Below are 537,886 nucleotides of genomic sequence, written 5' to 3'. Positions count from 1 at the left end.
ACAAAGTCGCTCTGGGCTGACTCATCCTCGTGTCAGTTTTTTTTTTTTTCACCGAGCTATTCATCTTTGCCAGAGGAGCTGTAGCAGCGGGTAAAAGCTCATATCCCACAGACCATCCTGCCATCACCTGGGGAAAGATCAACAAGCAGCACAACTCCTCTGTTGGTTATTTTCTTTACTGATAATGAAGAGAGTGTTTGTGAGCAGCTCTTTCACAGCTGTCAACACTCCCCTCATGCAGTCAAGTCATTCAGCATCAGAAATACACTATTTGGTTTGCCTCTGCTCTTCAGGCCACAGCTTCTATGAAACCAGCAAATCTCTATCACAGTGCTCTATGAGCTCTGGAATATGAAGGCAGGGATTTATCTGCATCGTAAAAGGAATACAAATGACATGTGGTGACTTCTCCTGAGTTGTCACAGGGACTAAAGTCTTGGGCAAAGATGCTTTTATAAAAAAACAAAAAACAACTCTTATACAGGATCAAGAACAAAAGTATCTAGACACTTCAGAATTACCTGACCTTACCCTTACCTTACCCTTTCTGCATTAATTCATAAAATGTGATGTGATCTTCATTTAATGTAAGCACAATGGTCCCAGACAAATTCTTATCGAATCATGTCTCTATAATTAAATACATCTTGTCACACTGTTACAGTGTTACTGTTAAAATATGGTGGTAAACATAGAGAAGTGTAGAAGAAGTGCAGGAATGGCTGTGTTTGTATCTTGTCACCTGTACAAATCGAATGCGTGTATGATCATATTATGGACATTTATTGACTAAATATATATCCTTCCCAAAGCATGTCAATACATATTTAAAATGAAAAAGAAATTGAAGAGAAAAACATATGAAGACAGAATTTTCCTGTAGCAGGCAACATTTTAAAAATCATCATATATTGAAAAAAAAGACACCTTTTGACAAAGTAGTTTAATATTATGTTTTATAATTTACGTTATACCTTCATACACCCGAGGCTGTGTACATATACAGTATCTCAACATCACAGTATAGGGGCACAAATATACTATTTTTACGGGCATGACTGTTACAATAGAAACCTGTTGCCCCTCAGAGATCTAAGAATGTAAAACTAAACCATAAACAAGATTTGGCCAAATTAATGCCGTGAATCGACAAACTGTTTATGCCTTCCTCCTCAGAAAATGACACACACACAGACCAACATCAGCTCAGGATCATGCTCCTTTCCTCCAGAGGAGGGAGCCAAAGTCCTCTGCGATCAGGAGAGGCATACTGAATATAAGTGTGTAGGAATATTACACCAACACCAAACATTTCCTGGGGTTTGCATTGGTCAGTCACCAGTTTTAAACATAAACACTACTGCTGTTGTAGATGAATGCTTCATGTTTTCTCTTCTCCCTTTAAGAATTCTTTATCAGTAACCCCCATTCAGCCCATTTCCACAAATTATCAGAAACACATATTCCCTTCCTGTTTGGCTGCTTGGGCCTGCTGGTCTATGCATGTGGCTGCAGGATGTTGGCTATAATGGAGGTTATTTAGGGGAGGGGTCTGAAGGACAACTGAGTCTGCAGAGGTTCCCCTGTCTTCCCTGCTTGTTTCCGTTTCTGCTGTAGCCAAACCAAACTAAGTGTGAGGCCGGTCCTGTGTAACACTGCAAACATTCGCTGTGAAAGCTCTGTAGATGAAGAGTCAGCCCGGGGAGTCAGAGACCACCTATTTAGAAGTGTGAGGTGATTTATCTTGTCTAGTCTCACCCATCGTGTCTCTCTGCCTTGTGTGTCAGTGCAACCTCACTCACTCACTCACTCACTCACATACACACACTCCTACTCACTCTCACTCTTCACAGTTGGGTGACAGTGAAGCAACAAACACAAATGTGTTTTTTCCTTTATTACGTACCACTGGAAACACTCGCTAATGGCAGTAATAACGATAATAAGCGTCATTTATAAAGCACTAATCACCTTGTCTTCTAAAGCTTTTAGTAAAGAGTTCCTATTGTTTAATGAACCATGTTACACACAGACGACTCAATGCCCTGTTTCTTTCTCTAAATTAGTTGAGTTTCCGTGCCATTTAGAGGCTAATTTATTTCCACATGGTATCTGTGAAATGTTTGTTTATGAGCACACACTGATGTTTGACATCAGGTCGACTGGGGGACAAATGTCAACTCTCTAGACAACAGAACCTGTTTATGTGTCAATTTCAAACCTGTCAAACTGGATCACAACTGGCTTTTATTTATTTGTAAAGTAAACAAAAAAAGATGTACATGCTGTAGATTTCAGGATAATCAGAATATGTAAACAGCTTCAGCAGAGGTATATGACAGGGAGGTTATTTTTGCTCCACCAGTACTGTGGCCTTGAGATAACATAAGGAAAATCGTGTGGTCAATAAAGCAGCAGGAGAAGCAGCCTCATCTGCAGTTGTGTGGCGCGTTGCTGGCGAGTCCATTAGACGGCTTTTCTACATTTCCACACCACAAACCACTTGAGTGACTAGGCCTCCTTCCTCTTGGCCCCAGGCACGACAACAAAGTCCCTCCCAGATCTTTCATCCCTATATGAAAACTCAAGAAGAAAATGCTTGACTGGAAAGCAGCTAATGGCAATATTTGCATGCTTGCCAGCTGTGAGTGGGTCCTGGTTCTTGCATCACAGGAAAACCAGGGAACACACACACACACACACACACACATGGCGCAGCAGCTACATACAGACAAAGCTAAGCAGCATTACAAATACACAGCAACGTGAAAGCAAATTCTTGCTCCAGCAGGTGAAGCAGTTAAAGGAGGAGATGAAGTTTTTACTGCCCACATGCATGCCTGATGAGAGTCCGGCACTCTGTGGTCATTATCCGGTAGATAGTTCTTTCTGAAAAAGAAAAAATGTTGGCAGTTCAATTCAATTTTATTGCATTGACTTTTTTTTATCACATTAAATTTGCACCTTCCTATTGTCAAATCTGAAAGTCTGACTTTTGACCTGGCCTTGTAGGTATTGAATATATTACAGTAATGTTGGCGGTAAGTTTTTCAGGTTTCTTGGATCTCAGAAGTCAAATGAACATTTAGATCCTCTGCAGGGATTGTACAGAATGATGGTTGTAAACAATGGAAATTGAGTGTTATAAAAGTACTCTGCACCACACACAGTGTCTATGAGAGAGAGAGTTCGTGTTGGTCACACTGTGGATTGAAGACTCAACCACCACAGATTTCTCAGGCAGGCAGAGCACAATTTTACTGTTATAATTAGTGATGTTCACCTCACACAGCTGAGTCAAGCCAGAGACAGATGTGAGAAAGCACAGGGCTTCAATATAAATGTGCATAATCTTCTATGTCTACAAAAAGCAAGGCTTCACTTTATGAACTGGATCTTTAAACTAGTTGCTGTACTGGTTACACTGCAGTCACTGATGTAACAGCGGTATTTTTCCATCAGTTGGCAAGGCAAAGCAGGTGGTGACTTCAATTATTTGTTTGTGGCCTGAAGATAAACCCTGCCAAGGTGTTGGCTCACAGAAAGCAGACCTGCAGCATTTCTGTGTCACTGCATGGTCTGATTGGTAAGTTGACGAAGTTTTATGACTTGATTATATCTAGGTGTCTATAAAACTTAAACTTAGTGATTAAGGGTTAGGGCTATCTATCTATCTATCTATCTATCTATCTATCTATCTATCTATCTATCTATCTATCTATCTATCTATCTATCTATCTATCTATCTATCTATCTATCTATCTATTATATTATTGTATGATTTTGAATTATCGCTACTTTTTGTGATTCATTAATGAAATACCAGTTTGAAGAAAACGCCAAAATCGGAGTTTTATTTTGAAAGTCTGGAGTAGAGGCAGCGCCGATACGCGTAAAAGTTGTCCCCTCCTCCTCCCCGTCCATGAGGCTGATTTGGCTCCAGATATAAACACAGAGTTGCTCTGTCTCCTCGCTGCTCCTCGATCACCTCACTACCAGCAGACACTTTGCTCCAGGAGTCGAAACACTGAGAAGAAAACGACTCTGAGAGAAACAAAGCAGGAGGAGACGAATCTGTGGCTCGATCCCCAGGATGGAGGTAAATACCAGACGATCCTGAACGTCGCTTTCTGTCATAGCCTCTTGTGCAAATTTTTTATTTTTTTTTCCTTTTAAAACATTTGATGTGGTTTTTGTGGGGCCGTAGTGTGGTTGAAATTAATACATTACATCATAGCTGCTTAGTGATTTTATGGTTTATTTAACGTTCCGTGTTATTACTGTGACATTTCTGGGAGGTATTTCTAAGGCCTGTGTGCAGCAGCAATTTAACACAAGAAGTTGCTTTGGAATATTATATGTGTAAATGTCATACATAATATAGATTCATACATAATATAGATGATGCTATGTTGACAAGGATAAAAAAAAAAGTTCTTCCGTGTCTCATTAGGCAGCATCTCTACTGCTGCACTGAGAAAATATTATGACATAATCATCTGTTGTATCTAATAGAGCAGCTGCATGTGATAGTTGTTAAATGTCATATTAAACTCTGTTAAATGATGATTGTACTCTTCTTTCCTGAGGGTGCAGTTGTTCTGTCACACACACACACACACACACACACACACACACACACACACACACACACACGTACACACACACAGGTCTTTGGCTCAGTGTGTTTGAGCTTTAGGCTGATATGGTTTCACGGTTTGTGGTAAGGAGCTGACAGATCATCTGTTGCGAGGGTTAGTTGTTGATGTTTGAGTAAATATACCATTGGTTGATTTCTGTCTTCACTATAGATTTTGCTTTCTAGTCTGTATTTTTTGGTTATAAGCAGTTTTTCAGCCACCGTGCCCTCAGCTGACAAGTTCTCCTTTCTCCTCTCAGAGAGAAGCCAAATGTATTTTACCCAGTTGCAGTGAAGCTATAAAATAGATGGTGTGCGTCTTTATGGTATAGGAAGCGTGTCCCAAACCTTCCACACATGTGTTTTTCCCGCTGGGTTTGCTCGCAGGTCTTTTGGCCTCCTCCCTGCAAAACAAGCTGTTCCCCCAGACTTTTAACGTCATTCTGGAGTATTTAATGTCATGTAGCGAGTAGGAAGAGAAACGCCCATTTTTTTCCGCCACAGCATGTGAGAGAGTACATTAGTAATCGACCACAGGACTACTCTCACACTGACTGCACCATCCAGCTTCAGGATTCAGACATGCTTTTGGCCAGATCAGCTCATTCTTACTTCCCTGAAAGAATGATGTAGACTTCCCCCTCAAAATGTGGAAAACATGAAAGAATGCGAAGGGGGCTTTCTTCTTTCTTAGACAAACAACTTTTACACTGTGAGATAAAACTGTTTTGAGAGAAAACCGTGGACATGCACGCAGAGGCTGAACACTGGGAGGGTGAAAGCAGGTTCGACTATTATAGTTGAGTCCAGTTTTTTTCTGGATGAAGCCTCACAAACCCAAATCAAAACTCATAAGCTCAGTTTTCACTACAAACTGTTCATCTGTCGGGTAGTTTAGAAGCTGATGACACTGAGCAGATGCTGCAATTAAAGCTTACACTTAATGCTTACTTGCCACTTCTTGTCTACCATTTCTGTCTTAATAAAGCTGCTGTTATCACTGATAACTGTGTACAGAGATGTTCTAGTCAATTTCCCACCTTAGATTAATACAGAAATTAGTATTTTCTGATGGTTTAGGTAAAATGTTACATTTGAAGACTCCAGTCTTCAAAACTTGAAGTAAAACCTGTGTGTTTCAGTCAACCAACCAAAGTCATAGTGGTTTGCATCCACTGATTGCATCCAAGTTGTGTTTATAGATTCTTTGCTACATTGATACAGTTTGTCAGGTGGCTGTACATGGGTACCTTGCTGCTGCTTTATGCAAATCAATTTGCATAAAACAGACCAGTTTAGTCAGTCATGAGATGTTTTTGTGTTCTGCGCCCTCAGTTTGTGTTGCATTTGATTGTATTTTTACATGCTGCATTTTGCCTGTAGTATTTACAAACAAGAGTTAAACGGTATGTAGAATCAAATGTAAAGTCAGTCCCTCGCTCTCGACGTCCTTTAAATGGCTACAGCTTTACGATTTGATGACATCACATGTTTGCGATGCTTCGCATCTCTAACTTTAGGAATGAAGCTGTTTATGTTCGCAAACAGCTGCCTTAGGCAAAACTTTAAGACATGATTAATGAATTGGAAAGCTCTTAAATTTGGGGTTGGAATGACAAGAAGACAAACTGGAAAGTGTGTTTGCAGCCACCTGAGGATTTGCACTATGTGTTTGTGCGTGTGTGTTTGGTTGGGGGGTGCAGGGTGGTGGTTTTCCTTTGATGGAAAAACAACACCACCACAGAGGAGTGAGTATTTGGGATTGGCTCGCCAACCATATGGTGAATACATTTATTATGTAATCCATAGTAAAGTTAAGAGAGCAGTCTGTACCAGCCAGACATCTGCTAATGAGCAAGGTTTCCCCCATTTGGCTTTACAATAATATGGTATTTAAATTGTGTCATACTGTTGTTATTGTTGTTACTATTATGGTTTTTATTACCCGGTATGTCTACCCCCACTATATAAAACTACTGCTCTGCTCACACTTCAGGCACAGACACCTGAAAGCAGCATATTACCCAATATGTAAGTACTGTAGCATCCTCTGAAAGTTTCTGTGGCCCTGACCCAGAGTAGAAGTGTCTCTGGCATTATGTCCAGAGCTTGTCAGAGCTGGACATTAGCAGTGACAGATGCAGTCTGAAGTGTCTGCGGAGGCTGTATATTAAGCTTTATGTGTTTCAGTCCAGGATGAATGGTTCGCTCTGTGCTGAACATAAAGCAGACACTGAACTGACCATGAAGTTCAGAGGAATGTAAAGCATCAGCATCAAGGAGACTTTGGCTCATTCTTCACGTCACAGTGTGGTTATGGTCGATCTCTGTTGAGATCACATGTATAAAATGGAGAAGTGCATCTTGATTTTACAGCTTATACAATTCATCAAAGTCCTGTGACCAAATGGTTTCTGTGTGGTGATCATGTGACTTAAAAACCTTAGATTCCACTTATACTTCCTTTCGTGGTTTCATTTTTTGTATGCAACATCCTGCAAACCACATCAGTTTTTCTCTTGATATTGTCTCTTTAGCATGTTTTCTACCTCCGGTCCACACTTTTAATCTTTTGAAACCAGCATTGCACACGTTGCACACTTTCAGAAATGTTGTACTTGCAAAAAACACATGGAAACCAGAAGCGAACAGCAGGAAGTATATTGTTGCTTTTTGCAGAAAACTCATACTTTTTTACAGTCTTCTCTGTTTCACAACACCTTCAGTTGCCCTGGTGATAGCTCTAACTATATGAACTCACACGAACACATTATTGAGGCTACATTCATCATAAAAGCAGCTTCAACTCCTTGTGGAGTATTGAACTTGTTCATAAATGCTTTGATTAGCCGGATGAATACAGTTTGTACCTCCATGTTCTAACACCACCCTGATTAGGACGCAAATGCTCTAAAGAAGAGAGAGCTGATATAACCTTCTGCTGCAGAGGGAGTGAACACACATCAACCACTGGCAGCGATAAAGTGTTGTAAAATGTGCAGTGCACTGATAAAAGACCAGCAGAAAAATGATGTAAACAACGCGGGTTTCAAAATACTCAAAACAAAGATTTCTAACTGTCGGCAGGGAATGGGATACTTTCAGGGTGTGTGTATGAATGTAAAGAAAATAGTTCTCAGGTCAAACTGAAAAATCGGACTGCTAAAATCTAGTTCTAGTTAATCCATATTATCCTAAAAAAAAACTAAGCAGCTCACTGTCTTTGAAGACATGCAGTGTGTGCAGACTTGCTGACTGAGGCATTTGAATGTTTTGCAGTAGCTGTGTTATTGCCCTGCACTAAACTCTACGCGGTCCTAAACTGCTTAAGGTTGTTCTGTGGGAGTTTGGCTTGTTGGTGAATATTTGCACCTTTACGACCAATCAAATGGTTCGTAAAGCCTCACAATCCCTTAACTGCTCTTGCTTTGGCTCGTTTCCTAAATGGTGTTCGTATTTGCTGCTACACAAACTATACAATTGTGTGTGTGTATGTGCTTTTCCTGCTTTCATGGATGAGGTTGTATCAGATCCTGTCCCCTGTGAGTTTTAGCTCAAAGCATTGTTTGGGGCAGAGAGATAGCCCGGGTGGAAGCTGCAGAGGAGATAGTGAGGACGACGCTGTGATCTGTACAAAGAAAACACACATGCTGTCGGCTTTCAAGGAAGTTTGATCATGAATGGATTCATACTGAGGGGAATTCCTTCAGCTGAGGAAGATCATTTTTGGTCATCTATACCAATGGTTCTCAAAGTGGGGTCCGGGGACCCCCAGGGGTCCTTGAGAGGGTTGAAGGGGCCCCCAAATATTATATATAATATAAAATATTACATTTACATATTGACTTAAAAAAAGTAACGTTATTCAGTCTCTAAACAAATGTTTGTGTATTTCTGGTGTTTGCTTCAAAATGCTGTCCAATGGAGGTCCGTGGTCTAATTTGTATCACCTTAGAGGTCCTTGATGTAAAAAAGTTTGAGAACCACTGATCTATACTACACATCCCAACTTAAGTTAGTCTTGAGGCAGCACATGTTATTGCCATCAGAGCTGGTTATGTTAAGAGCAGGTCAGAGAGGCAGGCTGTGTCAGGCTCTGAGCTCTCACAGACATCTGCAGATTGTCAAACATGTTGAGTTTTGTGAACATAAAGTGTACAAATGTGAGATACACAGAGAAAGAGAGAGGAAGTGAAAAAACGAACATAATCATGACTTAACTTTCTTCCAAATCTCTCTGCTCTACAGTTAACCCATGCTGCCTTGTACCTCGTCAACCACCCTCTTCTAAATTTGGCATCCTGCCATGCACTTTATGTCCTTTTTTGGCAGAAAAGAGCGCAAACACAATAAGTTATGCAATCTGCTCTTACTTTACAAGTGCCATTTCATTTTTTCAAAGTCAGGTTTTGCATTTTGTGTCAGGGTTTGTCACCACCTAATCTAGATTACAAATGTTTCTGATCTCTTCATCTGTGCTACATTGTTTGATGTATACAGCATTTGACCGATGACACAGAGAAAAACTGGGGGAAAATGTTGAGAGTTTGAGGAATTTGTAATGTAGACGGCAGGATGCCTGCTGCAGGTTTGAGCATGTTAGAAGTCCATTAACTGTTTGGGGCGTAGCAGGTATATGACAGCTGAGGAAAATTTTAATTAAAAGACTGCTGGCTCAGAGTCAGAGTAAAGACAAGTGCCCAAAAAAAATAGAAAGGCTTTGAAACTGAACTATGACCTGTCACCTTTTCACTTCAAGAAAGACCTGCACCAGGTTCCTTAAACTTTTTGTCTTTTAGCCACAAAAACAGTATGGCTTCAAAAAAACATTCCAATGGAGATGGCTGCTGTTACAGTAACAACAGTATGCCTGGACCATAAAGAGACCAGATTCCTCTTTCATAATTACCCCAAAACACGAAGTGAAGTGCATCTTTTTAATGAACTTTTATATTCTGTTCCTTCTAACTTTCCCACTGAGTGATCATCAAGTACAGTACATCCAAAATCAGAGTGCTGTCTTTGTTTTTAATGATGTTATGAAATTAGGGTTAGGGTTATTTTGGCAGCAAAGAAGTAGCTAGGAGAATGTTTGGACGTTAATATGTGCAGCAACGAGTCAGTTCACCACACCACCCCACACGACACACTCCACGTGTGTCACATGTGCATGTGTCCGTAATGCAGTAGAGTAGGAACATAATCCTAAATTGATGAATTGATGCAGAACCTTGTGGCTGTCGGGCTCGGTGGTAAACTGCACAACGTTGTAGTAAGAGAAGTTGCACGCGCGGCTTTGTTTAGTGATGTCACCACATGTCTGTGCTGCTTATCCCCCCACCCATGTCCGTCACTTGATCCACTGTCCAGATGGTTTGTGTCTGTGATTTCTGGATCAGCGTGGATGAGAACACCAGAACACCATGTAGAATTCCCCACAGATGCCTCAACGAGACTTGTCCTGCTTATAGGTTCAAACATTTGGAGGGAGTACTGTCTGCTGCTGCTGCTGTTTTTTTTTGTTGATAACTTTTACTTACTCCTCCCCTCTCCACCACACCGCCCTCTCATTGCACAATAGACTATCTCAAAAAGGCTGCTGTAGTTATCACATTGAAGTATAAACAGGGCCGAGCTCTGTCACCTGTTCTCATATCTGCATAATTTGTCAGTCAAATTTCAATTCGACACATTTCAAAAGCCCTTAAGGGTCTTGACTCTTTAGCTGTATTTGATAAAAATAGAGTTTTGATTTACATTTAATCAGTAGGTTTCTGTTCTCAGGTCTTCTGGATTTTTTTTTCTCTCTCTCTCTGGTTGTTTATTTTATTTTATACTCGTTTCTCCACCCGCAGCACTAGTACTTTATGTCTGCAGCACCTCCCATTTCCAGCAAGGCAGCGGCAGCAGTTCAAAGATGTGTGTGTCCATTTACCTCATCCCTCTGATTGAGGCCCTTTTCTCATCCACTTGTACACACACAGACACACACAAAGCACAGTGCCAGTGAGGGTAGTGGAAAAGTGAGATATTCGGATGAGGTCTGGTCCAAAAACACATCATGTTTTCCTGGAAAGGCGGCGAGCGAGAAGGTGCCTGTCTGCTCACTTACCACTTAACAAGTGTACGTAGGCAAAAGGGAGCTGCTCACTGTGGTGGTTTTCACCCTGGCAGAACACGCTGAGTAGTGAAAACAAAGTCTACAGACTCAAAACTGAAGCCATTACGCTTGCTGAGCTTATTGAACAAAGTCTTGCTGAACAGCTGTGCTTTGGTGTACGCTGTATTTATCTTCCCCTTTCCACCGTGTGGGGCTCACCAGTCAGAGCTTATGGGGATTGAGAGTAAAGCAGAGTCATTTCCAGAGAAGGGTTAAAGATCCTGAGCGAGACATCATCTTTATCAGCTCCTTGGTGGATTACATGGCCAGTTGCTCTCTGACCACCACTGTTGCATCAAGTAGATATGTTAGGATTTACTGAGACTAATATCATGTGCTTCTTCTCCCCTGCCTCTGGAAATAGGAATCACAGGAACAGACAATAGCAGGCTTTGTCGGATCTGTTTGACTCTGTGTTCTCTTTCCGCATCTGCCGGTCATACAGTAAACCTCGTGTCTCCATCCGCAGACTGGATATTAAGATGTTGTTGGGATTAACCTTCACTTATCCAAACACCGCTCAGAGAGGATGTGCACGCACATTTTTTTTCCTGCAGTACTCCATTATGCATTCACCCTGACAAACACACTTTTTATAAAGAGAGTGTGTGTTCAGGTGTGGTCATGCTGAATAAAGTCAGACTCTCCTGGCGCCTCCAGATGGCTCCATGAATTCATGAGGAGGAAAAACAACCTAACAGATTTGGATATCCACACAACAGTGTCAATGTGCTAGGTATTCTTTGTGTGTTTAAACCCACCACATTTTCACCAGTAAAGTTTATGTTTATTCATGTAATAATGCTCAATCATAAAAAAGGTTGTCACAAGGCAATTTCCCCTTCATGACATTTCCCCGTTGGCCTGTGGATTACGTAGCTGAAACATAGGCCTACAGGGCTGAAAAATTAACCCAATACAGAGGTGCTACTTCAGTTCCTTGAGTGGCCACTTGAAGCCGGCTCCAATATTGACAGAAGAAACATGATCACAGAAGTCCCAAAAGCAAATGTTCCTTTGTGACAGATGTACATGGATGAATTTTTTACATAACCCAACCACTCCAACAGGTTGTATTCTTGCCATCAACTGAGCACTGAAATCTGGGCTCCACACATGCCCCTCCTCTTTGCCCTTTTTGGATTATCTTGGAGTTTGATAGAGTCGAGCTCTGACACGATAGTGATGGCAGAGCAGCTCACATTCAAACTCGCTATGCTTAAGCCTTCTCCTATTCCACTGTATGCCTGTTTTATTACACGCATATTTACTTCTTTTTTATTATTTGTTCATTTTAGATCTCCAGCGACTATTCTTCCTGGGCTCAAAATCTTAATTTTTTCTTTTTACATAAAAAAGCTTTTTATAGTAGTACTTTACATTAGTACTGTACATGGAAACTAAAAGAAGCAACATCTAGAGCAGAGAAGTCCGAGCTGTGAAGTGTCGACCCAGGCCCGCTTTTGGAAAACCTCAATCACATGGATAAGACTTTGCTTTTAGAAGTTTTTTTTCCATCGTTTCCTTGTTTAGACATGCTCAATTGCTCTGTATGCAAGATTACACTACGTTTCAGATGTGGTCGAGTATATCCAGGGACACTCTCTCTGAGGAGCTGAGGGGTTATAGAGCAGAGCTGTGATCCAGGCTGCCTACACAGCTGGGGCTTTTTCCCAGGCCTAGAGCCCCAGAAATAGAGTTTGCTCTGCTCATTCCTGCAGTGAATCAAAGTTTCCCACTCTTGGGGTCCCAGCTGAGCTAAACATGTATATGTGTCCTGATAACCAACCATATACCATGTATGGCCGAAATAATCTGCCTCTTTTGTCATCTCAGTGATACGGTATAATCAGTTCCATTAAAGTATATTTCATACATTTTGGAGGCCATTGATGATGCCTAAACATTCTTGTTTAAATTATTGCAGATAGAAAAAAAATACAACACAATAACCTCAGCTCTAGTTCCAAACTAACAGTGAGAGTTTGTAAAAACATCTTCAAACATGACTAAAACTGCATACTGTAGCTATGCATGTCCAAGGTACATTATAAGGAGGTATTTGCATTGAGTGTGACGTTATTTTCATTCTGCATGAAGACGCTCAAGATAAGACCTCACTATGAGAAGACAGATAGAGGGATATTGATCTGAAATGACTTCATCTAAAACTAGAACACTGTTGAACAGTTAACACTAAAACCTTTTTTATGTCACTTTAACAATTGATAATAAATAAATTGATAAAAAATATAATTCTTGTTTCACATAACCATTCCTGACAATTTCTTAACTGAAAAAAGAAAGAAATGATTGATTGTATGTTTAAGAGGTTGAGTAGTCATTATGCCATTGCTGTCATGCTATTCAAATAAAGTTCAACAATAGAGAAACTGAAAACCTTGATTTTCTTTCACACAAAACATCTGAACAACGACTTAACCGAACAAAGCCCCACTTCCTTTGCCTCCACTGTTGTGACTTGAGATTGTGCTTTTAAGGCCTTTGTTTTTGAAGGACAGGAAAGAGTTAAACAATCAGAGGTTACAAAAAATGGTGTGGAGTGTGGGTGGTCCTTGGTGATTACTGTTTATCACAGATGAGAAACGAGAGCTCAGGAAAAGGGTTGGGATGTGGATTAGGACACTAGACTGAGGCACTGCAGGGCTATAGCTGATGCTGTAATAGATTTGGGTGGAGGGTGTAAGGTGGTGAGGTCATGTTGAGAACAAGAGGGAGAAAAAAATAAAGAGTGTGATTAAAGTGTGGAATGTGTGTATCTGAAGCTTGCGAGATTCATGTTTCCATGGGCTACGGCTCAAACCGCACTCGGAGGGAGGGAACTGGGAGTGCACACCCAGGAAATGGGACAGAGTTGGCAGCTGTGAGGAGAAGCGTGAGCTTTTTAGTGGTCAATAAAAGAAGGATGGAAATGAGATGTGGCATGAAATCCTGAAAGAAAAAAAAAAAAGGGAGGAGCAGTGACTGTTCAACGCAAATTATTAAGTTGCGACATGCTGCATGAGACTCTGCGCAGTTCTGGCCCAGCTCAGACTGTAAACAAACATGTCGGCCCATTCACAGTCTAGAAGAAGACTAGACGCTGGTAAACAGAGTAACGCTGGAGTGTTGTTTTCAAGGCTGACGTTAGTGCACATTCTTGCCTGCAGCCCATCAGCCAACTTATCACTTCGGCCACAGATATGTTGGAGTGAGTTAATGGTCATCAAAGGGCAGCATGGAGGAGGGAAGTTTAGCAATCAGCTTGGGAATAGTGGGAGAGACAGAAAAAAAAGCAAAGGAGCCAAGAAGTGATAACAGTGTGAGGCTGCGAGGACAGGTCCCTCCTGTCACAGGCTGCAGCATGATGTTGAACAGCTGTGGAGAGACGGGGCTCACTTCCTGTGTCCAAACCCATAAAATACGCTTTGTAGCACAAGATGAGACGAGTTCCTCCAAGGACAACACTCAACACACTGGTTGACTTTTTTTTCTACATTCACCCTCCCTGCTCTGTTTTTCAGCCTGTATGTATTTTGCTGTTGTCAGTAAGGAAGTGAAACCTTTTTTTATCTTACAAGATCTTTTTATTTTACTGCTCTCTGCACAACGTACTGTAATGCTTGTGCAAATGTATGCACAAATGTACGTTTTTATACCTGTCCTAACTGTCTTCCCCATGGAGATTTTTCAAGTTTGGGCACTTTTTTACGATTTTGTCAGTTCCTCGGGAAATAATGTTTGGATCGTTAAAAAAAACAAAAAACATAGTGGGTGTGTTGGGTGTTGAGATACATGACTTTGTACAGATCCAGATGTCTGGAACTTGCACATACTGTATGTGTAGGATTGTTCGACCTTGGCAGATATATGTGCTCCACTGAGCAGAAAGTAACTCCCTAACATTTACATTTTGTGCCTCATCTAACAGTCCTCTGTTTAAAGGTTTACAGGTTGAGCATTAAAAACTAAGAAATTAAGAAGTGGTTGTTAGTTGCATAGTGATCAGGGTCAGTTCAATGTGCAAGGATAGGAGAAATGACTTCAAGGAGCACAACTATTTCTCATCTTATGATACATTTACACTACTAACTCATGTTTATTTTTTATATCTTTTATGTGATAATTGCAGATTCATCGCTAATCTTGTGATCGGAAATACTTCAAATAAAACCACTGGCCTCATGTGGTGCATTAACACTTTCTAATATATCTGTCCCAGTGCTCAGACCTCAAGCTGTTCTGTCACCATGAACTAATGCATGTGGACAGTTTGTATCATGAAAGCAACGAAAACAAGGTCATGCAAGGTCAAGGAATCCTTCAACTAAACAGTTTGCACCTGCTCCAGTCCCATATTTCACATATTATATAGCATGCAGCCTTTAGAGCCTTGGCCAGGGCCTGGCTGGTCATTTCAAAGTCAAGGTGTAATTCTAAAGGTGACATATTCACCATCAGGGCCTGAGCTGCCGAAGGAGATCAGACAGAATCAGTAACTTCTTATGAGTTATGTCTTAAAAATCGTGCTCCTCGTCTTTTTATCATACTCGTGTCCTTTTTCTTTGCTTTTTCTGTGTTCTTTTGTGTGTCAATGTGTTATTATCTTATATATTGAATCATATTGTTTTTTGTGACTTTAAAGTATTTTTCGCGTGTTTTATCTTTTTTTTTTTCCTTCCCCAGAAGGATTCTCCATCCAAGCCATCCGTGGCGGAGCTGGCTGGAAGGTTCAAAGGTCATATTCTACCAATGCCCACCGCAAACGATGAAGTGGTACTTTTTTTTTTAGTATCATACATTTAAAGTATTCATACAAAAACAATATGTATACAGGTCTTATTCTCTCCACTGCTTTTGTTTTGTAGTTTCGAAGACGACCTCCATGTTCCCTGAAACTGCAGCATCAAAAAGACGATAATGAGGAATCAGATGTGAGTCATTTTGTTGCTTTACTGACCCAAGTGCTACAGATGTGACTTCTTTGTGTACATAGGAAATCTCCAGAAAACAGACTGGATTTGTTTTCTGTACATTTTCATTGCAGCCTCACTATTTATTAAACAAACCACACAAACCTGTGTTTGAATCATGGTCAGTTATAAAGAACACTACACAATTAGAGAGCAAAGATGTTCAGAAATAAAAACATTATTTTGTAAGGTTTATTGTTTATTTCCTATGTCGTCTTTATACAAGTCTGTGTCACTATCTCCCAGTGTGCTGAACTATACACAATATGCAAATGTTAGCTTGTTTGTCTCTTCATGAACTCTAGATTGTTTTCCCCTGCAGAAAACCGCTGTCTCCTCAAATCCCTTCAAGATCAAGATGAAGAACTCCCCCATCATTGAAAAGCTACAGGTTGGTACATCTGGCAACATTTGAATATTTTGCAAGGGGAAACAGGGAACAAACCAACTGCTTGTTCAGCCAATGATATATTATTATAGGATACAGCATAGTCAGGAGTCTTCTTGTATCCGTGGATTGGGATATTCAAAGCATCACCGCCACCCACTGTTCAGTTTACATTGGTGCGTGAGCTGCTCACATGCTAAAGAAAAGAGGAAGGTCTTGTCCCTGACGCCACAATCAGCTCAGATTAATGAGCTAATGGGATCAGGGGCCACCCTGCCTCCGGTGAGGCTCTAACTCGCCACCATTACTGCTTTAGTTAGCAGTTCACACGGTGGGCAGCCATGGGACAAAAGGGCTGCCGCTTTTCCCTGTTCCTCTTCTCTCCAGTGCAGGTAGGATGCTCTACTATAAACCTGAACATTGGTTGAGGCCAGGGCTGACTCAGGATTTTATCAAGTTATTCTATGTAGTGCACTTCTCAGACTGAAGACAACAGATGTTGTTTGCAGTACTTAAAGGGGAATTTTCGGACAGACTCCTGGCAATGGGACAAAATCAAAGCAAGAAGGTAAAGGTTACTAACAGAGCAATGTCAGACATGCCAACCTGCATAATACCTTAATTATCTCCTTGTTTTTCAAGAAAAGCTATACATTTTAAGGAAGAATAAAGCCTACTTTGTGACTAGAATACTATTGATTGTAAACTTTTTAAATTAACTTTCAAAAATATATCTTTACATACCTAAATGATCTTTCTTTCTCCTAATGATACCTGATGTTGAAATGATTTAATATCTAATGCAACATTGGGTTTTACTCTCTCATTTGCTGTACAGATTTGCTGTACTGTATATTAGTTTTGAAAAGTGCTGTTTAAAATGTTTGTTCTGGTAATTAAAGTTGTTGTCTTATTTAAGTTTTATTAGAACACAATGTACTAAAGAGATTATAGTGTTTGGGCTTCTCAGGATGTTCCCTTCCCCCTGCAGGCCAACCTTGCCCTGTCACCCACTGCTCTGCTGCCTTCACCCAAGAGCCCTGAGGTGAAGCTGCAGCCGGCACCGTTGTCCCCGACAACACCCTGCAGCCCTCTGAGCCCCCTGAGCCCCACCCTGAGGACCTCACAGCTGTCCAGTGAGGAAGAAGACCCCGTCAGCTTTGACAGCCCTCCTGAGGGCACCACACTTCCCAGCTTCAACAAGGTAAATATAAAGACTCATGCAACGCTGCATGTTATGTTGTGGATAGGAAGGAGAAATAGATGTTGGTTATTTGTTACAGCACTGTTTTATGCAATTGGACTGTTTTTATTGTGTCACTGCAATTATCAGGCAGAAGGCCAAAATGCACAATGAGACCATTCTATTCAATTCATACATACTGTGTAAATTTCCTTTGGTTGCAGATTATTTTGAAGTATTTTTGAATAGATAAGTGGGCCCCTCCTACAGTACGTGTCCTGTGTTTGTTTTGGTTATTACACGAGTTCTGAGTCACATGAATGACAGTGCTGAGCTGCTGTCACATTGAGGCCCCTGATGGGTTTCTCACGCTATTCGCCAAGTGAGCTGTGACATCACAGCCGGCCACATGGTCCTTGTAGCCATTGACATTGTTGCTCAGTGGGTGTTCTGCACCTCCTGTTTAAGCAGGGCTTGGATAAGCAGAAGCAACATGCTACTGTAGTACGAGTGCTGCTGTAAGGGGGATTGAAGATGTAATCCCCTTAGCCTAGTTAAGAGTTCCTATGTACCTTTTTTGTGCAGCACTCTCACGCACTTGCTGATTAGAATTAGACAGTTGCCAAAAATGTTTTGATTATGCTAAATTAATTGATAATAATTATAGATTCCTCCCATTTCTTAATACTAGACATGTGCACGGTCTTATAGATATGAATTTCTGAATTGTTTACAAACTTAATCTAAGTAACCTGCTGGGTCTTACTTGTGTTGTTTTGTTTTTTCTTCCATACAGACTCGCGTGCGGCTATCATTCAAGAGGCGTCCGCCCACGAGGCAACACAGGAGGTCAGCTGGAGAGTGTCAATCCACATGTGAACTGTACAGCCCACAAGAAAATGGGAACAAGGACCAGGTCTTTGACAGCCCAACAGAGGAAGCTGAATGTGGGCAATTGGGCAGTCTGAAAGATGCTGAAGACAGGGACAAGGACTGTCGAAAGACAGAGGACAAGATAGCAAATGGAGACCCAGCCAATATGGAAGATCCGGAGGAGGAGCAGGAAGCAGAACAAGCCGAGAGCTCAAAGGGCTTGGAGGGTGAACCTTCAGAGCTTTGCCTTGCTGAGCAGATAGAGGTCAATGTTAGGATGGAGGAGGGGCAGGAGCCAATGTCTCAGGAGGGACACCATGGAGGACGTGATAGGGTGTGAACTGTGAATGTTTATGTTGAGAAAAAATATATAAATGTATAAGTTATTCAGTGCTTTGACTAAGAACTCTGAAAAATACTCGTCAGAAAGAGTTCATCTATTTTAAATGTGGTGGTACCTGCTCTGTTTTAAGTCTCTTCGTCGCCCTCTCCAGGCCGTGTATAGAACAGGTCTATAAACACTGGAGAGTTCTGAGAAGCAGCTGTTTTCCTGCACATGGAGATGAGCATCACTGCCTATGTTATCTCCATGAACAGAGGACATTTTCTACATGTTGTACCAAGTCTGCATGACCAGACAAGTCAAAGACAATGTTAACAGTGCACTTCCAAGTCTCTGTCTCACACACAGATCTATAAAAATACTGAATGCTGGGTTGGCAAAAGACAAAAATAATTTTAGATTTCCTATATATGTTAGCAGATATATATAAATATCCTGGCATTGTACTACATCACTGTCACTTTAGGTTGATATTAAATATTTTTGCTTTATTTTCTTTTGATGTATGTTGGCCAACCTCTCCGCTTGTCTTCTATTTTGTATACTACAAAATATCCAAATCACAGTGCTACTGTGGAGTGGCTCAGGTCCTCAGAGATTATGCATAGAAATGTTAAGAAAATAAACAGCTATGTAAAGAAAACCTTATGTTACATTTGTTTGATCTCATGTTTGCCGTTAAGTCATTATGGGTCAAGCTATGGCGGTGTGCGGTGCGGTTCTTTGTCATCTTAATTTTAATAGAGCTGTTTGTCATTTTGAATGTTACCTTCAAAGTCAACTGTTTGTAAAGGACAAGGCAGAATGTGCTGGAAAGTCTTCAGTTAGATTAGGCCTAAAAAAGGTTATGTAGAAAGATTATAGTCAGAGGTTTGCTGATGAAGAAGAGACAGCTCTTTCTGAATGCAGCTTTAGAAAGCCCTGGACACCTGAGAAACACCCACAAACACAATGCCAAATGTTTTGTGTCTGTGTGCACAAATTACAGTTGATTACCACCGTCTTTGCAGCTATTTCTCGTGATACCTATAATCAACATAACGGAAATCCCCTGTGTGTGCATGCAGGGCCATTAAAATCGACACATGGTATTCTATTAAGCATATTAAGCCATTTATTAATAAAAGTAGAGCAGTTTCAACTGATACTGTAACATGACAGAACATGGTGTGAAAACCAAGTCGAGAATAATACGCTTTTTTTTTTTTCATATGAACTTTGTCGGCCTCTACTGGTGACCTTCGGGAATTACAACTACAGAATTGCAACAACAGTGAACTTTTTCAGTTCCCTGTTATTGGATCCTCAGAATACAACATGACTCAAAATGCATCATGTAAGTGGCGTTTGATACCAGATACCAGTCAGCCATGTGGAAACACTGGTAAGACTGTCTCCTTTAAGTATTCTTGTCTGTTTCTCTCTCTCTCTCTTTTTAAAATAGACCTGAGTCTAATAATAAAGTCTATCTATCTATCTATTGATTGTAAAATTCACAAAGATGTGCTTTTACAGCCCATATGTTCATTAACTGTTTTAATCACAATAAGGTTAAAAGTGCAGCAGCAGGTGATAAATACACACATGCTCTTATAGTTTTTAGGCATTGGTCAAAACTGAAGGCAGATTTTCACAACTCTTACCACAGTCTTCAAAACGGAAATCCATGTGAAGCAAACTGTGAATCACGTGTCATTGCTTTTACACAAAATGCATTCAATGACCACAGTCACCAAAATTCATGAACTCCCAGATAGCAGTCCACCACCTGCAAAACACTCAACTGCACATTTGTTCAAAACAGTTACAGTAAAAAAAAAGAAAAAACAGAATGATGGAGAAAAAAAACTTTAAAAAAAAAGAAGAAGAAAGAAAACAGCTTAGGAAGAAACATCACTGGGCAGCAGGCAACTGTGGATTTCCCAGGCCAGAGAGGAGCAAACATCACAAAGTGAGCCGCTCTCTGCCATGATGGTTTGCCATCATCAGTCTTATTGGACCCTACTGTACAGAGAGGTCAAAGGGAAAAAAAAAACCATAACATTTGTTGTTGTGTGTGATATGTGGCTCCACCTCTCTGTCTGACTGGTTTGACGATGTTGATGAAAACATGTGGCCAATAATTCAGTGCACTCAATGAAGTGCTAACGTCTTTTTCTATCATAAAATACTGATTTACCTGAAACAAATATTCAAACCTAAAACATAAAATATATTTTCTGTAATGCTCTCTGTTGTTAATATTTTGTAGTTCAGTGTGCTCAGAGTGACAGTGTTTGTTTCCAGGGAGACTTGTTGCCAATGTTGTGGATACATCAGCTTATTTTAAGACATGTGTGAAGAGTTTTGTGAGAAACAGTTTTGAGGGTGAGATCAACAGTTTAGATGCATGTTGGTAATGACAAGAGCTTCAGCATTAACCAATGCTTGTTAGCAATTGAAAAAGAAAAAACTAATGTAAGAAGGTAAACTTTAGGCTATTTATAGAGAATATCCATAGAAAGCAGCAGCCTGCTTTCATTTTGACGCACCATGTGTTGACATAGGCTGAGTAAATACTATTTAATAACCAAGTCCTCAGGACCTTTCAGCTACCTGAGGGGGAAACGCAGAGTCACGTGGATTGCATACCTCAAATACCTGCACACAGCAACACACTTTAAGTTTCCCACGCCAATTCCCCTATGTAGCCTATTTATCGTCACCTCGTGGTTTGACAGAAAAAGGTTGGTTGTGAATTGCAGCACAGTCAGAGACACAATAAAATCCGCGGTTGTGTCATGCAGCCGTGGCGACGTGTTTCCTCCCCCGGTTCCTTAACCAGGCGACGCCTCCCGCGTCAGTGCAACCGAAACTTGTAAGGAGACTCACCTGTCTGACAGGAAGGGACGTGCCTCAGACAGAAGACAGTAATGGCTGCTTCTGAAGAGACGGACAGAGAAACTTTCCCAACAGCGGCCAGGTGTGTAAGGAGCCGAGTAACCTCTGTCTTCTAGGGAGTTCGTTTCGTTGCCTTTTTGAACTGTAGGCTATACATGTCCGCTTTGACTGTGTAGTTTCAATTTTAAAAGTTATAACCTACCGCCACTTCCGCGTTGGTAACTTCAGACAGGGTATACTACTGTAAGTCCAAGTTACCCGAGGCATAGAAAAACAATCGAGCATGGACACCGAGCTGCCCCTCTACCCCAGGAATGGGAGCGATGGGGCGTCAAGTTTATCTCCTGAACGGGTGAGTTGATGCCATCAATAAATGGGAGTTTGTAACAATTTAAAAAGCAGTTCTAGATGTAGGCTTCACTATTTATTTATTTTTTAAATTGGAATAACATTAGAGCTGAAACCATCAGACAGCTGTTTTGAAGTCCTATTTATGAACTATGAAACAAGCATCAGGATATGGGTCGATATGTCTCACTGTTTCTCATGTTTTGGAGACAAAGCAACTAACCAATGAATTAAGAAAATGATCCAGTTGATCATGATTCGAAATAACATGTGGTAGGCATCCTGAGTGTCACACATCATCATCATCATCATCATCATCATCATCATCATCATCATCATCATCATCATCATTTTGCATCAAAATTGCCATTTTGTGTGTTTAAATTTTACAATGATGTTCCCAATATTTGATTGCTCTCAGGAGACATTGGCTAATGGAGGCAGTGTGGCAAAAAACAACTCTGAAGCAACAGAAAGAGACATTTTCCTTGATGCACAGCAGGTGAGCTTTTATTAAGTTTGTGTCGGTGTTTGGATTTGTGAAGTTGCTCAAGAGAATACTGGAGAAAGACTTGCACCATTTCCATTTTTGTGTAAAGTGACTAAGAAAGAGCTCTCCAGGGCATGCACGGATGATAATTACTGTCAATTTATAGGAGGAAAGTGATATGTGTCGTTTTGCTTTGTCAGGTTCCTGCTAGTAACGGGGAGAGAACACTCCACACAGCAGAAGCTCAAAGCAGCCTGGGAAATGAGCGCACTTCTCAAGAGGTACAAGGTCTTTAAGTGAAAGATGCAGTTCTTGTTTCTTAAGCTTTGCCTCCTACACTTGGGGTAAAGGAAGTGTAACTTTTCTCTTGTCTTGTGACAACAGACTTAGCTATTTATAGCCTACATCAATCCCCTGAATAGTGGGGAGGATTTAATTCTGTTTTTATATAATGCTGATGCTAAAAATAATCCTCATCTCAAGGGACTAGAGTACAGTCAAGATCTTAATAGTAATATAGAGAGGAACCTCAACATCCCACTATGACCAATCACCTGGCAGAGAGGGAAAAGCTCACTGTTAACAGGAAGAAGTCTCTGACAAAACCGGACACAGGGTGGGCAGTCATCTGCCTCAACTGGTGGGTTTAGAGTAAAGAAACGATAAGAGAGAAATGAAAAGAGAAAGCAAAAAAGGCTGTTATACGCAAGCATTGTTGTTAGACATATTGTTATAAATTAGATTGATGCTTATGAACTAATGATGTTAGAAATAACAACAGCAACTATAGCAGCACCATGTAATATTATCTGACTTAAACCAGCCAGCCCAGTTTGGTCTATTATCTAAAATGAAAGTGTGAATCTAATTGAATCTGAATTTAATGTACTACATCTTTAAACAGCTGAGCTGGAGTAGGATCTAAAGGAAAAGCTGGTTTAGAGGGTTGCGACTATAACAGTAAATTCACAGTCTCCAGTCTGCCTTCACAACTTTAGCTTCCTAATGTGGGAATCTGTAGACAAAACAGCCACACCACAACCAGTGGGATGAATGCTATCTCTCCTAATCTGGCCAGGTTTTCCCCAGAAGGTTTTCCAGTCATCTACCTAATAGAAAAAACAAGAGTACTCGCAACTCTGCAGGACTCAGTGTCAATTTATTGTAGTGACGTACGTTTCGAGCAGTGTAGCTCTTCGTCACTACAATAAATTGACACTGAGTCCTGCAGAGTTGCGAGTACTCTTGTTTTTTCTATTTTGTTCATTGTTTGTACACTGCACCTGCCCTCACTGGTGTGATGTGCGTGTCCACTCTGTTTTTTCAGTCATCTACCTAACCCACATTGTTACAGCTGCAGCTGTACATGTTGTCAGATTTGACAATAATTGACAATGCAGCAGTGGATAACCTCAGTAGAAACTACAGAACACAGTTACACAGTCTTGTAACTTGGGATGGTACACTAGGTGCTGAATTGTGTCTTATTACTGTAATACTCCACAAAAGATTTAGGTTGACATCACATAGATTGTGGCCATATCTTGACAAATCAGTTTAATTCTGCCTCCAGAATACCACCATATCCAGGATAAAGAGGGAGCTGAATGAGGTCGCCTTCTGGAGAGTCAAAGTGTGGATGATCGTTGTCATCCTTGTTTGCCTCATCATTGCTGTGATAATTATTTCACTGTCCGTGTGCTCAGGTAAACTTTTCATGAGTGGTTTGTAGATTGGGGAGCGATATGCTGTATATATTTTTAAAAATCTATATCTAGAGAAGAATGATGTGATAGGTCAAATGTTACAGGGCCATGGCCAGAACGTCAACACTTTGTGCAGTTGTAAACTGTAACAGCTGTAATCAAGACCTAATGACACATTGTACGTTCAAATAATACTGTTTAAATACAGCTATCACTTATACAGTTTTTTAACCCATTTTCTCTGGATGCAGCAATTCAAGATGATCCGGATGAGAAGTTTGACTCTTCGCTGTTTAGATTTCCTCTTTATTTCAATGGGAGCTTCCAACTGCACAACACAGCCTTGAAGGAGGAACATATCATCAGTGAAACACTAGTAACTGTTCATCTTAAAGACAAGGTATGACCCATTATTATGACCTGCTTTTCAAACACTGTACTTAATATATATTCATATTTATTGGTTGTATGTATTTTTTATTTTTATTTTGCTATTTTATCACTTATAACTTAGAAATAACACATTAACACAATGAATAGTACATTTACTTGATTCATATGGTTAAATGGCTTAAAGGGACAACGAGCATTTTTCAAATGCTAACACACTTAGTTCAAAACAGTTAAAAACATGCTAACATGCTACATGCTGCAGCCCCATTGAAATTTATAGAAAAGCATCCTAGTTACAATATACAATACAACATGCAATTATTGAATGCACTCAATAAAGTGCAAAAATCTTTTTCTGTGTTAAGATACTGATTTATCTGGAGAAAAAAAGTGTGCTCTCTCTGCTTTTCCAGAATGGGACTTGTTGCCATTGTTGTGCATAAATTAGCTTATGAGCTTTTGAGATATGTGTGAAGTGTTATGTTGCTGAGAAGCAGTTTTGGGGGTGAGATCGACAGTTTAGCTGAGATGCATGTTGGTAAAGCAAACCTTTTTAAGAGTTTTGAAAAAGTAGCTTCAGTAATCCTCTTCCGTAGGACCAATGCATGTTAGCAATTGAATGTTAAAAGTAAGATGGATTTACTGCCATTTCCATTTTACAAAAATGTCTTCTACCTGGATCTTTTGTTATGTTAAATGAGAAAGCTGCGTAACTGATTTCACCCACAACTGAAAGTGAAAACTGCATGTTATGTGTTTTTAAAAGACGCCACTTTCAAGTGGAAAAACACCAGAGAAATGGAGACACTAATGCCACGAGCTTCACAGACGTAAAACCTGTTTATTGTTTTTGCCAAGAGCTGAAACCCCTTTATAGTTGGCTTTGTTTCTGAGAATTTATATTCACAGCAGTCTGCAGCAGAGCAGAGCAGAGCGTGAGTTTGTATCAGCCACATTGTTTCATGTCATTGTTTTGCCTCTGCATGCACCAACTTGCCGCACCCCAGGTGACTGACATCTACAGATCCTCCCCTGCCCTGGGACGCTACTTCTCCAAAGCAGAGATATCTGTTTTAAGGTGAATGCATGTCACCACCTCTGCATGGCACAACTGGATTAGGCATTTTATCGTTTGTGCATTGTGCCTGTGTAGTGAACTTCAGGACCTTTGTTTTTTTGCTTTCCCCACAGGAACAGCACAGTCATCGCTGACTACCATCTGACATTTCTCATGCCTGAAGAGCAGCAGGATCAGCTGAGAAAATTTATTTTGAGCAAGCAGATGGTGTACAACGTTTTCAGACAGTTTCTATATGACCAGGAGCCGCCCACTTCTGGGTCGCTGTACATTGATCCGCTTTCCTTAAACATGGTCTAAAGACAGGAGAAGCCTGTTTTTCTTGTCATTCAAATGAGACCACTCTCAACACTAAAACTCACACATGTGATTTATCAGATGTGTGATCTTTCTACAACATTGCAGAAAATGTGCACATCATGCATTTTTACCACAAGATGTACAAAACCACTCGGACACACCACTACATTTCTGGGTTTGTACAGGCAAGTCGATAGAGGACCTAATTTTATGTTCTCTTTAACAGGCTTTGAAACCGCCCTTCATCACATTAATTACCATTCAAACTGAGTAGTTTAACTGCTGCAGTAAAAAAACAGCTTTGAGCTTTGTTTCATATATGAAACACAAGTTTTCCTAATGTGAATTTTGTTTTGAACTACTGTGCCTTATTAATGATAAGACTATGAATTGTAAGTGTATTCATAAAAAATATTATGCCACTTTGTTTGTGAATGTATTTTAAATGGAAATGCAAGTGTTTATATTTACATTTATGTGCCCTTGTTTTTGCATCATCAGGCATGATTTGCAAACCAAAACTGTCGACCGCTGTAAAAACATTTGCCTAGAAGGTAACAAATTCTGTAGGAAAATAAGCTGTAGAGAACTGTACTGGGAAATGAACTAAACCATTCTGTAGGTAAAAGCTTGTCCACTTAAAACCATATATTCTGTATTCTTCTACACAGAAATTGTGCTTTGTGCATTATATTACTACATGCATCATGTTATGCTTTGTGGTGAACAGTAGAGGGAGTTCATGTCCCACACACAATAACAACAACAGTGACTGTTGCATGTGGGACATGTAGACATGCTGCTGTCCTGCTAACTACTTGGGTGCATGCTACCTCTCCAGTCTTGTTCTTTGACTCTCCACCAGCAGAACCAAAATTTCCACGACACTGTTGCTCAACCTCACTTTTCTCTCTTGATCTTCTGGTTTTTTCATGTTTTGTTTTGTTTTCATGTTTTTGTTTTTTGCTCAGACATCTTCCTACTGAGTTGAATAAGTACCAGGTTGTTCCAGTTAATAGCACCAATGATATGCCACAGACATAAATCATTTCTGGGTCAGTATGAAAGATCACAGTCTGTTTCATGCTGTGTCATGTCATGTCAAGATTACAGTACATGATTTTTATGGTAAGAACAGGGAAATGGTTTGATTAAAATAATCAGAGAAGATAAAATGTAAAGTCCGTAATTTCTCATATGTAGAATATTTTTTCAGATGTACCTGCCTGTCATTTCTGAAGCAGTGACTCTACTGTACAACTGAAATATACTTACTATCAATCATGATCATGAAAATCACTTGTAGTGGAAATGCTATTACAACATGAACTCTTTATGGATATTATGGAGAGAAATATTGGACCCGCTATCAGGACCCGGAGTCCGAAATAAAGATATATATATATATATATATATATATATATATATATATATATATATATATATATATATATATATATATATATATATATATATATATATATATATATATATATATATATTGAGCATTTGTTTTCTTCTCTGTCTACCTTTCCTCTTTTTCTTGAAGAGGGAAATACATTTTCACGTGCAGCTCTCAGATGTCCATGCAGCATGATCGTCACATGCTGGTCAAAAGGTCAAGTTTAAACAGCAGCACATCAGTGTGATCCAGGTTTCAACATTTTATTACTGTACATAAAACCACATCACTCCACCCAGGTGCTCTTTGAAATCCTCAAACATTGCAAATGTTGAGAAAACAAGAATAAACGTTGCATGTTTCTGTTGCGACTGAATTTATTGATTCAGACCGAATAACCCTTGCTGACATAAGCTGCTCTTTATTGTATTCAGGGTTAGAGAAGGTATTTCTGCAGGTGTCTATCTCTGTTCTGTTAAAAGTAAACAGTTTTCTTAATCTGTTGGCAGCAGTGAGCCACCGTGTGCCATGGCACCCGGCAGCAGGTTGGACCCAGGTTGTGTTTACCTAGACTAGTGGATACTAGCGGCCTTTGCTGTCTGTAGTCCCTGGTGGTCCATCTCCTCAATCCTATTTTGAGAACTGCTAATCGTCTAAAGCCAGATTTACTAAAACAAGCACCCAGAGCTTTGATAGACTGGTGGGTTTGTACAGTAGTCACTATTCTAAAGCTTCTGCCACACCCATGATCCTGTGACATGGGTCAAATTGAGCAACACAGGTCACATAATGGGTCAACAGTGCTGGTTAAACATGGGTTAATTCACTGTCTGATTTAGTGCAAGATTTTCCATTGATTCAACTGTCTTGCAATTAAAATCCACTCACAAATGTGAGAATATAAAAATGATCTATATCCTAAAGCTTAAATTGATGTCTTTAGATTGATGATTATATATGGTAACTAAAACAATTCTGTAATATCCTAAACATTGTTGCTAATCAGTGTCAACTCAGCCATTTCGATGTCTTAGCATTAGTGGAACACTAGATGTGAAAGCTCTTTAAATATGTTATACCTTCTTTGCAGGTCATTAAAGAAGGAGCAGACCATGAACCTCCTTACCTGACTGCACATCCTGCACAAGTTCTTTTAGAAGTGGAGGTGAATGTGAAGTTAGTTCTTTACATGTAAACAAAGTGTGCAAATTAACCAAAAATAAATGACATAAAAGAATAGACAATCAGTCACCCTTCAAAACACAATGACAACCTACACATGTGACTGAGCAGGTGGATGGAAGGTATATTTTTGATTCCTCTATGAATCTATTGTGTCCTGTTACAAAACCATAAAAACAAAAGACCAAGCAAAAAATCTCTGAGGGCCCAAATAACTCATAACTTACAGCACTTAATGTGCGTTATGTAGCTCAAAAATATCCTAATGTTTCTAAAGAGGATTAGCTGAACCAACTGAGGAATTCCCTTTCTTAATTCCTGGAGAATCCCAGAGGTGTGTTGTAACCTCTGTGCATGTCCTTTATGGGTGAGTGAGTGCACCTCCGTTACATAAACACTCACAACTATGTGATTTTTTTTAGCATGCAGCAAATTAATGCCATGATGAAGGGGAAATGGAGAGGAATTACATTTTAAAACTTAAACTGATAAATAAATGAATAAATAAATACTAATAAAAAAATACAACTTTGTTCAACATTTATATGAGACCAAAGGGCAAAGATCATCAATTAAACTCATTTCTCTCTATGACATGAATTTAGACTTGAAGGAACTTCCTGTGTTCCATATTACAGTCCCAACCCCTCTTCAGTCAAAGAGCATGCAATGCTCTCAGTTTCTAGGAAGACTTCTGCAGTTATCCCATTAAAGGGTTAGGTCTCCTTTTGGCCATCCCACGACTTAAAGATTAGGGCAGTTATTGTATGAGGCTTCACCTGCGCCTCAGTGTTGCCAGAGCTCAGCACTAACACTGACCTCTCTCACCATCAGCTCTCTGCAGGATTCTGGATACAAATCAAACCTCTGGAGGAGTAATGGGTTCCCACTGCTCAAGCCTGGATGATATACTGGAAGAAGATATGCACCACTGGTATACCAAATTCATGAAGGAGTCTCCCTCGGGGCTCATCACGCTCTTTGAGCTCAAGACAATGCTTGAAATGAATGGTATGACAGAGGAGGCCAGCAGCTATGTGGACCAGGTCTTTCTCACCTTTGACATGGACGGGGTAAGAAAATATCTGAAATACATTTCTTCTTCTCTTCCCAGCAAAAAAAATAATGTGATCCCTTCAAAAATTTTTAATGTTAATGAAGAATTTTTCCAACAACTGGGGCACCGTTGCTTAGTGAACTCCTGTTGCATCTACTTTGTTGAAGAAAACAGATCAATGCTGCTTTGATAAAATAGGTTTGCACAACATTATAAAATGAGTGTTTAGAGTTTAGAGAGATTTCTGGTTATAGAGATTTAAGTAGTTTAAAATGAGGTTACACCGTACTCTTTACAGGGCTCAGGGCAAAAGGTCACACATAAACATGTACAATAGAGCTACAATACCAATAATTGTCTGCAATCCTCAGAGTTACATTTTCCATATAGTGCTTGCATAGATGATAATATGCTAAATTGTGATTTAAAGAATCGTAATTGAAGTAAATTTTGAAATTGCAACAGAACAGAGGATAAACACCAATGGTCTGTCACTTACTGTTTATGTTGTATTTTCTCTTGCAGGATGGCTACATAGACTTTGTTGAATATATTGCAGCAATAAGTTTATTGCTGAAAGGAGAAATAAACCAGAAACTGAAGTGGTACTTCAAGCTTTTTGATCAAGATGGGAATGGGAAAATTGACAAGGAGGAAATGGAGACTATATTTAAGGTAGTGTATATTTTCTCTTTGAATTTTTCATATGCAGGGCTCACAGTTCCCAGAATCATAAAGCTTCCCTGTTCGACTGCGAAACAGCAGAAATTGGTTTAACTGCCCATGAACTAACAGTAGACATGCTAGGTAATCCAGGGGGCGTCTTATCCAACCCCACGTCTATTTATGTCCATGTCTATAACCTAATTCACTGTCTGAAGACAACATACAGTAATCACCCTGCCGATTACATGACACCTTTTCACCCTGTTAGAATTATCTGCAACATTTCACCAACCTCACCCATCATGACCCAATTTCTTATTATGTTCTTTTCAGTGGACCAGTATACAATCTATTGGTTATTTCCACAATTAACTGGCTAAATGGAAACAGACACAACATTACTAAACCTTTGTATGCATCTGTGCAACAACCAATGTGTAAACTCTTTCATCAGGCAATTCAAGATATCACCAGGATTTACGATGTCCCCCCAGAGGAGATCGTGACTCTTGTATATGAGAAAATTGACGTCAATGGAGAAGGTAACAGATACTGTGTCATCTGTCCATGATATGATGATTTATTAGCCCTCAACATGCAAACTATCATATTTGTAAAAATCCTCAGAGTTTGTTTTTTGTCAAGAGACTGGTCCTCAGAGAGAAACATTACATGATTAAATGAATTAGAAAGAAAGTTCAGATAAACACTACAACTTCATTGTACTATATATAGGCTGCCCCATAATATTCTGAAGAAATGTCAACACTTTGCTGTATTTGTGTCTTCAGGTGAGCTAACTCTGGAAGAGTTCATCAGTGGAGCGAAGGATCATCCTGACATCATGGATATGCTCAGCAAGATGATGGATCTTACCCATGTCCTGGAAATCATTATCCAAGGTCAACAGAAGAACGCTGTGAACTGAACTGATAATCAACGAGCTGGACTTTGTGAGGAATCAGGATTGTTTTTGTTGCGGATTTTCAGATGGCAGCAGTGTAAAGAAAAGAGTGCATGTGCTTGAAGAAGAGCCAGGTCCCATCATGGACAGCACAGTGAAATGAATGAACCGTACCACGCAGATTTTTCTGGACGTTACCCACAGGGGAAAGGAAACATGCCCCCTTATTTCTGCTTGTGCTCTCACAGTTCTTAAATGATGGTCCTTGTGATGTTGAAGGTTTAAAATACTGTATGGTTAATGCGTTTGGACAGCCTCTGTGAGGACAGGCCATCTGCTTTGAAGTTCTCATCATGCTCCAAGTAAATGATGCAAAGTGGATAAATCTTTGATTTAAACCATGAAGAGTTTACTGAGTGGGAAACGCTATATGGGCTTCTTGGTTTGCTGTACTGTCAGGCACAAAGTGAAAAACTGAGTGGGCTGTTTCAGTCCCAAATGTGTTGGACGGATTTGAAATGATTTGTTATTCACATGTGAAAAGATTTATAATTGAACACTGAACATTTGAATTAATATTATAATTCAGTTTAGCCCTGTCTAAGACAAGCTGCCAAACTCACCCTGAATAATTGATCAAGCTTCTCCTAGCAAGCATTTTGGTCACTCCCTTACCAACAAATGACATAATCACTGTATACTGTAAGGGTGTTAAAATATTAACTCTATGTTAATCTATAACACTCACTGAGATTGTTCCAGGTTTTGTGTTGTTGCTCTGCTTGAAAGCTACACTGTTGGATGTATAAAAATGTGATGGTACTGTATGTGAGGACAAACAACTAAATGTAAAACTATCTGTCATCATTGCTGCAATAAGGTTACATTGTTGCCTTAAAAAAAATAATACAATGGTTTTGTTAAAAACAATTGTCACAATTTACTATGATTCTTCTATTTTTGCCTGATTATGATACAAGAGAAGATTTTTGATGTTTGTATCCACTTTGCACAAACTATTTTTCCTCAGTGTATGTCTTAAGATTTTCTATGGTAACACCACAATTTACAATTTAGTTGTTTTTTTAATGTACATTTACTCAATTTGAATTGAAACAATACTATAGCTGCACTACATCCACATTCAATAAGTGGAAGGCGGTCAGATAAAGAAGTACACTGAAAGTGCATAAGTGCTGGTTAGGCATGTTAGGGTGATCCGAAAGACTAAGTGGTGTCCCTGCTAGCATACAGTTTCTTATTCCACCATCAGAAAGCCTCACTGAGTAGATTAGTAGGTGCAGACCTAGAAGTCACTCAGGGCAGGCATTCATGATGTGAATTCGATTTGGGTGAGAATTGATAGCCAGTGCAGGTCAGTTTGAAGTGGAGTGACACATTCTGGACAATCTGTTAGGGTTTCACAAAGTGTGAAGGGAGGCCTGCCAATCTAGAAATACATTTGTTGAGGTAGGACATAACCATGGCCTGGACCAAGAGTTTTGTGGTGGACTGAGTCAGGTAAGTGGGACAACTGAAAAAAGACCTTCGTAGCCCAACTTTGGTTGATGGCACAGAGTTCAGTCTTGGAAAGTGTTTAGTATGAAGGTGAAATTTCTTCATTCAAGAAGATATGTCAAAGAGACAGACAAGAGATCCATGCAGGGACAGTGGGATCCTCTGGCAGGAATGACAAGTATGATGGTGTGTCACCTGCACTGCGAGCAGGTACATAATTGCAAAGAGAAGGTGTCCCATAGGATAAGGACATTTGCTGTTGCCATGACAAACTGAAGGAGTTCCCATTGAGATGAGATTCAAACCATTAACTAATGATGGCTCCAGCAACTGGAGTCAAGAGCAGCCTGTGGCATAATTTCATGTGAGAAAGAGATGTATGTATGGTATGGTAGCAAATAGTGCCATACCAAACCATAAAATAAAAAATATATATTAAATAGCCTACATAAAACTATATTGTCACTTATGTTGTGTGAGTGGCACCATTATTTGTTGGTCTGTCAGTAACTGATGAATGCACTGATTGACCATTTCCTGGCCATTCAGAGAGCTCAAGGATGCCATCTTGTGGACGCAGCTGGAGGAAGTTCAACTCATCAACTCCAGTCCATTCTTTATTGTGGATTAGCCGCCTATGGACTGGTGTTGAAAATTAGCACTTGTGCTAAACACACTCAAGCGAAGCATCTGGTCTGTCCACTGGAACAGTCTTAATGTATTTGTGATGTCCATATCAAATAAATAAACATAACATAACATAACATAGCTCCTTTGCTTAGTTGGAAAGTTTTATTACATCCTCAATTTATGAGGGGAAAAATAGCATTCTTAAGCGCATATTAACTGGACTTTCAACAGGATGCAGGGTCTGTAACTAATGGGGTTTAGAAAACCTGGTCAAATTCATCACTCATTCACTTTAGCGGCAGGTTAATTCCAGCATGATTGTTTCAAACTACCAACATACTGTACATTGCTGCATGCAAATATATTCTAAATCCCTCCTAATCCGAGGAACAGCTATCATATTCTAAATGATAATCTTTACCTTTCCTGACACATACTTGTATTTTGTGTCTGAGGCTGTGTTCGACAGACTGTCTGCAGATCTTTTTTTTTCATTTGTGCAAAATCACTTCTGCACACACATGAAAGAAATGTAGCACCAGCTATTCTTTGGTTTAGAGAGGAATCAGACCCCAAAATAAATGTTTGCACCCAGGCATATTTGGACCCTTTTCATCCAGTGTTTGTGTCCCTCAATTTTACAATGGGATAAGAGTAGATTTCCCTATTTTATTTTATTTTTGCCTTGCCTTTGCAGCATTACTGCACAAACAATCAGACATCATAAGAACCTGAAGTTCAAGCCTAGTATAAAGTTATTTCCAAATCTAAACACAGGTGACCTTGGTTTAACACTAAGGTTCTTTACCCCTGGCCAAAATCCATACCTCTCAGCTCTTCTTTTAAATCATTCGATATCAAATCATGCTATCCTTTCTTACCAAGGCCATTCAAACAGCTATGTGCATGGTTAATGATTTGACATTGGCTCATTTTGGGCACACTGGTCAGACATCATAATGAACTCAAGAGAACCTGAAGGTTGTGTAAATAAAACAGAGATAAGGAGTTTGACTCCACATAGCACCCAAAGTGTTCCTAAATGTATCGGATGATGCAATTGCGTAACTGCACTGATCAACCCACTCATGCTGCTCATCATATAAATTCCCCAACTGCTCACATGCCTTTGCACTGCACTCTGCTTCCTACTGTCCACCACCACAGCACAGGAACAGCTGACCACATCCAACTGGAACCATGCAGTCTGCCGAGGCCAGATTCAACAGGAACAGCCTTCTCTTGGCTCTGAAACGATACAGCACAGCTGTCCGTGACATGGAACAGACCATCCTTCTGCCGAGCCTGCTGCGAGACGTGCCCACTGATGAGGTGTGGGACACTGAGGCAGCAGAGGAGTCATGTGAAGACCTGTATGGAACCTACCTGATGCTCAAAGCCATAAAACACACAGTGGAGAGTGGCCTGACTCCCTTGGATGACCACAAGACCAAGAACTCCACAGTGCTGGCCAAGACCCTGGAGCCTCTCCTCAACACCGATCCTGAAGCCCTCTTCTGCTTCCACCTGAAAGGACTGTTCTCTGTGATGAGCGACCTCACCAAGAAGAGTCGCAGTCTCACTGAGAAATACAAGGACATCATTGGAGTTGCAAATTAACATGTCAACATGTGTCGACGCCAAGAAAACATCAGGTGTTTGTAAAAGTGTGGTATATGTAGCAAAGTCATCTGAACATCTCAAAGGTCTGAATTGTTTACATTAAATGACCCAATGTTTCTAACATTGCAAATATAGACAAATATGCACAACCAAAACTGGTTATTTTTGTCTCCATTTGCTCACTGTAATAGCCCATTGGAAACCATTGTTTGAAGATACAACAACAATACTGTACTACAAAAATACTGACTGAATAAATTATGATGAAAAAATAATTGTGTTCTACGATTTATGGCCACTGTTTTACACTACTTTCACACTACAAATACTATTTTGACAAAATCAGAGACATTCAGGCAGAAATTGTCGGCTTTGGGTATTTTCTTTTTATTTACATAGCTCTATTTCACATAATATATGACAGAAAGATTTCACAAAAGGACCACTGAAGACAGATGGCAGTCTGCAAATGTTTTCTCTCCACCTCCCTCTTCCATCTCGCAAGGTACGAACACTTAGCGCACAGCATGGAAAGGCTCCACAATGTCTGCAAAGGTCTTTTTTTCTGGTGACAAAGAACCAAGAAAAAACAAGTCAATTACACACTTACGTAGGCCACTTTTTTTTATTTTCTTTTACCTCTAGCTGTTCTGTGAAATTTACAAATGTCCTACTGCATGCCAAATACCAGCATGGTGTTTTGCATCCTGATACCTGATCATGTTTAAAGATGCTGGTTTGTTGGGAATGCAAAATATATTAACAGAACACAACTGACTCTTCACAATACAATAGAAGCACATACACTTCATAGGAATAAAAAATATGCAAATTTAACAAATTAAAACATTAATGCGCTGATACAAAGTGGTCATATGCTAGTAAATGTGGTTGTTTTTGATTTAAAAAGAAAAAAAAAGAGCACTCTGCTACGACCTTTGAGCATCCACTCCTGTGTGTTGAATGAAAGATCAACCTGCCACCTATGTATTATGTGTTAGTTGTTCAAAGTACAATCACTGATGTCCAGTATGATTTGCTTGGCTGCACAGACAGTTGGATTTAGTGGATTAATCACTATGATGAAAGATATGAGGTTGCACAAAAGTACAATGAACATTATAAACAAAGCATTGGAGTCTTGTACCCTCCATATGTACGATGAAAAATCTGAACCATTTCCTTACCCTTTGCTGCAAACTCCTCAGGGTGGAGTCTTATATACTCGCTCATATCCCGATCAAGTTTGGCGTAAGTGTAATTTTCATATTTGGTCAGGTGGTAGCCAATGAACCATCCAATGGTTGAGAGCAAGACTTGTCGATGGACACCTGAAGACGTCAAATAGGACAGATGGTAAGACTGTGGCAACACAACATGAATGACAATGTTTTTCAATGAATTAATGATTTTGTTATTAAATGTGTAACAAAAAGTTTTCATGCCGCACTTCACCTAACCCTGACTCCCTACGAATAAACAACACCGTTCACTACAACAATTAAATAAAGAATAAGAACTGCTATTTAGTCTGCACATGTAAACATGTATGTTATTTAACTTGAGACAGGCGAGACACAAATAAATGAAAAACCGCATGCAACTATCATAACATGACAAGCTAGCGTAACAACGTAAGTCTGCTGGTCTGCTGCAACATAGTCTCGCTCGCCAGACCCTCTTCCAGAGAAGAGGCTGCAACACAACGTGCTGATTCTTTACAAAATACATGTCAAGTCATTATTTTTCATTTCCCCCACCATTTTTTGCTTTCTTGCAAACCCCCTCCCCTTTCTTGCTAAGTGGACAAGTAGAGTCTGACAGCGAGCTAACAAACATGCTAACCTGATTTCAGCGGCGGCCTGTGGTTAATGGCATTATGAAGCAGCGCGGAGCACCAGCCGACCCCGGCCAGCCACAGAGAGTTCCTGTTGACGATCCCCGGAGGAGGGAGAGCCTTCCCCTCGGCTGGTATCATGCCCATGGCGAGAAAATTTCACCTCAATTCAGATTATTTTTGTGACCTCCCGGCTGTCTGCTCCTGCTTTCACAGAAATCACCTCCGGTAGGAAATCAAGGACACGCTGTGCAGCAGTGATGAGCCGTCCGGGTGGAACATTAAAAAGAAACGCTTTCGTTCCTAGTACTGCGTTTCCTAGCAACCCGGGACAAAACTTTGCAGGCGATAACCATAACCCTTTGCTTTATTACGCTGTTGTTTTGATTATTCCTTCTACAGAAAATGCTTATCAATAAACGTTAAACGGAGTGTTAAACGAGTCTCTCGGTTTAAGTGGCAGTAGAAGGTTTCGGTCATACAAATCCATTATCAGTAACTTAGTAGTGATACTGTTACAAAATAGCCTACTAGCTAAACTAACGGTTATGGCATAATATCCGAACGGTATGTTCTTCAGTTAAACTTGATTGAATCTGATTGGAGGAATATCACTTTTCTTTTTTCTTTTTTACTTTTTTATTTATTTAAACCTTTATTTCGAACATGTAAGGTAGTATAAAAAACTGACAGAAGAAAACAAATAAAATGCTCGAAAGGGAGTAGGCTAGCTGGGCTAGGAAGAAGTAAAACAAAACAAAACAAAAAACCTTATTATGATCATACAAAAGTAAATTCTGCCTTTTGCTCTATTTTTATGGCTTGTCTGATACAGATTATTTATGTTTTTGTCAGCACCCTGCAAAATTAATCGTAGGCATACCGGATGAAAATCACAAAATCAAATCAAAGTAGGCTACTTACGTTTTAAGGGAAGTGTTAATGTGTTAGGAGCAATATAATACATCAATGGTTAGGAGTAGATGCACCAAAGATATTCAATAAATGGTTTATAAACCGTCTTTGGATGCACTGAGTTAGTTTGCATGTGAACTGATGACATCATCGAGTGCAGTCCTCCTCCTCCTTCTCCTCCTCCTCCTCCAACAGACAGGCTGCTGCTGAGGATACACAGCCAGAGGAATAATGCCCTTCCCAGCGCAGGCTTTCCCCGTTTGATGAGGTGACCTATGCATACCAAGTAGTTTAAAGTCCGGGGACATCCCCGTGTTTTTGGTAAGTGCAAACTATTTCCAGGCTCGACATACAGGCCTGACTCTGATTTTTCCTCTTGCATCTTCGGATAGATAGCTGAAAATGGCTGGAGTCGCACGGTAGCTGCTAGTTGCTACTGTTGCTAGCTTCGCCCTAATGGCTTTCAACTCAGGAGGAGGATCGTGGAGCATTATTGGGAAGAAGCGTACCGTTAACTCAGATTAATCCTGGGCAGACTGTGGTGATTTATTTTTGATTTATTTATTTATTTTACCTTGCTTTACTAAACCAGACAAAATAATGAGGAATGAAATGAAAAAAGAAATGCGACACATGAAAATTTTGCATTTATATGCAAGCGTTTCCAGCTGAATTAACCCCTAAAATACGATATGCTCCACCACATCAGGGTGGGAGATCCACACCGCCTCCCAAGCAACAGTTTGATTTCCTCTAAACGCTTCATTACGGGGAGATAGCCTACTTGTTTGTAACACAGCTACAGGCCTCATTCAGATAACAGATGTAACGGTGCTGCAGAGACTGCAAATGTCCATGTTACTGTCCCTGTTTACATGCGTTCAACATGCTGCTGTGTGATGTATGGATAATGACCAAAAAGACAGACACACATTAAAATAAATAAATAAAATCTCTCTTACTAACTCCTCCTCCTCCTGATGCACAGCTCCTTAAAACAGCAGCTGGGTCATTATCAAAATACGGTGATTTTCCGAGTCAAAAAAGTAAAAAATTTTAATTCAATTTTCACAAATTTAATTTAGTGGGAACTATTTATTAGCATGTTGACCATGTTACCAACTATAATGGACAACTATAATATTTTTCTTTTTTTTTCATCTATCAAACGTATTGAGTTTTCTGTCATTGGTGTTACCACATGGTAACACCAATGACAGTAACACCAATGACAAATATCTATAAAAGGCTAATTACACAAAATAGTGTCCAAGCTAGCTCAAAGCCAGCATGAGTTAGCACCTTAAAATCTATAAATTATACTTATTAAACTGTTTTTTTTCCATAAAAATATTTCATTATAGCGCAAATCAAAGTAACACCAATGACACAAAAAAAGAACCGCACTGAAAAATGACATTTTAATTGGAAATATCTTACCTTTTACTCATGAAAGAGACACTCACAATGTATTGTCTTAAATGACTCTTTTTCTTCTTCTTCTTTCTGACCTTGCAAGTTCTCTTACATATTCTTAACCTTTCAAAATAATGGTCTGTGATACCAGTAACACCAATGACACCAAATCGAAGGACAGAATTCTTTTAAAAATATTTTTATTATTAAACAGCCAATTTAGATTTAATTTTATTCATATATTAAGCCCAGTGTTTGCTCATTATTGACCACTTTTTTTTTTTTAAACAAAAAAGAGGAAATATTTTTACACTGTCCAATAGCGTTGAACCATGGCAGTGGGACAAGTGTTTTTTTAGGTACAAAGGAAATTAAAACTGAAAAAAATAAAACAAAACAGTAAATATATAAACTGAAATTATCATCATCATTTAAAATGGTTTTAAATTACATAATTTTGGTTTAATGTGGATGATCTTTTTAAATTTTCAAGCATTTGTGTGTCTGGAAAGTGCAGGGACATGTTTTTCACCGTATTTTGATAATGACCCAGCTAAGCAAACACATTCATATCACCTCTTCCTATGAAGAATATAGCCTAGGAAGAGGTGACATAAATATCCACCGTGTAACTGCTGTTGTTCTCATAGCCTACAAATGTGCCCAGTGTAAAGTGTAAATGATGTAGGCTACAGTACACACCCAAAGTAATGCATTTTATCACATCATCAGCGTCACAGACAGGTTAGTGTTGTCACATCAAATATTCATTTATTAACAGAGACTTTTGTGTTTAGTGAGCAGTTGGCTAAACTTACCAGTCAGCTTGTGTTAATGAGCCAAATGTGAGCTCTGACAGACATTTAAGAGCAGAGCCAGGACTTACTGACGTGTGTCAGTGAAAATTTTCTAGGTCAGATGTCAGTTATGATCTGATGCTGGCCTGCGCACCAGATCCACAACAGTTTAGTTTCACCACTGTCCAGAAGTACAGTTTTTGTCCAGATTGGATTACAGTGCATTTGCTCATCTCCCTTTTTGTTTTTCCTGTTTTTATTTTACAGTTTAGCATGAGCATGGAAGATTATGACTACCTGTTCAAAATAGTTCTGATAGGAAATGCTGGAGTTGGGAAGACATGTCTTGTCCGGCGCTTTACTCAGGTTTGTATTTGTCTGTGTTTCAGACTTTGGAGTTATTACACAATATTAAACTGTATTCCAGTATAATACAATATAATATATAATTATTTCAGGGCCTTTTCCCACCTGGACAAGGGGCTACTATTGGAGTAGATTTCATGATTAAAACTGTGGAGATCAAAGGGGAGAAGGTCAAGGTAAACAAAGATTTCATTTTTTTTTGTCCATAGAAAACCATGTTCTGTGATAATCTGGATGGACTCTTGCTCACTTTGAATATCTGTTTTCCAGCTGCAGATATGGGACACAGCTGGACAGGAGAGATTTCGCTCCATTACTCAGAGTTATTACCGTAGTGCCAATGCCCTCATTCTTACGTATGACATTACCTGTGAGGACTCCTTCAGGTGCCTTCCAGAGTGGCTGAGGGAGATTGAGCAGTATGCCAACAACCAAGTGGTGACTATATTAGTCGGTAAGAAACTTTTACTTGACGTTTGCTTCAAAGACTGGTGAATCTCTTTCATCATCACACTCTTTGGTCTTTGTGAGGAAGCAGAATAATGTGCACTATATTTTACTCGATCTGACCTGGTTTTCTGAGCTCCCATGGACGTAAGCATGACTTACTGAGCACTTATCAGCGGTTTCTTAAAAGATTTGCAAAAAGCAAGTTCTACCTTTGTTAACGTACTTTTTATTGTGCGAATTCTCTGAAATGTCTGAAATCATTTTTGTCTGGGATAAAGGCTCTCACATCTTTTGCTTTCATCCATCCATCCATCCATCCATCCATCCATCCATCCATCCATCCATCCATCCATCCCACACACGCACATACACCCACTCCACTTCCAGCAGGCTCATCCACATCTACCTGCTGTTCAGAAACACAATCTGTGTTGTGATTCAAGAGGCCACATTCTAACTTGTTGATGAGACAAATGTGTGTATGTCTTCCAGGTAACAAAATAGATCTGGCAGAGAAGAGAGAGGTTCTCAGACAGAGGGCTGAAGACTTTGCTGAAGCCCAGAGCATGCTGTATCTGGAAACCTCAGCCAAAGAGTCTGACAACGTTGAGAAACTTTTCCTCGACCTGGCCTGCGAACTCATTCGAGAGGCCAAGCAGAACAAGCTGGATAACAATGACACTGCCCCAATGCCCGGCGAGGGTAAAACCATCAGTTACTTGAGCTGCTGCAGCATCAATTAGAGAGAGCTCAGCCTTCTGGCCATGGTAAATGAGTAGCCATTGACTGTAGAGGGCAGATGGCCGAGCCCCAATGCCTCCGTCCCTCTAAGATGGCATAAAGCCACTTAGTTCTGTCATTTCTAGTCCCATGCCTTTTTTAAGCTATACAGGGGAGATAGTCAACTTTAGTTTGGCCTTCCAGGAACAAGCATTTTAAGATGCTGCCATTATGGAGAATATTATCCTCAGTGCAACAGGATGTAAAGTTTGTCTGCCTGATGCATCCAGGAATATCGAGTAGGGCTCCATTTCATCCTTTCATGGTGAAATGGCAGAATTTTTCCTGTTTGGGTTTTAGGCTCCATCATTGTCATTAAACATCAGTGTTCACCAGCAGTATTATGTGAGTGAAAAGCTCTACCAGGTATTTTGTTACAGATATAAGCAAAGCTGACAAAAAGCTCCACAATCATAGGAGGTTATCAATCAATGGTAACAATATGTTTACACACGGTATGTATTTGAGATTACCAAGATGGTTCAAGTTGCAAAAAACAAAACAAAACAAAAAAACAACTTTGCAAACTTTCCCTGAAATCCGTTGCACAATCATTTCTTTCCCACCAGTTTCCTCTGCTCTGTGAACTGCATACAACACTATTAACTTAAATAATTTCTGAGTAGTTATTTGCACCTGTCATTTACAGACTGTGAAATATTTGTTCCCAGTAGAAGGTTTTTACTTGCTGCTAAAATATGTTTTTATGTCAGATAACATCAAATTAATCATTCATATAAATACTACATTGAAATTGTATTCTGTGACGCCATTGTTTTTTTTCCGTACTTGCAGTGCTTGCGATTAGTCAGTTGATTTAGTATGAAGCAAGTGGAAAGGCTTCTTTCAGTCATCAATAGAAATTATGAACGGCTTAATCACCATTTCTTTGTGAGTTGTTACTTTTACCCATCAACGTGAATATTTCTACCTTTGTTGGTGCTGTCTAGCCATGAAATTGTATGACTTATTTGTTTGAAGCAGTTTGTTCATGTAGTTTTGTATATGACTTGTTGTATTTCATATGCTTTTATCGTGAAATTTGATTGTCCAGCATGTTTTGCCATAATTTGTAGTGTCTAACTTTATCTTTCATATATTTGCCATAACTGTAATGTACTGTATTGCACAATGCCATATACTGCACACTTATTTTTATTGTAACATTTTGTTTTTTTGTTTTGTTGTACAGACTCGTAGTACATCTTGGCACTTTGCTTTTATACTTTTAATTTTCAGTAAACCCTTTGTACATGGCGAGCATTTTGTTTGGACTTTTACCTTAGACTTAACAGCAGTTACTTACTGGTAATTCCTTGCATCCTCTTGTCAACACAATATGGGAAATACAAAGGAAAACACTATTGGGATGTTGTGCTTCTTTTCCTTTATGTGTACAAAATAAACCCTAAAATTACTCTGTACATTAACATTAAAAAATTACACTAAATATATGTGTTATATGTTATTCCTTATGGACAACAACTGTACAGTAAATCATGCATTTAAGTTATAGTACTATCAGTTGTTTTTTATGTATCTTAAGTGTAAATTAAGGTACGCTATAAAATCTGCTTTGGTGCAGGTGAAGTTTCATGAAAATTGTGTTTTTAATGTTTCATCAGATTGCATAATGTTTGCTTTTATGCAGGTGGAGAGGGGTCTCAGTGGACCAGTTTGGTGCAAAGAAAACACCTCAGGTTTACACTCTGGTCTTGCCAACCACAAATCAGTAAATTTTTCATCCTCTTTATTCCACTATTAGTATTAGAGTTAACAAGCTTTATCATTTCCCATTTAAGTTTGACAGTGAATGGTTTGGCAGCACCTAGTGGTGCTGATGGTAATAAACCAAGACCTACATCTCTGGAACCTCTTAATTAACACAGGTGCTTAATTACAATCTGTGGAAGAAGTGTATGTTTCAGGTATTTTTGACTGGTCGTGGTTTTGTTTGCCAATTGGGTTTTATTGATTTAAAAGCATTCTGTCTTTTGGGGGGCGTTTGAGGTTTTGATTATACTGCCAACAACACAGTCTGCCAAAGGAGTTTAGTCCCTCAGCACCAATTCAAACCTCTGCACCACCTGAACAACTGTAAGCATCAGAGCAGAACACAGGGTGTTTATCATATCACTATGTCTGTGAGCAGGTAATCCCAGTGAGTTCATATCTTGTGTCGATGCCACAATAATAATACATTTATAATAAATTTGATTTGCTCAAAGATGCTTACATAAAAATATCGACATATCAAAATATCAACACAATTAAAATCCAGTTTAAAAAGGTGTGTTTTTAGGAGTGATTTGAAGGTGTGGGGGTCTTTACAGTCTCTGATAGGTTTGGGGAGTGAATTCCAGAGGGTGGGGGCAGCAACGGAGAAGGCTCTGTCCCCCCAAGTTCGGTGCTTGGTCCGAGGGGGTAGGGCAGGCAAGGAGGTTTCCTTTTGAGGATCGGAGGGCACGGGAGGGGGTGTAGTGGGGGGTGTTTGAGCAGCTTCACATAGCAATTATGACAAAATTTCACATCAATGATTATCTTAGTTGATAATAGACAACAAGGCAATCTGAAACTTTTCTAAATGATGGAGGTATACAGACATTCAAAGTGTTTCTGTAATAAGAGGCAAGAGAAAACAAGTGAAAAAAGATGCATCTCCAATAAATACATACTGTCGGGGCATACTGATTAACAAGCGTCATGTGTGGTGCATTTTTAACCAAAGCACTTCGCATTCGTTATCCCCCCTAAAGGAAATGCAATCTATTAGAGTTTCTCCCTCTGGCAGCTCATTTTTTAAAATATGAAGACTGTTTGTTTGTTTCTTTGTTGATTTCCTGTGATAGATGGGCGGGGCCCTTACTACAGTCACATCCAAAATACTCTGATTTCTTTTGCATCATCCAGTCTAATAGTAATAATTTTATCCCCAGCAGCTGGCCATTTAATTGCTGATTACACTCAGCGTGTTTGTGTGAACTGAATATTTAACCATCCATGGAGGAGCAGTGTGTCTCAGTTAGCGTGTCCTGCAGAAACAGAGTTGCAGGACATTTTGCTGAGGTTAGTTCCCTACAAGAGCTGCGAGCTTTGTGTGTCAACGAGGTGGATTCAGTCAGTAAAACCCAGTAAGGTTTATATGAGCTAAGTAGATGTTGTTATTGGCATAGGGCAAACTAAGACTTGTCAATCACCAACATGTCTGGCATTATTTAGGCTACTACTCTTTGTCATAGACACGCAATACCTTGATGAAGCTCACATCTATACAGGTCTATGGTGTCAGCAGCACACAATATGCCTCCTCTGCATCAATGCCCCCAAACCAATTGCTGACCCCTTTTCAAAATCAATATCAGCTACTGGACAGATGGAAGCTCAGTTTCATAAGCAAAGAATAGTGGACCAACAACAAAAATCACACAATGAAACCACACCTTATTAATGATGATGCATTAATTAATACGTAAGTTTTATTCAACACAAACTATAGGCCTGCAAATTAGTAATAATCAAAAGACACATATTTCACTGTAACAATTAGGCTATAAATGAAATATTAAAATATTATTCCAAATTAAAGTGTGGCCTGCAAAACATGCAGATAGAAATTATTCATTTGTGATAATAATTCATTTATTGAGCTGCTTCGAACATCAGCCTTGATCAATGAAACCTCTTCCTTTGGACAATTTTCAAAGGCTCTTCTAATGTTAAACCAAAGGCCACTTCATCAGTCTAAGTTCTTATTGTCTTTTGAACCAGATACCCTGACGTTTTCCATTAAAGGCACTTGAGGCAATGTGACAATCTTTCTAATCAGTACAATGAAAAAGTTTTAACAATCAAAAAATGTTTCAAATTAGCCTATTGGGCACAAATAATGCTTGTAGCCTACAGCTTTTCCATTGCACGAGGTAGACAGTGCAAGACATTTCCATTTCCAGATCCAGAACACGGAGACAGTTTAGTTGTTGTTGTTTTTTGTTTTAACATGTACGGAAGCCCTAGTAGCCTAATATAAAACTTGGTTAGTGCATCTTTAGTGACCCAGCCAGTCTGGCAATTAGCTTAAGACTGGAGACAGCTTTGCACGGCGCTGGGAGATCAGACACTGTCGTGAGCTTGTGGAGGGTGTCGGACCTGACAGCAGAGCTTTTATCTCCCACCCCTGAAGTCACCGGCTGTTCCCGACCAGGCCGCAGTCTAAAACGAGCGCAGCTTAAATCTTTACTCGTTGAGAGTTGTGTTTCTCACGTCAACGTGCACATGTAGAACTCGGTCTCCCAGCATCCCTTGCGAGCATATTTATAGCAGGAACTGTCTGCACTGTCTGCTGCTGGCTGTGTTGTCCGGCTGCAGTGAAATTAAAGTTGTGAAAAATGTTGAGGGGACGTTGACCCCTCGATGTTTCCTGTCCAACATCTGGACGCTTCCGCTCTGTTCCTGTGGCTGCTGCTGCTGCTGCTGCCGCCGCTTCTGGATGTAGGTCACATGTCAAACTACACCTCTCTCGGTTTGCTGACAGGCGAGTCTCGCTTCCTCTGTTTGACGGGACAGGTCTCCTCTTCCCTTGGCGAGCAAACAGAGGGAGAGAGAGAGGGGGGAGATCCTGCGAGCTGCTGATCATGTGCTGAAGATCACTTTGTTGTGAGCTTAGTTTGACAGAGGCAGCGATGGGGGCTGGAGGCAGGAGGACAGGGACAGTGGACAGCTCTGCAGCTGTCTGCATCCTAACGCTGTGTTTTGGCTCTTTACACGTGATCGCACTCAAATCACAACTTTTCACCAGGCTCGGTGGGTCATCTTACTCTACCCAGACACCCATCAACTATCAGACGTTTTACTTTGACCAGAAGGTGAGTTTTTAAGTTTTCTCTTCAGCCTACTTATAAATAAAGTTTAGCTTATGAAGTAGCCTATAAAGTTTAGCTACTCTATGAACTGTTTTCCCCCAACCGGTTTCTTCCTCTTTTGCTTCTTTCTCTTTCACTTCACTTTTAAAATTGCAAACTATTTGCACTGTGTAGGCTACATAGTGTTGTAAAGGTGTGATAATCCAAATCAAAGTGATTTTGAAACATTTTGTGACACGTCTAGTATCATAATGACAAACGGATACTGACAGGACAACATGAGTGTTTTCTGAAGTAAGACTGATATTATATAATGATATGGTTCAATGTTTTGCTAACTTTTTTTATTACCTCCACAGTACCATTACCTGGCTTCATTGTTTGCTATTTACTTACAGTATATCTGCACCACTTGCTCTTTCTAATATGCTCAATGTACTTAACGCTGTAGAAGTTGCCCATGTGTTTTGTCTACAAACAATAGGTGCTTCCCTCAGGCTTCCTGTAGTGAAGGGAAAACTATCACAATTGGCTCTGCTCTTGCCAGCAGAACTGTAACTATCCCTCCTGGCTCGTAGCCTAAAAAGGTCTCCAGGGCCCAGTGAGTCTGAAACACTTTACCTCAGGGGGGTTTGAGAGATCTTCTTTCAAGCCTTTACATTTTCCATTTACTCTTTCTTCATGGGGGGTCAGGTTGCACAGTGAGCGTGTGTAGCTGTATGTAACAGCATCACGTCTAGTGACTTGAACCTGACTCACACAATCACAAGACTGAACTTTTGTGGTAATGACTCTTTTCTTCCTGCAATCAGGGATGTTGTGATAGGTTAACCAACCAGGTCCACCGCACCGGAAGGATGTCATGTCCTATTATCTTGGTGTAAATCCGAACTGTGATGATTAGACACTAAATAGACATTTTACAGAATGAGTGGTGGTCCCTCTTCAACTTCACTGTACTGATTCGCTGTTTTAAACTACCATGACAGAACACGGATCAAGATGGTGCATTACTGTAGGTGCAAGAGTGCGTGCTCCATAAAACTGCAGCCTAAAACTAGAGCCTAACTGAGTGAATCTTAACTTAGTAAGGTTCTGTCATTACTGCTGTTTAGTAGAAAAACATTAAAGTAACCCAAGACAATTATTAGTGTTATAAATTAGGATAGAATCAGAAATATTATTTGGAATATCTCATTACCAATTAAGATTAGTTACAAACTCAGGGCCACTCCCTGACTTAATGGGGAGAAGTGGGCTGAATTTTCCTTGTTATATTGTTCGGTGGGTTTTCCCCAGTTGTGCTTCATAACCTCTATAGCCGAAGATTTTGAACAGAGACTGAACATCTAAGCCTGTTCCCATGTAAACTTAGTCAAAAGAGAGATTTTGTGACCACTTTCAAAGATCCATATTTGTGGACATCACAAAAAGACAATCCAGCACACAAAAAAGTGAACAGATAAAAAATCCCAATGCTTTTTTATGAATCAGTGAGGGGATTATAGAGATGGTTTTATGGAATAATATCCAGATTAATATGAAGTATATATTGGCAAAGCACTGGCAATCAGCTGTAATGATTAGGTGATTATTGAGTCGGTATTCAAGTCATTTGGCCTTTTTTTTTACTTGGAAAAATATGTAATGGTTCCAGGTTCAGTATGAGGCTTTGCTGCCCTTTGTTTTACATTTTGATAAAATCTTTGTGTTTTTGACTGTTGGCCAGGCAAAACAGGACAGTTGTCTCACTGGGGTCTCAGAATATGTGATGGGCATTTTGACCACTTTATGATGTTCTATAGGACAAACATTTAATCAATAAATGAAGAAAATAATCAACAGATAAAATTGAAGCCCTCAGTTTTATATCTGCACACTGTTAATGGTGTTTGTGCACTGAACAGTGTTTGGATTTGGGGACAATACCCTACACCTGGTCCAGCCCACGGCATCCTGCCTAATCAGCCAAGCTGACAAGAAGATAAAGACCATTTCCTCCCTTCTCACACGCATTGTCTTGTCTGATGTGTATTTTTTTGTCAGACAAACTAAGGAAAGGAAACTCTGTGCTTCTTTTTGAGAAGTGCAAAAAAAATCCCTGTAATCCACTTTTCAGCACTAGTAGCACGTCTGCTGTTGTCATAAAATAATCATCAGTCATGCAGTCTTTTTCTACACTCGGTGGTGTGTGGTTCATGAGACGAGCTGCTGCAAAAAGAGAGCACCAAGTGATCCAGCAGTTGTCCAGAGGAAATCCTCTGGACTGCATTTTGCCTCCAGACAATGAATGGAAGTGTCCTCGAGCATCCTCTAAATTAAGTGCTGTCGTTTACTGGAGCTTGCGCTGCTCTTGTTTCCATCATCTGTCCAATTTCTGGGCAACAGATGCAGCTTTCTTTCTTGTGCCATAGTTCACACACTGGTCCAGTAGATGTACCAAGTGTGCACTGAATTTTAATAAGAAAGAATGGTGCTCCAAATCCTGCCCACAGTAACCACATGGGGGCACTCTCTTATCAGGGTGTGGATCTTACAAAACCAGCCTCATGGGTTTTGTGATGTGGATACTGAGTGGGCGCAAGTGATAGAGAACTCACCAGGGGTCCTTTTGCTGAAGCACTTCATACATTCAACCACTTTTGCTTTGGCATTTTCTCTCATATATGTAAATTTGAATATTTTTCTTTGAGAGTCAAATGAACTTTAAGACTTGAAGAGCTATTGAAGAGCTTCACTTCCAAAATCAGAGAACAACCATTTGAAAACCTTAGTGTGAAAAAAAAGTCAAACTCAAAATGAGTGAAAAGTCCAAATCTAAATAAACTACGCAACTTCTTAGATGACACACAGCCACTAAAACGGTTTGTTGAGAAGATTCTCACCCTCCACTTTGGACAGCTGATGCATCTGAAACTTCTTTTGCTACCGAATGTTTCCTTTAAACTGTCTCATGGTCCCCTCACACTTAAAAGCACTGCCAAGCACTAAGGAGTCGTGGGTTGAATGAACACATTGAGGCCCCGGCATCTTTTTGCTGTCATTGGCTCATAAAATCGCTGCCTCCTTTGTATCCACTGAGGAGGGAAGAGAGCGAAGGGGGGGGGGGGGGGGGGGGGGGGGGGGGAGACAAAACAAAAACATTTTGTATTAAGTGCAGGGGCTGTTTCAGGGGTTGGACAACTCAGTAGCCTCATGGGGTTGTCGGCTCTGTGAAGTTGTTGGTTTCTTTCTGCCTTTGTTTAATAAAGAATACAGGAAATATAGTTGAAAGGGGAAGATACCCCAGAATCCCTGAGGTTTGATGAAAGGATATCTCAGAGCTCATCTAAAGTGGAACTAATGTGGCATCCCTTAAACTGGCTCCAACATGTTTTAATACAAATTGGGGCTAATTACCCTTGAATCCAACCTCAGGACAGTCATTTCAAAACACCATAGTTGGCACCGGGCCAGGTATCCGCTGATCACACCCACCTCAGAGCTGTTTGTGTGGAGTTGTCTGCATTTTCTAAAAGGTTTTGTTGAATTTATCGTCAGTAATATAATTGCTGTGATGAGTTTTCTGTCAACCAAATTGGGACCAATTCACAAGAGATCATCCTCATCATCCTTTCGAATCATATTTAACATTTTCTGCTTCTGCCTCTGATTTTCTGCAGCTGCCTCATGTTTCAAAGGGAGAAATGTTCCTAATTTAACTGCACTTTGAATGTTAGTTTCAGCGGGGGTGCTCGCTCTTCAGTATCACTGCTTATTATTCACTTAACTGCTGCCTCAAAAGCTTCTAAATCAACGCTGAGTCAAGAGGAACTAAATGTTAAAAATGTCACAAACGATGTGTGCATCTGTCACATTGCGGTTACCTCACAAACGTGTTACTCATTGCTAATGTCTGGCTGTAAAGGTCACAAGTTGCAACATAATCATTAACACATGAGGCAACAGAGTTGACAAAAGTGAGGTGTTTATTTTGTGTACTGACAACACAATTTTACACACTGTTCATCCAAGTAAACATCGTGATATATTAGGTACATATACATCAATACGTTGAGGCATTCCAATTCCTTTAAAATTAAATTGTTAAAAAGTTTTCATATACATATATGTTTATATCTTATATGTACTTTTCTTTTCAGCTTTCATACGTGACCACATTTAAGATTATATTGTCATTTTATTTAGCAGCATGTTTTCATTTGTTTCAGATTGATCATTTTGGATTCCTGGAGGATGCCACCTTCAAGCAGAGATACCTTGTGGCTGACGAGCACTGGAAGCAGCCTGCAGGACCGATTTTGTTCTACACTGGCAATGAAGGCGACATCACCTGGTTCTGCAACAATACTGTAAATACATTCTCTAGAGCCCTGTATTTACACAGCACACAGTCCTCCATCTAATTGGACACCTATCTTTGTCTCTCTTCAGGGTTTCATGTGGGAGATTGCGGAGGAGTTGGGCGCCATGCTGGTTTTTGCAGAGCATCGTTACTATGGAGAGTCTCTGCCATTTGGACAAGACTCTTACAGTGTAAGTGAAGATACTGTGCTACTCAAGGAGATCATATCTAATTCTGTCTAAAATCTGATTAAATATGTTTGATAAGTATAATTTTCCTATTTTGGTTTCAAGCCATTAAGTAAATAACATAACAAAAAAAAAGTAAATGGTGTACTTTTTTTCTGAAAATAACTTCCAACCAAAATTTCACTTTAAGTGCCAGAAGATTATTTGAAGTGCATGTGTGTTTTATCTTCTACATGATGCCTGTTTAACTTTGGAACAATCTTGTCTTTTGCTTTTGCAGGACAACAAACACCTGAACTACCTGACCTCAGAGCAGGCTTTGGCAGATTTTGCAGTCCTTATTCAGGACCTGAAGAGCACTTTACCCGGAGCCCAGCAGAGCCCCGTCATCGCTGTCGGAGGTTCCTATGGAGGGATGCTCTCTGCCTGGTTCAGGATGAAATACCCCAATATAGTTGTTGGGTAATGTATCAGGACCTGTAGATTAAATTTAACCAGAAGTGCATCAGTCATCTTTGCATTTTGCCCCTCTAATCAGTAGAACATTTTTATAAAAAAAAAAAAAAAAGATCTTCCACACCCTGAAGTTACGTAATGGTGCATGTACACATCAGCCTCATGTTTACCTAAGCAGTCATTTCACAGCAGAGGACACTGAAGGGAGTGCTTGTTCAGTATTTTGCCCTCATCAACTCATGTTGGTAAATAAATATCTATATCAAACACCAGATGTTCAGTTGAGCCAAGAGGGTGAATCTGTTTACAGGAGGCACTGCACAAGTATGAGACATTAGGAAACAGAGTTTGCATCTGTGCTCTATTGACTTTGTTCGCCCCTGTCCTGCCTTCCACCTTACACAACTGTGATTCACAGATTGCAAAGGATAAGGGAATGAGAGCAAAATCTAAAATGGTTTTGCTTCTTCTTGCATTTCAGAGCTCTGGCAGCCTCCGCACCAATATGGCAGTTCCCTGGTATGGTGCCATGTGGAGACTTCTACAAAATAGTAACACAGGACTTTGCCAAAAGCGGCTATAACTGTGATGCAAACATTAGAAAGTCGTGGAAAGCTATTAATAACATCTCCTCCACTGGTAAGTTGAACACTCAGGGGCTGATTTATCTTATCTGTCATATTACAGGAAGTGGGACTTATTTGAATTATTCAGAGTAATCAATAAATCATGTTAAATATTATCTGTGAGGAAGGCTCATGGTTTGTGCCACTTTCTGTCCATATGGTCCACAATTTTAAGTGGTGCAGTCGTCTATTAAAGCCTGAAACCAGACAGCTGTTACTTAAACCTGTAGTGCCACTGGGTATAAACTCTAGAGCCTCTCCACAGAGGACAGATTGTGAGAGAGAATATGTGGATCCATTAAATTTATAACCTGCATAACTTAGACTGTCTGAGTTTTTCAGTCTTCCGCTCACACCAGATAAGAAAAATATGCCTTCTCACATTCCCCTGGTTCCTTTCCCACTGTCACAAAACTACAGGAAATCCTTTATTGAATTAAGTAGTAATTGTTATTCTTGTCACACCACTGGAGATAAATGCACACAACAAAAAATCTGAAACCACGTTCTCATAAGGCTGTTACAAAGGATTTATAAGCTGTAATTAATGATTTCATTAATTATGAACCAATCATTTACAAATATTCTGTGTAACACAAGTTGTTCCACATGTTACAGGTTGTTATGTTATAGAAAAGTGCCCCTTAAATTATCGTATTTACTGATAATATAATGAATAATGAAATAAACAACCAGTTGAACAGACAGAGGCAGTGTTATACTGGAAGAGGATTGTCCCAATCTGGCAACCCAAATTGTCTAATTAATTATGAATGGCTTTTAACTCAAATATTTGGTCAATAATTTGTAAAAAAAAAAAAAAAAAAAAATGATGAAGCTAATGGTTACAACCTATGAATCATTTTTAAGCATTTTATCAACGCACATCCAGTATTTTCCAAATGCAGTTAGATAATATCCTGAATCCTGAACAGAGTTGTCCAAACCAAAAGAGAAATACTCCACATGCTGTAAGGATTATTAGTTCACAGAGCATGTCACTATACACCCACAGACAAAGCATTCACCGGAGCCAGGGCACAAAGAAGCTACACTGAGAGTTTGCAGCCATATTGATCAATATCACATGGCAAACTAAGAAGTGAGACAACATGGTCTTTATCATAATGTCAGCTAACATATAGTTTAACAGGGAAGAGATTATGTAAATTATCTTTTTCCAATCTCAGTAACCTAAAAACCTCAAATAAGTGGATGATGGTTGTTACTTTGTCGGTTTTGTGTGTCCCAAAGACCTGGGACTGTGAGAACAGGCATTAGAACAAGGTATGAAAAAGTGATGGTTGCTGCTGATCCTGCAACTGATGCTGAATGAAATTCGATGGTTACTGTGACATAGAAAGTATTTTTGACAGGAAGACGTTCGGCTTCACTTAAGGTTTTTCTCTGTTCCATTCCTTTTTTGTCACTGCATCTTTAAGGATGAAACACGATACTGAGGTTTTCTGTGAATAATGAGTATTATCTTCAGAACTGGACATTTCAGTTTTAAAGTTTTTTTTATTATTATTTTTTTTAATCCCACCACCACCACCCCTAATGGGGACCTTTTTTTTTTGTCTTTCTTTCTTTCTCATTTTTTTCTTTTTTTTCATTCTAAGAAAAGAAAAAATACACAATAATCAGGTGGCAGTAACATAAAAACCCATCAGCACCATAAAACATAAAGGAGGACAAAATACAAAAAAAAAAAAAAAAAAAAAGAGGAACCTACATTTAACAGCATAAAATAATCAAAACATATAATCAGTAAGTGCATACTACATATTTTACACGCACCATTAATTCATATCATAACTCAATAAATAAAAGATTAAATAATTCACTCTACAGCCACCATAAAAGAAACAACAACAATCCCAAAAACAAAAACATACAAAACAATAAACTATATTGAATCTTCATCCCAAGTTTTTGTTATTGCAAGGATTTCCCATCTTTTTCTCTCTGCATTATCTTTCTTGTTTTTTGGCAATATCTTTGTTAGTAAATAATGATGTTTAATAAATGATATAAAATATCTCAAATTAAGCTCTCCTTGATTTTAAAAAATAAAAGCTTTCCCAAGCAGAACAACAGTATTTAACAGCATATGCTGTTCTTCATGAAAACCCCAAATAATATTAATGGGAGATAATAACAAAACAAGTCCTTGGTCACATAACCAAATTGCCACATAATGCCAAAAAAGAGCAACTTCTGGACAATACCAAAACAAATGCATAATGTCTTCTTCCTCATCCCCACAAAATCTACATTTATCATTGTCTGTTATTCTCCATATTTTAAGCATCTTCCTTGTTGGTAATATCTTATAGAATATGTTTAACTGAAACATCCATAAATATGTGGAACAAGAAGATTTATACATATTTAAAAAAAAAAAATCCAACCAAGGAAGTGGGGTATCAAAAATACTTTCCCAATATGCTTGAAAATAATATGGTTGGGCGGCTATATTTTTAGAATACATAAAAAACCTATACATGTCAAAATTAATCTTCTTTTGCCCCAACCATTTAGAATTCTTAATATGAGGGCGGCATACTCTTAAATCTTCCGGATGTTTTTCTATCTTTGATCTCCAGGATGAAGGAGTTGCAGAAAGTAACTGCATATCGTTCAATTCTGAACACACATCTCCATATTTAAAAATTAAAGATTCAAAAGTAAGGAATTTTCCTTCATTATTCAATAAATCATTTACAAAATAAATATGATTATTTAACAATCTTTGCCAGCACACAGGTTTTTTGTCTATACAGATATTTTCATTTAGCCATAATATCTGTTGTCTAATCTCCAAGGAATTATTTGGTAAAGAAAACTGATACTGAAGCCATAAAGAAAGTGAATTTCTAAAAAAGGGGGAGAGGTCGGGCAAAAAAGCAGATAAACGTACCACCGAGGCCGGACACAACTGAAAAAAAGGGTACACTTTTCCAATTAAAGGACCACATTGAGCAGAAAATAATTTGGATGAAAACCATTCTTGGTTATTATATAAAGCTTTTAAGTTTAAATCTAATATTGAAAGGCTTTTCAATCCCAAGCCTCCGTTCTCCTGTACATTATACAAATAACTACGTTTAATTTTATCAGGTTTACCATTCCAAATAAAATTAAAAATTATTTTATTTTAATAAAGTTGTATCAGGAGAAGGCAGAGCCTGTAAAAGATAAGTAAATTGTGAAAGTATTAGTGAATTAATTACAGTAACCTTTCCATAAATAGTAAGATGTTTCCCTCTCCAAGCCTGGAGAATTTTATCCATTTTCTTCAATTTTAAATCAAAATTAGTTTTCACCAAAAGACTTTTGTCCGCTGGTATATGTATTCCTAATAGATTCACAGGGCCATCAGAACATTTTATCGGCACCGTACATGGGACTTGGAAGTCAGTTTTCTTTAATGATCCAATTCTAAGGATAGAGCATTTCTCATAATTTGGTTTCAATCCTGATAACAAGGCAAAGAGCTCTAATTCGGATATAAGGGAGCCTAAAGAGAGGCTATCCGCTTTAACATGAAAAGAAGCATCATCTGCATAAAAAGAACATTTGGATTCTAAACCATTAATCTCTAAACCTTTAATATTAACATTATTTCTTATTCTTATGGCCAACATTTCGATTGAAAGAATGAATAAATATGCCGAAAGGGGGCATCCTTGTCTGACACCTTTAGACAATGTGATTGGATCTGAGATATGACCATTCTTTATAATTCTACTACAAGGATTTTTATATAATACATGAACCCATTTTATAAAGGTCTCACCAAAATTAAAAATTTGTAAACATTGATATATGTACTTCCATTTAATCATATCAAAAGCTTTTTCAAAGTCTGCTATGAATACTAGACCAGGCAAATTTTTCTCTTCATAATATTCGATTATTTCCAGGAGACGTCTAATATTATCACCTATAAAGCGACCTTTTAGAAAACCTGTTTGATCGAAATGTATTAATTCTTTTATAACCTTTCTTACTCTAAGTGCTAAACATTTTGCCAATATGCGTGCATCACAGCACAGGAGTGTAAGGGGTCTCCAATTCTTCAATTTTACCGGATCCTTAGCCTGTCCTTCTGCATCATGCTTTAATAACAATGAAATTAAACCTTCCTTTTGAGTATCAGACTGGTGACCAACATCAAAAGAGAAGTTATAAGAGGCAAGTAAGGGATCTTTTATTTAATCAAAAAAGGTTCTGTAAAATTCTATTGGCAGTCCATCTAATCCAGGGGTTTTTCCATTTTGAAATGAACATATAGCTTCATATACATTTTCTTCATTGATAGGGCCTTCACACAATATCTGTTGTGGGTTTGTAAGTTTTGGATAGGAGCATGGCTTTATGTACTCAAACAAGGAAGGATTTGTTGAATGAAAAGTATCATTAAAAATCTCATTATAATACTTCATTAACGCGTTAAGTATATCATTTGCAGATGTAATATTCGTTCCATCATCATTTATCAGTTTTGAGATGTTCTTCCTAGATATATTTAGGGCCCGAGCCAGTGACAACGTCACAGGGAGGACCCTATTGTAATTCGACATGCACATAAATCAACGTGCCAGCCGACGAGTAACAACAAGTAAGCAAGCAAGTAACCAAGTACTGCATAGACCTGGCGCAAAATACCCCAGATATTGCAATGTTTATTATTATTATTATTATTATTATTACGCGCGTTTGAACGCGATTTCGACCCCTTTGCCGAAGCGAGAAACGGATGAAATTTGGCATACACGTGTAGTCTGGTGAAAATAGACGTACCATGACATCCGTTCGTGTGCGCAGAATGTAATGGCGCAACAGCGCCCCCTTGAAATTTTGAATTGATCAGCCCCGCCACACCGTTGCACTTACATGCATGAAATTTGGTGGGGTTATAGAACATGGGAAGACACACAAAAAATCCTCTTAAAGCCACGCCCTATACCCAACCGGAAGTCGGCCATTTTGGATTGAAATTTTGACCTATTTGACCGAACCCCTCCTACAGATTTCGTCCGATTGACTTCAAATTGGCTATGGACCATCGAGACGCCATGCTGATCTTATCTTGTGAACTACATGTCTGTAGGTCAAAGGGCGTGGCTGCTATGATGCGACACATTTTGGCGACTGTTCGTGTTCGGCGCCGTTTCACTTCGAACGGCTCTCACGCCGACATACTTGATCGTAGCCGCTTCAAACTTGGTGGACATGATGATGGGTCCTTCCTGGACAATCTGACATATTAACTTCCCACGTTACTCATAGCGCCCCCCGGTGGTAACAGGAAGTCGACACAGATTACGCTAACATGAATTAATCGTACATAGTTCACCCCAGCAACTTCGTTCCACTTCTGATACATGTGAAACAAATCGGTGAAGCTACATTACGTACGCTTTGAGGCTACGGCTAATTGCCCCCGTGTGGCGGCGCCACGTATTGCGGTCCATCAGAAACGAACTCCTCCTAGGGGTTTCGCCCGATCGGCTTCATATTCGCTACACATCATCCTCAGACCGCCCTGATTACAGCTTGTGCTCTGCAGGTCGGTTGGTCAAAGGGCGTGGCCACTGTGGCCGCCGCCATTTCTGATGCCTCGCCATGCATACACGGGCTGCTATATCTCCCATGTACTTCGTCCGAACTGCTTCAAAATTTATGTACGTGATCAGACACCCGCCCTCTACACCTCCATTTGATCGTACGCAACCTCGCTCAAGTCGCCCCCTTGTGGACACAGGAAATGCCATATTTTACATCGACATTGTCCGATTTGCTCGAAACTTCACATGTGTGATGAGGTCACGACCCTGAACGCAACGACCCACATCCCTTTACTGCCCCCTGGTGGACGAACTGTAAACTTGCCGCAACTCCATCGTACATTGTCCGATTTTCTCGAAATTTCACGTGTTTGATGAGGGAACAACCCTCTACTAGCTGCCAACGTCCGGTGGCGCGCGGGGGTTTCGAAGAGCGCCCCGGGGGTGGCGGGGACCGGGGGGTCGTGTGAGCGAGACGCCGAGTGGCGTGTAACGAGGGCCCGTCATAGCCGCTTGCGGCTTTAATTCTATTTTGAAGCTGTAAGAAACATGCATTACATTTTTCTCCATGCTCCATCCATGTTGCTTTATTTCTATATATGATGCCCTTTATTTTATTCTGATACAGCCTCTCCAATTCTTTTTCTTTATCATCTAGTAACTGTAGGTCTTGGTCGATACAGCCTGATTTATTTGCATCTATACGATCCCTAGTATTTTGCACCTCTTAACAACATTTTTTCTTTGTTACAATTTTGTTCAGTTTTAAAGTTTTACCTTCACCTATGATAATATAGTAGTCACTGTACTAGTATTTTACAAGAGCTAAAGCAACAAAGAGGTTTTATATGGCATCTAAGAGAACCTAGAGGAGCTGTAGCCATAATGGTAAATGCCAACAAAATAACCACTATTATATCTTGGTTACTGTCAAACCTTAGTACCAAGTAGTGCCATAGATACAGAGGTGACACATGATGACATGGCTTATATTAAAAATGAGTTACTGATGACATGACATGACATTAATATTTTTTTGTTCTCCTGTGAAAAGCATCTGGTCTTCAGTGGCTGTCAGAGGAATTCAGCTTGTGCAGGCCACTTAAAAACAGCATTGATGTTCTCAGCTTCAAGAGCTGGCTTCAGGAAACCTGGGTGAATCTGGCAATGGTGGACTACCCCTACGAAGCCAACTTCCTTCAGCCGCTGCCTCGCTGGCCCATCCAGGTACAGTATGAACAGACACTGTAGTTAAATTCTCTATTCAAGCTTAGACCAGTATTTCTAGACTTAACTCTAGCAGTTGTTGCTTGTAGGGCCCTAAAACTATTACTAAATACTAGTTTCTCATTTAAGTTTTTAACTTAACTGCAGCTTTGGATTTTGTTTGTCTTTGGTTAAGCACCATATTTGGCCTGACAGCCTGTCCTTAATTGAAATCAATGTGTGTTTCAGCCGATTGTGTTACAAGTGTTTGTTGTGGTCTTCAAGCTTTTGTTTACAACAGCTGTCAATTAACTTCATTAATATTCATAAGGATCTGGCTTCTTTTAGTTTTTAAGTATTCTTTAGATGAGCAGCTACAAGTAAGCCACCATTCTTTTCTTCCCTCGAACCAATAGTCTTTTCATTTGCACACTCCGTCAGATCTCTGAGGTGTTCCTCTTAGGACGCTCACACGGCACCACAGAAAGAGGACATTTGCCCAGTGCAGCTCATGAGGCCGTTAAACAAAGGTTCACCACTCTCATTTGAATGGGACTGTAACAAATACTTCACTAGACACTTGATGTGAAAAAGTAACCGCAGTAACTTGCCAAAATTAAAATGAATTAAAAAAAATGCATGTAATGTGGCTGATGCAAAAAAAAAGAAAAAGGTTTTAAGGTATAACTCTCTTTCCTGTCAGAGTTACAAAATACCTTTTGTTTTCATGTAAAATAGCTTTGTGACAGTACAACGGCTGTTTTCCGGAGGCTGATTGACTTGGGTGCAGTGTATTCTACCAGTCACCTTGGCATGTCACGTGCATAAACCAAGCCCTGCTTTTGACCCCCACTTCTCCGTTTGGTACTTCAAGCCGCCTCCGTTTGGCCCATACAGCTCTCTGAAACTAAAACTTTGACTACATTGATACATTTTTTTGTTGTTTATTTATCATTTACTGTAGCCACCATCTAGATCTGAAAACACGGTCTTCGATGAAACAAACTAAATGGTCATTTTGAGTTTTTTTGGCTCTTTGCCTTTAATGTATGCGACCCCTATGGGTGGTTTAAGCGGTTTAGGCAGTGGGTGCAAAGAGGAGCTTTTTTAATGACAAAGCTAATGTGATTATCTGAGTGAGTGTGAGAACGGGGTATTGAGGGCTTAGAGGAGGGAAATCTGTTGGCAGAGATGAATGTATAAGCCTAATCCTATCTGAAAAGTAAGGAGAAGATGCTTTGCAGCAATTGCAGTGTTTTTTTTTCACGGTATAAATCTTGGGTTGGACATGTCTGTGGCCCTCCTCATCCATCGACCACCAACTCCTCCCCAGCCCGCAGACAAAAGCCTTAGTAACAGACTCCACACTAGTGCAGCTCCCCTCCAACATCCAAACAAGAAAGCCCAGTTCCCCTGCCCCACAAAGAGTGCAGAACAACAGCCACGGCCAACTCCGCTGCTGCAACCATAACAACATGCAGCGAAATCAAACAAAAGCTCAAACTCAAATATTTATCATCCATGCTATTAATTCTGAGAAATCAACCATGGTCAGACAAAACAGTGGTAATGAGAGCAAAACCTTTACATTTTCACTCATTTAGATCACTAGCTTTAGGTAAATGGACGTTTCTTTTTTTCCCCTCTTGTGCCAAGATTAGAGCAATAAATTCTAGTTCATTCCAGGGAATTTCATATGCAAATCAGGCGCCACCACTTTTTATGTGGAAAACACTTAATGGCCTACAAGAAAGCAATCTTCAGTCTTGTAAACAACTTGGATATACAGTTGCTTTAGAAAGCATTCAGACCCCCTTCACTTTTTACGCACTTGTGTTGTGTTGTACATTTTATTTATAATGGATACAATTTGCCAAAAAACATTCACTTACCCACTATTAAAAAGTGAAAAGATGTTTTAGAAATGAGTTGACATGTATTAAGAATCAAAAGGTGAAACATTAATTTACAAATGTGCATACATTGTTTCTCTTTTTTATTTTCCTGTGTTTATTTTCCTGGAGCTACTTGACTGGACTCCACCTGTGGTAAACTGAATGGATGAGTGAACGTTTACATACACCTATGCATATAAAGTGCCAGAGTTCACAATGCATGTCAGAACAAAAACTCATTGATCAGGGAAAAGGGGTATAAAACCATTTCCAAAGCTTTAATGTTGGCAGAACAGTGGCCTCAACAACAATCTAGAGTTGGTCGACTGGCCAAGCTGAGTAACCAGGCAAGAAGGGCTTTGATTAGGGAAGTGACCAAGAACCCAACCGAGCTTCAAAAATCCCACTGAACCCCAGCAGCACTCCACCGCCCTCACAGCAGCCTTTATAGTAGAGTGGCTAAACAGGCGTCACTTTAATAATAATAGCAACTTTATTTATACAGCACCTTTTAAAACTGAGTTCAAACAGTGCTTTGAGTCATGATTCAAAAGTGATAACAGTCAAAAGCACGACAGACATAAGGTCGAGAGGGAGGGCTAACAATATGCTTCAGTATAGATAACAACAATCAGAGAGAGCAGATGCCATATAGAAAGACACACACAGGCAATAAAAGCGATAAAAGGTTGATATGGAGATGATAAAGAGACGATTAAAAGACATCACATAAAAGTCTGTCAAGTCTATAAAAAAATGTTTTTAGAAGTGATTTAAAAGAAGTTACTGATTCTGCCTGATCTCCTCAGGCCGGTTGTTCAAAAGTTGAACAGCCCTGATGGAAAAAGTACTGTCACCTTTTAAGCTTCAGTTTTACTTGAACATGGATCTAAGACTGCACACTGGCTCGTCTAACTCTGCACTGGAGCTCGGGGCCAGGCCCTGGCATGCTTTTAAAGTGATCAGTGAAATCTTTAAAATCAGCTCTTAAACAGACAATAAAAAGTCTGGCTGGGGTATTCTGAACTAGTTTGAGGAGAGTGATGGCTATGGATAATTATAGAGTTGAAGTAGTCTACACTTTGAGTGAGAGGCATAGGACTGGGCCACTTGGACTTTCCCAGGCAGCAGTTAAATGACTCCCAGGGCATGAGGAAAAATATTCATTGGTCTGATGAGGAAAAAACGGAACCATTTTGTGAAAAACCTCAAACACCAGGCACCGCTCATCACCTAGCTAACAGCACCCTGGTGGAGCATGGTGGCACCAGCATCATGCTATGGGGCGGGGCTTCTCGGTGTTGAGGACAGGGAGATTAATCAGAACCGGGGGATGGTTGAATGCGGCCAAATACAGAGAGGTCCTTGACGAAAACCTGCTCCTGAGTGCACGCGACCTGAGACTGGGGCATCAGTTCAGCTTCCAACACGACAATGACCCAAAGCACAGAGCCAAGAAAATGCTGGGATGGCTTTGGGACAAGTCTGAGACTGTCCTTGAGTGGCCCAGCCAAAGCCCAGACTTAAACCTCATAGAACATGAGGAGAGGCTTGAAGATGGCAGTTCACAGAAACTTCCCATCCAATCGTGTTGAGCTTGAGAGGATCTGGCAGGAAGAATTAGACAAACTGTCCAAATGCAGGCATGAAAAGTTTTGAAGCAGTAATTGCTGCCAGTGAGGCTTCTACAAAGTACTGCATAAAATGAGATATTTCACTCTTTGAGACATTTTTTGCCAATGTACCGAAAGTCAAAGCATATTCTTACTGTCATTGAGGGTTGATTGATGTTCCAAAAACTGACAGGCAGTTGGATCCAAACTGCAAAATGTGAAGGGGTCTGATACTTGTTTATGGCACTGTGAGGTAATGAGATATTTGATTTTTCCCTTAAATCTTTGAATCTATAGTTTTCACAGCTTGTCTAAACTGTCATATAATTACAAACATGTTGTTAATTGTCTTGTGTTTTGTGTGTTATGCGTCGTGTGTTTAAGGTGGTGTGCAAATATCTTGGTTTCGATTCCACTGTGTCCGACGACCAGCTACTGCACGGTGTCTCCCAAGCAGCGAAGGTCTACTACAACTACACAGGAAGCTCCTCATGTCTAAACACATCCCAGACAGCGACCGGCAGCCTGGGTTATCTCGGCTGGTGGTACCAGGTGTGGTGGCGCACGGTGAAGCGATAAGTCTTGTCATGCTGATGAAATTGGCACACAGATGTGTCAGTGGGCACCTGTATGAATGAATATGCGTTTAATTCATCATCACAGGCCTGCACAGAGATGGTGATGCCCATGTGCACAGATGGCGTACAGGATATGTTTGAACCCGCGGAGTGGAACTACCAGGCCTTCTCTGACGAGTGTAATGCAATGTTTGGTGTCAGGCCACGAGCCAACTGGGCAGACACGGTCTACGGGGGGAAGGACATCGCCTCTCATAGCAACATCATCTTCAGGTAAACAGACTCGGGCAGAAGGTTCCCTGTGATTTTTTGGTTCATCTAGTACGGTGAGCTCAATTAAAGTGCAGATTCTGGCCGGCTTTTATTTCAGGCAAATTAAGAGCAGCCTTCTGTGTAGCCACAGGAGGTAGACAGACGCCTGTAAAATGTAAATGAAAAAGCACTGACTCTGGTGTAGCTTAATCACGAACACTAAGGTCGGTCGTATTAGGCTAAATGCCAGTAAGCGGCTCCTGTCATGGCAGAAAAAACGTCTGGTAATAAGCAATTTGATGCGAGATTTCAAAGCTGCATTTCATAATACTTGGAAATCGCACATTCAAAAAAACGCATGCAGTGAATTCTTCTTTTCTTTTTTTTCTTGGGTCTTTTTGCCTTTATTGGATAGTATAGTTGAGAGAGACAGGAAATGGTGCAGTAAAGGGCTGCCCGATGCGGGATGAACCTGGGCCGACTGCAGCGCTCAACCTACTGCTCCACATGCAGTGAATTCTGACTTTACTTTACCTGGTTTATTAGTTGATTGACACACTGTGGTCTGAAGGTACATGTATGTCATGCACAAGTGTCTGAGGGGTTATTCTCAGCGCACATGTCTCTGCTCTTGTATTTCAGTAACGGAGGTCTCGATCCGTGGTCGGCCGGTGGAGTGACCTCCAACATAACAGATTCTCTGGTCTCCATCATGATTCCTGACGGAGCCCATCACTTGGACCTACGCTACAGCAACAACCATGACCCTCCTTCAGTTCGTGAAGCCCGAGCGTTGGAGGTGAAATATTTCCGTGAGTGGATCAGACAAGCTAAAAGAGCCCCTCACACTGGATCAAGCTCCTAGTCTCTGAAAGCAGCAAAGTGTTACCAGGCAAAGATAAAACAACTCTGAGGGTTTAGCTTTAATTTGCATGACATGGTGTTTCACAGGGTGCTCTCTCCATCATTACACCAAAGTTTGCCTTGTTTTAATCAATGTTGGAGATGTTTTTTTCTTTTTAATTAATACATTTTAACTGCAATTTTCAACATCCCTCTGATTTTAACCATTTTTTTTTCTTTTTAATCTTTTAATTGTTTTTCTTAATCACACATCCATATCCATCCATTATTTTCTTTGGCTTGATTTCACACACTCCATTTTTTAAATGCCAAATACATTTTCAAGGACTGGGAGACAGAAAGGTACTGTATCTGTTTTTGAAGTAAAAACATTTAATCACAATGAAAATCTCAAAATGTGTTCATTCATATTACAACATCATCATCATCATGAAAAGACTCAAATCATCTTCACTTTGTTTTTCCTCACATGGTAAATCTTGCCAGAACCCATTTAAGGCCTCTCTGCCTCCAAGCTGCTGTTTCCTTCTTTTCAGTCAGTGTTACAATCACTGTATTCACACTCACATCTGTTCTTTTTGTCATTTGGTGACAGTGTTAGCATTTTTTTATTGGTTTTTTTTGCCACTCTTGCTGAATAGTCATTGTTGTTTTTCATTCAGGTAAAATTGTTCTTTCAAAACAAGTTTATGTTGTAATATTCTTCTTAACACCAAAACAAGTCTCAGGAGTAAAACTGACACCAAATACTGTTTTTTAAGCGATTTTCAGTGTGATATTAAACTTGATTTGTTGCTCTCTGCCTTGACAGTTTTCTATTTATGTGTTATACTAAAACTCTTTATGAGCTGTCAATCTCAACAAACACATCCAACAGAAACTGATTGAAAAGCTACAGATGATATTGATGTATTATCTTTCAAGCTGTCTTTTAATCTGTGGGTGTAATGTTCTTTCGAACAGACTCTTCATCATGTTTCAGGAAGACTGAGGCTTTTAAGTTGCCTCCACCTAGCAGGAACAATTGCATGTGCTTGAGATTTAATAAAAACCCAATCGGAGGAGGCCAATAAAGTGAGTGGTGGGAGGTTATTGCAGCTACGCCTGCTGACCTCACCCCTGTGGACCAACCTGTGGGATTCCCCCTGGCACACATCCATTCACAGGTTGCCATTAAAGCTCTAAATTGCAGCACCAAGGCAGCCCACAGACCCTGGTTTGTTCCCCCCTGCTAGTAATATTATTAATACAACTCCTGGGGTGCCGAAGAAGTTGAGAAGGGGTTGATGGAAGGTTAAAAGTGAGGCGGTGAGTGGATGCAAGAATCGGCAGGGACCAGGAGGCCTTTTGTAGTTCACCATGAATTCTTAAAAAAAAAAAAAATTCAAATGTCAAGATAAAAGAACGAAATGTCATGAAAATACTGAGACCAAAACACTGTTACAAGCAATGAAAATGCATCTTCTTGTTTTGTAATTGTCTTTGAACAGTTCCTGGCCATTCATCTTTTCCCCCTCCTCTTTCCATACAAAAGTTCCTGACATGACATGACTTTGTGAGGCAGATGGGGAACATGTTTTGCACTGGTATGTGGGCTGATTTTCCACCAGAAGACTCAAAGCCTGACTTCTCAACATTTTGTCACAGGCTCAAGTGAATTTCAGAAACCCTTGTCGAGAGAAACTTTGCTAAACATGGGGGAGGATGGGGTCTCTGCCACTAAATACCCTCCTTAAACTTTTCTCAGGACTTTGAGAGGTCATTAATTTTGTCTGCCTTTTCTAAGTCTCTGACACCGGCCATCAATCAAAGGTGTTATTAGTATTCGCTCGACCCCAAACTCTGAGTATGTCCCTGCTCAGACAGGGACCACACACTAGTAGGAAGAGATTAAGCCTGTGGGTGTCACATCACGTTGCACTGAGCGCCCTGCACCCTTGGGTTTGGGTGCTGCTGAATATGTAAATGCTTGGAGACAGAGGGCGTGGTGGTAATGTTTAACAAAATCTCAACAATATGGATCTGTGTACTTAATGACTGGCTGATTGTGGGAAAAGCCACAGCAGATTACTAATCATTTTGTCCAAATTAAACTTCCGCCAAGGTCCAGACATCGTTGTTTAAAAAAAACAACAACAACAACAACAACCCATAGTTATAATGAAAACTGGTGTATTGTAGGAGTTAACAAATACCACTTAAAGTCTTGAGAAGAAGAAGTCAAAACCTTCTCAGTTGTGCTCTCACTTTATTTCTTTTTCTCTGAGCTACTCCTCCGCAGCCCATCCCCTCCCACCTTCTCTGCCTTTATGCAACAATAGAAACTTGTTTCCGGGATCCGTGCGTCAGGCTCTGTGATGTGAATGACCCACCAGTACAAAAGCCAAAGCCCCTTGACTAGGGAAAAAAGAGGGGGGGGGGGGGGGGGGTATGGCCGCCACAACTGTGATGATGTCACTTTGCCAAAATTGTGCCACTTGCAAAGCGAAGGAGTCAGAATCAGTTTGGGCAGGCGTTAAAAGCTCGTCTACTGAATCCACGAGATGTTGTGATGCCAGAGGCCTCCCAATTTCCTCCACCTTACTGTACTTAACACAAAGTTATATGTTTAACTGCTGACACTTAAATTGTTTAACTCGCTTCACTGCTGGCTGTAGAAATAGCAAGATATTCGTCGTTTTGTAACCATCTGTTGCTCTTAGATTTGAGTATGGCTGCATTTCTTTTCAGTCATGCACTTGTGTTGGGCCACAGATAATTAGATCAGTGGTATCAGTTTCACTGTCCCTTTTCTGTTCAGGAATTAACATTAAAAAAGATTTTTAATGGCCTCACTCCCTTGCTGCTGCCTCTCCTTAAATGATTCACTGCTTCACCTCAACTTGCACTCTCCTAAGATGAGTATTTTCCTTTCAGTTATTCAGCTGTGCAAACTTAAACTAAATGTGGTCGTAGGATGGGACAGATAGAAACTGGTGCACACAAAATAATGTAACAGTTGGTTATGCATTGATTTTTTTGTATAGTTAACCTGTGGAACAACCCACTCTCTCAAAATTCACTTGAAATGCACTTGAAATTCCTCTTAAATTGGGATAAGTGTTGGCAACATAACAATCTGGCTCTCGGACACATGTCTTATTGTATTCACTACTGGCCAAGAAACTTGCTGTAAATACGTTATTGTTTACAACAGAAGTTTCATACCGAGGATTTCTTAAGGTCAACATTTCTTCTGGCACACTGAGCCTGAACTGCACTTTATTCCCCTTTAATTTAACAGCTCCGGCAGCTTTTCTAGTTAAATCGACTGTTCATTATTGAGACCCATTTTACGAAGGGGCTGTGAGGTGCAATTTAATGAATCTCTGGCACAAAGCTCCCTTTCACTGCCGGGCAAAGAATAGAGGCTATTTAGACCCTGTAGGGCTTTATGTCAAAGGCAGCCCATAATAGTTGTCAGGCCAGGGCAGAAATTCCCACTGGCCTGGGAATGCACTAGAAATCAACTTTTGCCATGAGCAGATTAAGACACAAGCAAGCAGTTGGGAAGATTCTCCCAGATAGTGGCATCTGTTCGGCCGCAAATATTTTCCCACAGAAAGGAAGCCGTTCTTAATACTGTATAGCCTTCTCTTTTTTCTCTTTTTTCACATAGTTGGCTTTGTTTAGTGTCTACATGAACAATAATCACATTACAAGTTAACTTCTGGAAATCCAGAAAGGAAATAACTATGCATGGTGACTGAATAGTGGTGTAGATTGTTTAGAAAAATAATTAGGAATCACATTTTTTTTTTAACTGATACTGGTTAGTCCAACTCCAAAGTTTACTCTTTTTTTTTTGGTTTATATATTTTTTAATGTTATCATGCATTTGCGTAGCAGCATAAACACTCTGTACATGGTCTTAACGGCTTTTCCTGCTCACAGTTACAGTAATATCCTCCAGTTTCAAGAAAGCGTTTTTGGTTCAGAGCACACACAAACAGTTAAAGTAGAGGGGGAGAGTTCTGACAGAGCTTATTGTCTTCAGCCCAGCAGGGAATTTCAGACAAATCCCTCTTAGATGCAGGTGGTCGGGCACAAGCAAAGAGTTAAGTCCTGCGGTCCCTTTGCCCCTCCTTTTTGATGTTCTGACATCATTAGTCCAGCCCCCTGTAAGATCTCCCTGCTTCCCTCAGCACCCGTCACTTCTACTCTGGAATGTTTACAGGAACTTCAGGAGCAGCATCAGGACCAAGTGTTTGTCAGGGGGGAAAAGACATGCTCTGAAGAAACTTTTGGTTCAGGGATCACAGCGGATGCCACAGGTGTAGCCGCCGGGTTCAACAGAGTAATGGCTGTTCAGACTGCAATCATGAACCCTCAGTTCATGAATTTCTGCTTCCCTGGTTCTGTGATGGAGTATGATGTGGAGAAAAGTCTGGATGGGAGTCTCCTGGGTGAGGCAGAAAATGACGAGGACTACAAAGAGACCACTCGGGACTTGCTGAGCTTCATAGACTCAGCCTCCAGCAATATCAAGCTGGCTCTGGACAAGCCAGTCAAATCCAAGAGGAAAGTCAACCATCGGAAGTATCTGCAGAAGCAGATCAAAAGATGCACTGGCATTATAACACCAGGAAATGTAGCTGAGGCCCCAGTCAAAAGACAAGGGTCCCCGCTGGCTCAGCCCAGCCCTTTGCAGAGCAAAACTCTACCTAAGCGTGATGGGGTCCAGGCCAATTTACAGAGCAAGAGCTTGGCAGCCCTCTTCAGCCCAGTGAAGGATATAAGGGGTGAAAAAGCCAAAAAGCCACCCCTGAGGCATCGCAATCTGCCCCCCTCTTTCTTCACGGAGCCTGCCAACTGCTCCAAAGTCAGCTCCACATCTGGGATGACGCTGAAGGACTTGGAACGGGGAAATCCTGAGGCTGCAGAGTTCTTCGAGCTCTTGGGGCCTGATTACAGCAATATGGTCAGTGACCAGGACCTTTATCAAAGCATGCCTCTCCGGCTGCAGCCAGAGATGGGAAGCCCAGATCCCGCTTCCTACGATAGTCATCATTTAGTTGGTGGCCTCCTGTACTCGGAGCCCTGGACTAGCTGCTCTGGACCCTCTAAGAAAGGCGAGAGTCTGCGAACAGGCCCAGCCCAGCCTCCTGTCTACTGTCACTCTGAGGCCACCACTGGGCCCATAGAGGACAACGCACTGTGCACTTTGGCCTTCCCGAACTTCTTCACAGACTGCTCCATACCTCAGGTCACTTATGATTTAAGTGGTGGTTATAACAGAGCTAATTATTCATCTCTATGAGAGACTGATGATTCTGTTGTTAGGAGTGCCAGTAAAAAAAAAAAAAAAAACGGATAAAATTGCAGTGACAAGTTTAACAGTAGTCCAAGAGAGTTTGATATGACTGTGTCTTATTTGTTTATCCATTGTGGAAATAATATTTCAACTGGATTTAAATATTTTTTATCGTCCTTGCTTAATAGAATTGTGTCATGGGGTTCCCTGCCCCCATAAAATACTGTTTTCTTTCATAGAAAAAGAAATGTCAAAAGCGCTTTCAAATTGCTTGATGCCATGTACATTTCCAATAAGCAAAGTTTCATTCACACAGAAATCTGTTTAATCTTTCACAAGTTGATATGATTTTCTTTAACTCAGGCAATGTCAATTAGCATTTTGAATGAAAATACATCTGATGTCGGGTATGTTTCACCATAGCATGTGACTATGTTCATCAGAATGAAAATTATTCATTTGGAAATTTAATGAGACATTTCATTACAATTTCATGTCTTACCACAAGGAAGCACATCAGCACAGTAGTTGTTGGTTTAGTCCACTAAACATTAGTTACTGCTTGGAAATTGTATTATAGAACTGTTTGTCACATTTGACAAAACATGCTGCAACAATCTCAGCGAGGCACTTTTTTTTTCCAGTCCCATTAGTAATGATTCTGTGCAGAGACATAGATTGGGAGACCCATTTTGCTGATGTGATGATTACATCAATGTTGACTGCCATATTTGTTTTACTGCATTTACAGCTCAGAAATGATCTCCAGCCGGCACATTTACCACTTGTATCCATTTTTTCTGGGAAAAGCCTTTAATGTTTCTAGCTACTGCGAGAACAAGACAAAATAAAGCTGGTCTTTATTACTGTGACAACAAGAGTCTGTTTTTGTTTCGATTGTTGAAGTGAGATGATCAGGATGCAAACAGGTACAAAGCAAAAACACTGCATAGAGGCAGGAGTGTCTCTGAAATACATTTACAAAGTCAGAAGTAATTTGCATGAAATCACACAAAAACAGTCAGAATATAAATTAACATAAACAGAGACTGTGGCATTTTAAATTACAATCCAATGCAACTGTGATAGCGTGAAGTCCATACACAAACAAACAAAAAATTGTGCTTTCAACATCAGAGAGCAGTTTACTGCAGGGCTGACATGTTGTATTGTGTTACACTATGGATGTTTGTATATGTTCAGGTTACAGACAGTATTCATGTAATGAAATAAGAAAAAAAAAGTTCACATGTTCTAATATTGGCTGGTGACAGTGCTGGCTGCATACTACACTAACAAATCATGTTTTAGTTTCTAACAAAAAATCGAAATTCCAGTCTCATTCATTACAAAAAAGAAGAAAAAAATACAGTAGCCTGCTGAAAAAACTATTTCAAAAATGAATGTGCAAACACCAGAAGGCAGACATTGTTGAGCAAGCTAAGGAGTAAAAGAAAAAACAACAACAACCTTTTGTCGATTGAGCACACTGAACAAAGTTTTCAATGCTGCATGATTAATTAAGCATTTCTTCTGGGACCAAGAGCAGGTTAATAAACACTGCAAAACACCTCAGTGTGCTAGGGCAGGAAGTTCAAAAAAAGATGATAAAGTTCATTTAAATGTTAAACCTTTTAACATTATTAAACTTAATTAACTTATTAAATTTTCCACAAACACTGAAAAAACCCATTAAAAGTGCTACATCAGTTTCAAATACTTTTACTACCACACCAGTGCACTGGCCCATTTGGTGGCTAAATGTAAATGTATTGGCATTGTGCCAATTGTTGAGGATTAATTTACTTCCTGCAGTATTAAGTTAAGCTGACCAAGCTTTTAAACTTGAAACCTCCTACATATAGGGCTAACCTTCTCACAGCAGATCACTCCCTGGTGATTTGAATTCATGGCGCTGCTAACAATATACATTATTACCTCCCTCTGCTGGTTGTTGGGTTTATTCATTTACCTTCTCACATGGAAGAAAAGCCCATTGTCCTGGTCAAGGTATCAATCTAAAGCCTGCATGGCGGACTGATCGTAAAAGACTGTGGTGTTAATGTTATTGATGAGGGTTCAGTCAAACCACGACTACATTTAAGAGGCTTCGAATCAGAGAGCATTTTGTGTAAAAGCAGTGAGAACACACTGGTTGTTGTCACGTACGAAGCTGTGCTCTAACAAGAAAATTATTTTCGGTGAGAGAAACAGGCTCCTTCTGTGATATCATGCTGCGTCAGTGTCGGAGAGAAACTCTTGGAGAGGATTTTCAAATCAAGGGAGAGATCCTTTAAACTGACTTCCCTATGTGAATTTCAAATTATCTATTTTTTCAAATTTTGAAGAATAAAACAATTTTATCCTTTTAGTTGTGAACATGCGCAATTCCTGTGTCACAGTAATACATGTAAACACATTTATTCTTAGACCTATTAAGCAGCTGTTCATGTATACAGGAGTATAGCTACTTGGCAGCTCAGATGCAGTTTGCTGGGGGTGATGGTGGCAAGTTGTTGAAAAGGACGGGAGCAGTTTTTATTTTTGTTTGCACAGTTTATTGAATCACAGCCAATATTCCCTTCAATCAGTTTTCAATCAAGAAAATATAAAAGAAAATGGCAGAGGACCATGCATACAGTATTTGTGTCAGCACAGCATCTGCAGTCTCACGAGCAGGTGCTCAACAAAGACACTAGATGGCAGTAATGTTCCACTGAAAACCCACTGTCCACCACTCCCATCTAGACAGAAGGACACTTGTATCTGATGTATGAGATTATGCATGAAATTGTAGCCTTATGTGGTCAGAAATGAGTGGTTCTTTAATTCTGTGTTTTAAAAAAAAATTGTCACGAAGTGAGTGAGTTGGAAGGGAATGAATGGTTGTAAACTATGATTTTCAATCTATTAGTATTTTTCAACACTGATTTAAATGGATTCCCACTAAGAACGGTTAAGATGCCTACTCGTTTAAAGGATAATTTTCGTTTTTTACAACCTGGACCTTATTTCTAGCATAAAATATGATCATTCTACTCACCCAGACAACTTTGGTGTCATTTGGAGTTGTTTTGAAGAAATTAGCCCCAGTGGAGCGGCGCGTATATCCGTATAATGCGAGAACACGGGGCACGCAATGCAGCCTCTAAATAACACATTATCCGCCGCAAAACTCGCTCATTTCGCCAATATTTTGTTATGATACACTAGTGCTATTCCCCTCCGAGCCCGTGGTGGCATGTCATCAACATGCTGCGCCTGTAGGTTGACTTCTAACCTCTTATCTGGATGATGTCATCTCCGACCGCTGCCCGGCGCGGCTAACTTGCTACGGCTGATGCTACGGTTCGTTTCTGCGTGTTTCTGACTTGTCAGAACAAAATGAGCAGCTGGATGAAGTTAAGCTTCCACAGGCTTCCTCTCCTCAGCCTGGACTCACTAAAGCTCCAGCTAGTTGCGCTAAAAATGGACCTGAATGCCGAAGCAGAATGATTATTATCAGAATGAGCCGGGCAGCGGTCGGAGATGACATCATCCAGATCAGAGGTTAGTAGGTCAACCTAGAGACCCCAGATTTTGATAACATGCCACCACGGGCTCGGAGGGGAATAACACTAGTGTATCATAACAAAATATTGGCGAAATGAACGAGTTTTGCTGCGGATAATGTGTTATTTAGAGGCTGCATTGCGTGCCCCGTGCTCTCGCATTATACGGACGTACGCGCCGCTCCACTGGGGCTAATTTCTTCAAAACAACTCCAAATGACACCAAAGTTGTCTGGGTGAGTAGAATGATCATATTTTATGCTAGAAATAAGGTCCAGGTTGTAAAAAACGAAAATTATCCTTTAAGCCTATTAGATGAAGGAGTACATATCCATTGTATTATGTGCTCTGTTTCAGAGCTAATGTTGTCTGCCAGGGTTTTTTGTTTTTTTGTTTTTCATCATTCATGCTGGCCTCTGTTTGCAGGTTGGTCAACACTACCCCATGTCATTTGCAGAAGAAAACAATATCAGGCAACCGACAATACAGCAAACTATAGACACAGAACATATGGATTTTCTGTCCGTGAGCTGACACCAGCTGATACATTCAGATTAGTCTCTACTGATGGAGCCACAACTGTATCCTGCTTTGATTTATGGCACCAGGGAGTCTCAATGTTTGTCAAAGCGATTAAAAAGACCTGTGCTGGCACAGACTGGAATAACAAGAGCCAGATATCCAGGTAAACTAGATGCTCAGGGGTGTAGTGCTATTTGTACATAAATACATAACATTTATTGAAAAAATGACAAACACTGCAAAGAATTGACCTACTTGAAATAGTAGGCCCAAAACACTGCCATTGTAGACTTAAAGGTACAGTATGTAAGAAATCTAAAGCAACTGGCCGTAAAATCCTCCTAATATGTCACAGAGACTTAGGAATAATGTTCATATAACATGATGAACTCACCAACAACAATAGTACAGCCAGAGTATTCGCATTAAAAATCCTTTTTTGCAGACTGCAAATCATGTTTATGTTTTGAATTTACGTGTTTACATGTTGCACCACCTAGCCCTCTCTCCCAGTCACGGTGGCGTTAGTGGCATTTCAGCCTCCGGTCTGGTCCACTGAGCTGCCGCTACGACTGGGAGAAAAATGAGATCGCTGTGTTTTGAATTTGACTGCAGTAACCGTTTTTGGCCACATTCTTACATATTGCACCTTTAAACAAAAATAAAGCAACAATCAACACATTTCTATGTAAAGATATAGTGGAGCAATGGCATCCTGAACAACAATGTCACACCCATGCTGAGTGTTATAACGAGTTTCTCTGTTTTTTGTTTTGGCAGCTGGTCAGGTAGTGTGTGCATGTCATACACTGTAAATAGAGATGGACATAGCCTCTGTAGCATCACCCATAGTTTCTCCTGAAGAGCAGTTTTAAAGCTGTGAGTGGGCTGTTCCAGTGTTGCCATCTTGCCAGTGACTGATGCCGTCAAACTCAAGGCTGACGCATACATGTTGAGCTGGGACCTCAGCGTGTGCTGGTTCGTGGCAACCTGTCACTCAAACTGGCCACACCCTCAATTAAGCAGGCTTGATAAAATTAAAATGCGATGATGTCTCCACTCAAAGGCCACCAGCAGCTGCCAGTAGCTTTTAAGGTGAAATGTTTTCTTTCATGTTACTCAGTGCATGAGTTGCTGTTGTGAATTAATCAACTATCCTTAAATATCATATGACAACTGTGGTCATTCAGTTTTTTTTTGTTGGCTAGCTTCCATGACATAAGCTTTAGTTTAGATTTTCTCCGACATGGTAGGCTAAACGTGTACACAGATGACATAAGGTGATATCAATGCACAAACTAAATGCAAAGTCTGGACCATGATAAAATAAAAGAATAGTGAAGTTATAAACTTTACAGATGTTTCCTTCATTGTGCTGTGCTGGGACTCGAGTATCCATCCACACCAGCCCTCTCTCTGACCTTTCACAGCGAGACCTCATATCTTGTTAACACCATCGAGATGGAAGCACAGCACCGGATGATATTCACAAACCTTTCTAACCTTCTTCAGTGACACACAACTTTTTTCTATGAGCTCAAGTCAAAGAATACATTTTACGTGTTTGTTTTATGGAGGACAAATACTGTGATAGAAAGAATTCATATACAGCAATTGAAGCATGACATTACCATTATCTACCTAATTACTTTGTAGGAAAAATGAAACTGGCTCATGCTCAGTTTCATAAAATGTGCTGTGAATTGCTCATGGTATTAGCTGATTATAGTTTATCTCCTTGTAAAGATTATACATTAAGCAATGAAAGCTGACTTTGATTTTTGCAAATGTGCCAACATGTATTCGAAAAAAATCATTCTTTCAGCAACCGTTGTGTCCAAATTGTGGCAGCTCACACTGGCAATCGATGTATTTTTATGTCCTTCTGAAGATTTTATGTGCAAGTATTCAGATAGGTCCTTTGTCAACACCAAACTCCAACTTTGAATCCTAAACTTCAGAAATGTTGTTCCATCATAAAAGGTGTTGTGCTACCCACCTTTCAAGGACTACCAACTGCAAGTTTTCTAAGGACAGTAAACAAGGTCAGTGCAGAAAGATATATACTGTAGTATGGCTTCACATGACACACAGTGTTCCTCACAAGGTATCAACAGCAAAAGCAGTTACTTTAGTTTTAAATTAATAATATATCCATGTATTTCTAGAACATGCAGCAAGTCTGGTAGCTCTGAGTTTTTACTCAATCTTTGCTTTATTTTTGTTATGCTTTGCTTTTGTATGGTTTTGTTGTATTTTGTCAAGTACTGATGGATACTTCTGTGGGGAGAGGAGTTTGTTCAGGAGGCAAGCTTTTTCCATAGGAAACCACAGCAAGTCTGGAGAATGCCACCCTGTTGCTGTTGAGATGAAGAGGTGTTTGCATAATTGCCGTGCTGGTGGAAAGGTGAAGGCAAGTGGAGCTATAGGCCGTTTCTGTTGTCAGTCATCGTGGCAAATGTCAACTCACTGCCCAACAAGAGTGATGAGCCGGAGATATTGGTGAGGACTCAGAAAGTAGACATTTTTTCACATCATAACAATACTTGTGTACATCCCACCCAAGGCCACGGCTGAAGTTTCATGTGAAGATCACCATGAAGTTGTTGATAGGATACAGACTAAACATCCTGAGGCACTTTTAATATTATCAGGAGACTTCAATCATGTTTCCCTGATGGATTCACTGGCGGATGTGGTGGAGAAATGTGCACTGAAGATGGTAGAAGATGATCATCCACTTCATAACACCTTGATGGACCGAGAAATGGCAGTGGTGGGCCGCTCCTCTCCCTTTGATGCACAGAGCGATATAGAAGATCCTTTGTAGGCTACCTACAGCCATCACGTTTTTTAATTATCTGCAAATGGTTGATGAGCTGCCATACAAATTAATTTCCATTTGGGGATTAATAAAGTAATTTGTATCGTAACAAATGGTAAAGTATGTGTGATCCTTTTCTTGTCCATGGAAGTGAGATTACAAAAAAAAAGGCAACTTGCTTACAGCGCAGGATGTTTTCCCATATGCATTTCATGTATCACCGGTTCCTATTCAAGTTTGCATTCAGATTTTCAGAAGCTATGATGCACTGCTATCCTCCTCGGGGCGTTGTGGGTATGCTTGCCTACATCTGTGTGCTTTTGTCAGTGTGATAACAATTGCAAGCTGTGCAGCTGACAAAAGTCTTGGCTAGACTATACACACTGCTGCCTCATATTTCCATCTCTAGCAGATGCCGTGTTGATAGACTTAGCTGTGTCATGCAAATGGCATTAATAAATATAACTCTAAAAGACATTCCTTCACTCAGATGACAGATTTTAAAAGGTGCACTCGCTCCTGTTACGACCTAAAGAAAGAAAAACTCCTTTTACTTCATCATGGTTGAATTGACAAACCTGAGCTACCAGAAGGGTGCAGGACAGGCAAATGAAAATGTCACTATATTAAATTTAATGTGGTATCTTAAATCTGTTGGATGGGCCTAATGACAGATTCCATCATGGAGGAGGAGTTGGAGGAGTATTTTTTTTCTTTCTTTAGTACTTGGAGTAATACTAGAAACAGACCATGATATCATTAATTGGATTGTAAGTGCTTCATTAATATAATTTCTGACAGGATTATGGAGGCTTGAATGCTCAGGAAAGTGAAAATTAAAACATAAACATATACCTTGTCATCCATATTTTGCTGCATATCCAAATCAGGGTCATGCTTGTGGGGGCTGAGTGTCTGTGGCAGGTTTTATCCAAGGAGCTTCCTTTGGTTTCTCTCTTCTGTTGTGCTCTGTCAATGCCACAGTTAGAAATGTTGTGCATCTTGACGACAGCTAAACAGAAAATTCAACACACTGATTACCTGTTAACCCTGAAATGTTCCAGGGCCCATGTGCAGTGCTGAGCCCCCTGAAATATTCAGGGTTTCCACAAACAAATAGCACATCTGTGTTCTGTAAACTTCCAAAGAGAAGTGACTTTGGCTTCCTACTGAGGTCAGCTCTTATTGATGAACCCCTCATCCTGTCAATTTCTGCCATTTGTCATTGTCTTTCGCTCACTATCCAGATCACCTTACCACAGGTGAAGGTCAGGAAGTTGTGCAGCAGGTAAGACTTTGGTGTTTTACACTGTGCCTCTTCATTATTTTTCCAGTACAGTCTACATATTACTGTAGTGAATGTTTCTTACTGACAGGCAAATTTCAAAATCCTCAGTCTTGTTTTGACCATACTCTCGCTCTCTTGGTTGGACCAGCTGACCTTTGTCTGGGACAGAACCACTGCCCAGGATTTGACAGTTATGATCATCAGTTTGACTTCTTTCTGCTGCAAAACTTTTATAATACCAGCGATGGTTGACATTAGATGACACTGACAACTGTCTGACCAATATGAACATGTACTGTAGGAATGCTGATATTGACCTATGTACAGGTACACCCATCCCAAAGCCATGTTGATATCATATATGTGTAAATATAAAAGATAGATGTATGATATTGATGAAATTAATCAGTAGACTATATGTAGGTAATATAGATATAGAAGTATAAGTAATATAGAATGTTTTAGTTTTACATAAGGCCTAACCTTCACTAGCATAGAGACAAACAACCTTTCACATCCGCATTCACACCTGTGGACAATTTAGAGTTTTCAGTTAACCTGCATAGACATTCAAGCCAGAGTACCTTGAAGAGAACATGTAACTCTAAGTCCTTAGCAAGCCTGCATGTTCAAATCCAGTACCATCTTGCAGTGAGGTAACAGCGCTAACTAACAGGTGGCACTACCATCCATGCCACCTGTTAAACAATGTATATGTGATAATATTATGTCCTCTTGCAGATAAGACATAACATTATTCTTGATATACAGTCTATAACATTTCCATAGGACTTCTTTCATACTGTAAGCATGACATAAAAAAATTAAGTTTGATCAGTGATGTAATTACTGTATTTTACTGTCTGATTCTAATTAACTTGGAAGACATAGGCCCACACTTTGTTGTCACAGTGATCTGCTACGCAACTTTTTGTTGTGCTTCCGGTTTTATTTTACCTGTTGGGCTGTTTTACTTCCTGCACTGTACCCTAGTTAGTTTCACCTGTGCCTCATGGTCTACACCTCACTAACACATTTAGTGTCTCTGCCCAGCTCCTCCACGCATCAGCAGCACTGCAACTGATTTGTCTGTTCCTGAGCCTGTTTTACGTGTGTGGTCCTGGCCAACCCTTTAGTGTCACTCCTGTTCCTGGTCAGCGTCTCAAATGTTCCTTCAATGGGGTTTCAGCCAATGTCTTAGCTCTAAAGACTGTTCCTCAGTTGGCACACATCAAGTGTCTCCTGATTCCCAGTCGAATGCAGAAACCGACTCCTCGTTACCAGTCTGCCGTTCACACCGACACCCGACCTGCAGCCTAACCCTCGTGCTCTGTGCTGCAGTGGTCCGCCTGCCCGTCCTGCAGTTGAATCTGATGGAGCCAGCTGCCTTTCCTGACCTCTAGTCTCATCAGCCTCTTGCCCAAACTCCAGAGGGGACCCACCCCCACTGCCCTCACCCATGCCCTTAAGCTCTGCCTTCTTAGTGAAACCATCCTCACCATCGGCCTGCTGCTCATCCCTCAGAGCAGCCCTGCCTTTGCCAGCACCCTCTGGATGAGCTCATCTTGTCTGTCCAGCCTCTGGGCTGCCCCCACCTCTTAAGCAGCTCCACCAGTTTATTTTATTTAGTTTCTGTATTCCCTTCACTCCTTGTCAGTTTGTCTGTTTTCATTCCCAGTTGTGTTCCTTGAGTGAAGTATTCTGTTTATGTTCCTGTTCATGTTCTTGTGTTTTTTCATGTGTTTTTGCTACCTCAGTGTGGATCAGCTGAGTTTGGATTTCCTGAGTTCTGCTTCTTGCTTGTCTGCATATACTTGAACTTCAGTTGTTTACCTGTAAGCCAGCTTTAATTCTATGATTCAAGTACTTCACTACATCTGCCTTTGTGTCTGCATCTGGGTCCATCCTTTCAGTGCTTGTGTTGCCACCAGCAACTGTGACATTTTGTAATTTGATGCATGAGAAATGTTCATTTGTTTTCATCTTTACAATTCCTTGGAATGACTTGACATGCAAAAAGCAGGACAATAGGTATCAGCAATGAGCACAACAATGGTTTCAAATATATTAGCAGTTACCGATGTCTCTTTCAATATGATACAGCCCAAAGCTACTGTGCACTGTCTGATGCCTTGCCCAACTGCTCCTAGATAAAACAAATCATGACCGGTTATATATTTACTTGTCTGGTTTGTCTCTATGCTGTATTGTGTATTCCAACACTGTGTGGGAGTAGCTGGTTTTAACTGCTGAAAAATGCTTTTGGTTTCCAGTTGATGTCCAGTGGCTCCGTTAGCCAAATCCTCTGTTGATATCCAACAACAACATGAGTTGTGGAACAGACCACATTGACATTGTTTATGTGACATTGTTCGCATGCCCTGTTGCACACTGCATGCAACCCAGTAATGTTCTCATAATGCATGCAGGATGATAAATAGTATCTGTTAAGGAGATATTCCGGCGTTAGTTTAAACAACGTTAGTCTAACACACCATGACACCGAGTAATCCCTTTAATCAGATCCTGATATCATTTTCCAATAACAGTAGGTAAGTAGACATTGTACTTTTCCTTCCTAACCTCTCTGCACAATGAAAAAAAAATGCAGTTATTGTAGTTGTTAATGCCAAAAATAACAAAATTAGCAGAGACACCTATTCAGCAAGCTCTGACACATCCCTGGAGCCATTTTTAGTTTTTAGTCTATAGAGTCCATTTATGATTGTGTCCACTGCCTTAGAGGAAACATCTACACTAAAAAGAGCATTTTATTGCCATTATTATTACTTACTGCCTTTAGGTTTGCAACAGACATGAGAAACAAGCATAACACCTCTGATGAGGGCTGGATATGTATAGTCTGTGGTAAATTAAATGCAGCCAAGTCTGCCACTGTACACGGTATGATAACACTTCTTTTTTGTGAATTTTGTCTTCATGCAAAGTGGGAACGCGAGTAACATTCTCACCTCAAAATAGATGTTACTTTGTGAAGATCATCGAAATCGGCTGTCAACAAGGCCCACGTAGTTGTTCGGTTGGGGCTTTAGTCTTACTGGTGTGGGACAATTATATCTTTATTGAATGTCTTGACTTATGACTCACAGCATCCTGTAAAAAGGTTGTTAGCTGGCTATTGTCAGGTGCAAATGTTCAAGGATGTTAGCATGGAACTATATTGTGAAACCTCTCTTTCTTTGTATCACAGAGAGGGCAGGACTGATCTAAAGATATAAATGAGGTGCCTATCATTTGAAGGAGAAGAAGTTGTATAATGCCACCTGCACATCCCTTGAGAAGCATAATAATCTGTAAAAGCAGAGAAAATCCCATTACCTGTCACAGATTTCTTCGCTTGTAATTGCCGGAGCCTCCCCTTTGGGAGGGATGAGGGGTGAAGGACGCCAAGACACACTGATATCAGACTTATCTTCAGAAAAATCTAGGGGACATCTATTTTCATTTTGTCACTCCCATAGCAAGGTTTGGCCTCTCTCAATCCTTGAAAGGGGGTTTTGATGAAAAACATCACTGCAATGACACCACTGCGACATTATTAATGGCAAAGATATGAGGTTTAGAGTTTCATTTTCTTGAGCCACAAAGCACATAACAGGCATAACAGGTATAGTGAAACAACATTAGTTCTCTATTGCTAAGTTGTTTTGTTTGAGCATGACCAGTGGCAGGGGTTCAGAGGTTTGGACCCGAAGCACAGGAAGTAAAGCTGAGGTCAGTTGTAGCCTATACTGTATACACCAAGGGGGTGGATCGGACTACACGCAGGCGTAGCTCACAGTCGGCCATATTGTAACGGGCAACTTGCTCTGACTCTGGCTGCAGTTACAGTGCAGTAGATAGGTGATCCAGTCATCTTCACTAAAAAAACGATTCATAACTCTGTGAAAAATAAATCAGTATGTAGCTATTACTTTAACTATTTGCATAATGTCACTATAATGTTACTTTTACAAAAAAAAATACATTATTAAAATTATCCGTGATTCTAAATATGCTGCATCATAACTGCATAAACGTTCATAAAAATCAAACCGTTTTGAAATCGGACAAAAACTGAGCAAGTTATGGTCACTATAGCAGAACATGCACCATAGGCTTAGTGCTCTGAGGGAGAGAGTTGCCCGTCCCAAGATGGCCGCCGTACTGGCTACGCTTTGTCATTGGGAAACAGCTGCGGGTGAGTCATCTAGTTCTTATATATATCTATGGTATACACTACTCATTGTGGCTCAATGGTCTGGCAGAGACTGGGGACATGAGCTGGATTTAAATGCTGCTGGAGAATGTGGGGTTAATTGGCAGCTGAAGAACAGGGGAGCATGGGAACTGTCAGGAGCTGGGAGCAGGAGGCCACGCCCAGATAAACAGACAGACACGCTAATATGCAGACAGACAGACACACGGATGACTGGAGACTAACAAACCACATTCGGGAGGCAGAAACAGCAGGGAAAGCAACAGGAGAAAAGGGCGACAGAAGCCTACTCCTAAAAAAAGATCCGTACCTTGAGGCTATGTACAAGCTGTGTTGACAGATAAGTGTAATTTGGTAGAAAAGTTAGGTATTTGTGCCAATACCTTGTTTCATATTTCCATTTATAAGATTTCTCAGTATCAAAAGACATAACATTTTTTCCCTGTTTAGAAAAACAAAATGTTGCTTGTATCTTCAGTCAAGCAATCCAGTGACATTGACATGATTTATACATGTGACATGTTGGAGAGTTTTAGCAGTGTGAGATTTCTTTTAGATTTCTTTGAGGGTCATTTCTAAATTTTGTAATTGCTACATAGCCAGAATTATGAGAATTATAACGAGTTTTCTCCAGCAGTAGAAAACAAAGTCAACATTAACTTTTCTCTCCTGTCTTTTACTGACGTTGGTACACTAACATGCCAATGATGCCGCAATGATGGCTGAAGCCCGGCAGGAAACCACTTTATGTGGCAAAAAAAAAGTATACAAATAGCCCCTTTTAGCTTATTATGGTGAGATCAGTGCTTTTCTCAGACTTTATGAAAATTGTTGTGGCTCAGAAAACACTGCAGTCAAATGCACAGCTCAGAGACGCCATATTAAACTTTGAAAAGCTAACCTTTATTCAAAAAGCAATGCAGGCAAAGCAGGTATGGGGGGATGGCCAGGGGCAAAGTCAGCAGGTAGACAGAGGTCGGCAGCACTCAGACAAAAATGCCAGGTGATCAAGGTAAAATGCAAAATCCAAAAAACAACAGGCAGGAAAAACAGAGCATGTGCAACCTTGGGAACAGACGCTGGAAAGCTACAGCTATTGGCATTGGTCCTCTATCCATCATCTATTGATCTATCCATCCATTGATTCATTCATTCATCCATCCATCCATCTACTTTCTTATGTAGGTCCAGGTCTTGTTGGGAGCATGCTCAGCAAATTAAACCTCTTCTGGGAGGCTCATGGCCGTTTCCAGATCAGGTGGGATCATTTCCTCCTATCTGTAATTGCCCAGGGTATTCAGCCTTTCGTCCGACACGGTACCTGCACAGAGAGGCTGCAAGAACCACCTGAACCACCTCATCTGGCTCCATGTGAAGGAGCAGGACTTCCTTCTGGGTGCCTGCCATCCTAACCACACTTGGCTCTTTGTCTCCACAGTCGTATCCTTTTCTTTTTCACCTGCAGGTGACCTGTGGAGATTACAGCATTTTAACCCAATATTCCCACAGCACCACAACGTAAGACGCCAAAGAGACATGACCAGGTCCGCTCCAAGTCCACAAAGTAAATGTAGACCAGATGGACCAACTCCCAGCGCTGGACCACGCCTCACACCTACACTCAGAATACATAAAGAGACTGAAAGAGCACATCACAGAATATAACATTAACCACACTAAGCTATAAAGGGTGAAGTTAATGACCCAGCATCACATACACATCCCCCCTCAGGAACAGCACAAGCCCTGAGCCTCTCTGTTAGCTGAGGGACGCTGAAACCTAAGATCACATGGACCTCACTGTTGTTGGTTTTGTTGCCCATGCTCCATTTGTTCATCTTTACATCTAAGCCAAACCAATTACAGAGGATCAAAACATCTAGGGCCTTGTCCACTCAATGACTCTGAGCTTTCCCTTTCTTCCCCTGACAAAACAAAAAACAAGATCTGGTTGTAATTCATCTGAAACAGAAACATATAGTAGGTCTGTGAACACTTGTAAGAATACAACATATTGAGCCTTTGCTTTGTCTCACTGGAAAATGTACACATTTCTGTTCATGTTGAAAAGAGTGATTAAAGATAAAGGGAGGGAATGGTGTCAAATAATTTATAGGCCTCTGACTAGTGAAGAAATCGTAATGTGGTTGTGGTATAAATTAGTAAATCAGCAGCATAAATCATATTTCTCAATCATCTCATCTGTTAAGATGATTTGATTAATGTCCAAGAAATTGTTTTGCCCAGGTGAATCTTTAGATGAGATTTGCAGGTTGAGTCGTGTGATTCTGTGAACGATGGCGTACCTCCATTTTTAATGAGCTGTTTATCTTGTGCCTGCTTGCTGGAAACGTTTGATGTTTGCTGAAGGGGGAAAAAAACAACCAAGACAGCAAGACAGAGAGAGAAAAGGAGAGAGAGAACTTCTACTTGTGACATTTTGTTTTGTCTCATTTGAAATGTACAGATTTCTGTACACTTTAAAAGACAAATAAAAGATAAAAGGAGGAATGATCTCAAATAATTTATAGGATTTTGACTACTGAAGACGTCGACTCTCGGGGTGTCAAAGTCTGTTTTTGTTTCTTTCGTGATTTTGCCCGTAAGTGAAGTGAGGTGATTTTCCTGTGTCATGCTGTGCAGATGCTTTAAGAGAAGGTAATACGTTGGACAAAGGTCACTGCAGTAGTGGCAGTCTGTTGAATACCTTCAAAAAATCCAGGCAATTTAGTAAAAAATGTAGTGAGAAGTATCCACCTTTTTCCGAACGTCAAAAACGTAGCCTGTTTTGCCGGTTTTGGAATGTTATGTTTACGTTTCCATGGTTTCAGTAGCCGCGGTAAATGCATGAATTTTTTTTTTTTTTTTTTTCCCAATGAAAATCTGTAAAACGCATGGATCATCACAGCAGCTTTTAACAGTGGATATCACACAAATTGACATCCGTGTTAAAAGCCAGCGTTAATAGATCCATGCGTTTACCGCAACTATGACAACGCCTGAAAACCATGGAAACGTAAACGTAAAATTCCACCAAACCGGCAAACCGGAAGCCAGTTTTGCCCATAGATGACGTTCGGAAACTTGTGGTATCCACAGAACAGACTGTATATAGAATAAAGTCTTTTGGCACATGTGCGAATTTCTTAATGCACTTTTCAAGTAAAACTTTATATATATAGGGAGATGTTTGAGGGTTTAAACTGAACATCCTTGTTATATCAACAGTGGCTGTTCGGTGTCTGGCATGTTAGTCAAAATAGTTCTTTGAATGAAAGTGCAATGTCAAAGATTTTATTTTTCATTCATTCATTCATTCATCCATAACTATCTCTTGCCCTCTTCTTCTTCCACCCAACTTCTTATCATTAAATTTCAGGTGTGTTACAGTAACCAATCAGATTCCATCATGGTCTGAACCAGCCAATCATTTGTCACTGGTAGAGTTAAGAATCTGTTTTCCGCTGATCTGCTGTCAGCAGTGATGTGTACTGCCATCCTTCTCCACACCATCCACCTTGTCTCCATGTCCAGTGCCTAGGTGGAGCTCATCACAGTCCTCATCAAATCTGGATCCTTCTCCTCTCCCCACCACCACCAGTGTTCAGACCTTGATATGGGTTCCCTCGACATGCCTCATCCCTTTAATGACATCACAATTTCATTCATCACCAAGGACCCTTACATCTATCACTTTTCTCCTCATGTTTTTACACATGGCCATGAAATGAAATGAAATGTTGTTGAAACAGTGTAAGAGACGTCAGTAAAATGCAAGCCTGGAACTTTATTATAGACTATAATTGAACCCCCCCCCACATATTTAATATTAGACAATGCAATTACATATATGTTTGCATAGTATTTTACTACGATAAGTGTCAAATAAAGGGGACAATGAGAGGCTCAGTCACATTTCCTCAATCACTTTTTCCATCCAGTCAGACTCTGAAGCAATGAAGCTGTAAAGACATGGTGCCTCTTTATGTCCTTGTTCGTTTTTGTGATATGCTAATGTATGCAGATTAAGGAGCCATTAGCATCTTTGTCCCAGGAGATATGTCTGCATGGACTGATTGTATTTCTGGGGCCAAAAATTCATATAGATTCGCTAAGTTTTCTTCCCCCCCTTTTTTCCTTGTCTGGTAAATTGTTCCATTAGCCTTCTTCGGAAAAATAATTCTAGGCTTTCCAAATATCCAGACAACCTATTCTCCCGCGATATCAATAATTATTACTAGTTTCCGACAACACAATTACATGTTGAAAAGATATGATTCATAAGTGTTCACTGCTGTGGATACAGTTAGCAAGAGAATCTATTTTGTGTGAGGTGTGTGTGTAAAATATAAAATGTGTAAAATTGTGTCTTACAGGAGCCTTTTTACAACTAACTAGAATAGAATACTGTGCATCATGGCATCATCTCAAAAGTTGGTAGTTATCAAACTTTGCCACAGATGTTTTGCTGGCTTACATAGTGCAAGAGCAACTCCAAAGCAGATGTGTGTAATAGGTGAAATCCTCTGAAGCAGCTGCATTCAATACTGGTCCATTGACCATACAAAGACAAATGACTAACAGCTGTTTTAGCAGCAGCCGTCACATTCTCACAAGGTGCATTTTCTTTTACTGTACCCGCCCTGTGTATCTATCTCACACTCTCACAACCAGCTCATTCTCAACACGCCAGCTGACAAACTGCACTGCACATCGTTATCACGGAGCTCACGCAGAACACACTTAAATGACCTGACTGAATAATTTACTTACATGTTTTTTTATGTCTGATTGCTAATATTAAATGGAACAAGATCAAGAACAGGGCTCATCTTTACCAAGCCTCTGTTGCATTCAGAGAGAGTGGAATAATGAGTGTCACAAAATGTTAATGTCCTAATATTTTGAAACCAGTTCCACAGTTGTTTACAACAACGAGGCTTATGGTTTATCTGTTAGGGCAGTTTCCTGATACTGGGTTGCTCCTAACACAATTTTATATTTCTGTCTGTCTGTATTATTGATGGGGCAATTTTGTGCTGAATCATCATGGCCATTTCAGTCAGAACTGGTGCTGGAAATCAAGGCAGAAGACACATGAAGGCCTGCGTATCTGACAGAAGTCTGAATTTTATGAAAAGACGCAGGAAAACACATACGCACACACACATGTGCACGTATACACTTGAAATGAAAATTGCTTCATAAAGGACTCTGGGACGAACTCTGATGCGAGAACTTTTCACACATGGCTTTTAAAATTTGAATTTATTTTCATAATTAAAATGTTTAATTATCAATTTATCTTATCTATTTACAATCAATTACCACAAATGCATATTGTGTGAGTGACTCAGGCATAGATTTATATATACTATATCATACTATATGAATACAAGACCTAATGTCATCAGCCTACAAAGTCAGTCTCATGTGTCTACCTTCATAGCAACAAGAGAACAGATGTCTTAACAGTTTTCGGGGAAAACAAATGTAATGACTTCTGTTTTGAACTCAGATGTATTAGTAAGATCTGATCCCAGTTTATTGCGGTTGTGACATGTTTCAGGTCCCATATTCCAGCCTTACCTGTACTAGCTCTAACAGCTGTTGCAGTAGTTAAACTGGAAATGAAACTAGTATCTCATTCCAAAGCCAATGCTTTTTACTTATTTCCTATAATCTCACAGTTATGATATAAACACATCTGACAACACTCTGGATGAAGAATTGAGTCACATAAAAAGATGCACTGTTTTGCAGCCCAGCCAAATGCCTCATACACGCCCGTTCACAGGGTTCAATTTGTGATGAATATGAAAAATTAGATGCAAGAAGTAAGGCCAGACATTTATTTACATGCACAGCAACAAGATTATTGACTCGTCAGTAAACCTTCATCCCAAACCAGTAAATCTGTCAAACGCTCAATCAAACCAATAGCATCTGATCCTAAACATGAGGGCGCATTAATGTGTTCTATTGACATTAACACAGACATCTGCATACAAATGATGCCAAATTAAATCTGGTTGAGGCAACGCCCTCATGCAGGATTCAGGCAAAATATTCACACACAGAGCACCACCATCCAACATGAAAAAGGGATTACTGCCATAACAGCTCCTCATGGAGAACAGTTGAATTGACAGCCTATACCTAAGATTCTCGTGTTCATAATAGTAGCCTCCTCTTTGTAATAAAGATAATCTTTTCTCATTAAATATTCACTGGATAGCATTTTAGCTTCATGTGTAACTACAGGTCCGATCCTATCAATCAGGACAAATACCATTACTATGAGTGTAGTCCCCTGTGACCTTTTCAGATTGCATTATGATAGTGAAAACAGTGAGAAGGTCAGTGAATGTCCTCTTTGTTGCAAGGAGGAGGCACGGCACAATGTGAGCTGCTCTGGTTTAGACGTTACAGGAAAGACTGAGGAACACGCTGATGGGGAAATTCCCATAAACAAAGAACTGAAGTTTGTTATCTGAAACTGCACTTTTGACCTTTTGAATGCCAATCACATCTTAGAGCTACAAAATAAGCATGATTTATTAATGTTGAGGCAGATTGTACCGTGCTGCATTTGGTCTTGTTTTGACAGACTCAGAGTAAAAAAAACATCTGTATGATCATTTCTCTAATCTCATACTCTCAACTGTCAGGGCTCCTATTAATGACTATTTTGAAGGCTAATGAAATTCAAAGTCAAAAATGTTTTATTGCAATTATTCTTGCATTGAAGTTGTGCATTTTAATTAATATATCATAAATAAGCACTCTTGTTTGGAAAAAAAAACAAAACAAAACAAGACAAGATTTAATAGACTAAGAATTTATCAAAATGGAGATTTTTGCTGTGACTCACCACCTAAGCTCCAGCGCTTCAGATTGTCAGCTTTTTATTCCTCTGCCTCGCAAATACCTTTATGTTTGCCTGCAGCATCTCCATCTATAGAACAGACTCGGAGCTCTGACTCACCTTAGCCACTTAATTCTGGTCAGGTAAGGCTGAACTCAAAACAACCCCGGCTCTGACCTTATTAATTAATTTCTCTGGGACTTTCTATTGATTGTAAAAACAGTGGCTGAATAGGCTGCTGGTGCGTGTTTGTGCAAATATAATATAAAAGATGGAAAGGAGAGTTGTGGGTTGCTGAAATAAATTCAGTTTGCCTGTCTGTCAGCGAAAAGAAACAAACTGATGTTTCTATGAGTTTGATGTTAAAAAGGTACACAGAGGTAAAGGGCGAGATGAGGCTCATTCATATACATTACAAATTATGAATCTATCCCAATGTGTACAGAGTGAAGGCCAGGACAGTTGATCATGAAGCTATAGAGACAAACATATCCACCGTGTCTGTGGACCATGGGTTTCCAATTCAGCAGGGACCAGCACATCTTTAGATAATGAGACGAAACCCACTCACACATGTAAGGATCATTCTGACTCAAGGCTGCACCTGGCTCCAGTTACAGTAATAGAAAAGTACAAGTGGTGCTATGTCCTAATTCAGTGTTTTCAGTTTAGGTGTATGTTTATATCTAATAACAGAGTCTAATAGGACTCTTGTTTCTTAAATGCAATCGACTCTATGGGATTAATATTAATCTAACGTGAACAAAGTTTTAGTGCCTCATGTTTTGCAATATACAGTATGATAAAAGACAAACTCTTGTTTTCACACAGAGGTTACACACACTACTTTTTTATGAAACCTACATAAAATTGTGCAAATAATCTGTACCATAACTGGAAATAGGTTAACTCCAAAATGAGAGTGAATATCACACTAGAGTCAGGTGTGATATCACTATACATGAAGTTCTGCTCTATGGCGAGTCGACTCCTGTTCATCCATCCAAGAGCAAACAAAGTTAACATTACTGTAAAATGCAGGCAAACATCAGCTATATCATTATACCATGGCCAGTAGATAGTTAACAATATCTATGCCACATGAGCTCAACTTTCCTAACAGCATGAGTCACTTTTCATTTCACTGTTCACTGGATATATGCATACAACTCACATTATTTAGAATTATTCACACATAAGATACAAAATGTGACTGCTATGTTGCAGTGACTTTGCGAACTTGCAAGAAAGCACACTAAGTAGCTGACAGTCATTCAAAAAAAAAAAAAAGGATTAATTGTAGTGAGATAGCTGTATCCTGACAGCCACAGTCAGAGGTGTTATGGATGCATATTTTACTGCTGTTCATTTTATTTTGAGCACCTTTACCTGAGCCTGATGTTGCTTTTTAAACTAAACCAAGTCATGTAATTGCAAAATTGTATAGAACGATTTGGAGATACATTTTAATTATATTGGTGAAATGTCAGCCTCATAGGGATACTGCTTTCCTAATAATAATAAAAAGAAAGGGGGGATAATCATTTGCTGTTGCTGATGGTGAGCTTAAGAATGTAATGATGTGCACATCGACTATTCTTGTATTGTGTAGGTGTTATCATGACATTTAATGATGCCAACAACAATCAAAGTACAGACAGTGATAACAGAGTAGCACTTGAGGCATTTTAGATTTTTTTTTGCTCTTTTGCTTACTATGCTTACCGACCGTTTAATTTTGTAATTAACATACATGAATCTTAAGCTCATCTTAATTGATTAATTTTAATGAAGGGCTAGTATAGTTCAAAACTGGAATGCCTCCACAATCACTGGTTGTCCGATAAATGCAGGGGGTAGGGCAAACGAACACACCACTCCTCTAATGAAAATCAAGATATTGTACATTAATAATAATGTTTGAAGTACAAGTGAGAAGACAAACTGCATTTCTGTAATGTATATTAGTGTATGTGATGTTTGACATGGGTTTAAACATGACAATGTCCTCCCAGGGTTTTGCCTGATCCTTTTCTCTCATTGTCATGTCTCTCTCGTGTTACACTCAACACTCCCTCTGTCATGTTTGATGCTTCTTGTCAACAGAGGACAATTCCACTGCTTATAGGTAATAACAGGAAAGGTGCTTTTGTCTCACAGATTTAAATCAAAGTAACAGCCCATTGGTGCTCTGTCACAAACCTCCACTCCAGGACGTGAAGACATTATCAAAGGTGGACAGTTTCACCTCAAAGGATTCAAAGTATACATACGACATTACACGTTAATGAGCTTCATGTCTCTGAATGTAACCCCTCAGTGATATCCCATGCTGTGCAGCCTATATTAGATGCACAGTAATGCATTGGTACTGCTTTGCCAATAGAGGCTTTGGCAATGTGCAGGCGTGGAACACACTGTGTAATATCATCCCAGAGTGTCATCCCAGAGATTATCATGAAATAGCTTTGGAGTTAGAGATGAAACTGAAAGCGTGAACTAATAATAGCATGAACAAATAATACTTCATCAACTGGGAGGATGAAAATGAATGATCAAGGGAGTAAGCTATGAATGCTGGCTTAAATGGTGGAGAAAAATACGCTCTCAGATCCTCTTACATTGTTAGATATCATCAGTTGTGTGTATTAGTTTATTATTTCGTGATGAAGTGGTGATGGTGTTTATCATTTTTAATGTTTTCACTGAAGCCTCTTTCCCTCAACGTGTGTCATCCACCACTAGCCTACTGTACTGTACATTTATTATGGTTATTGCATAACTTCACACATAACCTCTTAGTGAACTTGTTACCTTAGGTCTCAGAGTATAAACCCAGTAAGCTGCTTGTGTAGGAGCAGCCACACCCACACAAAAACCACAGGGTCTTGTGGCTGCATTGCATTCTGGTCTACTGAAGCTATACTTTCAGGCGAAATATTGGTTATGTCTGTCTCGTCTAGCATGGATTTTTTGCATCCTTGACTGCTGTTAAAACTAAAGAAAAGTTCATGTTCTTCCAGGCGGTGGCATCAAAGCCTGACCTCTGCACTCTTTTGTAATAAAATCAACCACAGTCAAATATCTCTATGTAACATGTACTAAACAATTGTTGTATATTTAACAGTGTTAAAGTATGCTCTGGTGGGCTTTTCCTTTCCACCGTCTGGCTGTCCTCTGGTCAGAGGTGCCCTTGTATTCTGAGCAGCGGAGAGACAGTGGGAGGACTCATGGTCTGCTGGTCTTCCCATGCCCTGCTGCTTCCTGCTGCAGGGAATAAGAGACGCTTTGGCATCATGATGATGATGTCTGCTTCACCATGGTTACCGTCTGTTTGGAAAACAAATCTGTTTATTCCCGCAAGACCAACACTAAGCCATCCCTATACTTGCCAAAGAAAAGGGTTCTTTTGTGTGTGTGTGTGCGCGTGTGTGTGTGTGTGTGTGTGTGTGTCCAAAACAACATTAGTCTATAAGCAAAACAAGCTTATTATGCCTTTCAAGAGGTCGTCATGTCTTTGTAGCATACATATTTATTTCATCTAACAGATTTTATTGCAGTGAATTAACCCAGGGGGATACTCTAAGCAAAGGCTAATTTAATGTTCATAAATCCAGTTGAATGATTATTGCACAGTGTGCAAATGCTGATGTATTATTTGTTGACTGACTACTCTGGAGCAGTCCAAGGATTTACAGTGAAACCTCCTAGAGTGAGAGAACAGACTGGAACATGAACCCTTAAAAGCAGCCAGTGACATGATTGATCACTTGTAGATGTGAGCGTAGTATTGCATTTCATTACATCATATACTGTAGGTGTTTCTGCAATTCTAGTACGTACATGCGACCAACAGACTGGTCCTGCAAAATAAGCAGAGAACAGGCCTTTAGGGATATCAGCGATTTTAAATATTAAAAAATATTATTATATTTAGTATTCTTAAATGTTATTTTTTTATTTATTTAGTTAGTTAGTTTGTAGTTTGTTTCTATAATCATGTTCATGCTTCGTGACATTTAAATCAGTTTGTGTCTAATGCTTTATCTTTTCTGTCGCTATGACACTGCAGAAACACAACTTGAATTTAATTCAACATATTGCTCTCATATGCTCATCATTTCCAAAAAGATAACAGCAAACAAAACTTGGCTGTCACAAGGATGTTTGCACAGTCTGGGTGAGATATAATGCGCATGTGTGAGTCCATCTGTCAAAACCTGTTCAAAGCCGTTCTTATGCTTATTGATTTTCCCAATACATCTCATCAGTTTCATGTTCGGTGTCTTCTCTGCTCCCACGCCACTGATCAAGCTGATGTCCCTCCTGACTCGCTCTTTTTAGACCTCGGTGGACAGCTGGTCCTCTGTTTGTTTCTTAGTGGCCTAATGATCTCAGATGTGTAATATTAGAAAATAGCCTACCACTTGTCCACATTCCAGTGTTTTCTGTGGGCCAACTGCATTTTATGTTGAAGCATCTACTACAGCTTTATCATTTCAGTGTAAATCATCTGTGATCACACAAGTTTGTTCCCAGGCTCAACATGCTTTAGTAAACATCCCTACTTTGGGAGCTGACTCTGGTTTACGTAACAGATTAATAGTCTTCCTCTTGGATATTTCGCTAAATGACTCAGTCGCACATTGTCTTGATGCTCCTTGAACAATGTGATGTGTCTAATTACAACCTGATTATCTGACTTATCAATGTAGAAAATATGACAATCTAATGTGAGTTTTAAACACCCCTCTCAGAGCTTGGCATTTCTGTCACGATCACAGGCTTTGTAATTAAAAGGGGGTTTGTCTGCACATGGATCATTGCGTTCAACTGATTAAGGAGTGATAAGGAAAAAAACTATATAAATCAAAGACAACCAACCCAACTAATTAGCTGTCCTAACCATTACATCCACTAACAACCGCTGGAGGTGGTTTCTCTTACATAATCAACTTCTTTATTAGATTATGCCACTGCAGCTTGTAATGGATCACATCTGATCTGCAGCTAAGTAGAGTGGAGGAGAAAGAAAGGCATACTGTATCAGTAAACTCACTGTAAAGTCAAATCTCAGTGGGATACAGATACAGGAAGCCTTTCAGTCCTGCCGTAGGTGAAAACAAACGTACAGCTTTGTTTTTTTAAGGCTGTGGTTCCCAAGGGCAAACTGGAGACCAGGTCGTTTCAATCACTGAGTTTGCTGAAACACTTTGGCTCGATTCTAATATGTCTTTATATCAATTAATAAACATTGACAGCAGCATTACAGGGAGGTGCAAGCTTTAAGTATGAAGGACATGCAGTTACTTAACAATTTAATTACTGAATCGTACCTTGACATCACGTGAATGCAAAAACAACTTCATCCCTCTCGTGTGGACAAAGCAAAGCTGCATAGATAATCCTCTAAGTGTGAAAAAAAAATCTCTGGCAATTGTCTGTGTTGAGTAAAGATTGTGCCCTCAAAAGGTTCACCTTCAGAGCGGGGCTATTATGTTTCTCCCGATATGGGGCTGATGCTAATCAGTGTGGATTGTATTTTATGCCTTAAGGCAGGAAAATGTGCTGATGAGAGCCCACACAATAAATGAACCTTATCACCTAATGGCATCTCGGTCCACCCTGTGACTTAGTGAAAAAGCCCTTGCTAAATGTCACAGGCAGGCAGAATGCACATGTGAGATAATTACAGAGCACTGAATGATCCACATATGGACTGGTCAATCATCCAATATAATGATTGAAAAAAAGAAAAGAAAACTATACTAACTAATTTATCCTGCATATACAGAGAGCCCTGAACACATCGAACACCTGCAGTGCAAGGTTGTTGTAAATTTCTCTAATTTCTCTATCATTTGATTTAAACAATACAATTTTGCCATTTTTTGGGGGGGTTGTTGTTAATGTATAAATAATGTGGCACAGAGTAGCTAAGTGCAAATTCTAAAACCTTAAAACCAAGAGTAATGGCTGAAACTAACATGTGAATTGCCAACACTATGCTTTTAATTAAATTATATTTAATTTTAATATAAATGTATTCATATGTTTGAGGAGATAATCCAAACTGTATAATTAAAATTAAACAACAGTAAGTGAGGTCATTAAAACAGAGCACCGCGTCTATTCAAAAAATAAACTAAATGTGATTTCAGGCTCATGGCATGTATTTTAGGTGCCTATATTTCAATTTTAAATGTAGGATACAGTAAGTTTATAGTGAGACATCAAATTACTATCTCCCTGCCCCACAGCACTTCAGCCACTCATGGCTTGACTACACTTAATAGTGTGTCAAAAGTTTTTGTTCAGAATCACAGATCATAAAGGTGATAGGTGGGTAATTGTCAGTACACTGCAAAGAGGTTTTACCAGTAATTGCCCACTAATTAACCCTCCAAGGTGGACACAAATCTTCACATGAAAATAAAGTCATTTTCGGCTCTATATGCAGCCTTTAATAGAGTTAATCTCTACCCTATGATACTGAAATTATCACTCCAATGTTCAGTGTGTGTGTGTGTGTGTGTGTGTGTGTGTGTGTGTGTGTGTGGGTGCATGTGTGTCTTTAGGATGGAAACGCCCTGTAGAGCAGAGCTAAGTAGGCAATCACTCATTCTGAGTAACAGCAGAGGTGAAATGTAAGTAAACTCTGTGAATGTGCACGACCACCCAAGTGCCAGATGCTGGGAGCTGGTGCCAGCTTGGCATGTGAGTGACTCATTAAATCAGAAGAGTGGCATCCATTGGCCTTTCTCTGACGGCTCTGTCGCTCATTCAAACCAGCAGCAATCCTGCACGAGACTTTCTTCGATCAGGGAAAGCAGCCAGCTGGGACAGTTCCGGATTCATTATTGGTATGGCGAAATAAATAAAGAAATAATGCATGCTTAAAAAATAGCGTTGAGAATAGGACCGTGGGGAAGTAGCTGTGGTATTAGAGAAAGGAAAACAGTTTCCTGTAAGCAGCAGATTATGAAAACATTAAGCAACAATTACCGTAATGAGAGTTATTGAAGCGGCAAGGTAGCAGACAAGCTGTGTGCATCTGGTTGCCGCATCTGGCTGCAGTGGCAGAGCATCCGAAGGGGCAGGAAGGAAGGCGTTCATTTGTTATCGCCATTCCTTCCCTGTGGATGGAGAAATGACATGTCAGTAATTCCTAAGCATTGAAAATGATCTCACAGGCTGCATGTTGATGCTGGCAGTGCTACAGATACTAAGTGCACTGTCAGAAATTTTCAAGATGTCATTTAGGGTAAATTGTGGGAGAGGCTTTCAGTGGGCAATTTATATCCCTCCCTCTGTGTTAAGAGATGAGCACAAGATAGGTATTATCAATTGCTGATAGGACTTATATCGTCATCTTTTATTTTGGCAAAAACAGCAACAGAGAGGAGCTAAACTTGGCTCTGCATTAAACCAATGCAGAAATCATTTTTATATAAACTAATGCAGCATCTTACTTCATGTGGAGTATAATGTCTGCCGCTTCAAAACCATTTCCACCAGGATTAGGTTATCTAATACAGAACAAAGTGGATTTTCTACAGCTTATGCTTAACACCATAACCCTTGATTTGATACAGTAAACTGGCTTATCATTGCTGCTGTCATTAGCATCTCACTGTCTTCGGAACATCCAACCACAGATGTAGTGTACGCTGCTTATAAAAAAAATGTTTATGCAATATCTTTATACGGTTACTGTGAGTAATCATCAACAATATCTGGTTTCAAACCAGGCCATCTTACCTCAGCATGTGCAGAAGAAAACAATCTGATAATGATGATGACTCTTAATTAAGATATGCCAAGCCAGTATACAGTTAGATACAATATACAGATAAAATACCTAATAATCCCCTGCTATACTTCACTACATTGAGAACAAAAAACATCATCATGCAGGCTCTTCTTCCCCGTGTTTTTGATGCCGTTTTAAAGACCCGAAATGATCATTTTAATCATTTGAGAGTGTGACTCTAAACTGACATTTTGTGTGTTTTATCCATGGTGTGCTGTATTCATTCCCACTTCCTGTTTTGTCACCGGAAATTTAGCATACAATATTGAATCCTGCCCTTTCTGCAAGCAGCGGCCCATCTAATCAGGGAGTGGGATTAAGGCTGGGCAGCTCAGCTCCAGACGGGACGTAAAGTAACGTGACTCTCTACTAGGGACTCAAGATGGATTGGCTGGGCTATAGTCTGGATGGAACGCCTCCATTGGGCCGTTTGGCCTGGTGGAGCCCATCAATCAGGGCAGCACCAGAGGTCTAGGCTGAGGCTGTGTAATGATGCGAACAGCATGTGGCCAAGCCATCCCTGGCTGCTCAGGTGTAAGGGTCTGCCCTGTCCACCGGTCCTCTCAGCTCCTTCACCACTATCATCCATCATGTACCGGCCACATTCATGTCATGCAACAGATTTCAGTAGGTTTGATGTGATAACCTCAGATCAAATTCAGCACAAACTGTGAATGGGGTTCAAAATTAAATATGTGGTGCTGCTACTTTTTTTAGAACCATCATCTACTTAAAATTATCAGGAATTACATTGTCTCAGTTTTTAAAGCCTTAAGTGTAGACCTGTGAAGTCAAAAACTGCAACAATAAACCTCTGGTACCTTTAATAGTAGCTTGCTCTGGGAAAATAATTAATGGGAGCTTAGCTCCTTGACAAGCTTTGTGTTTGGATTTAAAATCTATTTAATGGAAAACCTCACAGAGGTGAAGACCAGACAGAATACTTTGCCTATTAGCAGTTGTTCAGGAAGTTGCCATTAGCCACTTTTTTATATGCTCCATACTTATGACTGTGTGGATGCTTCATTCTTTCTATAAAGTTCATTAAAGGACATATTTTACTGCACATTATGTGCTTTATACCCCTCACACAAACATATTATGCTCCTGGATGAAGGTGGCCTTATGAGTCTCATAAAGCAGGCCTCATGAATATGATTGTAAAAAGCTGCTGCTCAGTATGGACTCAGTGTGAGAGGAAGGTCATTTGGTAGAAAGCATGCACTGCAAAAACCCATGCTTATAAAGATGTCTTTGGTGGAGTTTCCAAGCTACTGAAATACATTCTGCTGCAGCATAATGGACTTCTCTCCCTCACTGGGAGCGACGTCTGGGTTGGATTTCAGTGCGTTATGGAACTGAATTAAAGCAAACCCTTCCCTTGGTCAATGATTTGTTTTATGCTGTCACGAGGTGGGAAACACAGAAATTCCATTATAAGAACAATACTCCAATTATTTTTTTGGTTTCATTGCCAACATAAATTGAGTGTACTGTACATGCAGGGTCAGCGAGGAAAATGAGCACTGACAAGTGGCATGTGCACTCTTGTCTTCCGCTTGTTCATTTAACTGCGTGCAAGATCTTTTTGGTATTTGTGTTTCCATGAATATGATAATGAAGGATATTGAATCAACTAAGCATTTTCCATTTTTCTTATGTAATCAATGTCAAATGATTTTTTAAAAAGGCAGCGTGTATGAATGGCTGATAATTGCTTTTTGTTCTTCACTGATGATTACTTGGTTATGGAGGCATAGCAATTTCTGATTAAAACCTCAAATTGGATTTTAAAACTGGGATTTGAGGTGTGAGGAGGGGCTTTATACAATGCATTTAACATGGATTTCAAATTCTGTTCTTTCCCCTGAATTTTCAGGGTATCATTAAGAAATATGCCTTTAAAAGGTTTATTAATTTGATATTGATTGTTTCATTTACATGAAGAGGGATTTCACACTCTTCTAAAATTGAATGCTTAATATCCTCTCAAATCCTTGTAAGCCTATAAATCCCAGAGAAAGAATATTTCCTGATAAAGTTGCAACACCTCTAGTGCCTATTTTTTCTTTGTCTCATCTTGTTAATCTCATCCATATTTGGGCATCTAATCAGTGAGACCTTACTGACTGAACTTCATAATTAAAGAATGTATTATTATTCTGACTTTAATTACATTACTTTATTTTAATTAGAAAATTACCTTGCCCCATTGGGAGCATAGTTTGACTGCCTTTTGTATGCAGACGTGTGAAAGCAATTTCTTACCCTGCACAAGCACGGTTGCTCGAAAGTTCACTAAACCAGATTTCAGGACGTACTCAGTGACCTTGAAAGTAAGTGAACGAGGATGATGGTCTTGTCTCACTACCTATCACAGCATGCAAATTGCAAAATTGTATGCTCCATTACTACTTTTAGTTGCCTCCAATCTCGTCGGAGCATTTCACATTTCCTTGACTATGTCCAGGTATGAAAAGAGCTCCTGGTCACTGGAATGTGGGGGTTAATAGCAGCCTTTTATAAGGGGGTGGTGAGGGTGAACGTCCTTTTTGCAAAGAGAGGGCCAACGTCCACCGATTATTAAGATGTGTTGCCAAGACATAATGGGGTTCCAGCACATTACATACACCTCTCTATGTCATTAGGTTTTGTCAGGCATAAAAACACTCATTTTACTAATATGGACAAACCATTCTTCATTGGCATGGTAATGATTGGGGAACTGAGTGCAGTCCAATCAAGTCATCACTCTGTCATGGATGACCAGGCTCATTTGCTGCACCACCACAGATGGCAGTGTTGCACTGCTGACAGGCTGACTGACAGCACGGTGACGTGCCAGTCACAGAGCACAGATTGTGGTGTCACTCCAAATCTGTGCATTTGCTGAAAAGAGGTGGTGCTAGATTAGCAGTTACAGTAAACAACCAATATTGGCGGAAAAAAATCCTTGTTTATATGTTAATTTTTGATTATTATGTAAAGGATCAAAATCATTTGATTTTGCAACATTTACTTCAACATAAGTGTATGAGAAACTGTAAAATGTAAAAAATAAAATAAGGCCCAGTTTGTCTACTTTGAAAGAAGACAAAAAATGTAAAATTGAAATGAGAGGGACTGAGACACTCTATCTACATATCCAATACTTACACACAGAAATATGAGGTGTCATTTACTTTGACAAGTCTATTTTCTGCCCTGTCATTCCAAGTAGTTATATGTGTATCTTTATTACAGTATGCAGCCCGGTTGTCTTTTCAGTCCTTTTTTTCCCTGAAATTTAAACTGCCAAGTGTATGCCAATTACTGCATTGCTTTGAACAAAAAAGAAAATTAAGAAATGTAATGAAAAGTATATCTGTTCTATCATTGCAGTTATATTATATTAAGCATACCAATAATGTGTTACAATTGATATCCATATTTTCCATGGTGTTCTAGAAAAGATAATAAGTGGAAAGTTGCTTAGACTTGTACATCGTCTCGAGACATTCATTCCTTGTTTTAAAACCACAAGTTAAGACCTGATTTGTGCAATACACATTTGTCCAAAACGGGTTTTGAGCCTTTATAAGTAAACACTCAGTATCCTTCTGTGGGCGTTCAGCTGCATCACTGTGTGGTGGAGATGAGAATTAGAGCTGAATTTCAAAAGGATATAAGGTACTTCAATAAGCTCTTTATTGAGGCGAACAGCCTACTCATGGCAGGCCATACAAGCCTTCACCAGGTTGTGTGGCTGTCTGGTGGCTCTCCAATTTAACAACGTGAGGTTTTAATGAGGCTGGATCCAAGGGACACTATTGTCATCTGAGTTTCCGTCCTGGAAAGAAACAAAATCCAGAACACCTGGTACTGAATAAATGCATGGCACTGACATAACAATATAGTATAGCTGCCTGACAGAGAAAATCTTCTTGTTGTCCCCATTTGTTTGTCGTGACAAAGTCAAGCATTAATTGCAATATTGAACCAGCCTATTAAATGCGCTGAAGGTAACATAGTTCAATTTGGAAACAAAATAAGAATTGTAAATTGAATATTGATAAACTGGCATTCTGAATTATGCAATGAAAACATTGACCACCATCTCTTGCAGTCTGGTTGATACAGATTACCTCTTCACCCCAGCCATAACAAGCATATCAAGCAGGAGACTTGGCTCCAGTGCCTCGGCTCCTTTTAGAGTATCTCTCCACTCTGATGTGCACGATCACAGAAGTGTGATGTGTTCAGAGATCAAGGATGCTCATGCTCATAAAGTGTGAGACCGGCCTCATTAGGGCCAGAAAGTTCTAGTTTGGAGACTTTATCCATTCCACAAAGGGCCTATGAGTCATTCTCTGAAACACGTTTGCTGGGGCAAATCGCCACACTGTAAACATCAAAGTTACTTTGGAAGGATGTTATCTGCTATGATTAAGAAACCGACCCAAGGTGTCACCATAAAGTTCAGGAAGGATCAAATCATTTGCTGTTAAAAAGACAAGGCAAGGCAAATTTCTTTTGCCAAAAGTAGCCTATTCATTTTCAAATTTTGGTTTATCCTTAATATCTTCGATGGTTGAAATTAAAATGGAGAATAATATATTTTGTGATGCAAACTGAAATACATTACAAGGCTCCCATACCAGGCCATATAGCCAGGTTATTATTAAAATGGAAATTTATCAGTGCACTATACTGCACATTGTCATGTAGAAAACAGCATAAAGTGCTGTCTTGAATTGCCTTTTCCTGATTATTATCATTAAAAACACATCACTGAACTGAATTGCCTCTGAGGGCCAGACTACACATTGTTTATGTTCTCTTAATGCTTTCAACTTTCCAAATATGCATGCTTGTTAATGATAAATCTGTATTTCTTGAGGATATTTCTTATGACCTTGTTCAGCAACAGCAAATCTAGAAAAAACAAACAAACAAAAACAAAAAAACAGGCTGCTTACAGTCAACTGATAGTCCAAGCTAAAAGTGAAGTTTAAATTTTACAAATTCAAAGAGGCATTTTGTTGTTGTTGTCAAAAATATGATTTTAACAACAGTGAAATGTCAATGGCCCTGCTGCCCCTGCCACAAATTAATTTAATTACAAATCTACCTGTTCATTTTGTACAATTATGCCATGTGTCATAGTAAATAAAAAAATAAAAAAAACACAAACAAACAAAAACTGTAAATAAATGTTTGAGCTATTGACAAATTTTAACTGGCCTATATCAGGAGGTCATGACCTAGGATCTGTGTCACTCCCATGCCACCATCTTTGATTTGCAGTAGGGGAAATATTTTAAAAAGGAGAGAAAAAAAAGAAGAAATCTTTTCTGTGTTTCAGTTCACGGAGTATTTTCTGTTCCACGTCGTTGTAGGAGTCTTTGAGGATTGTGGATTACCTTCTAAAAGCAGCAGAAAACGGTGTCAATCGACCTCCTGTGGTGTTTAAAGATTCCGTGGAGCCATGAGGGAAACAGGTGCGCCACTTTTTTATTGATACGTAAGACACACAAGGGTCGCCTTGTTTAACGAGCTAACCTTGCTAACCCGCTAACTTACTAGCGACCATACAGTCTATGCTAGCAACACAATATTTTGTTTCATGATGGACTGGTAATTTTATAAAAGTTTATCATGTAGGCCTACTCAGCAGCGCGGCTTACATTATTACTTCCTGCTGTATGAGCTTCTGTCTCATATTTTCCTTCTGACTAGACAAAACGTTGAGGAAAAACAACACATAGGCTATATTTTATTTAGCTTGCTGACCCTTTATCCTCATGTGATTGTGTGTTAACGGTAGCTGGTTGAGTCTCTGGCATGCAAATATACAACAACGGTGCTAAATTAAAGTAGTGAATCTGGTTCAAATGGTTTCTAGATTTATTTGCTAATCTCTCAAAATGACACAGTAGCCTACTATAAACGGGCCCTGTAATATTTGTCATGGATGTACTCACAGTATAGGCTAACCTAAGATGTGGCCTTATTTGTGAGTTTATGGTGTATTAGTGCCCTGGCCTAACCAGACCATTTCCCAAACTTGTGCTCATCTTTTCGGTTACATGCTGCTGTGACACAGAACAATCAATTTTCATTTTGAACATCTGACTCTAATTGTCTTTGGAGGGATTTAATTGGCATATTTGAAATGCAGTGTAAGATTTTGCTCAGCTGTGTAGGTTACAGTTCTTCGCAGTTCTTGTTCTTGTTATTCACAGAAACACTATACCTCATTAACCATACCATACATAGCTATAATCCATGATGCAGTGAAAGGCCAGATCTAGATACCAACTGAAATAGTTCCTTGTGATATTGATTTTGATCCCAGTAACTTTACTTTATTAGCTATGAGATAGCTGCAAAACATGGATGATAGAGACAAGGTATAAATAGGCCAATATTAACTTACCTCTTATTCTGAGAAAGAAAAAAAAGTCCACTTGTGTTGTCATTGTGTGATTTAAGTGTGGGAAACTTACTTTTAAATTTACTTTTTAAATGCACAACTACTTTTTAAGAAATTCTCATTCCCTCACTTTGCTCTAGATCCACTAATTTAAAACCCATTAATACAGGGACTCTTTTCTAAATCCTTAAATATGACAAGCTGATGAAATGGAGTAAGCTTGACGTCTTATCTTCCAGTTTGATTTTGGTTATTCTGGAAAAGTCTTACCTTATCACATCAATGTCAAATGTTGGATCATGCAGCTGTCTGTGGCCATCTCAGTGCACCACACATTTAATCAAATGTATTTCTGTTCATAACTTTGGGGAGATCTCAAATGTCTCTCCCTAAACAAGGAACACAAATTAATCAAATAAAGGGGGATTGAGCATATCAATCATTGCTCTCTTCAAGGGTCCATGTTGACTGCCAGAGCACATGTCATCATTCATTTTCAGCCAATCCACTTGATAAATAATCAGCCGAGCAGAGTGTTTGGCACCTGTTTCACATTTACATAAATTTAATTTCAGGTGAAATATTCAAAGTTCACCTTTACCCTATGACAGCCTTCTGTTCTTACGCTGGGAGTGGAACAGCCATCTCCACTTGTGCTTGACAGAGGGGACTGAAGGGGGATTGCAGGCCTTGTTTGACTGACTACACATAGTGTAACATTAATTGTTTATCACAAAGAAATCCAAGCAGCTGTGATGAATAAAGTGAATGCATGATTTGCCAAGATGACAGGATCTGAGACATTGTTCTGATTGTAGTTGCAGTGACATGCACAATTTTGTGAGACTTTTATGTCATGTTTGTAAAATTGTTGCAATACAAACTGAACATTATAACCTTAACCCAAGTTTTATTTTTATGTAGAATAGAAAGCCTTTATTGTCATTTTATTACCCAATACAACAAAATTAAGAATTTTAAGAAATAACTTATAATATGTCCAGACATAGGCTATATTGTACAAACTATAGGCTATTGTAAGCTGTCAGTTATATGTAAAGTTGCTGACATAATATCAGTATGACTAAACAAATAGGCTATTTACTGTATTTTTCCTGGGAACTACTCGTCACAAGTGAAAAACAGGCAAGATGCCGAGTCTCTAGTTCAGACAAAGCAGCAGGGAAGCATACATACTGTACAAGTGTGTCTTTTTATGCATTAAAGGTTTACATCATAGGAGATTTCAAAATATTGCAATGTAGGTAATAGGGCTGTCAGTTTTTAGAAAAATGAGGTTCGAACGAATATTGAATGACCCGTAATTCGTTTCGAATATTACAAAGACGGTAAATAGAGTATCTTTGCTGCAGCCTGCATATCGAGCAGGTCATTACTGCTCGAATACGAACTTCTCCCCCCACATTCGAACGAATATTCGAATGTCGAATAAAAAGTGACAGCCCTAGTAGGTAAACTAAGATATAGCCTAGTCTAAAAAGATTGCTATATAGTCCTGTCCTCCTTTTTCTGCACTAAATGATTACACCACTTAAACCTCTGACACTGATAGACTTCTGCACTGATTTGTAATCAGCTTTAATCTGAAAGTAACATTTTTTGTAACTTTCAGTGAAGAGGATAAAATGTAAAACAATAGAGAGTGGTCAAGAGAGAGTCAGACCTGATGTTGAGTGGGAGCTAAAGTGAGTTCTGTTAATAAAAAGGGGGTCACTCGTAAAAGCATGCGTAGGGCTGTAGTAGGTGGTAAAAATGACACCCACTGTATTTTCACTGTGTGCAATATGGACACCAGCTGCCTCAGAAATATTATACGAAGCACATGTAGGTGGGGGGCAGAGGATGGAGAGGCTGGGTTGGGGGTAAAGCTATAGATCAGGATTTCAGACACAGACAATCAAAGGAAGGCTGTAGAGGAGCCTGCAATCAGATAGATCCTTTAATACATTGCTGACAAATAAAAAAAAGACAGTGAGCTTAGCAGTTTGTTTCCAAATGGTTTTCGCAACAGCGGCTCATTATTAACACCTACTTGATATAAAAGAAGCAGTGAAATTCTTCTGTGCAACATGCAGTACAGCCAGGGGCTTTTTAATGAGTTAGCTGTCAACCAATCAAAAGCATCCATGTTTGACTCTTTTCTCTTCCCCGAGGAGCCGTCCTTTTATTTAGACTTACCTGAATGTGCTTGTATCACTGGGTGTGTTATGGGTCATGATCACAGGAACAGGGAATATAAACTAGAAGAGACCAAATGTTGTTAGTGGGGTGACTGGTGTGTTAATCACAGAATGGTTTCACCCTTACTGTACCTGGTGCAGTGAGATCTGCTTTGCATCAAGGGCTGCATCATGTTAGTGTTTTCTTCAATTTGTGCATTAACAATGCCGGGGCACTGTATTCATCATAAATTGCTTATATTACATGGCTGATTGACCATGACATATCCTTCAGTTTTCAGATTATTTTGCCATGAGATGGGACTGACATTTTGTCATTCTGTCCAATAAGCCTCCATTCAGGTTTCCAGTCGTCTGATTTGACTTTGCATTAACGCCTCTGATAAAAGAAAAGTCCTTAATCTCAAAGTCACCTCAGAGCTCTAATATGGTCAGTTTTGTAGATTGGAAGCAAGCGTGTGTTTTCAGATTGGCTGTCTTTATTTTTAGCGTTTGTTTTGAGGTAGTGAGTGGCTGTAAGGCACAAACTGGTCGCAGACTTGACTGAGACTCAGATTGTCATTTCGAAAGTGACAAGGTGCTGATTTGCCCGCCTGGCACTGAGCGATTGGACATCACTGTTGACAAATGGGCAGTGGAACAAAACTGGCAGGATGCTAGGGAAGACAAAATGCCTTCAGCCAGATTTTCCTTTTTTTCCTATCTGTTATCACAGCTGGACAACAGCTAGTTAAAATTCCTGAATTTACTGATACTGTAGTATAATCGTTTTGCTGGCAGTTGTGTCAAGCACACCTCTAGCAAATATTTATCTACTGTACTATTATTTCATTTTTAGGTTATATTTATTGTCATTTATTTTAATGATGTATAGAAAATGTGGAAAAACTATTCTGATTCCACAGGCTCCATTAATGAGATTCTCTTTACAAACCTACATGAATGTACATAACCTACCGTACATTCATTATTTTATCCTACCTAGTGTATGTTGTAAGTTTTCTGTTACTTGAAATAGACTTAAAAAATATTTTTAGGGGAATGTTAGAGATAAAAATGTTGAGATCACAAATCAAAACCATGACGCCTTACCCTTGCTTGAACCAAAACAACCCAGCATCAAACAAACCCTTTAGTTTCCAGCAGAAAACCCAAATATTAATACTAAAGGTTACATACAATTCATGTACTGTAGTAGTTTCTCAGCCAAGCAAGATGAAATGCTTTCCATGTGAATGTGTGTGCACTGTGGTGGGTAGTGAATGTAGATGTCTGCCTGTATGACAACAGGAGGCTGGAGTGGGTCAGTGGATGTCATTACAAGACAACATTTGTAAAGGGATTAGAGAGGGAGGAATGAGACACAGATTGCTGTTGTTTCTGCATTAGTTTTACATAGCCAGACCTAGCTCCACAATGCTGGGCAACGGTTTGGCTGCACACATTACCATTCTGCTAGAGGAGAAAAACAACAACAATCTGGCTCGTTTTGCTTTTCTTCAAACCAATCATGATCATCTTGGGCGATGTTGAGCCCAAATTGGCCCAGTAAAATAGTGTAAACAGTGTTGGTGGAGGACGTGTGACTTTGTGAAACACTTGCAGGATTCAAGTATTATCTTTGAAATGGCTATTTCACTGCAAAAAAAAAAAAATGCCACAAACACCAAAGATACATGTTGACTGTGTGATCCAATAACTTGCCATTTTCAGCATGCAGGTTGTTAGCTCTAAGGTTGTTGCTGTTTCCTAGGGTTAGGGTTAGGGGGACTTTTAAAATGGTAGCAGGCAGGTGTGTCCTTGTGGCAGGTTTATACCTTCTGTCTTTGGGGAGTCATGTATAGAGCATTCACACCCAGTTTGTTTATCATACCCTCATGTTAAATCCCCTCATAAACAAAAGTACAAACTGAGGTAGGCTTTGAAAAAAAGTCTAAATCAAAGATTTAAAAAAGTTTTTGGGGCTTTTTTTTTCAGTACTCCAGCTTCCTTTCACAGTCTTAAGACATTCACACTTGGTTGAACGTGTGAGGTTATGTGTCTCTATAAGTTGCTGTGATAGACTGGTGACCTGTCCAGGGGGTACCTCGCTCTCGCCCCATGTCAGCTAGGATTGGCTCCAACAGCCCCCCCTCTGAACCTGCATAGCTGATGGATGGATACCAGGCATGGACTGGCCATCTGGCGTACTGGGCAATGCCCGGTGGGCCGAAGCACATCTTTAGACGGCCCAGGTCTGTCATAATTGACGGTATCTGAGACACGAAACATGGCCCATTGGTTGATGTTCTTGAATGACATTGGATTAGTCCAATAAAATCTCTCAACTCTCGTTGGCCCGCCCCTCCCCTTGTGGAAATGGACCAAAAACCACAAAAGCGCAAGAGGGGTGCAGAGACGCTAAGGGGGATAAACAGCTCAAAAGTCCGCAAGTGGATGCAGCAAAATGTGCAAAAATCACAGATATGTTTGCCACCACAAGCTCGGGGCCGTCGACATTAACTGCAGCAATCCCGGCGAGTGCACAGGTTGTTGGAGGAGAAGTAGGGGGGGTTGACGCAGCAGGGACAGATTGAGGAGGAGGTCAGAATAGCTACTGTCAGTCCGGTAAGAAGTAGCGCTGAAATGTTAGCAGAATGAAGAGGTATATTTCATGTAGGGAGGGCAGAGGGCAGTCATGTTTGTGAGTGTGTGTGTGTGTGTGGGGGGGGGGGGGGGGGTGCAAATGTGCAAATGCTCGACCCAGGAAATTATTACAGTACTAATTTTATTTAGTCAGACTTAAAACATGCGTAATAATAGCAGCCTACAGAGTTTTGTGCACAACCTCGTTCTTGCTGGTTTGGAGGTGGTCACCCTAGTGTGCGACGTGCGTGTGAATTGCCTTATAGCGTGAAAGAGTGTATCAATGTTTTAACATGGTTACTCTCTTCCATGTAGGCTAAGGCTACTGTGCTTTATTTTAATTTTTGAAACTTCACAATGTGCATATGGCGTTTGCTTCTGCTATGGTATAAACAACCATGGTGGGCCACTGGGGATCAAAAATGCCAGGTCCATCTTTTGGTCCCAGTCCAGCCCTGATGGATAGCCTACATATTAGAATGAAAACTCAATATACAAGTAGCTCCTAATTTCAGGGAGAAAAAATAACACTGAGTATGTGTCAAATAAAATCAGCAAAAACTGTGGAGATGCTTATTCTGAAACTGAAACTCACTCCTAATCTACACCTTCCTATGTATAAAAAAAAAACCCCAATACATTAAAAATGCAGGCAACACTTGTTTGCAACAAGTGACATTCACTAAGGTTGAATAAGGCTGGTAGCCTATCAGACATTACTTTGGCTGAGAGTGGTTTCTATCACATCATCTTGTTGACAGCTAATGCATTATTCAACCAAAGCATTGCTTGAGAATCAGAATAAGAGAAGACCACCGTTCACACCCATTTGCCAAAGGTCTGATCAGATCCTGGTTCCTGCCCTGAATTTTCAGAACAAATCCTGCAGACAGAATATGACAAAGTCCCCTCCCAGGAAACCTTCACTGGATAGATTTTGAAGACTTCTCTTGCAGTGGTAATGTCTCAGTGCCCGTCTCTACCCCGGCAAAAAAAAGCAATCTAATGAAAAAGGAAAGTGGAAAACATGTTGAATTTGAATCAAAACCAATCCCAGCTATTGCTCCCAATAAGATTGCACTTCATTTGAGTTAAGGTTGAAACTGCAGTTTGAACATGTAGGCTATTAATTATAACTTAACAGCTAGAGGGTGTGTATTTTTGGTAACACACTATCTATTAATACAATGTTAAGATTATCACCTGAAAAAGCCATTTACATTAATTTGTTTTCACTATATTCAGAATTTTTATTTATTTATTAATAGCTTATTCAAATATTTTCACAATAAAACATTACCACAGATTTAGCCTATGTTCCCCAGGGGAAAATAGAAGATGATCTTACAATGAAATACATTTCAGCCCCATGCAGTGTTTCCGCTAAAAAAAATGGCACCGGCCAACGTGACTGGCAGGTTTTCAATTTATCGGACAATTGTTTGAAATTCTGGTCAAGTAGCTTATTATCTAAATGTATTGACCTTAAAATGATAAATGATATGCAGGCTATATAAGAATGATATCAAGGCATGTCAATTTATAATCTTTTTATTGAAAATAGGGATGCAAATTCTGAATATTTTATAATTGATAACTGACGCTTGTTAACCGATAAATAACAGTAACTGATGTGCGTCTGTGACTATTGTGCCTTTTTTCTTGCCGATGTTATAAATCAACACACACTGCTGCAGCTGTGCAGCCACATCCACTGAACTCCAGCTCAGCTGATCAGCACTTCTTCACATGTTGAACTCTTGTTATACAAAGTGCTGCCAAACACCAGGCTAAAGAGAGAGGGACGGCAGAGCTCCTCTGACAGCTCGGTCAGCTGCAGGTGAGTTACAGGTGAACCAGCTGGAGAGTGCAGCGCTGTTTTTAAAAAATTTTTTAGGGGCACCATCCTTACAGGTGACACACATGCAGACGTCCATTTATCGCCTCACCTTCCTTCACAGGGACTGCCCTGCATAACTGGCACATATAGCTGAAGGCCTACCTATTCTCAGATAAAACAGTTTGCAACAAAAAACACACCTGGATGCGGTGCATGCTTTGTCAGAGTAAATGAAACAAATTCGAGTTTAGTACTGCGTGAAAAAAGAAAAAGTTTCGTCACACATAGGCCTACACATTCATAAAAAATAAGATTCAGTTATTTTCATCAATAAAATTACATGTGGAAATGGCCTGTTTTAATAAAATTCAAATTGTGCATAGAGGGAATATTTTCACTGGACATTTTGACCAGAGGGGTTAAAAAATACTTTGGCAGATTTTCCCAGTCAAATACGGTAACTACCGGATAATGAAAACCCAGGCCCCACTACTGGATGTTATATGCATTGTTGTCTTTTTGACAGATAATAAGCAGCTGGACCACCCCTGCTTTAAACTTTAGGACATTAGGTGGTCCTGACCTGCAGCAGCAGCAACTCACCTTAAACCTGTGAGCATGTGGTGGCAGGACAGCTCACACCTCCCATTAGGTGAGAGGTGAGGTACCAATTACCTGGAGATATGTCTCGGGGCCAAAAATATTATTGTCAACTTGTCACAATGGGAGAAATGGTGGGAAGAAAGAGAATGGTGACAGATCACAAGGTAACATGTCAGATTGTGTTATCTTTTAATTTCCTCCCCAGATCTGATAGAACTGACAATAGGGTCCTTAAGGACACTATGGGCTACTATACTGCAACATCACTTGATGCGATGAACCTGCTGATCAATGATTGTTTGTTTGTCATTTCCTGTTCAGGACAATCACTTTTCTGGGATGGGATGCAACTTCGTGCTCAAGAGAACTACAGCATGGTGAATGCTTGGAACCAATGTGGAAATGAACCAAGGTATTTCACTTTCCTTACACCACATTATCATAGTTCTTCACAACACATAATGGTAACTATAAAGTAATTTGCATTTTTATCGTTAAACCTATATTACATTTTTTGGGGCTTTTTTTTGGCTTTTTTAAAGACTACGGAAACAAGCTGTAAGCAAAACACTAGCATATTATTGCCTTTTCAGTTGCTACGATGAACAAGTTTGTGAAAAAGTTGCTTATTTACTTAGGCAGCAAATACAGAGCTATAAATCGTATTGTTGTGGAATATCTCCTGCCACCTGGTGAATACAAGTCCAAGATTAACGCTCCTTTCAAAAACCCCTCATCACCAACTCATTGGGAGAGAGATTTGACTAGCTTCTAAGTGCCACATTACGTTCATCAGCCATTCACTGATCATTATGCTTGTTTGCTGTTTAGTCCGTCATATCCCAGACCACATCATGACTTAAGAACAGCTGCTACCAGAAAGCCATACGAGAACTGAACATGTACACAGGCACGTGCACACATAGGGCCCAAAGGGTGCTTGAGCCCCTGCCCTTTTTGCCTCTTATTAAAAAGTGCCCTTTTTTATGTTTTTTTTTTTTTTTTTTTCAATAAATGCATTCCTGTTGTGCATGAGGATGTAAACAACCGCGCTGTAAAAATGCCACGGTTATCTACCGTACGCTTTTCCTTGTAATACACACGGTATTGTGTATGTACGTTGGTGTGTGTGTTGTCCGCTGCTGCTCCGCTCCGTCCCTCACTGAGGGGCGGGGCCGCCCCGCGGTGCGCGCTCCCTCACATGCACGTCCAGCACGTCCAGAGAGAGAGAGAGAGAGAAGCTGCTGCCTAATCGATAACCCGCACATATATGAGACGTGACAGAGCGACTTGTGTCGAATCTCGTGAGTTATAAATCCACCAACATAACTTCCTTGTCGGTTCTGACAAGTCGCCGTCCACTTATTCAATGAGCTTAATATGAGTCATATATGAGTCAGAAAAGCCCCATTTGTGTTTGTTTAGCTCACTGCTTGTTAAGAGTTAAGCCCCACCCCGTCCTCTGTCTAACATCACCTGAATGTAGTGAACAACAACAGCAACAGGAGGAATCACTCACTCAGCTTGATTTCACTGACTATTTGAATTTGTTTCCAGATATTGAGTTACTGGTAATTGTGACTTTGCTGTGGTAAATATTGCTGCTGTTGGTAAATATGCACAGTAGCAGTCACAGTAGTCATTTCTTGGTTTTGTGTGTGTAGCCTGTAGGCTTAGCCTACTTTTTTTTTTCTTTCTGCAAGCCATGTTAATGTGCACCCAATACCATATTAGCCTTAGCCACCAGTTCAGAAGTCATGACTCTGTTTCGGGAAGTTGGGAAATTGGTCCAGCATGTTGACTGCAGTCCTGAAGGCGTGCAGGCTTTCTCTACTGACTAAATAGTAACTGTAATTTATTTTAATTTATTTATTTTGATATTAAGGCCTGAAAAAATTGTACACTGCCCTTTTCTGATGTTGAGCCCCTGCCCCTCTATAGCCATGTGCACGTCCCTGCATGTACAGACTATCTGTGTTACAATGTCATATTCCAGCTTCACCATTGTGTGTTTGTTAGGGGTGTAACAGTTCACAAAATCCACGGTTCAGTTCGCATCACGGTTTTGTGGTCACAGTCTTCGATTCTGTTCGGTATAAGTTGATTGTTGGGAAAATCAAATATGTCTTGTATATTCAGGTTAAAACTGAAAGAATGAGGCAGTCTGACATTTGATACATCATTGTGACAGTCTGAGGTTTAAAGTAGGTGAGATTCTGGCACTGCAAGAGAGGAGACATTGATAGTTCCAACCAGGGATGTGCAGTAAGGGGAGGCAGTGCCTCACCTAGGCTGTCGGGAATAAAAAAAAAAAAAAGAATTTTGTTAATCTAACGTTTAATTATTTTTTTTATTTCAGATAACTGAAACAAAATAACTAAACAGAGTTTACCTCCAGCCAGGCAGCGGCTGTAGAAGCCACTCGCCATCTCGTTGTATTTCCGAGGTGAGGCACAGAGCTCCTCTGCTTCTTCTGTCCATACGCTGTGTATGTGGCTGTTTGCGCATGCGCAGTTTGTTCCCCCATAGACTTAAGGGAGGCAGAGGCTACGCTGCCTCATTGCGTAACTCTACTAAGTGTGAATGGCACATACGTTCACATTGCATTCGTGAATTGTAAACAAACAGACGCCCCCTCGGTTTTAGCTTCCAGCAGTTTAGCGGCTAATTCAACAGCAGTGATGGATAACTCTCTACCGGAGAGGCTCCACAACTTCATGAGCTTCATTTGAGGAATAAACGGCAGCTTTTACCTGACGGGAGACCAACGCCTGAGCTACGGTAGCTAACAGTTAGCAGGTTTTACAGTACAGTACGTACTTTCTCTCTCTCTCTTTCTCTCTCTCTTCCTCTCTTCTTTACACCTAACACGCACGCGCGCGCACACACAGCCCAGGTTGTCTGTCATCTGTTGTAAACCTTGTAATAATAGCTTGTTGAGTACAGTTAACTTTATTATTGCTTCAGTCTGAGTGTGGATTAATTGTAAACGGTTTGTTGTGTAATGTGAGTGGTGGTTCAATATCGCCATCCTGTTATTGATGAGTTGGGTTTTAATAACAGCTGATAACTGTGTAGATGGCGTGGATTGTGATGAGAAGGTGTTGCACACATAAGACTTATCTGTGCAAACCATTGTTTGTGGAGCTGTGAATGTGAATTTGCTTTTGCAGCAAGCAAAATACTTCAACACCATGGTGTCTGATACCTCAAAGAAAATTGATGAACATTTGACTGTGAAATATCTCATCATACATAGGGGCCCTTGATGTTGGGAATCAACAATCTGAGGTATTGAAACAAGACTGAATGAAGTTCGATAAATACTAAGGAGTTATTTTAGCGGCTCTCCACCAACAGTACGATGAGGAGATGAGAGATTCAGCAGGCTGATGATGCTTAACAGATGGCTCCAACAGGTGGAGTCTTCTCCAGCCCCAACAGCCCAACAAAGGAAGTCTCCCCAGTAGGGGTGGGAGAAAAAATCGATTCACATAGATATCGCGATATCTTTTTTGACGATTATTAAATCGATTTTTTTTTTCAAAAATCGATTTTTTTTTTTTGAAAAAAAAAAAAATTTGAATTTTTTTTTTTTTTTTGTTGAAATGTTTTAAATATTGTACAATGTGAATTTGTTAGCCTCTTTTACATACAGAGAGTACAGGCTTTGAAAAGGGTTTAAGTTCACTTTATAATGGAGTATGTTAATTTATAGGCTCCTACAGTATTTGTGTGCAGATAAATGTTAAAAATGCGACTAAAAATCGACAGAATCGGCAATATCGTAGAATCGCAATTTAAATCGAATCGCCATCCAAAAAATCGTAGAAGAATCGAATCGGGAGAAAAGCATATCGTCCCAGCCCTACTCCCCAGCCAGGAGACTGAAAATTTTCATGCGCCCATACCCGGGGTCATTCCTATGTTCCCACAGCCCTATGTTCCCTCAGCCCTATGTTCCCACATTTGTAACTTTTGTTGTCACTGAAAATTAGGCCCTATGTTCCCACAGCCCTTTGGTCCCACCATTGGTTGGGTTTAGGCAATGAAGAAAGGAGTTGGTTAAGTTTAGTAAAAAGACCAGGTACAGGCTAGACAGGCCAGATAGAGTCCAGATAGGTAGAGAGAGTCCAGTGGGAACATAGGGCTGAGGGAACATAGGGCTGTGGGAACATAGGCACGCTCCCGACAGACCCCACCCAACACCCTATTCTCTCCAATCAATCCAGTCTCCCCACTCCTTGATTTCACTTTCAAAAGATGAAGAACCTTGTTAATATTGGAATCCAACTCACACCACGTCCAAACCCCATAGTTTCTCCCTTCAACTTCCCTCATTGTCCAGCCCCTCCTGATTCATCAGGATTTGACACGTTTAGCCTCCTCCAACATGTGAAAGTGCCCACGCACACTCGAGGCCACATTCTAGATCTGGCTATCTCTAAAGGTGTTGACATCTCCTCCTTTGATGTTTAGGACTTGGCTTTCCGATATAAAGAATATTCAGAATATTGCAAATGTTTAGTTTACCCCTTTGTCTGCTAAAGGTGTACAGAAAAGAAAAATTAATTTGATTCCACTATGGGTCATAAAATTAGTGTAATAACTCATCTATCAGACCATGTAGGCCAAACTTTGTGCAAAATTCTATTTTCAAGTAAATAATTCCAGGATGAAAGTGGGGTAGTTTTTTTTCCGCATTGGATAATGCAGGCACACGATTTATGCGTCATGTTGCTCGCAATTCATCAGCCACTGATATTGGATCCATCATCCGTCAATAGGGTTGGGCATCGTTTGGATTTTAATGATTCCGATTCCGATTCTCTATTTCGATTCCTGTTCTAAACGATTCTCGGTTCCGATTCTTTGAGGTGCAGGTCAACAGGTCACAACTTATTTCACAGGATATTTTTTTTATTTGACAAACTCTTCACACAGGCAATTTTTGCATGCATGCTTGGACTTCAAACATACATCTTACACAGCTTGTAAGACCTCCAAAAGGCCTCCAAAAATAGATTTTGTCAACTATGGTATTCAATTAAAAGGGAGGGTCCCTAACTGTAACTATAAAACTGAAACTTGGCAAGCAGTCTAACATACAAAGAGCTGCAGAACAGGTGAATGTATATGCAACAAAATAAAACAAACACTGGAGCAGTCATGATGACAAATCAAAAACAGTTTTTGTTTAAGAAGATAATCATGTCTGCCTTCTCAGGCTGAGGAGGTCGGTACACTAGTGACGCGCGGAGCGGGTCAACAAATGTTTACTTTATTTGCGGTGCGGGCGGGGCGCGTCATTAAAAAAACTGATGATGAAGTCCAGAGTGTGTTATCAGGGGCGCGCTGATGTTGACGGGAAAGCCGGCGGAGGTGTGAAGGAACCGGGTGAGACGGCGGCTGGGCGCATCAGCAGAGCGGGGTTGGTTTCACTGAGAGCAGAGAGCTGACCGGGGAGAGAGGCGGCGGCCACCGCGGCTGCTGCACACGCTGCACTGTGACTCTCCCACTCCTCACGAGCTCCACACTGACAAGCTACCGGCAACACAGCGCCTCTGTCTGCCCTTTCAAAGTAAAAAGCCGCTGTCTGACGTTTAATAGCAGCGGGGATGGTTGTGAAAATAGATGCGGTGGTGCGGGGCGGGTCAAATTACTTCAAACTTGTGCGAGCGGAGTAAAACAAACAAACTAGTGCGGACATTTAGGAACCGAAAAAAAGGATCGAAATTCAAACGGCTTCTTAACGATTCCGGAACCGGACGTTAGGAACCGGTTCCTATTTGGAACCGTTTTTCGGTGCCCAACCCTATCCGTCAATCAAACGTCTGTGACAACACACACACAACGAGCTTGGTCTCGTCCCAAACATTGAATGTCCCGCCCTCTTGATAACGACCAATCAAATTCGTTTTCCTTACTCGGGTAAACTTGTGCGGCAACTTGAGGAAACGCGTAGAAGGAGACAAACAGGGCAAACTGCCATTTCTGAACACCTTTAAGAGAAGGTATAAACGAGAAGAATACCAGTGCTCTGTTTATTGAGGCCATAGCTATGCCACCCACTCATATGCCAGTCAATTTACAAACTCCTGGATAATTTTAACTGGAAAATCTCAAATGTAATGAATGCTGTCGCACCTCTGTTCTGTTGCAACAGAAGGAAAACATAACGTAAGAAAAACTAAACTTCAAATTCATTATGATCTTACAAACAAAGCTTTTGTAATTTTAATCATGAGTTATCCAAAGCTAGACAGCAATATTTTTTCTGAAATTATTAATAAGAACATCAACAATACTCACACTTTGTTTGCTATGGTTGATAAGCTTACAAACTCTCCTTGACAGAGATTTTGTGAACTCTGTCCAAACTGATTTGCAGAAAATAATTAAGAGCTCACTTCAATCAGGCACTTTTCCTAAAACCTTAAAAGTAGCTGCCATTAGGCCACTCTTAAAAAAGAAAACGCTTGATGCTTCCATCTCAACAAACAACAGACCTATCTCAAATCTTCCTTTTATAGCAGAGAAAGTGGTATCAACTTTTTTTTCTTCAACAATGCACTTTTTGACAAATTTCAATGGGAACAGCTCTTGTTAGAGTGATTGGACACTGACTCAGGCAAGGTGTCAGTTTTCGTCCTATTAGATCTCACTGCTGCGTACTGTGGATCACAGTATTGTTTAACAGGCTGAAAATTTAGGCAGGTTTCAGTGGAACAGTCCTGGAATAGTTAAGGTGCAACTTGCGGAAATATTTTGTGACCGGCATTGGAGATTATGGATCACATCGAGTGGCTATGACAGGGTTACCTGTTACCACCATATAACATATTTACTGTCCTTTCTTCTTAGAAATGGAATGTAGTAATGGTTTTTCAGGGACATTTTAACTGACTTCATTTGTATTTTTTTTTTTATCAAAGTACATTTTTACACAGGTAATTTTACTGCTACTTGAGTAAAATGTCTTTTGAATAATAGTAATGCCTCTCGGCATGCTGCTGTGTTACTTTGTTTTCATGTCATTCGTGTCATTTTTGGTCACTGAGCATTTATTACTGCACTACATAATCACAGTGGCACAGCTCTCTGCCACTTATAGTGTCTTTCTAGCAAATTTCTCAGGTAGTTTCATGTCTATTCAGATTGACTAATTACTTCATCTTACCATTTGGTGATATTCTATCTCCTCTCTCTCCTGTTATCCTAGCGTGTCTCAAATTAACAAATTAACTTGTTCATAAAACGGTAGTGTTTTTGTAACTTCGCCAAAAATAGAATTTAAAATAATCTAATTTATTTTATTGTCAGTCTAAAAGACATCCTTAATGTCTTAAAAATACAGTAATAAAAATGCTGAATATTGGATCTGATGATTGGCCAGGCTGGCTCAGGAGGTAGAGCGAGTCGTCCACCAACTGAAAGGTCAGAGGTTCGATTCCCGGCTCCCCCAGTCCGCAAGGCAAGACACTTGCCCTCTGATGTATCATCGGATGTATGAATGTGTGAATAATTAGCCTCCAAGCCTGTCTGCGCACAGAGCTGTTGTGAATGTGTGTGTGAAAGGGTGAATGTGACAGTACAGTGTAAAGCGCTTTGAGTGGTCCAAGTGACAAGAAAGGGGCTAGAAAAGTGCAAGTCAATTTACCAAGTCCATGATAATTGATTGACACCATATAATCCTAATTTCACTATTTGTACATACGACGGTGAATTAGTAAAAGAGCAATATCCTAAAAGAGCAATATCCTCTTTTACCACATCATATTGTTTTATATATCATTGTTTTATGGGCCACAGCAAATTGTTACAAAACATTTATTTATATTTATATTTATATACCAATTTGAGTTGGTTAAATTTGAACTTTTTTTTTTTACCCTTAATTGCTATTTATGAGTGGGTGCACCATCTGGATTGCTTCCCAGTGTTGTTGAACATTGGGCAATGACAAAGGAATCTTAAATAAGTTTATGACAAAAACATGGCTAGCTGAAAAGACCTGATGAGAGCAGTGAGACTGAATCAAAACAGTAAAGTGGACAGCCAGGAATTCATGGTTCATGACTGTGACTGACACCTTTCAGTTACAAGTAGTTGTGTGATCCATTCTTAATAACTGACCAAACATTAACAATGGAATTTGATGGCTTGAAAGGTCAAATTTCAGGCAGGTTGAATCAAACAACCATGGGATCCATCAGGGAGAAGAACCTGAGACTTTCTCTGCTGAGAGTCGCTTCAATAGACAATTCTGCAGTACAGACAGACGGCTTGATATAGTTTGAGTACGGGATATGAAAAATTTGATCTCTTGCTCTAACGATCACTGTCGTTGTCGATATCAACTATCCCTCTCGCCACCTACATAGAACACCCACAGCTGGAAGCAACAAGATCACAGGAGATCTTCAATAGACAAATGTAAAAGATCATACACTGAAGTAGATGAGACAGGTAGAGGAAAAGTGTCATAGCTAGTAAAGGGTAAATTACAACCGTTCATCACAGAGTTAAATGCTGACACGCTCTGATCATCACAGATTGGTAAGATATAAAAGTGTAAGAATATCTGCACATTAAATTCTTTTTATTCAGGGACAACAAACGGCGAGAGATGATGGTCCATTTGATAAATTGGTTCCCATGCAGTCAGTGTCTGACTTAGATCCAGTTATTTATTTTGTTCTCGATATAAAATAGACCTAAATATCTGCAAAAATGTGATTGTGAGAGCTGTTGCTGTCAGAAACCAGAAAACATCAGATGTCAGGAACAGTCTTATGTTGTGCAGCAAGTAAAAGCATGAAGTCAAGTCTGTGGGGCCCTGGTAAATACCAACAATGCTTGCTGTTCCCACAGGCCGCCTGTTATTACTGTCAGTGTATATGAAATGTGCCTTGCAGTTGGGGAAGGGATGACTTCACAGCTGTGTAACAGTGTGTACAATAAGTGTAAGTAGTGATGATCTGCTCAGGTAACCATTTCATTTTCACAGGACATAAACTGATAGCAACAGCTGAGACTGACAGCAGGATTTATATCCTGACACTGATATGTACATCATTCTGTATCGGCTTTCCTTGAAATGGAACAGACGGATATGTGTCTGCAGCTGTGTAAAAATCCACAGGAGGTACACTTGTGTTCCTGAAGAGTGGATAGTGCTCCCTTTCAAAGGTGGTGTATTGTATAGTTCACATCTTTATGACACGCGAGATGAGGCATTTGTCATTTCTCCATTGAGATGTAGAAATGAAAATGCAGGGACCATTTGTCATGTCACCAACGGACAGGACAGCCAATCAGTCAGTAATGACCCTCTGCCTTGTCTAAATAATTGTGTCATTACAATGACGAAACTAATGTAATGTCAGAAAGTATTTAGTCTCTTGTCTGGTTTGGTTACAGTGTGTCTGTTAATAATAATGGACTGTGCCTGACTGTGTTTCCTTGACGTGTAGGGTCAGATGTTGCAGTGTGTGGAGGACAGTTCTTTTGTGCCTGCTTCATTCTTGTGCTTTTTCTAAGTAACTTAGAGTTTGCTTTCTCCTTGGTATTAAATGAACACATTTCAAATGCAGAGAATGGATTTATCTTGTTGAGGAAAATGTATTCAGGTCATTTGGGTACTGTATGCTGTTTACTATATATCTTTTTTTTTTTTCTTTTTGGAAAGTCAGTGCTGTAAAAACTCTATTGGACAGAGCCCTTAAGCCATCAACTAAGGCACAGGAAAAATTCCACCAACAACATGTTATAATAAGCAGCAGCAGAGATTATGGGATATACTGTCTTAATTGTTAGCAATAGCACTGATTAGCAGTGAATACAACTGTCATGAGATAAGGATTATCAGTTGTTTTCCTCTTGCCAATGATACCAAGGTAACACAGTTGATTTCACAATAATGTTTCTGCCTTGTTGTAGTCGAGAATATTTTAGAGCAGATATGGGTCTCATCTTTCCAGTCATGTGCAATTCTAGAGCCAATATATGTAACCAGTGTCACTTGGTTAATGTTAATGTATTGGTTTCTCCCTTTTTCTTTTTTGTTTTACCACTCTCATATTGATGAACCATTAGTCTTTCTTAAATCAATGCAAGAGCTCAAAAAAGTGAGGAAGGGAATATGCTGAATTTTGAGTTGGAGGAAGTAAGCCAGTCCAATGTTCCATATTTTTCTTCTGTTTGCTTGTACCAAGCCACTCACCATGATTAATATTAACCATAGAGATGGAGAAACTGCACTTATTCAAGTAGTCATCTGCATTTGCTAAAAGTGCTGCACTGCATTAAGCAGGATCTCCTGCTTTTAAAATGGGTTAGGGAGAGCACTTCTCTCCACAGGCTGTATTAAACAAACAGATATCTTGGTGGATATGCTAAATAACGACTGCTTTGAGGCAGTTTTTTTTATTATCATACAATGGAAGACATCTAGATCTTAGAGCAGCTGTCTCTCTATCAGCCTTAGACAGTGTCCTGTCACAGTGCATTTTTAGTTTTACCAAACTGTCTGCTGGGGTTCGTCTGAGTGTGCTGACATGGTCTTTGTTCTGCGGACTGCTATATCAAAAAGAGCAGGGGGTAGAGTAATACAGCTCCCCGAGAGGTGAGCCTTTTAACCTCAGCACAATAAAGTCAGGCATCACAATTCAAAGGGCCGCTCTACAGTCTGTACACAGTAATCTGTTCAGTCATGCGTCACTGTCACCCGCATTCTCTGTGCCATCACATTTCTGTCTTGTCGTAAATACTTCAATCACAGCATGTCTCCCCTGGAGGAATAGCACTTTCTTGAACCAAAGTGGAGGCCGGGGCAGTTTCACATTCCAGCCAACAGCTCATCCATCAGATTGAGCAATAATGGCACCTTCTGTGTCCTTATTAAGAACAGTTTTCATAAGACACAGAGGACTTGACTTTGTGAACAACAACAGTGTATCACAGGACTCAGGGCAACATGACATGTTGAATGTGTGTTTACAACATCTATATGTCAAATAAAGGGCAATTTGAAAACATGTTTTATGTGCAGCTAATATCTTATACTTGTACATTGTACAGTAGCAAACAGGGGCATAGTTGAATACAAGCTAAACGCAACTAAAGTAACGTGGGCCCCTGAATCATCACCACACTGTGGTTCGGCATTATTTTAAGTGGTTCTGCTTGACAGCATCATTATCATTCAGCTCTCGTGTCAGTGTTGTGCGCTACAGATGAATGGCTTTACATACGGCAAAAGGTCATCTCCTCTGAGAAGGAATAGAACAGCACAAGCCAAAACTGCACTTTCCAAAAAGGACAAATACAATTATTTGCATAGTCAAACTTACAAATATAGGAAGACATCTTTGTCGACCCTCAGTTGTCAAGATGAGAAATACATACAGTGATAATGGAGAGAAGAGTTCTTATTGTATCAGCAGCACAATCGGCCGTCCTATCCTCATTATTTGGAGTACAAAACGAGGATGCTGCTCCCCCTTCACAGCTCCATTCATGAAACACACAACAGAAACCATGTCTTTAAAGAAGTGGTGGAGAGACTAACTAGTGACAATGATTACTGTGTCAGAAGAAGAGGAGAAGCATTTATTTCTTCGTCACAACTCATTCTTTTCCCCAGACTGCATGAGCAGATTAACCTCCAAATAAAAGAGAGTGATAAATCTCCCTGTGAACATGTGACTCATTGGCGCAGTGGCTCTGCCATTAGATTACAGCATGAGATATGTCTGGCTGCACTCTCGTTAGATATGAGTTCACCCAAAGGTGTTGCTGCCCTGCATTATACTAAATAGTCAAACCAGTTGCTGCACGTGTATTGTCATTATGGCTACAGTCGTTTCAGAGCGAATGTCATTGAAAAATTATGTATAGTCATAGGTAGGTAGATCAAAAGCTACTATAGCTTTAAAAAAGCTGCAGGTGTTATTTTACTAAATGCTGATTCATTCTTGATACAGTTTTGAGCCTGTCCATATCCTTTTAGCCTTTCATTTGGAAGAGTGTTCAGATTAAAGGCTAGAGGTCACCTCCAGGAAGAGACTAATAGAAAATGGGACACATTTCTTCACTTAAAATGCCATTTTCAAAAGACTTTGAGCTGTAAAGAGTATTTTTGTCGGTGCTATGCCTGTAACATTGTTAAAGTCTACCTGTACAGCAGCTCTTTTGTGGAGATATTATTGTCGTCATTTTATTTTCTCTACAAAGAACTAGTTTATTCACGATCTTTGTCTTTAAAGTAATTGTTTCCATTACACAGCTGATAATGAATCCACATAAATAATAGAGGCTATCCTCAGGATATTTTCTCATCCACACTGGATAATCATGGTCACTACTTGAGAACCCATTTTCCCTCCTCTACAGCAGTTAAGTCACTTTTCATTTTCCTCCAGGATTAAGTGGTTGGCAGCTTTATTTACATTAAATATTCTGGACCACTGCACCACATCCCCCGGAACACACGTTTTTCTTTTTTTACATGCTTTTGGTATTTTTTGCTGGGTAAACAATACGAGTTTGACTTCCATTATGGCCTTTATGAGTAGATGAAAAAATGAAGTTAATTAAAGTAAGTAATCGGTACTTTCTGTTTAGAAAATGAGTTATTGTTTGCTTGTTTACATGCTTCAGGGAGTCCTTTCTACAAAAGGATGGAGGAGGAGGGGGGGGGGGGGGGGGTCAGCACTTGTCTTTAAGGCGAGACACCCCAGGTGAATAGGGTAAAAAATTTAACTAACAGCTATTGCCATGAAACTTTCTATGTTTATTACTTAGATTGAGACAATTATTTTTTGTATTACATGTTTTCTTAAATATTATGCTTACATATGGAAATTAGACATTATATAATTAAATATGCGTGAATTTGTGTACATTTCCAGACCCGAAATCTGAAGATTGGATAAAGCCACTTTTAAAATTCTTGTTTTATTTTGTTGACATATTAAAGTCAAAAGTTTTTACAGAGGGGATTTTGGATATCTCTTTTTATCACTCTGTAAATGAGAAAATACTGTCACCAGCCCTAAAAAAATCAAATTTCGCCCTGTTTTTAGGTATAAATTGTTGTATAAATGAGGCTGTGAATGATATATCAACAATCCCCTCTGTAAAAACCTTCAGAATATAGGCAGGAATACAACTGGAAGGTTTGGTGTCTGTAAGTGCTGCTGAACTGGAGATTTCGGGTCCAGAGTATAAGAAAAAGCTCATTTTGAGAAAACGGCCTTTAAAGATTCTCTTGCAAAAATTCCACAAATTGGCTCTATGCACAGCTCTACTTCCTGAACTTAAGGCAGCTCCTTTAGTTCCTGTCTTACATTATTGGACAAACTGATTAATCCAGGTGTGTCTGACCATTGTGACTACTCAGACACACCTGGATTAATCAGTTTGTCAGTAAATAAAAGCTTGAATTTAGAAAGTAGTGGAGCTGTGCATAGAGCCCATTGAGGTGGAAACAAGAGTGTCTGGCCACTGTGAATTTTAAGGTGTGTGGGCCAGTAGGTCAGAGAAAATAAAATTAAAAAAAACAAACAAATAAGAAAAACACTTTAGGTGTAGCCTAGTTGGGCTCATCTGTAATATGACAACCAATGTTTTCAGTTTCTCTCTGTCTGGCTAAAAATCATCTCTGGCCCATGTCAGTGTCTCACATCCGTTTCACCTCTGTCACTGAGAACTACTGCACAACACGTGATTCTGAGGATCGATGTTCATTTTAAGCCCTGTACCAGCGCAATTGGGACACATTAAATCTCCGATCAGTTCATTCAGACGTCTGATGTGTAAAAAAAAAAAAAAAAAAAAAAGCCACCGCCCTATCGCGCTGGTCTCCGGCGGCAAACACTCGTTTTTTACGGGTGACAGCTTCCGCGATGACGCACTTTGTAACGGGATCTTATCGCTCGGTGAGTTTCTGTGCTGTGTCTTTTGTTGTCTAGCAAGTGAGAGTTGCTGTTTTATTTTATGTGAGGATTCAAATCGATTTCCTTTCCCCGTTTTTAAAAGTCCCTCCGCTGTTCAGAGTGCGTCACGTGATGCTTCTAAACGAATCACGCTGTCGGAAAACGACACCAGCCAATGAGAACCTCGCTCGTACTTTTACGATTCGTCGCTGGTACAAAGGAAATGACCATTTTTGGAACTGACAACTTAGTGCAGGAGAGAGAGAGGGAGAGAGAGACAGAGAGAGAGAGAGAGCTTCACAGCGATACCTGATATGACAGGAGTCTGAACAGATGCCGCTCAGTAGCCGCGGTAGAACGCTCAGTTCTGGTGAATTTAGGAGAAATCTACAGGCGACACCAGTCAAAGTGAAGTAAAATAAACACCCATAATGTGTATTTTAGACTATTTTTTTGTATTAGTCTGAAAGAAGACATGTTATGGAAGCAAAATAGCCCAAAATCTCAAAATTGATAAGTGCATGAAAAAACGATGATTTTGCCTGCCGTGTCTCGCCTTAATACATGTTTGTCTTCATTATGTCAGTAATAGTGTCATTTATTCTTGTTTGTTTGATTCTTTTTAAAAGAACAAACATATATATATATATATATATATATATATATATATAGAACAACATAATATATACTCCTTATTGTCAGTCAGCTTTTGTCCATTTCCAGTCCAGTTTATATTAAGATGTATTCTCACCTCAGCGGTGAAGACAATCCATTAATTGATTTATATACGCTGTCAGAGCCCCATCCATAACACCCAAAACCACTGTCTGGTTCAAGGATAGTCTGGAAGTTTGAAAGAATGACAGCAGATGATTGTAGTTGTTTCTTTGGACAAAATTTGATTAAAGAGGTTCCCTGTGCTCTGTTAATATCCTCTTTGACTGATAGCTTGCACAGCAGACAGAAGCTTAGTAAAGCAAAGCCTCTTATTTTCTTGTGAATTGCTTGCTCTAGAACTGATAACCTGCATTAAAATTCATTAGACTGCTAACAACGTTGAAATTTGCATAAATTAGTTGTTTTCTTTTCATTTATGTTTGACCAGCACTGCCTGTTGGAATGCAAAAGCAAATTGCTGAAAACAGATACATTTGCATTTAAGCGTGCATCACACAAAACATATACAGTACCATAAGCTAACGGCTCTTAGGTATACAGACAGAAAAGCTCCACAAAAGAGCATTTACATTATGCAAGGTGTATTTCACCCACATTAAAGGTGTATGTGTACTGCATTGTGTGTTTGCTGCTGGTGACACGTAGTTCCCAGTCTGTTGCAGGCTCGCTAACAGTTTTGTTAGTTAAACACTGAAGCAGACAAGCGGTTCAAAGGAACTGAAAGCGGAAAAATTCTTAATTCCAGTGAATCTACTCTTACGTAAAGCTCTGTCCCATACTGCTCTGCTTTATAATACTTTGTGCGTGTGGGTGTGGTGCGGATGGACAGTGTTGTGCCACAACCGAAAGCACAACAGAAATGAAGGAACCACTCACGGCAGGAGAGAAGTAGCTTGATAATGAGTTGTGCAGCAGTTTGGAAAAACAGTGCGTAAAGTAATAACTCCTCGTAAATAGTGTTTTCGCTTATCATGTATGGGTTTGGAATTGTAACAAATCAAGTAAAAAATTGATAGCACACGTTTCCTGTAGTACAATGCCATGACTTTTACCAGGGGAGCTTTCTCCTGACACAGCTGGTTAAAATTTCACTCTGATCTTTTACTCAGCGAAGCACCCTTGGATACAAAAACCTCGATATGCACGGATTCAGCGGAAAAGGTTGCAGTGACCTTGCCAGCCATCAGCTCTAGTTCATCCTATTATTACTGATGTTCATATTAATTTTGTTCTGATATTAAGATTAGATAAGATATTTATCCGGAAACCATTACAATACATCCTCCATATGTTATGTTTAAACACTTATTCTAATCAGTGCAGCACACACTGTTGTGAGCGAGGCACTCATAAACAAAATATGCAAAGGAGCTGTTAAACTCTTATTCTACTTATCATTATAATAACCTGAGTGGTCAATCTGCCATTTTTTATTATCCCATGAAGGGCTTGTTGTTGCCATAAAATGTATTTTTATTTTCATCAGGCATAAGTGAAGGGAAAGGTGAAAGAGACAGCTCTGTTGTGCTTTTATGGAATGACTAATCCTACACTTAATAATAGAGGAGTCTGCTGGTCTGTACTTAATGTTCAGTTCTGATCACCACAGGGGCCAATAATGATTCTTCCACTTTACAAAGTTCTCATTTCGTGTTGCATTTTTCATCACCGCACTGTGAAAAATGCTCCGTCTGACAAACAAAGTCCAAGACATTTGCAGGGCTCCAGACTGCGACTAAATGGTCGCATTTTGCGACTAAAATTTGATACAATGCGAGTAAATTTTTCATCTACTCGCGCATGTGCGACCAGTAAATTTGCCGATTTATTTTTATTTTTTTTTTTTAATGACCACTGTGATTGGCTGTGTGGAAAGAAACGTGTTTCTCTTCTCTACACCTCGGAGGAGACGTCTTTCCACAGCGCAGCTCCGTGTGAAACAGCAGGAGACACACAGACCGGTGACCTGCGTGTGTGTGTGTGTGTGCGCGCTGTGTCACCTGCATTATTTTTTTTTTTCGACGGCTCGCTACAAACCTTTAAACATCCCGTAATATGCTCGCGCTCTCAGCAGCGGTACTCAAATCGTCACGGCAACCAAGCAGGTTGACTCGCGCTGCAGAACGCGCTGCACAGACTAGGCTCGGATATGATTGATTGATTGTTGATCGATAGATTTTTTTTTTATGGCCGTGCGGGGGGAGGGGGGGCATGCCACGGAGTGCGACGAGTTTGATGCCAAGGAGGAGTCCGTGCACATGTGGCTCAGTCAGGGTCAACAGACAAGGAGGCCAACAAGGGCTGGCCTACACAGGCACCTTATCCCCTCCCCCAGGAGGGGGGGGGGGGGGGTCTGTTCTAGGATGAGTTTACCACAAGTGGTGTGTCTACTTGTTCTGTTATTGGTCAGTGTAGCCTAAACATTAACTTTATATTTTCAATATTTAAACTGTTGCACAATAAAATGTGAATTTAAAACATTATAGTTTCTGCATTTATGCAGTATTTATCAGTAATACAGTGAAAATTAGAGGAAATGTGCAAATTTACTTTGCAAGTCGATTTCGGTGTGCGCCCCTAAATTTTCTGCTTGCGCTCCTAAAATTTTAAGTTAGGGGCCACTGTGCTCCTAGTCAAAAAAGTTAGTCTGGAGCCCTGATTTGGTGTAATCTATTCACTTAAAAGACCATGGCTAAAAAGAAATCCTCTACAGGGAGGCTTCTTGTAAACTGCACACATCCCCAAAGCCAGTTTAGTGATCAGTGGTCAAATTAATCTTAGTAACTGTATGGCTCCTGTTGCCCTCAGAAATGTAGGTGATGTGAACTTTTTGTGGAGATTGTACTGTAAGAAGAGTTGTGTAGAGATGAAAGAGGACGAAAGGCAATAAGGGTCCCACATTTATATGTGATGTGTAACTGGACATACGGAGGCAGTAACACAATGTCCTTTGATTCACACCGCAGAGGACACTTAGGCTAACTGCTGTCCATTGGACAGAGGCCAAAATAAAAAAGAACTTGTGATGCATGAGGATCTGTGATGCTGAATCCCGTTTACTCCGCCATTTAATTTTATTATTATCTCTTAATGAAACACTAGTCATTTTCAATCAATTTCCTTAATTTTCCCTTCTATTATATAGAATAACCTGCAGCATAAAGATAGCCTTACACAACACTGATGTTATTATGGCGTCACAGCTTGTTTACTTAAACTGCATCATGTGATTGACACAGTTTAATCCATGCATGCTTAACCACCTCAAACACGCCCACTTCTACTGGCAGGAGCTTCTAAGCAAAGCTAAAAAAAAATGCATTTGTAATGAAAATAGTTATGGACATCATTATTTCTGTGAACGAAGAGCATGAACATCTTGTCTTCCTCTGTGCTTTTTGTTTATGTATCTATTCCCCTAGAGATAACTCATGGAATAAATTCATTTTCATTATCTTATTAATAAAGTCATGTTTTCATTCTTGCCCTACAGTACATGTGGACCATCATTGAAGAGAGTGCTTCTCATTACTTTTGTTAATAGCTCTGCAGCACTAATTGAAACAAGTAGAACTGCTGTTTACTCTGGGAGGGGCTGTTAATGTTATTCGAGGGGAGCGGAGTGAAGGACACACAATCTTTGTGATTAGCTTTCATTATTTTAAAAGCCGAACTAGTGTGTTCCAACGCTTACGTAAATGCTGTTTTGAACTACTTACTCAAAGTGATTTTTTTTTTAATGTTGGAAAACAACATTGTAATTTTGTATTCTGTTAATTCTCCGTTCTTTATTTATGAAACACTCTAGCTGCGGCTAATATGTATTTGCATTTATCATTTATATTTTACTGATTCAGCTGATAGAAGTGTTCATCAAAGTCACAGCATAAGAAATATGACTTTTCTTTTCTTTACATGACTTTTAATTAAACCAACAAACAAAAAACATTTCCGCAGTATATTAAGGTTTTTTTTTATTTGTTTCCCTCGTTGGTGACTCTTATGCTTAAATGTCCTGCGATGCTGAGGCCTGCTTGGAAATACTTTACTGTAACTATTTGTGCATGTTTCACAAACTCTATCTGTTCTATTTGCAGATACAGCATTTTTAAAAGAGGCCGCACTGTCAACCACTTCTTGCCACATGTCGTACGGCCAGGACTTCCTGTGAGCTTTCTCATTGGCTACCATTAGACGCAGTATGCAATGTAAATTCATTGCAACAACATCTTGAAGTCGTTTGAGCAGCTGCTTATGTAAAGTGCAGAGGACCCTGCTGATGCAATAAGTATTTACTGAAGCACAGAACCACTAACCAAATTCCCTCTCTGCTGGAAATGCAATATGTAACAGTTGTCATTTCCAATTACTCAGACTGAGTAGGTGGCAGGTGATTGACCCTGTAAACATATTTTGAGCCTGCAGACGTGTGAAACCAGCCAAAAACAATGATAATGGACAGCCTGTAGTGGTCTGCCCATGTCTACGAGGCTTCTGCTTCATTGTAATGATCTACGCTTGTGTCACATAGTTGTTGTTTGCTCTCAGCCGATCCCACAGGAATAGGAGAGATTTTTCTTACCCAGTGTTACATGTGTAAGATCAGAGCCAATCTTACGTCTGAGATACAGAGAACCCCTGCGAACCCACAGTAATTTCAGCACCGAGAGTAATAATATCAGTAAGTGTGAAAATGTTTGTGGTAGCAGACCTTATTAACATATGAGAAAGATGAGTCAGGGCACTAAAAACAGTTAATTTCTTGGCAATAATAAACAGAGTACATCTGTTCTGGCAGTGAATCACTAGGTTTTGTTTTGTTTTACAAATTAGAAAATAATGTTTGTTTTTGTCATTTTGCAGCCTGAAGAACACATTACTGCAGATCTAACCTTCTTAAAGGCTTCAAGGAGTTAAATTAGATTCTAATAAAAAAGGATGATTTAATATCAAATAATGGTGGCTAATTGGACATGCGATATTCCAATAGTGTTGTACACACAATTAAGCACTCCATATCCCCCCAAGAACAGCTTTACGTATAGATTAAAGACACAATGGATGCCATTTGTTGTAATAATTTGATGTCTGTTGTTTTTTTTCATTCTACTGAAAAAATCTGATATCTGGTTTGTAAAACTTTCAAGCATCAGCAGTGCACTTGTTTTCCAACTCAGAAAATAGAAGGGCATTAATGCTCTGTACAGTTACTTTGGATTATATTTAGAACAATATTTAGTGGACTTTGTCCTTAAGGCAACTTCACTGCAGGCACCGTCCAATTACATTTATCACTTCAGTTTCTTATTTTGTTATTGTAAGCATATAGCTACTATTTGCGGATGTATACAAGAATGCCCTGTATTCATGAACCACTAATAAGAATGTGAAACAGAAATCTCCTGATGCTAAAATACATTTACAGGAGCTGCTGTAATCTGCTATAAATCCAACTTGATGCATCAAATAATGTGCAATAATCATTTGTCCTGTGTGCTCAGACCTGAGCCCTCCACATAGTATATATTATATATATATATTTATCAGTTCAAGTGCGCTGGCAGCTGCTCAAGAGTCGTGTCTGTGTGCACACAAGTAAACGAGTACCTCTCAGATACTATTGGCTCTCACACTGTGAAGTTTCCTGATGGCTATCAGGAAACTTGGTGCCCTAATTGATTTGGATCAATGCAGCTGACTCCTGGTTGTCATCAAGACGAAAAGATCGATTAACTCATGCCAGGAGAGGTTAACAGGATGCATCTTGCAATCTAAAAAGCTATAATTTAGGTTATTTACATGGATAAGACAAAAAAAGTACCTTTTGTGATGTTTTAAATAATAAATCGGTTTCAATTTTTCTTGTTAGGTCACTTATTAATTTTAAGCTGTACCTAGTGTTATTCAGAAAGAGACAGTGCTGGCAGATATTTGTAGCTTGATTAGCAACGCTTGTTAGAGTGACAGCTTAAGATGTCACAAATCTCCCAAAACCGCTTGAGGTCCAACAACAAATGGAAATCAGCTGTTGTCAGACTGGAACCTTGGATGTTATGGCCTCAGGTTTAAACTAGATGAAGATAATGCAATACAAAACAGCGAATAGCATCCGTTATAGGCCATGCAGATGGATATCAGAACAGTGAAGCCAAGCGTGCTGAAAACAACCTTGAACAGAGGATGCTGTAATGGATCATTCTCTGTATAAGCAGTCATCTGTGTTCTGTGGATGAACATTAAAAGGACAAAACTGTGTCATTTAGTACTGTACATGCCAGAGATGAGTAACTGATGACACATTACTGATCCTTACTGCTGGGATCATAGCAGAGACAGGGTCAAATTGTTGGCATTTAATATTTTGCGATGTGATAGCATTTAGATGGGAACAAAGTGTCACATTAGCTCAAGCCTAGTTCAGAAGTCATGTGCCATGTCATGTGGCCACCATCAGATCAAAACAAACACTCATCACATTCACAAAAGTCAAACTGTACACCTATTAAGCCCTGACTAGCCTCACACTCATGGTGCCAGGCTACCACAGCCACAATAATGTATTTTCCCCAGATTTCACTTTAGTCTCACAGAATCTTTATAACTATGGCCCAGTCTTTTTTAAACCGTTAGTGATCAAAAGTTGTTGTTCGAGAAACACTTAACCGAGCAGTGGAGGCCTGAAGAAGGCTTCAAGGCTCAAGCCTCTGAATTCAATTTTTTTCAATTCTCTGTAACTCGTGTACAAAATAGGTTATCATAAATTATGCCCCACCATGTTAACTTTTCGCATGTTTCAATCTCTAACCAGAATTCAGTGAATATTGTGGCTAGCTTTCTATATAACAAGATACAATGTGTAAATAAATTCCTCTCACATTCAATAGAAGCTGTACTAACCCAATGCAAGGTAGGCTGCTTCACTTACTTCCACATTTTGTGCTAAGATAGGCCAAGCACTCCCAGGACCTACTATGTAAGATGTCAGACGAAAACATTTCCCAAAGTGTTTATATGTTCTTTTAATAATGTAATTGAGCAGTTGTCTTTAGACAGTCTAATTAGACGCATAGATCTGAAGGCAATAAACAATAAGGATGAGTATCACAAGGGAAAGTAACCAACAGTGAATTGTCGGCATGTGAGTGATAATTATAGTTGTAATGTTTCCCCATTGGACTCTTTACTGTGTGGCGCATGCAACAGATGGGAAAGAAAAAAGACAACAGGGGAGTAATTAAACTTAATCATATACCGAAAATTATGCATGTAACGTATGCATAAGAATATGATATGCTATTGTCCTCATTACCTTACTATGCATATAGAATATATCACTTGTAAGGAGAGATGGAGGCTGGTGATGATAATAATTTGTCAGTGATGTCCATGCCCACATTCACAAAGTTTTTTTTTTTTTTTTTTGTATTTCCTGCAGATCAAGTACAGTAATGTGTCAGAGCCTTGTGAACCTTCTATTTGCATTAATTAGAGAGCACCAGTGTTGTCTGTAGATTACATAGGAAATAAAGAAACTTCTCCCTGAGAGGTTTTATGATTTGCCATTGCGAAAATGTCTGTCAAAAATGAATTTAAAAGTTCAACCTTGTGGCTTAGTTCCTGTTTTGATTGTCAATAAATTTAGTCAATATTCTTGAAGTGCGGGTCCTTTAACAGTCTGTCACATCAGCATTTATATAATTTCCAGGTGACACTGATACAACTACAATATAGTTGTGTGAAAACGAACATTTAAATCATATGATACCGGCTAAATCACAGCCTGTCGCACTGTCTCTGGATGTTAGGTTTGAAGTTAAACAGTGAGAAGCCTAACTAGACAACATGACCTCTCACTCACATGAACACCTACACAAAGGCATTAACACTACTCTGATATAAACCTCCTACCCCTCCTCACAGACAAGCACGCAGTTTCACACAGAAAAAACAGCTAGAGTCTGTCTTCTATTAGAATTGGTGATACACTGTAATATGCTTCATATATCCAGCAAACAAATGTTGCAAAGTGAAAGGGTGGAAACTGGGCCACTGTACCTGAAAGAGAAATGAGGCTGTAAATCTTCCGTTTGATACCGGTTGATATGAGGAGGATGTTGTAGGTCTCTGTTGTGTGTGTACAAGTCAGGAGCAGAACTGATATGTTTCATCCATTTTGGATTTGGTCTTTGTTTTCTAGCACTCACATTTATAGATATAGATGTCAGGGAGCTAAACTGTGGTCAAGAATTGCAGCTGTGGATTTCAATCTTTGTGCATGAGATTGTTGCTGTAGCTACTCAGAGTATCACTGGGTTTCTGTATTGAACTGAACCCCTGTGCAACTTATGTTGTTCAGTGCTGCTCTACCCTGTCCATGTGTGTCTAGTAGTTAATTAGGCAAAGGGCACATTTTTTAGTTACATCATTGTTATGAGCTGACATTGCAAAGCAAGCAAGGAGCCTATTAAATAACACTAACACTTTGCCTTCTCATATAGCCAACACACAAAACATGTTTGTGTCAAGGAGCATGCTGCTGCTGCCACTGACCATGTGGTAGAACAATACAGGCACTATTAGGTGCCGTTCTCACTTTAGTCATTCTTTCTCTTTTTCTTTTCCCTTATATGAATATATTGGTGCTCTGATACCTTGCAGTTTATAAGTGGAATGTATATGTGCTTGCAAACCAGCAGCTTTTTTGCAACAGTAGGCCTACTTCTTTGTGATCGTATTATGTTTTCTAATGTTTCTGTTCTGCTTTTTTGCGCTTAACCCCAGGGCGATTAGTTGTCGCCAAGGTGTCAACAAATGGGGACCCATATTAAACAAGAGACGATAAACACTGAGTTCAGAACTGTGTGAAGAGTTCTCATCAGAAATAAGGCACACTGTTCACAGCACATTCTGATTACATAGAGTGAAAATGCACATTGCTATTTTTTCTCAAAAATGCATGGGTTTTAAAATCAATTTTTATGTAGGCTACATTGTCAGATGTCAAAATCTTTGGTGTGTGTGTGTGAATGGAGAAAACTCGTGTCACAATGATTCTTCCAATTTTCAGAATTGCACATGTGTTACGTGTAATATTCTGTTCATAGTGGCTGTAGAAAAATAACAGGAGATTGGAAGACCTGATCAGGAATAACCTTTAAAATCAAATAATAGAGCTTTGGATCTTTGAGTGGTCATCAACCTGCCTTCCATTTTGTATTTGACTATGAAGACTATTTTTCTAAGAAAAGAAAAACAAAACAAAACAAGAAAACACATAATTCTAGCTTACTGGCTTTTTGACAGGAAAATGTTCAGTTGTGACAAGCTTGTCTTTAAAGCTCCAGTATGGGGACTGTACAGTATGAATCCGTATTGATTATGCTGCTTGCAATGTGAATGTGTTCTCAGATCAAACTTAAAAGGGGAATCTTTTTTTTCTTCTTCTAAAACTACACATTTCCATGCTAATGATAAATTCATGGTGATGACTGCACAGGCAAGTAGCCTGTTTATTACAAATTCCATATGTAAATTGTATACCTCAGCTTCAAGACTCATGTTTTAAAAAATGCCCTTTAAAATTGATGTATTCCCTGGTGAAAAGATTTAACAATGTATCGAGCATGTGCCAAAATTGCACAACATATTTAGACCACCTGTTAACATTTTAAATATGCCACAGTAAGAGTATTGGTTGATTGATGTTAATTTGTACTATTCACATTTGAAGCCATCATTGCTCCACCATGTCAAACACATTCATCCTTCCCTGTGTTGTTTAGTGGTGTTAATTAATAATTAACGTGCCAGTAGGTCAGTAACACTGATTTAAATCCCTACTGTTATTACACATACATTTTGAAGTGCAACCTTGCATTTAATGACAAATTATGCATTAGTGCAAAGTACTGTCTGCACTAAACAGCCAGGACTCAGTTGCTTAGTCCGGCCAGTGATACTAATACTTAAATTGAATGTGGTGCCACGCTTACATACAGTAATACCATTGCAGTTGAAGATAGTTATCACCTTAAGACAGGGGTCTTCATTTTAGGGACACACAATGGAGAGGACGATGAAACCATGTAGACAGTGGAGCCAAAAACAGCCAAGAGTTTTTGTAAACCAGGCCAAAATCTGAAAAAAAATCTGAAGCTCAAATTGTCCAACATGTAAATCTTAAACTGGCCTTTACAATGAGATGAGTTCTTCTCATGGTGGCCACATAATTGACATTAAGAACTGTTGAGCCCAGAGAAGCAACTTGGAGTTTCAGATTGACCTTTTCTGACAAAGATAGAACTCAGCTGACCAGCGTCTTTCAGCACATTGTGACAGTTTTGTTCAAGCCTGCGAGTTTGCTTATGTTTTTATTCACTTCAAGTTAACTCTCAGTGCTGATTTTATTGAGAAAAGCTCTGCCATATACTATACAGATCCAAACAACAGACAGACAACAGGTGACCAGCTTGTGGACTGGCATTTTCCTCAATAGTTGGTGGAGACCAAAATTAGTTTGAAAAGAGAGGGAATATTGGTCTGGCAATGTTATATCATTATCTTTTACCTATATTTCAATAATCGTGCAGCCCTAAACAGCTAAATTGTGAAAAACATGGCTCAAAATGGGTGACCATGGTGTGCTTTATCTGTTGGATCCATAAACAAGCAACTGTTAAAGTTAGTGAAATGTCAAATGTCTGCAGAGTCATCCATTGTGCCCATAACGTTTATGGACTGCTGAAGAGAGAATTGCCTCCAACTCTATAGTTACCGCAAACACGACAGACTCTTTGAAGACAAGCATGCAAGTGCCAGATTGCACATGCAGGTGTAAGAACAGTATGTTACAAAGTTGCAATTATAAGGTGTTGAAACATTTCACTTGCTTCACACTGATTCACAAGTGCACAGGGCAGTGATAAACACTATACTGTAGCAAAGTTTTCAGTAAGTAAAACATATCACATCAAGTAAGTGCAGAAAATAAGCACATATTCGGGAGTCAAGCCATAAGATCAGCATGAAAGTCTTGTATTGCTTTGAAATAAAGCTGCAGACTAAATCTTAAGTTGGAATAATGGTTGTGAACTGGTTAAGCACACCTCTCAGTGCACACACTGCAGAGCAGACCATTTTAGCCGCAGTGTCCCTTTAAGGGCTCTAACTTCTTACCAGGCACAAGCAAGCCACAGGGTGGCGAACCCCCGCTCAGTGCTAATTTCGTCCTGACCGAGTTGCGCCGAGATGGGTGTGGTGGTGCAGTAGAGGGAGGTGTCGACAGATTCAGCTTGGCGCAGTGACAATTTCATGCCAAAAGGCTGCGCCGAAAGTGTGCTGGAAGCTTGCTAACTCCAACTTGGTCCGTTTTCGGTGCAGGACGGAGCGCAACTGGTCGAGGGGTAATTTGGTGCCAGCAAAACCTTACAGGCAGGTTTCCAGAATGTCAGGCACATTACAATTCAGTAAACAATCACAACAAGCACTATTTAATGTAACACATACAGCATCAGATAGTGAGTATTCGAAAAGAAAGAGAAAAAAAGGGAGACACTCGCTGACAAGGGCCAAGCCACAGAGCTTGGCGACGTGTCCTTTACGCACAGGTGCTTCTGATTTCATCTCCATTACGCATGGTATGTTGTGATCTGTGCACACTACTCATCTATGTTATACAGGGTTTAAATATACGTAGGTTACTAAATGGGAGTGGCATTATTAGTCGAAAAAGGGTGTTGTTTTTGCACTTGGCAATGGTTTTCAGTAGGCATGGGCATTTCGAGTAATTTTCTCAAATAACCGATTAAAATAGAATGACTCATAAATCCCCTCTGCTTCGCATCGTCTCAGGAAATAAATCAAGGTTTCAGAATGTTTGTAGGCTGCGCACAATACTTGTAAAGTGCGCCTGGACACACCCTGTTGGGTCGCTTACACCTGAGTCTGTGAAATTAGAGATCTAAGTCTTTAATGCAGAGGATGATGAAAATGTTTACCCAAAAAGTAGTATCAAAAAAATGCAGTAGTTTTAAATAACATTACACTCTTGGTATGTCGGTTGGTAGGTGGGTATATGTGAATATAGAGACATTTGAATGGTGTTAATGGAGTGAATAACTACAATCTTCAACAGTGTGTATGGGCAATAGAAAAGGTTTGAGAAGAAGAGAGAGAGGTTTTTGGTGTAAACTGAGAGATGAGGACTGCTGAAGATGAACACTCAGAAGATTGAAATGTCATAAGAAAATTGAAAGTTGTAAGAAGAGTCTTTGCCACATACAGTAATGACAGGTTACTGCATGCAGAGACATATTAAATGTTCTGTTGCTGTCAACTGCAGGTCATGATAGTGAGTGTATGTTAGGGTGACGAAACATCCTCCTTTGCCCGGACATGTCCACTTTTCATGTCCTGCCTGGGCGTCTGGAAGAAGGATAATGTATGTGTGAATATGGGATAGTTAAGCGTACTTGAACTGATGATGCTTTGCACAGCAGCTTACTATGATATTTTACTGTGTGTGACCATCGTCAGGGCAGCGTTACCTCTCGTTCAGCTGCACAGGTTTGAGATCGGCTATAGAGTTCGTATGGGTTGATTTTCTAATACAATGGTGTTTCTATCATTATTTCATTCCAGAGGGCTTATTTTATTTTATTTTTGTACCAGTAACACCTACGAAGACTATCTGAATTTGTGTCTCTCTCTGGTTTTAGAGAGATGGTATTTTGTTATGTAGCTGAATTTTCTATCCATACAGACGAGACATACTTATTATATTTATATACACACACACCAGAGGAGGCTGGTCCATTGAGGCAGAGGAGGTTGGTCCTCCTCTATTTTTGAGAGGCAAAAGGAAAATTTATTTTTTATTTAAGAAAGAGTAACTGGTTGAAATAAATCATTACCAAATCTCAGTATAATTTATAAAATATTATATATGTATTTTATCATAAAAAAAGTTTGTTTTTTGGAAGAAAATCCACTTAAAACGGCTCAACTGCGCCGCCAGCAGGCTCAGGAGACAGAGCAGGCTGTGTGAGGAGCAGGGAGCAGGAAGGTGGGGGCTCTACGGAGGTGGCAAGATTTTTACTTCCCTAACTGGCCTCGGGGCGGGATCTTCTTCCATTGACTCAATGCATTTAGGATGTCTTCATCCTGACCTGTGATTGGCTAAGACACGTAAAATGACGTCATGACGGAGGAGGCTCTTCTGTACCAATCAGCAATCAGAACACAAGATTGACAGCAGGTTGGTCCAATAACAGTTCCCAAATTTCATTCTCACATTTATACAGCTGTAAACAGGAAATACCGCTATGTATTTTACAGCTTTCACTACCAGCTATGCTCGGACAAGAAATATGGAGTTTTCAGCGATATTGGAATCGGTTGGAGGACATAATGTTAGCGGCACGACCGGGACACAATACGGAGCAGCAACGAAGTTGTTTTGTTGTGATATGCTGCTGTCGTGTAGTTACTCTGACAGCTGCATTCGCGTTGACTGTCACAACGGTAACCTGGGGTCGAGGCGCGGAAGGAGAAGATATTTAGTCTAAAGAAAAGGTGAGTACTTAATAGTTCAATTATTTTTTTCCTCAGTGTTTTTTCCAATTACTATGAAACTGACAAAGTTTGATTTCTGCTCACTCTGCACCTCTGATGTTGTCAACAGGATCTCTGCTCCTCTCATGGTCCTGATGTCAAAGTCACTGCTCCTCTCATGGTCCTGATGTCAAAGTCACTCTGCCTTGTGGCTTTACAAATTCTAAAGAAAAGGTGAGTACTTAATAGTTCAATTATTTTTTTCCTCAGTGTTTTTTTCCAATTACTATGAAACTGACAAAGTTTGATTTCTGCTCACTCTGCACCTCTGATGTTGTCAACAGGATCTCTGCTCCTCTCATGGTCCTGATGTCAAAGTCACTCACCTCCACTCATGGTCCTGATGTCAACAGACTTTTATCATTTAATAAAATGTTTTTTTAAAGAAGTCTTGTACGTCATTGTTTTATTACTCAAATTAAATCGAATATAAGAAAGTAGAGATAGGTAGTTGACTAAAATAACATGACACCGTGGACTGGTTTTCCTCCTGTCCTCCCCAATTTTTTCAGTCACCAGCCGCCACTGACACACACATACATAATGAGCTATCTTTATGTATCTCTAGGTGGAGCCAAGGGTCCTTTTTTTTGGAAATCAAAATATGGTCACCTATGTGTGATTAAGAGTTTAAAAGGGGAACTATGCAAGTCTGGTCACTTTTCTGCTGTTTTGCTAACCCTCCTCCTGCCCATGGGCATTTGTTTTTAACGCAGCTGGCGAGAAAGTAACCAATGGAGTGGTGGATCACGTTATATATCATATCCAGTACAATGTTATGTGTATATTTATGTAGTCTTATCTGTCATAAACAAGAGATGACGGGTTACGGAGTGCGTTTGTGTCGCGGTGCCGCCATGACGAGAGCTGGGACAACGGTTCAGTCATTTATTAAGCTATCACAATTACTCAGAAGCTGTTTAATTTAATTAAGGTAAAAATGTAGCATAGCTGAGGTAGAAATCCTGCATAGTTCCTCTTGGGGTCATCCCTATGTTCCCCGGGTCCTATGTTCCCCACTTTGTATGGGACCGGGGAACATAGAACCCTTTTTCTAAAAAAGGGCCCTATGTTCCCCGCTTTTCCCCAAAAGGGTCCTATGTTCCCCTCTGTGTCCAGACCGGGGAACATAGAACCTTATTTTAGAAAAAGGGTCCTATGTTCCCCGCTTTTCCCTTAATACCTGGAAGTGGAGTTGTGACTTTGAGTGAGAAGTGTAATTGTCCCATTGGTTGGGTTTAGGCAATGAAGAAAGGAGTTGGTTGAGGCTAGACAGGCCAGATAGACGGAGTCCGGATACGTAGAGAGAGTCCATCGACCAGCAACAGTGGGGAACATAGGACTCTTTTTGGGAAAAACGGGGAACATAGGACCCTTTTTCAAAAAGAGGGTTCTATGTTCCTCTATAGGGGAACATAGAACCTGGGGAACATAGGACCCAGGGAACATAGGTACGCTCCCGTTCCTCTTTAACGGTAGAAATTAAGAAACATTTGCATAGCAAAGCTTTTAACTTCTTTTGGTATCCCCACAACTGATACTTTCCACAGCCTGCCGATATAAGAGAGTTGAATCGATTTGTTTTTATGGTGCTCAACGTGTCACAGAATGACTTTTGAAGAATCGTCTTCAAGGCCATATTGTGGAAAGTTGACCTTACTCTTCACACTAGGTCACTCACTGTTAACTTGTCATTTGATTGCAGATTGTTGGACTACACATTTCAAGAGTCTGGCCACACAGTTACATACAACCATCTTTTGTTACTTGTATCAAGTGGCAGGAAAGACACTTTGACAAAAAGCACATTTCCTTCAGTTGAATTTGGAGAGTATTTCAGTTTCTCTTTGTTTGATAATGACTCCAGTGGCCCTGCTGGTTTAGCCAAACTCCCTGCTCACCAACTGTACTATAATGTCCCAGGTTGTGAATGAGATTCAATTTTTGGAAAAGGTGGGCCAATTTCCATTTCCAGCTCAAATGGAAGTTCTTATATGCATGTGATATCGGAGTAAGTAGCAGGGCCTCTGAGATGAGGGTAGTAAATTGTGGGCAGCACATGTGGTGACTTTGTTATTTGACAGTGGTATCTATACAGCTGGCTTGTAAACGACCAAAAATGCTTGACTAATTAAAAGTAATGAGATTTAATTGACTGGGAAATGGACAGCCCACCAAATTGTAAGTTCAGACATTTACTAGATGCTTGGGCAACCAATCTGGCAACCAAAGACAGCATAATTATTGCCACCTACTGTTAACAGGGTAGTGCGCCCCTGTCTATCTGCTGTCCCGAGTGCCTGACATCGTTACCAGCTACAACAGCATTGCTTTCTCCTTGAATGTCTGTCTTCAACACGGCAAAACATGGTTTTGACTGACAGCTATTATAGTGTGTTAATACATCTGTGGACAGATTTTGTCCTCATGACAGCAGCACAGCTATGTAAGATACAACCACAAAAGTGAGGGCATAGTTTGAAAATGCTTGTGGTCACATCAATCAGAACGTCAGCATGTTGATTGGAGTTGCAGTCAGCGCGATCCCATCGTGAGAAAGTCTCAAGTTGGGGACATTGTGATTATCATCAGAAATGTTCCTGCAATATGGAATTTTTTGCTGGCAGCTGTTGTAGTGTGAAAAAGACAATTTGTCACTTTGGGCAAGTCAAGATGGTGATTAGTTTGGGTAATACAAGCTGTCTGTGACAAATTGCTGTCAAGTATGTGTCTACCCTAAGCTGCAACTATTAGATGTAATAAGAAACAGCAGAATGACTTTACCTGTCAGTGAAAATTCCTGTTCACACTTTGGTTGTAATGATTCTCTTGTTTTTTGAAAAAAACATGATCATTCAGCCCCGTCTCATTTTAAATAAGGCTGATTGCCAAAAATATTCAACAGAGTATTAATAGGAATAGTTTTTTTTTTTCCTTTTGTAAAAACAAAAAAACATCTAGTAAATTGCTCTCAAGGTAGCTCGTACATTCACTTACTAGTCTTTGTATAGCTGTGATCATATGTTATTAGTAAAAAAAACAAATATGAGGTTGTTAACATAATTTCAGGGTTAGACTTTGAAATACACTTGTCTCATCACTACTCACATCATTCATATCATTTAAATTGTAAGCCTGTGGGACTTCAGTCCTGCCACACATGCCACTTTTCAGCCTTAAGAGTTACACCCTTGCTTTACAATTCTCACAATTTTATAAATGTGTCTCCCTCTATTTAGTAGAACTATCACATTATACATGAATTCAGTGTGTGGATGGACAGTCACTATAGCATAATGTCAGTGCACTTAGTGTTGAATGTATAGTAGTAGAACAGTCTGAATATGTGTCCTTACCATAAACCTGTAAGACACTTGTGTGTTATAAGCTTTGCTAGTTTTTTTCCCTTTCATTCTAACATTGAATATTTTTTATACTGTAGAAAAAAGTACAGAATACTATATCATATTTATTCTATGTTAAAGTGCTGATCTTACGTATATCTGTGAACTGTTCTTAAAGGTTTGGTTACTTGTACTTTTAGCTGCATTATTAAAGTAGGTCATTTGATTCATTCAGCAAAGTTTTGTTGGGCTCACGCACTATAAAATTAACATCAGCAGGTGGTCCACTGCATGAGATGTGCAAAATGAATAAATAAAATAATAATGATGTGATATGTTAGTATTTGAGCATATAATATTTATTAATTGGAGAACTTTGATCCGTGTGCTGCAGTGTTTTAAACTGAATATTAGGCTACAGTACCTGTGTACTGTATGGACCCAGCAGGTGAAATAGTTGCACACCTTTTTTTTTTTATCTTTTTTTTCCTATGGCGACTTTTAGTAATACTTTAAAGTCTATGACAGTCACCATAATGGTGTGCATAATTGGAGTTATTACTCTGCTGACATTATAGGATATCAAAAAATTATTTTTTTGTCAGGGTCACATGGCTACTCTCCCTTGACACCTGCATGGATAACCTTTGCATTTGGCAGCTCATGAATAAATATAAGTTCATTTTAACAGTTCAGTGACTGTTTCAGGGAACTTTTGGATTATGAAGTGAATGAACTGATGAAGTAGATTGTCCAGTTTGAAGTCATTATTCCATTATTATAAACCTAACTAAATGCCGTCCTACTCCTCTATATGGAATATTGTGCTTCATACACTTTTGGACACCTCTTTTTTTTTATCGTTGGGGCCTTGAATGTCCTTCAACATGCTGGGTCCTCTGTTGGTGCTGTTCTGGTGAATGGGGCTGACTGATGGAGAGGATATGTTTGTGAGATCGGCCTCTTTATCTGTAACGGGTCAGGATAAACCTACGTGCCCCATTAGCACCAACAAGGTCATAGCCACAAATATTGAGGGGAACTTTCTTGTCATCCATCATATGTACACGTTAGTGCTGCTGAACCATTTTCTGCCATGCTGTCACATTCATTCCTAACAGCTGTAAGAGCCATATGCAGGGAGAAGAGAAAAGAAACAAAGATCTTGCCCTTGTCTCTTTAAGATACATATTTTCCCTTTTTTCCCCCATTTCTCTGGTGTACTTATTCTAGATGTTCTGCGCCACAGACATGTTTTGATCTGCCATAATAGCTGGAAGGTGAACTGAATTGTGTCTGCATCAGTATCAAATATAAACCTAAATTCAATAGCAGCATTTGACTCACACAACTGAAATTATTATTTGTTCTTTGGTATCTTGCTTCACACTAAACACACGAAGATGTTAAGTATTCATTAGTCACTAATTGCTCAAGTGATCCTGCTTTACACTCATTGTCAGTGTCTATATAGGTTAGATAGACACTGTTGTCAGTATTGGTAGTAATAAAAAGCCTGGGTATCAATGGCAACAAGGGTTACAGAGCAACAGGTTCCAGTTTGGTTGTTCATCATCCTCATCACCAGAAGTCGACAAAGTACAAGTATAGTGGGGAGAGTGATAATGACAAACATAACAGAAAATTATTAAAAGAAAAAAATAATCACATCTCTAGAGGAGGAAATTAAGTTATACAATACATGTGTGCCTGTGTGTGTGTGTGTGTGTGCGTGCGTGTGTGTGTGAAAGCAAATTAGGACACATCTACATAAATGTTGTATTTCCCTCTGGTTGTCCGGTGGGGAAAACGGCACAGAGTTAAATTAGCTGGGCACGGTAAAGCTCAGATACACATTAGAGTTGTTCTTTTCATCTGGATTTGTGTTTGGATAACAAAAGACACAAAAACTCTGCTTTGTTGTTCAGCCCCACACATGACATCATAGGCTGTGATCACGTAGACACATGGTTGTTCTAATCTTTACAGTAAACCTGTGAAATAAGATATTTAGCTGGTGGCGGACTTCTCAAACATGTCTGGTGTGAACACAGCTCGAGAGTGAAAACTGCTCCTTTTGTGTTTAGTCACTGAAGCAAAACATCAGGCACTCTGGTCCATCTAATGCCGTACATTACATCTGCATCTGAAGGTGCCAGAAACACAGCAACAATCATTTTTGAACTGACTTGTCTGTTGTCATAGCATAAAGTTTACTTCAGTGTACCACTGTGAAATAATACACTACATATGGTTTTCTGTCAGTGGATATGTTCATGGAAGTAATTACATGGGTAATCATCACTCAGAGGCAGACCATAGGCAGAGACATGAAAACAATTCCTCTGGTTTTATGTTACACTCTGCCCGGTAAAACCCTCTTGGAGGTCATATGATTGGACTACTAATAGCCACATACGCTGTTGCAGAGTAATTCATCTTGAAGTTATCAGCGATCTGAGTTAGGTAGGAGAGGAATATGAGAATCTATGAATAAACATTTCCAGACATTCTCATGATTGGCTGGGAGAATTATGGATTAGCAGTTCAAAACAATATACCCTGCAAGAGAGAGTATTGTTAGAGCTATTATAATCTTCCATGTTGCGGCTACATATAATGACTGAGGCAGAATTTGCAGCAAATGTGAAGCTATAAAAGCAGTAACCAGTCAGCTACAATAAAGTCCTCGATTGTTCTTTATTCTGCAGCACTAGGTAAGTGGTATCCAAATGCGAGAGCCTGTGCTGCTGAAAGCCACATTTCTGTGGTGACATATCTACTCTGTAGCACTTGCATTGACAACATTTAACATAGAGTTGTAGCTTCAGAGGGCCTTGTGATAGCAAGGGTAAACACTGTATTTTCTATTTTAATAATTCATGAGCCTAACTGTAAACAAATTGCTTGAGGCAAAGTGGTGATGCAGCTATAAAATCTCCTATGAGACAAATTTTTTTTTTCATTTCTTTTAACTTTGCATCGTACATGGATGAACGAGAAAACCACTAGCCAGTACATGTTTTTTTTTTATTACTGGGGAGAGATGGAATATTTATTGACCCATCAGTGAATTCAATTGTCTTTTAGGTGAGAAGTCGAAGAGATATTGTTTTGTATCTCCATTCCCTGTCTGACACTGCGTAAACAACAAAGGCGCAGGAAAATTAAATGCCTCACAAGCCAAGACCAAACAGGTCCATTCTCATCTTTGGGAAAAGAACCAGCTCATAATGAGATTAGATATCTCTGCTTGGGAAGAAATCTTGAGTTTCATTTTTATTTATCAATCATGCATGAGGTCGCAGTGATAAGACCAAGGTCAGCAAGGCTCCCTGGCAGAGGGACTCCCATTAATACTACCGCACTGATCTGTCTTTCACACTCAGGCCAGCCGTGCACCATGTCGTTGCAGTGACTGCACAGTGTGAAGCTGATAGTGTCAACAGAGTAACCATGCTGTTACATATGTGCAGAAGCAGCTATTAAAGACCCCCCTCTGATGAAAATCAAGTTTTTAACCTTGCCCGTATGATGTTTTTTTTAATATAACAGACAGCACCATAACTATTTACTGTATTTGTACCTTGGAATTTAATCAAACTGTCTCATAAAAACAGATTCAAACAGCAAGGGTTTTAGTAACATACAACTGAACTCCAGAGGTTGTTAATGAGGATGTAAGTATTGTATGTGGTTTCTTTCACTTTTTATGTGGAAATTTTTTTTTTAATGCTAAATATCAAAGAATAAAAAAGGGGGAAAAAATCACAGCCATTTCTGTCCTTGTTGTTGAATCAAATGTGTTTCTGGTTTGTCAGCACTGTACAAGCAGGCAATATCCAGAGCAGATCAACTGTTTTTCCTATTGTCCTAACTTATGGGTGTGTGACAGGATTTTACTCCCCTGAAAGTTAATGTTAATGGCGCAAACATTGCAAGGACAGCTTATTGGCCAGCTCAGTGTACAGAATGGGGGACAGTTGGCCTGGCCCACATCTTGACAGGTTTTAACCTTCTAAACCCACTTTCCATGTGACAGACAGCCAGCCTGTCCCAACAGACGGTAATGTGTGCATGCATTTAAAATATGCAGTTACTTGCAGATTAATCTCCAGAGAGTAGCGGCAAAGATTGCGAATGTAAAATGAACTGTGATGCTTTTCTCAGAATTTTAGCCTCAGCACAAAGCGCTGAGATCACCTGCCTGTGGTCTTGAAATATGCCACATGCACAGACACTAAATAACTAAGACTAGTCATGCAAAACAAGATACGCTCAAGGCAACGTTCTCTGAATTAAGAAGTAGGACAAGCTGTACTACATTACAGTTGAGCATATATGGAATATATTTCTTTGATTGAGCTGTTGATAAAGTGGCTTTGAGCTTAGTGTTAGCACAAACATTGGAAATTATCTGATGAATATCAACACCCTTTGCTTTAGATTCATGTAGTTACATAAAAAGTACAGAGTACAGCGCACACATCTTCCTGAGTGACAAGGAAATAATTGCCACGGGAATCCAACAGTAAAATCTATTTACACTGATGCCCATAGATGTAGTAACTTAATCTTTGGCCAAGTATAAGGAAAAAAACTATTGAGGTATTTTTTAAATGTATAATATTGAGCTTTTGCATTGGCCTTGAGCCTCACACAATGTCAGTGACTCAAAAAATAGATGAATGAAGTTTCCAAGCTGAGGGGCCTCATTTGTGAACAAGGCCTGTCTGTACCTTTACGCAAGCAATTTCACCATCCAGCTGAAGATACGTCTTCTGTTTTCCTGAAGGCTGGAAGCCTTTACCCGCCTTCCATTTCCAGGCCTATGACACTGTCAAGTATCTCTACGATTCCTACCCCCTCCCCTCCTCATGCTCTCTGTCTTTCTATTATATCATCCTCTGCCTCCATATCTTGCCATCCCCCTTTCCTTCCCCTTGTATTTGTGCTCTGGAAACCACTGATGTGTCTACAGTCAAACAAAAATTGCGGGTGATTATCCTAAACCACTGGAAGCAAAAGATGGATTTTTGTTTCACATAAGATTAAGCTACAGTCGAGTCCAAGCCTAAGAAAATCTTCCCCGGTTGCCAGTAGTGACGTCACAGCAAGATGTCCCTCAGATGCAGCCCATTATAAGAACATCATAATAATATGCAAATGCCCTCTGTCGTACTGTTGAAATGAAGGCTGAGCAGAGGAGCAGGGAGACAGGACAGTGAAGCGAGGGAGAAGTGTGCATACATCAGTTTGTAATGTAATTTTACTCAAGTAGTTAACTACAGCTTTGACACATCTGAACCTGTAACAACCAATTATCTCTGAACACTCTCCATCCTCCAGAATAGCCTTTCCGTGTGATAGAACACCATTTCAAGAAGCTCCTGTCTTACGACCACATTTGACAGAACGATCCTTATTTGACATTCAGTCATGTTCTTTCATGGATGTCCTTTTTTCTGCTGTTCGCTTAACATGCTGTATAAATAGAAATCCTTAAATATGGACAAACAGTAGATCATCAGGACAAAGGTTGAACAATCCATTTTCCATTCCTTAATTACATTTGGGCTTTGCTATATTTATTTCTCCTTCTTTACTCTCTGCATGTCTGTTTGGTCACTTTAATAAGCCATGGACTTTCCATGACCTACAAGAAGATGAAGCGCTGAATATCATTCCAATGATCTATTTTGCATAAAAAATGATTAAAAACTACTGCTCTCTTTTTACACATTTAATTTGCCTTTTAACTCTGTGAAGAGTTCTGTAATGCACTTAACCAAAACGAGCACTTAATTCCGCGATTTTCATAGACAAGTACACACTGTAGTATTTTGTCATCTCCTCTGATCAGAGGAGAGTTAAAAGTTTTGTAGCACTCGCTGTGAACATCTTAATGAAGATGAACTCGATGTGCGAGTCATTTTCTGTATCAAGGGACCCAGTGACAGTTTTCCCTTCAGTTTCCCTCTGGCCCATCAGTCTGCTTACCATGTCCATTTTCCAGCTGGCTAATGCACTCTTTTAATTTGTGGATACAGAAATAGTCCACTGACAATGGGCTAGATTGAAGAGCTTGCTCTGTTTAAAGGAAATATAGCTGCTGGATCATATAGAGAAAGAGGCAATTGTGCCTGATGCCTCTCAGGAGAAAGTGAACAAGTGTTATTTTGTGACCTAATATCACCCTCAAAGTCTGCAAAAACAGCCCATTTAGATCTATGAATAGCTATATCTATCTATAAAGAAAACATTAATATAATATTATTAATAATAATGATAATAATAATAATAATAATAATAATAGTAGTAATACCTTTAATTTGTAGAGAAATTAATTACTAGAGTTGAAAGTATGTGTACACATACATGCAGTTAACTTGAGACTAGATTTTCAGACAAATACATAAGATTTTCAGACAAATACATAATTTGCAAAAATTTGCTGCCAATTTTAGAAAGGCAGCACTTAAGAAATAAACACCCTGGAAAAGATTCTGTAACACAGCCTTAAGCTGGCCTTTGTGACAGCTGCTTGCTTTTCTTCTTCTGAATAAACACAGGCATGAGTTAAGAACAGAAGCGAGGTTACCATGAGACGTGATAGCAGCCGCTGCTGAATAGAAAGCAGACACAGCCCCACCCACAAAAGCTCAAATTTCAGAATAAAAGACAAGATGTCAGTGGCAATTTATCACCAAAATTATTACAAATTACAAAAGCAGACTTTGACATATTTCTACCATAGGCTATAGGGTTTTTTTTTTCTTTTGTTATGTCTTACATAAAACTGCCTATGATATAGCATGATTTAAACAGCTAATACATAACACAGGCTTTTACTTCAGTGATACGTTCCACATAGTTTCAGATTATTTGTGTTACACAGAGGTAGCGTTAAAACCACCTTAAATCAGAACATTTATTATTCCAGCTGTTGGGAAAGGGCAGGTTGGGACTGTCTGTCTCCGCTGAAATGTTTTCTCAGCTGCTCTTTGTGCATTACACACGCCTCCCCAGGCAGAGGACAAGAAACAGGACCTACCCCCTCCGTCAGGACAAGCCCCCAGCTTCCACCCGCGGGAACCACTGAGATTCAGGCGGCTTATTATATTAAACTGGTTTAGAGGATGTTGTATTTTCTGTCTGAGTCTAAAATTGTCCTGCACTCTCTTTGTGAGTTTGGTGACCTCATGACTGACACAGTCTGTTGGGCACAGCCACCCTCCTCACGAGTTTGACCCCATTATGCCCTTTTCCCCCATCTCCTGTCTGCGGGAGGAAATGTATTTGTAACACTTAGAGAAGGGGTAACTTCTCCAGTGACCGTGTTTGGGTATTGGATATAGTTATGTTTTCCTCAATGTGTGTCTCTTCCATATTCTGTAAACTGTAGGTTTAACATATCCTGTTATCAGTAGCAGTGGCCCACCTGTGCTTGTAGTGTTGTTGTGCCGGAATTACACTTTCATTGGTTTTTACATTTTGCATCACTATCAAAGGAAATAACATCCATGTATGATAATACTCATATTCATGAAGTCAGACGTCGTCACTCAACTTATCAGCTTGTAAACACCAGCTCTTATCATACGAAGACAATTTCAGCGCTCTTATTGGTTACCGCTTGCACTCAATTTTGAAAGTCTAATTTGCAGCTGTTTTCATAGTGAAGTAATTTACACCCTAAAGAAATGTGTGACCCTGTTTCCAAATGATGTTGTAATGCTTTTATCAATTTCACACAGCATGTATGTTTTCAGAAACTGGCAGAAAAAAGCTTAAAAACAATTTCCTGGAGACCAATGGATGTTGTTGACAAAAGGACACCCAGGGAATAGGTGTAATAACTCTACAACACAGGATAGGACCCTGCTTGTGAGAAGAAGACATTGCCGTCCTGAACATTGTAGGATGCTGTCAGAGGAGAAGCATCATTGTAGTGTTTACCAAGGTCACCCACCAGTGAGGATACAGAAAGACTCTATACAGTCCAGCTTGATGAAAATCTAATTATAAACAGAATAATGCATTTCTATACACCGTTTACACCTTTTAATAACTTGCCATGGCACAAAATTGTTATTGTAGGTACACGTACAAAGTGTTGTGTTGATACCATAACAATTAAGGGTCTAAACCTACCTCTGACAGTTCACGGCTAAAACTTCTCACCCGATGACAGCGACATATACGTACTTAAAGTTCATTCTAGTTTCACAGGCATACTGGTAAATCTACTGTACTGGTTTCCACACTCTGTCATCACCCTGCAATCATCCAACATTTGTATAAATTTAACAGCATACATAAGACACATTTTCACCTGATAACTACAATTCAAAGTTCAACAGTTCATGTCCATTTTGATAGCTGCGAAAAAGAAAGAAATGGTTCATCTGCCAAATTGTCTTGACTAAAAAATATGTTGTTCAGTGCTTCTGAATTGATGCACAAAGGGAATTTAAGAGGGAGAGCATTTCAAAGATTAGTGATTATCAATAGAACAGCAGGAGTCGACTTCCATAGCCAAGCATAATATGTAGTACTGTAACCACCATGTGATTGTCAGTGCCAAACTATTTTATATGACTTTCTACACAGTAGGAGAAGCCCTGTTGATTAGGCTGGTTGGGTGTTATGTGTGTCCATTGTTTCTGAGTGTCAGACCTTTTGTGGCTCCCATCTCTGATCCTGTAACTGGGTGTTTGAGGAAAAACGTGAGAAGTGCAGTCATTCGGCCTAGCTTTTGAAATTGAGATTTGCTACCATTAAATAACAGAACCGGCTCTCCAATACATACAATCACTCTACTTATCTGAATATCCATCACACTGGAGTGGCTGTTGATGCCAGAAGTCATACCAAACCTCTTGGCTGACGGCATGACCGTTCTACACCTTTCTCTTTCAGACTTTTATAGCAAGCATCTTCAATAGAGGCTGCCTTGTCTGGAGCTGTGAGATCAATCCAAATATACAAGCACAGCGTGAACTAAGGGACAGAACAGAAAGCCTGACTATAGAAAAGGGAGATTAACCCTTGGTAATTAATGTGTTTCAAGGTTACTATACTTAAACTGCCATGCAGATGAATGTATTTATCATGTTGCATTTACTGCATATTTTGAGCACAGATTTTACACCAAAATACAAATTTTAGTTCCCAGATCACCATCATTACAAGCAGCGTGTCATAATGAGAGCAGAGGTCAGAGACTTTTTTTTATTAGCAGCAGCTGTGTAATGTATTGAGGAGGTGGAGGGCAGGATGTAATTTCAGTGCAGTTAAGAGAGCAGCCTAACCTATAATCCAGTGCTCAAGTTTATTACCATGGTGGTCACAAGACCCTATACTAAGTGATCATTATCTTGCGTTATTCTGGTAGCACTGAAAATGATTTTTGTTTGGATATAGAAGCCTGAGTCACTAAAGATAGAATAACTATTGGAAAGCACTTCATTATGCCATTAGTTGGCCTTTGCGTTTATATTTCCACAGTCTAGACGGCAAACACAATGTTATCAGGTCTTTTTTCCATGAGATCCCTGTGGCTTTGTAACAGTCTGCTGGAGGAGATCTCAGTGGGCAAATTAATATCTTTCTTAAAGTTACTTTTGTATATGAAGAATAACTTATTCTTATTCTACTTCATAAGTCTGGGAAGCTTTTGTGGAACTTGCACTACAATTGTATTCCAGTCTGTTATTTTACTCATTATATTACTATTTTATTTCACTCACTTTTAGTTTGTCAGCAGTACATTTTCATCTTCCAGTTCCAGTTCCTTATTTTGCTGTGAAACATTTTCTGAGCCAGGGGAGGAGACTGCTGCCCTTCTAATGAAAGCTACTGTCAGCATTATTAGTGATGGTTTTGATAACTGAAGTGGTAGCAACAGTGGGTGTCACATTGAAGTATACATAGCAGAGGTATGTTGCCTTCACATGTACATGTCTTTGGCAGGTACTTTTGTCCAAAAATATGTAAAAGTACAATTAAAACCACAACAAATGAGAAAGTCTGTTGAGTCAACAGTTATACACCTATAGACTTCATTTATTCTCTTCTTTTCTTGTAGTATTCCATGTTTTGATAGGTGTTATTTTTTATTTTTTTAATAATTTCTCGATGAGCATTATCACTTTTGGAGAGGTCTTGAGTTTAAAATTGTATTGCATGGAGCTCTCAGGGCCAGAGTGGGGGATGTCATCAGCTAGAGTGGGAGAGAGGGTCTGGCTGGTACTGTATTCAAAGATGGCGATACAGCATGACAGCCTCCGATGGGTGCACCTACCACCTATGTATTTGTAAACAACTTATTCTGAGCTACGAGACAGCTTTCAATTGTATGCGGTTGTGATTAGACTTCGGTAAATACATATTCATGAAAGCAATATTTGATTTTTGCTAATATAAAGCCAAATAAGCTACATACTGTCCCTTTAAGTAGTCGTTAAAAACAACTAACAGACATTCTCTAGCATTCATCTCAATTAGCGAACATTACATTGCTGTATACGTCGCCTTACATTGGGTTGGATCTGCTCAGTGGATTTGAGAAGCCTGGGTGCTTTCAGTTTGACTGCTGTATCATTGATGACGAACTGTTATGGTATGAAACTTCAATATTACAGTGGACGCAACTTGAAATGGTCCTACACCTTTGATATTGTCTTTCTTTACTTATTTTCTGTCTTTTCTACATCAGGCCAATGAAATCTGAGAACGCTGTGTGTCAGTAATAAAAGTACATGTGAAACACAAGCAGCCTTATTGGGAGTGTAATTATACAGTATGTAACAGTATGTAACTTATTTGGCTTTTTATCAGCAAAAATCAAATATTGCTTTCATAAATACGTATTTCACTGAAGTCGAACCAGACCCGCATACAAGCTGTCTCGTACCTTAGAATGAGTTGTTACAAGTCGTTACGTAAGGGATAATGTATAGTTCGGAGGTTGTTATGGAGAAATAAACCCCGACAGGTTGTATGGAACCCCGACGCGAAGCGGAGGGGTTTCATTCAACATGAAGGGGTTTATTTCTCCATAACAACCGACCAACTGTACATTATCCCGCTTATTACACGGTTTACGAGTGAAATAATTAATTTGAAACATAATGTTGATCAAAATACGACTTTCATCGATTTAAAATTGCATTTAGCGAATCTGCAAGACCGGTCACTTCCGCTGTTATGCCGAGCCTCCTCCCGTTCGTGCATTTGAAGCCTTTGATAATCAATCAGTGGATCGATAGATGACCATACACGTGTTAAAGCAGATATCAGTGGAATGTTTTTGTTAATATAAGTCCTAAATAGTCCTATTTTCCGTCAGCAATCACTTACATGAAGTATTTCAGCCTAAACACGAGTCTCTCCGTCACTCTGCTCTGCTGTAACCCGAGGAGAAAATTTTCCTTGTGGGATACAAGTGTTATCCAATGAGGAGAGAGAACGGCATGAAGGGCTGTGTGTGCAGCCAAGGGATGCGCGTGAATGTGGTGACGTAGCACGAGGACCAATTGATGCCTGACAAGGGCGGGGGCTGCTAACTCATGGTGCGTTCAAAGAAACTCGTACTTTGTGTTTTTCCTTCCTGTGAAGTCATACCAGTTCGATCTGGTACGAGTTCACGGGTCGGAAGTTACGAGTGGCCGTTATAGGGAACTTTCACAGACAACAGGATGGTAAAAACACGAGCTACGGGTTACCTGGAACGCTACCAAGTCGTAGTTGTGACTTGAAGCTGTAACTTACGGTTTCAAAAGCCTGCCTTGAACGCAGCATTAGCCGAAACGGCCGTGAAGCTGATATCTGCTTTAAGATGTGTGTATTGTGTGTAGTCGTATCTGTCATGAACAAGAGATTAACTTTACCGTTTACGGGGTGCGTTTGTGTCGCGGAGTCGCAGTGCCACCTAGACGAGAGGAGAGCTGACACCGGGTCAGAGGCTCTGATGCAGGTCTGGTTTCCAGCAGCGATGTGGAAGGAGCCTCCACTCTACTTGTAGCAAGTTACCAGTCATTTATCTAACATCGCTATTAGTCCGAAGCTGTTTAATGACGGTAAAAATGAAACATAAGGTAAATATCCTGCATAGTTTCTCTTTTCTGTGCTGCGCTGATCAGAGCGGCTTCCCTAGCAACGGTCTGTTATACATGACGACGGTCCGTTATACAGAAATAACAGACCGCAGAACGCAGCGCTGGACCAATCAGAGAGCAGCATTCAATAGAGCCGTGTAATAAAAATACATAAGTGGGTGACGCACTGAACCTTGGCTGCCATGTTGCATCGCCATTTTTTACGTTCAGTGGCAGCGTGACCGTAGGTAACCACGGAAACTCAGCGGAGCTGTCGGCTCGGGGAGAAAGTTTTCCAGGTAGCGCCTGTTAAAACTGTCACCACTGTGTAGTGTGAGGAAGGACGGAGGCACTGATGTTGCATTCAGGTGCAGTCAGGCACCTGAATGACGCCGTCAGCAAACCAACTGGATGTCACTTTACTCGACGAGAGAAAGACGGTTAAACATGGGTCAGGTAAACAATACGACATCACCATGACAACATATAGACGGGGGGGGGGGGGGGGATTCCTACATATTATACCTTTAAACAAAACTTTGATTCAGGATAAATTGCCTCGGATCATTTTTTTGTAAAATTATTCAAATTACTTGAGTAATCGTTTCAGCTCTTCTTCTGAGCAGCAGACTGGATGCCACAGTGACTTGGTATCTGCAAGTGAGGAGACTGGGCTGGGACTACGTGGCGCAGGCATGCTCTCTTTAGTTGAAGAAAATAAGTGATATGAAAAAGACGTTTGCTTACCATTGTTGGAACATGCAGTGTTTCTTCTAGTCTGATACATTTGTCTGGTTAACCTAATGCTAAAACTGGCAAAACCTATAGCAAAACCTACAAAAAGTTATTTTAAGGAATGCTGTTTGGGAATGAAAATGAAGACAAAATGGTCAGAGAAACACAGTTAACAATCAAGACAAATTAAGTTTTTTTTTTATCAGTGTGATTTGCATGCAAGAGGTCAGGGACGAACTAGCCATAGGGAAAATATTGGTAAATGCCACAACGGCCGTGGCAAGGCGGCTGCGTGAAGAAGCGACCTAGGAAGCAAGGGCCTCTTTTTGGTGCCAATCCGTCACTGCATGAGGTAAAACAAGATCATTGTGATCAGACAAAGTGAAGGACGTGGGTTAAATCTCCCTGATAGATTCTACAGTTTTTCAACAACACATTCCTTATATGCCATCTTCCAAAAGGTTTCTGTCTGCATTAATTGCTTTCTAGTCCGTTCAGTTCAGTTCAGAAAAGTTTATTATCTCCCGAGGGGGCAAATCCATAGTCCCAAATACAGAATTACTTGAGGCATTTTTGGAAGAGAGTGCAGTACACATTACACATACAGTGGTCATGCTGTATTACCAGCTGTGACAACTCCTGGTGTGATTGATCAGATGTGTGGTTCCATTGCTGGGACAGCCTCTGTAACAAGGTGGTGTGCATGGTGTGTCATGTAAGCTCCCAGCCATTATCTCCCTGCTAGTGCAGAGGACCTCGCTGTAACCCGAGTGGCTTTTTTGACCCGAGGCACTCAGCTTGCCAGTGCCCAGCTCCCTCTTGGAAATTAGTCACTGTCTGACAGGTGGGGATGGATGTCTGTGATCCGGGCCAGATTCATATGCTTTTTCACCCCCATCTATCATCACCTACGGCTCCTTTTGTCTCAGACTCCCTCTTGCACCATTCCATTTCTGTTACGGACTATTTACTCTCTGGACTTTTGATCACCACTGGTTTTGGCAGATAAGAAATGTTCATGTCCGTAGATACTGTCTGTCCTCGTTTATTTGCTGTGTATTGGTCCAGTTCACTTATTTACCTGTGTCTGGCCCCATCCACATTACTTGTAATATTTACAGGAGATTAAAGTATCAAACTTTTAGCTTCCAAAATATTTAACTGTATTCACTCGTTGCCTTCACTCATTTCACATTGGGTCTGTGTGGGAGATTCTGAGAAAAATGCCGCACTTTATAAGCCAAGTATGTTCTAAACTCCCCGGTATGATACAGTTTGTTTTGCTTTGTGGTCATCACTGAAAGCACACTTGGTGTGTGTGTGTGTGTGTGTGTGTGTGTGTGTGTGTGTGTGTGTGTGTGTGTGTGGGTGCAATTGTGTTCATGAAACTGTGAACGTGGGTGGGTGTAAAATGAATCAAGTGCAATGTGAGTAATCAGTCATTTTTTGCTTTTATTAATGAGATGTGTTTTTAAGTAGCTGAGATGGATCTGTCATTTTCTGGCTCAGCACTGCGCAGTGTTCAGGGTGCATTTTCACTCCCACCTATGGCAATATTGCTCTTTTGAGACTCAGTGTGTGTGGGTTGATTGTAAAGGATTGAGGTTTTCACACAGTGTGAAGGGACTTTTTCCTCTAAACGTAGTTGTAAATAAACTGCATCAAGTAATAATACAAAATGCTGCTAAGAAGAGGAGGGATCTGATAAGAATTAAGCTGTACTATTGTAATGAGACAAGTCATGTCTATCATGTCAACATGTAACAATAACTTCTTCCACAGGTGTTTTAATCATACCCAAGAGTTTTGTATACAGGTATGTGGTGTACATTATAAAAAGTTTAAATCTTGGATGAAGTGTCCCTTTAAGGCGTTAGGGATAAATATATCACAAATGAGGCAATGAAGTCATGCATTTGTATAATGCTGCAAAAGCTCGGCTGAGAATCACATGCTAATGAACTGTGGCACCATTAAACATAGAACAGAGCACTTCTTTATCACCGAGGGGCATATAGGAAAAGCACTTTTTGGTTAATTCACTTGCATGAGAAATCTTGCTTTGGAGCACAAAGAAAACCACAGGAGATGTTTGGTTTTTAATCACCTGGTCCAGTTAGGCAGATGTGGTGAAAAGAGAGTGGAGGAACCTAACCTTTTGACTTAAAGAAGTCACATATTCATGATCATCCCCTCCCCTCTGTCCTTTTGGTGCAAGGCTCCCTACATCTTCGACCAATATTAACTTGATCAAAAGACAGTGACTGGCCTCGGAGCAAACTAATATGCTCATTAGCATTGACGAGGGTGCCTGGGAGCAGTTCATGTGCATTAATGAAGTAAAGAACTGAGCCAAACAATTGTACCCAGCTAGCTTTGGAATGCGTAGCCAGCCACACGCAGGGCTCCCTAATGACCTGAGGATCTGAACTTGGGCAGAATTCAATAGGCCATTGTAAAATGGCTTTGTTCAACAGCTCTGTACTGTTATCATGTATAGCTTATGGTGCTTTTGTAAATCCTGTGAATAATGTTCAACTGCCCCCAGTCGGATTTTATTTTTAAATGCAAACAAATGAAAATAGAACAGCCTCCCCTAACTACATGTTGTTCCACTTGCAACGCTAGAAAACACTGAAAGAAAAGGGAAAAAAAACAAACAATTTTCCCTGCATATTTAGATATGTTACCCCAGGGATATGTTTAATTTCCATGGATGAATTGCCCCTCACATTTTCCCTTCCTAAAACTGACTCACTGAAGCAAATGAGTTTTCACTCTTTTTCTTGGGGACAAGAGGTCATTTCATTACATTTTCTATCAACGCCATGGATATGCTGTGCTTTATATTCTGCCGCCAAGATTATTCGAACTGATTGACCAGTGACATTTTGCAGTTGTTCTCTGTGATGCAAATTTTAACTGCAGGAGCTGGCAAAAGGCATTATTTTCAAAGTGTTCACACCTGCCTCTTCCAATCTGGGGGGGCAGACTTGCTATGAGGCTGTAGCTTGCCACATGACCATTTGAAGGATGACATTTTATCAAGACCATCTTCAGTTGTGAGCATGGGTGACTGCAGACAACGTTCAGGTCAATTGTTCCCTGTGTCCATACATGCTGGAAGGTGTCTGCACAGCCATACAAATTCCTTTTCACCCCATCACTTCCTGTATCTCTCTCTATCTTTCTCTGTGTGGTTCTCTCATGCACATGCTCACAAACACAAAATATAGAGTAAACAAGGAAGCTTATTGCTATGAAGAGGTGTGCAGCTATCACCACAGCGCAAGTGACAAAACTCACAAAATATCTTTAAGCAGTCTTTATTCTCTCCTTAGGTGCTGCCAAAATTAGACACTTTATGATACTGGGAGCAATTTTAAACAATGCTGAATGACTGTGGGTGATATGGTCATAAAACTCAACGGGTGCATGAAAGTGAAAAAGTAATATACATTGAGAAACAAAGAACAAATACTCTGCATGCTTCCAGCATTTAACTACTAAGTCCCCTGTGGGGCCTTGTTAGTCAGTAGCTACACCTAAATGCAAGCAGCATGCAATCTAATTTAGCAGACAGTGTACTAAATTAGATACCTTCGTTTTTTGTAACGAATATTGCTTCAACCAACAAGTTGCATTTGAACTCGAGCTGATGGAAAAAGAGTAGAGTCTGAATCAAATGATGGATTTTGGTTCCACCAGGCTGACCTTTGGCCGAGGTTATCAAGCATTTGCAAAAGGCGGCGTTGGTCCAAATTGAAATGAGAGAGCCAAGTGGGGCTTCCTGAAACCACCATGACCTTTGTTAGCTACTCCATCACCTGTTCGTCACCACAGACTCATTTATCAGCCACTGCGCTCTCTCAGGAAACTCACAGGTGCTGCCCTGAATGGGGGTCACATGACATGTCGGGTCATCTCACACAATCTTTGCTGGAGACAGCGAGCAAGTGGGCGGAAACACAGTCTTCACCAGTCAATACTGAATAGAATGTAGCTCTTCTGCATCGGTGCTAATTTGGTAGAGAAGTGATATGGTGGTATATTCTGTTCTGTGTGGATGAAAATAGTAGTGTTTGCCAGTCTCTGCCTAGTTGTCAACATGAGAACCTTTCAGTTGTTGAAGGATATAACGTGATGATTGAAATGATTGAAGACTGAAAAATCATACTGACAGCCCTTCTGCAAGTACATATAAGGACAGTGTTTTTACAGTGCTCTGTGCTTTGGAAGTCAAAACCATAGAAGAACATATTACACATTTAGTATAATGAAAGAATTACCTGTTTGTTGCAGAAAGAATTGTGTTTCAGTTTCTGTGTGGTCTTATCTATAAACTGCTTGGCATACAGTTGAAAATTACTATATCCTAATCCTGTCTGCTGATTGAGCATTTTCTTTTAATCTACCGAATTATATTACAGAATATTTATAAGGCTGGGTTGAGAATGGCTGAGCACTGGATATGTGTACACACTGTCCATAATATTGATCACGTATTGTATATGCCCACTGTATGCTGGAACAAGGGAAAGTCAACCTTCCCCGAGCAATTAAAGGTTAAGCCATACTATTTATGAGGTTTTTTGTCAATAAAGTATTGATAATTTTTCTAAAGTTACAAATGCAATATTTAGTTTCATATTAATACACAAGTATGACTGAAAATCACTTCAGAATTATTGAAAGTAGTATCACAACACACAAAAGCTAGATCCTTAAATAGTTACATAATAGCCAATGATTTAAAGCAATCCACATTATAAATGCACCACGTTTAAATAACCTATGCTAATAATTTGGTTCCCATTTACAATGCTGTGTATAAATGATGAAACTGTATCTATATTTAACATTAGACTAAAGACATGACCATGAGTAAAATTTCTTCCTTTTCAATTTAAATAATACCATACTAAATAGCAGAACACCTCTTACCCTTTAAAACTGTTTCATCCACCTGCAAAATATTTCAAAGATTTCCCATTCATTGTGTGATCTTAAACTAAGACATCCATTGATTTTTTTTTAGAATTCATACGTCATCCACCAATGTCAGACTCCTTGTTAAACTTGTTAAGCTCAGACAATAATTAAACAATCAGAAACAAAGAGGACAGAGCTCATTAATGGATATTTTTGGCTGTTATTCAAGAAATTACCGACAGGAATGATAATTAGTAGTGACCCCTCACAGCTTGAAAGTGGTGAGATATAAAAAGTAAAAAGAGCTGTTAATCAGAGTAAAGAAAACAAATAGATACAAATGCATTTAGGTCTGCTAGTGGCTGGTATTCTAATTTTGAAAGCTTGCACATATGCAGACCTGCAAGGTTGAGGTTTGTCTTGATGACTCTATATATTAAATGGTTCACACACATGGAAAACCACTGTCAAACACCTTGCAAGGCAATTTGTCTCTAGAGCAGCAAACAGTCTCTTAGCCAAACTATTTAAGAAATAGCCTGATTTCTGCACTTAATTCTAACAGTGAACATGAGAAGGAAAGCTCTAATTTCACTAAACACCATTCCTCGTGTTGCCTGCTGTGATATCAATATTGATGTTCAAACCTGGGTTAGTGCTAAATTAATGATCCAAAATATGAAAAAGCTAGCTCATTAAAGTATGGCAAAGACAACAGACAGGCTTGGGTTGAGGGCTTCCTCAAAGGCTGTATATTAAAATTACTTTGCAGGTGACTGTTTCTAACCATCAAAGGATGATTTAGAAGTGCCCACCTTTGATGAACATTAACATAAATGCTTCCAGCGCCAGACCTGCACTTCGCAGGGCTGAGTTTGAGTTGTAATTCAGGGTTTTAAACTGGAAAGTATATGGTAGCTACTACGAAATATGATGAAATATGAAGAAGGAATTGGCCTATGAAATCGCATAAGGTGAGGAATATCTATGATAGATCTTGGATCCTCATTAGAAGTAAATACTCATATGTTCCCTTTCAGTTGATTCACTCATAGTATGGAATATCACGCCCTCGCGTGGCCTAACTGAAGACACCTCTGTCCACGCCTTGAAGGGAGATGATCATTGGTGATGTATGTGAGTATAGGCGGGGCCTATACCTGCGTCAACCCATTCGTCACTTCGCTATGAACACCCCACCTTTGTTGTCATTGATGGTTGTTGATTGGTATGAGTACAGAGCCTAAACAGGTGAAGAGAAAGTCTTCTGTCCCCAGGGGTACATCTTCTCCTAGCCAGAAAAACATCTTCACCAAGCGTGTCCCATCAGCCTGGGGATTGTTCACGCCAGGAGGGCCTTGACTGAGCCTGATTCTTTTGTGCTCTGAACTCAACCCTAGAGAGGCGAGTCAAGTTTGTGGAGAGAGTGCTGGGAAAGACAACTGTGGCACAACAGGACCCTTTGCCTCTTCGAGACGAAGGTTCCAGCTTTGTCTGAATCCGACGACGACGAGCCTTTGGTCGAAGACACCATTGGGCTGGCCTCCTGCCGTGAGGACGATGACTTGCTGGACTTTGGCTTGGACATGCATGGCATATCACTGGATGAATAGTTGGTTGACCAGGTTGACACATCCTTCCCTTTGCAGTGCCGTCATGCAGCTGAGAAGCTGGAAGTGGAGTGTCCCCCTCCTCCCCTGGCTCAGAAACCATTGCAGTTTGCTGGATTTTTCCTCCCTGCTGAACCAATGACGGTCAAGAACAGCCTGCCTCTGTTCTCAGATTTTGTCATTGAGCCAACATCTACATGGAACAAACTGCTGCCTGCCCATGCGGCCATGCCACTATGCCCAGGTATGGGCAGTATTTGCATGGAGCAGTTTGGTCAACCCTCCACCCATGGGAGGCGTCCATGGCAGCTTAACTGATCCTGTCCCATAACCACTACGCTCCCTTCCAAACACTGCAGGTTCTCCATGTTGCAGCTGGAGAAGTTTTATGGTGCACAAGCAAGCACAGCCAGTGCACTGAGCTCTGTCACCATGTTTCAGACATATCAAGCCATGTGTCTGGCAGACCTTGGGACACGTATGCCTCAGACAGTCCACTGGCCCCTCTCCTAAACAAAGTTAGAGACTCCAGCAGGACACAAAGAAGATGTCCACAGCGGTGGCACAGAGGCACCTGTGGCTGACTCTCTCTGACATTGTTGATTGGGACAGGGCTGTCTATTTGGAAGAGTCAGTGTCAACTGAGGGTTTATTTGGATAGTCATTCGAGCCGGTACTGACGCCTCCTCCCAAGAGCACAGCGCCACCTGTGGGTTTGGGCCCCCAGCTGGTGAAGCAACAAACATCCGGTCAGAATCCATGCCATTCGGCTTGGAGCAATTGTCTACCACCAGGCCTCCAATGGAGCTCAGTGCCCAGGAGGAAGAAGACACAATCATCCTAGCTTCTGGATTGAGTTGAGAAGGGCTCCAGCAGCAGGGAGACACTTCCGCCTTTGTTGTCTGTTTATGTTTTTCTTCAGGGATCCAGTCCCAAGCGGCACTGCACTCCCTAAACACAGTCTCCCAAGCACAACCCACACAGTCTCCCAAGCACAATGCACAAGTGCCCCAAAAATGGGAAGCAAACAACATTTCTGGACTTTTTTTTTTTTTTAATACAGCTGACAGGCATGATGGCATATGATTGCTGTAGTATTGCTGTGCGCCAGCGGGGCCTCTCCCTGACCCTGGTGGCCCCTCACTGGCCAGCGGAGTCATGGCATGGCATGCCCAGATAATAAGTCTGTTGGTTGCATGACCCTGGCAGCTATTACTCCGCTGGGACCTGCAGGCCAGAGGGCGGAGGGAGGAGAGGAGAGGTGATTCACCCTTGCCCAGAACTGTAGTAGCTCCATGCCTACTTGTTGAGAGGTCCAGTTTAACAGCACGTAAACCCTTAAAAGAGTCTGCCCTCAAATGTGGTGGTAACAATCCAAAGTGTGAGGGCATCAACCGCTAGGGGCCTGTATGCCTTAAAGAGCTGCTGGACAAGCATTTCCTTTTCTCTACAGTTAAAGTCTATTTGGCAGCTATATCTGCTTGCCATATTGGTTTCGATGGAGTGACGCTCACTGGTGCTCACTGTCTTGCCATGCCCGTCCTGAAAGGAGTCCACAGGCTGAGGCCTGAAATTTCCTTCATGCAAGACTGCACTGCTTCTCGCTTTGACTTCTGCAATGCGGGTGGGCGATCCTTCATGAATTATCTTTGCATCCCTCTTGTACCCAGTTCACTCCAGATGGATCTAAGGTTAGACTGCATCTGAATGCGGCGTATTTGGCTAACATTATCCCCACAACCTATAGCTCTATGACTTTGGAACTTTTGAGCTTCTGTCCCCCTTCGTTTGCATCTGGAGCAGAGGAGGTTACAGTCCTTGTGCCCTGTGCCTGCACTACGCACTTACATAGACCGCACCCAGGGTGTGCATTTATGTGACCAATTGTTTGTCAGTGCAGGGCCTGCATATGTCCTTAAGGGCATGAATAGAGGTGTCTGTAGTTAGGCCAAGTGAGGGCTTAATATCCTGTACTATGTGTTGTACCTCGTTCCTCTCCTTCAGAGAACAGATGTTATACAGTAGTCATAATATTTCGTTAGGATGACTTGGAACTTTTAATTCAAAAAGCATTGCAAACGACAGTCGTTGGCACATGGAGCACAAAGGATTCCAGTGACATCATCGGTCTTGTGAACGATAGTTGGACCAGTCCTAGCCTGGTCAGATGCGTACATGAACTGATGAAGCCTCTTGGATGAGAGGTGAAACGTCTTCCTAGACAAATAACCAAGTCCAGTTGCATTCGATTTAAATTTCCTAGAGATAACTATGACCTGGACAAATGAGAATATTCACAGGCCTAGTACGGTAATTGTTATCACAAGCGCGACTAAAGCCAAAGTTTGCTGAGGACTTTGTTAAGCTGTCAATTTGGCTATCTCAGCTTGTTTTTGAGGCTAATACCTTGTGAGAATAACAGAGCCTGCAAGACTTAGGCCCCGTCCACACGAATCCGTTTTTTTCGAATCCGGATAAATACTTTATCGGATTGGCCTCGCGTCCACACGGATCCGGCGTTTTCGGGGGGTGAAAATGGTATTTTTTGAAAACGGGTCCCAGAGTGGGAAAATTTGAAAACGCCGCCCCAGCGTTTTCGTCTGGACGGCCAATACGGATTTTTTCTGAAACGATGATGTCATGCCCCCTGCCGCTCTACCTGTAACCTGTGACACACACACACACCGCTGCAGCAGCTACACAGTCTATGGACGTAACAACAACAACGGCCGACTGTCAGGTCGCTCAGACGCTGCGGCTGAATCGCGCCTGTTTAATCATCACTGATCATCATATTTACTCTGACACGACTCCCTGTCAACATTTAATCCCATGTTTGAGTTTGAATACAGCGGGGGGGACTTCTTCTTCTATTGAATTACAGCGGGGACTTCCCGTCCTCTTCTCTGTCTTAAGTGTTTATGTGTGGCAGCGCTACAGCGCAACACACGCTCCACCCGCTCCACCCGCTCCACACACACCTGGAGTATGTACTACAGCGTTTTGGGTCGTTTTCACTGGATCTGTGTGGACGCAGGTATTACTGAAAACGATGCCGTGTTTACGGAGATTTTTTTCAAAACGATTAAGAAAAAGATCGGATTCGGTGAAGCCGCGTATTCGTCTGGACGGGGCCTTAGGTTGGCTCTGTCAGGCTATGTTCAAGCTTTATGCAAGAATTAAATGTAAACGTATCCTTGTCCTACCTGCTTAAGCCAGCAAAGTAGAATTGAATTAGAGCTAGGCATCCCACCTCTACTTACTGAGACAGATCTAAGCTACTTTGGATGTAGTGCAAATAGGCCAGTTTGGTGTGATGGAAATTATCTTTTCCTGCTGTGTGTTGCTTTAAAGAAATGGTCATTTAAGTGCAGACTAAAAAGGCTTATAGGACCTGAGTAGTGTGTGTGTGTGTGTGTGTGTGTGTGTGTGTGTGTGTGTGTGTGTGTGTGTGTGTGTGTGTGTGTGTCTGTTTGTGTGTGGAGAGAGAATTAAAATGGGAGAGTTTTGAGTGTTGACTTTACATCAATTTTACATCCACTGATAATGTTTGTAGATATACTATTAACTCACAGTATATTTTCTGTCTAAATACCAACTGATGTGACACATCCTGTAAGGCTTCAGTGTATGAATCATGCAATCATTGTAATTAAAGCCCGAAGCAAATAATTGTGCAGTAATTTGCACTACTGTAGCATGTGACTTCATTTGTGATGTGGAATAATCAAATTGACATTGACTCATTCCAGCCATTAATAATTTTATTTTTATTTGTATATATAAGATTGAAGAACTTCTGTTAAGTTGTATTGTACTGCTTTTCTTGAATACAACTTTATAAAAATGTTGCATAAACCACATCCTCTCTGTACTTTACATATAGGCTACATGCATCTTATATTTTTGGACATCTGGTCTTATAATACATATTGTGTAGACAGTCCAAGGCATCGTTGGCCATATGTTAGACTGTGACTCAAATCAACCCCTGTAAAAGTAATGATGGGTGGTTCGTGACATGCATGAAGACTGTTATGCATCACACTCATTTACAAGCAGGCAGCTCAGCTCCCCTCTTTGCCAGTTATGACTCAGCCATTTTTTCCCATTGGCTGATAATAGCTGATGGCTTTGAGTGGTCTTCAGAGTGGGATCTTAGCAAAAAATCCTGATTACATTCATAGTCAAATGTGAACTGTACTGATCAAGGGCCTTTCCTCTACTTCTGAATGAGGTAGCACTCTGCTTGTATATTGTCTCTTTCAGTTGTCTCAATCAACTGTAGATGCCTCAACAAGGATCTAATCTTTCCTCTACAGTTGAAGGAAATTGGATGATTAAAAAAAGTATTATTGTCGCACTGCTTACAGTTTATGATGACATACATGCAGTATGTGTGAGTCTCCACTCCTGTATGAGTGTTTTGTAATTTACTGTTCATTTCATCTGTATGGCATTCAATATATTTGCATGCATCAGTGCATAAGCTGCTCTACTTTTCAAATACCCTGCCTCTGAGCGCGTCGTTGGTGACATGTTACAGCTATTTTCTGCTTAGGGACACATATTAATAAATGTCAGTGGTGGTGAGCTGGCTTAGGCACTGACTTAATGCACTGCTGAATCGGTGAATTGACCCCAGACCCTGACACCACACTTCAGATCATATTAAGACAACACAGTCAGGGCGCAGAGCCGCAACTTGATTTTGATGGACATGCAGTCGTTATTTCTGTTGGTTGCCACTAATCATATGCCTCCACAGAGTAATGGCTCAGGTCACGGGGATGACAGATTCTCAAGGGTAAAACTCAGCCAGCGTTTCTGTTTCAGACAAATAAGTCAGCTGGTGTGTTAGCCATTACACAAAGCACACTGTGAGCACAATGACAGAACATGCTCTATGCTGCAGCTTTATAAAGTCAATAAAAACATTAATGAAGTGCTTTGATCAATCAAATCTGTCCAACAGTAATAACTGGATGACACCTCAAGGTGTCAAAGGTACAGTATGTCACGCCCCATATAACTGCATAATACAACAGAGAACACCCTACTCTATGCAAATAATAAGTTACCACCTCCTTTCATTCAAATGCCAATTCTTTATGTTGCTGTATGGCCTCTAATTACAGGGCTCCTATGTGACATGGATACCATGTGGGAGAGCGTTGACACTATTGGCCTTGTTCCACTACACAGTTACAGCTCTACTCAGCTTGATACGACTCGGTTTAGGTCATTTTCCATTACAAATGAGTACTTCTCAGTACCTTCTCAACGTGGACGGGGTCAGCATAGCAGGGCTGCTACAACCGCTCCATCTAGCTCTCTTTTTTCGATCCTGTTTAGCTCCAAACACACTCATCGACGGACCATGGTGTGGTTTTTCGCACAGCAGCCATTTAACCTGAATGAAAGAATAACGACAATTTCAGTCCAGATCAGTGGTCGCTGTTGCCGATGTGTTTAAAAAAAAAATAGAAGGTTGTTGGACATCGAGCTCATTAGCCTACTCTTCCAGTGACGATGCTCTGGCCAATCAGGGGAAAAAAATGCACCTAAGAAAGAATGTATATGCCCAGATAAATACATAAGCCTAAATATGCATTACACTCGATTTGGATCAGAAGGCAAGGTGTTCTTGATTCTATTTTTAACAGTGCAGTGGTTGTGAGATCCGTGTTTGCTGTATGATCTAAATCAACCATAACTGTGCTTATGCATGAAGGACAAAGCTAAGTTAACAAAGTTGATAATTGGATTTGTGTGAAGCCATTTGTCTTCAGTCAAGAAACTGTCATATGTTTCCAGGTCATGATCACTAACAGCAGAAATCAACACTACGGTCATGTAATAACATGAATTCACAGCCATTTTTATGTGTGCTGTTTGCGATTTTTTTCCCTCACACTTTTCTTTTCCCTTTCAAAGTCTTTTCATTTTTTCTTTCACCTCCATGACCATTACTGACACTAGTGTTCCAGAGGAAAGAGAATGGTCCGATTAAAAATTGCTTGCTTGTCCCTGTCGCCATGTCTCCAAGACTTACTCACAACCGTTTCACATTATCGACATTCACTGCAGTGATCTTCTCATCTGCATGGTGGCAGCCCTACTGCCAGCACAAGGACAAGAAATTGGACCTCAGCAGGGAGCTAAATGTGCCTTCAGTCTCAACAATCCTTTTAATCTTTCATCAATCATGTGGAAGCAGCTCGTAGCCCTGATCCTATTACAGTTTGAGGGCAACAGCTTCAAATTGACAAGCATGAGAACTGCAGTGAAAGTTTGCCATGCAACAAAGTTGTGATGGAAGCAGGGTTTGACTTGGCAATTTGACGAGAAAATCCTCAAACTGGTTCGCTAAAATTGAAAGCAAACAAACAATTGGAAGTGGTATTTCACTTGCTGTCAGCACAAGGATCTTGAGAGAACATCAAAAGACAGAGAAGTTTCTAAAAATAGTTTTCTTCTGCAGCACTGAAAGAGGCAATCACCAAGGCAGCAGGGCAAAACGAAATGCAAACATAAACTGGATCTTAATGTACGAAGTCTGCTCAGGCCCAGTTGCTATTAAGTGGGCAATTTAGAAATAAAGCCAAGGAATAATGGGTGGTTCATCACAGCTGATGTTTCTCTGATAGTAATTTACCAAACATTTTGGGTCCAAATGTGCGCCCAAATCAAGACCAGCGAGCTGGAAAGGTGCTTTAGAGTAAATTAGGGTGTTCTTCTCTCAGATGATGCGGCACTGCAATAAACACTCCATCACACACTTGTTGCCTCAGGTTTGTGTAGCATAATGTAATTGAAATAATGATAGTTCTTAGAAATGTTTCAGTGTTTCCCAAAGGACTTTAGTGACACTGCTCTTGTGTGTGAATATGAGTGAACACCAGACTTGTATTAACACGCATCAGTGGAGGAGTAGCTTCAAATGACCATATATATATAATCTTTTTTTTTAATATATAGTTATAGATAGGTTTATTCATGTTCACGTTGTTGTGTGTTAATTTACTAAGAGCTTTTGAACACTTGCAAGGGATGCTCAGTAATAAATGCCAAAGAAAGAAATGCATCAACACAGAAAATTACTTATATACAGTTTATAAATATACACTTTAAAAAAAAAAACGTATATAGATATACATAATATAAAACCTAATGATCCGCTCTTTAAGATCTGAAAATGCTAATGCATCTTGACAAACAGGATATATTCACAGGACAAAGTTTGAAATCTCTCTGAAGTTTGCAGCCCATCTGATCAGGTTATTAATGAAACCATTTTGATTTGTTTGTGCCAGACAAACAAACATGTTTGCTTCATTAATGTTCAAGCTATGAGCATTACTCATAACTTGACTATGATTTCGAAGTGATTTGGACTTTTGTTCATCAAGCTGAAGAAGCCACACTGACTAATTTGAATAACTAACATTCAAGTTTACATGAAGCCTTTTATCTGCCACACTTTGCGCTCGATTGCTACTTAATCAAGAGAGACGAGAGATCCACATCAGCCAGGTAGAGAGCTGCGGTTTTTAGCATATAGTTTATATTTTGCTGCAGGCGTGTTAAATAATGAAATGAGTGAATCAACACTCTCGGTTGGGGGAGATGAGAAAGTCTTCTCTACGCACTACAGTTTGATTTTGCCTGATGGTGCTTTTGATTGCTATTTTATACAAAAATACCTTTCGTGCAACTTTAACCTGTTGCCAGATCCCTCCATTTGTATACACCAGCCTGAAAATAATGTAGCCAAAATATAAAGGTGAGTGCTATTCAACCTTTTTTTGATTAGTCATAGTCTAGTTTGCAAAGTGGCACTTTGTATTTTAAAACCTAAAAGTCAGACTAAGTGTAAGAGTTACTGAACCAAAGTTACAGACACAGATTTTCCCCTGAATGTTTTGAGCATTAAACAGGGGATGAGAGACCTTCAGCCATACCTTTACCGTCTCAACTACTTATATACCACTTATGCATGTATGACCTTACATTTCAAAAAGTTTAATCCAGTGAATTGTATAAATTAAAAGTTATCATGTCCCCAAAATATTTCTGCTATGAGATAAAATGCTATACAACAAATTGCCACCATTACTTTACAGCATTATATCAAGAAGAGGGAACCTCATACCACATACATTATGCCTGTGTTTTCTAATGATTTCCTTTGTTCATTAAAAAAGAAATAAAAAAGTGAAGAGAAAAAAAGACAGAGTAGGAATACAGCATAACCAAGCATACCCTAATTAGGAGTTTTATGGGGCATATAATTTGAGTCACAGCACTAAGCCTTGATTCAAAAGCAAACACATTTATTTTTCTTTGGATATTACAAGAACACAATGCTGCAGTCAGAAATCTCACATAGCAACTGAGTGTAATATTCAGTTGTTCACAGCAGACAGAAATCTACATGCACCTATATAATATTGATTAATTAATTTGTTAACACAGATCACATAATCCAATCAGGAGTTTGAACATCATGATACTTGCTAGGTTCACTACCTCTGACAAAGTCAGTAGGTATGAATCTATGATTACACAGTAGGCTACAATGTTTTTGTGCACACTGTCTCCATATAAACAGCACATTCTAATTATAGCAGTGATTATGAGAGCAGACAACCATGTGCATTCATTCAACTGTCACTTATCTGGGCAGGTACTGTATCTCCATCTGGAGTTTTGATGAAGAGAACAGCTGTACAGCTGTGATCTGAGTACATGTGTTGATGTATAGCTCCTTGGCTTCTTTTCTGTATAATTTTGAAACTTATTTCACAGAGCGCTGATTTCATATATATATATAGCCTATATATATATATATATATATATATATATATATATATATTTTTTAGCATATTACACATATTTGTCATTTCAGTCTTACGTTTCCATGGCCTGAGGTGTTTTCACCTGTTTGTTAGTGCTTTATTCTGAATGCCAGCAGGACATCCTCTCATCTTTAGATGCAGGTGCAGGACTTCCAATAGACAAGAGTGTTTTGTAGCCGTAACTAATGAAGCACTGAAACTAATGGAGATGCTGACTTAATCCAAGATACGAGGGGGATGGTAAGGTTATCAATTAAAAATTAGTGACAGGGATAATGTTGAGTGTTGGCAGAGGTTTGCACCCTCCAAGTGTCTTCGACTGCACTTATTTTACGCTCCTTATGGTGCTGTTTTTGCAATTTGTGTATGTTCATACGATCATTTTACTCTACAGTATATTCTTATTTATATTCCATTTCCTTATCTTTTTCTTATTTTCCCCAAGCCCAGTTTCACCACATAGATGATTCCATTTACATCTTACTTTTTTTTTTCTTTTTTTTTTTACTGTAAACCTACAATAACTGATACATATCATCAGCCTTTTAAGCTGATATGGCACAAAGACTTGCTTATTTACGCATCCAGCAGTTACAGAGTCACATTATCATTCATTTGGAGTTGCGTTTCTGGAAACACATTCACTCACTTTTAGCTCCATTTCCTGGTCTCTGCAGACTCCTGAGGGAAATATCTGGCAGCTAAATACTCCACTGTGTTCACTGGCTAACTGTGTCTGTCTGCTGGTTGGTGCTGTGCAGGCAGTGTGGAGTGGGTTTCTTTGAGCTTTTAACGCTGAAAAAACAACTGCCACAACAATGCTGTGAGAGTGAACCAAAACGGTGCACTTGTGGTTCGGACAGTTAAACAATGGACTGAAAGTTAAAGCTCCATGAGACAGAAGGGAGCTGCAGTTTCAGATAATGATTTTCTGTAGGTTCTTCACTACTAGCTGCCCCTCTCACATTGTCTTGGACACACGATACCAAAGATAGTTTATGAGTGTGCGCAGATAGCTAAGTTCCATAAAACACAAGAGGTTTTGATCAGACAGTGGCATGTAATTGAAGTTGCTGTCTGGATCGTACAGGTCACGTTATAGACGTCGACTTTAAAATGTGGGTTTGGTGAGCGGCATGCAATATGCCATCAATTCTGGTCGACAGTTCAGTATGACAACAACTGTGAGCTACAAGGTGCAACCTGCACCATTTATTTTTCACACATGAGGCCACATGAAAATTGGTGCATAAGCAGTGAATTACAGCCCACCACCTGCAAACATAGACTGAATGCAGCTTCTCTAACTGAAACTGGCCCCTTACCTCCTGTTGCCTGGGTCAACGGCAAATCTCACATTCCCCAAAAGACATGACCACAATACCAGGCCAGTCCTCAGTTTTACATTTGAAAGCATATTTAACTTTTCACTCATCCATTCACAGCGAGTGAGCAGTAAGACTCTGAGCCTGGCCAAGATTAGCTTTTGGCAGACAATGCAGTGAATTAAAGGCCACACATGGCCCCTCTCTTGTTCTCTGGGTGACCAAACACACTTCCAGGGCCAGGAACTCTTGACCAGTCTTTTTAACCCACAAGGAGAAACTAGGAGTTGGAGATAAGTATAGGGCAATGGATTTAGGATCAGAACCTGGCCAGACAAAAGTATTGTCAGATGGAACAAGACAGATGGTCTCTTTCCTCGCTGGTCTACCAAACTGTTGTGTCGGAGGTCTCAGCATAGGTTAAAGAAAACACTTAGGTGCGATGACAAATGTTGGAATATTTAGATGTATATTTGTACATTAAAGTAATTTATTTAGACATATGTGAGACTCTTCATATCCAAATGCCAAAACGTGTTCCTTTAGATTTAAATGAAAAATCTCAAGGTTGAAATTGAAAATTGTTTAAATACTACAGTTAATACTGAGATGTTGCTGCTTCTCCTTAAATATTTATCAAGGCTTCACAAACAAGTCAAACATTTACAGCTGATTATACATTGGCCTCTAATCTTCAGTGTAATTATTGAAGAAGGGAAATCCCAATTCAAACAAAAAAATAAATAAGCACATCCCTGCCAGGTGAACAAATAGATAAACTGGTGGAAATTTAGGAATGCGTTAAACAATTCTGCAGAGAAGCTCATACAATTATATTGTCTTGAAAGTAAAAAAGAAAAAGAAAAAAGAGTGTATGTGGGATAGTAATCTCATAATTATCACCTGCTTTATTGGAGGACATTTCACATCAGTTGGAAATGGTTTATATTAATATAATGGATTACAGAGTTGTCTTACAAGACCTGATAAAACTTGATTATTATTAACCTTATATTATGTGTATATTCATCCAGTTAGTTCATCTATTTTTGATATATATATATATATATATATATATATATATATATATATATATATATATATATATATATATATATATATATATATATATATATATATATATATAGCCTGTACTTTAATTTCTTCTTGGATTATTCAATGTAGTATAGATGTAGTATAGATCATTCAGTGTAGTATAGCAGAAACACCAAAGCACATATTTGCAGGGACTGTAGCCCAGGACCGAAGGGGGCGACCACGCACAGCTCCACGTCCCTGCTCCAAACTCGTAAGTGTAAATCGTGAGGGACCACGCAGCCTGTCACTCCCCGGCAGAGCGCCTGGCGTGTCACCTTATCTCTCGCTGTGTGTCCTGGGACTATTTCACATAGTTCTCCCGGAGGGTTTTCTTCTTCTTCTCCTTCTTCACGGCGTTCAATTAGGTGTGTGCGTGTTAATGGGCATCTTGGACTGCTGCCTCTCTCCTCCATGTGTGCCTCTCTGACAGCGCTGTGAGCAGCAGCAGCAGCAGCAGCAGCAGCAGCACCTTGGAAGAGCAGAAGGAGGAGGAGGAGGATTTTTTTCTCTCCACCGTACCGTGTCGTGCTCACTGGAAATACACTCGGCTCTGGCTACTATCAAAACGAAACGGAGGGAAGAAGAGGAGACGAAGTAGAAGCAAAAGGGCTGTTTTAGGGGGGCATCCCAAGACTATATTGGTGAATTGTCAACGGCACCGGCCTGCTACATTGGATGTCTCTTCAGAATGGTAAGGTTAATTTTAGTGAGATGGGATTTCTTTTTTTGCCAGTGTTGCAGAAAAGGCAAGGCAGCTGCACACAAGCATCATGCAGTAAGCGGAGCATACACGGAGAACTAATGTAGAGAGCCGCGACCAGTTTCACCTCAGCCTGATATTTTCTCTTTGAATGTTTTATTTTTACGCTATTTGCATCGTTTGTTCATGCTGTATCTTGATGAATCTGCCCGTACTCCGCATGTTATTCATCGGACGGGGAGGGGGGGGTGGCAGATTTACGGTGCTTCGTGAACGGCGCAGCACGGTAGGCTACCTGCTCCTCGGTTTTAGCAGCTTAACGGGTTCGTGGTCCGCCTTAACATCGCACCGTGTGAATTTGATAGCTAGGAAGGTATGAAAAAGTCCATTGTTGCCGCTCTCCTGGCTGCCTCGGGAGCAGGGACGGCTGCAGCTCGCCCTAAATGATGTGAGATAGGTACATAAATAACGGATGAAGACGGAGGCAGACTTGCTTTCTGAATTTAGAGGTAGGTTAAAGTGCTCTGCTGTACAAGGACCGACATATGGCCGGTAACCTTGTGTTCTGCGACTGTCTCTGAATATGCTGCCAGTTACATGACTACACACAGTGTTATTTTGATTTAAAGGCCTATAAGGGAAATGTAGATTTGTTCTGGTCAGGGTTAAAACACCCCACCCCACCCCTTTCTCTTCTTTTCTCCTTCTCTTTATACAGGTGAGTCCATATTCAACTTTGTAGTAGCCCCTCTACACTGGTGCTGTCTCAGTACCAGCCCAGTGGATTGTGGCTTTGTCTGTTGGTCCTGTTTTAAATTGACCAATTTAACCACATGGTAAGGATAAGGGAAACTATGTGACTTGTAGTTTAGCCTACTAGAAAAAAGTGAAGTAGCCTAATTCCCAAACAGATCTCCACAAAGTTAAATACTATGATTTTAACAACGCCAAAATAAATCAAATCAAAGTCAATAATGTCAAATTAAATATAAAATTAACCACAGTTTGATCTGGCAGTTGGCCTTTTTAAAATGTTTACTGTTTTATTTAACATAGAGAAAGCATCATCACATGAGAACACAATAGAACCAGTTGAATCAAGTGAAATAATTGAAGGGAGCTCTCTAGACCGGAGGAGTAAAAGCGTGAGTAGGACCCCTGGGAGTCATTGTTGGGGCCCTACGCACGGCTTAGACCAGCCCTGCACTCTGATTGGGCAAGTTGTAAGACTTAACACATACACACACACAGAGAGAGCCACACACTAACTAGAGATGTGGTATTACTTATACTAGAAGTAGCCTACATTTTTAGCTCATGCCACATATTAGAATTATTTGTATATAATTTATCCAGTCAAATGAAAACCAAGAGATGTATTAAGTGTGAAATGTTACAAAGTTAGGTGTGTTGTACTCTTTCATGTCAAACTAAATTTCACAGCATTCACTCTAATGAATCAAAAAGTCTAATGTTCTCAGAATTCACGGTAACCCATAATTACCTTAAAGCTTGAGATTGGTATTTGACATTGAAAAGGGAACTTTCTCTATTGTGATTCAAGTTAATGTTTTGACAATAATTTGATTAAAAATTGTGGCGAATAAAAATACCGAAGTTTTGTGAAATTTTCACTCTCAGTCTTTTCCCAGACCTTTGAGAAACTACTTTGTGTGGGTGTGTAGTGGTGGTGGTGGAGGGGTTACAAGTGCCACTATTGGCCACCCGTGACCTCAGATATTAGAGGTTAAATCGGGGGGAATCTGGGGGCCCTTCGTCCTCCATGGCAAGTGTTTGGTGGAGGCATCAAATGAGAAGTCTGAAGTTGTTAGGTCCCATCGAGGTTAACCTTTGTAGAACAACGCAGCATTCTACCAGTTGTCTTTGTCGTGCTGATGAGCTCTGAGAAGCAGCCTCAGCACTAGTTCTCTGCATGATAAGAGGGGCAACAAGCCTCCCTCTGTGGTCACAAATGAAAAATCTGTTGCATGTCGTTTTGCCTTTGTTGTTGTTTCCTTGTGAACTGAGCGCAGAGCTATTCTCTAAAGGACAGATTGCTGAAAGAAGGATGACATGTAAGTTGCGGTTGGACCTTGTTATGTTCCATAAACGATTGTTGTGTTTGAACTAACGTTGGCAGTGAACGGGGGCAGAACGATAAGAGGGAGAGAGGAAACAATGAAATGCCTCTGTCCCTCTGGAGTTTTCTGGGGGGATATTGTGTATTTCAAGTAATAATTGTTGTGAGAACTGTACGATCATCTAGGGAGGGGAATGGCTGAATTTGAGAGAAATGTACTGCGGATGTTGAATAGTGCGTTCTCCGTGATCTTGTGTGGCTCAGAAGACAGAGCATAGCAATACTGTAATAAAAAAAATCATGTTCATTGAAAATAGAAGATAATCAGCAAAATAGCTTTAACCTGCTATACACAGCAGAAAACCTTGAAATTAAATTGATCTCGTTCTCAGTTTAATATTGACAGATAAATTATGCATCACCTTCTCCTGTTAATCTGTACAGTCTGTGATCCATACGTACCTGCTTGTTCAACTTAACAACACAGAGTGCAACAATACAAGAGGTGAATTTTGTAGCCTGGAGCATTATGTTTAGTTGAAGCTGCAGTCTGTCATCTTGTGATTTATCACGCATAGAACTAATGGGTAGCTGTCACAATTACACCACTTTATTGGACATGAAAGCTGGGCACTGCATTCCTTCTCCCTCCCCCTTCCTCTCTCTCTCTATCTCTCTCTCTATCTCTCCCCCACACACAACCCTCTCATCTTTTTCAATTGTTGAATAGACAGCTACAGACTTTGTGTGATATGTTAAGGACAGTGGAGAAATCAAAAGCATGTGGTGTAACCAAGTGACCAATTGACTGTTGCAAAACAGTTTTTCTTCGTGGTAGTCACCATTATTATTCTCAGTACATTTGATCTGGACGGCTGTTACATCCAAATGGAAACAGAAACCTCTCATGTTTGTTTACAACTTTACATTCAGTTTCACTGCAGTTCAGTTCAATTATATATGTACTGTATAACTATATACTGTATAGAACTGGGAGATATTACTTAAAAACAGCATCCAAATTATTTAAAAACTTTTACCCTCAATTGCGAGGATGACTTTGGCGTTTGTGTTTCAAGTGATTACACAAATTGGTGGCGTGACCTTTGGTCACTGAAATGTGTTCAAATCCATGCTTTGGGGAAAGTATGAACCAAATTAATCAACATGAACAAGATTGAGTGCCAAGCTACAAATGTTGTTTTAAATACCTTTTTCCATTATTTGTCCAGACCTAATATATATCACCATATCTCATGACATACATTGTCTCAAGGCACTTCACAGAGTAGGGTCAAGTATTATAAAGAGAAACCCAGCAGTTCCCACCAAAAGTAAGCACTTGGCCTGGGTAAAGACGAGAAACTCTCCCTTAATCTCTGACAGAACTGGACTCAGTGTGGGCAGCTGTCTGCCTGAACAGGAGGATTGAGAGGCGAGAAGTGGGGTAGAGAGGCGAAAGAGGAGGAAGAGTTTGATATGAAATCTCTATTTTGTGCCTTATGTCCTGGACAAGCAGAGAATTGCAGTGAAAGTTATTCTTCTTGCTATTGTCAACTTGACCTCAGTTCAAGAAGAGAATTACTTTGTTAGGTTGAGACAGTATGTGTGTTTTTGTGCTTTTGGAAAGCTTCGTGAGTTTGTGGTGAGATGGTAAATCCCCCCCCCCAAAAAAATGTTGAAAAGGCAAAGGACTTCTTAAATAACTAAAGAGCCTGAACATTACAATGCAGAGCACTCCCCAGCTGATTTCGCCTTGGTGTAGTTAGCTCCAAAATAAACATAAAGGAGAAAGGAGATATGAAGAGAACAAAGAAACATTTGATCTCCCATCTTGGTATTCTGAGACCCCAAACAAAGCCATTTTTCCTCATTTTTTGCATCTTGATGAGGGATAAGCCACCTTATTAACAGCATTAAACATTAATTCCATTCGGGTGGATGTGTTATATGTGTCTGCACATTCTATGTTATCCTCGGGCATTGCTGTTTAAGCTGTTTCCTCTAAAACTATCAGATCCATTTTTCAAAGAACTGGAATCTTACACCTGCTTGCTGCTCTGAAAGTCAGAATCACTCAAACAAAGTACTTGAGGACTGAGGTAGGGGTTGAAATTATGCACTTGAGCCCCCAGACACAGGGTAGTATTTCTCCTCCTGGGCACACAGCAACAGACTCCCCTTTGTGTCCGACATTTCATAGTACGCATGTAGCAGTTTTTTAAGATGACTCTCATTTCTACAGGAAGCTAATGACAATCTGCAGGTGTGGTACTCATTATCCTTACACAGTCGGCTTTGATATATTCTTGTCTGCTCCGTTGTACAGCAGAGCTTTAGCCTGTTTTTTTCTGTAAATCGACCATCCTCCCCCTATCATTTCAGATCGCTTTAGAATACTTCACAGAGCAGAAACATTGTCCTCAGAGCAGGCTGGGGTGTAGTTGAGGTGAGAGCACATCTGTGTTGATGGCCACTGTTCAAAGTCCCACTTCATGCATTAATCCTGCATCTCTTACATTAATAATGCAAACAGCCCTTCGTGTCTGTTACATAGAGATTCCAATTTTGCATACTTTTTTTTTTAAAGTGAAATTTCTCACCAGTTGCCAAACCTCGGTTTTATTTTGTCCAAGGGGCAAAATGATGTGTCTTTTATTGAAACACTTAATTTCATTTTAAAAGGAGGAAGTAAAAATTCAGAGGTTGTTGAAGAAATATAGCTTCTTCATTGCCTTTGACCGTTTCTGTCTTGCCACTGGCTAATTGTGGGTTTGTTCCCTGCTGCCTCTGTAGGTGGCATGTCAAGATCACCATTTCTAGGAATGCACATAATTACGACAACAGGGTGTGTAAATGACATTCCCTCAGGTTTTTGAGCATGACATTTTAGATGAACCCAAGAACCCAAAAAGCAGCATTGATTTTTAGGTGGATATGTAGATGTTTTAACATGTGATTTCTCACTGGCAAGCACAAATAACGAGCATAGTTCCAAGGAAGGCAAATTAATTTTAAACACGAAGCTGAATCTTAGATACGAGTGGCAAGAGGGTCAGTGGTTGAAATGAAAACTGAACAGTGGTTAAAGAAGCTGTAGATGCTCTACAGCCTTATAATTACCCCAGAATTCCCCACTGTCTTAAAAAAAAGCTTAATGTTTGAAATTCACAAAGCTGGTATTTTAACAAAAAATACAAAAGATATACTGGCTGGTGTTAGGCAGGTAAGACCTTTTGCACTTGAGCAGCCAAAACAAATTTGTGTAATCATCTCTCATTCTTTTTCATACACAAAAGTAGGGTAACGTCACGTGCATAGAAAGCCTGAGAATACACCTTTGACTGACACAGTCTCTCTCCCACTTTTAAACATGGTTGTGGACTAGTAATGGGATGGGATGGGCAGCCATCTCGGGAGGGTCATTACATCTGATGGTTGCCTTCCATGGTTTTAAGAATATGAGGCGATTTTATGGGACCAGGTGCACTTAGTGGTGCAAACACTGTTCTCTTAGCATATCCGCATATTCTCTGATGGTAATTCTCCCAGCCAAGCACATTCAAGAGTGTTTCCTGCCAAAGAAATGATGGCAATGTATCTTTGTCTGTTACTGCCTGTAATACAGCATTAGAAAATGTGATTTTTCCCTCAAGTTAGTTGCCCTTCTGCACAGATACTATTGTGTTTTTTTTAACTATTGATACTTGCAATTTGCAAATGCACAGAAGTGTAACTGTTAACTGTAATTTCCCAGCTTGGGATCAATAAAGTATCTAGCTATCTATCTAAACATGTAGAGATTGAAATGAGCATTCTTGTTGTGTTAAAACCAAGTTGTACGTACTTAAAATGCAACCCAAAGGGGAATGAACTTGAATCTTAGTTTCAGACAGTGTGATTTACTCAACAAAAAAAGAACAACATTCTTTTGTGTTGGTCTAATCCATTTGTATTTGGGCATCTCTATAGAGAGCTGCTTGTTATTAACTACAGAAGTAAATCAAATATGGATCAGGCTGCTAAATTATAATGAATAAAACATTTTTTTTTGGTTGGTGCAAATAAATGAGAGACCTGTACTTGCAAGTTAAAGCAGATATCAGTGGAATGTTTTTGTTAATATAAGTCCTAAATAGTCCTATTTTCCGTCAGCAATCACTTACATGAAGTATTTCAGCCTAAACACGAGTCTCTCCGTCACTCTGCTCTGCTGTAACCCGAGGAGAAAATTTTCCTTGTGGGATACAAGTGTTATCCAATGAGGAGAGAGAACGGCATGAAGGGCTGTGTGTGCAGCCAAGGGATGCGCGTGAATGTGGTGACGTAGCACGAGGACCAATTGATGCCTGACAAGGGCGGGGGCTGCTAACTCATGGTGCGTTCAAAGAAACTCGTACTTTGTGTTTTTCCTTCCTGTGAAGTCATACCAGTTCGATCTGGTACGAGTTCACGGGTCGGAAGTTACGAGTGGCCGTTATAGGGAACTTTCACAGACAACAGGATGGTAAAAACACGAGCTACGGGTTACCTGGAACGCTACCAAGTCGTAGTTGTGACTTGAAGCTGTAACTTACGGTTTCAAAAGCCTGCCTTGAACGCAGCATTAGCCGAAACGGCCGTGAAGCTGATATCTGCTTTAACAAAGAAATACAAAGCAAATAAATAATGCTTAAAAAGCTCAGACTAAGTGTCATCAAACAATTTACTCTAATGGAGCAGATATCTGACATTACTGACCTAACAGATCTGTGTTCTTGCCCAGCACACACTAAAAACTCTCCACCACTGATGGATCAGAAGTGAGGCTGACCATTTGAAACTGCTCCCAACTCCTGGTTGTAGACTCACTCTGTCCAACTGTCAGGTCAGTGTATTTTACACCACCAGTTAAATGCATTGCAGCAAAGTGGCCCACTCATGCTGTTGCGTGTATACTGTGGCCAGCTCCAGCTGGGGACAGCAGAATAAGCCAGTGAACTGAGGACTGGACTTGATGTTGAATGGGAAAAAAGTGACAGAAATAAGAAGATGTCCAGACAGCGTTTGAAGGTCACATTATGAGGGTGCTTTAGTTGACAGGCATCACATTTCTTGCAGCTATCAGACTAACAAAGTGGTATTTTATATTTTCTGCATCTTCGAACCTCCCCATCAGAACAACCTCCCTAGTGGCATTTCATCATGACCAGGATAATCTTATGCAAGATAGTGAAACGGCAGTTAATTTGCAGGTAATTAAACCCCAGTGATTTACAGTTGGAAAAGCAACTTACTGTACACTGTAAGGCTGCAGTCAATATGGCTGTGTAATATTTTGAATGATGATATGACTACAGCATTATGAAGGGTTTATTTAAATCTGAAACAGTGTAAGAATTTTTTTAGGGTAGTTGTGGCAGCTCAGGAAAATGAATATCCTCTGATCAAAAGATGTGAATGTGGCACGTCTTTGTTTTCAGCAGCACTGTGCTTGCTTTCAGACCGACAGGGCTCTGCTTCTGGCCCTGGCTCTGTTGGAGTCTCAGAACCATGGTTCTTTCTGGTGAACCAGCCCGAGTTCACACCAGTTTAAGTAGAACCAAAGTGGGAGTACCTTACTCAGGTGAAAGTAAACACAACAGTGGCAAAATGGCTTTTTTATGTCTCTAATACTTAACTAATAATAATAATACTGTAAGTTTATTGATTATTTGGTCTGTTGTTGGAGTGAACCCAGCCTCTTCCGCAGGTTTGGCATACAACTTGCTCTTTCTGGTACTGCTTTTAGGCTTTTCTTGAAATTCTGTATTTGCCCCAATAGCCACCAAACATTTAGTTTCTTCAGCAGATAACTGCAAATTCTTTTTCTCCATGTTGTTAGTCGCTGCCTTCTCCATGCTCACTGATGTCACGGTTCGCAAGGAAAAAAACAACTATTTTTTTGGTTCTGTTGAGAACAGACTTCAGGTTCAGAACCTATTATTTTTTCTGTCTGAAACCCCTATTCATTTTTATTATTTTTATATGTGCATGTGTGTTTTTGACGGAGTATAGTTGCTCTTGTAGTTTTAGATAAAGTTCAAAGATTTGTTCAAGTTAGGCAGCTTGCAGTTCTAAAAAACAATATGATGTGTTAAAGCAGATATCAGTGGAATGTTTTTGTTAATATAAGTCCTAAATAGTCCTATTTTCCGTCAGCAATCACTTACATGAAGTATTTCAGCCTAAACACGAGTCTCTCCGTCACTCTGCTCTGCTGTAACCCGAGGAGAAAATTTTCCTTGTGGGATACAAGTGTTATCCAATGAGGAGAGAGAACGGCATGAAGGGCTGTGTGTGCAGCCAAGGGATGCGCGTGAATGTGGTGACGTAGCACGAGGACCAATTGATGCCTGACAAGGGCGGGGGCTGCTAACTCATGGTGCGTTCAAAGAAACTCGTACTTTGTGTTTTTCCTTCCTGTGAAGTCATACCAGTTCGATCTGGTACGAGTTCACGGGTCGGAAGTTACGAGTGGCCGTTATAGGGAACTTTCACAGACAACAGGATGGTAAAAACACGAGCTACGGGTTACCTGGAACGCTACCAAGTCGTAGTTGTGACTTGAAGCTGTAACTTACGGTTTCAAAAGCCTGCCTTGAACGCAGCATTAGCCGAAACGGCCGTGAAGCTGATATCTGCTTTAAGAACATAAACTCCTTGTTGTATCCATTTTTTAAATATTCAAAACACTTTTATTGGCAGGTCTTAGACTAATACCCTGATGTTGGAAGCCCAGCAGCATTGTCTCAGCCAGGTCAAACACGGCCTGATATCTAAAATGTGCTGCTGAACAAGATTCAGCAGTGTGGTGCATAAAATCTGATGTGTTTTTGTTATTTTAGCAAGGAATCCCCCCACACCCTCACCCCCGCCCCTTTAATTGAAGTTGTTTGATTATTTGAATTTCATGTTACTCTCAGCTCAGTTCTGCTTGATGCAACAGAATAAGCACAAGCATGTTCAGGTTATTTAAAATTGGGTTGTACTTTGTTGTAATTTAATTAATGTGGTAGTCATTTTTGGTTCGACTGGATCATGGAAATATTTGATTCTTTACAAATGAATCTGTTGGATACTTGTAAACAAGGCGTTGCCCTGTGACTGACGAGGCCTACTAAAATCTGACTTTCTTGTCAGAACTCATGCTAATTTGTCAGTGTGACTTTAAGCTGTGATTGCTATGACAGAGGTGGTTTTAAAAGATACAAATTAGGGCTACATTAAAGGGAAGGTTCAGGACATGTAGAGGCTTATCATACCCCTCACTGATTAAGTCCCACTTAAGACATTAAAACATTTTCACATCAGAGTTGTTGTTTTTTTCTTTCTAAGGTGGCACCAGCTTCTTGTCAGCACCATGTTATTACCTTGTCTTACAAATTGCATGCAAGTAATTTTATATGCTTCAGAAACTGTAGAGAAAGTTAATGAGTTAGAGAACAATTTCAAAGGATATATGCATTTAGTCCTGATAAAAAGGGATTAATTTTGAAGGGGGGGGTGAGGGTCTTTTTTCCCCTTTACCCAGTGAGACAATTACACAGGTATTTTTTCTGCTGTTTGGATGTGCAGCTTGAAGGTATGTTAATTTAGCTCATGGATGTCAGTGAGATAAAACCGCGTCAGGAAATACTGCTTTTTAACAGCAGGGGTTTACTGTCTACCTGAGCCCTTTGACATAAGAAAGAGCATTTACAAGATTAGACAGAAAACTACCGTAGTAAGAATTCTCAAACTGCGTGAAACTTTCAAAACCATCAGAGCTAAAAAGTTGGTTTGACAACCAGAGAATGCTTTGGTGGACATGCTACAGTAACCATGACATTATGGGATAGTATACAGTAGTCTGCCTATAGCACATCAGGATGGCTCTGGAAACATTTATTTGGCCAAAAGAGTGATGAAATAATTTTGCGGTCTTAAGTCTGTGTGTCTCAGTAATCCAAGCAATCAGATACCGTCTCAGGAAGGAAACTATCCCCCTCTGATTACGTCCATGTGCATGTCACTTCACGTCAAGGGTCGGCTTTTCAACCGTTTATGTTTGACAAGGGACGAGTGACACGAGAAGTTTCTTTCTGTACGGTAGAGGTCCTGGCCCAAACTTTTGACTGAAAACTGGATCAAACTGGCTGGCTGTACTCTGAGACATTAGAGTGCTGCCAACAGGGCCTGCTTTTTTTCATCCAGCCAGACACCAGGGTGACATTCATGACATGACATCATGATTGTACCTCTTTTTTTATTTATTTTTTTATTCAATAACAGAATTTTTCAGTCCCAGATCTTTTAAAATGTCCCTTTCAAGTAATGACATCAGCTCCCCCAGTTGTGCAAGTTATTAAATCAAATGGGAGTAAAAGTCTTTTCTTTGTTCCTGCAGAGAATTGGCATATGTTTGAAACCTGCTGCACACCTGCATAGGGAGGTTTTCAGGGGCAGGGGAGTGCTGAAAAGCAGTTGTCAATATATTTTGCAAGTGTTAGGCAGCAAAGTAGAGTGATAGCTCTCAAGGGGGCTGGCCTTAAGCTGTTATTCTATAAATATTAATAAAGCCCAGTAGCCTGCCTGGGAGGAAGCTAACAGTTTGCTCATGTCACAGACTGGGCATCAATGTGACAAGTTGTGAAAAGAGTGATGAGATGACAAAGAGGTGGGAAGATGACATTTAGTGACAGGTCTCATTTTTCAAATATGAAATGCCATCACTGAAAACGGAAGCTGAGTCTGCTGACCTCTCCTTTACAAAACCTTGACACTACAAACAATACCCCTCAGTGGGTTTTATGTTAGGCATATCTATTTATTTTTAAATCACCACAACATAAATACATTTGCATAAATTATCTGCTGATAAAGCATAAGGTGGTCAGTTTTGGACACAAAGAAATGTGATTTTTTTACACATGCAAATGGTTATTTGGTTCATTCAAGAGAGTGTAGTTGAGTATCCTTGGCAGCAAGGCTAAAAATATTTTCTACATTTCATTCACTGTCATTTAAGTTGTACTGCTATGATCGTGATACAATCATGATGATTGATATAATTTCACTCTGCAACTGCTGTCTTCATTTTTAGATGTGTGTTTTAATAATATGACAAGTCCCTTGATATCTGACCTGCTTATATGCTTTAAATCTGATTATTATAATTTAAGATGGAATATTCGAAACTCACAGTGACCAATTTCCAGTCCACGTGTCTGCTTAGCTTGAGGACTAATGGAACCAACATTGCTGAGAGGCGTTGAAGGTTTTGGCTGCTGCCGTTGTTGCTCTGCAGGCCTAAGCAGCAGCACAGTGTTTTGGCACGCTTATAGACGTAGAGTGTTTTGTTTGTATTTCTTTCAGCACAGTACATGCAGATATTGTTTCTGTGAGAGCTGTGAACAACAATTTCAAAACCATCTATAAAAGCTGTATTGAAAGGCTGAAAAATAGACTTAATGGGTTTTCATGAAAACGTTGCATCTGGCTTGACAAGATGGACAAGATACTGGACCCAACAGTGGAGGCCTGTAATATACAATATTGGTTGCTGTGTCTCTCACAAAATGTTCCTAGCAATCAAACAGCATTTGCATTTTCTTTCTGCACAATCTAGATAATTGTGAGAGTTTGCCATACCCCCCATGGTTGTAGAGGACTTGCTTCTGATTCAGGAAGCAATCTGAGTAGCATGAATTATCAATAATTAGAAGTAGTTGTCCACTCTGAAGATCCTGATTTAGTGGTATTTCCTTTAATTTGTCTGGTAGGATACATTAAATGGTACATGCCAGATGATGGAGTTTTAGAGGACCATAACTATTCAAAAGTTAAAGCAGAAGTAAGCGATCCGGTCGTTTTGGCTAACTTTCTACTCTAATTTCTACTTTGTATGTCAGCAGCAGCACTAATATTGGCATTGTTGTGTGTGTGCATTTGTGCTTTAGTGCTAGATTTTGCTCCAACATAAACAGAGAAATCTGCTGGGAGTTTCTCAATTCATTACTCAAATGATTTTGATTAATATCATTATTATCAATTGATAAGCTGTTTTTGATTTAGCCATCAGTTTTTGTCAGGTCATTAGGTTTCAGCAAAGATGCAACCTCAATATTTACAATCTAATTTACAGTACACTTTGAGCTGATCTCTTTAGGTGCTTCCAGCAACAGCAACGGTTTGTTGCTACTAAAAGAAATATCTTTCAACCCTAACACCCACGTAACTCCAAACAATTTCATGCAAATTTAACATAGCCAAACCAAACTGCAGGACACTGTAAAAGAGTATCTTTCTGCAGTCATATTCTTCTACATTTCTTTTCCCATTCCCATCTCACATTAAGATTACTGAACCAAATGAAATAGTCTTTAATGGTCTAAGACAGCCTGGTTGGTTATTCCCCCAGTGTAACCATCATAAATTGCATGTGGACACAATTTAGTCTTATCTAAAGATTAAACGGTTACATTTACAGACATGACTTCAATATGGCAACCATTATGCAAAAGCCTTGTTCTCTGAGCTTATGGTATCCAAAGCATTTGTATTAATGGCATTTCACACCAGCGAGGAGATAATTCCTGTGTGGTAAGGTGTAAAATTGAGCAGCTTTGATGTTAAGCGGTTTATTTAAGATTCAAGATGAGGGTGTTAATTAGTTGACAAAAATCTTTTTGGTTCTAGGAGTTTTTTCCTTAATCCCTCTGGCCTGAGATTAGATTTCTACATTTCAGTTCAAAGAAAACAGATAAGAACAACGATCAACACATGTAAGGCAGTGTACCTGTATACATTTTTATTAATATTAAAATCACAGGAAGGATTTTGAGGCTCCCCTCTTTTACTCCACTCATGTTCAGAGACTTATTTGCAAATATGGTTTGGGTGCAGCCAGTAGAAAATTGCCTCTATGACTCTCTGTCAGTGGGTTGGCTTTGTTGGGTATGAGTCATTTCTTTAAGTAAGCAGTTTTTCATATAGGCATCTCTGTTAAAAATGTGTCTATTTCAAATACTATAATAAGGTTTATATAAGCAGTATTCATGGTATCTCATGAGCAACTAAACTTGATCTTACCAAATATTTGTGATCGTTTCATGAATGGGGGAAAATCCTCAGTGAATTATGACAGCACACAGCAGATCAAGCTGTAATATTTAAGAGCTCAGGGAATATTTACCTTGACAAGTTGTCAAGGCAAGCAAATGTGCTATACACTAGTCCATACAGAAATGTAGGGGGAGAATAAATCCAAATGTTCCATGGCTTTCATATTGACCAGAAAGGGATGTACATACTGTATGTCCCATATAACAACCTATAATGCAATGTTTGGCAATGTTTGGCCCCCAAATGTATCGCATGGATAAATATCAATAGTGAATATGCTAACCTACTGTGCCCAGTCTCCCCTCTAATGTATGAATTGAGTTGGCCTACTACACCGTGAGCAACCATGATTTCAGCAATGTCTTTGCTTCCAAATATAATTATTACATGATATGATGATTAAGTTCCTGTAACAGCTGCAGTTGTTGCTACATTGTGTTTATCATTCCTTCTTTGCAATATTTCGATGAATTCAACAGTCAGTCATCTTCCAAGATGAATGTTCATTCAATCAAATTCACAATAAAAGCTTTCTGTTGGAAGCATTTGTATTTACATCTCAAATGGAAGCCATGCTACTATACCAGAAATAAAACAAACATTGTAAATCACATCCTTATTAGCAAAAGAAAAGAACAAAATACAACAAAAATCAAACTATACAAAGTCATTTGACCCCATATCTTGTGGCTAAAGATGTTGTGCCAACCAATCGCTATGACGTCCTTAGATTCCAGCAGGAGGCAGGAACCCGTCACGGCTCGGCCCTTCTCCCAGGCAGGACCGTTCTGTTGCGCGTCAGTGTGGTCACCTCCTGCTGGGGGATGCAGTGCAAATTGAGGTCGGTACAGTGTTAGAAGTGTGCAATATCCCGCCAGTGGAAAAACAACATTACGGTTGTATATCATCTGTCACTCTTCTTCAGCTGCCAAGTTCTGATGCGGGTTGTACATGTAGTGAGAAATACTGTAGTGGGAAGCAACAGCAGAGCCGGGCAGTGAAAAGTGAGTGACTCGCCTCTTAGGCAGAACATACTGGGTCAGTGTTGCTGCCCTGCATTCTGCTCTGTTTAAAACCCTGAAATATACTATTTCTAATGAGGAAACTGTACTGGGGGAAAAAAATGTGATATCACATTTTGTAGCTGCAGAAATAAGAAAAACAACAACATAAAAAAATGCGTGTTTTATATGTTAATTAGTTTTTGGATGTTTCTCTTGTCAAACACTAAGAAACAACTATTAGCAACTAACACTGTAGCTGCTGCTGCGCTAGATTACCCAGATACAATTGTTCCTTATCTAAAAACAAAGTCAATCTCATGTGCTGAATGACATTCAAATCCCTGGTTAAAGATACACCAGGTCTCTTCAGTTCGGTTCAAACAGAACAGATGCATATTCTGAAATACAACCAGCTGTTCACAACCACGGTCTTGGTGCAAGGCTTGCTTTGTGTGTGTCTGTGTTGGTCTGGGTGAGTGTGTGTGTGCGTGAGTGTTTGTACAACTGAGTAAAAATAAGCGATGAGGAGCGAGACTGGGAGACACAGAGAAAGGGCAGCTTATAAACTGCTTGTGTCTAATTTGTACCTCCATGCCTTAACTAAGACATGACAGAGCTGGAGCAGGAGGCAATTCAAACAGGCCTACGGGTCCTAACCAGCATTTTTCTGTGTGTGTACATACAGTATGTGTGTGTGCGTGAGAGAGAACTTAAGTGAAAACAGTGTTATTCAGTTAATCAGTGTATTTTCCCTCATTTTTTTTCCAGTGAATGTGTCAAAATAGGTAAGTTGGGGAAAGCTCTTGGGTCTAGCATATTATTTATTACAACTTGAGCTCTTTCATAGAGGACATGTAATTCTTCTGGTACACTCATTTTCAACAGCCTTAATGTTAGTATTAGAGGAAAAATATTATACACATTATAATTCCATGTGGTGACAATTTAGTTAGACTGTAAACATGTGAACAACCTGATTCTGGGAGATGCAAACATTTCCCAAGGTTAGGCCAACTCCTTCCATGCTATTACGTTTCTTATTGGTTAGTTGACCCAAAAGCACGGAATAGATCTGAATTTATTCATCGTTTATTTATACTTTAGCACAACATCATAAACAGTTACCAGTTTGTGCTGTTGCAATCTGTACAAGTACACCAGTAAAACTGTGCTGTGAAATTCTTTCTAGATTTCTCCTGCTTGACTCAGAGCAGCTGTGGTAAACTTAAGCCTAGTGGTGGTAAATGTTTTGACTACCCTTAGGCTTGCGATCCGAATAATCTTGGACACACCCTAACATTACAACTTCGAGCTGAGTTTTGTTTGTCTTGTTACAGATGATCTTAGAATCTAAAATGTTCATAAATCCTTAAACATTTCTCATTCATCAGCCGTTTGAGTATCTCACATCTACTCTGGCATTGTTTCTATGCCTCCGTGCCAGTTCCAGCTGTCTGTCCGCTGTCCATCCATCCCTTTGTAGTGAATGTGATAGCTCAGAAACACCTTATGGAAATGTCTTCAGATTTGACACAAACATTCATTCGGAATGGAAGATGAATTAATTAAGAATTTGGTGGATGAAGGGTAAAGGTCAAGGTTGCTGTTATCACATAAAACATTTTTTCCCCTCAAACTCAAGAAATTGTAAGGCAGCTCATATGTATATACGTATGTATATATAAACAGTATGAATGCTTTGATTAATTGAATGACCTTTGGACAGAAAACACTAATAAGCTAAGCGTTGCTGCTGAAGGAAGCTACTGAGCACAGACGCCGTTTGAGAGTCTTCTGCATACAGTAGGCGTGTGACCTTTTGCACAATAATGCGATGTATTCTTGGATCAGAGAGCATATTCTTAATTTCACAGCCAGCGTGTATTTTTAAAAATCCCACATGCAGGTTCAAGTATTTTGTTGCTGTCTGATATGTAGTACATGTGCACTGTTGAATAAGTAATGGCTTAGCCACTGTACGCATGCATTAACAGTGCAGATCAACAGAGATGCTCAATGCACTTCAAACCCACTGAGTTTCCCAAGTGCCTTTATAGCCTTTTTCCAGTTGGAAGCCTCAACTTTAAAGTTGTAAAAAGTATCCTATCAGCCCAAATAATAGTGGCACTGTCAAATAAAAGACCCCCTAGTCCCCTTTTAGTGTAGTAAAGAGAGATGGCAGACCACGAGAGGTAGATACGAGTGAGTGTGGTTTATTGATGTCATTTTTCATTTACATCATGTTGCATTTCAGTTCAGCCAACATACAAAATCAATTAGTTCAGCTTATCTGTGTTTTGTTACACTGTCTTAGTTGCTGGTTGTGCCTCACCGGTGAATCACGTATTCATATACTGTAATATAACAGAATGGATACTGTGTGATGAAGGCTCTTGATCTCAGTTGACTCCTACGTTTGCATCATTTTCATACTGAATGTATAGTTCAAGTCATGTCACATTCCGCTGCTGCTGGTTTCCCAGCAGAACAACAGACTTCAGAGGCTGTTTGCTCCCAAAACATGTCCAATAGAAGCTGCTCTGAGAGGTACGTTGTCAAAATGTCACATTTTGAGTAAAAGGGTAAACATTAGCCCGCAGTTCCTGCAGCTCGCTGAAAATGACTTTTAGAATAAGAATAAGGTTCGGAAAGTAAATCAACTGACTGTTTCCTCGATTTTTGCTCCTTAATTTCTGAGTAGATGGAAAAATGAACTGTTTTGATCAAGAGGAAAGAGCTCTGGCGCATCTCTGTCTTTCCCTCTTGCCCACTGTGCCACCCACACACTGCCTCATGTCTCTATTGCTCGGCTTCTCATTGTTCAATGCAGTGTTGTGTAAAATGAACAACTTGGTGGAAATGGTTTCTTGCTTTTTGGGCTCATTTTCTAACCGGGATTTTGCATTCCTCCCCGCCTTTCCAAGGTTATGTTTTTCCTCTGTTTGGATTGCACAGTATTTAGAAGCAAACATGGAAGTTATTAGTTTTTGTGCATGGTCCAACTGGGCCAGTGGCATGGCAAATTTGCTATCCCCATGAAAAAACGCCCTTTCTGTTTTCATCAGAATAATGGCTGTGATGCATGCACAGGATCATCAATGCAAACCAGTAGACATTTCACTTTAAATGTAAAACAGGAATCAAACGGATCAACCAATCATGCATTTGATGCATGTTATCTCCATACAGTGGTATTTAGATGTCTTACTGTGCCATGATTCTGGCGGATGTGAGTGCTCTTGACCAGGGACTAAAGATAAGTGCAAATGCTGTGTCCCATTTTATTCTTTATTTCATCTAACCTAGATATTATTCTACCAGGATGTCCAGGTTAGATTCATTTTAATGAACAATTTCTCTGTAAATCAATATATCAATTGTCGAGTTTTTAATTTGATTGCATAACTCACTAATTTACAATAACCTGATATCAGTATATTCCAGAAGATTTAAAAACATGGCATAGACTATTTTCAGAAAGAATAAAAAAAAAGACCAGAGAAGACACAAAACTGAAAAGTCTGTTGCGGAAATCTGTGCTAATAAACAAAGGAAAAGCAAAATAGATCAGCATGGTCATGGAGGAGGAAAAGGTTAAAAAAAAAAAAAAAAAAAAACGATCAGGTTCTGTGCAGACTGTAATAGTGCTGGTATGACTCAAAGCCATTAGTTACCTGTACTTTCTCTTTAGGCTCTCAGTATTCCATGCCAGTACCTTCATAGCTGTAAGTGGAGCCCTGGATGTGCCTGAAATGTGTTTTGTATGCGCCTGAACACGAGCTGAAACAATGAAGGCGCTTATGTGATTTAGATCATGAAGGCTGCTGTTGTGCTGAGTTAGAAGAATATCATAGTAAAGGAAACTGCAGCGTTGTAGTACACAGCTTGACCCATAGCAGGGATTATTTATTGCTGGCAGCTGAAAAGCCCGTAACTCCTGTTTAAGTGATTTATTTTTATTTGTTAATGTCATTTCAAGGGCTGCTGTTGCTCTGTGCTGGCTGAGAACAGTCTATGAAAGTTTGCAGCACCGTCAACTAACCCAAAAACAAGGTACCATACAGAACTGTTTTCTCAGCTCTAAGAAAAAACAAACAAATAAAAAACAAGAAAACATGCATGTACTGTACAGTACGTAGGTTTTACCTAAGCTCTCAGCTCGAATGGACCCTCAACATCAATTATGATTAGGTCTGATGTCAACCAACTTTATTTACAGTATAAGGATTGTAGGATATCTTACAGTAGATGTTTGGCTTACAGTAGCTGGTTCTCTGTGCTCACCAAGTGGCTCAGGCATGAAAAGAGGCATGTGATGACACTGACACTGTTTTTACAGTCCAGGACTGTAGGGCAATTAGCAATAAAAAACATAACTGAAAAAAACTTAACAAAATTTAATCCGGTAAAAGGAACTGAAGGAACAGGAACTAAAGGAACAAAAAATGACCTGTTAAGTTTTAGGTAGTGAACTGGCCTGCTTCTGCCAGCAAAGTCTGCTCTGATCTGCTCCTCATAGAAGCTCCTGCTTATAAAAGAAGGAGCTTTAATGAGAAAGAGCCTATAAAAATCTCTTGCATATAAAATCAAATAAGTCATCTCACAGAGACTGCTCATCTGTTCCTTAATAGTAAAATGTTATACAGTATAAATCAACAGAAGTGCTTACAGCATGTTTCAAATGGTGCTCTCTCAAAAAACAAGAAAAAAAAACAACAACAACAAAACTGTGAAATTAGTTTCTCATTTCTCTACATTGCCCCGGAAATGTCTTAGTAAAAGAAATCTAGATCAGCTGAAGCTGCTTTTGCAGTGTTTAAAGAAGAGGTATACAGATTTTTATTAGGTGAAGAAAAGAGACAACAAACCAAAGATGTTCAGGAAAATGTAAAAAAAAAACTCTGTGCTGACTATAATGTAATAAACTGTATACATGAATATTTGAAGATGTGTACACCCACAAGCGCACATCAGTATTGTCTGGAAAGTACTTCAGAATTAGAGCAGTGCACCAAGCTTCATAGTGAAGATATAATCTTACAAGAAGGCAGCTACAGTATGGAGAATATAAAGCCTCTCACACATGCATTTTTAGTAAGTATTCTATGAATGCAGAGTTGGAAAATCTTAGCAAGCACCAATCTTATTTCTTAAGTGTGGTGTGTATAGTGTGTGTTCTTAATGTGGGTATAGTCCCATTCAAACAGGCTATTGATCTGCAAGAAAATCAAATCCAATTAATGATCTGCCAATCCATACAATCTGGATTGGTTAACATAATGTTTGTTCACAGTTTTCTTGTGTTGAAGGTCAAAGAGCAAATGACACAGCAAGATAAAGGATAATTAGTAATATTCAGCTTAATTAAGTTGGCAGCGATTACTGGTACAACAGCCTGAGTAAGATTATTTAGAAAAGGCTAAACTCTGCTGTGTCATTGAAATACTGCCTTTCTTCTGCTGCCCTGAAAGCACTCGTTTCTTTCCTCTCTATTATATGTAAAACTTGTCAGAGGATTTCATTGCAGCTCATGTTTTTGTTCATAGTTTTGATCCAAACGCTTTTCATTCTTGTCGCCTTTAAAATTGGCAATGTTGAATATTGAACTTATTATAGACGCTTGGTGGCTGATTCAGACTTTTGAACAATAATAGGCCACTGGTCTGCTGTGAAAATGGTTATAGACCTATTTCCTACAAATACATGAATTTATCAAAAGGTGTTTTCAATTGAGGCGCTGCTTTACTGCTTTACTTTTTTATTACTTCAGACCAAAGGGGGGCTGCGTGTTTTCATAGGAAGTAAGGGAGAAAGGTTTACATTTTAAATGCAAATTGGAGTCTTATTCAATTGTTTGACTAATTTTTAAGAAAACAACACAGTCAGTCCAACCAGATCAGTGATCTGTAAAAGATATCTTCCAATACTTGGACCAGACCCAGAACTAACCTTACTCAAGTTCCCAGCAATAGCCTCAGCTCTCAAATGTGGCTGAAATCTTATGAAAGCTTGTGTGACTGGAGTGGTGTTAACCTTATCAAAGGCACGTCATGGATCTGTGTGTTACCTACTTGTTTGGGGAATTAGCAATAAGAGGTATTGACCTGTACCATATCTTTCAGATGACAGAATGAGAGGGTTTCAGTCAGTTTACCGTGAGACAGCGCTGGAGCAGAGAGATGATTGTTGAATGCTGGGATTTTCTCCTGCTGTCAGGGAGTGGTGAAACACCCTCCAATGAGGATTTGAAGGAAACCCCTGCTTGTTTCCAAACTTGTTAAACACAGAGATGGTGTTAACATGCTTTGTTCCAGCACTGCTGCACAACCCCCAACTCCATACACACACAAACACACCCCTCCTCCACTACCATATCCAACCCCCCCCCCCTCAAAGTTGAGTAAACCTGCAGAGTAGCAGCGGAGGGAGCTTGGCCCTGATTTCAGTACAGCGGAGGAGCCAGGGGGGCCCAAGGGACACTCAGGTTACCGGCATCGAATCCTGCAGTATTAGCAGGGCACAGTGAAATAACAGTCTGCCATCTGGAACCTATGCTAAAGCCATCCTAGCCTCTCAGCGTTCAATCACATTGACCTCAATTAAGTGTTATTTGTGCAGTATTTTTATTCACTTCTTCCTTTGGCACCAGATCTTTCTGTCTCATGTAGTAGTACGCCCTATAGCACACCGTGTCAGATCTAGAGTGATTGTCAGAGTGTAGGTTTTGTGTAGGTTTTCCTACCAGGTCTTGTGCCGTGTATGAGCTTTCCCATTAAACTTTTAGCGAGTCCACCTCAGAAGAGGGTTTCAGGAGAGAGCATCTTAAGTGCAGGGGGATAAAGCTTGTCTTTGTGCTGGAGAGACGCTGCATGGTATGCCGGGTTAAGAGTAGCTGTTTTTTGGTGAGGCTTCATACTTGGTATGGTCTTTCTTGACCCCACTTAAACAGGAGTCAATGAACGCACTTGAGTAGGTCTTCCCTCTTTTGAACCTTGGCGCTCCTGGTTTTCTACACTATATGCAAAGTTTTTTTTCTGCACTTTCCATCGTCAGTGTGCCACAAGATTGTTAGAACTCGGTACACTCAAGGTAAAGGGTTAGGGTTAGGGTTTGCAAATCTCATTTTCAACAGATAACATGAGACCTGATTTTTAGACTGACCAAATGCAATATATTTAATGGGAGAAATTATTGGAACATTTTATGTTTCAGTTGGTACAAGATTGTTTTTCTTTTTAATTCTGGCTTCATTTTTTTGTGTTTGTTTTCTTCATTTATTTAATTTGGGACTTGAATCAGTCCACATACTGTAATATTGTGGATGGACTAGGACGTGGACTGAAGCAGACCAGATGTGAACCCGCTATCTGTATTTTGTGGCAAAGCTTAGCTGACCACTGCTGAGATATAAATTTAAAATGATGTTACCCTTGTTGCTCAAAGTTTGAATTGACCTCCCCAGGCTACATTAAATCTGCAGTTATTACTCTCAAAAAAAGTCAATTTTAATGTCCGTTCCCTGCCACTTAACTCCTCACAAATTGTATGTGGTCTGAGTGGTAGATGTTTTTTTTTTTTTTTTTTCTTCAGAAATGGTTGGACTCCTTGCAATCTTGGCTGATGTCTGCAGCGTTTTAAGAGACCTACGTCTATCCAGCAAATTTCCTCTCTTGCTAATGTGTATGTGATTGGGATCATTATTTCTTAATTGCCATCTGTTGTTGTGACCTTTAGGCATGTGGAGGATTTAGTTTTGAGAAATGACTGAAGAAAAGTGCATCTCTGTTAGAACTGTGTTAGAAAAATGTCATGTAATGTCAGACAGCCCAAAACACAAGAGACATTTCAAAAGCAGTTAATGAAAAAGGAACAAGGTAAGAAAACACAAAGGCAGCGCTGTGTGTAGACACTGCTCGTACATCTTAATTGTAATTACCCATTCACTTCCCTTGTTCTGATTTCATCATTCCTTTTTCTCAAGTTTTGTGACCTGACGGATCTGGCTCCTTTTTTAGCTTTAACTTCATCAGAGGTTGAGTCAGAACAGGTCAGAAGAAAGAAAAGCAAGCAGTAGGCAATTAATTTAGTTCGATATATAAAAAGTACTGCAGGAAATCTTTACGAGGGATTTATGTGGTGGATTTAAAAAATTCTGAATTCGGAGAGACTCGACTAGCAGAAGACACTAAACTGCACAGAATGTTACAGCAGCCTTGGCTGACAGGTGATTGATCTCTTCCACTTTGTGCACGAAGCAGTGTCAGAAATCTGAATTTTTACATTGCAGAAACTACCAATATTATGCATAACTTTTCAGTAAAAGGTTTTATCATTCAGATTTCATAGTTTTATGCTTTTCAGGTTTCGTGCTTTCTCACTTATAAAAATTTCATTGTGGCTTCAGAGGTTTAGTTTCTTCTTGATGCAGGGAAAATATGCAAAAAGTAAGAAAGGGAAAGATGAAGCTCAGGGGGGAGAAACAATACTGGTATCCCTAACAGCAGAGATAGAGCAGAAGGGGAATATTTGTACTGTAGTCCATACCAGGGATGAGCATTTGTAGACTGATATATAACCACACATGGTATATAGCTATTATTTTTTCACTTTTGCAAAGGATGATGTTAATTTTAATAAAAGTGTCTATCATCTGAGATGCAGTCAAAACGTGTCAGGTCAGTCCAAAAGAAATGTGACTCTCTCTTATCCGTATTTACCTTTTTGTGATGAGTGAGCACTGGTCAAAAAATTGCCTGGTGCTGGGTGCCACCCTGTCAGCGCGTCAGAGTGCGTGCCAGAGATGCCACGGATATACAGGCTGCACGGCTGGCATGTTGAATCCTCGACTAAACATCCCCCGCTATCAGTGACAGGCATCAACAGGAGAGTACACTTTTAATGACCGTGGAGACATGTCTCAGAGGAATTCCCAAACAGGTGACACGTTGAGCTTTGCAGGTGGCTCCTGAGCACGCTGTCATTTCACGGCACTCTCTGCTTGCACGGATTTTCCGTCTGAAGCCCAGAACATCAAAACCTCCTACAAGACACTGGACACAAAAGCTCTGATGTGGAATAAATACTGTTTGATTTCATAATGTGTAATATATCTTCAAGTCTGCATGAGTCCAGTGTGTAAACCTACCAACCTAAAGCTTTTTCTAATTTTACGATAACTTCATATCAAATAGCTGAACACATTTCTCTCAGCCTATGCTGTTACCATATACCAAACAAGAAGGAAAAAAAAAAGCAATTTACCCCGGTATCCATTTGGTTAATAGCTCCATTAAGCAGCATGGCGTGAGTGGAGTGCGGCTGCTGTGTGGAGCGCAGGATGACGTGTTAATTCTGGGTAATTTATTACCCTGGGTGTTGCTGGGAGAGGAGCTCCTGACAGATCCTGTCTCACTGGGATCATCCTCAGCCAGGCTTCCATGGGCATCGCCTTCTTAGCAGTGGCTCCAGCGTGCGGTGCTCGCATCCGCTGATGCAAGTATGATGTAAAACCCTTAGTGCAGGAAAACAACGGCGAGGCCGCGCATAGTGTGGCATTTTAGCAGACTGGCAGCCTTTGAAGGTAGGTGGCTAAAAGCACACCTGTGGAGAGGGAGAGGGTAATCAAATTCCCCCCCCAGTGTTATGAGCACTTGCTGGCTCTCATATGGCTTTTATTTATGGAAGTATCCTTTTCTGTCTAGGGCTGGGCCCTGATTGGATCATGGATGCTGATTGTGGCCTAGAGCTGTGGTGATCAATCCTAATTTACTTGCAGAATTAAATTTATATATAGGAGGATGTAGTGCCCTGCCCTGATAGATGAAAGGGCATTTCCCTCATATGCATCAACAATCAAGATAAAGACAAAAAAAGAAGAGAGACCATACTTCTGTTTTGTTGTTCTAATAACATGTAACACAGGCTTCCATTGGGGAATTACAGCTGCATTAAAGACTGATAGTAGATGAGCCAAAAAAAGAAATTGCACAGGCGTTTGTGCATAAGGGATTTTTTTGCGAGCCTCAGCACAGAGAGTGGATCAGAGAGTGCAGACCTCTAGTACCTTGGAGGCAGAGGGAGGAGGTTGTGCAGGTCAACACAGCACTGCCAAGCTACCCATCGGCCATTTCATGTCATCATCACTTAGGGGCAAATCAGAAAACACCAACTCTCAGAGCCCCGGCTAAAAACCCTCCCAGGATTCTTGTCTGAACTGTAAGAAATGATGGAAAAACACATGCAGCTCCTTTTGCTTTATTACAAATGTTACAGAGCATGTTTTTTTTTTTCATTTTCTTTTTGTTCTTTTGATGCTCTGTTTCTGCTTCAGAAGATGAGCACTGTGTGTGCCGGTGCCTGTGTGTGTGTGTGCCGGTGTGTGTGTGTGTGTGTGTGAGTACAGTTGGCCACTGCAGCAGCCACGCCCTCTAGACATTGCATCTTTACAGCCGGAGCTGTCATCCAGCCGATGATGAAACTACAGAGTGATTAGCCCCACCCAGAGGCTGCTGAGATGGGAGATGTGGGAGGTGTGTGGTTGTCAAAGCGGAGCTCGCAGAGATGACTCAGTTAGGCACTTAGAGTAAGATCATTACCATGCAGGATCCCTCTGTCTAGTTTTGCTGTGTGTGCTGTTTTTTTATTGTTTATATTGAACAGCAGCTGGTTTTATTGTCTCTAAGAAAACAGTTGTGCTTGTTGTGTGTCAGGCTTTCACATGGTTCCCATGTTCATATCTTCTCAGGGCTGCCATGTTAGCGGATTAGTTTTTAAGCAAAAGCCCGGCTGAGATCCACATTATTGCTGTTGTGAGGAAACCTAATTACTCCGGTTTATTTGATTGATTGATGCTTTTACTTGAAACGAGCACTTCCCACTCTTGGGTCGTTTACTTTGATCAGGGGGAGAGTGTGCCGGGTTGATCATGATGTATTCATTTGTTTGTGTTTACCAGATACAAATCATTGTAGCGTGTTTCCTGCATCTCAAATCAGTTCACATAGTGTGACATGGATCAAGCACTTCATATGATGTGATATTTTACACAGAACCGCCAGCAAAATCTACAAAGGAGGTTCAAAGGAAATGACTGGGTCCTCTCCTGAGGCAGGAACTCCAGCGGACGTCAGTGATGATCAGAGATAGGAGGACCTCACCAAATCTGTGATCTCTGCAGGGCACTTCCTTGCTCTGGGCCTGCGAGAGTTATGTGGAAATCTCAGGACCCCAATTGTGAGTGGATTATAAATGGTAACCAGCATAGTCTCATAGTCATTTTGAGGACAGTTCTTCCACTCTGAACTGCTCCTGAAGAGCAGCACAGTTGCCATGTACTGGCCCTGTCCTCCTAACCTGTCACCCAGAGTGAGTCGGCAGCTTGATCGTAGGATCCAGGGAATCACGCATTAGCTGATCTGACATAGGGAAACAGACATAGGGACATTCACATCCAGTACAGTTATATCGGATGTATGAATGCATTTGAGGACAGACTTCTTCTCTACTCGATTATTTCTAGCCTACACAAATGGGAGTGATTTACATTGTTATTTGCATATTAGGCAGGGAAGTGAAATCTAAACACAAGTGGTGGCTTTACTCAAAGTCTGACGCTATGAGTCAACTGAAATCTGCCTTGGCTGAGTGTATACCCAATCTGGAAATTCTGTATGTTTGATTTAGTGAAGCTGTTAATTCCTTTTCTCTTTCTTCCTCCTCTCATTGGATGTGTGTGTGTGTGTGTGTGTGTGTGTGTGTGTGTGTGTGTGTGTGTGTGTGTGTGTGTGTGTGTGTGATATCTTGTGTGGGGGACAGTGAATGACACCATATCTGTACGGATTAGTCTGTGATTTATTACTATCTGTCTTTGAACACATCCCCCCCATATTTATTGAATATTTAATCAGTAAATGAAGTACTTTTTAACAGTATCAGTGTAATTTACACTTGCATCCTTCTGTTACACTGCTACATAATATTCAGGCAGTATGTGTGGATCCCAGAGCTGCAGGATCATTAGTGGTATTAAGGTGTGATAACATCACTGACTCATTTAGTAAATATAGGGATTTTCAGACAACTCAGACATTCAATTTAACCATTTCAGCACAAATGTAATATCATGGGAGTCACATGCGTCAATATCTGTACATTCCATACCCTTATCTTTTGTGCTCTTTTAAATGGCCGAGGCAGCCTGATCTCCCTAGGTTTAGTGGAAAACTAATAAAAGCACAGTAAACATTTGTTTTCACCTCATTTTCCATCCAGTGTTGAGTGGATACTTAAGGGATTAATGCAAAACAGATATGCGCAGTATAGCTATATAGTGTATACAGTATATAAATGCTACAGCCAGGGAACATTTGCAAAAGCTGTTGGTAGCCTATATCATGTTAAGCGAAATGTAAAGGAAGTGGAATATCTATCAAACGTAATGTTTCTTTGAAATACAATTTCAGGTTGTCATGTAGTATGAATAATTATTCTTACAAAATTAGAAAAATGCAAGTTTCAGTAAGAAGAAAGATACTTTACAACAAATGTTTTTTACACGAAGGAAAGCACAACAATGTCAGCAAGGGTCAGCATAAGAAAGAGTCCCATGTGCTTTCACAGCACGAGTTCATGATTATGTTTGACTTGTACTTCAGCAGTAACTAACAAAACATGTAGTTTTGTCTTATCCTGCTGCAGACTCTGAGATATGTGTGATTTCTGCCTGCACGCCAAATGTAATAGAGGTAAATGGAGTTTTGCTGCTGGATCTGTGGACCTTGGCGGGTCTGACAATTATTCAGATTAACTGAGACATTGCCCCTGGAAAGATGTTTCTTCGGTTTTTCAATTGTTATTTTTCAGTGGTGTGTGCACTAGAAACAAAATTCACTTCACCACCATTGTACTGAAGGGCAATAGCAGAAATCTCAAAGGCAGATATTGCAAAACCTTGCATATGAGAAATCACAATTTCCATGCAGTTTTTTTTTTCCCCCTGCTGAACGAACCCTTGAGGCATTTGAACAGCACTTAAAATATTCTTGTTCACAGCATCAATAATTTGCAGCATTTTGGTCTCAAAGACCTTACTGTTGCTACAGCTGCAAACTGCACATATTTGTAACAGTCGGTTTGACAGTAGCATGTTTAGTTGATTATTGCTAACCAGGTATTGGGTCTGGTTTGACTGCAGGCCAAACTATAAATCAAATTCAGCTCCAGCCTTTGCAGTATAATGAGTATTAATCGTAGCCTAATGAGAGGCAGGTCACCACCACACTGACCTCTGCATTCACAGCTATGTGTGGAAACAGAAGCACTACAGCCTTCTGTAGTGGAGAGGTACCGTTTTAAACCTGCACAAACTTCACATTTATGTTGTTGCCTCAGTTGTTCTTCAGGAACTTCACTATAGTTAACCTTAAGAGTCCAGATTAGTTATTTCCATTAAACATAGAAGACGCTATTATGGATCATTCATCACTTGTGATCCCATAAATATACTATACACCTAACAAATAATACTATACTTATACAAATATATAGTTTTTCACGGTTTAGCAGCAAAATTGATAATGGAGAGGTGTAAATTTCATCTTGGCCATAGTAGTACTTGCACTTCGGTGTATTTAACCAGGGTCAGGGACATATATCAAGGCACAGAGTGAATAAATAGACTGCTTTCCCCCGTTATTTAGCAGACCGGTTTAAACAAATTATTCCATCGCCTGCTCCCTCCGTCAGGGCTAAACCTTGAATTGCTTAGAGTGATTAGTAGTAGGGAGCGTGCTGCAGCAGTGGTCTCAGGCTACTTTTGTTTATGGTAAGGCTTATACGCATTCTGTTTTATGCGCTACCGGGGCTTGCTTTTGATCCCAGAAGGAGGCGGCTGCTGAGATGCCCCACCGACGTGCCCCCTCCCCTCCTCAGCCTGCATTAGTGCTACTGAATTCAGTCCTGTTTGGCAAACCATTCAGACCCCCCACCCCATCTCCCCAAGTCCTTTTTTTCCTCTATTGAAAACACACCTTTCTGTTGACCAAGGAGGCTTTTCTATGGAGCCAAAGCATGTGAAAGATTTCCAGAGAAGAAGTAAGTGGTGCCTGTATGGAGCTCCCCTTGCTCTCAATGGAACTTGTAGACAATGTTCTTGATATCTGCCCAAACTTCTTCCATGCTGCTCCACAGGCTGCTAGATGTTTGTCTGCAGTGTTGTGAGCTATTTGTCACTAATCCCTTGACTACGTGACTAGGGTAGATAATGGTTAAAACAAAATTGGAAATAATGTAAAACAACATCTTAAGATATTTGGCATTTAACAATACATTGTTAATCATAAATTGAAAATGATGATATGGTGTAAGTTATGTACTGTACATCAGCACCCATTTGTCTTAAAATGTCATCGCTGATCGATAGCACATATGTCTCAATGTTAGTGGTCAATAATAGTAATTAATGATTTCACAGGCAAGTAATCTGTGATTATCTTAGGGATTTTCTGAACATTGCATGTGTGTTACACTGTTTCCTGTGTTGCCTAAAAATGATGGTTAACATTTCGCCCTGGATTGTGGCTGGAAAAAGATCTACGACATGTAAAGAGCAGCAAGCGGTTAATTATCATGGAAAACAGGGCTTTGCACGCAGAGAAGGTTAGATTTATATGCAGCACTACTGAATAGCAATTCTCAGCACACTGCTAATTGTTTGATGGATAGTACAGAGTCATTTGCATTTATATTGTACCCCCAACACCTCCCACCTATTTAGATCCCATATTTAACTAACTCCTGACACTGGAGCAATGGTCACAACGGCCTGCCCAACGAAAACTGCAACGAGTGTTTCAACAGGGGCTTCTGTAACCTGCCATTCACACTGTGGGGGGTTTGTTTTATGGATTGGTTTGACAGAGGTGTAAGAGGCTCAAATTGCATTGAGGAACTCCTCTACAACTCCACAGCCGTAGAAATGTGAATAGGCTAAAAACTCTGGAGTTTTTAGCCTATTCACATTTCTACGGCTGTGGAGTTGTCTTTTTTAGTGCTCATGGTTTTTGGGCTTATAAGATGGGCTGATTATTCAGAATTCATTGCACACATTCAGAAAGGAACTCAACAAAATGTAACATTGTCCCCAATTTTTGGCAGACACATGCATTGGTGGACGTATTACTGAGAAACACACATATTTGTGCAGAAGGTGTAAGTAACAGAACTAAAGACTCAAGTAAATTGAATTTCTCTTGGATTTAGATTGTAGGTCAAACTAACAAAAAAAATGCTGCCTGTGTTTTTACTATTCTCTGACCAATGGTAATGAATGCTGAATGTTGTTAATAGTTCGGCCCTCTTCTAACTGTAGCCAAAGACTGTTTATTGTCATGACAATAACAACTGTGGAAATAATGGGTGGGTTTGAAATAAACAAAAACCCTTTAACAGAGTGGCATGGCCATCCGCTGTTAAAAACTCTAGATTGTATTTCAATGGTAAGTGTGTATTTGGTTGATAGTTGAGGTCATGACTTTTCTTTCTGCCACTGGCAGCACCTGTAAGTTTCTCCGTGAAACAGCATAAGCTCTACTTCTGCCATGCATAAACTTCCTTTAGTCTTTTATCACGGATAGAAGAATCATGCACAAAGCATGAAAAATGAACTGCCAATAGCAGACATGATCTGCCTATACTAGTGATTTCACTCAAGGCTTCTATGGTATTGTGTAAATATGCCGATCAGTTTCTCCATTGAGAATGTTTTTCATTGAACTTTTGCAGCTCAAATGGTCGTGAATCTTTCAGTGATCACCCATTCACAACATCCTGTGTGTTGGCTTGTAGCGACTAGTTGTTGGTTGGTGGATACCCCATAGAAATATTGAAGTGCAGGTAACTACTGGGACTACAGGTGACAATCACTGTTCAGACTTTCCACAGCATCTGCGTTTACAGGGTTGCCGAGCTCTTCAGGAAAATCAAGTCTTTTGTTGATCACATAATTTATTATGGTATGTTTGACTCTGTGGCCACAACATCCACTCACACATTTCAACTCACACCAAGGCAACATCACCGTATCTGATGACTTCAATTGACATGGTTCATTGCTCCCTGCAACACTTTATCTGCACAACCACATTATTGCTCTGCTTACAGTTGCTATGCATTCGCTTTACACACCCGGAGACAAACCTGACTCTACCCTGGCCAGTTGTAGACAATGCAATTCAAAAACGTAGACTCTGCAATTGTTTTAACGGGGAAAACAGACCATCCATCATTTCTTTTGTCTATCTAGAGAGACCTCAATTGATTTTGGATCATTGCATAGATACACAGTTAGCTGCTTTTTGGCACCGCTCGGGCTCTGCAGCTCAGGCTTCAGAGGAACATTGTCTTTGAAATAAAAGCATGTGATTGTTATCTTCATTTCAGAGATTTCGGTCCATGGCAGTCATTTTTCACTGGTCTTTGTAAATAACTTTTCTAACTGAGTCTTTGAACATACCCTCATTAACCTTCTCTTTTTTTTCCCCCTGTCCCTGGTGTCTTACCATGAGACGAGAATAACACTTTAAAAATAGTCCTCTCATTGTTCCTTACCTAGCTGTGTTGAGACATCTTAGTTAAATAAACCCCTCTGTTTATTATCTTCACGTACCAATACATTAAAATAATACAACGGTGGCATTTTCTTTGTTTTGGCTCCTTGTCCCAGGATTTAGACTTAGACAGATGAACAAGAACAACTGTTTTGCTCTCTGGCGCTGAAACACCACGATAATGCCAGATATAGCCTGTTTATGCAGAACAGTGCTTTTTATTTTACAGTATGTTTTGTGTGAAAATTCAGACTGAATGACTCTAGGTGGATACGTTTCCAGGACCTACATTTGCATCCCATATCATCTGTCATTGTGTAGGGCCTGTTGCTTTTTTGAAAAAACCCCTCTGGGTTTCCCATGGCCTCTGAGGTACATCTCATTGCATACTAGCCGATTAATAGAGAGGAGGAAGGGCGGTGCAGAAGAGAGATGGCCAAAGCACTGAGCCCAGCTCTTTGGAAACAAAAACAATGCACTTTACAGAACATTCTTGAAACTTTAGAAAGCCGCTTGTTCTCTGCACTCTCACATTTGCATAGCATGAAGGATCTTGAGCAAAAGGTAAAAATTAGCAACCCATACAAGCTGCATCTGAAATCTTGGGAGCAGCTGAAGTGCTCTTGCGGCTGCAGAGTGGGAGCATTTCCCCCCACCCATGTGGCGGAGGTCCTGGTATTGAGGCCCCAAGTCATTAATCACCAGGATCTTTTCAGCTGTCAATACAAACAAAAAGAAACCCCCAACCCAACAATGGTGTGCTAAAAAAAAAAAAAAAAAAAAAGTTTTTTTTATTTTTTTTATTTTGATGCAGGGGCAAATATAGTTCATTGGGGAGTATTGTTTACCATTGTGTCCAGCACAAATCTCATACAGTATTCATAAAGAGCTTATCTTGTTCAAAAATCCCTGTCTGAACAACACAGGCATAGTGTCAGTAAAACCCCTCAGATTCGCCAGGAGTAGTTTTTTACTTCTTTTTCAAAGAGCCGTGTTCTCTTATCCACTGACTTGAAGTGTGGGAGCAAGCAGTGACCTGCAGCATGTATGATAAGGTTTTCAGCTCATGAAAGATCGTTGTGTCATTGCCTTTTGAAGACTCAGGAAAATATACAGTATTGCAGCAATAATTGGCTCACTAATACCATATTACCCTAACCCTATTGAGCTTCAAAGTAAACAGTGACCAAGCCTTTTAATCAAGTTCATATCCACATTGACATTTGTTAATCCAACTCAATACCTTTAAACCACGTGGTCATTTAGAATGAGCTATTTGCAAGGCAAATCAGGCAATTCCACTAATTTATTTAATATATATCATATTGCAGACACAGGCAGTTGAGTCATGCTTTTTTGTTTTTTAAGAAAACATTTTAGGCTAAAGAAAAACAGTTGTTTGAATATATAAAAAAATATTTTTGCTGTGATTCAATATTGTGTCCTCCAAGGCAAGAAACACATGCTAAAATCCCCTCCCTTTACTGATCGTACACTTTGTGTGATATTGGACAGTTGTAGTTTTATGTTTCAGATTTTAATATCTTTGCTGGTTCAGTGTAGTCCTCGATTTGTTTGCCTCTTCGGTTTTCAACCAGTGATGATTTGCAACTTATAAACAACACAATTCATGGAAGGACACCTGCCACTTTTACAGATGCCGGAGTCCCAGCATTATTTCTATATGATACATAAAATGGAATATTTGTGGGAGACTTGCACCATAAACTTTATAGGTGCAAGATTTGTCGTGCAATATTGTATTAAATCTAATCCTGGTGGTTCTTCTCCCCGTGTGTGCTGTGCCATGCATACATTGATGCCTGGGAACATGCATTTATTTACAGTTTCTTGGTTAAGTGTTTGGGTGTGCGTGAGCGAGAAAGAGAGAGAGAAAGAGTGTTCCGTCCCCGTGAGGTCTAGGGACACGGCACAGCAACACTACGGCCATAACAAAGAGATTTCTACATTTAACATGTTAACACAAACTTGCATTAAAGCTCTTGAAAGGACAGTCGCTCAGTCATATTTTCAAGATTTGATTTTGGTAATAAATAATACATGAATTCATACATTTAGTATCTGTATTTTTTGTCTGTTTCTCTCCTCTACAGAATTACTCAAACTAAACCGGCATAGTAATTCGCATTTGATGTTGAAATTAGTGTGGAGGAAGCCATGGAAGTGAAGGAACGTAGACCCTACCGCTCACTCACCGCCCGGCAGGACACAGAGCGCCGTTACACCAGCTCCTCAGCCGACAGCGAGGATGGCAAACCCAACCCCAAGTCCTACAGCTCCAGTGAAACACTCAAGGCCTTCGACCATGACTCCAGGATGGCCTATGGGAGCCGCGTTAAAGAGATGGTTCATCACGAAGTGGACGAGTTCAGCCGGCAAGGTTTGGCTTAGCTGCACCAATATCAGAAATGCTCTGCTGGAGATTTCCATTGACATCAGTATTGTTCTTCTATAAGTATATTAGAAGTGCACAATGACATGAAAAGGCCAGTTATTAGTTTAAGGGCACATTACAGCCCGGTCTAAATATATGCATCAGTGCTTTATAATGAGGAGTCTCTTGGTAATTCACATTCAGTTGCTGTAGAGGTCACTGCATAGTTTAACTATTAACAGAGGTGCCCAGGGATTGAATTTGCCACGCCAGTGTTAAAAACTGCATTGGAGACATGAATACCATCACCTGCTCTTTCAAATATATTATTGATCATTGGAATTCAAATTAGATGTGACGGCATATTTATATATACAGTATACTGTATATATATATATGTGTGTGTGTGTGTGTGTGTGTGCGCAGTGAACTCACTTTCTAATTCAATGGTTTTTCATTATTTTTTATTTTCTACAGTATAGAACAATGAAGGCATCAAACTGTGAAATAACAAATGTGGAATTATGTAGGAAATACAGTGTAAACAAATCAAAATGCTTTTGATCGTAGAGTCTTCAATGGTGCCAGATTTTGCTTCGACGACAACTTTGCACTTTCTTGCTGTTCTCCCAGCCAGCTTCACCTGGGATGGTTTTCAAACAGTTCCCATTTATGTTTAGCACTTGTTTTTAGCTTTAATTTAACTCTGCAGTGGAACTCTTCTCAAACCATCTCAGTGGGCTTTAGGTCAGGTGACTGAGGAGGTCAGGTCAACTGATGCAGCACTCCTTGACACCCCCCTTGGTTAAATAGGCGTTACATAGCCTCAGGGTGTTTTGGGTCACTCTCCTGTTAAAATGCAAATGAGGGTCCCTCTGAGTGCAAACCAGGCCCCGTCCAGACGAATACGCGGCTTCACCGAATCCGATCGTTTTCTTAATCGTTTTGAAAAAAATCTCCGTAAACACGGCATCGTTTTCAGAAATATCTGCGTCCACACGCATCACCTGAAAACGACCCAAAACGCTGTAGTACCTACATACTGCAGGCGTGTGTGTGGAGCGTGTGTGGCGCTGCAGCGCTGCCTGCCACACATAAACACTTAAGACACATAAACACTTGGCCGTCCAGACGAAAACGCTGGGGCGGCGTTTTCAAATTTTCCCACTCTGGGACCCGTTTTCAAAAAAGGGGCCAATCCGATAAAGTATTTATCCGGATTCGAAAAAAACTGATTCGTCTGGACGGGGCCCCAGATGTGATGGCATGTCACTGCAGAATGCTGTGGTTAATTGTTCCGTCAATTTATTAGAAATCACCAGCAGCACAGCTTCTTGTTTGTTTGCTACATAATTCTACATGTTATTTCATAGTTCTGGTGTCTCTGGTGTTGTTCTCCAGTATCTCCTAAAATGTTTAAAAATCGTCAAAACAAAGAAGAATCTGTATGCACATATATATATACACATAATTTTACATATATACTGTATATACAGTGTATATTATTTAGTATATGGTAGACAATTGAGGAGAGAGAAAAAAGAAACTTTAACTTTTAATTGATTACTGCAGCACTCAGGGCCAGGATGAACCTGTCATCTTTTTCTGTAATGAGTCCAGTTCATTTTGTTAAGTGATGTACGGTAGTTAGTGGTGCATTTAATTACCAAAGCTTTGTATTTATTGGCTTGCTGTAGGGGCAGAGTTTTCCCTCCGAGACCTGGGCTTTGGAGAGGCCCTCCCATCTCACGTAGCCACGTACAGGACAGACCTGGGGATGCCGCACCGCGACTACTCGGTCAGCGTCGGCTCAGATGCAGACACAGAGACGGACGGCATCATGTCGCCGGAGCATGCGGTCAGATTATGGGGCCGCAGCAACACCAAGTCGGGCCGCAGCTCGTGCCTCTCCAGCAGGGCCAACTCCAATCTAACTCTGACTGACACCGAACACGAGAACACAGAGAACGGTAGGGCGCTTTTCTGTTACTGTACTCAGACTAGCTGTGTGTCTTTTCCCACGTTGATTTGATTTTGGTGTCTCTATACACTGGTGCAGAACAACGTGCTATGTCTCAACAAAAAGAGTGTAGCATGCAGAACAGTCGAGTCTAAGACTGCTTATTTGGATTGATTTAGTTTTTGACAATGCTCAACTGGCATCTATACAACCACAAGATGAGTCACATCTTCTCTGTCTTGGATACATTTTGACCCACTGGAGCTATTTCAGAGTGACTAGATTGAAGTTGACATTTTTATCAAGCTTTCTTAATCTCCATTTGCATTATTTTGGATTTGGCAGGAGACCAACATATTTAGAATTGACCTCTTGAAAAAATAAATTTTGTGTGCTGCAGTACAACAATAATTTTAGCATATCATCACCGCTGCTGTTAATCACTGCCGGATCCTGTTGTTCTTTCTGTCCCAGTGTGTGAATTATTATTATGTGGACTAAGATAGGAAAGAGTTTGGCAGGTCCGTCTTGGTGACATCAGTGCCAGGAAGTGGGGAGCCATATGTATTGAATTTATCTCTCTGTGGCTTGGTGTTTCTAATTTGCCCCCAAGGGCCTCCTGAGCCTGTGTGCTTGCTCAGAAGGTCACTGGAGCTCAGGAAATATGTAACTATGAGCCATTTCAAGTGCCAGAAAATGCCAGAAGATAATAGCAGCTCTGCTGAAGATACCCTCATTCAAATTGTAGATTAGTGTACTATAAGGTCATGTTATTACAGAATTCTGTTTGGAGGCAGAAATGCCATGTGGATGCCCTGCTCTGTCCCAGTAGTGCCTATCGGCCCGGTAAACTTCATATCATCGTATTAATTGCTTAATTGCACCTGCATGGCAGACATGTTTTCCTAACTCCATTTTGTGTCCATATTGCATATTCTTCTCTGCATTTGTTTACCTGAAACTGGATCATTTTTCTTTTTTTCCGACACAGAGGTGTTCTGTAGTAAAATTTAAGTTCTGTTTCATATTATGCATACATTATACTTCAGAGATAGAGGAACTCATCTAGGGCCTAGCGGCAAAATTCTAATTGCCCCTGCACAGCCTTGCAGAGAACCTTGTGAATAGTTTTGCATTTCAGAGTGTGTCACATTATGTATTAGCTTCTTATTATAACTGACAGAAATGACTCTTGGAAGTGGAATCCATTTGCCCGAATGACTCAGGGAGAGAACGTGGCATCCCTCTGCTTGATCATCTGAGATGCCAGGGGACTTGAATTTGGCTGTATTGTACATAATTAAAGAGAATCTCCTTGGATGGCTGTTCAGGGGTTGGTACACTGGAATGTGTTCAGTTCGCCTGTAGCTGCGGCATCATGCTGCATCTGTGAGACCCAATCGAGATTCTAAGTAGCTTTTTATTCCACTCACCGAAGCAGAAAGAGCACTTGTATTCAGCATTTAATTCAGTAATGCCTGATAACATACAATTTATATATGGCAAGTTAATTAAAATCCATCGAGCAGACCTGCTTGTGTGTGCTTTAATCTCTTTAAATCAACAAACCATTTACTCTGCTTTAATGTATTCAAGCCGCCGGGCAGTTCTCCCCCTCTTCACATGTGACATACTTGACCCTGGTTTTAATGCATGCAAATAAGCGATAGCGATTTTGGAACAATTTTTCTGATGCTCAAGTGATTCTGAGGCATCACTGTGTGCTGTGAATGAAAAAAAAAGAAAAACTCTTGTTGGGAATGATGTATCTGCTAAGATTTACTTCATTTGTCATGTGATGATAATATTAAGTTTCACCTTGACTGATGTTCCAATCTAATAAGTAACGAGTGTCGCGTTAGACTGATCACTTCCAGTCATTGGCCTTTTGTACTTGAGCGCTGGCAAAGCAATTATGTCCAGCAGCGACTCTCAGTGTGTGCATGTGTATGTTGTGTCGACGTGGTGCTTATGTGTATGGATTGGTTAGTGCATTCATGCAGTGTGTACAGGTATGTGTGTGCATCCTACCCATGCTGCCTTTGGCCCATAGGGAGCCCCTTGAGGACACTTCCAGCAGCTGACTGCTGAGTCACCGCACATCCTCCAGGGGCTGAGCAGCAAGGAGGCCAGCCTGACCTGCTTTGTTTGGAAGGGGGCTCCAGTTCTTGAGTTTTGGCCCATTACAGCTTATCCAGATGTGTGCTCTAATCCCAGCTTTCCCCCACTGTTAAGGCTAGACTATTACATTTCTGTAACCATGAGAACCGGCAGTGGAGATAGCCACAAAATCCCACAGAGGGACTGTTGTTATTCATATGTACCATAACCTGCGGAGAAAAATAATGCGGCTAAGGCCTACACAGTTCCTGCTGGCAGAAAAAAAAGCCTGTGTGACTGACACTGGTATATTTCTATGGACATAATGTAATTAGTTCCAGCGGGCTGTTAGTTGTGTACTGATTTTGCTTTTCTCTATTAGCTTATTTCCATTCCGGAGATCTGTTTTTGTATTGATCAAGGATGGATTTATGAACACACACATGCACACACACATATAGATATTTATATGATCAGTGTGTGTGTTTGTGAGTTTTACAAAGCGCTATATTAAAATCACATTTTGTACATACAAGATTAGTCTATAGTGCAGTTTAGTGATGCAGTTTGTTTTTTACACTAAAAGTACTCTATTAATTATACCAATTAATTACAGTTTTATTTAAATATTGTTGTTTTTACTGTGAATTATATTTTGCTACAGAATAAATCATAGTGTGGGACTCATTTGTGTAATATTTAGTTTTTGGAATTAGATTATTTTTTATCATTGCTCATTACTCAAATCGTGGTAGCTGTAGGCATCGCTTCAGGGCGGCGCCTCTAGGAACTCCAGTGAAATCTTTTTTGTGAAAGTCCCTCCGCAACCTTTCAGCTACAATTTGATTTTCTGCCACACACCAGCAACTACTGGAGATTTCTGTTGAGATCTCCCCACACTTCTGAAGCCATTAAATCAGCTCTGATTAATTTAAGTTTCATTACAGTGCAGCCTTGACTGTTGGCTGTGCTTTAGCACCTACAAAATCATCATACACACTTTAGTTGAGACATAACTGTTTCTACTAATAATCATGTAAGTACTACAATTGTAATAATAATTTCATTTTTTGTTAATGTTAAAAATACCATGGTGTATTGCTTTTGAAACTGAATGTGGTAAAAAAAATAAAATAAACTGTAACAAAATTAGCAGAGCTGATGGCAGATGTCACCTTTGCAACCATCAGAACAGAAGTGAATCCATGTGCACAGCAAGCAGGGGGGCAAGTATTGACTGATGGACCCAGATTCATCTGGGCTTTGAAAGTGCTCAATAGATTCCTGCAGGTATCCAGAGGAGTCGTACAAGGAGTGGTGTGATGTCTTCTCATCTATTCAGTGCCAGCTGAATCTCTGGCTGCTGCACTTTGCATGAGCTGAATTGAAGGGTGTGTGATTATGTAAAGGGAACTGCATTAAAATAAACCACCAGATATACAAATTACAATTTTATGAGGAGAGGGTAAATTTGATCAATGTTTGTAGAAGATGTGAAAGTATGATCCTCATAAAAAAATATATACAAATTTGCAACACTTTTCCTGAAAGAAAAAAATATATATATATACTATGTGTCCATAGTTTTTCTTATTTCACATAGCCATGTCTCTATCACTTCAAGCAAACCATGGGGACAACACACTTCTCAGGCTACTCCAGTGAGTAATGATTTGAAGTAGAAAGCAAAAGGGGGGAAAAAGAGCAGGGCTTGGAAGATGAATGATGGTCGGGTTTCTTAATTCAATTCTGTTTTTTGTTCTGCATGATTAAACACCAGTCATCATTCAGCATTTTTACCTTCAAAGCACATAGTGGCTAATGTGCTGATGTGATCGTGCTTTTAGCTGCGGTAAGAGCAATATTTATTGATGTTGAGTTGTCGAATGAAAAGTGGCCAGTCTTTTCATGTGGATTTACCATGCACAGCCCATTTTCTGCATTTTTATACAGATTTGTTTACGGCTGTCAAGATAAGACTTTTTTTCTGCCTTCGTTGCTGCTGATTTTAATGCACAGATATAAAATGCCTTATTATTAGTTAGATTGTTGTTAATGGAGCTGATCTACTTTGGGCACAAATTACTAATAGCTATGAATTATAGCAATACTCCCCCTACACATAAAAGAAGTTCTTGAATAACCTAATCATTGTTACTGTACCTTGTTATAGCCTCTATAGCACTTCTAATACTGCAGGAACTAAAAACATGTAATATGACAATAACGACTATTACTCTTCGTAACGGAGTTCTAAAACAAACTAAGAAGCATCAACTCATGCAGTTAAGTGCCTACACCACATTGATGATGATTTATTCCCTTGCTACCTTTATCAGATGCTTGTTGGAGGGTTCAAGACTCAGAAAAAAAAACTTTGAACTGTTGAAAGATTGAGGTTAAGAGCTCCAGGGCAGTGCTCAGTTACTAAATCTTTGAAGATACCATGACTGTCTATGAGGGACAGGTGTTCCTCGTAGAAACATGTCACAGCCCCGAAAGGCTGAGGGGCTTTGAAAAGCAAATCTCTCACAGATTTGAACTTGAGCGAGGAGTACATCAGCCCTGTCCCCCAACCATGTTGATAGTGAAGCACTGAAAGAACCTTTGTTCAATTCTCTTCACTCATGTTATTCTTGGCCCAAGCCACATTTCCTTTGCATAGAAAAACACCCACTGAGCTTGAGATTGGTCATCGTAACTGCTTCCAATTGACCCAAGAAAAAAAACAAAAAACATATTCTGCAAAAGTCACAGATGACTGTCCAAATTCTTTGTTTGTATTTTTCTGAGCACTTTTCACTGGACTTCAGATGAGACCCAACGCACTGAATATCAGGACTCATGCTGGAAATGTTCCCTCTGCATTATGACAGTTTTCTAAAAGTAACCACAGAACAAGCAGCACTTTTACACTTTGATGCAAAACCCACACACCTTAATCTTGTCCCTCGTAGACAGTGCGCGCTGAAATACCACTGCTGATTGCCGCGTCGTCCTGAGGTGAATAAGCAAATTTCTTTGATGCACACTCCACATTTAGGATGTGTTTTATCTTTGAGCTGATTCCCCCCGGAGCTTCGCCACAATATTAGGAACCTGTCGGGTGAAGTGAAATCAGACTTCCAATTAGACAAGACATTTCCTGTGTTACAGGGCTGGATTCACTGAAGTATGTTTTTTTTTTACATGAATATGGCAAGATCACAGAGGTGGGGTGGACTGCTAGCATCTCTGCTCTCCTCTCCTCTCCACAAACACACACACACACACACACACACACACACACACACACGCACACACACACACACACACACACGACAAGGTGTATGCAGATCAAATGAGGAAATATCTGAACAGTATAAACTATTTTCATATGAGTAAGCTCTAATCAGATCTGTCAGGTTTTTGTTTGAAATGATATTGACCAAAAAGATCAGCATTTTACTGATGTTTATTTAGTGGTGCATTTAATAAGGTCAGTAAAGCCAGCTTTGTTTTACTCTTTATTGTTTTTATACAGTTGCATTTGCAAACTGCTATATGTGACACATATAAAATATCACAACTGCCTAATATATCTGTGCATTCCAGGGGCACATTTAGTTCATCTCAAAGGAAATAATATGGTTTAGTGAGCTGGTTTGTGGAAAAAAAAGGTTGAAACGTTGTTTTTTTAACACAGCTTGAATAAATATTTTTGCATATGAGGCTATGAGTGTGCCACATCCCTTTTTTTTTCCTCTGTTCATTTTTCCTGTGCTCTCCTCTTCAAAGACCTTAGTGAGCTGGTTTACCTTGGATGTCAAAACAGACTGTGACATGATTTTTCTGTATTATTTTTACATTTATTATTATTATTATTATTATTGATCACAGCTCTGGCTTGTAATTATCTGTGTACTACTACTTTTAATACATTTTAATAGGCTTTGAGATCAGCCAGACATACTGTCAATACTACAGTACCAGTAACATTATTCTTTAGCTGTTTGTGTACTACTGCACATTGTGCGTGGACCACAACACATAATAAACACGAAAAGCTCCAACTGCAAACAGATTACAAAACAAATTGCTTGCATGTGTTTATGTAACAACAGATATGACTCAGATATAAATACCACATGTTAGTTGTAAAAAGCTTTTATCAAACTTATTTTCCATGAACTCCTTTTTCCTAAACGTTGTCATAGCCAGCTGTATTCAACGTACTGTCTAGCTCTAGACTTCCATAGTCCAAAATTACATAGCACTGGTTCAAACGAATCACAAGATTGTTTAAAGAATCGAGATCAAACAGTAAGAGCTATTTATAGAGACAATAACCAGAGAGGCATCATGTTCAGAGACATCATTTGTATTTACTGAGATATACAATAAGTGACATACTGTATATGGTGTGTTGTGACAACCACAGAAACAATTACAGCATTTACACAGCTTGGACTGGTAATTATCAGTTTTCCTTTGTGTAATCACTTTTGTAAAACAGTGGTATATTGATGCATCATTACCTTTTGGCATCTGTGACAGAGACACAGGGACTGTGATCATTTGCTGTAGGGGATGCTGTTTGCTGTAATAGTGGAATCTGTAATTTCACTGCAGCCACATTGAGCACAACATGGAAGCTTGTTCTGAAACGGTCGCAGGCATCGCAGCAGCAGAATATCAGGCGAAATGATGCTTCAAAGAAATCACTAGTGGCTTCCCAGCTCACAGCCGTGGTTATTTCCACCCCCAGTATTTCTTGTGAAGTTATTTATTTGTTTACTTTTTTGGCAGAGTCTCTGCTCAGATCATGGATTAGTAGAGATATTCTCTGGCTCATTTGCAGGCTAATTTGCTGGGTTTTAGAAGCCCTTGTGGACAGTTTTGGGCTGTTATCTGTGGAGTTGCATACGCGCTCCCTGCCAGTGCCTCTGACAGTCTAAACCAACAGCACATCAGGGCCCATCTTACCACCAAGGCTCAGGGGCCTCACTACAGCTCAAAGCACAACATGGAGCAGGATGAGCCCTCCTCCATGGAGGATCATTCTAACCCAGCCTCACAACTTCTGTCCCTCTCTTAGCAATATCCATTTAACATACAGTCAATTATCTATGCTCATGTTATATTTATGTTAGTTTCAGGGAATACGTCCCCTCTTTAAAATGGGATGCACTGGTTTGATGTTCTGCATCTGTATCAGCACATGTCCCTACCTTATTGGCCAAATTGAACAATTCTTCATCAAATGAAGAATAGTTGATTTTGTTATAAAATTGGATAAATGTAAATTTACAGATCCTCTATAACACCTTTGGTGCATGAAAATCTCTCTGCTCATAATTATGGAAGTGTTGTTGAGGGCATTCATTTCAACCAATCTTACTGTTTTTTATATTTTTGCTGGGAACATTGATATACTAACCTGTAAAAACTAAACTAAATAAACAAACAGGCAGCTCCGAACAACCAGGTATCTTAAGGAAAGGCAATTAGTGAATTCTGTTGCGACCAGAGAAGCAGAGATCATAATAATAATGTAGCCTGTTGCCTTAGTATGACATACAAACAATTAAACTGTGGTGCAGGGATTTTTTCTCATGAGAGGTCACTTCGGTTACGTAGGTTAGTCTCTGATTCGAATGCAGACACGGAACTTTTAGATTTGGTCGACCCACAAAACATGCACGTAAAAAACTGTAAAAGTAAACACCAGCTCTGGAAATGTGAATAATAAAATTTTACTTTATCATCCAAAACTGGATAAAAGGCAAGGCTACTCGCCGTTATCTTCATATGTGTAAGAGCCATGTGCAGAATATTTAAAACTGAAAAAAAAAAGTCTCGGCATCAAAGCCCCTTTGAGTATGAAAACAGCATGAAAAAAAGCACAGTGAAATGGTAACATTTCAGAGGAGGCAGATGACAGGTATCTATCAAAATAACTGTTTCTTTTTTATTTTCTTTACTTGAAAGCAGTTTTGAAAGGAATAGACTGTGATAACTCAGATGATCGTCTGTGAGCTTTACTGTACGATTAATGACTCTCAACACTCCTGCTTTTGTTCCCTTGGTTTGTCAGTTCTACATGACTCAAATTAGGTTAGCATGCTTCAGCACAGGGATAGAGCGCACACAGGATTGTCAGAGACAGAGAGACCCTGCAATTCCAAAACCCTGTTGTGCTGGACTGCTCAGGTTCTTCTTGGATTATTTCTCTCCCAGAGAAAGTAGTCAGGCACAGTGAAATTTCACAGCCTGTGCATGTTTGAGAAAATAGCTCAGGACATAGGCTTTAGATTTTTCCCCCTGTTCCTTTAGAGGTTCCCTTAAAGTACTGCTGTCACACTGGAAACATTAGTCTTATCTCAGCTGTATAAATGGCCAGCTTCCGAAGCAGGTCACAGCAGAGCTGCATTCTCTCTGTCTTCAAACCCCAGTGCTTACACTCTCTGAATTACCACATTTTTGGCATAGAAGCACTTTGGGCTATCTAGACAATTTAAGCTGACTTATTACTACCTGAGCACTAATAGTGGTTTAGACTAGGTTGGATGTTTAACGGTTTACGTTTTGCATTTAGTGCCAAAGGGAAATGTACTGCAGCAAAGACAAACACCACGGAGCTTTGGAATAGATGACAACCTGAGGCTTTTGTTTCCAAAATGTCAAATTGGAACAACTTCATTCAGGAAATAGAAAATGAATTGACTTGTGTCAGTCAGCTGCCTGATAGACACTTCCATTAAAAATACATGTGTACTGTATAACCCTACAGAATGCAATTGGTGCACGGTGGAGATAAGACTATGGCAAGGCTAAGTGCCAACCTTGTTTATTTTGTTAAATGGCATTAGAATAATGTGTTGACCCTATGTCCATGATTTTTCATTAAGTTTGGGAGTATTTTTTCTTTGTGGTAGTTTTACTGTAAAGAACCATCTCATATATTTCACCCAGCAAGAGGCTTTAGAGGACATCACTGAATGGATGCGCGGTACTTTCGATCGTGGGTCAGACTTTGATTGTTGTGTAATTGTTTTTTAATTGTATTCAGTTGCCAACTTTGTAATGGATTGCATCTTCCCTCTGATGTCAATATTGCTTGAAAGACAGTGAAGAATTAGCTTTTTTTTTCTTTTTTTTTTTTTTTTTTTTACAATTGTATTTGTGCAGGATGGTGCAGTTAGATGTTGACTTTCACACAGGACTATAAGGCATTATGTGTTGCATTTGTGCTGTAAGGGCTGTAAAGAAAAAAATACACATTATGTTAAAAGCTGTTATACAGTATATCATCATCATTATATAATCATATATCATATCATCAGATGATACGTTTATTAACTTTAATTAGTCTCTATTACTCAGCCTATCATCATTTTAACTGTAAATGAAAAATACATTAAACAGAGATACATTTCATTCTGAAAGATAAGGACATAATGAACAACAGGTAATAATACAGTCTATAGCCTGAGTAAAGAGCAATAGGCAAATGTTTGAAAATGGATATGGCTTTACATAGCTGCAGAGGATCAATACAATTGATTGGCCCCATTCCTGATCCTGCAGATCAACACAGGACTCTGTGTGCACAATATTATAGTTTATATATTATAAAAGAAGAAGAAGAAAAAATGTCAACAAACATTGATAAACATGTTTGACTGATATTGTTAGTTTTGACACAGCTCAGACATTATACAGTTATGCTTTACTGTATTATGTTCATAACATTGCAAGTTAAGAGGCCCCATAACCTTCTTAACAAATTGCAGGATGCTACTACAATAACTATTATTCAAATTAACCTGACAACAATAACGTTCAGTATTCATCAATGACAGTTGTATATTAATCTCACATTCTGATTTACTACTGGTTTGACAGAGTATTAAAGGTCTTCATTTCGTTGCTCATGTCATGTTGTTTCCCCTCCATCTCCAGTTGCTAGGACTCCATCTACCCGGGGCAACTTTATTTCCATTCATTGCCTCAGTGGAAATTTGGAATTGAAATTGGCTTACCCTCGTTCTGGCCAAAGCCTCTACAATTACACTGTGGAAAAGGTGTTTTCTATCTGCATATGCCCTCCATTATTATTGCATTCTCACCATTACCACTGTGTTGACTGCATACATGGACATCATTTCAGGAGAGATGCACTTGGACAGTCACCAAACCAGCCCAGTACTACTCATAATAATTTTTGCAACCACTTTTATTCCAAAAAAACTTTATTTTCTGTGTTACAAACTCTCTGTGGCACAGGTTTTATCACAGTGTGAATTATATAAGCACTCAGAAGTACACATCTCTTAACAGCATGTATTTTAGATAGCCTTTTGAACTGTCATGCACTCAGTAGGAGCTGGGAAGCACACACACATCAATTCTTTAACACTGACAAAGTGTCTGAAATGAGAAATAGTAGTCTTTTGTGTATACTATCTGGAGAGCATGATGAGAGGAGGAAATGATGTTTTGACAGAGGTGTGCTCCTGTAGCATGAAAGCATTCATATTAATCTATGATGTTTATACACGACAGAGCAAATCTGCACAAATGAAGCAAAAGGTGGCCCTCGCAATTCCCACTCTCAACCTTATTAAACTTTTATTCCAGAAGAAAGTTAAGAAGATGTGACGGTTTTCAGATTTTTGGGACTGTGCTTTAGCTCTTTACTGTCTTTTATTGGGAATGTAGCTTTTACTTAAGGGTATACTTTAGAATTTTATTAGGCCAGGCCTAAAATGCGCTGAGGAATGGCAGGATGGGGATGGTGCCATCTTTGTTCAGCAAGGCCCCAGGCAAGCCACATGTAGCCCTAATGAGTCGCTTACAATTTCAGGCTCTGCTTGCTCTCAAACACCAAAAGTAAACTTTTGTCTTTTTTCCCCCCACTATTCGGGGACCTTAAGAGGATTGTGGGGTCATTATTTATTCATGCCATTGTGTTTATTCACCAGCTTCTGTGTGTGATGGGAGAGGGAATAGAGCAGCCAGTGCAGACGGAGTAAAAGCTGATAATTATCCACTATTAGCATTGTTTTTTCAGCCATAGTTTAAGTCGGCTCAGTTGATGATCGAGCTATGATAGAGGCCCAGAAACATCCATTTAAAGCAGATTACCATGTGCATGTCTTTGAAGTCTGGAATCCTCTGCAGAGGACTTGCCGGATGGGTGTGGATGCATTTATAAGCCTGTTTTTACGCCACTTTATTTCTGTGCTGCTGGAGAAGATACTCTGTCACCACGTTAGTTACGAGCGCCAATGTTGACCAGGAGATCCCCAAAAACAGCCATCACATGCCTGCAGGATGTTCTTAACAGCCAGAGGTGAGAAGACTGCAACCTTTACCTTTTATCCTAGAACAAAGAAAGACCCAGGGATGCTTGAATGGGGCTGCATGGAGGGATTTAGCAGTGTCAGACTACATCAGAACTAACACTGATTCAAAAGACTAGTGAAGTAAAAGGAAAAAAAAGAAAAGAAAAGACAAAGGAGTCCTGAAAATGGTTCAATTAGTGATAACTCAGTTCTAAAAGAGCAATTTCAAAACTTTTCACTGTCGAGCATCAGCTAAACTGTCTTGACATGCTTCAGTTGGGCCAGCACATTGTGTTCTCCAGTTATTATAGGTGTTCACTGAACACTTCTTTAGAGTAACACTTGCCTGTGTAGCGGTGGTGAGGTTTCTCCTCCAACAGAAGAAATTTCCATTTGCTTTGTTTTTGCATTTCCATTCCACATTTCCAGGCCGATTCGATCTGTTTGTCTCAGAGAAGTCGAAACAGATGGTGTCTTTCGGCTGGATTGTAGGGCGCACTGTCTCTCCAGCGCAGTGAAATAGAGTGGACTCAGTGGATGAGAGTGGCAGAAGCCAGGCAGGGATGTGAGAAGAGGTTGACTGGGGTAGGAGTCTGTGCTCATAATAACCCAGAGAAGACATGCCATCTCTAGACTCAGCCACTCTGGCCTGCTTTTCATCTTCCTGGGTGATACTCTGGAAAGCTGGCATCAGTATTCTGCTGCGTCCTCAGGTTTGTATGCTGCCTTTTTTTTCTTAGTTGTATATTTTCCTCCTCTGCCATGCAGATGAATAGATTAACACTCACCTTCTAATTTAAAAAGGAGTGAGGGGTAGATGTCTGGGAACCTTGGCTTATGGAAATGATGGCAGCCGTTAATTCGATCTAAATCACCAGTCCTGACAATTTACTGTGTCCAAACTGTTGTGCAGGCACCACAGTATCTGTAGAGGTGGTCAGAGCAATTTTTGGCTTGTTTTTTGGACTCATAATAGCCCTCCATTTATAATTTGGCGTTCGTTGTCTTTATAGGAGCATACAGTTGTAAGTAATGGATGCTGGGTTTTAAAGTGCTGATAGAAATGTTGTGGGTCGGCCTTAAATGGAACAGTTTCTTGTGTGGTAATGCTTTTTTTATTACACGCAAATATAATTTCCATTTTCTCGGTAATGGTCAAAAAAGAAAAAGTTTATTGGTGCTTACAATTTGTTTTCACCCTAATCATACATTATGTTCACTCTCCGTTATTATGTTATTGATTCCTAACAGGTAAACAGCACTGTCAGAGAAATTTTTATCATTTTTCCAATGTTGGTTCGTAAAAAGCTCATTTCCTACTTCCTCTGCATGGGTGTCTAGTTGGGCTTTACACAGTGTAGGGTTTTATATGTGCTGTGTCCTGTAGATTAGCAGTTTGCAAATTGATAAATTGCATCGTATCAGCTGAGGAAATATTTTTCTAATCCTGCAGTGTTTGTTAGGATATCCTGCGTAGATATACTTTGATTTAACTTCTAAAGATGACACATAATGTAGGTCTATAACGCAGCTTATCACATTTGCTGCATCAGGCTTATGACTTTTTCAAAACTGTCCCTTTGAGCTGCTCACTGTCTCATACATTTTCAGTTTTTTTATTTATTTGTTTTATTCATTTCAATGAGATGAAATCACTTATCATGTATTAATTTCATAAAATGCTAGTTATTGCTTGCAGCTGTGCAATAGAAAACAATTATGTCAATTTGGGAATCCTATTATTGCAAAAACGAGAAAAGAATTATGCCTGCATGTTTATATTGCCTGGAGAGGTCTGAGGCGTAATTATTACCTGAGCACATACACCAATAACTGACAAACACATCAGTGTGTTCCCAAAACAAGGAAGCAAATAAAAAACTCAAATTCATTTTATAAATAATTATTTAATGCTGACAATCAGCCTTAGAGTCTTGCTGCATGTGGACAGTTGTTTTGGCAGATTTGTAAAATTTGTTGATTGTTTTTGCAGAGAGGTTATCAAACAGAAAATTAACTGTGATGGATAGTTTTTTTGTAAATCTGTCTGGGTGCAAATGAAGGTGCCTCAAGACATGAAAAGTTACCTAAGAATTAAAAACTCACAAGTCAAAGCAAATCAAAACAAATCAAGTCTATCAGAATAAATTTGACTTTGCCTGAAAAGCTGAAAAAATAACTAGATGGGAACCAAGTACTTGATACCCTGTAACAGCAAAATTGTTGAAAAAAACAAAACAAAACAACCCCCCCCCCCCCAGAAATATAATATATTACACATCAAAATCTCTGATGTTTGACAGATTTCTAATTTGACAGTACACTGTCTGCAGTCATGTCTTGCCAGTGTGCTGGCCTGTTCACCCAGTCTTTCATGTCACAATGTAAAAACACTCTACAGCTTTATTTCCTTCAGTCACAAAGACGTTGAATTTCTAAGACTGTCAGTGACACAAAGGCAGGACTAACACAGCCTTTCCACAGACTTTGAAGTTCAATCCAAACCAAGAGCAGCAATATTGTAGGCAAGAGGGCACATTTAATCAGTCATGACAGAGCTCAAATACTGCCAGTCAGTCTAGGAAAAAAAAAATCAAAAAAGGCATCAAGCGTCCTTTCATGGGTTTAGCAACTCTAAAGTCTTTGTATCTCATGACATTTCCAGGACAACTTGATCCTGACTAGTGAACATTCTGTGTTGTACACTGTAAACATGGCCACTGGAGCTCAGCAACAGGACATCATTAGGAGGATAGAGGTGGAATGCTGAGAAGGGAATTGATGATGTTCAGGCAATTTAAAAGCTATTAAATGTCCAATTAAGCCACCTTGTCAGCAGAGTACCTTGTAGGCAAATGTAACTCAATTAATAGACCATTATTTGTATTCAACTATTACTTACCCTGCAAACACGCCCGACACTCCAGGTGGGTTTTTATTCCATAAAAAGCGACACAATTTATGGCTCTGAATTATCGAATACAAGTGTGTACTGTATAGTGTATAAACGCACTCAAGTTGTTTGTGTGTCTCTGGTGCTCTTTGACCACGTGTGCCACTCAAATCAGAAGCAGCAGGAGAAACACATATCTGCCACCTTCCAATGACAATGAGAGTTAATCAGCTGAAAGCAAAGACCTTCATACATGAAAGCTGTTGTGGCTGACAGGTGCTTGTAAGAGTCAGACATTGATCTTGCGCATGCCTTCCTGCCACCGCTCCCATAATCAAAATGAAAAAAAAAAAAAAACTATACAATTAGACCGTCTGCTGATTGAAGAATGTAGAATGAGAGTGAAGCAGACAAGCAAGACGTACATAAAAGGAGTCTGTGTGATTTTGGAGAGAGTTGAAAAGGTGTGTCTCCACCAATTTGTGACCCAAATACCATAGAAAACACATGCAGCCGTTTTGGGCTCTTGACTTGGTGTTAGCCGGCGGACTGTGGAGGAATTTTCACTCACACTAAGGAGGGTGTCACGAGGGAAGTGTCAAACGGCAGCCTATTGGTGACGTTGAATGCAAAATGCCAAGCAGGCACAGGCGAAGAATGAAACCCCCTGCACCTAAGGAAATATGATTTCATGCCATGTACCATGCGCCCACACAAGAATGGGGCTGTTGATTTCACCACATGCAAATACAGCAAGAAACAGTCACAAGCACAGGAAGGATCTGGATATTCACAGTGTGGTCCTCGATGGAGGCATGAGCAGTCAGTATGAAATTCCATAAAGAGCTGAAAATATGACAAACGCTTTAGACACGCCATTACATCTTGGAGTGGATCCCACTCCTCCTCCATTTGATGACAAAATTGGTGCCAGGAGCAAATTATGCAACATTTAACTGATCCTCCAAAGACAAACTGCCAACCTTTCACACACCCCTGTACGAACAGTATTATGCAACTACCCAGTTGGTTTGGTAACACGCCACACAGTGTCGCTTTAAAATATTAAGACATTAAGAATTTAGCATTAGCAAAGAGCAACAGTGCTGTCATCGTGACTGCATTAATCCTAGATGCAGACCGGGTTGCAACACAATCTGCACTTTACGAAAAGAGGAGCGGTGTGATGATGACACTCAGTCCCCCATGAGTCATTCCTGTGCGTCCTGTATGCTTTGTATGCTACACGGCATCAGTTGATGTTACAGGCACCAAGAGTTTGTCTTTCTCCTTCACCGTTCATCTGCAAATACGCCTCAAGTTATTTTTATTTCATTTTTTTTATAGATGCTGCCCTGCAGCTGTATTCCTTGAGCAAACAGATAATTCCTGCTGTCGCCATAGAGCCACACATCTGATTCACCTTGCTTTGCTCTGTGTTGTGATTGTGCAGCACATTTAACTAAGGTCGTCATGGTTACACTGTTGTCTTTTGACAAATGATGAGTTTCTATTTTTCTTGAATGTCTGAAATTTAGCAGCTAAAGGCAAAATGAGGATGATTAGAAAGAGAGACAGAGAGAGAGACAGAGAGAATAAAAAATCAGGACTCTTCCAGATGAGAGATATTGTCTTCCCTTACTCGATTTTCTTCTCACTCGATAACATCCTCACTCTAAATGATATTCTCTATTTACCTGATTTCATTTCCACTCCTTTAGCCAGAGAAGCCTCCTCAAATACATTCAAAGGCTCATTTTTATATGTACAGTACGTTCACAGTGATAATGATTAATTTTGCTTGTCTCCCATCATGCACAGACTTGATCGGTGTGATTAGGCTCATAGTTTCCAATGCATGATTCTGCATCACATCACCTACATTAATGATTGCAGTTACCGTAGGTGTGTACATCTTAAAGTGATGCCGGAGTCCTCTCCTGTCTCCACCTGTTAAACACTGCATAAACACAAGCAGAGGAACACAGGCATAAACACATTAATCCCATTAAGATAATACGCAGTCTAGAGGTTGTCAAATGACTTTGGAGCACAAGGTGCATCCACAAATCCTTCTCCAGTTTGTAATTAGTTATTGGTTGTTTTAGTGCTGAGGCAATTAGTTTATTAATTGATGAGTCGATTGACAGCAAATAAATTACAAAAGCAATTTTCAAATGGTGAGCATCCTCTCGCTTTATAGACATGAGGATGTGCCTTACTCTGTTTATCTGAAACTGTAAAATGATTATCATTGGGGTGATATTACACCTTTGTCACTGTAGACTTATTAACAAGACATTTAGCAGACCACTTTTTAATTGATATTTTTTGTAAAAACAACAGATTTATATTAGAAATGACTGGTTTTGTTTAGGAAGCCATATATTTAGATTATTAAGTGTAGTAGAGAGACATCAGCTTTAGGCAGTTTTGAGGTTTGCTGTAGATATACTGTATAAATGTGTAGTAAGACTGTGCTTTTTAAAGACCAGAAATGTTTTATACTCATGCCTCTACTGGCTGATAGTTTTCCAATATTTAATGTTTTTAAATATGGAATTGTCAGTGATTTAGCCTTTCGCCTGGAAACTGATGAGAAGAGGCTCTGACATAGCTTCAGCTCAGTGTTGGGTAATATAAAACATTACAGACTTTTAAACCAGTATAGATTTTTTTTTTTTTTGCATATTCATGAACATACAAAAATAATTAATTGTAAATATGCCAGATTTTCTTTTCAGTCAATGAGCAAGACAGTTTTTAGGTAATATTAAATTAGCAGGATTTTTGCATATAAACAATACTTTCATATACTGTATGGTTAAATGATCCAGAAATTGTTAATCTGTTAAAAGTAAAAACACACAAAATATCACAATTAATTTGCTATTATATTCCATTGGTATTGCGTGTTCTCAAAACGGGAAAGAGGTCTCACACTTTTGGACCCTGCTGTATATTTTCAATATTGCCTACCACTACTTTTAGGTCATTATATTTAATCTGCTTTGCAGTCAATGTTGTAGCTAAAAATATCAGAGTGATCCCATAGGAGGAGAAATTACCCTGCAACCAAATACTAACACTGTATCTCTGCAGTAGCCATTACATTAACATCAATGTTCATGTATCCTTGTAAAGTTTTTGAGTACAGAACACCTACTTTCTTATTTGTTGTAAGTTGAGGGGTTATAGAAGGAAAAAAAACTGCTGCATAGCTGTCCGCCCACATTCACGTTTCTGCTGTTTCTGTTGCTCAGCTTCTGTCTGATGCCAGTACCACACACACTGTTATCGTTTTTGCCTTGAAAATGAATGTCATTCTTTGAACTTAAGTGTTGATTTAAGGTTCATGTCTCTTGAATTATCATTGCTTGAAACACTTTTGTTACGTTTTACAACGTCACCTGTACAGCACTTGTTCTTCTAAAGAGCTTTTTTTTTAATTAATCAAATTCAGTAATGTGCAGGACGTCATATTTCGTGATCATTTCATCTTTACTCGCATAATCAAAGTGTAATTAGTGCTGAATTAAATTGGTACACTTTTAGTTAATTCATAAACACATCATTTATGTTCCAAAAGTGTATAACAAGACATAGAAGTAGCATTTTCTTTTGGAACAGGAACATCAATTTGTTAGGCTGTTCTTTGAATTTGATTGCTAATGAGCTGATTAAGACCTTCGATGTAGTAATCGCTGGCCTACATTTGCAGTTAGGCCAAAATCACTGGCGCTTCCTGAAGCTGTCAGGAACCAAGGCGGTAACGGATGGTCCGGGGGCTCCTAAGTAAAGGTCCCTTTTTGCTGCAGTAATATAGTGAGTGAAGGCAAAGTCAATCAAGTCTGGCAGCCAGAGAAACTTGTGGCTATCTCAGGCTGTAGCTTTTTGCCTGGCCAGGCCTTGTCTGTGACTCTCTGTGCATGTGGCTTTGGCATGAACTGCACAAGCCAGTATTAATTAAACACAGGGAGACAGTAAAACCTTTGTGCACGAGACTAATGGCTGCTGAGCACGACTATCTTGACTCCACTCAGGTTATAACTTTGACCAATTTTTAGAGGACTTTAATCTTTTCCTGTCTCATTGATGAAAAAGCTGTAATATTCAGTCAAGGACCTGGTGTAGCTCACTTTTTCTCTTTCATGTGTCGATTTTCAGTCTTGTCTCCTGGCTTTTATTGTGGCAGATACCAACTCAGTGAGTGATGCTTGGTTTCTAACTGTTATTATTGTGTCACATGCTAAATGTAGTGTCATAGATGTATCTTAGGGATTCTGGAAATGAGTATTATGATGTTGTTGTCGACAGCTCCATTCCAGACTGTACATTGCTGTATATTCAAGCACAACAATGTCACAGTCATTAACCCACAGCATGGTGACGCTGCCTCTGCACCCATTACTGCACCAGCATTAGAGGGTTTAGAGAGAAATGAAGTGTGTGGTGTGAAGTGTATATATAAAGCACAAACTATGACTCTCTGGGGCAGTGGACATTTGCTGCTTGTGTAGGGCCGTGGCTGCTATGTTAATATCACTAATTGTTTCCTAATTAGATGCGAGTCAGTGAGTCGTACTTTAATACTCTAATAGGGATCATTACAGAGCGAGAGGAAATTTATCTCTCCTGATGGATGACAGTCCAGTCAGCAGGAATTTCGACATCAAGACCAATGGAGTGATGGGAAGAGGGGTAGGAGTGCTAATCTGATGGCTTTGTTCGCTGCAGTCGCGTCCCTAAAGTACGACATTTTCAGCGGGGCGCAGGGCTGCATCAAAAGTCAATCATACGTTAATAGCAGCTCTGCTGAGATTCCATGACAGCGTGGCAGCGGCAGCCAATAAGTCTTGAAAGAAGAAACCGTCGTATGGCACTAGTATGTCAGATATGGGGACTGGATATTGGCTTATAACAAGAGGCTACCAACAATGATACCTGTAAATTATTCATATTCTGCTGTTGAGGTGAGTGGCCAGTCCGATCATGGTGGTATTTTATATTACTGGTGAGTAGGAAAGCTAAGATGGATGAAGAGCACAGAAGAAATAGGAAGGATTGGTTCAGGTTGGATTCATTTCTTGGCTGGCGAGGGTTATGTGTTTCCACAGGAGGGGGTATTAACAACTCTGCCACATTTAGGAACATATTCATATGCTTGCTGCACAGCACACAAATGGAAGTCTGCTAGTGTAATTTCTGTAATTTGGAGAAGTACAGTTATGTGAAATAATATTGTTTCAAAATAATCTTTTTAAATTTAAAGTTTTTTTAGTTGTGTTTTATGTAGCAGATCTGTCTGACTTTTATACGCTCTTGTTCTGCATTCAATGTATGCCTTGTGGGAGCATACACACAAACCAATTACCGGTAGCCTTTTATTAGGAGTGGAGCAAATTTACCTAGATTTGTTCTCCTTTTTTCCCGTTTAACATCCCAAAAGGTTGTTTTGTTGTTTGTGTTTCTCTAAACCGGTGCCAGGCATTTGCCTTTTCTATTGTATCTCAAAGTCATTTCACTTGTTTGCATTGTTCCTCCTAGCTGGGGTGAGGTGGCATAGACAAAGGCATATGTGTCCCTGTTTGTTTTTGAAGTGTCAGAATTAAGTCTTGCATGTGTGTGAGTGTGTTGCTCCTATGTGATGTTGCCTGTGTTTGGGTGTGTGTTTGGGTGTGTTTCATCCCCCCCCTCCCCATGTGTTGTCTCTGTTTGTGGTCCACAGGTCCTCCGCTGCATTGTTCATCCGCCTCCTCCTCCCCTGTTGAGCAGCTCCCATACCCTCCCCCTTCCATTGCAGCCAATGAGAGCCAGGGAGGGTTGCTAGGTAACTGTGCGGCTCAGCCAGCCCAGGACTCTGACTCTGAGGATGAGTTTGGCCCAAATTCTTTCTTAGTTAAAATTGGCTCAGGGAACCTGTATGCTCCTGCCACTGCAACTGCTGATGGTGAGTTGGTTTTCAAACTACTGTTGCTTTCTAGAGGTTAGCCTCCCTGCTCCTGGGCATTTTGTGTTTAGGTCATGCAGATGGCTATGGGCAAGAATATGTCCCTTTTTTTCTGAGTACCATGAGAGAGCGTAGAAACTCTGAGTCGATACGTAGCCTCAGGAAATGCACAGAACTCTCTGAAGAAAGGTCTGTAAAGTTCAGAGCCTCGCTCAAAGAGATGAACCATTTTGGTTCAGCAGGAGATATTTGTCACAGATATTTCTCTTCAGTTTCATTGCATGCTGGTGGGAGTAACCAACTACATTCCCTCTGTAGAGTTCTCAGCTGCATGCATCCTCTGCACCTTGGATAGGAAACAAGCAAGAGACAAAGACGGTTACTGCATACCAGGTGCAACACAGTCACTCCCAGAACTTTGTATTAAAAACAGAGTTAGCCCCTGAAAGACATAGTGTAGGTTCTTTATGTGTGTGCTTTGACTACAGCTCAAATGCAGACAGTACAGATAGAGTTAGATAGAGTTAATGAAGTTTGAAGAACTGCATATGTGGTTTCTCATTAATAACTGTCAGCTATTCATCGCTCTTGAAATACTCAGTGTCTCCTGCTGTTGGCTCAACATTCATTCAGACTGACTGAATGACATTTGCACCCGCACTGTGTTGACAGTTGACAAAAATTCACTCACTGTAAAAACACGTGCAGTTTGATTTTCTAAGTGGCAGCCACACTTTGTATCCGCAGTTAACTTACTCATTTAATTATATTGAAGATGTTTCTCGACACGTCTCAGTTCAAGTTTGCACGGGCTTGTGTTGCTGGGCTCATATTATATTATTTGTCTGTTTTCATATAACTGATTGCTGTAGATTCATAGGCTCTTGTGGATTCATTACTGGCTCAGTCTTGATCCTCAATTTGTTTATAACACCACAAGCACTCAGTGCATGGCGTATGAAAAATGCCACGGCGATAAGATCACGTCAAGTATTTCCTCAAGGTAACCTCAGGAAAGTAGATTTATTATTATGGCCACACGGTCACAATTGAACATGTAGCAGGTTATATATTCTTATTTATGATCCATCCACATGAAAAAAAGAGTTGTCATTCAAACTAAGCGATTTATGTCGTGTGTCTCCCATAACTCATCAATTTGCATGCTGAATAAGGTGTTCTTTGATATTTGAAATGTGGATGTCTTTCGTCTACAGCAGCTACTCGCTTCTCCCAGTGGCCCCTGCAAAAACACAAAACAAAATAAAATGATCTAAATAATTGATCGAGCTTACAAGTTAACTACCCAAAGGGTTGAAGTACATCAAACTCCGAAGTGCTCCAGCTGCCTGCTCAGAAAGCCTGGAGAATGAGTTATTAATCCCGTTGCAAATCCCACCCCCCACCACCGCCACCACCCCTCTCCCTCCCTCTCCCTTCCTAATTCCACAGTAGCAACAAGCTGGTCACCCAGCAGTGACATGACTTCAGGGGACACGGGTGGGAGGACTGGCCTTTACCGCGGCAGATTTGTCTCATAACAATGACACTGATTTGCATAGGTGCAGCGTTTAGGTTGGCCTCGGGCTGTCAGTAAGGGGTAGGAGGAGGAATATCCCAGCTCTACCTCAGTCATCCTCAGGCTTTGTAAGGCTCCTTTTAATTTGCAAAGTACAGCATGTTCTTGTGTGTCTCTCGCTACTGAGTGCAAAGCCTTTTCCAACTCTCATATCTCCAAAAAATATCAAACCAGTATTCTTTCTATTGATGCTGCTGTCCACTCTGATAACCTGCCACCTAGCTGGTGTTGCATTAAAAAAAAAACCCAGTAAATTATGCAAAATCCTCTTTTCTTTGAGGCTCTTCTTTGACATTCTTCATTGTGTGGTTTCAGAAAATCTTTGACAGTGAAGGGGCCAGTTACAAACAGTAAGAAAAAAGAGGAAAAAAAGCCTCCATTGTTGATTCTCTAAAACCACCTGCTGAGCCACGCAAGCTTGCTCTATGCCTTCTCATGCATTTTCCACATCACATCCAAAAACTTTATAAGCTTGTAGATTTTGTTTATTCAAATCTGCATATTTTTCATTTTTCTTTTTGGTTGAAATTTATTTTTACTCTTCCACTCCACTAAACAACACATTGTATTCCCATTGGCTGTTCTTTGAAGCAGCCACTTGAATTTAATGAAAAATGTGATTTCTAGCACAGTTGGTTCAGTGAAAAAAAAAAAAGACAATTTGCATGGCTAATCCTCATTTAAGGTGGATATTGTTTTGTGTATTTAGTTATTTGCCTCGCTCACTTTTGTGTGTAAAGTTTTCACTCAGGAGACAGTGATGTCTTATGGCTGTGTATGTAAATTACTTTCAGACCCCAAAGCTTTCGTGGCAAATAATATATGTAGCTAAATAACTCTGTCAACCCAAGCTGGTTTCACCATTTCAGGGAAAGAAGTGACTTCATTAATACTTGTCCAATGTGTCATGACACCGTTCCCCTCAGCTACATAATCGTAATCTTTTCAAGGTGACAGAACTAGAGTGAGCCAGATAGGTTGTGGTGTAGATTGGGTGTACAGAACAGAGCAATGGACGCACATCTACTGTAGGTATCCAATAGGCTTAAACAAACTGTCTTTGTTTGCCTAATTTAATATCTGAAACTGAAATTTGAATGGTTTTCTGTTTGATGCAGATGTCTAAGTTCTGGCTGAAGACAAAAAAGAAAGAAAAAAGGGCCATGTTGCCAACTGTAATGTAATCATGAATTAAATATGCATCTCAGGTTTTCATTGGGAATTACATGAGCCAAAAAAAAAAAAAAGTAATTTAAAAGTCACCATGGCAAAAATGACTGGAATATCAAATCAGATCTCTTTGACACATGGGTCAGTTATTGAAGAAATGTTTAGTTGACACAGAGGAGGAAATGCCTACTTTTGTATTGTCAGTAAATAACCACGGGGTAAAAAAAAAAAAAGGTATGCCTAAAATAATTGGCTCACAGTGTATCTGTTGCACTGGAAAACAGGTGGCTTTTTATCACTTGGGATTACATTTGCTCAAGGTCATTTCTGAGCCCACATACAGGACTTAAAATGTTCTGCTGGATTTTGAATAAGTAAACGCTTTCAGCAGCATGTCGTTATTCACATTAGTAGCCTCCAAGGCAGCAGTGTTTATTTATTTTATTTTTTTCTGGGATCCTGTTTTCATTTGGAAGAACACTGAGCCAGAGTCTCTGTGGCTGACGAGGCTGCTCGCTGAAGCCTGCAGTCCTTTTGTGAAGCATGTGTTTCAGTGTGGCCCTCGGCTTTCTCTCGGGGGCTTCTTCCTGGGGAGGCTGCCAGTGGGAGCCCGCTGCCACGCTGAGCCGAAAGATCTGAGACACTGCAACCTCCCAGCATTAGCATCTCTTAATGCAAAACAGCATGGGGTCGGCCAGTGTTGGCTTTCAGTGCAGCCGGGCTCCCCGGTGAAACGAGCCAACACACCACGACCTCACAGCTGACCAAGCAGGAATGTTGAGCCGGGTAGAAGGCATGGGGATGTGGCTGTGTCTGAATTCAAATAAGTCTTCATTTGAAATGCTTAATCATCCCTCCCCTCCCTCCCCTGTTTCTGCAAGGGGGGGGATCTGGTTAAAAGAGGTCACACCAGAAAGTAATTTAGCCACAGACACCATGAGGAATTAAACTATCGGAGGCTAGATAATAATTTAATGAGTAGCACATGGCGTGCCCATGCCATGTCCTTGTTTTCTGAATATGTGAGGTTTCAGTTTTGAGTTGACGTATCAAACGGAATCCGCTGCTCTTGATGTTGAGTTGTTGTACTGGAGCCAATAGACAATTTGTCCAGTTTCATTCAACTTGCCGTTCGTCAGCGCACAGAGACCATGGATAATGCATTTTGCATACCTACATATCTTCTTTTCAATGACATAAATTGAGATGCATTACTTTCATTCCATGATAATTGCAGACCATCTGTGCCCTCTAACAAAATCCTCAACCTCTTGATGGATATGCAGCAGAGTGACATACAGAACAGAGCATACATAACCACTTGTCTTGTTCTTGCAAAGGCAGCTCAAAAACTTGACATAAAATCCATTTGATCACAGAAAGGAAGAAAGAAGCATATGCCAGGACTGGTCCTAATGGATTAGGCTGCAAACTGTGGTAAACCTTAGATTGAGATAAAACATTTTTCATTGTTTAAATTGATACATTTTCTTAATATGTAGTATATATTTTTCCTATATTTTGTGGTCCGTATGTTTGAGTTTACTTTTGCTTGTATTACAGTTTTGACCGCAGTGACAGCTGCTGGATGTTACAAAATATTATATAATTGCTGACTTTTTTTCTTCTCCTGTTAGTGATGAAGGTGAACTTGTATTCAGATTGCAGAAGATCTTTTTCACCTCACTCCCAGAGAGAGAAGCAGTGGATAGATGAGCTTTATATCCACCATGTGTTGTTTGTGGTACCTGTTACCTCTCAAATGAGTGCAGGAAAGACAGCTAGTATTCCCGCGTGACTTTCCCCTTCAGACATTTCTAATGGTGTTGGAAACAGCAGGGCCGGCAGAGAGAACCAGCTTCAAGGAGCCAGGAGAGAGTGCAGCTTCACTGCCTTCATGACAAATTCTATTTGTATTTTTATAGACAAATGGTACTCAACTGGAAATTTTGCTCCTATGATTAGCCATAGGGGCTGTAGCAGTAAGCAAGATTTAATGATTTATCTGGGCGCTGGATAGCTTTTGATTAATTCTGTATCGAATGGCTCACACCTCAGTGCCTTGATCGGGTGTCTGGGGCATGTCATATCACTTTATTTCATCAGGTGTGACCATCAGTCCTCTGTGATTTTATCCGCTGTCCTTGTCAGACCTCCTCCCTGGATGCAGCACAGGGTGGCAAATGGAGTTACAATCCAGTTCCTCTATTATGTTACCAAATGTGGAAAAATAAATTTCCCACAGAAATATTTTTCATGTATGCAAATGTAATACATACAGTACTATATACTGAATTTCCAGATACAGATTGTAGGTATATATATAAAATAAGAACTGTTGTAAAAAGTTGTACATGAACCTATTACAAATGGGATCCGTTCAATATATAAAGAGAGGCTAGATGTGTTTGACATTTAAAAATGTAGAAAGGCAAATATGGACAATTCTTAGATGGCATCTGCGTATGTGTACTTGAAGAACTATACCAAGAGGGTAAATTATTCAGTGGTTTACAAATCAAATAATTTGATATGTTTGAATAGCACATTGCAGTTCAGATTCAGATTCAGATTCAGAAAATGTTGTTGATGCCCAAATGGGAAATTCAGTTGACAGTTCCCCGTTACAATAAATAAATTAATACACACATAACATGCAATTTCACTTTGTTTACATCGGCTGCTCCTACTGTAAGAACTGCCAAAACTTCAGCTGCACACTTAGAGTTGGTACCATCTGGTTACTAAGTAGTATCCTATGAGATATCTATCCAATGAAATAAAGTCTGAACCTTTACATACAGATTTACTGCTTGAATGAAGTTTGCTGAACTGTTTCCATGACTACCATCAGTGAGTTCAGTCAGGTGGGACGCCAGCTGATGTGGAGGGTGAGATTTGCAGGCGCTCTCCTCAGGTTATCATTACTGACAAGTCTATTTGAGTTTGCTGTTTCATATAGTACAAGAAACAGGAGGTATTTTTTGTTGTTGTGGTAGTTGTTTTTTTCACTAACCAATCCCTTAAGCAAGATGAATAGTTATCTAGTTTTGTAACTCAGACAGTTGATGTTAAATGAATTCACTGAGATTATGAAAAGCGACTCTAATATAAAAGCTTTAACACAGTTCAGTTTCCATTGCTGGTATATGGTACATTTTAGTTGGAATACCTATTGGCTGTTCTTCAGCTTGACTACTACACACTTTTACCAGTCAGAGAAGTACGACCAACCCTAAGGTGAATTTTAATATTTATGATGTTTTGAATTATTTATTTTGTAGGATGTATTGATTTGTATCACCTTTAGCTACAACTCCAAACAGCACCCACAACAATATATACAGCATTTTATGTATGATACTGTAATTGCACTGAATAAATTCACCATGAACTTTTTAGAAATGGGAAGCTCATATAGTCCGCCTGTCAAGGCTGCATAGTTCCTAAGATTTGTTATTTTTATGATACAACAGATTTGGAAAAGTTCTACTCTGCTGACAGCATATCAGCACCAAAACATGAATAGTTTCTCACACTCATGAGATACATGTTCCAGGTTTTTCCTCATTTAAGTGAGTTCAGTTGTTAAGTTCGAATGGTTTGAATAGTTTACGTGCTCAGAAATCTCACAGTTAACGTTAGCTTGTTAAAATCCTGGAATACAAATCCTTAGTCAAAAAGTAACTTCTTCCGTGTAATCCATGACCTAAATTTGCATTAGTTGAGATATTTAAGGTGCTATAAATATGTGTTGCGTTTTGTTTTGTTCGTGAATGCTCTAGAAAGGTACAATCAGTTTTAATTTTACCGTGTAGTGATTTGATACCTCACAAGTTGGCAATTATAACATCTTACCATTAGTCAGACATCCCCGTTATCTCTGAGGGTAGGGGGTGAGGTCCCAGCTAATGAAGTGGATTCGCCTTAATTACTTGTCTAGAATAGCATCAGGAGGTGAACCGGTGCATACATCTGTTAGAAAGAAAAATGAAAACACACATTCCCAGACTGAATAGATATCTTCAGGCTTCTGCTTTGAATGCCATGTGAAAGTTTGGCTATTGTAGCAGAGCCCCCTTCTCTGTCTCTGTGATAACAAATTAATCTCCTTTTCTTGCCAATTTCATTGTGCAAAGCAGGTCAATAGAAAACCATTTATTTTTTTTCTGTCCTTTGGATAGTGGTGAATAATTGTTGCTGATTCACCACAGTCTGTGGGGGTTGTGTTGCCCTGTGCTTTGTCTCATAAACAGTCTTGTTTCTTGTCTTCCTGTTTATCTCTATTTATCTCCACAGAAATTACCAAGACTACTTGCACAGTTGTTGAAGGTTTATTGGTTGGACAAGGGCAACCATGCATACAGTCAGCTCAGCTAGTTCTTTCTCTGTAGAACATATTCATTTATGTATTATAATGATCAAGGCTTATGTGCAAATAATTAGACAAGTGAAGTGGACGAGTTTGGGAGCAGCTTTGTGCAGAGTGTGGAGCATTTGGGGGAAACTGTACAACTTTATATTAAATACTTAATATTACTGCCCGGTTACTGACAAATATTTTAACTTCCTGCAGAGCACTGCATTAAGTATTAACACTAAACTTAATCCATGTACATTGGGGAACTTGGTTTAAATTTGATTTTACTGCAATCTGATATTTATGACTGTAATGTTAGAATTGAGTAAATCTGCATTGCACATAGCTTGTACTGTATATTAAAATAACTAAATGAGGCTCTAATGCAAAATCCTCTACAAATATTTTTGTCTTTATGGACATATGTCCACAGATGAATTAGAATTAATACAAATTACTTGATAATTTGTCTAATTAAAAGTAAATGTATGAATCTATTCCCTTCCATTACAAAAACACATCCTGCAAAAACACAGACTTGTCTGATCAGCTAACTGTATATATATCGATTCATTCCTGTGGTAGTTTCTGATGTATTTCAGGTATGGTTCGCAGGGGAAAAGTGTAACCATGTGTTAAAAAAACAAATTACTTGTTGCCCCACATTTGCTAGATTGTCATAAGAAGTAAAGTATTTGTTTACCAAGCAGTAAAGACTTCCCAGAGCAGTGAGGCATTTGTCCATGTGATATATCTCTCTGCATATGTCTGCTGTCCCCGTATCAAATTAGCATAACCTTATTGATGGCTTTAGGGATCAGGTACATTACTGAGCAGTAGGGAGGTCATCAACAACCACGTGGTTTTTACCACACACTAGTCTATTGTTCATCAGGAGTCAGGACTGTGGTGTGCCTCTCGCTGTGTCTCAGCTAATTACAAGGGCAGCATTGTGCAAAAGTGTGCTCAGTATGGAGCCATCTGTCAGAGCAGCAGATGCATGATACAGCTCTCTGTCTCCAAAATGAAAATAAATGAAACCCAATTTCTGTCACTGGTCGATTCTGTTCCATTTGTTGACTGTGGGTAAAGGTTTAAAATCAGATCTGAGGGGGAAATTTAGGTCTTGTTCAGATTTGGCAGTGACATGCTTCCCGGCTGATCCGATCACAAGTGGACAGCTCTAAGCATGTCAGTTCACATCTGGCATTAGAATGCGTCTGCACATGCGTCTCCAGTGACCACTTGTGATCTGATCTCACTCTGTCGCTCTATATGCAAATAAACACGTAGGGTCGGTATCCCCGAACAGGGAGTCAGACTTTTGGACCTCACTGCACATCATTTCTGTTCACAGAGAACAAACGTGTTGTTGTTTTTAAGCCATCGCAGTGTGACTGACAGACATGTGTTTGTGTGTGTGTGTGTGTGTGTGTGTGTGTGTGTGTGTGTGTGTGTGTGTGTGTGAGAGAGAGAGAGAGAGAGCAGGGCGAGGAGAGGTCGAGCAAATCAATGCACTGCGCACAGCTCTACAATGAAATCAGGTTTTAGCCATTAGACTGTGGCAGAGGATGTCAGTTGAGGAGACGGTCCATCAATGTGGCCTGGACACATTTGCTTCCACACTTTTAACAGAACGTTGTGGCCACATGTGGTCCAGACCAGCTCCGAATGAGATCGGATCGCAGACACATCCTCTCTGTATTTTAATTAATTTAGTTGATACCAGGTCTGAATGGGGCCTTGGTGTTCTCTGCTTTTTTAGTCGTTGGCAAGTGGGATGTACAGACTAGAAATAGAAAAAAAAAGACTTGAAATACTGTCATGTGTGTGAAATTGCCAAGCTTCCTGTGAAGCCCATGCATGTTGAAAGGCTTACAGGCTGAGAGTTAAACAGGTGCCTGCGGATTAGATGCACCACACTATATTTTCCCCTTGTTTTTTCTTGCCGGGCTTCTCGTTAGCACATTATCTGTGAACACAATGGGCTTTCTTTCAATTTTCGGAAAAATGCCTCAAGCGCTGAAACATAATGCTACTTTTGTTCTAAGCACAACTGGTTCTGCGCCTTGACGGTTAATTTATCTGCCTTGATTGACACATGTTGATATGCCAGCTTCATGTTCCTGTCCCCTAAAAAATCTGGAAAGTCTCTAAGCTTCTCGACTGGCACGAGCAGGTATTGATTTAATGAAGGAGCTGATTATACAAAATAAGCCCTCTGTGTGTCTATATTCCACTTTGTCTGCTGTGAATTGGCAATTTAGTGTTGTGGATATCTGTGAAATAAAGGAGGCTTACTGCTATAAAGAAAAGCCACTATTTCACTCTGTGTAAAGCCAGGAGTTCATTGATTGATGAATGGCTTAGCAGATGTGGAAATAAATGGATACAGAGTGCACAAGGACACTGGTCTTCTATCTTGTGAAGTGCACAGAGTATCAGATAGCATATAAGGCCTCTGGGTACAATCTGTTCTTCCAGGCTTCATATCTAATAGTTTCAAATCCTCTGATGAAAAGTGACAACAGATGTGGTAAAAAATGAAACCAAGCACAGGTTTTGTTTGCTTAAAAAACTGCAGATGTGTTCCAACATGCAGCTGATCATGGAAGAAGACACAGCTAATGCCATTATTTTTGGGATCTCCCTTGTAGACCTTTAATTTGTTTTTAAGTTGGGCTGTGGCTGTGGTGAAGGGTTGTGCACAAGACAGAGTGAAACAGGTTGCACGGACTCGATCAACCTCTTCTGGCTAAATAAAGCCTGAGGAAGTGGAGGACTGCTTGTCTGTTTACACAGGAGCCTGTATCTGGTCTGACTGAGTAAACTGTCCCAGGTCTCTGTGGGAGCCAGAGAGCGCTCTGATTGAGACCAGTTGGGAGAAATAATGAGCAGACGAAGGACTTTTTTAAGAGTGGTCAGTGTAAAGGCTTTGTAGCTAAAATGGTCAGTGTAAAGACTTTGTAGCTCTTCAGTCAGAAGAGTCTTTTGGTGTGAATTTATGTGGAACGACAGCTAATTATTAATCAGCCGGAATATTGAGGCTTGGGGAGTTGAAATAACACCGTGAGGCGCTAAATTAAACCTGCTAAGACACACACACACACACACACACACGCACACACAGTCAGAACCATCCTCAGTGGTTCTGAAGTTCTTTTGAAATATGCACCAGTAAATAATCTGGGGGTCTTGGTGTGCGCCGATGGTGCCTAAAAACACAAGGCAAATGAGCAGCATTCTTCATTCTCCATAGTTTTTTGTCCTTAACACTTAATTTCTCCCCTCTTCTGTGTTTAGACGGAGCCTTTCAAAACCACTCTCGGCTGCGGACACCTCCTCTACCACTCTCCCATTCCCACTCTCCCAATCCTCAGCACCATGCGGCCTCCATTAACTCCTTGAACAGGGGCAACTACACGCCACGGAGCAACCCGAGTCCCGCGCCCACAGACAGCTCCATTCCTCCCGAGGGTCCGGCCAACGGGCAAGACTCTGGCGGCGCACAGGACAACTGGCTCCTCAACAGCAACATCCCCCTGGAAACAAGGTAATGCACAACTCGTCTTCCTGACATCTGTAAAGTGATGTTGGCATCTGTAAGACTGAGTTCGACCTGGTGTCATTGAACGTAGCTTTTTCATGCTGTCTGCTTGGTGTTAAAATTGCCAATGTGCAAACAAGAAGCGAAGCAATAAGATGGAAAATATCCTGCTATGGTGGCAAAGGCCTACGTTTGTGATGAACATGATTTTGTGGCAAACAAGAGAAAAGTGCTGCTTTTGGGTCTTTGTCTAATGTTAGCAATCCAGAGCATGCAAGCTGTTGACTTTAAATAGAGTAATTATAATCATGTTGGATGTGGAACAGTTCTCGCAAAATCACATTCAGGCTCCCGTGAGCAGGCTTCATAGCTCCTCCACTTCAGCGTGGTTTTTATTTATTTCATATTAATCAGTATTCACTTCTCTTGCACATTTCTCAATAGGAGGCCCTTGTGTGAAGTAGATCTGTCAAGTGTTATTGTAACAAAGGGAATATCTGTTGGTATTCCTTTGGCTGGTCTTATTGCAAGGCAGTTTGAAACCAAGAATAGTAAACCAGAAACATCCCAAGCCTCCTAATAATCACATCACATTACCTGGCTAGCATTGGAAGAAATTCCCCAAACAAAACCTCTCATCTCAGTGTGACAGGGTTGCCTGCTGAGCACATTTAAATGAAAAACCATTGTGGAACCTTGGTTTAAGGAACTTTGCATGAATAAAAAAATAAATAAAATAAAAAATCTCATTATTTAGATGATTTCATTATTTTCAAAGCAATTCAGAGATAAAGCACAGTTCACAGTTTGTAGTGGTTGTCAAACTTTTTATACCACTCTTTAAAAGACCCTTTTTTTTATCATGTCACACCAGGCTACACAACACCCAATATGACATGCAGTAGTATATGCACACACATTCCTGTGAAACTTCCAGTTTTATGTGTCGTACATCTTCCATTTCTCCTTCATTCAAAATTTCTATAGTTTTATATAAGACAAACAAACAACAAGCAAATAAATCCAGAAAAGGCTGTATGCATTATAATGGGCCCTGTGAGCTGGCTGTTGCTTTGCTGGGAAAAGAAAATACACCCCACAGCTTTGAACACTGACAAGCAGTCTCTTGTCATATATGATGTCAGGTGCGTGCAATACCTCAGCGAGTGTGCTGCCTGTCGCACAATGATGGATATCCACAAGCAGCCAGAAAGTGTCTGCTAAGCTGTTAGCTGGGTAGCGTTCAGCCTGACGTTAGTTTTGCTGGTCGGCGCCGATTCAATTGTCTCTGACTGTGTCGAGGCCCAAGGTGTATCAGCATTTCTTCCAGCGCTGTTTACTGTGTCAAATCCTTCCAGTGCTTGTTCTCATTATTTTTGTGACTGCTGAGGTCCTGGAAAACCCCTGACCTGTTTTTAAACATCAAATATTTTTGATAAATATTGCTCTCTTATCATTTATTTGAAGAAAAAAAAAAAGAAAAATTATATAATAAACCTTATCGACCAAAACACTCTGTCACAAATGAGGCTATTGTTGACAGAGGAATAGTTAATAGTTAATTTGGCTAAACAACCAGCCATGAACAGACTCACTGTCTCGTCCTGTAGTTTTTTCTTTTTTTTGTGCGACGCTTCAGTCAACAGGAAAATGAGCACCAATTTCAGCTGGTAGGACAGTTAGTGCCATAATGACTGATTATGCGTCATCCAGCTCCAAAATTAATCCTGCACAGGTACTCCCTGTGGAGCAGAAAGCAGATGGTAAGGAGAGTGGTACTGCAACAGGCAATAATGCTGCTAAAGCCACATATGTATTCTCTCTGACCTGTCACTGTGAAAAAAAGATCAACCGCCACAGTTCCAATAATGAAACTGAAATCATTAGTAACGTCCACACGGACTCTGAAATATTAAATGCCACTTTTACTTAGTTAATAGTATTTCAATGGCCCTCTCTCGTCACTTTTGTGAAATTTAATGGCCCTGATAAATTCTGCACTGGTAGGTCTCACCCTGCTCTGCCACTGGAGAGACGCCAACAGTTGGCTGGCCCTACCAAGCCTCGACACTCTCTTTAGAGTTTTTGCCAGGCGTCTCCGTCTCTGTCTCTCTCTTCATTAAAAGTTGTATTCTTCTCCCAAACAGAAGTTTGAGAGACCATCAACAGACTTCACAAGTGGCCTCAGAGGGGCAGGGATCAAAAACAAGGCTTTTCTCTTGTAACACTGAACATGTTCAGCCTGCCCATTGCATGTGGACAGTTCATTTCTCCATTACATTGCTGCAGTATTTCCTTATGGAACCAGAGCTCTCACGGGGAGGAGTGCATTTTGAGTGAAATGAGACATGTGCCTCTCGAAACTTTAGAATGAATTGAAAATGTGATTTTTTTTTTTTTCCCGAGTTACAACAACACGATGAAAAACAACTGTTCTCAGAGACACCATCCAGTGTGAAAACAGCTTTCTGATTGAAAATGAAGTAAAGATATTAAAGTGTTTTGTCTGAAATAAGTGTTAGATACCTTAAGGTTCTTATTTGTAAGTGATGCATTGTTTTCTCCCAACCACAACCCTTAAAGGAGCCAGAATACTCTAATGTTTATCAGAGAGGAGCAAGACGCTTGCAGAGAAGGGCAGGGCTCGTACAAAACAAGGTATGGCAGTGCCCAAACGAAGGGGGATAAGAGAGTTAGATGTTTTTTGTCTCACACTTTTTTGTAGAAGTAGTTCCATAAGGGCCTTGGTTTCTTTTTTTCCCCACGCTGTCTGTCTTGATCTCCATTTGTCAGTTGTTGTTGCTTGGTGATCACGTACTGTATTGGCATTTCTGTGTTTTTCCTTGCACGCACATCTCACACCGGCTTCATATCCATCTTTCCACCTGTGTGTAGAAACATAGCAAAGCAGACATTCCTAGAGACTTTACAGGACAACCTCATTGAGATGGACATTCTGGCATCGGCACGCCACGATGCCTCGTACAACGACGGGTATGTTGCATGTTTGCTATCTGGCTCGCGCCACTGTCACAATCTGCTCTGCCATGAAAACAATTGTGATGCCTGCGCTGTTTTTCCATCAAACATCCTCTGTTTTGAAATGCTGTCAATCATCAGTGTATGTCTCCCACAGTGTGAGAAGCTTTGCCCTGTTTGTCCCATCTCCGTTTAATACAACTAACAATTTGCATAAAGTCACATTGTTGGATTCCATTGGTTTTGATTAATGTTAAACTTGACCGCTTTATGAAACACACTTGCCGGTGTTATCTCTTGTTGCTAGAACAGAATATGTCAGTGATTTACCCTGATATTTATTTATAAATAAAATATAGTGTAAGTGACTTTGCACATCATACATTGTAATGTGACATTCAGTCACGTTCATGTCACTGTCGCGGGAGAGCTTCTTGTAAACTTGTCAGGGGAACGGCCTTGACGACAGAGCCGCCGCCACTGACTCTCTGATGAGCTGATCATATGCACTTGGACATGCAGCCCTACACATGTTTTCTGAGATAGCCAGTCATGTTCTTCAAGGACAAATAAATCTGCTAAACTCCGTGCTGCAGCCTTATATACCGTATCTCTCCTCTGGACAGCCTTGACACACAGTCACAGGGAATTACCCTTCACCAGGCTGGCGTGAATACATTAACAAGAGCCAGCTGCGGTCACTATGATTTAATATCGACTCCCAGTTTGGACCGGGCAAAATCTAGCGTGCTTAAGTCTTCTCTCTGCTAATCTTCCACTTGAAGGGACTGCACTCAGATAGACAGTCACCTACAATATTGTGATCCCTGAGAAAGTGGATGGTTTTCTGTTGGACTAACTAGAAACTGTGTGTTTTTTTTTGTTCCCAGGCACTTCCTGTTCAAACCAGGTGGAACATCACCAATGTATTGCACAACATCACCAGGATACCCTTTGACCTCCAGCACGGTGTACTCGCCTCCCCCACGGCCTCTGCCAAGGAACACCTTCTCCCGCCCTGCCTTCAGCCTGAAGAAACCCTATAAGCACTGCAACTGGAAGTGTGCTGCTCTCAGTGCCATTCTCATCTCAGTAACACTGCTGTTCCTGTTGGCCTACTTCATTGGTGAGTCACCTCCGATGCTCCCACACACCAGGATGGGCACCTCTACCTATAGCCACCTCCAGCCTCGCCCCTCACTTAGCTGCAGACACAGGATGAGTCCGACCTCCTTTTTTTTGTTCCCTCCGTCGTCCGTTTGCAATAGTGTTGAATCTGCTCTGCTCTTTGTGCGAGTGCAGTCATATAAGGCCTCACAGATTGACTCCTCGCCCCTCCTTGTCCAAAATACCATTACCATTCATAGATTGGGTTGACTGAATCCGCGCAGATGGGCAATCCAGTTGTGAATAGGTCCGATAGGGAAGGAATTAAAAAGACATCGCACAAGAGAAGACTGCACGTTCGGAATATTCATCTCATTTGATTGAAGATTGGCTGATCAGCATAGCCAGGTCTCAGCTGGATCAGGTCTATCAACTGTGATATCTGAATTATACTATCAAACCAGATGCTCTCTTTCTGAATCATTTCATTCTCTAAGGAACAACATTTATACAGTACCTGTTAACACAGTCTCTTATTTATCTGTGTACTGTACTATAAATCAGAGACAGCATGAGACATGACAACTGACACAACACGTTGTTCAGTGGTAAATTTAAAAAGAACGTGTAAGTGCATTCTGCAGGTTATTGCTGTGATGTTGTTGCTTCTTGTTTCCCATAGATCAGACAGAAAACCAACTTTGTGGTCTTCTGTGGATTTTATATTGATTGTCTCTCTGTTGTGTTCCTCATAACAAATCTCCCCAAAACCTCGTGTTTGAATCAACTATTCCCAACATTTCAGCTGGTTAGAGGGTGAATCACTATTGTTAAATCCATCAATCATAGTGAAGCAAAGGAAAATATGACTTTCTTTTTGTCTTTTGTTATTATTGCTTTGAACCAAAAGGAGATACAAAGGAGCGCTGCTTTCAGTATCAGTGGTTGGTGCAGTTGGTTTCAGGTTATTTAAGGTGACATATCCAAAATGTTTATTTGACTTAAGGAGACCACATGTTGATTGAAATAGTGCTAAGAAATTGGCTACAGTTGGGGATGAGGATATGATGAGCAAAACCGGAGTAGATAGGAGGGATGACACATGGGACACAGGGTTACTGTAGTGCAGTGAGGGGAGAGAAGACAGGTAAAGCTCCTGAAAATGTAATGTCAAACAGGTATGAGTGGTTTAAGCTCTGGATTTAAATGGTTGGATATCTCTGTTGCCTCAGTTGGCAGACACTTCCAAGGATGTGGTGATGTGCTTGAAAAAGCCAGCAGTACCTTTTTTATTCAAGTAATAAAAGTTCCGGCTGGTCCATTGTAACACATTCAAATAAGGAGTTGATACACACTTCTATTTAATATATTTTACCATATAATATACATCTGATTGACTGTGGATACCTGTTTAACATATAAATGGGTTCACTTTTGAATTCAGTCTCACACTGAAAAAGAAATAGTTTCTCACGTATAGAGGGATGGTGAGAACATATCAGTTCATTTGTATCAAGTCAATGAAAGAACAGCCAGATCGGTCTGTATGGCCTTCATCAGTGAGATAAATGAATTCTTCATTGAGGACATTTGTTATAGATATGTATTATACAATCGCGAAAGCTATCGTTTCTGTTTCTGCTTGAGGCCAAACGAACTGAAATCTGATTATTCTTTTTTTTTTCTCTTTTTTGTCACCACAGCCTTTTAAATGGTTTCACTTGAAATTCAAAAAGGCGCTGGATTATCTACATCTTCAGTATTTTTAAACCAATGATAGTGGGTGTGAGCAAGTTCTGCCTTAGTTTTGGCATCAGCAGTGTGGTTTGGATGTACAAGTAGAGATACAGTATGGGTCTCCTGTTTACTGCTTGTGACCTGGCTAAAAGCCAGAGAGCACCATCAGCCTGATAGTGCTTAATCAGGCTGTGTAATTATACCCTGCAAAACTCAGACCATCTCCCGATGCACCACAAGTAAACATGCTGGAGACTAAGCCTCATCCTAAGATTGGAATTTCCAATCAAGAAGGAGGGCCATATTTAATTAAAGGCTGATGAGAAAATACATTTAATTTGAAGTGCAATTAATTATTGAGGCCTGTAATTGGGAACTCTGGGTGAGATGTCTAATGAACCCAATTATGCCCCATGACAGATGTTTTGACTTGTAGCATGGTTTTATTTTGTCACAGCTTTGCAAATCAACACATTTTCAGATCCAAAAAGGTCGGGGGGTTAAAGACAACACTATTTTCTCCATGGTCGTTAGCTCATCAGCAGATTTGTTATATGTTTTAAGGTCATCAGTATCCTCCACTGACATTCACTCTGGGTACCTAGCTAAGGACAAAGAGGTTGGGCCTCCAAACTGCAGCATAGATTTAGCTTCCATGCTGATTTTAACCATTTAAGAATAATTTGATTTGACTTTTCATTAGCTCAGTGTGACATCAGTACTGTTAGTCTAAATGAAAAGAAAAGGTGCTTATCTATTCATGCCATCGGTTCTTTTTATTGGTCAAGACAGAGAAAGCATTTGTTCTCCCGTCTCCCGTTTCTATTCACATCTCCCACAAGACAGAACACAAAGTTCTTGTCAGACTGCACTGATTTTTAAGCTACACTAAACTTTCACAGGCCACACAGGGAAATTATACTGTATGTCTGTATGATTACTCTATGTACCATCCAGGTTTGTTTGTTTCTTTTTATAATGACTAGAATTCATACTATTTTTTATCTCCGTCATTCTTCACTGCAGGGCCGTACTCTCTAATGCATCGTACCACCACTTTTACAATTATATGTGAGGAAATATTAAACTAAACAAACTCTATGAACTGGTTAGTTTTCTACCGTATCTGTGGTTACATTGAAATGTTTAATTTCTTTAATTAAGTTCTCCCTAAACTGGATGTTGCAAAGGCATCTGAATCTCACACTCACATTTCGTATCATTCAGTGCTATATTTACCACAGCCTGTAACAGTACTTTGTTTTTGAAGAAAGAAAACCTGTCAGTGATGGAACAACTTGGCTCTAGAAAGAAGTGTGGCTTTACCTTGAGACCTAGAAATTATCACAATATGATATTGCAGATATTTGGTGAATTAAATAAAATAATTAAATGAATTAATAAATATACTTGAATTTATTTATGATCATTGAAGTTTTTTTTATAGATTAATTAGCCATATAATTAAAAACATTGTCACACCAAGGCAAATGAGACTATAACTGTGCTGTCTTTTTTCTAAAATAGCTCCTGATGGTTTGCTTTTTTTTATTTGATGATTTTGACCACTAAGATAAGGAGAAAAAAGGTTCTACTCATCATAGCTTCCCTTGAAGTGTGCGCTAGTTGGAAAGAGCTCTTCAGATCAGAGGATAGAAGCACAGGAATGCTGGCAGATGACCCACAGCAATAAGCTCTGACTTCCTCAGATTGGCTGAGAAGTCTTCTACTACAGTACCTCTGTTCCCTAATTGGCACATGGCGTGACCCAACTTCCTGCCAAGAGATAAGCGAAAGGAGGGCACAACATGTGCTCAGGACAAAATGGGCGATGCTACGAAGTGCAGTTCTCTTGACAGGGCAGTGATGTCTCTGCCAGTGGCCATCTCATTAGAAGTACCTTGTTATTCCTACAACCTGTCTTCATTTCACAGCCAATTGCAGCAGCTGAGTGTCATTGCACAGTGTTTGCAAAGTTTGAAAAGTGAGCAAAACAAAATCAGGAGGCTCTTCACTGGCTCAGGTCCAATGCTCTGCATATCATAGATACCAAGAAGGCGCTGAAGTAAATCTTTAAGAATGGGGGGGGGGGGGGGGGGCTCTCCAACCATTTTCCATTAGAGGCCTCAGGGACGGATGGGATGAAGAGCGAGGCTCACAAAGACATGATTACGAGGACACTTGGAACGACACCCTGCATGGTGACTTTGCAGTGGTTTTCTGCCAGTGACATACACTAACTCTTTTTCCATTTCGCCAGTCGATGTGGTGCTACAAATCAAAAGGAATGTTTTTCTGGAGCTTATGAAATGGCAAACAAAGCCATCTGTCTCTTCACTGGTTGTCCTCCACTGATACAGTCACTTCCACAGGCACTGGACAGACACAGAGCAGCTGCTGGTATTGCAGTTGAACTTTCATCATCTTAGCAAATGCATGTGTTGTATCCCTGATAACTATGCTATTGCACCCTATATTTCATCACAAAGGCATATTTCAATGAGCACCAGTTTATCTAGTGTGCATCATTAAAATATCCATATACAAATAACAGATTTGTAAAAAGAAACCTCTTAAAGTTAAGCCCACCTCTTATAGAGATCTACATGGAGGAAGCAGGCTTTGGTCTGATGCACTGTTAAAGCCAGAAATCAATCGGTGTCCTCCAGACCGTTTGTCCTTTGAAATTCGCTGTCCTTGATCTGAGAAGTACCTGTTTCCTCTGCACATTGCTGGAAGATGCACAGAGACTCTGAGTGTCACCTGCATTTGTTCAAGCATTTCCATGAAGAAACAACCCTAGAATTGTAAGCAACATGCTAAAAGAATCCTTTGCAGAGATGAGGCTGCAGGAACCAGAGCAGCTCCTGACTGACATAAGATGATGAGTTTACATCACATCTTTGTTTTATTTCTGATGGACAAACTCATGTCCATCTCTAACAAAATTCTGTCCAATAGTGTGAGTCTGTTTTACTTTTGTTTTTATCCACTTGTTATTAGGCTCAGTTATAGATTAATCTACAGATATACAACATCAAAGCTTAAAGTCTGAAGTATGATCAGATGCTGTTTTCTAAGTCTTGCTTCTGTAGCTGTGTAATGTCTCATCTTTATGGTGACATGAACTAGGTTATGCTCTCTCACTCTCACCCTCACTGAAAGGTCTGGGTAAGTCCAAGCTTTGCTGTAAAACCATCAGATAATTTCACTCTTAATAATTGAATTGCTTGGTTTGGTACTTCAGGAGTGTAAGAGAAGCAACAAACCTATAAAATAGCTATATTGAGTTTCTGGGCCTGTTCTGCTGACTGTTGACTTCCAAGGTGGCTTTTGCCTTGCTAAGCTGGTCTTGTCCATTCTCTTATTGGTGATCTGTCATGGTCAGCCCCTCCTCCTCTGTCCGGCACTCTACTGCCATTGTTCCAAAGGACATTTCTTTTGTCGACCTTGTAAAATATCAGCATGCTTCATCCACTGTGTTCACACTGAAACACCCCTGGTGTCTTCCTGCTGATGGTTTTTTTTTTTTCATCTCCTTTTGTCCACTGCTTTAGTAGGGGAAGGGAAAGGCACCAGGGTTGGAAAAATGACAGGGCACAGGGGACGGTCCATGCCAGTGCTGGTGTGGGGAGACAGATGTCGTCCCAAGGGGTCAGGATAACATTCATCTTCTGATCGCACTGCTCAGCACTTTAGAGGGAAATGCCATTAACCATTAAACCACGTATTGTTCTTTGTTCTTGGGAATTTACTCTCTGTTGCCCCTATGTCACAGCTGTCACCTTTGGATAATTACCCCAAAGGAACAAAAAGTCTGGGTGTAACTTTGCATTTAATTCACGAAGCATAATTATTTGCTGAGATAAAATGAATTAAAAGTCACTTAATAGAAACCAATTCTGATGTTGTTTTGTGTTTAATATTTCAGTCATGCACCTTTTTGGATTAAACTGGCACCTGCAGCCCATGCAGAGACAGATGTACCAGCTGTCAGAGGACAATACAAGTGGCCTGCCTTTCCCCACTGATCTGAGTTTGCCACCACTAGGCAACACGGGCTTGGAAATACCTGACCGCAAGGGGAAAGATGAAAGTAAGTACAAATTCAAAATTTAAGGATAATTTCATTAAATACATAATAATCTTTTTTTTTTATTTAACCAAAGCATATGTCAATACATGCACTTGATTTTTGCTTTCAGAATAATGTGTCACCCTCAAGTAGTACACTGTTGCATACACATCAGAAAACACTGCACAAGGAAAAATAAGTTTAACTTTTTTCTAATCTTAAAGTTTACAGATGACATTTTGAAGCTCAAGCAACTTCGTTATTATATTGTCATGCAGTTTCCCATTGTGTCCACTTGTCTCCATGGTATGCAAAGAGATCTGCTTTGTAATCCTGTGAAAGTTGTTGTAAGTGGGAAAGTGTTATTTGTTCCTGGAGGGAGAAAATGGGACAGCTTAAGGGACTGAGTATCCAGGGGCTGGAGGGGGATTAGCCACTCTGTCCCCTTCAGAACGGATGTGATCCTTTCATCTCCTAGCCTGGGCTGCCTTTCCTGGCAGCCAAAGAAGGCATGTGCTCACCCCACGGTACCAACAGCTCGACTCGAGGAAAGTTTGCTCTGTTCCTATTCTCGAACAAATGGGCTCAGATTTAACCATGTGATTTGCCACTGGCACACCACAATAGGTAGAAGATGGGGTCATTATCATATAGATGAATCCAGGAGTTGTCTTTGTCATTTACCAGATTGCAGATCGTGTGTTCAGCTAACAACAAGCATGACGGCAGCTGAGCTTTAGACCCTACATAGCAGCCGCTGCTGATAGGAAATCAATAGTGATAGTTTTCTAAATAAGTCTCGTTCTGCAGTGCTGTCACCAGAAACAATGATGAGGCATCTAATGCTTTATCAAGGTGATGCAGATGTTTGAAAGTCAGTGTTGCTCTCTTTCTGCATCTTGTCGTTCCATCAAAGCGTTCTGTTGTAGTTTAGCTTGCACAACAACAACCATTTATTTAACCATGAGGCCCATTATCACCGGTCTCAGCTTATGATTTATTTAAACAGCCTGATGAGTACACCTTTAATGTGCTGCATAAATACACACTCAACCCAACACGTGGAAAGCGAGCCTGTGTGCTGTAGCATTATGTAAAGCCCAGATCTGGGAGAGGGGAGTGTGTCCTGTCTGCTCTGATAAAAACCATTGCAACTGATGGACTTTTGAGAAGACTGCCATCTGCCGTGCCACGTGTAACCTAAAGCCGTGTCTGCCACCAAGTCCTGGGGGTAGTTTGTATGGGCGTCTGCTATAGTCAACATTGCTGCTGAAATTAGCTCATCTACATGGGCAAACAGATGTTGCCATTTCCACGGAGTCCAATATAAGTTGTATTATGGAGCATATGGGCAATCTTTGGCAGAGAATGTGCTAGTACCTGAGCGGGTAGAAGCATTAGAGATCCCTCTCTACAATTTTTTACTTTATTACTATTACTTGAATTATAACTGTATTTCATAACGGTACTGAAGCACTTGTATTTTCAAGTATTTTTTTAATAGCCATAGCAGCACCATATGTTTAGTCTTTTCATTTCAATTACTTGGATCAACAAGATTTATGAAATGTATTTACATTATAAAAAATAACAAATATAACTTGTTTGAGGAAGCCACCTTAACATAGGCAGTGATGGATTGATGATGTCAGTGTTTTGATATTATCTCATCAAAATGTATTTCTTTGTTTAATTTAGATTTTTTCTTCCCCCATTCAAACAAATCGGCACAAAACACTTCAGGACATGACTAGAATTTTTTGGATCATCAGACTGATGTTGAGTCAAATTATTCTTACTTTCATACTCTCCTCTTTGGCTTGACTGGAATTGCTGGCGGTGGTCAGAGGGGTCATCCATTATATTTTTTTTCTGTGGCTGTCAGCGATGTGATTGAATATCTGTGATATGGTCAGACTATCATGCTTCAGCAGACAGACTCACTCTGCCCTCCACATACTGGATTAATGGTGTGATCTCTATGACCGATTTACTTTGTGTGTGCGATGCAGGCAAATTGGACAGCTTGTTCCCAGATGACAGCTATATAGATATGGGCGAGATTGACGTGGGGCGCAAGGTCGCGCAGCAGATTCCTCCTGGTATCTTCTGGAGGTCCCAGGTCTTCATTGATCATCCCATGTATCTGAAGTTTAATGTGTCCCTGAGCAAAGATGCCTTAGTTGGAATCTATGGAAGGAGAGGTCTACCTCCATCACACACACAGGTGGGAAATACTTGCTATAAATACTCATATATTTTGTTACAGCAGAATAATTATTTTGTTTTGTTTTTCTTATTTCTTCTGTCATAGTAGAGTGTGAAATCTAAATGTTTTGCAGGCTTTAATTTGGCATATTTCTGTGTTTTCTGTAAGAAACCATCATGTTTTGTTTGTGAAAGACAATTTTAAATTGTAAATGTGATTCTGTGTGAAACGATTTATAATCATGTCTGTGTAGTATAAGGATTCAGCCTCTTTTTTCCATTTTCCCTCTGCCACGGAATATAAAGTGGGATACAGTTAAAAAAAAATCTATCTAACCATGTAGGAACGTGTCATGAATGCAAACCAATTCATAAATCTCTCTATTGTATTATGAATCACTTTCTTTGTTGCAGAAAGGATTTATGGCAAATTTCTTTCAGGTTCAATATCATCAATGAATCACAGAAAAATACACGGCTCAGAGCCCGAGAATGGGAGATTTTTCTTTACACTAATTTCCCATCTATGTGCAGCACAGAATCAGATATATCATGTGATTAATCATATCTGGCTGCTTGGTTCACAGAGTTTAGATTTCTGCTGTAAATGTAACTGTAGTTCAACCAACTGTTTATAGCATGATTTTTGTTAGCATTAATGTCCAATGTGATTTATTTCTCGGTCAAAAGATCACATTTGTCTCTTCAGTCTATTTTTACTTCAAAGATAGTAATAGTAGTAAATAATCTAGAGTGGAGTTTTCACACTGTGACGGATTACACATAGAGTGGCAGATGAGTCAAGATTCCCTTCCTTATGTAGATGAAAATGAAATGCTGCCTTATTGGTATTCATCGAGTCACGACTGATAACGAAGCAAATCGTTTGCAGATGTTATTTGGTAAACAGTAACTTTAAATTTTTTACCCCGGTTCCCCTTTTTCACTTTAATAGTTTTAAACAGGCTTTCGTATAAAATATGTGGACTATGAAATTATCACAGCCTATCCAGCCATGATGTGCTGAGACTTACCCAAGCTCCTCTGGAATGATGAGTTATTCATGCAGACCAAATGATGCTCCGCTATAAAGAGGGCTGAAAGCACTCAAGTCTCACATGTCACTCTAATGGCGTCTCTGTGGTCCATCCATCAGTCTTTCTCATGTTCTGTGCGTCCGTCTGCAGTTTGACTTTGTGGAGCTTTTGGATGGGCGGCGGCTTCTGGCCCAGGACATCCACGGTCTGGAGGGTCCTGTTGCTATGCAGCGGAGCCTGGTGCCCATCACCACCCACGACACAGGCTTTATCCAGTACATGGACTCGGGCATCTGGCACCTGGCCATCTACAACGACGGCAAAGAAACTGAAACTGTCTCCTTCCTCACTACCGCCATAGGTGAGCGCCCTGGGCATGACCTGCTGCTGAAACCTGTAATAGCAATCCACATAATCCCTATAATACCAACCAGCAGCACTCCACAGCAAACAGCCCAGACCCGGGGCATGAGTCAGAGATAGTTTTTGGTAGATTTCAGTAGCCAAGGAAAGAGCAGGTTAATCAAGGTGAAGTTGAATATTACAAAAATCAGGACATCAGTGCTATCCTGCCATGCCCCTGAGTAGGGCATTGAGAGATCATAATATCCTCATTAGCCTGAGTGTTCCGAGCGAATCAGGGGTCCAGCTTCTGGGAACCATTTGCATACAATTCAAAGTATGATTGTACCCTCCTGCTAGTGCCATTTTTGATCATGATTTGCTCCAATTTCCATCTACTTTCCATATATCAAAGTGAGAAAGCCATTTCTCTGCTCTTACTATCTCTGTGTGGCACACGGCTGTGTTTCAGACATACGTCTTTCTTTGTGAAGGTGATTTCGTTTTGTACGCTCCTCTTTGTTCTCCCTAAAGCGCCTTTGATTAGCACTGCTGTATCAAGCAAGGTGTGAGAGGGCCCGAGGTGTCGACTTTCACAGGGAAGGCAGCTGGGAGCTGTTCTCACATGCTCTTTAATTAAAAGCTCCTGGGCCAGAGTCCATCTGTGACAGGGTCTGTGCCAGGCAGCAGATCGATGAGAAGCTGTCCTCAACACCAATGTAACACCAAGCGCAGACAGGGAAGAGATGCACCATGCCCCCCCTGCTGTGCCAACAACAGCTGTAATTCAATACTTAATATATGATATGACACAAGCAGGGGGAGTCCAGACAGCGTGTTTACTTATTTCTTTTTTTTTTTGACTGGGTGTGCATGGAGGCCTCCTGTGGTTTGCGTCAGAGAAATCACATCCAGATAAGGTATTCTGTGCAGCGGATGGGGACGGGAGCAAAGATAGGAAGGGGTGGGGGCGGAATTAGTCAGAGCTAGGATTCTACCTCTGTTCATTTGTATTGGAGCCGATCTGCCCACAGGAGCTCAGAGGGAGGCAGAGGGGCCCTTTCTAAAATGGGTCACCGGTTAAGTGCCCTTCAGCAGAAATTGAATCTCACCAACTGCCTGAATTGTATTGAGCCGTGGAGAGATGGAGTTGACCTTCAAATAGAGTAGCCCAGGTATAGAAATATATGTGAACAATATCCAGAGCAGGCGCACTGAGAGACACAAGGCAGCATTGTTTAGAAGACACCAATGGTAAAAAATTGTATTAGTGCTTGAGACAGCGTCGGAGAGAAAATGTCTGATTTTACCGCCAGCGAGACACCTTGTGCTCTTCACATGTATTAAATGAAATGTTTGTTCGTCGCACGTGCCCATGCCATAATACATCTGGGGGATAGAGTGTCCCTGTCTTTAATCTGGGTTACTCCTCATTACTTGGCTGGGGCTCCATGGCAATGTGAAATGTGTCCTACTGAATGTTTTGTATCACAGCCCTCTGGAGCATGAAGCCATTTGTCCCTGCTGCCTGGTGCCAGACATGTTTCAACCCAGACATGGCTGCTGCCTGTACAGGGGAGGGCAAAGCAAAAAAAAAAGGGGGAAGCAAAGAGCCAGCACCAATGTCTTACTCTGTATCCTGTCTCACTCTACAGCAAAGAGTCTCTCTCTGTACACAACCGCCCATCATTCAAAGGTGCTGAGCATCCTCTGAGAGCATGGCAAGGCGCTGATTAAACCTGCCTGCTGCACGCTACTCTGTCCTCACCAACTGGAGATACTCGCACAATAGTTAGCTCCCCTGATATGAAGGGTAATGAATTTCAATGAAGCTCTGCTTGAATCCATGATTTATGCGTTGGCCTATGTCGAGTGTGTGGCTAAGAGATATTCATGGCCTCCCCTTCATGCTCTCAGAGGAAACACAGGCAATAGACGTGGGGAGTGTGAAGTCTGCTAAACTGCGTCAGCTTTCGGAATTGGAGCACTGCGGTTCATGATTACTCAATTAAACGTGTTCGGTTTGTTGTTCACCAAAGAATTACCCATGATAGATAAAGATAAGATAACCTTAATTAGAGGAACATTAATGTCAAATGGTTGCCTGCTTAATAATGTCAGAGGAATGCAGTTTAAATCAGATCTCTGTGCCTTGCTAGGTGAACATTAAATTACAACCCTACTTAGGTTTTCCGTCCCTATGTGCTGCTTGAGCTGCAAGAATCTCTCCTGCATAATTGTACTATAGGGGGGGGGATTCTAATGGCAAGTGTATCTACACTATACCACACCTAATTTTCCTAACCGTTACCCGCCACCCCACCTACACACATTCTGCTGGTTTCCTTAGCTTTGAGCAAAAAAAGAAGACCAGGCCTCCCACTGTAGTTAGATGTTCTTGTTGGAAGCCATCAAAATCCCACCAAAATGCTGATTTGCCTCCACCACGCCAGAGGACAGTCTCCCCTGCATCCCTGCACTAACCCAACATAGCAGAGGCAAGCCTGCAGCAGAGAAAACATCAGCAGCATCCCTCTGCTAACTGCCTTCCCCCCTCTCTCTTTTCACTGTACCTCTGGTCTGTCTCTATCTCTTTCTCCCTCTCTCGCTCTCTGTTTGTCTGTTCTCACTGTCTTGTGTTGCATCCTCACTGATGATTGACTCTCCAGAGTAAAGGGAAGCTGAATCCATGGCTCTCATTTCTAGCCCTTTGTGGAGCACAAGAGATTCTTTGTTCAGTAAGTTTTGCCTCAGAGCTTCTGCTGCCTGAAGGCAACGGACAAGACTGAATATTTTTCAGCACCATTTCAGGCTTAATTCAGTGAGCATCATGTTTCAAAATGCTGCTGCTGTCAAGCTCCTCAGACATCGCTGGTCATTCTGATTTAAAAGCAAGTGTCAGGACATAGAGGTAGAAATAATTATTTTCATCAGATTTAGTTTGAGGGATCAGTGGAGTAATTCATGGTGAGTGTGATGCATGCTCGGCTAATTCTTTGCATCGCACAAAATGCCCTCAGTTTTTAAGGAAGCAAAGAGGTAATAAACCACAAATTCAACCAGAGAGGCCAGGTAAATCACAATTAGTAGCTCTAGTCACAATTATTTTAAATTACAACAATTTACAAGATGTAAACATTATTATGTTGTGTACAGAATAACTTTCATTTTAATTGTGGTTTCTCTTTATGGATTTCTATGCGGGTGTTCATAGAAAAGGGGGAGAAACATTTATGATGTTCTGGGAAACACAAAAAGGTAAAGAGAGTCAAAAATTTTCAGTTAAAAATTACATATGGGTATATAGGCACGTACATATAATCACATATTTATATACATAAATGTATGCTATACGGCTGTATAGCTGCTAACACAGTGATAAATAGACCAAATAGTAACATGAAGTTCTCTGGCATGGCCTGCTCATTGCTTCTGCTAGTACATAAAGAAGAGTGAAAGCAGACCATAGAAGAAAATGTGATACAATGTCATTACCCTTGGCAGTGGAGGAAATGCAAGTTCCAGTGTTGCTGACACTTTGAATAACCTGGTTGCGGTGTACCGTACAAGGTTTGTTAAATGAAGTATGATATCACAACCAGTGATTTCAGAACTTTTCAGAATTTATTTGCTTTGCTACTTTTGGTAGAAGCCCAGATGATCAGAGCTTGTTTACTCTTTTTGTTAAATCTCCCAAACATTAGCGCCACTCAAAATGTTTTCCAGTGAAATAGAAATGTTGACAGGATTGGAGTCTGTCCTTATCACTGTCATTAGCAAAGGGATAATAATCAACCCGCAGAAAATGAGTGGGAGGAAAATTGTTTTTCAAACCACATTACTCAGAAAGGCTCCTGATTACCCTCTTGCAGAATCTATTGATGACTGTCCCAGTAACTGCTTCGGGAACGGTGACTGCATCGCTGGAACATGCCACTGCTTTTTAGGATTCAAAGGACCTGACTGTGGGCGAGGTGAGTCAATCCTTCTGTCATAATGACTTAACAGATCTCCATCATTCAGATACATAATTCTTTAGGGTGCTGATCAAATTCTATTCACTGCCTAACCAGAACTAATCAATTTTAATTATACAATTATTTTAAATTGTTCTTCAGATCTATCTTATTAGAACAGGCATTACAGCTTCAGCTTTTTCATATTTTACCTCTATACTATAAGTCTTATTGTGTTACATATAGATAAAGACTTGAATAACTGGTTAGAGAAAGGAGCTTTAGCTTGACAGACTAGTAATGACTCATTCCTTCAATTACTGAAATCAAGGCTTTTTTGGGGCAAATAAAAAAAAAACAAAAAGAAAAAACAAGTTTAGGCAATGTGTTAGAATGATAGTAGTGTGTTTGTTTTGGTTTCATCTTTACACATATTGCCATCTGTTGTCAATGTGTTGTTCAGTAGCATATTTTACAATTTTTATTCAACTATCTTTCTTTTCTTTTTTTTGCTAGCACAGTGATAAATAGACCAAATAGTAACATAAAGTAATCTGGCCTGGCCTGCTCATTGCTTCTGCTAGTAGGGCCTACATAAAGAAGAGTGAAAGCAGACCTTTTTTTTTTTCAAATTTTCGACAGTCACAGCAGTGATTGTGAAGGGATTCGATACTTTTGGTTTGATTTTGTTAGAATTTTGGTTACATCTTCACTGGATGCCAGGGTGTAATGATAATTTGTGTTGCATATTGTTCACAGCAAAGCAAACCTTTAATCATTCTGGTCAGAGGCTCGTTGCCACATTGAGCTCACACACTATTCTTTGAAGCTATGGTTGGAGGGGTCCATTCAAATGGATGTATGCTGTCTGCTCTTTTCAAAGCCGCCTGTCCAGTGCTATGCAGTGGGAATGGTCAATACCTTAAAGGTCGCTGCATGTGTCACAGTGGCTGGAAGGGCGCTGAATGTGACGTTCCCACCAACCAGTGCATTGACATCACATGCAGTAGCCATGGGACCTGCATCGTGGGAACCTGCATCTGCAACCCAGGCTACAAAGGGGAAAATTGTGAAGAAGGTAATTGTTTTAATAAGTCATGGTAATGTATCCTAAACTCTGAAATTCTGCTATATATGGCCTCTCTTATCACCATCTTAGCTCGTTAGTGCTTGACATTTTAAAAGGATACTCATAATGGAAATGCCTATTAAGTTGGTATGGCTTATTTAACAGTCTGTATAGCAGTAAAGACAGGACATCCGCCATGACGGGCATCATAGCCATAACACTTCAAAATATGCATCCTAGGTGACTTGTCCTGTATAAATGATGGTTACGAGGCATTACTTTAATCAAAACCCTCCATTCATAGTTTGAAATTCAGACACCAAGCCTGATGTTAATCCATTAGGAACTCCACATTCATGATACTGGATAAGGCTTGACCAGATAAGATTGAAGGAGCCATTGTGTTTGTCAGCTCTTGAAGGCTCTCATTTCAAGATGAAAAATGGACCCTGGGAGTTTGATAAATGGGGTTTTGTGACATCCATAGGCCCCAATTCTATTTTGGGTGGAGAGTTAGCCATAAGGAGTGGAGGGGAATGTGGACCAGGGCCCTTTAACATTTTTACCTTTCTTCCGTTCGACCTTCAGCCACAATGATTAATTGCCAGGAGAGAGTTGCTTGTCAGTTAGCCTCTGATCTTTGTGCCTTGTGCCCAAACCATCTGCTAAGAGGCAAGAGATCCTGTTTGTCTTACTATAACTGCCTTTATACCCATTTATGTCATGGTAAAGGGGAGCTGCCATGGCGCGGCCTGCTGCTCTCAGTGGCTAGACGTTGCTCCTGCTTCACGCCCGTTTGCCATCTGTGTGTAGCATGCGGATATTGTCTGGTAGAAACAATGTTATTATTGTGATTGTGTCCCCCCACAAGTCTTGTGCCTTACAAAGTGAGCACTCAATGAACAACATTTCAAGGGAAGAAATGCTATGAAAACAATCATGAATTTTATATTTGCATACGAATTGATTGAAAACAGTGAATACACTGCAACAGCGCAAGACTTCTACAGTGATCTTCTAGATTGTCTGTAACCTAGTCAAGCATGCTCCTGCCTCAGGCTCTGTCTTAATTTACCCCTTTTTCTCCTTCACAATCTCTTAATGGGGAGGGGCTTGGTTATTTTCAGCTATGAACTGCTCCTCATCATGGCTTTCATTTTCTATAAACATGCCTCTGCCAAAGCACCTTCTCTATTTAAGAAGTATAAGCCGTATCTAATGTTAGCAAGAGCATGAGCAGTACCTGTAGGTCTGTGCCAACCTATTGAATTTGTCTCCAGCACAAGAGAAAGTGGGTTTCCTCTCATCATCCTCTGCTTGTCCTGTCTCTACATTCTACTGGATATACTTTTAATAAGCCGGTTACACTGCCCACTGCCATCGTCACTTTACTCAAATTGCAGGTTGACTCTGAAAGAGGGTAACAGCAGGAGGCTGGTGTGTCTAACATTGTCTTTTTGGACCCCTTTTTAGTGGACTGCCTAGACCCAACATGCTCAGGGCGAGGGGTATGTGTCCAGGGAGAGTGCCACTGCTTTGTGGGGTGGGGAGGGCCAGGATGTGAGAGCTCCAGGGCCTCCTGCATGGACCAGTGCTCTGGACACGGAGCTTTCCTGGCAGACGTGGGAACCTGCAGCTGTGATCCCAACTGGACAGGCCATGACTGCTCTACAGGTGGGTACTTCTCAAATGAGAGAAAACATTGGCAGAATTCCTTGTCACTGGCTGGTGCTGATTTAGCTGTAATTACCAAGATGAAACATCAGAACATTAACAGAGAATATTGTTTAGATTAAATTAGGCTTGTTGAGAATGTGTGTGTGATTTTTTTTTATCAATATAAGGAGAGTGGAGGTGTTTTTTTTTAGCAGCAAAGACAATTTGGGTCATGATCTTCTGTGTTTATGAAAGTCGCAGCTTCTTAAAGACAGATGATTATAGAGCACGGAACAGAAAAAGAAACATAATTTTGCTTTGAAAAAATGAGGAATGTGCTATTATACAACATTTCCTTTATCACAGCTGTATTCCTCAGCTATATCAATTTGTGGCCATATTTCTCAGTTGTGTAATATTTCACAATTGTTACCCCTCAGTTCAATACAATAGCTATCACGGTTAGTTAATATTAAACACAATCTAGTATATTTTCATATCCTTTAGTATTTGCAACAAAGGTTTAATATCTCACATACTGCAGAACCAAGTAATAACCTTGGATCTGCAGTCAGTCTTTCCTTGCCTTTTCATCTGAATTTATTTCACTGCTTGATTCAGTATAGCTTTGGTAATTGCTTGGCTCCTCACAGAAGTAAACATTTCTGATGATGTTCAAAGAAAATGGTTCACATAAAAACCTCAGTTATTCACATCGTTGATCAGCTGGAGGTCCACAGCTAGCAATCAAACTGCGGTTGATTTTGCTGTAAATTTATTTCTTTTACGAATGGTTTCATCCTCAATCTGCACATACTTAACAGGCTGCCATAGAAAGAGGGAGAGGGGTGGGGGGGTATGATATTGTCAGAGCCGTGATCTGATGCAAGTTAATGCTGTTTCTTGAGTTCTAGCTCGGCACAAGGCTCACAGCTGATGATAACTTTTTTCTGCTCTGGAGGATTGTTCCCATTGTGTTCATTTTGTCCATGGGGAATGTTCTCTCTTGGTAGTCAGGAACGGGCCAAACGTTAGATACAGTTTTACAGCTTGAATATACCTTCCCGAGTCTCTAAGGATGGAATGAAAGTTCTGCAAAATTTAGCTTCTGCTCTGACAGCAACACGCCTGCTCACATTTACCAAAGAAGTATTTTACTGAAAAACCTCAGTGAACTCAGTGGTAGATTGTTAAAGAGCTGTCAAGGTGTCTGACTTGCAGTGTTGGCACATGCAAAGGCTCCAGAGAAAGAGTGGGTTCTTTTTACTGTAAAGCAAGCTGAAGAATTTCACGATTTTCCACACATATAAATGCTCATATAAGACCGTTTTTATGTTTTATGGTTATTCTCTGGTAGATTAAAGCTTCGGATAGCTCTGGTTCAGCAGGTCTCTGATGTGTTGATAATCAGTGCATCAACTCTGTTTTTGCAGAGGCTGATACAGTTGCAGCCTGCAGCTGCCTTCATTTAAACAACATAATTTGTATTCTCACAGAATATTTGAGAAATGAGAGTTTTAGTCCGGCAGTAACTGGGATCCACGAATCTCTTTATATTCCAAGCAGACACAATGACCTATTAGGTAATCCCAGGGATTTTGAGGGAAATGGGCAGTTAGTCTGAGTCTGCCTCGCAAAGAAAGAGCTCTGTAAATGATGATGAGTTGGCTCTTTATCCTCCTTTATCCTGTTCATTGTCGAGCTTTCTGTGGTCTAATACAACACTAAGCTCGGTGGTGCGGTAGTACAGCTAGTAGCCTATAACCTTGGAGACTGGGGCAAGAAAAAGATGGAAAGCTTTCACTATATCTTTCAAGATTCTTTAATCCCTCTATACCCTGTAGTTTTAAGTCACAAACTCATTTTCTCATGTAGCTATGGAGCAGTACAACCTGGGCTTGCAGTTGGTTGTAATGCTGTTACCAGCCATAAAACAATGCCTGAGGTTTTATGTCCTTTAATATGTGTGTTTTTATGCCATTTCTGCTATTCTCCCACCCAGAGGAAAGTTTGTTTACACAATCCTTTAGTGCAAATGGTAATGGCCATCATGGGGATGGGGGCATTTCTCACTGTGGACTCCTCTGGCCACGGATAATGAGGGTTTGCCTGCAGGCTGTAATTGCATCTTTATCACGTTAAAGGTTTCTCCTTTGTTCCAAGTGAACAGTTGTCTCACAGTCAGTTTGAGTCTGTTTTCCTCAACCAGTATGTGAGAAAAGAACTAGAAGGGTCACTTTGTACATCTTATTTCAAAATATGTGCTAATGAGATCACTCAAGATGGTTATTATGTTCATTATCACCTCACATTTGAAAGTGTTAAAAGATGATGAAGAGAATTCCACAATTAATGTTTATTAGAAAATGAATGATGAACAGATCTCTGTTACTGTATACTACTCAGATATTTCATGTTTGTGTGTGGAAGGGTGTGTTTGTGTGTGTGTCCCTGTCCCTCTGTGGGACCTTTTTCAGTAAAAACAGTGACCTTGTCCAGACCAGTATCCCTCATGGGGAACAAAGCCTGGTCCTAATGAGGCAAAATGTCATTTCTGAGGTCCTGGTTAAAGTTAGGAGAAAGGTGTGATTGAGGTTAGGTTAAAAGTGTACAGAAATGGCCGTTTGTCCTGTTTGTCGCGCCGAGTTGTCACGAGCTGCAACACGAGTTTACCCGAGTAAGGAAAACGAATTTGATTGGTCGTTATCAAGCAGGCGGGATATTCAAAGCTTGGGGCGAGACCGAGCTCGGTGTGTGTGTGCGTGTCTCAGATGTTTGAATGACGGATGACGGATCCAATATCAGTGGCTGATGAATCGTGTACAGGCTGACGTATAATCCGTGCGCCTGCGTTATCCAATGCGAAAAAAAAATACACACTTTCATCCCGGATTTACTCAAAAATAGAATTTTCACAAAGTTTGGGCTACATCATCTAATAGATGAGTTATTACACTAATTGTATGACCCAGAGTGGGCTTAAATTCAATTTTCTTTTCTGTACACCTTTAAGGTTAGAGTTAGGAATGTGTTGATCAGGGTAAAGGTGTGTAGGCAGTGTCCTAAGAAGGACACCAGGTTAGCTGTTGTAACCTTAACTCAGTGTTAAAACTTGTTGCTTTCAGTTGTGATGGTTAAAGTTAGGGTGAGGGCTATAGGAAATGCATTATATTAATGAGTGCCCTCACAAAGATAGAGCTACAAGTTGGTGTGTGCGTGTGTGTGTTTGAGTAGTCATGAGGGGCACTGATTCAAATGCTGCTAGCTGTACCTCTAAATCAAAAGTCAGATGTAAAATTAGCATTTGCATAGTTTAACAAAGTGCTGAGCTGTAATTAGCAGGGGAGAGTGATTTTTAAAAAGCCTTTTAAGCTGGTAATGTCATGTTATGGTTTGTGGGTGAAAATACCCCTCAAATTTAATTTGTAGCAATGACAAAATAGGCACTGTAAAAGCAGTAATTGACTTATTAAAAGATTTTACCTCCAGTTTGGTCCCCTGTGGTCATATTTGAATTGGCTTGGCTAATAAGCTACGAATACATCGCTATTGTTCCTCGTTGCCCATACCGCTAAGCCTCTTTTATAACAGAATGGTTAATAAAGAGGTTAACATTTCAATGAGATTCATAAGTAATCTGTCAGTGTTTAATTTCTTTGAGCCTTGGTCTTGTCATACTCTCCCCCGAGTTCATGAGACGGGGGTAATGTCCCAGGCTCTATCACAGCCTGTCAGGGAGGTCTTTCAGCTGCCACACAATAGCACCAGCCAAGCTTTACTGTGTCTCTCAGTATCCTTCGTTTCATGGATGTACTTCTTCCTCTGGCACACTGCACTTAGGTAGAATTAAAAAAAAAAAAAAAAAAAAAAAACAGCATATTGACGTCTCCTGCCTCAAATCTGCTGAGCCTTCCCTCCTGCCTGCTGCCGACAGTAAAGCATGTGGCAGAGCTGAGCGCTGCATGCGCAACAAAGGAAATAAAAATTTACTGTTTAATCAAAACGGTCGAGCTGATATTGTTGCTGTTCCTACTAGAAGTTCCAGCTGTGTATTTTTTCCTCTTTACCTCCTTTGTAACGGGAAGAGGTGAATTTACAAAGAGAGGAGGCAAGGGAGAAGAATAAGTCTACTAAGGCTGCAGCAATCCATGTCTCTTCTTTGTAATGGACTTATTAGATTTGTATTGTCAAAAAGGATTCCCCCCTTATGAGGTGCAGGAATTTCTTTTCAGCTGCCATCAGACAAGGTAGTGGAGCGTGGCCGCCTTTCCTTGACAATAACTCCTGGATTTGTCTTTTCTTCACCCTTGTTGCCTTGTCCCGTCACCGCCTTGTCTTCCCTTTCCATCCCACTTCTACCCCCTCCTTCCTCTCGGTCTGTCTTCCCCCATTCTCTTTTTTGTCTCTTTCTGTATCCCTGTCTCCCACAGAGATTTGTGCAGCGGACTGTGGTGGCCATGGCATTTGTGTGTCGGGCACCTGTCGCTGTGACGACGGCTGGATGGGCACTGGGTGTGACCAGAGGGCGTGTCACCCTCGCTGCAACGAACATGGCACTTGCAAGGACGGCAAATGTGAATGCAGCCCGGGTTGGAACGGAGAACACTGCACTATTGGTAGGATGGGAAGAGGTTTCGGTTTGGGGTGTGTGTGTGTGTGTGTGTGTGTGTGTGTGTGTGTGTGTGTGTGTGTGTGTGTGTGTGTGTGTGTGTGTGTGTGTGAGGGGGGGGGGCAACAAAGGCAGAGGCTGTCTGTCTGCCGGAGTGTGTATGAGGAGCTGGGTGTGAGGGGAAGGGTCCAGTTGGAGAAGAGAGGGAAAAGCATGCTTAATTGAATTTGTGCAACTCGGTAAAGCATGAACAGGTTTACTCAAGGATCTGAGGCTTGCCTTCATGCATTTTAATGTGGGAATGTGCTAAGGTGTCCTTTCATTTTACTCACCCTTTTCCTCATCTCTTTCTTTGCCCCCTTTCCATTTACTATTAATTTCAAATGCTTACATGTGAGTCATTGTGAGCAAGTCAACCACCACTTTCAGCTCTATATTTATACTAACAATTGTTCTTCTGTGAACACTGGCAGAAGTTAAGTTTTCAAGACCTTGACTGAATGTCAAGAGCTTTCTTGAACACCTCGACTCACTTATACCCAAAGTTCTTACTGAGTTCCCATTGCATTGCCAGAGAGTAAAGTTGTTTAGCACTGTGTGTTTTGTAGTGGATTTGATAATCTCTTCAGCAGAGTATTTTTATTTTTACTTCAAATTTGTCACAGAGTGAATAGTTAAGTGATAGAGTAGATATAGATGGAGCCAATTTGAGTTTGTGAAGTGTACGCAGCACCATACTGGGTGACATTTCTTTTCCAGTGTTTGTTTGTTGTAAGGAATGTAGAGATTGTTCTAATGTAATAATAAGTAATATCAACAACAGATGCAGCCAAGCTGTTTTCATAGATAAGCAGTAGTTGACCTCCATTTAAAAAAAAAAAATCTATCTCCTCTGTTTGAAATGCCCACTGCCAGAAGGACAGCATGAATATATTTTTGAGCTATGGTGATAGATGTTCTGAGGTTTGACAGTGACATTGCTAAAGTTTAACAAAAGCTCATTCAGATGACAGTTTGAATGTAGTTAGCTTCATCAGGTTGGGTTGTCTGGTCTGTCAAACCTCCCCTGAACATCAGAAGGGACCATCCAGAGGACATGCTATATGATGCCTGCTCTGCAAGACTGCAACTTCACCATTCTGTCCCTGTTCCTATTCCTGTTTAGCGTTTCCGTTTCTCTATTTTTCCTCCTCTCTCCTCTTCTCTTGGCTTCTCTTATCTCCTCTTCTTTTATTTTATTTTCTCTTCTCTTCTCTAGTGCATTGCTTCTATTCTTCTATATTTCACAGGGAATTTTTTTAATCCACATTTGCTTGAATGTTACAGTTAAGCTTTTTAAGATGACTATAATATTTCACATACAAAATATGTGGCATATAAAATGTGATGCATTATGTAGAATATATAACCCACCATAAAACATGTTTTTTAATATATATATATATTAAAAAAAAGCTTAATATTGACCAACATTGTGTTATACTATTTTACCAGTAAACATGCACAAGTAATGGATCAACCATTGCTTTGTAGAGAGTTGCCTAACATGGCCACCCATTCATTATCATTCTATAATCCACACAGTCAACATGCATCACAGAGGAGGTGGAAACACAATGGCCATCTCTTCTCCCTGTGCCACAGCATTTCAGTGAACAGAAATGTGCAGCCTCCACACACTGCAGTCAATAGAGAGAGTGAGGAGAATGCCCTATAGGTGAGAGCTTTGTTACATATTCAAATGGATAAAAAATAATTTTTCCTCACAGTATTCTCATGCATAGCTTGAAGCAGAGCTGCCTGAGTGCAGAGCCTTGACTCAGTCTGTGAATGTTTTATATGCTGGCCTTACATTATTGATGGGCCTTTTATAAGTGCCATATTGAGATCCCCACTCCCTCGACAAGAATATTCCTCAGTGTCATCCATTAAGAAGCCAAAGATCTCAATTTAAATCAATTTTCATTATTGAGAGCTCCATGTTGGCCTCAAGCCCCACGCTGTGGAGCACAGGAGGTTCAATATGGCCCGACCAATGCCAAAGCCTCTGGTGACCTCAGCGTCAATAGAGGTGTTGCAAGATTAAAAGCACTTTTTCGTTGGACATCCTGACCTCCTGTTTGATATTGCTTGGGAGATTTAAGGGTGGTAATATGTGCATCAATCACGTTGCTTTTGACACACTCCCCTGAGATATTCTGCAGATCCTGGCAGCTGATAAATGGGGACAGATTGAAATGTTCTTTCTGAACATATCACTTTTCTTTACTCTTTATCTCGTTCTCTCTCTCACTCTTTCTTTGTGTCTCTCTATCATTCTCTTTCTCTGTGTTCCACCCCCCTCCGTGTCTTCTCTACGTCTCCATTCCTCTCCCTCTGTGTTCGATTGTATTTGTTGTGTTGCTTGTAATGCACGATTTCGCTTCATGACTGCGTTTTTCCTTTCTTTTTTTTATTTACCTTCTGTAATGTAAACTAACACCTTGCCTTGCTGTCTTGTCATGGAAGTGGCACTGTTCAAACCTCCCTTATATGTCCTGTCTTTTATCTCCCAAGCTCACTATCTGGATAAGGTAGTGAAAGGTATGGCATTCCTCCTTCCTTCTATTTTTGCCCTCCTTCCATTGTAACTCCAGCCAGCATTAACAAATCATGCACACACACCATGCTCTTCCCCTACATTGACATATGCAAACACTCTGCACCTCTTGTCGCCCCAAACAAGTCATTCTAAAGATCTCCGCCTCCCATCAACTTTTTGCCATATTGTCACACAGTAATCTCCACTTAGCACTTTCGCACCCGGTGAGTCAAGTTGTGCTGCTTCCTTTGAATTTGTGTTGAATTTGTGGTGTGTGTGCAGCCTGATTTCTCAATAGTGGGATGTTGGGAAAGGGGCTCCATAACCTGTGTCATGCATTATGGATGAGTGTGCAGCTGTGAGCAGGGTCTGATAGGTGCTGAGGCCGCATCCTATCTAATTAAAAGAGTTCATGGTCTGGTTGGTGCAGGGCAAGCAGGGGGTGGAGGCTCTGCAGCAGCCCTGCCTCTCTGCCTCCACTACCCTCTTTCACTCTCACTGTGTCCTTGGTAATGGACCACCTGGCATGACAGCGGCTGCCAGAGGAGTCCTTCGAACACTTGCGCCCTCACGTTTGGAGCTGTTACAGGCAGACTTGGGCAGCGCTCAGCAGGGGCTCCTCTCTGAAAGCACTGCCAATTAAGTTGAACTGGTGCCAACAGAGAGCGGATCTTTATTTATCCTTGTAATAAACATTCAGAGCTTACTAATCATCTGTCTCCACTGGTCTAACCGGAGTTGTTTGTCCATTTGCTCAATAAAAGGACAAAAACATGTTTAGGAGGCAGGCCACTTTCTAATGGCACCGGCCTTTAACAGCGAGTCCATTTCTTCAGGGACAAGAGGAGAAAATGGAGATGGGATTATTTATTTTACTACGAATTTTTAATGCACTGTAATTTAATCCCCATTATTGAACAGTCTGTGTGCCCATGGCTTCTTTTCATATTTACCTATGTTGACACAGTCACGGCTCAACAAAAACCCAATGTCTCTACTCCAGAATATATTGCATGTTTTAAGTAGAAATGAATGGCAGTAATTGAGGAAACACTGCAACTGTGTTTCCTCAATTACAGCCATTCATTGCTGTAGCATTGTTGCTCTTGTCATGTTTCATAGTTTGTTCCTGTAAACATGGCTAAAAGCTTCATTACATTTTAGTGTTAAACTTCTATAATAGTATGAATATTTCAAAGTGCCTTTTCGTATCAGAGGGACAGGAGATTTAAGCTTTGGCATAAGATGCAATAACATGTATACAGTACATGTATGTCGCAGTTGTATTTTAACTCCTGTAATGATACTGATTTTACTCTGTGTTGCCCCACAGCTGAAATGCAGCTGATGTATTGCTCATCTAACCCTGTGTTCTATTATACTCATCTTTTCCTGGTGCTGCTTCTGCCTTTATCTTCCTAAATGCTTATCTCAGTTTCTTACTCAGCGCTGTTTCTTACCTTCAGCTGGTCTTTCTCCCTTCTACAAATGTCTGTTCACTGCACCCGCACCTCTCTCTTCCCTCTTTTGTGCTCCCTCGTTCCCCCCTGTGTGATGTAAGAGCACTGAGACAGCCACCCCTGTCTCTCTTGTTGCTAAAATGGGTCAGCTTACCATTCTTCCCATCAAGGCATCTTGTTAAAAACACAAACTGTGAAGAGACTTATGCGTCTGATATCTTGAGATGTTACCCTCTGCATCGGCTTCAGTGAGGGGATAGGAATCATAAGGTACCAGATAAATTCGAAGCAACCCCAGAAAAATGGGTGAGATAATCCCCTGATCTGTGTCCTTCTGAGGGCCTGTCCACGGAGAAGCTGAGGAATGTTTCACCTGTTGTTCTTTTCCACTTGGCTTTCAGCTCCTTTCAGCCTGGGAACACAGTTAGTGCAAGCAAAGTACTCCCCCCCCTGCATAATACTATTGAGCTCAGCTGTATCTACTTCCTACTATTTTATTTGCATTCTGCCTCTGTTAATGACAGAACACACACTTTTCCTGAAGGGATAATCTTATTGATTTCTAAGAGGAGTGTGGAACAACTTTAAAAAAATAAATAAATAAAAAAAGATAGTGCCAGTACTGATATACTGTAGATCATTTCTGATAACTAATGCAGTTTTGATGCAGCTCATTCTTTTTTTTTGCAGACGACGGCAGCAGTGATGCTATAATCATAATGATGGTCACATTCGAAAATCACATAAACACGGATTCAATTATGTGGAAGACTGCCAGCATGGACAACAGTGCTCTCATTACCCAGCTGTAGTAGCATAGATACAGAGGGCCAATCTACTGTAGTAATGAGTGAATATTGATTTAGAAGATCCCTCTTATCTGATTTTACTGCAAAGGGATATTAGAAGCCTCACAAAAGGTGTATCATATTAATCAACTTCAGCCGAGGGTCATTATAGCCACTCTCACCCATTTAAAATCTTGAAATGACTTTAGTCTATTGCTACCAGAGAAATATTTACAACAATCCATTGTCATCAACAAGCTGCATTGTTGTCATTGTTTTAGTGTGGGCATTTGTTCACAAACAATAGACAGTATTCGTGTTTCCCATTAAACCTACTTTATTTGATATTCTGTGCCGACCTCTGTGTTTGTCCTTTTTTGTTACACAGAGGGCTGCCCTGGTTTGTGCAATGGAAATGGTAGGTGCACTCTGGGTAACAATGGCTGGTACTGTGTGTGCCAGCTGGGCTGGAGGGGCACTGGCTGTGACACCTCTATGGAAACTGCCTGCAGTGATGTCAAGGACAACGATGGAGGTAAAATCACATACAAAAAAACACACAACAGCACCTTCTGACACAGGCGAAGCATCAGCAGGGACTCTTAAATAGACATCATTTCACTGTAGAATTAACCACCTCGGTGCATGAGAGGTCACTGTACCTGCTAATGCTTTCCAGGCTCAGTTGTACAGTACTCTTACGCAGGTGAGGAGGAGGAACGGCTTCTAGTCAGTCACCTGGACAACAGGTTTTTTATTAAAAAGCAGACTAGCTGGCCTGAAGCCCTAAGCATGCGCTGGCCCCAGGAGGAAGTCCCTGCTCTGCCCTCTAACTAGCCCCGAGCTGAGCCAGGCACACACACAGTCAGCCAGGGGGCTGCACCGCTCTTAAGGCCAAGTGGGAGACGTGACTTCCTTTCTTCCAGACCTCATTCTTGGCTTGAGCTATGCACTAGCATCCCTTATTTATGCAGAGGCTGTTTGTCTCCCCATCACTGTGCAGGGACCACAGGGCAGTGGCAAAGACTGGGTGCTGCTGGGGATTTGACTGACTCCTGACAGCAGGGTTTATTTTTATCACCCATCTGGCCAGATAGGCCCCTGAAAGCAAAGGGTAGGGAGTCTGATGACCCACTTCGACAAAGTAAAGTGCACTGCACAGCAGCTCTCTCTGTCTTGTATTATTTCATCTAAATTACAGAAAGAGAACCACAAGCATCGCTGGAGGTGTTTGAATGTTCTACACTACAGGATGAGATGCACATGACATGTCTCCAGTCATGTAGTAAAACAGCTGTCAAAACAAATAACGCCCCAATGACTCAAATAAATGTGCGTAGTTTCTTTTGCCAGGTGTGTGTCCAGGTAGTTGTTTAACAGAAGCGTGTGTGTGTGTGACTTATTTGACCTTGTCAGATGGCCTAGTGGACTGTATGGATCCAGACTGCTGTCTGCAGGCAACCTGTCACACCACCTCTCTGTGTGTGGGCTCTCCGGACCCCCTGGACATCATCCAGGAGACACAGATGTCCTCTACACAGACCAACCTGCAGACTTTCTATGACCGGGTACGCTTCCTGGTGGGCAAGGACAGCACCCACGTCATCCCTGGAGCTAACCCCTTCGATGGCAAGTGAGTGACTTGGGCACAGCTCCCACCAACACCACCCGGTGTGACACTCTGTAGCCAGTCAAAAGCTATTATTTTCAGGGAAGGGATATTTTTTATTATTAATTTATCAATATTAGACGAGTTCAGTTTTTCTCATCATCATTAGTGGTCTTTCATTCACCAGTTTCTTGTTGAGTCAGTTAAAGTAGTAATTGCTGGATTTGATATGTTTCAGATTTTAATTCAGCTGCTCAGGATCATTGTCTTTGATTGTACACACAGTTGTGTAACTTTGCTCATTTCCATTAGATTTAACAGTGATCCAGTTTTCCACATTACAGCTAACTTCACACAAGTAATGACTTTTCAGGTACAGGCACAAATTATTCTGTGTTTTTCATTATGGTAATTGCACTGACAAATTTTAAGGGAATGTGAAATGTTTGCTATTTTAACCCCCGACCAAAATGTCTGCATGAGGGCAGCTATAGGCAGGATTGGAGACTGAAATGGGTAGTGACTGGTGGCATGCACAGCTAGAAGGATGACGGACAGATGGTGATGGACAAACATGGGATGTGGCAAAAAGCAAAGAGCATTCCCCGGCAAGAAAGGCATCTCATATTCATGTATTGTGATTACTCCTACTGTAATCCATCTAAGGCACTCTCCCACAGGCAGAGCTCACGACACCTCAGCCATGGAATCTGAGATGCTTTCATATCAGGCAGGATGGCTGTCAAAGTCCCCTATGACTCCCCTGCCTCTCTTCGCCTTTGTCTCCCTCTCTTTTCATCTTTAATCGCTCGTGAGGCAGTGTCACCTTATTTGCATCCAGCTTGCTTATGGATCTCTCTCATCTCAGCCTATTGTAGTATTGTGAAACAATCAAAACAAAATAGTGAATAAAATGAGTTGAGAGTATTTCAATATTTGTGTCATCTGGTGTACAGTTTTATAGAACAGTGTGGAAAAACAGCAGGCAAATCAAGACAAACTTCTGAGCATGCAGTTGTTATTTTTTCAAGATGATGGCAGAAGGTTGTGGTTTCAGACATCACTATTTTTAGTCCAGCAGAGCTGTTGCTTTGAATTTGAAGGGAAAATCAATTTCAGGTGTCCCTGCTGCAGCAGGATCATTTCCTTTTAATATGATTTGCAACCGAACACATCTTAGTATTGGGCGCTGGAGGTTGAGATGTGTTTTTTACTATCCCATTTGCTGTCCACCTCAGCACCTTGTTTGCAGTAAAACAAGTCCTCAAATCTGCACTGTGCATAATTAGCATGTTGTTGTTTTATTCCCATGTGTTTGTGATCAGATGTCAGTAGTCACGTTCATTTTTCAGTTAGAAAAGAAAAGAAATGCAGTAACCAGTATCATCTTTCACTGTATTCAAATTCAAATCTCTTATTGAACTTTTAGTTGTCATGTCAGCTAATACTTGAGAAAAAGCACTCGTAACACATTTTGTGACATTTTCGCTCATTGACATTTTTCTGGCTTTGAAGAACCACTCAACATTTTGCAGTTCTTCAGTGGACAGAGGAAGAGCCGTACAGGGTTGAGTGATACTCTTGTCTCTCTCACAAGAAGATGCAGCCATAAATAAGTAAAATCAAGAATCCCGAGATGAGCTGTAAGAGATTGGAGGCCTTGGCTCACCTAAAAATATCAGTGTTAATCTATTATTCATGCTTGGTATTCATTCCCCACCCACTGACAGATATGAGCGGTTATGACAGGGGGCTCAGGGCTTCAGATGAGCCTTACAGGCACAGTCTTAGTATCTTCATGATATGCCTGCCCTGGTCACCTGATCATCCCTTTATTGATCCACTAACCACTTCCTCATGCTAGTAGACATGTTGGAGTGCTATTTCTGATGTTTCCCACCACAAAAAGCTGCAAAGGTGCCACTGAATAAAGCATCTGTCACTGCATAAAATGTCTCGACTCTTTACCATGACACATAATACAAGAGACTGCCAAGGCCCAGCAATGGATGCTGACCAGAATAGTAAACAGGGACTTTGTCCATGGAACAATTTGGGTAAAGATTGATAGCTGGCTTATAATAGCAAGGCAGAAGCCATTCGCTTCATTTACAGGCCTGCACTTTTGTTATTTTATTTATAACTTTTATTAGCATTAGGCCATTCACGGCAGAAAATAACTTGTTTGTTTTCTTTTCACTGTGCACTAAGCCTTTTATCAGCATTATATATTTGGATAGCAAAAAAATTACCTTGATGTGTCCTCACTTTACAATCCACAATGTGCTGGGTAACATGCAGGCAGACAAAGAGAGGACCACAGTGCCATGCTCAGATTTGCAGCAGGGTTAACCCTATAATCAAGTCATTTGCGTGGGTAATGATGTTTTTGTTGCTTCTGTGCTGATGGTACCATTTATTAGCCTTACTCATTGAAAGTTCTCTATACTTAAGTCTGGCATGCATTTTTTATTTTGTCGGAAAGACCACTGAGCAGTGCAGTTTCCTCACAATTACATCCTAGGGAAGGGGGCTATTTTCCAATTTTGTGACAAATGTATCCTGTGGAACTTTTGTGTGCCCATGTTATCTGTGTGTTACTCTTTTTCCACCAATGTTTTCTTTTGTGACACATACCCATTTCTGTTAAAACAACTAGTTTGTGGTATAAAAGTGTTTTTGTTTTTTCCATGAATCTTTGTTGTGATTAGCTGTTAGAATTACTGGTGCCCTCTTCTCTTACCATACTATATCCAAAACTCATAATCTATCAGCAACCTCAATTCACGCCCAAATCTAGCACTATTTTTTTTCTCCTTTTCTGACATCAAATGGCTTATTTGAATTTGCAAGTGTGTCTGCTTCACATGTGGCACATTTCACATAAGACTTGACTAGACTAACACTTTCTGTTAAAAGAGCCTAAACTGGAGATGATATCCTCCTGAGTCAGGGGGTTACTTGACACAACATGTCTTCACTTGCCCTCTGTTTACATGATGTATGATAAACTGGAGGTTGCAGATAGTGAGTAGTCCCTTTCGGCTCTGTGAATTCTCCGGGCTGGGTGAAATCTCCTCAGGAGGGGAAGTTTCTGCGGCGAATGCTTCATGATTCCTCTGCTGCTCTTTCTCTCTGTTGTATTTGATGTCAATATTTAAATCATTTGTCTTGACAGCGAGGAATCATCTCCCCATGTGGTTCACAGAGGCAGGAAGGAGATAGTTCCACTTTCACACCTCCATCTGAAGAAAATGTGGATGATTGCTTCTTCAAACAAGGCTCTTAAATAAACTGCAGGCATGAATGATTAATCGTAGACAGCCAGCCCAGTGCTAGGTTAACTTTAGTAGTAACTCTATGGAAATGCATCTAGACAAATCTTTGGGAATGAGCCTAGGATCGAGGGTAGTATATCCTTGCTTGTTTACAGTGCAGTGGTGGACAGCCAAGGTCTTCTGAAGGAGACCCGGCCTAATTAACATAAAAGTGGGTTCCTGGGGACCAGGGTAGTGTGGGGTGAATGATCTTGCCTCTGGTAAGGACATGTTGAGGGCAGCTACTAACACGCTAGTGTTAATTGTTTCCAGTACGTGGCAGTGTTTAAGACCCAAATGTATTAAAAATAGCCATGGTCTAATGAAGACGTGGCAGGAAGGCATTTGTTAGGGGACCGATTTTTGCAAACGACTACAGAAACAACAGCTGACCATGAGTTGGACCTCACTAATGATGAGGGCAGAACTCAACAAGGGAGATGTGATACAGCAAGGTCTGAACTCATCAGTTCAGTAAGATTAGGAGTTGAATTTGAACGGCTTCCCACTATTGATTGGTGGGGACTGATGATCAGATCTAATTTATGCAGGTTCTTGAGACTCGATGTCAGTCTGGAAATCTGTTGAGGTCTTGATAACCAGCCAAGCAAGTCTTGCAATCTGCAGTCTTATTATGTCCCTCCCTTGCATTCCATAATGGAAAAGATAAATCCTCTTTTTTTAATTAGAGCAAAAGCAAAGTAAAGCTTCCTTATCTCATTATCCTGCCATCCTGGATAGAAAAACCCTTGGAGACAAGCTCGGAGGTGTTAGTTTGTTCTGTTTCTGTCATGGCTGTATGCTTTTATTGTATAAAGTATTTACTTTTAATAACAATTACTAAATTTACTCACTGTACTATCTTTTTAGTTCTTGGTTCATTTAAGTTGCTGTGAGAAAAAAGATGCTGTGCTTTTTATTCATATTGTTGTTTACATTAGATTACTTGATTCATCTCTGTGGTATTTTTTTGACTTTCTGGTGATGTTATATTTGTGTTGTTTATATCTCAATTTTCATGTGTGAAGTGGGCAGACTATATTAGAAAGAGTGCAGTACACAACAATGTCATTTACAGAATTTATTACAGGAATAACGTTTTTGGCCTGTTTTTCTTTTCCTCTATGTACCTACATGTGTCCATACTAGGCTTGGTCTGTTGTGTGATTGTAACTGTGTTGGTGCATCTCTCTTCCACACAGTCATGCTTGTGTCATCCGTGGACAAGTAGTGACCTCAGATGGAACACCACTGGTTGGAGTCAACATCAGTTTCATCAGCAACCCGTCCTATGGTTACACAGTTACCAGGCAGGATGGAAGGTAAGAGCCCTCTCACACATTCACACATACCCACACACACACAGGCACAGAAACAAAGAATGCAAATGCCTCAAACTACTACCTAAATAAGCAGTACCGAGATGTGACAATGATATTTATATTATTGTCAAATACTGTTGTTTAGCTGTGCTGAATTCTAATGATGCGGGGAAAAAAACATAGTTGCCACTGCAAACTGTGCTTCCATTGATCTGCTTTGTGCTTTCATTTGGTCCAATTTCGGCGTTCTCGGCTCAATTCCCAAAGAAATCAAACAAAGCCCTTCTGGTACACTCATAAGTTATGCTTCAGTGGCAGCAGGGGAGGGGAAAGAATAAAATATGCCAATTCAAAGCAGCTCACTGGGGCTATGAAACATAGTACAGATGGACAGTGTTTATTTGACAATGGAGGATTTAGGGAATTAAGTGAGACATTTAAGTTTAGTCTGGGGACGTGCAATTAATTTGTTTTGCATCTTTCTCCTTGTGTTGCAGCTGAATGACATTAATGTCATTGGTGAAGAAATAATCCTGACCTGTAATTATTATGCTGTGGATCTGAAGTTACATCCATGAAATGATACTTTCCAAATGCACTAATTAACACGGATCATTAATGTTTTCTTCTTAAGACAATTCCACATATTGTATCTTCTGCCACTGCAACAAACAGGAAACCCTGTCAATAAATTCATCATCTAACGTCTTTTTTGATTTGTTACAATAACAATAGAGGGATTCTGGAGAGAGATCATTTGTTGTGGTGAAGTTTTCTAAGAAAAACAAGTGGGTAAGAGTGTGAGCTCCCTGTGTGGCTTTCTTTGAGCCACTCTGTGCCAGCTGCTGTGGCACCAGGAGAGTTTCTCGGAGAGATGCAGACAAAAAACCTCCGACTGGTTTCGGCATGTTTCTCAGAATCAAAGAGAAATACCTGAGAGAAAAACTTTGGGTAATATTGTCTCCATAGCTTCTGTTCTTTTCTGAATACGCTTTTTGGATCAGATACACACATACAGTATACACTCTCAATCTCCAATCCCCGGTATCTCTCATAGTAGTCAGTGTTAGTGCGGCTTTGTGGCAAGCCAAGCCCCTCTATCACAGCACAGCATGAATTGCTGTTTGCTCTCCAAGCCCCACTTCCTCCTGACACTTTTATCAGTCACTGACACTCTAAAGGCCCACATTTTTGCCGCTGGTTTGATCTTGATCATTCTTGCCTCTACTCATTCCTTCCATCTTCTTGTCAGTCTCCTCTTCTTCTTCTCTTCTCTTCATCTCCACCTCATCATCTTCATCTTCCTCACTTGTTTCATCTGCTCTCCATCCCTCCATGCTCTTCGTCTTCTAATCTCCCACTGCCCTTAAGCCTTTCCTTTCTGGGCACTACTTTCACTTATTTCCTGTGCTTTTTCTTGAGCCAAGGTTTCATGTCCTTTCCACTGCACTGGCTTCCTTCATCTCTATCCTTTTCCCATTTATGCATGTCCCATTTTTCTTATGCATCACTCCATTTTTTTCCTTTCCAAACCTCTATACCGTTTTCTCCCTCCCAGCATATGTGTAAACACTACTCCATCTCCCAGGTTCCCCTGTAAACATGCCCAGTCTCCTGCAACTCCCCTGCAATCACTGTAAACACGCTCAGTGCAGCGTGAAATCAGAAATGCACCTGTTCAGCCACTTAGAAATAGGAAAGCTGTCTCAACTCATTTTTATGATGTGTTCTTTATTGTCTAAGGGCTTAGTTTTTTAAATTACCTTTTCCACCATCTTGAAAAGTTTTCTAGCCTAAACAAAAGAGGTTAGTTTTGTTTCTATACAGCTATGTAGCCATTTTCTGACTGGCTGAGCATTGAGACAAACCCATTCCCTTTTATGCTTTTCTCCAATAATAAGTAAATGCTGACATGGATTCCAGCTTATTGCGTTACCAGGTGCTTGTAGGATCTCTATAGGAGCCATGATGTATATGGGTAATCCATATACATCATGGCTTGATGACTTGGCAATTTTTGAAAAGAGCCGTTCTAATGACCCCAAATTTCCCTACATAATGACCACATTCAGCATGCACTTATTACTATTAAAAGTCATTATTCAATACTTTATCTTTTTACGCTAGTGTTAATCTTTTTCAATAATACATGAAGTGCCTACTACTACATATCATCTACGGCAGACAGCCCTTTTATTCTTACCAACTTTGGCTGTGTCCATGATTCACTTTAACATCAAGTAGGTACCACTCAGTCCATTATAAATACATATCGGCTGAAAAATGATTGTGTATAATTTTTATGAGGCGGTCCAAGTTCATTGGCAGGGTTAACTCTTTGAGCTTGATGCATTCCCTGAGGGCAAAAGCAAGTAAGGCTGTTGTAGGTAACTTAATAAGTTTTGTCACATGGCTGAAGGCTGTTGTCATGACTGATAACGGTGGGTGAATCCCATCATCGATTGGCCACGCTGCCCATGGGTATCTGTCCAGAAGTGTTTTGAGCATGCATAGCCTGAGCCAGTCAGGTGTCATGAGGACTGACCGGCTACAGCTGCACTGTTAGTGACGGATCACGGCAGCACAAGGTTAGCACTATCGCAGCCTCCATCAGCGCCGCAGCCTGCGTACTGCCGGGCGAACTCACTTTTCTCACACGCAGCCAAGGGCAAAACTCCAAGGGCGGAACAAACCTTTGTTTATCACCACAGCCTATCAGATGTTCACCCGCAAGTGAAGTTAGAATGAGCAGATTCTTAATATAGGAGCTTAAACCAAGAGGGAGGTTACCTAGTTTGGAAGCCAGTATTTGCACTGGCTTCTGTACCTGTAATGTGGAAAAAGATGCTTCCTGTGTGAAGATGTAGCCCGGTCCCATGAGCCTACAGGTGACCGGGTGCTAATTGGCTTTTAGAGAGATCTGACAAGCGCTGCAGAAGTCCGGTGCAGGTGCAGGCATGCTGTTGTCACCATGCAGCAGTTAGAGGTGATGAAATCGCCTGAGCTCAGCCTGTTTACTGAGACCTGCTCAGGTCAGTCCAGAGGCAGAGGCCCTTTAATGCAACACTAGATGGGATTGCATTGCAGGGCTTTTAGACTGATGTTAGAGTGGACAGCCTTCGTCTAAGGGATCGATAGAGAAGTGGCGGCTGCCTCCATCCTGCGGCACAAATCTCCCTCTCTCACGGATAAATGTGAGCACAGGAGCAGTGCATTACACACACACGCATACATACACGCGGGGGTGAGGCAGTCATGTCTGAACTCAAAGCATGCATGTACTATTTTCTTCAAATAAAATCTACAGATTATGACATTAATTAAGAGATGTGCCTCTAAGATTGTGATCAAACATCCTATTGGATTTTCAGCCTGTGTGTGCCTGACAGATAAAACTAAATAATGCATTGGCATCCTTTCATTGCCTTCATTTACTAAATCGAATTAAAAAGAATTTATTACTGTTTGATCTGTTATAACAACACTTAATTAGAAAATAATTATATTCACAGCAAATTGTGGTGTGGTTTAATCCTCAACACAAAACAGATTACATGCATTGGTGGCAGTATTTATATGAAATACATACATTTCCTCATCGCTGTATGTGGAGCAATATTCATCCTCTCTGACATTGCGTTATGTCTGTGTTCCAGTTTTGACTTGGTAACCAACGGGGGCATAGCCATAGCCCTGCACTTCGAGCGCGCTCCATTCATCACCCAGGAACACACTCTCTGGTTGCCATGGGGACGCTTCTTTGTCATGGACACCATCGTCATGCGGCATGAGGAGAATGACATCCCTAGCTGTGACCTAGGCAGCTTTACCAGACCCAGCCCCGTGGTGTCCCCGGCTCCGCTCACCGCGTTCGCTGGCTCCTGCTCCGAAAGGGGAACCGTGGTGCCCGAAATCCAGGTGATCCTCCCGTCTCTCACCCCCCTCACTGCCCTGCAGGTTGTGAACTACATGGGTCTCTCTCTCTCTCCTCCAAATGATTCATGCCACACATCTGGGGGAGACTATGAAGACTATTTATCAAGTACAAGTGTAATAGTAAATCTGGCTCAGGGCAGTCCTGGGATTTTATCTCTCTGGTGTAATTGGTCCCCGGATCTTGTGCGATTTACAGTGTGCATTGTACTGTCTCGCCGCAGAGTGATGATGATTACCTCGCACTCCAAAAAAACAGCCTTGACATTTTTAATTCCTCCTGGATTGTAGGCACCCAGGTTAAGCATACAAGTACCACTTGGAAGGATTTTCTTCTATATTTTATGAGTGTATATAGTTTGATGCGCCTACATGTGTATGTGTCTTGTTGGTACAAGGATGCTCTTGTATGGGCTCGAGTGTTCAGCTGAATGTGTGGCAACTGTATGTCTAGCAGACATCTCTGTGCCCTTCTCTAATTACTTTGTCTCCCAGTTTGCTTCACAAGATTTATAGCATATCAGTGAATTTAGTATGCAGTGCAGGCTATTTATAGCAGCCTTGCCTTTGCTATTCCTTGAGCTGTAATTGCACTACACAGAAAAAAACCCATTCGAATTACATTTGTCTATATAAAAGGGAACTCTGACCAGTTAACCAGGCATAGCTACTCTCTGTGAACATTTAAAGAGAAACAGACCATAAGTGACATGTCCTCTGAGCAGTGTTGCTGCGGGTAGTTGTTTTAATTGTCATTTTGTTCTGTACTGTGAAGACGGGCAACGAGAGGTGACTTAATTAGAGCAGAGAGGAGTTGGTCAACCAAACCTGTGCTGCTGTACCCCCCTTGATCTTAAATGCAAACACTGTTCAGTGTCTGAGCACTGACCTGTGGTTGTATCAGCAAGAGGTTTCAAGTTTGACCTCAGTCTGTCAATTTCCTCAGGCTTTAACGTTGTCTTTTACTAAACTTACTTTCATATTATCAGACTGTTCAAGCACCGAGCCCAAGGGCACTCTTCTTGTGATGCTATTGTCATATGGATTGCAGTGAAGGCTATTGTCCTTATGAAGGACCTGCTATTATTAAATCAGTTATGAAAAATACTCACTGGAGTCTATAATGAAGAAATCCTTCATCGGTTTCTGTCTAATGAATGAGTATAATTGTCCTCTAATTGATGTTTCTAATCTACCCTTGGGACCATATATTTGGCTGGGGACAGGCTTATGAGAATTAGGTTGTAGTGGCCGCTGAAAAATTGACAAATTGATTATTTCTGTGAAAAAAACAACAGCAACAACATACAGCAGCATGTTATTAGTCGCAGCGTAAACCCTGAAGAAGATAATTTCTAATCAGTTTAGTATTTACAATTCCCATCAGCTGTCTGAAAGATTTATGTTCTCTTCCTGTCATTGATAAACATTGTTTTTTTTTGCCTATAGTCTTTGCAGGAAGAAGTTCCTATACCAGGGACTGAGATGAAACTGGGCTATTTAAGCAGCAGGACCCCAGGTTACAAGTCAATACTGAGAGTGACCCTCACCCACTCCACAATCCCTTTCAACCTGATGAAGGTTCACCTCATGGTGGCTGTGGAAGGCAGGCTGTTCAGAAAGTGGTTTCCAGCATCCCCCAACCTCTCGTATGATTTTGTATGGGACAAGGCTGACGTCTACAGCCAGAAGGTCTACGGCCTATCTGAGGCTTTCGGTGAGTGCGGACGCATACATTGCATGTTGTCTGTATTTTTGCTTCTTTTAACCAAAACACACGTGGTTGACTGATTCTGGCTTTATCTTTTCCTCTTTTTCTAGTATCTGTGGGTTTTGAGTATGAGTCATGTCCAGACCTTATTCTGTGGGAAAAGAGGACTGCTGTTCTGCAGGGCTACGAAACCACAGCCTCCAAACTGGGAGGGTGGACTTTAGACAAGCACCATGCTTTAAATATCCAGAGCGGTGAGTCAGCTTCTAATTCCTTTTTAAATTCCTATTCTCAGCCTATTCATTCATGCATCAAAACACCTACTTAAAGATAATTTTATACTGCAAGAAATCTTTATTTTAACTTAGTATTTATGCCATTGTCGAATTTCAAAATTAGCACAGTGAAATAATACCTCTGCGTTCCAGTGCAGTTGTACTTAAATTTTCAGATTTTCTAAGAATTTCGTCAGCATAATGCAGTTTACTATTTTACATTAGGAAATTACAAATGTGAGCACAAGTATTTAATCTAATTTACAATGGAAAAAAACATCTAATCTATCATCATTTTCATTCAATGACCGACTTTATGATTTGTGAAGTTGAAAACATTTTTGTGGTACAAGCTTAAGTTCGCTGCTCGTATACACATCATTCAGGATGTGCCCAAGAGTGCAGATAAGTACCACTGTGTCCACCCAGAGCCTTAAATGATGCTTTTAGTGTGGCATCGAATTGTCCCCCTGTCTTTTGCCTTCCGAGGCTTTTTCAATACACCAGTCGTGTATCCTTAGATAGATCTGACCTATTTTTATTACCACTGTCCTTTTTTAGGTGAGGGGGTCAATTTTCTTATTGCCAGCAAATTACTCCTGAAAGGCAGGAGGAGGACTGAAGAGGGGGAAACTTTGGGCAGTACCTGTCACTAGCTCGGTTTCACAGTCTGTTTGTATCTGGAAGGGCTCATCAGAGGAGATGAGGCATATTTATATGAAAAATGCTCAGGAGGGTGGCACTTTGATCTGTCACACTAAACCTGCTGAGTCTGAATGTGCTGTCCAGGGGAGAGAGTCTGCTTCTTGCATGCACATCACCTCCACTGCTAGATCCTCCACTCCCATCCCCCCGTTGGCACATCCATGTCTTGTTCATGCCCAGAATTTTTAGAATCATCCCTAATTTAATTGCTATCAGTCTGCTACTCCCAGCAGCAGCAGTCCCTAAGATTAAATCATGTCCCAGGAAAGGGATGCTTGGCTGATCTTTTCTGATAGACCAAATGCCGTGCTGCTCAAAGAAGTCAGGTCACCAAAGTAACACCAGAGGCTGAAAAACTACCACAGACATGCAGATGCTGAATTTCAAATATGATTACATTGATTGGGCAGCAGGAACATCTTTACATTTACATATCTGAACATTTTCCAAGCATGGATTGGCAATACAAATGGAAACAGTTTGTGTGTGTGTGTGTGTGTGTGTGTGTGTGTGTGTGTGTGTGTGTGTGTGTGTGTGTGTGTGTGTGTGTGTGTGTGTGTGTGTGTGTGTGTGTGTGTGTGTGTGTGTGTGTGTGTGTGTGTGTGTGGGCACATACCTGAATGCCAGCACATCAACTGTACTCATGCTGCTCTATGTTTTGCTCATGTACAAAGCCTGTGGAGGTAGAAAGGCAGACACAATGCCATTTTTAATTGGGGCGAGTCATTTTTTTGTGATAAAGCCTGTGCGGCAATTTTCTATCTCCAGGAGATTCCACTTGTGCCAAGGGCTTTCGGGTCTCCATTTTGACGTGACATTTTGCCTGTGTGCCCATCCACTAGATACACCTCTCAAACACCGACACGCAGAGCAATTTTCGTGGCTTTAGTTGGCAGAGTTGCACAGTGCACACACACATTCAAAATCCCATCAGATTTTCTGTCTGTGTGTTGACTTATCCTTCCTTTTAAATTTGTCATCTAATATACATTTTAAACTGCATTAAGCAATCACTAGGAGCCAGGGACTCGCAGCATCAGAGCTTCGTTACCCACTCAGCAGAAACAGGGCAATGTGCAATAGTCATTTTATTCACCAAGCCCTCTGTGCGTCTCTACACACCAGACTGCAAATCTGTTCTCTACAGATTCCAAATTGATTTGCAAATATCTAGAAATGTAGAAGGCAAAATTGGGATGTGTCCTGAGCTGCATTGGTAATTTAGCAACATTTTTTAAGTAGAACTTTAAACAGTATTTCTTCAGTACAATCAAAGAGGAATTTCTGTTGTATAAACAGGATAAGCAGTGATATAAAATACATCAACAGCTGCAGGGCTGGAATGAATACATGCATGCAAGTAAAACTAGTAGTACTGTAGTGTGACTAATTGGGTGCGACCTTTGTAATCACTGTGGTAAAAAAACACTCATCAGTTACTAGCAATGTTAAAACATTTTATATATTTTTTGTTGCATAAATAACATTAATCTAATTTTCGTAAATTAATTGGATTTTTTTTTTTGCACATCAATACACAAGGTCAGTGTGAAAATGTAAATATATCTTCAAATGAAACATCATGTTTCTTTGGTAACATGTTTTGGATGCTGTATATTCATTATCGGGCTGCTGTGTAATTATACCGCCATAAGCAGTTTTTCCTGAGAGAAGTTGGCCTGGATTTATTTCCAAGCTTATTAGGAAACACTCTGCTGCTTTCAACAATGATTAGAAAACTGCCTGTTGTTCAAGTCCACCTCTTATCAAAATTACAATAAATGGCAATAACCAGTTAGCAAAGCCAAGTTTCCAATTGGGTTTTTGTTTTGATCCAATTTTAGGAAAATAGAGCCCATGGTTTCCAAACTGCTCAACCTAAACGGGATGCAGGTGTTACTTGTTCCTTTCCTGTGCCCTCATCAGGTATTCTTCACATGGGGAACGGGGAGAATGTCTTCATCTCCCAGCAGCCTCCTGTAATCGGCAGCGTGATGGGGAACGGGCGCAGGCGCAGCATCTCCTGCCCCAGCTGCAACGGCCTGGCTGATGGAAACAAGCTGCTGGCCCCCGTGGCTCTGGCTTGTGGCTCAGATGGAAGTCTGTATGTGGGAGACTTCAACTATGTGAGGAGGATTTTCACCACGGGGAATGTCACCAGTGTCCTGGAGCTCAGGTAACGGAGGAACAGCAGCCTACTAACATTCACTCAGAACCATGAGCTCAGATGGGCTTGCGCACAGGTCATAAACCACCGAGGTCGATTGAGATAGACAGAAATGCCCTAAAGACCCAGGATTGATGGTCTTGCCTCTCTCGTCCACCTGTATCAGCTGGAGTTTGGCCGTGATAGAAGCTGAACAGGATGTAATTGGGTCTTAACAGAAGACATTCCTGGAGATGATTAATTTCTCTGTCCGTGTTAGCAAAGACAGTTTTGAGTAGATACGAAGACTAATGTTTTGTCATGATTCTCTTTTAATTATTTCTATTTACTAACAACTAACATTTCCTCTCCTTCTCTTCCTTTCTCATTTTCTGCTGCTTTTGTCAAACTGACAGAAACAAAGACTTCAGGCATAGGTAAGCTGCACGGCATCTGCCTAAATCAATATAGGAAATGGGACAGTCCACAGGCTTGATGTGAGAGTGACCTTTTGAGCCCATTTCAGGCATGTGCTTGTGAGCTGCTAGTCGGTATTTTCAGCTGTCTGAAAATACAGACTCAGTTTTCATCTTTCTATAAAGCTGCAGATTCAGTGGTTTATTACGCCAGAGTTTACATAAATCTCAGGTTTTAGTGCCCTGTTCACTGGAGTGTGTTTGCATCTGTATGTGTGCTCGCATAGAGAGAATGCAGACAATTGTTGACTCTGAAGAGGACACGCTTTTTCCTCAGGGTTTATAACAAGAGTCAAGTTATCAAGTTGTCCAAGATATTGCAATTTATTTTATTGCCTCAAACATATGAATCACTGGGGGCTTTTTAATACGGTATATCTCTTTAATTAAAATGGCGGTGGAATTTCCGCCTGTCTAGGGAATCACATCATTTCAATGCATCGCATGCATCGCATCGCCGGTACAGTTTGCCACGTCCGTTGCACTCCAACACATAAGCAATGCAAGAAATCCAACCTAACAGTATCATCATAGCATCATTATCAGTTTTTGTTCAGTGTCAGAGAAATGTTAATAACATTGTGCAAACATCTGGAAACTGTAGTGTATGCTGCTTTACAGTAGATCTAAATTATATTGAAAAATAAAAGGTGCCCTACATACATTTCAAAAACTAAAATCAACACCTCCCTGAAGGTGTGAACAGAGAAACTGAATATGATGAAGTGTCATAAAGTCCTTACGTACGGCGCTAGGTGAACCTACCGAAATGGCAACTCAGTGTAGATTTTATCAGTGGCTTAAGATACAGAGACCTAATTTTCCATGGCAGAGTCTCTGTCTGCTGTCTTTAGATACCATGTCTCAGGAAAAGGGCTACTGATTGATTTTCTATCACTGGGTCATGACCTCAGCCGGGGAACATGTAGTCCAAGTGAGGATAAAAAGCCCAGAGATGCTCGTCACTGGCCTCTATTTTCAAGAGTGACCACATTAACAAAAGACCCAAAAGCTCTCTATTGCTTTTTCTGTCTCTTTAACTACCTGTTCTCAGTCTTTACATCTCAAATGCCTTTGTTCAGTACATTTATATACTCTAACTTATACATCCCATTAGACACACACACACTTTCTCTGTTTGCTATAGAGCAAGACTAGAGAAGCGTCAAAGCTCAATTTCGGCCTCAGCACTCTAAACACATTTGCATATTAAAAAGGAGATTTATCCAGGAAAACACAGCATGTTTCTGTATAAAACGGGTGGCTGCCTCCTGTTCATGTGTGAGCTAGCGATAGTGCTGGGTGGTGGGTGATCTCTATGTTCATTGACCCCCTACGAAGGATGTCCCCCCATCCTCTCCAACCACACTCCCTCCATTGCCACGCCAGCATGCAGTAAAATCCAATTATCCTCCACAAACTAGATGTTGTCAGTGAATATACTGTAGATGGAGGATATGGCCATAGCTCAAGGTCAGGGAATAACGCCTTTTAGTTTCAAACACTATGGGGGTCCAGAACTGTTCTACATGCAACCAGGAGCTGATAAGGTATCAGCTGATTGCACATGGCAGATAGAATACAAAGCAGAATCCAGTTATTGAGACTTGCTACTGACCTACTCTAAGACAGCAGTGATTTTCCTAGACCAGCCGCTTGTACCTGGAATACACTGTAAACCAACATATCAGTCAACGTGGTCTCTGGGCTGATTGTGACATGTGCGCCTGAGGTTTGCTGCTGTGTGCTGTCATCACTGATTCACTGAAGGTCAATTGTCATTTAAAATTATGTACTAGAGTTGACAATTCAACAGACCCACTGGTCTTTTGATCTTGTATTATAAAAATATAAGCTTTGGCATCGTCACGCCGACCATAAGCCTGAAAAAGAAACCCTCAAGGTTATGGTTGAAATTCTGTCTTAATCCACTTTGAATGATGTCCTGCTGACAGGTTTCTGCATAATGCTTATAAGGTCTGGCAGAACTGTGTTGTATCCTGCCCTGATAACTCTGGTTATCTTTAAGGTGGCGCTTACATTGCTAAAGTGGTTGCTAATTCCTTGTTCTGTCTTGTCTCAACAATTTTTATATTTTAGTTTCTCAGCTTGATGTGATTAAATGATTTATCAAGTTGAGAGATTAGTCAAAACGTTGTTGATGCATATTCGGACAATCAATTAACCAATCAATTAAGGTAAATACAAATGAAAGGGGTCATTCAGCTGCTGTTTCATGAGTCCACTTTAATCCAAGTACCTTTTGTGGCCAGTGCTGTATTTATGGGAGCATTGACAAGCTTGTGAAATCAAAGTAAGATCTGTCCCGCCTTATGTCTGAGTGTATAATGCCATGGGGCTTCTTATGCTTTGATTTTCCAGCAGCAGCTCATGTGTTTATTAGAAGCAAGAGATTTCTTATTGGAAATAATCCTCTCTGTCACTTCATCTGTACCACTATGGATTTGTCTACAGTTATCTTTGCTTCCTCTGTTTTCTGACACCTATCCTGACTGGAGTACACCCGTAGATTGCATGCATCCCGCCACAGCAGGATCGGCTATATTTGGCTCTTTTGTCTGTCTGTCGGGTTGGGCAACCTCCTGTGGATGTGAAGGATTACTTTGTTGACTGAGTTGTGAGTTTAATGGGATATTTTTCTGTGTTGGAATCTCTGGCTGAGGGATGCATAATGTGTTTGGATTGCAGTACATTTGTATTTTTCTAAGAGAAGTCCCAAGGGAAACGGAAAACATACTTGTTTGTACTTCTAGCAATAACCAGGCTGCAGCTACTGTATAGAAACAATGGTTTCATCGTGTTGTTTTCAGATATCGCTGAGATTTCTTGGGTCAGGGATGGGGTAGTAATTTGGATCTGTGTCAAAGGATCCAGTGTACCCCAGTGACTGAGTCCCACTAGACCCTCATTTGTCTTTGTCTAACTAAATATATGGTACACCCCTTTCATTTTATATTATTTTGAATTTGAACAAAGGTAGAAATCTGTATTTACACATATACCATATTTTTCACATCTGTCTAGTGTGTATCTGTCACGAATATATTCAAAAGTGGAGGTGGAATATCCACTCTCTTTTGACAACGGGGATTTTTAGCAAAGCTGACCGTATTGTAGATGAGTTCTAAGCTCCACCATTTTGTCATGTTTAATCTCATTCTATTTTGCCATGTTTAATCTCATTCTATTTTTTTCTTTTTCCATGTCCATGGTTTAAACTGTAATTGTGCCCAATTGACTTGCTAAATGGCTTTTGAATCCATTTTAATTGTATTACACAATGTTTCTTATTGAAAGCACTGTAGCCCTCCCAGCTTTATTGACCGGACGTCTTCCTCTCTTTTCCCTTCTCTCAGCAACAGCCCCGCTCACAAGTACTACCTGGCCACCAGTCCGGTGAACGGTGCTGTGTATCTTTCGGACACCAGCAGCAAGAAGGTGTTCAAGGTGAAATCCCTGAATGTTGTGAAAGATGTGGCCAAGAATCTGGAGCTGGTGGCAGGCACTGGTGACCAGTGTTTCCCATACGACGATACTCGCTGTGGGGACGGAGGAAAGGCTGTTGAGGCCACACTAACTAACCCCAGAGGTAATGATTGAATGTTATTATAACCAATGTACTGTAGCGTGTAGTGTGTCAGTTCAGTTGGGCTCTTTTTTTTCTCCTTTCCTTCCAAGTAGACTAGATGGCTGCATTGTTGAAGACACTTGTCCCAGAGGCCAGATCAATTTATTCTTCAGCTTTCACACATTCTCTTCTCTTCTCTTCTCTCCCCATCACTATGTACAGTACATGTAGCCTGCTAGCTTTAGTTATTTTAAAACTGAATTTGTTTTTTAAAGCATATATTTCCATGTGCTTTTCTTCTTTCTGTTGCTTCCATATTTGGATGATGCATTAGTCACTAGATCACATGCTTACTTGTTGTCCTCCACTGGGATGGAATTGTGATTCATATGTACTGAAATAACTATCAAGCCCCTCTGGAATGTGCAACATGTATCGTCCAAGTTTCTGTTCACGATAGAGCATTTTTGCTCTAATGTCTGTAGGCTACATGTTCATAGGTGCTTAAATATTGTTTGTCAGACCCTCCTGCATTAAAAATATATGGAAATGTGCACTGCTAAGGTTTGTAAATCCAGCTTCATTGTTGCTGGAGGCTGAAAGAACAAAAGACACAGAGATGGTATTGATAGTATTTTAGTTGTGTAATTGAATCAATTCCTACAGTACTATTCATCTGTTCTGATGTTTCTATTGTTCTCCATTATTGATTAAACAAATCAATTCTAGCATTAGCTTTCATTGCCATGATTAGTCTTTCATTTCCATTGTAGCAAATAGCCCTAAATTGTCATTTAGTGGTGCTTTGTCCTCACATTAAGTCGCATACAGACAGAATAAGTGATGTATATTTCCTCTGCAGGCATTACGGTGGATAAGTACGGCGTAATCTTCTTTGTGGATGGTACCATGATTCGCAGGATTGATCAGAACGGTATCATCTCAACTTTTCTGGGCTTCAATGACCTGACCTCTGCCCGACCTCTAAGCTGTGACGCTGTGATGGACATCTCTCAGGTACTGCTCAACCAGCATGTGGTCTCTGGTCTCTCGACCTACACCAGTGTCCTTGACCGACCATGGTCTCAAGGTGCTCACATTGCCGTGAGCGCTTCTGTTTCTGTAGCTCACCACTGTTAGTGTTGGTCCGGTAGGGCAGTTTTAGTTTTGATACCCATTTGTCTATGGCTGTGTGATACCAGTTTTTAGATTCACTGACAAAGGATACTAAGGAAGAAAGTTGGAGCTTACAGGCATTTAGTACTGTGTTAGGTTTCCACTCCTGGTATTCAGACTAAATCCTGTTTTCCTGTGTTCACCTAAGCCAATGTCAGTAAAGTTTCTGCACCTGAGATATGTCATGAATGATAAAAGGATGGTGACTTAAATAGTTCATGTTATTTCAGATCTTTTTTTATCCCTCAAGAGGAAATTCCTTTTGCAAGGCAGCAAAAAAACCTAAACATGCAGTTGGATAGTGGAGTACAGTATCTTCAAACATGAAAATACTATGTATACAATACAAAATAAGCAAAAAGTAAATAAAAAAAATAACCAAAAGTTTTAGTCTTTGCAATTAAGTCAAAGGCAGCTTGTGGTGTATTTTAATAATATGTGTTTAATGCATGTAGATTATATTCAAATTATAAACATGTTGCACTTAATTTTACCAAAAACCTGCACTTCTAAATGGAGAGACGGACGTTAAATCCATTAAATTAAGGATGGTCTGGATTCATTGCGATTGATTTAATTGGTGCAAGATTATGAATTAAGGAAAGCAGCTCCAAACACAGCTGTGCCAGGCTGCTTAATTAACCAATTTAAATCATCTTATGGCGAACACGCCAATACCATTAAAGAAATGAAAACGAGCACTTGATTGGACTCGGACCAAACTGGAGGAACCCAGAGCATCTGGAATAAACAAAGCAGCACCTGAGTATAGAGCCAATCTGAGAACCAGCGGTGGCACTGCAATCCCGGGAGTTTCCATGTCCGCATCAAGTGGCCTCATATCCCCACATGCAGTGGGCCGTTGACCTACAGCTGAAGGGGGATGACGAGGATGACCTATAACCTCACTCCCTCTCAATTCACACACACATGATCACTGATGCACGCGAACCCATGTACACATACGCAGACACACACACGTGCACTCATATGTACCCAGACTGCTGTACCAGACAGAATACATCCCCCAGGCAAGGGCACTGCACTGAGGTCACACCACTCTCTAGCTCAGAGGTGACAAGACAGACTTCATCGTACTCCAGCTGCTGTAGTACTGTATGGCTGTTTTCCTCATATTGTAATTTTCAGCATCAAAGGTTGAGAGATGTTTTGCTATACTTGACATAACAGTATTTTGCAATCCAGAAACTACTCGTTTGCAGCAGATGCGTCGTCCACAAGATCTATAATTGTTTTATTTTGATGTCCATAAAAAGACCATTCCTGAGCTTGACTGATATGATTCTAGTAATGTCCAAGACCTGCTTCATGTTCACGCATGGTTTGTTTCTTTCCACATCGTGTATGTTATTGAATACAATTATCAAACAGGTCCTCAGGGGCCTCAGATGCCAGAGGAAAGAGGCTTTCTGTGTGTGTGTGTGTAATAATGTATTCAGTGGAGGGAGCAAAGCCTCAAGCTGCCCATTTCCAGCCCCCTGGGAGGGACTCCATTCCCCTCCCAACCTCTGCTTGCTGCTCCTTTATCCACACAAACACAAACACAAGCGCCTATAGATACTCACCATCCCTGTTCCACAACAGAGTGGACACAGGGAAACTGTCTGCAGCCTCACAATGATGACAAATCACACAAGCACTGCCAGAGACACGCAGACAGTAGAAAGCCTCCATTAAAAATTCATCCAGGGCACATACAGGCGGGTGACAAATTAAAGGAAAAACCAACATAAAGTGTCTTAGTAAAGTGTTGGACCACCACAAGCCGCCACAACAGCTTTTGTCCTCTTTGGCATTGATTCTACAAGCCTCCAGAGGGACAAACACCATTTCTGCACAAGCTACAGTATTCCCTCATTTGGTGTTTCAGTGATAGTGGGAGCACTTACTGACATGAGCCTAAAATCTACCATAAATGTTCAATTGGATTGAAATATGGTGATTGTGAAGTTCACAGCATATGATTTACACCGTGTTCATAGCCAAACCAGTCAGTGACTTCTCTCACCCTATGAATGGGGTCATGGAAGTGATCGCTCCCAAACTGGAGAGAAATATACAGTATATCACAGGATAGAGGTGATCATTTAGTTTTATATTTTTATAGATCAACTCTGACCCTTCTCTCTAAAGGACAAACAGTCCCTTTTCTACAAATTAAAATAGTTCCCAGGTGTTTTAAAGACATGTCTGTGACATGCTTCGGTCAAAATTCCCCAAGGATCAAACATCACAGCTCTTTTCATCTTCTCAAAATAGCCCTGTTCATGGCTGGTTTCGGGGCCTGTCCCTTTAAATGCAAATGAACCACTGTTAGCCCTGCCCCACCCCTTTTTCCGGTACTCACAGGTAGGGGTGGTATTATGCAAATTCAATTCAATCACGGGAGCAAGCAAATTACAGACTTTTTTTGTCAGTTCTCACATTTACGGGGCCGGAAGGCAAGCCAAACATCCAAATGTTAAAGGCCCTTCAGAAAGTGATATTTCCAGAATATGTCCCCTTTAAAACACCTCCTACAGAACAACAGAGCCACTGGATCCCCTCCTTGTAGGGCTTAAGTATTCAGGCCAGTCATGCAGCACCTGCACTCGCCCACCTGTCAATAATATGGTGAATGATGAATGACTCATCTGACCACTTCACTTCCACATCTGTGTAGACCTCATCCTAAATGGAGGTTTTTTGCCGGTTTACTACATTATTCTTCCACATACTCTGATCATGTCCCACATTGAGTAACTCCTTACATGTCACATAAACGCACAAACATCACCACCATTTCTGACTCTAATTACTGACGTCTTTCTCATAGATCTAAATGTCAGTGTCTCTATTGAAACACCAGCCGGTTGAGCATCTTTGTGACTGAAGCTCCTGCCATCCGTGCCCCAACAATGAACCCTCTTTCAAAGTCACTTAGCTCTTTTCTGCTCGTCATCTTGACACAAAATGAGAACCAAATGAGTCTGTTCAGCGTGTTTATACATGCCACAGAGCATGATTAGATGTTAATTGATCAATTGTAACATGCAGTGCACCTGCACAGAAGCATCTGCATATGTTGTGTTTCTTCTCTTGTTTATTTGATTTTTCCCTTATTTGCCACCTGTCTGTAGTTCCCCACTTCAAACACTCCCCGAGTCCTCACTTGGGAGCAGACTTTCTCTGAATGAGGCTTGTCACAGGGGCCATTACTTTTAGCTGTACCTCAACTGGCTAAGGCAAAAAAAAGGATTAATGTCAGTTTTCTCTCTCACCTCTGATGAGGTCATTGCTATTACGCCATGCCATCTGTGCAGAAACCACACTGCAGCAAAACTCACTCATAATTCAATGTGCATCTCTAACCTTTCTTTCTTTGAGCTTTCTTATTATCGTTAAAAAGGACAAGAGTTTGACCTCATTCCTGAATCTTTTAATTTGTTTATACCGTGGCCTTGCTGTTTCAGAAATTTGTTCCATTTTCTGTTTCAAGTCTTGAAAATCTTCTCTGTGTCCCCTGCTGAGTTCAAACTCAAATAGAGGGAAACCATGTCTTAAAACAAGATCACTTGAACATATTTCAAGGATGTTAGCAGCTTCAGAAAGCTTTATCAAGGCTCTGACTGGGACATTCAATTCAAATATGAGAGGGACTTCAAATAATGACACATTACTCTTCTTCAGACAGGCATCATGCTGGTCTCAGTAAAGAGATTTCTAATGGAAAATGTCATTATAGTTCTAATACAAGTTCAAATACATTTAAAAATAGTTATGTGTTACGTTGCTCCAAATCCATGGCTCACTTTCTTGGCTGATGAGCGCATCTTGGGTTTTTAGCTGGTGGCGGCTGTGTCAGGCAGCCACTACTGACAGCTGCCCCATTGTATAAAGGGGAGGGTACGATCGGGTTACAGCATATGGGACAGCAGCTCGGGAAATATCCCCTCATCAGTCAGAGTGGCGTGAAAACCTCCTTACAGGCAGCTCCCCCGAGCCACTCCACACTCTAGCTCATGAAATATTTAACCACCAGTGTTGACAAGAAATAGGTTTTAAGAAATTGAAAGTCTCCCCTTCATTTCCCAAGTAAATGCATTTTCTTCTCACCGAGAGATGACATGTATCCACTGCCAGTCCCCTGTTTGTTGTATGTGGCCAAAGATATGTAGTATTATATAAACCTCCTCCGTTTTGTGGGGGATGACAGGAGGTTTATGGGATGTGTGATGCTCAAATCTTTTTGGTTTATTTCAATCAAAGGTGGACAAATGTTTTTCTTGTTTAGAGTTCCGGGGATTCAGGAAGAAAACCAATGGTGTGAGTGTGGGAACAAACAGTCCAGTGATTGTCTCCATAGAATCCCCTGTCTGATTATATTTCAGAATTAATTCCGAGAAAATTAAGAATATGTGCAGATTGCAGTAAGATAAAATGCGCAGCATGGCTGGGTGTTAGCTGTTAGGAAGCTGCTACCCTGTACTCTATCGAGCGTCATGTTTTGTGTTTCAGGACCCCCGTGTTTTGTGCTCTGTGATGCAGAGTAGCATGTCAAATGAAGTTAAATGTGATGTGTCAACCTCGACTCAATTCCACATTTATCAGTAGAAACCACTGCCCTCAAAGTTTTGGGACTCACAAGTCAGAAACAGGAACTTGCATTTTTATTGAACAATGTGGGTAAATTTATTGTTGAACCACAGACAATAAGTAAGCGACACTCATTTCATGTCATCTGTGTCTCAATCTTTTTACTGTAATACACACTCACAATAAATAGAGTACAGTATGTTATGTATCTTTTAGCCGTCTACTGAGTGGATATGTTGTTTCCAAAACACAGTAAGGAGTATGATATGATCGTCAAGGAGACAATTTATACTCATGTTAAAGTGCACATGTCCTAATGCTCAGGAGATTTCACCTTTGTCAGCTCTTGTGATTAAGGTTTGTGCAGTTCCAGTTTCCAGGTCATTATAACAAATTATGTAGTCAACCATATAACAAGCTAGATGAATTAATTCACCTTTGCATTACCCAGATGTAGGACAAAGTGGTCAAAACAACTCATCATCTAATAAGTTACCTAAAATCGGAACCCATCTTTGTATGTTGGTCCAGGTTTTAATCAGTCTCTTTTGTTGGTGCTCCAAGGCTTCTATTGAAATATGGCACTTCATATTATGTTCCTAAGAGATCCCCCCGCGGGATCATAAGTGAGAGGCAGACCAGTAAATTGGATGAATCCAATCATTCCAATTTGTTAAAAGCCTGATACATTGTTAGTAGAACAATAAGTCATAATTTAGGAGGCCAGAGGCAGGCAAGACTTTCATTTTGTAAGTGTGCTCCAGTTTCTCTTCAAGGACTCATGCAATCTCTTGTCATTACAAAAGTAATAACCCAAAGCAAGGAAACACACAGGCACGGTAGAGGTGAATGATGCAGAAGCACAGTCCTTCGCTGTCCAGTGTTCTCATGATCAATTGCAGTTGTAGTGCTTTTTCAGTTAATCTGATCATTTGAATGATCTCTCCCCGTCCTTTACATCCTCACCAACAATCTTATCGTCTTTGATCTTAAATTCCATGTTTTTGTGTTTCCCCTTTTAACAGCACACCAGCTGTTATTTTCCTCCTTATCAGATAATAAATCGTTTCAAAAAAATGTTTTTTGCTCCCAACGTACACTATGAGATAGCCCACCTTTTTCACAGCAGACTATCTTTTTTTGTAAGCAGTTTTCAATGATTCTTCCCTTGAGGGACTGTTTCCCTCTGATAAACTGAAAAATGTGTGGATCAATAAGAGCATGGCCTGTTTTGTGACCTGAAGCTGATATTTTTGGTGTGTTTTTCCCTCTTAGGTACGTCTTGAGTGGCCCACAGACCTGACAGTGAGTCCCATGGACAACTCCCTATACGTATTGGACAACAACGTGGTACTCCAGATCTCAGAAAACCACCAAGTCCGTATTGTAGCAGGCCGACCCATGCACTGCCAAGTGCCTGGAATCGATCATTTCCTCATGAGCAAAGTGGCCATCCACGCCACCCTGGAGTCTGCCAACGCCCTAGCTGTGTCTCACAATGGCATTTTGTACATTGCAGAGTCAGATGAAAAGAAAATAAACAGAGTACGACAGGTGTCCACCAATGGAGAGATTTCCCTGGTCGCTGGGGCACCAAGTGGCTGTGACTGTAAGAATGATGCCAACTGTGATTGTTACTCTGGAGATGAAGGCTATGCCAAGGATGCTAAGCTGAATGCACCCTCCTCCCTGGCTGTGTGTCCAGATGGAGAGCTTTACATTGCAGATCTGGGCAACATTCGTATCCGTTATGTGCGCAAAAACAAGCCCTATCTGAATCCCCTTAGCATGTATGAGGTGTCATCTCCCATCAACGATGAACTCTATCTGTTTGACTCCAATGGCAGCCACATTTTCACACAAAGTCTGACTACAGGAGACCACCTCTACAATCTGACCTACACAGGAGTAGGGGATGTGAGCAGCATCACTGATAAGAACAAGAACACAGTGATCATCCGACGAGACACGACAGGAATGCCTCTGTGGCTGATGGTCCCCGATGGACAGACCTTCTGGTTCACCATTGGCACCAACAATGCCCTTAAAACTGTCGCTGCCCAGGGTCAAGAACTAGCCGTAATGACCTACCATGGAAGCTCAGGACTTCTAGCGACTAAGACGAATGAAAATGGATGGACAACCTTCTTTGAGTAAGTAATTTAAAGACACATTTGCAAAACACCTTCATAATCCTTTTAATCAGAGTCTGGATCCTAGTTGAGCTGATTATAGATAGGGGCTTTACCCCAGAGAGCAACTAAATAGATCTGTTAAATCTCTTAAATCCAAAATAAAGTTTGTACAAAGTCATTCCTGGCTTATCTGAACCGGGAGCACTGTATCTGTGATAGCACTAAATGCTAAGATGCTTTAGTGACTGAATGTTTAGAGCTGAAGAGTTCTTTGACATCTGAGTTTATTGGCACATGAACTACCTTCTTACGCCTGGATGTCTATGTCACTCAGAATACAAGACCTGTGGAAGTATGGGTGTAATCCTATTTTCTGTTATCATACCAAATAGGATTACTGCACGATATGTTACTCATCTGCACCCTTGCTTGCAGTGACAGACTGCAGACCATCACTTGTTTTCGAGTTGTAAGATACAGAAACAACATATATCTGCTGGCAGGCACATTTTGATAGGAGGCCTGCAGCGAAACCAGGCGGTACTGTATAAGCATAATAGATTAGCCGGAGGTAGTAATTGATTGAGGCAAACCACACATTGTGAGTGAGCAGTTGAGAACACTCCCACATGCTGCCGCATTTGAGCTTAGGATTTCATGTTCTTGTGACTTCAATGGTGCAATCTGTCCTTTAGCTTAATATACCGTACCGAGGGATACTGTGCTAACTGGATGTCAATCCAAAAAGTGTGATTAAGCAGTTTGGCTGGTCAGACATCTGTTATACCTCTCTGGAGGAATATAACACTCTGACACATAATCAGATGCTGTGTTTAATCTGGGTAGACATTTATCACCTGTGTTTGATTTGGTTGTCATCTGAGACGGTCGCACTGAAAAAACGATGCAGCGGAAATGGCACTAATGCAGCCGTGCATAGGCATTTCTCAAGGTAGAGTGAATTGCCTACGGCTTAAACAAATCCAGTGGGTGGTTTGAATTCTGAATGATTTCCCTTTTAACTTTCTGTAAAATGGCTGCTGTTATAATCAGGGTTGGGCAAAGTCTTACGTGTTACGTAAAGAAAAAAGAGAGATAGTATAGCAGCTCCTTTTGTGAGATGACACACAAACAATGTACTGTATGTTCACGAATGCAAATTTCTCACAAACCTCACCTGTGCTGTGACATTGAACGATCAGCATTTCCAGGCTATTTGAAGTCCACATGTACTTAGAGATGGAGAAATAGGGACACTGTGGTGTGTACACATATAATTCTAAAATTGGATCATCATTTTGCTTGTGCTCAGCAGGGATTGCAGGTATCCCACTAATCACAGGGTCGCTGGTTTGATCTACAGTTCCTCTCGTCGACATGTCAAAGTGCCCTTGGGGAAGACACTAAACCCCAAATTGCTCCCAAAAGCTTGCTGACATCGGTGTGTGAGTGAACGAGATGCAAATTGTAAAGCGCTTTGAATAAAAGTGTCAACATAGTGTTTAAGCATCTAGTTCATACACTATTTATGCATTTATTGTGTAAATTAATTTAGAATAAGGTGACATTGTTAGATACCAACACTCCAACAGAAACAAAACTAGGATGTGGAGCCATACCTGTTCATTTCCTTTTTTTAAAAAACAGAGAGCACAAAATACTCCCAGTTCATTTCAGAAACTAATTAGGTATAAGGTATTAATATAATTATGAATAATTATAAAAATGTAATTAGCTATTTTATGAGAAATATGTTATGCATAAAATGAAGGACATTTATCATTATCACTCTTATTTTTATTAAAACTACCCAATTTCCTGATTTTTGCTTAAAAAAAAAGACCTTACTTTCCTACGAGCAAGTTAGATCATCCACATTTAATTTAGGCCCAATAAAGAGGTTGTTTTTTTTGTTGCTTTTTAAAAAAAAAATCATTAGCTTTGAAGGTCATTCCACCACCACAGGGTCAAAACCATAATTTACTACCATCAGATTTGAAAATGGAACCTCTTTTTTTTCTGCTCAACAAAGTGCACTGCTAAACATTTTATCCATATTAATTCATGTACACTTACACAGCCAGCAGTTATAAACTAATTTGGATGAATGCAAAAACAAAAACACAACACACAGGACAAAACACAACACAAAAGACATTTGCTTCACTGTCTTCCTCCCATGGCGACCTCATCTGCTCTGACATTTACTGTACACGGCACGCAGATGCTTCGTTGACCCCCTAATGTTTTAGTTGTAATGATAAGTGCGTATGCTTAAGGGTTACTGTATATGTATTAAATCATCTGAAGGATCCCTAATTGTTTTCTTAGCCTCCAATTAACAGGGCGGTAATGCTTATGTTTAGTAACAAATGCACTTAAGCTGCTGGGTTCAAGAAAATGTTCTTCAGACGATTAAATACATCAATAATAACATGTTTTGAACAGCTGTTAATGAAGTTGGCACATACACATGGCTGCTGCCTTTTATTGTTTCTCCACAGTCATCGGTCACATGTGTTCTGAAAATTCACAGGCAGCGAGAAGAAGTGAAAATATGAGAATAACTCTGCATAAACCAGAGGTTAGGTGTGCTGGAGGGAACGCTGATATGAAGTGTTCGGCCTATTGTTGGGCCCCAGCGTGAAAGGTCACACAGCTAGCATGTGACACAGAGGTGATGCGATCTGAATGGACTTGTGACCATCCAGGGGGAAAGCAGTCCTCTCCTTCTGCTGAGAAGCCTGCCCCCGCATGCCCCTCTTGTCCAGAGAATGCAAGCTAATAGGCAGCTGAGTTGAAGCAGGCCAGAGCCATTAGAGCTCAGCGGTGAAGCCCAAGGAATGGCTGTAGCTCAAGGCCCTAATTGAGACAGAGAGGGTTTGGGTCAGTGATCAAGCTGGGGCATGCAGCATTGCTCCAGAATGAGATTTCTGTCTTGTGGACTCAGTCTTCTGTGCAGAGGTGAAGGCAAACAGGAACACTGCCTTTGTCAAACGGACTGAAGAGTTAAAAGTGGTGCAAAGCTGATAACGTGCAAGTTGCAGTGCTTCCTCTGCAGAAACTTTGATTTGGGTGATGAACACAGAGAGAGCGGCTCACTGATAAGACATAAGCAGTATCAAAAGAAATCAAGTGCTTTAGATATAAATTACTCTGCTAGTTAGCATTTCCTGAAGTGGAGTACATGAGTTGAAATGCATCTATGTATCTCAGTCCCTACAGCTCCGATCAGATAACATTTATCTCAGGGAGATGATTCCTCTCTCACTCTTCCTTTTCCATATTGGATATTTGAGATGGCAGCACTGAGGAAATATCCGTAAACCAGCACCCGCCATCTCATTTATTAGAGGCTTTATTATGGCAGGCAGCAACATCGAAGAGGGCTTTCCATTCTGTATTCAGCGCGCTGATAAAAGTCCTCATTCTAAGTAATGTACCGTTCACTCAGTCCCATTCTGGAACACTGGCAATCTGAAAGATTTCAAATTGTTCAATGCTGATGTGCTCTCTGAGCGAAATGAAACAATCTGGCCACTCATGTTCCTGTGTGTGATGAACTGACTGATTTGGAGGCGAGGCGGATGCTGCACCTCTTGAAGGAGTCGCACCTCACTGCTCCTATTTCATAGACTGTATAATGAGATTAGGTGATATCACTAATCTTTTAAGATAATAAGCAGTTTTTCCAAATGTGAAAAGGTGTATGCGTTCCTTTCTCGGCCGTAGCAGTTTTTCTTTGTCAGTGTTTTTTTTCTTCTTTCTATTTCCTTTCAAAGTTACTTAAAAACTGAAGAGCACTGATGTTAAAGTCACATTCACACACGGAAAAGTCCAAACCTTATAGTGAACCGAAGCAGACACTTCACACTTTTTAGAGGTTGTACTGAATGTGCTTCAGTGATTAAAGCAGATAGTGTTGAGTTTTATTACCTCAGGCTGCCAACATGGATGGATTTGTTTCTGTGTTTACTGCCAGTTGTTGACATATTTTCACAATTTGTGACACCAAGGGAGGGAAATATCTCACTCTACAAAAAACTCCAAATTCCTACTGCAATTACCACTGGATCAGTTTATCCTAGATAGCGACTCATAATCACCGTAAATCTGAGATGACAGAGCGGCTCATTAGTCACATTTATGTTCCTACATGAATTTATGCATACCTGACCCGCATTCGCGATGATGATTTCTTCCTTATGAATCGACAAATTTCAACAACGCTCAGTAATTTTTTTTTCCAGGCCACAGCACTGTTTAAAATTCTGCTGTAGTTGCTCTTTTACACACTTTGAGGTGACGTGCCCCCTTTTGCCTCCGTTGGCTCACATCAGTGTATTTCTTTGTAGGTATGACAGCTACGGGCGTCTGACTAACATCACTTACCCCACGGGCCGAGTGAGCAGCTACCGTGCAGACGCCGACAGCTCGGTCCGCATCCAGACAGAAGGCTCCAACAAAGAGGATATCACCGTCACAACCAACCTGTCAGCCTCTGGCACCTTCTACACACTCATGCAGGGTGAGTGTCTTTTACTGTATCGCATAAGTGGAGCCGATGATTTTTACCTCAGCCGAGGCGGTTATGTCTACCTGTTTGTCGGTTTGTTTGGCAGTTGTTTGTTTGTTTGTTTGTTTGGCAGGGTTATGCGGACCAAACTGGGTGGAGGGATGATGCATGAGCCAGGGAAAGAACTCATTAAATTTTAGTGCAGATACATTTAAAGATTTGTGTTTTTATCACTTTTCCTTTTTATTATGAGATTTTTTTTTTTCAACACTGTTGTCAGTTTCTCTGAAAATAATATATAGACCTCGATGGAAAGAACAGATATATTTATGGTACTGACATGTGTTAGTATGATGTGGATTCAGATAATGATTCAGGTCTGACAGGTGTGTGTAGGATTGTTTGTCCTTGGAGGAGATACATGTGCTCCTATATGTATTTTATGAGTGTCAGTGAGTGTGAGTGTCCTCCAAAGACTTGAACTTTCCTTCAACAGCAGAACTTTTTTTTTTGTACCTGTTACTTCACTTTTCTAAGTTGTGGTCAGATGTATGTATGTATGCAATTTGTAGAAGGGATTCTCAAATATTATAGACGCAGTTGCATACGTGTAGCAATGACAAAAGCGAAAGATAAGAAAGATTATAATCCCCATGTAATCGTGGCAAATGGGTTTCTTTATCTTTTGCATCCTGGAACTTGTGTTGTAGGGATCAATAGCTCTGTGGAGGACGTCCCAGCTCGTGTTAGATAAGGGACCAGACAGTGGGTAATTCAGAGACCTCACTTTGGGATCGACCAATTTCAATTTAGGAATGCCTGTAACAGCAGGCAGGCACTTTCTGGCAAAATCTGGTTGGTTTCAGCTTCAAGGACTAATGTGAGCTGCCGCCATCTGGGCAATGCAACAGTTTCAATTGGAAGTATTCGGCAGGTAGTTTCAATAAAAGTTGTTGAAAGTAGAACCGGGATCATCCAGAATTACTGGGTCATTGTTTTTGGACTGTTACATAGCTGTTGACTTTTCCAAATTAAATTTTTCAGGCAGACAATGGACACAGATGTATCACAACCTAGGTAAATACAACCAAAACTACCTGCATGGTTATATCAGGGGGTTACGTTGGAAATTAGATTTTTTTCACATTTAGATGTCCTGATTTCCTGTTTTGTGCCTGACTTACTGCTTCATTAATTGCCTGTTGATAGCTGTAAACTTTCTGGACCTAATACAGTTCTTAAAACCACCTTGCCTATATACTTTCACCTGCTAACGTTTGATATGGACATGAATGAGTCCTCCCCTGTAAAACGATGACCATTGACGATCTCTGGTTTCTCAGTGTTGCTCAAAGGACTGGTCACCTCTGTATGGTGACCTTGTCTTAGACATCTGCTTGTGAGAGGAGCGGCGCCAGGAACTCTGCTGTTAATTAATTCACCATTGTCTGCTTTGTAAGCTTGCAACTGGGTGATCACGTAACACATGAATGCACAGCCTTCAGGATTCTTTTCTGGTCATCTGTTTGTTTGTTTGTCCTTTGCTGGACGAGCTTCAATGTACCTCAAGGCCGTCAGATTACACACACAGTTACAAAGAAGCGTTATTGTAATTGTCTTCACAACTGTAGTTGCAACTCAAGAGCAAAAACAAACTTAATGACTGAGTAGCAGGCAATTATAACTTAACTGTAACAAATCTGTGTAAACATCTGAGCTCATTGTGTTTTTAATCCTCAACAAAAACAGTTGTTTTAAAACATTTTATTTGTATTTAATAACTGAAAATGATGAGACATACATAAGCCCCATTAAATGTCTGTATTGGGCAGATCCCTCCTGTATACATGCATTACCATAAACCCTCCAGGTCAGCAGTATTTGTAGCTTCATCTGGTCTCAGAGGCCTCCTTTTGGTAGGATTTACCCCAGAGGCCTTTGGTCATCCCCTGAAGTGTCTGTATGATGGAGAGAGGTAAGGGCCAGTGCAAGGTCAGCCCTGCCTCCTCTGCCCATTTCTCTTGTCTCAGCAACACAACACATCTTCTGGCGCTCTGCGCATAGATGCAAAACTCCGTCTCATCACATGATGCTTACAGTTGTAAGAAATCGTCACGGCCACTTTAACCAGACATGTCAACACAAGGAAATTAAAGTGTATGTTTTGATTTTTTTTTTTTCTGTTAAATGAAGTCAACTAATTAATGTAGTGTTTGACAAGCCATTAATTTTCCTTTGTTCGTAATGAGAATAATATTCATCCTGGTCCCTGTCAGTGGAGTGACAGTAGGCAAGGAGGAGGCATTCTCTGATGAATGTACATGAGACGCTCAGTGGAAACGTTAGTCACTGGTCTGGAGCAGGAACACAGGCTGTCGTCACCTAGGGACAGTAAAGACAGGCTCAGATTTATCCCCTGTGAGTGTGTGTGTGTGTGTGTGTGTGTCGTTGTATAAATGTGTGGATGTGCGCGCATTTGAGTTTCACTCTGCCTTCTCTGTGGCCACAGGCAAGCTAGAATCTTTGATAGTTTTCATTCCTCCATATCCTCCGGGCTGCTGCAACAGCTGTAAAACTTTACTTTACTGGTGCTGTGAAGCCTCTCTGTATTGATCTTTGTTGTCACAGACCCAACATTATCGCAGAGGTTCAGTTAAATACTGCTGTTAAAGGCTTTCTTTTTGCTGAGCAGCCATTTTAGGTCATTATGTTTGTGTCTCGGTGAGATGAATATTAGATTTAGTCCTCTTACAAGAGGCTCTGATTGTTTCTTTCCCCCCCCCTAATCCTAATCATAATCGTTTTCCCCTATGCTCCCCCTGCATCCTCAGATCAAGTTCGCAACAGCTATTTCATTGGTCTTGACGGCTCGCTGCGGCTAGTGTTGGCCAATGGTATGGAGGTATCCCTGCACACCGAGCCCCACCTGCTGGCAGGCACTGTCAACCCCACAGTCAGCAAGAGGAACGTGACCCTGGCCATCGATAATGGCCTTAACCTGGTGGAGTGGAGGCAGAGGAAGGAGCAGGCTCGTGGCCAGGTCACTGTTTATGGACGCAGATTAAGGGTAAGCATGCCACCGTGGCTTGTGCTTGTACACACTTTAAAAGGATTGCAAGGTGACGGCTTGAGACTGAGTGAGAGCGAAAAGGCAAATTTCTCTGTCACTCAAAACGGCATTGACTTTGAGCTACCTCCTGAACATGCAGTGCAATGCAGTGCAATACCATCTAACAATGCCCTGTGCTGGACTGACATTGGCCTAGGAATACCTGGTAACATGAATTGTGTAATTCTATCAGTAATCTTGCAATCGTTGACACAGACCAGAAATATATGGGCAATGTAATAACTTTATAAAGATGAAACGTCTTGCCTCAGAGCTATGAATTCCTGTGCAATGTTTTGAGAGTTCGACCTATCAGACTCACAGAGGTGTTGCTCAGCTTATCACCTTGCCATCCCCACCACAAAAGTGTATTTTTCTAAATGTATGCCTTTTTCGATTATAAAGCAGGTCTGTGGTCTATACTAAACTATGAGGGTTTCAGAGTCCACAGAGAAATGCACACGGCCTGTTTTCAGATACGGAGCCCCTGAAAGAAGCTATCAGGACCTCTGTCACTTCGGGATGTCTCAACAAAGCAGTCACTGTCCCAAGCCACGCCCACCTTGACCCCCCATCCAGTGTTTAACTGAAATCCTGCTCAGAAAAGAGTCAGCCAATACATTTTGGTAACCTAAATGGATATCAACACTTCAAATAAAACACAAGAAATAGTTAAAAATATGAGACCTTAAGCACAAGGTTGTTTGTGGTTTGAATTTAAACCCATGCAGAATAAATAAATTGGACTCAGCCTTGTGTGCACTCATCTTACTTTTTTGAGAAAAGTCAGTAAAACACTGAAAACACAGATGGGATCAAAATTTTGGAGAAATATGTGATTGGGTAAATGTCCTCAGCTAGCTAGCATGGTTACATGCACTATATAAACAGGTCCCTTTGCATAATAAACAACAACATTTGACCATAAAAGCATCTACATAGACAGAGAAAACCAGACAATTACTATTAACAGTCAGCCTGCATTGTTTTTCTTAGCTGTATAAGGCAAACAACAACTTTGGTTAAGTTGTCTTTCACATTCCCAGGGATGTGACACAGCTAATGGGGAGGTGCCACTATGTCTGTCATTGGCTGTTCATTTAATGGCCATGTCGCCCCTTTGGAAGCGAAAGCTTCTAATGTATGTTACAGACAATGGCCCCAGGGGTGAGATAGGAAATGGGAGCAGCCTAATGGCAAGAACAGAGGGGATGAACAGAGCTGGAATCATTGAGCGACCTTGAGTGGCATGTCAAGTGATATTACGTGGGTGGCTGGGTGAGTGTGTGGCAGTGCACAATGGGTGGGGGTGGGGTCTCAAAAACAGAACAGAGGGATGCGTGTCTGACTTCACAGAACCTTGTTACGCTTAGACTGAGATGCAGAGGCGATTATTTAGGTCTGTTGCCGTCTGTGTTCAAGTTTGTTAATCCGACTGTGAACTTGGTCACATCATGGAACTGCGCGTGCACGTAGTTTTAGTGTTCTGCTTATCATGTCCTGGGGGTGAGCAGAGTACTGGCGGCCCTCGGTTGTCCCCTTTCACAGTGACATGTGCTACTCTGGTTTACTGTACCCCTCCTGGCTGCCTACAGCGTTAGTGATTTATGTTGCTGAGTCACGATAATAACACAAAACAATAACACAATAAACAAGCCGTCTTTAGGGTAGTATGCACAACATCCTAACAAGAATCTTCAACCGACCACACAAAGCTGATTTTAGGATGATGTGGGACGTTTTGTTTTGTTCAAGAGATTTGAGTTGGGAACAAAAAAAAACAATTTGTTTCTTTTGATTGCTTTGTGAAAATAAACGTTACGGTTGTTACTGAAGAATACAGTAATTTTTGAATTAATCATGAGAACTGATAAAAAACATTTTTCACTTGCAAAATGACAGATTGTCACTTGACACATTGATACAGATGTAATATTTTGTGTTGAGGAGTAAAGTAACGTAATGTCAGTGGTGTGATGCTCTCTTTTCTTTTACTACATGTCTGCCTTCTTTGAGAGATTCCTTTTAGAGGTGGTGTCCAATTTAAAATAATTCCTCTTGAGTGGGTTTCCATTCTCACGGGACTTTGGGAGCTCTGCTGTAGAGTTTTTTTTTCCACCCTGTTGAGTCTTTGGCGAACCACATCCAGGAGCTCTCTCTCTCTCTCTCTCTCTCTCTCTCTCTCTCTCTCTCTCTTACACCTTATTTTCTTTTGGAAGAAATCTCAAAACAATCTTTTTGGACAGGCGACGGGGCCTGTGCTGCCTATGAAAGAGTCTGACACACTGTGTCCAGTGCTTCAGGAAATGCCAGAACAGGAGGGGTCTTAGCCTTTGATATCCAGTCACATAAATTTAAGAATCTAGATAGCTTGAGACGCATGTCTAAAAAGTGCAGTAATTTCACTTTTGTCAGTAAAGTCTAACACTTGTTATGACAGTGAGTGAAGGTAAAACACAGGGCAAAGAGTGTGTGCGCTGTTCTTATTCCTAGATCCACTGAATCGACTGGAGGAGCCAGCCCCTCCACCCCACCCCACCTCCAGTCTTGGGGCTCAGATTGCTTATGATTCTCCAAACCTTCATGGAAATGTTCTCCTCCCAAATCTGTTGCTTTTAGTGTAAAGTAATCCTCGCAATTAGGTATCAGTGACCTTAATTGCCTCTGGTGTAATTGTCCCTTCACAGATGAGAGACCTAAGTATGCTCTCCTCAATGTGAAACTGAAAAAGTGTGGCTTCCCAGCAGGCCCCCCTGTGACCTGCTCTGTGGCATGTGTCTGGAAGGGAGCCAGAGGCAGCTTTAAGATGCTTTTAAGCCTTGCCAAGTATTTTACCAATCTGAACAGTGACACACCTGAGGAAAAACACAACCATGAATATGACACAGAATCAGAGGGGAAGATATACGAGACCGTTTCCACCACATTTTCCTAACCAGATGTTGTTTTTTTTAAGTAACTCTTTGTATTAAGATTTGCTGTGACCTGCGGCCTGAGGTCATTGTGTCTCTTGATTTGATTTATTTTTCTTCTCTGACCTCTGCTGACTGAGAAACAGGAGCTGCCTCCTCAGTAAAGCGAGGCAGTGGATTTGTCTGTGTGCTGACCTGGACCTGGCCATAACAATGACACTGTTCAGAGCAGTGTCATTCTGCTCTGGTCACAGTGAAGCCAAGGGTCACCGTGTGCTGTCTCATACATTCAATGGAGCCAAGCAATGTGAAGTGTCATTTAAGCAATGTTCTGAGTAACAGAGGAGAAGAATTGATTTTTTTCTCCTCTTTTCCAATTTACGGAAATGGCTAAATAAAATGAGAGTCATCTGGCCTGGTAATTCTTTTCAGTAAGCAGTGAAAATGAATTTAATGATCAATGTGGCTCTAATGTTTCATGCATGAATAGGCATACTCCCTCTAAGACTCTGCTGAATTTTTATACAAACAAAGAAATATGGTAATTCTTATAATTTCATCACTTCAATGGCTCCTGCAGTCCTGAGATACAGCTCCTCTGCTGTATAATCACTTTGTGATTAAAGCTCTGCTCCTTAGGTCCCACCCTTGAGGAGCAATGCACCGATTCCTCTCCGTCATTTCAGCCTCTGCGACATGTTTATTCCCTTTTGCTGGAACGGCTGTGGTCAAATTAAATGTTTCTAACTCTGTGCTTCCTCTCCTGTAGGTTCATAACAGGAACCTACTGTCGTTGGACTTTGATCGAATCACGAGAACAGAAAAGGTCTACGATGACCACAGGAAGTTTACGTTACGGATCCACTACGACCACGCCGGACGACCCACTCTGTGGGCGCCGAGCAGTCGTCTGAATGGAGTCAATGTCACCTACTCCTCTGGGGGGCACGTGGCAGGCATTCAGAGAGGCACCATGTCTGTGCGCATGGAGTATGACCAGAATGGCAGAATCACCTCCCAGATATTTGCTGATGGTAAATCCTGGAGCTACACATACCTTGAGAAGGTAAAAACTGTTGCTGTTATAATAGTTAAATGGTTTTAGGATAAAAAAAAAACTTTAATATCAGACAGCAGGGACATGATTTACAGATGAATTGTTGAGGTGTGTTTGTGTAAGACACTTGACAAGAATCTTGAAACTGGAGTTAAAAGTTAACTTGCTATACCCCCGCAGTGTTTGTGCTGCATTATCAGGCTCTAGCACAGATATCAGCAGAAATGTAATTAAAACCTGTCTGGTGCACCACAGACGTTATACTCTGTAACCATAGTCTGACAGCAAAGTTCAACCCGAAATAGCTCTGATGAGAAGAACAGAGTGAAATGTCACTTTCTGCTCACTAATTGAAGGTAAAATTGTTGGGGAAAAGGTGAGAAGCCATGATTCTCCACCTCAGACATGTTATATGAAAATGGCAGCTTGTAATAGCCTATAGTCAGTTTTCACTTATGTGCCGAGGTTCCTGCCACATGATGTGACAGCCTTAGAACTGATTTAAAGAGATCATTTAATTCCAAGGCGAGTAGATAGATAGATTTAGAATAGATTTTTTTTATTTGCTGAGTTGTGATAAGTTAAAGGGATAGTTCAACATTTTGGCAAATTGGCCCATTGCCATAATTGCTATAGTCATAGCAGTAGGTTCGTTACCTTTAATTGTAGGTGTAAGCTATTTTTAGTACAGCGGAGCGCAGCAGCTGGCTGCTCAGAGCTACGCTATGGAGGCTAAGGGAATTTCTTGGTTTCCCTCATCAAACTCATCAAATACAAAATCCCAAAACTCCACAGCGCTTTTGTAGACAAGTTGTGACCTGCACAACCACCACGCTATGAGATAATGACGGAACGATACGAAACGGAGCCGTTTTCGAGGTAAATTCATACAAAACCGCAAGCAGTCTCCGTATTTACCCTGTATTTACCTCGATAACGGCTCCGTTTCGTATCGTTCCGTCATTATCTCATAGCGTGGTGGTTGTGCAGGTCACAACTTGTCTACAAAAGCGCTGTGGAGTTTTGGGATGTTGAATTTGATGAGTTTAATGAGGGAAACCAAGAAATTCCATTAGCCTCCATAGCGTAGCTCTGAGCAGCCAGCTGCTGCGCTCCGCCGTACTGAAAATAGCTTACACCTACAATTAAAGGTAATGAACCTACTGCTATGACTATAGCGATTATGGCAATGGGCCAATTTGCCAAAATGTTGAACTATCCCTTTAAGTTCTCTCATGCTGCTTGAATCAAAAGATCCCACAAACACGAAACAAGTAGCAGCATGTTTGTGAAATCATTTCTCAAGGAAACCTTAATGTCAGAGGAATACTCCACTTTCAGGATGGAAATTGGATTTGGACTGACTCAGACTTGCATGAATATGGTGTTATTGCTTTTGACATTTTGCTCATCCTTTTGTGGTAAACCAGCATGGTGTCTTGCACAGTCTCCAACCTACACTTAGTGAGATTACACATTTTTAGGAGACAACACCAAAGGAATGAATCAGTCAATTAAAAATTTATTTTTTTGTTTTATGTAACTCATGTTATATAATATTTTTTTCAGTATCCAAATGTTAATGAACTGCCATGTCATTGAAATGACTCATTGAGTGTTTGCTTCCTTTTGTCGTCACAGTCCATGGTTCTACTGCTCTACAGCCAGAGGCAATATATCTTTGAATTTGATAAAAATGACCGACTCTCCTCTGTGACCATGCCCAACGTGGCACGCCAGACCCTAGAGACCTCCCGCTCCATTGGTTACTACAGAAACACCTACCGGCCCCCCGAAGGTAACGCCTCAGTGCTCCAGGACTACAGTGAGGACGGACAGCTACTGCAGACCACCTACCTGGGCACAGGCCGCAGGGTCATCTACAAATATGGCAAGCTCTCCAAGCTGCTAGAAATCCTCTATGACACCACACGCATCGGCTTCTCCTACGACGAGGTGGCAGGCATGCTGAAAACAGTCAACCTGCAGAGCGAGGGCTTCACCTGCACCATCCGCTACCGTCAGATCGGCCCACTGATTGACAGGCAGATTTTCAGATTCAGCGAAGAGGGCATGGTCAACGCCAGGTTCGACTACGTCTACGACAACAGCTTCCGTGTCACCAGCATGCAGGCTGTCATCAATGAAACGCCGCTGCCAATCGACTTGTATCGCTATGACGACGTGTCTGGTAAAACCGAGCAGTTTGGCAAATTTGGAGTAATCTACTATGACATAAATCAAATTATCACCACGGCAGTGATGACCCACACCAAGCACTTTGATGCCTACGGCCGGGTGAAGGAGGTACAATATGAGATCTTTCGCTCACTCATGTACTGGATGATGGTGCAGTATGACAACATGGGGCGAGTGGTGGCGAAGGAGCTAAAAGTCGGGCCTTATGCCAACACCACGCGATATACGTACGAGTACGATGCAGACGGTCAACTCCAGGTAGTGTCTATCAACGACAAGCCCCTGTGGAGGTACAGCTATGACCTGAATGGGAACTTGCACCTCCTCAGCCCCGGAAACAGCGCACGCCTCACGCCGCTACGCTACGATATCAGAGACCGCATTACTCGCTTGGGCGACGTCCAGTACAGGATGGACGAGGACGGTTTCCTAAAGCAGAGAGGGAACGAATACTTTGATTACAACTCAGCCGGCCTGTTGGTCAAGGTGTACAATAGAGTGAGCGGGTGGAGCATCAAATACCGTTACGATGGCTTGGGCAGGAGGGTGTCGAGCAGGAGCAGCATGGGCCACCACCTGCAGTTCTTCTACGCCGACTTATCCAGTCCCACTCGAGTCACCCATATGTACAACCACTCCAGCTCTGAGATCACATCTCTGTACTATGACCTGCAGGGACACCTGTTTGCCATGGAGCTAAGCAGCGGGGATGAGTTTTATGTGGCCTGCGATAACATAGGCACCCCTCTGGCTGTGTTCAGTGGCTCAGGCCTCATGATCAAGCAGGTCCTCCACACAGCCTTTGGAGAGGTTTATCTCGACACTAACCCCAGCTTCCAGCTCATAATTGGCTACCAGGGCGGCCTGTACGAGCCGCTCAGCAGACTGGTCCACATGGGTAGACGAGACTATGACGTCCTCGCTGGCCGCTGGACGACACCCGACCATGACATCTGGAAACGTCTCAACAGCAACCACATTGTGCCATTCAACTTGTACATGTTCAAGAATAACAATCCTCTCAGCAACAATGAGGAGATAAAGTGCTACATGACTGGTAAGTTCACATCATGTCTTACACAGATACATTTTTTTTTATCCATTTTAATCCAGCTCTTTGGTTTCAGAGTAGTTACACTGGGCTGAGTCATCAGTGGAAAAAATTAACGTATTTGTGTTACACAATTAATCAGTATTCATAGAAATCTATCAAGCCACAGCTGCAATCCTTTGCAAAGCAAAAAGCAAACACACTGGTCAAGACCACATTTCATGTTTTTGGGCTACGTCTACGTGATACTCAGGCAACACTTTCTCTGATGTCCTCCTCACAAATATATATCAAAGAAATTGGGAAGCAGCAATGAAATAATGCAGTTCTTCTAACAGTTTACGGGTAAGTAACTGTACATATATAAATAGCAGTTGGCAGATGTTAAGTGAGTCTCAGTGGTGCAATCAATAATGCATATCATTTTTTTATGCTGCTAAAATTACATGTGTGGAGGGGGAGGAGAGAGCCCATGTGAAGCTGCTATTGCTCGCAGTTCAGGAAACTGGATTCACTTCAGGTTTTTAATGTCAAATTTGAATTTGTGTTTTTATTTTTAACAGCAAGCCACAACTGGAGGAACAGACTCTGCCAAGATTAGTGTGTTAGAAAGGTTTTAAGAGCTTTCATACTGGGATGTTGAGGGGTTTTTTTTTCCTACTCTGGCATATGTGTGTGTGTGGTTTGTGCATGTTACTGTGCATGCTCACATATGTGCTTGCCCATGTGCCCAGTGGCTATCGTTTTGAAAGTGCTCAAAGGGAACAATGCTGTACTGCAAACCCCCCTCTGTTGCTCAACACTCAGGTTCCTTCCCAGAAAATATCACATCGGTCCGTGTTGCTTTGTGGTGGGGAGGAGGTAAATGGCAGTGAAAGCACCCCAGTGGAGAAGGAGCGCACAATAGTCCATAGAAACCTTCGCCAGGGCCAGTTGTATCAGCCTCTTTGGCTGGAAGTTAAATGGCATTGTGAAGGATATTCACTGTGGTTAAACCAAAAGGCCTCAGCCAGATCTCATTCACAGGTGGAAGATATAATTCTCTATATTCAATATGCATCATATTTGCTCAATAACACTTATGTTGGCAGTAAAATAAGACAATTTCTACCTGTTAATCTCTCATTCATTAACCCCATAGACAATATTGAGAGGCAACGTCACTTTTTGTTCAGGTCGTAGATCCTTCTACTGGTCTCTGATCAACAAAGCCATTTAGCCGTCTGCCAAACAGAAAGGCATTCAGCTTCACAGTCCACCATTAGCAGCTGACTGGCATTAGAATGCTAAGTAGACTGTTAGATATACTGTAGTGGGTCCGCCTCAATTGTGATTGATGGCGCTGACATTTCCATCCCTTTCACTAAATTACCAGGGTCCTTTCATTGTCCTCAAACAAATTCTTATTTAAAAAAGCTTTGTCAAGTGCAACAATATGGCAGTGCCAGTCTGTGACAAACTTGCCCCCCAAGTGTCACAGCAATGTTTCTGCTGTCCATAACAAACACATTGAAAGAGGCAAGAAACAAATGGCTGCGATTGAACCTGCTCCGCTAACAGTCATGTCTCATGCCTTCTTTGTGATTTGCAGAATTAATGACAGCTTATCACAGGAATGGCAGCAGCAGCAGCACCTACAGTACATCCACAGCAGGAGTGGCTGCCTTTAGATTACCCACGTTGTCATGAATGCATGGATTTAGACCCAACACACATTACTTTTCCTCTTTTTTAGCATCTCATTACAAGAAGAAATTATGGCAGCAAAACCCGCTGAGTCTTCACAATATCTCGGGTTGAGGTTTTCAGCGGCTTCGAAAATGACATGAAGTTACAGTATGTAATTATCAGCACAGCAGACACTCTCGGATGTCACTTGGCGGGTCTGGGCCCCAGCTGTGTGTCATTAGTGTGGCACCTGCAGGAGTGGGCAGGAATCATTGACACCATCTCGAGTGTTTATTATAGCATGTCCACTTCCACAAACAAATAAAGAGCTCAGACCGAGCGAGGGGTGTTTCAAGGAGACAGCCACTCGACTGCAGAATCTCATCTGTTACAACTAAACAATAGTGTTAGTGTTCTTTGTGAGCCCTCGACAGCTGAAAATTATTTTGTCAATTAGCACAAAAGGACGTGCGTGTCACTATTTCATTATTTTGATCCCTCTTCTGCAGATGTGCACAGCTGGTTGGTGACCTTCGGCTTCCAGCTTTACAACGTCATCCCTGGTTATCGAAAACCCAACACGGAGACCATGGAGCCGTCCTACGAGTTAGTCAGCACCCAGATCAAGACGCAGGAGTGGGATAGCACAAAGGTAAACCAGAGAGGCCCTCACTTATCCCACTTTTCACCCCACCACAGATCACCCTCTTCCATCCCCCTGCCAACATCATTATCAAATAGACATGCTCTGTGTAGCCAGACTCCCAGAGGAGCTGCCAACTATCAGGCCAAAACACGGCCCAGTGAGCCAGGTCTCTGCCCCTCGTCCTCAACCCAACGGGTTCAGGCTAAACAGCTCTTGTAATTGTCCTGCCATTAGGGAAATTCACTCTCCATTCCCTCCACCACTGGCCATTGATTTCATCTCAGTCTTACACCGTTAGCCAAGGTCTGAGAAGTAGTAGACATGCTCTGATTCCCACGTTTATCAGGCCTTTTAAGTTACCTCCAACTCACCTGAATTATTGAACAGGCCTCTGTTGTTGTCTTAGGTTTGGTTACAGCCAGACTAGTGAATGGCACCCTTCAGGAGGTCAGATTCATGTAGAGTGACACTCTGGCTGCCACCTCGACACAGAGAGTATTTGTTTATAAAAAAAAGAAAAAGAAAAAAGTCTCCTCATCTATTTGTAAGCCTAAAAGCTTTTGGGATGATACAATACAAGGTTATCTGAGTCTGTGACCTCTGGTCTGACCAACCAACCATATTAAGCAGGCAAACCAACCTGGCATATTAAACAGAGAAAGAAGCGTGTATTAAGAGGTCCTGCGGTACTAAGAAGAGGAATTTCTTCTTTTAACACTTGAGGATTTAAAACATTTAAAATTAAATCCCAAACATTAATATATGTGTACCTCAGGTTTTCACATTTTTATTTCCCTTGATTTCATAAATTCCTCACCATATGCTGTGTGAGTGTAAAGTTATTTTAGTAGAGATCTCACATCATGTAGCATTGACCGCTTTGGGAGGGTTTCTGTCAAAGCACCCAAGGTCTGACTCATGCATGCTGCTTGTGCCTGATGCTCCACAGAGAATCTCTGAACTCAAGGTACCCATTCACAAAGGAGCTGCAACAGAGAAAATATCTAATTTAATCCAAAGACATCCCAGCAATTTCCATTTCAAATATTTGACTGCAGATATGATGGAATGGTTTCGTAGATTAGAAAGAATAAATGCAACGCTCTCTTTTTTTTCAGTTATGCAGTTGCAATCCTCAAATCATCACTCACCTCAGACATCAGTGTGTTTTTATATAAGAAAAACTACAGAATAAATTATTAAACATCCAAGGTATTCACCCACTGTAGAGGTTAAAGATCTTCTCTACGGCAAAACAAGTCTTTAGGTTGTTGTTTTTTTCAAGCACTTTGTATGTTGAAAGGAAATGAGTCATATATGAATCTAGAATAGAGAATCTGCTTCACCCTGAAACACTAAGGAGAGGTAGATCCATTTGAGTGATATTACCATTGAAAGCTGTTTCTTCATCTGCTCACCCAGCCTTTGAAGTGTATGTTCAATAACGTCTATGAGATCTCTAAAAACTCCTGTAATGGAAGCTTTAAATAGAAAACTAAGCCTAGATTTGAAGGCGTTGCTCATGTTTGCCTGGGAGCTCCTCCTTCTCTCATTTAAGTCGTTTACAGTACACTGTAAGTTGAATGATGTGTAAGGATAGATTGAGATAATTAGTCTTTACCCCTTGTACGAGGCCAGGCGTGATATTCTTATCTGGAGCTGCGGCTTCAGAATGGTGTTCAGAGCTGGTTAATGCCACAGTGATCCTCGCTGCAGATGGTCAGGCCAACCTAATTAAATGTAGGATTCTTTGAAGCATAAATATAGCTTTAAAACTACACATGGTATATGTCCTGTGCACTTGGCACTTTATTTTATATGGGGGGGAAAGTATGCCTGCCTTTCTATCTCTTTTCATTTAAGCCCCTATTTTGCCATGCTGCTGAATCCGCACCCAGATTGAAAAATGCCGTGAGGGGCCAAACAGATGAGGTTTGTGCAGCACAAGACTTGATCTCTCATTCTGGCTTTTGCTGGAGGCTGATTCCACCCCATGCGATGTGAATGATGCCTCTCTGGGGGTGTCCCAGGAGGCTGTTGCAGTAAAGTGGAGGACATCGCCCCCTTTCCTCCTCGTGCCCCTGGGACAGCTGACCGGGTCACACTGTTGGCACGGTAAACAAACACGAAGTGGCATGGTGTGAAGTGCCCCCCCAGGCCATCACTCCTGAGGGGCCCAACAGCACAGCTGCCCCCTCCCTGTCATATGTTTCCTCCTTCATGTGGGATCTGATGCCGTGTCAGATCAAAGTGTGGGCAGATATGCCGGTCACCGCTCCACATCTCTCCACCCCACCCAGTCCCCCAGCCTGTAGCCTGTGTAGCCTGTGGAGGCCCAGAGAAACAGAATAAGAAACTGTCAGGAAGACTTTGAATGTGACTAGTTGACAAAAACTCCTCAGGACGCTCACAGCCTCTTATCTTGGGCGATGGCATGAAGACGTAGTGTTTAAGGGGCCTTTTTGTCGCCGCTCAGATCTGTTGAGGCGACTGTCTCGCTGTGTGTTGGCTAGCTTCCATTTCATCTCACTTCCTTCATTTTAACATCTCTCTTTCTTCCTGAGGAGTGCTCTTGTCATGTACTATTAGGACAAAGGAGTAATTTTGCCTGATGGGAATGTGGTATCTATACAAAGCTTTGGTCCCTTAAGGAATGAGATATACATACTAGTTACCAACAGATTCCTGTTTCATATTTAGCACAGCATGGCTGTCAGAAGACAGTAATTTCACCCTTTTTCAAAATATCATGCTTGTCACAAATAATCAGAGAGATTTGCATTTGCTGAGAAACATCTCTGCCCCTACCTTGACTGTGTGATGTGTTCACAGCTGCAAGTTATCATGAATTTGTACTTTGCCATTGATAATGGATGTAATTACATCATTATTTATGTACACGTGTAATGGCTGTACACACATACATAGGCATATTTCTATACAACTGTGTGCGAGCATTTGTGTACATCTGTGAGTTATTATTTATTTTGATTTCTGTCACATTAATACACTTTCCACAAAAGGTGTTCTCATTCAGTCATACAAAAAAGAAAGGCTTAGTGCTGAATTTAAAACGTTTGAAGTGTTAAATGAAGCAGTAGGAATCTCCTTTTTGAAAAAAAAACAAAAAAAACAGGTGCATCTTAAAGCAAACACTCCTGCTTAGTCCCCATTCACAGCAGGATGAGCAGAGAGGTTATAACAAAGGTGTGAGGCAATCAAAAATGAATATTTGGTAAATATCTAGCGAAATGTCTTCAAACAAGCGGCAAAGTAATAATGTGCAAATGAATTTCTTGCTCCGAGAACAAATGAAGGATACTTAACTGTGTGTATAGATGCTGTGTGACTGAATGGTGTTGTCTTTGTTTTGCAGTCCTTGCTGGGTGTTCAGTGTGAGGTTCAGAGGCAGCTGAAGGCCTTTGTGAAGCTGGAGCGTTTTGGCCAGATCTACAGAGCCAAAAGTGCCGGATGTCCTCAAGGCGAGAGCAAGAAGATCTTCGCTTCTGGTGGCTCCATCTTCGGGAAGGGGGTGAAGTTCGCCATACGAGATGGTCGCATCGGCACCGACATCATCAGTTTAGCAAACGAGGACGGGCGTCGGATGGCCGCCGTTCTGAACGACGCCTTCTACCTCGAGGACCTCCACTTCACCGTGGCGGGAATAGACACCCACTACTTTGTCAAACTGGGCTCCGTGGAGGGAGACCTGGCCCTCATCGGCATGACGGTGGGCCGCCGCACGCTGGAGACCGGCGTCAACGTGACGGTGTCTCAGGTCAACACAGTGCTCAATGGCAGGACTAGGCGCATTACTGACATTCTGCTACAATATGGCGCCCTGTGTCTGAACACACGTTACGGCAGCAGCGTGGACGAGGAGAAAGTTCGCGTGCTGGAGCTGGCCCGGCAGAGGGCCGTCGCCCAGGCCTGGGCCCGGGAGCGCCAGAGACTGAGGGATGGAGAGGAGGGTTCGCGGACCTGGACTGAGGGAGAGAAACAACAACTCCTGGGCTCAGGGAAGGTGCAGGGCTACGACGGATACTACGTGGTTTCAGTTGACCAATACCCTGAGCTGGCAGACAGTGTCAACAACATTCATTTCATGAGACAGAGCGAAATGGGCCGAAGGTGACATGAACACGAGGCTCTGCAGCGACAGACTCAGATGTAGGACATGGGACTTCTTGCCAAAGACAGTTGTGTACATGACCACTTTTTTTTTTGTTTTGACTGTGCTCAACTTGGTTTTTAATATACTGTAAAGAAGAAAAAACATGGTTGCAATCAGTTGCACTGTATTAATAGAAGAGTGCCCTTCTCCTTTTGAAGATTCTTTAACAGTCTTTGCCCTTCAAGTGCGGCTGCTAGAGGATGAAAATTTGCGATGTCTGTGACTTATTTTTGTGACTCCATTTCCTCGTCCCTGTTGGTGATTCTGTTCAAAGGAATCCAAGAGGAGTATTGGTAATGCATTATGTTCAGTGGTTCACTCTGCTGCCAGACTTGCAGATTGTTATTCACAAGCTTGCTCCATTCTGCCTTTTCTGCGCCTCAGCCAAGGAGATTCCTTCTCTTTTAATCACTTCTTTTTTATACTTGAAACCCTCATAGCCCCAGTCATCCATAAATAATGAGAGAGATTTCTGTTGGCGGTAGAGCCCTTCATCAAAACACTAGCTGTACTTGTCAGGGCACCTTCATTTGTTTGATGTCTTGTAATTTTTTAACAGGAGGCTTGATGCTCATCTGTGGTCTTAGCTCGGAAGGCTCCAGTGCACCCTGACAGTGCATGTTGATGACCTTCCTTATATGAAATACAAAATTAGCAAAACTGCTTAATCATGCTTCAGTTGTATGGTAAAGCCAACAAAGGGATATGAGGTCACTTTTTTTTTTTTGTGTGCATTTTCTTTAAGTGGATTGTTTTTTTATCCAAGGAAGAAAATTAAAAACATAGAATAAATTGTCCTTTTTATTTGACTGTGGTCAAACAACTCCATTATGAAAATAGTGAGGAGCCAACAAAAATACTGTGGAATTAATGTGTGTATTAAACAACAAAAGGTATTTTACAGGAATGGTTTTTGAATTACATTTTAGTTTTGTTTTATAAATAGCTATATGAATTAACAGTATAACAAATGTGAATTAAAAAAAAATGTGAACTATTGTCCCTTTTATTGTTAATTGTTGTACTTGAACAATACTTAAGGGTGTTTCAACACATGGAATAAACTATGAAAGGTGGTTTAGTTACATCAATTACTGTGTTTTTTATTAGACCAGCTACATTTTACTGATCTCAATTGCATATGAAAGGCAGTGTTTGTTCATCATGGAGATTAAGTCAGTATTCCTCACCACCAGTCTGTCCAGTCTGTTAAAAGTTTGGGATGAAAATATTTTTAATAAGTGAGAGTATAAAGATGGATAAAGGATCCAGTCTCGTCAGTGATATATACTACATTAACATATGGTCTGTTGAAATAGATAGGCTTCACATTGTATTGTGGGTGAGATGAAAGATACAAATTGCCTTTGCCCTAAGGGCTGTCTGCAGGTCAGCATCGAAAAGTGCTTTCATACCCCAGAATAGGGCTCCACTTGGTCCCATGGCTGGCTGAAATGCATTAGACCTGCAGATGTACTAGTTCCTGTTTACAGACTAAAGGTCATCTATACACGCCAACCTTGGAAATAACCCGTGGACACATTCTAGCTCCCGTATAGCCGACCCCCCCCCCCCCCCCCCCCCCCCCCCCCCCTACCTACTACCCACCCACCTCAGTGGAGACTGCAAAGGACAATTTACATCTGCGCATTCAAAACCATTATTATGTGAAAACTCAAGAGGACTCGAGACTATTTTGGAAATTGTGAAATTGATTTGACTTGTGGTACTTTCTGAACTATGCCAAGCCACTGCACACTATCGACCTTCTTATCGTTTTTTCCATCAGACATATGAACTTGTTTGTGTGTGTAGGGGTGGTGGGAGCATGATTGAGTGTCTCAATCTGTACAAACGTTAAAGCAAACAGTACACGGTTTTTTTTTTTTTTTTCCTCTGCTGTTGGTTGATTCAGTGATGATGTTTTGTTTCCAAAAAAAATATGTATGTTCAGCATAATATGAATGAAGGATATTTGCATTGTGGAATATTGCACTGAGAACTGTTGCGTCATAAGACTGTATCTTTTTCTAAAGTTTTGGACTCATTTTGAGTTTGGGTTTGTTCTCAACACTGTGTTTTTAGCGCTTCTCTTTGACTATGTAAATATGAAGACATCAAAGTAAGCTGTAAATAAAATGCAAATGTAGATACCTCTTAGAGCTACATCGGTGACCCTGTGTAGTCTTAAGGTAGAAAAAAATAAAGGGAATATTTTGTGTTTATTTTCTGTGTTTTGTTTTATCTAAAATGATATTCTGTATTGCCTTAAATATATTTTCATAGTGTTGTCAATTTTAGCATCAATATTGCACTGCTTATTTAATATGGGCATATTTTCTGCTCATCTCCATCTACAGCATGTTATATACATTCATTTTCACCTTACTTCACGTTTCATGAGATTTTAATGAGGCTGATTTAATGTAATATGATAATGCAACACTGCACCATGTGTGTTTATCCAGTTAAACATGTGCCACCACCTGTTTAGATCTTTAGTCTATTAAATTCTCAAATGAAGTGGACATGTGGTCAATCACAGCACATAAAATACAGACTATTAATAAAAGTAGTAAATGTATTTAACTGTCGTAAGATAAGGAAGCCTTAAGGGACTCCGTGCAAAACTTAACAATTAATTAAACTGTCAAAGTTGAGGAACAATCCTTTGATGTTACAAAAGCCACCCAGGAGACTGTGTTTTTAAACTTGATAACTTTGTTGAAACAAGTGGAGCTCAGGGGCTAATCCTGTTAGCGGGCAGGCTGGTGCGGGAGTTCCTGCCAGTATGTGGTGGCAGCGAGGGAGCCTGGAACATTTACACTCACTGCAGGCAGAGCTGAGCTCAGTGCCCAGAAGAAAGCACCATGGCCTGCTTTACCTAAGCAGACAGCAATATCTCATTTGTTCTTCTCCACTTTGCATTAATGTGAGCTGAGGATACCACTGAGCCCTCTGCATGACGGACGAGCCACACATGAAACGATCACACCCAAATGTTTGCTTTAGCTAGTCTGACTACACAAGTTTTTTGCAAAGTAAATTTCAAATCTGCGGCTCTCATCTTTCCTGAGACAGCCTGAGCCTCGGAGCCCCTCATGCCTCCGATAAAGAGGATTTCTTTACAGGGGAACAGAAAGTCCTGCGAGCAGAGAGGCTGAGCATGATGAATTCTGCTGCAGAGAGGCAAAATGTCCTTTAGCCTTGAGGACTGTAGTCTTTCAGCAGAATCATAATAATAACTTCACCTTCCCTGTTGCAGAGAGGCAGTCTCCACAGTGCACTCTGACTAAGAAAGAGGGAATTTTAGTTTCTGTATATGACTGATCATTAGACTGAGGTCATCAAGGACAGACATTCATTATACTGTAGCTGTTGGCCTATTTAAGGGACAATGCAGCATCAACAGTTTTTAACAAGGGCCAATTGTTTGCGACACAAATAATTCACCTAATTCATGAGATTCAAATGATAGGTTATTCATAGATTGATGCAGTATCATGATGTATAATACTGCAATGGTTTCATATTTTGCCTTGAGAACAAACATGTCCTTTGATGCACCATGCTCCATCACTGAGTGGCTCAAAAAGCAGAGAGGGAGGAAAACAGGGTGGGCCACAAATTGTAGAAAGAAATGGCTGATTCACTGGTTTTTGATGAATGGCCATATTAAACCCTCACACACATTTGCTCTTGTCGTTTGTGCTGTGGGGCACTGAAAATCTGTCTAATTGCACTTTAAATCGATTAAAGCAACAAATCATGACAGCTACAAATAACAAGTGATCTTTTGACCCTGATTGAACACAAGACACAAAACAGACCAGTGTGTGTGAATGGGTTCACATGAGATATTCAGGTCACATAAATCAGAACAAAATTAAAGGAGGTAAGCTTGGTTGAAAGCGACACCAATTTTGTTTTCCTTCCTATATTTATTACCGCTTTTCTTCTATTGAGGTTAGCATACTAATCACCGAGCATTAGCTGAGCTGGCCCATCTTGACACATTCAGATATCAATCAATCAATCAATCAACTTTATTTATATAGCACATTTAAAAAACCACAGGGGAAGCCAAAGTGCTTTACATTAGGACATAAACGATAAGCACATAAACACAAAATCACTTTAAAAAAACAAACAAATGGACCAGCTCACTGCAGGTGCTTTTATAGGGAGTGACATATAAAAATTTAAAATTAAGGTGAGTTAAAAGCACGGGAGTAAAAGTGTGTTTTTAAAAGAGATTAAAAAACAGGAAGCGAGGAGGCCTGTCTAACATTCAGGGGTAGCGGGTCACTGTCATGTCCTGAGGAAGCAGAGGGCATTTTATAACTTTTTAACCCATTGATAGCTAGACCTTCTCTTAGCTAGAAACATATTTGGAACCAGAGAAAATATGCTTAGGCTACTGCACCTTTAACAGAAATATTATTTTCAATTCTGTTGCTCTTGAGTGTGTTTGTTTTTCTTTTTTTTCCAGTCAGCTGGCTCTGCAGGAATTGGTTTCAGAACTCATTCCGAGACAGCACTCTCACCATTTGTACAGCATGCGGCTGAACTCTGAATTTGATCTCATATTCACTTAACTCCTGCCATTACATTCAAATTTGACCCCCTCATCATACTTGTGTGAGAGAAGAGAGCCCTGCTTTTAGGTGGATTTCACAACTATGCCAGGCGATGGAAGGCAAGACCTTTCTTTAAGAACCATGCATGACCTATTTCCCATTACTTGTGCTGAGACTGATGAGAAGAGATATCTGTACATTGCTTTCACACTCCATGTGTTTCCGCTCACTGATAATTTGAACATTCTGAGCCCAAGTGTTGGATAAACACTGGCAAAGGTATTTGCTGTGAAAATCAACAAAAGATTGATTCCTGCTGAGGGCCAGCCACCCATTCCCTCAACCAACCCTTTACATATTCCGAAAATAACCACGAAAATGAAACACCTGCTGTCTCTCATTTCCTTCTGTCTGTCAATCTCAGGTACTGTAATTACATGACTGTCTGCTGTACATCTTCCCCCTGAAGATCAGCGATGTTGTTGCCAAGATGCACCGCTTTGCACCACTGTTTTGCAAGTTTTCTATGAACTCGAAGCAGAAAGGCCACTCGTTCAAGTTGTCCCAACAGTCGTAAAATAAAACTGGTTGGTACGATGGTCCACATCTGCTGTGTAGCCTGATAACACCATATGCCTGAATGGAGAGGACAGCCTCAGATTCTGTCTTTAATCATTCAAGTACACATTCCCCTCTCCACCAGTTATGCAAATGGTGAACCAATCATAAAAGCTAATGGGGCAAGGAATGGTAAACCAACTGGCCATAGAGAAGTCAGGCAGACTTTTCCTCAAGGTTTGGGTCTCATTTGGATGCCCACTACTATGACAAAACACACCAGCAACAGAGCTGCTCAGTAAAGTGCAAGCTTCGGAAATAAAACTGGGGTGATGGTTTTCAAAAGTGTCATATTTCTATGGGTCATATAAAGGCCAGCATTGCCTCTCACAGAAGTGGCCTGCAAAGGGAAAATGGAAAATGTGCAGTACTAGCACCTTAAGCATTACAATGCTGCATGCTCGTAATATGAGAGGCATTATTTTCCAAAAAGAGTTAAGAGTCTGAGTCTGCTCTCCCCCATTGTAGAACAAAACAACCTGACAGGCTTGACCTCTGTGCCAGTTTGAGAGCAACTCATTATATGGCTTTCAGTGTTGAAGTAATTTTCAGTGAGATACACATCACCAAGTTAATCAATAACCTGTGAAAAGCCACATCAAAGCTGGCCTCACAAATTCACAGTCTCTAGTTCCTTATTGGAGGTAAGGCTCACTGCAGCTTCAGACTCAAGCACCAGGTCACGATTTGTTTTGTTTTCAACCTCTTTTTGAGAAAGTATTACGAAAATAGATATTGTGAAGAAATTGATTTGCATGTCTTTTCATGTGAATGCAACTTAGATGTGTGTTTTTCATTATTTTTTCTCCTTGGTTACCTCTGCTTGTGCAACTGAGAATTGACAATTCACTTTTGATTCTCACTCTGATCTCTGCGGATTAAGTTGGAATTGACGCAGTAAGAAATTAATCCTGTCAGCGCAAGGTGAAATTCTTTTCTCTTTTTTTTCATAAATTCACACTGCGTGTGTGTGTGTGTGTGTGTGTGTGTGTGTGTGTGTGTGTGTGTGTGTGTGTGTGTGTGTGTGTGTGTGTGTGTGTGTGTGTGTGTGTGTGTGTGTGTGTGTGTGTGTGTGTGTGTGTGTGTGTGCGTGTGCAGCTGATGAGTATCGGACTCCAGCAGGGTATTGGTGATGTTGCTGGACTCACTGGAGGCAGAAGCCGCAGCTGCAGCTGCCGTCTTCCATCACATTTCCCCTGACAGGTGTGAACAAAGGACCCAGAGAAATGTCACTGCAGCATTTTTAAGTCACTTGGACACTGTTTGCATTCAGGAATGAAACTGCCTTTGCACATTATGCAAATCATATTGACAGCATATCTAATGCTTTTATTAGCCTAATTATGCCTAAGGTCAAATCTGTTCATAGCAAAGGATCAGTGCCCATTTAAACCAAGTGTCTGGGAGCATTCAGGTTGACTGAAAGGTTAGTTAATGCTTAATGTCTTAGGACAGCTTATCATGTAGCACTTCATGTTCCTGAAAAAAATAGGTGTTATTGATTTCTGTCTATGACATGAGCACCACTCATGGTCAGTCAGGAGCTGTCTTCACCGTCTAGCACGGCAGCAGTAATAAATAGCAGGGACATGGAAAGATTTTTTTTTTTAAGTGTGAAAGTGTGACAAAAGAGGGAAGACATTAATCACAGATGGAGGCAAAGTTGAACCCCTTCAAGGTAGGGTTTGTCCTCAGTGGAGATACTCTGTTGTCGGCGTTGAAACAAGGCATATGCATATTTAATAAGCTTGAGCTGCTGCAAAGTATTTAGCAGCAGGCCATATTAAAGATGCATAAAGCAGTAGGAAAGGTTGTGTGTTCTTTAAATTAGACAGCTTTCTTTAGGTCAAAAGGTTAAATTGTTGTAAGGATGCTCAACACCTCCCATGCTTAAAACCTCAGATTCCCCCACATGTAACTGTCTTAGTTACAGTCAGCTTTGTGTACTGTTCATCTGAGGTGATTTAAGCCTTTAAATCTTTAAATAAGTCACAAAACTGGTGACAGAATATTTTAGATCTGTTTGTGCTTGCCTGACGCAGCTGCTGCACTGCTGGGACTTTTGGATGTGTGACACAGGCAAAACAAAAGAATCTGTCTTCATAAATCTGTCACATTACCTATTTTACTGTGCAATGTATATTTCTTCCTGAGCCTGGCCACACAGACAATAGACTACTCACAAAAAGTTAGGGATATCTGGCTTTTGTATGTGTTACGGGTCCAAAGGATGAGGACCGTGGTGACAAATATGTTACCTGTAAAAGCAGGTGAAGAGCGGAGTAATGAAGACACCATGCGTCTCTGTTTTCCTCCAGAATGTGTCTGCGTCTGATTTATTTTACACAAAATAAAAGCTATGTAAACACTAAACATGAGTCTTCACTATACAATTCAGCTGGTTCTTTGTTCACATCATTCACATTCAACTATTCCACAACCTCAGTGAAATATGTTCTCTTTAAGCAGTTTCAGTTTCTCTAATCATCACATTTCTTTTCATACACAGTTATATTCAATAAACAGTATCAGTAAATACATCACATGTTTGTCAAATTCAGTATTTTACCGGTAGAAATCACTATTCACAGTGTATAATGAAAATCCAGCATGTTGGAATAGCCTAACCCTTTAATGGCATCTGTACACAGAAGTGCTCATAGTGCTTGTGCTACACTAGCTAATAAACTCAGTCACTTTTAAATATTAACTGTTAACATTCACATCTCAACAAAAATATACTTTAATTGGAATGATACAAACATAACCCGTGTTTTTCAAAGTGTATAAAGTGCCCAGACTCTCATTACAGTGCTTGACCTGAACGAGCTCGGCTCGTTAATGGCGGCTGTGCGGCGCATTTCTCCCGTTTTCTAGCGCATGTTACCCGTAAATAACTCAAACAAACCGTCTTAAACTCTCTTGTTTACATTAGCATGGATAAAAGGCAACAACATAAAACAACATTTTCCGGTTCTCAAACCGTTTACCGACCTGTAAAAGCAGGTGAAGAGCGGAGTAATGAAGACACCAGTCTGAGGTAGCAGCGGAAGGTGGGGCTCCTTTACCGTACCCCCCCCCCCCCCCCCGAACACCTGGAGCAACCACAAACGTTCCGCCCCACTGCTTTTCTAAATAAAATGACTCCTTTCAATGTTCTCTATTTTTTTAAATAAAATAAATGAAAATAAATATATATATTAATGAAAAGTGTCCCATACAAACATAGATTTTATGCAAAATAATATTAATGTAGCCATTCCCTCTTAGGGGTGCCACATATGACATTTCAGAATGCCCCAAAAATGTGCTATAATCTTTACAGGTTAACTTAATTTGACCATGTTCTAAACTTTTGAATGCACATCAGCTGTTCAATCTTTCACTACATATAACACCACATGCTGTTCTTTAACAAGGCAATTAACCTCAAAAACCACCATAAGTGTCTGATCCATGAATCAACCACTAAATGTTCTGGTTCAATGACAGTTTGTATTGAACCAGTCCGCTTCATCATGCTGTTCACATTTTGTCATCATTAAACCAAGACAACATCTAACAGTCCATCAACAGCACAGTACCTGGACATGTCAAGGCTTCAAACGATGTTCTCAGAGGGAAGTGCCCACTAAGCTCAGAGTGTCACAGAGTGTCATCAGCAGGTTGAGCAGAGACACCGAGAGACTGGAAGAGTCGCAGAAAAGCAGAGAAGTGGACGTCCTTTGGCCGCATGACAAGTTATTGAGGCATGGACATGTTTTGTTGTGATATAGCCACCACTGTTGTTAGCTTTTGTTTCAATAAATTGTTTGAGATGAATAAATTACCATTCCATACTTCTACTTAAAGCAGAAGTAAGCGATCCGGTCGTTTTGGCTAACTTTTTGTCAGCCGATGGAGTTAGCAGCCCCGCCCTCGTCATGGATCTATTGGTCCTCGTCCCTACGTCACCACATTCACGCGCATCCCTTGGCTGCACACACAGCCCTTCATGCCGTTCTCTCTCCTCATTGGATAAAGCTTGTAGGATACAAGGAAGTATACAAGACGTTTTCTCCTCGGCCTAACCCTATGAGGAGAGAGAACGGCATAAAGGGGCGGTCCTCTCTGTGTGTGCAGCCAAGGGATGCGCATGAATGTGGTGACGTAGGGACGAGGACCAATAGATCCATGACGAGGGCGGGGGCTGCTAACTCCATCGGCTGACAAGAAGTTAGCCAAAACGACCGGATTGCTTACTTCTGCTTTAAATGCCCTATACTTTGATGATATAATATCACTGTAGCATTAATTTTTTACATTTTCCATAAATTTCACCTGAAAGTTGAATATCCCTAACTTTTTGTATGTTAATAGTGTATGTTAAAGAAAGACTTCCAAAAAGGAAGTCGCCGCACTCACATTGAGGTAGGACAAAATCCCCAATGTGCTTATTGCATCACACAATTGTTTAACAACTGCTTTGTCATCAATGTGAGAGCAGCTGTTGTGAGCTACAGTACCCAACCTGCAGTGCAACTGTCCAAGGACACTGTGAATCACATTCAGTCAGTTGAAAGAACAAAAAAAATGTCAGACAATAACTGAGCTAGGAGAGACTTACTTTTACCGGACTTCTCAAAGCTCCAGAAACGTGTAAATGCTCTGTGGTTGATACTGTTCTACATTTCTACCTACAACATAGAAACCCATGTGATTCAGTGGGAATGATGCCTCTCTCATCAAGACTGCAGAAGATGAGCAGAGACTTTTGTTTCCTTTGTCCTCCCTTGAATCTGCTACTGTGGTTTCAGTTTGAAACACAAAGCCTGAAGTCAGTCTGACAGAATTATTTTGGTTACAGAACCTTTGGGAACATTACAAATACTATTATGTAGATCAGCCTTGGGGAATTTATTTTCAACGTTGTGCATTTGGATTGCGACATGCCTGGCCTCTCATTTCATTTACCCATACAAATAAGCCTGCCAATCCAAACCCTTTAAAGTTGTGGAGATTTTTTTTTTAGCACATTTTCATTGAAAGAGTTATTTTCTTTCATATTTTTCCTTAACCAAATTTTCTTTAAAATGTAGAACTGATAAAACTGCTGACCTCCTGTCAAACACCTCTTCCACAGACAGGCACACACTCTGTGAAACACACCAGTACCGCAGGCAAAGCATAAAAACACAGTGATTATTGCTGTAAGTAGGAAAATGTTTTTAACCTCGGGTTTTCATAGTCACTTCTTATTTGAAAGATTTTTTTAGAAAAGCTTGAATGCTGCTGTTGTGTGACATGCTGAACATCGTTTTGATTTGAAACAGAAAGAGAAAGACACACACATACAAAAATCCTTTTATTGTATGACTCAGATTTCTATGATCCCTCCTGGCTTATGTGGAGTTTTTCTACACTGTTGCTCTACATGTGCAAATTCATTGTTTATTGGCAAGAAACCTCAGACCAGTGCGTGCAGTGGAGCAGAATTAGATTATAATGCTACTGTACACTCCTTGGCTCTACCGCCGGCCTCTCTGTGGATACTATGCTATACTTTAGACATGAAAAATACAATTTACCTTTCTAAGACGATACTGTGCAATAACAGAAAACTCACTTTTTGATAGTCAATGTCCCAATGCAGCAGAAACAGATTTCATTAGGACACAGGGGACTCAGTCAGAAACAATCAAATCTGCATAAGACATCTTAAAGAAGACAACAACTTTCAAGAGCTGCTACCACAGCTGGTTCAGCTTTTTATTTCCCCTTAATGATGAACATTAACAATCTGACAGAAAAAGGGGAAATGTATTGTGAAACACACAACTAGATACACAAAAAGTTGGCATATCATATAATTTGCTCTAGAAAGAGATGAACAACAAAACAATGTTTGTTCAACACGCAAGATGCCAGCTCTTTTCATCATGACATAATATCTCAGTGGCAGTGAAGCTTAGTGCCAGCTCCCAGGTTACACTGCATGTGTTTTGTTGTTTTCGGATAAAAAAAGATGATATTTCAGTCTCTCTGTTGCTCTATAACAAAGGTGCTTGAATGGGAACTGGCTGTATAAATAAATCAGATGCAGCTTGAGGACAGCATTTTGCTGTTAAAAAAATTGATGTGGGGGTGTTATGATTTTGACACCAAAAGTGAAATAGTGCTCCAAATGTCCACCACCACCTCATGCTGTGGAAAAAAGACTAATTTAAAGCAGAAGTAAGCGGAATGTTTGTGTTAACTTCTTGTCAGCCGATGGAGTTAGCAGTCCCCGCCCTCGTCCCTATGTCACCACATTCACGCGCATCCCTTGGCTACACACACAGAGAGGACCGCCCCTTTATGCCGTTCTCTCTCCTCATTGGATAAAGGTTGTAGGATACAAGGAAAGTTTTCTCCTCGGCTTACAGCAGAGCAGAGTGACTGACAGACCTGTGTTTCGGACCAAACACTCTATGTAAGTGATTGCTGTCGGAAGATATAACTATTTAAGACTTATATTAGCCAAAACGACCGGATCGCTTACTTCTGCTTTAATAAGCTAAGCATGGAAAAGAGTAACAAAGAGGTTGCAGACCCCCAGAAAATTAACTGAAAATCTTGGTCTGTATGAAACCTAGGATTTGGAGAATCATTAACACCCTGAAAAATATGGTAAATGATGTTGTATTTTGTAATTTTTTGTGTGCGTGTTTTAGTTTTTGTCATTTCTATCACAAAATTCACACCTCGTCTGCTGTGTGGGTGAAGAGACAGCCCCTTAATTTTGAGGGATAGTTCAGGTATAGGTCATAATTGTTCTATAATTAACACACAACAACATATGGCCCAAGCTTTGTTTTCATAAATACGCTGAAAAAAAGAAGAAAATATTTAGTTGAATATGCACATGTTCAGTTTGATGTAGTGAGTGAGAGAAATTTAAAAGCCCACATGGACCACCAAGACATTACCATTCATTGTTTAGTTAATTGGGGGGTATAGTTGGTACAGTACGTCTTAATAAACTAAAGTAATTAGTCATAGATTTATGGTTGGACGTCTGCTGAGGCAGCAGTTTGTAACCTCTGCTGAGGGGGATTGTTGCCTTTGTAGGGAGGCAAAAGAAGGGGAGAATATGATCAGATAAAATATAGAATCATTTCACATATCTTCAGAGCAGCACAGTAGGACACAACAAGGACAGATGGATGTGTTTTAACACAGTAGAACATTATCTAACTCTCCAAACTGCCCTTGACAAAGACATGTACCCGCCCCAGGGGTGTCACACCACTTACCTCAGCACTCTGACCTTTCTGATTAAATGTACATGTCTCAGATACTCTGTCTTGCCAGAAGAGTTGATGTCAACTGGACCTGCCGAAGTTACCTCAATTAAAACTGCACCGTGTGTCATGGATAATACGTTTTTTTTTGTTCCACTGCAGTAACGTTTCCCCATCAGGGATGAAACCAGTTATCATTCACTTACTGTATCATCAGATCATTCCTGCATCAACAGGGGAGGTAAATGAAATAAATCAGCAGGGGAAGGACACATTAATGATAGGGCTGTGGAGGAATGCTCCCACACAAATAGAACAGAACGGCTCTCTGCTCATTTGTAGTTTGCTGTTAGTGAATTGTTCATCATTTTAATGGCTTCCTCATTGTGTCTTCACTCTAAACAAATGCTTGTTGAACAAGAAGGCACTCGGTACAGAGCTGAATTTGGCCAAAAGACAAAAAAAAAATAGCTGTTCATTTCAGACAGACGTTTGGTACAGATTGCGAAATAATGGCAACGAGCTTTCAATGTCTGACATGGTGGCAAATGAAAGGTCATCATAACCCTATGGATTATTGAAAAAAACACTCTTGCTGCTACAGACAAAGAGCCAGTGGATGGATACATACAAGTGAAACCTTTCTGGAGGAAGTAATTTGTCATTTGTATGCTATGTGGAACAGGTGAAGTCAACTCTGAACCTTCATAGCAGGTTGCAGTAATGTTAGGCAGCTGTAAATGTCCAGAGGAGCTGTACATTGTTCAGCTGAAGCTGCAGATAAAAAAGAAAACCCGCAGCAGGCATTTCCTTTTCAAAAAATCACAGAAAATAAACCAAGAAAGCTGTTTCATTTGTAGACCCAGAGTGAAAAAAATGAAATAAACAAATAATTTTTCTTTCTCTATACAGAGTTTATCATTTTGCTATGGCAACATGTAGTCAGACAAATACTAAGCAAACGCTGGATGTACGGTGTAAGTGTCTTCACACACTGTACACCCTTTACAAGATAAGGGAATAAAGTCCAGTTTTATCTGGGGTGACCTAGATAAAACTAGAAATCCTGCATCACAATTGAGAGTTAACGTTAAGGATCATTTGTGCAAATGATCCTGTAAACGAGGATAAGGGAGATATATCCTTATTGGAAGTTAAATTAAAGAGCCTGGGCCCAATCTGTACCCTCCCACTGCAGGCACCCAGAGGTGATGCTGCTGCAAAGAGTGGATGAGAATGAATTGTTCTATTTGACTGCGGCTCCGGATGAGAATAACAGTTTGTGATGAGATACAATATTTTGATATTAACTCTCCGCTTTTCTATTACTCATCATCTATTCTTAGCCATCTCGGGAGAGGCTTGTCTGTGACTACCTTCAATGAAAGAAAATATATAAGTTCAAGATCAGTTAAACTGTTGTTTTTTTAAGGTAGACGCTGTAATGTTGTTTCTGCTCCTGGTGGCACGACTCTGCCCTCTCCTCTGCACAACAGAGAACAGAACTTCCTTTCATTGCAAACTGAAAATAGCCAAAATCTGTCAGGGATACGCTGTGATGAGTTCAATCAAAACGTAACCTGATGCACAGTAATCATCACCACCCCCGCATGATTACTGCTTTCTGAAATTAACATACTGTACATAAATGTGATGGTTCCACTCAGTCAGTACGCAATCTGAAGACTGTATAGGCTAGCACTGTAAATCACATCAAAATAAACAGTTATTGTGACTCACTGTGGTACAAGAACAATAGTGTAATCAGAGATTTAAGTATGTCATTCTTCTTCAGCCAATGGAGTCAATGGTCAATGAAAAATGGCTTGTGAGGAGTACAGTCAGTACACAGAGTGAAAACATGCTGAATCAAAGAAAAGTCGGATATAAGCAATATGATAATTACAGTAAAGCTGTACCCCAAGGAGACAGCCTCAAGGGGACAGTGTCATTACCTCCTCTTAAATATGTTTAATTTATTCTTGTCAGAGCTGATGTCACACAATCCTCTTCTCGTCATCGGGGTTGTCGCCGTGTGGCTTTCAGCAGCTGCTCTGCAACTCGAACTGCACAAATTAGGAAAGCAGCTAATCATTATTTTCATTAGTGCTAAATTAGCTTTAATATGAAAGCATGAATGGAGCCTGTTTTGTCTCAACAACTCACTCAACCCAAAACCCGGATGCAGCCCAATATCCTTCAAGGCAGAGAAAGCAGGAAACCAGCAGTTCTTTTTATGTATTTCTTAAAATAAAAAAATTTAATAAATCTATCAAAATTGTTGACTATTAATTTCCTGTTGATTGGTTATAATCAAAGAATCACTTCAGAACCAAACAAACTCATTTGATTTTACAAATATATTAAAGTGATTACTCTGAACATCATCCTCTCCACAGTAAATGTCTCCAGCTCCACTGTTAATGATATTTTCTCTGAACTTCAGATTTTCTCTTTCATATTTGAGCTGACACACACACACACACACACACACACACACACACACACACACACACACACACACACACACACACACACACACACACACACTGCTCTGCTGGTAACTTGAGAGTTGCGGGTGAAGCAGAACAACGGCCCAAATCTCTTTCATTGAGGGTTGTTAGTTCCTTTTGATTTGTGTTTGGCCGAGTGTCACCCAAACCCATTCCCTGAAATCACATCACTATAATGGTCTAATCAGCACTTAACGAGCCATGTTACATAAAATCAATGCAGCCGTCCATTTGAGAATGCAGAATATTTGGAGGGGCTTGATGAGGGCTGGTGGACTGAGGGGGTGGGGGTGCAGGAGATGCTGTCAATGCGGTGCGGTGCTGCAGTCGCCGCGCAGACAGCTGAGAGCAGTGGAGGCACCTGCCCTCTGAGTTCAGTGATCCTCCTGAGATCCGAGCTTTTACAGCACAATCCTTTGTTTTGCTGACTAATCGCCTATTGATTCTAACAAGTTGTTAAGCCCAAATAAGGTTGTCAGGCCACTGCAAAGCAACTCATCCACCTGTGGAGAACAGAGAGCGGTGCACCTCCCATCAGGACCTCCTCCACCTGACTTCTCTTGATGTATCACATGTGGAGTATAAAGAGGAGAAGAACGAGTTACTTCAGGGTGTTTCGTTTAGATTGTGTAAGAATTGTATAGATGCAGAAAGCAGAGTAGACAGTTTTCACCTTGTTACGTGCACGCATTGCCTTGTGGGTTGCGTGGGAAGATGTGTCTGTAGAAATATAAATAGTCTCCATGCGACGCGTCTCTCCCACGTGCACGGTGCATGTTGTCACAGAATATGTCAAGCCTGCAAACAAGAGGGGGGGAAATTACCATTCAAGTTACAGCTGAACACCGAGGTTCACCTCAACCTTGCTCCCCTGTTCTTCCTACTGATGCGTGGAAAGAAAGCATCTCCTGGATGCAGCTGTGTATTCACTGGACTATCTGCTGCCGGTGAAAGGCAGCAGCTACGTTTGCATGGTTGTTGATAGAGCTGCAGAGGGAACATGGCAACGCCAGCTTGCTTCCATTTCAGCAGCCCTCGGAGCTGCAGATAAATAACATGCTGGAGGCTACTGAGGGGTAAATGAATAAACCTACTGTCGCTGGGGACTGGGAAGGTGAGGGGGAAGTGTTATGGAGCTACAGCACTACCCTGTGGAAGAGGAAGATACTGCATGATGATAGGCCTGAGGAGGGGAAGACAGATTGCAGCAGTAGCTCTAATAATGTACATTTCCTGGAAGGGATATTTTATTTATTCATTCATTGTTACATGTGTAGCCTAATCTGTATTGTTTCCCCCACCATCAAATCTAAGTAAACTTTCTCCTAATTGTTGGCTTCATTAGGCTTAAGTCCGATTGTCACCATGATTCAACTTTGCTCATTGAAACATATGATAGACGTCCATGACCTCTACAGATTTCACATTAGATGTTGCAGTCTTTGTCAGTGACTCAGAAAATAGAGTTGCTCTGCTCCACATTAGGAGGAGCCCATGTGCATAATTGTTGCCCCCATGCTGAAGATAATTAATATCAATGACCCTGCTGACTTTTCAAATGCATCATGTTGGCTTTAATGATGATGTGTCATAAGCAGCCGGAGGTGGAGACACCCAGCTCTGTGTTTGCTGCCAGAGCCAGACCAGGGACTCCAAAGCTGACAGGCGAGACCAGGTGAATAATTGTCAATGGCATCTTATTACATTGCTGGCATGATCTGATTTACCCCAGTAGCAAATGGTGGGAATAGACCAAGTGCCGTTGTGGGTATTGAATTAACAAGGTTTGCGCACAAATGGACCCCACACTGAAGGCAGATACCTCATGCAAGATTAAAGAAGATTTCCACGCGGCCGTGATAGCTGCTCTGCTTGCTTCATTACACTACTGAATCACTCCACATGGGCTGAAAATATATTTTTCATTCCTGCCTATATGTGGAGAGGAGCCTTGTATGTGGCCCTTTGGATGAAAAATGCTGCTCTGTGGACTTGAAGAGAGGCTTTAGCATCCAGCAGGAAACCTGACATTTTTTACAGCAAGACACAATGCGTTGCCACATATTCCCTAGTTACTTTGGATATAGGCAGTGACTAACTCAGCACTGGAGTATTAAATCATTTTAATGGAGCAGGGAACAGAGTTTACCAAGTTAACTTAAAACAAAACAAAAACTCTTTAATACTACAAATTCTTTCTGTTTCACCTCCCAAACTTTTACGATACCACTCTTCTTTGGACAAATCTGATATTTTCATTTCCTCTACTTATCCAGTCTACACTTCATATTATAGCCTAATATACTATATATATATATTTTTTTTCAATTATGTTATAGTATTCGTGAAAACTGTTGAATATAAACCGTGGCATCCAGAGGCGGTCCTGGCTAGTTTTACGCCCTGGGCGAAACCATCCCGTGGTGCCCCCCCCCCCCCCCCCCCCCGAAAAAAACCCCACCAACGAACAAACACAAGAATATATTATAATCAGTGTTGGGGGGGGTTTCTTTTAAAATGTATTCCCCTACAGATTACTGATTACATGTCCCAAAATCTGTAATCTGTAATGCATTTCGATTACTCAAGTAAAGTAATACTAATAGTACTTTCTGGATTACTTTTAGCGTATTTCAAAATCACCTGCCTGAGCGCCTTTAACACTGAATTTGATCTTACACATGATCTTATAGGCTACCGTGGTTCCTCTAAATTAAATCATCAATAAATGTGTTTGAATTTGTCAAACCACAGTTTAATTTGTTATTGATCATCGATTTAAATTATTTTTTTAAATAGCCAATCACATAAAATTATAGGCTTAGGCTATATTAAAACTGAGCAGCTTGACTACAGCCTCTGAACCTCTAAAAAAATACACAATTTAAAATAGTTTTTGTTTGTGAGTGTAGGGCCAGCAACTTGATGATATTTTGAATATAAAGTAATGACAGGAAGGAACCACTGTTCCATCTGTAGGCTAAACTAAAAATGTGCTTAAAGTCACGTCTCTGCTGAAGTCGGTGTGGTTTTGGAAACAGCGTGATGTTGCTGTTAACCAGCTTATTATAAACATCATGACAGTCCAGGATCCTTTTTAACACATGATCCTGTCGCAGTTCATTCATGTTGTTTACCAGAGACCGGACATTGAAGAGGAAGAAGAGGAATATTGCTGCTGGGCATCCCATAGCAACATTACCAAAATGAAGCCAACTTCAGGGCGAGGAGTTTAGCGCTTAACCCTCCTTTCTTTCCCCGCATGAGAGCTCTCTGGGCCGGCGGAGCATCCGACGTGAGACCTCAGTAGTCGCGAGTTGATCCCCCCCGCCCCCCTCCCCCCTCCCCCCTCGCCTCTCCTGACACACACACAACCTGTAGTAGGCCTATGACTCTCAGCAGCAAGTTGACGTGACATAGGGGCGCCCCAGCGACCACTCCACTAACTTGACGCCAATTTTTGTTTTGTCCTTTTTTTTTTTTTTTGGAGAGCGCTCGTGCGCCCTCACGAAGATTGCGCCCTGGGCGGTCGCCCATATTGCCCATAGCTAAAACCGGCCCTGGTGGCATCACTCTAAACATCTGACTTCTGTCTGAAGTAGTAGGCTTTTGAAGCTCTCTTAATAAAACTACATCTCCCTAAAGCTTTAAAGGCCTGACGAAAGAACACGAATCCGATTGGTTTATCATAATCCACGTGACTGATTTGGGCGAATGACGAGAGACCCAAACAGGAAGTGTTTCTGTCAGGGAAGAGGCACAACGTGAAAGTCAGGACGGAGGAGAATGACATTAATATGAAAATACTATGAAGTGTGTGTGTTGTTTTTGAGCCTTCAAGTTGTCGCAACATGTTGTGCTGTTAGCGTTTGTAGTGTCGGCAGCAGCAGCGACGTCTCTCACCATGTTTCAGGCTGCAGCTAAAACGTTTTCTGTCGCCTCGACCGCCTCAGTTTCTCGAGGGATTTTGTTAAGTGTTCGACATTATTGTAAGAAGACACCAACGAAACTGAGAGTTTCTGAGGCGCTTTCAGGTGCTGAGTTGGGAGCAAATGTCAAAGTGCAGGTAACGTCAGTTTCCGCTTTAATCTTCTAATAGTCTCCGGTCATTTTTGCTGCAGCTGCTTGACATACCAGCAGCACCCTGCATTGATGGTTTGAGGATCAGCCTGATAACTTGAGTTTATGATAATTCCTCTCATATTTTAGTTACATGTTTTGTAATGTTTTACAATATAGTATCATGAACCCTATCACTACACCAGTAATAATACCCTGCTCATATAGCCTACTTTAGCTACATGATACCTACCTAAAGGTTTCCCACTTTTCCATGACTTGAGATATAAGTTAGCTAACTGTATGTTGATAGTCTGTATCACACTGTGTGGTATGCAAAATGCAAATTCTGTATTTAGTTGGCGTTTGAAGTGAAAGGAGATAACATAACAAAACAATCAGCTTTTTCTTGCAATCTAGATTTTTGAGCAGAAAATATTTTATGGATAGAGAGACGGAAGGATTTCTACAGAGAGAGTGAAACTGGAAAAGAGGCTGGCTCCGACAGCTGCACAATGATCCAAAGCAGACCTCAGAGTCCAGTCCACTGTGAACCACTTCAAGAAACACACTGAATCTCTCAGAAAGGACTCACAGTCACCTCATGTAAACATCACTGAAAATCTGCTGGTAGATCCTAAGGCAGCTGAAAATATCCCAGGATTAAAAGCGATCTGCAGAACGAGTGGTTGAATATTCCTAAGTCAAGAATATAAAACCTCTTAAGCCCCCTGTTCCACTGGTCAAACTGCAGCTGGTTACAAACAGCATTAGCAGGCTGTGATGTCTGCCAAAGGAGACTTAAGTGTTGACTTTAATAAGCACCAAACTTGTGTGTAAGATTGCACTCAATATTTGAAGGCTCATTTGAATGTATTTTTGCTGCAAGGGTTGAACATACTTTTTCCCTTACTTAAAAAAAAATCAATAAAGTGTGCAGTCTTCCCAGCGGTGACCAAACTTCTGCAAACAACTTTGCTCATGTAGCCGACATTTTAATCTAGAGAGGAGTGAAATTCTAAAATAACCACCAGTGTATCAGTCTGTGAACCTTAGATGCAAGCAGAGAGAAAATATCAGATGGAGCAGCTTTGTGCAGTTTGATTTGTGTCTGTGTTGTAGGGATGGGTTCGCTCTGTCAGACCTCAGAGGGCAAATCTCTTTCTCCATGTGAATGATGGGAGTTCCTTGCAGTCTCTGCAGATTGTTGCTGGCGCAGAGCTGAATCATCCGTAAGAACTTTTACTTTTTCAAGTACGTGGGGAGCACAAACAGTATATATATATATATATATATATATATATATATATATATATATATATATATATATATATATATATATATATATATATATATATATATATATATATATATAAACTCATGACTGTCTTTATCTCGTTTTTCATTTTAAGGTTGCTCACATTTGGAAGCGCTGTTGAAGTCACTGGTATTCTTAAGAAAAGTCCAAACCAAAAACAGCCAGTTGAACTTGAAGCAGACCAAATCGATCTAGTCGGAGAATGTAACCCTGTGGTAAGAATGATTGTTGTACTAGTACAAATTACAGATCATCCTTGTTTAACCTTTTATGTAGCCAACTAGCCATTATATCAAAAATATCATTTAATATTATGGCCTTGCCTTTTAGGACTTTCCCTTTAAAATCAAAGAGAGACACGGCCTTGAGTACATTCGCCAGTTTCCTCATCTCAGGTGCAGAACAAATGTGTTTAGCTCCCTGCTGAGAATACGAAGTGAGGCCACCATAGCAGTTCAGTCATATTTCAAGGTGAGAACATCAAAGGAGGATAGACTAATAGATTGCAGAGGATTTTATTTCTTATTTATTTACTCCACTCCATTTTTCCACAGGATAATGGCTTTGTGCAGATTCACACACCAATCATCACCTCAAATGACTGTGAAGGGGCAGGAGAGCTCTTTCAGGTAGAGGTGAGTATCTTAAGATGTTTTTTCAGTATTTTAGCCCTCAGTGTATCAGTGTTGACGATCTGTACTGCATGTGTTGTGATCTCCAGTGTCTGATTTCTACTCAAAACCCCTGATGTGAACGGGGTGGATTTGTGATCTTGTTTGAAATCTGAAAGTTTCTGCTTTAACCACAGCCATCAGGCCCGGGACATGATGAGGAGGAGAACTTTTTCTCTGTCCCAGCCTTCCTCACTGTGTCTGGACAGCTTCATTTGGAAGTGATGTCAGGGTGAGATGAAGTGTATATGATTTTTTTTCTAGTACGGACATTTAAAAAAAATCACATACAGTATCCTTCTTGTATGTTCTGCCTTAGAGACACATGCATGTACACTGGAGTACATTTCTAATTATGCCTTGTCACTCATGCCGTTGCAGGGCTTTCTCCAGAGTCTACACGTTTGGGCCAACATTTCGTGCAGAGAACTCCCAAAGCAGACGCCATCTGGCTGAGTTTTACATGGTGGAGGCCGAGGTCTCCTTCACACAGTCCTTAGAGGATCTCACCAAGGTACACTATGTGATTGTCCTCAAAGTATTGCTCTGTGATATAGATCGAAGACTATATGACTAACATGTTACAGCCTGCCAACTGCTTTTCACTCACATCATCTGTGCATACTAGCTATCATCTCTTACCTTTCTGAAAGCAATTGTGTTCTACAAATTTGAACATATCGATAAATCATGAAATACACGCTTACCTTATGTGACTTTTAAAGTTGACCTTGGGCACAGTTAGTCAGGAGAGCTTTAATTATTAAACTGCGTCCCCTCCTTAGGTCATGGAGGACATGTTCAGATCAGCCACAGAGCATGTCTTGGCTCACTGTGCAGAGGATGTGGCTTTGTTTCACAAGCATGTGACTCCTGGACACAGGGTGAGTCCTGAAGGACATTTGTATACATAACCTGACTCCCTTTATACCAACCAGCCACAACTTCATGTGACTCCAGTATTATATCAACTTATATTTTGTTTCCTCCTGTATATCGTATAGGAAACTATAGAGGCGATGGTGAAGAGGAGGTTCCCTGTGTGAGTGTCGGTTTTTGTAAACATGGAATATGTATTTATATAATGATGTAAAAATGAAATGGCCTCTAATGAATGACACACATCTCAATCTTCTTGTAGGATAACCTACAGTGAGGCTATAGACATCCTCAACCGCACCTCTCAGAAATTTGACTTCCCAACAAATGTAAGTGACACTGGTTTTATTTCTCCCCCTCAAATATCAGACTTGATATCTACCTTTACTGTAGGTTTGACACGTAACACCAGCTCCTCTTTTCTACAGTGGGGATGTGACCTTCAGACTGAACACGAGAAGTACCTGGTGAAACATTGCGGCAACATTCCAGTCTTTGTCACTGATTATCCCTATGATCTCAAGCCTTTTTATGCAAGAGACAACCAGGACCATCCTAAGCATACAGTAAGAAGTGGTTATACTGTTAAAAAAAAAACACAGGGTGAATCAATAATTTAGCCACTCAGTTCTTTCCTTGTAATGCCAGTTGGGTTATCGCAGCAATTTGCATATGTGAGCTGACTGTAACTGTTGTGTGTTTGCAGGCAGCTGCAGTGGACCTTCTTGTGCCAGGGGTTGGAGAGCTCTGTGGGGGCTCGCTGAGAGAGGAGAGGCTGGATCTGCTGAGGGCTCGACTGGAGGAGTAAGAGCTTAAGGCCCATGCTAATATATTTAAAAGACCTTTGTTGTCCGTGTCTCCATAGTCCCTTTGAGATCAAGAATAATCCCCCCGTAGTGTCACAGAAAACAGTTTTCTGTGTAACCCTCTGTAACAAACAAACATCATTTCTGCAACTTCTTCAAATGAGTTATCAGATGTTTAGGCCTCCTGGCTCAGTCACTACACATACTGAGTTGGTGAAAAACAATAGGATACAATTGACATTTATATTGCATACATACATATACATATACAACTGTTATCTATTCATATAAAATAACATTACAAAACAATTAGGGTAATGAATAGATTGTAGTTGGTTCGACTTTGTCATCCCAGAGGGTAAGTTAGTTTCCACAACAGTGTACTGCAATTAACACACAACTCCGATAGGCAATAATACATAAATAAGACAGCACAAAACAGAAACTAATTAAAAAAACAAAAAACAAAAACATGGACAAAACAACATAAAATCCATGAGGACTACTGGAGCTGTGGGTACCCTGTTTGCAGCATCAGCAAACTGTACCTCCAACCAGAGGGCAGAACATGGAAGTGTCTGTTGTGCGAAGTAAAAAAGATGTGACTACAGTTGTGGTTTGGTCACGTCTATGGTGGACAAAACTGCGACAGCTGCGTTGGTGAATTTATCTACATTCACAAGAGAAAGTCTGCAAAGAAAATAAATATTTAAAACATGAATATATTGTACTATAGAGAGGATTTATTGCTCTGATTATGTATGCTTTGTTTGAAGGCACTAACATGAATTATTACACTTCTCCAGGGTTGGATTAGAAGACACCTATAGCTGGTAAAAAAAAGTTTGTAATTTGCAACAACATGTTGAAATAAAAATCCTTATACACCAACAGGGTTCTAATGATATTTTTGTTTATTTGCAGGTATCTGGATTTGAGACGTTTTGGCTCTGTCCCTCACGGTGGCTTTGGAATGGGATTTGAGCGATTTTTGCAGTGCATTCTGGGTGTTGACAACATAAAAGATGTGACTCCTTTCCCTAGATTTTCCCATTCTTGTCTTCTATAAAATACAGTTCATGCCATCATGTCATTTTCTATACATGTCTAATAAATATGATGACAGTGTTGTACATTTCTGTTGTATATTGGTGTGTAAATATAATATATCTGAACCTGTACCATGAAAATATAACTCCGTTGATGAATATCCTATTATCTATATGGTAACAAAATTTATTGATTCTTATTTTTGTGTTTTAGTAGGGAAATGCATCATATCATGGCCCGTTTACCTCCTATACCTCCATACAAGCAATGATTTTCAAAACAACTGCCAGGTTTCCACCAGATGGTGCTTTTTCCCCATCTCATCCTACTGGGAAATGTTTGACTCTGTTAACAACAGCAGCTGCTGATTCAATTCATTTAATATTCTTAAACAAACAAACAAAAACAAAACAGGAAATATCAAAAATGTATGAGGAAATCCTATCTGTTGGCTTATGGTTGATTATATAATCATATAAGATACAACTATGTTTGATAATTGGATTTGAATGAAATGAAAAGGCGGACTTTTACTAACATTATAGTTTTCTGTTAGAGTACACTAATGGTTTAACCAAATCGCTCCAGCTCCATTATTGAAACTCTTTGGGATCTTGGAGCTACTTTATGGCAGCCTCAGCTCTCCCATCCTGTTTCATCCCAGCGCAGCCCATCCCTCTTTTCGCTCGGTGGGCGTGGTGTGAGTTGGGAAAACAAACTGCAGACACCCTATGATACTTCCTCACCCTGCATCAGTTGAGTTTTTACCCGCGGCTCTTCGTCAGCTGGCCGTGCGTAATTCCCCGAGAGCCGAGTTGCGCCTTTTTTTCTCTTCCCTCCTCCACACTAACCGGGGTTCTGCCTCCTGTACCAGCAGGAGCCACGGCCAACATCTCCGACTAGCACTACTATATTTTTCTTTTCTTTTTTTTTTTTTGACCAAATGGGGGGAGCAGACTGCACTAGTGGGAGCCCGACGCCGACAGCACTTTGAACAGGCAAGCCTTAAGGAGCCGATATGTACTAGTGACAGACGGCAGCGGTAGAGTGAGAGGAAACAGACAGTGACAAACATGAGCGGCGGAGAAATCATCTTCCAGGGTTGGCTGAGAAAGTCTCCACCGGAGAAGAAACTGAGGAGATATGTGAGTAGCCTACATCACACTTTCGCTTTGCTTCTCTGAGAGTTTGACCGATGCAGGAGAAAACGAGTTTCTCTGGTTCATTTTCTCTGTCAGGTTGTATTTTATTCATCTGAAGTGAGTGCTTAGAAAGTCAGATATTTAAAGTGCAGTTGTAGCAGGTGCATCCCACCAACCACCATCTGGACCTCTCTGTCTAATGACCTACAGGAGGCACCACACATTATTATTGATTCTCTAACACAGGCTCAATGAAAATGAAAAGGCAGGTTTAACGTGGGGGGGGGGGGGGCCCACACAGTGGGGTCCCATGACAACACAGAGGTAAGCCTGTGTAGTAATACCCAGACAGCTGTCTGTAATTTTGGCTGAATGGCTCTCAGACACACACACTGCCATTTTGCTTTATCCGATCATGATGAGGTAATGTCTAATCAAGCATTGATGGGACCAGTTTTCATCTTGCCTAAGCTGACCAGTGTCACAACAATAGTGATAACTGCACAGCACTTGAGTGGCTTGATAAGGCTGTATTAAACCAAAGCTGCTATAGGCTCTCGCTGGGGTGCCGGGGCAGGGGAATGGAGGCAAATCAGATAATAGGATTTATGGAGGCAGATAGAACCATGAGACAATCTCCTGTAAATACAGCTGTCCACTGTTTATGTATGGTGTTGCATTACCAGGCCTCTCCATGTTCCTACTAGCTGACTTTGCCATGATGTCATCTCTCTGTTTCATCTGGAAATCCATCCTTGAATGTCTTCAAATGCACCCCCCCCCCCCTCCTCCCTCTTTTTGTCCTGTCATTTCCTCATTGTCTTCCACTTAAAGCTGGCTAATGTTTACATAGAGACCACCGTGGTCAGTATGGAACAGCAGCTGCAATGGTACAGAGGAAAAAACTTGCTTTGTTCATAGCAGTACTGTATAAACAAGAGAAAAAACCTTCACAAGGCATAATGGACCTAAAATAATGGCCTTCCTCGGGCAAGAGGGCAGGGAGCAGCCTCTCAGCCCTTCTCACCCTGCGTCTCACCCTGAGCAATAACCTATAAACAACTACGCACACACTCGGCCTCAGCCAGAAAACAGTGTCATGAGATGGAGTGTCCAGAACAGGGCAACTTGTGAATGCGATAATCTGTCCATCTGAAATTCTTTCCACTTAAAGTCAGGCTACGGACAATCGGGGCTATTTACTCACCAGATTTGCTGTCATCTGACATCGCTGACGTCCTAATGTAGAGGGATATTTTCAGATACTACTCTCACATACTCTCTGGCATTCCAGCCTGAAGGTGTGCTGTGTTTCTCATGGTAGCAAGTTTGATCGGTTATTATATTGGTATGAGCTGAGGAGGTGTGGGGAATGTATTGTTTGGGAGCTCTACATGACATGCAAACTGAAATGCAACAACAGTTCCCACTGTTGTGCCTTAGGAGATTATTTGCAACAATGAAAAGCTGTTTTAATCCTTAACAACACATTCCCTGTCAATATTCCACCCATTCCTAACATGAAGTCCTTCCTGAGCCAGTTAATCAGTAGTAACTGAAAATGGTTAATATACATACACTATTTCCTGTTACCCTCTATAGACACAGTCACTGAAAATGTAACACAGCTAATTGTGTTAAATGCAGTGTAGAATCCAGTGCAGGGTTAGGAGAGAGTAAAAACTGGTACTACCACTGCAAGTCAGGCATGCAAATGATATGCAAAGCCAGAGAGCAAAACACTTGTGGCAGTTGAAACCTGGATGCAACTGGTGGTGACGACAGGAGACAACATGTCTAAGCTCAGTAACCAGCATGACTAGTCCTGGTTAAATGTTTTCTAACTGTTTACAAAGGTGACTGAGTAGTGACTCACTCATCCTACAACAGCTGCTCAAACACATGATGAACATAAATGTCCTATGCCCCCCCCCCCACTCCTCCCTCCACTCAGTCCACCCCCTACCTAACATGTGATAGCAGCCTTACACTGTATGTGGAAAACAGTGGTGCGCATGTGTCTTGAGAGCTGCTAAATGAATGGCTTCGGTTGGAGTTTATCTCTTCTTAGGGGGCTGATCGAGGCTCCAGAGGTGGGCAGTGTTTTAAGTGTAGGTGGGAGTGGCCTTGGTTGCTTTTTTTGAACAATGTCCAGAATAAGCAAAGGGAACATGAAAACAACTGACTAATCCAGCACTTGCCCAGTGCCTCTTGCACAGTTCTGCTAAGGTTATTTTACTCATCAGTCAGTGGTCAGACGATATGCTGCATCATGTCTGCAACATTCACCTCCTAACCATCTTTTATTCGTAGCAGCTGCTTAGTCAACCACCTGTCAGATCAACACACAGTAGGTGTTGGCAGTAGTTAATTTTCCTTGACTTGAAGTGGACAAAGGAAGTGGATATATATAGATGTAATGAAGTTATAAAAGTTGTAGGAAAAAGTAGGTGAGGAGGTGACGGGTGCACCTCTACGCTACTGCTAATGTTGACATATGCTTAACAAGTCATTTAAATGAACGTGCTGTGTGAATCGTACTTTGCATGGAACAATATGAATCATGCATTTGACGTGACACACTGTAAACAACTTAATTCCTGTTCTCAGGTCGGGATCAAGCTACTGTTGGCTAAACCCTCCCATCTGTCCGTTGTTGTATCTGACATCACAAACGTGTCTGTTCACATACAGTAAAGCTTTGCCACATTCCAGACAGATCATATCGGCAAGGTGATAGCTGCTTCTGCTTTCTCCCCACTGCCAGTTTCAAAAGGGACTTTACCATCTTGCCCTCGTGGATGGTACACAAGAGGAGAGAGAGGAAGAGAGGTTTGGGGTGGGGGGGTGAGGGGTAGAGTTTTCAAGGCAGGCATAGCAGAGCGGCAGCGGCAGCAGCCTGTGTCCCACTGTCAGCTGCCGGGTCTACTGTTGTTTTGCAGAGGGGCTTTGGGAAGTCCTTGCCCTTAGAGGTCAACTGAGAACGCCTCCCAGTTCCTGCTTTGACAGACACCCGGCGCTCAAACAGACATTTTCCTTGTTCCACTTTATCTGTGGGCCCTCATATGGGCCTTTCCCCACAAGCTACAAAACAGGGGTGTTTATGTGACTGCAGTATCAGCGTCAGATTAGTTTATTATCGTTAGATATGTTCACTTAAAGGGATCCTTGTGATTGACCCTAGACTGCAGCATATGATAATTTCCACTGGTTGAAGCTATTGACTATTTTTTATTTTGTCAGCTAAATACCTCACCTAGATTAAAATCTTGTTTAGTCTTGGTGTTAAACATGTCAGTTAAAGTATTGAATGCCTGTTACAATTTCTCTGAACTCAGGGTGACCTCAAATTGCTTGTCAGCAGTCTAAAACCTGAAGCAGTGTGTTCTTACAGTAAATGAGCTGGAAACAGACAGTGTTCTGCAGTTGCTGATTAGTTCCTGTAGATCAACTTTATAGGCTGTTCTTTTCATATGCATTGACAGCTTTAATTTGCAGTCATAAGAAATTAATAAATGAAATGTCACAGAATTGTCACAACATTATCCTCTCTCAACTACATCCATTCTCTCACGTTCATTGTGAAAAGCCCATGGTGGCCGTGTTTGAACCTTTCTCATAATATCCTGTCCTGTGCCATGAACTCTGGTGTAGCCTGTGTGTTTTCTGTCCAAAACTTAATTATTGCACCAATAGCAGATGCCAGACTTCCTTTGGATGGTACCTACAGGAAGTGTTGTGACAGAGGTCCCATGACAGGGAAAGAAATTGAATTGGTCTGTGAGTATATAAATGTATTCCATATCAAGGCATCTATCAGCTGATCTTAAAATAGTGCCATTCAGAAGGAAATTAGATCCCACTGATTTTTTTATGCCTCTGCGACAGTGACAGCTGTGGTTGGGGGCAGCAGTATGTTTTTGGGTTGTTCATCCGCCATTCTGTCTGTCCATCCCATTCTTGTGAGTGCAATATCTCATAAATGTCTTGAGGGGATTTCTTCAAATTTGGCACAAACATTTAATTTGGACTCAAATATGAACTGATTGGATTTTGGTGGTTAAAGGTGAAAGTCACTGTGCCCTCACAAAACATGTTTTTGACCATAACTCAAGAATTCATTTGCAAAATCAAACAGGATTTCAGACACATGGCTAATGGGGTGAATGTTCAGCAGCAGCAAGTAATGACATTTTATATCCACAAGGTTAAAGGTCACCTTCTCTGTGCTAATGTTCTGCAAAAAACACTTTTCTGCCAGTGTTTCAACGCTGTTACTCAGGAACAGAGGGGGAGATTGTGACAATATTGCACAATTGGTTGTGTGAAGCGTAAATGTTTTAGAATTCGTAGCTCCTCTGCGGAAACATCCATGCGTGAAGCATTGTTGACGTTCATGTGTTCTATCAGAATCAGCTTTATTGAGCCAGCATGTCAACACATACAGGGGGTTTGACTCTGTTTTTTGTTTCTCACAATGTTAACTTCTAAATTACCAAAGAAGCACACTTAATACTCTGAAATCAAATTCCTTCAAAGTGTTTGCTATAGATTTTATGTGAGTCTGGGCAGACATGGATGTAAACTGGAGGCTTGTCTGGTTGGCAGAGGCCCACAACCACGAGGCACTAATTCTAGTCTCTTGTGATTTGGACCAGCAGTGAGAGACGTCTGTACTTATTTTCTGAGCTCTTACTATCACAGAGTTGATGGTTTCATTTAATAGTGCTTAAAATAAAAACGAGTCAGACTACAAAAACAGGGATCATAAATGGCTGATCTCAACAACTTTTGGGATGACTCCATTTTTATCTCAGCTGATCCAGATGTCATAAATGATGACAGTTCTGGAAAACACTGGACTTGTCAGGTCATAAACAAATAGTTGATTTAGCATCTACAAGCTGTAGTTTGTTGTTGTAGTCTGAATATAACAACAGAATAAAATGGCCTCGGATCAGATACGGTTTGTTTCATGTCCACCCAAGTGTGTGCTGCTACTTCATTAAAAACACAAAAAACACACACGCCTACTTAATGGCGTTGTAATGTAGTAATGCGGTGTTGTTATACTGAAGGAAAATGTTTGGTTTATTTCTACATGAAGAGAAATCTAGTTTCTGTGCTGCTGATTAGATCCAAGTCATATACAGGAATCATGCTGCTAGCTGAAGCTTACATGTCATATGACTGTCATTAGATTGGCTCTCTGAAGCAAATGGGCTTTGCAGTCGTGACGTGACTCAATAGAAATGCCTTTTGGCTTCCTGCTCGGCAGCATACTAAGACATTTAACTGGGAATGATGCAGTAAGGCATTTTATGTATTATTAGTTCAATGCCAGTGTTGCTGACATCAGAGAATTCAGGGGGAGGTTTTGATCTCCACTGTGTGGTGACTGCAAAGGTCATTGACAAATGACAACCATCAAATTTTCCTTTTTGGCATGTATTTACCCTGGTTGACTGAGCACATTTGCTCTTTTTGACCGACACATTCAAAACAGTCACTGACACCTGAGAGCTTCCAGGCTCTTTTTGACGCTCCCAGAGCTCCTCTCTTTAACTGGGTTCAGCTCAGAAGCACCATGAAAGTAGGTGGTGAGGGATGGGAGATATTTTCTGACTCCTTTCAGATGCATTTCCAAACATTCACATTGGTAACCTTCTAGTCAAGCCTGCTGATTTTATAGGTGTTATTGAACAAATAACACAAATATTATGGAGTACATCATAAGACCTTTTATTGGTAATCATGGTGGCCATTAAAAGATTTGAATGGTTCACTTGTATTTCTTTTCCGCTCTAAGCTGTGTGTTCTTAGAGATCACGTATCCCTAGAAATAAAACAAAGATAAACATATTTTTAACTAGTAAATGAAACACAGATGATTTCTACCAGATCCTGTGTAAATATTATAACCATAACATGATTGCAAATATCTCAAGGAAATATCTCGAAAGGAGGATGTGTTATTCCCTCAGTACAGCGTTTTTTCTAAACAGTGATATTTGTGTTCCAACATTAGGTTGTGGACATTATCTTCTGGCAACATGTTGATGTCTTTAACGAAGGGCTGAAATAAAAACCTGGAAACAGCCTAACTGTGTCATAAAAAGTGTTCTTCATGTTAGCATTGTAGTTACCCCTCAGAGATGCCTTTCACAAAGATGAAGACTGACTTGCTAAGGAAAACTGTATCACAGAATAATTATTTTTGTAATGCAGAACTGTTTTTGAGAATTGTGGGAAAATTTTAATTTTTGTAAAACGTTTTTTTTTTTTTTAATCTGTTCAAGACATTTGTGATAGTCATACTAATCCAGGGAAGCTTCCAGGGTCCTGGAAAAAAAGAAGCAGAGCTGATGAGTCATAGGTGATGCACTAGATATACTCTACTCGTGGAAAACATGACAGGCAGGGTAGATTTCCGGTGAAATGGCGCTGACCAAAATGAACTTGCAGTTTCGTAATAAATTGGCCAAAATTTTATTATGTTCATCCCATAAAGTATTTATCTGAAAAACAGTTTTTGTAACGGAACATGCCTGAGACACATTGTTCCTGTAGACAGCTGTTTTATAAGCCCAGCGCACTGTGGCTGGCGCATCATGAAATGTAGAGTTTTGACATGAATTGAAATGTAATTGCAATGCAAACAGCTGTAAATTCGCTAGATAAAATAAGATGTTAACCCCAGAAGATTGTGTGATAGATTGTAGTTGGAAACTTGTAAACAAGGTGCCTACTGCAGGAGGTTGTGGCACAGGTGGTTATAGAAGTCAAACTGAAAACAGCCACAAACACACACGTTTCCTGGGGCTATATAGAAAAAAACAAATCATAATGCCAGATCAGAACCATGATGCAGTGGAAAATTAAGTGTTTTGTTCAAACCACTACACACGCAGCCAATGTTATTTTCATGTCAATCATGGCACTTTTCTTATGAACCTCTCCTTGTGCTTCCTATCAGCGTTGCTGGGAACCAGGATTTACTTCTTTTGAAAATCCAGACAGCGATGAGTCAGTACACGTCAGCTGTAAGAACTGAAATTTGTTACAACTGAAGCTCAGAGAACAATAAACATTGAGCAATGCAGCCAGTGTAGAGACAGACTTCCCTGGAACAAACAGAAACAAAATAGTAAGATGACATCCAAAGATCAACAGACGGTAATACCGATCACTGGAATTCCAAGTTTTCACATGACGTAATGCACCCATTGATAGACATCTTGGATGTCCACCAACCCCAAAGTACTGACGGTAAAGACCTGTTATGCTATTAGTGTGAATGTTATCATTTTAACACATCTCCTATGACTTGTTTCAACAATGTGTCTCTGTGGTTGCCTCTTTTAGGCATTTTATTGCCTCATTCACACCTTTTATCCATTCAGCTCATGTTGCAAAACACATGAAGTTTTCCTGGACCTAGTTCTGTGTGTGTGATCCAGGAGAAGACACCGCTCTACACTGGCTTGTGATACCAGACAGCACTGACTCTGATATTACTGCCAAACTGACAAAGTGAATGTCTTTCATTTAGCATCAAAATGGTTTCGCCAGTTACCATGATGTCATTTCTATTAACAAAGTGCATCAGGGAACATCATGGGGACTTTTTTTGTGAAGACACAAAAAGAAAGTATATTTCTGAACACCACAACATGGCCTTAGAGTCAGTATTATGGCTGGATTTTAATGAAAATATTCAGTTTCCCTCACCCTAACCTTTACATGGTTTACTAATTATTGTTTTATTATTGGTTACAATAAAAAATGATTTAATTATTATCATCAATTTCAGTGGTTAATTTTAATATGAAAAGTTTCATTTATGGGGGGGGGGGTTGCCTATGACAATAATTAACCATGATCAGTTTAAATGTTAAATGATGACAAAAATGTTCATTAAATGTACCAGTTGTTATACAGTATGTACTCAATCAATGTTTATTAAACTAATGACTAAATTATTACAATTTTAGAAAGGATTGTTTGCTTTTAGATGCTGATATCATAAACAAACTCACAAATCACTTCTGCTTCAACATTTACACACTCCATTTTAAGGTTAAGGTTGTTTGAAGCCGGTAGCTCACACAGTAAAGCACGTAGGCTAACATGCAGCAGCTCCTCACTGCAGTAGCCTGGGCCTCTTCACTGCGTGTCACCCTCTCTCTTTTCCCCTTACTTTCCTGTCACACTCTACTTATTATTATTGATTATTATAATTTGGGCACCCAGTCGCTCAACTGGTACATCAAGGCAGAATACGAGGTTGATTATAACTGTAAACTGACTTAAAGCAGATATCAGTGGAATGTTTTTGTTAATATAAGTCCTAAATAGTCCTATTTTCCGTCAGCAATCACTTACATGAAGTATTTCAGCCTAAACACGAGTCTCTCCGTCACTCTGCTCTGCTGTAACCCGAGGAGAAAATTTTCCTTGTGGGATACAAGTGTTATCCAATGAGGAGAGAGAACGGCATGAAGGGCTGTGTGTGCAGCCAAGGGATGCGCGTGAATGTGGTGACGTAGCACGAGGACCAATTGATGCCTGACAAGGGCGGGGGCTGCTAACTCATGGTGCGTTCAAAGAAACTCGTACTTTGTGTTTTTCCTTCCTGTGAAGTCATACCAGTTCGATCTGGTACGAGTTCACGGGTCGGAAGTTACGAGTGGCCGTTATAGGGAACTTTCACAGACAACAGGATGGTAAAAACACGAGCTACGGGTTACCTGGAACGCTACCAAGTCGTAGTTGTGACTTGAAGCTGTAACTTACGGTTTCAAAAGCCTGCCTTGAACGCAGCATTAGCCGAAACGGCCGTGAAGCTGATATCTGCTTTAAGTTTAAAAGCTTACTAAAACAATATATTGTGTATTGTGTGTAAATGACAGCACATTAAACCCTAAAATGTAAATTGACACAATTATTTAGCATTTATATTTGATATATTCCAATTATTTTTGTTATTATGATTGATAAAAAAGAAAAAATAAGATAGATAATTTTCAATGCATTTTCATGAAGTTAAATTATTCAGGCACTCATCTTCCTTACTGTAATGATAAACACCATGGTGATGTATTCTGACACTACTGGGAACTACTGTGTTGGGCTGTATGTGTTGGCGTTAGTGCTCCTGCCACATGATATATTTTTATTGTATTAGCTGACGTCATACACCCGAGATCCCGTATGTGACATCAGTGGCAGTGACTGTAATGGTGGGCGAGGAGAGTAGTCTTGGGGGCTTGTGACGTTTGAGCTGGAGTGATTATGCTGCAGTGCAGATTAGGGTGTTTTGGTCAAGATATCCCCCTGCCGAATGTAAACGTTTTCACTTTGTGCCCCCTGCCCCACCCCTCCAACCGATTTCTTTAATTGTTCTGCCGTTTTGCATCTAAAAACACTGTGGTAGGAATCAGAGGGGCCAGGAGGGGCTGACGGCACACCCGCTATACAGACATGTATGAGCTGCAGCAGATGGCAGAGGCAGGGGAAGTGACACAAAGAGTTCTGATTAAAGATAATGCTCCCCGTTAGTCAAACTGTCAGGGCGGGCTCACTCCTTTAGCTGATACGGAGACACGGCAAGAGATTACTCATTTTGCTAATGATGGAAGTGTTCAACTGCAAATTGAGGCTGATTATATTTACCGAGGGCTCTGGAGAGGTTGTTTTTCATAGGATGTGCTGCTGATTTCGCAGATCATTGCCCCCATGAAGTGAGTGAATGAGGACTCTAGGTACCAAATGCAGCATCCCTTTTCATCACCATCACACCTGTGGAATGGAGCCCTCCATCACAGTCATATGATGGCACTGCATGTGGACTCTATTCATAATCCACTCTGCAGCACAGGCACTAAATGGCTTTCAAAGCTGTTTGAAAGGAGAATGTGAACTTTCTACACATGAGGGAAACATCAGGAGTTAAGTGTTCCTACCCTTGAGAGGTCTGCGTCGGTCTTGGCGCTCCATGGCTAACCTCCCACCTTTTTTATTAACACACAAGAATTTATGGGCCTGTTTGGGTCTTATCTGCATGTGTTATGTCTTGCAGCTGCCGGGCTTTCAAGGTCAGTGTTTTGACTATTGGGAAACCTGAGCGGTTAGATTGAAATTGCAACGGTGCTCTAATGCATCCGTTGGACTTAAATGTAGTTTTAATATCAGCAACTCTGTTTAACATCTTTTCTTGTTTACTTCTGCGGGTACTCGGATGGGACAGAGCCGTGTCCAACACAGGAGCATCTGGATCTTTTCACCACTTGAGACAGATAATGGGCTGGAGTTGCTGAAATTGCCAAAAAAAAAGGGCCCCACATTGTTGGACCCCTGTTTTGTTTGCAACCTGAATTTATTGGAAACGCTCCAGAAACGTGCATTAAAAACTTTGTCTGCGATGGCCGTCTGCTTAACATCTCTCTCGGAGCTCTGTATAAACTGTAGGATGGAACTTCTCAATGCTCTCCCACGTCTATTTGAAGTTTATTTAAGCTCACTGTTACATAAACTGGTGTCACAAAGGTGAGTACAGATACGTGACAAGTGACAGGGATACATGAAAGAAAGGAAGACACATTTTCATAGGACTTGGTTTAGCCCCTGTATGACGAGGATGTCAGCAAATCCACAGCATTCCCTGACTGGCTGAAACTCCCATCTGTTCCTGGAATGTGGGCTGACGTGTGACCCGCTATTGATTAGGACCAGATAATCAGGGCTCTGTCGTCATTGTCCGTCCAGCTTTGTCCCATCTCAGCACACTAACCAGAATCAGTGTTTAGTCATTCACTCACACAATTGTGGCCATTATGTTAGCAGTCCCACCTTGTTAATTCATGCATCGCAAAGTGGTCTTCACTGATGTCCCTTTGTGGAAAGGAGTTTTCTGGAAAGTTCAAATTCAGCCCTGGGAAGGGAGAAATAAATGAAATCACCATTGTGCTAAATATTTCTTTTATGTTCTTCACTAACTTTGAGAAAATATGTTTGATTTTACTCCCAAAACCACCCAGCCTGAGTGAGATGGAGATGTTAGTCTACTTGAATGGTGCATAACATTTTACAAGAACTCACCTTAATTTCACATAGAGCCTCCAGATATGTTAAAGTTCCCATTGTGCCTTATTGGCTGACATTTAACAAATTAAATTTAAATTAATGCTCAACCCATTTTCTGACCTCTTAACTCTCTCATGCTTCGTCCCATCCCCTCAGAACACTGATGGGATCACTCTCAGCTCACCTTTTACTGTAATTAAGCAGCAATGGCCGAGCGCCATGGCCTTAGTGTGTGTGTGAGCACCAGCGCCAATGTGCTTGTCGCTCAGATTAAACCGGAGACGCGTTGCCTGAGGCATTGGTCCGGTTCAACTGCAGCCAAGCATTTCGAGTCACTGGAGGTAAATCGCTGTGCTACAACACATGACCTTTAGAGACGCTGGCCATAGATGAAAAAATATACACAATCAAGTTGGTTACACACGGCTCCCCAGTGCTGTTGTTTGTGCAGCTGTGTAGTGTGTGTGTGTGTGTGTGTGTGCACTGCAGCAGCAGGTAAAGCAGAGCGAGAGACAACAACCTGCTGTCCCCTTGTCTCCTGCTTTAATAGGAGGAGAGGTAAACAAGACCACTCTAACCTTTTAACTTGGATAACATGTGTGTTTAGTTTGGATGTTTGCTCATGCACATTTAAAAACATGTTGACTGATGCCTATCAGCGAGCCTGTTGACACAGCCTACTACTACTACACACACCACCATGTATTGCTCTGTTGCTGTAAAGGGCACACCTTAGATAATTGTTTAGGCCACAACCATCTCAGAGTTCATTGCGTGACACAGGTCTGTTTGTTTTGTCTTGTATTAGATTTATGCAAATACAGTAAATAATCAGTCACTGTGTGTAACTTCTAAAATGTGGTATAACGCCGTAGAAGACAGCACATACCAGACAATTGTGTCCCTCTTATTTCTGTGAACCGCAACCTTTTGTATTAAATTGTTTGTTTTCCCACAGTATCATTGTTTTGCCAATGGCCAGAAATAGAGCAAAGCATGTCGATTTATCAACATGCAAGGAGACAAAAGGAATTGGCAAGACAAACTAGTTTTGATCCCATTTTTAGAAGCAAACTTGCTCAAAAGATTGTTTTGTGCCGTTTGTTATTAGATGTTTTCCTTCCCAGTCATCAAAAATAGATGTGGTCGTGTTATCCTTTGTAGCACGCTCTAGTCTCTCTGCATGTGTAGCTGGCTGCCATCGGTGTGGGACAAATGTGTTGGAACAAGGTAAGATCAAGCTTTTATGGGATGATTGAATAAGACGGTGGGGGATAGAAGATGAGCGTCCATGGCTACGGATGGCTGCCCTTAATCTTGGAGAGCTTCAAGTGGCGGCAGGCAATCCCTTTGTTGTTTTACAGCCAAGACTCGAGACCTTGACCAGAGTTGAGTTAGATCGCTGGAAGTTTTCTTCGCCGTTTTCTCGCCGACAGTACTGGTTTGTTTGCAAAGTTTTGTGCTGTGTGTGGTTTTGTCGCTTCTTAAATTTGACCTTTGTTGGGACTTTGATCTTGTCTGGAAAGAAGGCACACTGACATGATGAACAAATGCCAGTACATCAGAGTAACACCACGTCCCGTCTTGATTCCAGTGTTTTCCTCCCACAACAACGTAACTCTTTGATATCGTTTTAGCTGAGGGTGTGACTGGAGTGCTGGCTCACAACCCTCTCAGTGGTCCAGTGCACTGTCCAGTCCAGTTGTTAACAAGGGCAGTGTGTCTAGGCTGAGACCCCCCCTCTTTTTCTTTTTTCTTTTTTTTTTTGAACAGTGATGTAGCTTAAACCAAAGCCATAAGGGGGAGGGGAAAGTTGGTGAGCTGGGAGAGTTCAGCCTAGTTTTACAGCTTCAGCCCTCACTTCCCAGCGCCTAGACAGTGATCGATGGGCTTAGACATGCTCTGTAGGACAGGCGGTGGGTGGGTTAGCTCATTTTGTTGTGTCCTCCTCCCCCATGATTTACTTTGCCGGGGAAGTTTGCTTCAGATTTGAAAGAGTGCATGAGAGCGAGAGAGAGAGAGAGAGAGAGAGAGAGGAGCAACTGCTCTGCCAGTTGTGTTGTTGAAAAGGCTGATTTGAAACTGAATGTGCTTCAAATGGTTTCCTTCACTTTCCACGCAAGATTTCTGTGAGGAGATTGTCAGAAAGTGTGATGGAGGGAAACCAAGCTGTTAATTATTTTTTTACTCTTGAATTAGGCAACAATTGCTTTTCCTGTGGAAATACTCATTCTATTTTTAGCGCGATAAGGCCTCCTAAATGAGTTGTCTTTCTTCCGTGGTTGAGATCTGTTGCTGTCCTGGGTTAATATGCTGGCCGCAGCTGAAGGATGCCAGGAATAACCCAGCTGGGTCACACTGACCTCTTGAAACTGGGCAGTGCTCCAAGTCTCAATTAACTGATGCTCTCTCTTTCCAGAAAAGGCAATCATACTTAAATGGAGTCTGTAAGAGTTATAGTGATTCTCTCTCAATGGTGTGATGGCACTAAACCAAAGAGCTCTGTGGACATGGAAAAAGAAAAAAAAACATGTATGATGTGTTATGTGTCTGTTTCTATGGAGCAGTGTGGTGACTGTACTTTTATGAAATGAGGAAGTTCACAGTCCAGTGAGATCCTTTAGGTGGAAACTTGAGGAGTAACAATGTTGTCCCACACCCTTTACCAGTGTAATCAGCATTAGTGAATACTCAAAACAACCTCCCATACTGAGAAATGACCTCATGCATAGTTTTCACACGACTGCAGAACTCATCATAGTGCTGATAAAACTTTATTATTTTTCTTCCTGAGAGGCTGGAGCTAGTGGTGAGATGCACACAGGATCAAGGCTGCACGACCAACACCATTAAAGCTATACTGCCTCTATAGCTTTTATCAGTGTATCAGTCTGACAGAGAATGAAATGAGAAAGTCTCTTACCCCAATACCTCAGAAACAGTTTCAGCTACACGATAAGATCAAAATCTGCACTTCCTGGAAAAAAAAAGAAAAACGTGTTGCTACGTCTTCGTAGCTGCATCGAGGAAAATACAAACAAAACTGATAACGTGTCAAGATAATACTTCCGTGCATAAGGAACAATAGATATAATCTGAAAATACTGTCATTATGCTATGTTCACATAATTAATAACATATTACTTTCTTAAAATTGATGATAAATGGAGTACCAAAACTGTTTTGATGTAGATTGAATTGAATCAAAAAAGAATGAATGTATTTTTTTCAGCAGTCAATTTTAAGTGTGTTTCCAGGTCCAAGTTTTTTTTCATTTGTTATATCTGAATATATTATGGGGGAATAGTGTGGCTCACCTCAAATAAGAACATCCTCTCCTAACATAAGATTGAATTATTATTATAGACTTTCAGGGGAAAAGTGTCAAAGTGCTGCTTCACAATGCAAAAGCGACACACTTCGTACTTGAGGCTGTTTTTACTAACATGGATTTGCAGATTTAAATGCAATGTTTTGAATAAGGAATTTCTCTTGGGCTTGACTAAAATGAGAGTGGCATCCTACAGCTCCCCACACCCTTTAATTGATTTAACTGATGCATGAACAGCACAGCAGTGACTGAGCAGAATGCTTATTACAGATTAATGTAAAGTCAGGAAAGCTCTGGAGAGGCCTTTCTCACAGCAGACACTTACCCTTGTCACAGCAGGAAAAGCACAGGTGTAACATTAAAGATGACTGTAATGACTGCGACAAATAGCTTGGGTGCACAACACTGTGAGGCTGAAATCAAAGTGGTTCAGCCATCATTAATTCAGCCTTCAATAACTCATCGGGCAATTTGACATGCCTATTTCCAGAGTGCAGTAGTACAGCAGGACGGTCAGAATACCTCTCTGGAAATTACATATGTGGTTTTACATGTGTATGGGCTGGGGAGCCGGGGGGCAGTTAGCCTTGCAGTGCCTGTGTTAATGGAGAGAGAGGGGGGCCTGCAGGATCCTGTGTGTCAGCAGCCTGCATGTGAGAGACATTGCCTGGCGGAAGTGCATCACTGGCAGATGTCCAAAAGCCTCCCCCTCCACTCAACCAACCCCCCCTTTACTCCCCCTTTCCCTTCCTGGTCTATCTTCCTCTTTTGTCTCTGAGCACAGAGAACACAGAGTCTCTTTAAGGCAGCCACTGGGAAAACGTATGGAGCTGTTGCAATCAAGGCCACTGTTCTTCCTTTGTGCTTTTCCAGTTGACAAGTACAAGAGAGGAGCTGCTGGTGTGAAATCCGCATGTTACACTGTATGTTAGCCACTCTTGCATCATAACTACGTACATAGTCGAAGCATGTTCTTCTGCTGCCTTTCGTGCAGCTGTGACAAGGGATGTTTATTTACACTCTGTGAGGAAACTCCAGCTCCAGTGACACAATCGGGCGCAGAGGCAGCACGACTCTGGTTGGACCAAACCGGTGTCAATCACCAGTTCTGGGAGTGGGAGGAGTCTTTGTAATGAAGTTGACACAGAGGAGCTTTGCTTCTCTCTGAGCTCATGGAGGGATATCAGCACAGGAAATGCGTTGGGAGGGAGTAAACACCTGCTGCTGCCTCCCCACACAAACACACACGCACGCACACACAGTCTCCAACGCAGGCACACAAACCAGACACAACCGCATGCGTGCTAAAGCACAGTAACCTGCTAAGGTTGGCACACTTTAGTTTCTCTGAGGTATGTTTGATCAACATTTAACACCACAACTGAAGTCCAGCTGTTGACTTTGTTGCCACGGCAACATCTAGGCTACATGGCACATAGTAAGAAACCAAACTGAATCAGTAATAATTGTTGAATATTTAAAACGTAGCAGTCGTCTGAGCTTATTAGATGGTGGTTTATTTTGAATGTGAAATATGTGGTTAGCTCCTCTATCAACACACCCATGATTTGCCTCACAGGGATGCAGGGAGCACGGTGGTCATGTCCTTTTTGTCTCCATCTCACTTCCCAGGCATGGAAGAAACGCTGGTTTATACTTCGCAGCGGCCGCATGAGTGGTGACCCTGACGTACTCGAGTACTACAAGAACGACCACTCTAAGAAACCCATCCGAGTCATCGACCTGCACTGCTGTGAGCAGGTGGACGCTGGCCTGACCTTTAAGAGGAAGGAGTTCCAGGACAGCTTTGTGTTTGACATCAAGACCTCAGACCGCACCTTTTATCTTGTAGCTGAGACCGAGGAAGAGATGAACAAGTGGGTCCGCTCAATCTGCCAGCTGTGTGGGTTCAACCAGTCGGATGACAACCACGGTAGGAAGCCCTGAGCTGTTCTCGCTGCTCTATTACTGTTGCTGTTTTAACACGTGGCAACGTTAGTATTTTTCTAATTTGTTAACTGGGCCATTGTGTCAATAGATAGTTGGAAAAACTGAGCTGAAGTGACCCGCACATTTTTCTTTTCTTTTTGTTTCTATCCATCTCTCTCTTTTAGCCAAAAAAAAATCAGTTTTGGCCTGTTTTTATCTTAAATTAAATATCCAGTACATGAGAAGAGAATCATGCTTCTAGCATTAGGAAGTACTGAAAGTATGTGCTATTAAACAGAAAATGATGATAATCATTATTCAAAATATTTATCAAGCAAAACTTTACAAGCACATTTATGACTGTTCTGAAAGACTGATTCTCATTAACAGTAAAACAGTTCATATAATGTGTGCATCATGTATCTTTTTGGAATTAATATAAATGTTTTTTGAGCAGATTTGTCTCACTCTTTGCTTTTTGGTTTTTTGGAACAGCTTGCATTGCATCTTAGTTTTCACAAAAATTCTGCAGCAGAGGTCTCGCTACATGATCTCTTTGGAGGTTTTTTTTCCCCCGTCTTTGTTATTTGAGAGAGTGGAATAGGAACATCCCTGCCAAACAAATGGACACAGTATCTGAGAGTGTTATTGATTTTTCTCTTCATTTGTTTGGTTAAAGAAGGGTCTCATCTCTGCCTCTGCCTTGTGTTCAGCAAGATGAAAATTCTTCTTCTGGATATGAGCCATTTTATGATTTAGTGTCAAATACACAGGCTCAGTTTTGTGTTTTTTATTTATTTTTTACCTATCTAGTGTTTTTGTGGATGAGACTATGTTGGTTCCCTTCGGGGCAATCAGTGATGGAAAAAAAAAAAGAATCCATTGGTGGCACCGTACAACACGTTGGTAAAAGTGCCAGATTAGACCAGCGAATCAAATCATTTTTATGCTGTAATATTCATGGGTTCAAACTCTTCGGGGCAGAAAAGTCAGAGTCAGAGATTCATGGAAGCTATGATCTGTTGCCATTAGAAAACAAAACTACAATACTGCTTCATTATGATGACTCAAACTTAAAAACGCCTCGTAGCTCTTCTCCTTCAAAGCAGCAATGAGTGGGGTTTTTTACACCTTATGGGTTATTGTAGGTCACGTTATCTAAAGGTTGAGTAGTCAAAGCATCCATGTATCTCTCTGCCACAAATGAGAAATTAAATACATTCAGTACAGTGTATGTTCCCCCAGAGTTTGTGAAAAAGCTCCTCTTATATTCTTACTCTGGCTCATCCAGATTGCACTCATGCTGTTGTTTTCCCTCCATCTGGCAGCTGGTGGACGTTAATCTTTGCGCACATGGTTGATCATCTGTAACATGCAATATGTCCAGGTGTGGAATCAGAGAAAAAAAAAGAAAACATCTGTGGAGAGAGTGTAATAATGTTCACATCATGAGGGGATCCTGCTGGTCCAAGTTCAATAATTAGCAAGGTCCTGTCAGGAATCTCAAACTGTATCAGCAGCAGTAGCCAGCAGGGTGTGGCTGGGAGACTGGAGGAGTCAGAGAGTTTATGTCATGACAGCTGCATTAGCGATTGTGGTCCTTTGACTGTAAACATCACACCAGTTTCTCATCTGTTTTCAATAAAATGTTAAGTCAGAGTTTCTGAGAAACTTTATCAGAAACTGTGAACTCTCTGTGACCGTCCAATTCCATTTTTAAAATATTAAATTACTAGGGGGCAAATAGTAAGTAAATGTTACACATTGTAAGCCTCCTTCTCTGTGCAAGGGTATTCTCAGAAAAAACAATTCTTCCATGTAAAATTATGGCTCCTTGAGTTATTTGTGCTGGGGGGCTGTAATTTTCAGAGAATCACTGACTGACAGTGACAATCCATTATAAACCAAAACACCTCTTGATTCAGTGCTTTGCATAGGCGTGATCATTATTGGGGATTTTCTTAGTGAACTCTTACTACCTAGAAATACAACATATAAAGCTCTTCTTATCCTACAGTGCTCAATATTCTCATGTGCTTCAGTAATACTTTACCATGTGTGCATGTTTGAGCTGTGAACTAAACATCCACTAGAAAAGAACTGTAGATGTTATTGTATATCTGTTCCCCAAGGGCATAGCTGCTCAATTTATCACTGGTTCACTATTACATCATTATAGCTGTCTTTGGTGTGCGGAAAGGCAAAGAAATTTATTAAGAGAAGGAGCCATAGATCTGGAGGTGGTTAAGAAGATCGTTTAGAGTTGACCCAATGCTGCTCTGTGTTACAGACCTAGCAGCTGAGTGTGTTTGTTCACTCTCCTGGACTTCAGCGCTTCTTCCTTCTGGTGTCCTTTTCATTTTCTGCTCTCGCTCCTGCTCTTTCTATCTTTAACAGACACACCCGCACACAAACAAGTACATGTAAGATCACAACAGTTACCCTTGTTGTAAAACTAACTTGGCATGAGATACTCTTCCAAGGAATAAGCTGTTGACTTAAACACACATCTCATCTTCCTCTGAATAACTTCTGTCTGCTCCCATGTGTGGTATCAAGTTATTGTCAGTGTGCTGGTGGAAATAAATACTCACCTCCTCCAAACTGTTTATCCAAGCTACCTGTTCTATGATCATGCAAAGGGGTTTTATAATCTCTACACATAATAAATCAGCCATACTATGTATTTTACTGTAGATACTTTGATACATACAGCTAAACGGAGGAAATGGATCAGTAATGGTTAAGAAAAGATGAAGGTAGATTGGACTGCATATGATCAAATTATAATTTATAAAGTAACCGACTAAGCTCTGCTTCAGCACTACATGTGAGTGTGTTGTGCAAGGTGCACAAGCAATTTATCCCACGTAACCTGCCACGTTGTATTCGTCTCCTTATCTTCTTTTAACCTACCTCGTCCTTTGTTTTTATGCTCTATGTGTTTTTTCTGCTTTCCTGCTCTGTGTATGATTTTAAGTATGTATGCCACTGTGATCGGCAGTTGCAATTTCATTGTATTTTAATGCAGTGACAATAAAGGCCTCTCCTCTCACATAAACATTTAAAAAGGAATTCATCAGAGCAGTGTTCATCTTTGAGAAAAACAAAGAAAGCTTCCTGGTTACTGGGGTCACGTGGCAACAAATTCCATTTCAAACAACAGTCTCACCATGTGGAAAATCTTAGCACATTTGAAAGAGCTTTTGCCCAATCTGGCTGGCAGAAAGTACCTGTCAATGATAAGGTGTATTATGAAGCTAAACAGAAGGCTGTAGCCATACTCAAAACACATCGGTGTGGTTGTCTGAGATTCATTCTCATTGTACTCTGCAGCCATAATGTCATATGGGCTATGTTCATACTGTTCAAAAAGATGCAGTGCCAATAAGAAGTCACGAATGATTTTGAAAATGATTAACTGATGTGATTAACTAGGCTACACAATAGTCTACACATCTTTAGACGTTCTGTCTGCATCTTGATCTAAAGTTACATTTCGTTAGTCAGGGTTGGCCTCTGCCACCAGTAGTGAGCGGCCTGTGGGAACCGTGAGGAAGGTTGGCCAAGGGCAGCACATGACGGTTCAGTGTTACACAACTCTTGAAGGCAACTCTCACTCTCTCTCCTTCATTGTGTTGTCTCAATTTGTTTCTGTTTCTCATTCCCACACATGCATTTTCCAGCCAGTTCTTAGATCGATGTGATGATAGTGCTCATGCTTTTACAATCTTTCCATGTCCGAAAATCCTACTTTAAAATTTTACTGTCGACATTTCTTTTCAAATTGATTTATAGCTTATATTTTCAGTAATCCATTTGTGGTGGTGGTGTTTATACATTAACTTTGTTGTATGTGCTTCAATTTTAATGAATTGTTTTATTAAACTAACATTCATTAAAGTAACAGACCTAAGGTATAATAACTTTGAATATATGTGCATTTCAAAATCAGTATAAGCATACATACCTTATATAAATGCAAACACATGCCCTCTCCTTTGGCTTCTTACTCTCTCTGCACATGCACGTCTGCCTTTTCCCCTCCCAAAGTGCCCTTTGTCTGCATTGATTTTTGTTGAAATAATGAGGCTCCATGGCACTGGAAGGTCAGGTTTCTGCTGCCACAGAGCTGTCTGAGGATGGTTTGCTGTTGTTGCCACTGCTGTGCATCCCATTATACCACTGGCAGCATCTGAAGGATTGCTGGAAACCAGAGACTTGAGAATGCATTGTGCACACACCCATCATCAAAATCATCAAAGTGGAGGGCTGAAATTTATGTCTGTAAAATAAATAAACTGACAGCATTGGGGAAGTGCAAAGTGCAAATTTGGTTTAGGTTTAGTGATGCACTTTATTTTGTTTTAACTCCTCATGTGAGCGCATCTGTGGTTGTCCCTCAACTAAATTTAGAAACCAAGACGTTTGAGGAGCACTGGGGATTAGCATAGCACCTCTGATTGCCTTACACATGTATGCACTGAGTTACACGTTTGTCTAGTTCTCACAATCTGTTAGTGGGTGATAGTGCTGTTGTTATCAGATACTGATGGCTGGGTGTGTGGCGTGTGTCTGCACCCAGGGAGACCCACCCCCAAGCACAATCTAATGAATGGAACATCATCTCGTCAATCATGGGCTTTGTTCTGCTCTCTCTCGCCTGTTTGAACTCAGAGACGAGGATAATCTCAATGAAGGGATGAGGTTTTTAACTTGTCAGCAGTCCTCTTTTCTTTTCTTTTCTTTTCTTTCTTTTTTTTTTTGGCTTTTTGTTCCATCTTTTGCTGGACAGTTCCCACTCTGTTTTGTTTCCCCCCTCTATATTTTGTCAGTTTCCCTGCGTGTCCTTTGGAAAAAATAAAATAAGTCTTTTTCAGTTTAACTGTTAAAATGGTGAGGAATGGAAAAAAGAATAACTACAAAGTCAGCATTTCCAGCAGCAGCTTCAGTAGACACATGCATTGAAAAGTAATCAAACCAAATCTGTCACAGGGGGTTCACATTTAAGCCAGTTGTGAAGCCAGATTGATGACTTGTTGACTACAACTGCAGATCTCAGTATGGCGTAAAAAATGTGTCTGTGAACGTAGCCGCCTCCTTGATGATCCTGGCCTCACCGGAGTGGCCACTTTCCAACATAATTAAATTCTGTTGAGGCTAAATTGTGATCTACCCGAAACTTCCCTATTTGCTCTTGCGTCTTACAACAAAAGAGGGAGAGATTTGTAGTGTCAGTCTAGACTTACCAGCAATGATTAAAGAGGAACCTGCTGGAAAGATAGTAAAGCTGTGCCCAGTGTTTGTTTTTCTCTTCCAACACTGACTGTGCCTAAGAATTGTCAGTTAAAAAGTGACTGGTACTGGCAACACATAAACCTTCCTTGACAAGACAAGAATTTCACTGAATGCAACAAACTAAAAACACCAATGCAGTTGCACAATGTTGTGAAATCAAATCAAGGTTTTTTAGACATACAGTACGTTCTGCTGGAAGTAAAAGCATATTGTAACCTCAGTTCTAAGCCTCTGATGTTAAAATGTTCCACATGCACAACTCTGTCCCCCTCAATTCTTGTTCATCCTAGATTATCTGGTCTTCACCATCTATCTGGGTAATGGGTATGTGTAGTACTTTTTCATTTTATATTGGCATCAAACCCAGTTGTTCAAAGGACAGGTTCAGTAGCAGTCTGTTGGAAAGCAAAATCACTTTAGATGGAGCCGGTCATCCAACCTGCAGTTGCAAATGCATTATTTTAGAATAGGACTTCTCCTCTGTCCAAATATTTAGATGCCATCCAGTTGATGTCTGTAGATGTTTATACATGTCTTCATTTTGTAATCGGCAATTTGGAGTGTAATCCACTCTCTGTCATGCGGCTAGGCCTGTCTCCTCTGTCACGCTATGATACCTTCACTGTAATTTGTAGGCTGGTAGCGTGAGCACAGATACAAGTGTAATTGCATAGCTGCCTCCTTTTATACAGGAGCATAAAGATAATCCATGTTCCTGTTAAAATACAAATAATTTCATGATAGACTTACTATATGTGTTACCGAAGGGAAGTGGGCTAACTGTCCACCAGATAGTATGGTGTAGAACAGCACTTATTACTGGAAGTTATACAGGTGAAGGAATGGGATGGCCAAGATTGCTTCCTACGAATGACTTAGTTATAGGTTGTGAGACAAGGAAGAGTTATACATGAAAATATGGGGCCCTTATACTGCAGCATCTTGATACAATGGTGGATTGCGCCCTTACGGTTAACTCCTGTCACCAGTCTGCATTTGTATGTATATATTTTATAGGTGTAGGTATACTGTCACTGTTAGACTCCCTCTGTGCATTTGTTTGTCTTTGTTTTAGTTTTTTTTGTCAAGGCTCTGTTTGGGCTTGGTTTAGGGTATGGCATGTATGCGTATGTCTTTTCTTGTTGAAAACTAATAAAAAGTTAATTACAAAGAGATACAAATAATTTACATTGTCAGCTGTTTGTAGATCACTGGCATGGCTGCATCTCCACAGTCTGTGCATCCTTAAAAAAAATTATTACAGAAAATTAATCTAACAAATCTATCGGATGGCATTCATTAAGTGATTTATTGATATCGGTGGAATCACTGGGTCTGTGTTGTCAATTGTTTATTTGAAGGACAGTGTACAACATCAAAGTCTGTTTTCAATTTTTGATCCAGCCCAATCATCTGCAGAAACAGACCTATCTGACTAAAATGTTTTTTTCCCTCCAAAAATAATAACCTGGGTCTTCATAAACACACTTAAGTTTAGTGGAACAATTGTGGAGCATCCTGACTGAATTACTACTTTGTGTATTGTAGTTGAGAGCATAACAAGTATCACATTCTCCACTCATCATGACCTCTGTGTTCCCAGCCCAAACTTTGTTATTTTCCCATTCTGTAATGTACTGCATTGTCAGAGCAAATTACCCTTTGGTTTTTGGGCTGTGTTGGCTTCAGGCAGCTTCACAGCCCTTTCCAGGTGAGCCTTTTTCCGATGACAGAGTGAAAACTTCAGCCTCCGCCAGGAATGGTCTCAACTTTTCATCTCCATCTCTTGTCCTCAGCGCTGTTTCACAGCTGCAGTAGATATCCACCCATCACCTTGGACAAATGAGGTCAGAGCGTTGAAAATGAGCTGCTGTTTTAGATTTGGCCGAACTCTGTAACTCACCGGCCCTGACGAGCCCTGAGCCTTTTGGGAGTGATTGATCAGTCTTGTGTTTTCAGGAAAATTGATGTCGCGACTCGCGATGTGGTCGAGGGGTGGTGCTCACATGATGCCGTGGAGTGAGCAGGCACAGGAGAATAATGTGATCAGGGAATGCTCCTGTGTGTCTGCTCTGCTTGATGCTCTTCTGAGCTGTTTTCCAGGGGAAGATGAAACAGCCATGTCACTTTGTTCACTTCAGGCTAACTGAGAGAGTGAGGATGCCATTTTCCCTCTTGCTGTGAAGCACCATGCTCCTTCAGAGCTAACAGCTCTTCCCTCAGTGCCTATAACCCATCTCTGCCAGTGCCTCAGCTAGCATCTCTTCTATCCATTTATGTCAGTCTCATTGAAAGCTCCCAACCCCCTCTCTGACCACACATGCAAATGGACTCCACTATGTGGCCTCCCGGGACACAGTGTTGCTTTAAAGAGCCACTGGTCCAGCAAATCCATGCAAGAAAACAAATAATGTATGCACATACTCGGAACAAACGCTGACTTACTCAGGTAGATGCACTTTTCAAGGGCGCTTCAAACCCACTGCCTGACCTTTGTGTCATAAGATGGCCTCCTCCACCGCCAGGTCTTCCTGCAAAGCCATCACATATCTGAGGTTAATTTGCAGAATTCATTGTCGCCGTCTCAGGCCAGAGGTTTCATAAGAGTACAATCTCCATTAATGAAATTGCATTTTTCTAGTGCTCAAATTGGAGGCAGGTGGGTGGCACCGTAGATTATTATAATTTATGGAGTATTTAAGGAATGATTGCAATCCTGATGAGAAGCATGCAACTGCTGTATTGGGAAAATTCAAATGTTTCCTCTTCCTTCATGTTTCCATCACACCACCCTCTCAATTCAATAGGTCAGCAGTATTTTCTATTTTTATATCTCATTTCAGATTAGATTATCATATGTCCTCGGCTAATTCTGGCTGGACTGAGAGGAAATGAGCACCCTACAAAGACGTTCTTGTCCTTAGTGATCCAGCAAGGTTCTAATTTTGGCCCCCTGAGACCAGCAGCCAGCTTCTATTAGATTATGGTCACGGAGCAGATGAGACAGTAGGTGATGTATTATAGAGCATAATTGGAAGATTGCTCATGAATTTAGGAGCACTTTGACCCAGAATAGCCATATGTCACTCACCAACCAAAAGGGTCTTTTAATGCATTGCTAGTCTGATGTTTGTTTCCAGCTGAGGAATGTCGTGGGAAGAACTCTTTGTGTCTTTTAAGTCCCTTATTTGATGTCAACATTTCAGCTTGGTTGTAGAAAATGCTGTTTCTGGAAACAACATCAAGCTTGCAACTCAAAAAAAAAAAAAAAAAAACTTCAATCAGCCTTTTTTCCTCCCATATTTCTACTTGTGCCAGTCCCTTTCAGTTTTATTACTTTTTCTTTGTAGGTTGTTGTATTATAAATCACTTCTCACGTTGGTTAATAAACATTTTTCCACCTTACATTGAGCGTCACAGTACATTAGCCAGTGGAGGGAATATTACTGGAGCCACCTAGGGCAAAGTTCCAGTGTTTTTATTTTCTGCTCTTCTCTGTTTTTCTGTGTTGTGGTTCTACTGACTTGATGGAATTGGTTCCCAGCGGTAACATACATCATCAGACCCATTAGTGTCAGTGATGAGCCATGTAGGCTACTCCATCAGCAGACCAGACCACTCGTCTTTCATCTCGTTTTGATCCTGACATGTCATGTGTGGCAGTTAATCAAAAATTATTTAGGCCACACAGAAAAAAAAATTCTCTTCTGAAAACATGCACACACACTATTAACAAGATTATATTTATCTTTTGTATTTTTAAAGCATCAGGCCTGCTTGTGTTTTTCCATGCTTGTGCTCTCCACTCTGGCAGGGTGGAGGAACTGACTTTCTACAGTAAATCAATATATCTACCCATGTTAGTGGGCCTTGCGCTCACCATACTGGATGAAAGCTTTTACAAAGCTTTTTGTGGAGAAAGGAGATGATGCCTAAACAGCCTATGGAGAGTGGGATCACTCAGAACAATGGTGTAATTGAGGATCATTGGGGGGAGTCCCTGCTTGTGTGGCTGTGGGCCTGGGCATCTCACTGATGTCCACTGGCCTGGAGACCCCACTGCAGAGGCCTCTCTCCCCGAGGCATGGATGTGACCTCATTCAGCTAACTGGGCTCCAGAATATCCCCCACCCTTGAACCACTCCACATGCATACACAAATGCTCACACACCACGCCTGTGTGTGTTTTCTGTTTTTCTCAGTGGCTGTGGTCTTTCTGTATGGTCAGCTCACATCATGACTCATGGAACATTGTCCTCCTCTTAAGAGGCTGTTTGACCCTTAGCCTGCTTTGTAAAGGTTTGATAAAAGAGGAGGAGGAGGATAAAGTAAAAATGGAAAAATTCATGTACAGTACATCAGTTAGTAAAATAGTGGGAGGTTTTTTTTTTTCAAATGTAATTTAAATTAGAACTGTAAGTAACTGATTGGCAGAATTTTGCCAATTTTGATAATCAATTAAGTATTTAGTTAGACATGCCAAACATACAGTGGCATCAGCCTAAAAAATGAGAGCTTTGAATACGTATGGCAGACCAAATGTACAGTTTATCGTTATCTTAGCATTTTTTCACAATTTCTGACATTGTGTACATTTACAAATCAAAAGAGTTATAGATTAATGATAAAGGGTAATTATTGCATTAAATCTCATTATATTCATATGCTTGTGTAAAACCTTGCATATAGTGTACAGTGAAATAGAGAGATTAGATTCAGCAGAGGATAATTTTCCTCTCTTCCATCAGCTAGTGTTGCACACAGCACCATGGGTCGATGGATCAGTGGGCCGCCCACTCTCTACTCCTACATCTCAGTGTGCGCCTCCTCATTTTGGCCTCCTGCCCAGTCTATTTGCAGTATCCCCATCTTAGACTTGCTTTTTCTTTTGTAGCCTTTCAATGCAGATATTAGGGATGTCACACAGAAACAATAAGACCATGTTGTTCTCACAGTCCCACTGTGCAAAACACTGGTCAGCTCAATAAAATCAAACAAAGCACATTGACCCTGGTCAAAAGGGATAAGTTGGATCATGTGCTTTTGAACCACTCACTCCCTGCAGCCCAAAAAAAGCAGATGGATAATGTTTTCTCTCCTCCCTTGAGACAGATCCCTCTTCTCTATTGATTAGAGAGCAGACTGAAAGCCCCTGAATACAAAACTCCTTGCAAGGCAAGGTCATGCAGAGGCTTAAACCCCTCAAATGAATTACACACTGTCCTTTGACTCCAAGGATTTTGACAATTAAAGGAAAATGTTTAAGTATGATTACTTGACTGATTATTAATTTCTGCTGCGTAAAGATTGCACAGCATGTCCAAGCTGAAGAGAAAATCTCAAGTTGAGCTGGGTTTTTGGGGGAAAAACCTTTTGTGAGTTAAACAATCAATAACTCAATTTTCTCCCGTTTGCAGATGGCAGGTTACATCATATGCCCCGCTCTGGCGGTGCAGATGTCACCGGCTCCATGGCCCCTCTGACTGGAGAACGCAAGTCCTCTGCCCCCATCCACTCCAGCCAGCCAGTGCTCTTCACCTTCGATGTGCCTGTGCGCCATTCACACCACAGCTCCTTGTCCAACAGTGCACCCCAGGACTACCTCCTCCTCCACCAGTGCATGAGCAGGAAGACAGAGAGTGCACGGTAAAGGTCATGACCCACGGGCGTCCTGTGTCAGTTTCCTGTTATCCGTTAATGCAGGTCAACATACAGGTTTATGGCGCTTCCTCAGCTTAGAAGCCCCTGAGGGTTAGAACTACTGTTACAGGGGGAAAATGAGCTAACTGCTGTGTGTGTGTGTGTGTGTGTGTGTGTGTGTGTGTGTGTGTGTGTGTGTGTGTGTGTGTGTGTGTGTGTGTGTGTGTGTGTGTGTGTGTGTGTGTGTGTGTGTGTGTGTGTGTGTGTGTGTGTGTGTGTGTGTGTGTGTGTGTGTGTGTGAGATAGAATCTGCAAACAAGCAAGATTTGTTTATGTACTAAAAATAAGAATGAGTGAAGATATGTAATATGGATACAAATCTTAAGTATGGTGATGATTATTTAAGGATAACATGATCATGGCTATTTCATCATTATGTTAAATCCATGTAAATCCAATAACACCATAAAGCAGAATAGTGACATTGAAACAACAAAATATGCACAAGAGGTGTGGATCCTCGTGGAGGATAATGTAGTATGTATTTACTGTACAACACATCTTGGCCATGTGCTGGGTGGGGGAACAAAGGGACAAGCGTTTATATTAAATGCATCCCCTTGTTTTCCATTAGCATTCACCTCACCTCCTGTTGCCATAATGCCCACTCCCAAGAATCAAAATGCTGCTTTAATAATGATGCCATTCAGTAGATAGCCATCACAGTAGATGATCAATGAGGTTGAGGCTGCAATTCATCACTCCTATGTGTTCAGACTCGCCCAGGATAGAATTGCCCTCTCAGCCACACAATTTGCACATAAATCTGCTGTGTTGGGCCCCTTTGAAACCCAGGAAATCAAACCTTGCAGTCCATCTCATCAGCTTTATGCAGATATTTCTGTCACTTGCTCGCTTGCTTCTGCTCCGTGGGTCCTGCTAATTAAGACAGGCATCTGGTGACAGGGTATGATTCACGTCAGAATAAAATTGGTCTGATGACCAATGGTATGAATTAATCAATGTAAAGAGCCTCCGTTGAGCCACGATGATGGAGGGCAGAGAGACGAACAAGATTATTGATTGATGATTGGAAATCCTGAGGAGAGAGAAAAAAGAGGAATTCATGAAACTCAGCATGCCATCTGACGTGAAAAAGAAACAGCAAAATGTTCTGTCAATATTAATTGTATTACCTTGATGCATTATTCATTTAAATTGTTACAATTAGAATCAAGATTGAGCACAACCATCAGAGGCCTGCAGTGTAGCTACCACATGTGAATCAAGTTTAAAGAGAGAATAGATTAGCACAGGCATGAGGAAATGATTCATTGCAAATATCTTATCTTTGCATTGGCCAGCTAAGATGGACCATTGCTCAGCTAACTGGCTAGAAATGTCTAAGCTGTTCGGTTGCTGTAGTTGGCGCTCAAGGTCAAGCCCTACAAAGGAGCCAGAATAAATGAGGCATGTCCCTAGGGTGCCTAACAGAGGCTGACAAACTGTGGGAAAGTCATAGCATTCTCACTCCTAACATCATGAAAGCCCTCTCCCTGTCAACATGCTGAAAACATGTAAACAAATCAGCTTTTCAACTCAATGATAGAAATCCTGAAAACTAATGTTTATGCTGTAGGTGCACAGAGGTGATGACACACTGATGCAGAGGTGAGCTGTTGTTTTAAATATATGCTGAGACCCACATATACTGTAGAGGCAGTTTCCCCTGAAGTGCTACAGTGCCATCTAGTGGCTTTTTGGATAGTTACACTGAAATTGCATTAACTAACTGGAGAAGAGATGGTCTCTGCCTATGAGGGAGAATTCTGGTACGGTGGAATATGAGCATAAGAGTTAAAATGTTTATATGTGTTCATCTTTGTTCATGTTGCAGGAGTGCCAGTTTCTCCCAGGCCACACGAAGCAATCTGTTTATGGGGAGCGACTCTGCTGTGCAAAAACTGTCCCATGGCTTTTCTCACTGTCTAAACGGCATGGGTGCTCAATTGCATGGCTTCTACAGTCTGCCTAAGCCAGGAAAACACCAGTTACCAGTGAATGATGATTCGTCCCAGGAGGCCTGTTATGTGCTTCCACGCGGTTACAGCTCTGAGGCACCGGCTAACAGTGCTTTAGGGGACTCTGAGCTGGAGAACGAGGAGGTTTACACCTTCAAAACGCCTTGCAACGCCCTTGCCACCATGCACAGCAATGAGCGTCCAACCGACAATTACGATCTTCCTACGACACCTGGCTCCTTCTACCAAATTCCCCGGACATTTGACAAGAATCACAATGCCTTGACACCCTCCGGCTCTGAGTCCTCCTGTGCGCCTCCTCCGAGGCCCCCTAAACCTAGCCAGGGCTCAGAGGGGCAGTGGGGCAGTCCCCAGTCAGGAGGAAGCCAGAACGGAGAGATGACGTCCGCGGTGTCGGTTATCCCACGCAGGAATACTCTCCCAGCTGTGGAGAACATCAGGCTGCACAGAGGTACACTGACTAAAGTTAGACTTTTAACTGTTCTCCTAATGAGTTCCTTCTGAATGCTGTTGATTTCTTCTGCAGTTGAGTCACGCAGATCTTTTGAAATCACACGTTTTTACCTGTTTCCTGTTTTCAAATGCATGTCTGACTTAATCAGTCCATCCTCTTGTGGTATTGCAGTGACTTTGCACTTCCTTTTCCTCCCCCACTTTCTCTCACTCTTCCCCTCTTCCTCTATCGTTAATTTTTACTGATTTAACTCTAGCAGCTGAGCAGAAACAAAGGGGCCAGTCTAGCAGACACTGTTCTGTTGAGACACTAATGAAATTCAAGCCATGCAGCCTACTCCAGAATGTTTCGTTCCAGGCTGATGAGCAATAAAAAAAAGCACTTGAAGACACAATGCATAGCCTCTTAGTATGCTATGTTCTCTGCTTTGCAAAGTCCATGCCCAGGCCTCGTATAGCCAGAGGCAAGAATTGACCTGCAACCCTTGTTAGTGAGGCTACAGGCTGCTCACACACCTGTGCTGCAAAGACCAATTATAACCCAGCGAAGCATTTAATTAAATGTCACTCTTGTTCTGTTTGTTTCATTAGAAACATGAGTTTACTTGTTGAAATGTCAGACATTTTTGACTAAATCTGCCTCTGTTGTAGTGATTGCTGTGCACTGACTCATGTAGACTTGTTACTGTACTGTTTCACTTGAGAATATTTTTTCCCCCTTCTAGACACTATGGCAGTGGTAGATATTGATTTCTCTCTTTGCCTCCCTCCACAGGCTCCTCCTTTGAAACTAACAGCCATCACAGACCCATCCATTTCAGCAGCTCAGGCCAGTCCGTGGAGTCTGTCAATGATGGGTTCAGCTCGTACCTGGTGAGTCAGTGTCTCCCTGTTACTGCACTCCCTGCTCAGACAGACACTGTCAGTGGACTATCACAAAATGCATTTCTATTATATTTACTCTCGTTGAGTGTTGCGGTTTTCTTTCTCTTCTATATTACAACCCGGAGTGTTTTAAGAGAGTCATGTGACTTCTGTGTCTTCTAACACCAGCGAACCAAAGCCCCTCTGACTCGCTCAGACAGTGGCAACTCAGATGACAACTATGTGCCCATGAATCCTGGCTCCTCGCCACTCAGCGCTGCCCAGGCTGACAGTCCTAAGAATATCTACATTCCTATGAGCCCTGGGCCACATCACTTTGATTTTCCAGGATTCTCTGCAACATTACCTGCCCGTAAGGGGAGCAGTGCCTCCCTGTGTCACAGGCCGAGCCGTCTCAGCGATGTTACACCGCCACCCATCAACCGTAACCTCAAACCTAATAGGAAATGTGAGTTTTTGGCAGTAGAGTTTTCACAGATCCAAAAGCATGGGTTTTAACTTTCTTCACCATTTTCTGGCTTCAAATCCGATCCAAAGTCTGCTTTGTTAATTGTATTACCAAGACAATGTTTTTTGTTGACACTGTCTGCTCTTGTTTTCCACAGCGAAGCCAACACCTCTTGATTTGAAGAACAATGGGATCATTGATGAGCTGCCATTTAAGAGCCCAGTCACCATGTCCTGGATACGGCCCATGTGAGTCTCATATCAGTCGTTCAAGCTATGTTACCCAAGGCCACAAACACATACACACACACACACACACACACACAATTTGGTGGTACAGACTGGTGCTGTATTTTGTTTCTGCCTGAGGTCAGAAGGTAGAAACACTTAGTCCTTTCTACTTTGCTTCAGGCCTGCTATGAACTCCATGTCCTCCCAGCATTGTCGACCCATCTCTACACAAAGCATCACCAGCACCGACTCTGCAGACAGTGAGGAGAATTATGTGGCTATGGTAAGTCCCAATATCTGAAGGGGAGATCAGGAGAGCACATTGTGTTCTTTGTTTTAATGATCCACTTGTTTGCATGCTACGCTAACTCACTGCACCCTGTGTGAGTAAAACTCTCCCTTCCATCCCCATTAGCAGAACCCAGCATCTACCTCTCCAGCCGTGAGTGGCACCAGCAGCCCGGCCCCCAGGAAGTGTGGTAACGTGGACTACCTAGCACTGGACTTCCAGCCCGGGTCACCCAGCCCACACAGAAAAGTAAACAAATGATTTAAAAGAGCTATTTGTAAGTTCTGTTATTGCTACATAGTCAGCATTGTTAACTCTAAAAACAAATGTTGCAAGTTCAGCATCAAACCTGATTTATTTACTCAGCGAGAGCAGTCTCCGTGGGTGGAAAGCACATGTTACTCTTGTGTCTATCCCTTCTTTTCTTCTACTGAAGTTAGTATGCTAGCCAGCTAACCCCCAGTCAATCTTGTCACTCTGAAAGTGACTCGCTCAACATCTGGAATAGTGCTGCTATTAACCCGTTGTTTCATAAAGCCTGCGACAGCCAAGTCTCTTGTCAAGCAACAACCATCAACAACCGCTTCCGGCAAGAAAACACATTCGACAGCAGAGGAAACTTAATTTGTTACAGTATTTGTTTTATTTCTACCACAGCTCAGTCCACCCTCAGGCAGCCAGAATCTCACTCCTGCCTTATTTATTTATCTTTCCACAGCCCTCTACATCCTCTGTGACCTCTGACGAGAAGGTGGACTATGTGCAAGTCGACAAGGAGAAGACCCAAGCACTGCAAAGCACCATGCAGGAGTGGACCGATGTGCGGCAGTCTACTGAACCTGCCAAAGGGGTCAAGTCCTGACACTGACCTCTATACAAACAAAAAAAACAACAAAACAAAACAAGATTCCAATGTTAAATCAAGCATCTCCAGTGTCATGTTCCTATCATTGCTATGAATACTGGTTGGGCTTGATTAAGACTGAAATGTTTGGACAAAAAGCCATAACCTATCCTATGCCTGTTCTCTGTGATGATTACTACTGCAGTGCACTGCTAACTTGCAGGATATCAGGCCATATAGGTGAAGCGCCCTGCCAAAGCTCTTCATGCAGACTGTTATAACAGTGTATGGACAATTGATAAAATGTATGAAATATATCATCCTTACTTATCAATCCATCCTTTACAAATTGAAAGTATGTCGTCAAAGCTGTCCCGCCCATCTGCTCTGCACCAGTCTATCATTTTTCTCTTTTTTGAATCAAGTAGATAATTTGCGCAATTGCTGCCATTTAACACAGAAGCAGAGGCTAACTGGTCAATAACCATTTTAATAAACTGTAAGGGTATGCTTACTGGTCTCAGGAATGCCAAGATGCACTCCAATTTTGGCATGCAGGCAGACTCTCTCTTTTCACTTCAATCTATCATTTGTGCTGAGTCTTGCAGAAGCAGCAAGGAGATTATTTTCACTGCAGGCAATCATTTCAGCTTAGCAGTGCATGTCTGGTAAGAGGAGGGGGGGAAAATACAGCGATACAAAGGCCTGTGTCAGAAGCCCTAATGATAACTGTGCATGACTGTTGCCTCAGTTTCAATTAAGTATGAGCCCAAACCATATTTAAAAGCTGTCAGGCTGGATGGCAGGCCAATTATTTCAATGCAGGTACAAAAAGTCTGTAACGTCCAAATGTACGGAATGAAGAAAACAAGAGAAACATGAAGACGTATATTGTATCTTTGTAGGTGGCTGTTTCACTTCAGGTTATATTCTAATACATTTCATTTTAATGTGCACTGACCAAGAAAATTATTAAGTTGGAGGAAGTAAAAATAAAGCTCTCTCTCTCTCTCTCTCTCTCTCTCTCTCTCTCTCTCTCTCTCTCTCTCTCTCTCCAAAGACCATAAATACAAGCTAGTAGAAGGGGAATAGCTTATTTATGTTTTCCTGAATCCAGCCATTCACTGATTTATGTCTTAGCTCTTTGATATGCCACACACTACAGCTACGTCTCTGAAGAGTAATTGTTTCCTCTATGTAAATTATTAATAGAATGACATATTTGCGGCACATCTTGTTGACTGTTTGATGCACTTGTCTGAGACAAAAAGTGCACCACAGTAACTTAATATTGTGCTATTCTTGCAAAGATAACCTGCCACAATGAAGATTTGCCAGTGATCATAGTCACTTAAAAATAGTAAAGCAAAGAATGTTTTTTTTTATTTCATAAACTCTTCTATTTGTTTAATTTGCCTTACGTTTCATTTCAGTTTAAACTGTAAATTTTGCCTCAAAGAAATGTAATTATTTGCCATATTATTCAAGTAAGAGCCATATTGTATTTAGGACAACTGAATGATCAGTTTCTCAACTTAAGTCCAGTATTTCATTGTGGGCTGGAACCACTGAAGGGTGAATTCCTGTTTGATCTTAATATGAATTGCGTGGCCATGCAGTGCTAGATGGTATTAATGATTAATTCATTAAGATTTACTTCCAAATGTTTTTCTACCATTTTTACAGCTTTTTGTATTCTTTTTATCATTATTTTTTACTGATGCGTGTAAGCAAGTGATACTCACAAGAATGGAGTCAGGCTAAATTAAGCTAAGTTTGTTACGACATGTATTTTATTCCTTTTTAATGTCCCATTTTTATGATCTATATATGAAATGGGGAGACTGGCGGTTTGAGTTGCACTTGCAAAGCCCTTCCTGGGTGAACTGTGATTCACGAAGAGCGAGAGCGAAAATACGAAAGAAAAGACTGAAGCAAAGCCTGTCTCCCTGTCAGTCTCTGAAGTGAAATGGATGTGTAATTTATTATCTAGAGAGACCCGTCGTAAGCAGAAGAGCTGTGTATGTGTTGTGGTAGATTGTGAATTGTAGTATGTTAAATGACAGCCTGGCTGGGCGCCACTGAAAACACTGCTCAGATCTACTGTCAGACTGTCACTGGGTTGACGTACTGTACTAGTAGAGAATTCATTTTTTAACCACTTTTATTGCTACTACTGTAAAGCATTTGCTGATTGCTCGTGTTTAATTTATTAATTTATTGTGTGTTTTGGAGTTGATAATTGTAAAAAGGAAAAAAAACAAACAAACAAGGAAACCTTCTCTCTACTAACACTGATGTATGCAAACTGTCTTGATTTTGTGAAGCAATATGACAAATAATGCCAGTGTGATGGTAATGTGGTACAGTTAACTTGGGATTCACAAGAATACAAGATTTTGTTATTCCTGTATTATGGTAGACTAAAACTGTGGACATAGAATAAATCAAGAAGTGAAAGTTTGGTGTGAAAGTTCCTCTTTAAATACATTTTTTGACAGCAAGGATACCACAACTGATGCCTCCCCTACAGATTTTAATTAGTATGCAAAAGTTTGATGTTTGGTGCCCCCTGTTGTTTAAGACAGCAGTTGCATCCATTGGTGTTCATTAGATGACGAACCAGTCAAGAATTCAATCCACATGGGTCTGGAAAGCTGGATGTATTATACAATAACCACTTTTCATGCCAGCATATTGAATATTTTCATACCAAATCCTCACAAATTTTAGTGCTGGAAATTGCCCATGAATTACTATATTTTGGCGGAATGCAGGTAAAAAATAATGATTTTATAACTCGCCTACCTTTTGAAAGATTTGTGCCTCATGGTATTACTATCATTTTCCAGTAATGACCAATGACTAGTGCGTCATTTCCCATTAAGGAAAAAAAAAAGACTAATCGTCTAAACATTTCTTAGTCAACTTTAAGAAGAGATTAGTTGTCTAACTAAACAACAAGCAGCACAAAAAAAATATGTTTCTTTACTCACCAACTGGAGAATGAAGCCTTTTCAAGCATAACACTGATCCTCAAGAGTGAGGCAAACATTGGTCTGCTGCTGGTTTAGACAGCAGGAAAGAAATGTTCTTATTTACAATGTTAAAATGATCCATAGGGACTGTGTCCAAAAATCCATTTGTATTGATGTACATGTTTGCAAATGTTACACAAGTTTCATTATATTGTAGAGGTTTTATTTTATTTTCAACAAAAGCAGTAAGTCAAAATCCCATTGGATTTCATGATCCCATAAAGTATTATGTTAAATCTGCAGCTCCATTGTTATTAAACTTGTAGTTCAAATGGCTCGAACATAAATTTTTATTTAGTTATCCACCAGCAGAGTGTTTTTCTGGAGTCCTGCTATAAACTGCAAATTTAAATCATCTGTTGTCATCCCCATATGTTTGTGGTAATGACAACCTCATGTCTTAAAGACTAATCGTAACCAGAAAGGCCAGGCTAGTCATTGTGATGTCTGGTGGGTCAGGTCCCATTTCCAGGTCAGAAAGGTGGTCTGGGTGTGGTAGGAGATTGTGTCGTAACTGTAGAGTCAGCAGGTTGGTGATGACAATTGCCAATCTTTCATCCCATGTCAAAGCAGCTCAGGGCAGGATGCTGAACCCTCAATGACTCTTTTGCTGTTACAGTTATTATCAGTGTTATTTAAAAGGGTAGCAAGGCAAGTCATCATCCCACAGGACTGATTTCTCCTTGGGCTCTTATATGTTCCCCTCATGTTTTTGTGGTTTTCCTCTGCGTGCTTCAGTTTCCATTGCTTTATGAAAACATTCATCCTTGTTTCTGTGGGTGTCTGTGTGATTGCCTGTCTCTTCTTTCAGCCTAAAGCCAGTGCACTGGCATCCTGGATAAGTCCTCATCTACTCTGATGATGAAGTTCACCGCCACCTATGATCCTCAACTTAGATAATCAGGTGGTGAGAGTCCGCCACTAACTTGAGAACAGATGCAAAACCAACTGAATTAATTTTACCCTTGTTTTAATTTGAAAGGTCCTCAGGAGCCTAGACATTCTTCACTTTTTAAAGTGTTAATGCAATTACCATCTGCATTAGAGAGACATTTCAAGAGAGTTGTGAGAGATTTCATGCAGGACTATCTCACACTTCAAGTCCCACGGGTTCACTCTGAACTAGGAAGATCTGCTTTTAGTTTTTGTGCACCAACCACATGGAAACATCTTCAAAACATACTCATGATTGACACTATCATTACAGTCATTGCTCTCAAACTACCTCACTTCAGTGTGCACCTCTTTTACGGAGCGCTGAGTATTGTCTCCTAATGTTTTAATTTAATCTTAAACTTAATCTGATTTGTATTTTTCTGTTGTTGTACCTCAACATCATTGCAAATGAGGGAAACCTCAAAGGTTTTCGAGGCTTAAACAAAGGTTTGAAATGCACAGCAGAACATAAGAGACCTCATTTGGGCAACATGTATACCATCAGATCAAGAGCCAATCAGCTGCTTTAAGTGGTTAAGAGAATTCATATTTTTCTTTAATTTAAAATACCCTTAGATGAACCTGAAACGTGTTAGTTCTCATTGCAACTAGGCTTCTTTATGTTTATCTTGTTTATTTCTCAGCATGATTGGCATAGGTTTCATGAAGTTACATAACACTTTACAACTAAAATATGTTTATAACTTAAAAAAGAAAACTAAAGGCGTTGTGTGACTAACTGAACATGTATATTAGCCTATATTATATTATATTATATTATATGGAACCGTGTTGTAGAAAGGAAAACAACAAAACAGAAAGCATCTACTGCAGCCATTATCATTACCATTATCTCAAACACCATTACACTGTGTTAAACCACAGACCTTTACTAAATCCCCGTCACGCTCCATGCTCGGCAGGACAGTTCACCCTTCACTCCGCTAGAGTGTGCATTTGGACCCAGCTACATTCATGTGAGTGTATCATGTCAAAAGAGGAATGTTCATACAATGAGGGTCTGTGTATAGTGGCTCCGCTATTGCCGCGGTGCACCACACGGACAAACGATTGTCAATGGACTATTTGAGACGGATCTCAATCGGTTTATGCAACGGCTCCCTGCGTTTCTGCTGCGCGGTTTTTCACTTGTAATTGGCAACCAGATCCTTCTTATCCGGGTGGAAAGAGAAAGACACAGAGAGAAAGGACTAATTTCCTAAGAAAAATGCCGTGAGTCTTGAAGTTTAGTGGCTTTCGTGTGTTCGTAGTTTCTCCTATTTTTTTTTTTTTGGGCGACCAGTCGCTTACTTTGAATTAATTGCTGGCAGCCTTACTGTTTTTTGGACTGTTTAATAAGTGTGGCACGTTAAGGGGGTAAAGTAAAGCTGAAAATGTGCCAGGGATGTAGGAGGCTGCCCATCGGTGAAACTGAAGTGAGGGATTCATGTGGAATATAATTTAACTGTGAGCAGGGGTCGAGTCGTTAAGCAAGAGCGGATCCATTCCAGCTGTGAATCCACGAGCCTTTCATGTTGGTAAATCATTTCAGTTTTAATTAGAAGCTGACACGGTGCGACCCTTGAGGAAGAAATCACTAATCAAATTCTGCAACACTGGGACTTTCGAACGGCTCTGTGGAACATGAGTTCATGCTGACCTTATCTTACTTTAGGAAAGTGTTTATAACCTTTAATATTTTTTATAACGTTTCGTATCAGTCTGACCAGATCATTGTGTAAAGTGTCTTGTCAACAAATATCATAGGCTACATCGTGTTTCTCTCTGGTGAGTTTTTGCGTGCAGTCTAGTATCGCTCTTTCCACATGGGATCATAGCCGAGTCCATACGCGTTGTTTTCTTCCATGCTCGTACTGTGGTCCATTTTAACCTCAGTGAGTGGACCTCAGTGTGTGTAAACTTGTCGGGGACCCGTGGGCATGGGAGAGGCGACCCCCGCTCAGTCTGCTCCAGGGGCATTCGTACCCATGTTGGGTGTCGGTTTAGGACCTATTCCCGGTGGGGTCGGGAACGGGCAGGTGGTGGCCACCTCCAGAGGCTCGGCGGTGCCACAGCTGCACAACGCCATCGTGGAGCGTTTGCGCGCCCGCATAGAGCTGTGCAGGAGGCACCACTCCACCTGCGAGAACCGCTACCAGAGAGGTCAGGCCGAGAGCTCAGACCGGGAGCACGAGAGCACGCTTCACCTGCTCAACATCGTCCAACAAGGACCCGGAAACCGAAAGGCGAAGGGCAGTCGCGGTGGATCGAACCAGCAACCTCCAGAGTACAGCAGATCCAACGGAGAGCAGAAGGGTTCAGAGGGGGAGCAGAAGCTGTCTACACGTATAGCGGTGAGTTCTGTGGGGGTGGGGGTGGGCATCCCATTTGGTGATGATGGCGATGATGAATAACCACCAATAATCTATGATGTTGGTAAAGATCGTGGCGGTGGCAATGCTGAAGTGCAACTCAGAAAATGAGAGGTGACAACCCTTTTTTCTGTATGGCACTTGATATGCTACACAATATGTCAATCAGCTGAGAGTTGTAGTTAGGCCTACTTCAGTGATGCTTCTAGTAATGTTCCCATGCAAATTACTCCAACTACTCTGCTGGGACTTGCTGTTCAAATAGTTGAGGTTTTTGTCCAAACTTACAGAACAACCAAACCCTGACCAAATGGCACAACCTGCAGGCAATGAAACAATGTTTTAAAACAAGAGTAATAAACTCTGGGTTCCTGATTCTTTACAGATTAAAGGGAGACCTGAAGTAGATGGGATGATGCAGGATCACAAAGCTTGTTTGCAAAGCAATCCATTCAGAGGAAATCGTTTTGGGGTCACTGGGTCATGGAGATGTTTTACATTTAGTGCAAACCATGTCAACATCTTCTACTGTGCAACTGATCCAAACAGATGGATGCAGGCACAGTCTGTGGCTTGTTTAACCCATTTATTATGCACCGTTATCTCATTTTGCAGCACAGATAATTCAGTTTCCTTTGTATGTGACATTAATCAGCAGATTTTCAAGGCTACCTGTTGTTGAACAGTGTGTTTCTGAAAGCGTTTTGTACAGCAGGCTTTTTGGTTTCTTTATCTCTTAGAGAGTCTGTAATTCTGAGAATCCTCTGAGTGAAGCGCATTGAGAGTGAAGGATAATGTAGTTTGCATGTTTTCCCTGAACAGCAGAGCCTCACAAAGAACATAGGGTAGGGAAACTTTGCTGTGAAACACAGCACAGCTTTCTGTGTGCCTGCTGGTGCTGATAGGACCGACTTCCTGTATAGCATCTGTTAAGGGCACAGCCAGTGAGATGTGAGATTTATTTTGTTGTTTTCTTTCATTGGGCATGAGGGAGTTCAGCAGCTAGGCTATGAATTATTTCCCAAGCAGTGTTTCAATATGATGTCAAAAGGGTGAAAGCTTGCAGATGTTCCTGCACTAGATTTGCTTGAGATGCAGGATGGAAAAATAAACAATGTAATATTTTTTTCCATTAAAGCCATAAAAGGGCAGCGATGACTGTCAGTTCATTTATTGTTATCATTAGAATTGGGCACAGGATAGGCCTGCAGTCTACTGCATGTTAAGTAACTGAATTAGCTTATTTGTCAAGAGATCAGCATATAAAAAGCACATTCTCCATACAGTCTTAAAGTACAGTAAAGTGCCGTTTAGCTTTCTAGCTAGTTTTCATGCCGTTGTGTAGAGTACAGCTGCGGAACATGATGGGAGGCAATACACAGCAACACAATGGATTACAGTGACTGTCTAAAAGAGGTCAGGGAACATCATTATCATGTACTGTTTCATTTTCAACTGATGTTGACTCTGGAGTAGCGTGTTCTACAGAAAACTGATGAGTGCAGCAAGATGGTGTGGAGGAAATGAAGTCCTGGCGTACATGTTTATATCAACCCTGAGGTTAATATGTTTCTTGCAGCTCACCATGATTGGGTGAAGCAGAACAGCAGCAATTGCAGAAATACCCTTCAGTGCATTTATATGGCATGTACCCTGCGTTTGCACTGCAGACAGTTCATTTTTAAATTCATTCGAAATGTGTAAAAAGTGCAATTACTTGTAATATTTAAAAGATGTATTTTTGTATCATCTCTGGTTCTAAAGACAGTAAAACTTTTGTCTCCAATATTTCCTGGGGTGCAGCTGTAATTCACCATACTACATTCTTCTGAATTAAAAAGTAAGGCTTCTACAATGGCCACATCTGTGCATGTTATTGACTGTTCACATTGGAATTTGCGATGGAAATGTACACCAAGTGAGGGGCAAACAACACAATGGATTATGACCGGCTGGGAGCGCGGAGTGAGCAGCACTTAACAACGGTGCTCATTGAGACCAGATTAACAAAGGATATTCTCTTAGATGAAATTGGAGAAATGGGAAAGAAGAAGAGATGAGAGCTTACTTATCCAACCACTCAGGAAGTGATTTTCCTTAATGCTTGCATGAACTCACCCAAAGCTTTTGGATATTCATTATGTTTATTCACAAGCAGTTTTTCAATATTTCCCTTACCTGTATCAGAAAATGCATTCATCATAGAAATAGGTCACAGAGGAGAGCTTACAAAACATTAGCCCTGTATTACAATCTACAGACATTCAGTTTCATCAGATCAGGAGCCAACAACCATATTACATTGTCTATCAACAATACAGATAGTGAGTACAGAAAATAAAAGCTTAACAAACATAAGCCTGATACAGCCTTGCTGCATGTAGCATGCCATGCATTGTCATGCCCTATTATCATGCGTTTAACAAATGGCTCACTAAGCACCTTCTTGAAAGATGTGCTGGCCATGAAGCTGTTTGAAGCACAAGGCCCCCATATAAATGTTTAGAGCCACTGAATACATTTCCTGCACATGTTTACTTAAAGTCAAACAGGCCTTGAAAAAGCAGTAGGCGAGGGATGCCTGGTGATTAACAGTCCTGTGTGCACTGGGAGGATTTTGTTATTTCCCTGTCTTGTAGTAACAGATCTGGGAACTATAGGCCTAGAGCAGCATGTGCACAAAGTGCTCTGTATCGTGATGTGTTCACTTGTTATGCTGTCCCACTCGTGACTCAATGTGCCATCCACATGGCAGCAGCTCTTGTGCTCAGGACCCCCACAAGCAGCTACGCTACAAGAGAAATCTTGTGAAAGGCTTGCAAGATTGATTAACAGGAAAGTAAAAAAGAATGTGTGCAACACAAAATAAATGTGTTGTTTTTTTCCCTCAAGACTTTGAGAGTTAGTGGGGTCAGGAGCTAAAAGGCTGAGAACTACTGCATTGAAGGATTAAAAGTTTATGTTTATATAGCCTGTAATAATAATAATAAAAAAATCATCACACACAAAAGAGATATTTTCTTCTCGCTGCTAAATGTTTGTGACACCTTCTCTATTTCACTTTGTTCACCCAACATGACATGAGTGCTGACCTCTGTATCCACCATCACTGAGGTAACTGCAACTTCCAGTGGATTGACAGCCTGCTCAAATAGTATGGAGAAAAAGAAATTCCTTGTATTCTCTTGTGGTCATATATGATGGATGAAGAGTGTGTGCATGTGTGCTAGTATGGGGCGGGGTGTGCACTGTAAGTGTTTCCTGGCATACCCTATTTGGCTGTTGAACCGCCTGAATCAGAGCTGCCGGTGGTCTGATTTCAGCCTGGCTCGGCTGTGATGTGAAACAATTAGCCCAGGTCCATGGGGGCCACCCACAGTGAAGCCCACAGCTTTACCCAACCCAGTGGATGCAAAAAGGGCCCATGTTCAGCCCACAGACCATTTCCATGTTGTCATGGGAAGGCTGAAGTTTTTCTTTTTGGGATAGCTGGCTGTCAGTCGAAGTGAATGCTGAATTACTTTAAGTCCCCTTTAGTGTGGAATAGAATTGCTGCGGGTGCTGTTTATTGACAGCGTGGCTACACTGTAAAGCCTGATGTGATTAAGCTTGTCTCATTGTGTAGACTGTAGCTGTGAGATGACTTGAGCATCTCATAGTGCTCTGATTAAAAGACATTAAAATGGGCCTCCATATACTGTAGTAAAGCCATCTGCTAATCTCCTTCTTCTATTTAGGATTAGTCATCATTGCAAGATATGGTTTAAACACAGCCACAATCCAATTCTGCTTATGTGCAGTGCATCTCCTGCTGTGGAATATGTGTTCAATATTTTTGTCTTATTTTATTACATTCTGAATGTGACAGCATTCTGTTTCCAGATAATGTTAAGTTATTATGATAGTTTAAAAACACATTAATGAATGAAGAGTGTTTATTGGCAGTGCACACTTCTGGATCGTGAGTGGTTGAGAATATTATACAACTTTATATAAAAACTGTAAACTTGTTAGCTTGACAGATTTTAACAGCTATTTGTAGAGTTACCATAGATCTCATTTAACAAAATGAGACCCACAGGCACCAGAGTAAAATGTGTTATGGAGGATGATTGAAGTTTAATGATGTTTGCTTATGAAATTGTTCTTTTTATACTCATTCATTCAAGTATAAAAGTGGATATTACGACCTCTCTGTGCATACATTTCTGTTTGTCTTCTGATTGACAGCACATAAACAGAGAGGGGCCACTGTTACATTTTGCTGGCTTTTTACTGATACACATCAGCCAGATTTACTGACTTATGTCATAAAAGTTGGGGCCACGTGACTTTTATGTTCTGGACATTCCACAGTCATATCCAAGGGCAGTTCATAAATTTTTAGCACCAACTAGACTACGTAAGCATAGTTTGCCTATAAGGAAGAGGGAAGTATAGGTTAATATCGCACACACAAGGCTAATGCTGTGGCCTGTCAGTTTCCAGGAAATTACTGCCTCTGCAGGACATTTGTTTAGACAGTATGTTGATTCTGACTTCGTTAATAGCTACTGTATCATCTTCTGGCTAAATCGTGCATGAAATGAATGTCTCTATTCCCCAGTAAACATAGTTTTATGATAACATCAGCGTACATGTGTTCTAAACAGCTTAGCTACACATAAATTTTGTGATCATGATTGCAGTGTCCTCAAGGGAGAGCGGGGTACAAGCTTCAACAAGCTTTTCTTTGGTAGCCAACCCAGACACCAGATTTTTAACAAAGAACGCTGATGACAGACTTTTCTCTGAGGAGCTTTATTTTTCAATCCCATTCAGTTAATGACAACATTTACTAAATATATCAGAGAGTGTATTTCCAGACTTGTAAACTACAGCTTTTGATTTCATCCAGTGTCATTATGGCAAAAGGTCAGGATTTTCAACAGCGTGATGATGTCAGAGGAAATTCAGTGTGTGGTCCAAAGGACTATGGTTTTTGATTTTGAGGACGTTTTCAAAGCTAAGCATGTCATCGCAGTGCTGCTTCTCTTTACCTCACGGATATCAAACCATGTATCAGTGGATTTCTTCATGGCTCTCTTTTATTTGTCTGTCCATTCTTGCTAGCTGCTCTGCTGACTACCCAGCTCTAAACAATGTTGTTAATGCCAGAAAATATGCATCACTTCCTGTGCACCGGTGGATTTCTTTTCCCCAGAAAAGACCTATGAGACACTGGCTGACTGTTAAGGCCAACAGATTTACAGTAAAAGCTTCCATGAGCTTTTACTGAGTTTACATGAACTTCCACGTGTAGACTTTATCAGTCAGTGAAAAACAACTAAAAATGTCAAGAAAATTGTGACACAGGTGTATTGGCAGCAAAACAGGTGGGATTACCAACTGGCATTTAGGAGTAGTCTGTAAAAACTTTCCCATCTGGCTCAACTATTCTCATCATACTCCCTTTTGTGTGACCTCTATTATTATCTATCATTCCTATGTATTTGGTTTTTCAATTTCTTTCAGACAAAGCTTCAAAATTTGCTTATGGAAAATCTGAGAGCTGGAAAGAGTTTCATGTCTTTTGTTAAGATGACCAGTCAGGCCTTTTATACACTGTAATCAGAGTTAGCTAATAAAACTAACACTTAGTCACCATTTTGATAAAATAAATGATTTTGGTGTTGGATGATGCATTCAGTGTTAATGTCAGCAGAGGGAAAAAGAAATCCAGTATCATTTCTTTCTTTCTTTGTTTCTTTTTTTTTTTTTTTTTAAAGGACAAGGCTCAGCAAATGTGGCGCCATGCAGCAGCAGTGTGGTGGAAATAGTGCTCTGTGAATCTGGGACATCTCTGTACCTGGCAAGATTTGTATTTGCCTTCCCCTGAAATGAGTACGCTTTCATTCTTTTCTGGGCTAATTTAGATTTTGTTAACAAGTTCCAAACACACATAGAAATGACAGCAAAACAAACAAACGCGCGAAATAAGAAAACAAAGAACAACATATGACTCAAGGATGATGGAAGTTTCCAGGCACTCAGCAGGGCAGTGAGGACGTGTGTCAAATCAAAGGCATTCATGGATCATCTGTTATACAGTATCTCTGTGGTGTTTTAAGAACCCCCTCATCCTCCCTCCTTCTTCACAATCCCCCACTCCAACACACTCTACCACACGTCCGCCCGTCAGACACACACGCACACATGCGCACACACACACATCCCACCCTGCTGCACATGCCTCATGTTTTATTCAGCAGTCTATGGGAAGGCTGTATCTGTCTTTGAAGAGTGCTGCCGAAATCATGTAGTAGACCCATCTCATCCTCAGTCTTCAAGGGATGATACAATATAAGTGGGTACATGCTCAGACCTCTGACGGTCCAGGTGGGCCAGGTCTGCAACAGCTCGGGCTTCAGGGTAAATTTAACCAGTTGTACTGGAGCCGCTGCCTGAGCTGGGTTAAAAAGCCTTCCCTGTGTAGATATCTGGTTACTGTCCTTGTCCTTGTGGCCTGTATCCTGTCTCTAGCAGAGCTTGCAAGGTAACAGCTTTACCTTCAGATACCATGTGAAAGCTGCAGAGAATACATGATCAACATCAACCTTGCATCTCTTCCCTGGTGGTGTCAGGCTTTGTTGTTTTTGTGTATTGAGCCTGCTAATTTACTCTCAGTAAGGAAAACCACTAACTGTGGTAATGAATAAACGGCCGTCTATATCTGTTTGTACTTAAAAAAAAAACAACCCCACGGATGTGATGTCTCTAATGGGGAGACATTTGATTAATGAATTGAAAATTAATCTATGGCAGCTTTGTTTTTGGTAATTGTTAAAGTGTCTTATCTGTTTGTTACATCTTCTTTGTGTGAGAATTTGCTGCTTTTCTCAACTTCATGTTATCATTAATTGAATTGTGGTCTGGGAAACTGTGATAAGCCTGATTAAGTACTTTGCAGTCAATTAGATTTGGCCTTAATTGTGTCTATGACATGATATTTATCTAGAACTCTAACCTGTAATCTGATGAGTTCACCTAAAATTAAATTTAAAAGAGAAATCCAAAAATGGTGCTCAGTTGTTTTAAATTTCCTTGTTCATCTTCCAACTGCAAATTAGATTCTGCAGTACACTCTTGTGAATATGCGTAGATACTTGTTTCATGTTTTGAATATGAATTACCCCAGTATTCAGTGTTTCATCCATGTGAACATTTCACTCGGTTGAAATACCTCCATTCCCAAAGGGTTCGGATTAGAGAGTCCCCACTGTATCCCTTTGTTGTTGATTTGTGCTTTCAGCATGCTTCCCGTTGTTGCCAGCACTTTGTTTGAATTTTCAAGCATTATGTGGACCTAAGGACACGAAACATATTATCTGTGCCACTGCAGTCAATGGGGAATTTTAGGAGGACTAATACATTAGAGCGTATTGTAATTCCTAAATCCATTTGACGGAGGAAACATGTTATTTATGGCTTATCATCATCTGTAATTTGGACATAAAAAAAAAATATATCTTCAAGGAGGAATACGAGAAGACCATGTCCACATACATCTATATCTTCTGAGGGGCCTTGTAGAGGTTTCTGTTCATGCCTGATGCGATTTCTTCTGCTGAGAGAGCTCTTTGAGGTTTGTCAGGTTTTTCCTGCTTGACTTAATTGAAGAGAGGGCAGGATTGTGTGTGAGGAAAAAGACAGAAGGGGAGGAGGGGGGTTGCCTTGGAGTGTCTTTCCACAAGTGCTTTGCTACTCAGTGCTGAAACTGGAACCCTGTGGGAACAAACATGTTCAGGTGTATTTTATGTGCCGCGCATGGACGGTATATGCCTGCAAAACAAAACTGAACACAAGTACTTTGCCTACAGTGGACAAGGCCTCGGAAAGAGACACTGGTTTGTCTTTGTGTGTTTGGTTTGGGATAATTTCTTATTGTCATATACGACATGAGGGTTTTGTTTTGGAGCTGAATTAGAGCAGTTGTGTGCTGAGATAAACAGGAGCTTATCTATAACTGTTCTCACACTTATCTGACTGTCAGCTACCTGATATGTCAGAGTTTCCTGGACTTGTGTAGCTGATGTTGTAAACAGATCTGATTATCCCAGCTGCCACTGGGGAACTGGGTGTGGTGGATGTCCACTTACGTGTTACCGTGCTCCCACAATGTCTCCGTCCTCACCTTTGCTGCAATTCTTTACTTGAGTTCTTTACTTGAGTTCCCATAAGGATTTTTAAGTTCACAACAAGATCTGTTTCTCAGACAAAACCACTCGAAGCACGAATGAAATCCACCATCGTACTCCTCTGCTGAGGAACAATCGGGTTCATAGCAAAGCAGCTTTATTTGCAGGACTTCAAACAGCCTATTCTCCCCAGGGTCATTACCCTGCTCAGGAAATGAGAAAGTGGGCTCCTGATGTCACTGGCAAACCCTTTGCACAGAATGCTGGGTTGAACCAGGAGGGGGGGAGGGATGGTAGGGCCATGCTAGATCAGAGTTCAGACATGTTTACATTACAGCTCAGGATATTTCTCAGAGCCCGGCCAAGCTGCTGAAGTTCCCAGGCTCCAAAGTTGCAGAGTGCTGAAAAGAGGCACAAGCATTCACTTTTTCTTCTCTTCTCTTCTCCTCTCTCCCCCTCGCTCCCGTGCTCTCGGGTCCAAGTCAGAGTTCAACTCCATTTGCATCGTTCTAATGTTCTGTTCTTTGCTACAGTTGTCCTTCGGGAATATAATAGACGTGAAAAATATGAAAGGTGAAAGTCACTAGCCTACTTCATACAGTGTTTGGATGTTGCTGACATTGTATAAGAAACGGATGTCGGGAACTAATAGCAAATTCAGCACAAAAGTATATTATTACAGTTGTTTTCTGTCCATGATGTCTCCTTTTTTTATCCCTTTTTTTTGGAGGAAGAAAAGAGCTTTAATATGCACGTCCTTCTCCCTGTTTCACCAGTGACAATAACAATATCTGGCAAAGGGCACAAGGTGAAACCAGCCCCATCATTAACACGAGCTTCTGAATTAGAGTTAAACCCACATCCTGAGCCAGGATGAAGTATCATATCTTGTCAGTGTTGTCAACTTAACAGAAACTCAGGCCTGAACACAGGAATTGGATATAGTTTGAATGTTTTCATTTTCCAGAGATACCTAAAATCATTGACATGCAGTGTGGCAGCATGGATTTCATGGGTGTCAGTCTTACTTCACCCTGTTTAATGGTTATCAGCTCATTTAAACAATGTTATTAGAGGGGATTTCACTGGTTTGGTACTCGTTGGATCTTTTTTCATTGTTTTGGACAGTTGTGATAAGTTTATTTGGAAATATGGTTTGACAGGTTAAACAAGTGAACTGAACATAGACAGGTTTAGATCAAACCCTCTATTTGCTTGTCATTTTTGGCTGGGTTGTGGACATCATGGTCAGATTTAGAGTAACCAAATATCTTATACATCATAACAATATTTGTCTGGTTGTACAAAATAAAGGATTTGTGCTGTATGAGCCTTTGAGATTTCAAAACTGTCAAATGTTTCAGACTGCTAGACCAGCCAGTCCAGAGCATAAGATTTGGGTCTAGAAGAGGAACATAGATGGTCTTGTTTCTTGCCTCAGCTCTGCCAATAAGGTTGAGAAGTGGCAGCTGGAATGTTTGTGTTAGTGCTCTGCTGTGGTGAGGTGTCACGGTGCTGAGCTATGCTCTGGCGCCTGCTCTCTCTCCACCTTGCCTAGAGGCACACAGACACTGCTGTTGCATCGACAGCACACACAGGAGGTGAAACTAGGGGAGGATCTCTGCTCTCTATCCGCCCCGTTGAATCATCTACAATCTGCTTTTTACAGGAAGCAGGCCAACAGTGACAGAGGTGCTGCATGGCTTAGTGGCTATTTTAGACTAGCTTCAGCTTGTACTGGGTATGGCAGGCACATAATAGAAACTGGTCTAATGAGTTACCCTCACGGGGTAATAATTTTGATGTGAAATAGACCAAGTGCTCCAAGTAAAAGCGTTAACCTTTATTGTGTGTTTTTTGTCAAAGGCTGTTTTTTTGCTCTGCCAACAGAAACAGTTCCTCTAATTCAAATGAGTCAAACTCTCATAGTGTGAGCATCCACATGCTGCAGCCTTGCTTTGCAGGAATGCGTGACACAAAAGTTACGCATTCCTACAAGAGGGAGATGTCCACAAACAGCTGATTCTAAACTTTCATTAAAACGTACACTGCATCATGTTTTTACAGCATCAATGCTCCATCTGCTTGTTTGCGTGACAAGTGAAAGAAATCTGTTTTTCTACCATGAAAGGATTACATGAGGAATAATGAGCAGGAATATGGAGTCTCACAGACTGAAATCATGTACCAGACTACAGCACTAAGTCTTGTCTGTGTGATTGATGGGAGGAGATTTCCCTGTTGTGTCAACATATGTAACTGTTGTATGATTTGTGTAGGTTTATGATTTTTGTAAGTATCTGATATGTACACTGAGAAACAGAAAACCCAAACATTTTTTTAGACTGTAGCTTGTACTGATTTACCTTATAGTGTACAGAGGCTTCTGTGGTTATTTAGTGCACTTTCATCTAAAAGTAAGTGAAAATGAAACTCAGGAAGGGCTTTTTATTTTCTTCCTGAGAACTCTTCTCTTGTGGTTTTATAGAAAGCATTCCTAATTCTCCTAAACTGTTGTTTTGGCTTCTTGAAGTTTTTATCTCATTTTCTCCACTCTCAAAGTGCAGAGTATGTTTAAGCCATCTGGTAAAGCCAGGTGGTAAATGCGGCTTCCAGAAGATGAGACTGAGCCTTACAGCAATCAAGGGGGTGAAATCCTGTAACTACATGGGAACAACTTCTGAGTGGGTCTATGGAGTAAATCCAAGTAACATAAACATGTAAGCATTTCAATTAGCAAATCAAAATGTTGCAATGTTTGGTCAAGACCAGAGCATATGTGTTTTCCGCTCGTTGGCCTTTACACCCGGCATGAGTTGTCTACACCGGAATACATTCTGATTAAACCTATGTAAGTGAACTGGACCCTTAAAACAAGCTTACGTCATATAAGACTATATCTGGCACAGGAGGGAAAGCATGTGGTAGGTCAAGTGCTGCCCCTTCAACGATCATTAATCAATTAATTATACAACTCCATGCCTTTTTTCCACTTTATCAGTGACTATACTAAACTGAATTCACTAAGATGATGATTATGGTTTGTATGATTTCTGTATCAGGGTTCAATGTAATTTTATTATTTTGTCTTATATGTTCTTCAACAGTCATTAAACAAGTAAAGGCTCATTTTCCTGCCGCCTGCTTACAGAGAAAAAACATGATGCTGCATTCTTTTCATAGCTGTTAGTGAGAAAGTGGGGTTATTATGTGTGCGTGTGCATGATAACAAGAAGGAGAAAGAGAGAGTGAAGAGAACATTCCTTTCTCACTCCCACTCTCCACCACCACACCCCCATTGCTACTCACTGCCACCCCACCCCCAGTTTCCTTCCTGTGCTTTTTTTAGAGTCTATTGGATGTTTTTCCCACATCCGGCAACAAAGCCAGCCTTTTTTATGCCATAACCTAACAGCATGGTGTTCTGTGGTTCAGCTACACACAGGCATGGTCAAACATGATAAATTAATTGAGGCTCACAGTTCCTTGACTTCGTGTCCTCCTTCACTTCAGCCTACATGGGTGCACTCTCTCCATTAAGAGCAGAAATAGTATTGTGTATTGTGTATTGTATATGTATTGTGAACAGTGTCCTGCCACAATGTTACATGCAAATTCTGGGATATAATTCAGTTTCAGTGTCTGAAATGTAATAGTGCATATTGTATACTGGAGTGTGTAAGTGAAATTTCCATGTCTATTTTTGCTTACAAAGCAGGCCCCACCCACCATTCAACCTTGTATAATTAGATTTTTTTTATCTGCTATTTTTCTATTTGATAACTGAGAAAATAGCCAGTTAAAAGAGAGACTCAAAGCCACCTGTCCTCTGATTGGTCCTCTCTAACCTGTTGTTACTAAAGCTTGAGCAAGAAGCCTGAGAGAGGGGATTTTTGTTGGATTTTTGTTAATTAAAACCTCAAATTGTCTCATCTTATGCCTCATAACTCATGACTGACTGATATGCTTGGATGCTTGTGCTTTCCACACATCCAAGTTCATGTTACAGTAAAAGTTAGCTGCAATTTTTCACCTTGAATTTGTAACCATTTATTTTACCGTACCTACGTAAGTGAAAATGTGGCCTCAAGTGGGCCACTGACCTACAGAGTTGTTGTTTTTTGTTTGTTTGTTTTTTGTCCAAGACTTATTTCAGTAGTTACAATAGTTAGCACATTATACCAAAACAACTCAAGCAATGATTTAAATACTAACACTCATCAGAGTTTGTCCCAGTTCTCATTCCCCATGAATTAATTCCCTTAGTTGGAAGGAATTTTCCCCTTTATGATGCTGCTTTGGCTGAGTTTGAGTCACCCGGCTCATCTGTTTTGCCTGAAGTAGTTAAAGTGAGGGGGGAAAACAGCTGTCTTGCTAGTGAAGGGACGCCTTGCCAGTTGAGCTGTGAAATCCACGCAAGCGAGCAGGATAATCTCTTCCACCCAGACCATATCATCCTGGGATGGAAATGCAGATAGGTCCATGTACACAGCCTTGACCCAACAGGACGTAATATAATGTGACAGCAGCATAATGTATAATGATGTCTCATCACACTGACAATAAAGTTTGATGTTGCTTTTGTTTGAATGCCATTTCTACCAACAGTGTACAAGGGTAACCTAACACATTGCTGCATTTTAAACTGAAAAACTAAATTTCCACAGGTTTTTGTTACAGTGTCACACAAACGTGTTTAAGAATGACTTTCTTTTCACATTTCCAACATATCTACTCATTATTGAACAAAATGTCCAGTTTCTCTCTGCCTCCAGTAACAACCTTATGCTTACTGGGGAACTTATGGAGAGTGAGACTCCAAGCAAAAGATTGATTAGCTTGTATTTTCATTCCTACTATCACTGTGAGCTGCTGGTTTATCTGCCATGTGACTGCCTCCGTCTGGTTAGGTTATTGTTGTTCCTGCAGAATGGGCAGAGGGAGCCTGGCCATGTTCTGCGCTTCCCTCTTCAGCAGATGTTGTGACGATAGCCACATGGCTGCGAGTCCTGCTACATTTTGAGGCCTAACTGTCCATTTAGTTAATTATCAGTCATATATTATTATCCTAAACATATTGTGCTCTAAGTTGACGCATTAGCAGCCGAATTGTATTTTTCATAATAAATGTCCTTTTGAAATTTCATATGATGGGGTATTAGTGATTTAGGAACGTGGATGGGTTTTGGTTACAGTGGAACAGTAGAATGGGAACATGGACTTTAAACCACTAACAAAACATCCCCTGGTTAGAACAGTTTGCCTATTTCCAAGCAACGGACTAGATGTTTATTTGACCAGATGCCACTGTAGGTACAGCGGACCTGCTTTTAACTGCTCTCAACTGTTTTGGGATGAGATTAGGAGATCTGCCTATTGAGCAAAAAGCCTCTTAATCAGATGGAGATCAAAACGCTTGCTTTGTTTTTCCTTTAACTCTGAATGCATTTCAATCATCACGTTATGGGAAAGTTGTTTTTTTCCACAGATTACCTGAGAGCGCGCCGTGTCTCTCTGTCTCACCAGCTGCGACATGTAAAAAGACCTAAAGCGTTGGTTCACAAGGCCCACTTAGACACACAGAGGAGCTGCCAACATGCACAGACTTGCTCAGAGACATAAGCTCTGCTGCAACCTTGAACTCTCCCTGCCACTGTGAGAGCCATCACTGGCTCAGACAGTTGTGAGCTCAGTACCTGCAGGGCTCTATTCGAAAGCAATTGAAATGAAATGTCTTCTTTTTCATTCTACATGTGCAGGAGAATATACATTTTAGTTGCAGATGAAAACTAGCCTTGGTGACCTACATTTGAAAACGGGGCAGCAGTGCAGTTGAGTGGCTTGTTCTTAAATGCAGTCTGAAGAAGGTATATCTGTCCGCACAGGAAGTGGCAAATAAAAACAGGAAATGTTGGGCATTGGTAGAGGGACTGAAATAATGGGGATAATAAAACGTTATAGATTTTTCTGACGGTCCACTGGCCCAATAGTTTTCTGGCCCGCCATGATTTGTCGAGTGTGAAGGCTTGTCTTATACTACCTGGGTGGTGGTTGAAGTGAATATCAGTAGATAAAGAAGAATTTGATGACAGCAGGTTTAAGTCTACCTTTTTCTTGTCTCTTTTTTCCTTTTTCTCTCTCTCACCCTCTCGGCCTCCATTGGCCAGATGTCGCCACATGTCTCCACTTTATCAGTCGTTTCAAATTAAAAGCCCTCTGCAGAGTCGTGTAATTGCGACTTCATGATGTTGCAGCTGCAGTAATAACTTTGCAGCTGTGGTCTGTTGCTGCAGAATGTACGTAAGGGAAACACTGTAAGGGCAAGTGCTTTCACATTATTCTAATCTGATTCAATAAGGAAAATATTGATTTATAGATAGAAAGAGAAACTCAGCAACAAGCACACACTCAATGTGGTTCAGTGTTTTCTTTTTAAATATACTGATCACAGACCAACCTGATGCCAGATGGTTTGTTACATAGAACCATCTGGGAAGGCTTCATTGGAAACTGGCAGGCACTTTCAAAAAAGTATTTGGCAGGTGATTGGATGAACCATCTGTCTGTCATATGACGTAGTGCTGTCTGCAGTCTGAGGAGCTTTGAAGTTATTTAGCTTATTTGCAGACGATTCAGAGGGAAAATCAAAAGACACTCTTACAAATATGAAAACAGACGCTTCTCATATCTGGAGCAGTTCCTCTCTCCAAAGACACTGTTTGGTCCGAATCTCTGCTGCTTGAAAAATGCAACATGGCCTCTCACTTGAGATGAATTCAGCTCCTTTTACAAGGTTAATCACAAAGCGGCCTGAGTTTGTAGATGAATATTACATCTGCAGTTAACTGACAGCTTGTTTCATGATTTCCTAGTATCTAGGTTCAAATCAGACAGTTACCTCCTACCAACATTTGGAGCCAGCAGCGTGTAAAATTGTCTAGTGTAGCTATTAATTTAGTGCTCTACCAGATGATTCCCATGGGTTTCTGTTTTTTTTTTTCTTCTTCTTCTTTCTTTTTTTTTGGCAATGTCAATCCGAAGACTTTTTCACTAGTCTAGTCGGTGTGAAACCAGTTGTTTTCTATTGCACAGCTGTCCAGAATCAAGGCAAACAACTCTGAATCGACCTGACTTGTTTTTTTTTCATGGACGATGATATCTAACTAATATCTAAGATATATATCAATATCATGTGGTGTTTTGTTTTTGTCCTTCTGGGAAATGTCAGGCTGATGATAAATTTTTAGAGGTCACATATTTTCTGCTCCATGATCCCCCAATGCTCCCCCTCCACACACACTTTTCCTTGGTTGGAGTCAGTGAGAGCTCTGCAGTGTTTTCTGTGTGCGTCTCTGCTCGCGCTGGTCCACACAGACCTTATTTGGAATGTCAGAACTGATAGGAGTGGGAGTCAAACAAAGCTTCCCACTCATTTATTTTTTCTTCTTACTCTATAGCTGCAGCAGTCCCTTTTCAAACCCAACTAGCCGAGGATTGTTTCAGAGCATGAGTGCAGATTAGTGTGACTGCTTGCCTGTCCTATGTGCGCCTGTGTGTAATTTAAGTAAAAGCTGAGAGAGATGACAAAACTCAACAAGTAACACCATTTTCAACTAGTAGATTGTTCTGAGCTTTCTCCATTGAAGCGATTTAAAGCACTAAATGTGTTTCCCTTCTCTAAAAGCATGAGGCTTATCAAAACCTGGCTGAATGAAGCAGCATTAGCACAGCATTAACCACTCAGCCCAGGTTTCCCATGGGATATAAAATGGATCCTTGTTTCAGTGGGAAATCGCCACAGCAATGTTACTGAAGAGCACTTTGCAATCCTATCAGATATTGACTAATGTTGTTTTCTGATTTGGAAATGCATTTTCTACACTTGAAGTGGAGCATCAAGGAATTCATGACTGAATGATGAGACACAAACAGGTTTTAAGTATTAAATACGGTACAATTAAAGATAATCTCATCAGTAGTTACTGCAGAGGCTGAATAATGCACGCTATCAGGATGCCTCGCATGAGCAAGTCAAGCTAAAAGATGGCCTTCTTTGTTGTGCCAGAGATATGACTGGAATGGCTCAGGACTGTGTTGCTCAACTCAGCAGTGGCACTGTTGGCTTTCACCGTGCTGCAGCTGCATGCTGAAGAGCAGCCAGATGTTTGAGATGGTGAAATGAGCCTAGCGAGCAGGAAACGGCTCTGCATGCCATAGGAATCGTCTTTGAAAACAGGAAGGGAACTTGTTCCCTGCTTATGGGCCTTTTCCTGTGGCATGACCGGAGGCAGGCCTTGTGTTTGACAGTTGCTGGGAAAAGGTAGTTGCGGTTGTATGGCAATGGCCTTTTAAGGGTACAAACATGCTTGGAAAGCCTTAGATGTGTTTTAACAGGGGATTTGTTCGCAGAGGAGCGAAAAATCACAGGACCATCTATCTTGTGGCCACATTTCTATGTCTTTGTTTCACCTCTGCACTCTGGGCTTTTTTGTGTAATGTGATAGTTAAACAAAAGAGTTCATGGAGAGTTACTGATATGTTAACCAATACCATATAGCTCCGGGGTGCATCCAGGTGTCAGTGCTGCTATTATCCTGCTTTACCTTCTCTCATGTAGCAAATGAGTAATCCTTAATGTGCAACCACAATTGTTAAATTGGGGATTTTTTTTCTCCAATCTTTTCATGCTCACAGTGACCTCTGGTGTCTGCAAGGATTGTACATTTCTTATTCTTGAGACTTTGCTGGTAAGAATCCTTTAATGTCTTGATTTATGTTTAACCCTCCCACACCCTCCCACCTCAAGCATTTTCCCAGCCTGAAAATTGTTTCTTACCTCCTGCCTCTTACACTTAAGAAGGCAGAGCACACACACCAAGTGAAAGAAATATGTCATCATGGTAGATACATCATCTCCTGTCATTTTCGGGGCTCAGTGTGTAGCACTTTAGATGTGGGGTGGAATAGCAAGCGCTGATAGAGGGTGTTTCCACAACTTAAGAGTGCGAATTTGAGCCTGTGTTACCACTAAATGAAACCCTTAGAGCTACAGCTTAGCCTATATGTAGTTGATGTGCAAAAGCCTGTATGGTTATCTATGAGTAGCTCTAGGCTTGTTAAATGGTGGGATGTCATCCTGCCTCTTCTCTCTTTAACAGTGACTAAGTGAGGACAAAGGTGGCGGATGTCTTTTAATTAAAAGTGATACTGTGGTCCGGTTAAATCCTGCAAATGATTTTTTCATTGTATTATAGGCAGCAGATTTGTAGTTTCCAGCTTTAAATCATTAATCGAAGGGATCCTTTTTGCTCTGGAAGCCACAGTGATATGTGCAACACGAGATTTGCTTCTGAGCGCAGGGGAGCCCTCAGTCCTCCTCGGCAAATGTCTCTGTGGTTAAAGAATGACATGCAGATGAGAGGCGACAGCAGTGTCAGGAGCTCTGTGAGCCACATGGCCATGGGTGATGTGATGTGACAGCTTGTCACTGCGATGTTGGTAACCTGTGGTACGTCTGCAGTGGCGTGGCCTAGCTGGTGCTGCCGTGATGCCTTGACAGAGCGTGCCCCCCACCCTCAGCTTCCCTCCCTCCTACCAAACACACACTCACACAGTTCCTAGCAACACATCACCGCTGTCCTGCCATCCTGAGAATCTGTGGTCCAGGAAAAACAGCTTGTGAACTCTGTGTACCTCACTGGATAATATACTCAGTATATTATCTACAACAGGGCATTTATTCTACTTGGCCAGGACAGGAATAATTAGTGTTGTAGATAATTAATTGAAAGGGATGCAATACAGTTGTGTTTTATATGAGCTTTTAAATGAACCGGTTTTCCATACCTTGTCCACTCACCCCCAGTTAAGGTCCCTCATCATTGTAATGGTTGTTCAGTGACCGGTGATTGCAGACATACCAGCATTGCTTGTTACTTTTTTTTTTAAGGGGCCCCACATATTATCTTCGCGAGTCCATGCATATTTTCAGAGCAGCTTCCTGCTGCCTCCTTTAGCCTTGGGGGATATCATATTAAACTCATCTGTTTGATTCTGAAGAAAGGACATGCCAAAGCAAAGGCTGATTGGAATACTGGCTTTAATCTGTGCATTTGGATAATGGAGAGCTGATATTTGAATGGGAAGTGTCTCGGACAGGATTTTTTTGTGCGCAGGCTGCCTTTTGTTAAAATAGCAAGTTTCTCTATGGAATGTTGGAGCTGAGCTACAGCAACTGTTAAAAAATCTGCCTTCAGTAAACATAATGGATGATTTCTCTTCAAAGGAGCTCTTATCATCTTTTCCCATTTCCCAGAGGCTGCCACAAAGCTGCCTCTTTTTTTCCTGCTGCTGCTGCTGCTCATCCTTCTCTCCTGCTTGCTCTCTGGAGGGCAGCTTCAATCTAATACAACTGTGTCAGGAAGTGTGGGGATGCAAAGTGCTGATGAGCCAAAAGTAGCCCACCTCTGCAGTGTGCTGCTTCGTCCCAACACGCGCCAGCCTGATTAGGAAAGTACGCTATGAACCTGCGCTCACATCCCTGTGCAACCCTATGGCACATGCCCTATAGAAACAGATTAAATATGTTTTTTTCTTCTTGTTCCAGACCTAATGTTGTAATTTACCTCATGTAAAAGGGATTAAGCCTCGGTGTTATCATTTTGTCAGCCATCATAATGTCTGGATTTTATTTAAGAATTTCTTTAACACTAAAGCTATACATTTTTCTTCTGTACAGATATGTTGTTCCTTAGTGCTGGATTGCCATAAAACACAATAGTATTTATTCCTAGTGTTAGTGTTGGGAAACGTCTTTCTAACCCTTACCCATATTGTTAAATGAAATGCATATGAGCCTTAAAATTGAAAGACAGCTTGAACTCATACCGAAAATGCTAAATTGTCAGCATTGTCTGTACTGATGGAATCATCATGGTTTACCAGGAACACATTGTTGTGTCATAGTATCAAGTGCATCATGCACACCTGGTAATTACTTTACACATGCTGAATAAAAAGAAACTATGGCCTCCTTTAAAAAAAAAAAGGGTGCAGTACAAACAAAGCAGAATCTGGCCTGATTTGACCAAAACCATAATTGTCTTGAATGAGTGTGTGAATGTACACAGTGTTATAGCAGATTCAGCCCCAGCTTCCCTACCTTCCTCTGAATTATTTACATTTTCAAGTTATCCAGGATGTTTGATTTTGTTTCTGTGGATATGATCATGGCTTACGACTTTAGACAGCTAGTGGAAACCCTATAATTAAACTGAGCCCTCCACACTTTGTCAGCATTCTGCAAGCAGATATCTGAGTTTTGTATGACAGCTGATCATTGGCACTGGTCTGAGGGCTCTTGTTTCTTATCTGGCAATAAGCGAGCTGAAATCCCCTCTTGCAACAGTATGCAACCTGCAGAACCGCATAAATATTATGTCTCCCTAGGAACACAATAGTCGTATTTATTCCTTTATTTTGGGGCTGTTTTTTCCATGTCAAATGCCGAGAGGAAGGTTTCTAACTCTTGCAGGAGCAGATTGCAACATGTTTCAGGACTCTGGTGAATAGATTAAAGGCTGGCGAGCTCAAGCTTTTGTTGAGCCGCGCTTTCATACTCAAACACATGCACAGGCACAAAACCTTCGTACAATTTCAAACCTATACCCTTGCAGCACGCATGGCTCTTAGGGGCTCTGCCACTGGTCTGACAGATGGTACCAGGAGGCCTGGTGTTTCGCCCTGTTATGGCTCACCCGGAGCCCCATCCACAGTGCTCAGCATCACCACACTGCTCACCATGACACACAAGCTACCAGCCTCCCAGCTCCCAGGAATACATGGCCTCTGTTGACAGGGCCAAGGTCAGGTTCCTCACTGCCACAGTCAAAGGGCAGCAGTAAGCAGCTCTTAAAATAATTAGAATTTATCTTGGTAAGTTTACGTCCACTAGTGGGTGAAGGCAAGTCCAGTTACACCCCAAAATGATTTAAATATTGTGTATTAGGTGTCATTTGTGTTTCTTGTAGCTATTTTTATTGTAGCTATGAACGCCTGGCAAAACAAATGTTCGCCTTGGTTTTGTATTAATAAAATCTCTAAACGAACATTCTGCTCACTACTTACATAGACATTAAAAATGAGTGAATTTCATTTGCCAGTTGTGCTTTCATCTCTGAGATGATCTGTATATTTTACATATGTTTGAGCCTCTCATGCTGCAGGAGTCACTTTCAAAGTGATTCAGAGCTTCTAAGCTCATTAAATGTTAATCAGAAAATCTATTTTCAGATCACTTGGAGATCTGTCATGAGGATTTCAGGCCAGCTAGGAGGCCACTACTTCTGAGTGCTGAGCGCTGAGTGAATGGGATGATACTGTATTTGTTGGAAATGTAATGTAAAATGTAAAAAAAGAAAGGTTTGGATATCATTTTTTTATTTCCAAATGAAGATAATATCAGGATGGGAATCTGCGATCTGACCTTAACAAAATCTCAAAATGTCTTGAGAAGCTTCTCCTTTCAGTTGTGAACCCAAGAATTACTCTTGAACATTGTCCATTTTTTAAATGGCACAGAGGCAGCAGTGAGGCAACCCTGTCTCACAGTGGCTTTTTGCAACACATCCACTGTCCCTTCCATTATTCATGATGTGTTTTCTCAGACAGTGCCCTGAACCATGAGGATTACTCGTGTCTCTCTTCTCCAGAAAGAGTACTCTGAAACTGGGGAGAAAGTGTGCATGAGCTGCACACACTAGAAGTTTTCATCTGTTTTTTTGGACAAAAAGCAGATGTCCAATAGTATGAAGAGGCACAACATTTACTAGGTTGGATGTCAGTGAAGATGGCAAAAGGTAGCTGGTGAATGAGACGTACTGTGGATGAACTTATGGAGGATTTCCAAGTTAAAGCGGTTTGTGTCTCTGTGTTAACTTGGCATCAGCCAGGCAGGCAGTCATTACATCACTGGAGAAGATTCCTTCCTTTCTAGTTTATGTTAACAATTTTTCAACTGAACTTTAGTCCTGTGTCCTGTGTATGTTTAATTCAGTTACTGCTTTTCTTTTGTAAACATTGCATTTTTTACTTAAACTTTAATGTACAAAATGTTAACTTGGCTATTATGTTTTGGCTGCTGTTAGGCAAAGGCTAAATCACACTACACTTAGAGGACACTTACTGGCTGCCCATTAGGAACATATATGCATTTACATTAATAGTTAATCAATAAACCATTCATATAACACTATGAATTATTTCTCACATCCATTTACATACATTCATTTCACCAAATTAGATTGACAGTCTCTCTGGTGGCGTTTGAAGACACTGCTATGAGATGACTTAGAGTCACATATCAAACAGATTTTAAAACAAAAATAACGGAAAACATAATGGAATAGTTTGCACAGTGTAAGTGAATGATTATTGTTTGTCTACTGTGTTGGTTTTGCCTTTAGCTGTAGTACACAATGACAACGTAGTGTTGGCATAAACTAAAGGAAACAAACTGGCTGCTCTTGTTTGACATTAGTCTCCGGTGCTGTAGCTCTCTTCTTGTCTTTGGGTTTCTCTCCTGCCTTCACACAGTGATTGTGGTGGAGCTTATTCCAGTTTAAAATGTCTGCAAGTTGATTTACCTACTGTACTAAAATAAACCAAAGGGAAATTAATCTGTCTATTTGCAGTCATGCTTTGAAAATGGTCTGCACAATATTAAGTATAACAGTTTATACTTACGAAGCTAAATGCAAAGCCACTGGTATAATCCTCTGGATACAATAGATAATTCTTAGCACAACACCATCAACATAATCATCATCATCCATCCACTTATTAGCTTTAATATAGGAGGCTTGGTGAGTCATAGAGATATTTGTGCCTTGATTAAAATGTGAGGATGTATCGCCGAACAACTGCATTAGCAGGAGTAACACAGACATGAACAGGGTAGAAATGTAGTGAACTACAAGATTCACTCCAAACCCTCAGGCTATGAATCATCTTAATGCAATGTGTGTCAGCAGGTGGAAGTGACTCAAATTTGTTCCCACAGTGAAATATGCAACACACTGATACTCCTCTCCTGTGATCAGGTTGGTGTATAATCAGAGCCATTTTGTTTCCATGCAGGAATCGCATTAAGAGATGGTCAGATAATCAGACTTCTTTATGTGTATACAGTGTGCCTGAGACTGACACTGCATAGACAATTTCTTTTCTCAGTGAGTTGACAGAAAGACTCAGTTGACGAAAAAAACTGCATATTTTTATTGACTTGACAATGACATCTATACCTGAAAATATAAATAATACAGGTTTTTCTGTGTTACCATAAGCTTTTTGCTAAGGTTTTTAATGCCTCAGTTTTACGGGGTGTTTGGAGTTGTGAGTCATCTCTATGTGCTTAGTACCTTAAATGAAGACATGGGGATAGGACAAAAGGAAGTAGGATATCTGCACCGGCATGTTAAGCAGAATCTAAGCCACAAAGGAGAAACTCTGCTATCTAACGAAGCACAATGGGCAAAAATATAATGTATGCAAATGAGGGAAACAGACAAAGGCCCTATTCTTCTCTCTGAGGTCTGTCGACTGTATCAGATTCCTAACTATCTTCTCAGCCCATCCTCTGCGCTCAAACTACATAATATAAAAACAATTTTGTAAGTGCTGCAGCAGCGTTTTCTTCATTGCTGCACTGCACTGCAAATGGTCAAATGAAGTCATGTAATCTAAGCTTTGCATGTATTACATGAATGTATCTGCGTGGTCTTTTTAAAGTGTTGTGAGGGGATAATTTAAATCTGTATAAGGCATTTGAGAAAGCAACACTGTTGTCAAATCAAAACTTGTTCTAATGAAAAAAAAAACACTGTCTAATAATAAAAGTAATCTTTCGAAATTTCACAAGTCAGTGCAGCATCATTCTGCAGGCCTTGGAGCAAATTGTGAAATTTGATTACTTTACATGGTGATACTTTGAGCTGGATGGAAGATTGAATGAACAGAGACTCAGAACTATCGCCAAGATTTAAATTGGCTCACAAGACAGCTTACAGTCAAATGCAATAAGTAACATCCTCTAGCAGGCTGTTTTTTGTGGGTGTTTTTTTCTCAAAATCCTAAACAATAAATAATGAACTGAAATTAAGGTGAAGGTTTTTCTCTCTCTTTCTTAATTGATTTTAAAATTCAGTTCTCTTGTCTTTTGCAGCTTCAAGGATCTTTGCGGAGGAAGATTGAGGGACATGCACCAGGACACATAACAAAGCAGAATGGGCTCTCCTGTGGTTTCACCGGATCAGACTTTAAGAGGGTCCGTGTGGATGCTGGTCTGGGACATGGGCCTTGCAACCACAACCTAAGCCAGTCTCACTCTCTTCAAGGGTCCTCAACCATGGGCATGCAGAGGAAGAATTACATGATGCCACATGGAGTGGGGTCAGACATATTCAACATGACCCTGAAAGAAATGAAAAAAGAGCCCACTGAGGTCCAGTCTTGTGGCCAGTCAAACACAGAGATGATCTTTGACTTTAAAGAGGAAGGTGGTGTTCAGATCGACCCAGATCTCCAGGATCTATTTGATGAGCTGACAAAGTCAGTGCCCCCACTGAATGACCTGGAGTTTGAGAAGATGCTGAAGCAGGATGATACATTTGGCTTGGATCTAGGTCGTCCAAACTCAGCGGGTGCAGCTGCGGGTCTGTGTTCTCCACTGGATAAGCCCATCAAGACAGAGCACTCTCCAGATTATGGGCAGGTTCACAGTGGCTCGCCACAGCTTCGGCCAGCCTCGGCTGGGCCCTCTTTCACATTGACCAGCACCTCCTCAACCACCACGTCACAGAAAGCTAACACTCAGGCAGGACACCCCAGAGCCATGCCCTGCTGGCCAGAAATATCTCACGCAGAGCAGCTGAAGCAGATGGCAGCAAACCAGCAGCAGCCAAGCTCTCTGCTCCATCACCACCACCAACCACCACCTGTGGGACTGACCAGCTGGGCTCCCGCTATGAGCACCCACTCCTCCACCAGCACCTTCCCCCAGGACAAGGTCTCCAGCCCGGCCCCACTTAACCAACAGAGGATCAGCACCCAGAGTAAAGGGATCAACAACTGCCTCTTTAAGTCAAACGGGCACAGTGGCTCTCATCATTTGGACATGAAGGTTCTGAGCACCAAGCCCACACTGCACTTCAGCCCCAAAGCGTCCCATTCTGCCGGACAGCCGATGCCTATCATGGGAGGCTCAGTGAACAAGACCACAGCCCAGCAGCAACAGTCGCCTACGACGGGCCAGAATCAGCCACATTCAGCTCTGCATTTCCAGAACCATCAGATTTCTACGTCTGGAGCCCTTTGTCTGCAACCCAAGTCTGTTCCTGCTGGGCTGCCGTTCAAGCTGTCACAACAGAGACAGGTAAGGGCTCTGTATTATGTGCAATTGTATGGCAAAAAATAAATGGAGATGGAGCTAAATGCCATTGGAGTAACAGGGTTTTCAAACATGTGCTTATACTAAGAAATATATATCATATGTCAGAGCAAACATACAATATGGTATGTATGCCAAAACTGAGGGCTTATTTTCCGTTAGCTTATGCAAATAGGGATATACTATTTTATGTTGTAGCAGATGGTGAATAATTGGCTGGTGTCTTTTATAGCACTGTATGAAATAGATAATAGGTTGTCATTTGCTAAAGGTAAGGTAACATGATACACAGCACAGTCAAACTGACTTTAGTCTTCCTCATCAGTGAGGCTCCTCACTTTGCTTGCAGCAGAAAACCTGCTGTCTGAAACAGCAACAATGCAACACTGTTTGTTTTGGGACTTTCTTGTCATTGTTCTAGCTGCTGTCTGAGCCTTTGCTGTTGAATATGTATTTCCCCTGAAAGTGTTTTGACGATGACACAGATTGCCAGAGCATGGTAGATTAACATGCAGGACTTCTAATTTCTCTGCTTGTCATGGTGGCTCCCCGTCAGGGCACAGATATGCACAGCGGGATTTGCTAATTGGAGGTTGTTAGCTACAAGGGACAAGTGGTGGAAAATGACAGTAATCTGCTTAGCCTGGTGCCGGAGGTTGAATCACTGATTTGTTATGATTGGGGAGATTTAGACCATCCCCTCTTTCATTTTTGCACTAACAGTATCTGTAGCTGTCTTTTTGTGAAATGATAATACAAGCCACACAAGAGAGCACTCCTAACCTCTACAGATCAAGGGAAGTGCTTGAGTGACTGGGAGAGTGTGGGAGGAGGGAGAGAGGGAGGGAGCTGTACAGACATGGAAGTAAACAAGATAGGATGACAAACACATCATCAGGCATGGGTGTAACAGAACCAGTTTTACCACTATACGAAAGAGCCATTTACACTCTAAACAGAACATGTGGCTGTGCTCATTCATTAGTTGTCTTAAATACCCCTTCAAGTCCCTATTTATCCCTGCCTTCCTATGAAGGTGTGATGTGTGTTAAAAATGATCAACAAACATTTTTGGGACTATAAATTACCACATCTCACAACATCTCACATATCTGAATTATAAGCAATCCATTGTTTATTTAGTTTTTAATCAAAAGTATGCCTGAATTAGCATTAGCACTAGCATGAGAATTAGTGTGACTATAATGTGTTATGATAATATTTCTTTGGTTCTAAACTTAATGTAGCACATTAAAACCCTTAATTACAAGCAATAAAAAAAACTGGTGCATAATTAATATAATAATAATGAAAGGGCAAGGGCAGAGACGTAGAGGGTCTGGATATCAAATAATGAAAAAGCCTTGAATGGATGTCGATAAATTATTAAAAATTAAAACTTGGTAACACTTTATTTTAAAGCAGATATCAGTGGAATGTTTTTGTTAATATAAGTCCTAAATAGTCCTATTTTCCGTCAGCAATCACTTACATGAAGTATTTCAGCCTAAACACGAGTCTCTCCGTCACTCTGCTCTGCTGTAACCCGAGGAGAAAATTTTCCTTGTGGGATACAAGTGTTATCCAATGAGGAGAGAGAACGGCATGAAGGGCTGTGTGTGCAGCCAAGGGATGCGCGTGAATGTGGTGACGTAGCACGAGGACCAATTGATGCCTGACAAGGGCGGGGGCTGCTAACTCATGGTGCGTTCAAAGAAACTCGTACTTTGTGTTTTTCCTTCCTGTGAAGTCATACCAGTTCGATCTGGTACGAGTTCACGGGTCGGAAGTTACGAGTGGCCGTTATAGGGAACTTTCACAGACAACAGGATGGTAAAAACACGAGCTACGGGTTACCTGGAACGCTACCAAGTCGTAGTTGTGACTTGAAGCTGTAACTTACGGTTTCAAAAGCCTGCCTTGAACGCAGCATTAGCCGAAACGGCCGTGAAGCTGATATCTGCTTTAAGGGGTCCTTGTTCCTGTGTATCTACCTAATTAATTACAGTGTAATTACCTATGTAACCGTATGTAATAACATGTACTTACATTGTAATTACGTAGTGTATTTTGGTGTACTTACAGGTCCTTGTTACACTTGTAATAAGAAATGCTTGTTACAATACTTTGTCAAAGTGGCCTCTCTCTTTGGGGAAGGGGTACACCTGCAAGAAAAATGGGTGAAACCACAACCCATGTTGCCTGGGCAAACTTTTCCATCAATCTTCCTCCTGCCTCTTGAGTCTTGGAACATGTATGCTGTTTCACAACTTAGTAACAGTTGTGTTAATACACCTTTGTTACTCTTTGATACAGTGGAATAAACACATTAAAATAAAGTGTACCTGCTGGGATACCTCAATTCTTACACATTAACTGCAATAATCAGTGTCTTTGATAGTGTACCACGTGTGCTGTTACACAACTTAGTATATGTAACGATTGTGTTAGTACACACTTGTTACTTTTTGATACAGTGGAATAAGCACATTAAAATAAAGTGTACCTGCTACATACTTACATGTTACACCATGCAGAAACTCTAAACTGCTGTTGACCTTGATACTCAACCAATAACTAGAATAGCATTTTTTCAGAAAATGAGACAATGCTGGATAACTCAGTTCATATGGAACTGAAAACATCATCAGCAATCTGTATGCATAAACCACACACTCAAAAAAATGCATTTCAGTGTTCCTTTATTGTGCATTTTGAACAATATTGTCAGTACCACACCTGCCGAACTTGTGTTATGCTGTGCAGCAATTTGCCTGCATGGAACTGCATCGAACATAAATTGAAAAATAGGCAAGTAACTTAAAGAGTAATTTCACTGTAAATTGACACATAGCCCTGTTGTTCAAGCTCACCACATGTAGCCCATAGGAAAAAGAAGACTGTAGACTTTTACACCTGAGCATGAGAAGTGAGCATGCAACAGAAAAAACACAACATAGCTGGACTTGACGAGCCGAGCGCTCACTTCGACGTGGTTTCTCTGAACCAAAGAGAAGACCACTCACTCGGACACGGTTTCTTTGAACCAAAGCCCTATACTTTTTAAACCTGCTTAATTATCAACTCATGAACTTTAACTTAACATTTTAACTTTTTTAACCCTCAAAGACAGTACAAAGACACTGGTTATCGCAGTTCATTTATAATAGTTGAGGTATCCCAGCAGGTACACTTTATTTTAATGTGCTCATTCCACTGTATCAAAGAGTAACAAAGGTGTATTAACACAACTGTTACATAGACTAAGTTGTGAAACAGCATACATGTTCCAAGACTCAAGAGGCAGGAGGAAGATTGATGGAAAAGTTTGCCCAGGCAACATGGGTTGTGGTTTCACCCATTTTTCTTGCAGGTGTACCCCTTCCCCAAAGAGAGAGGCAACTTTGACAAAGTATTGTAACAAGCATTTCTTATTACAAGTGTAACAAGGACCTGTAAGTACACCAAAATACACTATGTAATTACAATGTAAGTACATGTTTATACATACGGTTACATAGGTAATTACACTGTAATTAATTAGGTAGATACACAGGAACAAGGACCCCTTAAAATAAAGTGTTACCAAAAACTTTTCCAAAGCCCAAATCTCCTGAAAGTAAAAGCTCAGTCACTTCTTGTCGTCAAGATGCTGAGGACATGAAGCTGTGTTCCAGTTCAGAAGGGGTAAAGATTTGGTGAGACAACTTTCCGAAGGACATTGTGCTTAAATGTGCAGTTAGTTTGAACAAATAAAATATGCAGGCATGAAGCTCGGGTGGTAAGAATTGAGGAGAAGAAATAAGAGCCACCTTACAGTTTCAGAACAAGTGCTTAAAAAGGCTGATAATGGTGTTTGCCTTTTGTAGTCAGCATGGACAGGGTTAAAAGTCTAACTAATGAGGAAAGGACAGCTCACAGAGAGGCGAATAAGAGTGGAGTCTCTTCCCACAGTGACCTGAATTAGTAATGCCAGAAAAATAAAGGTCCTGAAAGAGTTCCCTGATCCCCTGTGTAACGCTAGCGACTAGCAGTGGGCTTCCTCCCACTGAGTGAGGCTGAAGACCTTCTTAACACTGCCAGAGATGTGAGCTTTGGTGCTTGTTTGAAGCTACACAAAGTTTAATAATCAGTTGCTGAGTCAAACATGTCAAAATTGAAATGCACTGCTCTGCAACCCTCTAACTGCGAGGTCACACACACACACACACACACACAGTAGAAATACATTCTCTTGCAGCATACTGTACACTAGAGGACAATAATGCAATATGAGACCTGAGTTACTGTGGTTGTTGGGCAGTGCTACTTCAAGGACAAGGTTTTGTGCAGCTCGTCACATCACTATTGTAGCCTATGTTGTGTGTTGAAGCTAGAGAGAGAAAAAACACAAACACAACAGCATCAATAGGAAAAGAAAGACAATCCTGATGTATTGCACAATATCTTTATTTATGAGGTCTGAAATAAAATTGATGTCTAATTTCTGCTACTGTGAAAAGCATGAAAAATCTGTTGGATTTTTCTGGTAACTAAATGCAGTATAGCTATGCAGGTGCAGAGATGACAATTTTAAAGGAAACACAGAGGAGCTTTTAAGCTATTGACATGTCTTTCAGGTTTTTACTGGGGGGAAAAAAGAATTCTCACAATGGAAATTGGACCTGTTATTATGAAAGTGTTAATGCCTAATAGTCACATAAAGTTTTTTGTTTTAAGCATCTAATGACTATTTGTATAGTTGACTCTTGGTCTCCAATGTACACATATACAGTATTTCTAATTTTATCTAAACATTTGGCAAGAGTGACTGCTCAGCATAAGACAACACTGTGCAATAATTACCTTCGGCTCATTTTCAGCAGAGCTTGTGCTAACAAAGTGCTCTCTGTTTTAACTATTCAGAAACCCAGATTTTAACTGCAGCTGAAGCTGAATGTTTACTTGTAATAAATGACTCCTCAACCTTTGTTGATGAGCTTGTGCCACCACGTCCCTCAGTTAGTAGAGGAGCTGGGCCACGGGGGTTGAGCCTACCAGGTCACTCAGGCAGTGCTGTGAAGGGAGTACTTGTTTCCTGGGAAAAGGAGCTGCGGCCAAGTCCAGATGCCGAGGCGCTCCCCAGGGACAGCGTCCTGAGTCCAGACTGGAGGAAGTGCAGTGTGAGAGCCGGCAAGGCTGGGCCTGGATCACTGTCAGCTGCCTGCACTGCCGCAGGATGGGAGACTAAATCACTCTGCTCCTTCTCTGAGGCCCGAGCCACATGTGGTATTCATTTACAACAAGCTTGTGAAGAATGAGAGGGGGGAAAAACATGGAAAACAGCTTTATGACACATCAGGGTGACAGAGAGGATTAGTCAGTTGTACATGCTAAAAGACCCCTCAATGGGTTTGTCTTACAATAAAGATGGAACAAGCCCACTCCAGGGTACCTCTGCGGGGAAAATGTCTGTGATGGCCACAGTTTCTCACAGTCTCACTAACTGGATACACTGAATCAAAGCCAGTGACTCTGCTTTCTAGAGTAAGAGGAGAAACCGCTGTTTTGATGTTTTAGTCCCTGTGTAACCTCATTGCCATGCTCGGTTTGCTGTGTGGGTTGAACTCAGGCAGGGAAGGCGAATATTAGCTCATGTGAAATGGCTTGTGACTCCTGATGAGTTTCAACTTCCCTCATTCTCTAATCCGGTCTCGTTAGTTCTCCATATTTCAGCCCCATTCATTATCATTCACACACACACACACACACATGCGCGCGCACACACACACACACACACACACACACACACACACACACACACACACACACACACACACACACACACACACACACACACACAATCACTTCCTTCTGTCTTCTTTCTGTTTTTCTTTTGGGACCACAAAGTCCCCACCCTGTAGAGATTCGTCCTCTGCAAAGAATCTGTCCTCTAAGTAATAGCTTCTACTAAATGCACTGTTGGATTTAATCCATTTCACCATGGGAAATATTTTAAGTCAACACAATGACTGACACTGTATACACAGTGTGTGTTGACTTGGATTTGGTGCACATTAACCTCTTTCATGACAAATGCTTGTACTTTGTAGAAGCTCGACCATAGTGAGAGTGTCCTTGTGTCCACAAGCCAGACAGGTTTTACTTGGAGTGCCTGGACGGCCTGCACAGCTGCCTAAAAAAGCTAAAACAGATATGAATTACAACTAAGTATAACATCTCAAAACAGGAATAATGGTAATAGCTTGTCCGCAAAAGCATACATTCAGGACAAGATTTCAAATAAAAAGCCTAGTTTGGATGTCTCAATTTCATTTGAGTGCTGACGACTACAACGTTTTAATCAGTGTGATAGTGTCAGGAGCCAAATGGGTTTCTAGAGGATGGAATGCCTCCTTGCCAAACACAACACAGTGATCAGTAAAGGAGAGCTTATTAAATGGAGGTAGTCATGGTGCTGGCGCTTAACTCCCCATCGGCACACATTTCCTGCTGTCTCAGGGATTCTTTCCACTCTCTTTAGACACAATTATCAAGGGAGAAGCAGGCCTTGAGGAGGACTTGCACTCCCCCCTCCAAAAAAAAAATCCCCTCTCCAAGTCTCCCTTTTTCATCTGCAGAGGGAGTAGCCTTGACCACATTCTGGAGGTTGAATAGCATCTTTGACACAGCTTTGTGATGTCTTGTAGAGTTTTGCCCTCTAGTGGTCAACTGATATTATTACATTGTTTTGGTTTTTTGTGTTTTCCCAGAACAGCTTTCACAGCACTTAGCTCCGCTCTCCTGGCACTTAGTAGAGAAGAAGCAAAAAGACGCATTTAAAAATGTAAAAGTACCACCACTGACACTAATGTAAAACCATCGTGTGTGTCTCCTTCTCAGGGTGTTCCCCCTGGTCCCAGGCTGCCCACTAATGGAAGCTTAGGAGTCATGTCAGGCCAGTCGCAGCCACGTCCCCCAGCACCCAACACCCAGCAGAAAGGCCCCGCCAAAACCCAGGCCATGCAGCGACAGCTCAACCAACAACAGCATGCCATCAACAATTCAGTAAGACACATTTACGCTGTACACCCATCACCAAATAAGAAGCAGTTCAGATTTTGTAAGAATTGATTCATCACATAATTAGGACTCACACAGCATTGTCTTACCTTTGCAGGACAAAGACAATACACACGATCAGTTCAGTCGTCATCTCACGAGACCACCACCTGATTATAAGCAGTCAAGGAGTATGGTGGGACTTCAGCAAGGAAACATCTTCACAGGTATTGTACACTTCTGATAAGACAGATGAATTTGGTGTTTACGAGTGACAATATTTCTAATCAGTTTTTCTTGGTATCTCTTTAGGTCAGAACTCCTCTCAGTCTTCCAGCAATGGCCCAGAGAATGATCTCCAGTCCATGTCTTGTCACCTCCCAAGTGGGTCTGGTCCAAAGATGAGTCCGTCCCCATCAGACCGCCGGTTTGGCATTGGGCCCGACTGTCATCCGAATCCTTGTATCAGCCAGTTCCAGCAGCATAACAGCCAGAATAGAATCGGACTAAATCAAAATAAACCCAAGTTCCTGGGGCCAAATACGCAAGGAGGGTCCTTCGGGATGAACAATGTAGCAGGTGTGCAACATCCGAGAACAGCTGACCTGCATTCCTCAGGGGTGCCAGGGCAGGGTCTCGGGAGCTTGATGACAAATGTCAACATGGGCTGGGGCTCAGCCAACAAGCAAGTGACAACTGGACTGGGTGTTAGGCGGTTACCCAACCCACTACAGTCGCAGGGAGCGCAGCTGGACATGCCAAACCACCCGTACCAACAGAGGCATATCGGCCCACCGAACCAGGTAGCACCAGACATTGGGATGCTCCCTCTTAACCCTTCAATAAGAGACACAGGCGGCCCCAGACCTAGCCAGCCAATCATGGGTTCTCCGTCAGCAGTGGGAAACCTCAACCAGGCCTCTCCCGAACAGAGGGTACCAGCAGGCAGCTTTGCGGAGCCCAGTCCCAGTTCTAGCAGCTATCAGAATAACAGAGCCAACCGCGTGACCTTTGACTTCCTGCCCGAGGGAGACAACACAGTTCCTGGGATCAACACAGACTCGGACTTTATAGACTCTCTGCTCAAGTCTGGCTCTGGGAATGACGACTGGATGAAAGACATAAATTTGGACGAGATTCTAGGCAGTCACTCTTGAATTTGGGTCACAGATTGCCAGAATCCGAACCCCAAACTCAAATTACAGAGGCTATGTATGCAAGGTGGAAGAAATAACATTTGTAAATAATGACAAAATGGAATTTTATAAACTCATAATGTTTGTTATTCAAGTATACTGTATTGTTTTATATTGTATTTACTGTGAAAGGAATTTGTGTTCTGTCCTTAGTACTCAGCATATTTTGTTCCTGGTATATTGTCCAAGAAACTGCTTTTCTTTGCAGTCACAGTTATTGTGGTCTGTCTTATTCAAACTGTAGTGCTGTCCTATAGGATAAAATACCAAATTCACACTGTGAAGAGAAAACATTGCTGTGTTGCTTTCAAGTTCATCTTGGTAATCAAAGTTTCTAAATCTCCATCCACTATTTAGCATGATATGGTATTTACCTTCAGAAGTTTTGCTACCATGCACACAGAGAATCTTGCCACAACAAATGTTTTCTTACTTACTGTTCAAGCTTTTCAATCTGTGGTAGTTTTTGATGAAATACAAATAATGTAACCATTATTTTTTTCATGTGATATTTAATAATTATTGGGATAGTAATGAAACATTATAATACATGCAATTAATAAACTTGATTTGAATAATGTGTTGCTTTTGTATGTTTTCTTCCTATGTGGCTTACATAGTTTTACTATTTACTAGCCATTAGTATGACATGACTTTTGAATCCAGACATATAAATGATGCTTCCTAGCAGTAAGTTGCTCATCTTATCATAATGGCATTAGATATAAATGAGGAACTTACTAAAATATTATATTTGAATGGTCATAACCACATCCATTCAAACAGTTTCCCCTGGTCCACATAGGGGTGAATCCGGAGGCTGCACAGACATGATATACAGTCTACAAAATGGCCATCTTGATTTTAAAGAATACCAAGATTACTGTGTATGAACACACACCATTGAGTAATATTTGGAGTAATATAACTTGTGTGCTTTTGTTGTAGATTTTGTGCAAATCACGAGAGATTCTTCTTTATACTGTCACTGCTGACATACCTGCCTGAATGATGCAAAAGTGTGCAATAGCTTTTTCAAATAACTGTAACCCTCTTCTCTTTTCAATGATCAAAAGAAACTTAAATAATGATTGCAGTAGGGCTATGTGTTCATATAAGCAACAATTTGGTTAAATGCTAAATGTGCATAAACATGAAACTAAATGACTATGACTGAAACTAAACTATCCTTCTCTTTGCTTGTATTATGTTCCACTGCAACATTAACCATGTCAAAACTATAATAAGGGTTAGGGTTATTCACATGGAGGCTGGTACAGCTATGGCATGAACGAAAGATTCATTTAAAACATTTCTGACTCTTGCTTATATTTTCCTGAATGTGTTTTCTCTCTTACATGGAATCCTCACTTTCTGGTATGAGTCCACAAACAGTATGTCAGAAGACTGGTCTTGAGTATGATCTTGTGTCAGGGTTATGCAAATGTTTTGAATTGATTGAAGCAAATTACAAGCATGTCTATATTTACACAAGTGTCTTCTTTTCCTTCATTCGGTGAGAGTCTGGAGTGGGGGAAAACTGTATATTATTAAATGAGGAGCAGATCCAGTTCCATTAGTGACATCAGTGACAGGTGAGCAATACTTACATAACAAAAACCAATTGCATCACCTCACCACTCTCACACCACCACCACACAGGCCCCATTGCACGTCTGCTTCAAACAATCAATATTCTTGTTCTAAAATGGCCAATCTACATTTAAGTACTAGTTGAAAGTTTATTATGAATGTCTTCACCAGAAGAGTTATAATGTCTGCCTTGATGGTGGTGGAGTTGTCTTGAGTTCATTGTTCCCAATCCATCTGTTTTGAGTTTTATTTGGAAAGCACTCAGTAGAAGCAGTGTAAAAGAATAATACAAATAAATACAATACATATACAATGTATTTTCTTTAAGAACAATATATTGTATAAATAAAGCAAAAGTAAGAGACCCAAGGGGTTCACACATGAGCTGAGCACACACATCACTACTCTGTATAGCCACAGTAGGTAATTGTGATCCGATTGGTACTAACAGGAAATATTATTGTGCTTTTTGCATGATTAAAAAAATGATCATGTGACTATATTCTTCTTCTTCTTTTGCTTTATTTTTAGTAGAAACACAGACAATAAACATCTACAAATTGAACAGTAGGACAGTTGAAAGAGCAACAACACAATTCATAACAAATCAAAATTTGAATGGATCGCTTAATTTTGGTAGTTCTGTTTTGAAAGTCTTTACCTACTTGACTAACGTCTCAGTTCCTCACTGTGGCCACTAGAGAGCGTGTAACACTTGTTCACACTTGATCACTTAAGGCGTGGCTATAGGTGTAGGCTTTAGATGGAAAATCTAGTGTATATGCAGTGTCTGAATAATAATCACAAGTCCATAGAGCATAGTTAATCAACCCAGATGCAATATTGTATTACATGTATATTATTCTACTGTACAACACCAACATCAACAATAATGCTTTATTTATTATATATTTTATCATTTGTGATGATAAAACTATTAATTGTTGATTAGTTACTTTGAATACAATTCTGCATCTGACTGACTTTAAGATAATGTTACTGTGAGAACAATAAAAGCTAAGGTAGGAAGGTAAGGTACAGATAAAAATATCCTTTGGCAGATTTAGGTATGTATCAGTAAGTTTAGAATTCTACAAAATACAAACAATGAATTACCACACAAGGAAAATATTACCACAAAGTATATAGTTTATTTTAGGCCATATGAAGAAAGATATATGTAACAATTTATTGTTCTAAAACACATGCACATATCTATCAAAAATGAATAAATCATTACTGAATATAAATCATTTCATGTGCATTTAGAAAACTCTAAATACAAAATCTTTTAAATTGTGTGATTAGTTCTACTGCTACTATGACAGTCAACAGCTAGTATGCTCTGACAATTACACACTAAGAAAGCATAAAATCAGGTTTGTGTGACAAAATGCATCATTGCATCAAAATGAAAACTCTGTAGCCGTGCAATACAAGCACCGCAGTGTACCAGTCATTTTAGTTGCATTGTTCTCACCAACACTGTTTATCCATCTTAATCCACCATCAACACATGATTTAATGATTACTAAAATAAAAACTAAAAACAATTCTCACACAGAATAAAAAAAAAAAAAGTTCATGTTCTCGGATCTAAAAAAAAAGAAAAAAAAGAAAAGAAATTGTTCCGTCAAGTTAATGCTACCAATTAAGTATTGGCTGGCAACAGAATCATGGTGACATCCTGCAAGGCCTCAACTAAGGGCGTGTACGGCAGGCTGATTATTCAAAGGTTACTGCAGTAATTAAAAAATGTTGTCATGGTGTAAACATCAAAATAATGTGATTATGAGAGAATTGTCAGTGTGTTGTTGTCTCCACCGTGGCTGTAGCAGTTTCTTAATCAGAGAGCATGTAAACATGTGAGCGCTTAATAGAAGAAACACTTGCGTCTCTGTTCTGAAACCTCATCCTTAAATCTCAGGGTTAGTCACTCAAAACAACCATCTTGTCTAAATAATAAAAAAGAATCTCTCAGCTAGACCTTTTCAGACGTGTCCATCAACACTAAAACCTACATCATTTTCTCATTAGCTTATACAGTTTGTTCATATAGACGCTGATTTACAAATCACACCGTTTCTGGACTGTGAAAATGGAAGCAAAAATAAGTGTTTGTGTTACAAAAACATCTTTGGAATCTGCTACAACAATTCCTGACTGAGATAATAACTGATTGTTTCTTAATTATTCCACAATTTTTTTTAACAATCCACATAACTCACCACCGTCAGTCAAACCCTGGCCTTCTACAATACCCCTCGACATGACTCTTAAACCTGCTTAAACTTGTCCTAGCTGTAGTCTATACACCCCTCATTTCAACACACAGCACAGCATCGCGCAGAGGAATTCAGCTCCCTCTTTAGGAAGACACTTTCAAACATTGTAACTCTTGTATACTGTACGTTGCCATAAGGTGTAATTGATCAAAGAGCTATAGTTTGTTTAGCCAAGAGATCTGCCTTTTTGGTTAATGTTTAGGAACGATAGCAAAAGCTGCATGTGATCAACAAATAAACAATCACACTAATATGTATATAGTAAATCAGAGACAAGAGATGACTCAGCTAGATGGTTAAAAAATAGTCTAAACTGAATCAATCTGTGCCTTGGCAGACTTCATCTTGGTGAAGTGAGGTGCTGTGATAACAGTCGACCCTGTTAAATGTATAAATTCATCTATGAAGTATTTAAAAACGAAAGCAAAATGCCATTTGTTCTAAGCTATCATACATATGTAGTAACCTAAAAATAAAAGAATATTAAAAAGATAAAAGATGAATCGTGGATTAGGCTTGAATAAGACTGAGATAAAAAGAAGTTAGGGTTGAAAAAAATCCCTAAATCCCCTCATAATGTGTTTATAAAACAAAAATACAGTTCTGATTATTGAACATTAGATAGAGGAAAGTGTGGCTGATGTTTGTGTGGCTGAACACAGCCTTAATGCTTATTGCTGCATTACAGAAACGTAATAATTGTTCGTGGTGCTTGCATCTCAAAAAATACAACTGAAGGCACTTGATCTATCAAAGGTTTAACTTAGACTTGCTGGCACAGCCAAGCAGCAATGTAGTCGGTCCCCAGGCTCCAACCCCAACCTCCCTCCCCTCCCCCAGCAAAGCCAACATGTCCAGACTGGGCCTCACATTACCTTTACTCCAAATCAGTATTGTTCTCTATGCTTCAAATACATCATTTTTGGTTTCTCAGGCTCGTTGAATACAAACAAGAAAAAAAGAGAAAAACTTACAAGGCCAAATATAAAGCTACTCAAGCTAGATGCAATAGTCCCAAACACAGTTATGTAGTGCTGCTTCACGCTATATTGCAAGAAAAAGAGGCACCAGAGACTCCAGGCAATACCTGACGATGGCAGACCTTGCAGCGGAGTACATGGATCTGCCCCGCCCAGCTATGAGGGGAGACCAGGGGAAGGAGCAACCCCTGCTCTAGGTAAAGATGCCCTAGATTCACTGTGAAAGATTTGGGGACCCTTGCTTAATTGTCTGTTCATGGGCCAGCCTTGAAGACACAGACAAAATAAAGAGATAACACGCTAGTGAAAAGAAAAGAGCAGAACAATACTGCCTCAAAGGAGGTTGGCCTTATGCGGCGACACAGAGATAGAAGTCCAGATAGGCTTGCTGAAATGTCTTGTAAAAGCATCTATGAATCCTTCACAGATCAGAGCAGGCAGCAGTTCAGAGTGTATGGAGAGGAGTAAGGAGCAGCCTGCCCGGGTCTTCTATAACCATGTGAGGAAACTCTCCTTGTCGATCTTGGTAGCTGCCAGCACGGACTCCATGTCATTGAGGATGTCGGAGCTCAGAGCCTCCTGAAGACTGGGCATCAGCTCTTCGCCCTCCACCGCCATGCTCTCGCCCTCCAGGGTGCCCAGGTCCACATCTGTTCCTGGAATGGCGTCCAGGTAGTCAGGGAAACGGCTGGGCTGTGTCGCCATGGAGGGTGGAAGTGGGTCCCCTAATGAACCGGAAAAAAATTATATATATTATTATGTGACAGAGAAAATTAGAGGATGTTTTGGAGCCATGGTCAGCTTGGTACCTAAGAGTTAATTACTGAATTAGACTCCTATTCCACATAATGGAGAATTCAAAGTCACTGACATTATCTGTGGTTCAGTGTAATTACGATCCACCATTAACACTGCTTTAGTCTATTCAGAGAGTCTGGTTATATCTGATATAACTTGCTGATGAATGTCTAGAAATCTGTTATGCAATGCAGTGGTTATTTTAGGATCCTTTCCCAATTACAAAGTATGACAACAGGGCTAGACAGGCTGCTAACCATCCTGCAGTAATGAGCCAAGTTAACAATGGGACATTTTCTTATCCTTCCATCATGCTGGTGTTTTTTCACCCATGTTGTCCCACCCCACTTATGAGGACAGATAAATAATACTGTATAATGCAAATGTGTTCAATATCACCACATCTTCCTACACTTCTCTCCAATCAGGTACAGGTCTTGTAAGTGATCATATTCACCTGTGTCCATCTCGTCCACGCTGTTGAGGAAGTCGTCTGGAGTGCGCGGGACGCTGTAGCTGCTCATACTCAAGCCGCTGTCTGTGCTCTCATCCCTGGAGTGGTAGGTCCCGCTGAAAGCACACAAGTGAAGAAATGTAGGTTAAAAACTCTGCACAGTTGCTAATAAACATCATGATTTTCATCATAGGGGGATAAAAGCTTTTTGTCTGGGCAGGGTTTAGGATGCCCTGAACGACCTTCGCAAGTCTACTTTGAAAGGGAAGTACGTGAATCTAATTAAACAATCCCACAAAACAAACACACTTGGTTATTAAAAGCCCACAGGCTGAAAAGTAACAGTGTGGCCTCAATTCCCTTGGCGACACTCTGCACACAGGCACGTTTCCACGGTTCTATCTATCTGAACGACTGTGGCGACTAATCCACAGTGACAGTGGTGAAACCGAGCTACACTTTTCACCCTTTACTGCAGAATATAGGAAAAAGAGCAACGATGAAAGGGGCAAAAGAGAGAAAGAGGGAGTGAGAGAGGACATTTGACAAGCCTATACTAATTAGCAGAGGAAAAATATGTAGGCAGAGTATGGCAGAGGCAGGATGAATGAGGCCATTGTGAGAGCAGGGGAGTGGAGGCAACAGGGAGGAGGGGAGATTAGGTTGGCCTGTCTACTGACTGGACCACATGTTCTCATGGCCTGCTTGCTATTCAGCCCTTTTCTCACTCCGTCCCCTTACAGAAGAACTAGAGCTTGAACTGCTAGGAATTATGCCATGGAGCAGCATTCACAGATGGTGAGGAGAAAACCTCCAGCCCTGATCACGGTTCTTTTCAGGGCTAGTTTCACCCCATCAGGTCCTGTGTGCCGTCTACTGATGTTGTGGACTCTGTCTGCCTGCCTGTCTGCACTTTGAATTATGCTTGGTGTTGTACTTTTCAGGGTAACACCACCATTTAGGTTCCAGTCGCCTTCAGTGCCGCAGTTGTACACCAGAGGTCATCATTGTGCAATGAACTCCAGCACAGAGCTGCTGGTCTGAATGAGTCATTACCATGTGAAGAGGGTTAAGCCCAGAGACTGGCCTTGTGTTTTTACTACTTGTGTAACTCAGGGAGCTCTCACCAGAGCGCAAACTCAAACAGCCGAGCACACAGAGTCCCCTCAGACAGGATACATAGAGTCTGATGAGCTGCACCAGAGTGGGAGGCCCTGACGTCATTCAGTGCACCTTAGCTGCGATTGTACTGCACTTGGGGAAAATATCCTCCATTTGCTGCACATAGGGACGCTCAGGCTTCTGTGTGAAACCAACCTGTTGAGGAATGGGTCGGAGCTGTTGGCAGTCATGGTCCGGGCATCCTGGGCCATAGGGGAGGACACAGGGTTCGTGCTGCCATCTTGATCCATACTGGTGGGCAGTTGATTCCTTAAAGCGAGCTCCTACGGACGATAAAGCAACACAACCTATAAGCAACACAATCAATCCCACCCCCAACCTCAGAGGCTAATTATACACAGCTACAGCGTCATGAAAATATTTCAGAACGGCCTTTTTCGCCTGCTCCTCCGCTGTCACTGCATAACATGTTAAACTGAGGAATTACACATAGACCGCCAACATGGTGCTCTCCATTTCTCCCCATACAGGGTGTCAAATTACATGAGGGGCCAGCCACAGTTGGAAACAATTGTTTTCTACACATGCTGCATCAGATAAGGTTGGAGGATATGAAGTCATGTTGTTCTTTTTCACCTCCTTCCCTCCAAGTTCTCGAACGGGATGCTGGAATTACTTGACCGGAGAGATCTCATTAAAATTTTACAGGGTCATAGATGACAAAAAGGAGGCAGCCAATGAGATGAGATGTTTTGTAAAATTGCAGCTACACACTCTGTGTGGTTAGTAGAAGCTTTTTATTGGTTGTGGTTGAGGAGAAATGGACACAATGTTCTGGGGCAAAAAGATGAATGAAAAGCCTTAATTAGCCCTTTATAAAGTAATGGGATGTTTTTCCCCCCTTTTTTCCTCTGTTTTCACTTCAGATGTACTGGAAACGGAGTTTGAAGGTGGTTCCTTGTCAAGATCCATCCCAGAATCCCATGCACACACATAAACAACCTGGTTTTGATTAAGATGGATTATGAGGGCTGTGTACTATAAACAACATTTATGGTTTTATTGGTTCTGTTTTTGAGCATGACCGAGCAGCATCAGCGCTCGACTGTTACCAGCAAGTCGCATACATTGCTACCAGGTCACTTCATCACAGTTCTGCCATGTGGAACACATTTGGGCGTGGCAGCGAGTTTTGCCCCAAAGTTGAACTCCCTACACATGCCTTTAGCGTCACCATTACACAATTTCCTGCTATATTCATGCTCTGGAAAATACAATGTGGCCTCTGTAATCTAAACATTTACTATCGTATCTAAAAAGTTAAAGGAGTTTGGTGTTTACTGTAACCCAGCCTGATAGAGGTGCTCTTTAAATCCCTGTAGTCTGGGGTACAGTACACAGTCTGGTTTTAAGTTATTACTCTTTCTTGCATTCTTCTTGTGACGGGTAAGTCTGAATGTTGGGAGGTTTGAACATACAAGCTGCTTGTCACGTCTCAAAAAAATGGGATCTGTATCTGACGCTTTTTTACATGACACCAGGACAAACCAGGCAGGAAGACAGGAAACGGAGAACACATGAGCTAAAATAGCACGGTTGCTCTAAAAGCTTTGTGTACATGCATGAAGTCATTGTCCTGCACTATAAGTAATACTGCTCTTGTAAAAGGCTTTGATGTGGCTATGAAATCAGGAGCCTTTAGCAGAAATTCATCTGCACTCACCACCTTTCTCTTAATGCCTTACACTTTTATCAAAACTGTATGCATACAGAGGTCATCATTGTGCAATGAACTCCAGCATATATGCATATATGCCCCGAGGATTTGAACTGATGATGATGGTATATAAATTATCTGTATTCCTTCCTGGTGCACGCACACACAGGTCACTTCCTACACTGTGAACCTTTAACAACCCATGTGAAATGTCATGGTAAACCAAGTCACTAGCGCTGTCATTCATACTCATAAAGCTGCGTCTCTGGTGTTGTGACACAACCTTGAGTAAACCTCTGGAGTTGGCTGCACCACCCTGTGTGGGCGGCAGTGTGACACATCGCCATAGGAAGTGATAAAATTACCACTGATGACTCACAGGACTTCACTGCAGGGGCGGTGTGACAATAAAGACAGATCAAAGAGGCTTAAGGTCCACCACTATACCTGCGGTATGAATGATGTCTCATATTTAAAGGAGCTAAACAAAAATGTTGGCAATTTGTTGGTGCCCCGACTCAGTTGGGGGCCTAGCGTCTTCCTACTATGCTGATGGATTGACATACTGAAAGTGTTGACCTTGTGACCTTTTGATGGAGGTTAGTTGTTCCACAGCAAGACCACAGTACTTCCCAAAAGGCCTCAAAAATATTTATGAAATGCTTTAGCGCTGAATCCTGACCTGTGGTCTCTGCCGGAGCAGCTCCTGTTGCTTCAGCCTCAGCCTTTCCTTCTCGATCTGCTGAAGTCTCATCTGACTGTTGCCTGCCATGACTGCGCTGTGCTGGGGGGGCAGCTTCAATGGGACATTCTGGGAGATCCTCTGCTGGTTCAGGGCTGCAAAAGACACAAGAGTTCAAATTTGTCACAACTGTCAAATAAGAAAACCATGCAGAGACATCAGTGCTTATTCAAACTCATCTTAAACTTTGAATATATCATCTTTTATTACATTATCCACCAGAATATTATAAAGAAGAAAGAGGACAGTGGCGATTCCAGCTTCGTCTGAATGCAGCACTTGCTCCTGGTACAGAAAGTATTTTACAGTTTTTCATGTTCTATTTTTTCTTTTGTTTGCTGATGTCAAAACCTGATAGCAAAATTTCATTAGGGAAAATAGGTAATATCTGCTGGGTCTCACTTAAGTAGGTTAGGAAACCTTTGATGTTTGCTTCTTCATTCTGTGTTTGAGCTAATAAGATACATGCAGTTTGAACAATGGATTCAAAAAATACACTTCCAGTCAAAGGTTTCAGAGCAACCCCATGTTTTCCAGCTGTTATTATATTCACGTCATCCAATGTTTGTGTGTTTCTAAAATTAAAAACCAAGGAGTGATAGATACTTCTTTTTGAACTAAATTTAATCTAAATTTTGGACTCAGTCAATCCAGCAGCTGAACACTCGTGGCTTCTTTCTACACAGACATGGACGCTCCCATTAATGTTTTGCTCTTATACTTGCTCTTTGCTTCAGTCCACTTGATCAGTGTAAAGATGGAGAAACCATCATCATGTGACGCCAAGATGAACTCCTGACCAACCAGTGTGTCTTCCTTTGTGACTTCTCTCTCACCATTCATGCAATATACAGTGCTACTTCCTGCAGTACAGTATTGTCCTGCACATGCATCACAGGGTGTAATAACAGTTTGACAGACAAACAGTTTATGAGTCGTCAATCTTTAGTAATTGTTTGCCATCATTTTCAAAGCTTCATTTTCTTCCAGTGCTCAACGGGCAGCTTTAAGTTGACCAGTTTCTAAATCACAATAAAAAAACATTTTCTGTTAAATTTACTTTTTCAGAGCTAACCATTTTTGGGAGGTTTACTGCTGCTTACCCTTGTAACGTTTAAGGTTATTTACTGGACCGGAATTAAAAGACTGGGAAAATGGAGGTGAATTAAAACTTAGTATAACACAAATTGGAGCTCCAGCACACTAATGTCTTTGCATTGACATCTTTTAATGCTCGGCTGCATTTACATGCTGCTTGACAAGCCTGACAACTTCAGCGCTTTGTCTGTTTATGAGTGGAGCCAGTGCAGCAGGTTGTGTAGGACAAGAGAAGTCCCAAGACAAGTTTTCCACCTAGCGTCTGAAACAATCACTATTCCTGTAAGACCTGATCCCCTCCCACTCACTGACTAAGACAGGCTTTGTGAGTTTTGTACATTGCATCAGTCACGACTTATCCTTTCATTGTGCGTTTTTTTTTCTTTCTAAACAAATCGCAGATTATCCCTGAAGACTGACTGCCTCCTTGCCCCAGCCTGATGGGTCCACTTCAGCCTATTTAATGAATGCAATATGAGAGCAGAACGTAAATCAGACAGATGAATTTAAAATAGACCCACATCAGCACCACTCGTAACTGTCGCTTCAAAGTAATTTCACTCAACAAACTTAATTGCACTGTGCACTAACAAGCCATCTATGTTAACAATATCAGAAGAAATGTGTGTGTATTGAAAGCCTAGCTGTTCCCCAGTGAAATCTTTTGTTATTCTTCACTCTAGTGGGGGTGGGTATAATAAACAAGAGTATAAGGGAGCACAGCAAATGCTGCAATCTATGCATGCAAAGTAGGTCACACGTTTTATCACTGTAGTAGAGAAAAGAGAAGCAAATGTGCTTGAACGCGAGGGGTGTAACAGTAATGGGACCAATGAGGAGCGCTGTTTGCTTATGCGCTCGAAGCACCAACCAAAACAAAGCCTTGACGAGGGCACAATATTCATGCAGGGCTGTCTCTCCCTGTGCTGTCCTGCCCACCCCGGCACCTTTCTCATCACCATTCAATCACTGTTTACACTGTCTCACGAGCTGAATGAACCGCGGCTCAGGGCTCTCCCTGGGAAGCTCTGGAGGCCCCACCCTGCCCTGCCTTCAGTCTCCCTCCTCCCTCCCTCCCTTCCTCCCTCCCTGTGTGTCCATGCTGCCTCCCCCAATAACCCCACCCCAACACACACAGTCATTAAGGAGCCTCCTCTCTCCCACACACACCAATTGCATCCACGGGAGAGTGTGTCACTTCTCTCTACTTCTTATCTTTGGAAGATACTGAGATCTTTTGTGGCTGGATCACTCCACCATCAGGGCACCATTAGCTGTTCTCAAAACAGAAGTGCTGCACATGGGCCGTTTCAGCAGCTGTAGATCTATTAAGGTCTGAGCTTTGAAGAGGACCATGTATTAAAAGTGAAGGGAGAGAGATCCACCGGTAGGCCAGGCCACACAACCTGGATCTTCTTTTTGTGGCTCATTTCTTCAACAATATGAACTTTACTCATTTATATGTCAACATCACTGAGGGGAGGGACAAGTCAAGAAATGATGACTAACTAAAGTTACTGTAAAAGCACTGTCTTAACTGTCCATAATAAAGATCTATTAAAAGTGACGGACTACTGACTCAACTTTGACCTACCACACTTTTACATAACTCTCTGCAGTTGTTTACAAAATGTCCCTGTCTGTTGCAGCTGTTGTTTAACATGACAGTTCAGTTTTACATGAAAATGAAGTGCTTTAGATCACGTGGATCAGATGCGGCTTGTTTACAACCTGTTTCTTGCCCCCGCTGATTTATTGTATTGATACAACCAAGTCCACCATGTTTCAAATCTAAGCATCACTCTAGTGAACACAATGGCTGATAGAAATGATGGCAAGAACTATGTAAATAAAACCAAGGAACTGAAAATGCCTAACGAGAGATGAGATGTCTTAAAGTAAACTCTAAGATTGTCCAGTAGCCTTTGTATTAGAAAAGTTAAAAGTGGAGTCTTACAGAACATTTTAAGGTGGGTTAGGGATAAATTAAGAGATTCACAAGTTCACAGAGTCTGTTGACAAATACAGTCTTACCGCTGCATTTCTACAGAACCATCGAGTCAAGGACTACCACACAGACCAAACAGCGAACAGTAACTATGCACAAACAATGAGCATATCGAAGCAGGGAATTACATCTGTGGGTGAGATAGGAGCGAAGGACAGGTTCAGTTCAGGGCCAGAGTGATAGCTTAAAAAGGAGGCCAGTCCAGACTTAGGAGACTGACTTAGAAGTGTGTGCGTGTTTGGAGGGGTGGCACATACGGGCGGCGATAGCTGGTGGGCCAGGAAGATAAGAGACAAGTTAATGCCGTCTGCCTTTTGTCTTCTTCACGCACTCCTGCAACACAACGAGCCAGCAACACAGGCCCTTATCAGGCCATCACACTGGCAGGCATATTACACCACAAGATCACCTGGGGCAGGTAGAGTTGAGGGTGTGCCAACTGTGGGAAGTTTCTCTTTTGTGACCAGGGCAAAGCACCTCTGAAGGCTTGGTAAATATTTGTCTGCTGTCAATTTAACAAGTTTTTTTTTTAAAGAAGGCCTCTTGGGAAGGTGTTGTGTTTCCACTAGGATAAGTGGAGAAGCAGTCTAGATTTGATACAAATACTGTTTTATCATCTTGTACACCAGTAAGGTCTGAGTAAAGCCAGTCTGTGTTGACTTGGCTGTGAATGGGAAGGAGATGGAAAAAAGACTTAGTCAGGCAATATCCACAGTGACGGGCAGCCTATCAGTGAATTTATTTTAATACACAACAGGTTAAAGTTGTGCTGAATGTACCTGCTCATTTTACCTGATCATTACTTTGTTTACAAAATAAAAGATTACAGATTAAGCTGAAATGCAAGTGAGTTTTTTTTATTCCTCCGGTTCTCATCTAGAAGGTGTCCCTGGTAAAGTGGATGTTCATCTGAATTAAAAAAAAAAAAAGGTCTATATCTTTGCTTTGTCTCCATTTGTCTTGGAGAAATCTGTAGAAATCTCAGATAAAAACCATCAGTGATGTGCATATAAACAGATACCACTGGAGGCTTTAAAGTGGCTCACCGTGGCCTCATTACACAATGAGTATTTCATGGCGGTGACATCATTAACAAAGGTGCAAATTTTACTGGAGAAGTTCTCTGACAGCAGAGGCAGAAAACATCACATGATGTGTTTGACGGATGGTACACATTAGCGCATCAAACCAAAACATTTGACTCACAGAGGAAATCTGTCTTTTGTGCACACGGCTATCTCCCCGGCTATGTTTTTCCTACTGTTCACCCAGAGTGCTATGTACAGAAAACAACACATCCACACAGGCCAGTCCCCTTTTGAACTCAGTCACAGTGCACTCATGGCTTGTTCGCTGTTCACCACCTCCTTGGATCTTAAAGAGGATGCATGCTTATCCCGTCGGCATTTTCCCTCTGTTCCTCCGTTTTTCTTTCTTCCCCTTTTGCCTCGCCTCTCCCTGCCCCCCACCTCCCCTCTCACATTGGAGTTCTTTGACTGAAAAGGTCTGGAACAGATTAAGAGTTGGACCACAGAATAAAGAGGCCTGGCAGAGATTCAAGTCTGTCTGGAGCTACAGCAGGATGGGGCTGTGCCTGCACTGGGCCTCACGCAGGGGAAAGCCAGCCGGCAACAACCCTCAGTTAAAGTCGCTGTACTCCTTTTCTTCTCAAAGCTCAAATTAGCCTCCATTATCAAAGCAGCTGGCTTATGATTGGAGACCTACATAGTGGTAGTGTAGAAAATTCTGGTGCATGAGCACATTTCTACACACAAGTGTAAAAAATATGATTACAATGACTAAAAAAGAATAATATTTGGTTTTTCTTCAAGCATAGAGCTACATGTAAAATATTGAATTGTTTGGAGGGCATAACAAATCTTTCTTCAAATCTAAAAGATCAACAAAGAACAAACAACAGCAGGCATATAATGAGTTAACATGGTCTCTTTCCCCCTCACACTCGCCTAGCAGCCTTGTGTGTTCAAGACTTATAAATCTTCAAAGAGCTTTGCCGATCAGAGCCGCCATCTCTTCCCAGCTGCCCCGCTCCCCTTACAACTCTGTTTTGTACTTTCCTGTCTGCCATCAGAGCACGATACACAATTGCTTACAGAAAACCTGCCCTTTAAGTGCCCCGGGTCCGATGAAAAAGTAACCCCAAAATTAAACAGGATAACAGGCTGCGTGCTGATTCACACATGTTGCCTTTGTGAACCGGGGTGAGCTACCCTGGGGAACGCTGCTTTAATGAAGGGATGGTGTCTGAAGCGTAAATGAGTCAGAGTGACATAAGCAGGAACCTTGGTCTCTTGAAGTCTTCCTGGCGCAACTGGAGGATTAGCTCATTCCCATGGCCACAGAGAAGTCTCAACACATGTACGTGGTCCTGTCACTAATTCACCAACCACCGGCCACCACACACTGAAAGCTAACTGTCAAACTTTAGCTTGGCCCGGGGGGGATTAATGGCCAACTCAGCTGTTGCTCCGACACTAAAATGGCTGACAAAAGGTTAGGTGCAGACTTTTGAGGGTGGGGTTCGGGTGAAATTTGGTTTCAACAACCAACCAGTCACTATCAAACAATGTATTGTGGTGAAATGAACTATGAATCATACAGACTTAAACTCACTGTTACAATTGTGGTGAGACATCTTTTTGGATTAGATAGAGCTTTCTACTGGGGAAAGTAAACTACTGTCACAAAAACCAAATGTTAAAAGAACTGCAGGGACAGTTCCTGGTATATTTAAATTTTTATGTAAAATATGAGTATTGACATAATTTTAAGTAGCTACAGCTTGGAGGAATCACGTCACCTGCATTCATAATAATACATACATGGTGTTTTACGTCATCAAAATCTAAACAAATACCTCTGTCTATGTAAAACTCACCATAGCGTTGGTCAAGTCGTGGGTCGAGCCACGATGTGGTCTTGTTCTTGTGGTTGATGTAGTAAATTTCTCCCTCTGATGTAATAGCTTGTTCCCAGCCATCAGGGAGAGGACCTAACAGATGACAGGTGAAAGTATTGTTGGATCAATGTTGGTGATGATTATTGCACATTAAAGTTGTGCAGTTACTGACGCTCTATAATACGAGAGTAGAAGCTGTAATATCTGATATATGTTGTCAGCAAATTCCTACCACATATATATAGTAGATGCGCTAATGATAGGGCAAACATAATACATGAACAGACAATTATACAAAAATATCCAACACAAATAGCAGCACATTATTTTTCATCTATGACACTAATCATTTTTGTCTTCTGTCACTGAAAACAAACAAGCCTGTTTGTCCTCATTTAAAGCTGTTTTATCTTTTCTTTTCAGATTTACTCATGGGTTGCCAGAGTAGTGACGATTTGAGAGATACTTGACTCTGTACAACTCTGTAATCTGTGAGTCACAGAGCTCCCAAACATGTCAGACAGGACCTGTCACGTTCTACCCCAGTCTTAACTGACCTAGGGCAAATTCCAGCTACATGGACAGAACTGAGGTACACGAGTCTTAGTGACATGTAAGAACTAGACTGAACAGCTCCTGACTTCCATTTTGCATGAAAGTGAGAAGATGCCCCCCCCCCCCAAAAAAAAAAAAAAATGATATGATGAATATCATTCAAAATACATTTCATGTGCTGCTTCTAATTCAAATCAAGTCAACATGTGCATACCACTAGCTGGGTTCATAATGTTCTGTTGCTGGACTGGCACAGAGCTGGGTGGGGCAGCCTGGTTCATCTGGAGCAGGGCTTTGCGAGGATCTTGCCAGGTGGTGGTCTGATCAATGTGACTGTAAAGAGACGAGAGAGACAAAAAAAAAAAAGTATAATAATCTGTAAATTCAAACTAGGAGCCATGACAGTGCACAAAAGCAGGTCACATGCAGGAACTGATGATTCACAGCAGTTTCAACAAGCTCTTTGATGAAAACACTCAATCTAACCCTTGCTTTCTGTAAACGATGACTGTTACAGGAAGCCAAACTCAGATGTGTCTGTTTGGACCCAGAATGAACCCACAATTCAATATAGACTCACACAAAGCTTTCATTCTTAGTTTGGACTCACTGCATCTTGTTTGGAATTAAAATAAACTAACGACTAATTAAGACAAAACCAAAGAGTAAAAATAAATCAAGTCAAACATCTGTGACTGTAGGTAAGATGAAAACATCTTTTTAAAATGTCTAGGAGGCTATGATGGCTTTCAAAACAACTATTGTAACATCAAACAATGTTGCTCCATTTATTTTACAGCTCGTCTTTGCTGGGACAGGAGTGGGGAGTGGGGGAGGTGGCATTGTGTTGCGTTCTGTGAAGGCATTGATAATTAGTGCTTTGTTGGTACTTGTTGCTTGATTAAGATGGAAAGCTAATACAGGAAGCCCTCCTCTCCCGAGCAGGACCCTCTCTATTGAGGGAGGGTCAGTCCCAGGGCTCAACGCAGGGGGTCCTTTTTCCTGGAAGCGGCTCGGACACTGTGGAGTGTCAGGGGCTTTAACAATCTGGCGCCACATTTACAAAGCTTTTACCTGCTTGACAAAGGCACAGACTGAGCTACGACCTAAAACCCCACTATTCACTTGTTCTTTTTTTTTTTTTTTTTTTTGCTTTTTTTGTTTTTTGAACCATCCCATTTAAGAGACCCCCCTCATCTCAAACAAATAGGCACCAAACTCCAGCAGCTTGTTTATGCAACACCACAGTGCTCACATTTACACTGTGGCCAAGGCAGAATTATTTCAGTGCACATGTCAAAAACAAAAACAAAATGTTCCAAATAAAATTAAACACTCCTATCAGAAAATCTATCAGTCTCTGGCACTCTGTAATAACCATGTTATGTATGTGTTCTTCTTCCCACTGTGATTCTTCACAACGCAGTGTTAATTTGATCCAAAAGCGCCATTAGCCCAGATTTTGGAACAGCTGGGTGAAGTGAGAGCTTCAGAAAAGTTTCTCTTGGCCTCTGCGGTAATCCAGGCCTGCCTGTCTGCTCTCTATCCCAGGCCAGAGAGCGAGAGGGCCTGACTCAGCACTCCTCCCCCCCACACAATGCAACCCATTTTGAAGCCCCCTCTTGTTTATGCTTTACTGATCAAAGGAGCTGCCAAATCCCCTACCAAACCCTCCCCCAGCCCTCACACACACACACACACACACACACACACACACACACACACACACACACACACACCACAAACCAAGCAAAATAGCTGGAACTGCTCAGACTGGAGGGGCCCCCTTGAGAAAGAGGGGTCACAGTGAGCGGGGCGAGACAACTACAGAAAAGAAAAAAAAAGAGTGAAAGAGGAAAAAAACATCTACGGAAGCAATCCCTCTGAATTCCATTGGCTGCATGAGTTACTGTGGTCCTGTTACACTCGGAGCGCCCGCCCTGCCCCCTTCACTGCCTCCTTCCCACTCTGGAAACTATGACATTTATTATAGAGGGGAGGGGAGAGCAGGGGAGGAGACTGGGAGAGGAGCACTGGGGAGAGGAGCACTGGGATGAGGGAAGGGAGGCTTTATTGTAAATGAGAGGCCTGCACATCCTGGTACACCAATGCTGAACAGAAACGCTACAACTGGAAAACATGGATGGAAATATACAACCTCAAAACCAAGAGCTCTGATTATAAATTCTTTTCTTTCCCCCACACGAAGCCATGCTCCTCTCCTCCTCCACAGTTGAAAGTACAAATATTGAATTTTCCATCAAATACTAGCGTGGGATGCTCAAATCAATCAAAACAGACGTAAACAAAGCTTTAGTTCAAAACAGAGGAGATGATAATCAAAACCCTTCCAGAGAGCCTCCAAGTCAGCACTGCACTGTATTCAAAGAGCCTGTATGTGGGAACTGAGAGAACTGGTAAATGAGTTACCAAGAGCCAGTAATTCATCACCAGGTTTTAAAACTAAAAGATAATCCATTCACTCAACCTGCCCCGAACCCTATATGGCCAGGGCTATACGCCGCTTCCTGTCGGTGAAACATAAAACAAAACAATGTCATGGCAACTGTTGGGACGGCTGGAGGCCACCAGTTGCTGTTAGGAATTGCTGATGATCTGCAACCTCCACGGTCACAACTGCTCGGTGTTGTCTTTACATGTCTCTGACACCACAGCGAGCTCAGCAGGACAGCCACCGCACCCTCCCCCAAAACTCTGTCCCTGGGGCAGGGCAGCGGACACAGTGGAGAGGAATGGCTGTAGGTCAGGCTTCGTCTCCACAGACGCAGATACGTTTAAAACCAGTGTTTACATTTTCAAGGTTTTCCAATCTCTCTACCCTTTGGGTTACTGTCCAAACTGTCAAAACATAAAGATGGTGCTACTGTAATGTCTCACTTAAGAACTGTGGCTGTGATCAGCTTGGATCCATGCTGCTTACTTTTACTGAGCATAGAGCAGAGAACTGGGTAACACTGCAGCAGTGGTTACTTTACTGCTGCCATTAAAATGTATCACTATTAGAATCAGTTGTAACTAATTCAAATCACACTGGCCAGTGTGGCTAATCTTTGTCAAGGATCAAATTACCAAACCTTCAGATGAAACAAATACCATTTTTGTCAAATAGATAGTGTTTACTATCATTTTCACAATCATCACAAAGTGAGAGCTTTTTTTCCCTCAACTTGAATAACATCAAATGAAGAATATGTTTTTGGTATTCCAACAGTCCTCGTGTGGATGACAGTGACAAACACATTGTATTTCCATTATTTTGGACATGGGCATGGTGCGGTGTGATCTGTTGTGATCACTATCTTCTTCTTCATGGGAAACTGTCCGTACTGTAAATAGCCAGGTGCTTCAGCAGAGGAGAGCGCTGTGGTTCAAATAAGACCCATTATCAAGTTGGTTGACTGTCTGGTGCTTTTCTGGCAATTTTTTTTGCTCAAGCTGTCATCATGGTCGACTGTGGCTTAGCAGAGCACAGAGTAGGACTCTTGATCCACCCAGGCACTTGACATCTCCTTGACTGATGGCCCAATTATCAACCCGGTGTTTATTATGCCAATGTTATTTATAATGTGTCTCACTGAGGAAGGGGGGGGGGCTTTCGCATAAAGGTTAAACTTGACTTTGCTTAAATTGGTGACGATCACATGGAGGCTAGTCCCTGTCAACTTTTGTTTCTTTTTCTATGATCATCAGAGATAGAAATATTGCAACTGAATTCAATGGTTTTGCTAAATTCAACTTTTAAAGAGTAACTTCAACATAAACAAACAGTCCCAGTATGGATTCTGCACTTGTTGTTTCACAGATTTCATCTGATTACTCTAGTATGACAAAGTTAACACACACACACATCTCCTGTTTACATCTGGCCTTTGGGAGAGCGTTGTAGCCAAAAGTAAGTCAGTTCTATGGTTTAAATGTCTGTGCAGGAGCTCTGCTACCTGTCAAAACAGAAGATCAAAGCTTGATTTGAAGCCAGATCAACTGTTTATTCCACTGAAATCGTCTCTCTTCAAAGCCAGCTGTCAAAAGCTGCATATCACTGGGGTAGAGCAGGGGAGTGAAGCTATGGGGAGTGCAGCAATGATGAAACACACCCCACAGCTGAGTTGTCAAATGTTAAAAATGGGCTCTCAGGCCACAGGGGCTCCACCCAGGGAGTATATGCTTGGAAGGTGGTTGAAGCTGAGGACTAAAGAGTGCACTGAGGGAGGCCAGATGTAATCAGGCCTCTAAGATGGGGATGACCATCTCCACTCTGGTCGACTGGGCATGCCTGGCTGCCCCTCTATCAGCAGGGCATCATCAAGAGAGATTATTGAAGTGACCTTTGCGACCCTATTGTGGCTTTAAGTTTCTCTTTGAAGGAGTGTTTGTATCATCATGCTTCCTAACGAAGCAACTAATTCACAAAGTACCAAGACGGATTGTAGCCCAGAAGATTAATCGGTCAGGCCACAAAACGTTTTTTGAGCAAAAAAACGGTGGCTGTTTGACCAGACTACTGAACTGCACTTGCTTTAATAAATTAGTAGAGTCCGCAGTATCACTAAATGGTACATATCTAAAAAGTAAAAATAGTTCAAATGTATACATCAGCTACTGACAACATGTATATATATATATTGTGTGTGTGTGTGTGTGTGTGTGTGTGTGTGTCTTTATCATTCAACCACTTTTCAGTTGCTGTGAGTTTTGAGTACTTTTGGGAACTCTACACCCCACCTGAGAGGGTCCACTTCTCAGATACTACATCTCTGTGGTGATGCCCTCAGTGACAGTGGAGGCATTGATGTCTGGAACAGAGGTGTTACATCAAGACTTTGGTAAACACTAGCCTGGCTTTCTCACAGTCCCATTTGTGTACTGAGCTGACAGGCCCCAGTGGAACAGGAAGGGTCTTGTCTGTGTGTGGTCAATAAACCAAAAGTTTGTCAAACACAAAGTTGCTCCAAATGAGAGCTTCACGCAGGCTTACAGCCTGGTCTTCCCAGCACCATTTGGGACTGACCCGAGTGGTGTTAGTTCATAACAGCTTCGTTTGAAATCCAATTTGCATATTTGTCATGTCAGGCTTCAGGGAGAATTGAGGAAAATGACAATTGATAAAGAAAATATTTAGGTAGTATGATGTTTACATTTGCATGCTAAGTATGAGGCCAGTGTTCAAACCATGAAATTGGACAGTTAATGTTGGTGTGATACACTATGTTAATAAATGTGGGGTAAACTTAAAACGTGGGCCAGATAACTGACAACTTTATTTTAAACAGCACAACCATCTGAGCGGCTGGACAGTATTAAATAATTCATTTAGCCTCTGCATTTGTCTGTGTCACACTACACTGTAGTGCATATTGCAATATTTAAATATGCTTTGGGTGTATATTAAGACATGAAAACAAAAGCTACAAACGATACTGATAGCCACATGAAGACTGAGATATTTTTGTGTTAAAAAAAAAGGTAAATGTGGATTTAAAAATAAGAAGGAACCATTTCTATTTTACAGAAGGTAAATATTACTATTATTATACAATATGACTGTCAGCTGAAAATCTCAATATATTATTACAGTGCAGATCAGCTAGACATAGATACAGACTGCATATAATAAAAGCACTTTGATCCTTCCTGTTCTAATAGAGGGCCTTGACTTCTCTTTAGTGCAACAGATGTTCAGGAAACTCTAGATAGTGTATAGGCTACTGAAGCTAGACTAGTTATCAGTCTGCTCAATGGTCCTGGTTACCCAGGAGTGTGCAGCTATACAATGTAAAACAAAACAAAAAAACGAGGAAATACTGTAAATATACACAGAAAAGGATTTATTAAATGTGGCCATAGTGATTAATTGAATCAATTACAGCCACTGTTAAGTTAATTATGGTCAGATAAAGTCCGCCATTCTCGTTGTGGGAAACTAGGCTCATCAAAACAGTTTAAAATCCTACTGAGAAAAGACAAAAGTGTCCATCAACACATGGTTCTACCTGCCCCTGAGGGCAGACAATAGCGACTCCCCCAAAGCTTTCCTCTGCTTAGGGCTGACTTCCCACGGACTAAAAGCTCATTCAAAGCTGCATTTAATAAGTGCCCGGAAACAGTGATTACCCCTCCTAGTTCACCGGTGTGTCTAAATTAGAAACCTTCATTAGTTTATGACCCAGCCCTGGAAACCAGCCCTTCCCCCATCCCTGCACCAAGCAAGGTGACCCAACCTCCCTGCCCCTGCTGTCATAAATCAAAGGCCACAGCAAACTGCTGGAAGAAAGAGGAGGAAAGGTCAACAGACTTTGTTGACATTCTCCCAGTCTTCTCCAAGCTTAAGAGTTTTGGTTTTTATGTAACAGCCAAAACAAAATGTAGATATATTGGGGACTGGGGACTGTTAATATCTGACTCCTATGCCCATTACGACTGCAGCTACCCATTATTTTCATTTTTCTCATTAGTGTGCTACCACACAGCCCTAAAGCTTTTAGGCCTTTATAAAAAAATAAATAAAATAAGCAGAGACATTTTGATTATCAGATTTCTAGGCAATTTTTGGGGGACTGAACAATCTAATGATCTGGTAATTATTTCAGCACTGATTCAGTATTAAAAAATAAAAAAGTCAAGCTGAACTGAAGCTGTCACCACTGTTATACTTGCTTTTAGGTCAATCATTTATCATTAGAATTTACACCTAACTCCTAAGCGGAGAGGTGTTGAACATTTCAGGTGTGAGATACATGGCTAAGCTCTCAAGAAAGCCTCTGCCCTCTCTCCCTGCCATCTTCAAACTTCATGTCAGCCATTTGTCTATTTAGGGAAGGCTCACATGAGTCTCAACAGGCCTGTGGTCTGAATAAAGATCACTGTTTCACTGCTAGGACAAAGGGAGGGCCGGAGTTTCTCTTGGCCCCTCTTCTAGTCATCTCCACATGGCTGCCATTTAACTCCATTGACACAAAAGAGGCACCATCACAGTGCCACAGCTCCATTCATTCCAAAACGGAGCCGGGCTTTTAAAGAGAGTGGGACATCGGCATCCACAGAGCTGGTGTGACTCACAGAGGCTGAATCACTTCCAACTGTATACTAGTAAACAACAGAACCGATTCTTCTTTAAAAAAGAAGAAGACAGAAAACTCAAGCCCTGATTTCATATCTCTAAGGACAACAGTGATCGACGAAGTGAAATGTGAGCCCCTGTTCTCTGCTTGGTTCTGTTAGCTGGTGACCAACTCCCCACCCCCACCCGTCCATCTACCCACCCACACACACACTCGCTTGCTCTGCTTCACTCCTCCTGCAACATGTCTTGGTCAGACAATCCCTGTTTATAAATAGGGGAGTGTCTTTTCCAGCAGCTCTGCAGAGGCTGCCTTTATTCCAGATCAAATATCTGCACTTTGATGTGCGGTGTGTGGAAGACGTCTCCTCCAGTTTTCCTTACTTGAACACAAACATTGGGTACTACTCACTCCAGCCAGTTGATACACACTTGAGCACAGTGTTACTCAGCTGTTTTTCCAATCCCTTAGGTTTACATCAGTTTAGCTTGTTAGCAGAAAGCTACATTTAACCCACTATAAGTTAGTGTTTTTTTTTTAACAAGGAAGCCAGTCTGCTTTGTTTATGTGATTGTGTCTTTCAGCATTTAAAATAGTTTCGTAAAATGCATTCAGCCTCTGTATTTATCTTCTGTTTGGTTGAGTACAAAAGACTTGAGTTATATTTTATGGAGGAAACTTTTATCAGTTTGTCTCCACTACCAAACTGTATAAAAACATTAATCACACTCTGCAGTTGAAAGACTTTGTTTGTGTTGTCTGATATCAAGTCTTGACTCACCACTGCACTTGTGAATTATGTGCCTTATATTGTTCTCCAATCAATTAGCCAATCATTTGTAGCAATTGTCTTCCTCTGCTTTACTGTTTAGTGTAAGAGCAGTAGAATAAACTCAAATCAAACTTTGGCAATTACCCAATTATTATATAAAAAGAAAAAAATCACATACCATTTTCATTTTAATAAGTAACTGACGTATTCCTATGAACAGCAACAACAACACTTGTGTAGTGCAACAATCGTTTGATCTATCAGTTTTACAAGATTTGACTTTCCAAACTAAACTTTAATTTAGTTTGCAGAATTGCTTCATTGTCGGAGAGGGCATTGGATCAGTCACTTTCTAAACAACTGCAGTCTATGAGGAGAGTGTTTTCTCTCTCCAGCTCCCCCCAACCTCAAATCCTTTTGTACAATTTTAGAAGAGCCTCCTCAAAACAGGCCAGATGTTATCCAGATGTGAAACCTTAAAACAGCTGGTGCCGAAAGCTCTTTTTTGATCCAAGTAAATTTGAGGCTATCATGTTTGTTAAGACTCTGTGTCAGAGAATAATATTTCCTATGACAACATTTGTCTTCAAGAGGAATAAGAATGACATCTTTCACTGTCAAACCATCTCGAAACATGAGCAGCTGAGCTATTCACAAACTTGGAGACATTTCACGATGAACAGATTATATTAACATACATTTCTGACACGAACATCACTTTCATGAATAATTCAATCCATCTTTTCACAGAGCTACAGAGAATGACTCCATTAAAAGACGGATAACTACATAAGACAGCAACAGAGAACAACAAGAAAACACTCACAAGGTTACTAATAAACTCACAAGCTAAAGCTCTCCAGAATACGATACTAAAAGTTCACTTTGGATCATTAATGTGGAGGAGATCTGCTGGGTTGCAGATGAGTTTTGCAGAGCTGTCCTTTGCTGTCTGGGGCAGCTACAGTGATCCATTGTTTCAACTGAAACCTGAGACCAAGTAAAGGAACACCACATACAGCAGCAGTCCCTCAAAAGACTCCTCTTGTTTGCAGGGGCCACCAAATTTAATAAACCACAATTCAATTATTGCAATTGTCTTTTTTTTTGAGCATGCTGGCCACAATTGCACATTGTAGCAGATTTGCAAATTATTGTCACAATCATGTACACTGAAAAGAGCTGCAGTATGAGAGCCCCATCCCAGGACCACTTCACTGGTAACTTGGACTTATTGCTGGGAGCTAAAAGTTTCCCATCTTACCTACAGATTGCAAAACAAGTTTTCAACCTGTGCCTCTGCTTCTTGACCCATTTGAATACAACCATTTCTCTGACTGGACATTATGCAATGACTCTTCTCAGAAGACATTTTTAAAATAACTAACACTGTCTTGTTCGGTAAAATAAAGAGACACAAGTTTTCTACATCAGGGATAAGATGGATGGTGGTTTAGATTAGATCTCACAAAGATCTAACTTCTCACACTTGACATTGTCAAGTCAAAGAGAAATATTTTAAGTTTCTCTTGAAACTAAAACTAAATTACCTGCCTTGACACTATACATTAAACTCTCCCTTTGATTTTTGAAAAGATATTCTTTTAATCTACAAATGTAACCTGCCTACAGATTTAAATGAGCATTCTTGTTACAATCTGTTGTGTTTACTTCTATAGTTTATACCGATGTTTATTAATGTGCATTGTCATTATGAGATAAAGGACATAAATAGATACGTACAAAAAACAGAGTTGACACGTGTTGCCAACACACTTACTTGAGGAAGTACCTCTGACCAGAGTTGGTCTTGGCCATTTCCCATCCTGGGGGCAGAGGCACGTCATCGGGAATCTCATAAGAGGACTGACGAAGATGTTGAGGGGAACCTGCTGGGGCCATGCCAGACAGGGAGCCACCAGAAACGGCTCCCAGCTGCAGAGACGCTGGGGACGAGTGTGCACGGACATGGTGGGGGGTGAGTACGCCGCCACTCCCAGCATCAGTGCTGGCCTGTGTTGGGGGAGAGGAGAGACAAAATTAACATGGTGCCTCGGTATAATGTAATAAAGTTATTTCCCTTAGTGTTATATTTTGGAGAGGAGAAATAAATCTCAAATGTTAAACTTGTTTGCTTAACTCTTGTGAAAATGGACTAAAGCTATTTTTAAAACAAACATTTGTTATATAGAGTATGGCATAAACTAATATCCAGAGAGGATATAAATGTTTTTATTTTTATGGGAAAATCACATCTGCAAAAAACCCCAGTTCAATAACAAAACCTTCAAAAACAGGACACCCTCCATAATGGATTCCTGCGGACTTAGAAGCCCACATACAGTACACAGATATAAACTTTCAGTCACTTCTCGTTATGTTATAATCAATTCATACTAAGTTCCATTCATGTGCGTGTGTAGGCATGTTAGAGTGTTGTTTAGGTCTGGGGAAGGGAGGGGAGGGGAGGGGGGGGTGGTCCAGAGCCTGCGTGGGACAGTGGAGAGAGCAGACTGGCTGCACATGGCACATGCGCACTGATGACAGAGCTCCAGAGACCACAAGCAACAGTTGTGGGGGGACGTGGGGGAGGGTGGTGTGGAGGGGAGGGGAGGGGTGGGGGGTGTAAATAGGACGAATTCAGCCATCATATGATTTCTTCATTGCAAATCACTTAGATAAAAAAAAAACTGCGCGTTAGACGTCATTTGATTATTTCCACATGATTGCTGCCCTTCTATAAATAACCTATACAGCCGTGGATCTAATCAAAACAGTTACACATATATAAATTCCCTCATCCTGTGAGGGTTCAAGCACTCTGATAAATATCTTTAAGTCTGATAAAGTTCTCCTCTTGGGAAGCCTAATGGCTTTGAAGGTATTTTGGTTACTCTGTAACTTTTACGCGCAGGCCCCACGGACATTTTTTTTTCCTTCAGTGATTTTGCCAGTCCAATTGTGTTGTTAAGTTTCATTATATAGTGATGACTGTTGTGATGAATAACACATCGATCCTTGGAAATAAATAACCTATACTATACTATATTCTACATTATGGGGTAACCTGTGGGGCAATCACTACCAAGAAAGTTAGAATAAAGTAGTCCAACTTTTTTTGAGTGACTGTAGCAGTCACGTACTGTAGGCCTGAGCTCCCACAGGATGGGCCTGAGTTTTTAATCGTGATTTCTGGAAAGCGGTGTAGCAGAGACAGGGCGGGCTTACTTGTCTGGAGTGGGACTTTGGTTCAGGAGGTTTGAAGAAGGAGTCTGGCAGCTTCCTCATCCTCATAGGTACGGAGGGGGGCACGATGGTGCTTTTCGGGTTCATCACGGCGTTAAAAAGCGCCTCCAGGTCGGTCTCAGAGTCTCCCCGTACATGGACGATTTGGTGTCCGGCAGGAGGGTTGTGCTGGCTCGGATCCATTGTCCCAAAACAGTCTGCGAGCTTTTACTTGTCCGAAAATGTCGCGTTCAGAAACTCACAAAAAAAGAAGTTTGAGCAAATCCCAAACTTTTTTTCTCTCTCTTCACGCAGGAGGAAATGTGGCAATCTCGACGACACTCAGTAAAAGTTATCCCGGGTCATTCTAAAAGTTGAACAGTGGAAGACTTTGTTTTTTCTTTCCAAAGTGTGTTAGCTGTCGAAATCTGCGGTGAAACACAGCGTTTTCCTGTTGTTTCTTGCTGGCATACTTGTGAATGTAACAAAGCGCATATCTACTCCACACTGGAATCTATGTTGTCGTCCGGCCCCAACTTTTACAAAAACAAAAACAAAAAAAAAACAAAAAAAACAAAACAAAATGCAAACGCAGCCACAAAAGACGAAAAGCACAACAAACGCTTGGCTCAAACTTTCCCACCTTTTCAGTTTCGGCCAAAGGTGTTAGTGAGTATTCTTATAGGAAAAAACCATGGTCCGTAAGACAAATCTCAGCAGCTCACTAGAAAAAAAGTTTAGCTCCAGTCGGGTCTAAACTTTGGGCAGGACATCAAACTTTATGACTCATGGGATGTCTGCTCCAGAGGCGGGGCTTGGCTTTAATTGGGACAAGAGTTTTTAAAGGTACAGTCTGTAGCCCAGGGGCCCGAGGAGCTCTGTGGCGCTTATAACATGTTTATAGATTTTACACCAAGTCGTCAACTTAGGTATACAAAACATAAGCCTTTATACACGGGACAACTTTTTTTTTCTTTTTTTTATATAATTATAATTATTATTTTGAAACCCATCTTACCTCCACTTGAAGGAGGTTTGACAGTGTCCATGTGCTGACTTTTATTATTGTTTATTTAATAATCGATGGGCCATTCTAACACATCACTTAGGGCAACACTTGCTAAATTGAAGTATTCCTTATTTTGAATAGGCTAGTACAAGGACCCCTGCTGATACATGGAGCCCACTTAGGGACACCTTGGATTTTAGCTAATTTGCAACACAAAATAAGTACCAGTATTAAGTACATAGAAAAAAATAGAATAAACATTCAAGTTATATTATGTTATACTGACAGACTGTCCTCACTTTTAGATCCCCACAAATGCAGATGAAAAAGTCAGCGTGTGGTGGTGGTAACATCAAAATTTCACATCGCCCAAAATTATGCAAAAAAAAACAAAACAAAAAAAAAACTAACAGTTTTTCTTTAATAGACAGACTAAAATTAATTTATTTAACATAGGTGTTTTATTAAGTCAATAGTTAATACAAAGATTACTGCATAGCCTACTTGCTCTTTGGAAAAAAAAAAGTCTTCAGGCATTATTACCAGGCAACATACATTTTCACAACTCAGTGATTGTAACAATTAATCCAAACCACACTTTATCTCATAAGTGTGTATAATAGCACCATTTTCTCTCTCCTTTTTGTTTTTACAGTGCTCATGAAAAAGTAGATCCATGCAGTTCCCACAATTGTTATGCTAATGAGGCCCCTCTTCCATTGAGAAATCATTTTGTCAAGATCCAGTCTCTTTGGATACAGAGGCTCTGTTTCAAGCCTTTTCCCATACTTCCACTGAATGAATTATGAAGCCCTAAAACCCACAGACACTGTAAAGCCTCGATGAACAGATTAAAGAACTTCGCTCTAACAGTCACACATGATCGTGTTTTTAAACAGATGCACGTCTCAATTCTATTTTTGAACTGTTACTGTTTTTAGTTTTTACTTTAATTCCAAATGTAGACTTTTGCTTTAAAACATCCAACATACAAAATGATAATAAAAAAGTCAAATGGCCACACAGTATGCAACATGTTTGATAGGTGAAATTAATTGATTAAAAAAAAAAACCCTCTGTACCTATCTATCTATCTATCTATCTATCTATCTATCTATCTATCTATCTATCTATCTATCTATCTATCTATCTATCTATCTATCTATCTATCTATCTATCTATCTATCACTGATGTAGCATAATATTCTCATAATTTCCCTAAATTCAGATTTGTCCTGTCGTGTTTTTGTTTTTATGTGTTCATTTGGGCACTAGAGTTATTATGATTCATACATTACTAATGTATGTACTAATGTATTAAGCCCACATATTTTGGTGTGTGAATGACACTTTGTGCACACATGCTGCCAGTCAAGTGATGTCCATTATTTGGATGAAAGTGGTCATTTTCACATCATTGTAACGCACTCAGACACATTAAAGAGATGGACTGCAGTGTCCTGGCAGCCCCTGAAGGACCACCCACTTAGCAGAGCTTGGTCACTTTTGGTCAACATCTCCTCATCTTCTGAAGCGACTTACTCAGTCTCACTGAGCTTTGGCATGCATGCTGCGGGGTTCTCAACAGAAATTATTTGCTGGGCTCTTTATCACTAAGTCACCCTGAACTCCTGAAACAGTTGTCCCTGTTTAAAACGCTCTGGCTTGATGTTATTATCGGATATAGTGACGCACGGTGTTGCTACATGCAGACGGGCAGATGGGCGCTTGAGTGCCCCCTACAGTGTTTACTGGGTACATGCCGTCCACAGTTACACTGTATATCATAATAAACCCAAGAACCCTTTCGTCTCTCTCACTCTCACTCTCACACACTCTCTCTCTCTCTCTCTCTCTCTCTCTCCCTCACACACGCACACACTACTACTTTACTTTACTTAGTTAGCTTTTACTGTTTTCATCATATAGAAATTTTCACTTTCATGCTTACATTTTACTTTTCTTCCTCCCATGTAACCCCTGTTAAACGTGCTGCCGTGCAAACAGTTAATTTGAATATTGTGTCTTATATGCAATATGCAATCTGTCCAGTCACTTTAATGTTTTTTTTTTTTTTTTTACATGCATCCTCGCAATTACTCAGTATTCCAGAGGCTGAGCAACACCAGACACCCATTCATTGCATGTTCAATGAACTGTAACAAGACATGACAAAAGACTTGTGAGATTAAGCTTCACAACAGCCCAAAATACAAGCTTGAACTTGCCATCTGTGGAAACGTCTTCCCTTATTTTCAGTACTCTTGTCCTTTCTTGTCAAGTTTCTGGGTGTTGTGCTGGTAAAGGCTTAAATGTCATTAAGCTCACCATTGTGTGCTGTAATGACTGAACACTAACAACTGTAGGCCAAAGGGAACAGATTTCAGACTAAACCTGAAGTGGGATATTTGGTCAATATTGTGCTGATAGTTTGCACAGAGGGGACACTTAGTTTCACAACATAATTTGACTGTTTTGATGATCTGTGCATATGCATTCAGATTTATACATTGATGACTGGAAGTGAAGGGGGTGGATTTAATGAACAGGATATTTTTAATTTGTTAATACACTGAGGTGAAATTCAGTTGATGAACAGGAAGGTGAGGATAAGGACTGGTCATGGTCATCCCCTCTGAATTTGACTCCAGTAAAATTAGTAAATAGTCAGCACTGAACTATTCAGATAAAATGCCAGCATGTTATTATCTCACCACCTGATATCCATTGAATTAAAAGTGACATCAGTGTTGTCTCTCAAATAACAACAGCGGAGAATCTCTTTCCACACAGCAGCCAATCTGCTGCTGCAGGCAGAATCAAAGCTGAACACATTTTCTCTTGTCATTTACTTTGTTTTGGTGTAACATAACAAGGAGGTGATGCATGACTCTACATGGTGGTGAGACACCACAGTCGCATCATTGTGTACAGCTCCATGTTGAAACATTCAAGAATGTATGCATGCAAAGAACCAGAAACATGCAGCCCCCCCCCCCCCCCAAAAAAAAAGAAAGAAGAAGAAGAAGAAAAAGTTTCATCACCACTGGGAATCTGACACTTCAAATGAGCTTGGGCTTCCTGCACCTCTTGAAGCAAGTCCTAGCAGGCTGTCTGAAGGGCAAAACCAGACATGTTGGTGAAGGAGGGGCAACTTCATTTCAATAAACCCTGTGGCTATTTTCCCCCAATGCACCAATTTTCTACAAAAGGAGAGAGAAAGACATTAATTAATAACTATCTCATTTCACACATACACTATGCAGTAGCTGACAATGCAAATTGTAAAAAATATAGGCTATAGTCTTTAGTCTACTGATGTCATTAGAGTTTAAGAATGTCACCAAATGAAATTGGTGACACTGAAAGAGTAAAGTTAAGGTTAGATGTAACTTCAACAGTGGGCTGGAAGCCCTGTGGCAGAGGCTCACCTTGTCAAGCCAGAAGGTTGGGTTTAGTGCACAAGACATAATCATCCTTTCTACAGCCATCAAGAAAATACAAACACACCTTCAACATTGCAACACCTCTCTTCATTTCCAGTCCTCGGTCTAATTACTGACTGTGTATGGTTGAAGAAGTAATAACACTGCCAAACATGCTGCACCCAGTCAATTTATCAGTTCAATGACAACAAACTTTATTGAGGTTACTAACAATATTGTCACAAAAATGTTTCCACCAAATTATAGTTCTACCATATAAAATAAATAAATATGAGACAACTTTGAAAGATAAATATTAATATTATACAAATTTCTGTGTTTATTTGCCCGACAGCTCTGTTGTGGTCTTATTTTTTTTAAAAATAAGCTATTTGCTTTTGTGAAATAGAACAAATTGAGGCCAGTATCATTTTCATAGGCACTTAGAATTCGATTGCTCAACACTACGTAGCTTTAAAAAAAAAGCTAAAAAAAAAAAAAAAAAAAAAACACTTCCAACACACAAACTTCAAAATTTAGTTTGGCCTAATTTAGCATTATCTCTACAGGCCTCTGTGGCTCGTGTTTTAGGTCTTGAAGATACTCCAGACAAATATATCTTTGAAGTGGAGAAAATACATTTTACAAGGTAATAAAGTGCTTGGTTACATGGTATGATGCTAGGCATAATTCACTGATTGGAGTTAAGACCACTGTGGAAAGTTAGAATTTTTTTCCATGTTGAAAGCGGTTGTTGGCTGAAGACACACGGTGTTTTAGATGGTTTGTCCCTCTCATTTCCTTTGTCTGAAAAGAACAGAAGAAATAAAGAAATAAAACATGTCAAACAGAATGTGTTGAGGCAAGCAATGAATCCCTCAGAATACTTACAGAAGGTGCATCAATAAGTACAAGGCCTCTGGGGCCTGTATTGCTTCCAACATGTTCCCGCATACCTATACATAGTAAAAGGCAGAGGTGGTTACTTGCATTGAAAAATTACAGAATAATAACCCTGTGCATGAGGTCAGACTTGATCAGTTCAAACAATCTTTACAAAGTGCTTACAGTGCAGCTGGTGGTTTAGTCTGTCCAGAGAGAGCAGGATTTTCTGCTCTTCCAGGGAAATGTTGGTGAGTCCCTGCTGTTGGCTGCGCTGCTGCACTGTTCCTGGACCCTGTATTTGGGCTGTTTCCATGGCAGCTACAATATCCCTTTCTTCCAGTGGGCCTTCAGTGTGTACTTCAGCCAGGTGTAACTGGGCTGCACTCCCCAACGCTGAGAGCACAGGCAAAGTCAGATCAAAGGCATGCTTTCTCGCCTGTTTCCACGTTTTGGTTGTTTTTATGCATTCACATACAGCTGCACCAAATTTTCTGATGTCCTTGTTGCACTGTTGAAATTATTAAGCATGGTATTGGCTCAATATATTAACTCTACTTCCTCATCATCTCTATGGACTTTGAGGGTCCGTCTTCAGTGTAATATACTGTACATGCAGGAGAACAGGTTTATGAGATTCTCAATGTGACACAAGGCAGACACCTTATAGAAATCTAGTCTGCATTGACTTGAATAGAAAAATAAATGTACACAAAGTGAACACATTACCTTCATCTGTAAAGGCCCCATTGCATGCACTGGAAAACATTCTGACTGGGTCTAAGGGATGTTTCATTGCCTGCATAAAACAAAAAAGACACATTAAGCCAGGCTTATGTTTACCTTAGATAATATTTATATTGCAGATACATTTTTTATATATATGCACATAGGCAAAACCACACAACAGGTAGAGCAAGTTGTAGACAAACCCATTACACTTCAGTGCTAATATTTTGTAAAGCACTGCTTCAGTTCATCCAGAAAATCTTGTCTTGAGATTCATAAGTAGTGGCATCCTGTCAGTTTAACTAACAACAACGAAAGTGACTGCAAAACTGATTCAACAAGTTCAAACACACCCAAACACTGATGTTTAGCAATTATTCACAATCTTCCTCCCCACAGGGTGTTTGCATGCATGTACCTGAGAGGGCTGGGGAAACTGTCTGTTCCCTGAGCCTGAAGATTGCCTGCTCTGCTCCATGCAGTGTTTCCTCACAGCTTGTCCACTTTCCATGGCCTGTCTTCTAAGAATTGTTTTTGCTGAAAGAAGATGTTGTTTTCTGGAATCATTTAAATATCATCATCATCAAAAAAAAAAAAAAAAACATACTACATGAATGTAAATGATTTCCATGCCCCAGGAAAGGCCTCTAGAGAGTGCCAATAACACAACAGTTTCCATTTCACAGATAATTATGACATAATGTTAAGCTTGTGAATACGAATTGCATATAAATAGCCTTTTCCAAACAAAGTGCAAAGCAATATATTCAGGAGACAAACAACACTAACTGTTGAACCTGAGAAAGCAGCTAAAAGCTAACAAAGTGAGAGGTATTGTTTGATCTCACCAATAAAGAGGGTGAGCAACACAATTGCTGTTGATGGAAGCACGGTTGGCTTTGGCTCCAGACAGGTCATTGTGAAGCAGGAAGCTTTATGGGTCAACTCAGTCCAAATTCACAGATATAACTGGCTTCCTTTTCTCTAAATAAGTAATAAACACTTCAATCCCACCGACTTTTCAATATCAAAACATGAGATGACGCAAAAAGAACACTATGTCAGTTATTACATGAGTTGATTTGCAAATTGGCAGTCACACAAACACCACGCAGCTCATTGACTAGATTTGAGAGAGATGTGATTATAGGTGGGGACAATTAGAGACAAAAGGAGAGATTCAAAGGCTTATTGAATCTGTAATTGTAAGTTAAGGTTAAAATATAAAGGGGTCAGTGTACAGCACTGTGGCTAATATTCAGTGTTAATTTGAAGTTTGAGGTTTTAATGAGTAGAAACAAATGGGCTTGGGAGAAGCTGCACGCACATTTCTGCAAAAAAACACAAACCAAGCCTAAGATGTGAGAGGCTGTCAGCCAAAATATACTTTACCTTCCTTGGTGGCTAAGGCACTGCGGACACCATGCCAGAGCTGTGAGATCTCCTCATCTGTGGGAGTGCAATCTAAACGAAGGCCTTTTTCACTGAACACCATCCCTCTTCTTCTGCTGCTGCCCTGAGTCTCCTGGTGACCTGAGCTGGGTGTACCCTTCGTGTTGCCGTCGGAGACAGGACATGCACACGAGGGCGGCAGGGGTGTGTACATCACACTACTATCTGCTCTGAGTAGATGATGTGTGTATGGTGAGAAAAAGCCTTCTGAGGTGTCCTTGTGTTGGGCCTGCTCTACGGCCGGGGCTTGTTTACAGTTGACACTAACACGATCCGTGCCATATAAGGTCTTAGTGATATGCAATGTCCGCTCTTCCGCCGATTCAATCCGAGGAGGTGGGCAGGGCACCATCATCCTCCCTTGGGTTTTGGCAATCTGATTCACCTCGGTGGCAGATTGAGGTCGTATGACGGTGCCCTTTCTAGTCCGTGAGGAAACAGGACCCGCGCCAGCTCTGGCAGAGCGCTCTCTCCAAGGGACCTTGAGGCCACCGGTCCTGGTGCTGCTCCGTGGCACCTTGACCTCATCTGCTCGTTCTTGTGGTAAGCTGACTTGAACCCCAACATCTGCCCACGCTTGCTTTGTAAAATGATAACCAGTGGAGGCTGGAGGGGTCACGCTGTGTCCAGGCTTGGAAGCCCCTGAGACTGTAGTGAGACTTAGCTGGTGGTCTTCTGGGTTTCTCTTTGACTGAGGAAGACTGGAAGACTTGCCTTTCATCTGTTTCATTATGTTCTGTGCTTTGTCCTCTTTCCCCACATGTACCTCATCAAACCAGCGCAGCTTCTTTTTGATAGTGTTGTTGCTCTCCACATCCTTAGTCTTCCTTGCCAATTCAACACTATCTCTGATTGCTAAGGCTACTTGTTTTGCAAAAAGTAAATGCCCTGGGGCATACACACACGTAGTATCTCCTGGCATATATTTAGACTGCTTTTTAAGAATTCCTTTAATGAATCTGACTTCACACACTGAATGAGACGCCCCAACTGAAACAGGCAAATTTTGTACTTCCTCCTCAGGACACTTGAGGCATTTAAGACTATCTGATTGAATGTTAGACAAACTTGTGTGCTGCAGCAATGCTGTATTAATGGGCTTCTCTGTTTTGGTCTCTGAGTTTGAAACCTTATTGAGGTTGTTTATGGAAGCACTAGGCTCCTTCTGGGATGATGGATAGTGGCTCTCTTTTCCTGTTTGCTGAAGAGTCCCTTCTTGTGAGACATAATCTGTTGTGCTATCGTTCAGGAAAATATTTGGCTTTGGGGGAGCCCCAAACAAGGTGTCTTTGCTGCTGCCATTTTTGGCAGGAAAAAGAATCTCTGTAGCTGATGGATGTTTTAACTTTCTGTCATCATGGACCCTCTGCTGTCTGAACTCCAACTGAGCCTCTTGTTTTGGACATGGAGACTCAAGTGCTCTGCTGTCCAAAGAAACTCTATTTGTCACTGCGCTGTTGTCATTGGGGCTGTTTTGTGGGGAGTTTATCTCAAGGTGCTCTTGATCAGAACTAATAATTTCACAAAAAGTTAATAAGTTGCAGTTGTACAGAGCAGAATGGGTCTCCGTTTTAGCTGTGTGCTCAGATGTGAACCCCCAAGAAGCATTAGAAATGTGCATCTTATTGTTGGGCCTTCCAGAGTCCTCTTGCTTTTTCTGCTTGAGCTCATGCAGTTTTCGTGATTGGGTCAAGTTATCACCGAGAAGCAAGATTGCCGACGACGTTAGGTCTGATGTTGGAAACAAATCATTTTGCTTTCTCAGATTTAGATGGGGCTTCTCTGTGTCAAGCAAGAATGTAGAGCAGGTATGATTTGTACTGTGGCTGGGATCCTCATTCTCCAAACTGTCCTTACTTGAAAGGCTTTCAGAGACACAGCAATCAAACACATGGCTGTCCTGAAAAGAAACAGAGTTGATGAATAAAAAAAAAACATTATTTACATTTTGTCAAAAGGGAAGAACACTTTCAATTCATTTGTACATTGTTGTTGTAAAAGGGTCAACTTAATTAAATAGACAGGAATTTAGTATCCCAATGCATCACAGGCCAAAAATTTAAGTATGATTGTATTGATTTAAAATATATTTTTACTCCTTCAAACAGATATCATGAAAAATATTTTGGCAGAAAGTAACGCTATGTTCAATACAATCTAATATTGGCCATTGTCTACTACAAAACCCCTCCTAGTTAATAGTGAGTTTCAGAGCACTCTGCTTATCTGCATACTCCAAATTGACTTTCTTAGGTCGTTTTTAAATAATATTTGGGATGAAAGGTTGTTAACAATGGTGGGATGGTACAGCAGAAGACAAGAGAAAAGCTTTGGAAAACAGCTGGATGAGGATGCATCTTATACACACGTGTCAGGTGTGAGAAGGGCATTTTACAGATTCTCTATTAAGAAATGCACAATTTTGTTTCAAGTGTTGTGGTAGGTCCAGTTTAGACATCTAGCTGGTGCTAGACAGCTAACTGGTACCTGGGAAAGAAACAGCACCTCACCTGTACAGGTAAGGTTCTTTTATTAGTTTTTTTTACGCTTGGTATGGTCTGCGGTCATTCTGCCTCTTTTCCATCTCCAGATCTGCCAGATCCAGACTACTCCTGGCGGTCCCTTCATTTAAGGTGAGTGGTGGTCATGTGTACTGTAGCTGTCCCCAAAGCTTTGAAAAACCTCCTCTAATTAAGTGTTCCTCCTCCATGGATATTAAACTGAAAACCTAAATGGTTTCGCAGGCTACTGAGTATTCTAAATGTTTTATTTTTTATTTTATTTTATTTTTCTTTGTTTTGTTTTTATAGACTGTTTTGTACACGTACCTGTACACTATGTCTATGTGATAGTTTGTTAACTCATCCCAAAGGGTATCTCCTTGCTTTTGTTTCCTGATATTTTGATGATGTTTTGTGGTATTTTATTGTACAGCACTGGTTGTTGTTTGTTTTAAGCATACTTTATGAATAAACTTGGTTTGAAAATGTGAGAGAATTGTGTCTCGTCCAAGAATATAAAGCCCCACAGAAGCATCTGCTCTGTGCTGTCTGTCATTGATGGAGGTAGTAATTTTTCACAGCAGAAATCAGGAGACTGTTACAATTATTGCAGCTTGAGACAATTCCCCCCCTAATTTCACCAGAGGGCGCTCAAGCTTGTGGGGTGTTACTGGTTCAGGAAATGGCTTGTGTCACACTGCTGCTCCCTAGGGGTCTACTTGTGTAGGATGAAATACAAACAAAGCCATTTGATCTGCCCAACATTCTGATCACTATGAAAACTAAACTAGTTGACGTGCAAATGATAAAATGATAATCATTGCACTCAAAAATTTCTTACTTGCATGTCACATTGGTGGAATTACTATTTGAACTCTAACATGAAAATCTGAATATTAGCCTACAGTGTACCCAGATTCAATATACTTGTGGTGAAAATGCTGTTTTTGCCTCGATGTGAGAAGACCAGTGTCAGATTAATAAATAGGTGTTTGATCAGTAAACTTTCTGAAATCTTACATGGTACAGACACTACTAAAATAAGGTATCTACACACACAATGAGCAGACATGAGCTGCTGAACATAAAACCATTTTCTCAAATTTTCAAATGACAAATTGAGAGTTAGCCTGAGCTTTATACTTTCAGTCTCAACTTGTCTTGTCAGTTATTATGGCTCTGATTAAATGCTTTCAGCCAAATGACCATGTGCATGCTTATTTTAAAACAGGAACAGAATTCTCTTAAAACCCCCCTGTAGACGCTGCTCTCATCGTTAACAACTTTACACCAATTCATAAACATCTGAATGCAATGGTGGCCAAGCAACTATGATAACAACTGTTTAACAAATGACAGCCTGGTTTTTGCAAAGATATTATCTTAAATAATCTTTAACAAGAGACAATGGTAACTCCACTGACTTACAGTATTAATGGAGTGCGCGTGTGAGACAAAGCAACCGAGCACTAGCCAAAGCTGAGGTAACATCTCTTTGAACAAAACAACATAACATCTCTTTGTGAGAATGCCAGCAAAATGTTTAGTTTCCTGCACATTCATATGAAATATAACCACCATACCCGTGGACTGTGATCTTGTAACTTCTCTTGTGCCTTTCCAGTTTCTTGACTGTTTTTGAAGCCAGTCATGCTCTGCTCTTGAAGCAGTTTAGTGTAGGCTTCCACAGCAGAGAGTGCTTGGCGGTGGGAGGATTTAGGAACAGTAGGAGGCTTGGGGGAGGGTGTGCAGCTTCTTTAAAAGAAAACAGAAAAATTGTAAATAAACTGTATGAGCTTTTCAACCATTAGAAAAGGCTACAAATCATATTGGCAAAAATATCACCAAAACAATTAAGGGTCTCAATCCAACTATTTCAGTATGTGGTACATGGAAATGATATACTCATTAATCAGACTTTTTTACCTGCTAATGTTAGAGGTGCTGCACAGGAAAGAGGACTGACGGGTGTAAGAACTGAAGCTGCCTTGAAGTTGACTGAGCGCATCTTCAATATTTGGGACATTTCTTCTAAAAGCTAAAACACCATAATGGAAACATATACAATAAAATGTTAAAGGTGTCAAGACAGTTGTGTGCTATTGCACAGTTCGAAGAGGCATTTGTAAGACACATCACTAACATTGTCTACGTCTTTGAGAAGGAGGTAGATGGGCTCTTTGGAAGCGCTCAGTTGCATCCTGTACTCGCTGTCTGCGTTGCTGTAGGATGTTCTCTCTAAGCCGCTGCTCCTGCACGTCCCACTGCTTCCGTCTCTCCTCCAGGGCCCTGAGCCATGACAAGGAGCAGAGTATACCCGAGGCACATTTTAACTGATTAAATCTAGACCGGCCCTGTTTTATATACAGAAACCTGAGTCTGTTCCTCGAGATATGTTTTCAACACAGTCATTAATAAATTAATGCTACCACTGACTACTGGGTTCACAGAGGAAGCCAAAAATAACACCAGTGGGGTCACAGTCAAGTTCAGCTTGACTGTCTTTTCTTGAATTAACAAAAATGGTAATCAGTGACAACAGGAGCAGTGTGCGCTTGTAATAGTGCTGACAACCAGAACGAAAAGTACAAGAGTACAAGTAGAACAAGTAAGAAAAACAAGTAGTTGAACAAGTAGTCGAACAAGTAGTGACTCACTTCTGTTCTATTAAAAATGGACGGATTGTTATTGGAGCTAAAAAGTGTGATGCAACAAGTTCTCCACTGTAAAATTAAAACAGCACGACGCATCATCTAAATCTGAAAGTAGTAGTTTGTCAGTCTTTGGGTAACTTCACCTTACCCTTTTGATATTATTGTCTAACATTCATTTTCTCCCCCATTTTGTCTGTGTTGACAAAATCTGTTGATGTATAATCTACAATAATAACAATTCTGATGTATGAAATATAGAATTTAATATTACTGTATAATATTACTGTATAAAGTTTTGTAAGTAATTGGTGACTCTAAATTGCCCGTAGGTGTGAATGAGAGTGTGAATGGTTGTCTGTCTATATACTGTATATGTTAGCCCTGCGATAGACTGGCGACCTGTCCAGGGTGTACCCCACCTCTCGCCCAAAGTCAGCTGAGATAGGCTCCAGCTAACCCGTGACTCTAGTGCAGGATAAGCGGTATAGAAAATGAATGAATGAATGAATGAACTAATCCCCTACCTATGTAAAACCAAAATCTACACCTGATGTTACACAATATAGCCTACATGACTTCAATATACTAAATTAACCAAGCTGACTTAGGGCATTCATTTTTAGCCACTACTCATACGTTTGAAACACAATTTTAGAGGGTTATTTATCTGTCAGGGATTTACTTTGCAGCTTGAGGGTGATGCTTGAGTCACTGCTCTGACCCACAGTTAACCTAGGCTAACAGATCTATTTCCAGGTCTAGACTACAAAATCCCGTCAACGCCATCAGTGCCACAAAGGTGCTAAGCCCAGGACAGAACTATAGCAGTCCAGGAGGTGTAACCACTAGGAGGATGAAAGAACTGGCTCTATGGGATGGTTTGGGCTGCAAAATGCAGACGCTACTTTTGACCTGTAATGGCTGGCACACACAGTGATAACACAAACAACAATGCAGGAGTCAATGATTAGACTATCACTGACTTCCGGCGCCGGTTGGTATCCTGGGAAAACTTGCGAGCTCGGGCTTTGCATAATTTCTGCTCCTCAACAAAAAGTTGCCTCTCATCTTCCAGGACTCCACCGCCTCCAAACCTCGAGTTTCTACAAGGGAGCAGCTAAGGAGAGAGCAGTTTTAAATGGCAGAGCATTGATCTGTGTCACTTGATTTAAACCTCATTATAGTGGTTCCCTGGTTAACTTGACTGCTTTTCAACAGTGGGACTTTAAGACAGGTGTATCACACATTGGTACTAGACGACAGGATAAATAACTACATGTAGGATACGAGTGGTAGAAGAAGTTGTCCTGAAGAACCTGCATTCTCCGAGGCTGTTGGTCCTTGTTGACACCGGGCAGACTCACAGGTTCAGCTCCCAGCAAAGCTCTTGGCAGCTAACCTGACTTGTTGGTTCCTCTTTAGTTAACGTCAGCGGTTCTCCACGCTAACTCATTCAACCATCGTCGGAGCAAACATAAACTTCGACAGAGAAACGCTTGCAGTAACTCTTCCTGAAAAATGGCGGCCTATTCGGTCGTTTTAAACAGTGTCAATTACTCCGTCTAGTTTGACACTTTCCTAGCTGACTCGCCGAGTCTGTCTGTGTGTACACTCCCTCCATGATAGCAACCAGGGACGCAGTGTCTTGACAACGGGCACCGTGGTGATTATACCCGCCGAGTCCAGCAGGGGGCTCGGGGGGAAAGAGCATGCTGCTTTCAGGTACACCCTGGGACTGTCGTTTTATACAAAGAGTGAGGGGAGTCCCCTTCCCAGGGTGAATTTTTAAGGAGAAAAAAAAAAATAATAATAAAAAAAATATATATAAATATATATATATAACCAAATAAATAAATAAATATATATATATATATATATATATATATATATATATATATATATATATATATATATATATATATATATATATATATATATATATATATATATATATATATCGCCAGTCTATCGCAGGGCTAACATATACAGTATATAGACAGACAACCATTCACACTCTCATTCACACCTACGGGCAATTTAGAGTCACCAATTAACCTAACCTGCATGTCTTTGGACTGTGGGAGGAAGCCGGAGTACCCCGAGAGAACCCACGCATGCACGGGGAGAACATGCAAACTCCACACAGGGGATTAGTTATAGAGAGCCTAAGCGGAAGCAGGAAGTAACGGCGCCATGGGACCTCAACTCTGAAAAACTCGCCATTCAAATGAATGAGACTGAAAATTTTATTTCGTGATCCGATTGAATTGCGCCATGAGAAAAAAATATGTCCTCTACCTGTTTAGAAGGTCACCTTTCATGCCGAGAAATCAGCCGTTTATCGTAAAACGGCAACAGAAGAATGTATTTTGTGTAAAGACCGCTCTACGGACTACAGATCTGTGTCCCACAGAAAATACGTCACCAACTGACACGGGAAAGGGCGGCATTTGGTGTGTGACGTCACCTACGCGACTTGTAGTCTTTCTGCTTACAGATTCTTCTGAATTTTATTCTACAATAGCTTTACAACAAACGGCTGAATTCTCGGGATGAAACGTGATGTTTTAAACAGGTAGAGGACATATTTTTTTCTCATGGCACAATTCAAACGGATCACGAAATAAAATTTTCAGTCCCGTTCATTTGAATGGCGAGTTTTTCAGAGTTGAGGTCCCATGGTGACCGTTACTTCCTGCTTCCGCTTAGGCTCTCTATAAGATATAATGTTAAAAGTAACACATTGCTTCACTTTGTTTCACAGTGGCCACCAGATAATTGAGACATGATATATATATATATATATATATATATATATATATATGTGTGTGTAATGACATTTATATTTCTTTGGCATGTTGAAAATCCAAATATGCCAGAATTTGTATGTTTTGGGTTTGTCCCCAACCCAGACCTTTTGGACATCTTCATAGTAAAGTAATAAAAACATTTTAAAACATTACTTTGGATTTTCCCATAATAACTTGAAAAACATATTTAAATTAATTTGGTTGAGTCAGCCTAAATATCGCTGTCCCCCTGTCCCCATAACACCAGCATTAGTAACACCAACTGAGAGCAGGAGCTATAAAGGTTGTTCAAACAACTTTGCAGTTGTTGTATGCTGAAAGTACGGGGCACAAGGCCAGACAGGGCAGAAGCAAGACAACAGATGTGAGTAATTTGAAGATGCATCCTGATCTGAGAGCATGTTTACAGTAGCTATTACACACCATTAGGCTACCGAACAAGTTACTATTTTGATGTTTTAGCTTTCACTTTATTTAGGCCTACATAATCAGAGAGTATTGTTTGCAGTCTATCGAGTTATGCGAGCTAGTGTAAAACGTAGAGCTCCAAAAGGTGAAAACGGTATAGGCTACCATCGCAAAATTGTCTGACAATCAATTCTTGGTTATCTTTTTTGTGTCTTAAACAAGCCAACCAAAATCTTTTTTTTACATAACCAATAATGTCAATGTAGCAATTTACCATAAAAGGTAGCTAGTATTTTGTTAATCTCCTACTTTAAGAATCACGATGGATAAAAAACCTGTGAAGAAACTTAGGAATCGCTGCTGTGAAGCTCTTAGGACAGATGGAGGTGAGTGAGAAACTCCTGTTGTTGCGCCCTTTTTCTCATGCTGATATGTAAAAAAAAAAAAAAAAAAAGAAAAAAAAAAAGAAGAAGAAGAAGATCATTTCATAAAATAATTCACAACATTTCACAACTAACTGATGTTTCATTGTGTTTTCATAATTTACAGAGAGCAGTAGCAGCTGTAGTCAGCAAAGTGTGTCGTTTAAAAGGAAGGCAAGTTTAGGACCAATAGTAAAAGGACAAATGGCTGAACCCTGTGGCAGCCATACAAAAGGATCCATGACAAAGCTGAAAAGGAAAGTGATGGACGATGGAGAGGGGCCATCAGAACAGAGGAAGAAGATACAAAAACTCAACCCTCTCAAACATGATGATTCAGTCTCCTCCGTGGAAAATGGTAAACCTTGGCTTATAATGTTAAGTTACCTCCAATATAAAAAACTGAAAACTGAACCGGTGAATCATTGACTGTCACTGTCAATAGGCTGACGCTCCTTTGGGTTTTTCTCCTCTGCAGAGACCAGCACCAACCCGTTAAGGTTGCAGTGCATTTGTTGAGGATGTGAGTAACACGTGTTAAAAGAAAAGCCAACACTGAACAGAACAACTGAGTAAACACCTGCAGAAGTTCAGAGAGGTAAGTAGGAAGTCACTGATGTAGAGTTTGGAGGACAGGTGTAAAACAAGAATTTACAGAGGATTAGATTCATATAAGAGCTTAACTGATCACAGGTATTAAAACTAATAAGACTAAGACTGAGCGGTTCCAAATCCCCCAGGGCCCCACCCTGTAGCCAGCACAGTTCGAAAGAGCAAACAAAAACAATGCAACAAAATGAAGCAAAGCCTGCAAGCTAGTTCAGGCAGCCAACTCAAGCTGCATCACTCACATGAAATCTCACGCAATCATACACACCCTCCCAATATGGCGGTCTATTTAAGATTTTCCTCTTTGCCTGCCTACGAAACAGCAGCATTGCACAGCTCTATTTCTGCCCCACCACCACCCCAGCCATCCACCTGTAGGCTCCGGATATATTTACTCATCACTCCCATATACTTGAATGAAATCCTATTCTCAGGGAGTGATGTCGGAGCCTTGACGCCAAACTCAAATACATAATAAGCTGCAATAACTATTTATATTGTGAGTTGTCTGACTGAACTGCATTAAATACAACATTTAAGTGTGTGTTTACACGGCCTAACTTGTTGTTTCAACTATGACAGTTGATAAGTTCTTCCACATTATCATTCTATACATTACAAATCTGCACACCTGTCACCAACTTGGGTGATTCTTCAACAAGGGGAGTTTTTCTGTCACCAGAGTGAATTATCAAGAGAAAGATATTTAAAAAAAAAATTAAAAAAAAATAAAATAAAACTATTATTATATCTCTGAAAGAATCTCTGAAAAAAAAAAGAACTGTGTCTCAATTATGACATTTCCTTCAAAATAAATGTATGGGCCCCTTTGGTTGTCAGAGATTGGATGCCTAGGGCTTTACAGCCAACAACTGAGCAGTGGTCAATTTTGGGTCTTTACCCTGGTGTGTGCAGATCCCTTACTAATGGCAAAAGCAACATGGTCCCAAGCAAAACTAGTTCCCAAACCATGGGAGGGGGAGGGATTATGCAAATTCACAAAAACTTGAGGTAATTGTATATTATCTGAGGGAACAGCATGTAAACTCACATGGGTTTCTATCTAGCCAGACTGCATAATACTGATTTGTTGAGTACTCTCATTGTTTGTGGGCTAGAAAGCAAGCCAAACACCCAAATGTATGTCCTAAAGCCTTCAAAAAATGATATTCCCATAATATGTCCCCTTGAAATATTTTTTTGGGCATGTTGAAAATCCAAATATGCAAGAATTTCTATGTTTTGGGATTGTCCCCAACCCAGATCTTTGAACATCTTATTCATAGTGAAGTAATAAAAAATGTTAAATTCATTAAAACTTCACTTTGCATTGTCACATTTGTCACTTATATCTACAATCTGGATATAAATCTAATGTAGAGATTTACAGCATGGCATTATTTCCAGCCATAACCTCTATATTTATGTAACAGTTTCATCATTATTTTTTCCATAGCTTTTAACTGCTCAGGACAGTGTCTCATAAAATTTAAAGGTTATAGGCCTATAACCTGTTACATTTGATGGCGCCATGAGTTAAGAGGATTTGGAAAAATCTGCTTTTTCCAGATTGTTTATGTGGTTTTATGGACAAAGGGTCAATGCATCAAATTATCTATTTTGAGTGTGTCAAACACCGTATAGAGTATTAGTGTTTCCACTGTATGAACCCTGCACACTGACAATCACACATAGTTCATGAGAAAATAATCTCCTGGCCTGCTTGAATTTATGGTACAATATCGAGTTAGGTCAGTGCACTTTTGGTGTGCTTAAAACCTCCATTAGTTTGACAAAGTGTTTTAATATCTTGCTTTGTGGGCTTTGTGAGCAGTTATGGAAAATCAGGAAATTAAATTGATCTATAAACAATTATATCATCAGTTATATCATCTCCAAAACAGGGCCCACATGTATTCAACAAATACAAATGCGCTATGTTACAAAGCACACCTTCAAAGCTCCTAGAAAACCTCCCACTGGGTGTTCAGAGGCGGCTCTGTGAGCATCATCACCTAAGGTGGGACGGGAGAGTCAGTCTGACAGGTGGAGTAGAGGCTGACAGGAGCTGACAGGAGGCTGACACACAAGGTGCAGCTGGTCGCTTTTGGATGTAGTTTTAGCTTCTAAGGACTAACTGAAGTGAAGACATTTGACAGAGCTGTCGTCTTTGAGGTGAGTGGACCATCCATTTCACATTGCTTTGACAGATAGGATGGAAATTCCATGCCTTATTTCCAGGGGACAACTGTGAAATGTTGTGGGTAAGGATTTAGTATGAGTATGAGATGTGATGTGGTCCTGCAACAGCCCATTTTCTGAAATATCTGTTCTATCCTTAATACCTGTACACGTCCATTTTTCCCCATACTACAAATTAATATCACAGGGAAAGTCTAACTAAATAGGCTATATTTATTGCAAAACAGTCTTACCTTAAAGTAGTAATGTCATTGATGGTTAATCATGCTGTTTGTTTGTTTTGTTGTCTTTTAAATATTCTAGTTAGTAGTTATCCACCACTTTCTTTTAGCCACATTCCAGTCTTAGAAATTTAGGCAGGAAAATCCACACGGAACAGCTAATGCTACAACACTGCAAAATCAGTTATGTCATATTAGTCATAATTTTAGATTTTTTCACCTTGGTCAGCGTGAGACTATTCTCATTTTACCTTGTCTCAGCTGCCATATGAGAAGCAATTCATAGTGTGCCAGTCGGTACTGTAGAAAATCTGTATGTACTGTGTCTCTATATACTATGTGCCCATCAAATTTCTCAGTCATGTAAAATCTTGTTAACTCTAATTATGATTGAATGAAAGGAAGTTGTCATCTGTGCTGAAGCAATTAGCTTCTGAGATAACCACGTTATTTAAATGCAATTACTGAGCAGAAATACATTTACTCGTTTGACAATGACACTAAATATAATTAGTATTAAAAGTCTCTGTCATATGGTAGTACGATCATAGGCTAATGAGCAGAGTCAACATCATACTTGTAATGTGTACCATGATTAATCAGTTGACAGAATTGTTCAATAATAATGCAAAGTAAGTTCGGCTAACTATCAAACAGAGTGGATCACCAGTGCCAGTACCAGGCTATGAAATGAAGGGGAGCAGATGATGAGTCTGTGGGTGGTGTCACACTTGTAGTCATAATTCAGATGAGACCAGCTGTCCATTGCACATTGTTGTTCATTCACTGCTTGGCTTCTCAAGAAACAAAGAGGGAGTTGACATAAGTAGGAAATTCATAGTAAATCTCTTACTCATCCTGAAGCAGGTGTGATTTGGATAGGATGTTATGGATGAAGGGTTTTGACTTGCATTGATCATTTTCTACATTTATGCTCAAATTATAATGGTATTGTGTGATATAAAATATATTTACCTTTGTTTAGATGGTGCAATGAAGGGAAAGCAATCATGCTGCGGCAGATCATGGCCAAACCCCGGAGACAAGCTTTTCGGGGAGCTGGATACATGTTTCATGCCCAATCGTCCTCCTGCCTTTCAATGACAGAGGAACTTTTCTTGGATGCTGCAGAATATGGCAACATTCCTGAAGTGAGGCGGATGCTAGAGGAACTGCCAGAGCTCAATGTCAACTGTGTAAACTACATGGGCCAAAGTGCACTGCAGCTGGCAGTTGCCAACGAGCATTTGGAGGTGACTAAGCTCCTACTCAGGAAGAAGGACCTGGCTAGAATAGGAGATGCTTTGCTGTTAGCCATCAGTAAAGGCTACATTCGTATAGTGGAGGCCATACTGAGCCACCAGGCCTTTGCAGACAGTCAGAGGCTCACTAATAGTCCAAGCCAGGGGGACACGCATGACGACTTCTTTGCCTATGATGAGGATGGCACACGTTTCTCTCACGACATCACTCCCATCATTCTAGCTTCTCAGTGCCATGAGTATGAAATCGTGCATATTCTTCTTATGAAGGGGGCCCGTATAGAGCGGCCCCATGACTACTTCTGTCAGTGCAGGACCTGCAGCGAGCAGCAGAGGAATGATGCTTTTAGCCATTCACAGTCCCGCATTCATGCATATAGAGGTCTCGCTAGTCCAGCATATCTGTCCCTCTCAAATGAAGACCCTGTGATGGCAGCTCTGGAGCTGAGCAATGAGCTTGCAGTTCTAGCCAACATTGAGAAGGAGTTCAAGGTACAGTCATGTTGTTTTAAAATATATTGGATTTATTTATTTTTTTACAAAAAATGTAGGGATGACAGCTGTACATCATGTTGATTAAAAGATTACTGGTAATGATAGGATTAGAGGGTCTGGCAGTTTTTCGCCATTAGTGATTCATAAAAATGGAAGAATAGGGTTGTAAAGATATTGCCTTTCTCTTTTACAGAATGATTACAAGAAACTGTCGATGCAGTGTAAGGATTTTGTGGTGGGACTCTTGGATTTGTGTCGAAACACGGAGGAAGTGGAAGCCATCTTAAATGGGGACCCTGAATCATGTCAAAACACTGAAACCTTTGGCAGACAAAACCTTATAAGGTTAAAACTTGCAATAAAATATGAGGTTAAAAAGGTAAGCATCTGCAGCAAAAGGTCCCACATTGCATACAGTGAAATTCTAATATATTTTCTGATTATAAAGTAGGCTGAGGTTCTATTAAAACTGTGAAAGTATCAAAGCGCTCAGACTACGAAGAAAAGCACACAGCCTGTATTCAGAAACTGGCCCTCAGGACCATTCGTAACTTTGTGATGTCACAACAAAGCAGCCACCACTGCCATGCCCCAAATCCCACCCACCAATAGACCCAACATCCAGCCTTATGGTATTTGTTATTTTTGCATCTTTATCTGAAATCTGCTCTGCTTTTATTCATTTACTCATAAGGCAATCAGCCAATCAGTCACTTCACTTCAAATAAATCTGTGAAAATGTAAAATATGGGACCTTAAATTTTTAGGTTTAGAACGGATGCACTTGTATTAATACTTGACCTCATGCTTGATTATGTAATATTCAATATGTAATCCTTCACTGTCATTCTCTCTTCCTGTCTCACACACACACACACACACACACACACACACACACACACACACACACACACACACACACAAAAACAATGCCGATGAACCAGTTTGTAGCACATCCGAACTGCCAGCAGCAACTCCTCTCCATCTGGTATGAGAACTTTTCTGGACTGCGTCAGCAAACGACAGCAGTTAAAGTCCTACTTGTCCTTGGCGTAGCTGTTGGTTTGCCCATCTTGGCTATCATGTACTTGATAGCACCATCAAGTAAGGTTAGTTTAAAAAAATATGTTTTTAACAGGTTAACAGTTACATTGTGCATTTCTTATATTATTCTCTCTCTTGAAGATGTTATTCTGTTATGTAATTTTCAGAAGAAAAAAAATGGAGAAGCTTAAACCAATGTTAAATGTTGTTCCTGTTTGCCACACTCTGTCAGTTAGGGAAGCTCATGTCTGGACCTTTCCTGAAGTTTGTGGCCCATGCAGCTTCCTTTATGATATTTCTTTGCCTGCTGGTCCTGAACGCAGCAGACCGTTTTGAGGGAACGTCACTTCTACCTAACATGACCACCCACGATCATCCTTCACAGCTGTTTCGTATGAAGACCACCCCCTTTACCTGGATGGAGATCCTCATCATATCTTGGGTCATAGGTCATGAACGTGAATCTGCTTTCCCTGCCACCCTGTCCCTTTCCCATTCCTAAATACAACCACAGTTAACAATCATATCTTTTTCTATTAAGTTAGTAATTTTTACATTATGTTAATTTATTCCTCTCCCATCTTTCAGACACTTAGTCTTGTCGACTTGTTATGATTTAAGTCAGGCTCCTACACAATTACATCACTCGGCTCTGCATGCAGGGTCAAGGATATTATGAGTCATTGCGGTTATAAATCCTAAATATCTATCTTGGTAGGAAATTGCCCACATAGATAATTATATTCTTACCACGTGTACCATTATAAATCAGACTTGTAATGAATTTCCAAAGATGAAAAAGGCAAGGTGACACTTAGCTCTTCAGGCGAGACTTTGGAGCCACATCATACACACTTTGTCAGTACACAGCATCAGTAAATCTTATGTGATACGACTATCAACTCAAGGCTGGTCACGTTTATGTTTACAAATCATATCAGCCTATTTATTTGAGACAGTGTGATTGTCAACTAAATATGTGATTGTTTTTTGCTTGTAGGGAAGATCTGGGAAGAATGTAAAGATATTTGGTCGCAGGACATTCGAGAATACATCTCAGAACCATGGAACCTTCTTGACTTTAGTATCTTGGCCATATTTATGACCTCTTTCATTGCCAGATTAATGGCCTTCTGGCATGCATATTCTGCTCAGTGTTATGTTGACAAGCACTACAAGGACCTGTCCAACATGACCTTGCCCTTTGAGATACAATATTTCCAGCTGGGTAAGTGAGGACCAAAAGAATACATGCATGATTCAATATCAGTTTCTTACACAAAACTTTAAATAGCCTATTGTTTTTGAAGTGGATTCTTTCAGGCTCACTGAATGTTGATTTTAGTATTGATCTGATTAACAACTATTACATGTAGATAAACCTATTATTCGAGTAATAATTTTCTTACTGTCAAAGTTTACTTGATAAATACTTTTCCCATTCCACATTTGTTTGTTTTCAGCTCGAATCAACTGGATGCCCTCAGACCCACAGCTCATTTCTGAAGGCCTTTATGCAATTGCAGTTGTGCTGAGTTTTTCCCGCATTGCATACATCCTGCCTGCCAATGAGAGCTTTGGGCCTTTGCAGATATCGCTGGGAAGAACTGTAAAAGACATATTCAAGTTCATGGTGATTTTCATAACAGTTTTTGTGGCTTTCATGGTGGGAATGTTCAATCTGTACTCGTACTACCTCGGAGCCAAGCACAACGATGCATTTACAACGTGAGTACCAACTATAGACTTCTGCTAACTCAGTTTACCTGAAAACGCATGGAGGACTGCAGCTCTGGATACTATCTGTAATTCATTAATATGTAAGACTAACACAATTTTTTCATTACACTAATTTAATTACATTTTCTCCACTCCTCCAGGCTTGAAGAAAGCTTTAAAACACTATTTTGGGCCATATTTGGCTTGTCAGAGGTTAAATCAGTGGTCATCAATATTGACCATAAATTCATTGAGAATATCGGGTATGTTCTGTACGGGGTGTACAACATCATCATGGTGATTGTCTTGCTGAATATGCTCATCGCCATGTTCAACAGCTCCTTCCAAGAAATTGAGGTAAATTCTGACCAGCTACATTTCTCAATTTCTATTAGTATAGTGTTTTGTCTTGTTTCTGTTACTCTCAGTGGTGTTATAAGATCATACTTATTTTAGAAATAATTTAATTTGGCAAAATATTTGTAGTTGTTATTATTTATTGTTGATTTATGCCAAAGGTGTCACATTGAGTTCAGTTTTGTATTCCTGGTTTATATTTGAGATTTACACAATAACACTGAGTAGAAATGTAGATAAGCAGCTGGAAGTCACACATAAGAAATGCAAATGTTCTTACCCCCGCTTACTATTTCTTCTCTGTTGATGTAGGATGATGCTGATGTCGAGTGGAAGTTTGCCAGAGCTAAACTCTGGTTCTCTTACTTTGAGTACGGTGGCACACTGCCTGTGCCCTTCAACCTTGTACCGAGCCCCAAGTCTTTTGTCTCCCTCCTGCTGTGGATAAGGACGTTTCTCTGGGCTGTACCTCAAGACAAAGGCAAAGAAAATTCAAATGATGAGATGGAGCTTAATAAAGTGAGGCACCAGCTGTTCATATAAATTATATTTGAAACAAGGAAATGAACAGATCAATTTTGTTGGATGTAAATGAATGTCTGAAGACATTTGTAACACTGGAATTGCCTCCAGTATGTCACAGGTCCACAGGGCCCTCTTGTGTCATGTGTTCAAGTTGCAGTTGTCAGTGTATCTCAGAAAAACAAGTATAGACAGTGCTTCTTCTCTTTTTTCTCGTTTCTAATCTTAGTTAAGGCAACAGGAAGATCTGACTGTGGACACGTCACTTGGTCCGACCCGCCACCAGGTAAATCAGTTTTTATTTTGTAAACCACTAATAACTGTGACACACACATATAGCAATTTGAATGGACATAATGCAGTCTTACTAACTTTTTTTTTATTATGACAACAATTTAAGATACTCAAAGGAGAAATGTAATACATACATGTATAAATATAAACGAGTCATTCAAAACCATGTTCTATCAAATATGCTGAGAGATCACACCGGCTGCTGCTTTCCTTCTTACTTAAAGCAGAAGTAAGCGATCCGGTCGTTTTCGCTAATGCTGCGTTCCAGGCAGGCTTTTGAAACCGTAAATTACAGCTTCAAGTCACAACTTACGACTTTGTAGCGTTTCAGGCAACCCACTTGTGTTTTTCCGACCTGTTTTACCGGTGAAAGTCACTATAACGGCCACTCGTAACTTCCGGCCCGTGAACTCGTACCAGATTGAACTGGTATGACTTCACAGGTCGGAAAAACACGAGTTAAGAGTTTCCTTGAACGCACCATAACAGTCCTCGTCCCTACGTCACCACATTCACGGCGTCCCTTGGCTGCACACACAGCCCTGCATGCCGTTCTCTCTCCTCATTGGATAAAAACTGTAGGATACGATAAATGTTTTCTCCTCGGCTCAGAGCAGAGCAGAGTGACTGACAGACCCGTGTTTCAGTCCAAACACTCTATGTAAGTGATTGCTGTCGGAAGATATAACTATTTAAGACTTATATTAACACAAATATATCACTTACTTCTGCTTTAACTCAGACTTTACAGGAACAATTAGCTCATTAGTTGGAGGCTCAAATTTTTGATTCTTTTTCATAGAAGATAATGAATCGTCTCATCAAAAGATACATCGTAAAAGCACAAAGAGACAAAGACAACGATGAAGTGAATGAAGGTGAGTTAAGTGGATGTTCTGAGTAGTATGCTTTTCATTATGCATATCATCAAACTATGAAACATAATTTGACACTGTTTCACTTACGGTCCCACAGGTGAACTGAAGGAGATCAAACAAGACATCTCCAGTCTCCGCTATGAGCTGCTGGAGAGGGAGAACCATGACATGGAGACATTGACAGATCTCATCAGACAACTGGGAGAAGTCTTACATGTTCGGCAGAAAGAGGAGCAGAGGCACAAGCTGTCAACACACTCTTAAAATGCACAACACTTCAATGAGGGTCAAAGAGCCTCTTAAGGCACAGACTTACTACTGTACTTTAGTTTTTCTTTTTCTTTTTTTTTTCACAACAAAACTATACCTAATAAAACTGGTTATTGAGTATCTTAAATATAAAAACATCTTCGCTTTCCCATTACCCTTTTTGGAGGAAAAACTCATCAAACCATCTTCGTTCTTGTTGCTGTCTGTAAAGTTAACCAGATGGTGGCACTAATGGAACTTTTTTTCTTACACAGCTGTGTTAGACTGATATGGACAACTGGCTGCTAACGTGTGATGTTTATATGGTTTGATTTAGGGGTGATTTCTCATCTCAAGTACAAAAGCACTTCTGATAAAAAAAAATTAAAAAAAACCCCATCTGTTTGAATGTCTCAGTGGCAGGTTAGCAAATCAGACAGACATAATGTAAAAATAAAAGAGCTGGTCAGTACTAACTGCCTGCAGCTTTCTGTGATTCTCAAGTTACTGTATGCAGTTTTTTTCTGTGATGTAAACTTAAGATCAATAAACATGAATTACATTTTTTTATACAAAACACAACCTTTTTATTTATGTTTTTTAATGTGCTGGTTTATTAAAATGTTGGTCACTTCAGCATAATGTTTAATGAGCAGAACTGAAATCAATGATTATTTTCCCCTCAGGGCACAGAGGGTTTACGGCTTGTTAAAATCATTGCAGCAGATCCTGTTGTGCTCTCTCACGCTTGCTGTGAAGCAAGACAACTGTCTGAGAACAGTCTGACCTGTCAGGTAGACAAACAGCTGAGCTCGCCTCCATCTACAGCTATAGCAGAGGAAAAGCCAGTGAGTCAAGTCCCTGAGGAGAGCCAGTATGAACCATTGCTACCAAGGAAAAACTACAAAGGGACAGCAATAGCTGTTATTAAAAGAGCAAGCAACATTTATCATTTGTATATTGTATAAATGGATTATTGTGATGATGGGTAAAACACATTTACCCCATGTGTCTACAATATTAAAAAACTGATTTAAAAAGCACCAGGGATGAGGTTACACAAAGAAGCTGTGAGTGGTCACCATCAGCCACGAGCGTCACATTTACAGATTAAAGTCTTCTCTGACAGCAGGGCCATTACAGCATTTGAAGAACAAATCATTAAGATATGAATGTGAAACTGTTATCCAAGAATTATGTGGGCCACAGCGGGAGAATCCCCTCTGATAACGTCAAATATGTGACGCAGGAGATAGGACCAAGGCCTGTGTGTGCATCATAACATGCATCAGCAACATCTATACTCGACTGATTAACTTGAATAGTAAAACGCTCTGTTATCTATTCAGGGCAACAGAAACTAGTAAATCAGATAAGTGCAAATGGGGTGAGGGTGCTGTTATGATACAGTGGGCTTTAGAACTAAATAGGACCACTGAACAGGAGATGCATCAATAATAATATCAATGACTGCTCATGTGCATTTTACAAATGTACAGTGAAAACATAATGTTTAAAGTAGGCTAAAAACTGAAGTTGTAGGCAAAAATTCAAGCGAAATCCTCTGCAGAAGACAAAAAAACAAATTTCTAATTTCTGTCACTTTATTTCAGACCTAACACCAACACTGTTAGATTGTAGGATACATTATATTTAAAACATATGTCCTCAGACTCTCTCACATCATAGTATTAGGTCTTGACCTTCAATTAAACTCAGCAGGGCTGTTTTTTGGACATCCATTAACTTAGTGTAAGCATTTTTCTTTGTTCATGTCTAATGTATCCCACCCATTTTCTCACTTAGCCAAAAAATGTCACCGTGTTCCAACACTTATCCAAGAATAGAAGGGTGGAGACTAATGGTCCATGACATGGATGTGGTCCATTGTTGTTTCTCCTCATTGGTTGGCTATTTTGTAAAGATAGCCTAATGCCATACATTTTCTCCATCAGGGCTGATTGATACTTCCTCTGGCATCCTTTGGAAGGATGGATTTGGTCTGAGTGAGGAAAGCCATAGGAATCATGCATCAGCTCTGAAATATGACACCCACAAGAACAAGGAAATCAACTTTTTTTACTTGAATATAACACGTTTATTTCCTGTGTGAGCTCATTGTCACTCACCGTCATAGCTAAAAGTCGCTTTTCGTTTTCTTTTCTTTTCTGATCAGCTGTTAACTTTTATGGATCAGGCTCTTATGTGAAAGAAAGGCGAAGTCACAGCCTTTCTCGACGGGGAGGAGGATTACAGGAAGGTCTCTAAGCCACAACCTATCAAATACTGTCCAGCCTCTGGGCGCACTCCAGTCTCTGCCGTGCGCTTCGAGGTTCAGAAAATGGAAAGTAAAATAAACGGAAGGATGAGCAGCATCAGTGCTACGATCGTTGATTCGACTGATACACGAATAAGTGACTTGACTGAAACTGGTAACAGTAATACGAAGTTATCCAACGAACCACAGTCTTTGACTTGCGTATCCTCCTCCGTGCGTAATTTTGGAAACGGCGGCGCACTGATCCACGGTCTGAATTCAAGCGGCGACGGCACAGCTTTCAAAGACTGCAACTTACTCGATGGTCCACTCGCTACAAAACACTTTTATGACCGTGGGGGTGAATATCTGAAGTGTGACAGTGTGCCGTGGGATTTTGTAAAAATTCAGAGGTCAAATGTGGCTACACCCGAAAGTTTGTCGGGCGCAAGTGTAAGTCTCTCCTCGACCACCGGAGCGTGTAAGTTCATCAAAGACGAAAAGGAGCCTTCCGTTATTATGGACACCCCCTGCCCCAACTTTGATGCATCATCGGAGATATTTTCTCTTGACACCTGCTGCGACACCAACAGGAAGCAGCAGCTGGGGCTCAGTGACGGTGAGTCCACAAGCTTCAGGTCAACAACAGCGGGTCCTCGTCCGGGGCTCGAGGGATCTCCAAACTTTCTGATCGACCTGAACCAGCCAGAGCAGCTAAGCCAGGTGAGGACTGACTCCAGGTGTTCTTTGTCCGGGAAGACTGTCGTCAACTTTGAGGCTCACGCGTACGCAGCTTCGCAACAAACGATGTACAAGAACGAGGTTGCCCGTTGGCAGATGCAGACGTCTCCAGCTGAGCCTCAATACTGGTGCCAGTCTGCGGGGTTGACTGAGGACCCGTTCACAACCAGCGGCTATGAGGGGAACCAGAACCAGCTCATGTCTCAGAGGAATCCTTCACCTTATTCTACATTTCCAGGGTAAATAATCCAACACTATACAGTTTCACTTACTTGTTTGAGGAGGTGTCACAGAGTAGGTAAGAACTTCTTATAAAGCTTTCCTCTGGAGAAGCTCTGTCACTTTGGGGCAACATAATTATCTGGTTATACATCTTATTATGTGCTCTAATATGAAGCAGCCTTTAGGGCCCATAATTCTTAGTATTGACATGGAGAGAGTACCCTTAAATGAGTTTTGAATTCAACAAGTGTTACTGCCATTAAACCACTTAAGTGAGAGCTGAGGGAAAGCAACATTTAGTTTAGCTTTCAATCTGAAAATGATGAAACTTTTTAATTAGTTTTTTTTTCATTCATTTCTTTTTCAGTATGCCACCTCAGAGGCTGTGTGTGATCTGTGGTGATGAGGCATCTGGTTGCCACTATGGAGTCTTGACCTGCGGGAGCTGTAAAGTCTTCTTTAAAAGGGCAGTTGAAGGTGAGAATAAATGTGCCTGAAAATGCTGAGTGTTTATCACAAGTTCTATTTTTTTTCCTTCTTGTTTTTGTGCACACTTTCAGTCCAGTATTTTTCCATCCCACATCCAGTGTAGTTTACTTGGGCTGTAATACAAGATAAGAAACTTAGTCATCATTTAAACTGTCTACACACAGTTTCAATATTTTTTTCTTTCAGGTTTTTTTTTTCTAATGTCTCAAGATGTTGCAATGACAGATCAAACTTGCATGGCTTCTCTCTCTCTCTCTCTCTTTTCGATCGGCCCTCCTTGTTGGCCAGTTGGCATTTTTCCAGACAAATAAAGCAAAAGGTTAAAAAAAAGGCTGAAAGATCTTTTTGAAGTTGTAGCAGAATATTAATCTCTGATATCAGCTATCACATGTCCACATTGAAAGCTGGAGTAAAGTGAAAGGGAGTTACCACTCCAAATTTGACTGACCTTCTATCATACTTATTAAAGGTCAATAGCAACAGTATCACACTGACCAGTGTTCACTGTGTTCTTCCTCTTGGACAAGTTTTTCTTGTTATCTTGCAATGCGAGATATATAAGAGCCACTATGTCTCACCATGGCCGTGTCACTCTGTCCTCACAGCCTTGCCTTTATCTAATTTTCTTCTTTAGATCTCTTTTCAGAACGTTGCCTCTCAGTGGAGCAGCCATGCTAATAGTCGAGAATCCTTCAACACATTTTTCCCTTGTAATGTCTCGCCTCCTCCCTTCATATTTGAAAATCAAACATTGTTAAAATTGTGTGCACTTCCTGTACCCTTTCACTCAATAGGCCATCATAGTTATCTCTGCGCTGGGAGAAATGACTGTATTGTGGACAAAATCCGAAGGAAGAATTGTCCTGCATGTCGTCTGCGAAAGTGCTACCAAGCAGGAATGATGCTCGGAGGTATGATTTGGTAGAATTTCAAAAATTGCACAGAAATTAAAATGATTGGTTAAGCCATTTAAATAAAGCATCAAAGAGAATGTTCAAAGTGCTCAGATCAAGACGATAGTGAATTAAAATCAAACGGGAACCATGATTGAGCAACTTTACCATTCAAAATTTAAACTGATGTGGCAGCATTGAAAATCTGTGATGAGTTATGGGTACAAACTGTACTCTTTGCCATTAAATCTTACCAGGCCTTGTATTTATGTCACAGGCAGGAAGTTGAAGCGTTTTGGGGCATTGAAAGCCTTGGGTATGGCCCCGTCCCTGATGTTCCAGTCCCATTTGGCCATGTCCAGTGACAACCAGGCCTTGACCTCCATGTCTTGCATACCAGGCATTCGTGAGGTGCAGCTCAACCAACAGATCATCAATGTCCTGGAAAACATCGAACCAGAGATCATGTACTCTGGTTATGACAACTCCCAGCCCAATGTTCCCCATCTTCTGCTCACCAGTCTCAATAGGCTGTGTGAGAAACAGCTGCTATGGATTGTCAAATGGTCCAAGTCCTTGCCAGGTAACAGCTCTCTCAGCTCACGGTCACCTGTTATCGCCATGGGGATCCACTGACAGTGCCTTGCTGAGAGTCTAAGGCTTAAATACTGATTTAGATAGAAGGTTTTGTAATGCCATGAATATTAGTGTAGATACAAGGGATGTGGTTCTAAGTAGTATGGAATAATTTCACAGTAAATGTTACAATAAACAAAGATTTAGCAAGAAAGCTGTCAGCTGAACCAAAATATGAGCTATGAAGAAAAAAAAACGGGACCAAGAAGCCATAACATTAAATGTACTCTAATTTAATTTTCTTTCTAAGGGTTTCGCAATCTTCATATCACTGATCAGATGACCCTCATCCAGTACTCGTGGATGAACCTCATGGTGTTCTCGCTTGGGTGGCGCTCCTTTCAGAACGTCACCAGCGAATATTTATACTTTGCACCTGATCTGGTTCTTAGTCAGTAAGTAAAGGTCATCACTCACGCAATTTAAATTGGGTTTTGCAAGATTTAAAGATGACACTGATGCGTTTATTCAAAAGGCAATGATTGTTCCCAGGTTTTCCAGAAACACAAACCATTTTTGTTTTTGCCTGTTAGGGAGCAAATGAGGAGATCACCGATTTACGACCTCTGCCTGGCAATACAGTTCATTCCTCAAGAGTTTGCAAACCTTCAGGTCACCCGTGAGGAGTTTCTCTGCATGAAAGCCATAATACTACTCAACACAGGTAAGAGACAGAAGGCTAATACAGTCAGACACAAGATAATTCCTGTTTTTCATCATGCTGACCTTGTTTGAAGTGGGGGCATTCAGTACAGTGTTGCATGATGAGCATTTACTGTAAAGCTGCACAATACGGGGAGTGTTGTACAGGGTCACTGGACCTTGACGAGATTTATGTAGCAGCTGCTATCAAGTCCTTCTTTTACAGGTCGAAAAACACGACTTTTATTAGCAGCATGTTACTCCAATAGCAATCATTGTTGACCTGCACTTCTGTAGTGTTCTTGACAGTAATAATAATACTTTTTCTACAATTTCAAATAGTTTCTATTTGAACAAATTATTTTTTAATTGTCCTGTCTGCTCTCAGTGCCTCTTGAGGGACTCAAAAGTCAGCCAATATTTGAAGAAATGAGACAAAACTACATCCAGGAGCTGACCAAGGCTATCCACATGAGGGAGAAGGGCATGGTGGCCAGCTCACAGCGATTCTACCACCTCACCAAACTGATGGACGCCATGCACGATGTAGGGCTCACCTCACAGTGCTCAGTGCAACAGTATTAAAATCATGTGTCTGAATCCTACTGCTATTTAATGAGCACCAAGGAAAACCTGAATGTCTCTTTTCTGACAGATAGTGAAGAAGGTCAACCTGTTCTGTCTGAGCACCTTCATCCAGGCAGACGCCATGAGAGTGGAGTTTCCAGAGATGATGACAGAGGTCATTGCATCCCAGCTCCCCAAGGTCCTGGCAGGCATGGTGAGGCCCCTCTTATTCCACACCAAGTGATGATGCCGGCACAGACATCACGACTCTGAGGAGACAACTTGCGACTGGATTAATCACAATTACAAATGCAGTCAGTCATTTGTACTTTGCCAAACTGCCACTAATGCTCTTTAACATGCTCTTTAAAATACAGTTTTTAGTAGACAACTATCATGAATATGAGTCAGAGGCACCATTTATTAAAGCTCCTCTCTATAAATTCTGGTGAAGTCACCTTTTCCCATCCTACAACTTGTGTACAGATGGTATTTACTAGCTGATATACAGTAGGTTTTGAGAAGCCTTAGAGATACTGATATTTTTGTACTAAAGCTGTAAAAAAAAAAAAAAGAAAAAAAAAAAAAACATAAAATTTAATGATTATATGTTTCTCGCTGAAATTGTATTTTTAGAAAGTAAAATTGCAGGAAACACTGAAACCTGCTGCATAAACTAATGAAATGCTTTTCAGGGTTCACTGCAGCTTAACTTAATGCACCTATTTCATTCAGGAAAGACTGGGAAGATAAATTAAGTAAAAAATAATTATCTTAAATGAATTGCAGATATTTCAGCCAGTGTGCCTCTCTGCCAGCACTGCAGAAATATACAGTATGTTTTTCTTTTAATGGAGAGAGTTCGCCTACAAGACAATTTTTGTTGTGCATCTCAATCTGAATCAAAATACACACAATGACAAAGGTTACCAAGATGCATGTGACACATTTAATTCAAGTGAGTGCAGCAGTTCATTAAAACAATGAAAAAAGAAAAGATGTTCAATTTATTTCACAATTTTAAGAAAATCTTTAAAAAAAAAAAAAGAAATCTCTAACAGCATTCAGCTGTGTACCAACAACTAATCACATGTCTTTTCTCCAATTATCCCACTTAAATAACAAATCCAATGTCTAAGCTTCAATGGGACATAAAACATAACTGCCATGACCAAAGTAATAAAAAATATGCAATAAAAATGTTTTTACAAATCAAACAACCTGGATAGGGAGGACCTTTTACACCAGAATATAATACAAACTACAAGACAACCACAATCGTCTTTTTTAATGGAAAATACAACCATGTCTGTACAAGCACATGCCAAGTACATAGAGACAAATCAATTTAGCAGTTAATATAGTTCATAGTAGGACTTTGTCACCGTTCAGCCCGTGTAACATGTTGAATTTAGAGTTCCTTGCTGCAGTGAGCATGACTCATATTCACTATGACAAAAGGATTTGGACCACAGGTCTAATAAATCACTTTGTTTATTTATAGGCATGTTTATGCACCATCAAGACACAGTAGATCATTGCAAGGAAACAAGCTTGCCATATAAAAAAGGGGGGATTCAAAATGTTACATATTCAGGATGTGGATGTAATTTCCCTGACAGCCCCTCCAAATTCAGACTGTAAGGGAGTATTATTCCAGCATCACTGTTCAAGGTCACTTTGCATTCTTAAAGATGTAAATGGAAAAGAACATCCTGATCTTGGCATGAGATCTCAAATAACTCGGCAATTACATTTTTGGTCACCACAGAAAGTCTTACTTTGGAGTAAATCTTCAGTTTCAGTTTGTAATAACTGAACGGAAATAAAAGGTTGTGATCAAGTTTTTCTTTAACTATTACTGGAAGTTTCACTTTTTTTTTTTAGATCATTATGGACTTTGTACTTTGAAAATGTGGCAGTAATTGAAAATTAAATATTTAACTTAATATAATCAGCTAAATGTCTAGTTATTACTAGTACACCAGTGTACCAGCAAGTACAGTACCACAACAGGTATTAAAGGTGAAGGTTCCACCTCATGAACATGGCATTCATGACAGTATACGTATAGTATATAAAAAACTTTTTTTTTTTTTTTTTTTACATAATGGCATATATCTGATGTGATAATTTATAGTAATAGACAGTTACACAAAGTAAATATTTTTGATTAGCAACTACAGAAGAACATGTGAGCATTAATGTACAGTACTGTACTGTGTAGCTAACCAGAAAGTGCACTGCAGCAGTGAGCAGGTTCAGTGGTTGAACAATGATCACAGGCCATAAACATGAAAGTTAAGGTGCAAATCCATTATGCTTTTTTCTAATAGATTAGTTTAGTAACCATACTTTAAATCACAGTTTGTTCAGTGACAGTTAATATTGAATGTTTATGAAACTACAGATTTCCATTTACAACTTGATGAAAATGTTGTTGTTGCTATAATGGGAAGTTAAGCGCATATTTCTGAGAATAAAACTTGTGAAATGGGATCTGATTGTCTTGTGATTCTGTAAGCAAATACTGGGACTAAAAACACCAGTGCAGTCAATGGGTTAATATATTTACATCTGAATCTCTGCAGATCCCCCAGCATTTCACAATGAAGTCATTACAGAAAAGGAGGTACATTTCTAAACTTTGAACTTCTAGCACCGTTAAACCAATTACAGCCCAAACTCATATCTGTTAGGTACGCATAAAATGCAGAAATGTTAGTTACCAGCAATAACAGTAACATTACAAAAAATCAACCCCTTTTTTCCATGGATACCATGAAAAAGATGGCATGTTTACCACCTGTTAGAAGAAGACAACATAATTCTCAGGGATTAAACCTGTTTTACCCTCGTATGTTGCTTGGAGCCAGCCTGGTTCAACAGAGGGGTAGACTACAGGACAAAAAGAGAAACAAATTACTCGAAGTCAAAGGGAAGAGTGAAGCAGAGGCTTAATTTAAATCCATTTTAATTTATTTCTCAGACTCAGTAAAGCAAAAGCAGCAGATGCATAAATAAATAAGAGATGCTATTAGGCAGCTACAAACACTCATAGTAGATTGGGGAAGATTCAGGGTCAGGCTGCTTTTAAATTTAGTCCCACAGAATATTCTAGCAGGCTTTAAGGCAGGATCATGTTACAGCCGAAACCATAAAATCAGCAAGAGACACACCAAAATTAAGAGGTACAGCTTTAGTAATTATCATCAAAAAATGAATATGGAAGAGATATGCGAAATAAAGATGTGGAGAATAAAAAGCTCCATTAAGGTAGAGAGCAATAAAAGTGCTCTGCCTGCTGTTCAATCATAGGGAGCGTTTGTTGACGTTTTTGCTTTTGGCTGCTGGCTCTGCAGGCTGTGTTAACAGGGAACAGGCGCTGGTTCCTTCCATCACTAGGTTACAGTGACCTGCTCGCACTGGTTGTGGGCCAAGTCATATCTTCATGGAAAAAGCAAGAGGCCATAAAAAATCCCAGGACTGTTTGGTCTTTAGCAATGCATATGGGGGTGTCACGCTAAGAGCAAAATTATTTTATGCTTCCACATAACACTGGGAATCAGCCAAGTGCTTTCTGTGTGCTGCCACTATGCAACAGACTCTGTGTGTACACTGTTTAAACATCCAGTCAGCCTACGCAAAGAGGCATGTGTGCTGTTGCGAGCACTGCTGCAGAAAAGTAGCTGTCAGCTGAGCCATATAATGTTTGTCTTGTGCTGGTTCTGCTCACCATTTGAGAAGTGCGCCCCCTGGGGGAAGCTGAGCTCGTGGCTGTGCTCTGCCTCGCAGGAGTACATCGCCTTCGCTTCTCTGTGAAGACAACAAACACGAGCAATGTCATGGCAGATTCGAGATGAGAGTGGGATTAATTGGGCCAAACTGCTGAAGGTGTCATATTTTTTACTGCACCTTCCGACTGGAACAGACTGTGAGGAGGCATTTTCGAAAAGCAGTGCTCTGGCAGCAACCCTGGAAAAATAAGACAAACAATAGAGTTATCTGCACTTGATTGTATCAAGAGCAGCACAGTTGAAAAACTAAATATTTAGTAAATTATGTCATCCAAAGAAAAATGCTCCAATGATAAAATGATTAGTTATCATTAGTAAGAGTAGTGTTCTTTCATCATTGCCATTAGCGGGGGGGGGGGGGGTTCAACCTGTGATCCGTGACCTCCTGCTGATTTGATTTATTATTGTTTGTGAATCAAGAATTTAATGTTACAATTAAAAAAAACAAGGTAACATTCAGGATTATATACAATATGACATGTAAAATTGATTGATTTTACTAATGAAGTCCTTTTACATGTAAGGTGACAGATGCAAGACATATTAATCCCATCCTTCAGACCCAAGAACAGTGGTCCCCTGGTTGCTTACTAGTCAGGGGGCTGCTTCCCGAGTCACAACTCAATAATATGGCAATAAAATCAGCAGTTCTGCCTCAGAGAGAAATTCAAGCCAATCTGACCTTTACTGGCCAAAACAAGTCGGTCCACTTTCTCTTGGCCTTGCCAGCATTCCTCATTGTTGAGATTGAGGTGAAAGGCGTAACGATACAATGCTGGAGGTTTCCTTCCTCCGGGCGGGGTAAGCGTCAGCTTGGAGCTAAACTGAGTTAAACTATATAACAAGGCTGCTTTTGACCCTGTGCACAACAACCTCAGAGTCAAGGGGACAACACTGCCTTAGGCGAGCTGGGTGGGTGCTATACAAGGACACTACTTGAGATACCATGTGACCAGCTTCTCAGACATGACAAGTCAAACAATCTATCTGTCCCAAGAGAACGAGTGCAGACTGCTGCTGGGTCACATCAACCTCAGAGCAGAGTGTAATTAAAGCTGGCTCTCCCACCACAGAGGAAAAGACATAAATCTCCTAACACATACTTATGTGATCTTAGAGACCTCTCAATGCTCAGTGCTCATAAACAGACGAAGGAGGAGGCTGACGACTCAGAGGGGAGAGACAGAGGGAGGGAGGAAGACACACACACACACAAATAGGGAATAAATGGTCATTACATTTTCCCGGTGCCAAGGCAACGGCTTTAAATCACTCGATTTCTCAGTCCAAAACCAAGATATATTAGATTCATAATTGAAACCAGTAATTCTTTGGTATTTTGCCTTGATAGATAACTCCTATTAATCAATAATCAGGATTGTTGTTCATTTTCTGCCAGTTGGCTGATTGATTACTCAACTAATTGTTTTGCCACTGCGTGTCAGATGAGTAATTATGTACAAAATGTCCACTTGCTAAGATTTCATAGTTGGTATCACACTTCAGTCGTTAGTATTAGAAGCAATCATTCATAATGAGTAAAATGATTAAATCATTACACTGAGCCAGGTCTTTGGTAGCCGTTGGTGACTGAGTTGTCCGTCCTGCGGCGGATCACTTGTTTTGGTGGCAGGTCTGGGTGCCCAGTCGACTTTAAACTGTCTTTGGGCTCCAGTGTTGACAGACTTTGAACAGATCCAGAGCAGCTCCTGTGGCCTTGAGGGAAAGATACATGTAATCACTTCTGTCTACTAGTAAATGACACAAAGATACTTAAACTCAAACTGCACCAAGTAACTGAGGAAATGAGACATACAAACATAATATTTTTAAAAAGAATAACACTGTTAAAATTATGCTTGAATGAAGTGGCTACTGTCACTCTGTGAAAGCACTAAGTCCTGGGGGAATAAGTTATGACAATACAAACAACCCAGCTTATTTAGTTTGACTTTGGTCCTGGAAAATTACACTTTGATATTTCATTCCAATTTATTGCTATAAAGCATGCAAATCAAGGACAAATGACAAGCACCCTTGACTGATTACCTGATGATTATCCTACCTTCAGATATATGCAATGATTTCAGGGAGGGAGCAGCAGAACGATTAAGCAGTGCTGGTCTGAGGTCAGTGCGGGTGTGTGGGGCTTTTTTGGGTGCAGGGGACAGCCTGGGTGCTGTACTGACTGAGGACAGGCTGAGAGCATCCTCCGACTCTCCATCTGTACGCCCCGCATCCTCCCTGGAGCTTGACTCGGGGCTGCTGACACACACCGTGCTCCTGGGGCCATTTGAGAGCTGCGACGGCGTTCTGCGGAGGTCCAGGAGTGACTTCTCCTTGACCTGAGCCGAGGAGACTGTTTTGGAGGAGGTATTTTGCTCAGAGGAGTGCGAGGACAGAGACTCCATGCTGCCCATCGGGGTGCTGCTTGGACTGCTGCTGAAAGTGTCACCTATGCAGGGGCCAGAGAGGAGGCATACACAGCCCTCATTAAAATCTGCTGAGTGGGAAACTACAGTAGTGGTTCTTTTATGGCTTAGATGAGGGAATATTAATTCAGATTTAATTTGAAATACTCAATGACAGATTTCGGCATATAAAAGTGTGGTGACCCGTGGTGGTAATCCCTGCTTAGGTACTCACTTTCTGCATCTGCCAGACACAGTGTTGGGGTGTAGATGCTGCGGGGCTTTCTGGGTCCCGTGGATAGACAGATGGCCCTGCTCCTGCGAGAGCCAGGGCGACTCTGGGGTTGTGGCAGGGGCACATTGGGGTCCGGAGGCTGATGGAAGATCTGGCAAGAACACTGATTACTCAACACACATACACAATTCTTAATGCAGTGTGCATTTCAACCCTTTGAAGTTTGAAGCTACCAATATTTTAAGCCTTTCTTTGGAGGAAATGACATCCAATCATTTTATCAAACATCAGAGATCTTGGTAAACACTTTCACTAAGGTAGCTAGGTTTTTGTTTGTGCGTGTGTGTGTTTGTGTATACCTTTTTGAAGTTTTCAATAAGTATTTCCACCACAATGTTCTGGAACTTGATGTTCATCATGGCGGCAACTGTCTCCTCTTGTGACCTCATCAGGGTGGGCCCAAAGATGACACCCAGGTTGGACACTGTCATCAGGTTGCATTGGCTTTGTGTGGACACACTGTAGGTAGGAGACATGAGCTTTACATACCGTGAATGACAGTGTGCTTTGCTGATATAGCCAAATGCAAACTGTTCACCACACGATGACAGTTTTATTCTATACTAGATACTGACAGTTTTAGAGGTGCTGACAAATACATTAGGAAGTCCACAAACTATGAAGATAATATAATCAGTCACAGCAGTTTTTATCGTTTCTCATCGGGCTGCGCTTTTTTCAAGGCTGTAACTGATTCACTGCAGAAACACGTACGTGACAAGGTGTTTTATTAGCAGCTCCAGCATTTGCTTGTTCCTCTCAGGCAGCTTGTGAACCAAGGCGTGGACAGCACATACCCTGTAGTTCTGGTCATCTGATTCTGAGAAAAGGCAAATGCATGTAAAGTAATCAGGATCAACATTTAACATTAAATTTTATCAAAATAAACCTGGGCAGAAATAGCAAAAAAAATCTAATTGTGGTGATGTTGTAAAAAAGCATATTCAATTTTCAGATTAAAATTGAGGCACTAAATCCAGAGGTGCAGCGAGAGGTGAATGGGCACAGATTAAACCAATTGAATTTCTCACATAACACAAGAGCAAAGAGATACACATAGCTCGTTGTTGCCACGTTGTCTGAGTTGGAAATGGTTTAATTGGTTCAGACTTTGTTTGATTTTTCCCTCTGTCAGTGCCTGGATGTATTTGCCACTGAGCTATCTCCTTTTAGATGACTAAATTCTAAATGTGGTTCAGTTCAAAGCCTGCTCCTCTAGAAAAAGGTTGGATACAAATGAACAATATGTGAGACATATTCACTCTCATCAAGCATTTTGAAATTCAAATGTGCCATCTTCTGGCACAAATACAATTTGTCCACAGACGTCCTTCGTCAAAAACATTTTCTACGGTAAACAGATGTGCCTGCTTCATCCGTGCTCTGCCAACTAAATAATCTCTCTTTCACAAATAACAATGAAAGTAAATAGAGCGGCTGAAATATATTTCATATTATAGGTCTTAGTAACTTTCCATAACTTACTGACAGCCATGATAAAATCTTTGTGGAGCTTGAAGGTCATTAGAGGCTCAGAGAGACACCTGGTGAATAAAAAGAACAGTTATCATTTAGCTCTTGAGTGACATGGGTCTTTTGAATGCAGCCACCTTCCTTTGTGAGCCAGTGGCAGCACTGAATGCATGACTAACACCGGGGATGTTTCAAAGAGACATTATGGAGGTAATGATGATTCCTGGCAGCAAAGGACACACAGCTGGCGGGGCGAGCTGACCTGAGGTAATTCTTCAGACCGCTGGTGATGGTTTTGTTGTCCCACGTCTCTGGATCCAGGTCCATATCCACAGATGCCTTGGATGCTATTGGAAACAGATTTTAGTTTTATGTCTCCACAAGGATTAAGCTGTAAACTGGCTGAAGAAACCAATACAACCTGACACGACGTAATAGACAGGTTAAAATGAGCATTAAAAATACTGACGGTCGTCTTGTGTTAAGAAAGTGGAGTGTAAGAGGACAGAGGAGAGTAAATGTGCTCTGTCTTACAGAGATAGAGATCAGGTTTTAGAGACTTTAATAAACAATTTAGACATTTCCTCTTCAAATGCTTGAAACTGGATTACCTTGGGTTGTCTAATAAGGGAATGACTAATGGCTGTTACTCTGTCACACCACAAGGAGGACCTCTTTCCCCACTGTACGGGGGCACAGGATGTTTTCCAGCTACTGCTAAAGACCTAGATTCAACCTGAGATGATGGCTTAAAAAATGAGCTGCCCATACACTTGAGATTTAAAAGCAGTAAAGAAGAGATAATGGTCAGTCAGGCATTTACAAATTGCAGAGGTGTACTGTATCTTTTACTATTTGGCTACATGGCGTGCAGGAATGTCATTAAATCTATACAGATACTTGACATTTTTGGCTCCGGTCCCATCAGACCCATTAGGACAGAAGGCTGTGAGCAGGAGTATGTGTGTTTCTTTCTGCTATCAGTACAACTTACAAAAGACTGTGGTCATTAACCTCTGCACTTTGGAGTTGACCCCTCCAATCCTGTACAGACCCATTGTATTTATGCCTGTAGGACGAACAACAAAGGAGACAAAAGAACAAGCAACAAAGATTTTCTCCTCAGTTAAAACCAATGCAATCTGTTGTCATGTCCACTAATGGGTGAAGCCCATTGTTATTCATGATATCCACCAGGTTGTCATCAAGTTGTTTGACAGATGAAAGATGAGAGATTTAAATGCCTCACCTCTCATCTCCACCAGGTCAATGCATTTCCTTACAAAGTTAAATCCCGCCTCATTAAGAAACGCTGTAATACAAGAGGAGAATGGGATTGACACATCAGTTACCGTCTGGGTTAACCATGCATCATGCGAGAATAATAAGCTTTCCCCCTGCTTGTGCTCTGACTAATAAGATACAAGCCCTGTGGTGGAAGGCTGCTGCTATGTCAGCTGAGTGGTGGGTGCATGTCAAGTAATTGTGTTAATGAACAGACAAAGCTATAGGTAGCAAAGTATGTACTTGATATGTGTGTATTGGGGAGGTTTTATCTTGGGACTTAGAAAGCTGATTTTAAACAGATGAAAGAGGTTCGAAAATATATATTTTTTAAAAGCACTTACTCTCTTCCTTCTTGCTCAATATGGCTGGCAGGTTGTAAATCTAGAGAGGATACAGAAGCCATTATTAACCCTTTGCTTCAAAACTAAACAAAAGTCTAGATGGAGGAAAATTGTGTGACCCTGTGTTTCTTCCAGTGCTCCTTGACTGCTTTATTATTAGCACAAGTGGATGGTGAGGTCATGGTTTCTTAAGGAAAACCGTAACTGAAGCCACCAGAAGAGGGTGCCAGTGACAAATGAATCAGTTTTGGTTTGCGTTAGCTTGCTGAACAAACAACCGAAAAAAAAAACACCTTGGTCAAACAGCAGCCAGCACAAAATGAATATTTCAAAGACAAACAGGCAGAGTTCCTCACCGGCTCCTTGCCATCCATGGCCTCCAGCCACAGTCTTCTGTTGGACTCTGACAGTGCCTGCAGTGTCATAACGCCATGCCTGGAAAGATTTCAGAGAGAAGCTGGTCTCAGTCTGATCTCATTGCCTTGGGGGCCTGGACAGACCATGTTTACGTTGGCTGAGACCACTATAAAAGGACTAGTGTGACTAAAATAGCCTATGTGCACATACTTGACATCAAAAATGTGCCCTCTGTTGGCTTGGTGCTTCACATCCCACACCCAATTAAAAGCTACATGTGCTTTAGTATTAGAGTGATTAATTCCTTTGCACCCAACATGCATGTACCATAATCTCTCTGTGTTCTACAGCACAGCAGCTTGCGTGTTATATCTCACCTGAAGCTGGTCTAAGCAGCAGCAGCAGCAGCACTTAATTTGTAGCACTGCTTCAGCTGACATTAATGTGATAATACAACATTATCTGATGATACTGGCAAACAAAAGACCTTAACCCCACCCAGGAGTGAAAGTTAGTACTAGCATAGAGCCATGTCAGGTTGCATGTGTTACAAGTTATGTATTGCTTCAACCAAATTACAACCATTTTTAACGTCACCTCTAATGGTATTTTGCCATGCAGATAGTTATTTGACCAGGCTTTCAGTTATCTGTCCCAAATATCAAAGCCTTCACCCCAACACAATGATATTGCTCACAATATTAAAGACATATAAAAGGTTCAAAAGCAACATCTCTCACCAGAACTAGTGACCCCAATTACTCCCCCATATAGCAACATTTTATCACCTTTCACTTAAAAATACTTTCCACTGAATTCCCTATGAAAGTTGTTGAAAGGTTATCAGATTATTCAGAGTAATGGGGACACTTTTCTGAGAAAGACAATAATGTTTTTCATTCTGTTCAGGAGCTCAAATGAAATACTGTTCACTGGGGAGGAGGCAGGATTTTTAGAAGATAGATAACTCAAAATCTTTACAAATAATTTAAAACTATTTACATGACTGAATAATCTTTACATAATTTGGGTGAGAAAAAAAAACTTTGCTGGCCTGATTCTCGCTGGGCTATTGGTGTAAGAGCATGTTTATTATAATGAGGATGAATGGATGAGCTTGAAGTTGAGTGGAGCTTGGCCCACATTGTCCTTGTGGTTGGAACAAGCACCTTGGGGCATCACTGTTTATGATAAATGAGTTGTCCTGCAAATAAACTGCAGTTATTGTCCATGCTCAGCAACACTGAGGGTGAGCAGAGCCCGGCCAGCTGGTGCAGTGCAACAATAACGCACAGTGATGAGCTAAGTCTATATTCTGAGGTACACTCACAATAATAAGATCATATCATGCTTTCACAATGAGGTGTCTGATCTTTGGCCAATCCCCTTTCCTACTGCCCAGTAAAACACTAAGTACAAATCAGTTGTGAATGTTCCCATTTAGCAAAAAGATTTAAGACCTCTAAAAAAGAGGCAATGTGATGAATTGATTCTCATGAATCAGCAAATCATTTGAGTAACTACAGACAAGTGGAAATAATTCAAGAATATGTCTACAATCCTTAAACTCATATTGACTAGGTGGTGTCTGATTTGGTGAAGTGGTAAGAAGGCAACAGTATTTCATTAGAAGGTTTGGATTTGAGATTGAGTGAATGATACGATTAGCAGAACACATGCAGCACATGCAACTGCACTGAAAGGGCAGCACTGGTCAGTTCACATACCGGACTTTACAGAAAAACTGAAGTGGTCTGAAAAGAGTTCCACGATAGATGTCATTTCTACATTGACATGAACACAGAGAAAAGACGGAATTGGTTCAAAAACGGGGTCAATATCGAAGTTGCGGACATAGAACAAACAAGAGCATGGTAGAGAGAGGACTTGAGGGACATGCAGGACACAAACAGAGCTGAAAACATGTAACACTGGTAAACACTGGACTCTTTGAAGATGTTAATCAGACCTGAACAGCTCTTGCATGTTCAAACGCTGTGTATTCCCATGATAATCTGGGTTAAGTGCCAGAATCAGTCGGGTTCAATACAACACAAAACGCATGAGAACAAAAGATCTCACATCATGCACAAAAAAAAAAAAAAACACCAAGAAAACAACCTTCTGTTTAATCACTGTGTGTCCTCCACAGTTTTACCACTGTTTACATGTTGGTGACTTTTGCTTTGATAGACTAAGTTTACTAAACTATTGCCATGGTAACGATAATACTTCAGAGGTTGGTATATTCTTTTGTTAATTGGTCAGTATAGAGGATGGAGGAAATGATAGCATACTGACCACTGGATACTTTAATTGTTTTGTTTTTTTTTAACACCCCTAACTAGTCCTAATTAAACAAATGGGAGTTCAGAACAATTCTAGGGGTGAAGGAAAAACATATTAAATATCTTGATTTGTATGTTTTCAGTCCATGTTAAATGTGATGACATTTGGGAACATGTAGAAGAATTTGACAGTCACAGACCTCTCCACCACTTCAATATCAAAGCAGAAACGTTTGTCGATGGAGTCCGTTTTCCTCCTAATGCAGGATTTGAGTTTGAACATCTCTGGCTGGTTCAAGACAAGTCCATTCTAAAACAAAAACACAACACATTAATACATTAACTCATTAACTATTATGACAAATAGAAATATATGCAGATTTTTAGCTGCTGATACAAGTCTAAAAACAATTAGTTCATGCAAAAACATGGTGGCAATTAGCTGATCTGCTAAACAAAGTGGGAAATAATTATAACTTGATTATTAGATCTGCATCAAGTTTTCTCTATTTTTTAAGCATTAACGCTTGTAAATGAAGTGAATCAGTTCAGTTGACATTCTCTGTTAAGGGGTTATTTTCATTCCTTGAGTTCCCTTTTCTTGTTATTTGTGGATTTTGTTATCTTTGAACCGTTTTTGTCCGCCTCGAGTTAACAAGTCTTTTGTTTTCCGTGCCCAATTTGCAGCTCTGTCATGACTTTTTTTTTCTCTTTATTCCCTCTGGGGTGACACACTCTTATAAGCCTCAACGGGGTTCTTTGTTTCACCCAAACAGATTCAATTTGCTCAGTCTTTTCTCAGCCTGTCTCATTTGTGTGTGCAACCTCTCTATACTAAACTACAGAAAACTTAACTGAAGCTAAAACAAGCTAAGTTACCTGTTTCCCAGCCGACTTATTCTCAGTGTTGCTCATGGTAAAAGTCTTGCTGCCTTTCTCGTACGTGCAGTAGTGACGTGTCCAAGTGCATCCCAGGGGACCTAGGACAGAAAGCCAAAAATATTTTCCTCTGAGTCGGGGACTTCTGGAGAGACTTCTGAAAATCAATTTGCAATTAAACCGTGATAAATCAAAAGTTGTTTATCACTGCTGATAAAAATCTACAATTTGTGGTATTCCCCCCCTCCTCTTGTTTGAGAGCACATCAAAGCAAATCTGTAAACAGGATGAATTATGAGCTCTGTGTCCGAGGATCTGTTCTGCAGAGGCCCGGGAGAACTCAAGACATGTTTATGGTGATGGATGTAAAACCATGCACTTATGAGTGAGGCGCAGGGGAGAATGCGAGAGGGCCTGGCTGGCGGGAAGCCTGGCTGGAAAGACTCACGTTTCTCCTGGACGTACAGGAAGCCTTCCATCGTCCACTGGCCTGGGGGTTTATAGTCCTGATCTGCAGACCTTATCCTCTTCATCAGCTTCTCCACTTCCTGTTTAGTGCTCACAAAGTTGTTTCGTGTCTGTGTGGAAAATGTCAGATTGTGTTATCATTGCATTAACAGATGACATGTTGTGTACTGGAATTTGATTTTTTTTTCTTGTTATTTCTCATCCAAAGAAAGAAATCTTATTTTGCCTCTAACAACAAACAAAGGCAAATTGTCAAACAACTGACAAGTCCTTCATAGTTGTGCAACTGCATGAGAACACCTGAAAAAAAGACTAACAAATTGGGAAACCATTAAGAAAAACAGACAAAAACATTTTATTTATGTTGTAAAAATGAAATGAAATGATCCCACAGCTTGATTTCAGCTGTTAATGCTGTAGAAATCCCCTACTTTTGAAGCCTTTAAGTGCTGTTTCATATCACCCAGTGAAGAGAAGCTTGAGGCAGCCTCACCTTCACTAGCTCCTATTAGAGCTCTCTGCATTTGAGGACATGGAGAGGGTTATGGGGTGGAACTTGTCAGGGCAGTGGCGCTGACATCTTGGGTCAGAGTGAAATTTGGTCCCCCAGGCTACAAGTGGTGAGGTCATGGTGATGGAAGGAGGGGGCAAGGCTGCTGCTGTAGTTTTACTCCAAACTCTGACAGTTTCTGACACAGTAACATTAAATGGCCAGCAGTAACTGCCTGCAACACAACACTGAAAATATTGATCCCCAGTGCAGCAAAGAATCTCATTTAATCACACAGCTATCCATTTGTGAAAACTCTGCTTGTTATATCTTGGTATGATAAGCTGCAGAATCTGATTACGTGGCTGGTTGCTTTTGTGTGTGTTTGTGTGTGTGTGTGTGCAACCCTGAGGTGTTGAGACTTACGTTCTGCAGGTTGAACTGAAGCTGCTGTTTGTATGGCTCAAATTCATGAGCCAGCTCATATCCTTCATGGTAGAACGTAAACAAGCCCTGGAGAAAGGCTAGGAGCTGGAGAGGAACAATAGTTAAGGGTGATTTACTGAATTAATAAACAATATAGAGCTTGACAACCAATTCACACATGGATAGCACATTACTCAAAAGGTACTGCAACATGAATTGTACATTTTGAACACAGGAAACAATAATGACACAATTATATATTTGTCTCTATACAATATGATAAATCCAGTCTGTAATGATTTTTGAATATTCTTTGGATTTAACTATCGTGCTATCATCTAAATATATATAATTTGCGTTAATTGTGTGCTGTCAAACATAGCAGACATTAGGAGTAAACTCTTTGTCTAATATACAGATTGCAGTGTCAGTTAAAAAGAATTAACTGAAATGAATTTGATCAAAGCAATAAATGAAAATGAATATTGCCATTAACTGAAGAAGAGAAAAGGTAAGTTTCATAAAGTCCTGGTTTTAATGGCTGACAGATATTGATCTTATTTTCTGTATAACAGAAACACCCTTGGCCATTGTGGAAAAGCACTATCAGTATTGCTGGAGGAAAAAAAACTGATCCCATCTATAGAATAGCATGGATCCCGCAAACACAGGACTGCTCTCAGTCAAATCCTCAGACACAACCACTGATTTGATTTCTAGGATGAGGCTTGGTATATCAAATGTTCAAGGATGAACCATCTTATCTGCGCCCAGATTCATCACAAGCAAGGCTGAGCCTTGTCATTTTTTTCCCAGCACAACCTGGGCCTGGAGATTTACATTTCTGGCCTGGGTTCTGGCTGTGCTGCCAGTGGATGTAAATAAACGGGAGTGGGGGCTTTTAAAACAACCACTTTGCTCCCTTCTCACGTTCCGAGACATTTAACACCTAGAGAACTTAATGTTTCCCGGTAACTTCTCTGCTAAACATGTCAGAATCGACCACATATATCTATGGGGTGGGGGCTTTTATAGAGCCTTTGATTTGCACTCGCACTTCGTCTTGTTTTGTTTGACAACAGCCACTTTATTTAATTTTACCCACTAGCTTCCCCAAATGGATTCACTATATTACAGACCATTTGTGATGAAGATGACAAATGTGCAGAAGCACACATATACACCCGAGGGAGATGTATAATTGTGCCCGTCTCAACTCAGGAGAAGACATTTAAAAAGCTACTTCCATCAGCAATAAGTGCAAATACAGTCATTTTGACTGTATGACACTTCAACTAATCTTTGAGTAAATACTGTACATATAACAAAAAAGGAAAAGCCATAACTGCATCTTCAATACACTTTCAACCCCAGCTGAGCACAGAAATATGTAAAAACCGATGCCTCACTTACCGGCTCAACAAATTCAAATTTCTTCTTTTCTTGCACTTCTTGTATTTTGAAAACATACTCAAGGGATGCATCATAAAAGAGCTGTCGCTCCTTATCAATCTGTGTGTCAGCCTGAGAATGAACAAACAAACCAGGGTTGGTGCCACAACAAAGAGAGGGGTCAAGCTGGGAGAGCAATGTGTGGTCAGAGAGTTAATACCTCAACCACCTGGAGACTCTGTGTGCTTAGAGAGGTAATGAGCAAAGACTGGCGCACAAACAATAGCTTTATTTTTAGGAGACACTCAGCCGACCATAAAAGAACATTATTCAAAGACCTGTTGGGGATGAGGAAATTTGTTTTGGTCTCACCTCCTGCAGATATGCCTCCTTCTTTTTGGATGACAAGCTGAGGTGCCTCTCAAGTGTGGAGTAGTATTTCTCCGTTTCTTTATCGAATTTCTTCTTCCCCTCCTAAAAGAAATGTCAACAGGACACATTAAAACTGTGTCATGTATTCTGATGTGGGTGTGTGTAATTGCATTGCCACTAGGTGGAGGTCTTTTCACATGCTGTTCTCTACATGTCATTTAAAATTCCTGTCAATAGATCATTACAGGCCATAAAAGTGGCATATGACCGTGTAATGACAAGTAGACATTGACTGCATGGTCAATAAGACTGTGCATTATCAATAGGGCTTCTGAGAAATATATGCTATTATTCTCACACTGCCCGTGATGGGGACATAAGTTCAGAGCAAAACACATATCACTGTGAATCATCGATAGCATAATGCATTTGGCACCGTCACACACAGGACATGGTGTTTGCCTTTTCCTCCCTTGTTATGCTCCACCTGCAAAGACAAGTCAGGCTCAATAGTCAAGAGTCCCAGGATTCAAACTGTGTCCCAGGAGGCTGTGAGGAGGGAACAGGAAATGGGCTTTTCATGCCAGATGCCCATCTATAAAGCATATGGACTAAGAGATTTCACCTAAAAAAGATCCACTTCACAGACATTAATCAAACTCTGCCCAAACAGAGAGAACCTGTCTGTGTGAAGGCATTCAAGTGTTGCATCTGCAAGTCTGACCTCTAAACGAAGCTTTGCCCATGCATTTAATGCCCATCTTGTTATGCAAACATTCACAAAGTGGTTAGTGAAGGGACAGAATTTGGGAGGGGGTGGGGGGTGGGGGGCTGTGAGGAAACAGTCACTGTAACCAGATCCTGCTTGTTTGTTTTCATTTCCATGGCCCTGAAATTTAGCAAGTCTAATCTACTGGCTACTGATATGACCTAGAACTGTGTTCTGCCTCAGCAACCCCCACAGCATTTAAACTCACTGGAGGAATTTACCACATGACACTGTAACCCTCGTACATAACCATTACAAATACAGCACAAAAATCAATAGATAATTTCATGTAGTAGCGTCTTATTTCCATCTTTCTTGTCATGTCTGGCTCAGGCATGATCTTTTCAGTCGTGAGGGGGAAAAAATCAATTGTGCATAAACTCTCTCATTCAGAAAGAAAGAGAAAATAAACAGGTGGACAGCAAAATAAACATATGATTAAATATGATATCACTCTGACGGGAGATAAATTCCCCTGAAGGATCAAGTTTTTTGGGATTAGAAAACAAAAGGAAGCTGACTGCCTGCAACTGTGCGTGCTGTTGACGTGACAATATTTTGTGAGTGCGCATACAACTGAATCCCCATACACACACAAACACACTGGGGATCACATTAAATTAAGAGCTTTAGGTTTAGCTGAGCCCCGCAGTCACAGCAGGAATCTCCGAGCACTGCTGACCAGTGTGAGCGTGCCAGAAAAAAACCTCCTCTGTATGTCTGAACTAACTCTTTCACACTTACACAGAGTGTGTAGTGACTCAGAGCTGCAGTAAATCTGTGAGGCAGAGCCAGCCTGATTAAGTCACACAAAGTGCCCTGCTTTTTTTTTTTTTTTTTTTGATCCAGGCAGGACGTGTACAAACTAGTGCTACCATAATGATACCCTAGCAGAACACCAGGTGTCTGTTGGTTGGTCCATGTGTTGAGCGCATGTTTGTGCAATCAGAGTGGAATATGAGCAATTTAAATTGCAAAGACTCTCCCAGAGAAGGGGGTTGCAGTGCAGGACGAAAGGCTTTGAAGACCCAACATGTGGTGGCAGAGGACACAGATGTGGATAGATATGTACCCTGAAGGTGGAAGTTTCTGATACAAACTAGTGCCAGTACCCCAGAGTAATCAGCTGGCTGAGAATGGATGAAGCCAAAGCACTTCTGTGGTGCACAAAACACACATGAACTCACCACTTGGGAGATTTCCTCATCTGATTGCTTTGTTCCCCTCATGAATAAATCAGATACAGGATGAGAATATTCTGATGCAGATTCCTCTGTGGTGGAATTTATAACTGGCAAGTTTTATGTTGCTGTTAAAAGCGCTGTGATGCCTGCTGTAGTATGGGTGAGTTTAGTAATTGCTGTGATGCTATTGTTGAGAGAAAAACTGAACGTCTGGTCACCAGCCCCCCCCCCCCCTCTGTTTTTTTTTTCGGAAAGAAAGAAAGATGCTGAGAAAAGGCATCGAGACGGCAGAATGAATACTTGGACACGAGCACTATAATGGCAGTTTTGACACTGGCCCTGTAACGATCTTCAGGGCCATCATTTCTGAGCTTCATCACCATGGTAACAGATGTAAGCAGCTAGGGAGGTAGAATGTGTCCCCGTATGTCTATGTGTGTGTGCGTGTGTGTGTGTGTGTGTGTGTGTGTGTGTGTGTGTGTGTGTGTGTGTGTGTGTGTGTGCGTGTGTGTGTGTGTGTGTGTGTATAGAGGAGAGAACCCCAGATACCACACACATTATCACACTACTTCTATCCAACATCCCAGAATAATACAAACATCAATGGCTAGAAAGGCATCACATGCAGCATATTTCACCACATGTTCATTTTAAATGGATTCTCCGAGCGGTGACATGAAAGAGAGAACTCTGCAACCTATCTCTATCAGCTCATTAGAGATGTTTAATTGGAGCAGGGGTCCAGAATGGTGATTAAATAGCAATGACCGGGTTATTTTGATGCTCCACCACACACGAGCTGGTCTCGCTTTCACAGGGGAGGCAGAGAACAGAAGGCTTCAGTTTGAGTTCAGTCACTTTGCTGCGGAGCCAAAAATGTCTCCTTCCTTACCTGGAATCCCACTTGCTGTGGAAACATCACAGACAGCGAGATGTCGGCCAATTAACATGAAATAATTACAAACATCTGCTTCTGAGGAGTTGAGAAACAAATACACTGAGGGCTATACAGGCCATGTGTGAGTGGAAGTGTGTGTGTGTGTGTGTGTGTGTGTGAGTGAGTGAGTGAGCAAGACAAACTATTAGTCCAAAACGGATCATTTATCGGTGTCTCCGCTCTCTCTGTGACACACAATAGAATAAATCTAAAATAATAACAATAAAGGCACAAAGGTTCCATAAACTATGTACACTTCGCAGGTAAACAGTGATGTTTCCTTTGTTTGTGATCTCAGAGTTATTGTTAAGGTCTGTGAGAAGCAACATGGAGAAAAATAAGCTGGTATCTTCATAAGAAGAAACTTCAAAAGCTCCTTTATTATTACGGAATGAAGAAGTCTTTTGACAAGCTCTGCATAAATATAGGTCTATACTGTATACTACAGGGATCCCTTAGGCTTCTTCCTGTCAAGATCAAGCTAAACCTTGCTCTCACCACCTAACTGGAGTGATAATGAGTGGGAAGACACAGCCTGAATCATCAGGAAGTTTGGAACTTCTTGTTAAGATTATACATCTGATGATTATTTGCTTTGGACGATGTCACCAGTTAATGTTGGCCATGACTAAGTCCATGACTAAGGAGCTCTCTGCGACCACGCTAATTATGTTCAAGATAACAGGAAGTTATTTTGTGTTAGCACTGGGGGTATCTTTTCACACATCTAGATTTTATAATAAGGGTCAGTTAAGAGTTTGTTTTGTTTTCTTATGCATTTGAGTCCAGTGTCCATTCGCATAGTTGTTGCAGCCAGCTCTGAAGGATAAAGATTTCATTAGTTAGTGAACTTTAACTGCTGGCCAGTCCTCAGTTTATTCCTCAGGACTGCTTTTTACGGCAACTCTGACACACTATTATGTTAGTTCATCCTTCAAGATGATTTCATGAAGTCACTGTTCAGCTGCAGTCCAGCCCAACTGTGTCCTGTCAATGTCAAAACAAACTGTCATAAATACAACAGTAAGACAAGTTATCCTGTCATCAGTTTTGTTTTGTTTGATTTTCTTATTATTATGCATTAATCAGTTCAATATTGCATCATAGCAATAATACTGAATACTCCAGAATTACCATATTTTTCTGCCCTTTCATGGATGATGTTGCTATTTGTATAATCAAATATCTAATTTATTATATATTGCTTTTGAAAGAAAACAAAACAAGAAGCTGACATATAGTGGATAGCTGCTGCTGTCAAACAGGTAAAGACCGACCTCTCAAGGTCTTCTTTGACTGCCCTGTGAAAATCTGGCAATAGGGAGAAAAAGTAATTACTTTCATTGTTTTAATGGTCTTTCTGCTTTACTGGGTAGGGCACAGTGGAAAATGATGGAACCGACATGAGAATAATGGGAAAAAAAAGTTCTATTTAATTTGCTTCACATTATTCCTGCATTTTGTTGTTTTTGCAGCATAAAGTTTGAGTGTTATCTGCAGTGCTGCGATGTAAATTGTTTCTCTTGTTATCATGTAAAGTGTTTTCAGAGTCCATTGCTATTCTCTTGTCTTATTGCAGTGTGCATCCCTTTGCTTAATCAATAATATATTAACTAATTATCTGCTAAATATATTATGCAACATGATTTGCATATCTCCAGGACACCACTTCTGTCTTTGATCATCTGGTGTTTTAAATGGTTGGACTTTTGCCAGTTTTCAGCTGGGACAACTGCTGTGTAGTGGGTGCCTGTGGGCACAGCCTATGATACATAAATAGTGTGAATATGTGTGGCCAATAAACAATAACACGTCTTTTTTCCATGAAAATCTAATTTGCATGTGCTTGCAATACAAATTGAGACGGGTTAAGGAAGAAACATACAGGATGCACTTACTACTGACTTATCATAACATCTTGTGGTTAAATGGAATTATATTAAATACTGGGTAACACTTTATAATGAGTACACACTATTAAGCATTAGTTAAGCATGAATAAATATTGAATTCATAATTCATAACACATGAATACTCATTAGTATGTAGTTAGTAAACATAGTTTTAAGTATTTGGTGTGAGCTCATCTAAAGTGGGCAAAAGTCTTGGTTATCTTAACAGACCAAGGAGAGACACAACACAAAGGGATAGTTCATATTGCATTGTATTTATTGCAACTTCCCAACATATTGTAACTGTACAACTGTTCTGTTGATGTAAAACAAGGGTAAGCATGGCTGAATAAAAACTTGCCAACACCAACAGTAGATCACAGAAGTTTAAGTTCAGCAAATAATTATTTGAAAAAAAATCTTTCTGTAGCCTATTTATTTATTTTTTTATTTTTTTTCCTGTATCAACAAATTAAGTCAGTTCCTTATGTTTGCTGGGGGCAGCTCTCTGCGGTTGGAGCAGTGTTCCGGTCCATCCCAACACGCTTGAAAGCAGGAGACCAAACGGCCAGAGAATTCACTTTATGCACAGCTACACTACTTCCTGAAATAAGCCAGCCCGTTTAATTCCTGTCTTACATTATTGGACCAACTGATTGATCCAGGTGTGTCTGAGTAGTCACAGTGGTCAGACACACCTGGATTAATCAGTTGCCGCCTCCCAGCGTCGTCACGTTGATGACGTGCTGAGGGCTCGTCGAAGTACACGTCCAGCGACCGCCGGTGCGCGTGCAACGTGCGTCCCAAACCAGGGGCCATAGACTGCTTCGGGGTCATGGATGTATGTTCGGAGCTTTATACAGTCTATGGTTCGGAGTGAACTGATATCAATGTAGATGCCGTATTGTTTGTAGGGCTGAAGCCGATATCCGAGTACTCGCTCGGCTTGGGCGGTACCCGGGTGCCATGTCACTACTAGGAACCCCCCCCCATGGGGGGCGGATAGCAATTTGAACACATTAGCTAGCATTAGCATGTTACCGTCACAACACGACCTGTCCATCTGCCCGTGTGTGCGCCAGCGCGAGAGAGAGCAGGGAGAGAGTCGCGGCTGCCACAGACTCGTTTATAAATACAAATGGTAAACGCTGGATGCGCTGGTTGATAAATTTCGTTTTTACCAGACCCTTATAATATTCCCAAGTTGCAATAAATACAATGCAATATGAACCATATCGTGTTGTGTCTCTCCTTGTGTCTCTCCTTGTGAGTCTTGAGGCATTGCCAGCCTTAATATCTCATTTGTAAATGCTCTATAAGGCCCACTTCAGATGAGCTCACACAAAATACTTAATTAACAATAAGTAGTAAGTGCTTTGTAACTGCCTGAATTCATGAATTCCTGCATTAATAACTGTTTATAAGTCATCCATTGGAAATGAAATTTGTGAGTTTTTATAAAACATTTACTAACACTCACTAACCATTCATACTGGACGTGTAAGAGCAGCTTGGGAATGCTGAATCCATCATTTATATAGATGAGCTTATTAATGAAGAGTAAAACATTTACAACTGTGATTGTGCTTTATAAATGATGAATTCAGTGTTTACTAATCCATAACTACTGTGCTTACCAATGATGAGTAAAACATGTATAACTATGTTTACTAACTACATAGGCTACTAATGAGTATTCATGTGTTATAAATTATGAATTCAATATTTATTCATGCTTAACTAATGCTTAATAGTGTGCACTCATTATAGGCTAAAGTGTTACCAAAATACTGTACTGTAGCCTACATGTTTGTATGACTGAAAACTTTGAGTACATCCCACAGCTGGCAAACATATCCTCAGACCACTCTAATTGTCCCCTCTACTCCACAGCGTCTTGGCTCTAGCATATTTGGGAATTTCAGTATGAATGTAAATGTCATTTGTGCCTCCGGAGACCACAATCTGCCAAAAATCATCTGACGTCTGTGCACCCTTTGTAGGACGAGGACAGCTCAAATTATCGGTGGCCATCTGACTCCCATCTGGGTCTGTTTGCACTAATTCCTCACACTCAGCAAGCAGGGAGGGTTGGACCCCTATGGTGTCCCTAATGCTGAAGACCCTTGGAGGGAGAATAATACTGTCAACATTAGAGAGGAATCACTCCCACCAGTCACATATCCCCTGGCATTTTCTGAGAGTGTGTCTCTGGGGTTTGTTTAAATTTCAAGGTCTTAAAGAATCTGACACCTAACAAGCACATAGGTGTAGACCCAGCTTTAGGCAGTTTACCTCCAATGGTCCAGTTAATAGGAAGAAAAACAACAACACATGTAGCCCTTAGAACAGCAGGCCTTTGTGAGGGTTCAGGCTTCAGGTTAAGTTCTGTGTTGTAGGAGATCAGTTAGCAAATTAGAGGATGAACAGAAGCTGACCATGTTGAGGCGGTTACAGCAGACTGAATAACTAGTGTACACTGAAACCAGAACAGATTTTCATTCCTTATTTCAGTTTTGAAACTACAATTCTCTCTCTGGAAAGTTCACAAAAAATACATCTGAAACATACCAAAAAGGGAAGTGTTACAATAATTTCAGTTCCACATCCCATTTTAGCATCCAGCACATATGGTGGGTCCCATGTTCTAGTGAAAACGAACAACTCATGTTGTGTTTGGATTTCACAATGAGTATTTGTTGTAGATTGAGCAAAGTTTGAAGGTTTTTTATTCCAAAGCATTTAGTTCAGCCTTGTGTGAAGCAGACTGTGCCTAATATGTCCCGTAGTGCTGCAGTCAATCTGCTGGTGTGTTATGGCCACGAAGAAGTGTTGTGCTTGTGCCTAGGAAGCTGATACACTGGTACGTAACCTCAGTGGGATTACTCGCAGTATACCCAAATAAGGCAAGAGCTCCCCATTTGTCCATGTGACGTTCTCAGACATGAAGCGCAGTAACTAGACGGGTCAGACAGCCTGCAGATCTCTCCAGATTCTCGGAACAGTGGAAAGTTGCTCAGCCACTCGTGAAGTCTGCCTTTTATCTCACTCTACTTGGGCTAATGTTTAGCGGGGGATGGGCCGGAGGAGGAGAGAGCCATTAGGAGGAAGTGGTCGAAGGAAATAAGAGGTGGTGGGAGTGACGGGGGCCATGGCTTTTAAGAAACCATTTCATAAACGTGGAGAAGAGTCGGTGCAATAACACTGAGCACGGTGATGGGGGGGTGAGAGACAAAGTGATGGCTGCAAAATGTGCCATTTCATTACTGTAGATACAAGTGATGGTTGATGTGACAATGGTTATTAAGGCTGGCCAGTAAAAAGTAGAGTGATTGATGTTCACACACTAAGAGCAGAAAATGTAGTTCCTTTACGCTGCTGCCTGGATTGTGAAGACACCAGTATAGCGAAATACTGTTTCTGCCGACCAGTGGCTGGAGAGTAGCATTGAAAAAATAAACATGGCTGGAGTCTGACTTTAAGGCTGGAATGTCCCTCGCATGGGTAAGGGCCATGAAAAGATGTGTAGATGATTCACAGAGTCCAGTGTGGAGTTAGCAGTGGACTCAGAAACTCAGTGGGAGGTCTATATAAAGGCTGGAGTCGTACCAGCTTGTTCATATGTGATCTCACCGAGGGAATGACCACAAAACAAGCTGCTGTACTTTCATTTTTATGCCTTTGTGTTGGCCAGGAATGAAAGCATAGCTTGTAGCAACAAACCCACACTGTTCTTTGCAGTCAACTCCAGCTTCAACAACATATCCACTGTGGAACCAGGATGCCCTGGAGCAACACTCTGCAAAACCCCTACTGATATCAGTCCACTACGTCCAATAGGTTAGGGAGGAAGGCATTACATGTAATAGGGTTACAGTAATCCGATTACAAAGAAACGGTGAATGCAACATGTTAGACACTGTAGGTTTGCAACAATCAGATTATGAATGCATTAAAAAGTCTTTGCTGCTTGATCAAGCAGAAGAGTCTTTGAAGAAAGGGCAGCAGTTGGGCTGAGACACTGAAAAATGTCTCTAAACATTTTCAAATATTTCCAATTTGCATAGATTTACATGTAATGAGTGTAGAACACAATACTACTTCATTCATGTGGTTTTCAAAGACACAATTATTTAGTTTAATATACCACATTTAACTCAACATGACCCCCCCCCCCCCCCCAAAAAAAAAAAAAAAGAAAAAAAGAAAAATGATGACTCTTCTCAATTCATGAGTCGTAATATCTTTTAATATCACGCTTGCAAACTGACATCTTTGTTTATACCCCCTGTCAGTCTGATTAATTAGGAGCAGACCACTTCTCTAGGCAGTGTCACGATTTACTTTTAATTAATGATTTACATACTGTAGAGGAAATGAACAGGGTGAGAAGGAGAAGCTAGAGTGTCAGAACACATGAAATATCCTTTCGCTGTTTGACTGCTAATTGCGCATGTAGGTGGTCTCTTACCTTCGCCGCGCCGATTTGCTCCTTCCGAAATTTTTCCAAGGGTGTAATCAAAACATCATCAGCATTCTGAATCTGAAATGAAGAATTAAGAGGGATACAAAGACAGACAGATGTCAGACTGAATGAAAGATGTGAACCAGCTCACTGTGACCCCTTTAATAATTCAAAAATGACTATCAGAAGGAAAAATATCACAGAAACTTTTAATCTGGGAGCCATTCAGTCGTATTACAAAGCTCTTGCTTTACAAATGTGCCACAAAGTGTATGACACACAGGAAATTATAGCGCTGAGAATTATCCGGCCCAAGTCAAATATGGATGCATTGAGTCCAAACACAAGTGGAGGATAGAGCAATCACATCCATTAATATCTCTTAAACCAGTGACAATGAACAATGTGCTACTGCGAGGTGCTAAAATGAGTATAGCAGAGATAAGCGATAAAGCACTCAACAATGGTCCTGTTAGATAGAGGAAAATGAAGCCTTTTTATGGGAGCTGCGAAGCACCAGCATTGTCAAACCTCGCTGAAATATGACAGGGCACGGCAGATGAGGAAGCTTTACAACTGCAGCCTGCAATGCATTTAAATTTTTGAGGCATGTCTCCCCATACTGGTGACCTCCCCTGCATGACCGAAGTTAAAGGTCCCTCCCGGAGGCTCTGCCTTCTCATTCCAGACAGAAAGAGATAAGGTGAGATATATTGTGCCAGTTACAGTCTCTGCTCAATCCATGCAGGTGAGCATTTCAGAAAGGTGCCATTAAGGGGCTCCTGAATTTCCTCTGGATGGGCTTTCATCCACCGAGAGCAGATGACATCAGAATGGCGGGGCCGCTCTACAGGAGGCGCCGTCACAAATGACACGGCTCTTAGGTTGATTTAAGGTGTTATTCGGTGTGGTGAGTGTATGTGATAAACTAAGGCCTGAGCGCCATAACACAGCTATCATATCTGCACTAATTTAGAAGCGTCGGCTCAGATGGACTATCAGCTCTCCAGCTACAGTCCTCTGAACACACACCGTCTCGGGATAGTTTTTGTTTTGAACCATTAATCACAGCACATTTTCATTGTCCCAAAATAACCCTGTCAGCTCCATCAGCCAACCAGAACAAGTGACTTCAAAAGGAGGCTTCAATCACCCTGAGCCTGCAATTTTTCCCTTTCCTTTTATATGCAGCGATGTGGGATGTTGAGCTTAAAGTGGTAGCTTTGTTGTAATAATGCACTTTAATTACACCGTGATATTTATGGCCCTTCAAATATAGACAGACATTTCATACTTGAAACTATAATCTTGTTCAGATTATGGTGGTTACACACTGTATTACAATTCCAAACGTTTGCCGTCTAATGCTGTGTCTGTTAGTACTGCGCTCTGCCTAATATTTCAATAGTTCTATTAAAACTCAACTGGGGATTCAGACATTATGAGTCCAGAGGTCATTTTGCACCATCACGGAGAGGTTCAATGTTGCAGAATGATCATTTGCACGTTGCACCAATTTAGCAAAATTAGTGTACATGTTATGGACATAAAGTTTTTTAATAGGGCACCATAAAGGCCATAGTGAAATTGGGCTGAAATGATTTTGATATCTTTGACAATTATGGATTCGATAATGATTAGATTAATGGAAAAATGATCAAAACTGAAGCATTAATTACAGCTCAACAGTAGAAAATGTTACCCGTAGAAAAACACTGTAGACTGTGGACCTTCAGTGACACATGGGTTGACTCTCTACTGTAATTAAAGAATAAAATTACAATTTCAGATGAGGTCAATACTTCGATGACATATGTACTAGAGATGATGTTCAGTTTCATAGAAAAATAAAATGAAATGGTGCATATGGTTGATGTAAATAGGTGTTCTTTGTTTTTCTTTAAATGAGTCTTATTATGCCCCCTTTCCACAAATTAAAATAGTGCCCAGGTGTCTTAAAGACATATCTGTGACTAGCTGTCCCTTTAAATGCAAATGAACCACTGCTTGCCCCGCTCTTCTATTGGTACCAGGTAGGGGTGGTATTATGCAAATTCTAAACCTAGTTACATCTCTGGAAGACAACTGAGGGAACAGCTCGTAAAACCACGTGGATTTCAACCTAGGGAGCCTGCACATTACAGATTTTTTTTGTCAATTCTCACATTTTGGGGGCCGGAAGGCAAGCCAAAGACCTAAATGTATGTTACAGTAAAGAGCCTTCAAAAATTATATTTCCATAATATGTCCCCTTTAAGATGATTTCAAAGATGATCTTTAATTTGAGAGCCACCGAGAGCACCAAAGAGGTTCACTTTTTACAGTCAGGTGCTTGTTATAAATTTGGATGTATGCAGCAGTTCACATCAACACTGAAAACCTGTATTAACTGTCACTAGACAGATTTAAAAGCATTGGAAAGTAAAGTGTTTCCGTGAGATAAACCAAGACAATTCAGTTACAAGTGGTACTCCATTAAGAATATAGAGGACATTTGACGGTCACTATATCTACCTGTTATAATCCTCCAGTCATATCAGAGTCATCATGTTATCTACTGTGTCAACAGCGAGAATTATACCACTCTGCCAAAGTGATAATGTCATTTCCTGTGTCTTATCTCTCATGCTTTCAGTCTAATTGAGCCTGCAGTAATACCTTGCTTTAAATGTAGATTTCTAATACCATTCGCTTTTTTTTCCATTTCAGTTCATTTCAGTAGACAGGACAATTAAGAATGTACTTTAAGCCTTTGGGATTAGGGTTTAATATTTAGACCTGGGTCTAAGGAAGGGAAAGACATATTTTTTCACGTATTTTTAATAGGATTGGTTGTGTACTTTGTGGGAAATCTTATGAGTGTTACTTGCACCAGAGAATTGACTACTACTGTATGTGAAACATTTGGTGAATATGATGAGGCTTATATATACATATTGGTAAGGATATAATACTTAATAAATTGTCATTCCAAAATAATTAACAGTGGATAAGTGGTGGTGCCAACTAGTGTAAATTACATCCAAACCATTGCAGAATTTAGAGATTGTCGAGATGTGAAAAGCTCCAGATTTGAAATCAGTTTTGATTATCAATTATCAATAAGCTGATTCAGATATCTATACTTGGAAAAAGGCCAACTTATTTAAGACTCGAAGGATTACTTTCAAACTGGCATTGTGCCGAATGCCCTCAGCAACAGCCTCTTTCAACAGGATTAAATCCATATGAGCGAGCACAGTGTGATGCTTGAAAGGATGCAATAGCGCTAAGCAATTTCATTACTGGATAGGAGGGGGAATGTCAATGTGTTGTATTTCCCCTGCCCCTTTTACAAGTCCAAATATCAAGCGGATCAAAAGTGTTGCTCTGAGGTTAATTTGCAGAGACAGATCAGAATGCCACCAAGAGCGGCCCAAATTGAATAGTGTAATATGGACCAATTGAAATTTCCACTTAACACCTGTCAAAAAAAAAAAAATCTTTAGAATTTGTTTGAATGTGAAAATATATATTGAAGCAACTAGCCCTCTCTAGCTCATTCATCTACTGACCCATAAAAATATGCCCTGAAGGGTATTACACCTTTCCCCACAGCTTTTCCAATACACACACAGTATTTTCAGTGTGACAATTTTTCTTAACAGTGTGCACACATAAGCATATATCCCAGAGAGGCTCATAGATAACCGTCACCCAGGTCAGTTCTTGTTAGTACAGCACTCATCAAGTGTATCTCTTTGGCTCATGAATTGTAGACCATGCAGTTTATTTTGCAAATATTTATACAGCATATTTTGTTGCAGATCTACTGGAATGGCTTTAAATGCATAGTGTAGGCTGAATAGGTCACATTCAATCCAGGGGAGTCGCGTGTGTATTTCTGTTCTTCCTGTACAGTATATGCTTGTAGGTTATAATCACTGTAGCATTTAACAGGGAAATGTTCTGACTCACTGGTTACAGTATGTCTATAACCTTGTAGTAAATAACTTTTATGGGCCTTTTGCCTATTCTGTGTTCTCGCAATGAAAAGCCAACTTAATACATAGTATATGAACATGCGCCTATGCACACGAGTCCTGCTTTGTTTTGCTGGTTGAAGGGCTGCTGTAAAAGCTTGCTTGGTCACTGTGCTATGAAAACGCATATTTTTTGTTTGTTGTTCAGACATTTCACTCTCACATAGAATATTGAAGAAATGTCGGAGGAAAGAGTTCTGCAAAACCAGACTTTGACAAGTAGATGTTTTATCTGTCTATGACAATTTGGTAAAAAACCTCTGATAGAAACCCTGGCAACTTCAGATGTGATCTAATGCAGGCTTTTGGCCAAAATTGATTTGTTTTAGAGTCCATTGGTTTGCACAAGCAGATTGAGGGAATGAAAAGATAATGAGTCCAGACAAACATTTAGCATCAGCAGACACAAGTCTTGAATTTCTCAATGTATAAGTCTGGCTTTTAACAAGCTATGGATTTTAGAGCATTAGAAAAACCATCAATAAATAATACTGTAAGCTTGTTTCTAATGATACTAAAAGCATTTTTCATGAAATCTAACTCTTTAAATTAACCATGAACTTTCCCGCTCAACGTCTCTTTTCACCTTGAAAGCACGAAAAGGACTGTTGGTTGTAAACATTTATTGGTATGACTATGCATCCTGAAAAATTGCCTTCACTCTTGCAAATGATTACATTTTCCATATCTACTATGTATGAGTAATCGACTAAAGTCTTTAAAACTGACATTCAGCTGATTTGAATGAACGACTGTGTCAAATTATGAAGCGTAAAATCCAGCAGTGAGAAGTTGTCTAGTGCTACTGCTTCTGAGCGGGACCACATGCATGTGTTTCCCTTTACGTAGAAAAACACTGCCTGAGTGCCAGACATCTGCACTTCTTTGTCTTGAGTCGTATAACGGCTAATGGTAGCCAGAAGCGTCACATAAAAAAATCAGCAACACTCACACCAATAACTACAGTGACAGCATCAGCAAACCAATGGAATTAGCCTAACTCATTAAAGTAGGCGTAAGCAAAGCCCCCACAAGCTAATTAATTTGTTAATTGCATAATAAACATTATTGTCCTCATCACTGTGACAGCATAAAATGTCCTATTTCACGCTGATGGTGTGATATGACCTTTATTAAAAGAGAGAGGGGGGGGGGGTTGCTGCAGCTGTGCGTTTCAGTCACTTCTCTCTGCAGATTGTGTGTGTGTGTGTGTGTGTGTGGCAGGGGGTAACAATCTCATTGCAGAGCTAAATCTTTATCTGGTGCAGCACTGATACCTGCAGCAAGCTGAAAAGTCATCCTCCCCTGACTTTTATGAGCTATGAAAAAAAAGATGAAAAAAAAAACAAACCTTCTGAAGACAGAGTCACACAGCGCAGTGTGAGAGTAGATGTGACACATTTGCCCTACACATTTCATCGGAGAGTAAGCTGTTAAACAAGGATATGAAGCAGCCACTGAAAAGGAGCCAGCCGCTGGTTTGTGGGTCCCATGAGGATTTTCTGTTGTTTGTTTTAAGTACAGTTTGGTTGCCTGTGATGTATTGTAATGCTTGTTGATACCAGAGTTTTTGAGCTGTGGCTCCATGTAGTTGTCTGTGCAGATTTATTCTTGTGCATGAAACCAATTTCTTCAAATAAAGAGTGATAGTATTCTCACAGCCGACACAGAATGAGAGTATTTTTGATACAGAAAACTGAAACTGAAGTTTGAATGATAAAGAATCATAATTTTGTGCCTCTGACCAATGATCATAAATAAGTATAAAAACCTAGATTTTCTAGTAAAGGCATCAGAATAACTGGTCACTGGGTGATGTCTAGGTGAACATTTGAATTACTGTAGGTCTCATATGATATATTTTCATCACCATCATCATCGTCATCATCATCGTCATCATCATCATCATCATCATCATCATCATCATCATCATCATCATCATCATCATCATCATCATCATCATCATCATCATCTCATGTATTCTAGGGCCTACATGAACACTGTGACAGTATCACAGAGTTCAGTCCACAGTGAAACTGGCTGTGTCAGAAAAGAAAGAATAAAATGAGCCATCACGATTTTTATAACAATTTTTTAAAATTCTCACAAGCAGGAAACAGTCAGCCAATCAGAGGAGACGCTCAGAGTCTCCTCCCTCCTGATGGCTCACTGATCTGTTGTCAGGATTTAAAATTAGCACTAGTGCCACTCGCCGAATGTGTGTATGTTTTGGCAAGTAAAATGAGAAGGACGCCATTGGTAGGCTGCTGGAATATGCCTACTTCACTACTGTATATAACTTTCACCATAAATGCCAAACAGCTAGAGCAGATTGACTGATTGCATTTCACATTTCAAAGTTGTACTTCGCTGTCCACCATCATCCAACATTTGAAAATGTATCAAGTTAAATATGTTAGCATTCAGTCAGTGTGTCAGTCAGAAGAAGTGGCCAGACGTAAACATGGTTAGTAACATGAATAGTATGTGGTGATTCTTTGAGATGGTGATTGTCCAGGAAGGTTAGGGTTATGGCTGAAAAATCTATTACGCCAAAGTAATTCATACCAGTCCTTTGTGTGACATTCTGCTGTTTTGAATGCAACGCTAGTGTTGACATTTATCGTCATACATAATATACATATCATATCATTTCATCACCTAATTTTAAGCCTCAGCCTATGTTTTATGTTTTTTGGGACAACTTAGTTAGAGTGGGAGGTGTGTGTCGTTGTCAGTGTGATTACTGACACCGGCGCAAATCGTGCGAGATTTGGACGGACCAGGAAGAGGAGCTTCCGCTACAAACAAGCTTGAAATATAGACTGATTAAAAAATTTTTGGAACTATTTCGCATTTCGGGGCTTCAATACAAGACGGACATTACATACGAGCAGCATGGAGGTATTTGGATGTTTTTTGGTGTGTCTTTTTGTTACGAAGAAAAGTGGTATCCATTTGCAACCGTTATATGGACATGCAATGCTACGACGAGACCCCCTGTAACTCAGAGAAGCCATGGATAACTCTGAAACTTCTCCCAGCCCTTAGTCGACATGAGGGTGAGTAGATAATGAGTGCAATTTGAATTTTGGGTGAACTATCCTTTTAAGTCTTAAAACGTACTTTTACAGGAAGGCTTTTTTAGAGTAGCTCTGTTGTTTGCCCCCTTATTTTTTTTATTTTTTTTTATTTTTACTCCATTTATTCTATTTGTTTTATTATCAATAATGCTGATTATGGTTTTATGCTTTTATCCTGACTGTTTTATCTCACTCCGCAAAGCAGATCAGGTTTTTTGGTTTTATGTTTTTCTAAATGTTTGTGATGACGGTGTTATTTTTACTTGATCTGTAAAGCACTTTGTAACTGTGTTTGAAAGGTGCTATACAAATAAAGTTTATTATTATTATTATTATTAGATGGGGGTAATTCCTACACACTATACTTTTAAGGTGGCCGCCTAACTATAAAGCACAAACACTGTTGTTTTTAATGACCTTGTGTTGTAAGCAGTTCAGTGGCCCGTAGAAGCATACTTTGGCCGGTTTCACACCTTACCTGACCTAGGTCAAAAAGTTAATTTTATATCCCGCCTGCTGTTACCAGAGGCCTGAGAGAGGAAATCTAAAACTACACTGAGATGGTTTGTTGCTTCTTGGAGTCTTCTTATAAATCAACATTTCAAATAAAACCCAGGGAAAGTATAAATCATGACACCTTTAATGTAAGGATTAACATATTTATAGTTAACTTGTAAAGTCTTCTGTCGCTTGTCAACAGTATAATAAAGTCAGTTGGACAGTTTTATTGTCTAATAATCAAACTTTTGTTATTCTGAAAAGAAAAGTATAAAGAATTAAATGTGAATTCACTGGGGGGAAAATGACAGCAAGGTAATTTAAAAATAGTATTATTATTATTTACTCATGATACCTGTGTGTCAAAAAAAGAAACTTTGCTGTCAGTCAGGTTTGTGAGTGGGCCTGATGATGTGCAGAGAGATCGCGCTAAAGTAGAGCTGTGGCCCCACTGCAGTCCCAGCGCAATGAAACTAAACATTTAGAACAACAAGCCAACTGCTGCCATAAAGAATTCAATTGGATCCTAAAAGATGAAGGTAGCTGTCAGTAAGTTAGTAAAGCTGGCAGGCGGGGTTTACTGAGAGCCCTGAGTGAGCAAGATCATTTGTCTCCTGAAGTAACATAGATATTTAAAGACAATGGGCCCTAGTCTCGTAGACCGCGCAAAGTCTAACCTCAGCGCAGCTTCGCCACGCCAATGGGGTGTGGTCCAGGTCCATTTCGCAAGATTGGTGGGCCGCGCAGTCAGACTTAGACCAGCGTAAACCCTCCCCTCGTCCCTCCCACCGGCGCAAACGGCGAAGAGGGAGGAGAGAGGGCGGGAGGGAGACAGGAGGAGGAGAGAAAGGCGTGGAGTGGGTTTGACACAGCCGAGTCAGATCTTCACCAATCAAATGAGCTCCTCTCCTCATCTTTAACTGCGCGGCGGGCGATGCGCGCTGCAAGTTTGTCATTTTATACTTGGACATGGACGGAGGAAACAGCGACGCCAGAGGCCGAACCTCTCCCAGGAGGAAACAGCTGTTTCCCCGGAGGTCCGAGCTCAGAGTGACCAACAATGAGTTTACTAATAATAATACAAATATCCTTAATCAGGTTTGATCTGATACACTGAGAACCCCTGCCCAATAGTATAAGAAACAACAACTAATAAACTAATAAAGAAACTCACATTTATTCAAACCCTGTGCAAGATGATGAGACAAAGATAAACAAACACCATGCGTAACGGATGAAATCCGCGTAAAGGACGCTCACTCTCTCTCTCTCTCTCTCTCTCTCTCTCTCTCTCTCTCTCTCTCTGTCCGTCTCTTTTTTTCTCTTTTTTTTTCTGTGATAGAGAGTATACTGTAGTAGGCTATATACTGACTATCTGATACCGAGGCAGTGGTGGTGGACTAAGAGAGATGAAGATTTGTGTTTTGTTTTTCATTACGGCTGCCTGATGCGGTCGCTGGCGTTAATGAATTAATAAGTAAATAAATAAATAAATAAAGCGATCATCACAAGGGCAGAGTGGTATCTCAACACGGCAGCGACATGCAGTCATTCACCCTCAGTCCTGCTTTTGGGACATCCACAGCTGCTTTTCAGTGCCAGTTCGTCCCTGCTGTGTTAATTCAGGTGGAGTTTCCATTACGCGTGCCACAGCCTTTGATCTCTGCTTTGATCTGACGTCAGATGTGACGGGACAATCTATATAGATATAAATTCACGTGTTGATTCCATTAGTTGCATTAAATAGTGGTTATTGTGGATATTTATTGCATTGAAATGTGTCTGGAACTGTGGAGATCTGCCTGTGAGGTCTTGGTGACGTGTGTGCACTGCAGGTCAGTCAGCCAAACTTCCACTGCACCTGCTGCGCTTCGCCCTGCGCTGAGACTAGACCTGGTTGGAGGTGGCGAGCTTTCAGCGCAACCTCGGCGAGACATTTTCGCACAAAACTTCCACTGCACCAAGCTGAATCTGTGACGCCTCCCCCTGCTGCGCGGCCACGCCTATCTCAGCGCAGCGCGATCTACAAATCTCCCAATCTGACTTTGCGCTAGGCTGCGCTGGTCGAAACTTGCATTAGACCGGCTGCGCTACCTTGCGCCACCTGCGCTGCGCCAGCAAACTAGGGCCCCAAATTTCATTAATTAATGTATGCCGGGTGAAGCTTCACGTTGATGTATCGGATCATAAAAATTCCCACCATGTGGAGGTATTTCAGTGGGCCTGGCTCTGTGGGATCAAATCCCTCCTTAGCACAGACAAGAGGCGGGAAATACATTATGTCAGGGAACTGTGTGTATGCTGAGAAAGAGCTGTCTTCGGACTGCCTGTTTGCATCAGGAGAGACAATGCTTTCCATCAGAGTAATCTGTGACCTTGCTTTGCTGAAGTGACACATAACAAGCAGAAAGCAGAAAGACAATGAGACACAAAGGAAAGGGATCACTGCAGTGCAGCATGAACAGTGACATTTGTCAGCTGTGTCATGGTTTGTCCCTCTGGTTTGTCTATTGAAATAGGTTGTATCTATTTTTTGTTTTCAGGAATTCTATAGAATAAAAGATATTTTGTTTGTTGCCTTAAGTCCAAATCCTTTTTAACAAAATCTTTACTTGGAGAGAAGTGGCAATAACGTGTTATGTATTAGACTGCCAGAGTTTGTGATAGGATAAATAGTTAACATCATTACCTGACAGTAAGCTGCTATTGAAAGAAAGAGTCTAAAAAAAGCCCCTAAACCGAATCTAATTTCATGTAGAAACAACGGTTCTTTTTAATGATACACACAGTGATATCCTGGTTCATTTTAGCTGCAGGGGCGGGGGTGGTGTGGGCGGCGAGCACAAAGGTTTGATACTGTTCATTCCGAATACTTTTCAGACTTTCATTAAACAAGCCACCACCAGTGTTGCTCAGAACAATGACTGCCTTTATTTCACACTGTTGTTTCAGGGTCAGTGGGACATTCCTCAGTTCACAGGCCGCCACACAAGGTACCCACAGAGCGGACCTACTGTACTGTTAAATCCTGTAAACGCAGCAGCAGCAGCGGTGGCGGCAGTATGTACCTAACCCCAGACACAGACCCACTTTATACCATTTGGTTTCAGTTGTGTGGCACCGACAGATTATGTGTAATTGTAGGTGTTTAAAGGCTGTTGAAGAAAATGTGAACCAAAGGAGAACTCAAGGATTTCATGGGAAATAAATGCAGCACAGTGCTACAAATCAGCACTTAAGAAACCGGGGAGGGCTTTTGTTGTTCATCTCGCAGAACAGCAGGAAAAGCACAAGAGACTTACAACATGTATCTTGCACTTATTATCGAGAGAAAAGTAATGATGCTGCATCTTGTTGAATACTGCCGAGCTGTCTAACATTTGAGAAATGTCGAGCTTTACGAGCTTGTTTATTCTAATTTGTCATTTAAAACGAGGAAAAATGAGACCTTAACACTGACTTCATGTCATTCATTTTTATTACAGTCATTAATGAGCTGATAGTGGATTGAACACAAAATATGTCTTAACTTCTTTTCTCCATCTATCAAACATGACCAGGGACCTTGAACTATCTTAAGAGGCTTGTTTGTATTAACAAATGAACTTTCAATAAGGAAGAAATCTAATTAAAGAAAAACTAATATCTTCAGACAGTACACTCTGGCTAAAGCAAACATGCCAAAACTCATTCACTCATTATATTATTTAAAAAAAAACCATCAGTACACATAATCAATGCTCACTGTGGGATTTATGATCACGTCCTTCAATGAACTGAAAATACAAGACTAAAGATAAGATAAGTTTAAACACATCTGTTTATTAAGACAAATGAGGTTACTTCACTGTAATTGTTTACAAGTCAGATTTTCACTATCTGTGCTAAATGTGTTTGGCCAGAATGAAGCTACACCTGAGTTTTTGTTCACTTTCACTAAAAACAACAGGAAAACACAATCTGTTTTCTACGGCAGCCATGAAAAGGCTCCCTCCCAGGGGAATATGATCATCACTCCAAAAGCCACAACATCAGGGCTCTGCCGTTCCACTCCTAAATGCCATCCATGCTCAGCAGGGCTGAACCTCCTCAAACCATGCAGAACTCGAACCACTTTCACTCTTTCTGTGCCACTGAAAGGGTTATCAGCAGGGGAATTATAGCAGAAATCCTTCTAAAAAAAAGATAAAATTTGGAAAGCCTTCACCTGAAATGGCACACTTGGGCAGTTGGTATTTCCAAACACAAAGTGCACAAGTAAAAAGATTTCAGGTTTGGCCACCTGCCAAACAAACAGACAATAAAATATGCCATGCATGACAAGGCTGGAGAAATTGGGCTGCTGGTAGGAGTCTCTCCCATGTAGCAGAGCAGAGGCACCATGGATTTACAGTATGCTAGTTAACATTCCACCTAGGACACGGGGCTCGGTTTGGGACATACAGGTTTCCTCTCCATCTGCTTTGAAAATGTCTGTTTCGCCAACTCACACACTTATCAGTCTGTGTCCTTCTATTTTTAGTCCACAGATTTAGTCCAGATGTGAAATGGGAGTAAGGGGGATGGGTGAAATCTGGATTTTATTTCTGGAGATGCCACTGAAGGTTTACACCCATTCAGTGTATAGTGGTGCGCTTCCCTTGTTAAGAACGATGTCACATATTTGGTGAACATGTGTTGGTTTGAGACGCACTAATTGAGCTCTGCTTTCGAATTACACAAAGATCAGAGTGAAAGCTTCTGGTCAGCTGCGTTTTTCCTTCCTTTTTCAACCAACTGGATACAAACACTCTGACAGCATGGAGGATCTGGAGAATGCTGTGCTCCCCCCATGTGACAGTTACTGAACTGTTTATCATAAAATAAAAAGTGTTCAGCGAAAGTGCTTTAACAAATAAGCCTTTCGTCTTTTGTAACAACATTTGAGCCCGTGAGACAGCTGAATGTGCCGCGTTGGCACCTCTCTCCCTGGCAATCACACATACCTCATCGCCGTATTGTAGTTTGCATCCTGTCAGTCCTGATTATATCTCAGCGGCTCAGAATGAGATACACCACGTGCTGCTCGGAAATGGCATGATATGTTACACTGATAGAGCTGTCACAAGCCAGCATGCAGCGCAGGTAGCGGTCTCAACTTCACTGAAGAACTCACTCTACTGCGGGTCTGACAGCACCTTTATCAAATCTAATGGACAGATTACGGACATGGTGCACTATTTCATCAACATAAGTTATATTTTCATATATTTATATCGTATTCCTCACCAAACTGTCTTGGAACAGTTAGGCAACATGTCTTTTATAGTAAAACACTGCATTATTGATTGATCAATACACATATGGTGTCATGAGATTCTGTGCAGATGTTGAGGTGCAACAGTGATTTAATGAGTGGTGGCAGAATATAACATGCTCACGTTGGGTCAAGAGCTATTTTAAGAACTTCTGTGCTGTATGATCTTTGTGTTTATTCTACAAAAAGAGCACAATGAAAAGCTAATCCTGATATTAGTAGCAGAGTTTACAAACCTTCCTAAATTGGAAATGGCTTCTCCACTGGAGCCATTTCAGTTCAAGGCTTATGTAGCATTATGGAGTCATTACCTCTTTTGTGTAATGTTACAAGTAAACACCGGATCTCACTTGACAAACATGATTTGTACAAGCTGTTTATCACAGTCCGTTGATATCTGAAAATTATAGGGTATGCAAACAGCAGTTAGAGAGGTGACTGCTGAGTGTTTGCTGCCAAGTGGATGTATTTGTTACTGGGCAGCTCGTAATAAAATTCAATGGGAACAAGTGCAATAGGCTACTTTAAGAATATGAATTAAGACAACATTTTGGGTACTTTTTGTGTGGACTCAATGAAGAGGCATATGAAGCCTGTATTTCCTTCCTATGTGTTATATCTGAATAATTCCACTCACAGGTTTAGGGAATGAACTTAGTTAAGTTAGGAAGCATTTTGGTTAACTTGCTCAAATTGCCTCAAATGCTTCCTAACTTAACTAAGTTCAACCAACCATAAACCATGTACATTATAAGAAAAACTATTGCCTCTTTGTTTTTCAGTGGTGAAACTGTGGAGTAATGAAGGCTTATCCAATTTATAAAAACTGTCAAATGCTCATCTTGATTTGCAAAAAGGGGGCAGATCTTAGCTGTATTTTAAGATTGAGTGTCTGACCCCAGATTTGATGGGAGCTTAAATTGCTATGATGCGAATGAGGTCAATTAATTTTTATTAATTAGTTCCCAGTGCTGAGTCTGTTTATTTGGCCTACATTACATAAAGAGTTTAATTAGTGTAGACAGGGCTCCATTTATACCAAGGTGGCAGTGTTGTGAAAACTGAGAGAGAGTTTTGGAAATTGAGACTGGTGTGAAGTCACGGACCTGGAAACCTGCCTGATAGTCAGTGAACATGTGTGCGCTAAAAAAAAACAGCATGGAAATGAGCATGGCACCTACAGTGGCTTATTAAGCAATGTCAATCACAGTTTTACACTAGCAAGTGAGGTGAGTCATTAGCAGTTTACAGTTCATTTATGGGAGAAAAAAGAACACCTACATTTATTGTAAGCACTAGTTTGATCTTCTTGGAAAACTTCATCAAAAAGTTGCTCTAAGAGTTCTATGTTTACATAAAACACTAGTTACACTCGTGGTTTTCCTTCATCACCACCAGCTCAAAGTGCAAGGAGAGTCGTCTTTCTGCATATTCCTGTGATCTGAGGAGGAAGACGACTGCTTGGTGAAGAAAGAGATGATGCAAAGGAGATGCTTTTCAGGCAAGGAGAGAGAGATACAGTATATGAGTAAGGGTGTGTGTGTGTGTGTGTGTGTGTGTGTGTGTGTGTGTGTGTGTGTGTGTGTGTGTGTGTGTGTGTGTGTGTGTGTTATGAATAGATTTTATCTATCACGGCTGAATGAAGCACTGCATCCTATAGCATCTGTGACTACTCATAGCTGCTTTGATTAATTACGTTTATTTCTATTACTAGGCAAACATGTATTTTGTTATTGTCTTTCAGTTTTCCTTTACTCAGCTGTAATGGCATTTAATTTCTGGTATCCACTTCAGCCATGGCTTGTCATTTTGAATTTTTCTTTTTCTTTGCACACCTCTAAATAAGATGCTTTTTTTTTTATCCTGAAAACACTGACATTAGTATGCATTTCTCTCCTTTCTGTGTTTCCATTTTGATGCTCTCAAACGCAAACTGTGTTTCCTATGTCCACATTTCTGACCCCCAAATGTGTGCTGTGCCCTTTTGTGACAGGCACCCACACATCCACTGCTTTAAATGTCGTGAAATTGTGTGAAAACCTTTCCTGATCATCCCCGACAGCCATCAGATGACCACCACTACGCCAGAGAGACAGAGTCACAACCATATGCCAAAGCCTAGTTTGAGGCACCAGGGGCAGAGAGAGCTAACCAGCCCCGTGCCGCGCTGAGTTCAGTAGCGACTTCTATGTCACGTCTATTTCTGCATTTACAATGATTCTGGGGAATGTGTTGTAATAGAAATGTGTGTTGTTTTTGCTGCTTTCACTCAACAGCCAGAAAGCCTTGTTAATGAAAACCTTTTGCTTCCCGGGATGCGAGTCAAAGCAGTGACAGCGGCAGCTCTGTCTTGTGACTGAAATAAACAGAGACAAAGAACTGGACTGTCTCCACCATCTGATTGGACCCATTGGAGTGTTTCCTAACAAGCACCCCACTGGTGACAGTTTATTGGATCGTTGTTGTCATGGTGACAATAATAAACACCCTTTATGGAGCAGTCACAGTTTGCTCAGGTTAACACACAAAAACCGAGTTGTTAGATTTAAGACTGAGGTCTGGGTTGAAATGTGTGCTTATTAGGGGTTAGACAAATGCAGCGCACAAAAACACATTACAAACACATAATGTTTCTAAATACCATGAACTACTTTCACAAAATCCATTCACAGTCAAATTCTGGCTCCATCACAGGCCGGGAGTTTTACTCCTCAGGCTATCCTGATGCTTCATATCCATAAAGGTAAAGTGCTCTATTTGGTGTATTTCATGCTGCAGGCTATGCACACAAAGACCAGACCAACTTCAGTTGTAGCAAATGGAACTTTATGCACACAGTCAAGCAGTTGGAAGCAACCACGACTGTATGCACATTAAAATGCAGAGCATATTCTTGACTGCGTTAATATTTTTGCATTTTTGTGCTAACTAAGAAAGGCAAAAAGAGGATCAAGTTACTACAAATGATGAATTAATTTAAAAGCAAATGCAATTTTCATACTGCAGAATACTCAAGTATTGTGTCATTAGCTACATAAATTATATTATATTATATTATATTATATTATATTATATTATATTATATTATATTATATTATATTATATTATATTATACACAAACATTAATTTACAAGGTTCAAAATTTAGGGGGAAAATAACTCTATGGCTTTATGAAAAGTGCTTTCATACTCATCATAATTATTGAGATGACAATAATCATTGAAACTGCATGACCTGCACAGAGGTGACCCATATCTTTGTATCAAGGCCAGCTCTTTACCATTCAATCTGAATGTCAGGAGGAAAATATTCACAATGAGATGTTACATATACTTGAGGATTTATATTGACCTCTACAGGCTGGCTAGACTATACAATACACATTCAAACATAGGTACAATATAACTGTGGTTCTTTATGGGGATGACGAATGGGGTGAGAACATCAGCAGTTTCATCACATTATTCTCATATCTCCAGAATTACCTTAAACGTCTCATTAAGTCCCATCTGTGCTCACCACTTCAGCTGTTATTCCAAACTCTATCACCTCAGTGTCTAATGCTCTTCCCCTGTAGACTCAAAAGAAGTGCCTGCAAAATGTTTGTCGCCTGCTGCTTCATGAAGAACTGAATCCTAATGAAAATGTTCCAGGTAGCTACAAAACCTTTGGCTGCAAAATCACACCTCATTTGCATTTCATACTATGTGAATCAGATGTACAGCTGAAGTATGTGGACTAAGATAATTCCTGCCTTAAGGCATTTCTCAGTAGCACCATCTAAAATATCTACTTTTAGTAGCCCAGGGTTCTTTTTTTTTATTTTTTATTTTTTTTACAAATATAACACAGTGAAGCTCAGAAAGTTGTGCAGTGAACCAAAAAGCTGGTAAGCTTTTTAATGTTCAGAGCTTTGATTTGGTTGTAAGGCTTTGACATTTACAAAAGAAACACACAGAGGTATGTAAATGTAAATGGAAGGAAACAAATACAAAACACATGGGTGCCTGTCACATAATCATGTACCTGTTTCTCTTTTTCAGTTTCTACTACTGTAACTTCTGGGTAATTCCAACTTTGCTTTATTTCAATGGGGTATAAGTGTCTCGGGAGAATGAGGTAACTAACTGAGTGGCAGAATCCAAAGGCAAGAAAACTGTAGATTTCAAGCTTGTCAAGTCCTTTCCAAGTCTCTTTCCTCCATACCAGTCCAAATTAACACAAATTTGACAGCACAAATCAATTTCTGTCAGAATGATTATACTTCGGACAGGAAAGTCAGTGTTCCTCCTCTCTTTGGTTTTAAACATTTACAAAATCATCCTTTTTTCTGCAACTCTGAAACACTGTCACTCTGGGCTGGTTGTACATACCCCCCTTCCGTAAACCGCAATCTAAGTGTTTACGGTCAGTGCATTAATTGTTCATTGTCATCCTTATGAAATATAATTCATTTTAGTAAGAGAAAACGAATGGTATATATTCTTGAATTGCGACTAATCATTCATGTTCCTGCTAAAGTTACGCAAACCCACTTCACCCACACCCACAGTGTGTGATGCTGTGGTTACTTATAATAAAGACAAAAGAGTATGAAACCATAATGTTTGGACTTTGAATAGCAGACTAATTAACAGGCAATATATAACTCTGTTAGATTGCTCTGTCCCCCTTTTATTCCATTTCTGAAATACAAAAAGAAAATCAAAAGTGCATTCTTACCAGGCGTCTTCTTTCTTCCTCCACAGTGTTCAGCAGCTGGGAGAACTCCTTAAATGACTGGGCTGAAACACACAGACGGATCATTTCTACAACCAGCACATTAAAAGGCACTATATATTTGGTCAACAGATACATCAACGTATATGAGACATCATGCACAATATGCTCACCGTCAAGCAAATACACAGTGAACAACTGTGTTGCAGCATTCAGATGATTAAAAGAAATATTTAAAAAAAAACACAGAGTGGCTCAGCCATTAAACATCAGATGTTTTTGGAACCCTACAAGCGCTGTGTTCGGGTGCTAAAATGTTTATTTGCACTGCAGCTTCAGAGCCTTCAGTGCAGAACATTTTAGAACCTAATAAAATCATGCAGCTGTCCAATTTAAAACCAAGACTAGCAGTAAAAACAATACTATAAGTGAATGGAACCCACTGATTGCTTCCCTTCATTTTCTGCTCCTGCTAGGCTTTACAATATACTGTCACAATGTAGGCAAGACTGATGTGGTAAAGATATGTTCTGGGCTAGCTATACTTCAATAGCTTATATTACAGTCTGCAGGGCCACATGAATTCAGCATACAATACATCGAACCTTATCTGCCGGAGAATTGTGCCTTGATAGCTTCACAGCTTCATTAAATTGAGGGCCAGATACAGCGTGGCCTCTGTTGGTCAGCCCTGGTGTCACCCTGTGTTCAGCCATTTAGCAGCGGTCGAGCTGCGCCGTTTGCCAACACAGTAACATCATTATCAGCCGCGACGGCCTGGCATGGAGACCCATGCATCATCTTAGACACTTTGTTCCATTTACACACCAAAGACTTTAAAGACCAGGGAGCAATGATTTTGTGCCAGTGATCGTGCACACAGGCTGGCCTCCTATTAACGCCACCAGCTCCTTTATCAACAGCACAAACCTCTCAGGGGGTAAAGGGCACAGCTGGAGCTGTTGATGGGACAAGATTAGACTCCATAGAAAGGAAATGTGAGGTTACAGCTTGCATATCATTCATGGTAATTTGAGAAAAGGCAGGAAACCTGATGAATCACTGAATGTAATAAAATGTATGACCTCAAGAGTGGATGAAAGGGGAAGATGGGCTGATAATGAAGAAACATTTATAATTTATTATTCTGCATCCTTTTGGGGGGAAAATCCCATATTTACTTAGTTCAGTTCTGTGGATCTAAATGTTGCCTTCCTGTTTGATATCTAAACTTTTTTTGGTGTAGATCAGCTAATCTCAGAAGGCTCCAGGAGACTAAAGGATTGACCTTCTGTGAGAGGGGCATGTAACTTTTGAAAAATTTAATTTCTATAGCCACATCAATCTTTTGGCCCCATTGATTCCTATATAACTGCAGTGGGATGTGAATGTCACTCCAGGAAGTCATAGAGTAAAATCAATAAAAGGTCAGGTGAACCTGTCTGGCAGCACGTACAGGATCCTGATGTTATGTGAAGAAGTTGGGTGCATCAAAGTGAAGTATACCAATACCGCATCAAGATCATGGCTGGCATTCACACAAGGGTCCAGCTATGTCAGTCAGAAAACTTGGTTTCATTGATGATGAGATTGATTCCAACAGGCAGGTTTCATTTTTTTTTCTCTCAAATAGTAATCATGGCCTTTTCTCTCTGTGACTGCTGTGACAATAGGCACTAAGAGCTGAGTGTGGAGATATTATTTCTCTTCATGATGATACAAAAACTTTTTTTACACTCATATGACACAGATAGTCCAGAATTATATGACATCATCTACATTTTAAATGTCATTATGGCCATTTGTGCCATTGTTGCTTCCACAATGGTCTTGATTAAAAGGCTCCCAAGTGAGTGAACCATTGTCTACAAAGTGCAGCATGCAGATACCACAGGCGCGGCCAAACCTCTGGCTGCTGTTGTGCCGGTAATTTGTACTGTAAATACTCTACAGGTCACGGCAAACATCGGAGGGGGGGGGTTAAATATCCATTGTTTAATGTGAGATCAACACTGCTTTTGATCAAAGGCCAGGAATGGGGCACATAGCCTCAAATTAAAACATGCTTGATTCCAATGCGGCTTGGATTAGTGTGTGGATTTTCCCAATAAGCATAATTGGTGTCCTGCACCCCTGCCATTCATATAGCTGCTGCAGCTTTTGTCAGGAAGAAGGGAAAGGGTCCATTCATTAGGCATTCAGATGAACATTACGGTCTCATGTAGAGAAGGCTGATATCCAGTCTAGCCCTCACAGATGGACAGTAATTCAGCAGTCTCTAGGCCCATAGAGTGAAGAACTCAAGCTGGGGATAATGAGCATAGCAAAAAGAGAAGAGGAAGAAGAGGGCAGGCTGGAAGTCCTGCCCATTAGAGCCAGAGAGACCCTCTGCACAGCTGCTTTCATATTACCGTAGGAGGCTAGGAGGTTCGCACCTCCATTAATCTCTGACACTGATCACAATTAGTCTCTTTGATCTCTTATGGGCTTGAAACGATACAGGGGAAGCATCATAAGCAAATCAATAGCATTAATTATACATGCACCACAGACAACTTTAAGATCTATACTCAAAGCCAAATCCCATTACACGAATATGCAGAGTATGCTTGATTTTGTCTGAAAACAGCTCCCAGTGCCTCTGATACAGCTTTTTCCCTTTTCTATTAACACATTTATCCAAGTGTTTTAACCAATTGGTCCTATGGCACAGGGCATTAGCTCCTCTGTGATATGTGTCAGAGCTACTGTGTGCCAACAGAAGTCTTATGGACCTGTCAGGAAAGATAAAGATTAAGATGACAATGTGACTAATTGGGCAGAGTTGAGAGGAACAATGATGAAGTGCCAAAGAGACAAAGATCTGTTCTCTTAGCCCTGACGAAAACTGAACTTACCAATGTTCACCTCATCATCCGTCTCTGCGTCGCCTATGCACTCGAACTGGAACTCCTGCAGGGACTGTGAGAACTTCTGTACGGCAGCAGAAAGATCTGCAAAATCAGAGGGTCAGGGCATCACAATAAAGGATATGACACACAAATAACAATCAATCAGATGGTCTATTTGGAATGTGATGTGCTATTGCATTGTGCAAAGTGGCTCTATTTAGACACTCAGTTTTGAAAATGAATAACGTGGAGGGGGTCGAGTCACAGAGAATGAACTTTCCAAATAATATACTTAGATAAAGCACCTTATGAACACAGTAAAACGCGTGATTAGTTGAGACACTATTTGTAAACAGCATTGTTGGCAAAGAATAGCGGCGAGCAGACAAACATCTGAACAATAGTTCCAAAGTGATGGAAAGATATGAATCATAATTTAATGTCATGACCTTCAAAATAAAACTAGAGCAGAGACAGAATGCATATCAACCCAAAAAGATTCTTACATTATCTTTTTTTTTTTTTACCAGATTGCCCTCCCTTGTCTATGCAGTGTATAGGTAGGTAACACCGAGACATGTATGAGTTATCGAACCAGTCCAAAAACCCAAAACAATCATACAGGTGACTGATTTATTAAAACAAAGCATGCATGGCCTTCTATCAACCCCCAACCGATATTAGTTTCTCCTGAAATAGCACAAATACAACAGCACATGCACCGGATCTCAGTTGTCATGGTTACCATAACAGGCACAGCATCATACCAAGAGTGGTTATTATAGTAAGTGTTACAGCTTTATTACAGTAAATTTAGGCACAAAAACTACTTGGTTAGGTTTAGGAAAAGATCATGATTTCAGTTAAAATATGTATTTCCTCAACAATATCCAATCTTTGTTGCTATATTACAATAATAGCGTGGTTAACTTTGTTGAAGGCTCCTGAATAAACAAAACAACTCAACTTCTACAGGGGAATCAAACTCTCCACTCTCCTGTATCATAATTGTGTATTTTATTAACCCATCCAACCACCCCCGCTGCCGCCGCCTGATGTGGACGATGTCGTTCTTTACACTACGTCACTGCACTTTTGCCTTTGCTCCTCTCATAATTGCTACAGCTGCTGAGATGACCTGTGGGCTTGTTTTTGACAGGAGGAGTGACTCAAGTTATCTATGTCTAGTTACACCAGTGTGAGAGTGAGAAACCCTCAGCATCACAAACATCCTCTCATTGTTGACAAGTTGGCAGCCTGGTAATTAGAGACAACAGATGTATGACATCCTCACAGCACAAGTTGATCACACTCCCCAGCACACACAGAGAGTACTATAATTCCTGTAGACAAAGTGGTACTTATACTGTATATTTAACCTCTTAAGACCCCACATACACATGTGTGGACATCACATTTTGGGTTGTCTAAACCACAATATTTAAATATGCTTAAACACTTAAGGCTAGCAGTTCTAATTTTTCTATTTGTTCTATAGTCACAACTAAAGCAACAAAACACTGGAACTGGAAAAAAAACTATTGTCTGACAGCTTTGGGGAGCAGAAGAGCAAAGGAATGCACTTTTATGATCTGCTGACTGTCCAATTCTATGCCCACTGACATTCATACAACAGCAGGCCGACGAGTGACTGAAATATCTGCTTTATTTACTTCATCACTTGTCCATTGATCATAATACTCAGATGTGTCTATGAAAATTAAGCCCATCTGAGCTGCCTAACCTTTGTGTCAAAAATGATATAGTACACATAGTGAATAAAAACCCTTAGAAAAATTCCACCTTTGGACAGTCTCACACAGCTCGATATAAATTTATGCTGTTTGCTGCATTCCAGGACTTTAGTTTTGATGAAATGCTGCCCTCATTTTTTCAAAGTGACATTTGACAACCTCCAGGGAAAAGGCTTTAGCCTTTTCTATTCCTTAACTTTCCAGCTGAGAATACGTGAATCCTGCCTTTCACTTTCAAATATTCACTGGAGATGTCAGTGGAAAAATTGGTATCACAGTGGTCTCAGTATTTTTCCAGTAGTAAGTTTATATCTGACGGTTCGCTTTTAATAGCTCTGCATAAGTTAAAAGTAGTAGGTATATAGCTTTATTTTAACCAGGTGTGATGTAGATTTCAGATGTGTTGAGAAGGATGTTTTGACGTGTTGAGTGGCTTTTAATAGCAAAGTAAACACGAGCCTTAGCAGTCACTGCTGTGGAGGAGAAGCCAGCTAAAGGTGTAAATCAGTCCAGGCACACTTGCAAAGCTTCAAATGTGGCAATATGGAACAAATTACTGAGAAACACCTGAGAAACACTCAAATGTGAGAAGTGATTTAATATATTTTGCTAATTCCAAGAAGCTCCACATCTGTTTTCCTCCAGCTGTTCTAAGCTCGGTGTCTGCACAACACAAAGGCCTTTGGAAGTGGTCGTTGACTTCACTCAAAGTTTTATGTGCATGGTCTTCTACCTTTTACTGACTTATCGCAATGAGCCAGAATTAGCTGAGAGCAACTGTTCACTGTTTGTTGTGATGAGTCAACCAGAGTGCATGTCCATTCAAGAGTAGAGGAGCTTTAACAGCCACTCACCACATACTAGCAATAAAAAATGACTAGGCTCCATTTCCTGAATCCTGCCTGCCTCACCTAAAGCCTTCCACTTTATTTCTCTATTAGAAGAAAAACACAGCACCAAACAACAAAATGGGTCCTGTCAGATACTCCATCATGACCTGTGCTTACCACTATATTTACCTTTTCCTTCTGGTTCAAAATAGCAGAAAGTTAGTGGGATAAAAAAAATATGTAATGTTAAACACTGTGGTTATCCTACGTTTATAGTTGATCACTGTGCTTTTATTTCTATATAGGCTAGTTGAGACGTAATGCTAATTCTCTCAGTGGTAATATTTTCAAAAGTTTATGCAGAGTATCAAACGCTAAAATCCTTAATTAGGCTACATCAAGGCAAAACTGCTGAGCCGCTCAACAGCTGATTTTGGGGGATTCGGACATCTTTTTCTTCTTTGAAATAACAGCCTGTATAAACTCAACCAAAACCACTTAAATTATTGAATACACTCGCATAATGGTGTAGATTTTGAGTTATGCTGAGGAAAAATAAGATTGAGGAGCCACTATAAAAACAAATGCTAATCAACACTGTATCCCAGCTTTAATAGGACCCACAAACTAATGGAAACATAAACTTGCTGTTTCAAAGAAACAGTGCATATCTTTGGTTTAGTAGATAGATAACAGGCATGAGTCAGTCTCACAAGAAAATCAAACATGTTGTCAATAAACCTGCATTTTAAGATAATGGGGTAAAGTAACTACAATGTTGACCTGGGAATAGCTGACCAAGTATATGAAGTTTTATTTAATATTCTATTATGCAACTGGTTTAAATTTGTTTCATACCTTTGTTACATAAATGTTATAGTGTGTGGGTCTGCTGTGAGATATTCTTGCTGAGGTGAAGCTAACCTATGTTTATAAGTACTTTAAAGAGTGGGATGAGGCCTCGGCACGTAATGGAGGCTTTTAACATTTCATAAATCAACCGAATTAGACAAAAAAAGATAGAGATTCTAAAAAACTGTCAGCCCACACAGTCTGAAATATACACATTTTTCTCATATCCATTATTGACAATGGCTTACTAATTGCTCCTCTCCCTTCTTCTCGCATCAGCAGCCACATCTTTACTTCAAACAACTTTGAACTTAAAAGGACTATATTGCCTTGCATGTAAGAGAATACACAGTGATATGCTGTAATAATAACAGTGTAGGTACGAACTGTAGACAGCCAATCTCATGTTCCTTCCACAGAAGACGCTTTGCTTATTTATTTGTTTGTAAAGGTTTGTTGGGTTTGTTTTGCAGTTTATAACTGCAATATACTGTATGAGAAGGTACACATGCTTCCCACAGTGTACTGTATGTGTTTCATATCCTGGTATTATATATTTAACAGCCATATGCTTCAAGTAGAAAATGTGACACAACTAACTAGTCTTATTGATATGCCACCAAACATAACACTGTTGATGAATAAGAAGCAAACAGCAATCTGTGGTTTCAATACTAATTAAAAATTCTAGCATTTAATGTAACTTGACAGGTCATAATGGATATCGGGCTGAAAGAAACACTTCAAGTCTAACAATAACGGTTTATCTAACAGGCTTCACAAAGTAGAGAACTTAAAGAAGCCTTAAAAGACCGCAAAAAGCAATGCTCTCATCTCCACAGGAACATAAATTGCTTAGAACAGCTGATGAAAAAACAAAACAATGATTTGATATTTGTCATTGAGTCTCGTTTTATATATCTAACAGCCAGCGCTGTTAGATTGTTCTTCAGTGTGTTTTAGTTATCAGGAGCAGAATAAAAAGACATATACTGACTGAAAGGCTCCACACTATCTTGAGTCTGTGTGACCACTTGTTAAATGTTGCTGAGTGCCACTAAATGGACCTGTTCCACAAGATGTATTGTGCAAGTGACGAGCTCATATCATTCCTGCTTTGACGCTAAAGCTGCTGCTTTGAGATCAATACCACACAGCAGTTGTCTGAGTATGCTCGCAGGACCATCAATAATGGATGATCTTTTAGCTCTGACATTCAGACGAGCCTCAGACTCACTAAGCATGTGGCCATCCACTAAATGCACCGTTTTCTTTCAGACACTAAAAACCGATGAAACTAGTGCACTCAAAACCCACGCGCCTCAAACATTTTCAAGGATCTTTTAGACCACCACCATCATGTGATAAAGTTTTGTCCCCCATCTGATAAGATTTTTGCTTTAAGGAGTTTTAATAAAGTATTTGTAATCCATGATGCACTTAAGAATTTCAGAATTATTTTAACGACAACAATCATCAGGTGATCAATTTTTTCATTTTTAAGTGATAATATTCAATACAATGTCCGGCTGCGCTGTATCACTATGTATAAAATGTATTTAAAACTGTATGTATAGTCTGATTAGTTGTGGTTTTGGTCAGCTCGTTGCTGTTTTCAACTGAAATGTTGCCAGTACAACAAACAACTTCAGCATTTGAATAGTTTGTTACTGGGCCCAAAGTTCAGGTGACTCAGCACTGGAACAATACCGCATCTCTAACTGCAAGGAGTACACCATATACATTATATATAGCTATGTGCCTGCTAACTTAGATGAATAAGGATTATTTTACTATTTAACTTGAGCATTTCACAGCTTGGCTTTATCACTATGGTTCTGTATTCCTTATAGACCTGAAGAAATTGTATATTACACATGCTTTGACTAGTTGCTCACAGTTCATGCCTTCTTATATATATATTTTTTAATATTGTTGAACGGTCAAGCTCATAGTTCATTCTTCATTGGAGTAAAATGACATTGATTATGTTTTATTATATTTTCTTAAATTGCAAGAGAATGATGAGAAAGTGCACCTTGTGAACCTGTGCAAAAGTTATGTTTGCGAAGGATTAAAATGTGAACTTACTTAGTGATCTAAATATAGTGTATGATGTCATGAGCAAATAATTTGGTGCACATACTGTAATAAGGCTTGCTACTAACATCCTCCTGCTGTTGTACCTCAGTGTGAACATATGCATGAATTCATATTTCCATATTTTAATCAGGGAAAAGCTAAAGACAGACCTGCGACAATGAGTCTGTTTATTTTCTATTCATATGCATTATTTACTAAGTTTGGGAATCAACACAAATGATTTCGGACCATTAGTGTGTAAAGCAGAAAATATTGCTCCACCAGTTACAAAGAACCCGCCTCACAATGCTCACAGAGCCGAGCAGCAAAGATAAATGGAAACCGAATCAGTAGTAAGGAAGACAAATGAACAGCTTACATTTTTTAACCTTAGGTAAGCAGTAAAGTCATGATCAGTGAAATACATTCTTGGTTGTACATTTGAAAGTTTTAGTGGAGACAGACGCTGCAGACAAAGGCCCCTCTGTTTGCAGGGTGTGTAAATGCCAGTGGCCTTCAACAAATATTTACACTTACAACTTTTTTTTAATCAGTTTTTTTAAACTTAACAATGGTTATGTGTAGCTTCCAAAGCTAAAAATATCATTTTTAAGGAGACTGACAGTGATGCAATATTGTATGACAATGTTGTCAACAATTTAAATAATATTGCAGCCTTTACTCAATGGCACAGAGCAAGTCTGCAAATAAGTTTAAAAAAACAAAATGGTGCCCTGTATGTAATGACATTTATTATGTTCTGCCGTTTTCCTATTTATGGTGCAGACTTGCTGTGTCATTGCCAGCTATTTTACCAGGGTTAGAGTAAATAACACCTTACAGGTATCCTGATGCAACACAGAGACATACAGCTCCAGGCCAGATAAGCTCCTATTCAAGAAGAAAGGAAGGAAATAAGTAATAAAAGGCAGAAAGAGGCGCCTTTTGTTGGGTGTATAGGAAGTACAGTAGATACTTCACGGTCGTCCAGGTATTTCATCTTACTCCCCCTCTCTGACAGAAACACACATTTGGTGCAATCCACTATGTGCGGTGCAAAAAAAAGCTGTGCTGTTCAGGGGAGTAATAAAAGGAACAAAGCATGACTTTGATATGGTCCGATACTGAAGAACCTGTTATTTACTACATACATACCACAATGAAATAAGCAAAGAGGAGCTGTTGCATCATAAAGAGAGGTAAGAAAAAGAAAACCTATTTTTGAAATGTACCCTCATTAATACTCTATTTATACCCGCCAACTTAAAATAGTGCCTTCTAATTTTATTACTCTCAGAAAAACATTTATCTTACCCGGTGTGCAACCTTCCTAACACAGTCTTTGACCTGCAGTAATGATTCCTCGCACAGCGGGCATGCACACAGGAGTAACAGAAAGCACAAAAGTTATGGTGTACCATCCTCCTGTGCAGGTTTTAATCAAAGAGCAGAGCTGTGACCACCCAGCCAAGACATGACTGGGTGGAGCAGCTACTGCAGTTAGTGCCCAGTGTGTGAGATGTGAAAGAGGACCATGACTGTCAGTCACCACACAGCAGAGCCCCCTGGGTACACCCTTTATCTCGTCTCCAGGGCAACCACATAGTACAAAATTCCGTCTGCCGACAACCCTGACAAAACACAGACAACACTGCAGGGAAGTCTGCAGCGCTCCTGCACAAAGCTGAAGGACGGTATACCTTCACTGTAGTATCTCACAGGACAGGAATTATAATTTGTAGACATGTATACCTATTCTTCTTTCTGTATTGGAGCTATGGCCTCCATAAAACAAATTACATGAGGCTCTGAGTTTCTATGTAACATGTGTAGCCTATCTATCAACCAGGTAAGGTATAAAAAATACCTTATAATTACTATTTCATATTATATAAAATAAATAGATAGATAGATAAATAGATTTATTTGTCCTTTTCAGGAAAATTGTTTCCACCTTCCATACAGCCTCGAGAGTACAATCAATAAGGACCACAGGAGTGTATCCTCAACCATACCATGATGTACATACATTTACATACATTCCCACATTTTATACATCCACAAATAAAAGTGTGTTTCAAGTGTAACATCAACAATCAAATTCAAGTATATATATATATATATTCAAGTTTTAACGGAAGTTTGTCTGAGACAACCGCAAGGTAGTAGTCTTGGTCCTTTGCTATATTCAATATTTACCAACAACCTACCACTGACCCTAAAAGACGCAAAAATTTCAATGTATGCAAACGACTTGACAACATACAGTATATAGCTAAAACCACAATAGAGGAACTTAGCAGTGTTTTAAATCAGGAACTTCAAGCAGTGGTGAAATGGATAGTTGATAAGAAATTAGTTCTTAATACCTCTAAAACAAATAGCATTGTGTTTGGGACAAAAAATATGTTAAAGGGATAGTTCACCCTAGAATGATATTTCGCTCATTATCTACTCACCCTCATGTTGACTAAGGGCTGGAAGAATTTTCAGAGTCCACCGTCCCTTCTCTGAGTTACAGGGGGTCTTGGTGTAGCAGTGCATTTCAATGCAACGGTTGCAAAGGGACACCAGAGCTCTTCGTAAAAAAACACACACAAAAAAACATCCAAATACCTCCATGATGCTCGTATGTAATGTCCGTCTTGTGCTGAAGCCCCAAATTGCGTAATTGTCCCGAAAAAAATTAAATAAGTCTATATTTTAAGCTTGTTTGTAGCGGAAGCTTCTCGAAGCTCCTCTTCCTGGTCCGTCCAAATCTCGCGTGATTCGCAGTAACCGCACTGACGCCGGCGCAAATCACGCGAGATTTGGACGGACCAACTACATACGAGCATCATGGAGGTATTTGGATGTTTTTTTGTGTGTGTTTTTTTACGAAGAGCTCTGGTGTCCCTTTGCAACCGTTGCATTGAAATGCACTGCTACACCAAGACCCCCTGTAACTCAGAGAAGGGACGGTGGACTCTGAAAATTCTTCCAGCCCTTAGTCAACATGAGGGTGAGTAGATAATGAGCGAAATATCATTCTAGGGTGAACTATCCCTTTAACAAATGAGCCAAAACTGAAGCTATATGTGAATGATGTGATTGTAGAACAAGTGCACGAGACCAAGCTTCTAGGAATAATATTCGATAGTAAATTAACATGGGCAAAACATATTGAGAAAGTAATAAATAAAATGGGCAGGAGTCTGTCGCCGATAAGAAGATGTGACTTGTTACCTGTAAATGTAAGGGGAAGTGTAATTAAGAGTCTTGTGTTATCACACCTCGATTATTGTTCGGAGGTTTGGTCGTGCGCTGCTTCATCACTTATAAAGAAACTGCAAATTGCTCAGAACAAGGCAGCACGATATTTATTGCGCTGTCCATACAGAACCAATGTTGATAAAATGCATAACTGTCTTGCATGGTTGAATGTTAAGAACAGATTTACTGCCTCAGTAGCAGCTGTTATTAGAAGACTGTCTGTGATGAAATTGCCAAGGGTTCTATACAAACGTTTGTCTTACAGTTCGGATGAACATTGTTACAAAACAAGACATGCTACGGAGGGTAAATTCACCTTACCCAAAGTAAAAACAAACAAGATGAAAAGCACGGTAATGTATAGGGCCATGGTGATATGGAATGCTCTGCCAGGACATATTATCCAAGAACATAACAAATACAGATTTAAAGATCTATTGAAAGAACATTTATTAGTCAAACAGCTCTCTATCTAGCTGAAGCTATTTGGTACAATCAATTAGTGTTTGTCTGATTTACCTGAAATATCTTAAGTCTGCTTGTGTATTGGGTACTGTTTAATGTAATTATGAGGAACGTATGTTTTTGAACATCTGATTATTTCACAACTATGGTAATAGCTACACTGTGGAAATGAATAAGGTCCAGTAATATGTACTGTATATGTTGTTTGTATTGTTTTTGTTTTGTTGTTTTGTCTTGTTTTGTCCTGTAGATCGTTGTGAGTTGTTGTGGTTATGGATGTTGTTATTGTGTTTATGGTGTGATGTGTTTTTGTATTTATCTACTGCAATGGACAGTTCATCTGTGAAGGTAGACTCCAGGAAGAATAGCGATGGCTTTTGCCAAAGCTAATGCAGATCTAAATAAATGAAATGAAGTATATCAGAAATGCGCTAAATATGCGACACATATAATTACATACGTATAGATGAGTTACACTGAACTCCAATTAGCGGAATTTCTCTCCAAAGATACAGTGTTATTTGGGTCTTTAATTGCAACAGCACTTGTCATAAAGAGCGCTCAACTGCGACATAAATAATGTAAATAGTCTCAAAAACCACACTGCCAAATTGCACAGTAGAGCAGGCGTAAAACATGTGTGAAGTATGGAAAGTTTTTTTTTTTTTTTTCGTTGCATCAGCAAAGTGATAAGAGTTCAACAGGCTGCATCTTCAGTGGTGGTACCGGGTTAGAGAGGGGGAGGATGGTGGATGTTTATATCACAGTTTTGATGTGAGAATAATTGCACCCCTGCCCTCATGGATACAAACCTATAGCTGAAGGCTAAAAAAGGCTAAAACCAAGTATTTAAAAAATGTCTTGATGACTCCCACATGTTGAGGCACGCCATGAATATCAGTGTGCTGCACTTCCAACAACCTGTGTTATGTGACTGACAGACGCACCACAATTATTGCTTTTTTTTATTATTATTGCTGAGCAGCATCCTTGTTGTGCTTTCACTCTTCTGAATTGTCTCTGGAGTTTTAATGAAGTGCTTAATCACAAATTAGCACAGAAAAGCTTTTAAAACCTGTCGCGGGCATGAATGTGTTCAATTAAAAAGCAACAATCTGCACAATAAAGAATTCATCTTCAGCTTTTGCTTTTGCATAATAGCTGCACGTTCAGTGTCTCGTTCAAATGACTCCGAACGCACACAAGGTACTCTCTGTTTTCGCTTTTACAAAGCACATTACCAGACGTCACTGTATATCTTTGTTCTTTTTTACTGAGGCAAACAAACAAAAACAAGAAGCATCCCACAACAATGCCCTTCTTTTGTAACAACAGATGCACGCCGCCTGCCTGTACATCAGCGCCGCGGTGAGAAAACACCATAGCTACTTTATCTCGTCAGCGAGACACTGCTGATTCCAGATGAGAAGGTCTTCAAAGGGGAACGCTCCTATGCACCCAGCTTAACGAGAGACAGGGAGATCTCTTTGATGCAACAGTAGGGTGCATTGTGCCACTTTGATTCCATTCGAAGGGATTGTAGCGGGGGAGCGGCCCTTCAGGTAAGGCCTCTACCACTTGCTTACTATTATACCCGCCTGTCAGTTGCCCAGCAGGGGAGGGAGAGTAGCAGTGTGAGGAGAGCCAACTAGACGGGCCCTCGCACTCCCGAAGCATACCTAACATTTCCCACCACCAGCCGTACAGCCTGAAACACAGCCTGGCTGGTCGGATATCTCCACACTCGTTGCTACTTGCAGCAGGAAGTAAGTTCACGCGGCAGTTGGTAAACCTGCAAAGTGCAAACTAATTCATAAGCGACAGAGAGGTGGTAATACAGCTGAATAAAACATGAACCGAAGAGGCTACAGCACCATCAGCCGTCTCTAGGGTGCAGCCGTAAACCTATATACAATATTTACAATTATAACTCCTGTTGATGATGCTTTGGGATTTATTAATGATTATTTTCACGCAACTTCTTTCTATTCCTTCCGACGTTCGGGGTGATGTAGGGACACTCACGCTAAACACAACAAGACGTGTTTACAGAAATCTGCTACATGCATGCTGATTCGTGGTTAATGAATTAAATCAACTCATCTAATAATCTCATTAATACCCGACAATTTCTGCAAAATACACATCCGCATTGTTTCCTGCTATCTAATTCACTCGAGGCAATTGAAGAGATGGAAGATACTGATACTCTTTGATATGAGGCTGATGCAATGCTACAACTTATTCTTTGGCTCTAAAGAGCAGGATCAGAGTTATTAGCCCTGCAATTCAGCTGGAATGGAAAAAGCCAGACGGGCCAGCCTCCACCATTTATCACCAAGTCTAGAGCCTTTAGACTGAGTTGCAAGATTTTCCTTCAGAGGACACAAAGACAACACATCTGACACAAGTTCTGACAGAGAAGAACTCGCCTCTAAAAGAAAAAGTCCTGTGAAAAACTAAGCACAATTTCACATTGAGGGTTGGCAATGGATCTTTCACAAATAACATTTTTCAGAGCTCCTTTGTGAGAGGCCTTCTTACTCTTATCAAGGCAAGAACAATAAGCCAATGAAACGCTTCCAAGTTAGACAATTATGAAAAAAACAAAACAAGTAATAACAAAATAATTTAAATGTATAACCAATGATTTTCTCATGAAACTTGGCAGCCAACAACTACAGACACTCAAGGCTTTTGATTTGAGTTGTCTCAACAGCTCACCAACACAAATCATGTCTTTGCCAAAGCTGATTCACCAAGACTTTGTAGATTAGTCACTTTAGTGTCACATTTTGGAAGACACAAATTTCAAGTTTCAATACTTTATTGCCATGTCAACAACATTGTTGATTGGGATTTATTTCAGTGGGCTTCACACACTGACATAAAAACACAAACGTACACCCAATACAATACATGATAAAATCAGAATAAAGTGCACAATAGTAATAAATACAACACACAACACTTTACGCTCAACCTTGCTCTCATCACAGTGTTTAATATGGGGCTTTTTAATCATCATTGCATCTACATGAATTCCCATAGACTTAATAATGCAACAATAAACACACCCAGCTAAAGAGAATGGGTGATTTTCTTTATTGCTGTTGAGGAGCACAAAACAACAACACAGTGCATCACCTTATGCTTTCCAGTCTGAAGAAGGAACAAAAGTGCCAGCGAGCAATGCCATGCGACTCTAAGCATGAGAATGGTTTGCTCGGTGTGACAATCACTTTGATTGACAGGGCAACAACAGAGCACTTCAGAACAGACCTCAATCTGGAGTCTAACACATTTCCCTGCACAGTCTGAGGGGAAGCAGCTTTTAGGAATACAACGTGTAATCCTTTTATCAAAATCTGTCCACAAAAACAGCCCAGTCCCTCGCAGTGCTGCATGAGCTGTGCTTACCGCTTCGCTCAGCTTTATTGCTAAACAAGTCACATAATGTACTGCTGTATTTCATTTCCATTACATGAGTTCAAATTTATCAAAGTAGTCAAAGCAGCAGCAATACATTATAAATGGTATAATCCTGCAACACACAGTCTGCTTCACAGTCACAGCCCAACACACACACACACACATACACACACAGGAAACACATACACACACCCTCACACTGAAGCAGAATGATGTCAGGCCAAACGCTATCTGAGGGAGGATGGGGGATGGTTATACAAGCATGTTTACAGGACATTTCCTGTGACTGAGCCTTGGGAGCATCATCTGTCCTCAGACAAACAAACAGAGAGAGTTCACAAAGCTGAAAGTTATTGTGAAATCACTTTTAGAAAAAAAGAAAAAGTTTAAACGTCATGTTCTCATTTAATAAAATAACGCTAATTACATAATTATTAACCTACCTCAGAATTAGGCAGACACGGTCGGAGTAAAAAGATGCTGTTTAAAGGCTTGCAAAATACTGTGTTTTTTATAATAACAACTCCCATGCGTGTCAACCATTCATTACTGCATGTATCCCAGGGAGGAAACATTGCTCTTGTAGCTGGTGAACAGGCGTGGGCATGGGGTGGTGGCAGAGAGACACAGTCAGCTAACATAATAATGCGCTGTCTTCAGCCTCTGTTAATCTGGCTGCATTTATTAAAGCTTATTATAAAGACTGAACACTAACTTGAATTTAAACATAAACAACCTTTTATTTAAATGGGTTTTAATTGTAACTTTGCAGAGGAATAAAATGAACAATACACCTTCAATTTGAGAACTGTTTCAGAAAATTAAAAAGCGGATAGCCACAGAAAGGTCAGCGATGCATAATTTCCTGAAATACATGGCCTACATTCTCCCACTATGAGGAAGGAACATGCAGTTGGCTTGTTATTTTAAATTTTGGACAAATTATGTGTGAAGGACACAAGCCGTTGCCCAAAGGCCGCCTGAGTCTCAGCACATCTCTGAGCACTCCTACGCTGCACTGGGACCACCTATGGTGCTTTAGTATACTGTTTTACTGTGTCTTTCACACACATTTATTGGTGTCATTGTCAATTATCAATTTTCAATGTCAAATTGTGATCCATATTGTCTATGGTCTAAAAATAAAAACAGTTTGTAGTCCCCTGGTGTTAACTGAAACAGTTTTTAATAAAGGTTGATTTTTTTCTTTTGCCAGTGACTGCAGGTGATGACACAGATGCTCCATCAATAGAAAATACAGATGGAGCATGTGTGTCATCACCTGTAGCCTTGTAGATTGTTGTTTGAATCAAATGACCTAATGCAGCACATGACCTCACACACATACAGACTGTATACTACAGGCTCAGTGTAGAACGATATAAGCCAAGGAACAAGTGGGTGGTAAAAAAAGGTCAAATGCAGTGAGCCCATCAGTACTGAATGTTATTCTCAGGAGCTAGTCAGTCAATCTACAGCTGAGAGGCTAATGAGTATTGGAGTTATGGTACTTGAAAGGTAGTGAGAAAACGAGGGCTATAATGGGATGCCTGCCATAACAATAACACATGATGAGGTTCTGATAAACAAAAAATAATGATGGAGCAATGGAGGACAATGATTTGTCTTCCATTATTTTATATACACAGAAAATCTGCCATCTATTTTTCTTACTTTTTCAGTTTCCTGAAACTGGAGTTAACTGGTAGTATGTGCTGTGGCAATGGTAACAGTGCAACGAATCAGAGCCAATTATATGCAAAGGTAAACCACACAACATTGTATAGTTGCAAGTTTCCTGCAATAGTTTTGTTTGTATGCCTGCCGTGTTTTAGTGTTTAATTCAGCTCAGAGCTCTAAGATAAATTTGATAAAGCACAAATTGAATGAAGTGAGTTGGCTATTAAGAACAAGGCGCCAAACTTATTATAGACAGGATATAAATCTGAACTTTATAAATGTTGGACCTTTTCTTAAAGTACATAGAGACAAAATCTTCCAATCCGAAAATCTAAAGCTCCTTAATTAATTGCTGCTTCGAGTCTGAATAGGGAATATTGATGTTATGGTTGGTTTCAAGTAACAGTGCAAATCAGAGTTCAGTAAGTGACACTTTGGGTGTCCAAGTATGACCCACTTTGTAGACAAACCTTCTAAAGTCAGTATTCGCCTCATATCTGTGGTTTTTCCCACCCTCCTTGCCAAAGGATAATGAGTACCTTTAGTATATTCAATTACTGCAGTCAAGCAGTGGGATTAATAAGAGTCAGCAGTTGTTATTTACACCAGGTGTGAACAGTAACGACCAGACACAGACAGTAAGACAAAGCTCTCACTGACACCTGGAACAAATTATCCATACCAACACCATTTGAGATCTGGGAATGTTTCAACCACAATCCGCCTCATAAGCACGTTCACACAAATTCTAATGAAGATACTAGCGTGAAAACCTCATCTACAGTGTTTTTCTTATTTTATTACCATGTTCAAATATACAGGAGGCAACAATGTAATAGACAATAAAATGACATAGCTTCTCTTTTATCCCGAAAGCCAGTAATGTAATGCTTTCTTTACTACTTCATTATTTCAGCACCAACCTTGAGTCAGCGCAGTAAAATTTAATTACAGTTGTCAATACATGGTTAATCCTAAAAAATAGGAAGAAATAAACAAAGTACTGTTCCTAATCTGTCTGACTTCATTGTAGGAACACAAACACACCCACACACATTATTGTCTGCGGAGGGCAGTTTAAGAAATGTGAGGACCCATTTTACAAGTAACGTATTAACATGAAAGTCAACCATGGCTAACCAGGCCTCAGTCACACAGACGGATGTGAGGACATAAATTATGGCATACTACTCAATGTTGAAACATGAGAAGATTACTATTAAAACACGGGGTCTACTGAAGGTCTTCCAGTAATGTCACCTCTAATGGCAGGTCATAAAAGGTCATAAACCTCTGTGGCGTCCTAAGTTAAAGACCATCAATAATTTACTTCCGTCTCACTTCCTGCACTCTCACTCCGCCCCTCACTGAAACTGGGATTTCCAGTTAAAAGACAGACCCACTCATCACGACAATGAAAAAGACAAATACAACCCAAAATTTCCTTCCATACAGCTCCACTGCTTGTTGAGTTTGCCCCCAGTTTCTGAGGTTATTTACTGTAATAGTTTACCCATTAAGGTTCATCACTAGTCGATTAGCATTTTTCTATTTTAATTTAATCTCGCACCTGCTGGGAGACGAAGTTTTTCTGCATCAATAACCCAATCAAAAGCAATCAAAGTCTCAATTCACCCACCACTGTCTCATATGCATAATGCAACCTGGAGTGTTAAGGTCTCATTTGGTATTAAACTGTTTGCATAGAGCTTTGACACTGTGCTACTGAGTTTCCTCACTGCCATGAATAAACCATTCAGCGGGGTATTCCTCTCCACCTATGCTGCCCTGCCCACTGACAGAACAGTTTTTCTACAAGAAAAATGGTATGAAATAGATTTGGCCTTCAGCTGCCTTGAGAAATAGTGGAGTCATTTAAACACCAGTGTTAGACACAATGATCTGCTGCTCACTGTGTTTATTATCATTATCATCATTTCAAATGCGCCTACTGTATAGTATCGAAACTCGGAACTGAAACTGTGTGAAATAACCCAGTGCCTCACTTTCACAACAGCATAGTGTTGTGAAAGTTACCCTGGTTAACCAGAGTACCTCCAATAGAGGAAGATGGACCATGGAACCAAACGCATAAAGTCCCCTCATGTTTCTGTTTACTCTGATGCTGTCAGATCAATTAAGTTGATACTGATTGTTCCAAGAAGTTGGATCATTTGTGGTGACACCACACTTTGTTCTTTTAATAATGCCTGCGCTGGCTGGTGCTGTGCCTTGTTACAGTTCAGCCCAGCGCTCACTACACAGCAGGCCCATATAACTCAAAATGGGTAGGCCTGTATCCTGGTGCAAACCCATGTGGTACAGTATTCTGAGCACTATAGGTCTGAATATTTCAGGCACAGCAGCCATTCAGAAGTGCACACACAGTACATGCACAGACAAATAATGTGAAGCCTAATAAAATATATATTTATAATGTGACAAAAAAAAGTTTGATACTGTGCCTTTAATCCTACACCTGGGTGACATTTTAGCTGCAGTGACTTACAGAGACTGTCTCCACCACAAGAGCAGCAAAAAGCAAAAACATGTAGTGTGATAAAAGAGAGAGAGAGAGAGAGAAAGCATGATAACATTTAAGTGATGCTCTCTTTCAGCTAAGGTTGACAGGTTCGTGCCCTATGAAGAAAAAATATTATACTGAGTAATGATGTTTCTCCACTTCACACTGATGTGAACAGCCCAAACACTAAACCCTACGGGAATACAGCAGAACAGGAAGTCCACTTTAATCAGTAAACTGGAATTTGAGAGGGACAATGACCCACAATTGTGGCATCCCCATCCAGACAGACAAACAACAGTGGTCCATGCAGCCATTACAGACACTCTCTGATTTCTCTTCTCTTCTGACAGGTGACCATACCAGTGAAAGTATCTTTTATTAACAGTTAAGTGCAGGCAAAAAAAAAAATTCATACCCCGCACTAATGACTTCCATATGTCTCACTGCGGCCGTATGATTAGGTATAAGAGCAGAGGAAACCAATTCATATCACAGAAAGTGATCAGGCTTTCTCGGCTCTGTTGGACAAGCCCGTGCACGCAGTGCAGCCGGGGAGGCGGACAAAGAGGCAAACTAATGTCTTGAGATTACAACCTCCGGATAATGAAGAACGTGTGTGTAAATGTAAAGCTTTTCATCAGCGACTGAAGAAAAAGAAAAAACAACATGTGTCCCAGTGGGAGAGAGAGGCTTATTGAGAGAGAGAGAAAGAGAGAGATAGAGCGGACCGTTCACACACTATTACAGTAGACCTTAAATAAGCTGTGATGAATGCATCCTCTAATTACAAGTCGCCTGTGAGTTTCAGGTAGACACGGTTACGAGAGATGGCTCCTGCAGCTGTAGGTGTAGACAGGGCCGAGTTGGGCTACTTACTCTTGAGCGCAGTGATGAGCATGTTCCCATCCTTGATGAGGTCTTTGATGAATTTATTTGTCCGCTCCAACTCTATTTCATGGCATTTGAGACGCTCTCTGAAGTCCGGACTGTCCAGGAAAGAGTCACTGAACTCCAAAGTGGGGAGTCCCATTGTAGCTCAACGACAAAAGCTGCCTTTCAAACTGTGTAACTCAGCATATAGAAGCCTTTACTTTGCATCACGTAGTCCCGTAGTTTTTTTTTTTTTTACTTCACCCCCTGCCAAAAAAAAGTTTTCCTGCTCCGCTCAGTTCCTCACTTCCGCTTTGATTTTCTCCGCTTTTTTTTTTCGGCCCACCATAGAAAAGCAGTGGTCGTGTGACTCCTGCTGGTTAGTTTCGGATAGTTTAGAGCAGCTCCCCAGGACTGGCTCCACCTGGAACTGATTTCAGGGACTACATTTTGCAGCCCACGTCTCTCTGCCTCCTTCAAAAGGTGCATTTCACTAAAAGCGTCTCAAAACCGAATGAAAAAAAAAATTTGCTGCGTGTTCTTCACATTAGAAGACTAATTAGTGCGTTTCAATCGCAGAGCAAAATACAATATAAAATGTATGCAAGGTGGGCTGCTGTTATTATGGTCTGATGAGTATCCTGGGTTCAATCAGTGCTGGCTCAAGAGTTTTGTGGGTTCCTTGCAGACTTTGACCTCCACTCCTTTTCATCCTTCATGGGTTTTTAACCACAAATCACTGTGAGAAAGATAAAACCTTAACAGGATTACATTGAATTTAAGTCCAGTTTCTGTGTAAGCACAAAAAGGACTGATCTATGA

General features: G+C 40.6%; 17 protein-coding genes across 23 annotated transcripts; 13 read left to right on the top strand and 4 right to left on the bottom strand.

Annotated features, from left to right (window-relative positions):
* The first annotated feature begins 3,904 nt into the window (after positions 1–3,904).
* Positions 3,905–19,207, top strand: LOC310996204 (capZ-interacting protein). Its single transcript, XM_083985586.1, has 6 exons — positions 3,905–4,099; positions 15,486–15,575; positions 15,668–15,733; positions 16,095–16,163; positions 17,152–17,364; positions 18,140–19,207. Exons 1-6 carry the CDS (start codon positions 4,094–4,096, stop codon positions 18,554–18,556), a joined length of 861 nt encoding a protein of 286 aa, XP_083841712.1. The 5' UTR covers positions 3,905–4,093; the 3' UTR covers positions 18,557–19,207.
* A 1,978-nt stretch (positions 19,208–21,185) lies between these two features.
* On the top strand, positions 21,186–27,169 carry c15h3orf52 (chromosome 15 C3orf52 homolog). 2 transcript variants are annotated; one of them, XM_083984661.1, is made up of 8 exons: positions 21,186–21,521; positions 21,668–21,791; positions 22,209–22,289; positions 22,478–22,558; positions 23,851–23,983; positions 24,235–24,383; positions 25,384–25,454; positions 25,568–27,169. In XM_083984661.1, exons 2-8 carry the CDS (start codon positions 21,723–21,725, stop codon positions 25,752–25,754), a joined length of 771 nt encoding a protein of 256 aa, XP_083840787.1. In that variant the 5' UTR covers positions 21,186–21,521; positions 21,668–21,722; the 3' UTR covers positions 25,755–27,169. The 2 variants fall into 2 exon arrangements, with proteins under 2 accessions (XP_083840787.1, XP_083840786.1); XM_083984660.1 differs by having other exon boundaries at positions 21,186–21,791.
* Positions 27,170–29,216: 2,047 nt separating this feature from the next.
* On the top strand, positions 29,217–31,192 carry guca1c (guanylate cyclase activator 1C; the record flags this gene model as incomplete). Its single annotated transcript, XM_083984305.1, has 4 exons — positions 29,217–29,411; positions 29,921–30,070; positions 30,516–30,603; positions 30,853–31,192. The coding sequence occupies 4 exons, from the start codon at positions 29,217–29,219 to the stop codon at positions 30,987–30,989; spliced, it is 570 nt and encodes a 189-aa protein (XP_083840431.1). The 3' UTR covers positions 30,990–31,192.
* Positions 31,193–34,233: 3,041 nt separating this feature from the next.
* Positions 34,234–35,011, top strand: thrsp (thyroid hormone responsive). Its single transcript, XM_083984627.1, has one exon. It carries the CDS (start codon positions 34,314–34,316, stop codon positions 34,731–34,733), a length of 420 nt encoding a protein of 139 aa, XP_083840753.1. The 5' UTR covers positions 34,234–34,313; the 3' UTR covers positions 34,734–35,011.
* Positions 34,712–36,843, bottom strand: ndufc2 (NADH:ubiquinone oxidoreductase subunit C2). Its single transcript, XM_083984628.1, has 3 exons — positions 36,582–36,843; positions 35,924–36,067; positions 34,712–35,301 (listed from the first exon to the last, which is right to left on the bottom strand). Exons 1-3 carry the CDS (start codon positions 36,718–36,720, stop codon positions 35,252–35,254), a joined length of 333 nt encoding a protein of 110 aa, XP_083840754.1. The 5' UTR covers positions 36,721–36,843; the 3' UTR covers positions 34,712–35,251.
* Positions 36,844–37,665: 822 nt separating this feature from the next.
* On the top strand, positions 37,666–42,716 carry rab30 (RAB30, member RAS oncogene family). Its single transcript, XM_083984576.1, has 5 exons — positions 37,666–37,809; positions 39,969–40,067; positions 40,160–40,243; positions 40,338–40,521; positions 41,010–42,716. Exons 2-5 carry the CDS (start codon positions 39,975–39,977, stop codon positions 41,258–41,260), a joined length of 612 nt encoding a protein of 203 aa, XP_083840702.1. The 5' UTR covers positions 37,666–37,809; positions 39,969–39,974; the 3' UTR covers positions 41,261–42,716.
* A 3,067-nt stretch (positions 42,717–45,783) lies between these two features.
* prcp (prolylcarboxypeptidase (angiotensinase C)) lies at positions 45,784–64,506 on the top strand. The gene is made up of 9 exons (XM_083984329.1): positions 45,784–46,159; positions 50,368–50,508; positions 50,591–50,692; positions 50,970–51,151; positions 51,627–51,784; positions 58,402–58,574; positions 62,446–62,613; positions 62,725–62,912; positions 63,534–64,506. Exons 1-9 carry the CDS (start codon positions 45,977–45,979, stop codon positions 63,754–63,756), a joined length of 1,518 nt encoding a protein of 505 aa, XP_083840455.1. The 5' UTR covers positions 45,784–45,976; the 3' UTR covers positions 63,757–64,506.
* Positions 64,507–67,824: 3,318 nt separating this feature from the next.
* On the top strand, positions 67,825–69,054 carry fam181b (family with sequence similarity 181 member B; the record flags this gene model as incomplete). The annotated part of the gene is given in 3 exon segments (XM_083984665.1): positions 67,825–67,856; positions 67,858–67,928; positions 67,931–69,054. Coding segments are annotated over 3 exon segments (1,227 nt in total).
* Positions 69,055–205,742: 136,688 nt separating this feature from the next.
* Positions 205,743–316,734, top strand: tenm4 (teneurin transmembrane protein 4; the record flags this gene model as incomplete). 2 transcript variants are annotated; one of them, XM_083984489.1, is made up of 30 exons in its annotated part: positions 205,743–205,965; positions 207,657–207,929; positions 238,604–238,853; positions 241,743–241,841; positions 242,717–242,952; positions 248,602–248,766; positions 250,758–250,972; positions 252,141–252,351; positions 256,205–256,306; positions 257,172–257,366; positions 258,831–259,031; positions 263,444–263,629; positions 266,179–266,205; positions 268,840–268,986; positions 269,868–270,084; positions 274,580–274,699; positions 278,356–278,617; positions 280,082–280,349; positions 280,454–280,597; positions 283,250–283,499; positions 283,886–283,906; positions 287,323–287,555; positions 288,397–288,551; positions 294,582–295,459; positions 299,797–299,969; positions 302,789–303,024; positions 306,748–307,044; positions 308,677–310,291; positions 312,463–312,605; positions 315,976–316,734. In XM_083984489.1, 30 exons carry the CDS (start codon positions 205,743–205,745, stop codon positions 316,732–316,734), a joined length of 8,301 nt encoding a protein of 2,766 aa, XP_083840615.1. The 2 variants fall into 2 exon arrangements, with proteins under 2 accessions (XP_083840615.1, XP_083840614.1); XM_083984488.1 differs by lacking the exons at positions 266,179–266,205; positions 283,886–283,906 and adding an exon at positions 227,970–228,191.
* Positions 302,015–441,449, bottom strand: yap1 (Yes1 associated transcriptional regulator). 2 transcript variants are annotated; one of them, XR_014595831.1, is made up of 9 exons: positions 440,701–441,449; positions 439,253–439,485; positions 429,836–429,954; positions 429,046–429,159; positions 422,981–423,135; positions 420,777–420,904; positions 419,463–419,575; positions 415,535–418,932; positions 302,015–302,029 (listed from the first exon to the last, which is right to left on the bottom strand). XR_014595831.1 is itself a non-coding variant. In XM_083984490.1 (8 exons), the coding sequence occupies exons 1-8, from the start codon at positions 440,899–440,901 to the stop codon at positions 418,697–418,699; spliced, it is 1,299 nt and encodes a 432-aa protein (XP_083840616.1). In that variant the 5' UTR covers positions 440,902–441,449; the 3' UTR covers positions 415,459–418,696. The 2 variants fall into 2 exon arrangements, 1 of the variants encoding a protein (XP_083840616.1); XM_083984490.1 differs by lacking the exon at positions 302,015–302,029 and having other exon boundaries at positions 415,459–418,932.
* On the top strand, positions 335,497–340,555 carry nars2 (asparaginyl-tRNA synthetase 2, mitochondrial). Its single transcript, XM_083984453.1, has 14 exons — positions 335,497–335,812; positions 336,928–337,037; positions 337,218–337,338; positions 337,454–337,594; positions 337,678–337,758; positions 337,932–338,026; positions 338,176–338,308; positions 338,580–338,678; positions 338,799–338,836; positions 338,936–339,002; positions 339,102–339,239; positions 339,380–339,477; positions 340,286–340,312; positions 340,404–340,555. Exons 1-14 carry the CDS (start codon positions 335,651–335,653, stop codon positions 340,546–340,548), a joined length of 1,455 nt encoding a protein of 484 aa, XP_083840579.1. The 5' UTR covers positions 335,497–335,650; the 3' UTR covers positions 340,549–340,555.
* On the top strand, positions 357,744–374,402 carry gab2 (GRB2-associated binding protein 2). Its single transcript, XM_083984545.1, has 9 exons — positions 357,744–358,020; positions 368,732–368,960; positions 370,852–371,447; positions 372,225–372,322; positions 372,503–372,782; positions 372,940–373,030; positions 373,193–373,295; positions 373,428–373,550; positions 374,020–374,402. Exons 1-9 carry the CDS (start codon positions 357,759–357,761, stop codon positions 374,161–374,163), a joined length of 1,926 nt encoding a protein of 641 aa, XP_083840671.1. The 5' UTR covers positions 357,744–357,758; the 3' UTR covers positions 374,164–374,402.
* On the top strand, positions 379,186–413,766 carry maml2 (mastermind like transcriptional coactivator 2). Its single transcript, XM_083984461.1, has 5 exons — positions 379,186–380,473; positions 403,889–405,097; positions 411,995–412,159; positions 412,272–412,380; positions 412,466–413,766. Exons 1-5 carry the CDS (start codon positions 380,060–380,062, stop codon positions 413,308–413,310), a joined length of 2,742 nt encoding a protein of 913 aa, XP_083840587.1. The 5' UTR covers positions 379,186–380,059; the 3' UTR covers positions 413,311–413,766.
* Positions 441,450–444,808: 3,359 nt separating the features above from the next.
* Positions 444,809–454,671, bottom strand: cep126 (centrosomal protein 126; the record flags this gene model as incomplete). Its single annotated transcript, XM_083985671.1, has 11 exons — positions 444,809–444,820; positions 446,023–446,087; positions 446,200–446,409; positions 446,743–446,812; positions 447,161–447,279; positions 448,135–450,094; positions 452,279–452,450; positions 452,622–452,733; positions 452,839–452,984; positions 454,333–454,452; positions 454,637–454,671. The coding sequence occupies 11 exons, from the start codon at positions 454,669–454,671 to the stop codon at positions 444,809–444,811; spliced, it is 3,021 nt and encodes a 1,006-aa protein (XP_083841797.1).
* Positions 454,672–461,016: 6,345 nt separating this feature from the next.
* trpc6b (transient receptor potential cation channel, subfamily C, member 6b) lies at positions 461,017–466,856 on the top strand (the record flags this gene model as incomplete). Its single annotated transcript, XM_083985670.1, has 11 exons — positions 461,017–461,775; positions 461,972–462,157; positions 462,723–462,887; positions 463,055–463,271; positions 463,823–464,050; positions 464,286–464,550; positions 464,703–464,898; positions 465,211–465,417; positions 465,650–465,706; positions 466,517–466,592; positions 466,690–466,856. The coding sequence occupies exons 1-11, from the start codon at positions 461,032–461,034 to the stop codon at positions 466,854–466,856; spliced, it is 2,508 nt and encodes an 835-aa protein (XP_083841796.1). The 5' UTR covers positions 461,017–461,031.
* Positions 466,857–469,206: 2,350 nt separating this feature from the next.
* On the top strand, positions 469,207–473,561 carry pgr (progesterone receptor; the record flags this gene model as incomplete). Its single annotated transcript, XM_083985669.1, has 8 exons — positions 469,207–470,078; positions 470,429–470,538; positions 471,345–471,461; positions 471,721–472,026; positions 472,330–472,474; positions 472,613–472,743; positions 473,110–473,267; positions 473,377–473,561. 8 exons carry the CDS (start codon positions 469,207–469,209, stop codon positions 473,530–473,532), a joined length of 1,995 nt encoding a protein of 664 aa, XP_083841795.1. The 3' UTR covers positions 473,533–473,561.
* A 700-nt stretch (positions 473,562–474,261) lies between these two features.
* On the bottom strand, positions 474,262–537,305 carry arhgap42b (Rho GTPase activating protein 42b). Of its 4 annotated transcripts, none has more exons than XM_083985443.1 (25): positions 537,071–537,305; positions 519,327–519,422; positions 516,433–516,494; positions 498,818–498,889; positions 489,565–489,666; positions 489,214–489,324; positions 487,801–487,905; positions 486,865–486,994; positions 486,417–486,517; positions 485,738–485,847; positions 484,977–485,033; positions 483,249–483,327; positions 482,893–482,932; positions 482,514–482,576; positions 482,259–482,333; positions 481,527–481,611; positions 481,277–481,335; positions 480,506–480,611; positions 480,091–480,250; positions 479,732–479,882; positions 479,151–479,552; positions 478,645–478,801; positions 477,204–477,263; positions 477,025–477,104; positions 474,262–476,186 (listed from the first exon to the last, which is right to left on the bottom strand). In XM_083985443.1, the coding sequence occupies exons 1-25, from the start codon at positions 537,222–537,224 to the stop codon at positions 476,098–476,100; spliced, it is 2,706 nt and encodes a 901-aa protein (XP_083841569.1). In that variant the 5' UTR covers positions 537,225–537,305; the 3' UTR covers positions 474,262–476,097. The 4 variants fall into 4 exon arrangements, with proteins under 4 accessions (XP_083841569.1, XP_083841570.1, XP_083841571.1 ...); XM_083985444.1 differs by having other exon boundaries at positions 479,151–479,540; XM_083985445.1 differs by lacking the exon at positions 484,977–485,033.
* Positions 537,306–537,886: the final 581 nt, after the last annotated feature.

Source organism: Trachurus trachurus (genome assembly GCF_905171665.1).
Source record: "Trachurus trachurus genome assembly, chromosome: 13".
NCBI classification, from domain to species: domain Eukaryota; kingdom Metazoa; phylum Chordata; class Actinopteri; order Carangiformes; family Carangidae; genus Trachurus; species Trachurus trachurus.
This window is presented reverse-complemented; position numbering and strand designations above follow the sequence as displayed.

Excerpts from the sequence above, each read along its gene's own strand:
- gab2 (XM_083984545.1), top strand. The coding sequence starts at position 357,759 with ATGAGTGGTGACCCTGACGTACTCGAGTACTACAAGAACGACCACTCT. Across the intron at positions 358,021-368,731 it reads CCAGTCGGATGACAACCACG|ATGGCAGGTTACATCATATG; the intron begins GTAGGAAGCCCT and ends TCCCGTTTGCAG. Across the intron at positions 373,031-373,192 it reads ATGTCCTGGATACGGCCCAT|GCCTGCTATGAACTCCATGT; the intron begins GTGAGTCTCATA and ends ACTTTGCTTCAG.
- nars2 (XM_083984453.1), top strand. The coding sequence starts at position 335,651 with ATGTTTCAGGCTGCAGCTAAAACGTTTTCTGTCGCCTCGACCGCCTCA. Across the intron at positions 337,759-337,931 it reads GAGAGCTCTTTCAGGTAGAG|CCATCAGGCCCGGGACATGA; the intron begins GTGAGTATCTTA and ends CTTTAACCACAG. Across the intron at positions 338,309-338,579 it reads CCTTAGAGGATCTCACCAAG|GTCATGGAGGACATGTTCAG; the intron begins GTACACTATGTG and ends TCCCCTCCTTAG.
- ndufc2 (XM_083984628.1), bottom strand. The coding sequence starts at position 36,720 with ATGGGCATGATACCAGCCGAGGGGAAGGCTCTCCCTCCTCCGGGGATC. Across the intron at positions 36,068-36,581 it reads CAGGCCGCCGCTGAAATCAG|GTGTCCATCGACAAGTCTTG; the intron begins GTTAGCATGTTT and ends TGACGTCTTCAG. Across the intron at positions 35,302-35,923 it reads TGAGGAGTTTGCAGCAAAGG|AAAAAAAGACCTTTGCAGAC; the intron begins GTAAGGAAATGG and ends CTTTGTCACCAG.
- prcp (XM_083984329.1), top strand. The coding sequence starts at position 45,977 with ATGGGGGCTGGAGGCAGGAGGACAGGGACAGTGGACAGCTCTGCAGCT. Across the intron at positions 51,152-51,626 it reads TACCCCAATATAGTTGTTGG|AGCTCTGGCAGCCTCCGCAC; the intron begins GTAATGTATCAG and ends CTTGCATTTCAG. Across the intron at positions 62,913-63,533 it reads CATAGCAACATCATCTTCAG|TAACGGAGGTCTCGATCCGT; the intron begins GTAAACAGACTC and ends CTTGTATTTCAG.
- rab30 (XM_083984576.1), top strand. The coding sequence starts at position 39,975 with ATGAGCATGGAAGATTATGACTACCTGTTCAAAATAGTTCTGATAGGA. Across the intron at positions 40,244-40,337 it reads TCAAAGGGGAGAAGGTCAAG|CTGCAGATATGGGACACAGC; the intron begins GTAAACAAAGAT and ends TCTGTTTTCCAG. Across the intron at positions 40,522-41,009 it reads AGTGGTGACTATATTAGTCG|GTAACAAAATAGATCTGGCA; the intron begins GTAAGAAACTTT and ends TATGTCTTCCAG.
- maml2 (XM_083984461.1), top strand. The coding sequence starts at position 380,060 with ATGGGAGAGGCGACCCCCGCTCAGTCTGCTCCAGGGGCATTCGTACCC. Across the intron at positions 380,474-403,888 it reads AGCTGTCTACACGTATAGCG|CTTCAAGGATCTTTGCGGAG; the intron begins GTGAGTTCTGTG and ends TGTCTTTTGCAG. Across the intron at positions 405,098-411,994 it reads AGCTGTCACAACAGAGACAG|GGTGTTCCCCCTGGTCCCAG; the intron begins GTAAGGGCTCTG and ends TCTCCTTCTCAG.
- yap1 (XM_083984490.1), bottom strand. The coding sequence starts at position 440,901 with ATGGATCCGAGCCAGCACAACCCTCCTGCCGGACACCAAATCGTCCAT. Across the intron at positions 439,486-440,700 it reads CAAAGTCCCACTCCAGACAA|GCCAGCACTGATGCTGGGAG; the intron begins GTAAGCCCGCCC and ends CCCCCAACACAG. Across the intron at positions 420,905-422,980 it reads TGCTCCGGCAGAGACCACAG|GAGCTCGCTTTAAGGAATCA; the intron begins GTCAGGATTCAG and ends TATCGTCCGTAG.
- thrsp (XM_083984627.1), top strand. The coding sequence starts at position 34,314 with ATGCAGTCTGCCGAGGCCAGATTCAACAGGAACAGCCTTCTCTTGGCT.
- c15h3orf52 (XM_083984661.1), top strand. The coding sequence starts at position 21,723 with ATGGACACCGAGCTGCCCCTCTACCCCAGGAATGGGAGCGATGGGGCG. Across the intron at positions 21,792-22,208 it reads CAAGTTTATCTCCTGAACGG|GAGACATTGGCTAATGGAGG; the intron begins GTGAGTTGATGC and ends GATTGCTCTCAG. Across the intron at positions 23,984-24,234 it reads TTCACTGTCCGTGTGCTCAG|CAATTCAAGATGATCCGGAT; the intron begins GTAAACTTTTCA and ends CTCTGGATGCAG.
- LOC310996204 (XM_083985586.1), top strand. Across the intron at positions 15,734-16,094 it reads ACGATAATGAGGAATCAGAT|AAAACCGCTGTCTCCTCAAA; the intron begins GTGAGTCATTTT and ends TTTCCCCTGCAG. Across the intron at positions 16,164-17,151 it reads CCATCATTGAAAAGCTACAG|GCCAACCTTGCCCTGTCACC; the intron begins GTTGGTACATCT and ends TTCCCCCTGCAG.
- arhgap42b (XM_083985443.1), bottom strand. The coding sequence starts at position 537,224 with ATGGGACTCCCCACTTTGGAGTTCAGTGACTCTTTCCTGGACAGTCCG. Across the intron at positions 498,890-516,432 it reads AGGAAGAAAGAAGACGCCTG|ATTCAGAATGCTGATGATGT; the intron begins GTAAGAATGCAC and ends TCTTCATTTCAG. Across the intron at positions 479,883-480,090 it reads TTATTGAAAACTTCAAAAAG|ATCTTCCATCAGCCTCCGGA; the intron begins GTATACACAAAC and ends TGTTCTTGCCAG.